General features: G+C 41.4%; 6 protein-coding genes across 11 annotated transcripts; 2 read left to right on the top strand and 4 right to left on the bottom strand.

The window, feature by feature from the left end:
- Window positions 1-25,599: 25,599 nt before the first annotated feature.
- On the bottom strand, window positions 25,600-53,235 carry LOC148842055 (5-hydroxytryptamine receptor 7-like). Its single transcript, XM_088919990.1, has 2 exons — window positions 52,712-53,235; window positions 25,600-26,380 (listed from the first exon to the last, which is right to left on the bottom strand). The coding sequence occupies exons 1-2, from the start codon at window positions 53,233-53,235 to the stop codon at window positions 25,600-25,602; spliced, it is 1,305 nt and encodes a 434-aa protein (XP_088776116.1).
- A 13,683-nt stretch (window positions 53,236-66,918) lies between these two features.
- On the bottom strand, window positions 66,919-120,432 carry slc4a11 (solute carrier family 4 member 11). The gene is made up of 20 exons (XM_088924402.1): window positions 120,323-120,432; window positions 104,949-104,999; window positions 102,003-102,125; window positions 96,958-97,001; window positions 95,903-96,131; window positions 89,290-89,371; window positions 87,803-87,926; window positions 86,749-86,955; window positions 84,680-84,764; window positions 83,181-83,306; window positions 82,094-82,207; window positions 80,877-81,009; window positions 79,518-79,591; window positions 77,820-78,024; window positions 77,487-77,593; window positions 76,821-76,986; window positions 75,582-75,755; window positions 73,581-73,776; window positions 71,839-72,008; window positions 66,919-70,754 (listed from the first exon to the last, which is right to left on the bottom strand). Exons 1-20 carry the CDS (start codon window positions 120,357-120,359, stop codon window positions 70,688-70,690), a joined length of 2,514 nt encoding a protein of 837 aa, XP_088780528.1. The 5' UTR covers window positions 120,360-120,432; the 3' UTR covers window positions 66,919-70,687.
- A 32,624-nt stretch (window positions 120,433-153,056) lies between these two features.
- ky (kyphoscoliosis peptidase) lies at window positions 153,057-173,026 on the top strand. The gene is made up of 11 exons (XM_088921390.1): window positions 153,057-153,295; window positions 156,340-156,654; window positions 157,486-157,562; window positions 158,211-158,349; window positions 159,146-159,182; window positions 166,741-167,433; window positions 168,388-168,502; window positions 168,940-169,057; window positions 170,505-170,696; window positions 170,935-171,125; window positions 171,597-173,026. The coding sequence occupies exons 1-11, from the start codon at window positions 153,057-153,059 to the stop codon at window positions 172,904-172,906; spliced, it is 3,426 nt and encodes a 1,141-aa protein (XP_088777516.1). The 3' UTR covers window positions 172,907-173,026.
- An 11,153-nt stretch (window positions 173,027-184,179) lies between these two features.
- Window positions 184,180-240,705, bottom strand: dnaaf9 (dynein axonemal assembly factor 9). 3 transcript variants are annotated; one of them, XM_088919977.1, is made up of 37 exons: window positions 240,531-240,705; window positions 236,517-236,596; window positions 234,026-234,145; window positions 233,178-233,302; window positions 231,469-231,565; window positions 230,661-230,767; window positions 228,201-228,278; window positions 225,425-225,526; window positions 225,037-225,092; window positions 223,203-223,338; window positions 222,709-222,790; window positions 222,223-222,259; window positions 221,906-221,990; window positions 220,568-220,644; window positions 220,192-220,236; window positions 219,531-219,576; window positions 218,635-218,746; window positions 217,007-217,077; window positions 216,334-216,384; window positions 215,569-215,659; window positions 212,650-212,753; window positions 210,227-210,373; window positions 209,644-209,735; window positions 208,477-208,578; window positions 207,254-207,371; window positions 205,596-205,684; window positions 205,065-205,223; window positions 201,838-201,963; window positions 200,197-200,234; window positions 199,371-199,506; window positions 199,059-199,145; window positions 198,418-198,524; window positions 197,754-197,828; window positions 194,345-194,541; window positions 193,902-193,967; window positions 190,758-190,851; window positions 184,180-190,443 (listed from the first exon to the last, which is right to left on the bottom strand). In XM_088919977.1, the coding sequence occupies exons 1-37, from the start codon at window positions 240,584-240,586 to the stop codon at window positions 190,337-190,339; spliced, it is 3,498 nt and encodes a 1,165-aa protein (XP_088776103.1). In that variant the 5' UTR covers window positions 240,587-240,705; the 3' UTR covers window positions 184,180-190,336. The 3 variants fall into 3 exon arrangements, with proteins under 3 accessions (XP_088776103.1, XP_088776096.1, XP_088776108.1); XM_088919970.1 differs by having other exon boundaries at window positions 187,821-190,443; window positions 193,902-194,000; XM_088919982.1 differs by lacking the exons at window positions 184,180-190,443; window positions 190,758-190,851; window positions 193,902-193,967; window positions 194,345-194,541; window positions 197,754-197,828 and adding an exon at window positions 198,003-198,081.
- Window positions 240,706-253,217: 12,512 nt separating this feature from the next.
- Window positions 253,218-414,407, top strand: atrn (attractin). 4 transcript variants are annotated; one of them, XM_088919947.1, is made up of 29 exons: window positions 253,218-253,651; window positions 288,964-289,047; window positions 290,831-290,944; window positions 302,501-302,629; window positions 304,468-304,673; window positions 305,672-305,840; window positions 306,409-306,499; window positions 309,139-309,382; window positions 313,990-314,173; window positions 323,675-323,829; window positions 327,590-327,674; window positions 327,868-328,088; window positions 329,647-329,768; window positions 331,308-331,446; window positions 331,701-331,882; window positions 334,636-334,855; window positions 335,229-335,414; window positions 336,306-336,527; window positions 337,464-337,601; window positions 338,496-338,589; window positions 339,139-339,191; window positions 341,251-341,345; window positions 342,386-342,464; window positions 342,697-342,854; window positions 363,549-363,610; window positions 381,036-381,114; window positions 396,306-396,413; window positions 410,154-410,268; window positions 411,343-414,407. In XM_088919947.1, exons 1-29 carry the CDS (start codon window positions 253,374-253,376, stop codon window positions 411,465-411,467), a joined length of 4,137 nt encoding a protein of 1,378 aa, XP_088776073.1. In that variant the 5' UTR covers window positions 253,218-253,373; the 3' UTR covers window positions 411,468-414,407. The 4 variants fall into 4 exon arrangements, with proteins under 4 accessions (XP_088776073.1, XP_088776080.1, XP_088776091.1 ...); XM_088919954.1 differs by lacking the exons at window positions 396,306-396,413; window positions 410,154-410,268; window positions 411,343-414,407 and adding an exon at window positions 387,034-387,169; XM_088919965.1 differs by lacking the exons at window positions 363,549-363,610; window positions 381,036-381,114; window positions 396,306-396,413; window positions 410,154-410,268; window positions 411,343-414,407 and adding an exon at window positions 346,247-346,298.
- A 21,682-nt stretch (window positions 414,408-436,089) lies between these two features.
- Window positions 436,090-559,384, bottom strand: gfra4a (GDNF family receptor alpha 4a). Its single transcript, XM_088909205.1, has 8 exons — window positions 558,748-559,384; window positions 454,054-454,332; window positions 452,312-452,392; window positions 450,957-451,302; window positions 445,059-445,168; window positions 444,000-444,134; window positions 439,551-439,711; window positions 436,090-437,352 (listed from the first exon to the last, which is right to left on the bottom strand). Exons 1-8 carry the CDS (start codon window positions 558,788-558,790, stop codon window positions 437,218-437,220), a joined length of 1,290 nt encoding a protein of 429 aa, XP_088765331.1. The 5' UTR covers window positions 558,791-559,384; the 3' UTR covers window positions 436,090-437,217.
- Between the last annotated feature and the right edge of the window lie 17,332 nt (window positions 559,385-576,716).

Below are 576,716 nucleotides of genomic sequence, written 5' to 3'. Positions count from 1 at the left end.
GCGAGAAGTTTCGAGAAGTTTTCTGTTCAAAACAGAATTTATTTTTACCAGTATTTCAGCTCTTAATGTAATATCATTCATGCCATTACAGCAGCATGCCTTTTGTAAATTTAGACAGATGGATTTTGATTTTTAAGAGAAGGGCAATAGAATCAGGCAGAGAATTAAATGTAACACAAGACCACACTGGAAACCTTAGGCAGATGTTATGATTTGAAATTGTACAAAAATAAAATATCAGTGCAAACTAGTCATTATCAAAATTTTATCTTGGCAAAAAATACACCTTTTCAATAAGTTGCAACTAATTTTCTAACTGTTGATAGAAAACACTATACCATCTTCATTATCTCATTAAAGTTTGTGTCCAAAGCTAGAAAAATATTTCCTCAGTGCAATGAAGCACAAACCAGAGCACACAAAAAGAAGCTAAGGAAAAATACATTTAAAACCGAGGACAGGGGGTACTTTGTTACACAAAGGTAAAGGGCTAGATGGCCTCCTCTCATTTGCAAATGTAATGTTCTTATGAAAAACTATAATGTCAACATAGACATGTGACCATTACAAGTTGTGAGACAGGGTGTATTCAAACTTCTGTTAAAGAGATTGATCTTGTCACCTTTGATCTGTCATTGAAAAATCTATTTCAAGAAAAAATATTCACACTCAGCCTGTGTCTCATCAGAAGGAGAAGCATCCTTCACCTCAATAGCAGAGCCTATTGATCACTGTACTTGGAAATAACACACACCAATATAAACAGGTAGAGCATAAAACGTTTTCATAGTGATGCACAACACATTGGGCAGGACATCTTTATGAAACTAACATATAACAAGTGGCATCTTCCAGGTCTTTTTGAACTATTTGTATAAGAATATTCCTATTAGAAAATATATACCTTTCCAGTATGAAACAAGAATCTGCAAGAATATTCAAAGACTAGAAATAAATATAAGATTTAGCTAAGGTTTGTCAAAAATAATTTATTATTTTTTTGTATCCATACATCTTTTTCTGAAAACTAAAATACTAAAATAGAATGATGTTTCTTTAAGTGCTTAGTATATAGCTTCCATTCTTATTGACACAAAACAGATTTACACCCAGTTTTAATTAATCTTGTTGGAGAATAAGCAATGAACTCAAGATACATGGTCTCAATTAAGAAACTCCATTTGCGAAATTTCAGAACTGGCCCTGGGCACAATCATACATTCCTGCTTTGCAGAGAAATCCACATGCCAGCAGGACCAGATGAAGTAATCTCTTCCCCATTTTTGTCATTCAGTGGAAACCCATCTTATTATGTTCCTGCTGTGGTCTGTGAGTCTTAATTTCAGCGGACATGACTTTACCACTGAATGAAACCTGCTGCTGTTGGTCGTAAACATACATGATCTTCCATTCATCCATTTTGAACCACTTCATCCAATTCAGGGTGTAAAGCAGAATATACACCCTGGACAGGACTTCAGTCCATTGCAAGGCACACACAAACACAGATACACACAGATTCACCCTAATCTAAGGCCAGTTTTTCCAGAAACCAATTTACATACCAATATGTCTTTGGACTGTGGGAGGACACCACTTTGACACACATGATCTTCAGTTTATTTCTGGCTTCAGTTTGTAGATGGCAGGCTCTCATTCAGTCAGTGATCCCACATCCAGAATCTAAATACAGTAGATGTAAATTTTAGCCTAAACTTGAAAAGAAGATTTTTTTGCTTTAACAGTTCTAGTTGTTCTGTTGTTTTACAGGACAGCTAAGTGAAGAAGAATGATGTACTGTAACTGCTCGTCAGGCATCTATTTGCTCACTGTCTGTAAAGCTTTATCAGCATTTACCTTCATAATACAGTAGGTAAAGGGTCCAGAAACATTAGAGAACATTCAGTTCTAAAAATAAATCAAGTTTAGAATCCTTGCTTGTTTGGGTGTGTTTAAACCAGTGGACACAGACTAATTTCTATCACTTGATAGTTTCAATAGTATTTATTGCAAAGTTATTTTGTCTCTTCCTTTGTCTGGACTGTAAGGAATCACACTACAATGGAAAGTTATTAGAGAAGTACTTTGCTTAGGCGTACAACAGGGTGTTAAATCACAGCCCTCCTTTCCAGAGTCTATGACCCTCACTTAGTATTTTTCAACTTAATTATCTGTGAAACCAACAGTTAAAACTGTCCTAAAAAGGTCCAGCAATGGAATAAACAGTATGGACAGTATTTGACTGTCTGTCACACAGTAAATAAACTGACTCCCCAATAGCTCAGCTGCAAGTTCAACAATTTAATTGAGACCAGATGATCACTATCTGTTGCAAAACATGAACAGAGCCTTCTTTTCTACAGAGCTTGCTTTCCTGCACAATTGAATTCAACAGTCTTGGAGATATTTTTGAGCAATGAAGAAATGTCAAGAGCAAAGCTTGGTAAATGGCATTTGTCCACAATTCCCAGCAGCCCCTATGCTGTAGGGACGAGGATAATCAGGCTTGGAGTGGAGAACAAGACAGCAGAATGGTTTAGTCATGAGAGAGACGCATATCTCGGTCTCACCATCAGTTCATCTTGGAGTTTTGACCTGGCAGTGCACGCACTGAGGGAGAAGACACTCAGGGCTTTCTATGCAATAAGAAGGAGGCTCTTTGTTACGACCCCAAGTGTCTAGGGGTAAAGGGGTGTAACTTTTAGGATAATTTTTGGATGCCGGTGGGTTCTGGTGAGGGACGTAGGAAGCATGACAACAAGGGTTGGTGCAAAAGTGATGATTTTAAGGTGAATAAGTGACTGGTACGAAATAGGACACAATAACGTACAGGGTAAGGGAACTAGAGTGGTGCCAAAGGAAAGAAAATAACAATCAAAATGGAGCTGGCTTAGAAAGTGAGGGAAAGCTAACCTAACTACAAAAGAAAACCCAGAACACACGGTCTTCGGCGTCTTCAAACACCCAAGCTAACCTCCACTGACTACCCAAAACCATACAAGACAAATGGCACTCACCCATACTAACTAGTGTGACTAATACAAAAATCAACTATGTGTGTGAAATGTACCCAACAAACTAACTAACCCAATACACAAAATTTCACACAAATACACAAGTGAACTACGAATAAAAATGAGAGTAGACACAAGTAACAGGGTACAAAAGAACACAGAGGTTGATACAATACGTTTAGGCAAGGTAATGGATAAACACAAACAAACAAAAGTACAAAGAGACAAACAGAAACCAACAAAAGCCGAAGCTATACGAAAATACACACACACAAAGCAAAACAACAAACCAACAAAGCCGAAACAAAAACCAAAAGTGAAATGAAGCAAAGCAAAACCAAGCAGGACCGAAGTCAAATGAAAGGCCCCTTCCTTCTGAAAACCTCCAAGTTATATACTAAATAAGGTGCACTCTGATTGGCTGAGAAGCTGATTGAAGATGATGTCATAGAAACAATGATATAATGATGGGACAATGGGGGAGGGAGAACAATCAAGGTCAGGAATATGGTTCAAATAATGAGACTTGTTACCGAAAGTAGATTGACTTGGGAACAGCCTGCTGTCTGGACAATGACCTCCTACTCAACGCTTCTAAAACCAGGGAAATCATCATTGACTTCTGATGCATCCAGAGCACAAAACTTCCAATCTTCATTAATGATCTTCCTATAGAGACTCCATTAAATTTCTGGGTACATACATAAACAGTGGTCTTATATGGAGCACCAACACTGTTAAGAAAGCACAGCAGAGGATGTTTTTTCTTAAGCAACTCCAAAAACACAGAGTGAACCGGCAACTTGTCTTTCAATTTTACACAGTCATAATCCAAAGTGTTCTGACAACCTCTGTTATAGTCCGGTATGAGAGCCTGGATAATTACTCAAAAAGGCAAGCTGGAAAGGATTGAGTCCAAAGCTGCAAAAATTGTTGGCTGTGAACTCCCTTCCATTTCATCTCTCTGTTCAAGTCGCACCTCCAATCATGCCAAGAAAATCATCTCAGACCCCGCTCACCCAGCTCATACTCTCTTTCAGCTTCTCCCTTCTGGAACACGTTTCAGATCCTTCCTCTCAAGGACTGCCCACTTCAACCTCAGCCTCTTTCCCACTGCCACACGAGCTCTGCATTCACGTTGAACTCTGAATTCCGCTGTATAATTATGCTGCGACATGGATAGTTGTTTACATACTGTATGTACTGTATGTGACGGTGTTTGTTTGTCTTCTGTCCTATTTAAATTTGTACTGTATATGTTGTATGTATGTCTCATCTGTTTTTTTGCTGTACAGAAAGCAAATTCCACCAACTATTGTTGTGTTGTTGTGCAATAAAGAATAATCTAATCTAATTTTAATTATGTGACTAAAAATTAGGAAACATGTCCTGTTGCTAATGATCACTTTCATGTTTATTATTTGATTCAGCTGGAAAGAGGACTTGCAGTGGACAAGAATGAAGGCTTAGGTTTATTCGCCTTGGATTGGACAGCATGCTGGGTCTTAGCCTCTCTGGAGCCCATTCTCCCATCAGACTTCCTGGGTAAAGTACTGCCCACAACCATCCACTCTTAAGTTGCTTTGCCTTAAATCTTGGATTAACATTCAATTCTTGTCTATGTTTGACACTTCTGGAGCTCCATATCATGTTCACAGCAATTCCTAAATTCAAGCAGCGGATATGAAAATGATGTATCAGTCAATTTGCGAAAGAATAGATTTGCACTTAATTTGTATTCAATTATCTGTACCATTTCACATAATTTACAACTGACAGCCAGAATTATGATGCATTACATATTCAACTACATACAAAACTAGTGTAAGGAAATGAATTGCATTTAAAATATAATTGCCAAGTATATTTACCACAGGATGACAGAGCCTTCTGTCATCCTCACATTCATTTCAAAGAGAGTGTACCAAGCATTGTATCAAACAGCTATCCTTCTTGATGTGACTGCTAGCCTTGTCACTCACTCCTCAAATAAACTGTGAAGGTTTACTAAGGCCTCTCAAAGAATAACCTTCACGTGCCCAGTCTGTGATGCCACGTTTTATGCATTGACAATAGATCACTTCTTCTGTCTAATGTACATCTAAATCACTACTAGTTGCTTTTGGATGCCTGTCACGTTTCTGGCAGCTGCAGTACGTAGAATTGATCTGCATCTCTATGTTACATCTCGAACCACTTCATCATCAAATGCTGCACAGATGGATCCTGACATTTCCCTCCTCTGGGACTTAATTCAATATTGAACCACTTAATGGCTTGTGATGTCCAAACATGACTGCCTTTTTCCTTAGTTTCTTTAGCCATGTTTTTTCAGAGCAGTCAGGTTGAGAAAGGTTTTTTTTCAGAGGACCAGCCTTGACAATAACTGATAACAGAGATCCCAATGGCAATACCAGCTATAGAAATGAAAAGCCTCAGCAGTTACAGAACTCCCCAAACAGCTGAAGGGAACCCACTATTAATAAAAATATCAATAATGACCTCATTGCATGCAAGGTTTTGTATTCTACTCATTATCTAAAAGACCCAAAAACACAGCCTGAGAAAGACTGTGTGAGTGAGTCAGTAGCCTGTCTGCTTGTCTTGAAATCTGCCCACACAGATGACACAACAGTTTGGGGCTGAAAAAATGACAGAAAAGGGTGAATTAATTCTTTGTTATTCTTTTGTGTGGCAAAACATAGGTTTTATATATTAACATCATTGTAGATTGTAATTGTCTATACATTTATTAACTTTGTAAAAGTAATCTATTTTCAAATTTCAAATGTGAACATTCAACTCATAAATTGTGTATAGTGCAAGTTTTTTAAGTCTCCACCATCTTGGCACACCAATTTGGTGCAATCCTTGCCCTTTCTTGGTAGATTTTCTCAAGTATTCTAGAGTTGCTTGAGGATCACTTATGGACACCAGGTTTCAAGTCTTTCTACAGATTCTCAAAAGAAGTCAGGACTTTCTTATTCTTAAGACACTCCAGTATAGATTTGGCCTAGTGCTTTAGATGATTTTCTTACTGGAAGTTTTTAGCACAATGAAATAGTTTTTCCTCTATTATTTGCCTGTACTTTGCTACTGTACTTCTTGCAACAAAATGAGAATTGTGTAAATGTTCTGAATGCTTTATTCAGTGCTTTCCATATACTGTATGTAAACACATTACATATTTTGATATTGTTGTATAATTCTGTATATTTTTATCAACAATATCTGAGCATAGAACATAGGTTAATCATGATACCTGTAGTTCGAGCAAATCAGTAATTGTACTGCATGTGAGGAGACCTGGTCGTAATTTTGTCATGAAGTCATCATGAAAAAGCTTGCATTGTGTTCAAGAAATAAATTGCAGTATTTACTGGGGAATTATTGTACCCAAACAGGCTAGGATTTTGTGTTTTGATGTTAAATAAACTCTAATGACTATTGAACATGTAAATACTGTATATGTGCTATTGTCAAACATGACCAGTTTTCATCATTCTGAGCAGAGATCAAATAGGTTATTTTGCAGCCACTACAGTATATAGCCTAGCACTTCATTTATTCTTCCACTGAATACAATAACTACAACCAGCATAATGGGTCAAGCTGAATAAAAAAATATTATTTTTTACAAAATGGATATATTTCTGTATGTACATGCATGTTTGTAGTTTATTCTAGAAACATGTACTGTAAGTGAGATGTCATTAAATGCTTTAGTTTTGCCCAGATCTTTAGATCACTCTGACAGTTGATGTTACACTTTCTGTTATGGTAGCTTTGACAAATAGGGCATTTTCTAAAATTGAAACTATTGAAAATATTCTGACATAATTTATGGCTCAGGACTTGCTATTTAGATTGGCAGCTGCTCACTACAGTCATGACTAGGAAGTGCCATGTAGTGAAGTTCTTACCAAAGATCAGGAAGAAACAACAGCAACCAGCATCTCTGCTCCTACAGTATATCTCATAATCCTCTATGACATCACTTCCTGAAGAGCTGGAAACATCACAGCCCCTCTCTCTTCTTTGGGCTCCCTCCTATAGCCCCTGTCCCCCTGTGCAGCTGCTCCTCTATCTGCAGGGGAATCTGACTTCCTCCTCCTGCAACCAGGGGTTTGTCCCTCAGCCAAGTGTGCAGAACAAAAGTTCCCTTGCCTAACATCTGAATAAATGCATTTTCTTCTGGGGTATTGTTGTTCTTCATAAATATATATATATTAATTTTATTTCACTCCATGTACTGCTCCTTTGATTTGAATGGATTGTCTAACAAGTGTGTTAGCATGTGCTTTGTGTGTGAGGTGCCCCAGTAAACTACCTCTGCACAAAGTGTTTTCATTTAGAAAAAAAATACAGAAAAAAGTAATGGACCCAGACTACAGAGAAAAGAAATAGGTGAGCTTGACAGAATGAATGGCCTCCTCCTCCTCCTGATGTTTCCTTCTTCCTTTTGAGTTCAACTTTATCATAGCAAGGTGATGCTTCTTCTCTGTCCCTGTTTTTTCTTTATCCCACCATTCCATGCTTATCTGTCCTTTACTCCACCCCTCTATCCCTGTCTATTCCTTCTACACCCCTCTGTCCTTGTCTATTCTTTACACCACCCCTCTATCCCTGTCTATTCTTTATTTTCAAATTGAACATAAAAGCATGACTGATGAATTACAGTGTTGCCAAAGCAGATGGAATAAACTGTATTTACAGACATTTACAGTACAAATACATTATTACGAATATGGGTTACAATTATATACCAGAGAATACCAGAAATATGCTGAGTGGATTATTATTATTATTAATCAATGGTTATTATTAATCAGTAGTTAAAATAATCATAACCCCCAGAATGTAATATACTCTATAGGTTGGTATATTTAGAAGCTCATGCTTTCTTTTTTTGGTGAAAAGACTAATCACTTAGGCATACTAGGTGGAACAAATATTATGACAACACACAATATAAACATACAGCACACAAATTACATCATTTACATGTACAAGCAAGACATCTCAAAGCCTATGTCCTGATCTACCAGAAAAACTGCTACCAAGTATATGAATGCTATATAACACGTAATATGACCAAATATAGAGATAAACCTGCCTTCTATACCAAACAGAATATAACCTACAGTTGCTGTTATAGAGCTTCAGGACCAGCTAGCTGAGGGGGTCATCTCTGGGCTCAGTTCTTGGCTCAGAAGGCCTTTTGATGGTTGGAATTCTGGCCACTATTTTCCAGGTGTAACCAATATTTTATTTTCTCCTGTATAATGATTAGTAATGGGTATTGGCCTAATTTAGCCCTGTATGCATTGTTACTGTATGTGTTTTTTCTCTGCACAAGGACAATGTTTTTACAGAACTCTGTGTAGGACATCGATTGGTTGCTTGTTCTATTTTGATGTTGGCTTCTATGGGTTGTTTGTCTTGTTTAGTGTAATCCTGGTCTGTGATTAAACCCCACACTTCACCGCTATATATTCCAATGAGTTGAAACACTTTCTGATATTTGTAGCCAGATTCATATGAGAGGGTTGATGTTGTATAACTAATGGCTTATAAAACTCTGGGTGCATTCACTGCCAGGTGAAAAACTCACAATAAGCTGATTTGTCAATCCGAGGTACAGTACGTATGTGTGATTGGTTCTGTGTTCCATTGTGTTGTTATTCAGTGTGAAGTGGCAGCTGTCTACTGCATAACCATGACTGGTCTTGTCCAAATTTACCGTCAGTCCCAGGGTCTAACAGTTCTCCTGCAGTCCCTGTTCTGTGGGCAAAAGCAGGACTGTGTCATCAGTGTAGAGAAGGAACTCTGTGTTGTGCAGTGTGAGGCCATGCACTGCAGATTGCTCCTACACCTCTGCTAGTTCATTTATATTGATATTGAACACTGTTGGGCTCAGGGTGCAGCCTTGTCTCACCCCCTGACCCTGAGTAAAGAATTTTGTTCTTTTGTTTTCACTGCACACCTGTTCTCTGGGTATATTGACTTAAATATGACTTAGACTTTACCTCCTACAGTACATCAATTTAAAGACGTTTTTAAAACAGTCCTTCATGCCAAATTGAATCAAATATTTTTTTTTAAGGCAATAAAGTGGACAAATGCTTTTTCCATTATGTACATGTTGTTTTTTCAACTGTGGAGATGTCTATTTATAAGTGTGTTTAGGATGTAAATGTGATTAGATTGCAGCAGTTTGGTAGGAAGCCAATTTGACTCTTACTCAGGACTGTGCTTGGTAAGGAAGGCCAGTTTTCAAGGATTTTCTAATACAGCAGAATACCTTCCCCAGAGTACTGTTGGGAAGCAAAAGATGGAGCTGAACAATGGAAGAATGAGGTGAGGTGAAAGGTGCTGCAGCTGATCCCTTCAATCAGCCCTTTATAGTTATATAACCCAGACTGCCTTTCTGCAGGCTTTCTCCCTTGGAGGTCTGTCTCTTCACAGCTGGCTGGACAGAGGGTCTGGCTCTGGGTCATGTCCAGCCCTGTCTCACTTGTGGGTAAATTCAGATATTTCTTTCTCATCGCGAAACCTCATGTGTGCCTTGACATGGCAGCCACCACACTGGAATACACAGTTATTATAAATACAAGAAATAAACAAATGTATTTTCATGTACATTGTAAATGTTCAACATGTATTGTAATAGGCCAATGAGTGTCCCTTAACTTAAGAGAAATGTCTGTCCAGGAACTTAAAAGAGTTCATGAAATGCAAAAAACTGGACTGTGTTTGACAAGTAAAACTGATAAATACTTAATCATTAATAGGCCACGGTTTAAATGTTACTTTTTTAGAAAGGCTAAAGGGATTTTGAGGAGGTTTAAAACTCATTTAGAGGAGGGCATTGTGGACAGCACTATAGACTCACAGCTCCATGGTCCTGGGTTGAATTCCAGGCTGGGCTGTCTGGCTATGTAGTTTGCATGCTTTCCTTTGATTATGTGAGTTTTCTGTGGGTGCGCTGATGTACTTCCAAAGGTAGGCTAATTGTCATTCCATATCTATACTCTCTGTTTCTTAATCATTAAACAGTCCTTAATCTGTTTTCATATATCTTTATATACTTATGTATTCCTAAATTTTGAATTTGAATTATGACCTGTATCACATTGGGATCCATTCCTCCACAGGAGCATAAGCTGATATGAATTTCAACTTATGGCTCCTATTTACAGTATGTAGATCTGTTAAACTAAAAAAATCCAAAATGTCAGCATCCTTAACGTTAGACCTCTGTGTATGTGAAGAAGGAATCTGATTCTGCTACAGCAAGTGAGGCCTCAGATTAGTGTCCTTCATTGATCCAATACCAGCAGGCAGGAGCTGGTGAATTTTATGTGGGCTTGCTGTAGTAACGCTACTGAATCACAAGCAAAACCAAAGGTCAGAGAGAGAGGACAGAGCACAGGCATTGCTTAAGCACAAGGGTGTCAAAGACCTAAGGCTCTTAGCTGCTCTTATTTTAATTCCACATTAGCGCTTGATTACTTAAGTAAACTCATTCCACACTTGATTGCATATTTCAGATTTTGTCAAAGGCTGAAGGTAGTGTCAGCTGCAGAAAGAGATTTCAATGGTTTGGATTTGAAGTCATCAACTGCAAGAGGGCTTGTCACTGGTTCCAAAGAGTTTCAGGCTTTTCATTACAGATGACCTTTCAATAACATTATTTGACTAATTACTTCTGAGCAGGCAGCAGCTTGCAGTCCAGGGATGTCCTGGGACACAGTAATATTCTTAGGAGTGATCACATCTGAACACGCTCAGGCCATTGGTCAATGTGCCCCACACCCTATCAATCATCCAATCCATCTACTTAATCATCCAATTTATTTCTCCCTATTTAGTACCGTTTAAGCCACTTGATCTGTACTCTATCATTGAGCTCTCAGAGAAAGCTGCACTCCGGTATGTTCTGAGAGATGCATCAGCCTGATAATCTAAAAAACTCAAAAGGTTCTAAAAACTAGACTGAACTTGGAATTTGAAACCTGAAATCTACAGTACCTGAATTCCTGACTACAAGCCCCAGTCTAGTGGAGCCTTCCTTCAACTGTGGGCCAGTCTACAGATTTCACTATTCCTTACATCAGTCTGCCATTACTCCACTACAATCCCGTTTTACTTCCGCTGTCTCCAGCAAGTCCCATGGACCTTCAGCCCCTGCTTTTTCAACCAGCTGCCAAGGATTTTCAATTTCCTGCAGTTGCATTCCTGCTTCTCAGTAATCACGCCTGTCTGCCTCAACCATCCGTGGTGTAACAATGATTTGATTATTTAACTCATTTATTTGTGTCTGGCTTAATAAGATTTCATTTCATTGATTGGTTCAGTGGTCCTTGTTCAATTGCCATTGTTTCACTTATCATTAATTCATCTTTTATCGCCTATTATGCTGCAACAAGAGTCCAGATCACTTCAGGTTGTAGATTTTGGAGCGTGGCAGAGTGTTTTGTTGTTTAGTGTGGTAAGTTTTTTGTTATGCTTTTTCCTGCAACACTGGCCCTTTTAGAGTGCACAAACAGAAAAACACACATGTGGGTTAGCGCTCAAGCACTTAACTTGATGGAAAGTGAAGGTGCTGGAGCTATTCCACTCTCCTGTAAGTCATCTCCACAAATGGCAGTACAAACAAACTTATACTGTCACTCTAAATTCCACTGGGTTTCTGAGTTTGTGAAGGACATATTAAAATTGTGACTAAAATGCAATGCACACCTAGTTTGGTAGATTTAACTTTTAGCTCTCATCTGTTACTCTGCTCCATTTATTCATTCAAATAATACAAAGTGAGATTGTGTGTGGGGATGGAAAATATTTCTTTGAGTAAAATTACCAGTGTGATACACAATACTGGACTTGCTTGTGCCCCAGTAATTTGCCCCTAGTGATGGATGCTCTTGTTGTTGGGTGACTGAGGGTGTTGCCCCAACACTATCCAGACTGTTCATCATAAGGCACACACACAGACACCAGGACGAATTTTTCCCTGAAGCCAAATACCATACAAGGATGTCGTCGGACTGTGGGAGGAAATCTGAGCACCTAGGGGAAACCCACATGAACAGGGGAGAACATAAGATAAGATTTTATTGTCCCCTGAGGGACACCCATCACTCCTGTACATTTAAATAGAATGCAAACAAAAAAAAAGGAAGAAAAGAAAAATATTGCACATTATTCTATTATAAAAAATGAGAAGAACATTGCACATCACTCTATTGCACATGTACAGTAGAACACATAACAACATGTAACATTTATAACACATCAAAAAACATATTGTACTCAAGTGAGTGATAAGAGTCAAAATTATGTTTATCCTTCACATTTTTGTTGACAGCTTTAATGGACAGTGGAACACAGGAATATTTGTATCTGTTTGACTTACATTTGGGAACCCTAAAACATTTGCCAGAAGGAAGAAGTTGATATTCAGAGTTGAGGATGTGAGAGGGATCTGATATAATTTTTCCTGCCTGTTTGATTATGGATTTTTTAAAGATTGTCTGCAGGGAGGGGTGCTGTTTCACTCCCATGATCTTCAAATCTGTCTGGATGAGGTGGGTAATTTGCTATTTTGAATGAACTTATAGATTACCAAAACCACACTGTAATACCATATCTGATAATGCTCTCGATTACAGCATGGTAAAAGAGTAGCATTACTTCCTGTCGAACCCCAAACACTCTTAGTCTTCGCAGGAAATATAAGCGCTGCTGGTCTTTGGAGCAAACACTCTCAACTTGAGTAGTCCAGCACAGGTTGCTGTCTATGTGTACACCTAAGTATTTAAATGAATCGACCTAAGTGATAAATTCCTTGTGGATTACTACATGTGAGTGATCACCAACTGCTCTGGGATCAAAAACTATTTATTTTGTTTTTTTAACATTCAGAATTAGACTATTATTTTGTCACAACATTGCACAAACCTTTGGATTTCTGACATGTACACAGATGAGCTGCTACCTCTATGCATTAGGCCAAGAACAGCTGTATCATCTGAGAATTTGAAAATGAAGTTGCTTTGACTACTGCTTGTACAATCATTTGTATAAAGTGTGAACAGAACTGGAGAGCTCACACAGCCCTGAAGGGCACCTGTGCTGATAGATTGTGACTCAGAAAGAGTTTTGTTGACCCTGACATACTGTGTGCGGTCTGTTAAAAATGAATGGTACCATCTTATAATGTTGTGGTTAACGGACATTTGCTTCAACTTCCTTATCAATAGATGGGGGTGCAGCGTATGAAATGCAGCTGAAGTCCACAAACATACATACTCCGCACAGGTAGCATCTACTGTAGGTTCAAAATAAATCCAGGATTCCAGTGCTGTGAGGCAGCAATGCCTCATGTGAAATGTGAAACCAGGCAGCCCATATTTGCTTTAAATTACTTAACACTTATTATTTTTTTCAAACAGTTCACTCAAAGCTGGCACATGCTCCAGTCCAGCTGTGTCAAGGCCAGCCTTGACAGCTGATAAGATAAATACTGAATGCCCTGCCAGCAGGTCAGACAGCAGCATCTCTCATGGTTCAGAAGCTTGGGAACATCCAAGGATGACATTTAAAATACATTTTTTTAAACTGTTCATCTCAAACTTTCTCTTCAGAGCCCTCAAAGCATTTTACAAATACGATTTCACAATCTAAAAATAAAACAAGGTAGTATATTACAGAGTATATTGTAATAATTAGCTTTAAAGTGAAATAAGCAAATTACTTAAAATATAAACTAGAATGGAGTTTGAGGAACCTGTAGTGGTTACACCAAGAAAAATGTCCATATGGCTCATTTACAGCGCCTTTCAAAAGTATTTACTCTTTGCATTTTCTTTCTTTATGCTTATAGTTATGACATTTTGAAGCAGCAATTAATATTGATAAAAGTCACAACCTACTCCACAAATTTAAAGCAAAACACAAAAAAAGAAGTAAAGAGATAATTAGTCTGAATAGAAACATGGGAAATTCCTGACTGCATAAGTATTCAAACCCTTTGCTGTGACAATTGATTTCACTAGTTTAGAGAAAATCTAATTAACAAGAGGAAACGATGAATATGAAGGGACTTCAGCACTTACATTAGCATTAACCATACACCCAAAGAAGGCTCCACAGCTAAAACGTTGTTTTCTTTCTTCTCTTTTCAGCTGGAATAAACCTATGACTTGTTCCTTTGCAGCCTACACATGCTGATGCAACTACCCCCCACCTGAACTATGTACTTAGCATTAACTCTCCTAGTTGAAGAAATGACAGCCCAGGTCATAAGGTCCCTTCACCTGTGAGGAATGAGCCAGTGAGGAGTGTAGAAAAGGTGTGCACAAACGGCATTCAGCAGACAAGGATGTCCATATACAGAGCGATGTGTGAGATCAACTAGAACTAGACTTCAACTAGTTATGATAGTGTGATTCCAGTTTTACCCTGTAGTTATATTTGGCTTTTTTGATAGCCTTTCTGAGATTGGATCTGGATTTTCTGTACTTGTCCTTGTCTCCATAGCTGAAAGCACATGTTATACTGTAGCTCTGAGATTAATTCGTACTTCGCCATTTACCCACTGTTTATCCTGGGGAAAACATCTTCTATGTACTGTATTTGCTGATATACAGTAGCTAGTAGCATAGTCCGTGTACAGATTAATGTCATTCCCGGCAGTTTCGCGAAAAATCTGCCAGTCAGTGGTGGCACAGCAGTGACTTAGAATAGAGTCTGATTCCCCTGACCGGCGCTGGTTGATCCTTGTCTCATGCCTCTCCTGCTGCAGTTTCTGCCTATAGGCAGGGAGTAGCAGGATGGAGGTGTGATCGGATTTGCCGAAAGGAGGTCGGGGGAGGGCTTTGTAGCCATTCCAGAAGGGAGTGTAGCACTGTCCAACGTGTTTGTTCCGCGCGTCGGGCAATTGATATGCTGATGCAGGTTTGGCTTGATTTTCTTATGTTCGTGCCATTGAGGTCCCCACTATGAGGAATGCGCCCTCGGGGTGAGTTCTCATGTCTGCTTAGGTGTTCGTGTAGTTCCTCCAGAGCTCTCGTGTTGTTATACACCGCTTCTATCTTGTAGTCTTCTAGTCTTGTCGTCAAGATGTGGAGAGCATGGCGATGAAACAGTCTCCACAGCTGTACACCAGTATTTATTAACCATGAAGCACACCCCTCCGCCCCGATCTTCCCCGAGTCCATTGTCCTGTCCTGACGGCGGAGAAAAAAACCTCTCGGGAGGATAGCTTCTATCTTGTAGTCTTAACGTTTGGCACTGAGAAGACTGTACCCTAGGGAAAGTTTTCTTTGAGGAGACTTAAACTTTGAGGAGTGTTGCTCTTCCTTCATGTCTCTAAAATGGGGTTGAGAAACAATGTGATCTATTTTTTAAAAAGCACTTCAGCATTCATAGGCACAGCACTGTGGAAATCCCTGCCTGCACAGTTTGAAATTCCTCAATTTTCAATACAGGAACACACAGACTTCAATCTACAGCTGCAAGTGGCATTTGGCTGGTTGTTGATATAATGTCTTTCCTCATAGAATGCAATGATATTGGTGCTACTGTACCATTACTGCTACTGATTATAATAATTACAATTCTTTGGTGACAACAAAAATAAGATGGATTGTTTACTCAGTATTACTGTATCCGAGTCTATTTTTTCTCTGCAGAGATTCCATTCTTATCTGCTAATGTCACTCAAAGATAGATAAAGGAAATCATGGGTTTTTAGACACACAAATATATACAGTATGCGCCACAAAGAAAAAAAACAAGAAAGCTTTGTAACCTTTTGCAAAGTAGTATAAAGCACTAAAAGAAAAATGAATACACAACCCAGAGGAGTCTATCTGTGAGGTTAACTAACTGAATTATTATAATGTGGCCCTTGGCAAGGGTTTTATAGGAAACTGTACTTCTAAGGAAGTCAAAGTTTTCAGTTATTAACTGTAAAATATATTAATCAGATGAATTGTTTAATTACTAAAATTGGACTAAAACCTAGAAGAAACTAGGCCCTCCAGGAAACTGTATTTGACGCCCCTGCTTCAGATATTTCCAAATGAATTTGAATTCGTTGCTCTGTCAGTCACTTAAATCATCTTTTAACTTTGATCTGTGCACTCTGTTCTGCTTTATTGAGGCACAGTAAACACAGGAAGCTTAGAATGCAGGGGAATTTACAGGAGGTAGGCCTCCATTGTTTGTTTTCTTCTTCTCCTACAATGATGTGAGCAGCTTCTGCTCTGCTCTGCTCCCTCCAGGCTGTGCCCCTGTTCAGACAGCCACTGAGGCGGAGGGTGATTTCAGAAGCCTGAGGAAGCAATCTAAATGGCAACTCTGTGTGTCTGAAGTAGGTCAAGGCTGGTGTGTCTATGCAGGGATTAATGTGCAAGAATATGCAGGATACTTGTCTGCTGCTGAACTGTGCCCCCAATGCTGTAAAACCACTCAGCTTATCTCCTGCTCAAACTGTTACACTATGGGTATTATTGTTCATATTATTGCCTGATTAGCACATATATCCAGTCTAAGGAACAAGTAAAAGTTTATTCCATGCAGAAAAGAAAATAGGCAAAGTTTTGGATGTGGAGCCTTCTTCAGGTGTGAGACAGCAGTTGATGCAGCTGCCGGTTTGAACTTCTTATACCCGGTCTATGTTACAATTAAAATGTTTTTTTTTCTTTTGATGTGAAGTGGAGGTTTGTAGGTTTTTAACAGCAATCAGTTCAAGGGGCGGGTGCTTTCCTGCACTACATTTTTTTTCTTTATGGTTAAATGTTTTTTTCTTTTTAATGTTAATGCTACAGATTGTGATCCCTAGATGTAGAAACCACTTTTGGTTTGTAGTCTGCTAGACTACTTAGTAATTTTAAGGGTGTTAGGTTTTTGTATCGTCTGCAAAACCCAGTGTCCCAGAGGAGCGGTCCAGTAGCGCTGTTCACTAAAAACAGCTCCAGTCAGTGACCTAGTGTGCCTCCTCCCCTGGCAGAGAAGAAGTTCAGTGCGGTCTTCAGTCCAGGCCGACCCAGACAACGTGATCCCTCCTGCCACCCCGCCCTGTTTTTCTCTACCTCCAGCTTCGAGGTGGGGGGGGGGGGTCAGAAGATACTGGGACTTTCCTCTACTGCTCTCTGTAGATTCCCTGCTGTCCGAGTCCTGTCGTGGGTGCTGTAGTACAAACTGTATTTCTTTAAGTGACACCTGAAGAAGGCTCCACGGCCGAAACGTTGTGTTCTCTTTCTTCTTTTTTTCAGCATGGAATAAACCTATTACTTGTATTTCTTTAAGTTTCCTCTGTTTCTATGTGCTCATGTCTAGAGGAGTAGAAGTGTTCCTTTGATGTCTTGGGCGTGATCAGAGCTACAGTAGCTGCTCAGAGCTCATTGATCAACTAGCTGTATGCAGATGGCCAGGTGAAATTATGCTTTGTGTATTCAAACCCTTTTCTAGTGCCCCCCCTCAGTCTGAGGCCCAGGTAGACATGTGTCACAACCCCGCATCACCTCTGACCTGTGTGGTACTGTAATTAAGTGTCTATGCGAGGAGAACATTTTGTTTAAAGGGAGGGAGCTCAAACAACAAGGTGAGAAACACAACAGCCCTTAGGGAGAAACTAGCCATTCAATACAAACTTAAAGTCGGCATAGTCTCTCACATCTTTTATCCCACACCCATTTTTATACTCTGCGACACTGAGTATAAGCCATGAACAACAGACAATACAGAAAACATAATGGAACTCTGCCAATAAGCACAGCACCTTACAGTCTCAAGCCTGGAAAAGACCAGTACCCTCCAACAGAGAGGTTTGTCACAGAGTGTCAAAGTTTAACCTTTATAATCTTGGCCCGCTGTGTATATGTGTACGGTCCCAAATGTCACAGCTGCATTCGGTGATCCCATATCTGCTGTTTTCAATGCAAAATAAATGGCAATATGTAATAACCTTTGCTCAGGGATTCTATTTTTGGGAAAAAAACAGGGTTTATCCAAAAATATTAAATTATGCAGGAATTTCATGCATTTTACTGTGAATTTAATTCAGACTCCTAAATTGCCCACCCCCAAGGATGAATAAAGTATTTTGAACTGAATTGAATATGCTTGTGAAAGTAAAACACATTGCTAGGATTTTTTTAACATTATCCATGGTTTGTCATGCATTACAGTTAGAACTGCTACCTCAAAGCTACTGGGTGTGATTCCTGGCAAAGGCTTTTTCTGTGTGGAGTTTGTATCCTTTTGCCCTTGTTCACATGGACTTAACAGCAGCCTGTTCTGTGTGTGTTCTGGTGGGTCTGGCCACAGCTTAACATGTCGTTGTAATGGATTTTGAAAATGGATGTATTTTGTATTTATTTTTTTATTTTGTTCACTTAATCACCAGAAGACATGTTTGGACTTGCTTCATCACTTATTGATTAAAGAATTTTGTGACTGGATAAAGCTGCACACTCCAATATCATTCATTTTATAAGAAGAACCAGGGACATCTATGTAAAACGAAAGGAAGCATTTAAGAGTGTCTAGTGATATACAGTGCCCTCCAAATGCACTCATATCCCTGATGAAATAGAAACAAGATACAACATGTATCAGAATGATTTACATATTGGATAATGAATCTTACTTAAAACGTCTAAAAATGTAATACTGCAACATTAATAGTGCTGTACAAATATTGTCAGAAATAATGAAAGTCCAGAAACCACAAGAGTCACATGTGTTTGCAGCTGAGCACCTGGATAACCCCGATGAGACACTTGCTGTACTGTTCTGTGAGTGGATTTTGGACCATTCCTCCGGGGATACATCTACTGTAGGTTATTCACAACCGTTTGAAAAAGGGTTTGTTGCAGTTTGTGATCAGCATTTTGAGGATGAAGCACAAATGTTTGATTGGTCAGTGAAAGTCAGAGAGTGAAATGGTCAGTGAAGAACATTTAATTTGTGAGCAATTAAACAGTTCCATTACATTTTGAATGTGTACTTTGGATCATTGCCATTCATTTAGACCAAAGAGCATCTTGTCAGATGAACAGGGTGTTCTGACAAATGTCCTGGTACATGCAGGAGTTCATGATCCAGGATCCAAAGAAGCATAATAATCTCAAACCATGATGCACACCCAGTGGGCATGAGTGTTTTCTAAAGATCAACGTCCCCTTTTCAACATTAAATCACACTGATAGTCCAGATTTGCATGTCCAGATCATTCCATTTTGTTTTCTGACCAGAACACATGCTTCCCATAGATCAGAATTAGTTTTCAAACAAGTCAAATTCACAAAGGCAATGTTGATAGGTTTTGACATTTTAAATTCTGAAAATGCCAGTGTGTATTGATCCCCAAATGGAGTTACAGCTGCCTGCTGAACCACTTGTTTCACAGCCCATAGTGACAAGATATATTTGCATCCTCATTCTGGCAGGGTGGCCAACATACTAATAGCCATATATTTTTTTTAAATTATACTACATTGGAAATTGGTTGATTTCGTTTTCTGTAGATCCAGTTTTTATGGCCATCTCCCAGCTTGGTCATTGACCATTTGCCGGCAGTCTTCAGAGAGCTCTCTGCTCTGTCCCTAATTGTAATGATACATGTACAGTATCTGCGTAATGTCCTCTGTGTGTTACCTCCTTTTATACGCCAGTGAAATATATCAGGGAAGATTTGGAGACTTCTGTTGCACTTAAAGGAACAGAATTTAATTGTAAATTAATTTTTGCTGAATTAATAGTACCCTTGTGTTTTCTGAAAATCAATAATTTATTACAATTATAATTTTGTTCTGTGCAATGCTAGTTAGATTACAGTATAATATTTTAAGATTTTTTTAGAAACGAAAACAAAGTCTTTTATATAATGTGTTTCTTCCTATTTTATCAGGAGTATGAAAGAATCTGGAGAGCACCGTAAGCTTATAAATAAATGAGTCAATTTATTATTCAATAAATTAGAGTCAGAGTACAAGCTCAGAAATTTGCATGTATTGCTGCATCCATTTGGCTGCAGGTAGTGGCAATAAGTGGTAACATATTCCAAACAAGCAGATCTCAAGTTTTTTTTTAACTGGCTATATACTTTCAAGGAAAATAAATTGCTAGCAATAGATCAATCCCAAAAATCGAATACTAAGACATTCTTTACCAGCTGAGCTCTGACACAGATAAAGTAGATAACCCATGCATGTAAAGCAAAAGAATAAGGTTAATTCCAGACTGAATAAAACCCTATTTTTTTCTTCTCTCTTTTCAAATTTCTGCATGGAATCAGCCTCCCCTTTCCCACTTGTTCCACAAGCTCCCCTTTCTCGCCTCAATGTAAAGCAATGCTTCACTAAGGCTTTGCATCTTGGTTTACAGTTACTTTTCCACCCCAGGTGCTGCCCAGAGGCACAGCTACAGAGCCTTATCACTCTCCTTGACATCTGGAAGGCTCTCATCATTTGCCCACAAGCTTCACTGCTGGCCTGGTGCCTAGGCGGTCCCACTGTGTGTGGTTTTCTGAAAAATGGAACAGTGTAAGATGGAATGCAAAGAGATGAGACACTCAGGCATCTCAGATGTTAACCCTCCACCCGCTGAAGACAAGGAACTTCCTCTCTCTCATGGTGCTGCAGTGAATGTACAAGGAGTGAACTGGCAGCTACATTTGTGTTGTGAAGCATGAAGATAAGAAGTCAGCTAATGGGCTCTGAGCTTATATGCTTGGATATAAGACAGTAAATAAGCAGCTCTAGTTAAGAAGTAATGTTGGAATTAAACAGTGACTGGAGATGTAAGATGGAGTATGCCCTGGATGAGAGAGACTGGATGAGATTAGATGGTAGCTGAATGCAAGGGAAATCTGCCACATTAACCTGAATTAAATGGTGTCTAGACCTACAGTATTATCATCAAATTCAATGATTATAACCCTTACATGGTCCATTGAGTGATCATCTATGCTAACCTTGTTGTACCTTAGAATGAGTAGCAGTGAAATATCCTTGATTCTGTTTAGGTTGGTCCACTCTATAACTTTATTTTTTACTATTATTATTTGATATTTTTACTGTTGCATTTCACTACTGCCGGCCACAGAGAGGTTTCTTATACTGTTTATGGTTAAAAAGTGTGCTTGTATTTTCTTGTGCATATTTAGGAGAAACAAGCTTAAAATAAATAGAAAAGGCTACTACACATCCACGCTATAGAGAGTAGAGTAAGAATTGTGAGAATTCACTGAATGACATCTGTTTCTATTAGATGAGCTTTTCCATAGCCAGTTTGTTTGAAAATATATAAGATTTGTTGTGAGTCATTTTCCTTCCCCTGTTCATGTCCATCCATGTGTTTTTCTTAATGTATTTTTATGTTTTGCATAACTTTTTCATTAATGCAAGGTAAGGGTATCGGGCTTCATGTATTTTTGCGAGTATTTGCTTTTGCGATTGTATTTTGCTGGAGAATTTATAAATTATCTAAATATTGTGAACATTTGTTTGTTTTTCTTGCCATATTGAGCTTGTTTTATACAAAATTGTAAATGAGATCCAGAATGTTGCAAAAAAAAAACTAAACCATCCATTTGCTATGATCTGGGAATGAAAGAACCTCCTGAGAAAGAGGGATTTTCACAATGTTCATTCTATTAAGAAAATAAATCAATCAATATCAATAAATCAAATCTGTAAAGCTTGAGCAGCAGACGGGCCTCACACAGAAGCCACATAGCCATGTTGTACCCCCCACACAGAACCCCAAATAGAGCTACAGTCTCCATACAGCTGGAGTCACAAAGAAAATACAGTGTCTTGATGAAGATGTTTTACTTTAAAAAGCTAACTCTTCAAACATACAGGCAAGTGATCTACAGTGTACTTGACACAGCTAGTACCACACAATCTGCCAATACAGGGAAACTGTGTGACATCTATTATTCATCTCTTCCTTGAGTGCCTCTGTTGTTTATTGCCTTTTCTCTGAATACTATTTTTCTAAGATTTCATAAAACTTTCATGGTGGACATTGAATTATTAACCAGTCCCAGAATGACTACTTAAGCAATTTGATACATAACAAAATATATTTCGCAGATGTAAAACACAGTGGAATAAAAAAAACAAATATACTGTGTATATATAAGGTTAAAGACTTAGCGGGAAAGAAATCAAACCCCTTAGTAAAGGTAGCTACATGAAAGTTTTCATGAGGGAAGTGTGGCATTAAGCTGCAGTGTGTTCAGTGTGGTGGCAGAGCCCAGGATTAAGTGCGACACATTGCCTTAGCAACCACAGCTGTCCTGGCAAATTAAGGATGAACCGCAGCTGTGGGGCCCTTTAAGACACACTGAGCTCCTCCCTGGAGGGATGAGCAGACCCCCGCAAGGGGAGAACCTTCCCATGACAGTCCCAGAGGGCAAGTCTCTTTTTTTCGATTATGGTAGTCTCTAAAAACTATTTATAAATCTATATAATATCTATAAAACCTGCTAGTGTGGGAGCAGGGGAGAAGCCCTGTTCTAGGGTCTTAAAATTCACTCCCTGTGAAGCCAACCTCTGTCTACAAAATGAGAAAATTGTATTCAAAACTGAGGCATTTTGTAACTCTTTTCCCATTATGTTTTGTGTTTCACAATTTATTTCTAATGAGATTTTCTTTGTTTTAATGTCCTATCATCAGAGCCTGTGGGATTTCCTTAGATTTCTGCTGGGTGTTCCTTTGCCTGTAATATTGTGATATTTAAATATTGGTCTGTTCCCAGTTTCCCGAGGGCTGTCTGATCTCCACCTAACATTAAAAAGCATCCCTGCTGCTTGTTTTGTTTTCAGAGCGAGGAACAGCATCTTAACTCTGAAGCTCTCTGTGGCTCCTTGCAGCCCTCTAAGTCTAAGCCACTGTATCAAGCAGCATGACGGATGAGACACACTGGACTACTGTATAGTGCGTACACCAGGGGTGTCCAATCATGCCCCTGGAGAGGTTTTCTACATCAATTTAAAGCACTACTGTAGTACCTGAAGCTGTTAGCTAGGTTAAAGCAAACCAATATCAAGCTGATTTAGGTTAATAACAGATGAGCTGGATTGAAAACCCGTAGACAGACTTGCTACCCAGGACCAGAACTGGACACTCCTGGTGCACACTATGAAAGATGAAGACAGTAAGGGCTTCACACAGATGCTTCCATCTCTAGATTATTTAACACTATAGGATTAAATGATACTCCTTGAATCACTCTCACAGCCTGACAATGCTAGTTTTGGGTAGTCCACCTTCAAGGGTTCATATTAGTACTACAGCATTAAGTTATAACGGGTCTAAAACTTGTTTTATTTTGATTTTGTTTCAACCTGAGTAGTACTGACAGCATGTTTGGAACAAAATCCACAAGACACTGAGTTAGACCACTGGGTTAGAACGACTAAAGGCAGCATAAATGCCTCACAAATGACTGCTAATACTCACCCCCACTGCACACTACTAATGGGCACAAGATCAATATGGTGCCACGCTTCCACCTGCAATTTCAAAAGAAGCCAATCCTTATTGCACAGACATCAAAGAGTGGGGTCTCCTCTTGTTTGTAACCTTTGTTTCTCATCCCAGTCTTCTTGATGCCTGATTTCCTTTGACTGGGAAGCTGGAAAGAAAGCTAGCATCCATAGCAGTTTTGTTATTTTGTTTTGGTCTTGAAAGCCTAAACTAAAAAATGTTTAAAAAATTCAATTTAATATTCTCTTGATCATGTCAAGAGCAGCTCTACATTTCTATGTAGGTGCCCCATATAACATACCCAGTTATTTTGACTGAAATTATATTATATAGCCGACACTCAATCAATGAAATCTGATTACTTTTTTTGTGAACTTCCTCATTGCCTTTGAAAACTTGGAAGCCTGCGTAGCTGGTTGTTTTTTAACCACTATTTATTTATTTAGTATAAGCAGTTCTAATTTGTTCATTCTACACATTATAGTTTACATACACAGTGATTCTGTGATTTGGACTGCAAGATTTGAATTGTCTTGCATATAAAATCACTACACAGTGACTGAAAATTCAAAAGCAAGTATTTTATATACTGTATTTATATTTATATTTTAAAAACTGTCTAATATTAATGAGGTATTTAATTTAACCATTCTAAATGTATTCTAACAAAATGAAATATCATGTTGAAGTGTTTTGGGTTTTAAAATAGATTAATTTCTAAACAACTTATTTTCAAAGCAAAATAATGATTATGACTGTATCACTTTGTCCTGCTGTCTTCATAGGTAATTGCAAATATTTGACATATTACATATGTAAAATATACTGTAACACAATCCTTCCAGATTGCTCTAGTCCTGGCACTCATCCTGAAAGTATTTTAAACATTTTGTGTTCTCTCAAAGTATGTTTTCATCAATAAAATATATTCTGATAGACATTAAACAGTTTGTGCACTTTATTAAATAATTCAATAACACGTTTTAAAATTTAATGGATTTTGACCATAAATATAATTCTTAAAAATCAGACTTTGTGAAACAGAGTAAAAAATAACGTTCTAAACCATATTACATTGTGCATTAGAGAAGAAAAATGCTTTGCCACACATACATTAAAACACAATAACCACAACTTCTAAAATGTTATTTCTAATCATCCATTGTGCCCCTCCCATTAATGTACATTTGTACTTCTAACTAGCCATTTCCTGAAAATAGAAAAGCTAATTATTCAATTACTCTGAAGAGAACAGAACATTAGTAACCAAGAGAAACTAGATTACATGTTGTGTAGAGAAAGGGAGATCTGTCCTGGGAGGTGAAATTGAAATGTTTTCTGTTCTCTGGCTTGTTTCCTTGGTTTCTTGATTATTTAAAGAACCTCTTTGCAGAACTTTCGAAATATATGCATTTGTAGGTTGTGTGAGTAAAATGTACATTAAATAAATTATTTTTCAAAGTAAAAAACAGAACAATGACAGGTTTGCTGTTGTAAGTCCAACTGGGCCAGCTAAGCCTTCAAATGAAATGAAAAAATTTCTCATCTCTTTCAGGTCAGACAAGGCATTTAGGATTTAATACTGTTTGAATTGAGAACTACCTACAGTATGCCGGTGCCTCTTTTGACCTACTCGGAATTTACCATTTAAGGTCCAGGACCTTCTGCTTTCATACACATAGCATTTCCACTTCCTTTCAAATGTTAGAAACATGACTACCCAGCTGCCATTCGATACAGTAAGCCTTGCCAAAACATGTGTGATGTACATTACATGTATCTAGTTATCGATTTTATTCTAACAAATGGCTACAAATCAGTGGATTCTCCAGTGGACATCTCAATCTACCTCTCTCCATGGTCAGGGATCAAACTCCAAGACAACACTTCTTCCTCTTCCACCCACTGAAACATGGGGCCCATGGGCCACTGGGTCCTTGATATACTGGGTCTGGAGTTTGAGGCTGAGATGATGATGATTTGAAGCTTCCCTGCAAAAATGCTCTCTAAGCCAGCCAAGGCAGTGCTCAGCTGCGGGGTGCGGGGCCTGGTCCCTGGCTCTAGCCCATGGCTACAGGATGCCATCTGGCCTCTCCTTCGCCTTCAGGGCCTCATGCATGCTGGCAGCAGACAGCCGGCGGTTGATGTTGCGGTACCGGCAGCGCAGGAGGTTCCAGAAGGTAGTCCTCAGGTCCCGGTTGAAGAAGGCATAGATGAGCGGGTTGATAAGGGAGTTGGCATAGCCCAGCCACAGCAGGGTGCGCTCCAGTCGCAGGGGAATGCAGCTGCAGGTGATGCCACAAATGAAGGGCCGGGCAGTGGAGAGGAGGAAGAAGGGCAGCCAGCAGAAGGTGAAGGCCCCCACAATGATGCCCAAGGTGCGGGCGGCCTTCTGCTCCCGCTTGAAGATGGAGATGTTGTGCCGGTCATGGCGCAACAGCTTTGAGAGTGTGGCGCACTCCTCCAGCACGCGATCTCTGCGGGAGAGCCGGCGGTGGGGCCGCGCCCGGGGCTCCTGCTCGGTGCTGTACACCCCCTGGTGGGCATACTGCCGCGGGACACACATGAACTTGTGCTTCTCGGCGCTGACCTTGGCAGCCTTGTAGATGCGGTAGTACATGATGAGCATGACGGTCATGGGGATGTAGAAGGCCACAGCGGTGGAGTAGACCGTGTACCCGAAGTCCTGGCTGATGAGGCACACACGCTCCTCTGTCACATTAGTAGCCCAGCCAAAGAGGGGAGGCAGCGTGATGGAGGCTGACAGGAGCCACACGATGAATACCATCTTGGCCATCAGCTTGCCGTTCTGCCTCACTGGGTAGGTCAGGGGCCGCGTGATCCCCAGGTACCTGCAGGAACCCATAAGAAGGTCAGCAGTTGGCCTAGGTAGAATACTTCTACTTACCTCAAAAAAAAACTTTCAATTCCTGTTTCTGCCATGAAATAAACACGAGAAAAACATTGTAAACAGTGCTTTAGTCAAAAATAGTACTGAGATATAGCGTGGCTTTTAACTCCTTAAAATAAAGATGAAATGCTACCAAATATTGTATATCACCTTGTGCTCTTGTGGCTTAATCTTCTCTGTCTGACACTCAGGCCTGTAAACACAGCTTTAGCTAAATTCAAAGAGCAGGGTGTGCTGTTGAATAAGTGTTCCTGAGCAGACAGGCTTATTTTACAGTCTGATTTATCTAAATGGGCCACAAGTTCAGGTGTCAAAGAACACCAACAGTTTTTAAAATTTTTGTAAAAAAAACTACAGACTCTGCAGAACAATGAGGTATTTTTTTTAAACCAAGCAGGTTTTGTGTCTGGTGTAAACAGGTCCATGTCATCTGTTACCTGTGCAGCTAGTTTCCATTCCATCGAGCCCTGAATGACCTTCAATAGCCCTTCACTAGCTATACAGAGAATAAAACTGTGAAAGCAAGGGTCCTCCCCTTGTCCTTGGCCAATGTCATGGTCACATTGCTGGGTGACGTCATCACTCAGGTTGACTCCGTAATCCCTATGTAGAACTGGGATTATTTCAGTACAAACAGTCATACAACATGGAGAATTCGGTTAGGACATCAAGTCTGATGAGGTGAATTCCAGCTTTGACTGGAAGATCCTATTCCTCTGGCAAACACAGCCCATTAATTTCCTATCCAGTCTACCAGTTTACCACTCTACACACACATAAAGATCAGGTTTACAGGGCACTGTGAGGCCACATTTAATTTTCAAAGATGGAACATTATGCGATGGTAACATTAGAAATTATTAGTACTGTTTCAAAATTCAGTTGTAATATAACTAATGACTTTTTTTAACTGATGAATACATTTTTATTAATTTTATTAATTTTTAAACAAACAGTAAAGAATGCCTGTGCATGCCTGTGTTTGTATCTGTCTGCCCTGCAATGTACTGTCCCTTCAAAGGTGTATCCTGCCCTGCACCCATTGCTTGCCAGGATAGTCTCCGGCTCCCACATGACCCTGTAATGGATAAAGTGGTTAGAACATGGATGGATAGATGAACAGATGAAGATGATGAAGATAGATACAGTAGATAGATGTATGAAGTTTGTGCTCCTACTACCGACGTGGAAAACTTTGCACTTATCAAAGTTGCAGTTATTCAGCACAAACCCTTATCTAAGGGAAACGGATGTGTGATTCAGCTTGGTACTTGTATTGTCTTCACTTTGCTTGTTGAGGAAACAGAAACCCAACCACAAGTCTAATGGAACCCCTCTTCGCTAGGAAAGAGCTAGGACAGCTGGGACTACAAAGGCGAGGCGTCGCCCTTCTACCAGGGCTCCACCTCCACACCAGACAGGCCCTCACATAATGCCACGAAAGGCGATGATAGGGTCGGGGGGACAAGAGGGCCTGCATTTATTTAAGAGATGCAGTCTTATAATACAGAAGGTCCTTTCTAAAAGAATATGTAACATAATTACTTTCATCAGCACTGTATCTCTAATGATCACCTACCAGGTTCTTATATAAAAAACTTGCTTATTTCTGCAAATGGAGGAGAATCTATGGATATCTTAGTTTTAAACTCAGCATGAGGGTTTATACATAAAAGTGTTACGTGTAACTTTAGATCTGTAAGAATCTACCAAACAATATTTGACACTCTATGTTTTCTTCTCTGTGCCATTTAAACTTGATTTCCAGCATCGTATCTGGTCACTGCTCTCATACAACTTCCTCAGTGCTGCTTCTTCTGCGTTTGAAACTGAAACTGCATATGCTTTTTTAAAAATGGTTTAATTGATTATGCATGCATACATTTTCCTCTAAAAGAGGTTCTGTCACAGAGGTGAAGCCAGGGTGTGTGCGTATTAGACAAACAATTAATCAGAAATTGTGTCAAACTAAACCAATTACCAGGAGGAAATAAATCTACTCCTTTATGTCAGACCATTTCACAGTGTAATCAAAAAGGACAGAAAAAAACATCAGCATAATACAAGGAGACTCTTTCAATAGGCTGAAAAGTTTTACAGTGACTAAGATTTATATCTGATGCTATGTGTTTCATACAGTTTAATTTTCCTTTTGTGGACAAGCAAGGATTCATTCCTCTTCAAACTGCATGAGATATTACATTCCAGCCAAAGAGGTTATTGTGTTGATTGGTTCACATCAGTACAGCCCTTTCTTGGCACTGTGTTAGCAATCACAACACACAAGAATTCACATAGGCTGTTTACCCATACAGTAATGTTCAAAGAATGTTGTTCTGTTTTTGGATAAGAGAAAACAGTTGACAGCACCACAAAACAAAACACACTTAAGAAATACTCAGCAAGCCTTATAATAAATATTCAAGCTGTTCTTCGAATTTGCTTTCTTTTATGGAGAGGATTGTGTTTTTTTAGATAAATGTTAAAATTAACAAACGAGAAAACCCTGATGCTGACATCACTTGGAATGCAAAGTCTTTGTGAAATTGATGTAAACTTCTACCAAGGCTAAGTGCAATCATCACAGAAGGTAGGGCTTAGGGGTGCCAAAGGGGGAATTGGGGTTCTTTCTGCGGCTGCAGATTGAAAGGGAGTGGGAGGGGCAGAGGACTCCACATGCACATCAGACACCCTTCTCTCTTTTAGCTTCTCTTCTAGTAGAGCAGCTAGGTGCTGTATAATGCAGTTTGTCAGGTATTGTAATACTAAGAGAATTTTCACTTTCTTATTAAGAGAATTTTAGTTGTTTTGTTTTCCTGGAGAGCATAGAACAATATAAAATAACTCAAAAGTTTAGTGCAATGTTTTTTTAGTTTTCAGATTGCAAGATGGCCATTCTTGTTATGTAAATTTCATATCTACATTCTTACTAGTAGTTTATATTGAAAAGAAATATGACATACACAATTCTAGGAATAAGTGCTCTTTTTAATGAGGATAGGATATTTCAAATGTATAATATAGCATGTCTAAATCTTATCATAAGCACAGAGGTTAGAACTTTGCACCTTGCAAGAAACATGGCACTGTAGTAACAGTTTGAATGACAATTTGCTGCATTTTAAAACTTTTCCTTTGCTCAGTCTGTCCATTAGTGAATAAATTAGTTTTAAATACGTGCTCCAAGGGAGTGATTTCACCTTCTGTAACAAGACTAGTGCCAAATATGTTCTGTTGCTTCTACACACCTGTCTATTCAAGCACCTCTATCCATCCAAGGTTTTTTGCAGGAAAGGAGGCTTCTTGTGGGTTGGGGAGAAGAAAAGGAATTATTTTCAAATCGAAAATGTTACTAAAGGTTCAGAGCTATTTTGGAATCAAAAATGGTATTTCGTAAAGTAATACATGTTGCGTTTGATATATTTAATTTTGCTGGTTTAGTATGTTAAACATTTGTTTATTTAAAATACTGAATATATTTGTGCTACTGATATGATATTGTAATGAAACTAATGGTTTCGGTGAGTTCACGGTGCATTAACAGCAAACTTGGCAAGTAACGGTGTTACTGTATATCAGAGAGAGAAAAACATCACAATAGGTGTTTTGAGCATACAAAGGTATGAAAAAACATTCTCACCACTAGCCCATGCAGGGGAGTCCCCTTATCTAGACCTCTTAGGAAGTGGTGATGAAAAATGATGTGAGGGGTACCTTCTAAACAGAAACAGTATCCAAACACGTACCACTTGAGACAAAGCCTTTGTTTGGCAAAAAAACACACCTTGTGCCACACTGAACTCATAAAACCATGTCAACCTCAGTAAGTCTGTGCCTCAAATTCCCATTTGCTTGCCATACTGTTGCAGTGGAAAGGCTAATGGGCGACAATTACAGTTCCAGGAATAGAATGTGCCGTTTTAATAACTGACAAACTGAGTCAGTGTTGCCTAGAACAAAAAAGACTTGATCTAACAGCAATGACAAACCAAACACCTTATGCAGAAGGACAAGATAGCAAAACAGGACAAGATAGCGCCAGCACACCTCCACCACTTCCTCATCCTCACATCACAGAGCTCTTCTGCATCTGTGGGTCTTATCAAGTGTGTTTGTAGTTTCTTCATAGAAACTATGAAGTTTCATAGGTGGACCCTCAAAAATGCTAAAAAGGAAAAATGATTAAAAACGAATCATTGCAGAGCTACACTACCTGTTCTTGGGCTCAGGTTCAGTATTACAGCACCCCGTCCCCCCTAACAAATGTTATTTATCATTTGGGTAGGAGCTGAGCTCATCACTTTCCTTCCATTGGACTTTCACTTTCCTTGTTTTGCCTACAGGTCTTGTTGCTTTGGCAACTATTCTTTTTATTAAAAAAGTGACCTTTTCCTTTCTGTTCTCCTGAGGACCTTGTGCTGTGCATGCTGTGGCTATCCACATGACCAAGCTTATTCAGCTATTTGTAGGTCAACAGAAGGTTTCGCTGCATCTCACAGCAGCAGATGCAGGTGTTCCCTGTCAGCACTCTGGATCTGCAAGCTCTTGTTTTTTCTCCTAATAAGGATTATTGTAATTATCGTAATGGCCCAGATGTGCTCTCCTTGATAACATTTATGTAGTGAAGGTTTCCATTGTGATTTCAACAGGCCCAATGTCCCCTCAGGCTCCTTTGACATGGTGTCAGTGATCTCCGAGCCCAGGTCTCCTCTTGACCCCTGAGAATATGTGAACAGGGCCACAGCAGAGATGGCTGTTGGACTAGATGCTATGCTTTGTTTCTTTGCTTCATTGCACTCCTCTCATTGTAACTGGGCAACAGATACAGACATCACCCCAGTTCCCACATTTCTTGGAAGACCTTTGCTTGTTTTTGTCACAACCTTACTCCGGGTTTTACCTAAATTACCTACATTTCTACAATTTTCCTCACGGGATCAATAAAGTATCTATCTATCATTCGGGCAGGTCTGAAAACGTGCCACCACTCAGAATCCTTCTATCGGCAGAACACTATTAACTATTAACTGACAATACAACTTATAATGTGAGCTCTTGACTGTGGTTTGAAAAGACCTTCAGCTACATAGATTTGTCACACTGGAAAGGAAAATGATTAGATGAATAACACTTCTGCTATGAAACACCTTCATCCTTCAGTCTCCTGCATGAATCAAACAGCTGTCAGCCTGGCCCAGTGACATCACCTGGTTTGTGCTGCCAACTATTTTAGCATTATCTCCTTCAGAGACCTGTTTTCTGTAGCTACAGTATTTGTGTTGAAAGCTTTAGTCTTAAAAATGTGAAACAGTACAAAATGTCTCGAAATATAAAATCTATTGAGTTTTATAATGATGTTTGAATTCCCTTGAAAATATTACTATGACTCCTTCAAGTATCTACACATGGAAGCATAAATTCACAAAATGATAAAGGATACAGTGTGATGTCTTTCTTTCCTCTCTAGCTGTCTGCTTTTGTGTTCTTTTGAACTCTTTCCCTTGTAACCAGATGTTTTTTTAGATCCACTCATTAAATGCTTGGATTTCTGAAGCACACCAGCAGTGGATTCTTTGTTTTCAGCATTTTTAAAATTAAGGAATGTAAAGTAAATCTACTAACTTTGGTTTTATACACTTTTACATTATGTCTTTATAATAAAGCTCCAGAAATCTTAATACAAGCTGTCAATATAGTGATTTCTCCCAGTCGGATTTTAACCTTTTCAAAAATATTTTTTTTCTTTAGGAGCTCTATTCTGTGAAATGTTAAGAGAACAGTCTCCATTTAAACTCTGGTATTTTGAATGATATGGTATATTTGTTAGTGCTATTCAGACCTTTATACATTAGGATGACTATATGTTATATAAAACAAAATAATGATTTAATTTAATAAAGTGGAACAGCTTAAACATTCATCTTGTATAAACAAGCCATTCCTATTCTGCATCACATATAAATTTCCTTCTATATTCTAAATGTGCCACAGAATCCTTCTTTCACACAAAGTGTTTTGAGTGGAAACAGATACTGGTATCTAATCTCCTTTCATTCTCCTTTGTTCCATAATATAGAGATGTACAGTACTTAGTTGAACCTGTCTGTATATGACAATCCCTTAAAACCAAAACTCATTCTTGTTGCTGGTGTTGCTGTTGAACTCCTTCTAAGGTTACACTATCATTTCTTGATTTGATGACCAAGACTGAATGATGTATTCTAAGTGAGGTCTTACTAAATCTTGAGCATATCATTCCTAGATTTAAATTATACACTGTAGTAGACAGTGTCTAAAGATAAATTCTAGTTTGGAGCTCAAAGAAGAGCTAGACTTTTGTGTTGGTTTAACTGTAGTGGGTTTTGTTTAATAATAATTAATAATTGCTTACACTTTTATAGAGCTTTTCTGGACACTACATTCAAAGCGCTTTACAGGTAATGGGGACTCCCCTCCACCACCACCAGTGTGCAGAATCCGCTTGGATTATGTGATGGCAGCCATAGTGCACCAATAAGCTCACCACACATGAGCTCTCAGTGGGGAGGAGAACAGAGTAATGAAGCCAATTAGATTGGGATTATAGATGGGGATTATTAGGAGGCCATGACTGATTAAGGCGGAGGGAAATTTGGCCAGGAACCCAGGTAACATCCCATTTCATTTCGTGGAACACCCTGGGATTTTTAATGACCACAGAGAGATAGGACCTCAATTTTATGTCTCATCCAAAGGACAGCGCCTTTTTACAGTAGATAGATACTTTATTGATCCCGTGAGGGAAATTGCAGTGCAACAGCATCTTAACACAGACAACACAGCCACAGTGTAACGAATGATACAATAATAATAATACAATACAACCAGTACAGTGAGAAGTGCACTAAGAAGAGCTACTCACAGTCCAGAACACACAAAGAACAAACCAGAACAGAACAGTACACAAAAAAGTCATATTGCACAATATGAATATAAATATAAATGTATTGCACAGGTCCCAGGCATATATTGCACAAAAACGGTTGTAAACAGGAAAAGAAAAAAGAACAGATGTATCAGTTTACTGTTCAGTCCAGAAACAGGTCACTGTCAATGTTGCCTCTACCCAGATGCAAGGTGGATATGTTGTACAGTCTTATGGCAGAAGGCAAGAATGACCTCCTGTAGCGCTCCCTGTCGCACCATGGATGAATCAGTCTATTGCTGAACGTGCTCTTCATTTCTACAAGCATGAGGGGATGGGAGACGTTGTATAATGTCCCCATCACTATACTGGGGCATTAGGACCTACACAGTCTGCAGGATGAATGTCCCCTACTGGCCCCACTAACACCACTTCCAGCAGCAACCTTAGTTTTTCCTAGGAGGTCTCTCACTGCTGCTGAGCTTCAGTGGGTTGCTAGTTGATTGAGTTGAGTGAGCTGCAGGGTGATATGACTGCTGCTAATTCCCAGCAAAAAATTGAGAAATTGTTTTGTACCTCATGGCTGCAATTGTCTGTCTTCTTGGGAATGACATACCTGTACTCGTAAAAAGGCTTATCACTACAACACCACACCCCCAGGTGTGTTTATTGACGCTGAATTTCATCTGCCATGTGTCTACCATGTGCACAATTTTGTCTTTTTTTAAATTTTAATGTACTGATATAGATCTGGAAGAACCTAATATTTCTCCTTGCAGCTCACTGCTGCTGATATTTGGAAGTTATGCCACATAAAAAGACACACTGTTTGCTAACTAGTTCTCGGCTTATGTTATTATCCTGAATGCACATGACTCAAATGCATTTATCCTTTCCATAATTCTAAATGTGTTGCATGATCTAGTTTTATCTTTTTTCCTTGTTGCTTGATTACATTCACATTCACAGCTACAAAGCTCATCTTTAATCCATCACTAGTCTGATTAAAATTGTTAAATCTAATTTTAGATTCAAAATGTAGAAACTCAAACACATCAAAGTTATCCTTTTTCTGGTCTCACCATCCCAATGGTTCTGTCACATCCTTTAATTCCCTCTTCCCCTAATTTTATTATTAGAATAGAATTGGAGGTTGTTTGAAAAGATAATGTCAATAAAAACATGTTTTCTTAGTTGATGCTTTTAGAAATTGGGCTAAGAAGCAACCATTCACCATTTTATCCATCTCAATTCCAGTTTCTGTATTCCTCATCACAGAGTGGGAAGTTGAAATCTCCCAGTATTTTAATGCTTTGCTACTGTTACTGTTCATACCTTTCTCATCTCATTATAAAGTGCACTACTTGTGCTCATACAGTACACCTGATGTGGGGTCCTAGCGGTCTTGCTTTCCAGTCTAACCTGTATAGAATCTTAGCTTCCTATTTGTACAGAGGTATTGTTTCAGCTTCTAAAACCCAGTCAAAGTGGTCTTTAATAAGACATTAAGATAGTGTAAGCTAGGTTGTCTCATTTTTTTATGTAAGTGAGGAACTTTAAAACTTTTCAACTCTTTCTAAATTAATCTTTACTGAACATCTTACTGGTGACAATGTCACATGGAGGGCAGGAGGGGTGCCCAAGTAAGTTCTTTTAAAACAGAGCGATGGCTCAGCCGCAATAGCACTTAGGTGCAAAAGTGATGGTTTATTAGGGCAGTGCCCCCCCACAAACTAACAATTTTATATATATTTAAAAAATGGAAGAAATATACTCAAAACAAATAAACTCTTCCTCTAAGAATTAGAGACCAGGAGTCCTACCACACTTGGGTCCTATCAGCTCTCCACTGCAGCTACAGCAAGACTAAGCTCCTGTTAGATCTCCCCCCCCCCTAAATAGATACCGTATAGCCCTGCCTCCTAGCATATACAATATGTACAAAAAAATACCAACCCTGAATAACATTTTACTTATTTTTAACTATCTGTAAAAATGGTACTTCCTTTACCGGAAGATGTGCGCATGCGTCACTCAGCGTTGACACTACAAAGCCAAGCTGAAAAGGGGTATCGGGTTTGGACCAATGAGGCCACCATACCCAGAAGTCAGACTGCAGCATGGAAAAAAGAAGACAGACAAAAAGACAGAGCGCTAAGTACAAATAAACAGAAAACATAACGTTAGACTTTCAGAGTTTGTGTTTGTGTCTGAGTTTCTACAGATAACAGGAACTGAATTCGAAATAAAATGTGGTAATGTTTTGCGTGTATGAAATGGGAAACTGTTAGCCAAGCCCCGAGTGTGCACCCTCATGAGCTAGCTAGCCGACAGGAAAGTGGATGCATGAACGTGTGTAACTTAAGTTGGATAATGGGTGTCGTGTACTGTACCGTCTGCGGACGGTGACAGAGATCCCTCTGTCACACATATACAGCATATAAATAAAATAGAAGAATTGACACATAACCACAGCACAAATACAACTGTGGTACAAGACAACTACATAAAACAAGCAAGGACTGTTGTGAAACATGTTGACTGTTGTGAAACATCCTAAAGAAAGATAGAGGAGGGAGAGAGAGATATTTGTCATATCTGCGTGTACATTGGGATTCTTATTTGTGCTGTTCTCTTGGGATGTGTACAGTACAATAGGCAACACCACACAATGTCCACAATACATAACAAAATTGTAAATAAGAAAAATCGATAGCTGCACAATACTGCAGAACAATAATCACACAGGAAAAAAACACATATACCCAGTAAGAAGTGTAGAGCGTAGACATGCATTGAATTCTAAAGGAAAATGACATGCATCTGCTTGGAGAAGGAGCATGGTACAAACAAGGTAACTTTCACAAAATGTTAGGCACCCCCATAACAAAAATAATATATGGCTAGAATCCCAAAATGAAAGGTTGGAAATCTGTTGTGAAAAATACACATTTTTTTCCCTCATTTTTAAACAAGTGCCTGTCACTCTCATTGGACTCCTGCTTCCTTATTCAAGACAGGCTGGTAGGCGCACCACCTCCATTAACTAGTTTTCTTCTATTTTCTTGTATTCTAGACATAAGACAGAAGCCATTTTGCAATGTTAAGGATTGTGTGTTATGGGAGCTGGTGCTGACTCCTGTGTTGTGCATAGTTTAGGACCCTGGGCAGACAGTATAATCCAGAAGTGACTAGAAAAGGCCTACGGGGAAAACACGGTCAGGAATGGAAGGGATGGTTAACGGGACGGTGCCAACAGTGATCTGGTGCAAGGGAGGAGCGCAGGCATAAAGTCCAGGGAAGTCCGAATTGGGAAATCCAGGTGCAGTCCAAAATCCAAAGCCAGGTGATCCATCCAAGACAAGACGAACAAGGTTAAAATCCGGAACAGGACAGGAGGTTAAAACAGACTGACGAGGCCAGGTGCTCCGAGCCCTAGACTCAGCTGGGTCAGGACGCCAATCAGAAGTCGAAGCCCTCAAGCCGTGGATATAGGGCGACATGATGCTAGGCGGGTCACCGAGCCGCCAGTGTACGTGATAATGAAAGTAATAATAAAAGATCGGAGCGCCCTCTAAAGGAGGGATGACGACCATGGCATTGTGTGTATATGAGTTTTAGTGTTAAATAGTTATATTATTAATGTAGATAGTAACCACAATTTCACAGTTGGCGCCTACTTGCTTAGAGAGAGAATTGATGCTGATGCATCTGCCCCCCCCACTTTCCACTGGAATCTTCCCCAAATACTGAAGATTGTATGCATCATCCAATAATGTACAGTAGATAGGGAAATAGATTATAAAGAATTAGTAAGTCTAGAAATTTCTCTTTTTTTTCACATTCATATAGTACTGCATGTCCAGGCCTCATGCAATTATTAACCAGTTCATTAAAGGGTTTAGCACTCAGTTTAATTTAGTTCAGTTTCAGACCAAAATCCTGTTCTGTCTCAATGTGTCTGGAGACTATTGGGACAGTTGGTAGCCCAAGTGCAGAAAATGAAGCAGTAGTATCCAATTTGGTCTTCAAGCAAATCTAATCAGCAACAGAAGCCTCTGATGTTGAATAACCTGACTATGAGAAAACATGTAAATACAAATATTAAGTTTCCCAGAACAAAAGCCCATGGAACACCCTGAGTACGTAAAGCATCAGATTTAAACAGCCAAGTGTTATGACCACGCATGGCACCTGTCACTGATTGAACCTCATCACCTTGTTAATCTATCACACCTGCCTCTTTCACTATTTAAACCCTCACGTCCCACATTCCCATGCTTGGTATTGGAGTCTCTTACCATAGTGAGCTTGTTGCCTGTTGGCAAACACCTTCTGTGATTTTTTTTTTTCCCCTCCTGATCAACTCTCCTGGCTTTCCAACCCAGATCCTGACCTTTGGATTTCCTCTCAGACTGTACTGTCTGCTTTCAAGAATGCCAACATGCACCGCATAGGGTCCTGCTTGTTCATCAGCATTCAGCCCTAACACCAAGATTAATGAATAAGAACTTGGAAGCAAAATGGGAGCAGGCCACTGATGGGGAAGTACAGTTTCTATGTGTTTCAGTAGAGGCTCAGCATTGATTGACATTATAGGGTGTTGCACCTCAGTCCAGAAGGGGAAAAATACTAAGTGCCCTGGAGTCAGACAGCAGCAGCAAATCATCAACTACTTTAACTAGGATTATTTCAGGTAAGTTTTTTTTTTTTTCTGTTTAAACATAAAATGTAAATATTTCCTTATTCATGCCACAACAAACTGCTTGAAAATTAAGGTATTGGATGTTCCCAAGACCCATTTTGAGGTGTAGAATCCTCAGCATGAACCTTGGAACCACAATCCAGTTGCAAAAAATTTAATTTTCTTGTTTTCCCTTTCTTTCTTGTAAGCTGCAACAATTGACCATTGAGACAAAGCTGTTGACCAGGTCTTTAAACCAGTCCCTCCATCCATTTTGTAACCACCTTATTCATTTCAGGGCTGCGGGGGAGCCAGAGCCTGTCCTGGCAAGCCACAGTTGCCGGAGGACACCCTGGACAAAATGCCACTCCATCACAGGCCATACATAGACATAAACGCAGCAAAACATACTTGCACTAGGGCCAGTTTTCTGAAAAGCCAATTAACCTACCAGTATGTCTTCGGACTGAGAGAGGAAACTTGAGCACCCAGAGGAAATGCACACAAACTTGGGTAGAACATACTGTACAAACTCCATGCCCATTGCATCCCTGTTCCAGAATTGAACTTGGCATCTCTGCACTATGAGGTAGCAGGGCTAATCACTGTGCAACCATGTTGCCCTGAACTACAAGTCTTAATTTATAATGCTAGTTTTGGTCTCTATGGGCCAAATTACATCCTCTTGTTTAAAAATGGAAACAATATTGCGTGATTAAGAACTTTGTGCTTTTTCCTTTTATCTTTTGAGAAATCCCCAAATAAGTGCTTTCAATGTAAAACCCTGTGTTGTTGTTCCTAATTCCAATCTGTGATGCTCTTGTTTTCATGATCCCATCAAGCCCATATTTAAGTCCCTGAAATACTTCTGCTTCTTCTAAGCTTGTACTGTTTAAGAACTTCCTTCTGCTGCCTGTAACACATTTTCTGCTTCTTCTATAGTGAATACTTGAGGAAGATGCTAGTTTAGCATATCAGCCATTCTCCTTTTATCAACTAGAATTGTGTGCATCCACTAATATTGAGTTCATCAGTGTCTTCATTTAGCTTTGTGTAACGGGAACCGGTCCAGGCTTCCGTGAAGCATAGTTCTGGTCCCTATGCAGACGATATAATCAGGGAGTAAGAGGAGAAGGATGATGAGGATCAGGAGGGGTTGACCGACAGGGGGATGTGACAATAGTGAGCTGGTGCTCAGGGGGCGTAGCCAGGGTGAACAAGTCCAAGGAGTCCAGGGGGGAAATCCGGGGTGAAGTCCAAATCTGGGTGATCCAATCGAGACAAGACGGAGTTAAAAGCTGGAATAGGATCCAGTACAGAGATGGAGAATAAAAATGGGATGATGAGGCCAGGGGCTCTGAGCCCTTACTCAGCTGGGTCAGGACACCAATAGGAGGCCTATGCCCTCAAACCACGGGCATAGGGTGACTTGATGGTAGGGGGGTCTCTGGGCATCCATCTTCCAATGCAGAGCCCAGAGTAGCAAGAGTGCCCAGTTTAAATAAGAGGGGGTAGGGAGGAATGGGGGCAGGTGCAAGTAGTTAGCAAAATAAGAGAGCTGGAGCACCCTTAAGGGAAGGGGATTACAATCGTGATGCTTTGTTTCTGTTATTCCAGTAACACCATAATTATCTGACAATGTTGTAGCATCTATGTCATTTCTTTAGATTGAATGTTTGTTTGTTTTTTATGGATCCTGGTGCCCACCTCACTTAGATGTAATCCATACAAATTGCACAGCTGTTCTTTCCAGTGTCCAGTCGCCCTGAAAGCTGAAGTCTTCTTCTGTACACCATGTCCTCAGCCATGTGCTGTGTAGACATTAACTTCAGACATTGCTTTCCTTTGCCTGGTGCTGGTAGGATTCCGGTGAAGACCACTGTTTTGGTCCTGTTCTTCTGTTGGTTTTCAGTGTTTGAATTTGTTACAGCTGTTACATGGACAACAACAATTGAGTCTTCACCCCTTTTTTTTTTGTTTTTTTTTAGGGAGTTTGATGACTCTATGGACAATATTACCCACTCCAGCCCCAGGGAGACAGCAGTCTGTTGTCTTATGATCTCCAATGGAAGCCACTGTAGCATCCTCTCACGAGGCACCAGTAAATGTAGGGGATGTGCTTAACTGGGACAATTATTAATTGTAGCAGCAAGTCACAAAAATGATTCTTCTGATGGCTATTAGAATCAACCTTGCAGGATAACTCAAACAACTCACACACGGGTACTAATACACAAGAATACGTTTATTAATACATAAAATGTGCATATGAACATAACGGATCTTATCGTGAGGGTAGCAGAATACAAACGGTATATATTAGATAGATAGATAGATAGATACTTTATTGATCCCGTGAGGGAAATTGCAGATATTCAATCATGAAGAGTTACAAATACCAAGAGGGACATACGTTCAGTATATCATTCATTTATCCGTTTCGTAAATGAACTTGGTTACAACTTCTACACTAGATATGTAAAAGCAAGTACATCACTCATAGAAATTACATTGATATCAACTCAGGTTGAGGTAACAATTGAATTCTCGAGCGGTAATGCAGAAAGTTGAATACTCATCCAATCTGTGGGGATTCAGATCTCTTGCAGACACAAAGAAGCAGTGGCAAGCTTGTTGCTGTCCAATCGGCACTCTCTGGCTCGGTGCCAGGCAGTGCTCACTGGGGCTTGTGACGTGGTGGGAGAGATTCCTTCTCTGATGCGCTGCTGATGCTCACTGAAGACTGGCTAGTTAGTGTTGGCTGAAACTAGCAGAGTTTGTGCACAGAAGAAAAGTGACTGCGGGTCCCAGCAGGTCAGGAAGAAGACCGTTTTTTTCCTGATGAAGCGCTAGTCCTGAATACTGATTCAGCTTTCCACAGTTCCAACCTGTTCACAAGGCTTGCTGCTGATGCTAACCTCGGGTGGATCCTCTGGTTACACGCTGGCTACCTCCGTTCTCGACTCTTAGAACAAAGGAAAGTCCTGCACTCGGACACACTGGCCGTTACGTGGTGTTCCGGGCTGAGTCTGAGGATGTTCAGGAGGAGCCCTGAGGCTGAATGTCCAGCAGGGGTGCTGTGAGAATGTCCTGCTCCTGGGAACTGTTCTGCCCTTGGGAACTGTCCTACAGGCGCTCTGTGTTGCCTGTTTTTACCTGGAGGAACTGCAGGTCGTTCATTGGTTGAAAGTTTCATGGGCATCAGGGACCCACGTGGGGTTAACCTGCCCTACCAGTTCCTGATTGGCTGATGATGAGTCACCATGCCCTCTGACCTTAGAGTTGTAAACCAACTTTGAATAACACTTTCCCTTGGGATCTCAGACTTCTAGGCGCCAGAATTTAGATTTGTTAGCGTGGTTGATGTGCCTCAGCTTTTGGGAACTGCTCCTTATCAGGACACTCTATCAGCTAGAAAAACACCTTAATTGTGAACCAAATGGAATGGCCTCTCTGCATCAGGCACCACTGAGATGAAGGAGAGAGGGACTGGCAAGGGAGCAGAAACCTTAATTCCTGTACTTTAATAAGCCTTGCCGCTACACCACAGTTACAGGGTTCTGGAAAATGGAGTCTCCAAGAACGATTTTTTTTTTTTGCACTTTGCACCATCCTACTGCCTTTGTCCTAGCTATCTGATTCCATGTCCTGGAGAGGAGTTTGTAACCTTTCTTACGTAGCTGATGTTGGCAATGTACAGTACATAGAGCACAATTAGGCTGATGCACTTTGTTATGCAGAGTATGTCTGCAAATGGGTGTTCTTTCCTCAAAGAAGTCATTATGCATTTTGGAACAAGTAATAGGTTTATTCCATGCTGAAAAAAAGAAGAGAGAAAACGCAACGTTTCGGCCGTGGAGCCTTCTTCAGGTGTGAGCATTTGCATTATGCATTATGCATTTGTAATGACCTTTACACATTGCCTAGCAATAATGCATTTTCTACCACTAAACAAAGGGAGCAAGTAAGGATTGTTCTAAAGTTTATACATTGTAAATTAAAATAATAGCTGATCTTTAGAATTTCCAGAGCTCCTCATGAGAAAAGTAGCCAGTTTAGAACAGTGGCAAGAAAACGTGCAATGAATTATGTTAATCAAATCATAAACCCGCCGCTCACAAACAAGGATTCAGCTCCCAGACATTAATGCAAGCTGAAGGAGTGCTGTAATTGAATATCTGATCATTCGCAAAATGTGACTCTAAAATTTGGCTAATAGTGATGAGCACCATAGTAGCTTCAAGCACATTTGTCAGCTATGATCATGAGTTAGCAAAACGAAGGCATTCATTCTGAATCTGAGGACAGCAATTAAATAACACCCCTGGCAGTGTAGGTAATTTAAACATTTGTCGATATTGTCTGGAGTGTAGCGCTAGCAGCTTTTTCCAATTATGAAACGGGATCTAACAATGCTAATGATTTTGTGCTCATGCTAAATGATAACTGAGTTGAGCTAGCCTTACAGAGTTTTTTTTAAGCTTTATGCTTTCATAACATTTTAGACAGGGTTTTGAAGGTTTGCTTTAAATCTGAGCTTGAACATATTTCAGTCTGTGAGTCTTAGAGCTTATCTGGCCAAAAGCCACCACCACAGGCGCAGATCCTTAGCCACAGTGCCACTGCTCCGGACAGTGTTATCAAATTCAGAAGTCAGACAAGATTGTATTATACAACTGAAAATACCCTCAGATACCAAGATGGTCAGTTTCACCTCACTCTGCAATTTTTTTCTTGTCATTGGTTAATTGAACTAACTTTCACAGTACTTTTTACTACAGTAAAGTCGGTACTCTTGGAAGTTTGAAATGATAAAAGTACTACATCTTAAACTGTGGGACAGAACCTAAAATTTCTCAAGCTAAGACGGTGATTTTCCAGTTAAATACCTGTAAATGAAACTAAGGAGGACCAGTCAATCACAGAGTAAGGATCACAATAAAAATGTGCCAGGGGTGCCAGTGACACCTCTTATGGCATAATGGTGTAAGATACGAAGTTTCCCAGAGGAGCTGTAAACGCCATCCTATAAATCACAGCACCACAGTCTGGGAGGACTATAAAAACAAGAAGCAGGGTGCCTAGAGGAACTAAGTCTAGGCTTGACTCTATTCTGTAATTTGTTACATTCTGTCCTGAAACCTAAAACTATCTTGGATATTTATGAACCATAACTTTTTGATCATATCCTTTGTGCATGTATTTGACATAGAGTCACAACTATCTCCCAGGACACAAAGCACCAACCTCATGACTGTTAGAGAAACAGCAAAGCAGCAAACTGACAAACCATGATGCAATTTTCCCCACTGTTTTTTATGATAAGATCACTTCATTGGCCATATACAATTTCTTGTATTAGGAATTTGTCTTTTTGCATACCCCAACTTGCTCTCCATGAGACACACAGACAGGAGAGAAGCTTGGGGTCAGAGCGCAGGGTCAGCCATTTATACGGTGCCCCTGGAGCAGATGGGGTTAAGGGCCTTGCTCAGGGGCCCAATGGAGTAGGATTCCTCTGCCTACCGCGGAAATGCAAAACAGCACTGTGGAGATTCTGAGACCATGCGGAACAAAGTTTTGTGGGCTGATGAAAGAATATAGAACTTTCTGGTCTAAACACAAAACATTTGGCAAAATCCAATACTGTACAACTCCATTCCCACTGTAAATCATGGTGGAAACAACATTCTGTTATAGGGGAGTTTCTCTGCAGCAGGGACTGGGGCACCAGTCAGGATTCAAGTGAAACTGTATTGAGCAAAATACAGATGGATTCATGAAGAAATCCTGCAGCCCTCTACATGGAAGCTGAAATTTGAAAATAAGTTTACCTTTCAGCCACAGTGATTTTTATTGCTTCCTTGCAAAGCTGGGGCCCCAGGATCAATTCCAGACTTGGGGTGCTCTCTGTGTGGAGTTTGTATGTTCTCCCCATGTTTGTGTGTGTTTCCTCAGGGTGTTCCAGTTTTCTCCAACAGTCCAAAAACATACTAGTAGGTTAATTGGCTTCTGGGAAAATTGGCCCTAGATGTGAGTGTGCATACTGTGTTTGTATCTATGTGTCTGTCCCTACAATATTCTTCTTCTTTGGACACTCCATTCAAAGTGCTTCATGGTTAATGGGGAGCGCAGCATGCTTACCGCACATCAGCTATCAGTGGTGAGGGGAGCAGAGTGATGAAGCCAGTTCATAGATGGTGATTATTAGGAGGCAATAATTGAGAAAGGCTGGGGTAAATTTGGCCAGGAACCCAGGTAACACCACTACTCATTTCAAGAAATGCCCTGGGATTTTTAATGACTACAGCGAGTTAGGACATTGGTTTTATGTCTCATCTAAAGGACAGTGCCCTTTTTAAAGTATAGTGTCACTGTCACTATAATGGGGGTATTAGGACCCACACAGACTGCAGGGTGAGCACCCCCTACTGGCCCCACTAACACCTGTTCCAGCAGGAAACTTAGCTTTAGCAGGAGTCTCCCATCCAGGTGCTGGCCAGGCTCACAATAGATTAGTTTCAGTGGGCTGCTATCTGTGAGTTGCAGGGTGATCTAGCTGCTAGTGAAATAATGGGCTGCACAGCTAGAGGTCTCCTAAACATGACAAGACTGAGCACTTGATGCTCATCAATAGTTCAAAACGGATATTAACTGGACATGTCAGGCAGTCTTTCATCCGAAATATATTCAGGGGCAAAGATGGCTTTTGGCTGTGTACTGCTACAGTATTAGTGCCTGCAAGCTGTTATGTGAGTTGTTCTGCTCGTTTCACCTCTCTGAATCACTGTGAAAAGTGCTGCTTTGCATTGATCCTGGAGTTAAGAACCAGAGAGGTTCAGCTGTTTTAGTCACAAAAAACCAACAATTGTTTAATATTTCTGTAGCTGCTAGGTTTGAAATGTATTAATTCAATTATACAATGAATAAAGGATCAATAAAGTTCAATACCTATGCTATATGTATATCAACCTCAGCTTGGCTTCTGAGGAATTTTAATTCACGTACTGTAAATACCTGACTCAATTCTTGTCTTACAATTACTCATTGTCGGATAGCTAATCAATAAACTGCTTGTTTATTTCAAGTTTCATCACAAAGTACTTCTCAGTATTTCTTTTCTGTAAATCAAAATAACCAAACCCAAAAGAAATGTACTCCTATCAGAGTCCTAAATATACTCTTAGACTTTCATAGAAATTTTTCCATAACTATAAAAGAGGCTGGACTATTTCCAACCTCTAAAGAATAATACTGTAATTTTAATTTCCCTCACTTTCTAAGAGCCTCTCTCCACTATTCTTTTTCTTCCAAAAGAGAGCTCTTTCCTCTGTTCTGCCCAGTTAAACCAGCAGTCTCTCTTCAGCTGTTAACAAGTGTACTCAGCTAAGGGTTAGAAATTTTCCTGAGTGACTACAGCTGATTTTATTCAAGCACTGGAATGGCTTCTCCCTAAGGAAGCCTCCAAGGGACATCCCACATGAACCCTCATTTCAGTGTGCAAAAAGAACTGTCAAAGGAATACACGTTTATATCCTTAAAGTTGAACTGAGTGATAAACTGCATTTAAGACCATAGAAAAGCTAATCAATTAAAAGAAGCAATTCAGCCTGTCTAGTTCCAAGACCCTCATGCAGATGTTTCTTGACAGAAGACAGGATTTTAATTTCAACAGAATGACTACTGTAGACTGCATGCCTCAAACCACACTGCGTAAAAATGTTTCTTGTTTTCAGTTTTGAATGGATTCACACATTTCCCTGTTTATTCTGAAGAAGTACATTGATTTTGTCAGGGCTTCTGAGGAGTTTGAATACATGAAACTGGACCCTTATTTTCAAGACTAAAAGAGTTCAGTTCTTTTAGGCTGTTGGTTTAAAACATTCCTTTAAGTCTAGATTGTATATGGTCACTCTGGGCTATTAAACTTCATTTTCTGCTTTTACAGAATTTGCTAATCCTCCTGTTTTGGTATCTTTGGTATCTGGTAACCGTGAACTTGGCTAGCTTGCTAACTATAACAGAATCTAGATTAATATAAATTAGGAAGGACAGTGGTCCTAATACAGATGCCAGTGGTACTCCACTTATTATAAAGTTCAAAGTTTATTTATCAAAAGCACATCAATACAACGTACAGCAGTAACTGCTGGCAATTAAATGTTTGTTCCACAAGCTCACTGGAGGAAATAGAATAAAAATTGCATGAGTTAAAAGTAACAATATAAAATTGCATAATAGAAACAACACAATGAGGAGTGAATAAAATAAATAAAATAAAAATAAACTCAATATGAATAGATCTACTATGTGTCCAAGTTGTATACAATGTATTATGTCCAAAGAGTGCAATATACAATATGCCAAATACAATGAAAAATACTACATGTCCATGTGACCCTGACAATTTATCAGTGACCGTTAGGGTGATTTGCTGATGGTGACTGCAGCTTGGCTGTTTAGCAGTCTTATTGTCTGGAAGTAGAAGCTATTCCATAATCTGTTGGTCTTTGAATGTTTCAATACCGTTTGGCAGACAGTAGGAGAGAACACAGTGTATGATCAGGATGACTGGGATCCCTGAGAATAGACCTGGCCTTCTTAAGACATCTAACTGAGAAGATATCCTGGGTGTTTAGTAGCTCACAGCCGGTAATGAGCTGCGCTGACTTCACCACCCTCTGCAGTACTTTGCACTCCAGGACAGAGCAGCTCCCATACCAGGCAGTGATGCAGCCAGTCAGGATACTCTCAACAGTGCACCTGTAGAAGTTTGCCAGGATATATGACGGCATGCCGAAATTCTTTAGCCTGGGGAGAAAGAATAGGCGCTGCCGTGCTGTTTTAACAATGTTGGTGTGGTGAGACCAAGCCAAGTCCTCTGTGATGTTAACTCCCAAAAACTTAAAACTGCTGACCCTCTCCACTGCAGTCCCGTTGATGTAAATAGGTGTGTGGTCTCCTCCCTGTTGTTTCCTATAATCCACAATCATCTCCTTAGTCTTATTGATGTTCAGAGAGAGGTTGTTATCCTGGCACCATGCTGCCAGGGTTTCAACCTCCTCCCTGTACGTAGACTCTTCACCATCTGTGATCAAGCCTATGAACGTTGTATCATCCACAAACTTAATGATGGAGTTTGAGTGATGCCTGGCAACACAATCATGGGTAAATAAGGAGTAGAGGACAGGGCTAAGCCTCGGGGGGCTCCAGTGTTTAGAGCCAGTTGTGTGATATACTGTAGCTGGGTTGCTCTTTATAGTCTGTAATGGTGTGTATTCCACTCCACATATTCTGGGTGTTGCAACCGTGATAATACGACTCTATTTTAACTCTGTAGTTGTATTTAGCTATTTTAATGGCTTTTCTGAGGTCATATCTGGATTTTTTATACCTTTCCATGTCACCAGAGTTAAAAGCAGCTGTCCTAGCTTTCAGCTTGGTGTATATTTCACCATTTACCCAACAGTTTTTGATTTGTGTGTGTGCAAAGAGTAATCCTGGGGACCTACTGTAGCCCGTAACATAATGTAGATGGTAACATAATCCGCATACAGATTAATATTATTATCGGCAGTTTCACAGAAGATCTACCAGTCAGTGGCGGCAAAACAGTGACGTAATATAGAATCCGATTCATACGACCAACACCAAATAGTTCTTATCGCGGGCCTCTCCTGTTTAAGCTTCTGCTTGTGGGCGGGAAGTAACAGAATAGAAATGTGATCAGATTTGCCAAAAGGTCGGGGGGGGGCTTTGTAACCATCCCAGAAGGGAGTAAAAACATTACCCAGCGTGTTTGTTCTGCACGTCGGGCAGTTTATAGCTGATGTAAATAAGGCATTGTTTTCTTCAAGTTCGCGCTGTTAAAATCACCCGCTATAATAAATGCCCCCTCGGGGTGTGAGTTCTCATGTCTGTTTAGAAGTCAGTGTAATTCATCCAATGCCTTTGTGATATTTGTCTCTGGCGGAATATACACCGCTGTGAGAACTAACAATGTACAGTATACTCCCACGGTAAACAGAAATTATTGTCAGATGTCCAAGATGTGGAGAGCACGATGCTGAAATAATCTCCTCCTGGAGTTGTTTTCCATGGAGCACACCCCTCCGCCCTTGCTTTTACCCGAATCCATTGTTCTGTCCTGACTTCTGACTGTCAGAACTTCAATCTGAGCATGCATCCATTTTATGTATCCTCTTTTACATCCAACACCTAATCTAAAAAAATATTGTTTTCCTCAAGTAGTGAAACAATTTCTCACTAGGTAGCGGGTAGTGTGGTTGCTGGTGCAGAACAACTGCCCAGTGTCACCTAGGTGCCCACTGTCAACTGAATCAAATTACATAACTAAAGATATACTGTATATGAAAGGAAATATAATTATTACATTGTTACAAAATATAGTTGCAATGGCTTCTATCATATGCATTTTTCAAAATATACAGTTACCTACCTGCTCCTTTGTCTTCTTGGGTCCTTTTTGACTCTACTCTTTCTGATCTCTCTTGCAGATTTTCAGGACCTCTCCCGAGGACAGATTTCTCCTGTATGAAACTTCTAATTCATTGATTCCCATTTCTCTAGGGCTACTGTTGTGTGTCAGGGCTACTTTGACACATAATTCTGGAGTGATAAACCTATGTGAAGAATCAAGGCACTGTGAATAAAATCAGAAGAGCCAGTCTATGCCACTTTGTTGACGCCTTTTTCGCCAATTTAGTCATTCACTGACATTTTCCACAGACCATTTGTTTTATTACAGGACTAATAGTTATATTCCATTTATTAAATGAATAGGTCTGCTTATTAAACTACTGGGCTGGCACCTTATCTAAAGCAACTTACATTTGTACAATTTTACATCTTTTTAAGTTGTTAACTTACTCTGATCTTTCCTCAACTCCCATATCTCCCAACCAGCAGCCATATCACCCTGCAACTCACAATTGGCAACCCACTGGAGCTCAGCAGGTGTGAGCCTGGTCAGTACCTGGATGGGAGACCTCCTGGGAAAAACTAAGGTTGCTGCTGGAAGAGGTGTTAGTGGGGCCAGCAGGGAGTGCTCACCCTGCGGTCTGTGTGGGTCCTAATGCCCCAGTATAGTGACGGGGACACTATACTGTAAACAGGCGCCGTTCTTTGGATGAGTTGTAAAACCGAGGTCCTGACTCTCTGTGGTCGTTAAAAATCCCAGGGCGTTTCTCGAAAAGATTAGTGTACTGGCCAAATTTCCCATTGGCCCTTACCAATCATGGCCTCCTAATAATCCCCCTCTATGAATTGGCTTCATTACAGGAGCTCTCCTCCCCACTGATAGCTGGTGTGTGAGCCTTCTGGTGCACTATGGCTGCCGTTGCATCATCCATGTGGATGCTGCACAGTGGTGGTGGTGGAGGGGAGTCCCCATTACCTGTAAAGCGCTTTACACCCCATTACCTGAGTGGAGTGTCCAGAAAAGCGCTATATAAGTGTAAGCAATTATTATTATATCTCTATTAATTAATGTTCCTAATACAGTTAGGCACGTCCCCCATTTACTGCATGTTAAACTACAAATTACAAATTACCTTTGTAATTTAAAAGATAAAACACAACATAAGTCTTATTTATTTCAAAAGGTATATTTCAATGCTGTATATAAAAGTGTGTGATGTATACATTACCTTCCTCAAACAAATACTAATGATTCTGTTTTGTTTGTTGTGCCAGTGTAACAACTTTTTCTAATGCATTCCTCATTGTTTTTTGATGCCTGTAATGCACCTTTTTAGTATTTACTGTAATAGCATCTCACAGTAATCTGAATTACTTTACAAATACAATTGATCCCCATTTAACTTTTAATTGATGTTAAATACTGTAAGTGATCATTATTATGGGACTGAGGTGTCACCAAAAACCAAAACAAGTCTGTGCAGTAGTCACAGAGACATTAAAAGTGGATAGTCATTCAAAATGTGTCAGTTCTGATACAGAAAGAGGAAGCTTTTTCTTCTGGAAGAGCAGAGTACAATTTATTTTATGCTCATAATGCCATTATTTGTTTCTTAAGAAATCAATGTTACCGTCTTATTCCTCAAAAAAGCTATATTTAGCACACCACTGCAAAGACAGATAAGACCTAAAAAGAAGCTCAAAATAACCTACTTCTAGTTTGAACTCAAAAATAGCTTCCTTTCTTTATTTCTTGCAAAGCATGGTATTCCTAAACAAACAGCAATCAAAAGTTACATGGGGAATTCAATCTAACACATTACTTCACATAACATTGATATTCTCCATAATGCAATATTATTATTATTATTAGTTATCCTGCACAGATGCTCAAATGTGCTGAAAGCATCTTTAGTCTCAAAAGGAACCAGAAACCTAGCAAAATTAAGTCTATTTTTTCAATAGGTGAACATTTTTCATTGATAAAAATATTTTAGGATATCATAGATGATTTTGAAAAAAATAAAATAAGTCTCCCTTGATTAAATCAATTAAGTCTGCAATACAAAATATGGATAACTAAAGCATTTAGGCTTGAAATAGAACAGTATAGACCATTGCACTGTTATCTAACTCTGATTTAAACCAACAAATCTGTCTGTGTAATTATTGTCTCAATGTGTTAATGGGCAAATGACTACTGGGAGAAAATATGTAGGAAAGTGACAGCCATTCTTTGGTATTCTTCTTCAGAGGGACTCGAGCCTGTTCTCCTGTCAGTCTGCTCTGCTCACAAATACCCAAGGTGCTCATTTTAATCTGCACGGAGTAACACTTATTTCCCATTATTCTTCCGATTCAGGAATCAGCTTCCTATCATAGTTTATTAAAAACAGTTATTAAAAATGTATTAATCTCCTCCCCATCTGTCAATCAGTTCTCTCATAATAATGCTATACTGCAGCTGTGAAATGTTACAGATCCTGCTCTCTAGCTGTGCACACACCAGCAGACCCATCTTCCCTATTACCTCTGCAAATGGTACATCATGTTGTAAAAGTTCAACTAACTGAGAACAGATTCTCACTTCCTCTTTACAAAACGTTAGACTTCCCCCTCAGTCTCCTGGTTGTTAATTCATTTGTAGATGAAGTTATCTTGAGCTACAGTATAACCATGATCTTTGGCCAACCTGCAAACTTGCTTTTTGTAGGGTTCCACTTGAGACTGAACACATCTCTACCAAGAAGAGACCAACATGGATCAGAGACCTGATTTCGGTTCCCTTGCAGATTGGGAACCATGACTTTTGTGTCATGAGCCCCCAGTGTCAGAAGTCCAGGGGATCTATATCAGTTCAGCAAGAGACTGTTGGAATGAAGAATAGTAACACATACACAACTGTAAGATCTTTGCTCTTTCTGACACTCCTTTCACATGCATTCAGTCAGTGTTCGCCAGACTGAAGGGAATCATAGATCCCGCTTGCTGGAACAGAAACACAAAACAGTGGACAGTGGATCAAGAGGCAATTCGTTATGCAAAGGGCTGTGGGAACATCAAACAAGCCACATTATTGAAGCCTATACTCTCGCTTCCTTTAAGAAACAGCTGGACGAGATTCTTGGATCAATTAACTAAATCTCCAATGGCCCGCTCTTTGTAACATGTCTTATGTTCTTACATCACTGAAGAAAGGAACATAGTGAAATGCTGACACTGAACTGACATCATCATCTCAAAAGTATCAGAAATCTTGTTGGTTATTGACAGATTACATGTACTTTTGGACAGCAGGTGAGCACTAAGCTGAATCTTTGCTTCCTTCTGACCATCAGTTCAGTGAAGGTGTCTGTGTTGCACTGAGAAATGGTGAGTGAAAGGTCGGGCTTGCATGCAAATCTACTAAATTCAAATTAACAAATATTAAATCCATCCATCCATTTTCTAACACTTTAACAGGCCAAATACAGACACAGATATGCACATACTCACAGAAAGGCCAGCTTTCCTTGAAGCTAGTTAGCCACCCAGTATGATTTTGCACTCTGGGAGGAAACTGAAACATCCAGAGGAAACCCTTGAGAATAAAGAAGCACACAAACTCCACACAGATAGCACCCCTGGACCTGACCCAGGGCCCCAGCCCTGGAAGGCAGCAATGCTGACCACTGCATTACTGTGCCACCATTAATCTGAATAAAAATATCTAATTGACTCAGAGTGAAGGGTAACTGGAGGAACTATGGTCAGTGGAATACACTGGGATACACTGTAAGTCACACATCCTCTTCTCCACCACAGTGGAGGTACCCTGCTGGACACAGCCTGAGGCGCCAGAACTGCTGACAACCATTCATTTTTTTTTGCTCTGGAGCAAAATACAGACATATTTTCCATGTCAGTGTGCACGGAAGAGAAGGACCGGCGGAACAGAAGGACAGAACAGGGGTGCCCTGCTGCCCTGCTGCCCTTTTCCCCACTTTTCCAACACTGCCCCCTCCTGGCAGGCATTCTCTGAAATATTCATAATACCGGTTATGTACTGTATGTCTATATTTCTCTGTTACTTGTCACATAATACATTATTATTATCACTGATAACGTATTATTATTATTATCATCATCATCTTTTGTTTTTGTTATAAATTCAGTACCTTGTTGCCAGTGTACTCAGGAATATTTCCCCTTCACACACTGAGAGTGGCTCGGAGACACTGCTGTGCTGTACATCACACTCTCACCTGTCCACGCTGATGACGCAGAGAGTCATGATGGAAGCTGTGCAGCACATAACGTCCATGGCGATGAACACGTTGCAGAAGAAGGTCCCGAAGAGCCACTTCCCGCCTACCAGGTCTGTGATGATGACGAAGGGCATGACCGCCAGGGCAACCGACAGGTCTGCAGCGGCCAGAGACACCACCAGGTAGTTGGAGGGCTGCCGGAGCTTCTTCACAATGCAGACTGATATGATGACCAGAGAGTTTCCGCCGATGGTGGTGAGGGTGATGATGGACAACACAATCCCGATAATCACCTTCTCCACATCCCCATACAGCAGGACATCGCCCCCGAGCTCAGTGGAATTAGTCCCGTTTCCCAAGCCTGTCAGCCGCTCCTGGGCAGTGGGCTCAAAGGCGACAGCGGAAGGGCCGTCGGTCATGTGCGCGGTGGGCTTCAGACCCTGCCAGGGGGCCAGGTCCTGCTCTTCTCCCAGTGCCAGCTGGCTGTTGAGGATAAGAGTGGGGCTGTCGTGCATCACCATCCTGCCCTGTGTGCTGCGAGCTGCGTTAGTCCAGCTGGGCAACAGTCCACATGGTCAGCAAGCCCCGCTGAGCACAAATCGGCAGTCTGCGTGCATTCCGCAGGCCCCTGGTCATTTATAACTCTGGTGAATGATGAGAATTTAAAGAGCAGGAAGTGCGGCCATATTTAGGATAAAACATTAATTCCCATTTTCGTTACAATACACTGGGGAATAAGGCTCCGGGGAGTGAGCATGAGGCTCTGGAGACAGTGTCTGTACCAGCATTATCCAAGTCAAAGTCCTGGTAGTGTTAGTGAAGTGAGCCCATTAAATTGTTTACCTCTGGTTAAAAGTCGCAGAATCTTGCACACGTAGTTTTTTTTCCGACTTAACTAACGGCTTATTCCTCTCACTTATTCGTCCACCTTGAGAGTTACAGATGTCGCCAGACCTTCCCGAAGTCGGAGCGATTGTGGTCACGCGTTTCACAGTGCAAGTCCACCTCTCTGCCTGGACCCGCTCGCTCGCAGTTCCGCTCTCCAGTCTTAATGCACATCCGAAATATTGTTCATCAGCCGTCTAAATAAATAAAATACCAAAACCTTTAACACTTTAAGATGTTACTGAACAACAAATAAAGTATATGGTTTGTATTTCATTCTCAACTCAAGAAAATTTCAATATTTTCATATAATTTCAATATTTTTATGCGTTTTATTATTTTAAGTCGTTTTTGAATTTATGTATACAGATTAGTAAGGCTTGAATGTACAGTACAATATTTAAACCATTTTCTGTGTGTGATTTATTTTGTCACGTGTGTAATTGATATGATTCATGTTAATCCCGTTACCTTCTGAGTAAACGCCTTTCGAAGTGTTTAATTTGCAATTATTAACAAGCACACAAAAAAATAACGAAAACACTCGACTCTAAGAAAAAACAGGTTCAAATAATTAAGAGCTCAAATAATCTGAGTGGTAGTAAGAGAAAACAAATACAACGATAATTAGCTTGCAGCTTTGAGTGCGCGGTCTGTCCTCCACGCTGTTCGCTTACTCTTAGTTTTTATCCCAACTCTGCGTTAAGATTTACAAGTTGTGTTGGTTCTAGCACTTACCAGATATAAGACGACTGTAGGTAAGTCTCTGAAATCCCTGCACGTCTTCTTCATTTTACCACTTTGTCCATGAAGTTATGTACGTAGCGAAGACCCCTTTGAAATACACGTGTTAATGTTGTTATCATTTTAAAATCCAATGTAGTTTTTAAGACCCGGTTCTTGCTTTGTTTCCGTCGTCCTTTTGCTTACCAGGTGTGCTCAGCATTACTGAAACTGCTCAGTGCTGTCGCGTCTCGACCTCAAGCGATTCCCGGTTAGAAGCGCATGTTTACTCAGACGCGCGCTCTGAGTCTGTTCCATTTTCCTGAGGGGTATCGCGGACAGGACAGGCGACTCTCATGCTCTGCTCCCAGTCCTCGGACCATTCACCACTTCATCATTATTTTTTTAGATGATTATGCACGTTTTAAGATTTAACCTAAAGAGTTTTAAGATATTTGTTTACAAACTGAAACGATGGAATCTATATTTTTGAACCATAAAACGACCAACACAATGAGCGGTTTTCTAATGCCATGATATTTCCCGCTGGTGTTTTTAAAGCACGCACACACAGATACATTGCCCCTCTTGGAACACAAAGTGCGTGGTTTTCAACACACCCTCACATTTTATCGCGGCTGTATCATGCCAGAATTCCCGTGGCTTCAGAAAGAGTCATTTTCGAGAACAATCTCGGTTTATAATCAGCCGCGTCAGCCATTGCATATACTGTAGCTCGCACAGGATTTTACTTTTGAATCCAAACCTTCATTCATCCAAACAATGTTAGTGACATTGAGCGCAATGACGTTGTGTGAGATATGCTATAATTCACTCGCTTTTTCCCCTACTGGCAATAACAGAATTTAGGGGAAGTGCATTGTTGCCGTCAAAAAAGTATTTTATGTGCATCTCTTAATTACGTAATAATTATCACATGTTCAGAAGATAATTATCTCACATGTTCATGAACATTATATCATAATAACGACATATTTTAAGATATACACATATAGAGATACACATATACAGTTTTTTGTTCTTGATGGCAGCAATGCGCTTCCGTAATACACAACTACAACACGCCAATTTCTTAATTTCAACAACTAAAATAGCAATAAACCCAATTAGCACAGTGTGACCGCATAGCAGCACACTCGGTATTTCTAAACACATAACTCCATATTCCAGGGATGCTGTTTTTTCACCTTCGTAAACGTGGAATATAGTTTATATGATAGATCAATCTAGAGACGTCCTGGTTAGTCGGAACAACAACACGTGAAAGTGGACAACTGTGCTCAGTAATCTGCTGTCGTCGTGATGTATGTAAGAACTCTGGGTTCATTTCAGCAACGTTTCCGTTTGTTGTGATTATCAACACAAATGTGTATCTTAAAAAGTTGATATTGGGATAGTGGAATAACTTTATTTAATCACGAATCTGTGAGATTTAGAATATAGGGTGACCATATTTTGTTTTTTAAAAAAAGAGGACAGGGGGGAGGGGGGATTATCGACATTTGACACATGCCTCCAAAGTAATGAATCTTTATTACTTTTTCTAATAAAAAAATCAATTTAAACTCTCTAGTTTTTATTAAACTTCTTAGTAAACTTTTAAACAGTTACAGGGTTGCTATTTCTCTTCTATAATGGCAAACAAGGAAAAAACAAAAATATACAGTAGCCCTATTTTAAACAACGTTTTTTTTTTCATTTTAACACAACAAAAGTCTTAACATCTGAGGAAATAATGAACACATAATAACTTAGGAGAAGTCATCAGTGGTTGCAAAAATTATATATTTAAACGAAACATTTTGAAATATAATGAAACAAGTTAAACATTATTATTTGTCATGACCATAAAAACAGCCACACGCACACAAAAACCCTTTTCAAGCTACGCAGCGTGTAAATTCAAAACATCTACCGGTAACGCGTGGAACGAACGAAAATCCGTAGGTCTATGTTTGTTTACACAGTCTGAGTAACGAGCAAAACAAAATCCCGGACAATTTTTGGAATTTTATAAATCCCGGTCGGACCGATATTTTAGGTCTCAAAAAGAGGACATGCCCAGGAAAAAAGAGGACGTCAGGTCACCCTAATTTAGAATCGATTGTTCTAGAATAGAAAAGATTATTCGACCGTTTTTTTTTCACTATTAATTGATATCCCTTAGTTTTAAAGTTACTGTACTGTATATAATTCAGGATACAATTTTTATGGATAAAGTCTGAAAAGTTACGTTTAATGAGTTATACGCTGTCACTTAAGTGTTAACTCGATGCCCCCAGCATTGTTCTCGGACGTTCGCCAGCCCTTTGAAGATCCCTGTGTCTGTAGAGCGTGCGGCCAGACTCGGGATCTGAAACTCGGTCAGGGCATGAGCAAGTGTTGCACAGAGTACATCGATAAAAGGACGATACCAGTAAAAATGACAACAAGAAGCAATGACATTATTAAGCTATAGATACTGTATGTGGCTGATTAAATTTTCCTCCTGTTCGCATGTCGGAACTTCCGTTAGAAGCCTTAAGCACCTTTTGCAGGTTTGTGAGAACTGTCCGCGGTGTTGAATCATTTCATTCTGGGTAACTCGACTGCCAAAGCAGAAAACCACGGAGACACGAAAAGAATGACCGTCTTCAACCTGGTAATAGCACCTGAGCTCCTAGGTAGCTGAACTAATTATTTTCTTAACTATAGAAAACAGAGGCGGAAACTACACGGGATTCTATTTAAATCTGAAAAAAGGAGGCACTTATTTTTCCAGAGAGTTGTGGGGGTATATGGAACACGTCAGATGAGCCCCCCACCCCAAGACCTGGGCAGTGAACTACTGTATGAAAAGTCAAAGTGTGAGGCATTGTGATGTATTGTTATGCTCTGGGATGGGATGTGCTTTTAATCAAACAAAACGTGAACAGATACCTGGTTGCTTAGTGATTGTTGTATTATTGTATGGGTGAGTTTTACAACTACATGCTAGCTGTAACACTGAGCAAGTCCTTAACTCCCAGCTGCAGCACCTGTACAAATGGAAACCATGCGGTTACTGAAGAGATCATTCAGAAAGTAGATTTAAAAATGTACAGGCAGAAAGCAAGTTAGAAATGCTACACAGAAATACTGTGCCCACTAGACACAGGGAATATAGTGTTTTAATGCTAAAGAAGTAGTACATAAACTGAGCCTGACAGGGATTTTTACAGTCCCTCTATCGTGTGTTATACAACTGATAAAGATTTTATTCAATGTTAAAAAAAACCCTTGGGCCACCTTTGAGACAGGGATGCATGCGCAGTAGAGTAGCTAATCTGTACATTAATCTGTCCACTGATCACAATGCTGCAGATGATCGATTATAGGTGTGTGGCAAAGGGTTGATCATACATCAGCAGCAGCAGCATCACATTATTATAACCTCAAAGTCATGTAGGAAATGCATTCTTTCTGACATTTCATGTTCTGCCTGATTTACTGTTACTCTTAATGTTGGAAAGAGTTAGTTAGGAATGGAGATCACTGTGGAATCTAATAGCCGACCATTGGTGCCATGCATTAGTGTTTATTTTCCACTGTAGCCTACCTGTAGCAGAAAAGATTGAATGGATTTGTACAACAGCCGAGAATAAAGTAAGCAGAAATATAAAAATTGATCCCATTAATAAAAGATTCAATGTCACAATAGGAATCTGCATTTAGTGACCCACAATTTGCATTAAAGAGTAAAACTTCTACTAAAAACTAGGTGCAATTTATTAACCAGATCTTAAATTAGGAAACATCTAAGGATTTTACCATCTGTTTCCTGAAAGAGGTCAGGCCATAAGCTTTAATATCTTGTTCCCTACTGCCACAACCCTTTGAATTCTGCTACCTGCTCCTAATATACTATCCTGCACTTACAAGTGTATAGAGACACAAAGAACACTCAACAGCCGAAATGTTGTCTTTCTTTCTGTGTTTCCAAATATCTCAGTGTGGAATTATCCTCTACTTGTTCCTATACAGCACAAATGCTGATGCAGGTCCTCACTCAAACCTCTACGTTAAAAGTTATTTTCCAGTCTTACATTTTTAATAAATTGGAACTTTCTTAGCACTGTTCTTAATTCTCCTATTTTGGAATCATTTGTGAACCTGAATAGGTTGTTAACTAAAGCAAAGTCTAGATCATTAATATTACTTAAGAAGTGCAGTGGTCCTAGCACAGACCTATGGTACTCCATTAATTAATCCATCCAATATGATTATTTACAGCTTTTCTGTACTATTTCTATTCATTAAGCATTTTTTTATCCAAAAACACACATTTTCTTGAATGCCTCTAGCCTACAACTTGAGAATTAATCTTCTATGAGGAACGTTTTCAAAAGGCTTAATAAAGATAAGTCACTTTATCAATTAATTCCAATAAATTAGATGAGAAAGAACTATTTTTTTCTAAATCTATGCTGACTATCCCTATTTGTCATACTGTGTGACAACAGAGAAAATAATGATAAAGAAGCAAACCAAGTTATTTAACCCTGCAAGATAATTATTTTTTCCTTATTTTGTTGACTAAAATATGAATCTTGTAGGATATTTCTAGTTATTACTAATGTTTTGTGGGAATCAACTGTTATTTTCAGGAAAACCTTCTGCTTAGATATCAACTAATCATCTAGGAGCCAAAGAATCAAAGCATCCCCTTTAATCAGTAAAATATATTTCTTGTGAAAACCTCTGTAATGTTTTAAAAGTGGTGTCACCCCCACAGGTTGGACCCTGAAGTGCGAAAAGAGAAGAATCCAAAGGTAGGGTGTGCTCTGTTTTCACCTGCTACACTTATAGATTTGCGGTGGAGCTCTGCTGTTTCCTGTATCTCTTGTGTAGACCGAATAACTGAATGATAACAATTACATGCATTTACTGTATGTAGCACTTTAAAGAAGAAGAAAAAAAGTGAATTCCCTACATTCATATAGTGTTTGTCACTTCAAAGGGTCTTAATGTGCTTCACATATAGAAAGGTATGCATTCTTCTGCCATAGAAGCACAGGTCCCACCTGGCTGAAACACAGGAGACATTCTGCACCAACAGCCCCACTGAGCAGCAGTGAAACTACCATGTGTCCCAGGCTGACCACATAGTCATGACTACAGTTTAATGTCTAAGCCACAGTGTCTGCTAACACCATACTGGCTCAGTGGTCTGACAATTCTGGTCCAGAGAGAAGAGTACTACCTGCTTGACCACCAGCACCGCTTACAGCAGCCACCTGGTATGAATTATAGAGTTGCAAATAGGGGTTTAACTGATCTGCATTTTAACTTATTTGAGAGTGATTCCTGAAAAACGAGACCTGAACCACAGCTTCTGGTTTTCAGTTTTTTTTGGATTTGTACTCAAAGGTTATTAGTTCATCTAATTAAACAATCTATCAGAACCCTAACATCTGCGTGACTGCAGATCCATGGGAATGGAGAGCCACTGGTTCACTTCTGTCCTGAGAGAACTGCCTTTTAGTGCCCCAGCAGGACTAACTGACATTTTAAATACTTGGACATAATTCATCATGAGAACAATAAAATGCATGTAATAATGTGGCCATCAAAGACAAAATCTGTTAATCCCTTCTATAGATGACCGAAATAACATTTGACTGACTAAATAAATTGATTTGGAATCTCTTCATCCCAAAAGACTTAGGTTTATATACAGTGGTGTGAAAAAGTGTTTGCCCCCTTCCTGATTTCTTATTTTTTTGCATGTTTGTCACACTGAAATGTTTCAGATCATTAAACAAATTGAAATATTAGACAAAAATAACACAAGTAAACACAAAATGCAGTTTTTAAATGAAGGTTTTTATTATTAAGGGAAAAAAAAATCCAAACCTACATGGCCCTGTGTGAAAAAGTGATTGCCCCCCCTGTTAAAACATAAATCAACTGTGGTTTATCACATCTTTGGAAAGCTGAGTTCAATTTCTCTAGCCACACCCAGGCCTGATTACTGCCACACCTGTTCTCAATCAAGAAATCACTTAAATAGGACCTGCCTGACAAAGTGAAGTAGACCAAAAGTCCTCAAAAGCTAGACATCATGCTGCGATCCAAAGAAATTCAGGAACAAATGAGAAACAGAGTAATTGAGATTTATCAGTCTGGAAAAGGTTATAAAGCCATTTCTAAAGCTTTGGAACTCCAGCGAACCACAGTGAGAGCCATTATCCACAAATGGCGAAAACATGGAACAGTGGTGAACCTTCCCAGGAGTGGCCGGCCGACCAAAATTATCCAAAGAGCGCAGCGACGACTCATCCAAGAGGTCAGAAAAAACCCCACAACAACATCCAAAGAACTGCAGGCTTCACTTGCCTCAGTTAAGGTCAGTGTTCATGACTCCACCATAAGAAAGAGACTGGGCAAAAATGGCCTGCATGGCAGAGTTCCAAGACGAAAACCACTGCTGAGCAAAAAGAACATAAAGGCTCGTCTCAGTTTTGCCAGAAAACATCTTGATGATCCCCAAGACTTTTGGGAAAATACTCTGTGGACTGACGAGACAAAAGTTGAACTTTTTGGAAGGTGTGTGTCCCATTACATCTGGCGTAAAAGTAACACAGCATTTCAGAAAAGGAACATCATACCAACCGTAAAATATGGTGGTGGTAGTGTGATGGTCTGGGGCTGTTTTGCTGCTTCAGGACCTGGAAGATTTGCTGTGGTAAATGGAACCATGAATTCTGCTGTCTACCAAAAAATCCTGAAGGAGAATGTCCGGCCATCTGTTTGTGACCTCAAGCTGAAGCGCACTTGGGTTCTGCAGCAGGACAATGATCCAAAACACACCAGTAAGTCCACCTCTGAATGGCTTAAGAAAAACAAAATGAAGACTTTGGAGTGGCCTAGTCAAAGTCCTGACCTGAATCCGATTGAGATGTTGTTACATGACCTTAAAAAAGCGGTTAAGGCTCGAAAACCCTCCAATGTGGCTGAATTACAACAATTCTGCAAAGATGAGTGGGCCAAAATTCCTCCATAGCACTGTAAAAGACTTATTGCCAGTTATCACAAACACTTGATTGCAGTTGTTGCTGCTAAGGGTGGCCCAACCAGTTATTAGGTTTAGGGGGCAATCACTTTTTCACACAGGGCCATGTAGGTTTGGATTTTTTTTTCCCCTTAATTATAAAAACCTTCATTTAAAAACTACATTTTGTGTTTACTTGTGTTATCTTTGTCTAATATTTCAATTTGTTTGATGATCTGAAACATTTCAGTGTGACAAACATGCAAAAAAATAAGAAATCAGGAAGGGGGCAAACACTTTTTCACACCACTGTATATAAGATTACCACCTTGTGTTTAGTTTTCCACTCCTCTTTCCAAAGGGAGAAATAAACTGATTTTGTGACAAAGACATTAATATTTTAATTTAATAGATTAAATAGCCTCTCGTGAGATTTATTGTGATACTTTTCAATTTCTTAGGGATGCTTTCACACTACAACTGGAAACATGGTGTTTCAAAGCCTGAGAGTGGTGATTAGTTGTTAAGTGAAAACATACTGTAGAAGCTCTTGGGAATCTTGATGTAGGAGAGAGAGGAGGCAGAAAATAAGTCTGTCTACATTTTTCACATTTTAATGAATATTATTGGCAGAAATACCTATTCCATTGCATTGACTACTTAAATTCATATTAAGCAAACTAGTGGGACTCTGCCATCTAGTGGAAAAATATATTCCCTGCCTCTTGCTCAGAGCTTCATTTTTTATTGAATTTCAAAAAATACTGTGGGAATCAAACAATGAATATTTTATTTTATAAGACAAAATGGTTCTTTGGGAAGCTTGTTAAATTCTAAACAATCCAATCCACTTTCATTGCTAGATTCAACATCTTATATATTTGTTTCTTACAAATATCATTCACAGTATATCTGATTCTGCTTTCCTGTGTTGATCTCCTTCCTTTCTTTCCTGCCCTTGTGTGCTGATTCAAGAGAGTAGGTCAAGGAGCTCTATGTTTCACAGATTGAAATGGGATGATCAATGCAGACACATTTCTGCTGAGATGGATGCAAGGACAAGGGCCACTCACAAAGCCAGTGCTTTAGCACTCCTACAAAGACAGTGATATTGAACAAGCACAGACACAATGAAGCAGCGTGGGGTTGTGCTACACCAGCCCATGCAAAGTGGAAGGTAAAAAGATCTGGCCAATCGTGAGGTGCCAATTGCGGAATGCCTACCCACAGAAGTGCCTTTTTCCTAAGTAACGAAATTCTGTCAAGTCTGTAAATATATGTAAAATTAGTGGTAGTGATGAGAGCACTGGACAGGTTAAGGGGCCTATGAAAGGCATCATTCTTCTACCCCTGAGCTCCAGTAGAATAACCAACATTGTAAATTGCCAAAAATATCAGTCAATTTAGGCAAAAGTGTCAAACAATAATAATAATAATAATAATAATAATAATAATAATAAAAAACAATATACTTAACTGTGTATACTGAGAACTTCAGCACCAGACATACTGTTTATAAATATCAGCCTTCTGTGTCATGAGCTGCTTAGTGCATGAAGTCCAGCCCTGTAGTAAGGGGTGTCTGTTCTGTCAAGGGTATCTTGTCCCAGAGCTTCTCACGTTGAACTGATTGATAACCTGGGTGCATTCGTGCTGTACTGAGTCCTGCTTCACAGTTCTGCCCTGTCCTGATGGCTCTGCACCTGTCTGTATAATACTTGCCACTGTGCTGGTAATATACCACCTGTCTGTCTGCAAACTGCTGGCTCAGGCCATTGTATTCATCCCTGTATGGGATCTGCTGTTCAACAAAGAGTATAATCCATTACCAGGAGTGTGCTTCTTGTTTTAGCACTCTGTTGTCTTATCGATTGACCTGAGCTGCTGGAATGAGCCACACTTACCCTTTGTGTTTCCACGGCTGAGGTTACGGGACATGTTCAAAAGGTATGTCAAAACCGCAAAAAAGATATCAATGTCAGAGCTTTTTAATATTTAATATTAAATAACCATTCTTTGCATTTTTGCTGAAATTATCTAGTCACTGTAAATATTGTTACAATTGGGGGTTTACAAAAATGGTGAAAATCACGAATTGAACTTGAACTTGAACTTGAACTTTATTGCCATATGTAACTGGTACTGGTACAATGGAATTCTTACTTACAGAAAGTCTCTCGATTGTAAAACAAGTGTAAAAAACAAGACAAAGTGCAAACAGTGCATCAAGACAATGTACAAACAAACAATAGACAATGTGCAAGTAAACATGTAGACAGTTTGAATGTAAACAATACAGACGTGTAAACAATGACTGGAGATGTGCAATAGATAAGAAATCATAAATAGGTAGATGGTGATGGTGTAGGTGAGGTCCGAGGGGGATGGCTAAATGTGTTCGCCAGTCTCACTGCTTGTGGATAGAAGCTATTAAAGAATCTAGTGGTAATTATCCGTATGCTCTTTTATCTCTTGCCTGAGGGCAGTGGGGTGAAGAGCTCATGCTCGGGGTGGTGACTGTCCTCTGTGATGGCCAGAATTCTACCACGGCAGCGGTCCTCATAGAGCTGTTTAATCTCGGTGAGACCGCAGCCGATGATCTTCTGGGCCATATTGACCATTCTCTGCAGTGCCTTTCTTTCTCGCGAAGAGGTGTTGCCATACCACACGGTGATCCCGTTGGTGAGGACGCTCTCGATGGTGCAGCGGTAGAAGTTCACCAACACATGTATTGGCATCCCCCAACGCTTGAGGCATCTCAAGAAATAAAGGCGCTGCTGAGCCTTCTTCATGATAGAGTCAGTGTTCACAGTCCAGGTTAGATCTTTAGAGATGTGAATTCCCAAAAACCTAAAGCTGGTGACTGTTTCCACTTCCATTCCATCAATACTGAGTGGCCTGTGAGTGTATGGCCTGTGTCTCCGAAAGTCCACTATTAGCTCTTTCGTTTTCTTTACGTTCAAGTCCAGGTTATTGCTATGACACCACCCAAGCAGCTGTACGACTTCATCCCTGTAAGTGGACTCGTCATCATCACTGATCAGTCCTATTATAGTGGTGTCATCTGCAAACTTAATGATGCGGTTGTTGCTGTGTCTTGCTGTGCAGTCGTGAGTAAATAGGGAGTACAACCTTGGACTCAGACAGCAGCCTTGTGGGGTTCCAGTGCTCAGGGTGAGTGGTGTTGATGTATTATTGCCTATCCGCACCACCTGTGGTCTCTCGATAAGAAAGTCCAGCAGCCAGTTGCAGACAGAGTTGCACAGACCTAATCCCCTGAGCTTTGTCACCAGTTGACTGGGTATGATGGAATTGAATGCTGAACTGTAGTCCACAAACAGCATTCTCACATACGAGTTCTTAGTGTCCAGGTGTTCCAAGGCTGTATGCAGAGCCAGGGAGACAGCATCATCCACTGATCTGTTGTTCTGGTAGGCGAACTGCAAGGGGTCCAGGGACTCTGTGATGGAGGAGTTGATGTGTGACAACACCAGCTTCTCCAGGCATTTCATCATCACAGATGTTAATGCTACTGGGCGGTAATCATTCAGGCATGTCACTTTTGCCTTTTTGGGGGTTGGAACAATAGTGTTTTTTTTGAAGCAGGTGGGGGCCATGGACTGTGACAGGGAGGAGTTAAAGATGTCCGTAAGCACTGTGGTCAGCTGGGCTGCACATGTCCTTAGGACTCGAGGTGGTATCCCATCAGGCCCTGCAGCCTTACGGATTTTCACCCTGCTCAGAGTCTTCTGCACGTCCTGCTCTGAGAGTTTCAGAACAAACTCGCCCTGCACACTTGGGGTCTTCTCAGCATTGCCCGTGTTCAGAGCATCAAAGCGGGCATAGAAATGGCCAAGCAGATTAGTCAATAAGTAATTAAATATAACCCCCAACTTCTAGGTAATTTCTCCAGAATATACCAGAGTGGATGGTATAATTAGAGACACATGAATTCTTTCTTCTCTGGTACAACATTGGTTAAAAGAGTAATAATCCAGGCACACTTAGTTAAACAAATGTTTATTAACAAGGACAAATCAAAATTCTGCTACAGACTACAACAACATACTCTATGCTACATACTCTAACATAAACAAGTTACTCAATGCAGTATTTACAAAAAAGGCATTTCAGAGACTTAACATCCTAATCACTCAGAAAACCCCCAGACTTATACTAAGTATTAAACTCTTAATATTGGCTGTGGAAATGCTATTTCTTTTCTTCTCTTTTCAGCATGGAATAAACCTTTACTTGTTCCTTAAACTCTTAAGGCCAAAGAAGAGATAAGCTGCCTTTCTAAATAAATGTGATACAACCTGCAGTTAAATCTCTCTCTCTGCCACAATGCCCAGATGCCACCAAATAAAGGCTCCATATTCTAAAAATGCACCCTTAGCAGGAAAGATATCTCTAACCGAGGTATCTTTTACTCGGAAAAGCCAAGTTCCCTAACAGTCCCCTAGCAAGGTTCAGATAACTCCAGTCAGGCTTTGTTTGGATGATCATGAAGTAGGGGCTTTTACCTGCAGTAACCTTCCAAAGTTCCAATTCCTCCTGACTCCTCTTGTCTCTCACTCACTTTTTCTTGTCTTCTGCTTCTCCTCTTTTCCTCTCTATGCTCTTAATGTAATCTCATATGGTGTGTTTGTGTACTGCTCATTGAAAATCGTTAACCCACAATAGGTATACCAAGGTAAACAATTGTTTTTGATCAGGGGACTGCACATCTCGGCACACATCCACTCTGCTTTGATGCTAGAAATGTTTAATCTGCCAGGTGTAACAATCTTTATCTAAACTCTAAGAGACACTCCCTAGTCACCTAGAGCTGTAACAATATGGATGTCTAATATCTGAGTAACAGGTGCAGAAACCCTAATGAAGGTGGGATTCAAACACTGAGCTTTACTGAAGAATCTCACCTGGTTGAGGAGCGGACAACCTGCCTTCTCTTAAAACTTTTTGTTTAATAAACTCCCTTTCTCTTTCCTAGCGTTAATCCCGCATCAGCAGGGTCCGCTTGTCAGCAAACCAGTGGTTTGAACCAAATCTTTGAGCTGACGTTGCCATTAAATGCGACCGAGAATACTCCAACCGGTGCGTCGCTCCACCTGCCATCGGGGGAGGGGGTACAAAGTAACGTAGCTAATTCATAGAGGGAGATTATTAGGAGGCATGGGAAATTTGGCCAGGACGCCAGGGTTACACCCCTACTCTTTTCGAGAAATGCCCTGGGATTTTTAATGACCAGAGAGTCAGGACCTCGGTTTTACATCTCATCCAAAGGACGGCGCTTATTTACAGTATAGTGTCCCCATCACTATACTGGGGCATTAGGACCCACATAGACCACAGGGTGAGCACCCCCTGCTGGCCCGACTAACACCTCTTCCAGCAGCAACCTTAGTTTTTCCCAGGAGGTCTCCTACCCAGGTACTGACCAGGCTCACACACGCTGAGCTTCAGTGGGTTGCCAGTTGTGAGTTGCAGGATGATATGGCTGCTGGCTCTTTGTTTAATAAACTCCATTAAGTTAAAAAAAAACATTCCAACAAATATCTCTCAGCAATGTATTTTTATTCAGTAAACAATATAAAATGATAACTTTTTTTTTCAGTGAACATTAATTTGCTGGGTTAATCCTATTTTTCTTGTGATTTTTTTCTGATTTTCTAGATTTGTGCATTGCATCTTATAAATATAGCTTATTACTGAAAAAGATTCAGACATTATGATACTGTTTTCTTTTCTCTGTAAGTATAATACAATATTTATACTTTACATTCATAACAGAAAAAAGTTGCCTTAAACAACAGGACAACACAGTACACAATATCAGCCAACACAAATGGCTGGGTGGTTTCAATTCAATACAGCTTAGCACTATAGGAGAACAAAAAAGCGCAAAATATTCTCATACGTTTTATCAGAAGCTCAGCTGAGTGTTGGGATTGTTTTAAACATGATTAGAAAGACTAATAAACATGACACACTGGTGACCTTCAAAAAAGCATCACAACCTTTAAAAAAAAACATCATTTGCCTACTTAATAAAACATCCTTACACTTATATAGTGCTTTTCTTTCTGGACACTCCACTCAAAGCACTTTACAGATAATGGGGATCCCATCCACCACCACCAGTGTGCAGCCCCACCTGGATGATGCGACAGAAGCCATAGTGCACCAGAACGCTCCCCACACACCAGCTATTAGTGAGGAGGAGAGCAGAGTGATGAAGCCAGTTCATAGACGGGAATTATTAGGAGGCCATGATTGGTAAAGGCCAATGGGAAATTTGGTCAACATGCTGGAGTAACACCGCTACTCTTTTTGGAAAATGCCTTAGTCTTATTCTTATTTGTTTTTTCGTACTGTATGAGTGACCTGAAGAAATAATAAGTGCCTGAAGAAACATACATTACATTAAACCATTTACTGTTTTTTTAAAGCAAAGTATTTGCTGTAAAAATGAATCACTCCCCCCTTCAGAAATGTTCCATATTAGGAAGGACACACTTCTGAGAACAGGAGCTAGTTTGTCTTCACGCCATCTTGTACCACTGCTGTACTGTGTACAGCATCAGTTTCTTCCTGATCCCCTATCAGTGGTTGGAGTAAAGACTATTAGACTTCACTAATGCAAAGAAGCAGAAACTCAGACTCAGCCAAAAATATTTCTCTCATGATATATGCTATGCACTTGATAAAAAGTGTCTGGGCTTTCTTAGGTAGCAGAGAAGACCCTCCATATACTGTAGGAACAATCCCAGCAGAAGCTCAGTCCTGCACCGAACACTGGCCACTACAGTCTAATGATCATCTAGTGCACCGGCAACTACATACAGTAAACAGAGCCGTGGAGAGTCAACAGAAAACCAGAAGACATTACAAGTGCTTTAGATATGTCCATATATATGTTACAAAACATTACAGGAGGCTCTTTCTGAAGGCCATGTGCTTGTAAATTGTGTTTTAATAAATGCCATCCCCTCATGGACAACTGAGTGCATTTCAAAAGGAAATGTGTCTTGATTCAGTTTTAATGCTACATACAAGCCAAAAGGCAAAACAAATGTTCAGCATCTTCTCAACACAAAAGTCCTTACTATCAAATTGGAATGATACAGAATGAAACAATAAATGTGAAAAAAAATCTTGTTATAGTGCAATGGTTATCATGGAATAATGGAATATCTTGTAAAAAGTCAATAATATTTTTTTTTCTGTGGCGCTAATACACCACAGGGAATGGTGCATGTCAAGTACATACAGTACATATATTAGCTTTCAAATACACTAAAACCACAAGACATGAAATATCTGACTTTAAAGTTAAGAAGAATGAGATATAAACAATTCTTTATTCCAATAAATTGGTTTTCTCCCTGTCATTTTGAATTAAAACACTAGAACTCCAAAAAGAGAGATGGAAAAGAACAATATTGTATCAATTTATAAATTAATAAACTGCTGCTGTATTTTGTATCAAATTGTTATAATTTTCAGATTCATATACTTTGTGATATTCTCAGCCCAAATAAATAACATAAGTGCCAAAACTAATTTTCATATAAAGTAAACGCAGTACTTAAGAAGCACTAATACCTGAAATTGGGAAAATAAGATGGAATGAAAACTAATTTTAGGTAATATGCCCTTTGGTTTTAGAGTTGAGTATCAGAAAACCAATTTTCTCTTTTTTTTCATTCTTTTACCACCTCTGAAGCCAGGCAAAGTTGTAAAACGTTCTATATTTCATATGTGAGCTTTTCAACAGGATTTTGCTTGAATAATTACTTGAAATAAACTATATAATGAAAAAGGAAATGTATTTTTAAATTACTTTCACTGCATTTTTTTAATTTTTCTACATACGGTAGCAAATCCAATTTTTACATGTTCAGCATTTGCCAGCCATCCTACAAGCACGTGGATTCCATCGCCTGACGGTTTTCTCATTTCTCTAGTTCCTTTCACTCTTTTGATAGAGAAGCATTTTTCTAATCTTTAACAGGGCCTTTGAGCCTCTATTCACAAGAATGACACCTTTACACCAAACACTGGCTTTAACAATCTGAAGCATACTGGGATTATAGCAATAGTACTAAGAACTAAGTACCAAGAAGACCCCAGCAAATCTGTTCTTTAAAGAACATCAGATTGCTTACTGAAAATATCCCTCTCATGTCGAGAAAATAAGTATGACTGCACTATACAGAATTTAACTTCATACTTAATGTTTCTGTTGTAATCAATATATGTCTTCTACATTTGCTTTCCAAAAGATAGAGTAGGGACACATTTCAGAAAGAGAATGAATATGAATATGTTTTGCCTGAAACTGCTTATTAACACAATTAAGGATTTAAATGCTCTAATGCACTTTATCATTGATAGTGATCACTAGTTACTTTCTGTCTGAGACATTGTAATCGATCCATGATCCAGCGCTCTCTGACTGACATAACTGCTTTAATGCTGGCTGTGTAGTTTCCAAACGCACTTATCTCCTGAAGGATAAAACAATAACATTTTAATGCAATGTTTCCAGTTTTCAACTATCAAATATAACTCCAGAAGAATCTTTTGACACAAAAAACTGTTTAAAAATTGTCCCTTAGGTCTGGAGAATTTTGGAAAACCCAGTCTAGGCAATGAAGACGGCTGGTCTGGAGAAGGGTGTTTTTTTTGTGAGATACTCTCCTAATGAACACATCAAATTGTAGCATTGTTTTTGCTTTTAATGCTGTAAAATTAAAACAAGTTAAATATTTTTGTGCATTATTTGGATTATCATACATGTGTGGGTTGAAGTGCTCTTCTCCTCTGTCTGAGGTTTGGCATTGTTCTGTATTACATTAAGACATCAAGACAGGAACTGAGCTACCTGGGTCACTAGACCTTAGAACTTCTGGACGTCCGGTCCAGTCTTGGGCCCGGAGAACCATGGCCTGTGTCTGGGTATGAGGACAGGCCAGGAAGGAGAGACAGCTCAGCAAAGCAGTACTGTGGGGACCCATCTCTTCTTCCCACTTCTGTGGCTTTAACTGGGTCCTAATAATGTGGCCAGCCACTGTGTATTCCCATGTAAATCACACTTTCTCACACAGCCGGACACCTGGGCACCCAGTAGGTCCCGGGATGCTCTATAGCAACAGGTGAGAATGTAAGGAAAACATGTTTCAATCTCATGTTTGCTTCCCTGCAGGCTTCAGTGTCCCAGGGCTTCAGTCACACAAATAGCAAAAATATTCTATTTTTTTATTTAGAAATATATTTTTTTGCCCTTTTGGAGTCCGAGCCATGCTTTAGTCAGTTCTTTATCCTCACATGTGCTGTGCATCTATTACATCCAGGTATTTGGCTTCAATGACTTTGGGAAGCAGGTAGTTCCTGCAAAGAAGAACCGGAGAAGGAACTTAGTCAGGCTTCACTGGGACAGCTGTTTTCTAGAACATTTGTCTGTTTTCAATTACCATTTAGTTTAGTGCAGGCAATGGGTACAAGGCAGATTACTACTAAGGGCTGCCCATTAACCTACAGAATACAGCACATCTTTAGGAGAAAGCCAATAACAATATGGAGAGAAAGTGCAAAGTCAACAGAATACCACATTATTTTAAACTATGTACAGCTGCACATGGAGCCGTGGTAGCTCAGATGGCAAGGGTGTTTAGCTCCTGACCAGAAGGTCCTGGGTTCAATCCCAGGTAGGAGCAGGTGATGTAGCTTGCTCTAATTCTTTCTAGAGGGCTCCAAGGTCCATTCAGCCTGCTTTCTGAATGAGTAGTGGGGGGTTAATCCTTCTGGGGGTAATAGGCTGGCTGGAGTGTGATGCTGCCCTCATCACCTGCACTTCCTGTGTCGGAGGGTTGAGACAAATGGTGGCCCTACCTACAGCTGCATATAAAGAGCCTTTACATTTTTGTTAATAAGAATTAATAATAATGCCTTACATTTATAGATCATAAAGGATCTCAAAGAATTCCACAAACGGGAGGCTTTGTATCCACCACAGAAGTGCAGCCCCACCTGAGAGACATACAGCAGCCTCACTTCACAGCAGATCAGAGGGAGAAATTTAGAACCCAACAGACTTAAGGGAGAGTTTCATGGAGACCAGAATGAACAATCCCAGAGTGGAATTCAGCCAGAATACTGAAGTTAAAACCCCAACTCTTACAGGCAGCCATGGGATCTGTAATGCTATGACCAAGTAGTCACTACTGCCCAGACCCAGTCTTAGTTTCTTTACTCAGTCTACAAAGTGGTCACACTGCTGCTGTTTCAGTAACATTACAGAGTAAATGAATAAAGCAGATCCCCAGCTGTATAGTCTTTGTACTGTCTGAAAAATAGGACATTGGACAGAAGCAGAAAAGGGCAGATCATGTCAACAAATACAGGATACTCAATCAATTAATCAAACTGACATACTGTAGGCCTTTTGGGGCTCCTACTAAGGTGGGCATGGTACCTGATGGGGATGAGAAGGATCATTAAGAGAGGGAAGATCATCTTCATGTAGGGAAGGGGGTACATCCCAAAGGCACACAGCACCAGCAGCTGCAGCATCTGCAGCCCCGTGAAGTAGTGGATCTTCCTCTGGGGCACCTTGCGGATATAGTGGGTGGGCGGGTAGGAGGTCTGGGGTACAGAGAGAGAAACGTCACATCAATCAGAAGTGAACATTTCCCACTCGCAGCCACTGAGTCTTCCTGCTTTTGTGTCACGCATGATCATCATTACCTGAATTGTTACCAAATGGCTGATCAGCTTAACACTTGTTAAAGGCATGTGACAGTATTGACTGCAACAGATATATACATGGCACTAGACTGTGATCAGTGCTGTTCAGTCACTAGCCCAGAGCTCCACCTCACACTGCTGCAAATCACACAGTGGTTCCTCACTGACCTGGCTGGTAGAAATCAGGCACAACTGTAAATGAGCATAGAGTGTTACATTACTGTGGAAGGCCAAGTGAAAAGGTCAAGACAGTGACTGTGCGCAGGAAAGGTTTTCTGTTTGCACCTAAGACCACTGTCTTAGGTGCAAACTAAAGCCTGTGATTCTTCACACTCATTCAACCAGAGAGAAGTGAAACAAATTGCAGGATGCCAAATGGTATCTTCCTGTCCTGTTTGTTTGACTTCTGACACTGCCCCTTTTCCTGTATGATCTTTTGATATGTTAGTTTTGCCTACTTTTAATGTATAAAAAGGAAAGTGTAACTTCAGTCCAGTAAGCATGTCCTAATGAGTGTTATGGGAAACCGTATCTCTGTGATATTCTCCCCTTCAGCTGATTGAATTAAATATCTCTGTTTGACAATCTCCCAACCTGAGTGAATTGAGTGAATACCATTATCATTACTTTATAAACTAATGTAGATAAGGGAAGTGAATTGCATGCAGTCAGTAAAAACAAATAATAAATATAAAATAGGAAAAATGGAGCTAAAAAATGCTACTTATAAAAGTGTCTTTTTATGTTTTATATGTTTTATTTACGTGGGTTTTTTATGTTGACACAATTATCTAAATTATGTTAGATTTTGTAGAGTTTGAATAAAGGAATGTTATAAATTTTGCTGTTAACTAGCAATGTCTTATTCTGAATATTGTGTACGATTGTGGTCACCACATTATAGAAAATTCTGCAATTTTCCTCACGGGATCAATAAAGTATCTAAAAGATTTTTCTACTCTGGAATCAGTCCAGAGAGCAGCAACCAGATTCATTCTCAGTCTTTGAATTCCAGGGCTCAAGGGAATCTCAAAGTGCCAAGTGGAAGGAACTAAACATTTTCAAGTATTCAACCTCAAAGGCATGGGTAAAGTCTACACACTTCTCCAGCATACACAGTGAAACACGAACCAGGGGACACAAGTGTAAACTACATACTGTACGAGAACAGAAGATGCCTTTTCTCTTATCTAGAGAGTAAAGCTAAATGGGCCAAATGGCCTCCTCATTTGCAACTCAACAATTGCCTATTACAACCAGGAACCTTTCTTCTTATGTCAGTTTTGCAATAAAAATTATGAAAGGAGTTCATACCCTGTACCATGGACTACTACACAAGTCCAAGATGTCCTCTTGCTCTGTTTTATTGTGCTTGTTTGAAGAGTGTAAGAGTTGAGTAAGGCTCAGGGGAAATGTATGCATTAAGCATTCAGGAAGTCACCATATTTATAATTAATAAATGTTAATCACCTGCTCCTTGAGGAGGAGGGCCATGCGGTCACACAGCTGGTTGCCATCAATGGAGGTGAGGGCAATGTACAGGAAGAGGCCATACAGGACAGGCTTGGGGATCCACTGCAGTGGGACTGGCAGCAGGAACACTGACACACCAATCAGAATGTTGGCAGCGAGAGAGGTCAGGCGAGTCTCCATCACACTGACGATCCTGAAAGGAACACACACAAGGCACTGCTTGCAAGAGTAGTAGCAGCAGAAATAAGGAAAGCTGTTTAGGGAAAGTGGTTCAGAACGAGTTTGGTGAACCCTGCTTCCTACTAGATCATGCTTTTCATTTCTAACATTCTCAGTGTACAGCATGTTTGATTAAGTGATGGTATGGAAAAATCACAAATGTACCCCCAGTTTTTATTGTGTAATAATTGAATTTCCTGATGTTTAACATAATTCTTTTTCTTTCCTGTGTGACTCATCATGTGCTACATAACCTATGTATTGTTCTTTCTTTCTAGACATATTTTGACATGAAAGATGTTATAAACATAAACTGACTATCCCACACTGTGCGTCAGTTTTTGTCCTTTCTCTTCGAATTGCTCTGACTCCATGTTAATGTGCTATCATGTCAAATGGAGGACTGTGTGACCTCGATCAGACAGACTTTATTAAAGGGTGTGTCTGATAACATTTGCCAATCCTCAAATTTAACACCTGGCTACAGACAGAGCCTCTCTCAGAGCTGTTTACTGGACACTGATCCAGGCTTTAGTCAGATCAAGATTATACAGGTTAAGACCATGTTTCATTAATTAGAATTAAAGATTTATATTCCAATTCTCCAAAAGTGGTGGTGTTTCCATTTTGTTGTTTTTAGGGGTTCGCTTCAGAGATGCCCACTATCACTTCTGTTGTTTTCTTTGTCTTTGGAACCTCCAGAGCAAACTATGAATCTATTATTTCTACCTTTACTTCTCAACACATGTTGCTCTGTGCTACATTACTTCCTGAAACTCTGCAGTGGAGAAGGTTGGCCTGACTCTGACTGTGATGGTCAAACACTTCACAGACCCCGGGGTCTGAGATTCACTCTCTTTAAATCCCATCACAGTGAACAACTTGTGATGTTTCTTTAGGCTCTCATTTCCATAACAAAAACAAATGTGTATTCCATTTTGAATTATATTTTTCCATCTCTTCCTGTTACACTTTGGGATAGAGTATAGATTAGAATGTCCAAATTCAAGAGAAAAGGTAAGAGAGCTTGTATTAATTCTCCACATTTCAATGTTGGAGATATGAAGGGGACTTAGTAGTTCAGGTGGGGAGCTGCGTCTGCATGCGTAGGCTGCAAAGGAACAAGTAATAGGTTTATTCCATGCTGAAAAAAAGAAGAAAGTAAACATTGTGTTTTCTTTCTTCTTTTTTTCAGAATGGAATAAACCTATTACTTGTTCCTTTGAAAGGGACTTAGCTTTGCCAAACTTAAAATTCGATTTATGTTCTTTGTTGCTTTTTACTGTCATGATTTAATCCTGATACTGCTGCATCCACTTGAAGGAAGTCCAATTATTAATTTACCCATGTGGTTCGCAAAAAAAACTAAAAATGAGGCTGTCATTATGTAGTAGGAGAAAATCTTCTAAAAACTCCTACGGTCCTTATAGATTAAGAGATCTTAAGATACGGATCAAAAGTGGAATAAAAACACCCACAATTAACTAAAACTCTTCCATTTATTCACCCTAAAAGTAATAGTGTTTCACAATTGACTTGACTGTATGTTCAAACAGCTTATTTTGTATATTAGGTCTGTTGCTACAATGTATGAAGGAATTAAACAGAAGAGGCATCATGCTTGACTCTCTTTTGCGTATGGCCCAGACAGTTATGTAGCGTGAGATCCATGCTTCTTCCTAGCATTAGCCCAGCCCTGCTCTAACCTCTTGATTCTCTTTGACCAGTTCAGGGACGTTTAGGCTGAAATGCTTGCCAGCTCCTGGAGGTCCCACTTACGTCTCATACAGGTGGCCCCCCTCCACGCGCTGCTCCACATAGGCCAGCTGACGCACATGCAGTGTGGAGTGGGGAAATGCTGCGTGCATCCAGGGCAGCCCCAGTACTGACATCAGGATGTTGATGAAGCCGGACAGCATCAAGTCCCAGTGGTAGGCTGTGCCTTTCAGGAGCCTGAAGCACACAGAGCGCAGGTTCAGTCCTCCAGGTATGCTGCATTCGTACTTGTGCAAGAAATGCTGGCACATCATTGCAGACACTGCTGTCACAATTTAAACTTGGTTAAAAACTAATCATTGATATTTGATTATATTGCTGTTTAGAATGACAGATTGGCTCCATTATTCTAGATCAGTTGCTGTAGCTGATATTACTTAACATTCAAATAGCATATTTGCCAGTAGTTTGGCTCTACTCAATATCAGCTGCCAGGAAATTCATCATATTGGAAGAAGACCAGTTATAATTAATTTAGTTCCTGCACAAACTATGACAGAGTGGTCATGCTTTATGTTGTTTATGTTATGACTTTGTTTAATTAGTTTCTGTTTTCTGTTTTTTCATGTGATTGCCCATTCTTCTGACTTGTGGTATGTTTTCTATATTTTCCTACATCATTCTTAGAAATGAACATAACTTTCGTTAAAAAGTATCAACTTTCACAAAATAATAATCTTCACTGCAGATTAACAAGTAAAGGTTTATTCCAAGTTGAAAAGAAAAGAGAAACAATGTCTCAGCTGTGGAGCCTCCTTCAGGTGTGGGGGAGAGAGGAAAACCAGCAGTAGAAAAAGTATGAGAGAATAGAAGCCAGGAGTGGAGAGAAGGTGGGAGCAGGAGAGGAGGTGGGAGCAGAGTCTACACTCAGGTGGTGTGAAGTCGAGAGAGGTGATGAGAGGTGTGAAGTCAAAACCTGCAAATGAATAGAGAGGATTTAGAAGGAAACGAGTCTGTCATTGAGAGAACTTGACACACCTGAAGAAGGCTCCACGGCCGAAACGTTGTGTTCTCTTTCTTCTTTTTTTCAGCATGGAATAAACCTATTACTTGTTCCTTTGTCTGAATTAGTTGACTGTGAATTGACTAAACTGTGAATAAGATCTTATCTGCTATTTTTTATTTTTAGGAATATTTTATGGGAAGAGAATTATTATTTAGCAAAGTGATAACGTTTTATAAATGTTGCCTGTGCATGACAAGGTGAAGACAGAAGGGTCTGCAGCAGCTCCGAGCAGGTACCTGTTCTCGGGGGCATTGGTGAGTGACACCACGATGTTCTGGTCAATGAAGATGAGCAGCGCCAGGAGGAAGCCCACCCCCATGGCACTTAGCACAGACATGGGAGAGAGGAGGCTGAAAGGAGCCACGTTGAATAGGTTCCCCTCATGAAAATTAAAGACTGGAACTGTAAGACACAAGAAAGGAGTGAGGCCTTTTTACAGGCTGTACTGTATGTTTTGGTGTAGTAGGTTTATCTAATTCACACATAACAGGAGAAATATACTGTACAGTACTCTTTTTTAAATTATTAGGGCATAAATACATTGGTACAGTGGTTAACATTGCTGCCTCACAGTGCATCGGTTTCCTCCCACAGTCCAAATACTAGAAGGTTAATTAGCTACTGGGAACATTAGCTATGGTGTATAAACATACATTTACCACTGCTGCACACCCCATTTATACCAATCCAAAACTTAATTGCACTCTTATACAAATTAACCAGTTCTAATATGATCCCGATTTGGCTACCAGCAGTTTAGAAGATGTGAAGTGACCTCTAGTGGCAGATCTGTGCAATTACAGCCCTTCCTACAGACGGCCTGCCACATGTACTGCAGTAAAATGATATTGGCACAATTAAGCAATATAGTGCTCAGAAAGAAGGAGTGTGGAAATACTGACGGTCAATATCGATGAACACATATGAACCCACGAAGGAGAAGATGAGCACAGAGATGGGCAGAGCACAGTCCGACAGCACCTCTCTCACTTTGGCATGCAGGAAGGGGCTACAAAACCAGAAAAAACACATTGAGTGTCAGGCATTGGGAGGGACGCATCTCCTCACATTATAATCTGAAATAAACAGGTCATTCATTTAACTGAAATAGATAAGCATTATAATAATATGAAGTAGTTCAGGTGGGTAGCTGTGTCCGCATGTGTAGGCGGCAAAGGAACAAGTAATAGGTTTATTCCAGCTGAAATGAGGACCTTGCAATTGCACTGCCTCACCTCCTCTTGAACTGGTACAGGGTGTAGCCGAGCCATAGGGTCCCCAGCATGAGCAGCAGGCACAGCACTGGCCTCTCGCGGGAGCACAGGATAACGAGGTCCTCCAGTGCCATGCTCTCACTCCGGTTCCAGAGTGACAGTCCAGGCACCCTCACAGTGCTTCCGTTCAGCAGCAGCCAGGGGGCGTGGTAATACTTGTGGAAGACTGACAGAGGGGGGCAGACATTGCAGAGAATGAAGCTTGGAGAAGACATACTGGGTTAGCATTTCAGCAGCACTTAACAGCAAAGGCAACAGCACTTCGGCTAAGCAAACCATTGTTTCTTTAGCTCACATACTATAAGAAAATAAAGCAGAATTGTCTGTACCTGATGAGAAATTAGACCAACATTTGAGCAAAGACTAACATTAAAGTGAAACTATTGCTAGCTGAAGGAAAAACTGGACCTTGCTTTGTGATGCCACATATAGGCATTCTGGTAAAAAAAAAAGTCAAATGTATGATTCAGAATAAAACTATATATTGTACTTGTCTGACCCGCTCAGAATAAAGCCAGTGTCCAGGACAGCCTGGTGTCTCCTGAGTGTCTGTCTACCTGAGCTCTCAGTTACATAGTGGGTCATATTATTTGTTTAGCTGCATAAGTGCGATATTTCTAATCTGTCTCTGATGTTTTTCTAGATATGAAAATTTAATGAAGTGAATGTTTTTAATAACTAAATGTAAAAAACCTTAAGAAAGTCTTGCATACAGTGTGTCATAAAAAATATAGAAATAGCAGTAGGTGAATCATTTCATTCACTACTCACATTGGAACAAAAAAAAAGAAGACATGAGGAGAGCCAGGAATTGAACTGAGTTTGAGACCCCTGGCATATAACACAATGTGTGCAAAACAATGCACAGAATAGTTTCACGAGGAATAACAACACCCAATCAGATCATATGTCATCTTTACTGAAAAGTTAAGAACAGGCAGCTATGGCATAACTCGCTGGACATACAGTAGGAGAAGGGAATCAGTTAACCAAGGGGTCCACTCAGAGAGGGAGAGGGGCTGGAGGTGCAAAAGGAAAATGAAAGTCAGGAAGAAAGAGGGTTTTCCTGTGGTTTCCGGACAGCATTTCAGGAAGTGACTTCATGGAGGATGTACTAAGTACAGCATCAGTGTTGAAGGACGACTGTGTTACTGCCATTTCTCCCAAACCTTAATTAAAAGTTCAATTTACAAATTGTGAACAGTTTGCTGCAATTCTACAAAATAAGACCACAGAAGAATGATCAAGTGATATATTGTATTGAATTTTATATTTTTATGTTATTTTTGTACTCAATTAAGTGCCAATAACACTTGTACCTTAGTCAATCAGTGCCAGAGTCGATCATTACATGAGTAAATCATGCAAATGTTGTTTTAACCTAATGTAAATATGGATATTTCTGAACCTCTCTGATTTCAAAATCTCCAGAAAATGTTATAAAGCAGGATTAATCCCCATTCATATCCATTAAGACTGCCCCTCTGTCAGAGGAATGTCGCAGCCCCTCTCCCCTCTTCTCTTTATCTGAAACATTAAGCATTAGTGTTCCTTTCTACTCTTTTTCTTCTGTGATGTCTATTTTGTGCCTGGTCTTGTAGAAGACTTAACAAAAGAGTAATAGGTTAAAAAGACAGATGTGTTCTGAAGTGTTCTTACTTTTGAAGGTGCCTTTCACAGCATCCCCCACAAAGGCAACAGAAATGAAAAGTGCTATGACCTCTTCTGTAGATCTGAAAGACAAAATAATCCTCAGAAAAATAAATAAGTCATCACTGAACAGACATACATTATTCAGGATTTTCTTCAGTAGCATGGAACTGAATAACATTAGAATAGTTAGTCATCACCTTGAAGTTTCTTAATCTCCTTCTGTCTGATGAAAAGCCCCAGACAAAGCTATAACTTAGTCAAGCCAAAGCAAACCCCAGAGACAATCTGGTGCTCTGCATAGCTCTGTACAGTACATGTAAAACATAGGCTTCAGCTCAGCATTAACATCAGTGATTTGTTCTATACATGTCAATTTGAATTGAAAATTTTTGGATGGTATATAAATATTGTAAAAACTTGTTTTTGTAAGAATAATTAATCTGAAAATCTAAAAACATTTGGGCTCTAGTGCTTTCTTGCTACTCAGGCTCTACAATCATGAAAAAATAAAAACATATTGGTTTCTTTGTTTACTTTCACAAAGTACTTTCAGATTATGTTGAGTTTGACTTTTTCAAACCTGTTGCTTGTATTTTGGTTACTAATATACCATGTTAAGTTACATATAATTTAATTGAGGAGACACTTCCTATCTTTATAATTTATTGCATTATTGCATTGCATTTTGTTGCCATCCTACACTTTAAGAAGCAGTTATTTTAGGAAACTGAACATCACAGGAACAACTATAGACTCTGAGTCAAGTTATTTTGGATTTCCACTGCTAATGACTGGAACAAGGAGGAGGAACAGGGAGCTGGAACTGTCCACCTGCATATCCGAGAAATTTTTCAGTTGTGGTGATAAAACATTTCTTCCTGACCTTTGTGCTTATTAACACAGCCCTGTTCTGCTCATGTCTGTCAATATTGTTTTCATTTTTGTTTTCTTTCTCTCACTGCTTCTCTACTCTGCTACAGTGGTATGAAGCCTCATGGCCAGGTCATCACTGTACAGGAAAATCTGTTCTCAACTTAATTATCTGGTTAAATAAATGATTATTACAACATAAGAGGGTCAGCTGTATTGTCTTATACAGCTGTTAAAGGTATCTAAATGCATTACTTCCCAAAAACACACATACAGTAGTATAAGCATTCTCAGCAAGCCAGTCATAACTTTCCAAAGCTACGAACTGAACTCCAGAATACAAGACCTTCAGAACAAGATAGAAACTTATACAGTGTTGGGGCAGTGTGAGTTAATTGACTGAGATATACAAACTCACTGACAGGGCCTTGGAGGCTAACAGACTGACTAAAACCAACTGAGAGGCTGACTGATGGAGAGGCTGGACGGACTGACCGTTTGAAGAGCTTCATCAGCAGGCTGGCATTGAAGATGCCTCCCAGAATGAGGAAGAAGCTGTTCCACAGGCCAATGCAGGCGTAGAAGGCAGGGAAGTTCAAGTTATACTCATCACAGATTTCCCTGATAACTGCAAGACAACTGTGAGTGAGCATTGCCTCCTGTTAACACAAGAACAGACAGCACTGCCAATCTGCTTACTGTCAGCACTGCCCTTTCCTGACATGTCCTGGGCAGGCTGGTTCTGAGAACAGGAGGCAGCTCTTTACAAAAATGGTTTTGGGAGTTTAACTCAACCCCCTAACTCTATCAATGTGCTGCATGCAGTCAGGTTCAAATCAATCAGTACAAGTGGAGTTCTCCTGCCCAGACCGTTACCCTTGGACCTCCCCACTGGTTGGTCTGTAATGCAACAGACAGGGGAGAATTCTGCATGTCTGCGCAACAAGCTCACTCATGTCCATCAGAGTGGTCAGCACAAGCCCTTGATTCACTGATCACAGGGGACTCGGCTCCACTGCTGCAGAGTCCCCCTGAGGTGTTATTCTAACAAAGAAACAAGTAATAGGTTTATTCCATGCTGAAAAAAAGAAGAAAGAGAACACAACGTTTCGGCCGTGGAGCCTTCTTCAGGTGTCTCCACGGCCGAAAGGTGGCTCCACGGCCGAAACGTTGTGTTCTCTTTCTTCTTTTTTTCAGCATGGAATAAACCTATTACTTGTTCCTTTGCAGCCTACGCATGCTGACGCAGCTACCCACCTGAACTGTTATTCTAACATACCCATTGCAGGAAGGCAAAGGTATCTTGAGGCATATGGGTTCCTTTCTGTGTCTTTCATGATTTTCACCAGTCTGGATATTCAGCAGGTTGAATCACCTTATCATCTATGCCAAATCAGCTTACTAATAAAATATTTATAAGCTTTACTTTTCTAAAAACACATACTGTACATAGATTGATGCATTTGTTTTGATGCTTAATATGTTTATGTACCGCATAGTATATGTTTGGGTGCACTCTTCAGTGCTTCTTATACCGAGCCATTACAGATCCTGGCATTGGAAGGGACCTTGATGAAGGAATAAAACGCAAAACTCCAATTACTAGACAGAGAAATGGGGAGACAGACTCCAGTTTCTGCGGTGTCATCACTGACCAGCTATCTTCCATTCATTCGCAGCTCACACAGGCAGAGAGCAGAGCAAAACATTACCGCTGATGAAGATGGCAAGGGGGGCTGTGGTCAGTGGGATGACCAGTGGGGACCCAGCAAACAGAGAATAGATGATGCCTCCAATGCTCTGTCCGATAATGGTCTTCCGTACGTCTGTGAAGAGGGAAAACAGGGCTGAGAAACACTGACAGGTACAATGACCACCTCCACATCACCTGGTGACTTCTTCCCTAAGCACTGAGCCATACTACAGCTTCTCTTTATTTGCACATTTAAATGATCATGTTTAAATAATTGCTCTATATAGACTAATGTTTATATTACATTTTCTAAAAAATCCATTCCTAATTAAAAGATACCCAATTTCTGTATCTTAGTTAGGTCGTATATCTTATTTATGAAATTTTGATAGATCCTACATTTATTTTCTGATGGCTTACCAGAATAAAAATTGAATTTACATTTCAGATAATTATTTAAATTATTTTTTCCAATGGCAACGTTTACAATTTCAGTCATATTTCTCATTCTGACAAATGCTACGTACCTTTTTTGCTAACGTTTGCTCCATCTAAACTAAAGCTGCCTGACACACTGTGTCAACTCATTCAAGCAAAATCTTTGTCTATAAACTAAATAACCTCCAGCTCCTCTCATGCCTCTGCAGCCTCTTTCACCGACTCAGCGCTTCCTGTTCCTCTTGTCTGACTTCACCTCTGAGATTCTGATCTTTGGCATTAAAACCTCTCTAGTAACACCAGAGCCTAAAACCTAATCTGGTTTTGGATCATTTCTGGCCAATATTGAATTTGCCTTTTCTGTGCTGCAGCAACGTAACTAAATAAAGTTTAGAAAGACCGTTTGTCTTGCTTCACAACATCATTGTGAGGGTTTGCATTTTCTGACAACAGCAACTGCAAAACTAATAGTGTGCCAAATGTTCTATGAATGTATCGCAAGCAAATGTCATTGTAATAAAGAAATTATATTGAAATGAATATCACAATTTTTTACTTCACAAGCAGCAGGTTTTAGCTTAGCGGTTTCAACTTAGAAATGACTTATGTATTGTTATGAGTGTCAAATGCCAGACACTGGCACCTAGATCCAAAGGGGAGTCACTCACCAATCTCCCCCCGTGTGCTCTCATCATTCAGAGACCCGAAGGCGATGGCTGGGAGCAGGATGGCGATATACAGAAAGATGGCAGTGGTGGTATATTTCAGAAGTGTCTTGTTGCTCCCAACAATTCCTGGAGAAAAGAGCAAGAGTGAGGTATTCTAAAGGGGTTGATTCAGAACTGCAAGAGGAGTAGGCTCACCTTCAGCTTGGATAAGAGGCCCCACAGACACAAGTAAGTGAATTTAGTGCAGGTGTGTTTAGGTTTGAAAGTACAGTAGGTAACATGTTTTTGCAGTCATGGAAGATGTGGTGTCTGGAACAAGATGTAGGCAAACCTCAGTCTCTGCTGTCCATAAAAAAGGACTGTAGAAGATTCAGGGATCACTGAGCTAATGAGCTAATAGCATTACAGGGCTCAATGGCATTAAGCCAGATAACTCAAGTGAGAACAAACTCATATCTGCAATGAGAGAGAGTGGACCTATTTACATAGAGCACTTAGTCAAGCACCTTGCTCAAAGGGAAGACAGCAGCACCTTGCTGGGATTTGACCTGTGAATCTGGAGCCCAGAGGCCTGGAAACTGCTCCACACTGCTGCCTGTTGCAGAACACTGACATTGTTCCCTCTGAACCTGGATAGCATGTACTTTTTTTATTTGACTCTCAAGAGTTTCTTCTGAAAAGTAAACTTTTAACTTTCTTTATTTTCTGTACTGAAACTAAATGAATTTATGAATTTAAATTAAATGAATTTGAGCTCTTTATAAATTTTCTTTGTGAAATATTTATAAAAAGTCAATTAAATGTAGAAAAGAGAATACGTTCATTGCAGGATGGGGTATTTGGTTTATATAACAAAAATATATTAAATCTAAAGAAAATCAGGTGGATATTCATCTCGGATGAGTGACTGAAGCCATGTTCGACAACACAAGGGAGGTGAAAGCAGGACCTACAAATAAGCTATGAGGGTCCAGATTATGCAACTACTAACTACTTTAGTCAAAGATAAGTTAACATGGAGAAGTTCTTAGGTGTTGTTGTGAAGAGCTCTGAATCTCAATGCGCTCTCAGTAGATTCCCAGATTTCGCAGGGCCTCCCTGTACATATCAAGAGTGACACCGAGAGAAGGCGCTGTCCATGGTGCTGAAGAAGCGCTGATAAAGAAGGGTCCATGCCAAGGTGCTGCCTGCAGTCTTTCCCCAGAGAACCACAGGGACCGTGCTACTAATGTCCTCAGTGAGCCAGACACCAGCAGTGGATGTGAGACAGTAGGCAGAAAGTTGAACAAATCCCATTATCATGGGTGCGCTTCCTGCTTTTCATTCTTTTTTAATTTCTCTAGGTTAGCTTGATGTTGTATAATAATCGTTATGCCATGTAGAAACTGTTTCTAATCTCTCAGTTTTAACATCTTCAAATAGAGAAGAAAGGATTATTTTCCAAAAGATTTCTTTGTTTTTTATGCGGCTTCTTGGCACAAAAGCACAAATCCAAATACCGTCTGTGAAGTCAGAGGTATAAAGAGGCAGCCGTCGACAGAAGTCTTCATAAATACCCCTGCCAGCCCTCAGGAAGTCCCTGTACTAAAGAGAGAGACAGAACCTGTTCAGATCATGAATATGGGGTGTTAAATTAGCAATCACGATTTAATACGGCAACAGCAACAATAACACCACTGAATTTATTTGAGTTTATTTGCACCATGTACTATAACAAACACAAATTTAGAAAGAATATGTTTCTTTTTGTCATTGCTGTGCCTTCTTACAACAGTTTTTTTTCTAAACAGGTTGGAATTCCAGAACAATATTCCAGGCCATATGTCAAAATAAAGAAATAAACTTAAGTCCTCAGGCTCACTTTCACAGGAATTGTCTGCTATTAAAATGCTACATATCCTGAAATTATTAGTGACTTTAAGGCTTTATGCAGACACAGAATTAAACTCCATTGAAGATTAGAATGGAAGCATATTTTTCCATTTTACCTACTTTTATCAAGAGAAATGTCCTATACAGTATATTGTGGTATTTAAAGAATTTAAGACACTTCTACATTGACTATGCCTTGAAGGGTTGATGCGGTTTCTCTAACATGCTCACTGCACAGAGCCCTGTACATATACAGTATATCACTCTCTATCTGGGGATCACTATGCTCATTATACACTGTCGTTCTCTACTGCACCTGTTACTGCTGTCCGCAGTTAACTGTGGTTTTAGGTGAGGTTGTATTTTGCATTTCATCCTTTTTTATGAAAATCGCCAGATTGTATCTAATTTAGCACATCAAGGTCTTAATTCCCTTGTACCATACGGATCATTGCAAAGACCCAATGACTGATGCCCTTTGGAAATGTACTGCCCATTAGAAAAGTCTCCTCTCAGAACCTGGTGAGTTCTAATGTGCAGTTGGTTAAACACTGTAAATCTCATAAAGCAGTTCAAGTCCCTTTAAACATGATCTCTGTAGCATTTTTATACCCCAGGGAAATTGGAAATTTTCAGAGACCTCCTTAGTTCTGGAAGCTCCCATTATACATCCAAAGAAGAGGCAGTAATTGTACATTTGTCTCTCACATACTGTAACTGCTTATCTAATTCAGGGTCACGGTGGGCCAGAGCCTATTCTGGAAAGCACTGCCACCCCGCAGCGCTCAGCCCCTGGGTACAATTCCTGAGGCGCTCTATTTGCATAGAGTTTGTATGTTCTCCCCATGTTCACACAAGTTTCCTTTGGATGCTCCACTTTTCTCCCACAGTTCAAAGTCATGCTATTAGTGTAATTGATGTCTGTTCAAAATTGGCCCTCTTGTGTGTGTGTCTAAGCGGCCCTGCGATGAGCTGGCGTCCCACCCAGGGTGTACCCTGCCGCTCATTGCTGCCAGATTAGGCTCTGGCTCCCCACAACCCTGTATTGAATAGAAAACAGGCAGATGGAAGAGCTCATGAGACGATGGTACACTTGAATAACTAATACAAATGCCCAACTCTTAATTTAAACTATATAACAAGTAATAAAGAAATCTCATACTTGACTTTTATTGATTCAAAGATCATTAACATCTGGAAAGTGTAATCTGCAAGCTGAACAAGATTTTTACAGATTTGGTTAGCTTAAACTATAAATCTAGGCTTAGCTTAAAATAAATTTGCTTACTAAACTATGAATGAATCAGTAACGTGTTTTGAAAGAGCTGACTTCTTTGTTCTGCACATCACAATGAAATTGAACTGGATTGAACAAAGGAGACTACAAGGTGACCTGCTCGAAATCCTCAAAGGTCTTGACAAAGTCCACCTAGAGAATGAACACTGAAACACAAACCACAGGACACAAGCCCTAGGCAGCAGTGCCCAAACTACAGAAACTGTGTACTGTCTGTGCACTTCAGACTGAGAATTGAAGGTACTTCCTTACAGAAAGGGTTGTGGGAGCATGGAAGAAGTTACCCAACCATGTTGTTGGAGCCAGTATCTTGGCCTCTTTCAAGACATGACTGGATGACCCTGGATCAATGAACTACTAGCTATCAGCCAGGCTTCTCATGTCCTCTCTTGACTGTACCGTGAGGGGCTTGTGCCTGTGAGGGTCGGTCTCCTCCTGCGTGGTGGCGGGCTGCTGGTTGGCGCAAGTGAGCCGGTGACGCTGCTGCACCAGAGCTTCCTTAAACTCCTCCTGTGTCTTAGTCTCCAGCAGCTTCTGCCTGAAGGAGATGTCGGAGAACATGGTGGCAAAGGTGCGCCCCAGCTCCATGGCCGTCTTGGTGCTTTTCTGGAAGGCAAAACAGAAGCAATCAATTCACAGAGGAGTGAAAATAAAAATAGTCAATGCCATCTGGATGGGCCTGAATTATATTCCAACCTTCCTTTTCAAGTTTTCTTCCTTTGGTAGTGACACAGGAGATTTACATGCATTGCATATGTGATCAAATTCTTTCTTTACAGAGATCTATAACTAAATGTCTTTACTGGTGTTTACTGGAATATTCCTGGGAGAAATCACATTGATTGTAAATAAAATTATTTTTGATATCTCCACAATATGTACTGTATTGCACTACATTTGTATTGTGTATACTGTATACACATGAAAATTCAAACTTTGTGGGAGTCTGGAACAAGTTACCCAACTATATTGTTGAAGCCAATACCCTGCTTTCTTTCAAGAAACAGCGGGATGAGATCCTCACATCAATTAGGGACTAAACTTTTAATAAGCTAAATGGGCCCAAAGGCTTCCTCTCATTCTTAATGTGGCTGAAACATGTTTCTACAGAATGTGTTTTGTACCATTGATATTTTTAATGACAGGACCCTGGAAATTTCATTGGCCAGCCAGGCTCTTTCCTTCCACAAAACAGTGGATACTGATCTATTTCAGATTCTAATGAAAATATCATAAAAGTGTCAATTCATTGCATGTTGCTGTGTGATTTGATATGTAATTCTGACTTGCTATTCTTTAAAAGCAAGCATTCAAACAACTAGAGAATAAACAATCGATAAAATCATCCAATGAAAGTGATTAGGAACTCACTAAAGCAGAGACATTCAGACACCCCTGTGATTTTCTGCATTCTCACTTATGTGTTGAGGATCAGTGTGTAGCAAACAGTTACCATTTTGTAAGGAGCCAGGATGAGAATGATATATCGGACTTCACAGCAGTTCTCTCCCCAGTTCTGAGGTCTTTCCAGCCTAGAGATGCAGACATGTCGTCTTTGAAGGCTCTTTACACTGCAGCTGCACAGAGGAAACACAACATCAGTAGCGAGTTGTCCCTGCCAGCCCATCAAGGTTGTAATTGTCCTAGATCTGTTACCTCGGGTGCGGGTTGAATGTGTACTTTAAAATAAAATTAACATTTCGTCTGGTTTCTATTGGCTCTGTCTTGGTCAGATGTACAGATTTACACTCCAACGACACCACACATGTATATATACTGTATAACAAATATCCTGCTGGCATTGTGGGCAGAATCCACTAATCCTGGAACTGCTCAGGGATACATACAGGAGTTCCAGACCCCGGACTTGGCGGGATATTTGCAGGTGCCTTGGAGAGCTTACAAGGGAATCACACAAGATTGGTTTGTGTTCAAGAGGTGTTTCAATGCTGGTTATCTTAATCTTTATAATCTGAGCTGAAATTCTTTTGTTGTTTTTAGAGAAGTAAAGGTTCCTCTCATAATTAATGCCATTTCTATTTACAAGTTATAGAATAATACTCTTTTCAGCAGAGCATGATGTTGTTGTATTACACCAAGGAGAGCACTGTTCCAATTACTCAACAGCATCCAAGCTGCAAACCTGCAAGCCACATGTTAACAAGCTGATGAGTGTACAAGTGCTCTTGAATTATGGAGGCACTTCTTTATCAAAGAGTCTGAGAGCTGAATCTTGTATAAAGGGTAGGGAATGTTCTTTGAGCAATGGATGAAAACATTCAATTCAAAATACTTTATTCAACTCCAGCAGCAATTTAAGCAGCCAGCGGTAGAACACATAACACTAAAAAACAACATTGCTAAGAAAAGAAGAATATACATAAATAAAAACAGCAAATGGACCATGAGAGTGATTGAAAGTAACAGTGTGAAGTACAGTATTTAAGAAGTTATTAAAGTACTATACATGCAAATCTGTAGAGGGGGCTCTGTCCAATAGACATCAGATTGACTTTTTTTAGTCACTGTTTGCAAGCCTGAAGGCCTTTTGGAACAAAGCTAAATTTTCTTATGCAAAGGAACAAGTAATAGGTTTATTCCATGCTGAAAAGAGAAGAGAAAACACAACGTTTCGGCTGTGAAGCCTTCTTCAGGTGTGAAAGAAGGCTGAATCTGTCCATAGACCTGCAGACCTGCTTCTTTTTCAGAAGGGTAGAAACAATTTCAGAGACAATGATAGTTTTGTTCCTTTTCCTAATATGAAATATTTGTCAGAACTTCCTCAAGTTCTAACAAATTCTCAATATTTATATCTGCAGGGCCTGCAAATGACAGTGCCTTAATTTATACAATTTACATTAAGAATAAATTATAATAAATTAATGAATCTGATGAATGAGTTATAGGAGCCATGCATGTTTCTCCCAGTGCCCTACTCACAGAATGCAAAGCCAGGACTGCTGGTACTGGACTCCTGTGGCTGTAGCGGTCACGCCCTGGATGGTCTCGGACAGCAGATGGACTGTGGGGAGACATAAGGCAACAGCCCATTGTTCTCACGATGCCACACTCACCCATGAATAGGGATGATAAATCCAAACCAATGAGCTATAAGTCGTACTGCATTATTGAATTGGATATGTATCCAATTTAAAACTCCAAAAAGTGAGACTTTTATGACATGTACAGTTATTTAGCAATTAAAAGTTCTTTGAGCAAGCAACGACTCTAATGGATGCTATAATGGATGGTATTTTTAGATTTTCAGATGGCTATGGTTAAATATCCTCATGAATCACATAACTGGTTAGACATTAAACCAAGGTCATGACTGTTTTGTCAAGAAATGTCCCATGGCTAGTTTGCAAGACGAAGGGATGAAGTCGACTTCAGGGACTTCATAAGGGACTGTAAGGGACTTACAGGGATGAAGTCATACAGCTGCTTAGGTGGTGTCATAGCAATAACCTGGACTTGAACATAAACAAAATGAAAGAGCTTATAGTGGACTTTCGGAGACACAGGCCACACACTCACAGCCCACTCAGTATTGATGGAACAGAAGTGGAAACAGTCACCAGCTTTAGGTTTTTGGGAATTCACATTTCTAATGATTTAACCTGGACTGTGAACACTGACTCTATCTTGAAGAAGGTTCAGCAGTGCCTTTATTTCTTGAGGTGCTTCAAGACCTTTGTTGGTGAACTTCTACCGCTGCACCATCAAGAGCGTCATCACCAATGGGATCACCGTGTGGTACGGCAACACCTCTTCTCGAGAGAGAAAGGCACTGCAGAGAATGGTGAATGTGGCCCAGAAGATCATCGGCTGTGGTCTCACAGAGATTAAACAGCTCTATGAGGACCGCTGCCATGGTAGAATTCTGACCATCACAGAGGACATTAACCACCCCGGGCATGAGCTCCTCACCCCACTGCCCTCAGGAGATACAAGAGTATATGGACACTTACAGTACCACCAGATTCCTCAATAGCTTCTATCCACAAGCAGTGTGATTGTCGAACACATTTAGCCATGCCCCTCAGACCACATCTACACCATCTACCTCATTATGATTTCTTATTTATTGCACATCTCCAGTCATTGTTTACACGTCTGCATTGTTTACATTCAAGCTGTTTAATTGATCATTGTTGATGCATTATCATAACTTTGTGCTTTTACACTTGTTTTAACAATCGAGAGACTTTCTGTAAGTAAGAATTCCATTGTACCAGTACATGTACTGTACCGGTTACATACGGCAATAAAGTTCAAGTTCAAGAGTAAGGGTTTTAACCTGGAGTCCTGGCTAAATTCCACTCTGAGATTGTACAGTCTGACCTAAAGCTCCCTTAATCCAGCAGTGATGCTCACTTTGCAAAACTGCAGGCCTAAAACTGCAACCTGCATGTTGTATGCTGTGCAAGTTCAAAAGGCGAATAGTTGAGTTTGTATTTGTCAAGAAGCACAGCATAAATATTTTAAATGTATTTATTTCCTGTATAGAAGAATACGTCTGAGCTACTCTGTTTCTGTGTCTGCAATTTTCAGATTCCTCTGTGTGTTCTGGATGATGTGTGTTGCCATGGCAGTGGTGTTTTGGAAGTGAGGGAGACTACTTTGAACTGTGATCACTTGAGCAATTTCATAATACCCAGCAGGCACACAAAATAAGAATGCTTGCTATTTTGAGTACTGTCAAACTAATAACACAGTTTGAAAACAGATGTCTCTCTGCCTAATTGGTTTATTCAATGTCAGATGGACACAGTAGACAACACGTTGCCAGGAGCATTATCACAACAATAATTGAGAGCGAAATAAAATACAGGTAGATGGTATTTGTGTTTTTGTATGGAGCCCCACTAGCTCAATGTATTACATGATTTGTTTTCTGAAAATGCTTGCCAGTGATCAAAATAACTTTTTGGTTTTTAGAACTGAACTAAAGAATTATCAAATTTTGCCAAAAAGTCACACAACAGTATAAATACAGTACAAGCTGTTAAACTCTCCAGATTGCAAATAAGGCATTCTAAGATAAAATGCTCACTAAAGTGGAGACAGTGCCTGTTAATCTACTGAAAACAAACAGCCAATGCACTGTATTGTGCACTTTTATCGCATCATTCCTCAACACAAATTAATCTTACTTTGCTTAGTTTCAAAATTAGTTTGAAATTTACGTTACAAGCGAACACTAGGGGCAATTTTTACCATACATAGCATATAAAAACATGCTAAAAGCAACAATAAACATGTAAGAAGCAGGAGTATTAGTGCACAATGAGTTGGAAAACAGGGAAAATTATTTTGCACACAGCAAACATTATGTGCCACAGCAAACATTCTTAAAAGTGGAATTCTGAGTTAACTGAAGAATTTGTTATAGTATGTTTGTTATATATGCGGCTGAGGTCCCTGCTATTCACAGGGAAGGGCGGTGACGTCACCACGCTGGTAAACTGGCTCGCACAACCTGTAAAGTCAGCCGTATGCGTTACAATACTTTTTCTCAGCACTTAATACTGTTTCTGAGCAAGAACTGTATAAGTAGCAAAGGGAACTCAAAATGATTTAGAAACCACATGAACATACTCTGAGAAGAGGAAGCACTCCTGGTTTCTATCAAAAAAGATCTGAATGAGATCTTTGGGTCAGATGTCTCTTGCCTTCCAGAGGGGCTAGTTGCCAAATGGCCTCCTCTCCTCTGTAACCTTTCTTTTGTGCCTATTTCTTGCACCGTAAATAAACCAGAGGAAAGACACAGCCTCTTTGAATGTGCGGCCTTCGGAGTATGGGCATTCTGGAGAAGGTGCTGCACTGTCTTTTACAGAAGCAGTGATAATAATCATCTAATAAACAGTAAAAATGTTTATCACAGGAAACATGTGAAGCCATTGCTGTGGGGAAACAAGCTTTTAACAGACTGATGCCACACTCCAGAGCAATTTCACAGCAATTCAAGTGCATGTGACTATCTGCTTTGGGTCACAGACCTTGCCACTCAAGGTCAGGTGATTGAAACAGCCAAGGAGAAGGATCATCGTCTTGCAAATCAGAGCAGAGATAGATGAGGATGAGACTTATCAAGACCTTAGCAAGGACAGCATTTCACAACAAGAGGGAAAAAACCCTTCAGAAGTGCATATGGAACTATATCATTGTGCTTTTAAAAACCACTTCAGTTTAGTTAATCATTTTAACTAGCACAAATATTACAACATATTTTTGAATATTTTGGTCTTCTTAAGGGGTCGCACAGTGGACCGGATTGCTGCTTCACAGTGCTGGGGCCCTGGGTTCTATTCCAGACCTGGGGTGCTACTGTATCTGCGTGGAGTCTGTATGTTCACCCCACAATCATCCGGGTTTCCTCTCACAGTCCAAAGACATACTGGTACATCAACTGGCTTGTGGAAAAATGAGCCCTGGTGTGAGTGAGTGTGTCTCTGTATCTGTGTGTCTGCCCTGCAGTGGACTGCAATGGTCCCGTCCAGGGTGTATCTTGCCTTGTTCCCAATGATTGCCAAGATAAGCTCTGGAATTGGGTGGTTCCTATCTCAAAGCTGAATTGCATAAAGTGGTTAAAAAACTGACAGAGGAACAAAACTTCATTTTAGACCTAATACAGTAATGAATTAATTAATCCATTATTGACTAGATTAATAATGCAAATTAACTCAATTGTTTGAAAAATGAAAAATGGTGTTTGATTTTGAGTCACTTTGTCAGTGAACGATGCTAGAATTACAATGATTCTGGAAATCATGAATGAATTGAGACCTGCTCATCAGGTTTTCTGATCAACATGTATATATTTGTGTTGCAGCATGCACTCACACTATCTACAGTTGGATGCAAAAGTTTGGGCACCCCTGGCCAAATTACATGTTCTGTTGAGTTTCTAAGTGAAAAGAAGTTAACACATCTGCAGCGAACAAAATTAAACTTGACATATTTCTGAAAATTTTAAATCACAGTTACTATTTATTTGCTGAATTTAACAGATTGAAACAAAATGACTCTTCCATGCAGATTATGTTTGTGCAAGCAACGCTGCACAGTGGACTGGTGCACCACTTTTCCTGTGCCAGCTAAACTTTCCTGCAGGTCCTTTGCAGTGATATGGGGCTTTTCTTTGCATTCCTGACCAGTCTACAAGCAGTTCTATCAGAGATTTTTCTTGGTTTTCCAGATCTTGTCTTGGCACTCTTCCAGTTGATCCACTAGTGTTATTTTTGTGTAAGGTCTCAGAACTTAATTGACTCGTTAGGCCTTAATCTAAGTCAGGTGATGACAATTCCAGAACCTCTCAGGGTGTTGTGCGCACACTCAACAACCATTGGTTCCTCTAAACTGCTGACTGAGGTTAAAAAAATAAAGATAATTGACTTTTACAAAGCAGGGGAAGGCTATAAAAAGCTATTTAAACGCTTTCTGCTTGCAATTTCCAAATGCAATGTCAATGAAATGTCATTAGGAAATGGAAGTTAAGGGGAACTGTTGAAGTCAAGACAAGAATTGGAAAACCAAGAAAAATCTCTGATAGAACTGCTTGTAGACTGGTCAATAATGCAAAGCAAAATCCCCATATCACTGCAAAGGACCTGCAGGAAGGTTTAGCTGGCACAGGAGTAGTGATGCACCGGTCCACTGTGCAGCGTTGTTTGCACAAACATGATCTGCATGGAAGAGTCATCAGAAGGAAACCTTACCTGCAATCGTATCACAAAAATCAAAATCTTAAGTATGCAACACAAAACTTAGATAAGCCAGAGGCTTTTTGGAATGAGGTGCTGTGGTCTGATTAAATAAAAATTGAACTCTTTGGCTACAATCACCAAATGTAAGTTTGGAGAAAAAACGGAGAAGCATTTGAAGAAAAGAACACCTTGCCAACTGTTACGCATGGGGGTGGATCTATTATGCTTTGGGGTTGTGTGGTTGCCAGTGGCACAAGAGATATTGTACGGGTAGAGGGATTCTACTAATTATCAACAGTTCCCGGAAGCTAATGTCCCACAGTCAGTGAAGAAACTGAAGCTGAAAAGAGGTTAGATATTACAACAAAACAATGATCCAAAACATGCCTCAAAATCAACCATGAACTACTTCAAGAAACAAAAGATTAAGGTTTTGGAACGGCCTTCGCAGTTCCCAGTCTTGAATATTATTGGAAGTCTGTGGGTAGAACTCAAACATACAGTGCATGAAAGATGACCTAAGAATACTTCTGAACGAGAAGCGTTCTGCAAGGAAAAGTGCAAAAAAATTCCTAAAGCAAGAATAGAAAGAGTGTTAGCTGGCTTCAAGAAACATTTTGAAGGCTGTGATTTCTGCCAAAGGGGGTGTTACTAAGTACTGGCTGATAGGGTGCCCAAATGTTTGCACATGCCACCTTTACTATTTTATTTTTTTCAATCTGTTAAATTCAGCAAATAAATAGTAACTGCATTAAAATTTGCAGAAATATGTCAAGTTTAAGTTTGTTCACTGCAGAGGTTGTGTTAACTTCTTTTTACTTAGAAAATCAACAAAACATGTAATTTGGCCAGGGGTGCCCAAATCTTTCCATAAAACTGTACAAACACAACCAATCCAAATTTAGCAAAACAAAAATTAACGTGAAAACAATTCACTTACTTTGTTTCTGTTTTCAACATTGTCTCCTCTGAAATGTGAGATCATGAGGCACATTTTAACATAATTTGAAACAAGATAGCCAGTCACATTGTCAAGAGATTTCTGGATAAGTCCTTCAGATCAAATAGCTATTAGCAGCCAAAAAAGCTGGAAGGGCCGAATGACCTTCTCTCATTTCTAACCTTTTATACCTTTTATGAACAGTAAGTTTTTACTTGGCTCTGAAGCAAAGAGCTCTGAAACTCCCCCTCTGAGTGTTTCTAGGTATGGGTTAGGAGTCAAAAAGTGGGACACACCAGCTGTCTGAGAGCAGTAGGTTGTGAGAAGATAAAAATTCTTGTCAGAACTACATTCTCCAGGAGGCAATAAGAAATGATCTGCCATTGTTAGTCAACTAATTGGTTGGCATAAGACAACTGGTCAGGCAACCAATTAAAAAACAGGAAGCTGAGGCTCTTGGGGTTAGACTTTGCCTACTGTCAGGAAATGGGGGGCAGATCCTCTGTTACCCAAAGAGCACCAAAGGGGGAAAGTGACTTACTGTACTAACTGAGCAAATGATTTTGTAAAGGTTTGTGAAGTGTTGCAAAGAAAGAGACTTTGTTTTAGAGCCTGTAAATATCTTCGCTGCTTGGGTACTAAAATACACCAATGAAGCATACAGTAGCTAGAAGTTAAAAGAGGAGCTTAGGATTTTATTTCAGTCTGGTTTTAAGTTTTTCCTCTTACTTTCTTTAAAAGAGCACTTTTGTCTTCACCCTACAGCTTTTTTGTGTCTGTTTCACACTGACCAGCCTATCAATGCTTTTGATTACCACAGACAGCCCAGGAAGTGTCACACCAGTCTCCTGTGAGCAAGAGGGCTCTCCCTGTGGCAGTGCAGTGTTCACACAACAGTCCTCACCATTGACCTCCTGGGCGCCAGCGTCCGTGAACAGATGGCTCATAACTTCCTCAAAATTGCACCCAGGCTCAGAGGTGTGGCTCTCCTGACCCACGTAATGAAGCATCTTCTTCAGCACATCGTCCAGCGAGGCAGCAGTCTCATCCAGCAGGATACTGGCACGAGCCAAGAACCCATCCAGGTCACGATGAGCCCGGATCTCCTCCTCAAAATTCATGAGCTTCACGTACTGTAGTAGGAAAAGAGTGATGCTGGGCACAGATAAACAGGACCTCTACGCACACGCACACGCACACGCACCCCAATGGAGGCGACTAGGGAAAAAAGCATTTTAACAAACACTGGCAGTGTAATACAGAGGCACAGAGTAATAATAAAGCCAATGTAAACGTATTGTTTTACTCTTAAAAGGATGTTTTGTGACAGTAGTCTTGAGAAGGAGAAAAAGAGTTTCCACAAGGAGAAGCACAGGATGAGGCACACAGAAGTAAGCACAGACAGAATCACCTGGACAGCTTCAGGGAGGCGTTTTTTGCCCAATTTCAACGCATATTGTTGAAATTTAGAATCACCAAACAAATTTGGTCTTACCCACCTAATTTGCTCTAGTCATGTGCGTTTTTTAATGTCTCAGCTCTCAGCTGCAAACTGAGACTTCCATCTTAAAAACTCTATCATCTTTACAGGCTATACAGCCCACTACCAGAGGATCAGTGCTGACCAGAGAAGAGGTGTGACCCTCACCCACAGCTCCGCCAGCCTACACGCACCTGGCAGGTCACAGGGGCCACAGTGTAGCTGAGAGCCAGGAGAGCCATCTCATCCCATCCCACCCAGCAGTACTCAGTTAATCTGAATCCAAGGAATCCAAGTGACAGCAATCTAGTGACCTCAGCCTCGCATACCTGCATTCATACAAGAACCTTTACCAGTTCAGGCTGTTGATTATTGCAGCTAAGCCAACTGAGAAGCTGCCCTGCACTGCCTTACTAAGCCATAGAACTCCTCTCTGTTAAGAATATCTTCACAGGTCTGAAGCAAGATAAAAAACATACCTTTCTTGATGTGTTCAGCAGTACACATCCCGAAACATCTGGATCTGCCAAAAGGAATAAAATACAAACAAGCGGGTGTTTATCCTGGGTGTGGCTAAACAGGCAAGAGCAGTGGAGCTGCACACAGAGGAGGTCATCAAAATGTCACATGTGAGGTCAAAGAGTGAGGAGCAAGAACAAAGCACAATCATTAAAGATCTTATAGTAACTGCTAATTATACACAGTAAATATCAACAATAAGGCTTATTTTAATCTTGTGACACTGATTTATCATGTTCCTGATTATACACCTCCACACATTATACACCTCCCTCAGAAGATGGGCAGTGCAGCAAATCTCTGCTAACACACACACTGAGGGTAGACTGTAAGAATTTGAGGTCTCCCCGGATCACACAGCATGTTCATCACACCAGAAGCAAACCCTGATGTTGTCCTCAATATCTTTAAATGGAGAGTGTGGTTGAAGTCCCAAGAAAAAAACAATGGTATTTCAAATTATATCTAATGATTTGTGGGGCAAACAATGCTAGTTATCATGCAAATTTAAGATTCAACTAATTAACTGCCCAATTGGGAATTCATTTTTTATTTCAGTAATTTACAAGGAGGACAACGTCTTTGCCTTCTTGAACTGACAGAAGAGTGGAACAATACAGAGTACTGGCATGAACATGTGTTTATTGCATGTCCTTCAGTATTAAATATAGCACATCCTACTGCATGTTTGACAACTAGAAGGACAAATGTTTTTTTTTCCTCAAGAGAGTAATGATTTAGTTTATGCTTGTGACACTATAGCCAAAACCCAGGTCAGTTCTATAGCCCACTGCAGTGCAAAACTGGGTTAGCAGTCCTTCAATCAGATATATGAGGTGGGATTTAAACAGGGAAACAATTACAATTGTTCTTGTAAGAAAATTGGCAAAAATATCTAGTACGCTGGCTGTAGAGGACAGTTTCTAATTAAAACTCAGGAGCTCAGCCTTAAAGCCAGGGGGAATGGGATGTTTGTTCGTTTAACGAGATTCTTAGAATACAGCAAACAATGCAATCAGCCATAACCACGGGAAATCCCTCTCCAGGGTAACAGAGGACCTCCCGCTCAGTACCTCACTGGGCCACAGCCAGCACACTCTGCTGTACAGTATGTCATGTTGCAGGAACTGCAGTGATCAGCACAGTATCAACAGATACCAGGGAAAATGTTGGTTTTACTGTGCATAGAAAGTGCTCAGTCAGTGGGATCTGATCTTTGTTCCAGCCCAGGGGAATGTACTGTATGAGACCATCTGATTTAGACAGCCTCATGCAAAAGTGAAGGAACAGGGAGAAAAAAGTCTCATGACTTCATCTTGCTACACTGCCAAAATACTATCAAGCCTGAAAGCCACTATATCAATTAGTCAAGAGTTCATGAAAACACTATCCTAAATCATAGACCAATTATACTGTCAGTATAACTACTGTTAGAAAATTTTCTAACCTTATTCAGTTCTGACTCAAGAACTCAAAGACTCATGAATGAGGTTAAAGATCAGTTTTGCAATATGAAGAGTTTTATTCTCGGTTAAAAGACAATCCTAGAGATGAAGACTGCAGTTGTAGGCAGTTAGGAACTGGAGTTTGTGCTTCAATGCTACAAGTACTACCAGATGATGTTCTGTTGTTTAACTTCATCTTAACTCATTTGGAATTTCTAAATTATATTCTTACTTTTCTAGTGTATTACTTTGATTTTTCATCTGCATGCGTGTGTGTCCAACTCTAAAGCCTGTCTAAATCCCTTTTGGTGTTTTGTTCTGTGGGTACTATGACTGTTTGCTTTACATGGGTATTATGACTGTTGCCTTCCCCAATCTTGTGTCATCTGTAAAAAAAAAACACCTTCCTTATCTCACCACAGATGGAGTCATTGATCTAAATGCAAAAGTGCAGCCCTGATTTCCAGCAATGCTCCTTGCGATACTCCAAACACGTGCCTCAGACAATTTTGACCTGATTTCTTCTGCTGCATGTTTGCTCCTCTGCATTTCAATAACCTTTCATTCAATTGTGTCATTTTATGCATTTGTTTATATTCCATTTGTTTTTTATGTTTTATATTTATAATGCTGACAATGTCTTCTGAGAAATAGACCACAAAAATTATTTTGCACTCACGATAAACTGGAAAGAACTGTGAAAATGCATGGAATGAAGATATTTTAAAAGTCAGATTGCTGCTAAATGACATCAGGAATGGGGATATTTCTCTTTTCTCCTTTTAAATGTCAATTAACTTAATTGGTTAATAATTAAACCTAATTAACAATGGAAGTGAGGCCATGGGAAGCCAGGTTTGGAACAAGGAATCTGAATTGCATAACGGCAGGGATGGATGTATCACTGGAGGAAATTTAATTTTAAAAATTCATTCAACATGCCAAGAAGCATGCCAGATGTTACTAATTCACTGCCTATTAGTAAGGTACATTGGATAGGCTCAAAGCTCCTGATTACAATAACAGTAGCCTGCTGAGAGTGGATGATGAAGGTACAGTATATTACCATATATTATGATGAATACAGTATGTTTTAATTAAATAAAACTGTGCCTATATTTCTATTAAACTGGGAAAACAATCATCATCATCATTGTCATTAGCATTTATTTATTTTCTTCCCAAACAATCCCAAAGCACAATTCATACAATACAATTCATCCCCCATTGAAATGCAGCCCCATCTGGAATGATGTGGAAGAGCCATTCTGCACCAGCAGCCCCACAGCACAGCAGGTCAGGCAGAAAGTGAGAAAGTTTTATTCTCTTTTCAGCATGGAATAAACCTTTACTTGTTCCTTACTGATGCATCGCTGTCGAGAGTACAGTGGAGGCACTTCTGCTGCACCAGTGTCACTGTGCCCATCCAGAGTTCCCTGCCTCTTAGCAGGACACTGCAGGCTGGAGCCCAAGTAGTGTGAAATGTTCTGCTGGAATCGCTGAACAATGATGTGCTTGAGTGCAGTGCTTCAGAAAGACTGATTTTCATAATTTTAATACCCCAAATAACCATGTGGTGTCTCCTAGTGTCCCCGTTTCTCCAGGAAGTACTGTAGGTTGTCAACTGGCAGGTGCCTCAGAAGGGGGCCGTGATCCCCATGGCTGGTCTCAGTGCAGTTGCTGAGCTCTGCATTGCTCTTCTAAGCCTTTTTAAGCTTTGGCAGCATTTATAGTGTGGAAGGTGGTGGGTGTCTCTGATGAAAATATGCATGAACCTCATTCCCATCTTCTGGTGCGTGGACTACAGTAGTAAAGCCATTAAAATGCAATTGACAATTGATAATGAACTGCAATTTTAAATCCAAACTCCAAGGATATAAAAGAAAAAAATACAGTCACATTTACCAAAAAAATGGTCACTCTTAATTTAGCAAAATGAAAAACATGACAAAATATAAATCTACATGACAAAACTGACATACTGCATAAGCTTCAGAATTGAAAACAGGAGCTCATTCGGAAAGGTATCCCACAACTGATTTAAAAAAAAAAAAGAGCATCACCACCTGTGTGACTTTTGTTTTACTGGTGGAGAAGCAGACTACAGTTTCTTGCGCAATCCCTCCTCCTATGAGGGTGAGAGAAAATTCTTCAACACACAGTGGAGTACGGATGGCTTCTGTTTCTCATCTCCTGATCAACAGAAGAAATACCATAGACTGCCACTGTATGTGTTTGGAAGGGCATGACAGTATCTTGGATCTCTCTGCGTTTCCTTTCACATCAATGTGACAGCGTTCTACTATTATTCACTTCTCAGCCACATTTCAGTTTTTATAAAGGCAAAGACTGAATATAAACTGTTACCTAGGGCCTATAAAGTGTTTTAGGAGCAAACTGGGCAGTCTTATACATTCGAGATTCACAGGCACATTTTGTTGACTTTTCATTGGCTTTGTTTTTTGTCTCATATTAATGTAAAGTGAATGTTATTTCCTCTGAACTAGATGTTATTTGTAAGTGTAAGTTGGGCATACTGAGCTTGCTCAGATATCTGCACTGGGGCTCTGGTTCAGCTGAAACCACTGAACATCAAAGAACAATGGCAGGAATGCACGACTCTTATTGTATATTTACTATGATATACTGCAGTAATGGCTGTAGCAAAGAATGATTAACAGGGATTTTTTCTTTGTGCTTTTCTAGTAACTCAAATTCAAGCAGCTGTCTTGAGTTAAAATGACAAATGAAAGCTCTGGAGAGTAGATGCCATTCATTCTTTTGACTTTCATCTCATCTGCACAGCAAATTATTGTTTGTACATAAAAACTATATATATTTATTAAAAAGCTTCATTAAAAGACCACGTTACAACAGACGATTGTTAATCAACCAGAAAACAGTGAAATTTAACACTGAATACCTCTCTTCTTGCTGTGAAGTAGATGTTAGCTGAAGAAAACATGAACACTTTTATAGCCACCAATGAGAACAGATCATTGAGAACAGATGCCACTCCAGCCCAGCCAGTTCCTGCCTACCATACTGCTGCCAATAGGGGCCACAGACTCCTGGCTGAGTTGTTGGTCCATGAACCACAATTAAACCCAGTGCTGTTAGGTATACATGTACAGTTAAATTTAAGGAGAAGTTACCTTAAAACACTTAAGGATCATCACCTTAAGGACCACACTTAACGATTACACCTGCACAGGTGCTGACAATGACCACATGAGCCCAGCTGAGAACTAACACCTGGTACTCCCACCCTCAGTGTGAAAGTTGCACAGCCTGGATTCCAAAATGCAGTGCTCATCTGTTACTACGATGAGAGAATTCTAATATAGACAGTAAAGTACCTAAATTTCTTTTTGTAGTAGCTTTGCGTTTATTTGTTCTATCAAAACAATTTTAAAAAATTAAACTTTTAAGATGCAGTGTGATATACAGTACAGCTAGAATCAGTGCCTTCTGGTGCTCTACCTCACACATACACTTACAAACTGCTTGAGACTTGATCACACTCCCACTCAACACAGCCCCCAGCAGTAGAAACTCACCAGCGCCCCCTGGCTGCACTTGGGTGTTGGCATAGAGGTGGATGTTGTCCTCACAGGCAATGGGTGAGTCCTGTCCCTCTTCTCTGCCCTCACAGCTGTCCTCAGGAGTGCTCTTTTGCAGCTCTGCGAGAGACAGCACAGCCAGGATCACATTCCCACCCTAGCACCGCACACTGATCTGGCACAATTGCAAACACAGCTCACTGCCCTGTTAGTGAAAATAGTGAGACCTAATTCACTGGTCACATCTGATCTCTCAGTCTTCTACTTTTTCAAAAGCTGGTAGCAATGGCTACTGGAGAAAGAGACAAAATGGACATGAGAAATGGAATTTGGATGAAACAGTCTCTGAAAATTATGTCAGTAATTATGTTGATATGTTGAGGTCTATTTGGACTTTCAGTTTGCACTGAATGCATGTGTGCTTTGAAATACTGTGTGTCAGAGCCCCTCCAGGCTGTTAGTAAAAGCAGTAAGGTGGTGCCAGTGATTATCTCAGATACCTTCTTTCTCCTCCTTGCATTGATAAAAGTCAGACAATATGAGGCTGGGTTTGAAGAAATAAAAATTACGCAAATATTTGCTCTTAATGAGCCATACAGAGCTCAGCTGGAATGGAAGCTGAAGCCCTGCAGCTCCCTGGTCTCTCAGTGGCAGACCTGTCAAAACTACAGACCCCTGAGCTGGACACCTCGAGTTACTGCTTGTCATTTCCTGTAAAGCACTGATGGAAATTAGCTTGTTCATTTGGGTTTAGATGACAAATCTGATTTGAATGTCTTTCCCTACAGTAATGACTGAAAATAATGGTAGAACAAAAGCAAAAATTGTTAAAGAATTAAGAAGAGATTTTAGTGTAAGAAATTATCTCCTGATTGTAGTCTCCAAGTTACAGGACAGATTGTTTTACAAGTAACAGTCAGATCTAACAGCATCTTTACTTTGCATTTCACTTAGCAGAAGGTTTTTATTTCTTAAATGGAAAATAGAGCATTTTGTGAACTAGAAAAAAAAAGATGACCAATGTCCATCTAAGGGAGATGGTAATAACAGGAGAGGCCAGGACAAACATCTGACTTCCTGTAAGCGGGTTTTCCTCTTAACCTATCTACCTATTCCGCTTCAAAATAACAAACCTGTTTGGGCTGTCAGTGTAGATTAACTACCAAGTATTCAACTATTTGATCCACTAATTCAAACTAATCCAAGCGTTCAAAATTCTGCAAGGCATCAACAGTGAAACACGAACTAGAGGACACAAGTAGAACCTTCTACGAACTGGAGCTACAGTATATTGACACATGGCTTGTGTCAAGAGATTCTCAGATCAGTTAACTACTTGATACCAAATGGGCTACAGTAGATGGGTCTAATGGCATCTCATTTATAACTTGCTTTATATTCTTACTATAGCACCCTGGCACAACACTGCTCTCTCGTCCTTCAAGTTGTGAACTATTAAAGCTCCTGCTGGCAATCAAAGTCATAGTCTTTAACTATTTTAGATACTCCTGCAATTCAACTTGTATCAGCCATGAGCTGAAGGAATGTTAATCTTGTCTTACGGTCATAGTTGCAATGCTGTCTTCTTTTTACATCAACACCAAAGTCAAACTAATGCATTGGCAGTAAAGCAGATGACAGGGAAAGCAGGGAAACCTTCAAACTAGACTAATGATCCATTATCTGGGTAAACTTTATCCTCTATGATTATTTCTTTAAAAACTCATGTTAGATTTCAGAAAACTATATTTATTTTAAACTGAGGCAATCTGTAGCAATGAACATACAGTATGCCAAATAAAACCAGACTTCTTCTTTGCTCGGATAAGTCCTGACCATAAGTTAAAAATCCTTTTCCCAGTCATTACACTTCTGTGTGAGGGAAATTTAAATGAAAAGAAGCATGGCAAAAATATTATAAATAAAGTAATGTCAGTCAACATAAAAATGTAGCTGTTATGTATGGCAGGTGCCACAGACCCAAAACCCAGCTACTGCATATGTTGAAACGCTGCAGGCAGACTCACCCACCTTGCATCCCAAATACTTTCATTTTCCACACTTTATTGATCCTTCTAAGTTTGCGTATTTGTCTTCCATTTCATGTGCTTGTTCACACCCATCATTTGTCTACATTTAGTTATCACTGTGCGCAGCCCACTTAATATTATTTTCTGTTTTTTGTCAATTAAATTCAATAGTTCTTGGAGTTTTGTCAAAGTTTACTTTTAATATTCTTTAAAATTGAGTGGAATAATCCTAATTAATTAATAATTAAGTGCTCACTTTGTGAACATAAATATATTTAAATATGTTTTTTTATTAATTTAATTTGTCAGTCTCTTAGTAACTTTCATTCTCACCTGCTGCTGTGACAGAAACAAGTGGAAAATGTGTTACAACAAAAGCTACAACAAAAAAATTCCCTTTAAACCAACGGTGGCTGTATGTCACCCTTAAATCATCAATTTAAAAAGAATTGGAACATATTAATTTTGAGCAATCAAGTATATTAACTTGTACACTTATACGAAGTCAAGAATTAACCATTATTGTCCTTAAGAGCTACAAGGTATAGAGAATTGCAATTCAAATAATCTTTAAACTACTTCATTGATGATTTTACATGCCTCATGGGTCAAACATTGAAGGCTGACCAGTGAAACCTGGTAGGACCAGCACACGGGCAACTCCTGCTTTAAAAGAAAGACTCTAAAGGTCATTCAGTCTTGCACAGTCCTAGGTTATAATCATGACAGCACTGGAAACAAATTCCCAGGGTTGTTACAAGTGTCTTGTATTGTTACAAACTCAAAATAAAACTAGCATCAAAAAGGTCTGACAACATGTTTCAAAGCTCACTGAATTCTCAATGTGCAGATCTGTCCTGACTCAGGAGTAAAGACATGTTAAAAGGAGGGTCAGCAACTTGGCCTCACTCACCCATCTCCTGGAAGAAGTATCCATTTGTGGACATTCCGGCAGGTGGAGCCTCTGTGCAGAGAGAGTGGAAAGGTCAGGTAAGGAAGGAGGAAAGGGTGAGAAGAGCTCTGCTCCTCTGCATGCACCCGCAGGATCTGAGTGGCTCTGTGAGAATAGGGACATTCGTATTCAGCTGCAGAACAATGGAGAGACAGAACCGAACAATTGCCGGCGCAGACGGACAAAAGATGTTTACTGAGAGGTTTCACTTATAAATCCCACCCTGTCACTCTTACGCACACCTTTCCTGTCATAACAAAATAAAGTCTCATGTTCAGTGCTTTAGACATCATTGTTTTGATTCCATTTTGTGAGCTCTGTTTACAGCTTTGCTCAGGAGACAGTATAATAAGACTACCCTTCAAACGCCTCATTTCATGACAATCCATATGTCAAAACTCACTTTTCTAAGCCAGCGTCTGTAAACTTTAATATATTGTTACCTACATATATTGTCATGAAAGGCGCTATATAAACTTAATATATTATTATATTAACAGTACTAAATCAATTAATCAATTGTATTTCCCACCAGCACTGTAAAAAGCTTTCAACTGTCAAACATCTGCACAAACTATTGTTTAAGTAGTGTCTACAGTATTTACACTAGATCTACAAAGAGGTAAAGGTAAGACATTATATTGGGCTGAATTGGAAAGCAAATCCTTTTGCAGAATCAGGAGAAGCTGATCAGTATAAAACAAACGGACAGATAAGAAGTTCTATGAATAAAGATTCATAGTAACATGTCTTCAAGATGAAAGACATGCTGATGTGCACAGCTCTGAATGCCAGTGGACTGCTGTCCCGGACGTGTACTTAAAGCCATGGATATGCCATCACATTCATTTTTCTGAACCTGTAAAAAAACAGGCATCCTAAGCAATCAACATGCATTGCAACACAGACCTATAATTAAACTAATTCACTTGGTAGCATAGTCAAATAATTACTAAGGCACCTGAGAAGAACTTAGACCTAACATTCGTAAAACCAAATTCCTCCATCAGAAGGCTCCAAATGCAAACATCCCAGCACCAACAATTCGGATTCACAATGAGTGTGTGAACAACTATAGCACTTCCCACACCTTGGGAGTTATCTTTCATAGACAAAGAACTCTCGCATCTTCCAGCTGTAAGGCAGGCAAGCATGTGATGACCGTGTCCGAGTCAGAATGGCTCCAATTGCCCTGCACTGACGTCCAGGACTGCTACAGCACAGTAAGCTGTGCTGTTGGTACTCAACTCCTGGAGCCCACATTGCTGTTTCCATTATCTCTCTTCTGTTTGTCCTGTTGGACATCCTGTGAGCTGCCTAGCTGACTTCCTCTTGCTGACTCGGCATTGCCTTCCAATTGTCCACTGCTGACAGCGTTATAGTTGCACTACAGCCCTGGCCCTTCTCCGGAACCTTTTCAAGCCACACAAGAGCCAGGATCCCTCTCAGGGCAGCCCCTACCTCCTGTCCTTCCCTCCTACTCCCCCTCACCCTCTGTGCAACCTGGATGTCCGAAAGATACAAATTCCAGTACAGTATGGAATTCTTCAGTGTTCTGATTCTGCAACAACATTGCTCTGATTACCAGCTGTGAAAAAAAGAACTGATTAAACATGGGAACTGTCAGCATGTGACACAAAGTGTAAAGTTTATAACTATAGAATTTTATTAGTTTTGCTATTGCATTGTACCTCCTTGCATTTTACCCCAGTGAGATATATGCTGAAGGACAGGAAAGCTACAGATTGTGGGAACATACCCAGTAATATATTTTACAATCAACAGAGCACATTCCCATTACAATAATGACAAGATATTGCCCAAGCCGAACAGGCTGTTAAAAACACAGTGCAGAGTTCCAGGGTGGTTAGTGAGTTAGAGATATATTGTACTTGGTAGCTCAGAATTAAATATTTCCTTATCTAATTAAAAAGACTTGAAGGTCTTTGTCAGAAGTTGTTCAATATGCACTTATTAGCTTCATTTTCCATCCTTGTCAGAATCAATATAAGTTACATTCCTTATTTAAGCAAGATTTTGCAAACCTCTATTTGTGTATTTAAATCAGAATATTCTTCGAGAACCTGACAGTCACTCATGTTCTCCTTTTAGAGTGAGGAATGATTGATTCTTCTAATGGGGGGGATCCCACTGTGCTCTGAAAAGGTTAGAATACATTTCCTTGGTTCAAAATCAGCCAAAACTTCTTACCATCAGGTTTCAGAGTCAAACAGAGCCTCGAGGGGGCAGGACTGAGCACAGTCATGGCCATTCCCTTAGTGTCTAGGAACAGCAGCTGCTGATGTAGTATGTAGAGATCCATTAACACCCCTTATTATCTGTAATTACTGAGCAATAATCTGCTACAAACAAGCATTATGAGTCATTGGATACCACACAGTAATTGACATGCTGAAAGTATTCATGTTAAAAACTACCTGCAAAAAAGCAATCATATCATAACTTAATTTCTATAGAAACCTTTAGGTCCTCTATAAGACCTGCATTTCTATATACAGTAGCTCCTAGTATATTTTCATACAGCTGTACTGACTGCTTCATTTTGTATATCATTTTTGAAATTCCCTCACATTTCTCAATATGGTGTCTGTGGTGAGAGTTTGACCTCAGTACTGATTCAGCTGCCCCACCCCCCACAGAGCAGCTGGGCTCCTGCCTGACTGGTGTGCTTCTGGTCCAAACAACCTCTGTTGTGTCTCAGATCATCCTTGACACCTCCACGGCGCTCCTCACAGACCGCAGCAGCTTGTTGTGATTCTTCAGTTTCAGGGAAGGAAAAGATAATCCCATGTATTTGTGTTCACTCTGTCTGTTTATCAACGCTTCTTTCCACATATCTCTCAGGACACACAAGTAACCACCTTTGTGGTGATGGATGTATTACTGTTGGCAACAGAATTTGAAGGGGGCAAACATGAACCAATCGTACAGTTCAGGAAGATAATTTTCCTGCATCGATTTCATGACTTTTTCATTATGTAACCTCAAACAATTCAGATAACTGTTTAATGTACTACCCAATTAAAAAGAAAATTGCTGATTCTTTTTTTTGTTTCATTGGATCGTTGTGCTTTGTTTGTAATCAATAACCAATATAATGGGTTTTAGTCTCTTAAAATTGCATGACATTTCTGCTGCAGTATTAGAATGTTAAATCACTGTGTCTGACACACAACTGTATTGATAAGTATGAACCATTTACACTGTACTTAAAAAAAAGAGAACATCCTTCCTCTTTATCTGCAAAAGGGGCATAATAGACCACTATTGAAATGATTGATGCTGTATAGCTGAAAAGGCTGCTACAGGAACTGAACAGGAATTACCTGACCTACAGAGATATATTGTTCAATACACAATCAGCTCCCTATTTAATTTTCTGTTTCTTCATAAACTGAATAATAAAAATCATATTTAAGAGCCATTTCTGTTCTTCATTTTTACAGTAAGAAAGCTCACATCGTTTATTAGCTCCATAAACATCTAGGCACCAGGTCACTCATGTCACAGTGCCACCCGCAGATGTGAATACAGCTGTGAATACAGTCAAACCAGCTGGACAAGATGAGTCTCTTATCATACCCGGCCCTGTGATTACACCCACCCACTATATCATTAATGACACATCCAGCACACAAATCTGCATCTCTGTCACTGTTACTGTTGTAAAAAACTTATCTCTACATCTAAAATAGTTATCACAGCTATGGAATCAAAGTGTCCTTTCTATTGCAACACAAGTAGCATTAGTTAATAAAGTCTAATACAGTAAAGTAATGTCACAGACATAATTATTTGTCTCCACAGAGATATCTGTGCATGGCGGTACTCACCCAGACGAAGATGACAGTGAGAAGATTATTGGGAGGGTGTAACACCCCTCAGAAGCTGTTACCTCACAGTCCACAGAGCTACAGGTACCGTGTTGCTTATTGAACCCGGGTCATAACAAGGAAGAAAATGCACACACATTTTCATCCTGACCATAATGACTAGAATCAGGTGGACATATTTGCTTAAGTAATTTCAAAATCACTAAGTAGGGACAAGATGTTCCAGGTATTTTAATTTATTGTTGTCTTGTTCCCACCCAATTTCTTTAATGGCTCATTCATAACTTGATTTGTGTTGGCTCTTGTTTCTTGCAGCATCAGATTTCAAATCAAGAAGGTGAGGGAGGAGAGAGAAGGCTGTTGAAAAGGGCAGTACTAAAACTTTACTTTTTAATATTTTCTTTTTCAGTCAGCTTTAAAAAAGATGAGTAAAGCATATCTTATTCATTCACATTAGGGCTGTTGTACAGGCACAGAATTGACTCTTTCTTGTATAAGGAATGATTTTTATTTGCTTCTTGAGACATGTATTCCCAGCATTGCCATGAATCCCTTTTTGCACATGTACTAGTTCTCTTTAGGCCTCTTTTCTAAACTATGGAAATAAAGAAGAAACCATCCCTCAAGTGGACTGGTGTTCAGAGGGGCTCTGACTGGATTGGACCCTCCTGTGGTGTTGATCTGAGAGTTTATGAAAAGAACCATGAGTTCTTTTCAGAAACGGAAATGTTTCTTCTTTGAAACACATACTCTTAATGGCTGCAAAAGACACAGCTGGTTTCTGCTCCTCCAGGGGTCAAACGCCTATTTAGCTGAAAATTGTAGAGGGGGATTTTCAAAGGCCCCCAATGCGCAACCTACCCTGTTGGAAGTAATTGTAAATGGCAAAGGCATCCAATGAAACACGGGGTATGGAAAACAGAAATTAAGTAACAGATATGATTACCCATTATTGTAAGAAAAAACTTGAAGGACATTCTCTGATCTGTCATTTGTAAGAGGTTCCCAGCTGTTAAAACAGCAGAAATCCTTTAATACATCTGGCTTTGAGAGCCAGGCAGACACTAAAGACCTGCAGATCAAACTTCAGTGATAGGTCTACATAGCCTCTGAACTCTGGGTTCAGGTGGGTTTCCCTGTTTCAGCTGAAGCCAGATTACTTGTGTGTATTTTACTGCAGGCAACCTGCCTCTCCCTTCATGGCTCAGCAGCTATTGTGCTCTGCAAGCTGAGAACACTACCTCTTTTAGGAACATGCCCACAATGATGTTATCTTTAATTTTCATGTACTGTAAGATCTTTAAATTGTTATCTTTGTGTGATGTGCTACTGTATAACTATGTATACATAATGATAATTGATTCTTGCAATTGTTAATGCCAATACATGACAAGCCACAGGCAATTAAAGCAATTCTTTATATAACCAATGCAGCGATGGCAGACTGCTGAATATCACACTGTCTTGACTACAATGAACTATTTTAAGAGCAGTGCAGAGTGGTCAAACCAGTCTTAAAATCTAATTCAAACAGGAAGCAAAAAACAACATGCACCTTTTTTAAAGCCATTAATTAAACCCTATAAAAGTATAAAACATAACTGCCACCGAATGGAAATCCTCAGGTAGGTTTTAAGTGAAAGACTATATATTGTCTAATACTGTATGTAAAAAGTTGCAGGGGTTGGCACGACAGCATTCTTGAGACAGCACAAGGGCTGTTTCATCACTGCTCGCACTCTTGCAACTTAACCACAAGCTGATCTGACAGGAAACCCGAAGGGACCAAAACAAGATTTTCAGACGAACCCCGTGGAGATGCAGTATCAGACAAGATTCTGCATGTGCGTTTGCAAAACAGGGACAGTGAAAACATGTGTCCTCTTTAAAAAGCACTTTTTTTTTCTAACCTATGCATTGGTATGATGTCTGTGAGCAGCAGTCATATTATCAGCAAAATGTCAGGTTTCTTTCGCCATGGAAAACAATCTGGTTTTGTTTGCAAATGCACTAGAGTGGGAAATGGGAGTTGTACTTAATACATTAATCTTATGGGACAGAGATGATCTTTTATTTATAATGGATTTTTGGTTCCACAATTCTACAGTATAATGGTTCACTTCTATTTGACTTTATGTTAATACAGTAATTGCATATACCTCAATACCAGAAGTATACATAAATAAAATTGCAGAAAATTGAGTCTACTACATTGACAAGCAACTATGACATTACAGTAAGATGTGGAACATAGTTGGGGGGATGAATAACAGGGATATGTATAAAAATACTGAGTACATTTTTTTCAGAAACAAAGGCAGGGCAGAAGAGTTGGTGGGATGGAACTATATATACTGTACAATACAACCTGCAAGACGGATACCTGAAACAAGGTGATGATGACAGTTTACAATCTATATTTGTTAAACTTGAAAAGAGAAATTCTTATGACTTAATAACAGGTGTAGCTATAGACTAAATTATGCACACATGGATGCTTTTAGTAGTTTGATGAGTTAAAAACTGGTTAATAAAAGATTTTCAAAAAAACTTAGATAAAAATTATGGAGAAAATCTGATAAGTGAAAAGTGATCTATACTGGTAGTAGAAACAAAAACACAGGTGTCATGGGTGATTCCATGTTGCAGAAAGTTACACACAAAAAGGATTTTGGTGTTTATACAGTCTGTTCTATATTCTCATTTAGATAATGTGGGGAAGCAAAAAAGCAAAACAGAATGCTGAGGTATAAAGAAAAAAGTGTACAGTTTTAATCAAGGGAAGTCATGCTCAAGCTCGGAATAATGTGTTTAGGTTTTGTTTTCATAGAACAAAAAGCACAGCATAATCTTGCAAAAAGAGCAGCAACAAGAAGGATTCCTAGTTTCACAATCCAAAAGGGTTAAGGAGGCTAAATCTCTTCAATTCAGAACAAACCAGATCTAAATTCAGAACACAGTTGAAATCTAAAAGGGAATTCATTTAGAATACAGGAAATGTTTCTTTGCACAATGAGTTGTGGGTGTATGGACCAGGCTCTCTAGCTATTCTCCTCTAATTTGCAGCCTTTCTTATGTTTTCAAAACACTGACCGTGGAATCAAACAGAAATTAAAAGAGAAACGGATTCAAGGAAGTCATAAACACCCCTTTTTGCATCCCTCTGAAGAGATCTAGAGGTTTTGTGCTGGTTACCACCCCCTTCCTTCCTGTTTTCCTGTGCTATAGCACTTGAAACATGAGTGTAACAATGTGAAATCAGGACCTGCTGATCACTTGCACTAATTCACATTAGCAACCAAAGGCTGCACCCTTAGACACAAGATGAAACATGTTGTTTTGTTCAGTTAAAGGAAACTGCACATTGTTATATTTCTCCATTTTCTGACAGCTCTTCCCTTTTAGATAGCATGAGAAGAGAAAAGAAGGTACTGAAGTTTTTTATGTTATGATGTCTGTAGTTTCCTGATGAGGTCTGAAAATGAACTCTGTCAATCATACCCACATAGATGACAACAGATGTTTAAATCTGTACAGCCAATGATTTACACATACATAAAATCTTTTTTTGCTTTTATCAGAAACGTACAATAAAACTAGCATAGAATAATGAGTATTACACAGCAGATTCTACCATCAAGTAAATATCTGTATGACACTGTTAAAAATATGGTTGTTTTCCTATACTAAGCACTAAGTGGTATATACTATATAACGTAAAATCCACCTGGAAATTTCACATACATACAGTATGAACAAGAACATAATAAAAATGCCTGAGTAAATTCCAGGGAATTTGTTATAAAAGTGAGGCTGAGACTTCACAGGGGCATGGCTGACGTATGGAACAGATTAAAGTTCTCACCAGCCTGTTTAATGCATCTGAAACTTGAGTAATGATGAACGAGGAATATTTACTTTACTAATTGTGACTGCGGGCCATTCACGTTTGGCAGGTTTCCCTTGGCAAAGAAAACCTCGGAATTACCTGGGATCAATGCAAATATTGGAAAGTGGGTGTGTCCCCAACTTGAGAGTCAACAGGTAAACACTGTGCTCAAAACCCCAAACCAGCCTCCACCCAGTCAGCTCTCTAAAGAAAGTTTTTTGATTCTCAAATTGTTCTTGCAGGCATCCAATGTCTTTTCCAACATGTGCAGAAGAACAGGAGACAGAAGACTGGCTACAGCTCTCTTTGAGAGCCTGGCAGTAAAATCAACACTTTAAATGATGAGACCTAACAACATTAAATCACATTGTTGGAAGACTTGGTTTTGGGTCGTATTTGTCACACATCTCTTGTCCCGCCAATAGTCAATACTAAAGAGAGGTTTTGTTCTATTAGAACAAGATACATTTCAGTTCTAAAGCTTTTTTATTACAGTAAATCTACCAATTAATGTTTTTTTACATTTGAAATAGCAGAAAACAATGAGTAAACTTGCACTCAAACTTCCTCTAGACGATCTTATACTGTATCAACATCCTCACTCACTGTCACATTTCTCAAGTGTTTTATGAATACAGTCTGAAGTGCAGCAATGCCCAAAGGTGGGGGAATTAAGAACTAAAAACTATTTCAGAAAACTGCCAGTCAGTACAGGAATTGTGAAAAAACTCAAATAAGGAGACAGATGTCCTGCTGGAAGAGATGAGAAGCAGTGAAGTGATGCCAAGAGGGTTGGTGTGCTACAGTGCCTTGCACATTTCAAATGGGGACATTAGATCTTAGGTGTCCATTTGTGGTGTCAGTAAGAATCCTTTCCTAGACAGCGGTATGTGGAAAACTTCCAAGATATTTTCCCGTGTTACAGTACATGAGAAAGTGGTCTGGTCAAATGAAACGCAATGACAGACCAGAGGGTTAGGGTTAGGGTTAGTAGTGTTTAGTATAGTGATAAGAACAGCATATACAGTACTTAGATCTGTCCCCTGTACTTCAATTAGTGACACTGTCCCCTATACCTCAATTAAAGATGCCCATGGTATAATACTACTGCTGCCGTGGTCTTGCATTCACATTTCCTCAGCCTTCCACTCAGACTCCAACATGCTGAGGCTCAGAAATCACTGTGGAATGTTCCACAAGTAACAGTCAATATATCAGAAAAAAAATCTTCGTCCCACAGAGGACAACAGACATTTGGGAATAGAGAGAACCTACTCGGTCTGATGGCTTTTGTGCTAAACTCTGTCTTTCCTTTTCTGCTTCTTTCTCTGCAGGTTTGAGCCCAGTGTTTTTAAATCACTTCAACTACAAGGAAGCATTCTCCCTGGGGCTGCCCCAGAGTTTGTGCATATTCTTCTAGCTCTGTGGCTATGACTCGTCCTCATGCGGCTTCTGAGGGAATCCTGCTAATTGTTTACATGTTCCCTTTCTCCTCTTGGCTCCATTCAGCCAGGTCGCGCTGCCCTTTGTACAGTAGCTCTGAGGATTGCAACTGTGAAGATGTTAATCAAGTTTTAATAGCTTGCTTAATAGCAAAACACTTAAACTATGTAAACTTTCAGACTGAGGCTGTCTGCTGTAAGACTCGTTTTTTCCTGCTCTTTATCGGCTGTCAGAGCACAGGGTCCATTGACACAAAAAACAGATTTTAACAGATCCACTTCTCTTTTTCTATACAGCCCTTGAATACACATGCGTACCAAAGCAGTCCTGGATCGAAGCTTGGAATTCATCGGCTAATGCCGATGTCCTTGAACATCTTGAAACAATCTGACCCTCGTGGGGGCCCTGACAAAGTATCTGAAAAACCCAGAAAGCATTACACAACTTTTTTTACTCTTCGTCAGGGGAGGAGAGAGACATGCACATTCCTGATTCATAGATTGATTGCAGAGTTCATTGTGGGGCTCCTTCTATACATTTACTCGCTATCCCTGATATACTTGTACCCTTCATCTCCAACAAAATACATCTGAAGAGTAGCAGGTATTGAACTACACTTATTTGACAATGATAATAGCTCTCCTAATGTTACTGCTTCTTTATATGCCTAATGCCTATCACACCAACACAAAACCACAATCAACTCATTTTCCAAGTTTATGAAAAGTATAATTCCATTTTTCTAGCAGAATTATATCTTAGCAGTTGCAAAGGATAAAAAATGCTCTTTGTTTTTAGCACTTCAATTAATCTCACAATTCTAAACGTCACAAACAGAATGAAAAAAGTCTTAAGGCTCTTCACCTCAGAAACGTCAATCCCTGATTGATTGTAAATTTGAAACTAATAAAGAAACAAAACTACGAAAAACCCATGAGAAAGAAATGCTCCAGCACCAATATTGTACAGATGTCATGAAACCATGATTGGATGTTTCAAGTTGTGGATATAATTAAAACATCAAGTTAAAAATGGGTCAGACATCCTAAGGCATAGAGATGCCATGATAAGGAAGCCAGACAGAGGGGAGGAGAGTCCAGGGTTTAATTCCGCTCCACTGTACAGGAGCTGGTGGGGAATCTTGTTGAATAAGAAAGAAAAAGTCTGAGTGAAGGTGAGAGCACTGACACCTGCGCAATATTTTGAATTGCTCTCCAGCCCAGATCAGCACACTCCACACAGGCTGTGCTAAATCAGGAAGCCCACATCTTCCCAGGCATCTGTGACATTCTGCTCATCCGATCCCCAGGAGGATTCCACAATCCAATCTGTTCTGTTTTTCATTAGCATGTGTCTGCATGAGAATTGCATTAACTAAATTGCTATTTGTTGTTTGGGAGGAAAGAATACTGTGCCAATGTGCATTGTAGCACTGTGAAACCTTCACAGATATTAGTTCACACACATGAGTCTCCAATGTTAAGTCCTCTCTTAGAAGATCTGGCATCAAAGCTGGGAGGATAGCCACGATGTTTCAAGAAACCACATATCCATACATACTATATCACTACAGTATGTCTTGCAGCCAAAAGTGCAGGATCTCTGCACTACAACCTGAAAACACTCGCTGTCCTTCTGCATTTGTCTAATCCATTATCCACAGGACATTCCTAGTTACAGGATATGGATATAAGGCTGGAAATTCACAAGATCTAAATTAATTGGAGTGTATTTGGAGCTTAATACTGTTACGGTTATTGGAAGTGACTATTCAAGTGTCATAAACATCTAGAGACAGTAAGAATTGTTAAGACCCCACTGATGTTAACATTTAGGGTTCTCAGTAGTCCAGGAGCACAGTATAAAAAAGACACGTAGACAGAGAGAGGGGAGAGAAGGGAAAAAGAGAGACTGAAGGCAAGAGGCAAGAGAAGACCAGAGTGGAGATCAGTATTTGAATCTTTTTAAGTGACCTGGCCTTTTCTGTTGTTTTTAGGAAACTCCGATTACCTGTGCAGAGAATCCCGAGATTAAAAATGGACTCATCTGGTTAGTGGATGCATTTTTTAGAATAGGGAGATACAGTAGGTTTCCATTCACTTTGTAGCAACCCGACTTTAGATAGGGGTGTAACTATGGGTCATATTCTGTTTAGTTTAGGAGACAGCTTTATCTCCTCACTTGGCCTATGTAGGTGTTATACAGGATTGGAATACATGGTAGCATTCTGGGATTTTCAGGTTGGTCAGGACATAGGCCTTGTTTGTAAGTTTGTAAATCATGTAACTTGTATGTTGAACAGTCATGTTGTGTGTTGTTTATTGTGTAAATTGTCATTATTAATAAATAATTGTTTAATCCAGTGTGCCTGACTTTTTACTTTTTTCATCAGATCTGTGCCAGAGAACAAAAAACCCAAGTGCCTTTTATTATACCAACAACTGGGGTTCTTGGCAATATCCTTACAATTTAGGGTTTTTCGATTATTTATAAGAATAAACTTTATATAGTGCCTTTAAAAGTGGCTTCACTAAGCACTTTACAGAAAAAAAGAAAGTGTACAATAAGAGGAGAGCAGAATTAAAATGAGGGTTTTAAATACAGTAGGAAAGCAAAGAGGCAGACACAGAAGCACTTAAAAGCTTTTATAAAGTATATGAGTCTAGATTTGAAAGAGCTCAGAAAAGGTGACTCTGATATGTTGAGGGATAGAATTCCAGAGCTTTAGGGTACAGCACCCAAGGGCTCTGTCATCCATAGGATATCAAGGGAGACAAGCAAGAGTCAGGTGAATGATGGTTGCGAGGTGGGGAGTAGGATGATAGTAGATCAGACAGGTACTGAGGTGCCAAGCCATGCAGAGCCTTATAGGTTAGCATGAGGATTTTGAAGTCGACACGAAACTTGATAGGAAGCCAGTGCAAGGATTCCAGGATAGGAGTAATCGTACTAGATATACAGTAGTCAGAATTCTGGCTGATGAATTCTGGACATGTTGTAGCTGATTCAATGTGGATTTACATATCACAGCAAGTAGGGCATTAAAATAATTAATTTGAAAGAAAACAAAAGTGTTGTCCAGCTTTTCAGCAACATAGGACAACATCTGGATATATTTCTGAGGTGGAAGATTGATGTTTTTATAATATGTTGCACATGTGGGTGAAATGTAAAGCCTGGATCAAGTATTGCCCCCAAGTTCTTCAATTTAGTTTGAAATGGAAGATCAGTACCATCCACAAATAGGGTTATTGTATTGGCTTTATGTAGTTGATGGGGCATGCCAAGAAGCATGACTTCAGTCTTGTCACCTTTTAAATGAAGGAAAATTTCAGTCTGCCATGTTATTTATGTCAGAGATGCAATTAAAGATTGCAGTGACAACCACTTCAGTTTCAGGATTAGTGTGGATGTAAATTGGAATATCATTACCACAGAAATTATAATTTAGGCCATGTGATCTTAATACCTGAAGAGTATGAAGCTCAGTATCAAGCCCTGCGGAACACTAGACTTAACAAGTCCAATTTCTGAATTGAAACAGTCAAGAGAGACAAAGTAACGGCAATCAGTAAGGTAAGACTTGAGCCAATTTAAAGTGTTGTTAGATACTCCAAACACTGTCCAGACGGTCTAGTAAAATCCTTAGAACACTCAGCTACTGCCAACCAGACAGTAAAAATGGACAATTTTGTGGAGAATGTTCTTATGGCTCAAGTGCAGAATCTGCAGGGAGAAATCGAAAGGAGGGCTCAATATGCCCTTTCTATCAGGGCATTGATCAATCAAAATATTTTCTGTTTGTTAGAAAACAGAAACCAATAGGACAATATTCGAGTTAAAAAAGCATACTTTGTACAAAATAATATCTTGATAGGTAATCATCATATCTAATGCCTGAGCAAGTTTAGTCAAAGCAAGTTCACTGATAAAAGGCCTGACAGCTGTAATACACAAGTGTCAATAATCTTGGAAAAAAAAAACTTGTCCATTAGTTTTAGGCTTTGGTCACACAAACAGTCCACTCAGCTCAATGAGAGACAATATCTCAGCCCACTGACTAAGGTGATAATTTTGTGACCAACCATAGACTAAACAGCACAGGGAGCAAGAATTTCCCTTGGGAACATTTGACTTGGGTGGCACAGTGGTGAGGTGGTCAGCATTGCCGCATTGCAGAATTGGGGTACTATCTGCACGAAGTTTGTACAGTATGTTCCCACATGTTCACGTATGTTTTCACTGTGTGCTCCCACAGGCCAAAGACATACTAGAAGGTTAATTGGCTTTTGGAAAAATTGGGACCAGTGTGAGCGTGTACAAGTCTGTGTGTGCCCTACGATGGTCTGGCATCCCATCCAGGTTGTATCCTGTCTTGTGCCCATAGCTTGCCAGGCTAGGCCCCAGCTGCCCCATGACTCTGTGTTAGATAAAGTGGTTGGAAAAAGGAAGAAAGGAAATTTGACATCGAAAAGGTTTCCAAAGTACAGTATTCTTATTCAAGAAAACATTCACCTCTCCCAAGTCCTTGATGAGCTGAATCACATTGCAGTTCCCCTGTGTTAACAGTTCAACGCAAGGGAAAGAAGTTTTAGATCAGTCACGACTTGACCATAATTCAAAACATTAGTAAAAAAAATTATATACAAACACAGTTGCACACATCAGCAGGGTTATATTTATTTTTGCCTGCTGAGGCTTTTTTCTGCTACTAGTGAATGCCTGTTTCTCACCTTTGATAAACATAGTCCTTTTAAATAACTACAGGGTAAAAAACGTGTCCTTTGGCCCCAAGAAGGAAGTAGTACAATCACATGATGTACACAGATCCTCTCTCTGCCACTGTTTGGTAAGGGTGAACTCCTGCTTTTACAAAGCAAAAAAAAAAACTTAATCTAATTTCCTATTTCAAAGCCAGTTCTACTGACATATTGCAGGAGAGGGAGAGGGAGAACAGCGCCATGGACAGACAGGAAGGAGAGATGTCTCAGAGTCCAGTCCAGAAGTCCAGAAGACAGAAGAGAAGCTGTAGGATCATGTTCTAGGTTCAGAAACGATTACTCTGCATTACTGTGGAACTGACCGTGAGCAAGTGATGTGCACAATCACCTACTTGAGGGTCTCACGTTTCTGTAGATAAATTACACTTAAAGAAAAGCTTGGAACATGTGCTGTAAATCAAAACACGCTGCTTTCATCATGACATTAAAGTAAATTGCTAGGCATTGAAATTGTTGATGTTGAAAGAAAAGATTTCTGCAGCTGGATACAACTACTTCCAAGGATATATCTGACAGTAGAGTGATACAGTACTTGTGAATCAATCAGAAATGTTCACAAGTAATGACAACTTCAGTAACTTGGCAAGATAGTAAAGCAAAGAGTCACTAACATTCTATCAGCACAAATTCTTCAGAATTCACGTTAAACTGTTTTCAAATAGAAACTAAAACCTGTAGTCTGCTCTAGGGCAGAATGTACTGTATGCCTTTTTGTGAGGAAGTGAGAAGAATGTAGCATTACCCCTTCAATTAATCAATGAATCAATCAAATATTAAATCTAAAGTGTCATTTCACTCTTTGCACCAAGGCACTGTACAATAATACATAAAATGATCAAATAAATCAACACGTTAAAAGAAAAACGTTTGAAAGGTTTAATAAGAAAAGACAAGTTTGTTAAAAGATTGTACATAAACTAGAAACTTTTTACTAACTTTTACAGTTTTTACTTGCAAAATCTGAAAATATCCACTTGTGCAGCTGGGTCCTATGCATGTCCTTCTAACTGTATCACACATAAATCCATGATGTAAACATTTAGCATGGCTGTACTGTCAAACTCGGCACATTACAGGACAGCGTACACCAGCACATGGTCTAAAGGCTCCAGCAGGAATGCTCCTCACTAAAAGAACGTGCTTTTCTGGTTCAGCCAGCTAAAGAACATCTCTCTGCAGAATTAATGCCAGCAACCAAAACTGAACCTTGTTTACTCAGACAAACAGTACATCTGTTCCATTTCCTCCCTTTCTGCTCAGAAGACTTAAGTCAAAGCTTGCACATTTCACACAGGGTATCTCAGGTTTCAAAAAGGGGGAAACATAGTATCTCTCACTCTGTAACTCCAGTGTCTACAATAGACTTACCAGGAGGCACGAAATGAAGAGCTTTCTTGGATTCCATGGTTTAGGTATTTGAGATTCCCAGTCACCCCATCATCATCTTCTTATTCTGCTAAGGACACCACTACTTCTTCATTCGGTCTCTCTGTACCACTAACTGAGCCACTTTGCAATGAGTCAGCCTATGAAGATGTGAGGAGGGCAGCATGTGTCTGGGTCCTAGTGCCTGTTCTACTGCACCCAAGGTCTATATTGGCAAGCTAGGCTTATCCCTGCAGGCTTATGGCTGTGGTTTGTCACATTTTTAAAGTAATGATTATTTGGTTATTGCTGTGACTCATCATACTGCTCTATTTTAACTCTTCTTAAGGGATTTTCCTTGCTCTCACTGGTCATCCCTGCTCTCGTTCTTTCAATACTCATATTTCTTTAAAGTCCTTTCCGTTGCATTTGTCTTATAAAATAAGTCAGTTAATTTTATAAATTCAGGGGATCATTACATTGGTAAATGAGTTATAGACTCCGCACTCAGTTCAATTTTCATAAAAAGTAATCAAATGAATTTCACAAAAAAAGAAAAAGAAGAAACATTCACAAATCCCTGGGGAAAAAAGTATTTGAGAGGAATTGAGAGGAATGGCCTTATAAGTATACAGAAAAGAGTCACTGGAACTTTGCATGCTGGCACTTTTATGCAAGTTTATTTTCCAAGCAGTTTGGCTAAAATGACAGTTTGTCATTTAGCTGAAGAATGTAAGAAGAGTCACAGACGCCATTCGGACCATCCTTAGTTTGGGTCTCAAGCACGTTTGGAAACCCCACAGACATCCAGCACTCTTTGAGTTTGTGCAAAGAAGTGTTTCTCAGTCTGAAATGAATTCCAATTGTATCCCCAGTCTTTGTTTCACCTTTGATTGTGAATCAGTCTCCAGGGTTTTAATCCCACGGCTATTAGCCTGCTCAGTCTGGACAAGTACCGATAGTTCTATATGTTTTTTTCATCAGGTATCTTATGTATCTATTTCACTCACTGACTTTCATTCACTTCTACCAATGTGGAGCACTTTGCACTTATCAACGTTAAAAATCGATTATCATGTTTGTACTCACTCCACATTTCCATTACCTCTGTTTCTGTCTGATCAGAATTAAAATAATTGATATAGAATAGGAAGAGCAACAAGTCCCTACTTTACACCACTGCATAGTTAGAAGTTGTGTCCCTTAAGATGATGCCCTGTTTTCTCTTTGTTTACCAGTTCTCAGTCCATGTACTACTGTACATTCACTCGGATTCCTATAGCTTTTAATTTTGAGAACCAACTTTATCTGAAGGATGTTATCAAGAGATGTCTGGAAATCTATAAATACGTCTTTAGATTCTTAACGTGACTAAGAAAATAAAAGGATCTTTTGTTTTAAATGGGCTGGTGACTGTGCTCTAATTAAGCATTCCTCGGGGGTAGAACACAACTGTGCCATGACGAAGACTGGGGGACAGTCGTGGAGCAGTGCTACAGTTGCAAAGGGCTGTGGCAGGAATGATGGCCACTGAAATAAGGACTTATCATATATCAAACAGTAAAGGTGCTGGAGGGTTAATCAGAATCCATCAGGAACGTTAGAAAAGCCCAGGACTCGCTCAGCTCCTCAGAATAAGATTTTACAGTTATAATTGGTAACGCTATGGCTTCCAGGCCACAACACATCTTTTCCAATACACTTGGACCGTCCAGGTTTTGAGGGAGTGCTGGTTTCCTGCTTTGTGCTCCCTAAGGAATGTCCAGCCCCTGCACCAACTGTATAGAGCACACATCGGAGGGGCTTAACAGCCCTGTGGCCCAAAGCGGCCCCCTATCCTGGTGGTGCAGCTCCATAGAACTTTGTTTTAAACTATCATTATGGATATAAAGCAAGTATTTTTCAAAGCCTTGACAGTGGAAGAAAGTGCTTAATGTGACTGAATGCAAGATGCCAAAGTGATGGCTTAACATTAGTGTTGTTGGTGTATCCCTATACAGTACGTAGGGAACACTGCATACGTTATTTTCACACTCTGTGATTAAGACATTACATTTCAGGGAAGATGCATTATCAGTTAAACAAGACCCCCAAACAAAAGCCCAAACAGCATGATTCTCTTTGCTTCATCACTTGGTCTGCACAGCAGGACAGAGTGTGTGCGAAAGAGGAATACAGGGAGCAGATCACAGGAACCATGCCACCCAGATACTTGGGTTGTGCTTACGGCCCCACTATCTTGCTGATCCGTACAGGACGTTCTCTCCCTCCACCACAGCCTTGAGCAATTGGACAAAATAAAGAAACGAGAAAAGCACTATAACTACTACTGTTGGTACTAATACCATTGCTACTGCTATATATAGCTACTACGGTAATACAACTGCCCCTGCTGCACATACACAACATGCAGTAGCTCTTTCTCAGTAAGGATTAGAAAGAACCGTAAAACACAAGTGCATTTAAAATTGAGAACAGGAGGCACTCCTTTACCCAAAGAGTTGTGGGAGTGTGGAACAAATTACCAAGCCATGTTGTTGAAACCAATACCCAGGTTTCTTTAAAAAAATGCCTGAATGAGATCCTGGGATCAATTATGCACAAATTAAATGGGCCAGATGTCCTTCGCTCATTGATAACTTTTTCTACTTTCTTATGTTCTTTACAAATTATCCAAGAACATCGCTGAAAGTAAATAATTTTTTTTCCACTGGTAAAATTTATTGTCACTGTCAGGTCTGCCAGGTGTGGTGATCATCCTCAGCACATCGTGCACTTCTCCTGCAGAATGAACTGTCCAGTCGAAACTCTGCAGTACAGAGAGTGCGTTTTTACGCCAAAGACAACAGACATGCTGTGAGAAGTAGAAGATATATAAGATTCAGGATTTCTTTATTTGCCATATACAACAAGTGTATTGGAATGCTTACACATTCAGCTTTACCCAGTAACATTAAAGAAAAACAAATAGGCAAGAAAAGACAAACAGACATGGACAATAGATAATAGACGTTAGAATACAGCCAACAGGACATGTGCAAACAGTGCAGTACCTTAAAGCGCAGGTGCTAACATGTGCAGGTGCTAATTTGAGCTGTTTATGATGTGGACTGATTGGGGGAAGAAACTGTTTTTGAATCTATCGGTCAGTGTTCCGATACCGCGATACCTCCTGCCAGAACCCAGGGGTGAAAACAGATTGTGGCCAGATTAATTGGGTCCTGAAGTATAGCTCGAGCCCGGTTGTGGCAGCGGTCAAGATATATCCGGTCGATGGAGGGTAGCTTGGTCCCAGTGAGGTTCTGCACGGACCTCACAACCCTGGATTTTCCGTCTTCACTCTCAATGGTATTACAGTTAAAATTGGTGAGTGTTGTCTTGCTCATCCCCCACTTCCTTAACTGTCTCAGGAAGTGAAGGTGCTGGTGGGCTTTAGTGAGGATGGCAGCAGTGGTCTCTGACCGGCTCAACCTCTCAGATCTGGAGGCCGAGGAACCTGAAGGTGCCGACAGTTTCGACTGGAGCCCCGTGAATAATTATGGGTGTTTGACGTCATCCCGTGCCTCTTCAAGTTCACTATAATCTCTTTTGTTTTGCTGGTGTTAAGTGTGAGGTTGTTGTTGTGGAACCACTCCACCAGCTACCTCACTCCTGTAGGTGGTTTCAACATTGTTGCTCCTGGAAGAGGAGGTGTTAGTGGGGCCATTAGGGGGAACTCACCCTACGGTCCGTGTGGGATCCAATACCCCAGTAGAGTGACGGGGACACTAGACTGTTAAAAAGGTGCCGTCCTTTTGATGAGACGTAAAACCAAAGTTCTGACTCTCTGTGGTCATTATTGGTGGTGGTGGAGGGGAGTCCCCATTACCTGTAAAGTGCTGGAGTGTCCAGATAAGCACTATACAAGTGCATATTTCATAATATAATAATACAATTACAATAATAATTACATACCATGGAGCACCTTCTCTGGGGGTCCAACAGTTTGGTGGTACTAATGCTTTGATTGTCTGAATTATTTAAAACAGAAAATAAACATGTGAATAAACAGAATACAGATCTTGAGAAAACGCAGTTCTTAAATGCTGTCAACATAAACAGTTCCTGAATGCTCAGGAGGCTGCCATCTGGCCTGGCCCCTTGGCTAATTAACACAGAAAGGCTGCTCCTCTGTAAATAGGAACAGACTTACAAAAACACAGGCAGTGAGGATACCAACTGGTTTTCTCTAGGGCGTCTCCCTGCGTGGCACACAGGTGTTCTGCAGAAACATGGTGAAAAGAGCTTGCTTTGGCTTTAACTCACAGGCTAGTTTTTCCCTTGTTTCACAATTTGCTTTTTTAGCAATGAGATAAACAAAGCCCAAAAGTTGTGTACTTGTGTACTTTATAATGCTAATTTTCATAAAATTAAAACATCAGTCCCTTGCAGGATAGAGGATGTTGTGATACTGCAGTTTGAGTAATAATCCCATTGCCAACCATCGACACACAGAGAAAAATATTTCTGCTGAGATTCAAATCCTGGCCTCCCTCAGGTGTATTTCCTCTACATATGGCATTATTACAGCCAGTCAGACTTCCTTTATTCCTCCTGTCAGTCAGGATAAAGCATTATTCCAAAGACAAATAAACCATTCATTTCAAATACAAACAAACCAGTATTTGAAAGCATGAAAAGCAACGTGACGAAATGAACCAAACATTTTAACACCTGTTTTCAATACAGGGCTTGACATAATCTCAGTAAAGTTAGGCTGATATAACAGACAATTTGTTTAAAATTTGATTATATTTGTATTTTACAAGTTGCTGCCTGGTAAGGAAAGATTAGTGTAACCATAGGAATACTCATCTGTTTCTTCAAAGTAATCCAACTTCCTTTTGTGAATTAGTTTTTAGTAGTTCTGTATTTTTAAATACAGAACAAAATATCATCCCCACCCCCTTCACATTTCCACCCAAAGGACACCTAATCAAGAGTGAGACAGCACTAAAAGAGGCTCAGTACAATCAGAATCACTCAACAACACGCCTCAGTTCCTTGATCTACACTCCTACTACTCTACGCCCTGAGCAATAAGGGTCCAACTCCCAGACTCCACTTCCACCTCCCTCCTGGCGCACTGGACCCCAGTGACGGAGATCCAGAGATAATATTGTCAAGACAGGACAGAGCCCAGGAAGGCCCAGGGAGGGAGTGTCAACACAGCACCTTTTTAGATGCCTTTTAACATCTTTTCTGATGCCACACGAGTCCACGTTCAGAGTTCGCATTTAGCAAGAGTATGTACAGTATAGTAGGGGATGCACGAAGTCACAGAGCAGTTATTCCCTCAGAGAAGAGAGAAAGACATACCAGCATAGCTTCTCCCACTCTTAAACACAAGCACGTCTGAGAGCAGTTTATACAGTAGATCAGGTTACATTCTGTCACCCAGCTGTGCAAAAATGTCACACACACTTTTAATCAGTTAAATAAGGGTCCCACAAGACAGGTGGTCTGTCCTCTTTCTATAACTTGAAGAAAGCTAGGTTTAGACCAAACTCTATGTTGGATATTTTACGAGTTAGGGGACATCAAGTAAATATCCTTGATTAGAAAGGTAGGTACAGTTTCCAAAATGTGTGAACAGGTGCCCACAATGCCCCTTGGACAGCGCAAAAATCAAAGGCAAAGGCAATCAAGCATGCTCTGCAATGAAATTTAAGTGAATCACTCCATGATAGGTATTTTTGGAATCTGCATTTACATTCTCTCAAATGTTAATTGCTTACACATATATAGATAGTGCTTTTCTGGACACTAAACTCAAAGCACTTTACAGGTAATGGGGACACCCCTCCACCACCACCAGTGTGCAGCCCCACCTGGATGGTGCAATGGCAGCCATAGTGTGCCAGAACGCTCACACACCAGCTATTAGTGGGGAGAAGAACAGAGTAATGAAGCCAGTTCATAGATAGGAGGCCATGATTGGTAAGGGCCAATGGGAAATTTAGCCAGGACACCCTGGGATTTTTATTGACCACAGAGAGACAAGACCTCAGTTTTACGTCTCATCCAAAGGATGGCACAAAGGATGGGGCATTAGGACCCACAAAGACCACAGGGTGAGCACCCCCTGCTGGCCCCACTAACACCTCTTCCAGCAGCAACCTTAGCTGCCCAGGATGTCTCCCATCCAGGTACTGACCAGGCTCACACCTGCTGGACTTCAGTGGGCTGCCAGCTGCAAGTCGCAGGGTGATATCTGGTGTCAAAGGCACCAAATGTTGTCAAAGGAAATCTGTTCATTCAAAATATATGTACATACAGTATAAGAATGTAATATAAAAAGAACTAAGTATAATAAGAATTCCAATGTACATATGGAATATGTAAATTCCTCTGCTCTACTCATATTGAAGTTCTCAATCCAAATTTAAACTGCTGCTCAGGGTTTGAATGAAGACAGAAAGAAACAAACATGGATGGGCCATAGAATGAGTGAAGCTCATCATCATTACAAAAACCTGCTGGACTCTGAATTCTTTATCAAGCCAAAGTGAAGCAGGGAAAAGGAAACTACTTGCAAATGGTTTATGACTGTGGAAAACTAGAGAGTGAGAAGGCCATGTTCTCAAGGACTGTGTGAGTCTTTCCACCTCAAGTTGTACTTAATTGTGTTATTATGGTGCCAAAACACAATCTGCAAGAATGTTAAAATACATTAGATTGTGTCAGCAGACGTCTTTTTGAGCAGACAGCGAGATACAGGAAAAAACAAGTAGTGACTTCAAAATAAAGGTGTCAAAACAAGCTGAGGAAGGCAAGGCAGATCTTTCACTCTGCAAAAAAGGAGAACCTTATATAAATTTGGTTCTTTTCTTCATGAATTTAGCAATATTGTCTGCCGATACCCTGAAGGGGTAGAAAAAGGAATCGCAGAACTGAAATAATTCAAGTAGGGGTGCTAAATTTAGGTGCTGGGAGAAAATGCTTTTTAGTGGTATTATATAGTACTCTAAATTATCTGTACAGATACCCCATCGATCACTGTAACCAATAACTTTCTGACTCCCAAATTGTGATATTTAAAAAAAAAGTAGTTTTCCTCCAGTAGCCTGTAACAGATAATGTATGCCTAATGAATGTGCTCCACGAGTTCTATATGTACAGTAGTTCCAGCAGCAATGTAGCAGATTATAAGCAGGTCATAACAGTGCTGTGACAAAGGCTGCGATATTCAAACTGCTTCTGTTGTCTATAACACTGGATTATGGCCACTGGTTAATGGATAAATACTCTTACAGTTGGGCCTTACAGACAAAAGTCTCACAACAATGTTGGAGGAAGCCTATAGCATTAATACATCCCAGTTTACCTTTTTTTTTCAGGACACATTCGGTGTTGGTTGCACTGAGCTTTAGGATAGAAGATCCCTGCCGTTTAAACAGAAATACTGTCAGAAGGACAGTAGGGTCAGTAAAACAGCGAAATCACCGTCAGATGACTTGCACTCCAAACTATACCAGATTATATCATCATCTCAGAAATGTGTTTTGGAAATTTAAGATACAAAGCATTTAAGGTCTAAAGGAAAATCCACAGGCCTGTAAACTGCTGTTTCCTTGTTCTTCATCATGGTGTTTAGATAGACCCACTAAAACTCTTAGCTGTTGGCATATCACCATTCCAAATCTTTTCACATACATTAGCAAATTACATGGTCTTTCTTCATTTGCTTTAGACCATAGTATCATACTGTATGCACATACTGGACTAGAGACTCTCTTATCACTCAACTCGTTTCACAAAGCTTAATTATAAAGGCAATTATTTCAAATCATAGACAGACATCACTCCTGTATTTATTTGCCAAGCACTGTCTGAACCGTGTCTCCACTTTGCCACAAGTGCTGATACCTCTGCACACACACAAGTTAAAACACGTAAAATGTGGTTGAGGCTGCACTGCTCTGAGGAGTCCTTGGGGAAGTCACAAATAAGCTGCAATAGTCTGTCCAACAATTTGTCATGGTAGTTTGGCGAATTATAAATTTATATTGTGTTAAAGCAGCCACTTTAAATTTCAGAGAAGCCTGCAAACAATGCAAGATGCTTAAGGAAAGGGATTAATATTAAGGAACCTGGAGAAAAGAGCAACATCTTAAGACTGACCAACTGCAGTGCTGTGTTTGAAGCTCTGTAAGTGATTTTGTAACAGTGTGTTTCATGATAACATACCACACCAAGATATTTTACAATATTTTCAATCTTTCCACCTATTTTACAGTCCTAATTTTAAGTGGTGGTTTATTTAGTAATTCTGTTCCTAAAGTCTATATACAGTTGTATGCAAAGGTTTGGGCACCCCTGGTCAAATTGCATGTTTCACTGAATTTCTGAAGTGAAAAAATAACAGCCTCTGCAGGGTATAAACATAAACAAACTTAAACATGATATATGTCTGCACAGTTGGATTCACAATTACTCTAAGTTGGTTGAATTTAACAGATTAAAAAGCATAAAACAGTGAAACTGTAAGAACCTGTAGTTATATGATGATAGAATGATATACAGTAGATGGTTTGAATTTACAACAACACTGAGAACGTGGAATCAACTGGACAAAATATACAGCAATATACTGTATGCACATGGAATAAAAGTAAACAATATTGTTACGATGGGGGTTATGAAAAGGCAAAATCTTTTTCTGCTGGAAGGATTTGCACTGTCAGCATCAGGAAAGAAGGGAGACTTTTACTCCACCATCTTTCTTGACTATAACAATTTGTGCAAAACGTCTGACTCATCCAGGCTGAAAAAAGTGGGGTAAAAAGTCCAAAATAATTCATTTTGTTAATCAGGCAAAATTAAAATTACAAGATTTCTGTTGTTGCAGAAAAAGTCATGGGACAGAATTGTTTATGTACAGACTGACAATCAGAAGATGTCTTGATCTAAGCTACACTAGGCTGTGCCAGAGTAATTGGCCATTCAAGATGACAGAAAGATTATTAGAAGTCTTTTTAAGGACTTTTTTCAATAATAATCCTCAACACTACAGCCCCAGTTCTGTCATTCTGCTCCTACTCCGTCTATACACACACACCTATACAATGTGAAGTGTAGTTTCCAACAGTGACATCATGGTAAAACCACAGATAAGAATGAAAAAACGTGGAAAGGCATTGCATGAATGATGGTAAGTAAATTCATGGTATAAGCATGAACTGTCATATCAAAAAGTAAATTGACTACGGAAAACCTTCAGCATGAATACTCAATGCCTGTGAATACTCAAGTCACAAATCTCAATTCTGTTTTTTTAACTGGATAAATTAAACTCTGTGCTTTGTCCAATCTGGACTCCCTAAAGGTCCCACTTAATTCAACTTGTGGAACAGTTAAAAGTTACACACTTCAGAAAAATTTAGGATTTCGTTTTTATTTTTTCCAAAAAATGGTCAATTTGGACTGTCAAAAAGTACTTGAGAAACACCAACCGTCCCCCTGAGCTGTTAAAGAACAGGTGTTATGACAAGAACCTCCTGGTATTTTTTGCGAAGTGCTGTATATATTACAGCATATATTTTTAAGAGAAAGCTGAAAACTGACAATACCCCTCTGCAGCACGTAACATTATGAAGAGCAAAGAGATAAATTCCTTATTAGGCCACTGTGCACCAGTTACATGTTTTCATGTCACTAAATGGCTGAGATTGTTTTCATTCTTCATCATTAATAATAATAATAGCTTACACTTATATAGCGATTTTCTGGACACTCCACTCAAAGCGCTTTACAGTTATTGGGGATCCCTTCCATCACCACCAATGTGCAGCCCCAGCTCGATGCGACGGTAGCCATAGTGCACCAGAACGCTCACCCCACATCAGCTATTAGTAGGGAGGAGTGCAGAGCAATGAAGCCAATTCATAGATAGGGATTATTAGGAGGTCATGATTGGTAAGGGCCAATGGGAAATTTGGCCAGGACACAGGTGTTACACCCCTACTTTCTTTCAAGAAACACCATGGGATTTTTAATGACCACAAGAGTCAGGCCCTCTGTTTTACGACTCATCCAAAGGACGGCACCTGTTTACAGTATAGTGTCCCCATCACTATACTGGGGCATTAGGACCCACATGGACCACAGGGTGAGCACAGGGTGAGCACCCCCTGCTGGCCTCACTAACACCTCTTCTAGCAGCAGCCTTAGTTTTTCCCCAGGAGGTCTCCCATCCAGGTACTGACCAGGCTCACACCTACTGAGTTTCAGTGGGCTGCCAGTTGTGAGTTGCAGGGTGATATGGCTGCTGGCTGATTACCATCTTTATTTCTACTCACATGGGTGTCTCTTACATTAGAGTTCAAACATAGATGAAATTGAGATGATTTAATTCCTAGAATTGTTCAATGATAAAGGTGACATTATCTTGAGCAGAAAATATTTTTTGCTAATATTTGTGCAACATGTGGCTCAGATTTCTAACATTTTAAAAAAGTGCATGGTCTTCTAACGTGAGTTGACAGTAGAATATATTTAAGTCTTTCATTATTATTAAGGATTACATTCATTGTTATCTCCTTGAGGATACAGAAACATATTTACAGGGTATACAGAATTATATAAAGAAACATTTTTAAGGACAATTCAAACAACTGTTAAAATACATTCACAGAAAAACTTCATAGATACTTCAGTTGAATCATTGCTGGAGTGGACCCCACCATCAAACCTTTTCTTTTTGTAAAATGTTCTTGTAGAATTTCTTAGCTATTTGTATGAAACTGTACAATCATTTCATACAAGTACTTTATTACTTTTGAATCTCTCTAAAAGAACCTCAGTGCCACATCACAACTCACAGCTGTGGCTCTGTGGCTCAGGATCTGTGCCTGTGGCTGGAAGGTTGCCGGTTCAAATACTGCCGCTGTTGGGCCCCTGAGCAAGGCACTTCACCTCAACTGCTCCAGGGGCGCCATATAAATGGCTGACCCTGCGCTCTGACCCCAAGCTTCTCTCCCTGTCTGTGTGTCTCATGGAGAGCAAGCTGGGGTATGCAAAAAGACACATTTTTAATACAAGAAATTGTATATGGCCAATAAAGTGATCTTATCTTTATCTTATTGTCCTAAATATATTTGGAGGATTGGTTATGGAGGCAAAGTCACAGCTGAGTTCAGACAATCCCCATAATACAAAACAGAAAAACAAAGTAACATTTCAATACAATGTTCCCTTTTAAATATGGAAAGGAATGGAATGCATTTCCCTTACTCATCTCTCTTTTCTCAAAGGCACTTAGAGCTGAGAAAACAGATAATATATTTATAGCAAACCTAATCTGTCATTTAAGCTAAACAGAGGGCAGCCTTTACAGTAGAATACATTAGACCTGTTTTACCAAATGGAAAAATTAATACTAATTCCAATTAACTGAAGTCAAAAGATAAGAGAGTTCCCCTCAGGCTAAACAGAGAATGATTCTGCCACCCTCCGCTTCACAATTCAGAATTCATTTCCATGGTTACAGCGCCAGGCATCCAACTTTACTGGCATTTTCAACATTAAATACAGCCATAAGAGGCACTTAACCCTCAAAGCAGGGGAGAATATCTCTGCACAATGATTCCCAGAAAGGGTGCCCAAGGCTTGTTGATAACCGCTCTCAAATAGTTTTGGTTCTCGGTAACTAATGTTTTTTTATGGGCAGCACTCAGAACTCAGGCTCACCCTGCTTTCACCAACCTTGCAAAATCCTGCTCAAACAGGATTGTCTAGTGCAGGTAAGAAGAAAATTATTTATTATTAACTGCACATAACGCTGTCTTTTTCTTTTGCTAATCATCTCTTCCTGATCATAATCCTTCTACCACAGAGAACATATGCCTGTCAGCCAATGTTAAATACAATCACAAGCTACAAGAGCAAAACAAGCCCTGTAAGCGCTACTGACCCCTCTCTTCCAAACAAGCTTAACACCTTCTACGCACGCTTTGAAGCTCAAAACCCTGAACCAACCTACTGGACCACCGACTCCCCTGCCACCCCACCCCCCACACTATCCAAGCTAGATGTGTGGAAATCACTAAGTAGAGTGAACACACATAAAGCTGCTGGACCTGATGGTATCCCTGGCATGGTACTCAGAACATGTGCCTGGCAGATAGCTGATGTCTGTACTGACATCTTCAACCTGTCCTTGGCCCAGGCCACTGTACCTAGCTGCTTCAAGACGACCACCACTGTTTGCCAGTACCAAACAAATCAGCCCCCACATGCCTGAACGACTACCGCCCTATTACACTCACCCCCATCATAATGAAGTGCTTTGAAAAACTACTTATTCCACACATTAAAGCCAGCATTCCAAAAACACTGGATCCTCTCCAGTTTGCCTATTACACAAACCGCTCCACAGAGGATGCTATCTCTATAGCTTTACACACCACACTAACCCACCTGGATAAAAGGAACACCTATACAAGAATGCTGTTCATTGACTTTAGCTCAGCATTTAACACCATCATACCCATAAAACTTTCTACCAAACTCAGGGCTCTAGGTTTAGATACAACCCTCTGCAGCTGGATCCTAGACTTCCTCACCAGCAGACCCCAGACTGTCAGGATTGGCAACCTCACCTCCAACACACTCACCCTTAACACCGGTGCCCCTCAAGGCTGTGTGCTCAGCCCACTGCTTTACTCCCTGTTCACCCACGACTGTACTTCCAAGTTCAGCACAAACACCATCATCAAGTATGCTGATGATACCACAGTCGTGGGCCTGATCACTGACAATGATGAGACTGCCTACAGGGAAGAGATAAAACAACATGCAGACTGGTGCCGAACCAACAACCTATGTCTCAACATCAGCAAAACCAAAGAGCTGATTGTTGACTTCAGGAGACAAGGAAAAGTCCACTCCCCCATCTACATTGAAGGGTCTGCAGTGGAGATGGTGAATAACTTCAAATTCCTAGGCGTTCACATCTCTAAGGACCTTACATGGACACTGAACACCTCCAGTCTCATCAAGAAGGCACAACAGAGGCTGTACTTCCTGAGAAGGCTGAAGAAAATACACCTTCATCCACAGATCCTCACCAACTTCTACAGATGTACGGTGGAGAGCATACTGACCAGCTGCATCACAGTCTGGTACGGCAACTGCACCGCATCTGACTGTAAGGCACTACAGCGGGTGGTCAAAACTGCCCAACACATCATCGGCAGTGCCTTACCATCCATCCAGGAAATATACAACACCAGGAGTCTGAAAAAAGCCACCAAAATTATGTCTGACCCCACTCACCCCAGTCATAACTTGTTTGTTCCCCTACCATCTGGCAGAAGGTTCCGGTCACTCCAGTCGCACACAACTAGACTCCAAAATAGCTTCTTCCCCAGAGCTGTCAAGTTGGTGACGCCCCCACTCCCTCCCATCATATTATGATCTCTCCTAACGTCTTCCTATACCCACATGGACTGTACTCCTACACCACTACACACACACACGTAAGCTGAAATTGTACTGTCTCCTCGATAGCCCAGTAAAACTGTACCGGTCGTAATATTTATTAATTAACCATACTATTTTTAACCATACTATTTTTGCACTGTTCCAAGAATTACCTTGCACTGTTTTTGTCCTGTTACATTTTCTGTTTGTGGAATTTTGCACAGTTTTGATTACATGTTATTTATGTTATATTATTACACTGTTATTGCTATTGTGTTACTGTCTATTGTCTTATCTTCTGTCCTATTTATATACTGCACCTGAGTGACTAATGAGAAACACTTTTCATTATACTATGCACCTGTGTAAGTATAATGACAATAAAGTTGAATTGAATTGAAGAATTAAAGCACAATCTTCAGCCTTACATAAGTTCCCCCTTTTCATTCACTGAAACATCACCTTTGAATGAAATCCAGATCAAACTCGGACCAGTACAGGACTGACAGATCACAAGGGTCCACACAGCCCAGTCTCACAGCAAATGTAGCGATGCCAGATGTGGTGGTACAGGCCTGTAATACAAGCTCTTGGGGAGACCTCAAAGGGAACCACCAGCAGGGTCCACAAGACACAATAACGAGTCATTCCAACACATGTTTAAGCTGACATGCTGACTATTAGCTGTGTTCCGACATTTGAGCATCACCACATTTAGAATCTCCTTACCACTGGATGCCAGTTAAATTATTATTTTATAATTTCAAACATTTTATTATCCATCTTCCACAACTAGTGTTTAAAAATCCACATTTCATGTTTTGCTTTTCCATTTTTTATTTTAATTCTTTAAATCCATAAATTTTGCACAGTATTACCAGAGATGAGTTTGTAATGTGTTCACAACACAAATATATACTATTTAGGAGGGACCAACAGTTATCCTTAACCATGCACTGCAGAGGTTCTGGAAAGTCTGCGGGGGGTAGGTTTTCCTGCACCTCTACAAACTGTATTTGTAAAACATGTAGCGATTCTTTAAGCATCAGGCAACACCGATTGCTCTATCACTGATTGCTCTATCAATCAGTGCAACTCCTGAGTAGTCAATTCTACTTTTCCACTGGTAATGTCCAGCACCTTTGTTGTCACCAAATCTGCACAGTTTTCAATATGTAATTTCAATTTTTAATTGTGCATGAGCTGAGAGATTACAATTAAAATGCAGATCCACCAATCTTTAATGAATGAGGCCCTATCTATTCAGTATAAATTATCCAAAATAACAGAAAAAAACATTATTAATGCAAACAGAAGTATAACAACAACACATTTAAACAAACCTTCATTTTTCTTATTTTTACATATGTAAGAATTCCATAACAGCTCAGAAAATCCATAACCAGCTATTCTGGCAGAACTCCCCTGGCTCTCGAATTAAATAAAAATAATACCAGAATTGCCATGAAAGGTCTCTTTCAGAATAATTCTGACATCATAATCAGGACTTATCATACATTAAGAACAGAAGACAATACAATAGCAGTAACTTGCTGTAGGGCTCCAGGTGTAAGGACTCGGCCAAGGCACACTACTGTGTTTAGGTTTCATCTCTGCACTACAACAAACTGTAGCAGCAAGACAGAATCTTTACACTGCAAAATGAAGAAATGCCATTGAGATCTGTACAACAAGAGTAGTTTTTCCAGTTCTAACCTACTTACTGAAGTACTGTCCAAAGAAAATGTGAACATCACTGATCTGCCTGCTAAATATGCCATTTGAAACCAAAGACAGACAGACTGAGTCCATCTTGTTTCCTATAGGTTGTATGAAAGCATAGCTGCTCACAGAGGGCGTATAACATTGGTCTAAGACTGGCACAAGTCAGCAGCCACAGACACGTCATGGGAGAATCATACAAGAGCAGGATCACATGGAACTAGTGCACAGGAAGCATGGGAACAATTTCTCAATGGCATTATCCATGAAATTAAATTATAAAAATGCACTAACATGGTCTTAATCAAAGGCCTATGGCCAAGGTTTGACAGAGCTATAAGCAATCTTTTAATTGCTGTACATTGTCACTGATCACAAGGGTCTTGTTTGTGAAAAATAAGATGACTAACACTTCACTCATATGAAGAACATACCACTGGATCAAATGGCTCAGGACAGGTTTCAGAGAAGAGTTAAATAAAAAAGCCACAAAGATGTTGTTTAACAACAGGCCTTATAAATTATAAATGTATGGTTAATTGCACATGAATCAATACATCTGGAGAACTGACAGGGCTGTAAGGGAATTATGTGTATTGCTTTAAATAACCATCTTCCTCTATTTACAATTGATCATTATTCATAAGTTATCTCTGTTTATACATTATTTATGAAGCACTCTTTTATGTGGTACTCTAAGGCAGAGTCAAATCAAAATTCATTGATTTTAAGGTTGTTCTCACCCCAGTATCATACATTCTGGAAGTTCACAGTCCTATTCAGGTAATACTACAGGCCAGGTGGACGCTGTATATTTTTCCTTCCACTAGTAATAGGACAGGCTCAGGCATCACCTGAAGACCTAAAGAAGGCTCCACAGCCGAAACATTGTTTCTTTACATGGAAGGCTCCACGGCCAAAACGTTGCGTTTTCTTTCTTCTTTTTTTTCCAGCATGGACTAAACCTATTGCTTGTTCCTTTGCAGCCTACGCATGCTGACGCAGCTACCCACCTGAACTACTATTGTTTCTTTACTTCTCTTCTCAGCAAGAAGTAAACCTTTACTTGTTTCTTAGCAGACTATATAGTTACTTAAGTTAAATCAAGCAATGCTATGCTAAAACTACACAATTTTCATCTCCATCAAAAAAAGATAAGACCACAAGCTTTCCTGGGCTTCCATGAAAGTCCTACTGTACATCCTACACTGAGGCGCTAAAGGAACTGAACCTTTTTAGTCATTAACAGGGAAAACTACAATGGAGAATGAGAAGCACCTCTTTACTCAAAGGGCTGTGGGACTGTGGAACATCAACATCAACCTGGATGTACTAGATCTACTAATGACCTGGCTAGTTCCGCTGAGTGGTCTCCTCTCATTGGTAACATTTCTTATTATCTTTTGGTATTACAGTATTTACCCTCCAATGATGGTTAAGGATTTTTCTCACAGAATGTCTTCTATAGCATAGTGCTTGGAGATGATGTGCTGTGAGAGCTACAGGTAAAGACATAAAGACTACCTGTATGTTGATTCATTAGGATTAGGTGTTTGGTGCTCTAATGATAGCTGATCACATGAATGAATGTGACATTAGAATTAAGACATCATCATACCTTAGCATTGTGTTTGTGCAGATTCTGGCAGCTTTGGGCTTCACTTGTATTGTGCATTATTTCAGTTCCTCTATAATAAAGTCCACACCACCCACAGTTTCTTTTTTCAGTTCTGAATCATTTAACCATTTCTCTGTAAAATGGTGTCAAACTAAATGCCCCCCAAATATCCAGGCAGCTGTGAAAGTGAAACAAGACGTTAATCGAAGCAGTACATGCAGAACAAATCTGTCATCAGTGAAACAAACATGCACATGAGTGGTCTTTTATTGCAGGAGCACTGCACTCGAGTTGATCGATCTGCTGGTGATCCTGTGAGTGCCAAGAGGAGTCCAGTCGTCCATACCAGGCATTGCAGAGCCTGGGGCCAGCTGAGCTCCAGCCAAGGCTGAAGAGGAGGGAAGAGAGGGGTGAGGTTCTCCTCCACAGCCCTGCTTTTCCTGTAGCGATTAGTACTACTCTTAATTAACAACACCTTGAGTGCACACGTACACCACCGAGGGAAGTGAGACAGCAGCCAAACCAGCCATGTTAATCAAAGATGTGTGCCCGGGTCTGGAACAAGCGCAGGAGCCCCAGGGGCTGCTCAGAACTCCTTCCACCACAGAGCAGGAACACCAGGCAACATTTTTTGAACTGCAGTTTTACTTTATTTTTATTATAAAATTTACAGAAAGGGAGTAGCAAATTACTGGCAACAGCTCCAAACAGTACATTAGTAGATTTTTAAAAATGTGCCCTAGTGTGCAGAACTCAGTCAGAAACAACCAAGAAGAGAAATCCCAGTCATAATAAAACTAAGACTGAGTTTCTGCAGCTGCTGTGGTATTTGCATTACAAATACAGAGAACAGTGAAATTCCAGGACATTCACGACACAGCATTCAAAACAAACTATAATGTCTGTCTTGTCTGTGACTGAGAAATGAAACAGGGCACCAAATGGACTTTAAATTCACCTTAAAGTCCCCTATTTTAAAAAAAATCTAAAATTAGACAGTTTGCTCCAGTTATCATATTTTTCACAATACAGCATAAATTCATACATTTGAAGAAGGATCAACTGCTGTAAGATTGTTTCTTATTTCTATTTCTCAGCCTGGAATTAACCTTTATTTGTTCCTCTAATTTCACCTCCTTTCAGTTCCTGGATAAAATCTATAGACTAGCAGTGACTGTGAAAAACTATCCATCTATCAATGTAATTCCAAGGCCATGGGGGAGACAGCTCCTACCCTAACAAGCAACAGGCGTAAAGCAGGGTACACTCTGGGCAGGACGCCAGTCCACCGGATGGCAGACAGACACAAACACAGACATACTGTATACAGCACATGCTCACTCATACTTGGGCCAGTCTGTGGGAGGAAACCGGAGCACACAGAGGAAACACGCGTGAATGCGGGGAGAACATACAAACTCCATGCAGATAGTCTGGAATTCAAACCAGGCCCTGGCGCTGCGAAGCAGCAATGCTAACCACTGTGCCAACATGCTATCCTATAATTATACAGTATATTGCCTTTATCATTAAAAGATACATACTGTTGAAGGCTTCAGTAAAAAAGCAATACTGTAAGAGTCAAGAATAAGGTCAACAAGGAGACCTGCATAAACTACACTATTTACAACCTCAGTATATACTGTAGCCTTCTCAAGTAAAACAAAAATGTTTATTTAACATGTAGGGTTTGAATCAGGATATGAATTTGTTCCTAGGCAAGAAAACTTCTATTAAAAGTGATCATGGGGCTGAGGGGATAAGGAGACAGTCCTCCAGTCCCTGTCTCTCAGGGTTATAAAGGGTTTGTGTGTGAGAGGATTAAGGTAAAGCACATCCCCTCCTATACAGTATGTGAAGTGCTCTGGGATCCTTCAAGATGAAATGCAGAATTAAAAGCACAGACAACAAGGGATTATTAGTCTAGCTTTGAAGGAAGGACTAGGGGATCTGGTAGCAGAGAATGAGGGAATACTTAACAGGAGGTTCCTGGTTCAAATTCCAGCTCTGCCATCATCTCACCACATGTTTCATCCTTCAGAACCAATGCAAATGCTGTGAGTGACTGCAGCAAAAATCTGGCCACTGGACTCTGAAAACTGCTTTCAGTTAAGACATCAGCTAAATAGTTAAAGACAGTTCCCACCCTGGTCTGATCCCAAGGGGAAAGCAAGGCTAGGCCTGGGCAGTACTGGGATGGGAAACCTCCAAGGAAAACCACAATGCTTCTGTTGGTGGACCAGTAGGTGACGCTTCTGTTTAGACCAGAATTTCCAAACCAGTATCCCAATATGGGTCTGGATGTGCTATCTTTAGGATGAGAAAATAATTTGGTGATTGTTTTCTTTTTTAGTATTCTAAAAATGTGTTGCTACTTTGTTGCTTTCCTGATTTCTGTGGACAAAAATGGCAGAGAGGGCTTAATTTAATTATTTATTATAAAGATCACCCATTTAGTCAATGTAAAGTATCCAGACATTTTGTAAGCAACCCCTACATGCTAACAGTACCAGCACTGATTTATCCCCATATTAATTTTTCCCACATGAATCTCGGGAGTTTTAGTAGCGCATGAGCCGACGCATGCCTTCTTTAATTCATTGTGGGCTCTGGCAGGGAGCTGCAGTGAAGGGGTTAACACAGGGAGGATGCAGGAGGAAACGGTGCAGTGGCCGGGACGGACAATGCATTGTCAGGGTCTTATTGTTTACTGCGAGGGAGTGAGGCGTGACCCTTGACCTCCCATTGTCCGGCAGAGGTAACCTTGTCCCTGCGCGGGCACCAGGAGGGCCCGCCTCCGCCCACCCTGCCGAGAACGCACGAGTGTCTTACGAGAGAAAAAAAACATCCCAAATTCCAGCCCTTTCAGCACATCTCGGATAAATATTTGGATGTAGAGGAGACAGTGTGCTCTAAATAAGCCTTGACATCAGGGCCGATTTGAAAACAACCAGTGAGGGAAGGGAGCCGTGTTCCACTTGCCACTACCTTATGGAGCAAATTCTATGCTGCCCTTACAATGCACCTCACGTTTCCCATAACTCACTCAATCTGCTCAACTTGCCCAAACACTGTTAACCTGTTGTTACATCAGTAATCTGTGTAGCGTCTCCTCACCTGAGAGACTCGTCTGTCCAGCCTGTACCCAAGTGTGTCTTCGGCCCTGAGACTGCAGGACAGCTTTCCTTCTGCTCCTGTTCACCAAAGCAGTGGAGCGATGGAGAGATTGTCACCAGGCTTGATGTCCACTCTGTCTCTTCACTATTCTGTATTGTTATATATTGGTGCTTGTTTTATTCTTCCAGCTTGTAACGATCTTATTGGTTATTGCCAGTATGAAGTTAAGTGTGAGTATTGTAAGTAAACCCGGATAAGATTCTACATTTAGAAACAGTTAAGCATTAGGGTTTACAATTTTAGAAAAACAGGTATGAGGTGAAATTTGAGTTGTGAACTGGCAACAGATGGATAGAGAGTCAAAAGGAGAAGAATGGTAATACTTCAAAAACAATGTTAAAAGCCTCAAAATGAATTAATTCCTGAAACAGTGAAGACTTAAGTCCAAGAACACCCAGGCTTAAGTGTTTAATGTAAAGTCATAAGAAAAATCGATTTGAAAGAAGAACAAGAATGGTTCCTGGTCCCAAGGGACTCTCATAAATGGTAGTATAAGGAGGACAGGGGGTCACAATAGGTAACTGAAGGGGCATTCATGTAGGACAGAGAACAGGAAACACTTCTTTACTCAGAGTCACAGCTGTCTGGAACAGACTTCCCAGATGGTTCTGGAAACTTTAAGAAATGGCTAGACGATAATTTGGATACACTCAGCTACTAAACCTTCTCTTGTTTGTGCCCTTGTGTTTCTTGTGTTCTGATGTTCTAGTAGATGTCGATGAGAGCTTCTTGCACAGTGTTCTTAGAATGTCACATGCGACTGTTCGGACATTTTAAATCTTACTCCAGGGTGATAAGGCAGATAAAGTGTGGTGCAACAGAAGCATCTAGAAAAAATAAAAAGGCTATTTCATTTAGGACATCTAAGATCTCTTTATTGGCCATATACAATTTCTTGTATTAGGAATTTGCCTTTTTGCATACCCCAGCTTGCTCTCCATGAGACACACAGACAGGGAGAGAAGCTTGGGGTCAGAGCATAGGGTCAGCTATTTATACGGCACCCTTGGAGCAGTTGGGGTTAAGGGCCTTGCTTAGGGGCCCAACGGAGTAGGATTCCTCTGCTGGCCCAGGATACAAACCGTCAACCTTCCAGCCACAGGCGTAGATCCTTAGCCACAGAGCCACCGCCCCACCCTGAAATATTTCATTTCACCTGTAATGCAGGTGTGATTGAAAGTGTATCTGGATTTCCTAACTCATGCTACGCTGATGGCCCAGTAGCAGGGGAATGTTTTTATAATAAAGAAGACAGAATACTGAAGCAATTTTTATTACAAGAGTGTTTGTGGGTACTGAATGTACTTCTAGTGCAAAATTATAGAGTTATCACAGAGGAGCATTAGGAAGTAGTCGCACCCTTTCTGGTGCTTGACTATCCACTGCACTCTTGTCATTACTGCAAGGAAATACCTATACACAAAGGCAGAAGAAAGACTATAAGCACTTTAAAATAGCAGATTCTAAACAATTAGACTGTCTTTAGGTAATTTCATATCAATTTTTGGGTTTTTTTTTTGTATTGTTTTGTGAATCAACACTGCTGTGTTTTTTCTTTTCTTTTTTTCACATCATCCAGGTGGGGCTGCACACTGGTAGTGGTGGAGGGGATCCCCATTACCTGTAAAGCGCTCTGAGTGGAATGTCCAGAAAAGCGCTATATAAGTGTAAGTAATTATTAATTATTCTTTTCATTTTCACCAAAAGACATGAAAACATTTCTCTGTGAACATGCAGTCTGACAGTAGTCAATCACACATTAACATTAACAATTTCCCCAAAGTCTTTTACTCATGAGCAGATTCTCCTCTACAGCCACCTGTTTGATTTTAAAGGTTTAAACCTCAAGAGAGGCAAGCATGAGTATGGAAAGTGAATAAAAGAGGATAAAATGTTTTTTATCTTTAATGCAGTTTGGAATTTCAAGGTGGGCTGTGATGGTAGATGGGAAAAGGTGTGAATTGTACACAAGATCAAAAATGAGCTGAAAATCTGCTTGAGTTGGACTTGAAGAGAACGAGGCTTCAGAGGACGGGGATGAGCTCAGCCCAGTCTCCCATGTGGGCAGAACAGAGCGCTGCACTGGGATTTATCTCCAGGGTGCATCTGGCTTGGACATAGTCCCTCCGGCACTTCGCTGCTCTTTCACCAGCACACTCGTGGAAAGAAAAACAAAATCACGAGGAAGCCACTGGTTTCAAGTAGAGTTCATGGTGATACCACTATGGGACACAGCCTCAGCAATCACGCACAGCGCTGGGCCTGAAGACCAAAGGCCAGTGGCATTATAGGTCTTTATAAAATACACACAGCTTACCATTCTGAATAACATTTAAACTGGCCCAATTAAGATAATACTTAGGCTAATCAGGAAATTCAAAATGAGCAACTTAAAAATCTATGACACCCTGGAGGACTGGAGCTGTGCATCCCTAAACTGGTAAATTTCACATGTTCAATAAATAACAGTGTTTCAGGTGCTAAAGTCAGACACTACAGATAAAATGTACTTGTGTGTAAAATCAGTGCTACAAGCTACAGGGGAGTCAAGGAGTACAAGACCTAAGTACAACTTACAGTGCCAGCAAACATGCAAATGGGCAAACCACACACAGCAGAGAGGATCATTTTAAACCTCATCTTTCTTCTTCTCCCGACAGCCCTCATCACTTCAGCGGACACCTGCTTTCTCTACACACTTCCCTCAGGGAGAACCTTACTCAGATCACAACTGTCTGAACTCTCTCTAGGGCTCAAAGCATTTAACAAACAATCACCATCATTCACAGTCCCAGAGATAAAGGGACTACTTGCCATTATCCATTAATTTATAAGAAACATGAAAAATGTGATTGGGCCTTTTCCACTACAGTACCTAGGCAGAGCAACACAAAAAAATCAAACAGCCAGTCTGTTGTGTAAGGTGTAGATATTCCTGCTGCCTCTACATCTTGTGCAGATTGAGAGAATGATGAAATTCCTTTTAGTTTATAGTATCTTTGAATCAACATGCCATCTGAAAAACTGTTCTTTAGTCTGAAATCTAAACATTTTGACTATGCAAATGTTTAGTTTCTCATCTAACTGTACATACAGTATATTCTTCAGTGTTACCCTGAACCAACAGCAACACCCATGTTATTTAACAGTCAGGTTGGAGTGGCAACACTGGCCTCTAGTGCTGAACTTCAGCATTTTGGATCCTTGAAGGCTAGTTACATAACCCTGGTTACCTCCAGGTGTCTACTGGTTTATTCTCAATTAATAAAACAGTCAACTTAATCAAATGTGTTATTATATGCTAAAATGTGTAGATCTGAGTTAAGTTTGGGTTTAACAGTAAACATGAAATCCCCATGCTTCATATCTAAATATGATTGAAGGGTTAAAATTACTGTAAACCAGTTTACTTAGGAATTGAGTGAAGCCATTGAAAGCTCAGTCAAAATCACCATGGGAACAGCTGGACTGAACAGCATGGAATCACAGGTGACTTCAAAGCTGTGCTCCTGTCCTGCATCACGAGACCACCAGGTGAGGTTCGGGCTCACAGTCCAAAGACATTCTGTCCAGGTTGAATGGCATCTGTAAGTGTCCTCCCACATGTGTACAACTTCTGAAATCAGAATTACTAGAAGGAAATTGTTACATTTTCTGAAGACCTACATAAGTTCTATGTTTTTATTATAGTTTAAAAGGCATGATTTGTCATTGTTTGTTTAATGCATTTTATCTAGTTGCTGTTTGCACTCGTTTTATGTTAACCTCTGTGACCACATGAGCTGCACTATTTGAATAAGTCAACAGCCCTACTCTTATGAACACTGTCAGGGTATCTTTAACGATCATGTAATCGGGACATTGGTTTAGCAGCTCATCCAATAAACAGTACAACCAACAGCATAGTGTCTCCACGCATCATATTGACACATTGGTATGGACATTCTGCTCCAGTGAGAAGAGAGACAATTACAGCACCACCCTGGATTTCCCTAGATGTCTGCCATCCCAGTACTGACCAGCTCCAGACTGGCGTAGCATCTGATTTCCAACAAGATCAGGCTTCAAGGAGATGGCTCTTGAGTTTCAGGTCCATCTCTCTCTCCTTTATAGAGAATTTTACCATTTTTAAAGACAGGGGGTGTGGTTGGGTCATGTCAAGATGACAATTTTTATCTCTTCCTAAAGTATTATCTAAGACGTGATATGAAAGATATTTAAGACTCTAATTGAGCAAAGTTTACACCCAAGCCTGTTAAAAAAAAATTTCTGTAGTAAGTGAAACATGGGGCACACCTTCTCTGAAGAGCAGCCAGTGCCATCTCACTGTGCAAACTGTTCAGGAAAGATGTTCATGAATTGTTCAGGATAAGAAGTCTTTAATAATAATAATAATAATAGCAGCTTACACTTATATAGTGCTTTTCTGGACACTCCACTCAAAGCACTTTACAGGTAATGGGGACTCCCCTCCACCACCACCAGTGTGCAGCATCCACCCCGATGATGCGACAGCAGCCATAGTGCGCCAGAATGCTCACCACACATCAGCGGGGAGGAAAGCAGAGCAATGAAGCCAATTCATAGATGGGGATTATCAGGAGGCCATGATTGGTAAGGGCCAATGGGAAATTTGGCCAGGACACCGGGGTAACACCCCTACTCTTTGAGAAATGCCCTGGGATTTTTAATGACCATAGAGAGTCAGGACCTCAGTTTTACGGCGCCTGTTTACAGTATAGTGTCCCCGTCACTATACTGGGGCATTAGGACCCACATGGACCACAGGGTGAGCGCCCCCTGCTGGCCCCACTAACACCTCTTCCAGCAGCAACCTTAGTTTTTCCCAGGAGGTCTCCCATCCAGGTACTGACCAGGCTCACACCTGCTTAACTCCAGTGGGTTGCCAGTTGTGAGTTGCAGAGTGATATGGCTTGATTGTTAGCTTACACTTATATAGCGCTTTTCTGGACACTCCACTCAAAGCACTTTACAGGTAATGGGGACTCCCCTCCACCACCACCAGTGTGCAGCCCCACCTGGAGCAGTGTCTCTCTCATCCTAGCGTTAATCCCGCATCAGCAGGGTCCGAGCTCCATTTTGTGGTTTGAACCAAATCTTTGAGCCGACGTTGCCATTAAATGTGACCGAGAATACTCCAACCGGCGCGTCGCTCCGCCTGCCGTCGGAGGGGGGGGGAGGGGAGGAGAACAAAGTAATGTAGCCAATTCATAGAGGGGGATTATTAGGAGGCATGGGAAATTTGGCCAGGACGCCGGGGTTACACTTCTACTCTTTTCGAGAAACACCCTGGGATTTTTAATGACCACAGAGAGTCAAGAGCTATACTAATTAGGCCTTGCTTATTTTTGTATTTTTGTTTTGCTTGATCCAAGGATATCAGACAGACTTTTTTTGAATGAAGCCAACTACATGGCTGAGTAATTTGTTTCATACTCCCATAACCCTTTGTGAGAAATAGGGCCTCATTTTTAATTGCACATGCAAATAGTTTCCACTTGTGTTCTCTTGTTAAGGACCCTTAAACAGACACTACAAGGTTCCTCATGCAGTGACTCTGTGGATTCCTCAAGAAAAGCATCGAGACACCACAGCAAGCACACAAACAATTGTCACCTTAAAATAAGATAAGATCACTTTATTAGCCATATACAATTTCTTGCATTAGGAATGTGTATTTTCACATACCCCAGCTTGCTCTCCACGAGACACACAGAGAGGGAGAGAAGCTTAGGGTCAGCCATTGTACAGCACCCCTGGAGCAACTGGGGTTAAGGGTCTTGCTCAGGGGCCCAACAGAGTAGAATTCCTGTATCGCGCAGGATTTGAACCAGCAACCTTCCAGCCACAGGCACAGATCCTCAGCCACAGAGCCACCTCTCCTCTTATATTCTTCCACAGCAACAAGATCACACATGAGCAGATGTTTTTAACCTGGGCTACAGTCTATCATTAAAATAAAATAGAACAATTTGTGCATACTGTATATATTTCTCTTACACATAGCCTATTAGATAACAAAACAATAAACTGCAGCCACTGCGAGTGGTTTTATGGCCACCAGGGTTGGAAAACCCACAATCTCAGCTGATATTACAAATTAAATTAAGTCAAAAAACATACTGGTTTAAGATCCTGACTGTACTTACTTTAGATGCAGTTTATTTCAGCTGCGGAGTTCTTAGTTATTAGTATTGGAATCACAGGTTATTTACAGTGCTGCATCTTCATAAGAAAACAAAGATGAATGCAGGTGACAGATTTACAGCAGTGAGATTATTGGTTTTGTTTCTCATGTATTGAAAAATACTGATGGCATAACCCATCCTACTGTAACCAGGATACAACAGCATTTGCAGCCTTGAATTTTTATTACAGGCTATGACAGCACACCTCCACATTCAAGATGGCTTCTTCTGTTTATTTAGCGTTACTGTTTAATACTGTAAGTTTACAACAAAATCATAGGTACGTTAGGAATTTACTGATTTGTGGACTTTAAAGTTCTTTTTATCCTAACTGATGGAAAAACCTCAAACTGGTAGAACATGAATTTCATCCTTCACAAAGTAATTTTCATTTCATTTAATTATTCTAAAAACAGAGTCCCATCACTGACAAAATCTGCATGCCTTAGTGTCCCAACATGGCAAATCAAACTATAACATGGACCAAAAGTTTATTTTTCTTAATGCCCACAACACCTACAGTACTTCACTCTCAGTTGAGAAATCACAGCAACAGCAGATCCTGCTCAACATTTCTGGACACACCAGGTGGACTTTTACTGCCTGTTTATTTTAAGATGTTGGCATTTGTACACACCAGGCACTGGGATAACCCTGAATAAGCAATTCAAATGCAGTTTGCATTTCACACATATGGGTTGAAGAAAATGTTAGACTTTTAAATAATTTAACCTGGTTTCTCCATAATGAAACCAAAGAAATGTGTACCGTACTAGTGTGATTCTGGTTAACCTTTCAAGGAGGCATAAACAGAAAATAACATGTATAACCTGCAAAAGTCAAGACATGTACCCTTATGAGAAAAGGAAACATCACTCTAAACAGATAAGAGCATAAGAAAGGTTGCAGGAACAGGAGGGCATCTAGCCCATCTAATTTGCTTGGTAGCTAGTAGTTAACTATTTCAAGGATCTCCTCCAGTCATCTATAACAAGAAACCAGGGTATCAAATTCAGCAACATGGCTGGGCAGCTTGTTCCGTGCTTCTACAACCCACAAGGCATACCTTCTGTTCTAAGATTTAAGTGCCGCTGAACACAGTTTCCACTTACTGTATGTCTTCTGTTTTGCATTACTCTGTTTATATACTGCTCATTCTGAAAAAATATACCGATTTATTTTGTCAGTGCCTTTGAAGCTTATGAAAACTTGTATCAGGCTGCCAGATTTTTTATGATGTTGTCTTTGATGTGTTAAGTGGTCAAATCACACAGGTCTGCTCTGCTCAAGAAGCTTTAAAAGAAGAAAATACTGAGCAAATCTTTTCAGAGATGCAAAAGCACAGACTATAAGCATTCCTATGGTGGACAAGGACATGTTTTTCCAGCTGATTTTTATCTGTTCTTTTGCCCACTGTAGTCAGAAGTACTGTAAATGGGCCGATAGGACTTACTTTAACTAGCCCTGGGGTCACAGGTCAATTGGAAAGCTGACTGAGTGCTCAGAGACTGTGGACTCAATAGTTCACACCTGTGCTGACTTTTCACTGAAAACAATCATATAGGATTATTACTTTCCATCCAGGTATACTGTAAATTACTTTAAAATAAAAGGTGTCAGACTAAACGTATAGTAAATGAGATTAATCGGTTATAAGTAGTTCAGATCAACATTTACATGTCCAAGCTCTACCGTGACCACATGAAAATGCCATCAATAATTTACATTTATTATCAAGGAGAAACTCAGGCGCTCCCATCACTCCGCAATAGAGATGATATCGTCATCAAACCAGCTGACAAAGGAGGTGCTGTTGTGGTGTGGCGTAAGGACCTATATATTTTTGAAGCTTCTAGACAACTAACCAACACTTCCGCCTACCTTCCTCTCCAACAGGATCTTACTACTGACTACCAAAAGGAAGTGGTATCCAACATCTCCCTTCTTATCAGCAGCAAGGAGCTCCCCAAGGAAGTGAACCGTCTCATCGTTGAACATCCCCAAGTATCCCAATTTTACTTTCTCCCCAAAACCCACTAACCCGACTAACCCCTGGATGCCCCATCGTCTCAGCATGCAACTGTCCAACTACTCACATCTCTGTCTTTCTCGACAGCCTTATGAGATCGCTGGTTGAAGGTCTTCCTTCATATATCAAGGACTCCAACCATGCCCTCCAACTCCAAATGATTTCCATTTTCAGGGCCCCGAATGCTACATTTTTACAATGGACATCAAATCTCTCTACACCATCATTCCCCACAATGACGGCCTTACAGCCCTCAAGCACACGCTGGACAAACGCACTGTGCTTGATCCACCCACCCACACCCTGGTACGCCTTGCAGATTTGGTACTCGCACTTAATTCATTCTCTTTCAATAACCTTTTTTACCAGAAAGTTAGTGGAGTCGCCATGGGCACTAAAATGGGACCCAGCTATGGCAATATTTTTGTCGGCTGGGTAGAAGAACGCCTCTTCGCTTCCTACACTGGCTTTGCCCCGGACCTCCACAAGGGATACATCGATGACTGTTGGTGCTGCCATATGCTCTAATGACCAGCTAGAGCACTTTCTGCATCACTTCACCAACTTCCACCCATCCCTCAAATAAACAGTTAACATGTCTTCCACTACTCTAACATAACTAACATAACCATCCCCGACTCTCTACTTCGGTCTATTACAAACCGTCATATTCACACAGCTATCTTCTGTACAACTTATTTCACCCCAAACACACTAAAATCTCTCCCCTTTTCACAGTTCCTTCGGCTACGACAACTGTAGTGATGACATCGATATCCAGAACCAAGTACTCAAAATGCACTCTCCCCCCCATCAACAGAGGATACCCCACCTGTGTTATTGACAGGGCCCTCACCTTAGCCAAAAACAGCCCTCAGACTATCAGCTCGATCAGGAAATCCTGGCCTAACAACCGCTTTCATTTGGTGCTTCCCTACCACCCTAACACACTAGCCCCAGGACCGTTAACGACAACTTTCCTATCCTACAAGATGATCCCTCCATTGGGGCCCTCTTTCCTGACCACCTCATCACTTCATATATCATATCGCTGACCACCTAATCTGCGTAACCATCTTGTTCACAGCTCCCTTGACCGCCCTCAGCAACCATCTGCACCAGGCACTTTCCCCTGCAACAGAACTCGCTGCATCACCTGCAAGTACAGATCTAACACCACACTCATTCAAGGCCCCTCGGACAATTCCGGATCACTCAGATGACATCTTGTACCTCCAGCAACCTTATTTACTGTATCTCTTGCAGTAAATGCCCAGCCATCTACATTGGAGAAACAGGAAGGAGACTCGGAGACCGCTTCAGAGAACACGTCAGGGCTGTGAAGATTAAAGATTTCTCCAAGCCCATAGTTTCTCATTTCACCTCTAACGGCCAAGATCATACTGATCTCTCCGTCTGCGTTCTCAAAGTAGGGTTTCCTAACTCCTATAGTGGAAAGACATCAGAAACTAAAATTATCCTGAAACTTGGTTCACACCTTCCTCCTTCTCTCAACGACAGACTTGTTTTCTTCTAATTCTCTCTATCCATTTGTAGGTTTCATTTCACACCACTCCTCAACCTCGCACCACTTGATTGGCCACTCTGCCTCTCCCCTGCTCCAGCCTCCTCCTCTCTCCTGGCAGTTGTTTTCCCAGGCTATATTATCTTTGCTGTCTGCCCTATCTTTCTTACACCCAAAGAAGTGTAAGAACAGCCAAAACGTTGGGTTTTCCTTCTTCTCTTTTCAGCATTGAATAAACCTATTACTTGTTCCTAATTTATATATAGTGTATAAAATTCAAACAAAACACCCAAATCATCACATAATGAGATTCCAGTTGTGTACCACTATATAATGTGATTACTGCAGAAAACCAAGGCAACATTAAAAAGCCAGCAAAAACAGGTGCTTTGTGGTGTACTATACTTTTTGCATTAAAGATACTAGCAAAACTATGCATTTCTATAAACAATTTCTACAGTAGTCAATTTTTTAGAGTAGTCTAGCGTAAATACTGTTCTCTTCATGGCAATGCTCTGAAAAAGCTCAAAACCGGGACATCAGCAGAGAGAGAAGCTCCAGGTATAATGACAGTTTATATCTCACAAACTGAATCACACTTTGGTTCCTACTCTGCTTTATTAGTGATGGATAATCTGAGTAGTGAATTTTTATTGTTGAATTAATAAATATTGACAAGGCCATTTTATACTCTGCCAACATGAGTCACAGGCAACTAGCTAATTACCATTGAATATCAAAGCAGTTTATGTCTGTAAGGTATATCTACACTGCATTTTAACAAAATCTGTTTGCGTCGGTTTAAATTAAAAGTCTGCCTTCAGCAATACCATTAGAAATGTTAAGTCACTACTGTCCTGAAAACAGCTTCACAAAATGTAAGTGATGACAATGTTCAACAAGAAGCACTATACAATGATTTGTTAAATGTGGTTCACATTTTACAACTCCACTTGGCTACAGATAACCTCTAAACCCATTATTGCTAATGGTCAAGCATATGCTAAAGTCAAGCGTATTCAAAATCTCAGTATCTACTCAAGATTTACAGAAATGAAAAACTCCAGACTGAAGTAGAATGAAAAAAAATATTTTTTTGCAATATTACATTTGCAAAGATATTCATTCATAAAGCAAAGGAACAAGTAATAGGTTTATTCCATGCTGAAAAAAAGAAGAAAGAGAACACAACGTTTCGGCCGTGGAGCCTTCTTCAGGTGTGAGAGAGACAGGGCAGTAGGCAAAGGTAAAGTAGCGGGAGAACAAAGGTTGGGAGGGAGGAGGAGTGAGAGGCGGGAGCAGGGGACAGAAAGAGAGGCCAATCAAGAGGTGTGAAGTCAGAATGGGTGCAGAGAGGTGTGAAATGAAACTTCCAATGAAGGGAGAAAATTTAAAAGAACAGTAGTCTGTCGTTAAGGGAAGGGAGAAGGTGTGATCCTAGCTGCAGAATAATTTTAGTTTCGGTGGTCTTTCTGATGTATGAGTTTGGAAAACCGTCTTTGAGAACACAGACGGAGAGATTAGAGTGGTCGTGGCCGTCAGAGGTGAAATGAGAAACAATGGGCTTGGAGAGATCTTTAATCTTTACAGCCCTGACGTGTTCTCTGAAACGGTCTCCGAGTCTCCTTCCTGTTTCTCCAATGTAGATGGCTGGGCATTTACTGCAAGAGATACAGTAAACAAGGTTGCTGGAGGTACAAGATGCTGTCTGGGTGATCCGGAATTGTCCTGAGGGGCCTTGAATGAGTGTGGTGGTGGCTGTGTATTTGCAGGTGATACAGCGAGCTCTGTTGCAAGGGAAAGTGCCTGGTGTGGATGGTTGTTGAGGGCGGTCAAGGGAGCTGTGAACAAGGAGGTTACGCAGATTAGGTGGTCGGCGATATGAGATGATAGGGCGATCAGAAAAGAGGGCCCCAATGGAGGGATCATCCTGTAGGATGGAAAAGTTGTGGTTAATGGTCCTGGGGATAGGAAGTGTGTTAGGGTGGTAAGGAAGCACCAGAGGAATGCGGTTGTTACGGCGGGAGTTCCTGATCGGGTTGATGGTCCGGGGGGTGTTTTTGGCTCGGGCTTTTGCCCAGCCATCTACATTGGAGAAACAGGAAGGAGACTCGGAGACCGTTTCAGAGAACACGTCAGGGCTGTAAAGATTAAAGATCTCTCCAAGCCCATTGTTTCTCATTTCACCTCTGACGGCCACGACCACTCTAATCTCTCCGTCTGTGTTCTCAAAGACGGTTTTCCAAACTCATACATCAGAAAGACCACCGAAACTAAAATTATTCTGCAGCTAGGATCACACCTTCTCCCTTCCCTTAACGACAGACTACTGTTCTTTTAAATTTTCTCCATTCATTGGAAGTTTCATTTCACACCTCTCTGCACCCATTCTGACTTCACACCTCTTGATTGGCCTCTCTTTCTGTCCCCTGCTCCCGCCTCTCACTCCTCCTCCCTCCCAACCTTTGTTCTCCCGCTACTTTACCTTTGCCTACTGCCCTGTCTCTCTCACACCTGAAGAAGGCTCCACGGCCGAAACGTTGTGTTCTCTTTCTTCTTTTTTTCAGCATGGAATAAACCTATTACTTGTTCCTTTGCAGCCTACGCATGCTGACGCAGCTACCCACCTGAACTACATTCATAAAGCAATGCTGGATCGTTGTATCCCCGACTAGAAAAAGCTCTGTATTTCTCCTGTACACATCTGTCCACTAAAAAACACAGAATATAAATAAACCCATCTCAAAATGAGAAAATCTTAAAAAAAAAACATTTAGTTTCATTATCTAGTTTCTACAAGGTAACCTGGGTCAGAACCCATTCCTTTAGATTGTTATTGTTTCTCCGTCAGAACAGATTTACAAACGCAACAATACAAGGAAGGTGGAGATTTCCTATTGTCTTTATTGCCTATAGGTTTATCATGTTTTTACACATACCTGAGAAATGATTTATGTTCCTTAGAATGAGGTTTAACTATCAGAAATGGGACCATGAGGCCACAACTCACCAAAGAAATGAGCCCACTTGTGGCAGCTATTCATCCCGACAGCAAAGCAGTGAGATGGAGCAGGAGGCTGATAAAAGCATACGGAGGAGCAGGAGAGACCCGGCCTATCAGAGCTCTGCAAGCAACAGCCCAGGGAGAAGGAGCGCAGGTTGAACACAAAGGCTACTCTGAACAGACTGGAGACAGGACAAGGACTAGCAAGAAGGCTGTGAAGGACTTCAGGTACAGACCACTGAAGAGTCCAACACAGGTGGGAACTGACACCACACTCTGGGGGCACAGCTTCCAAAGAAGCAGCATAAATAACCACAGCCATGAGACAAAGATGGATCAACAAATTCCTGGAGCAATATTTTTCAAAGAATCAGACTTAAAGAACTTAAAAAATGAACTTTTCTGAAGTTCTTATTTCACAGGAAATTAACTGTTATGTCTGAGTGGAACAAGTACCTGTGGGTACAATAGTAATGATGAATTTGCATGATGACAATACCGATTGATTTTATTTTTGGAAAGGGGTTTGTTTTCTTTTCTTTTTCAGTTTAGATCCCAAAAAGACTCATGAACAGCCATTAGCCTGTAGCACTGGAGAGCTCCTGCATGTCATTTCTCTCTCCAGCTTCAAGTGTCACTGCAGAAGCTCAAGCTTCTACAGGGACTGAATCAATAGCACTAAATAAGCTGTAGGAAGTTTAAAATTCTCCTTGAGAGTGCCTGCACCAAAACCCTACTGTACATATCTATTTGCTCCGCAGATACAGCAACCAGCACCGCAGAAGGGAGCCTGGACAGTGCAGTGGGTGCCAAGAGCCCGTAAATAAAGCCTGGACAGTGAGAGATCACTCAGTTGTTGGTTTATGTGCTCTTGGTCCCCTTGCTCGTTTCCTTTAGCTACTTTTCATTTTGTCTTTTGAGTGTTCGTACAGAGAAACTCACACCAGGACAATCCTATGTTATAGGCTGTCTATTGTAACAGCAGTTCATTCATTAAGGGCTATCTGTGCTCACAAAGCATCTTGCAGCAGAAAGTCAAGTTTATACATAAAGAACAACTTCCCTCTCAGAAGACCTGCCCAAACCATGGATTGTTCCCAAGAATAATCCACACTTACTAGTACTGTTACAATAATCCTTTGCCTTTGACATTTGTCCATGCAGTTTACTTTGCCAAAGTGAATTTTCACAAGGAAAGGATCATAATTAATAAGAATGTGTAACTAAAGACATGGCCAGCTATGAATGGCCAGTGTACTAATGAATGGTTGCCCTGTGGCCACCCCTTGTAACTTACCTTTTTATAAGTAATAAGCTATTCCAGTCCTGTCTGTCTCAGTGCTAGAACTGCTATCAAGTGTTTGCACCATCATTTTGGAATCACTCTCCAGACAATATACTGTGGGGAAGACTGCATCAAAGAGGTTTTTCCAGCTTTGCATGTATGTCTTAGTACTTGGCCTCCATAGCAAAACCCTTTTCTGTCTTTATCAGGATATATCTGACAGTCCCCTTTTACAGTGCAACACTCTGTTCAAAATCGTGACTTGGTGAGACTGGACCACAAGTCTGAACCCTGATTTTGCATGAAAGAGTTTCTCTTGCTTATAAAGAGAGGCTGAAACAGGGAGACTGTCCTTTATGCTATCAAATACTGTATCTACCCCTTAATGTATTTGTGCATTGTGAAAGAGGACCGTGGAGGATACTGCTCAGGGAGAGAGAGGAGGCAGTGAGTTCACACAGCTTGAGTTTCTGACCCAGACTTCTTGTCACACCCCACACTCTCCCTCGCAAACGCCGTTACATTGCCAAACCCACTGTTTCACGATCTCATTCCTAATTGAACCCATCACATTCCCACATGCACCAATTCCACCAATTCTCACTCCCGGACCAATTATCCAACCACGTCCCTTTCCCTTCAGTATTTAAATTTCCCTCACGCACCAACCCATGCTCACTATTGAGAAGCCTCCTGTAGTATTCTCTTGTCTTGGTACCACTTGGCTCTCTCAGCACAGGTTAAAAATATTCGACTGTCCCTGAAGCCCCTTGCGGAATCCCGTGATAAAAGCACAACTGAATCACTGGAAAGAATGGGGATGCATGGAACAAACTGAGCAAAACCTTGGCAAAGTGCAATCAAAAGACAGGAAAGCCAGTGGTAACATCAGGAAACCCATAGGGAAAGTCAGAAAAATAATGTAAAACTATCAGCTTGTGTGGAGTCTGTTCATGAAACAAGTAAAGGTTAATTCCACAACAAAAAGTAGAAAGAAGAAACAAGTTTAATTTCCTTGAGACTTGAAGTCTCAACAGCCCAAACTTTGCATTTCTTCTTTAGAGATGGGGTTTGCATGGAGCCGAAGTTAAAGTTCTAGTCCTTTTCAAAGTACAGAGAAAAAAGGGTGGCAATCGTAATGTTGTAGTGTTTTAAAGCACATTAAGAATATCTTCTGACAGTAGCCTCATTTTACACACATGCTGCATGTCTGCTAACCATGCTTGTATGCTTTAGTCTCACTGTACGGGAACACGAGATGCAGCAGCAGCTTTCATCTGGAGAGTGGGGTCCACCGCGCGGCAGCCGTGGGCTTTACCGCGCGCGGAGACCGAAGCGCGCGGCTGGGTCGTGGGGTGGAGGGGTTCATGGCTTCGGGGGGCTAGTAACTAGAAACCGGGGTCGCGGCATTTTATTTACTAGAAGAGTGAAATGATGACGCCAAGTGAGATTAGAAATAGAAAACAATAACACAGGACGTTTAGTACAGCACATCATTTGCTTTGTGCAACAAACAAAACCCTTCGCAGTTTCTTTGAGAGCAGTTTTGGAAAAATGGCTGTACAAAAACGTACATTGTAAGTATCAGCAGCCTTAAGCTTGTCTCACATTTTAGGGAAAAATTAAATTACAGAAAATGCAAAATGTTAATAGAAGGACGTTTACTTAATACAGTGAATATGGTACAGCAATATTACCCAACGATCTGTAAAAAGCTTTTTTTGTCTAAGAATTTACTTTTTTTATGTGTTTACCTCCTGAAAAAATATTTTTGCATTGCTAAACTACTTACAAGCTAGTTTTTGTCGCCGGAATAGTTTCAAATAGGAATGTGCCACTAACGTAGATTTTAGTCTTAAAAATCTGCCTAAAAAGCCATAAAAATGTTTTGAGGAGATTATTTTGTGAAGCTACCTTCTGCAAAGCGGTTCACTGTCACTCCAGTCATGTCACCGGCCTCCTTTTCCGTCTTCATGTCGGCTGTCAGAAGTGGACCTTCTGCGGTGAAGTGCAGGTGGTGGGAACCTGGTTCGCAGCTCCAGACACGTCTGAACGGAGAAAGGCCCGCAGGTGCCGCTGACAGCGAGGGCGGCCACCTGGTACCTTTTGAGACAACGGCACCTTCCCCCCGGCCAATCACAGCGCGGCCTGGCCTCTTCCCACCGGTTCCGAGTGAGCGCAACCCGGACTGGACCCGCCTGGCCGGCAACACACGTGTGCCGTGGGACCTGAACGAGCGACCCACGTTACATGCGTTACAAGAGATGGGGCCAGTGAATGCGACAAGTAAGACCAGAAACAAGTATGAGGACAAATTAAAACACTGTAATTGCCATTTGACCATTATCAACAGAAGAAAAAGTTCCAGTGGCGTTTTATGTAAATGGTTACTGCTTGTTAGGCATCCTGTTGCACATTGTTAAACCTATGTTATTTGGTGGGATTCTGAAGGGTATGCTTTTAACCACAGTCTCCCAACTAAAAGAAGAGAGCAATTAAAAACGAGAGGAGGTGGGTACTGAAAATTCCAAGAGAACTGAATATTTTTAGTCTCAAACAGAGAATATTTCAGTGGTACCTTATACAAATATAAGTATATACAAATATAAATAAAAGGGCCCTGACAAAGATAAAATCACATGGAAGTGGACTTTTTTAGAGAAATTAACAGTGAGATACAAACCAGAGAACAAGCAGAAACAATGAGGAAGTGTATTTATAACAGAGAATCTGAGGTACTTATTTACACAAAGGATTGTGGGAGTGTGGAACAAGTGACTCAGCCATGTTTTTGAAGACTATTGTGGTTTCCTTCTAGAAACACTTGGATAAGACTGTGGGATCAATTAGCTACTTACTGTATTGCCATGTGAGCTAGATTTGGCTGATTGATCTCCTCTCATTTTCGTTTGTCTCCTTATGATCTTAATTTCAGTTGTCATTCTAAATTGAAGCTTTAAAGTTGCAATGACCAACATTGCTATAAATCTTACAGATATGCCCCTAAAAGGTGAGGAGACTGCATTTTCCAGAGCTCAGAACCCTAAGCTTGAGAATGACTGTGGCAACCGTGCTGTGGGCTTTTCCACAGTGCAATGTTACAGCACTCCTGTGGCCTGCATGTTCTGTGCAGAGGGGTCAGGATTAGCGCCTCGGAGGACTGGGCTCCATGGTTTAGTTCAAGTGAGGCAGAGATGGCCAAGGCCCTGAGTAAGTGCAGGATGGGGCTTCAACTGTTGTCAGACTTCCAGCATGCATTATAGCTGAGCAGGCTAACCCCCAGCTGGCAGCAGGACAGCCTCAGCTCCCATCCCTGGCACAGAGCAGGGGGAGAAGCCTGCCGGACAAAGACAGCAGCTGACCTTGCTGCTTCGGGCACAGACGGCACTCCTGCTAGGTCAGGTGTCACAGCCTCAAGACAGCTTTATTTGTTTCAGTTACAGTTTTCAAATGCCAAGGGTTTTTGCTGCAAATCAGGACAAGCAATCTTTGGCAAGATGTTACACAGTTGTTGCCACAGTATTTGTGAAAAATAGAGCTATAAATCAGAATATTAGCAGTGAGCATAATACGCTGTGGTACAATATTAATACAGCACAACACACCACAGAGCAATATAGTGGAATTACAGCACAGCATCTCCTTGTGGAAATAAAGTGTCCATCCCACTGGATTAGAACTGGTGTTTGGTGTCATCCACCCTCTTCTTTTACTTGAACATGGTGTGATCCTGGCTGTCCAGAACATGTCCGCTGCTGTCCTTCAGGCTGGGAGTCTGGTTGTCTAGAGTGTGTCCACCTGCTGTCCTTCAGGCTGTGAGTCTGACTGTCCAGAGTGTGTCCACCTGCTGTCCTTCAGGCTGTGAGTCTCTGTCCAGAGTGTGTCCACCTGCTTTCCTTCAGGCTGTGAGTCTGACTGGTCAGAGTGTGTCCACCTGCTGTCCTTCAGGCTGTGAGTCTGACTGTCCAGAGTGTGTCCACCTGCTGTCCTTCACGCTGTGAGTCTCTGTCCAGAGTGTGTCCACCTGCTGTCCTTCACGCTGTGAGTCTGGTTGTCTAGTGTGTCAGGTTTATTAGGTCCATGTGGTCTTAGAGTGCATGAGACTTGTTGATGGTGTATTCCTTAAATTTATTAAACAATCTTTTAGAACGGAGGTCTTTCAATTGTAAGACTCCGAAATTGAAGAATTTTTTGCGATCTGTGTAACATTGACAATACTGAAATCCATGTTATTTTGCACCTTAGTGTAATCAAGTCAAAGATTAAAACAGTTGGGGCCAAGCAACAGTTATTACAAGCAGAGATTATTAGAAATTATTTTTCCAATTATTTTTTAAAAGTTTTCTTTGGCTTGAGGGCTGATTCATTAGGTAAGTAGGGTGAGCAAGATTCCTAGAAGTGTGAGAAATGATGACATTTCCTAAAAGTCTCACTTTAACCCACCTCAGACCATGTTTCCATAATTCCTTTAAAAGCCTTGAACTCCTCCTCCTTGTTCCATGCAAGTACCCAGCATGCCCCAGGTCTGCAACACTGATTGAAAGACAAACAACACCACCTCACACACATTCTGCAGGCTAACTCAGACCACCTGCAACACTTACCAGTTACAAAAATCAATTTCAGAGACCATTAGGACTAGTAACCACTCCTTCAGCGTGGCTTGCCTCCAATTAGGTAAAAAGCCACTGGAGTTTATATTTCAATAACGGCTCACACATCTGTGGGCACACACAGCAAAAGAAAATGGAGCAGGCGGAAACCCCTGTATCTGACAGTGCGGCCTCCTGCAGACGCATGCACAAGGACTATACTCGCACCACAGTTGGGGTCTGTTGTGAGAACATTAGGGCTTCCACTATACTCTCTTTAATACAGTGGACTCTCCACTTCATCATGGAGGCCTTATATCCATCTTGTTGGTGTGGGTCATGCTTGATGGGAGGCCTTTCAGGAGAATTCAGCTGGGACTGTCAGCTGTCTTGTCATTGTTCGTCTGGCGCTCTTTGAGATTTGTTTGCAGTGTGGCAAATGTAGAAGTATGGTCAGCTTTTGAGCACATAATAGATAAATCAACCAGAATTAATTCTGATGTGTCCGTATTCCTGCATGAAAACATCATCGCATCACAGGAATATTCCAAAATCACCAGGAATACAAGACACGCTGGGCTGATCCTTGCTCTTTTCTCATCATCAGTCATACAGCAATCCAATATTAACTATCTTGGTGCATAATGCTAGACTTGGGATTTTCCATCCCCAGCTTCACCAGTGACCTTTGCATTGCTTGTATTCATTCCACTGGATATCTTTATTTCCACATGAGTGTTGTACTGCTCTGTGACGTGCTGTGCTGTATTCTATTGTACTGCAGTATATTATGCCCATTCCTAATTGTGGTTGAATTTTACAAGGTAATAGAAAAGAGAGGAGGAGGCTGATGACAAAAACAGGTTCAATAGGAGGAGAATAAATAGCAGGGGGAAACATGAAGAAATCTCTTTCCTTGATTTGGTTTTGATAACCTTTTCCAGGAAACAGCTCCTGTTGGGCAAAGGGTTGTGCTCTCGCAGAATGGCACTGACTGATGTCAAGCCAGAAACACCATCATCCGGGAGGCAGCTGCCTGGTGCAGATGGAGCAGCAGTGACTGAGTGCTCCCCAGGGCTCAGGACTCAAGCCCGCTGCTAACTTGTCAATGAACAGTTTCAACAAGGGACGGCTAAGACTTCCAAAAGAGGGCAAGTGCCAAACGATATGTGTTGTTGATCTGAAGTTGCAGTGGCATTCGAAGAACAGCCTCATGAACAGTGCTTGATGAAACGCCTCAGTGTATGAAGGACTGTAAATGTGTTTGTACAGCTGTGCTAATTTAGTTAGGCAGCAGAAGAGCAGAAACACAGGACATATTTAGATACACAATGTAATGCCCTCCCTAGCAGCTGAATAATAACATTTCTGTCAACTGGAGGAAGGAGCTCAGGTTCTTCGCTTTGGAGCATGACTATCCAGGGCAATCCCCGTTGACTGCCCATACTGTTAAGAACTCTATCCTCAGCTCCTTATATGGTGAAGTTCCAAGCCACAACCTCATAAACATGCTTCCTTTCACTCTTCTTTTTGAAAACCATCTTTCAGCAGTGGCCTACAAAATATTGTCTATGACAAACTTCTTTCCTTCTACAACTTCTGAAAAGTTGCTAATTCATATTGCACTATTTTTTTATACATATGAAGAATCATCTCTTCTTGTAAAACATTGTGCACCTCTGTGCATTGTGAACTCTCTACACACTGAAATGTAGCAGTCACATTTCCACCTACTTTTATAAATGAGAAACAAGTACAAAGCAGTGTCAGCATGCAAAAGACACATCTGTAGAAGCCTCCACAGCCAGAACATTGTGTTATTGTTCCACTTTTCGGCATGGAATTAACCTCTACTTGTACCATCATAAACATTTACTGTGGAAAAACAAGATATTGTCTTAGCAGAACTAAATCACAGTGCAAATATGGTGAGGCCTAAATCTCTGCTATACCCACTGTGCATCTCTTCTACATCCATCGATTGTGTGTCTGTGTGTAACTCTGCACACATGAGTATGGGGACGGCGTGAACCTGCAGCACCTCTGACCTGCTTACAATCTCACACCTTCTCCCCAGTGAGGCACAGTTGGCTGGGCCCTCAGCCCCCTCCTTCCCCCAGCTCAGCCATTCTCTAACTCCCTCTCCTTTCCAGAGCTTTGGAAACTTTCACCATTGGCTCTTATCAGCTGCTTTGTAGTATTTTTAGGGCTGTCATCCCATCAGTGTGAGAGCTGGGTAAACCCCAGGCTCCCAGATCAGGGTATAAAAGAGTTCCAGGGTCGAGGAGACAAACAAACTGTCGTGTTATGGAGAGTGAACGCAAGACATTGACATAGACAGACAGACTGACCGCACAGGGTAAGGACCTGTCTCTTTGTTCATTCCACATTATTTATAATCCCGCATATCAGGGTTATAAACAGTACATTCAAACAAACAAACAAACACATAGATTTTCTGCGTATTATAATATACTGTGTAATGAGCCATAATTAGTCATCATTTTGAAGAGATGCATTTTCTGTAAAGAACGGCCAGATACAACTTCTTATTCCTTTAGTATCATTGGCTTTGGTGCTGAAAGTGTTGCATAACCACACAGTAGAGTAAACGGTTAGTTAGAGAGATGCTGTTGCTATTCCTTGTGTTTGGAAGAGCCCATGGCAGGGTTGGCAGGTCTGAGCATGGGGACCTACTATGGTTTTTCCAATGCCAACCTCAGTCAAGATGTGGCACTTGCTATCATCTGGACTCCAGCCTTGTTTACTTCCATAGGAATTTCGTGAAAATATTGCAAGATAATTATAAATATAGATACTGTATATGTCTGTGTAAAGTTGTGTCTGCTGCAATAACAGTGATTAATTAATAAATCATAATTAAAGGTTCATCAGAAATGAAAGGAAAAGAGAAAAATTACACCTGTGTACTGTCTTTTATAATATTTAAAAATGTAATTCTGCATAAATGATTTTTTCCAAGGATTTCAGTATAGATATAATTAATTTGCCTTTAATTATTTTACATACTGTTTGCATAGTGTACTCTGAAATCAGTCAGTTTCTGCATTCAAGACTCCCCAACTTCAAGTATATTATTTCCAATGACTTCAACCCTTAAAGACTTCGGACTTTAAGGAGTCTCTCTTCAACTTGCTTTCTGACTAAACAGCTCCCTACAGGTGATGAACTGATGATGAACAAACACAGGTGGGAGTGACACTGTCTCACACATGCCCAAACAATTTCCATATAGCAATGCTTTTTATTTAGTGGGTTTGTGTAAATGCATGTTTTTGCCATCTACTGTAAAATTTATTTTTTAAAGAGTAGAACACTGCAGAAAGCTGAGAGCATCAGAGGAAACATCACTAACAGGGCTGGAGGGCTGTTCAGATTGACTTTTTTTTCCACTGCAAGGCATTTATAGCTTTATTCCCTTCCATTTATAGCCCCACAGAAACATTAAGAAAACTAGAGCATTTATAAGCCAGACAGCTCTACAGATCAGTTGCAAATGGTCAGATCACAATGTGTATGTTCCTGCAATTTGCCAGCCTACTCAAGCTGTATTTCCTCTGGAAGATGTAATGTAGCATGAAACTTAACATACTGTACATGCCTTTGTGTCAGCAAAAGATCAGATCAATTGTGATTCAATCTGCTTTCCAAAGCAGCTTGTGCTTTGCCTTCCTCTCTCCCAAAGAGAGGTGCAAGAGAGAAGTCCAGTGGGCTCTCACCGGTGTCCATTACTCGCTTTCTCCTGCATTTCTTCCTGAGTGCAGTATACTTTGGCATTCAAGGACTGTTTCTCCTGTGGTAATCAGAGGTAAGGTACAGCCTCCAGCTGTGCCTTAGAGACAGAGAGAGCTCCTTGTTCCTCCAGAGTTCTTGTTATTTCAAATCTCAGGATGGCACTAAGAAAACCTCAAGATGGTCTCAGAGTTTTTTATATTGATTGCACTGAGATGAGGAGGGTTGTGAGGGGTACTGCACTCACAGAGCCCAGGCTTACTATGTTAAGGCCTTAGAGAAACATCTATAATGTCAGTGAGCAATTTAATCTGCAGCAACCTTCTTATTTAACCTGCTAGTGCCCTTCTGTCTGTCTGAGGTCTAGTGCAGGGCAGGACAGAGAGGGCCTTTTCTAACTTCAGTGCAATTGTGTAAGGAACAAAGGACCAAGCACCCTGCTTGACTTCTGAGACCCATTGTTTTTCATTCTTAGTGTGGGTGACTTCAGACAAAAAGCCTGTTGCTCTGAGGTGTAAGAGGTACTCAAATATGTTACCGGAGTAAAATTACTGTTACTTCCAAAAATAAGTAATTCAGTAAAAGTTTCCATTCGAAAACATTACTCAAGGAAAAGTACAAAAGTATCATCTATTAACAATACTCAAGTATTAGAAAGTAAAAACTAGCCATCCATTCTTCTGTTACCATGACTTAATTATTTACATACTAATGTTCACTAATTTCCAAGCCTAGTACAATTAACAATACTGATGTTTCCAAACCAACAAGTGAGCCTGTATGACATAGTCTGTTAACACTTTCAACTCATCACACAATTTATTCAAATCCTTTAGAATGAGCCCAAAATGATTTTCTTGGTATTGTAATAAGCTTACCAGGGCTGTGTCATCAACAAACCTATTGAGATGTCTATGTGTTTGTTCTTACAGTCATAAGTGTGCAAAATGTACAGCAGAGGGGACAAACCATAGTCTGTGGCGATCCAGTGGTGAAAGTGCAAGGCAGAGCTGCTGAGACCTGCATGTTAAGAAGACTAGGACCCATCAAATCAAGTTACAAGTTATAAATTGAGAGTTTCTGTGTAAATTGAGAGTTTCTGTGAGATGATGATTGTTAGCCTGGCAGGGTCTGGAATGGGAAGTTAGAAATCTTCCACAAAAAGGGGATGGTTTGTAAAATATGGACATCTGAAAATGCAAGTTAAAAATATCACATAACTGATCTGCACAGGATTGCTGTAATTCTTCCACACTTATTGTCTGGACCTGCACTTTGCCTTACATCAATTTCCCTAAACTGTCCAAGCACCTCTGCTGTTCAGCTGACATATTTGTAGGTCTTAATTCAAAACCGGTATAAAACACATTTAAATTAATTGCATCTATGAAATGATATCTAAAAAGCTTAATTTAAACCAGTTGGCTAAATACAAAATTGCACATGCCTCCGGGTTTCTCGTTGGCGAGTTGATGTGCAAGTGTAGTATAGTAAAATTATAAAACAATTCATAATGTATGTAAAAGTTCATTTTACAAGTACTTTATTGTGCTTTCACCTTCACGTGCACTACACGTACTGTATGTGATACAACGCGTTAAAATCATTGACATTTTAAGTTTAATGGTTAAATGAATGCAATGTTGCTCTTTGCTCAAAACACTCACAATTAACAATTTTTCAAATTCTGAGTGTTGCTAAAACATTTTAAACATGGTTAAATTACATTTAAGTGTTCAGCTAAACCGGTCATTATAGGTGTTCTGTAAATACTCGAAAATGTACGCTTTTGTAAAATTGAGTTGCCATGTCCTGGTCCCGATTACTCTTGAAATACTGTGATTCTTATGGAGAAATGTGTCGCACATGAGCCTCAGAGGAAACTTACGTTCTCCCCGTCCCCATTGATCTCCATTATTTATTATGGGAAATGCTTCCCCCATGGATTTTAAAACCGTGTCCACATTAAGCACACTACCCCAATCCCAACCCTTGTAAACATCATTATCCTGGAGGGAACGACAAACGAAGACGCTTCTGGGAAATGTCAGGGGGTCGAACTGCTGTTTTTTCTAAGACAACGTTCTTGAGTAAAAGTCGAAGTACTGTATGCCAAAAATAAAATAAATTAGTACAGATTTTGAAAAATGTACTTAAGTTCTCTAGTGAAGTAGTTCTACTTTATTACTTTCAAAATTGCAAAACATCCTTCTGATGTTGATGGTGTATTAAAACAGAAATAATATACCTGCCCAATTAACAACAGCCTTATTCCCATCCGGCACATGAGCGGTGCAGTGGGCTATGTGACATTGAAGACGGTGGGATTAAGCACTCGGTTTGGATTATCAATGTCAAAGTCCTTGAAGTCACCCAGTATTTTGGAATTAAAAGAAGTTAAGGTTACAGACAAAAGGAGGTCAACCAGGCTATTGAGCTCACTTGATAGTTAATTGATCCCAGGATCTCATCCAGCTGTTTTTCAAAAGAAATCAGGGTATCGCCTTCACCAACACCTCTGTGTAGTACTGTATGTTCCATTATTCACCCCTAGATAGCATTTTTGACCTACGAGTGCTTTTTTCTGTTTTAAACAAAGACCAAATGTTATGAATCTAGATTTTTCAGCACTGAGACTTCTCAGCAAACATTTTAGTCCTCAGGTCTTGATGCAGAGAGTCACAAGATCTTCATAGCTACGAATCTCCAGACTCTTCTGTCTGCAGGCCATGCTAGAGTGTCTGTTGGGATGAAATGCTTTTTGCTTGGCATGTTATGGTGACTTTCAGCTGTGTCTGTGGTGACTTTCAATAAGCACGCTTTAATGAACGTCAACACTCTTTGGTCAAACAACCTTTGACTTTTAGGTTAGGATAACCTACAACAACTGTAACTGTTCTATTCCTGTATGGGACATTCCAGCAGAGTGGACCGAGCCATCATGCCCAGATAGAACCATCTCCAAAGAGAAGGCTTGGGAGGAATATTTTCACTATGCTTATGGTTGTATGTCATTAGTATTCTTTAAATCTTTTATTCCTTTTCACAGTATGTCTCTTAAAAGGTATGCACGCAGACCCAGGAGCCATTTTTTATAAGAGTCCCTCCCCTTTTCCCTGAGTTATTCTAATGAAGGATTACTTTCCCATTGTGTTAATACACCACTCTTTGATATAATATATAACCATATTATAGTATATTAAAACATATTTTTAGCCATTTTATCTTAATAAATATATTAAGCTGTTAGTTCTGGCAACATATCCGAGAATATAAAAATGCTTTTATGGAGAAAAAAACTATGAGACATACAAAGAATTATTAAGGAGAAGAATCTCCAGAAAGGCACTTTCCTCATCATGTGCTAAAATATGTGTAATATTAATGCTTTATATTTATGAATTAAGATTGTCCATCCAAAAGGAAATGTATCTTTGGCATCACCATACAAAACAAAAAAAACCAACACTCAACACAAAATATAAAATATATAAATTAAAACAAACAATAATTCTATACATGCAAACAATGCATATACATACATCTCACTCTGCCTATATTACACTATTACACATAATCTGATTGCTTCAGACAGGAAACAGTCACTTAGCTGTGTTAAATATACAGATTGCACAGGGAACATAAGAGTCTTGTAGACATTTTTCTTGGCCACAGGCTTTCTAAACCGTCTCCCTGAAGGTGGGAATTAATGAGAGGCATTTTGCTTTTGCAAAGCTTCCAAGTAGACAGGTGGATATCCAAATAGATCAAGAGCACAGCTCAGAAAAATGGTCTCCACTATTATTTCTGAGTCCCTCTGCAAAAAAACAGCCATGTCACCTCATCATCAAGTTGGAGAACTGGAAAGTCATGTTTACTGATTTAGGGGGCTGGTCCACCAACATTTTCCTTTCCAAGAAAGTACACATTTCCTTGGAGATGGACATGTGACAAGAACACCATAAAAAAAGTTCTGGGTTATTTCTAGCAGATTATAACATTCTAGTTATTGTTAAAATGAAGTCTGCTCTCCCTGTTCACAGTGTTGCAGAGTGATTCAACAGGAAAAAATGGGCAATGGCCTACGAGTGATGGCAGACATCCCTGATCCAAAGAGATCCCTTCCACTGAAGAGCTTCCACCAGCTCAATCCGCACAACAGCAACAACAACAACAACACAGAGATTACAGAGGAAGCCTACCCCAGGACTCACCAGGACAGCAAGAATCCGCAGAGCACTTCAAAGCCTGGCGACTTGAAGAAGCCTGTCAGCAGTGATGGAGCCCATGCCCTTGAGGATGCTCATATCCCATCTGGCACAGGCACCGCCAAAGAGGGCAAGACAGTCCTCCAGCAAGAATGGCAGCTCGAGGTGCTTTCAACCGGTGAAGAGAGACGAACACCCTCCTCCACCTCCCGCAGCATCCAGTGCAGGAGGAATGTGTTTGAGAGGTGGGCAGCCCTGGGGCATGAGTCCCAAGCCAGCAGCAGTCTAGGGAGGCCCACAGCAAAGCGCCAGCTGTCTGCAGAGAGTGCACAGACCTTCAGGGTGGTGAAGAAGAGCACAGTGATGCAGGGGCCTCGAAGGGAGGTGGTCTCCCAGGCCCAGGGGAGAGACAGAGCAGCGCTAATCCCACGCACTGTAGCCCTGAAGAAGAAGTCAAGGAAGGAGCTGTTCTCTAGTCCAGAGGTCTTCCGCAGAGTGGACGCCCATGCTCTCAGTACTGGGAAAGAGGTAGGAGAGCTGGAGCTCAGAATGGACAAGTACGTTACAGCATTGCAGAATCTGTCAGTTACTGGTGCACGTGTACTTCACACATTGCATCTAATCCCACTGTCTCACAGAAAAAATAACACTGAGCACAAAATATTTGAAAATGCCATAAAACTTCAAAGCGTGAGGTATTATTCTAATGTACACTCTAATGTCCACTATTCATCCTTCCAATATCCATAACTGCAGCTGGAGGCAGACACATGTCAGAAGAGTATCCTGTCCATCACAGGGTGCACAAACACATAGACACACACGGGGAGTCATTTAGCAATGCCAGTTAACCTGGGTAGCATGAGGACCCACAGAAATCACACACAGGCACAGGAGAACATACAAACTCAAAGCAGACTGATTCAGAGCATAGCAGTTACTGGGCTGTCCACTGTGCCATAGTCGCTCACAGAACTTTCATTGCTGCTTCTATTGGCTTTTATTGACCTCTGACTGCAATGACACATATCACTTTCTATAGGTTTCCTTTTCACCTCATGCTCAGTAATGACAAACAGTTGTCAGTTACCTCTGAAAGTGCTACTATCTGTTATGTTTTGGTTGTAATAACATCTTCTTAAATTTCTATTTTTGCATTCATGAACACATAAGGTATAGATCAAGTCCTTTTTCTCATGGAAATGTGAGGATATGTAAATGTTAAATGTTAAAAATTCCTGGATTGAAGGTGAGCCAGTGGTTTTTTTCAGTACATACTGTACAGAAGTTCCTTATCAGCCAATCTAGGACCATAATCCAGATTGTTTCTGGAATGGGCCAAGATGGATAAAACGGTAAAAGTGAGTAAAAACAAGTTGTTTTGTGAAGAATTCTTTATACCCAATTACCAAGCATTTTTAAAATCAATTAACCATTAGCATCAAGCTGTATTTTTATGTCAAGCTGTGTCTGTTTTCAAAGCTGCGAGCACAAGGGATTTACAGTGTGCAGAAGATCGGCCAGACAATCACACAGGGGGCAGTGAGTGACCTGGAGAGGGTGCGAGCCGTATGGACCTGGTTGTGCCATAACATAGGTCAGCCTAACCTGCTTCTAGTTTGATTGATCAGCTTAAATCCCAAACAGTGGTACAGTAGATAAACTGTAATGTACTGATTTTATAGATGGAAACACTACATAATGTGCATCAGACAGTACTTCATGTACTTCAGACTGTAGTAAAACCATTTGCAGTATTAATATTTATATTTCACATTGCCCCACTACCAATGATTTAACCTGATTACCAGCTACCAACATTTAGGTCATTTAAAACCAAGAGCAGAAGGCACTTCTTTGCACAAAGGTTGTGGGAGTATGGAAGCTGAAGCTTGAACCATAGACTATTAATGACTTAACGGCCAGAGGGGTTGATTGACCTCCTATTATTTGTAATTGTTCTTGTGTCCATATGAGAAAATGCTAAAGCATGCCCGCTCACCGTGTTCAATGCTCATTCTCCCTGACCTGCAGAGTACGATGTGAGTGGGTACCTGGGCCTGTCAGAGAAGCTGTGCTCGCCGGAACATGTGATCAAGGCAGGGAAGGGCGTGTGCTGTGGCTACTCCAGCATCTGTCTCCAGATGTGCAGGTACTGTACGGCTGTGCCACAGATACACCTAGTCCGCTACTGCCTGTCTGTGGCACATACAGAACCACCTCAGTGTGTGACACATCTGCCTGAATCCCTTTTTATTTCCTAACTCTTGTATGAACAAACCCATCCAAGAAACATGTTCTTCTCAAAACAAAAGGGATTTTGTTTTCTTTTTAATAGGCTAGAAACACTTTCCAATGATAAAACATATTTTGTCACAAAGAATCTCTAAATGTCTTCCATGTTTGGGGAATTGTGTTTCAAAATTTTAATGAATTCTGACAACTTTGAAAATGATCCTTTTTTACAGTGTAATATCATAGGATTCTTTCATGCTTGTAGTTACACTGTTTTTGTATCAGTGCCCCTCTATTTACATATACATAGAGAGCCATTCTGCATTCAGTGGCCCATGTGCTAACTAAAACTACTCTCAGTATATAACGTCTGACTTGTGTTATACTGAGAGCTTATATCCTCAGTATAGCCCAACTGTTATCCTGAGATCTGCTTATCAGACTTGAGATCTGGCTAAGCCAAATGGGTGATAGAGCCTTAGCTCTTTTAACAGCACATTTGTAAAACTTCTGCCCAAATCAATTAGGGACTCCGTGACTGTCTTCAAAACTCACTCAAAGAGCTATCATTTCACTAATGCTTTTAATGTGTAATTTAGTTTTACTAGGTCAATTTGCTTTAGTTTTCTACTTTCTCTTTACTTCTGTAATAGGCATTATGTGTGCTATTATACAATGCTTTGTGTTTTATGAAAAGTGCTCATAATTGCATAATTGGATTATTATATTATTATCTTCAATGGCCAAGTAGTCTGGGCCTCAGTTTACTTCCTCATTGAAAGGGCAGCACTCTTACAACATAGTGTCTTCAGTCACCATACTGGGGAATTGGTTTGGAAATGCTGGTCCAGAGGAAAAAGCGCCACTTACTGGTCCTCCAGAGCCACTTGCAGCAGCAGCTTGGTTTTCCTTTCATCACAGTACTGACTATGTCCAGCCTGGCTGAGCTTCAGAGGTCTGTCAAGAGTGATTAATGAGATTTCAGTAGCAATAATATTTATACTATCAGAAGTCATACAAGCAGCAGCACAAACAGTAGTTATGGTACTAGAAATTATAGTAGCAGTTATGATAAAGATATAAAAGCACAAGCATGATTACAAATGAGAGGAGGTCAACCCATCTAACCCATTTGGTAGTTAGTAAGTAATTGATCCTGGGATCTCATCCTGATGTTTCTTGAAACAAATCAGTGGACTAGCCTTAACAATATGGCTGGATAGCTTGTTCCAGACTCAAAGAGCTCACTGGGTAAAGAAGTGCTTCCTAGAAGACTCCACACTCTCTCTCACCTGGCTCAGGGACAGTAATGTAAGACGAGCAGTCCAGTGCAGTACATGATCAGAGTGCTCATGTGTTGGCAGTGAGGTGGGTATCGAGTGCCAGGAGATATCTGGTCATGGCAAGGGCATCGGTTACCGTGTGGGACAGAGCTACCAGAACACCAAGTCCAACCACATGTGGAATGCCGTGCGTCTGGGGGGCCAGTGGTTCCTGTTGGACGCCTGCTGGGGAGCGGGCACAGTAGACATCGAGAGCAAGACCTTCATGCCCAGGTGAGTGCAGGACAGTGTGGATAGGCAGCGGAGCTAAGACTAACTTTGCCAGCTACTTAATGTTTGCAAACTGGAAACAACTGAGCTATTCCCCATCTAGCAACTCTCCATCTTTCTTTGTCTCTCGTCACAGTGGTTCTCTGGAAGTGTGACAATGTTTGTGGGAGAAAACAAAACATTATCGTTTTTAGCAGTGAATTCTCATCCATCATCCATCTCCATCATGTGTGCTGCTCAGGTACGATGAATTCTACTTCCTGCCTGACCCAGAGGATTTCATTGACACACACTGCCCAGACGAGCCCCAGTGGCAGCTCCTGGACCACCCTGTCCCCCTGGAGGAGTTTGAGAGGAGGGTCTTCAAGACTTCTGAGTTCTACAGGATGGGCTTGACCATCCTGAATCCCAAGCACTCCCACATGGTCACAGGTACCCAGCATCAGGACTGTGTGTGCTCGCAGAAACTGCAAATGAAAAAGCAGGGTCATCTGTATAATTAGATTTACTATAATTAAATTTAATACTTCAAATCAGTTCAGAAAATTACTTCATGAAAGCTAGAAAATTATCTACAGCTGAAAAGCATAGCAGGGAATGAAGTACTACAAGCAGCATTTTTCCAAAGAAGAAAACCATATTTTTAAATGCTATGGTTCAGGCTAAACCAGTATTACTTCTAAATTGATCAATTAGAGATATTAGCTTACGTTTTTGAAAGAAACACATTGAAAAAAAGGATTGGAGCTGCTTGTAAAGGCCTTTAGAAATGGATCTGGTTCTTACAGAATAAAAGACAATAGGGTGAAACCAATTTCAAACTGCGCTCTTCAGGGTAAACAGGCTGAAGACTTGGGATGAAATGGGGGCACTTAGAGTGCTGATGATGTTTCTGGTCCCCAGTGAACGGAGAGGCCACAGTGTCCCTTGGCTACCGGAGACCACTGGACTTCACCTACCAGATCTCCCAGCAGAGCGGCATCATCACCCAGGATGTCAGCAGTTCCTTCGGACTGCTAACCATCTCCCGAATGGGCATGAAGCTGAAGCTCTTCCCTCCGGCATGTGGCATTTACGACGTGAAGATATTTGCTCGTCCCGCTAACACGGCTGGGACCTTCCATTGGGTGTGCTCCTTCCAGCTGGAGTGTCCAGAGCCCCAGCCTTCCGAAGAGCTTCCAGAGAACCCCTTTCTCTCCTGGGGGCTCCAGCAAAATGCGCAGGCCTTGGGCTTGAAAGAATGCTCCCATGGGGCTGAGCCTATCATGTTGGAGAGCGGATCTTTTGAGTTGGTAGTCTGGACATCAAAACCCCTAATGTTGCTGTGTGAGCTTGTCCACAAAGACCTGGACACCTGCCTGGCCAAGAGGTGCCTCGCTACCCAAATTGAGCCGGACCGGCTGACTTGCCATGTCCTGTGCCCATACCGAGGATACTACCGCCTCTCTGTCTTCGTCAGGGATTTTAACAGGCGAGGGGATGCATTTCAAAATGTGGGCAACTTCCTGCTAAAGTGCACAGGGTCTGGGATCAACCTCAATGAGCTGTTTCCACCTGCCCTCAGTACATCCTGTGGCCCTGGCATTAAGACAGCACAGGCTGGGATCTCGAAGTTCAGCCACACTGGAGCCATCATCAACACCCAGCAGGGCAAGTGTAACATCACCTTCCATAACTCCAGGGACCTGGAGCTCCATGCTGTCCTGGTGAAGGAACCCCTCAAGACCTCTGGTCACCCCCTAAGCAGACATGTCCTATTCACCCAAACTGACTGCAAGGTCACTGTGAGTGTCTCTTTGCCTGAGGCTGGAACCTACAAACTGGGACTCTATGCTAAGACAGACTCCGGCCAGGACTTCAGCCACCTGTGCGATTATGTCTTGAGGTGTACCTCAGAAAATAGGTGGCCCCCGTTCCCTAGTACCTACTCAGCTTGGAGGAAAGGCTGTGTGTTGTTCGAACCCAGGGCTGGCATGCTTGAGCCTCTGAGCCGGGTCCGGTTCCGGGTTCGATGCCCCGGGGCACATAGCATATGCGTGGTGGGCGAGTCGCAGACGGACCTGCAGCTCAATAAGAGTCGGGTGTGGGAGGGAGAGGTGTTCACAGGAAGCGCAGTTCCAGAGCTGAAACTGGCCGGCAAGTTCAAAAGCGAATCCTCAGACATGGAAGTTATCTTGTCCTTCAGCCTTCTGAATGACCAGAACGAGCTGTGAACCCAGGAGCTGCTGTGAGAAATGACTTAAGTGGAAAAAATCTGAATTATGTCGTACTTTTAAAGGACAAATTTAAAACAACATTAACATTAACAAAAATTAAAGTTGAAGTGTTTTTTTTTATTTTGTCCTGCTGTCATTGAACTTGAAAAAGCAAAATACAGATGCCTATTAGTGCCATGGAGAAAAAAAGATATTTGCATTTAAACAAGATAATATTGCGTTTAAACAAGATAACATTGCATTAAAAAGTGATAATTACTTCATAAACGATATTGCCTAGTGTATTAATATCTTGCAATATACTGTACATGAAGTAATACTGTCCCATGCAATGTAGCACTGTTATTAACAACAGAAGAATATTGTCACACTACTCTTTGAACGAATTAATTAGTCTTAAGGAGCATGTGTTCTGTCTTTTGTTTACACAGAGTAGAACACCCTGTGATTTAGCTTTCCTGGGTTAAACATGTCTTTTTCACCATTTCTGTGAAAAGCAGAAATCACATGGCTTTACAAACGTGTGCTATTATTCATGTGAAAATCAAGAAGCATGAGCTGTGCATAAATCTTTAAACATTGGACAGGAGACATTTACAGGACGCTGACTTGACAGTTAGACTTATACTTACTGTTGGTTTACTCTTACAACTAATGATTTGGTAGATCATTAAATCTTTAAGGAGAAAAACCTCAAAAGGTTTTAACCTATGCTGACATCAAATGCTGAATTTGAAATTACACAGCAAAATGCAGGAAACATCATTTGAAGGGAGAAGAAACAGCATTGCTGTGTTGGTTTGCACAGATGTGATTATAAAGAGATAGAGGGAAGCCAAACAAAATGAAAAACAATGAAAGGATGGCACACAAGCCGTAGCCAACAGAGTAATAAATTTATGAAGAGAGCCCATTTGCTGGCGATGTGTTTGGAGCACTATCTTATTTATTGTATCTTGTTTAAACGCAAAATTATCTTGTTTAATCACATGATCTAGTTTAAATGCAAATTTATCTCTTTAAACATAAAACGTAGCTTGTTTAAATGGAATATTATCTAGTATAAACAAAAAAAAAGTTTTTGTGGTGCTCATAAGCTTCCATAGCAAAGCCTGTCGTTAAAAATGAATTTTTACTAATCCTGTGAATTCTTCTTACTTCTGGTTTTATTTCGCTGTTCACTAATCTTATTTAACAGTTTTGAGCAACTGCGAAGACTGCCAGTGTGAATCAGCAGTGTGATGACGTGTGGCCTGGAGTAAGGTGTGTCATGTTAGCCTTTAGAGAATGCTGGCATAGAACAGGTTGAGTGAAAGTCCCCTTGTGCTCAGTTTCCACACGTGTTTACTGTAAGCAAGCACACTTTCAGTGTTTTTTTTGCCATATGCTTACCAAGCTGTCGCTGTGAAACTATTGCTTATTCACAAGAGAATCTCTGTTGTTTCACTTACCATTGCACTGCAAGGTTGAACATGGATGCACAAAATGCTCAAGGAGCCCGACTGCCATGACTGGGTGGTACCCAATCTTGATGTCAACAGGCACAGGAAACACTGGCATTCAGGCTGCAGGGAGTGAAAGTGAATTCCGACCAGGATACGTAACCACGGTGACCCAGTGCCAGGCCCAGGGACAGGGAAGAGACTCCTGCTCAAAGTGCAGAGTCGTATGGACTTTGCTGCGTTGGAAGTCATACCTCCGGGGTAATCTGAGGATTCACCCCAAACATGAAGATCCAGAAACTCAGATTGATACAATTCTTGTATCCCGAAAGAAAATGGATTTAAGTTTGAAAATTTCACAGCCTGATAAAATTTTTCTTTTTGGACTTTAGATCCCAAATAACATAATTAAAAAGACAAGATATCTTTTGATACTTTGAAATTCAATTTTGATAACTAAGGATGCATGTGTTATTGTAGTCAGAGATCAGCTTAAAGACTTGTGACAGAATTTGATTTGAATGACGTTGTTATAACAGCTAATTTGAATGTTATACAGCTATGAACTATTTTAAAATAATCAGGTCAGGAAAAATATAATGGTTCACTGTATAGTATCATGCCTGAAGAGGCATATTACGCAGGAAATGAGATATTTTATGAGAGTGAAATGTGGTTTAAAATACAATTTTAAATGTATTTCATGAGAAATGTCATAATAAAGTTGGAATTTTTAGGTTTAAGCTGTTGTGAATATTAACGTTTAATGATAATCAAACTTTGCATGGAAGCAAGAAAAGGGTCCAAGAGCAGCTTTCATCAGCAGGGCAGGAATAATCCATAAGAAAGGTGACAAAGGAGAGGAGGCCATTGAACACTTTTGGCAGTAGTTAATTGATCCAAGGATCTCCTCCAGCTGTTTCTTAAGAGAAGCCTGGGTATCAGCTTCCTCAACATGGGAATAATTAGAAGTATCAAGGACTATGGAGTGAGGGAGGGTCACTCTCCCCCACAGCAGTCTGTCTCCCAGCAGCCTGAGAGCATGTTTACAGCACACAGCGCCAGGCTTCTGTCTTGCTCTGATCAACGAGGACACAATGCTCGCTTGTCTGCTCCTTTAGGACTCATTATGTTGCGCACATGCTTGATTACCGTTAACCATAATGCATTTTAAAATATCAACTATGATGTACATTGCCCTCCAGATTTATTCACATGCCCAATGAAACTGAGCACTGAACGAAAATGAATGAACACTGTATTAGTGTCTTGCTTAAAAGAGAGTCTGGTAGTAACAACTTGTAATCCATTCACTTTCTAACCACTTTATCAAATTCAGGGTCGCAGGGGCACCAGAGCCTATCCTAGCGAGCAACATGTGCTGGGCAAGTACACCACAGGGCAGGAAGCCAGTCCATCCCAGGGCAGACACACACTCACACACCAGGGACAGTTCTCCCAGAAGCCAATTAACCCTCCAGTTTGTTTTGGGGCTGTGGGAGGAAACCCATGTGAACACAGTAAAAACATACAAACTCCTCACAGACAGCACCCCAGTAACTGGGCCCAGGTCCCCGGCACTGCAAGGTAATTTTGTCGCATTACCTCATTATTTGAACTGTATTTAATATAAATCAAATCATTCAAACACATATTTTCCTTCTACCAAAGAAGTATATGTATATGAAAGTACGTGTCTTTCGGCCTGGCGCAAATGAGCTGGGAGCACTGCGGCGCCACGCGCACGCTGGCGCTCCGCTCCACGCAGGAGCAGGGAGCTGCAGAGCTCAACACTGTCGTGTGGAGAATCCCTGTGTTCTGGAGAAACTGAGTGATGGGTTGGCTGAAGATCTCTCCCCATGAACACAGCAATGCAGAACTGTAAACTGCAGAGTGCAGTAAGAGTACTTCTTTTAAACTAAAATTAAAACAATGGAGACATAGTTACATCGAGAGAGAAAAAAACAAAGTGGACAATAAAACAGCCCTCACAGAACTGGATAGTGTCGAAAAGTGGATTAATTTGGTTATTTAAAGCAGTGTTATTTTAGGTATGTGTTAGTCCGTCTGGATTACTGGAATATCCAGTTGTGTTTTCATGTCTCTGCAGTTAACTGTGATTCGTACATGGGGAATGAAGAGGTGTAGACCCACCTCACAGGCCCCAGGACCCACAGCCCAGTACCGGGGGTTTGGCAGGTCCTCCCAGACAGCACCGCGCCAGCAGTATCTTCGTACGGCTTTCTGCTGACGTGCCCCGGCAGGTCAACCGCAACCTACGGGTTCGCGATCATGGCCTTGAACCGGCACTCGGGGAAAGCCTGCACGGGCCGAGTTGCTACACAAGCGCGTTTATCAGGCACGAATCGTAACTGATTTTTCGATTTGCCCTCATTCCTGATAAAAAGGGCAGCAGTGGTTATATTTCATGCGCAAGTCAATACTCTTCATTGACCACAGAAATGTGGAAACACTGCGGTGTAAAACATTCGGGCTGAGTGTAACTGCAACCTGTTTGTGACCGAGTGCTGGGTTGTCTGTTGTAGGTAGAAGATCAACAAAATTAGTAGTATTGCAGATAAAATAAGTGGAGTCGTAGAACATCTGTCCGCTAGATAAGTGGTTAAAACATGTATCCTGGACGATAAGACACGTCCCTTAACTATTCATTACGATTTATTACTGCTGATTTGCAAAGACGTGTTTTGAGTTCTTTCATACCAGCTGGTGTTTATCTTTCTAATAGCTTTCGTAGGCAATGATGTAGCAATGTTATGATTAATTTCCTTTGCGATACCATATTTTAGCCAATACATGTGAGAGATCTGATAACTAATGATGAAGTTTGGTATCTTATTATTTTTAAAAGGTGTATGAGGATACTGCTGGCACTTTGGTTTATGTAGATGAATGAGAAAGGTCATCAGATGTTAATGGCATAAAAACAAATGCCCTTATCGGATAATAAAGATCCATCCATCCATTTTCTAACTGCTGGGTTACAGGGTTGCAGGGGACTCGGAGCCTATCCTGGCACTGGGCACGGGACGGGATACAGCCTAGATGGGACAGTCCATCGCAAGGCCCACACAGGCACGCACTCACACCAGGGCCAGTTTTACAGAAGCCGATTCACCCACCAGTATGTGGGAGAAAACCGGAGTACCTGCAGGTAACCCACACAAACAAGTGGAGACCATGCAAACTCCTCGCAGACAGCACCCCGGGTCTGGAATTGGACCCAGGGCCCCAGCGCTGCAAGGCAGCACTGCTGACCACTGCGCCATCATGCTGGATAATAAAGATCAATTTGCAACTTCCATTTTGAAACTTAGCAGTTTTCAAGGATTCTTAGGTTCCCATTTGCTTCTAAATGTTTTCATTGGCAACTTGAATCACTGAGCCGTTAGTTCCATTAAAGGATTAATTGAGTTGCTGAAAAGTCATTCAAACTAAAAAAAAACAGAAAACACGGGAAGTCCTGGAATAGAGTAAGATACAGTATTGTGTGATAAGGACTGTTGGTCATTGTGGCACAATATGAGGAAGGAGCTGAAGTACCAGGAAAAGGATGTATATCAACTGCTTTTAATAGCACTTTAGAAACAGGGACCTCCAGGCAAACCCTTCAGTGTTTGTACAGTACTTTCATCTGGTGCCCAGTGTGCTTCAGGTCCAACATGTAGTGGGACTGAGGAGCACCGCACGCCAAGAGCATAGGGATTGAATTGAAACTACAGCAATCCCAAAGGCAGACTGAACATTCCAGGCATCACTGGGAATACTAGGACACTTCAGACCTTCCGGAGATGTCTTGACAAACACCCAGTAAAGACATCAAACACAATTCCTCAGCAGGTGCTGAGCAATGCTCAGGATATCAACACCATCTCTGCACTAAACTGTAGCACAGGGGTAGTGCCTGGCTGTATGGTTTCTACTTTCTTCAACGCAGAGGTGAAGCTCAGACATCACAATAAAATGTTAAAATACTGCTGCTCACCTTTAATGGATTGAAAGGTTTGCTTCTTGACAACATAATAATACAATGTATTTGACTACAGTACTTTTAAAAGCAATAATGTCCAAGTGCTTTAGAACACATAAAAAGTAAATTCTATAATAAAATTACAAAGCCAAAAACTACGCAATGAAAAAAATGCTTTTCTAAAGAACAAAGAACAAAAGATCATAAGAACGGTTATAAACAAGAAGAGGCTGTTTGGAACACCTAGCCTGTTAGTAAGTAGTTTATTGATGTGAGGATCGCCAATGTATCATCTTCACAACATGGCTGGGCAGCTTGTTCCACACTCCCACAACCTTTTATGTAAAGAAATGCTTCCTCAGTTTTTTAGATCTAAGTGTTTCTTTTAACACAATTAATCATGACATCTTACTGTTCTGTTTGGCTTGGAGTTTCTGACATCACTCTTTAATGGTTCAATTCTAATCTTACTGATTACCAACACTGTCTATCTTGGGTTTTTCAGTTCAGAAGCTGGGTTTGTTAAATCTGGTGTTCCTCGGGGCTCCATACTGGGCCCCCTGCTATTCAACATTCACGTTCCCACTTGGCCAGCTATAAAGATCACATGATCTGAATGATCATTTCTATTCTGGTGATGTTCAAATTCCCGTCCATACTAAATCTGACACTGAAGTAGCTGTTTCTGCACTCTCTAATTGCATCTCTCATATACAAACTTGGAAGACTCAAACTGTCCTTCACTTCAACTGGGACATGACTGAGGTCATGCTACTCAGCATCTTCCATTACCTACGTGAAGCCAATGCAATAGCCCTATCTGCGGATAGCACTGTACTTGAATTTTAATCAAACGAAGAATTTAAGGGTGATATTTGATTATGTATTGTATTATGTCCTATGTATTTATTACTACAACACTCTAGACTAGGGTATCTAAATGCACATTGAACAAACTCAAATATGCTCATAATTTGGTAGCCTGAATCCTGGCCAGATCTTGCACAGTACTCCTGTCTTAGAGTCCTTGCACTGGCTTCCTATCAGGTGTTGGGTTGGGTTCAAAATCCTCTTGCTCACCTACAAGGCTCTACAAGGCTCTGCTGGGGTACGCGAAAAGACGAATTCCTAATGCAAGAAATTGTATAGGGCTAATAAAGTTATGTTATGTTTGTGTGTTACAAGGCGTGGCACCTTAGCACCTATCTGACTTATTATCTGTCTAGCAGCCACCTCCTAGAGTATACTGTATGTCCCCCAGTCTTGTTTACATTCAATGGCTGTCAGAGCTACTCCTGCTACTCCCCAAAGCTCTGGAATTCTATGCCCTAGGATATCAGAAAGTCACCTTCCATGAGTGCATTGAAAACTAGACTCAAAACCTTTCTTTTCCAAAAGGTTTTTACTTAATTACTGTCTGTGTCAGCTCCATCTTCTAATGACCATGGATCTTGTGCTGAATACCTCTTTTCACTTGTAAAGTGCTTTGAAACACTGCTTTTAAAGGTGCTATGTAAACAAAATCTTATTATTATTAAAAATGCACTAGATATTTACCACTTGTGCCTTCTGGTTTGTGTTTCACTGAACCAGTTTTGGTTGGTTAAACGGTTCTCAGCTTTCAGTCCCTGATTTATTTAGGGGAGTTGTTCTGGAGCTCTGGAGCTACAGAGTGAGAATGAGCATGGGGACGTGTATTAAAGCAGAATCAGCTGAGCGAAGGTTGTATAGAGGGGAGCTAGATACTGAGGAGCCAAGCCATGAAAATCCTGGAATAAAAGCAGAAGGACTTTAAAATCGAGTCAAAATGCAACAGGATGCTGGAATAGGGACTCCATGAAAGCAGTAATTGCTAGTGTGTAACCTAGTCAGGATTCTAACTGTCCAGACAGCTATACAAATACATACAGTACTGAATTCAGTACAACCTAGCAATATTTCTCATTTGGGACACAAACACTTTTTACTATATTCTGCACAAGGTCCATAATTAAGGAATCTTCTTTCTGGATCAGAACGCCAGCACAAAGCTGTAAGCTGGCAAGGAGAAAGCAATGGTTTTAAAGAGCTCATGGGAGGAGCCCAGTAACAACACCTCAATCACAATTATCATAGTTAAGATGCAAAACATTGTGCGAAATCCAATTATTCTAATGGAATATTCTTATTCTAATTTGAACAAGAGGAAATGACTAAAAATGGAATAACAAAGGGCCCATGACTGAGCCTTGAGGAACACCAGATGCAACCAGCCCCAGACAAAGAAGCAAAACAGGGTCCAACAAACAGGAAGCAATGAGCCAGAGAAAGAGGAGAAGCGGCCAGTCAGGAGGACGAGGAGGCAGGGCTGCAGAGGCATGAGAGGAGCTGGAGGTTAGCAAGCTCAGTTCTAAATAGTTAAAATCAAAGCTTGTGCATAACAGAGACAGAGCAGACAGTATCTCAGGGTGGCTAGGCTTTAGCAACAATTTAGTGGTTGAAAGCAGGTACCTACTGTAGGTACCTTTGACTGATTGTTCTCAATAGCTTGAGAAAATAGGTGATTGTAGCCACATATTCCAATATTTAACAAGTACTCCTCTCATGACTGAAGACACACACGCAGAAACTAGTCAGTGGCACTCTGAGGAACTGCATTAATAGAGCCCCGCTGGACAGTAAATAGTGGAGCCCAGAGAGTAGAGGGACAGACTGTATTTTACCAATGGCTGAGGTATCATGTGTTTGTATTAGGGACCTTATCTTAGAGCATCAGAGACAGAAAAGCAAGGAGGTGAAGAAAGATGAGGTGCCATAAAGGCATTAAAATGAGAGACAGGAATCTCCAGATCAAAAATAACAGGTACATTCATAAAAGTCCAACATCAAGTTTTGTCAGACTACAGGTAAAGGAGTTGAAAGAACTGTTAGCAATGATTAAATCTGAGATGTGACCTTTGCTGTGAGTTGGATTGTGGACAAACTGCATAATATCAGAACGAACCAAACGAATGAGAAATTCCACTGTCATCCTGGAAGGCTGTCCAGGATTAAAATGCAGCAGAAATAAGAAATTGGCAAAATCATAAGAAAACATATTATGCTCAGGAGGTAAAGGCAATATTCAAGGCAATAATAACCATAAACATGGGAGAAGAGATGTTTCATCCTCAGGTGTAGCAATGGGACTCCTATTGAAAAGGAGGCCGGAACACTTCCAGTGCCAGAGGAATGCTGTCAGTGAGCTGGCACATCCTGCACATCTGCGAGCCATGTGTCCTCCCCGGACTCTGGCCCGTGACCACAGGCACCGAGCCCTGGGACCCCAGCCCCGGCTCTGCTCAGCCCGGCTCCAGCACGTCAGCCAGCACTTCCAGACCAGGCCTCGAAACATATTTCACAGTGAAGTTCTTAGTTCTGCATTATTCATTGCTTTACATTTCAAGCATACCGTTTCAAATTCTTTTGCCGTGTTTTATTGGTAAGCTGGATTTCAAACCCTGAAATCATATGTTTTAAAGAATTTTCTCTTGGCAGGCTGTGGAGATTAAATTCTGATACCTTTCAGTTCACTGGATATTCTGGATACTTTTTCTTTGACCTTTCTCTGGATCAGAAATGCACTTTAATTCATCTGAATGTTTTATGTAATCACTGTTTTTTTAACCTGTCTTGATTTGCACCGATTTCTCTGCTTGTCCTTCTTCCTTTGCTTTCCGTCTTCCTTTACAATATTCAATTCACTTTATTTTTATATAGCACCTTTCACAGCAAGGTTGCCCCAAGGTGCTTAACACTGCAAGTAACCATACATTTTGTGAATACAGAACAGAAGGCCAGAAGACAATGGAGAGGAACCAAAAACTCCTTAGTAAGGAGAAAAAAACTTCTAGGGGTCCAAGGTCAACTGGCTGCCCAACCCCTCTGAGCATGCTAACATTAGACAATTAAAAAAATAAATGAATGAGGGTATTAATCCATCCATCATGTCTTCTGTTTGCCAGTACTCCATGCAGTTCTCTGTAGACCAGCAAATCCTCTGAACGATAGCTGTATCGGAGGTGTCCCTCTTGGATCCATGGCAGTGATGCAGTACCCAACTCAGATGGTGCCCAGTCCCGGCATCATCCGGACATGTGAGGAGGAGAATAGGATAGATTGGTCAGAACAGATATATCTACCTGGAAGGCCAGCACTGAGACACACTCAGTGTACAGCAGGCATGTACAGCAGCACCAGCAGCCATAGCTGCAATGGGCTATGATGTAAGGTGTGAGTAGGCCATGCTGAAGTAATAGGTTTTCAGTCTGCAATTAAATCCTGAAATTTAGGCTGGCAGACTATTCCATAAACTAGGGGCCCTGTAGCTAAAGGCTTTAACGCCAGCTGATTTTTGTATTAATGTGTGGAATAAGAAGACCTGCATTCTGTCTTCATAAACTCAAGTCCTGTGCCTGACTTATGAACATAAAATGACTTTTATTTGTAAAATAGCCCTAGCCAATTCAAAACTGGCAACTATTTCTTCCTATTTTGCCTCATAGCCATGATGCCCTTTACCCATCTGAAGACAAAGAGAAAAGATCTGGACTCTTCTAACACAGGGACAGTTGCTCATCTTAGACTGCAAGCACTCTAAAGTGTGAAGAGTGCCATTTCAACAAGAATCAAAGAGAAAAACAGCCAACAAACCCTAACAACACACACAGCTGGGTGACATGGGACCTGTTGTGATAAAAGTAACTTGTAACCTAGACTTCATTGCATCTTAGGTCTTCTGTTGCTAATGAGAACAGTTGGTTTAGTATACCATCACAGAAATGTACACCAAAGCTATTTTTATCCAGTCTTTTTAGTTAGCCTGAGGTTAAAAGTAGTAACCCATGTGCTTAAAGTTAATGTATGGACAATTAAACCACATCAGCAAATATTTTCAGTCTCTTTGAGCACCTCTTGTAATGGTGACAGAGCTTCACGCTTGACTAAAGTTACAGGGCTCTTGTAGAAGCAGGACAAGCTGCACCCCCTACTCAGCCCTGGCAAAGCCTACAGCCACAGAGAAATGCAGAAAGCTGGAAATGCAACTTCTGTCTGTTCAAACAAGGATTTCAACTACTTGTCAATGACTAGGATTTACTCTACTGCAAATGTATTTTGATTTTGCAAAGTTTAAGGCAGTATGATAACAGAATTCACAATAACTGAACTATATACTATACTTGCTATGTAATGGCTTTTCAGTATAGAAAATAGTTTAATGGATTACATGTTTAACACAGTTTGAGGAGCTCTGGCTCATGGACCAGCATTAGGTATCAAGGCACACAAGTTATCTTGAACATAAGCCATGGGTCTATATTTAGCAAAGGCATTACAGGATGCTGATCTGGCCAACAATGATATCTTGGATACCTTGATTAGCACCATGCCACTGTGGCCCTGTAACTAATACTGGACAATCAACTCAGGCATGTCTTATTCCCTTCTAACAATCTAGAAACCTGAATGCAAATAATTTTAGACACAGAAAACTGTAACACTATGTTATTAATAAATTACAGCTGTTTTTTTTACAAAGTTAATTTGTCAAATATTAAATAAGTTACATTAGCTGTAGTAATAATGCAATATTTTTTTGGTTTTCAAATTGTTAAACACAGGTTCGAGCACTGATCACCAGCTACACTGATTCCGAAAGATTTCATTAATGTTGTGGGTTTCATTATCTTCGCTATATAACCATATAACACTTGCACTTGAAAAAAGCAAAAAGTCCTAACGAATCAATATCCTTGTGCTTAATGAAAGGTTTAGTAGTATTTCTTAGCCTGTTACTGAAATCACGCAATTGAATCTGAATCGGTGAAACACTAGTGTATTTATTGGTTTTAAATTGCATTACAACAGTGGAAAACAGAAGGAAAACCTTCAAGAACAGCTGAACTATCAATAATACAAAAATAAACAGAAAATAGAACAATAACAATAGCTTTAAAAATTGATTACTTAGTATAATAAATACAAATCTAAGATTAAAAAAGCATCAGTCACAGGAAAACCAGTTCAACTGAAGTTACAGTAGTTTTGTGCAAATGCAGTTCAATTTAATTTTTTTTTCCAAATTTATTAACACCACCAAATAAAACAAAACAGAAAAAACACCATTAAAATATTTTGGCACTTTTCAAGTCACAAGTATAATTTCCTGAATTCCTTGTAAAGATTTTCAATTTGAAAGTTTGTTTTCAAATTGGCTGAATTTTTTAATACAGCATTGAGGTAAGTATTTTTAAATTTATGCTTACAAAGTCACCACTGAAAACTGGAGCTTTTGGAACTTATTGAATCAGAACATCTTAGCACTTCTGACTTTGAAAAGACCCATCCCGTCTGGGCAACAAAACCAGTTGGCATTCAGGATGGAACCACTTGTGCAAATTGTTCTCGATTGTTCTTCCTGGTCAGGTAGGCTTGTTCCCAGAAAAGTTAGCATTGAGAGAACAGAGGCAAACTAACACTAGCCTCATTTCTACAACCAGCTCTTGAAGGCTAAAATATGTTGACAGGGGTTCTTCTAATGAAGATCAAAGGTTCTATTGATTTAGCAGCCAACAAAGTTTTAAACACATTTTCTCTTATGTTTGGAGGCAACTATCTATAGCTTGGACATGGGAAAGAGATATACAAGCCAGAAGGATTTGTGCCAACATCTGCCTGGACAAACTTAAAAAGCATCTCATCTCAATCTGTTTTAGTTTCCTTCAGGTGAGAAAACTAATAAGTGGAGATCTTGATCAGTCAAGACAACAGGACAGAAGAAAGCAATCTCCCTACAATGGTTTGACTAGAGTAGTGCTAGGATGGCACATCAAGGTTTCAAATGTGTTACTAAAGTTGTAGACATAGTAAATATGCCACAATATGGTATTGAGCTAAGATCAGATCTGTTTTTTCATGGCAGCCACATGGAAAGGAAGTGTAACATTATGGAATACAAACCTGAGTTAATACATCACTTACTTCCAGGGGGTATGGTAAATATTAGCTAGGGGGATTGCTCATTAATCTTTGGCTCATCTGGCCATGTGGAAATAAATGCATCACACAGATTGTGAAGTTTTTAAAAGCTTCAACAATTCAAAACACCTTTTCAGATGAAAAGAAAAGTGAAGAAATGTACTCCACATTCCACTATTGTGGCTTTTTCAATATAAATCTATGCACTAACCCCTATGGCAACAATCTTGCCCATGTAAGAAGCACGGGTTCAATGGAGTTTCTATACTTTAAACAGGCCTTTTGTGTTGGGAACAAGCCACCTGTTTGCAAATTAAATTAGAAAAAAATTGATTGAAAAACATTAGAAATATATATATATGAATTCCAATTTTCTTTAAAAAGTGCATATATTCCTAATTCTGGCCCTTCTATAAACCGATTCAACCCTTAAAAGAAAAAGTAAACTCTCAAACTGAAACATCTCAGTTTATTAACCAAGCATTTTTCCTCAAAAAATGCCTTTCCCTTTCACATTAAATGTTTCTTAGTCCTATAACTTCAGCATCTAGACCGATAGCCTCCAGATAACAAGAACACAATGCATTTAGTCAAAAACAATCAAAGACAAAGCTGGCAGAGCAGGACAACTACTTGAGGTCTGTGCTGGGGCTCCTGTGCAAACAGGGGCTACACAGCTCCAATCACAGGCAGGCCACAGCCCTTTCCGTTTTAGGGTCCAAACCAAAGCTCTTTTAACATTTTTTTTACTTTGTTTTCAAATCATATATATATCCCTTTCCAACAGGCTACAGGAGCACCTCAGGAAGCTTTCCAGCAGACTTATCAGAGGCTCAGAAATAGCTTCCACTCTTCCTGCAGCTATTTCTGAAATAAATTTGTCCCTCGAGTGGCCTCCATTCTGCACAGCTTTACTTCTAGCTGATTATAGCACTTGTTTAAGAATGACTTCAATACTCCTTTCACCAACACTGTTTGGAGATAGCCCCTGCTCCTATTCCTGCAGGGAGACAGGAGACGCGCATCTCCAGCTTCCTCGCTTTGCCATTACCAAGGCACTGCTGGGCAGAAAACATCAAAGAAATGTCTCGCGTGCTTGTTTATTTCAGAATTTTCCTTTAGTTTCATATTTGTATTAGAAAAAGGAATTTCTATACCCAGTTTTTAATTCACAGCATTACAAAAATATTATATAATGTAGAGGTAATTCAATCTTTACCAGATATGTAAAATGTTTTTTGTTTTCAAAGTACCAGTTTGGTGAAAGGCCATGTAAAGAGAATAAATAGACCTTATAAACCATTAATAGACATGCAGTTTGAATGTGCTATTATGTATTGTTAATTTAATATATATAGTATAATATAAATCCTTCAGACCCTTTGAGGACTGCATAAACTGCATCAGTAATATGTTCCACTCAGGTGGTCTTCATCTCGCACTGATATGATCGAAATGCACACTACCACTTCCCCTTAAATTCATAGTTCCTACACATGTCCCATTTTCTGCTCAGTTTTTAAGGAAGTGACGTGTACATATTCAGCCTGCTAGGAATGACTGCTTTGGGTTTTCTGTGCTTTCTGAATCCTAGCTGTAGACAATGATATCCTGTTTATAGAGCACCAGGACCACTTCCCTGACTAAATATTCCAGATATCACTCAACAAAGGGATGTTTTTCCTTTAAAATGGGCACACGGAAACAATAAAATAGTTTTAAAAGGTCCTTGTAACAATACACAAATAATAAAGGGGAAATGTTTTCAGTAAACTACTCCTGAGGTATTTAAGCTGAGCACAAATCAAACATGTGCCTGGCACGCTGAAGGACCCACAGTCAAGCCAAACTGTTGGACAACCCTCTCTTTTCACAGAACTTCATCCAGAGCAACATGTTTCCAAAATAAAGTGCTAAAGATCAAACCGGAATCACGAATACAGGGTTAGACAGCTGGGAGGGACAAGAAGAAGAAAAGGCCAAATGGACACAACAGGAGATTTGTCCGAGATCTCAGTGGACCTTGTATACTTCTCATGCTGGCTGTGCTGACATTCAGTGTGCTTAAAGATGAAAAAAAATCTACCTGTGTTTTAGCTTACAGTGGCAGTCCTTAAAGAGTATTCTGAAGGTACACAAGCAAAGCTTATAATGCTTAATAAGTAAAATATCCTTGGCTGCTAACAGCCCAATAGGAGTGTGGTGTCACCCCAGTGATTTTGCCCCACACCCAGAAGCCACCAGGGAGGGTCTCCCAGTAGGCTGTTTGTCCTGGGGGTCTTAATGGACTGTGAAAGACAGCTGTCCCTCCAGGAAGCAGACACAATCGGTTTGTAGGATTTTCATTTGCGTTTTCTCACTAGAGTTAGAGACAACCGTGGCACAACTACTGCTTTAAAGCATATGGCTTGATCAGATAACATCTGGAGTTCACAGGCAATAAGGGGCCAGCAGTGTTTTCTGGTGCTGAAGCATCTTTGGTCACAAACAACATCTATTCTTAATTTGTGCCCTCCTCTTTCTAGGAATGGAAGGCTGCTACAGTTAGCCATGGACAAATGCAGCTTCAAGGTCAAATCTTTATCATACCTACATAAGCTGCCAGTAAAATAATATGCTCCCCTCTCAAAGCAAGGGACATCAAATCCTTCAGACTTCTATACAATTTGAATCTCAAGTACTTTAAAAGGCTTTGCAGACAATACAGACACCTGGTAAACTGAAAGGTCAGATATTAATTGTGGGAGTTTTCCACAATGTCATTATATATATGCACATCCGCAGATTCCAAATACACAATTGTATTTGCAAGTTATTATTTGCAAGTTCTGCTTTCTAAGAAAGAGCATTACAATGTTCTCAAACTTCAAATCTTCAGGACCAGTATTATTGTCAGTGGGCTCTTTATTTGGCAGAGTTAACTTGGCACTTACTGAAATTCTGCTTCAGCAGCCTGTGAAGCCGCTATTTAAAAAGTTTTATTACAAGAGTGCTCAGAAGATTTGCAATCATGGAATGCTGACTTTTCTGAACTAGATAAATGCCTTCAGCTTGCAGTGCAAAAGACATTTTCTGTCTTAATTATGATCAACTTCCAAAAGAAACTTTAGCTCTCTCTTAAATGTAATAATTTCAATAGTAATAGACTAAATTAGAGATACTTAGGCTAGGACAAAACAGCGCAGAACTGAGACGTGACGATTATTGCAGCAACTGGGGGAGAAGGATGAAACAAAGTAAATCAAAACCATTTGTGCAACCAGTTATCTCCTGTAATACTGATTCTATCACACATGACAGCCTCGCCTATGTATTATTCTGCCAGTGAGCTGACAATATATTGTCCTGTACTTTGCTTCAATATCTTTACTCCACGGACAGCATGTCTTCATTCAGAATTCAGACTATCCACAGTACAAAGTTAGTTTTCATGTCTCTTTGTAGCAGTCAAGTATCAGCATATCATTTTGTAGATTGTATTACTGATGCAAACTTAAATTATCCATGAAAAATTCATAACCTCTAAAGAACAGTTGCATTTTCTCTAGGAATAACAAAGATTTGACCATAAAACAGATCCTATATGGTTACTGTATTTTACTGTCTCTTCATAAATTCAGCTGTTATTTTAACACTGATAACCCCCTTTTGTTACAATTACTAGCTACATTAGCCACAAAGGTGCTCATTTCAGTAGATAAACACATCTCATGCATAGCACAGGTAATGTATCAGCTTTAGTACGTGCTATTACGGTTTCTACTACTGCTGTGCTTCACTGCACAAAAATATTCTTTAGGTATTTTTAAAGAATACCAAAGTCACCACCTCCAGTCTCAACATACAAACCCCACCCAAACCCAGCCCACCCTAATACCCAATGTCATGGACTCTCAGTTCTCATATGTGTGGTGTGGAATAAAAATGGGATGGGGCAACATTTACTTTAGTTTTGCATCCCTGCAAAGACATCATCCCTGTGTATCTTTCAAGAATGCAATAAAAATTGTTTTTAAATAGTACAGAAACAAAAAAACAATCGGTCTTTTACTATGACTAAAACAGACATTTGTGCAAAAAAGGTGTCTCACATTTTGCAATGGAACACAGCTTCAACAAATCTTCTACCAAATAGTAGTGAATGTGGAAGGTAAAGAAGGCTCTAGTTGGTCCAAACAAACATTCTACTTGGGGAATGTCAATCTAGCAGTAGGTCTGAAAGGAAACACACAACAATAGCTAAAGGACAATAGCCTCAATTTGCCCACCACAGTTTCAAGATAAGAAGTCCAGACCTGAACAGATTACCTTTAAGTCCACTGTTGTGTTACTGTCAACTTTTGAGTACTAGAAGCAGACAGAATTGCTCCATTAAGCTAGATATGCAAAATCACTCGTCATTATCTCCAAAATGTAACGTCACTCCTTGGTTTTAACTGTTTATTCTACAGTAGTTACAAACTAGTCTAGACAGAAGGCATTATGCCTCCAGGTTTGAGTATCACAGTGCCACAGTCTAAGAAACACCAATATCTGTTTCCCTCACAAGTGTCAATTGGATAAACATAACAGGAGGAAACAGTATCAAGTAACTGCTGAGAGTTGTTTTTTCAGAAAACCCATCAGAGGTTTTGGAATATGCTTTCAATGTAAGGTTCTACAAGCCTAATACAAACCTCTAATAACTATACACATCAAAGACACTAAGCTATGTAACCACTGAAGCAGTATTACTCATCTTCAAAAACATATTTACAAAATTGCATCAATTCCAGACAGTGTAACACAACATCCTCTTTTCACTCTGTGGACCTTTACTATTGCACAGATCAGGTCAGGACTTCTATGGTTTGAAGTGACAGATATCCGTTCCTATGGCTATGAGGGATAAAATGGTAAAAAAAGCAATTAAGCTCCCCACCCACGCCCCCTTTAGAGTGGTGGTGGCTCTGCGTGGATGACCATTGACCTTTGGGACGTGGCTGACCCGGACGGAGTCCCCTAGGGGTCAAACAGGTCCATATAGCCCTGCTGCTCCAGCTCTCGATTGTAGCGCTCGATGTCTTTGTTGACTTCTTCCACATACTCATCAATGAACTGCTCCATTACTGGGAAGGACAAAATGTAAGGGAAACAAGTTGCTACTGCCTGGCATCTCACAAACCACACACAACTTGCGAGTACACACTGCTCTTTTTTTCAGAACAGAGTTATCCTTGCAAGCAAAACTGCATATTTAAGACGGCATTCCAAGGAGCCATATAAAAAGTAATAGGATCCTTAAAATAATTTGGGACCACCGCAGAGGTTTATCAAATGTTGTGAGTGACCTACCCATTTCTAACCAGAACAAAATGACATGATATTATAGGAGGACCTACTAATAGACTGGGCTCAAAGACACAAGACCCTAAAAGGATACATGGATGGAAATCCATTTTCTCCCCGAAGTAGTTTACAAACTGTGTCCCATTATAGTAGTACCCAGGTGGAAGGGGGTCCAAGTGTCGTGCCACCTGGATACAAACAAGTCAGAACACAAAAAACAAAACAAAAACAGATCTTTAAAAAATGCACAATTGAAATGAAAGCTACTAAAAACAAATCTAACAATGTTCTGTTACAAGAAAATATTCAAGCTTTTATGATCTGTAATATTTTTTCATGAACGTACTGTACTATACTACACAGAATGCATGTCATAAAAGAGGCACAACAGTATGCTGTTGACGAAGATGCTGATTAAAATGTCTGTGAACTTCTAAGCCTCAGTACATGTGTTACAACTGAATGTTATACACAGGGCAATAAAGGCCATGCTCAGAATTGTTTAGACGTGTACATACAGATGCAGCCATATCTAAAATGCATGTCACAACTCACTTCAGTGGAAAGCGCACTGCTGTATACTACTGGAAATGGTAACTTCATTTCATCTGTTTTTTTCTTAATCTAATGATCATATTTCTTGAAAAACATTACTAGATTTTTAAAAAATATATAACTAAATTTTACATGTTATGTAATGTGACTGTATGGTAATTTTCTTCTGAAAATGGGATTACATGCCATGAATGGAGCCTGGATCTGAAGTCTTTTTTTTAACTGTGCCTGGCCTTACGGCAATTCTCAGAAATCAAAGAATTTCATGAAGTGACTATAAACTAATCAAAACAACTTTTTTTATATTGCAATTTGCCATTATATTGTTGAGATACTCTATGCACTGCTCAAAACATTTTAATATCACTTAAATGATTGCTTGCAAAAAGTATGACATCTATCTAATGGCATCTAGATGAAGGCAGTGCACATGAACGGCAGTAATGCTGTAGCTGATGTACAGTATGGATAACTGCGGATATTCAATGAATTCTTTGATGTAGGTGGGAAAAGTACTTGGGGAGGGAGACGCTTCCTGTTCCATTTTAAATAGACCCTTCACTTAGATCTTTCTTTAAAAACATTCAGCTGTTTTGTAATGTTCATTTTAGTGGTTAGACAGGTGTCATATCTAATTCATTATCCCCTGAAAATCAGAACTCCCCTTTCAGAACATGCAAGTGTGGTGGAAATCTTTGTCTTCCACTCACGGGACGTGGGCACATGATACATCTGCCCATGCACAGGGGCACTGTACTGTCTGTTGTGAACGTGATCGCGATGTCTCTTTTCAGGTTTACATATGCATTAAAATAGTGGACAGTTCTTGAAGGAATTGGTTAAAAGCATTTTCCTTAAGGGAGGAGCTGAAAAAGATTATGAGCTGGATGAAAGGGGTCAGAAATAAACTTGCAGGCAGGATGGAGCTACGGCTTGTGTATGGGGATGAAATGGAAGGGAGTTCACAGCCTATTATTTCTGAGGCTTTGGACACGATCCTGTCCAGTGTTCCTTCAGTATAGCTGTCCAAATTTGGGTTTCCAAGTCTTGTCTAAAGGAAACGTAACGTTCATATTGTAGACTTTCAGCGCTAACCCTCAGTACCTCCAACAGCGAGGAGACAACGCAACCATCAAGGCAGAAGACACTCCTGTGTTACATGAGAAAAGTCAGGCTGAAAGGCGTATGTGAAAGACCACAAGACCAACCATCTCCAGGAAGCTTGGAAAACAGAAGAAAATGTAAGGATGCTCTCAAGCAGAAACCAATTAACCTGTGCTAAGTGTTTAAAGCCAATAACTTAATTTTGACATATCTCATTTGGAGTTGTGGTAGAAATGTGGTAACAACATCCTATCTCAACAATGTAATCATGGTATTTAAAGATATTGTCGCTAGTATGCATATAGTATGATCAAGAAATCACTAATAGGCTATAAATATTTTATACTGTACTGCTTTGTCTCACAAACATACACAGCTGTAGTACTTTAGGGATTCACTGTACCATCTGGCAGTTTTACAAAGAAGTGCAGTCCTGCATCAGATTATTAAGAAAAACTAAAAAAAACGATGTGCTGCAGTTTGTAACACCTCGGTGCCTACCAGGGTATACCTACTGACACCTCGCACATTCTAGAAGGCTGCATCTGTGATGTTTTCTGTGCACACTCTGAACAACAACTAATATTAACATCCATTTACTGCATCAAAATATTTACATTTATTCTCTTATTTCTCTTATAAGGTTACCTCCTAAGGACAAAGTTTAACTAAATGCGCAACTAAACTAAATGTGCAAATAATTAAACACAAAATAAAGAAATGTGAGAGATGGCGCACTGTTAGAACAGAAATAAAAATCTTAAACTGTAACTGTACCCATGTCTAAAAGAAACTTTTGAAAGCCACAAAACAAAAATCTTAAGGTCACAAGCCACTGACTTCATTTACTGTAAGTGAGCATTTCTAGCGCACTCAGAAATGTATATATAGACTGGCATCCAATACTGGAATCAGCACCTTTTTAAAGTTTTTAGAAAGTCATAAGCAAATTAACAATAGTGATATCCGACACCCTGCATTCCAGAACATCTTGTGACCACTTATTAACATTTGAGAGAATCTAGCTAGGATACAGTTCTGTAACACATGACAGAAGTGGACACTGGAGCTGATATTACTCCAATAATTTCCAGAGGAGTGCTGCTTCCATTGCCCATTTCAAACACAGCATGTTCCCATGTTTCAGAATAGAAAACGAGGAGGACACCAAAGCCCTCAGTTGCTGCAATAGTGAGAATCCATTCTAGAAAAAAGTAGAGCTGTTGTCTTAACAGCTACTTAAGTAAAAAATGTAAACATGAATCTGAATTAACATTTTTAACAGTACTAATTTACATACAGTTATACACTTTATTCTAAAAGCTTGCAGTATTCAGACTACATGACCTGTCCAAAACATTGAACTGTGGTAAAACTGGACGGGCTGATGTCACAGTGCTGTTACGTGGAAAGCAGAACCTGGTTTGGAACGGTGTCACCAGTGAGACCCAACATATTGCTGGTAAACTGATAAGGGTGGTCACATGGCAGAGTATCTGTCACTGATCAAGGTTAGAAAGATCAGGGGTATTGTGTGACTTGTCTGATGGGCCCGAGCACAGTGCCCAGGTGTACTCACATGGATGTTCTTGATCTCCTGCATGGTCAAGGTCTCATGCTTCTTCAAGGCCTTCTTCAAAGGTCTCTGTGTACAAACATCTGTATCAGTGCTGTTCCTCTGCAGCAGATTAAAGTGCAGAACAAAATTCTTCACAAGTATTCCAAAATAGGCTGGTATGTACCTTTACACTGAAAAAACTACCTAAACCAAACTTGAACAAGAAGCAGCAATTTAGAGCCTTTTGAAAATTAAATGTCAGTAATATTACATAAAAATGTAAAGTAACTTAAAAGAGATACACCTTGAGCAAAAATGGATTATCCAAGACATATATTAAACATTTTTATTACTTGATTCTTCCAGGGGCTAAAGGCAATACCTATTTTGACATAGCGGGATATCTGGAAGCAGCACTGGACATGAAAGAGGAGAGAAGCCTGGCCAGAGGCAAGGTGCAGTACCTGCTTGGCACACTGCCGTAGCCAGTCCTTCAGGGTGCCCTCACTCAGGCCGGCGCCCTCGAAGAGCAGGAAGCAGTCGGGGCCATCCCGGCACAGCTTGCTGCCCTGCGGTGGGGGGCTGGGCCCGTCCTGCACGGGGAGGAGGCTCAGGCTGTTCGTCAGAGTGCTGTGGCTCACGTCTACCAGCTTCTCGGAATCTGGAAAGAAAACACAAGTCTGCAGCTTCTGAGGATGCCCAAATGAAGAAACAGTACGACATTAGAACAGACTGAAGAAAATTAATTTTGTACAGTTTTAACAGCTACAGAAAAGTCTTAATTTACTGTAACTATATTATGTGCAGTCCTGCATGTAACAGAGTCCGTATTAATACCAATATTCTTTTAATGACTTTTTTTCCCCCCGATTTACGTGACCAATTCATTCATTAGACCACGTCTGGAACACTGCATACTAGTTTTGCTGTCACGTTGTAGAGTACACATACAGAAGCTTTGGTTGAAGTTTAATGAACACAAACAAAACACATTCCACAGCCTAAGAAATGAGTTATGAGGACCAGCTGAGAGAAAATAATGGAAATGCATGGGATGGAGATTTTATTAAGGTTAAGGATCAGTGTGCAGAACATAATACCAAATAAAATTTGTTAAAAAATCAGTCTCCAGATATTTGTACAACACGCAAAACAACTTTTACAAGCACAATAGGCAGAATATAAACAGCTAAAACTATATGTCCACTCAAGCATTCTGCTGCTCCTATGGTCTTTTCTCTTTTTCATGTTTTTCATGCTTCCCCAGGCCCTGTACTTGCCGCATGTATCTGATTTAATATTCCTTGCCCTTGCTTGCTCTGCTCCTGCCTATGTACAGACTGTCACCTGTCCCTACACCCCACACACTCTCTTAGGGCCTGCATTTCTGACATTCTCTGTGCCCTCTTTGTTCACAGCTCCCCACTTGCCTGTGTGATGTCACTAGTGTTCACACAAGAGATTAGTGACTATTTTATACAGCAAACATATCTGATTGCTTTAATGCTAAAAAGCAAATGAAAATAATAAAGCACACAAACCCAAAAGGAATAAAAATCACTTCTTAGGAAAACCTATGAAGTCCATTGAATGTTCTTACAGCAATACTATAGTCCTTGTAACACAAATGCATTTCATGTCTAAACAAATCAAAAACAGTCTGTGTATCAAAAGATGTTAGACGTTTACTAAGGCTAGAGCATGTAAGTATAGCTCATCTTTAAATGGAAACCTGAGGCATATTCAAGCTACTACACCTGTTCTCCTAGTTAAAAGAGTTGTAAAGAAGAAAGCAATTTCTCACAATGTAACTTCAAAAACATCTACAAGCTGCTCAAGAAAATTGCAATTTTCCCTAAAATAAACGTAACTCTGCAAAAAGTGTTTGCCCCCTTCCTGATTTCTTATTTTTTTTGCATGTTTGTCACACTGAAATGTTTCAGATCATCAAACAAATTGAAATATTAGACAAACATAACACAAGTAAACACAAAATGTAGTTTTTAAATGAAGGTTTTTATTATTAAGGGAAAAAAAAAATCCAAACCTACATGGCCCTGTGTGAAAAAGTGATTGCCCCTGCAATCAAGCGTTTGCGATAACTGGCAATGAGTCTTTTACAGCGCTGTGGAGGAATTTTGGCCCACTCATCTTTGCAGAATTGTTGTAATTCAGCCACATTGGAGGGTTTTCGAGCCTTAACCGCTTTTTTAAGGTCATGCCACAACATCTCAATCGGATTCAGGTCAGGACTTTGACTAGGTCACTCCAAAGTCTTCATTTTGTTTTTCTTAAGCCATTCAGAGGTGGACTTGCTGGTGTGTTTTGGATCATTGTCCTGCTGCAGAACCCAAGTGTGCTTCAGCTTGAGGTCACGAACAGATGGCCGGACATTCTCCTTCAGGATTTTTTGGTAGACAGCAGAATTCATGGTTCCATTTACCACAGCAAGTCTTCCAGGTCCTGAAGCAGCAAAACAGTCCCAGACCATCACACTACCACCACCATATTTTACGGTTGGTATGATGTTCCTTTCCTGAAATGCTGTGTTACTTTTACGCCAGATGTAATGGGACACACACCTTCCAAAAAGTTCAACTTTTGTCTCGTCAGTCCACAGAGTATTTTCCCAAAAGTCTTGGGGATCATCAAGATGTTTTCTGGCAAAACTGAGGCGAGCCTTTATGTTCTTTTTGCTCAGCAGTGGTTTTCGTCTTGGAACTCTGCCATGCAGGCCATTTTTGCCCAGTCTCTTTCTTATGGTGGAGTCATGAACACTGACCTTAACTGAGGCAAGTGAAGCCTGCAGTTCTTTGGATGTTGTTGTGGGGTTTTTTCTGACCTCTTGGATGAGTCGTCGCTGCGCTCTTAGGGTAATTTTGGTTGGCCGGCCACTCCTGGGAAGGTTCACCACTGTTCCATGTTTTTGCCATTTGTGGATAATGGCTCTCACTGTGGTTTGCTGGAGTCCCAAAGCTTTAGATATGGCTTTATAACCTTTTCCAGACTGATAAATCTCAATTACTGTTTCTCATTTGTTCCTGAATTTCTTTGGATCGCAGCATGATGTCTAGCTTTTGAGGATCTTTTGGTCTACTTCACTTTGTCAGGCAGGTCCTATTTAAGTGATTTCTTGATTGAGAACAGGTGTGGCAGTAATCAGGCCTGGGTGTGGCTAGAGAAATTGAACTCAGCTTTCCAAAGATGTGATAAACCACAGTTGATTTATGTTTTAACAGGGGGGGCAATCACTTTTTCACACAGGGCCATGTAGGTTTGGATTTTTTTTTTCCCTTAATAATAAAAACCTTCATTTAAAAACTGCATTTTGTGTTTACTTGTGTTCTTTGCTTAATATTTCAATTTGATGATCTGAAACATTTCAGTGTGACAAACATGCAAAAAAATAAGAAATCAGGAAGGGGGCAAACACTTTTTCACACCACTGTATATATGAAGATCAGTCTATCTTCATTTCCTGATGAAGCTTTTAGGTATAAGCCACAAAATAAAAGGTAATATAGAGAAGAGGTGCATGTGACCTTACATTTAGTTCTTTGGACATCCTCACTTGTCTTTCCTATGCAAACAGCCTATTGAAAACAGCCAGTTTTCAATTTCAGAACTTCTCATGAAAATTTGAAATGAATACACAAAAGAGTACGCTTCTTCTTTTTATAAATAGAATGAAGATGATGTATACACTCTATTCATAACACAAAGTGTCTATTTTACCTTGGTGTCAAAACACAGCACATGTGACCAAACTTACACTAGGTAGAAGAAAAGCATAAACACTTGTGTTTTATGTATAGTCATAAGAAAAATATTCTCATCAATCAAATGATCAAAAGAAAATGGTACAATTTTTACCAGAAAATTGGACTCTCCCCCGAATGCTGTACACATTTCCAGAAAATGGATTAGGTCTCAAGGATGATTTTAAAGCTAGGAAACACAAAACAGAATAATTAGCATTAGTTACCTAAGTAATTCACTCAATTCCACATAATTCATGTACATAATAAAAATCAAAGATTTAAGTCAAACTATCTTCTGTACAGCCATGAAGAAAAAGCTTGCAATAACTTGTGTGTGATTTACAAAATTTTACGCATTTACCTTTAATGCAAAATGTAATTTACTACCAGACAGGGTCAGAAAAATGTTTACCAAATGTCTTCGACAACTGATGTTACAGCTGAAAAAAAAACACATACAAGAAAATCAAGAAGTCGTTAAGTGGAAACTCTGTGGAAACGCATTTCAGATCAGGAACAGGAGGCACGTCTTTACCCAGATGGTTGTGGGAGTGGGAAACAAGCTTCCTAATAACGTTACTAAAGCAGATACCCTGGCTTCCTTCGAGATACAGCTGGATGAGCTCCTCGGATTAACTATCAACTACCAAAGGGGTTAGATCAGTCAGATGGCCTCCTCTAATTCTTAACCTTTCTTACCACAGCTGCCATCCAACTTCCAGTTAAACTTTACCATTAAATTATTTCCATCATGTCTTTTAGAAAGCTACTTTCACCTTTGCATCTAGTCATGAAGCGTGGCTTTTCAAGAGGACGGTGAAAGCGGATGCCCATCTGGATAATCGTTGGAAACGTGGGTCCAGATCGAAACTTGGCTTTGCTCCTAAAAGAATGTGTAACAGACACAAAAGTTGGTTTTACTGAGGAATCAGCAGCAGAGGGCTGACTCGCTGGCAAACAGGTTGACGGGAAATGAAGAAGCACGATGGGAGCTCACCACATTTGTAACCTTTCTTATGTTGTTCTGTACATAGCAACCTCAATACAGATATCCAGCTCCAGAGTTTTTAAAGTGGCAGCCTGTGTTATACAAAGCACTCAGCTGAGATCTCAGGGCTATCAAACCCTTCATTAAAATCTCAACACTGCCAATATTAGAGTCAGCGAAATCTAAGACACAAAGCATTCGGGCCAGGGAATTAATGAGACTCAATTAGGCTGACACTGGCAGTACATCTTTCATGAGCAAATCTCCATTAATGTGTAGTTTTAAAAATTGAGGACCCCCCTTCTTCACTCTATTTCAGTTTGAAAACCTAAGCAGTCCTTGCCAGCTCTCTCATGTCTCTGAGTAAGTGGGGTACCTCAGGCTAATAGAGAGCAGAAGTCAAGACAGGCAGGAGTGAGTCTTACTTACCAGCCAGGATACAAGAGGTATCGGGCTCTCAGCATCTGGGGTTCTGAAAAACTGGTCTCGGACAAAATCAGCTCCACATCTTCATTCCTGAATAAAGTATTATACCAAAAATAAAAAATGAAATGTTTACCCTCTAATTTTTAACAGATGCAGTTAACTGCTGCTTCAGGGTACTCTCTTCTAAAGTGTGTACAGTAGTTAGACCAGATGAGTACTGCTCTCTCTGGACAGCCCGGATAGACAGCTGGACAGGGCTGAGCCTGCCTCACCTCCTGTCTCTGTGCCTACAGGAGTGCCCCGGCCGCTCCTCACCTGGTGACCGCGCCTTTCTCGGCCAGCATGAAGGCAGCACTGGGGTTGGCAGCCCGCACCAGGTGCTGCACTTGCTGCAACAGCGGGTGTCTCTTTTCCTCAGTCAGCCCTGTGAACACCACACTGCTCACCACACCTAAGGGGAACAACAACCGCAGGAACAATTTACTTTTAAAACACTACGAAGAGATTTATTTAAGTCCTCACTATTATAAAATGACATTTTAAATTACAAAGTCCTCACTAAACATTTAAAAGATGTTTTATGGCTACAAATAGTTTAAATTCCATTTATAAATTTGATGCAGTATGAACTGACCCCGTAACAACTGTGTATTTTTTAACAGACATCAGATTGTTCTCACTGGAATGCTTTGTTAATGGATGCTTCAATTTAATTATGTATACATAAAATGTCATCTTCAGCCCTACACTTAAGTGATATCTAATATAGTTTCATGGACCGGTTGTGATGTGGATATTTTAAAATGAATGTTAATTTAATTTTTGTCGTTTCTCTTCATTGGAATTACAGTGAAGAGAACTGCAATTTGGTACCTGACAATTCATAAGCACAGAGCACCCTGCAAACTGCTAAACTGCTGAACCTTGCTGGCTTGTCAGTTATTAAAATAGATCTTAATGCACTATATGAACATGCAGCTGACATAGCAGTTATTCTCCTGTTACTAAGATTTTACAGCTTAGCTGATCCAGGGAGTAAGAGAGGACCACAGACCTGATCTGCTGATACTGGATATGTACACAGTGACTGTGCTTTAACAACCTGTTTAACAGCTAATGACAAGCACACAAGCACACATACCTTCAGAACACTGCTCCAGCAGTTTTGGGAAAAGAAACCTAGTGGAAAAAAGATAGTGATGTTTAGCTCTTTTAAGCCATTTAATTTCAGAATGTGGGTGTTATGTTTTTAATGTTCAGTGCAGATATGGACTGTAGCATTGCACATACAGAAACAAGAAGTACAGACCTGCTGAAAGGTCAGGCAAGTAAAAATAGACTCACTATTTCATCACCAACACAAAGACAAAACAAGCCTGCACAAATATGAAAGGTAATGACTGCACTTAGGTATTAGTACCCCAGGCTTTTCGTGCGAGCAAATCTGTTACTACAGAGTGCAACTTCTAATGCCTTCTCCAGGTCACAGATAAACTTATCACGCCTACTAATCCTCCAATATGTTATGAACGTGTGAAACCGCCAGGCATGCCAGTATTTTTAATATTAGCACAAGCTAGTTTTTATCCTTTCAGTCTAGGGGCAGAAGATATCTTTCTATTCTAAATATCTGCAATTGTAATTTTTACATAATAATGCAAAACTATCTAACACAAAATAATGGACTTCCCAGAATTATTTAAAATGTTATAATTTAAATCTTATTATTTACACCTTCCCAGGCTTTGCTGGGGATGAAATTACTGTATCACTAAGAAAATCTGCACAGTGCTGCTCACCGTCGAACAGTCCTAAAGAAACTCACTCAGTCCTAAAGAAACTTAACGGTGGACAGTGCAATGCACAGCTCATCAGCAATGGCACTACAATCAAGAAAGGAATTCTAAGCCTGTTATATGTCATGTACAAGTCAGAACAGGAGTGTAAAGCAACAGGGAAAATGGAGGATGAATTACAACAGAAGGCAGCAATACTTTAAGATAACAAAAGGTTTACAGTAAAATTAAACAGCCTCCTCTTATTTGCACCCTTTTTTATGTTGTTAATTCAGTCTCCTGTCATTCCTGAAGCATAGCTAGAACTTATGAGAACATCTGAAAATCTGAGAGTTACTGATGTGATCAGTCATAATGAAAAGCATGGCATCTCTATGGCATCTCAGGTTAAAAAGGTTAAAAAGGTATGAACCTCATTCTGTTCTCAAAAGTCTGCAAATGCTTTAGAGAAGCAGGCAGAAGGGTGGCTATCTGGTGCCAAAGCAGGACCATGAGACTCTGCAGTGCAGGACACACATGGGAGAGAGGTGCAGCACACTATACAACTACTCTCTCCTGGCTGGTGAAAGCAGTCTTTAAATTCACTTTCAATGTGAATTTATATTTCAAAACTTGTATGCAAACCATGGGTTATGAATTGTTGTACTGCTAACAGACTATGCTAGCTCTCATCAACAGCAAATATACCTTAAACTGTCAGACTTTCAACATCTAATATCATAGGCTTCACAATCGCGCTAATCTACACCTCAAATTCTCTACTGCCTAAAGTGTTTATGTGAAGCTTGGCTCGAAATGTTGTAGCACAAAGGGAAAGGAGTACAAGCAGATTGTGTATTTTCCTCAACTTCGCTGGGGGAAGGAATGTCAGGCCACCCAAGGCATCGAATGCTTGAGAAGCTTATGTCTTTAAGAGCCTACAGGCCTACAGCTGTAGGTAGTCAGCTAAAGGGTTCTGCTCCCTATGGTTGCTGAGTTGTGCCCACCTGTGTTCCATGTACGAGCTGAGGGGATCCACACAAGCTGTGACTGCGCCTATCGTGAAGGCAGACTGGACACCTGGGTCGGGGTGGGACTGCAAGGCCTGCACAACGTCAATGGCATCTGTGTATCTGCAGCAGAAAGGAGTGACAACATGAAAGCAGGCAGTTTGTTACAGGCAGCCAGCCAACAGGTTCAGCAGGCATGGTGACAGCACTGAGGGTTCTCCGAAAAACACAGCTACAATATTTCCCAGCAGGGACCCAGCCTGACCCCCGGGTTATCGAACATATTAAGGCCATGTGAATGCTCATAAGTACAGTACTATTTTTTTCAGGTGTTTGTTCATCAAGAAGATGGAGACAAAATAGGGTTTACGTAGAAACTGGTATTCTTGCTCAGCAATTTTAAACTTTCTTAGAAACTATAGTATCAAGTAGTTTACTCTTAAACTCTCAAGTCAATAAAGAGAATAAATGGTACAGGACAGTAATACGAACATGGAACTAGACTGGTTATAAAACATGAGACTTTCTTATACTGAGGATTGTGGGAGACTGGAACAAAACATCAAGGACATGTTGCTAAAACTGAAAATGCCCAAGTGATATTCTTAGGACATTAAGCTAAAAGAGCCTCCTGTCATTTACAAACACTGAGCTTTTAACTTTTAAACTTGATAGTTTAACTCTGCCACGGAACTCCTGAGACTAGAAAAAGTTCAACCAGTAAAATGGCTGCCGATTAAAACAATGTGATCTGGAGTCTTATGACTGGGCGAGAACAGAAGTCAGCACTCGCCAGCAAAAAAACAGCATAGGAAAGACTCTTCTCAGCAGTGTGGGAATAATCAGATAAGCAGCAGTACGGTCACAGAGTGTCTTTAGCAGGCGTTAATGTGTGAGGCAAACAGCACTCCCCAGCTGTCCAGGACATACCCCCGTGAGAGAAAAGTCCTTTGTAGTCACTAAAGAAGAAACAGACCTCACTTGAAAGGATACAGCTGGATTTGATCAGAACTAATCCACCTACCAAAAGCTGGGAACTCAATGATTCTATTCTAGGGTTCTGGGAACACAGAAATAACTCTTCAGAGGGACAGTTGCGCAGTCTGAAAACAATTACACATAAGTTGATAATTCATTTGGTGAAAATCTTTGAAAGAATAATAAAAACATTTTATCAGCACTTTATTTTTCATTCTTTCATGTTTTGACTACACATACCAATTTTGAATGCATAATCACCTTGCAGGGAAGGAAATGGAAAGGTTTTACATGTCACTCAATGATTTCACGAGTGACATGAGATCTCCCTCTTTGTCAGAGTGCTGAAAGCACAATGTCCAGCCTGATGGCCTGGCAGTCATGTCTGTCTGATATACACTCCCAGTGTCAGGGAGCTCACTCAGGTCACAGATTGTCAGCCATGTCACAGAGATGGCATCCTCAGGGACTTATAGCCAGGCTGTCACAGTGCAACAATACATCTGTCTGCTTATCCTCATCAACTGGATGAAAAGTGTCTGCAAAGACCTTACCAATGAGTATATTGCAGCAGACAAAACAACATGCTCACTTTGCTCAGTATAAACACAATATTTACACTAAAGCAAAACCGTTTATTCTAGCCACTGCTTATAAAAAAAACTTTCAGAGAAACCTGGTGATACTGTATTTCAACTATTTTTTTTCTGCCTGGTGTATACAACAGTAAAACACCCTGTACAGTTAAGGCAAGTAGTTTCTTCTTTCTGTATTCATTGCACTGTTTTTTTTCCACAGTTAAAAACATGCCACAAAAAATGTTTATTTAAGCACTTTGGATTGATTGAAAAGGACATTTAAACAGATGAAAAGAAACAACATTATTAGGCTGAGTGTGTGGTCTGTGGAATGATTGGCATTCTGAGTGGAGAAATCCAGGGAGGCATCATGTGTGAACACTGCAGCCTGGCTAAGTCCAGCATCCGTGGGCATGGAACCCAGCTCGAGCACAAATTTACAAGGCATAGAGAACTAGTGAGCATGTCTTTCAGGATATTTGTCAAACCCGCAAAGGCACTGACAAAGTCAACTCCACAGACAAGTCGACATTACGGGAAAGGGCATTTTAAAATGTGGATCCCTTCTGCACACAAATGGTTGTGGGATATGGAACTACTTCCAAGCCCTCTTGTTGCAGAGAATATTGTTTCAAAGAAGAAGAGGGCTTTAGGTTTATGGTATAAATTTGGTCCTTCAGGACTTGATCCTACAAATCAGGTAACTGAACCTTGGCTCATAAGAAGGGAAGAAAACTGAAACTGAAAATAATAGACAAAGACGTCTTACTTCAGCTATAGGTAAAGATAATGAAACGATATTTAGTACTAAACTAGATGAATGGTTATAAAACACAGTATTTTAAAACACTCAACAGGGATTTGGAAAGAGAGCATTTAACTAGAATTCATCAAACAAGCAACAAGTAGAGTTAATAACCTAGAACATATGGCATGATATATGTAGACTTCATAGACTTCAAGTCCTTCGTTAAAAAGATGTGGAGATTGAAGGTAATGTGTACACATGGATACAGAACTCTTTGTTAGCTAACAGAAAACAACATGCCTTAATCTTAACGTGCACTGCCTTGGAATGGGTAGATGTACTGTATTCTCTTTTAGGAGAATGAGCCACTCCACTCAATCACCTGACCAGTTGCAGGAGACCAAGGTAACAGTTTAAAAACGAGTTGGTTGGGTTGGTTTTGAATATACATTTTGGAGGTAGATTGCTGATAACCCGTGAGCAAAATCACCAGAAAGGAATAACCAACAGAGGAACCATGGAACTGAAATTGTGTGTCATCTTGGAAGAGTTTAGAAGATAATCACAGAGACTTGTTTTTGAAAGTTTTGTTTAGAGTCTCAGAGAGACTATATTGGAAACTGGTAAGCAGCCTAGATGCTCTGTTATGATAGTAAGGGACTGAAGAAGTCAGTCAGGAGCTCAAAGAAGTTAGCAAAAAACACTATTTTTGAACATTATGGTTGTGTTTGTGCTTGTCTGTTTCCTGGGACTGCCTATTTTTGAACATCCCATTACGACACATCCCCTAGGGTGTGACAGCATGTAGTTTTTAGTCACGATGCCCCCAGAGTTTAGCACAGTAAAAAAAGCAAAAATAAAACATCTGTGCCTTGCAGCTATGCCCACATGTGCATTTCGATGCTCCATCTTGACCTTACCCTGGTGCGAGCACCAGCAGCCTGGCTCTCTTGAGTGTGTAGGTGGAGTGGCGAGCACTGCGCCCATGCTGGCTCTCCAGGAGGCTTGACAGGTACCGCTGGAAGTGCGCAGGGCTGAAGGAGGCACAGCCATCTGGAGCCTGGCAATACATCAACCACCTGCAACCACAGGAACCACTGCCACATGTCAGAACCACTCAGCGAATACGCAACGCACAGCATGATGCACCACAACATGCAGATCTTACAAATAATAAAAGAAAATGCAGGATGTGGGATGAGATTTACAGTTCACTTGATGTATAATTTTGGAGATGATGCCTTAAAACATTTTTTTAATTGAAATTGTTTCCAATTCTTTTAAACAAAGATTATCTACAAATATAGGAATTATTATTTGAAATATCAGGAAGGTATCCTGCTTGTTAATAATTCCTCTGAATCATTTAAAAGTGTAAAACAAAAAACACCTTTAGGTGGAAAGTTTTGATGCCAGAAGAAAAGATGTGAGGTATTGCAAACATCACTAACCTTCCGAATTCCTTGTTTAGGTTGACTAGGAAGTTGCAAAGATTATCCTTGTGGCTGCTGGGCAAGCCCATGATCACCGTTATAACAATCTAGGGAAAAATAAATGTGCCTAGATTTTAACAAAATTAAAAATATTCTACTGATAAAGAAGTAAAAGAAAAGAGTGAACTTCATGCTCATGTATAAAAATGTGGACTTCACATAAATTTAAGGAACATATGGGTAAGTACACTGGCAAATGTGCTTATTTGCGATTTGGTCTGAGTGGGATCAAACCGAGCTGAATGTCGTCACTGCAACTTTCCAACTGGTTGTGCAACAGACTAGGACGAGACAAGACAAATGCAGTAACCTGTTGCAAGTACTGACTACCCAGCATCCGCATCTCAACATGGGGTTGTTTTAATATTGTAACAAACATTACTTTATCAGCAAATATTTAAATTAATGCCAATGAATTAGTAATTTAATTATAATATAAGGGAGGATTATGTATATATTTTAATCATATACTATATACAGTACTTTAGTACAGTATGCAACTGTATGGGGCATAATTAGTTATATGCAAATCTGGCTACTTGTGACAGTTCTCTGCACCGACCCCTTGCAAATGTAGAGACCCTCCTGTACCGTTTTGTTTTTTTTTAAGAGTGTTTGCAATGGAAATACAGATGGATCTTCCTAGAAATAGTCACTTTTGTATGTGTAAATTTTGAAATAAAACTAATAATCACACTGGATAATAAAGAGTGAATAAAGAGGTACTGCCTATTCTGTTTTGCCAACTGCTCTACTCTTGCTTAAAGCAGAAGACGTCCGATATAAATATTTCATTAATACATGTATAATACTTGTCAAATCTGCCTGCCATTCCTGCCCCTGTGATGCTATCTTGTTCAAATTCTCTCCTACAAAAAATGAGATTCCTCTGCATATTTTCCTTCTTCCTTGAATGCTTTGTCACTTTTCCTGCATAAACCCCAAAAACGTATTCAGTGGTGTACCAACTGAGAAAAAAAGTGAAGTGTTCTCCTTTTAAATGTATAGTGTTCCTGTCTTCTTAATTGGTTTTACACAAGCAACAGGACTCAGAAAGAAATACACAGAAGGGCACTGGTCTGTAAACAGTGCGCGCTGGTGGCAGGCTGGATCATTATGCCCAAGAGTGGGATAGGTGTTAAAATAACATTCTGATACAAAGTTTAGAATCACAATGAGTGCTAGACTTCAATCATGCCTTCATGTACAATCAGGCACCTTCAGATCTGTAAAAATCAACAACTTTCAAGTACTTCCCAAACCTTGAATTTGCTACTTAAAAATTCAAGGATTTTCAAGAACAAGAGGAAGCCGTGGTTTTTAAAACAGTACAACACAAAGCATGGGCAAAGAAATTAACTGAATGAGATTGGCTATCCCTACATGGTAACTTGGACACAATTTAGAACAGGAACTCACTACAGAGATAAATCAAAGAAAGTCTACGAGTCAAATGTCTTTTCATGCAGCTGCCTAAACACACAGACTGCCTTTCACTGTAGAAGGAACTGGATCTTCCGAGGTACAAAACTCACATCGGAGATATCCGACTTGGGACACAGTCTGATCCCATGCAATGATCCACTGAAATTCCCTATCTCAGAGTTGGGAAATACCTTCTCCATGGTGTCCTGAAAGTTGGCAGGCGATTGGGACTGGTGAAAAAGGGCTTGCAGGTGGGATCTATCCACCGGCTCCTCACCCACCGTGCTGATAGCGAAATGCTGCAGAAATCTGGAAAACAGTTTTTTTATAACATGAATCTGATCATTTTAGGTGTCCGTTTGACAGTTTGTTTCTAATATGGTGTTATTTTTTAGTCTGTTTTGGCAGAAAAAAAATGAAGAAAGAAATACCAATAACGATAAAAAACTTTTTTTATTTTACTATTTAAGGATCACAGGATTTAAAAAAAAAACTCCATAAAAGGATTTAAAACATTTACTATAGAAAACTAAACAATGTTCCATGAACAGTCAACATACACAATCAGAATAAGGATCTGGGGTGAGTGGTTATGGACTCAAATAACTAAAATAACTCATTCCAGGCCTGGTACCTAACAATAGCTAGCAGTCTAAGATAGGGGGTTCTCAACCCTGGTTCTGGGGATCCTCACGCATGCTGGTTTTCATCCAGCCCCAGATTATTTACTTAATTGGACCAACAAGTTGCTTGATAACACATTTGCAAAAAAAAAAACTACTCAAAAGGTAGCGATCATACATTACAAAATGCAACAGTTGCAATAGGCAACCACCAGCAGGTTCAGGAACTGAAAACAATGAGTTCAAATGAATCCTTTTATTAAGTTACTTAAGGGTTTATCTTGAAATACTAGAATAAAGGAGCAGTAGGTGAACAGGCCCTTCTATCCCAAGGTGAGTGGGTATATCTGGAACTTTAATAGAAACAAATAGCTTATTAATTGCACATTAAACTGAAAACAAAACTCCTTAACTCCAATTCCAAAAAACTGAATCACCATGACATCACAATGGTCCAAACTGCAATCCATAAGGGTAACCCAGATCCTTTTGCAAGTTTTATTTCTTCACACAAAAACAAAAACAAGTCTGACAAAGACAGCAACTTCGTACACTTGCTGAAAGTTCTGCCATCCATGGTAGGACAAAAACAACTTTCCTTTCCGGTTTTATAACCCTGTTTCACCTTTCACACTAGGTCAATCAGTGATGCTGTCACTGAGATTGCTGGGAAATGGAGTACTCTGGGCTTTTTTTTACTATTCCAAGACTCCACTAAAGATGTAACTTCTGTTTGCGAGTTGGTCCTTCAGGGCACTAAAAGGTATGCAGACGAAGCAAAAAGCACTCACAGCTCCAGCTCAGGCAGCTCTGCGCAGACTGCTTTCAGGTGGCTCTGCTGCTCTCCAGCTGGAGAGGAACAGCCATCATAAAGTGCACTGAGTCTCATGTGCCTGGGAAGTTAAACAGGGATGAATTAATTTCTTGAACCAATTATCAGTTCACATATCAATTATCAGCAGAAGCCATCAGCATTTGTGAATTAGTGAAAGTACCAGTTGCTAGAAGTCATTAGAAATAAAATGTTATCACAAGCATCAAATTTTGCCCTTTCCCTGAAAAATGTAAACATGATTTTAAAAACATTTTTGCCCCTGTTCACAATTTTGACATGCAATTCTAAATGAAAATTGAAAATCTGCAAAGATTAGCTTCAACCAAGAGTTCATTAACAGAATAGTTTCTCAAGAAAAATGCCTGAAGCATCCAAATGAAATGAAACCATTGACCTGAGGCTGCTAGAAAGGTGTTGGTAAGAAAGTGAATTGTTCTGCACTGCAGTGGGAGCAATGAAATGCCTCGACAATAAGAAAGTGTAAAAACTTCATACAGGCATTTAAGAAACTAAAACATTCAAAAGGTTACATTTCAGCTTAATGAAGTAGTCATAGCTGACAGTTTCTGCAATTGAAAAAATAAAACCTGTCTCGTACATCCATCCATTTTTCTAACCACTTCTAGTTCAGGGTCACGGGAGAGCCGGAGCCTATCCCAGCAAGCAACAGCCATAAGGCAGGGTACAACCTGGATGGGACACCCGTCAAACGCAGGGCAGACAGACGCACACAGTCGAACCAAGGCCGAATTTACCAGAAAACAATTAAGCTACCCATTTTGTTTTTGGACGGAGGGGAAATCGGAGCATCCAGAGAAAATCAACAAGAACACAGGAAGAGAACATGAAAACTTCACTCAGATAGCACCCCAGGTCTGGAGTCAAACCCAGGACCCCAGCTCCGCGAGGCAGCACTGCACCATGCCTCCTTAGCTTGCGTATGTGAGACGTTATTGAAAATGATTTTGAAGCTTTATCTTAAAAGCTACATGAAACATTTACTTAGTGCTTAGAAACAAGAGACATTCAGATCTCAATGGAGATAGCAGACTTCTGAAAAACTTGAAACACACGGAAGGGACTACTGTGTATCTAACGTAACAACGGGGATTGAGTAACACACGTGGCTCTCTGCTCCTGCGAGAGCTGCTCACGCCGCACATTCTGGAGCACAGGGCCGGAGTCCGACGATTGCTGCTGCCATGGAGACAGCACCTGGGGGAAACCAGCAGGAGAGAGAAGGGACTGAGTCCTCACTGCAGCACAGGCCAGACAACTTATGGTATGTAGAAGTAACATAGGACAACCCAAGACAGATGATAAATCAATAACCATGGAAGAACTGTCTGGTCTGACTTTGTGGGAAGCACTTCAGTACTCAGATCAGTTAGGACAGTCTACTACTAAATTAATGGCACCGGTTTAACTGGCGGGAATGCATCCACATTAAAACATCAATTTACTAAGACATATGCAAAAGTAAATCAATAAAACTTCAACAGTCATGAAACAGAAACAAGCAACACTGGAAGGACAACACCTTTATTTCAAAGATCTGTGCCTAACAGCAAAAATTATGTGCCTGAGATGATTAAATCACATGAGCTGTTGAGAGTGTTTTTCTAATGGTGGAGACAGATTAATAGACAATACAGGCACACCTGTGTTCCAATACGCACACAACCTGCTTCTTTAAGAATCCTTACCAGTGAATAGAAATTTCTGTAGCTCTTAGACTTGGGCTGCAATGCAAAAGCCAAACAATGGGAGGCGCAATGAAGCTGGAACGGCAGGTGAGTGAGCAGGGAGCTCTTGTACTCCACAAACACAATCGCCACTACGCCAGGAGAATCCTGAAACAGCACAGACAGAACAGTCCGTCACAGCAGGGGATGGGCTTTGTTGTGTGAAATCCTTTTCATAGAAGCCAACCACTGGAATTCAGGAAATGACTGCCTCACTGTTTGCAATGTTATGTATCTTCTAATAGGGCCTCTGTAGTTTAGATATCGGTTCAGTACATTTCTTAAAGAGATCTGTAAAAGGTCAGTTTGTCTATTTTGGACATATTTATTGTCCGCTAACATTTCTGCATAATGAGTACAAACACAAATCCAGTTCTTAAACAGAATCGGAGTACTACCAAATTTTTCATTGTTTTGTCATTAAATCAAATGAAAGACTTATCTACTCTATTTCTAGGTAATATTTCCTTATAAGTATTTTAAACAATGCTTACAGGCTAACAGAACATGCTGCCAACCAACACATTTATCCACATAGAAAGGTCGGAAACATTCTAAAGAAATAATAGACTACAATGAAAATAAGTCCTTGAAAACATTTAATTTAATACAATTCAAGGAAACGAGACTCTATCTAGGAGTCTCTGATGGATGCCCTATAAAAGCTGTGGCCTCAATTACTGGCCTCACTAAAGCCGATAGATGTCCTTTAACAGCTGTGGCCTCAGTAAATGCTCTTAGCAATGAATAACTACATTTCCATAGTACTTTTAACCCCAAAAGATACCAACACACTTCTCTGTCAGCCACTGATGTACGACTGGTACACCCACCTGGGTGACACAGCAGACATTCTGCACTAGCATTCCCACTACATAGCGGGTCGGGGAAGGAGTGAGAAATTATTTTAAGAAGGAATTAAACAGTAAATGGCCTAGTTTACACGAAGAATACAGTTTAGCCAGGTCATAGAGGTTAATTATCTTACTAACAGTACCTTGGAATCCTTAATGACCAATAGATCAAAACCACAATTTAAGTGATCACTGAAAGGACACCAAACTCCTATAGGAAAGTTTGTCAGTCCAAAACTTAGTCCAAAGAGCAGAATGCAAACTGGAACAGTAACCTCTTGAACTACACTAGAAAGAAAAAAACAGCTTCTCATATGGCAGAGAAAGTGCCCTTACATTCTTGGCACCGCTAGTGTGTTTTCATCACTCCTTTCAGTCACATACTCTTTATAGTGAGTATTGTTATTAAACTGCAGACAGACAATAGCCTTTATGGAAATCGGCAGCTACTTCATATTTCTGGAAGAACTCACACAATGCTCCTTTCTCAGCTAATGAAAGGGCTTTACAGTATGTTGTAAACAGCCTGGAGACTTTAACTTGACAAACTTTCAACATGTCATCCTTTAAAACAAAGAAAATGGCTAAAGGCCAAGGAATGGACTCTATGAAAGGAAGCTATATTTGTGCAGAAGCATCAAAGAGAATCAACCCAGAGAGATTCAAGCCAGAGTGTGCTTAGCACAAGGGATCTTACAAACTGTTTTTAAATGACAGAAACAACACACTGGATTTGAGAATGGAATTTAATTTGATCCAATACTCCATTATCAAAGAGATATTGATCCAAATTATACATTGATATACAATACATACCATACTATCTTACAATAAAAAAACAAAACAGTGATGGCAGTTTAACTAGTTGTGGGAATATAAGAATATTTATAAAAGAAAAGCCCATGTACCGCATCTAGCCGATTTATCAGCAGCTTATTGATCTGAGGATCCAAGCCTTTCCTTGACAGAATCCAGGTATGCGGCTTCAACAACATGGTCAGTTGACTCGCTGGGTAACTGTAGTACCAATTGTTCTTAGATTTAAATGCGTTTCCATATAGTTTCTACTTGTGTCCACTGATATGAATCTCTCTGTTGGAACTGCACAGGCCCGCTGGGTTTAATCCTAATATAATAATAATTATCTTTTTGAGGCTTCTAATGAGCCAATGTTTAAAAATGGCAGAATCAACAAAAGGGATTTCCCAGATCACCTATATGTGGAACCTTCTTCAGACTCCTGAAGAAGGTTCCACAGCCAAAATGTTGTCCATTTTCTTTTCAGCATGGAATAACACTTCACTTGTTCCTTTGCAGCCTACGCATGCTGATGCAGCTACCAAGTTAAAAATATGGACATTTTCATTTTCTTAAAAGTTGCAACTGTTCTAGATCTGAATATTTGAGATTTGGAAACAAAGAATACATATTTTCAATTAATCAAGTTATTACATCCTACAATTATTATATTTTTAGTTGAAGTACAAAGAACCTACCTTATCTTAAATGACAAAACAAAACTTAGCTTACTCCATCATAAAACTTCAGAGCACTGATGAGGTTCTTGGAGAGGGTGACGCTGCCATAGTGAGGATGAACAAAGAGAATCCCTTTCGAGAAGAAACTGACTTTTCCTAAAAAACAACAAAAACGCATTTTAAATGTAAAAAATGAGAAATTGTATATTCAAAACCAAATAATCAGAAACAAAGGGAAGGATATCTAAAAATCAGAAGCACTACGATTTGTGCTGGAACTGTACTCAAACTCACAGCATGAAGTGAGCATGCAACTCCACTAAAACAATTTCAGACACTGGGCACAACAGCAAGGCTCTTCCCAGTGCTCAAGCTGGTCTTGTGAGTGATAAGCATGCAATAATCCATTTTGAAAGGAGAAGGAAATTTGCCAACCTGGGGCAGGTTTTGGCCTATAAGCATATATATAGCACATGCTGGATTGACATCATTAAGCTACAGCCATAAGACAAAATCTGATCTCTGACGAAGACAATTAAGAGATAAAAAGGATTTGAGAGGATTAAACAGTAAAGCCTAGCCTTAATAACATCATTAATAAAGCTGACACAAAAACACTTTGAACTTTGAGTAAAAAATTACTGGCTAGACAAAATAGGAGTGTGCAGGCAAGAAAGGCTATTCATAAACTTCAAGGAGGAGGAGGTCACTTGCTGACAAACTCTAAGGAACTTAATGAAATCACATGGCTACCTTTACTCTTCTAAATTGTACAACCACTGAAATAACAGATTTTCTTGGCTCTCTTGAAATGCCAAAGCTGAATGACGTGGCTAGTGAGGATCTTCCAATTTTTCAGTGGAAGAAATAGTTGATGTAACAAAAACACCCCTGAATGGCAAAGCAAACGGCCTGGATTGATTTGGGATGTAATTTCTATTAAAGTTCTATTGTGTAAAACCACAGCTTCACTGTTACTACGTATGACGGAGATTCGACAAAGGACATAATCCCCGATTCATTGCATGAAATATCTGTCTCCTACTCCAAAAGGGCAGGGATGAGTCGGATACCTTGTCTTATCGCCTGTTAAGTTTTAAATTCTGATTTGAAAATAGAATAATAAAATAAAATAAAATATTATCCACTACATTCTCTAAAAATGCATCATCCCATATCCACATCTTTCAGACATGAGTTAACCTGCCCTGGACTTCCTTCACTAATGTGCGACAATAGCTGAATATTTCATATGCTAATCATGATAAAGAAAAACAGGACTGCTGTCATATTGTTATGAAAAGGCATTGCATCAAATTGAATGGAAATACGTGTTCATGGCACTTAAAAGTATCCCTCTTGGAGACTCATTTGTAAAGTGGGGTGAAACATTATATGCCTGACCAGAATCCACAATTTTAACTAATTATGACAAGTCTGATCGTCTCTTGTGGCACAGGGTCATAAAGCAGTCACCCTTGCTATTTGACATTGACCCAGAACCCCTGGCAATTAGCATTAAAAAAAGCAGCCTGGTATTATTGGTATTAAGAGTTACTAACACAGAAACCTGTGTGTCACTGTATGGTGATGACATGCACCTGTACATTTCCGATTATGTATCTTTCCTACCCCATTTGTTGGAATTGATCTAAGTGCCTGGGATGTTCTCAGTGTACCTATTATTTTGGAAAAAGTACAATCATGCCAAATATAGATTACACTATTTCAAAGAACCTGCAAATCACAGCTGTACAAGACCACTTTACGTATTTAGGTTTAACAATTCCTAAGAACCTTAAGTTAATACTTAAACCTAATTACTCTTTTAAGATCTCAAAGTAAAAAAAAATTTTAGTTGGAGAGCTCTGCCACTCCACACTACATAATGCTATAAAGATGATTTTCTTATATCTGTATCAAAATTTAACTGCGTGCCTTACATCCTTACACTGCACATAGTAATAAAGAAGAAAAAGAGGAAACAAAATACAATAAAAAGTAAATAAAATTAATTCAGAGATGTATGATGGAGCCAGATTACTGACAGCCTTAAAAGTCACTAACAAGATTTTATATTAAACGTAACTTCACAGGCAACCAATTTAAGATTTAAATGCAGGAATAATATGCTACTGTCTGGTGTGTATTACATGTCTAGCTGCTGAGTTTTGGACATACTGCTGCTTACTAAGAAGAGTGTTAGGGAGCCCATAGAGGAAAGAGTTACAGAAATCAAGCCTTGATGTTATAATCCATGAATCAAGAACTCAGCATTGAACATTGATAGATAGGTGAAAAAAAGGGATCTTAATTGGGCGGAGCGGTGGCACTGTGACTAAGGATCTGGCTGGAAGGTTGCCGGTTCAAATCCCACAGCCGGCAGAGGAATCCTACTCCGTTGGGCCCCTGAGCAAGGCCCTTAACCCCAACTGCTCCAGGGTTGTGTACAATGGCTGACCCTGTGCTTTGACCCCAAGCTTCTCTCTCCCTGTGTGTCTGTCTCCTGGAGAGAAAGCTGGGGTATGCAAAAAGACAGATTCCTAATGCAAGAAATTGTATATGGCCAATAAAGTGATGTTATGTTATAATCTCATTTTTCCACAGAAAGCTCAAAAGGCAGTAGAAGATCAAGAGTGACTCCCAGGTTCCTGACTACAGCTGATGCGTGAATGGGGAAGCCACCTACCATTACTGTGAAGCTGTCCAAGCTTTTCCAATTGACAACTGCTGCCCATCAGTAAAAGTTTGGTTTTGTCACTAGTAAGCTTCAATGGATGTTTCTTAGTTTTTGTCTTGTTAAAATTTTCAAAACATTTTGAATAAAATGCTTAAAAATAACTCCATTAATAATCTCAGAAACTGCAAGGTTTCACTACATTGTTTTCCTTAATGATTAAAAATGAATCCTGCTCTAACTGTGCTTCTGTCCACTTTTTAAGATAAAATTTAAGATAAAGAAGTACCCCACCTTCCTGAGGCGTAGCAAGCAGGCTGCTGGAGCAGATCAGCGCCGTCTCCCCAGTGGAGAGGGGACTGCCCAGGCACGTCTCCCCGTCCACCTGCATTCAGACACAAAGACTCTGCTCAGCCTGCGGCACCATATTGCATGTACAGCACCCACTGCACAGCTGTACATGCAATATTACTGCAAGCACTTCACATTCGGGACAAACAGGCTGCAATCTTTGAACATAATCAAAACGGCAAATCTAATGGCAAGTCACCCAAAAAACATGTAAAAAGACATACAAAAAAGAAAGCTCAAAATTAAAACAGTTGCACAATTCCAGACACCCTGGTTCATTTCATGTAGCAGAACCAGCTACAAACAGAAAGCTAGATATGCAACAACAGTCAACAGTTAGCTAGGTGGGAATGGTATTCCATCCATCTACCCCCATACTAGGGAGGGTCGTGGTAGGAATGACAATAACAACATTAATGCAGCTTCCAGAAATAAAAAATGACACAAGGTGAGAAAAGGTGTTCACATGTAAGGCAGTCACAGAAGGCAGCTGCAAAGCAAATGAAAAAGACAAGTATAATCTGGTGGGTAACTCTGTTTCACTTGGGGACCCAGATCTCTCTCTTCACTCCTTCATACACCACCCAGCAACACAGCAGACTCAAAGGGCAGAACACTGACTTGCTAATCTAGACAAATAGACCACGAGGAGCAGCAGACTTCACTGGTGAACTGGCTCCAGGGCTGTCTCGCCTTTCGACATCTTACCTTCAGCAGCAGCTGTGCCTGTTCTGACAGTTTAACATCAGTGTCCTCTACCTAAAGCAGAAAAAGGACAAAGGCACACAGCTACATCAAAGAACTGCTACAATCTCAGACACCGAATACTCTCACACATAGAATAAATAACTGATAACACAAAAATAATAAGAATAAGAATAAGAAATCAGCCTTTCAATAAAAAGTAACTAAAAGACAGATTTGGACTAAGGTAGATGTTGCACAATGGTGGTGGTGGAGGGGAGTCCCAATTACCTGTAAAGTGCTTTGAGTGGAGTGTCCAGAAAAGTGCTATATAAGTATTAGCAATTATTATTATTATTATTATTATTATTATTTTTAGCACCTCTGTCTAAACATACCTCAAAATATTAATTCATTAGGTGAACTTCAAAATTAAAACTGTTACAGGTCAAATTAGAGAGAACTCAGCATTTGTGTTCATTGACATACCATCTTTCTGGATTAAAGCATCATCTCCACCCAAACACCTACTTCAATTATACTGCATACTAAACACGTACTATATACTGTATACAGGCAGACATCATTTATTTTTTTGACGTTTAAAGTTTAAGAAGTCTGTTTATACACATTTGATTAGTTAGTTTGCAACACACCCAAAAACAGCATATTTTAAACTCATATGGACAACACTTACTAGCCAAGAGATGTATCGGGGAATTGCTGCTGTCAACACCACAAAACAGCTGTCTGAGGACACACTGCCATCTATAGGACAGAATCAATACAGACAGATTTTTGCATTTATTCATTCAATTTTGCCTTTGCAGTCACCAACATCTAATGGCATACTTTCTAACTGTAAAAACTGTACAAAACCACACAGAGTAGAAACAAAATGATTCCTTTACTAACACCTCTAGACTCAAAGTAAACGTAGCAGAAGGTGCAAGTAAGAAAGACAGAGCACACAGAAGTCATCACACCTTGAGGTGCTTGTGCAAGTAGCAGCATAGTCAGTACTAAAAACTAAAACTATCAGTTGTAATAGATATCAAAGGAACAAGTGATAGGTTTATTCCATGCTGAAAAGAGAAGAGAGAGAAAACACAACATTTCAGCTGTGAAGCCTTCTTCAGGTCTGAGAAAGACAGGGCAGACAGCAAAGATTAAATAGCACAGAACAAAAAGCTGGGAGAGGGGAGGAAGCAGAGAGGCCATTCAGGAAGTGCAAAGTGGAGAGGGGTGAAGAAAGGTGTAAAGTCAAAACCAACATGAGAATAGAGAAGATTACATGAAAATAAATCGGTCATTGAGAGAAGGGGAAGGTGTGAACCCAGTTTCAGGATGAGTTTTGTTTCTGTAGTGTTTCTGCTGTGGGAGTTGAGAAACCCTTGTTTGAGAACAGAGACAGAGGGATCAGTGTGATCATGGCTGTCCGAGGTGAAATGATAAACTATGGGCTTGGAGAAATCTTTAATCTTCACAGCCCTAACATGTTCTCTGAAGCGGTGTCCTAGTCTCCTTTCAGTTTCCCCAATGGGAATTTTTTGCAGGATATACAGTAAATTAGGTTTCTGGAGGTCCAGTTGTTAATAATGGTCCTGGGGGTAGAAACTGTGGGTTAGAGTGGTAGGGAAGCACCAAAGGAATGTGGTTGTGAGACCAGGAGTTCCTGATCGAGTTGATGATCCTGTTTTTGGCCCGGGTGGGGGCCCTATCGATAACATTGGTGGGGTATCCTCTGTTGAAGAAAAAATAATGCATTTTGAGTGCTTGGTTCTGGAAATCCATGTCATCACTGCAGAGTCGACAGTCTGAGGAACTATGAAAAAGGGACAGAGTTTGGGGTGAAAAGAACTGTACGGGAGATAGCTGTGTGAATCTGTGGGTTTGTAATAGACCGAGGTAGAGAGTTGTTGATGGTTAATATAAATATATATAAATATATTTATATTAATAATAAATTTATATATATATTTATTTATAATAAATATATATATAAAATCTGGAAAGGGTAGAGTGGTGGAAGATGTTAATTGTATATTTGAGGGACAGGTGAGAGTTAGTAAATTGATGCAGGAAGTACTCTAGCTGGTCATTAGAGCATGTAGCAGCGCCGACGCAGTCATCGATGTACTGCTTGTAGAGGTCAGGGTCAGGGACAAAACCAGTGTAGCAAGCAAAGAAGCATTCTTCTACCCAGCTGATACAAATATTGGCATAGCTGGGTCCCATCCTGGTGCCCATATTGACTCCACTAACCCACTGATAAAAAATACATATGTAATAGATATCTATGGGAATGGGGGAAGCAGGACTTACCTTGCTCTTGAATGCATATATTGGACTCCAAAAAAGATTCAGAGAAAACCACAGAGCCCAGGGTCCCTCTCCCACCCAGCAGATCTGGAATGTCGTACACTGTCATAGATGCCTGAGAAGCAAGAATAAAACACTAAATAAAAGTGTGCTTCATGCTACAGCACCAAACAGCTTAAGTAAACCGTCTGCAGTTTGACCATTTTTGCTGAGCAACAGTCATGACTTATTACAAAAAACAACCAACACAATCAGAGTGCGAACTGGGCCCTGCACAGTATCTGAACAACCAGACATTTCTCCAAGTCTGATAAAATTAGCTTGAAGGATATGATTCATTTAAATATAAGAGATGCCATCACTTTTAAAATCTGGATTACAAGTGATCAGACTCATCACAAATTAAACCACAGAATAAATTTAACTGCCAGAGAAAACAATGAGGAACAGCTTGACACTCCTATTTTCCTATATGCAAGAACTGCAGTCACACAGAAACTTGCTAAGCACTACACAAATTATAATCACTATTTTTTTCTGGAGCTGTTTGTATTTTAAGAGTAAATATACTGTTAATTAGAATACTTACGCTTATCAAACAAAGCAACAAAATACAAACTTTCACAGCTAACAGCTTGAAAATATATATTCTATGCCATTACGATCACTGCAAGATCAATTACATTTTGAATATGGACACATACATGGGTGTAGTGAACCCTATGTACAAAGTCTAAACAAAGACTTTAGAAGAAATGATTCAGCAAATCTGCAGGTGTCTCAGTTGATAATCAATAGAGATTTAATGCATTTGTAGCCTGAAAAGCCTTTCAACAGCCTATTCTAATTTGTTCTATTCCTTAACTAAAAACTCTGTAAAGGAACAGCTCTTTACTTACAGTTTTCACTAAGAAATGACTGTCTTCATTTTCTAAAGGAATGCACCTGGAATAAAAATAGGATAAGAAAACACCTCCTTCTAAACAGATATTCATTTCATAATCATCTTTAGTAAAGTCACTAAGATTACTTATTTTCTCACAAAAAAACACTTGCCTCCTTAAGAAATTATCTTAAGAAATCTTTTTTTTCTGTACCACAAAAGTAAAAATTACATTTCATTACTAAAACCTTATGATGACATGAACATGCATCCTGTACCATAACAATTCAAATAACAGTGCATGACAGTTGGAGCACAGGGCTTAGCTGATCTATTCATGTTGGCAGATTAATGGTTTCCAATTGTTCTTTAAATAATGTGCTGCTAACACATGAGCCATGGTTTCCTGAGGTTCATGGTGCTCAACAGAGGTCCAAGAAAGTAAGCCCTCAGCTCAGTATGATGCCCGTTCCATCGATTCTGCCCACTGCCACTAAATATTAAAAGACTGGACATGAAGTGGTTGATCCAATCACAAATATTTCTTCAGAAATTGTTTAACCACATAGTTGCAAACACCATTATCTTGAATTATATTGGTTCAATATGGTTAAATGCATAAGATATTTGAGAGACCTTAAAACCATCAAATTCAATAAAATAATGTAAACACCAACCTTCCAACATTATTCACAGCTTGAATGTCAAACAAAATATTAGATCTGAAATAAGAAAAGAGTTGTTAATTTCTCACCCTGCTCCTTAATTAGAAGCCTAAGGCACCAACTACAATATAAATAACAGACTTGACATTACTTTTTTTTCTAAATAATTTCTATTGGTAAAATGCTGTGGAACAGAAGAATATAAAGTTTACAAACAAGTAGAAGCCATTTAGCCTATATAGCCTGTTGTTTCTTGAAAGAAGTAAATGCTGCTTAAGCTTTAAACTTTGTGTTCATACAGAACTTTCCAAATCAAATTCCTGCCTCTTTTAAACTGTGTAATTTAAAATGTAAAAGAATCTGAAGGCTGACACAAATATACAGATACCTGAGAGCTTTTTTATACTGGGATAGGGAATGCAAGTCCAAGGACAACTGGAATGTCTGCTCTGCAAGATCCTTTGCCTGTTGAGCACAAAGACACTTGTTTGTAAATCCACAAAAATTATAGTCATATTTTTCCATTAGAATGTGATATACTGTATAATTCAATAGCATCATTAAGCAAAAAGAAGACTAGTTATAGACTACAGCATTTCCCTTTTGTAAAACAATGATATTGCTAAACTGAAAAAAAAAACAGAATTAATGACAAATTAGGCTTTGACTTAATGTGAGTGTGTAAATTTCTCTGAGCCTGGGACCTCGCTGCAGCCCAATGTTTTCAGTTACATTACTGTAAAAACAGGGGTGAGTGCATTTTTACTTTCTGCTTGTTTGAGAGATTACCATAGCATTGTGCTTCTACAATATCCTAGAATCCATAGACAGCTTACCCAACTATGATTGATTTGATAGGTATGGTTCAGTTATTTTATTTCCTAACAAGTTATTAGTAAGCACCTGCTGTCAAATGAGCAAAAGTGCACAGCATGACCACTGTCAGTGAGCGGAGGTTGAGGAGCTATTAAGTTCGGAAATTGATACATTAATAATGCAGAAATCAGCCCTATGAAAAAAACACAACCCCAGCAACTGCATTAATCTGCTTTTGGTTACTGTAACAAGTCAATCATCCAATGGTTTTAACAATGAGCAGAAAGCTGGCACCAGCAATGGAGCAAGGTAAATATTTAAAATTTGACACTTAAATATTAATATTTAAAGTAAATATTTTAGTAAAGGAGGACATCAACATTCACATGGCTCTTTTTCCATGGCAGGAAGAACAAAGTTTTTCAAAAATGAAGATGCAAAAGATGGGGGCTTACTAAAGTTTTCTACAAAAGCTGAATCAGCTTTAACTGAGAAAGGACTTGACGGATGACATCATGGAATAGTGAGGCTTCAAAACCATAATCAATCAGTCACTACAAAGCTTCTCACTAAATAATAAACATGCAAAACTTGAGGGCAAGAGGTTCTACGTATTTTGAGAGAGGTGAAACGTATTTTGGTTCACCATATTCATGGATATTTTGTTTTAGGGGATGTGAAGAAATGCTTTATAAATGTAAAAATATTTTAAGACAAGCACCCCAAATAATTTTCATGAAAATTATGATTGTTTGGAAATTATTTGAAAAAAGATTTTAACCTAACAGCTATCTTTATTAGCATAACAAACAAAAACACTGTGGACAATATGCGGTGAGTTCAGGTGCTGCACTCAGGCTTGAAGCGCTGTCTGCACCAGGCTGCAGTCTGTGTCAGCTGTCGCACTCACCTTGGCCAGACTGAAGGTGCAAGAAAAGCACTTGATGCCAGCCAGCACCGCCTGCACTGCAGCTTCGTAAATCTGAGACACAACCCTGCAATCCAGAGAACACTCTTATACTCACAATGTCACTGTTCACAGCAGGCTCTGACAGGCACGTGTTTCAGAAAACAGGAAAAATACTAGATTTATATACGAGTGTATCAGATTTACATCATTCACAACGAATATGCTTTAAAATTTATAAAATGGATGCAAACATGAATGATTCCGATGACTATGTTGGTGATAACAAACATATCTTCCATGATGGCAGACATCCTTACATGAGCTCAGTTTTCTTGTTTTGCTCATTGTCATTCCCTGTGAAAAGAAAAGAGAGCCACCTCAGTCAAGTCCCACCATGACCACAACTGGTTACACAGATATTTATTGGGCAAGAGGTTCCAGCCACAAAGCGTCGACAAGTTCAGGACTGTCTGCAGGTCAGTTCACCCAACAACTTTGTCTTTTTCCAGCTATGCTTCTGTCCAATTAATTGCCCGTTTTTGACAGGAGTTAACTAGTAACGTTTAAATAACTGTGCAATGTGTAAACAGCAGATCACGACTATACTGCAGGAGAAGGTTATGACTGGTTACAATGTCAAAGTCTTGCTAAACAATGTTGAACGCAGTCATAAAGCAAGTGATCAGGGAAATAAACCATCTTTCTGCTTTACTAATAGCATTGCTAGAGTTCTTTTTAACACTGCATTCTGAAGTTACAGAACTAAGGTCAAAATACAGGTGCTGAGAAATCAGCTAACATACCAAGGTACGGTACGTGAGTGGTTCCGAAGAAGCAGGTCCGTGCACACGCCAGGGGTCCTTTGGGTGCCACACACTGAACTACCTGCAATTCCAGAGGAACAGCACATCACTATAATCACTGAGAACAGTTTTTACTGCTTCCTTACACATGCAACAACTTCACACACATTTGAACACATGTGCTGTCAAATTACACTGCCTTTCTCCCATTTTAACTGGTCAGAGAGCTACTAGCAATCAAAGAGCGGGACAAACTGGTGGTTTCTGACCCTACCAACCTGTTCTATGCTTGCATAGCTGCAGGCAAGACACAAGCTCTTGGATTCATCATATCTTTAAGAATCGCTTTTCACTGCATTTTTCAAATGTCACAGTCTAAAACCAGCCTTGCACTGAATTCAACAAAGCGATGTGTTCAGAAAGCCAGTGCCTTTAAGATGCACTGAGTAACCCTTCGCTCAAACACCAATCATGACAGACAAGACTCCACTCACCATGTGTTTGGCAGCAGTTCCTTGAGGCCCAGTGTTTCTGACCTGGTGAACCTCAGAAGGAAAGGTGAAACAGTAGTTGTTCAGGTCATCTCGGGTAGAGTGGCTCCCAAAAAGCAAAAAGGGCTGCCTGCTTTTACTGACAAAAATACAGAACAGGGAGAGAATTTTTATTATGTGTGGGGTGAAAAAAGCTGTACAGGAAATAGCTGTGTGAATCTTTCCCCTGCAACAGTACTCGCTGCATTGCCTGTAAATATATACCCAATATCCAATATGCACATTCAAGGCCACTCTGGACAATTCTGGACCACTCAGATGACATCTAGTACCTCTAGCAACCTTATTTACTACATCTCTTGCAGAAAATGCCCAGCTATTTACACTGGGGAAACAGGAAGGAGACTGGGAGATCATTTCAGGGAACATGTCAGGGCTGTGAAGATCAAAGATCTCTCCAAGCTCAGTTTCTCATTTCACCTCTAACAGCCAAGATCATACTGATGTCTTCATTTGCGTTCTCAAAGAACTACAGAAAGACATCCAAAACCAAAATTATCCTGAAACTAGGATCACACCTTCCCCCTTCTCTCAATGACAGACTCGTTTCCTTCTAAATCCTCTCTATTCATTTGCAGGTTTTTACTTCACACCTCTCATCACCTCTCTCGACTTCACACCACCTGAGTGCCCACTCTGCTTCTCTCCTGCTCCCACCTACTCTACACTCCCGACTTTTGTTCTTCCATACTTAATCAACTTCTGGTTTTCCTCTCTTGCTCACACCTGAAGGGTCTACAGTTTCTTTTCTTCTCTTTTCAGCTGGAATAAACCTTGACTTGTTCCTTTGCAGCCTACATATGCATACTAGCAGGAGCCTTGATTGGGCACAAGTGATGAGTTGATTTAACCTGTTAAATGTGAAACTTAATGAAAATCAAGAAAAACACTTGCAGCCTTCCTGCTATTAGTTTGTTGGAGGCTGGGCTAAGTCAACACACTGTTGTTCACCTGGCAGGACATTCCAAATACATCCTGTACATCCTGCCAAAGAGATACCACTCGAACAATGGGCTGGGCCAAGTGTGATGATCTGGGCGGGTGTCTAGTCCCTACAGAACTCCACTTGTAGTGATTGATGGCTGCCTGACTGCAAGACGCAACACTGATTAAGTCCTGGGACCTCACTTGCTGCCTTTCCTTGTTAGCTGATCTTGACATGGTAGCAAATTTCAGCAGGACAGCACATGTTCTCATGTTGCTTGTATAATAATTACTTTTTTACAAGCTGATGGCCTATTCTCCAGAGATAAGCCCACTAAAAATATATGGGATAAGCTTTGACAGTACAATCTGTTTCATTTAGGGATCAGAAAACAATGAACAGCCACATGCTTGCACAGGCTCTCCGAGAAGAATAGAAGAGAACCCCAGAATACATCTGCTCCTGGTGGAAAGAATGTGTCACAGATGTACTGCTCCCAGTGGTGGTCACATATAATGAACCTATAACTAACAGTAGATAATGAAAGTCATGAGTTGTTCTATCTCATACCTGTGCAATAAAATAAAGGGCACTACCTGTAAAAATATTTTGCCATTTTCTTGATAATTTTCAATTCCTTGTTTCCTTTGATGCTCTATATAGTAACGCCATTACTACTAGTTTCAGTTTTTACTAGTACTGAAATCAAGAATCCCAAACCCTTTTCTTATTTGGTCCAAACAGTGAGATGGGGCTTATAACTCCAATAAGAACCACAAGTAAATAAAACAAATAAAACCATATAAAGACAGTAAGTATGATGTCAACCATGGCATTCAGAACAGTGCTTACCTTTTATCAGTGATGTGGCTAGAAATCAGGCCATGTGAGAAATAACTGCGGAAGGGCTAGAAGAATGAAAACAGCTAATTACAGAGATCATATGTACAGAAATAAACTAATAGCTTAAAATGGAGTGTTTTTTAAAAAGTACTTAATATTTGACAAAAATTGCTATACCACCAATGGATTGGTCTGATAACTAGTCTTGTTAGGTTCATTAACAATAGCTAAGTGAAATAACAGCATGAACAAGGCATCCAATGTACAAACATTACTTGAACACAAAGGCTGTGTAACTTTCAGCGAAGTTGCCTGCTGGTATACATGAAAAGCTGTCTTCTTGCAGCCCATGGAAGCAAGAATAAGAATGCGGGGACAATACATCTGCTCGGGTTACCTCCCCAGCCTGTGCTTCAGACAGCTCCAGGATGGATGAATGGCTTTCAATGTCAAAGCTGGAGTAGAAGCTGAACCACTGCTTTTCAAAGGTCACCAGACCCTGGAACAATGATGAGAAAACCATGTGATTCACACTGGCCATCATACTCTTTTAGCAATATGATTTCTTGGCTTCTGACTGAATTAAAGCATGAAAGATGACATTATCAAGATCTCTAAGACATTGTAGCTTCAGATTCTGTTAAAAGAGATAAGATTCAATTTTATTCACAATACCCAAACGCAAACTTTTAACTGAAAAATCTGTTCTTCGCTTGCATGTTGTCTAAACTGAAAAGTACCAGTTTTATATACAGTGTTGTGAAAAAGTAAGTACACCCCATGAAAAGGTGTGTGTTTTTCAACATTTTTGCATGTTTGGATATTTGATCTTAATTTCAACAATATTGATAGATAAAGGTGATCTAATTTAACAAATAACAATGAAAATTATTCTTTCCAATCATTTATTCAACAAAAAAAGTCAGAAATGCAATTGTCTACTGTAGAAAAAATAAGTACACACCCTAGCTTCAATAGCTGGTGTTGCCCCCTTTTGTAATTGTCTATCAGTCTCCTACATCGACTTGGAGAAATGTTTGCCCACTTCTCCTTACAGAACTCCTTCAACTGTGTGATGTTTGAGGGCTTTCTTGCATGTACTGCCTGCTTCAAGTCCTCCCACAGCATTTCTTTGGGGTTAAGATCTGGGCTTTGACTTGGCCAATACATAACCCTCCATGAGTATTTTGGGTCACTGTCTTGTTGCAAGATGTTGAACCCTCCAGATTTCGGTTCAGCTTCAGCATATTGACAGATGGCCTCACATTCTCCTCAGGTACAATGTGGAATTCATGGTTGACTCTATGATGGCAAGCTGACCAGGCCCTGAGGCAGAAAAGCAGGCCCAAACCATAGTACTTCCACCACAATGCTTTACAGTTGGTATCAGGTTCTTTTGGTCAAAGGGAGTTTTTGGTTCTCACCAAACATGACATGTGGCACTGGAGCCAAACAGCTCTAGTTTTGTCCCATCCGTCCAGAGCACATTGTTCCAATAGTCCTGATCTTCACCTAGGTGTTGTCTGGCAAACTTCAGTTGTGCATCTATATTCTTTTTGGAGAGCAGTAGCTTATTCCTTCCTGACCTTGCATGTAGGGCAAAGTTGTGCAGTCTCTTTTGGATGGTTGACTCATGCACTTTGACATTGACTAAGCCAAGACTTGCCTGTGGTTTCTTGGAGACTTCCTGCAGCACCTTTTAGTCAGCTCTCAGGTTGAATTTGGTGGGATGACCTGGGCTGAATAGATTGCCAGGTTTCTGATGTTTACATAAGGCGGTGCCCTCCAAGTTACTCTCTAATGATGTTCTAATCATTTGCACCTGTTTTGGTGCACCTGATTCTAACTGTTGGCATTTGATGCAATGATAAAGGTAGGGGTGTACTAACTTGCATTTCTGTTGATTAAAATAGTACAAATTAGTGCAAAATTTGATTTTTCAATGTTATTTTTCAAAATTAGATCACCTTTATCTATCAGTATTGCTCAAATGACAATCAAATATCCTTTTGTCCAAAATGTAAAAAAAGAAACCTTTTTCAGGGGGTGTACTTTTTCACTATATCATTGTTTTACTTTTTCAGGAGCTTAACTTTTCTCATATACTTCTTCCCATAAAAATAAATTAAAATGTGAGAAACTAAAAACTAGTTAAATCATAGCTGGAAAAATACCAAGGAAAAGTAATGGTTTGGTGCAGGACAGCCTACAAGCAGTCACTATCAGCGACTCACACAAACCCAAGAAACCCCCCATTTCACTGTCACTGGCTCCAAGAGGCAAGGCACGCTTTTTACCACATGCACACCCCCTCTGAAACCACAGACTGGATCTACCCTTGGCTTCAGGCAACATCTGAATGAGCACATGATAGAATGAGACCTGCAGACGTTTACAGCTCTTAAAAGCTTCATATTGTATTTTTGCATCCAAAAGCTTGGCCACCCCTGGTCTAAAAGGATTATTTTAAATTGATTACTGAAGCCTATTAACTACCAAAGCTATCTGAGAGCTTAATCTTATACAGCATTATCATTATGCAGCATTATCTATTTTTCATCTGCGCAACATAAATAGAAGTTATTTATCTTGTGTAACTGTGCATCATGCCCAGATTAAATTAGATGAAGGTAATTGGATAAAACCATTACAAATAGGAAACACATTCAAGTTATCATTTCAAATGGATACAAACCACCCCTCCAAGCCACACCAGCATATAATTTAAAGATGTCAATGTCAGCTGAAACAAAACAACTAAAAACCTGGCTTCCTGTTGCAGTAATTAGTGAATTTGTATAAAAATAAAATGTATAAAAAATATTTAAATGTAATACTAAAATATTACAAAAATATAGAAATAAAAAGCAGTATAAAGCATCTAAAGCATACAAAACGAAACTGCAACACACCTTAAAATGACTGATTTCATGAAGAAATTGTTTCACAGCATTAGAGAACAGCACAAAAGGGCACAGATCTAAGTTGTGGGAGAGCAGAGAATCACAGGTGGTCTCTGCTTACCGCTCGCTCTTCGCAGTTTGCTGCTTCACCATCTTCAGCTGCAGCCCAGCCTGGCTCTTGCAGGCCACACTGCACTGCAGACGGCTGCGCTGCCCTAGCTACACTCGGCCAAAATTAGAACATAATGCCCCTTGCCAAGCCGCCTTTACCTCTGTAAGCAGGATCTCCAGGGCAACGGGGTCCACTTTACTGTAAATCTGCCAGAGTGTCTCGCTCACATCAATCAGCTGGAAAACAAAGCACAGAAAGGTCCTCAGCACAAACCAGCAGTCAAAAATAGTTAGCTCCAATAGGCAACAACTGGTGACCTCGCTAGTTATAGAACATCCTTCCTAGAAAGAAGGAGTGACAAGCACCAGTGTTCTGATCACCTTGTCAGTGGGCTAGATTAATATTCCTAACCACTCCAGCTCCCTGCTTGTGCAGTTCACATGTCTCCAGTCTACTCGTATAAGCTTTCTTCTTCAGAACACTGCAATGGGCTCGGCTCGCTATTCAACTTTCAAATTCTACCTACGCAACAGACACTGGCATGCACTACAATAGAGGAAAGGAGTTAAATAAAGTGTCACCCTGCCCCTCCCTTATTGAAACAGTGATCCTCATTTTCCAACACAGGGACGAACAAGTTGCTTACTGCTCCTGTAGCTATACTGTTATGTAAAGGAGAGAAAATAAGACAAAGTGCTATTGAGACTAAAATAAAAGGTACTGATCTCAAATAAATATTAAACATAGCATTTAAAACACATGGAAAATCCAATCACAAATATCTTGCAGACAATAACAGAACTGATAAGACTGAAGTTTTCTCTTGTTTTTCCTTAAGTTCCAGTAAGTGACAGCACTGGCTGAAAGATGGACATGACAAAAAGAGTAGACACTCCTTCATAGGTAAGCCCATATATACAGTGTGTATAGAAAGTCACCACCCCCTTTCAAAATGTTCACTTTTTGTTGCCCTAAAGCCCAAAAAGAAGACAAAACCAGACTTTTTCCAGTTTTATTTACTTATTGTACCTTGCAGCATCCAAGTGAAAAAATAAAGCTAAATTTCTGAAAAAAATAAAAATTAAAAAGTAGAATAACTGGGCTGGATAAGAGAACACACCCCTTAGTTAATACTTGGTGGAAGCACTTTTCACTTGAATTACAGCCTTGATATCCTGTTTGGATACATCTCTACCAACTTTGCACATCTATAGGGAGAAATATTTGCCCATTCCTCCTTACAGAATTGTTCGAGCTTAGTCAAATTGCGTGGTGACTGTTGATGGACTGCCCTCTTCAAGTAATTCCAAAGATTCTCGATGGGACTGAGGTCGGTGCTCTGACAAGGCCACTCAAGGACATTTACCTTCCTGTCCTTCAGCCACTGTACGATTGCTTTGGCGGTGTGCTTTGGGTCATCGTCATGTTGACAGGTGAACCATCTTCCCATTTGCAACTTCCTGGCTGAAGGCTGCAGGTTTTCTTCAAGAATTTGCCTGTATTTTGCACCACCCATCTTCTCTTTTATCCTGACAAGTGCCCCAGTCCCAGCCGAAGAGAAACACCCTCACAACAGGATGGTGCCACCACCGTGCTTTACTGGATGCACTTTAATGGTGCTCTTTGGATGGTAAGATGAATTGGGTTTTCACCAGACGTACCGTTTTGCATTCCTGCCAAGAAGTTCGCTTTTGGTCTCATCTGACCACAGCATCTTTAAGGTGCTTTTTAGCAAAACACAAATGAGGCTAGATGTGGCTTTTTTAGGGGGTGGCTTTTTTCTTGCCACCCTCCCATACAGGCCAGATTTGTGGAGCGCTTGTGATATTGTCACATGCACACAATGACCAGTCTTTGCCAAAAAGGCCTGCAGCTCGTCCAAAGTTGCCATCGACCTCTTGGTAGCGTCTTTGATCAGTCTCCTTCTTGCTCGGTCATCCAGTTTGGGGGGACGGCCTGATCTAGGCAAAGTCTGGGTAGTGCCATACGCCTTCCACTTCTTAATGATGGTCTTGACCATGCTCCAACAGATACTTAAAGCCTTTGAAATCTTTTTATACCCATCTCCTGACTTGTGCCTTTCCACAACTTTCTCTCGAAGTTCTTTTGAAAGCACCTTTCCACCCATAGTAAATTCTTTGCTTTGAAATGCACTTCCAAAAGTGGAATCCTCTAAGAACAGCTGCTTTCACTCTGAACTAATCAAAATCATCACAATTGATCACAGGTGGGATAAGTTTGTTGTGTGATCTGTAAAGTGACTGGTTATACCTGAGCAAGTTTACAAATGCAATTGTAAGGGTGGTGTTCACTTATCCAAATAAGGTATTTTACTGTTGTAATATTAATTAATTTTCAGAATATTTTAGAAATTTATTTTCAGTTGGCTAATGTGGGTTAATGTGTGTAAATAAAAATGGAACAAGCCTAATTTAATTTGTTTTCATTTTCAGAGTGTTATACAACAAAAGGTACACATTTTGAAAGGGGGTGGTGACTTCCTACACCCACTGTAAACCTTCACTATACAAGACAGGATTTTAAAATATAACTTTTCACACAGGCTATAATGAGTAAAGGACACACAAGTACCAGAAGTATGAAGTGTGGTACAGTACCTTATGTTTCATGGTAAAGAAACCACCTCCACCGATTCCTTCAAGGGCAAAGGCCTGGATGATCGGCCACTTCTCTACGACAAACATGTCGAACTTCTGAATGTGTCCTGGGAGAAGACAGCACATTATCCATGAAGTAACAGCAGTAGAAACCAAACCTAAGATCTACAGCAGAGAGTATTTATCATTAAGATATAAAGGGTTTAGAGGGCTAAAGTAAAAAAACACATATCTTACAGCAACACTAGAGAAGCGAGAATATGAACACAACTTGTCATGCTGTTTTTTAAACAAAATATAAACTAATGCGTAACAGCTGTACATTATTTTACATTTAGTGTATTAATAACTCAAAAAGACAGGAAAAAAAGACTTGAGCCTTACAGTATACAGAAATAAACGTGTTAAAAAATAGAAAAACTGCACACTGCCCCTGACCGTCCAGCAGAATTTCAGGAGCTCAGTCATTTTGTACTGTAACCTAGTTCCAATTGTAGCAGAAAGTTCTGCTCCTGAACTAAAGAATACCTATTTACTCCTGTATTAGAGACTATCCCTCTCAATAAGTCTTACTGTTAATCAGTACAATAATCACTAATTAATAGTATGACAACACAGTGGCAGGATTAGAAATATTAACATTTCTATGCCTTAATAGTCTCAGCTTCCTATACACTCCATTTTGATGCAATCATTTAATTAATTGGTATATTAATCCTAATAATTATCAATTGAATAATTAAGGAACTGGCTGCCATTCCTTAAATGTTGTAAGGGAGCAGATACCCACAGCTGAGCTGAGTCTTACCCTGAGAGCTGTAAGGCACTCCGATGCGGCTGCAGTCTTGAACCATGTTCACAAAGCTGGAGATTTTAAACTCCTCCGCCGCCTCCTCATCTTCGTACTGCCCACGGACACAGGGAGGACAGACAGTAACTCACAGGCCTGGACCTCAGTTCTTTCTCTTAGCACCACCACAGTGAGGAACCTCTTGCAACACATGCCACACAGGAATACTGACCATGCAGCAAATAAGTAATTGAGCTAATTAATATATTGGTGCCTCCAACACGCATCTTTCACATTTCAGTAGAAACATATTAGAAACACTCTGGAATGTAGTCATAAAAGCCACCAAATTTAACATCACGATACCATTTACAACTTATTTGCTTCTTATTATGAAAATGTAAAGTGGTACTATATCTATCCAGATCCAGTTCCAGTCTTCACAAGAAGCATGCTCCTTTTCAGTTCTGTAACATTACAGTATTCTTTTCTAAGATGTACAGTGACATATGCCTTCATGAGTATGGCCATTGCAGAGGTTGGTTAAAACCGAGAATAGGAGGCACTTTCACTAACTCTTTTACCCAAAGGGTGGTGGGAGTCTGGAACAAGCTCCCCAACCATGTTGTTGAAGACGATACCCTGATTTCTTTCAAAAAGCAGCTGGATGAAACCCTGAGATCAATTTGTGACCTGCTAATGGTCTCCTCTTATTTGGACCCACTCTTATGTCCTTAGGAGCTACTTATTTTTAAGTTGTCTCAAATTTCCATATGACACTGCAAATATGGACAACTTAAAAAAAAACAAACAAGAACTGGACCTAAACTACAATACAGTTACAATTCTATACTAAAGTCCATGAACACAGAGGGTTTCTTTAAATTATTTCTAAGGGACATTTCTTATAATTAGGTACAGCACTGTGACGGAAGGATAAACAAATACTGTCTAAACCTAGGTAGTCCAGCTAAAGTACATTACGCAGCTCTCACATTCTCTCTCACTCCATTGTTATTCAGCAGCATCAACTCATCAGCTATATTATTTGCCCAAGCGGTGTGAAAGTGTGTGTAGGGAGAGCAGCTGTCATCAGCCAGCTTGCAGAAAGAAGTCTGAGATCAAGCACAGAAAAAGAATAACTTTAACATTGAAGACACAAATGTGATTGGGCAACAATTCTCCATGCAGAGGAAATTACAAGGACAGAATCCAGAAACAGGACTACAGCAGACAGAAAGAACAAATCAAGAGGGATTAATCAAGATTAAGCTGATATCAAGATGTTACCAACAGAAACATCCCACTTTACAAAGTAAGCAAACCAGCATACTCAAGACACTTACAGCAGAACATATAAAAGTTCAGCTAAAAAAAGCTAAAAACTCATATCAGACTAATACTGATACATAAATAAGGTAAAAATAAACAAAAAATGATTATGCATGTTAATAAATTACCTTAGGACTCCACAAGACTGCAGTCTCACATTCCTGTCCCACAGTAGGGATCATACTTAATTGATGAAAAATATACCTTAATTCTGCCAGGAATATTTAACTATTATCGTTAACCATACACGATAATAGTTATACATAAACCATACATAAAAATAGACTCTGAAACCACACCTATCAAAGATCAACAACAGAAGGATTTCTAGCTGTGAGAAACCTGCAAGATGAAGAAGGCATCTGTGCGATTGTTCAGTGCTGGCAGTAGCTCACCTCAGTCTCTGTCATGCAGTGGAAGTGCAGGTTTCTCCAGTGGCCCACATACGGCAGCAGGGAGCTGTAATTCACAGGATTGCAGTACAGGTGGACACTCTCTGCCTTAATTAGCAGAATGACGTCTATAATGAATACAATTAGACATTTTGATTAGAATACGATTATGATGTGATTAGAAATTTATAGTTTTAGAATCTGTCATAAATCTGACAGCCATGGTATAATTAAAATTTATTGAAATATTTAGATGAAGCTAATATTCATCTCAACAACTATACATAGCCATCAAAAATACAATGCTTAAGAACTATCTAAGCACTATTCATTGAAATTATTGAGATTTATTTTGTATTATGAAGGCCTGCCATCTAGTGGAAAAATATAGATTTAATCAGCATTTAGTAAGTGATTCCGATACAGTAAAGTGTTTTTCCCTGCTGCTTTACTGAGATTTGAGATTCGAGATCAATGACTTCCACTAAATTGATGAGTAAATTAAGAACATCAGGGATGGAGTCTGGTCCTCTGACCCCAGAGCTCCTAACTCTGGTCCTGGAGAGAGACACACTTGTGGGTTTTTGTTCGATCTGAGCACTTAATTAAATAATTGAACCTTAATAATAGGTTTAATTTTAACCCTTTCATTATGTTCTGTTTCTAAACATGCAGGAGTTTTCCTTTTAACTATAGCACTTCTTAAGTAACTTAAAATCTCTAACCTTTCAGCCAAAAACAATTGTAAAGGTTCTAGCCCACCTAGAAGGATACAGTACATGCAAAAGCTCAGGTGCAATAACAGCCAGCACATCCCCAGGACTGGCAGCCCCTGCCATCACTGTACACACCATCGAGAACCTCCTCTGGGAACTCTGAATGCTCCAGGTCCAGGTTTGTCTGGTTGTACAAGCCAAAGAACAGGTAGTTGGCCAGTTCGCTGCATCCCTCATTGTATCTGCTGTCAATGCCTGCCGGCACAGAAAGACAATCACACATACAATCTACCCACTGACATGCAGAACAGAAAACAAGGTCCCATGGAGACAGCCAAAGGCAGACAGAGCCCACTGCCAAATATTCTGGGCTCTATGGCTGACCACAGAAGCATGTTCCTGTTTGTTTACTCTTCTGCATTCACCAGAGTTTGTCAAGAATCAAGACAAAGTTCAAAACCAGTGCTGCACACAGTAATGAGGGATGATCAATGGATTCAGACTGCAGTCAGTACCCTACATTTTCAGATTAAAACACAAACACTGCAGCCTCAATGTCTATTAATGATTTAAGCCACAATTATTATCAACAGTATTAGAGTACATTCTTACTCTGATTGTATCCATGTTTTACAGCAAAAAAACAGAAAAGCAATTTCATAATTTCACAATTCCACAAACCCACTCCACTCTCAATTCATAATGTTCCAATCAGGAAGAAGGTATAGGATACGAAATTCACATAAAAGCATTTCTAAGGAGTCTTTGCTCCCCTCTGCAATAAAGCTTCTCAATGAACATGTGTAGATGTAGGCCCCCACACTATCTATTTATCCATTTATTTATGCATCACATACTGTTGTTGTGAAGTCATGTACTTCATGTGATTTTATCTGACTTTTACGTTTTGCTTGCGTGTTCTGTACTTTTATGGAAGAAGCTAAAGACATATTTCCACAGTAGTGGAAAATAAAGTGTCTATCTAATGAATATCTACAGTCTGAGCACTTTCCTGCAAATAATGAACTTCTCAGCGTCCACAGGGTGGCATCGGTGCACAACAGCACAGTCCTGCAGGTCACAGACAACTGGCAGGGTCTATTGTGAGGATTATCTGAATGCTCAAATACTCTTGCAGAGACCTAATTACTACTAGAACTGTATATACAGGGTGATATCTGGCCATCATGTTGTTTTTCCTCAACAAACAGGAACACGTATTCCTGCACACTCGCATTTTGACACCAGCATATCCAAATGCTGCCTAGGCCAAATCATGCGTACTTTAATAAAAGTGTTATATGGCACACCAAACCTCAACTCTACCTATGAATGTCTAATCAAAATACTTCACATGCTGTGTGTATTATGTGGAGATGTCTGCAGTTAAACACAATGAACTTCACTTCACATGTTCCAATAAGCAGCACTGCCAAGTCAGCAGGGGTATTAAAACATAAAAATGAAAACCTGAATGTTGAAGCCCTATTTGACAGTTAAAGAATAGTGAAAACTGAAGCTGTTGAAACAGCTATAATAATTTTAGAGGTTCAAGAGGAAAGATTTGTCAGCATGCATTATCTGCAAATGAACAGGAAAAAATCTGAACTAATCCACAAGGCATTTTCTAAAATATTTTGGGTCTGTCATTAGAGATATTTAAAAAGCTTTGTGTGAAATGTGTCACTATAAATTCATTTCACTGTATTTAGGCCAAATTAAAGATATTAAAAGCATTTTGCAACCTATTTCAAATTTTTCCCTTTTGAATAGTGTCAGAAGTGATGTGACAAACCACGTGTAAAGCAAAACCCCACTCCTTCAACTTTAATGAAGTCACTTACATGTATTTTAACGAAACATTTTTGTTTGGTTTTTCCCCAAATGTCTTTTTGGTAAAATGATGAAAGAGTAACTCAGGCGGTCAGTAACTGTTGAAATTTCTATTCTTGCAGTAACTTCTGGAGTTCTCTTTGCCTGGGCTGTATATTTCACTGAATTACTGCTAAAGCTGCAACAGCCAGAGCCCTGCTGTTGGTGTTCTGTTGCCAAGCAACAGGCAAGATCTCTCTGCCAGCAAATACTGGTTTACGACTGAAACGATTACAAACAAAGAGCTGCGGTGAGGAGGTCAGGCAGGTGGCACAACTGGAGGCTGCATATTCCAATTTATCATGAACAAAAAACGGGTATGCTCATGGCCATATCCCTCTCCTAACCATGAAAAATGATATGCTTCATTTATTCATTCTTCTCAGGTATGCCTTTTCCAGATCTGCACAGCATGTATGAGCATGTCCTGGGCACCAGGTGTGTGCAGTTCAGTTTAGGCACACAGACTCACCAACTGGAACACTCTGCTCTACACTAATGTGGACTCGGCAAGCCTTGTGGTCCTGTGGGTTCAGTGTAAATATTTGTACAAAAGACTGTTTTAGTCTGATAACACATCAGAATGCCAAAACAGCAAATAACTAAATCTTAAGATCTCTAAGTAATCTCCATTAGTGGTTACTAAGTAGTACAGATTACTTCACTTCTGTCTGTCATCTAGCCAGATTAAAGTTTTATTAAACCTACAATTACATATAACTGTTTTTGATTTTCATCTGCTTAGTGAACTCACCCAGTATACACAAGATCCCATCTGGTCTGCATTTGCTGGCATCACTCAATAAAGACTGTACCTGACGCAGACGGGAACAGCTACAGGAGAGAAAAAGAAAAGCGTCACCTTCATGAACTTCTCACATGTAGCCATGTGAGCTGCCGTTATTCTCTACAGCACGTGGAACCATCTTTTTAAACAGATGCGATTTTCAACAGCTTGGATGTGAAATGACTAGGGATAGCCCAATTCACTGAAATGGCCACATTGCAAATCAGTGTCCTACAGCACCCTTGCATATGAAACAATAAATAGTACTTTTCCCAGCAACTGCATGGCATCATCATAACTAATCAAAAACAAAACCACAGACTTTTCATTTTCACATTCATTTTTATGTTCAATAAACAGCTGGAAGCCTACCTAGTAACAGGTGTTTCGATAGCTAGCACTTGTAAAAGTAACTGCAAGCTCTATATTAATGAATTAATACTAAACCCTAAATTACCAGGTTGGTAACACACTCTTCACCAAGGAAAACCTCAAGCCTCCCCAGAAAGAGACAAGCAGCCAGATGTATTGAAGATGTATTCACACTCTTGTCATCTTTTACATTTCTCACAGAAATACATTTGGAAATATGTACATATAATTAAGATACTTTGACTCTTGATATAATAAACCCTCATGTTTATCATATGACACAATCCAGTACTTGCTTACCTACCATAAAACTAAAAGTGCTGAGCAATGTGGCCTGTTTTGTGATTGCCACCACTGACAACCCATCCTAGATTCTGTCTGACTATTAAAAACTGAAAATCGTTCCTGCACTCATGACACAGATGCACTTAGCAGCTCTTTAAATTATATTAAGTTGCTCCTGAAGCTCTGTGTCCTGCTCACTATTTCATGGTCCAGGATGTGATTGAAAGAGGGAGTTTGCGTGGTTTTTAAATACTTCCTAAAGACTATGGCATGCCAAGAGTTTATCTCAGCTTCCAGGGATCCAGGAAAAACAATCTTCCTTAAGGAAGTTTGATTTCAGATAATTTAGCAGCTGCTGCCACACTCTTGGCTGGCTGACAAAAGAATTACTCTACACCTCTCTTGAGCTCCCTGCACAGCAACATGGTGAAGCCACCAGCTAGCAGATTCTTCAAATCTAGCAGAAAAGAATTAAAGAGAAACTGACTGCCACGGTGCAACCACATTTGTTCAGGAAACACAGATTACCAGAATCACAGAATTCAAACAATTCAATAATGCTGTGCTGTCCCTGTTTCAATGTATCAAACCGGAGTGCTTGAGTGAGATACACTGGCTAGAATATTCCTAGGGAAATGCCTCTGACATACAATCATACTGAATTACTTGACTTTAAGATATTGAAATTGCGCTTAAAGCTCATTTCTTAAGTTTTTTGTGTACAATTGCTTTAGAATAAGAGCACAAATCACAACTTTCAGCCTACCACAGATCACCAAGCCAAGATACAATCAACATTTGATAGGCCATTAATTTGCTTACTTGTGTATTTGATATTATAATTCAATTCAATTTTTATATAGCACCTTTCGCAACAAGGTTGCCCCAAGGCACATATATAATATACATATATATAATATGCCCCAGGGCATATTATAAGACATCAAGGTTGTAACGGATCCACAATCAGTTTTCTTTTCCATCTAGTTTGGCTTTATTTGAGTTGTCCAACAGATGTCGTCTTGGAAAAAAAAAGTTCTATGAATGTATTCCTTCCTGTATATTAGCAGATAGTATATAACCATCCATCAGCTACTGTGGTACAGATTATTAATTCTTCAGTCAAGTTTTATTACAGTAACTTGACTGACAGGTTGATATTAAGGACAAAAATGAAAGTTAATCTGGTTTTATAGATCACGTGAGGATTTTGTGAAACGCCACCTGTAAGTAACAGAACACAGCACCAAAACATTATCCATTTTGGTGAAGGATATCAGTTTGTTCAAATACATTTTTTACTATCCGACATTAACCCTTTCCCTGATGGAAACAGCAAGAATACAGCTAAGGGAAGAATGGAAGTTGAGATCCTACCCCTGAGCAAGGTCCTTGACTCAAACTGCTTCAGTAAAATCCCAACAGTATAATGAGCCCTCACTAGATTGTCATTAGACATGAGAATTTGTTTGATTTATCTTTTTCAATCAAGAACTAAGATACATTCCTAAGTGTTGTTATATAACTTCTGCATCTAGGCCTAGTTTCAGCTCAAGTCACCCTTTTTATTAATACTTAAGATACAGAAAAGTTGCAAATGACAGGAACCTGCAACTGTAATCTATAATCTGAAACTAATAACTAATGCCCCTCTGCGCACTATCATCTTCCCGCCCGTCTCGAGAGTCAGATCCTTCTCATCCCACACGGTGATCTGGACCAGATACAGAATGCCCTCTGGGGATCAGACAGACACCAAGCTCTACATCTCTCACGATTTGCTTTCTGCTCTCATAGACATAACTTAAAACACGGCAGGTCTTCGTCAATGCATCTTGCTGGCGACTTTTATCTGACAATGAAAAACACATTTCGAGGTGTGAGTCTTTACTCCAACAAGGGGAATTCCTGATCTTCATGCAACAATTCAGATCTTACATGTCACAGTTTATAAACTGTTCATGTATTTTCATCCGCTGTTTATCTTCTTTCTAGATTTCATTTAATCTCTTATTGCCCTTGAACATGTTAGCAAACAAAAAGAGAATTAAAATAGAACATCCAGATATGGCTTAGAAACCACAGCATACCAGCTCAAAACAGCTTGTCTAGTTTGGAGCTCAAACTCCATAAATTCACAAACATGAAATAGTAACCATTCTGTCAAAGAGTACCCAATCCATCAGCCCAATTTCTTCCTTTTCACAAAAATGTTTTAAAAATGCAGAAATTCCTAGTATAGACAGTACAATGGTAAACGAACCACGTCCACATGACTGGAATTTGATGAGATTCAACAGCTGAATATCATCCCTCCTGGAATTCTGCAAAGCTGTGAAACGAATCCCTTGACCGTAGACTGCAGACAAGTAGTTAGTGAGACATGTAGTTAGTGCTTGAGCCAGCTCCAAACCAAGGCAATAATATAGTTATACATATTTATCTCTTTTGCATTTATTGCTCCCAACCAGATTGAGCTCAATAATTACCTTGGGGGTATACCAACCTACATCTAAGATATACAAGTATATGTTCATTAAATAAATTAAATTATCTAATTCTTTATGCTTGTTTGCCTCATATTTTATTTGGTATTTTTATCACGAGTCCGTGGGTAGGTTCAGAAATTCACGACGTTTTTCTGAAGAGCTCCCTCTTGAACTGGCCTATACAAGACCGGTGTGTTTAACTGCAAAGCAGAGTAATGTAGAGTAAAGGATTTCAAATCCTTAGTGATGATGACGACGGTCATGTTCAAATAAAAGATTATATGTCCAATATAATCCAGTCTCGGGGAAGATGTGCAGACAGTGAGCAGCTCAGTGTAGTGAAATGATTCAGTCAGAAGAGTCTCCAGACAGCCCACACAGGAGCCCACTGGTCTTTCAGTGAAAAAATGTGGATTATTAGAACAAAAAAACAATCAGTGAACAAAGAAATATAGTAAAAAATACTGTTGGGTATATATAACTTTTTATATACTCTGTTTTTGCCTGTTTTCCCTCTACATAACTGGACTCAAACGAGTTATCACACCGCGAACGTGGTTCCTGAGCCCGAACCGCCGAACCGCCCGCCCGGCCCGTCTGCAGAAGCATGCCCAGAGAAACACAGGCTGCTGTCGGGGAAAGATGCGCAAACACCTCCAAACAAGCGCCGCTGCCCGCACAGGCCCGGGACTCGGGAGGTGAAGCAGCCGGCGGTCTGGCCGGGACGTGTGACTGGACCCGCCCACCGCCCAGAACAACAACACCGTCCCCGGCGCCGAGGGCAGCGCTCGGCCTCCATCCCCCCGCGGCCGGGCAGGGAAATGTCAGCTCTCACCTGACGGCGGGGCTCAGGCACTGGTATTTCCCGTTCTTCCTCCGTATGCCTGCCATATCTGCAGCTCACGTCGTGAAAGAAAACTGCAGCGTTAAAACCTGGTCGTCAGCGCCAGCAGAGACAGCTCCCCATCCCCAACAGCCCTGGCGCAGCTGGAGGACGAGCTGGCGAGAATGGCAACCGGCGGAACCACTCGCCCCGCCACGGGGACCGAAGGCACCGCTGTACCTGTCGTATCGAAATTAAGGCGTACTAATGCAACAATAGTGAGTTATAGCTACATAGACTATATTTTCAAATCCATGCTAGCCCTTTCTTGCGGTTCTTCGAGAGCGGGAAAGTGGCTGCGTCTCCCCCTGGAGCAGGGAGTGGTATAGCCCGCGAGTGTCCCTTGACAGCGGACGCGACTCTGCGCGCTCACGAGAACATCGGGGCTCGCTCCCGCGCACGCGGAGGACGTGGGGAGCAGGCACATTGGGGATTGTTTATTTCGATAACCCCCAGTTTAGTCAGTTATCTATTTCCTGGAATTCCATGAGGATTAATAAGAAATAATTTTAATTTTCAGATTTACTGTAATTTTCTACCCAATACCTGCTCCCTGGGAGCCACAGCACACTCGCTGCCCTGTGCATGAGACAGCTCATTTAAACTGGTGTGTTTCAAACATTGAACCTCTGACCGGAGACACTCGTGAAACCGGGGTTAGCGCTCTCTCGGAGGGGACGAGGCTGGTGTCTCGTCACTGCTGGGATCTGTCGTGTTTACTAACGTTGCTCCGTCCAGAGACGATGTTGGTAAAGTGCATCACAGGCGCAGACACGTACAGCTGCCAGAACCAAGTTTGTTGTTTACCCGTGGCTACAACCCAAGGGACACGGAACAAGCTTGGTATATTTCGCTCCCCCATTAACCAAAAAAATTAACCCACCAAAAAACGCCACGTTATACACAAATTAACGCGGCGGTAAAAAGAGACCATTGTTTTCTTTGTAATAGGATGAGGTCATTCTCGGCTATTTTTGTTCACCATTTCCGCTGAAGGTGAACTGGGTATTTGCTGCCGTAACCCTGGCCATGCAGGAGGAGAGGGGCTGTGTATGATGTCCAGGCTGCTGGCAGCCCTATGGAAACACTGACCGGCCGATGGACACTTTGACACTGTCCTGATGGACATGTCCACTATCGCTTTGGATCGCAACAGCTGTACAATAACCCAAAAGTCTCCAATTGTTTTTTAAGCCTCATTTTGTATGTATTTGTTTGAAAAATAAACTGTGGCCTAGGGGAGTATTATGTACTTGGTGGGTCAGTTGTGAAACTGTGCAACCAGGGGATCATTTCCAGTTAATACACTGCTTTCAGTTTGTTTCCTGTTACCTTTTATGACCAATAAACACACGATGTTCAGATCTTCTGTACCTATTCTCCAGCATAAGTAACAGCTACATAATATAATCTACAGACCTTCCACTAGTGATACTGCACAACCATGTATAATGTGGTTTATATATTTAAGACAAATACAGAACAAAGAGTAAGTAAATCAGGCCCCACACTGAAGCCACAGTGTATCTCTGTATGTAGCGGAGCTAGTTCAGACACGGTGACGTCATCGCCCTCCCTGCGCGTAGCAGGGCCCTCAGCTGCCTGGGCTGGGGGAGGTCTCCTTTAGCTCACTCGGCTGGCTCCCTTTTGCGTTCCGCTGCAGACCCGGGTTCGCGCCCCAGGTGTTGCGGGACGAACCGGCGGAGGGCACGAGCCCGTGCGGAACCGCGACGGTCACATGTATAGTCCAGTACTGTAAGAAGGCGTCTCGCATCACTGATGGGAATGAGCAGATTGCTGTGCTGGACTCCATATCCTGGATGACATCATCTCTCTGCAGCGCATCAACCGTTTGAGCCTCAGTACACACCGGACAGGGAAGAGCACTCTTTAGCTTCTTTATCCAGTACAGTGTCGGGGGGGCAGAGCCTATACCTACAAGCAATGGGCACAAGGCACGGTACACCCAGGATGGGACACCAGACCAAAGGCACACACACAATCACACATGGACCAATTTTCCCAGAAGCCAATTAACCTCCCAGTTAGTCTGTGGGGTGTGGGAGGAAACTGGAGCACCTGGACGAAACCCACATGAAGATGTGGAATACACACAAACTCCACACAGACAGCACTCCAGGTCTGGAATTGAACCCAGGGCCCCAGCGCTATGAGGCAGCAAAGCTGACCACGGCGCCACCATGCTGCTCTAGAGGAAGACCTGTGAGGGTGAATTTGCTTCTGCCAGTGTGAGTCTGCGGCCTAACAGCACTCTTTCCATCAGCGGTGCTGAAGAACATGACTCCGGTGCCCCATGAGCTACAGGATTCTTGGGAACTGAGTGACAGCCTCTAGGATGCAAATGCCCTACTTCCTGGGGTATCTAAATCTACTCTGAACAAACTGCAGTATGTCCAAAATTCAGCAGCCAGAATCCTGACCAGGTCTAGTGCAAGTGTTCACATTACTCCTGTCCTGGAGTCCTTGCACTTGCTTCCGGTCAAATTCCGTGTAGACTTTAAAATCCTCATGCTCACCTATAAGGCTCTACATGGCTTGACACCTTAGTACCTGTCTGAACTATTATCGCCCTACTCCCCACCTCGCAACCTCTGCTCTTCAAATTCTGCTCTCCTTACTGTCCCCCTAGCCTGTCTACATTGTATGGGTGACAGGGCCTTCTCCTGTTATGCCCCCAAGCTCTGGAACTCTTTGCCCAAGGATATCAGAGAGTCACCTTCGCTAAACTCCTTCAAATCCAGACTCAAAACCCTCTTCTTCAGAAAAGCCTTTACTGAACTGGTTCCATTCTTCACCCCTCTGCTCTTCTTAGTACCACCATCCACGGTCTCCCCTATATATTGTAATTGTGTCTTATCTTGTGTATTCTCCTTATTTATTGTTGTACTCTTCTTATTTATTGTTATTGTCATCCTGTAAAGCACTTTGAGAAGCCACCTTTAAAGGCGCTATATAAAATAAAGTTTATTATTATTATCATCGTTGTTTTTTTCTTGGAAATCTCATGTGTGACATGTTTTTTTAAATGTCATGCTACATGGTGTTTGTGAAACAGAAAAAAAATGAAAGGTTTCTAACAGTTTGCCTGCTGACAGAGGCATTGTGCTCTGCAGTGCTGCAGAAGAAACAAAGGGTGTAGTATTCATATTCAATTTAGGAGCTAGCACCAGCATTCTCTGTGGAAAGTCAAGGAGAGCTTGTTGGCTCAAATGTTTGAAAGCAGACATTCACAAAATACCGAAACTGAGAAAACATCTGAAATGGAAAGGGACCTGTAAGCCAGTTAATTTAGATGCCTGAAATCTGTTTCCAGAGACCCTCAGAATCACACTAGGGCAGATTCTGAGCTCTGCTCTCAGCAGAGACAGGCTTGCCGCCAGGAGGAATGACCACTGATTCCTGAACTTCCTGCCAGAGGCCCCCCTCCCGCTGACCTCGTGTCCTCTTTTGTTTATCTTTTCCGTGCTGAGGAACCAGGACCCCCTCCTCCCCTCTGAGTAACCCTGCGCCTTTCCTGCGCTACCTCCCACTGTACAGAGAGTCGTTACCTCTGTCGGATATCACCCTCCATCCTCCTCGACTGCAGTCCCACATCATCAGATCTCAGGAGTTAAACATCACTGGGCCAGGGCGGTGCTGGGCTGGGTGACTTCAAGGGAAAATCTGGACAGATATTCCAGGTGTGGTGACTGGCGACACTGTGCTGCAGGAGGGGCTGTCCTTCATACGAGACTTTAGAGTGCAATCTAGACCATGCAGTAATTAAAGATCCCATAGCTCTCTGCATAAGAACACCTGTGTTAACACCAGGTCTGCTGGCCTCTCTAAAATTTCCTCTTAATTCAGCTGGTGCAGAATAAGTTAAGTCTGCTGATGACTCTGTCAGTGTCAGTCTCCTCCAACATGTAGACACTGATCATGGGCCTGGAGTGGATTTTTGGGTTGAATGGTGGAACAACTCCTGCCTTCAAAATAATGTCAAAAACCAAAGACATGCCCATTGATTACAATAAGCTACCCTTTTGACTATTCTTTAAAGCTTTTGTTCAGTCTGTCCTAACATTCACTGTGATAGTCTGGTTTGGCAACCTTAATACAAGCAATAAAAACAGACCGTGCAGGAGAGTGAAGGTAGCCAGCAAAAGTATTGATGCACAGCAGCTACAGTGGTCAGACATGTACATGAAACAAATAGGCCAGTATAATCATTGACTGTCATGACTACCCCTTGCACAGCGTATCTGAGCTCCTTCCATCTGGGTGTTGATTTAGACAAGTTGATGCAATAGAACTTTATATTTTATTATTTTATTCCTACAGCTATTAACCTGCTTAATCTGGAGAAATGATTATATATTTGACTTCATTTATTTATATATTTTTTTCTTTCTCATCATACATTTATGTCTCTTATTTGTTAAGGGGTTCATGCTGTGTTTAATGTATTATGTATTGTGCTATGTCTTTTACCTGCCTGCAAAGCAAGTATCCCATCTGGGATTCTTTTCTAATCAACACCCCAACCCGAAGGCATAAAGCTGCACAGATTTTAGCCTGGTTTGCAGATGATCCAGAGAAGACTTGTGTGATTGAATTGCTGACACCTGGGCACGGCAGAGAATTGAAATATAATCACTGAAGCCACACTCTTCTTGTTTTGTGGGTGTGATGACACTATCCTTTCCAAGTGTCTAAGAATCTGAGGAGCCTGATTTAGTCCAGTGTTGAGACAGAAGAAAGCTGACCAACCATAGGTGCCTCTGAAAGCTGTTGTGGGACCCAGGGCTCAGATAAGTCACGAGCTCAACCATTTAACTCTGTTCCCCACTATGGGAAACACTTGGAACAAAACTAGAAAATTCAGAAGTGAAAATCCCACTGTGACAGCATTACCCAGGAATCTGTGCGCTTAGAGCACATTATTTAGACATAAAAAGGTTTTCTTCCAAACACCAAATATATATTTTGTGGAAGTCTTTCATCAAACTTGCTACACTTACACGTATTCAATCATCGAGAAGACACCTGGTTAGCCCACTATACAGACCTGAAGGACCTCACACTGCCCACGGTGATCCTCCTTTGCTCGCCTCATCCAGAGCAAGAAAGCAAATGAGACAACCGTAAAATAATAATAATAATAATAATAATAATAATAATAATTACTTACACTTATATAGCACTTTTCTGGACACTCCACTCAAAGCTTTTTACACGTAATGGGGATCCCCTCCAACACTCCCAGTGTGCAGCCCCACCTGCATGATAATAATAAAACCTTAAAATACTCAAAGTAGTTTAGATTTTTGACACCCGCAGTTCTGGGAAAGATGCCCGTTGATAAAATGTGCCTGGTTTGTCATACAGTAGGTACAGGACCCCCGTCATGTATCGCCCGATACACGTTTCCCAGTGTTAACGTCGTCAACGAGTGATAAATTAGAATAAAGAGGTTAATCCATTTATTATGTGTACATAGACAGTAATGAATTGTATTTGGGTAGCTGCAAGTAAGACACACACTCAGTCTAGCTTATGGTCCTCAGTTCCATTAACTCGTATAGGAAAGGACTCCTGGGTTTAAATCTCATCGGCTACATTTGTCCCCCATATTTGCCTTGTTCTCATGCAGATGAATTCCCCATTGGATTTCTGTAGCATTAACTGATGTGGCAGTAATAATGTAATTTTACATATTAAGTTTGATACATCCAGCCCTGTTCAATGAGTCCAGGGTTGCGGTGATGAGCCTCACCTGACAGACAGTAAGTACTAGGCAGAATATAGCTGGCCAGCCCATCATATGGTACACACACACGGTACTATTTAGAGATGTCAATTAATAATAATTAATAATAAGAATAATTCCTTACACTTATATAGCGCTTTTCTGGACACTCCACTCAAAGCGCTTTACAGGTAATGGGGACTCCCCTCCACCGCCACCAGTGTGCAGCCCCACCTGGATGATGCACCAGTTCTCAGTGGGGAGGAGAGCAGAGTGATGAAGTCAGTTCAGAGATGGGGATTATTAGGAGGCCATGATTGGTAAGGGCCAATGGGAAATTTGGCCAGGATGCTGGGGTTACACCCCTACTCTTTTCGAGAAATGCCCTAGGATTGCTAATGACCACAGAGAGTCAGGACCCCAGTATTATGTCTCATCCGAAGGATGGTGCCTTTTTTTTTTTACAGTAGTGTCCCTGTCACTATACTGGGGCATTAGGACCCACATGGACTGCAGGGTGAGCGCCCCCTGCTGGCCCCACTAACACCTCTTCCAGCAGCAACCATTGCTTCCCAGGAGGTCTCCCATCCAGGTACTGGCCAGGCTCACACTGCTGGGCTTCAGTGAGCTGCCAGCTGTGGGTCGCAGGGGTGATATGGCTGCTGGTGCATATCATGTCCAAAGTTTCACATGACCCCGGGATCTAAGAGCAGAGAAGCAGTAACAATTGTGCCATTAAAAAGCTAATAAGTCATTTAAAAAAAGGAAACGAGAGAGGGGTTAGGAGTTGAAAACACATTTGTTTTCTAGTAGCCAACTGACAGTAGGATCTTACCCTACCATTTCCTGAAGGAAACCAGGGTAACAGCTCCAACTACATGGCCGAGCGTCTCCCAGGAGGAATGAGGCTTGTTGAGGAGGCCAGGGTGGGGAGGGGGGCTGACACAGACAGAGGCAGAGGGGTAGCTCACACTTGGATAAGGGGTTTAAGAGTAAAGGGCAAGCAAAACAGGCAGAAAGGGGAAGCTGGGAGAGACACTGCAGTTTTTCCGGGCAGACAGAAGGAGGAGCAGAAAGGGCTGAAACATACGGCTGCTGTTGGCAATGACGGCCAGCAGAGGGCAGGCTTTGACTTCTACAGATCAGGATAGTAGCAGAAGACGCATCTCTTTGTTCCTCATCACACTTGTAATGGGTTGAAGGAGTACCAGTAGGGAGCTGTGTCAGCATGCATAGGCTGCAAAGGAACAGGTAAAGGTTTATTCCATGCTGACAGGAAAAGAACAGAGACACAACGTTTTGGCTGTCGAGCCTTCTTCAGGTGTCACAGAGGTGTGGAGGTGTGGATTGGTCACATTCAGACAATTCAGGCGTGGAGAAGGCTCCACAGCTGAAAAGTTGTGTCTCTTTTCTTTTCCTTTCAGCATGGAATAAGCTTTTACCTGTGCTTGTTATCATTTGTACTGTACCATCAGAATGTATAGGGGAGAGGGATGGTGTACAAGACGTACCTGCTGTCCACACTGCACAAGGCAAGAGAGAGAACATAAAAATGATAGAAATGGGATGAAGCCATTCAGCCTATCTAGCACACTTAATTGTTAGCTGCTAATTGATCCAATGATCTCACCCAGCTGTATCTTGAAAGAAGCCAGGGTATCAACTTCAACATGGCGGAAGAGCTTGTTGCACACTCCCACCACTCTCTGTGTAAACAAATGCACTCGTTCTCTGTTTTAAATCCAATTCCAGTTTCCACTTCTGCTCTCTGGTTTGTGCTTAATGGTTGATTGTGAAGAGATCCACAGGGTTGACATAATGGATTTTGAATGCTTGGATCAGGAATCATTTTCTTTTGCATTCAAGTTTTAAAAGGTTCTGTTCTTTCAGCCTGTTTGCATAGAACATTCCTTTAAACCATGGAATGTATGTGGTTACTCTATTCTGGACAAATTATAAATCAACCATCTTTATGTGACAAGGTATCTAAAATTATACACAATGTTGTTAATGTGGTCTTTCATGTCCTAAGATTTCTTGTTTTTTACTTTAACTGTTTCACCACATTGTCTAACTGATGCAAACAATGTGTGAACAGAATCATCCAAGAATTTTCATATCTAGCCCTCTGTCTCCTATCTTAGCTCTATACTTTTACTTCATATGTCTTCTCACATAAATTTGCACAGTCTTGAACTTTTGTCTTTCCTGCATCTAAAATGTTTGAAAATCCTATTTTGTCATCATATTGCTAGTTTGCAATATACCACAATCTAGATCTGGAATAGGCAGTCTTATTTTTGGAGACCCAGAGTGTCTGTAGGTTTTCATTCCACCACAGTTCTTAATGACCTAAGTCAGCTCATCATTGGCCTAATGGAATCAATTTAACAGCTTCTCCCAGCTCTTCCAGAAAACCTGCAGACACACCAGCCCCCCAGGACCAGGACTGCCCATCTCTGATCTAGCTCATTGATATGAGTTAGAAAGAGCAGTGGTTCCAATACTGACCTCTGTTGTACTTCATTAATCAGACCACCCGAATTTGAGCATCCTCCCCTTTTCTGTACCCTCTGTTTTTAATCTATTAACTACTTCCCACTGGAAATACTTGCACCACCACGAATGCCCTGTGAAGAACTGCAGAGTAATATAGCATTGCTATGGCAACCGGTGACACCTGTACTCACCTGTCCATTAGTTGGCAGCTCAGCCAGGAAGTCTGTTCCACCTGTGCTCAATCTACAACCATGCCTGTCTCAGGCGGAACAGACTATTTAAAATCGGAGATTGGAGAGTGCTCTGGGCTCTGTTTTAGAATTTTGCTTTGCCTATTGAGTCCCAGTGTCTAGCTTTGTGTAATTGTATGGATTCCTGACCTTGCTATTTTCTGACCTCACCTCCTAACTTCCCCTTTGTGCTCTGAACTGTGATTTTCTCTGTACAAGCTTTGTTTCTGACTACATGTTTGGGCTGTGTTTTCACCATGCCAAACTATTGCCCTAGGATAACTCCCCTGCTCTGCTCTTAGGTTCCCTTCATGACCTGCGATCGCTGCTCACATTCAGATTCAGGCAGCAGCATTAAACCTATGGCTTCCAGTTGCAACACTAAACCCCGGCTCATTTCAAACTGGGTCAGCCGTGTGATACTCTGCCAGAGCAGCACTGTAAGAGCAAGTCCACAGGGCAGCAGTCCAGAACCTGGGACCAGGCCAGCAGTCTCTTTGGCATCGCTCTGATTCTCCTGGAGCTGATGGCTACTGGCTCTTCAAACATATAGGCTGAGCTGCTAGAGGTGAATACAGGCAGCTCTTCAAGTGAAATAGATACAGCCAATTTCTCAAAATTGATCAAAAAGACTGAGTCTTTGAGTTAATGGAAAAGTAGCCCAGACTCAGAGGCCAGGGAACTGGCTCTAAGGCTCTGAGCCAGAGCCCATACTGCCAAGCAACAGGAACAAGACTATCACAGGGCACACACAGACACAGACACGCACACACTCACACCAGGGGCAATTCTCAAAGAAGTCAATTTACCTACCCGTATGTGCAAAAACATTCATACATCTCCATTGGCTTCCACAGAGTTGCAGGAATAAGCCTTTCACCTACAATATGTATTCACACAGACTTCTAGTAGAGATAAAATACAGCTGAAATGACTCTCAGTTTGCCTTAAATTAATCTTTGCTGCAAAATTATTGGGGAGTTACTTCATGCAAAGCATTAGCAATGCACATATGAAATCACAGCTTTTGTTAAATTACCCACAGGGGTAATTCGGTTTTTATTGGGTTTACCTAAATGTGGACTGTAGACTTGTAGTGAAAGGTGTTACTTTTAACATTTCACATTTCTTACAAAACATTGACAAACACACAGAAAAAAAAACTCTGCTTATGTTAGACATTTATCTAATTTTACAAACACATATCTCACATTTTTAATTATTTAAATTCTATATGGGTGGCTCTGACTCCTTCGTCTTGCTCCAGAAATATAAAGCAAACAACATTGTCACAGTTCAGGTGGGTAGCTGCGTCAGCATGCGTAGGCTGCAAAAGAACAAGTAATAGATTCCATGCTGAAAAAAAGAAGAAAGAAAACACAACGTTTCACAAGACGTTTCACAACACAAGGCCTTGTCTTTCTCACACCTGAAGAAGGCTCCACGGCCGAAACGTTGTGTTTTCTTTCTTCTTTTTTTCAGCATGGAATAAACCTTTACTTATTCCTTTGCAACATTGTCACAGTCAGTATAACACAAATCTCTGGCCAGCCCAGAATGCAACAGAACAGCAAATCCTGGCTGCTCATTCTGTGAACAAGCAGAGGGAACCCAACATTTTAAAATTCAGATCCCTTGCTTTTTTACAGTGCTGAGTAAAACCCTATAAAATTGGGAATTGGGAATTACAATTAACATCAATGTTAATTCCAATGACTGAATGGGAATGATTTTCATGGCAGGATAGAAGACAGAAACAACTGCTTTTTCTAAAAAGAACAATGTTGACCCATAAGTCTACTGGAAGAATATGTCCTTAACAAATGAGTCACAGATTTAACCTTTTGGCTCCAATGGAAAACGTTTTGTATGAGAAAAACTGAATACTGCCTTCCAACAGAAGAACCGCATCCTGACCATCAAGCAAGGTTGTGGGAGAGTGATGGTTTGGAGCTGCTCTGCTGCTCAGGACCTGGATAATTCGCCATCATTGACAGAACCATGAATTCAGAGTTGGATCAGCAAATTCTGGATGAGAATGTCAGGCCATAAGTTCATCAGCAGCAGCTGAGTCAAAGTGCCATGCAGCAAGACAATAATTTAAAACATACAAGTAGATCTTCAACAAAGTGGCTGAAGAATAAGAAATTTCATTTTTATGATTGGTCAAGCCTAGTCTACGTCTAAGTCTAGACATAAAGCAACTGAAATGTTATGGCAGGACCTGAAGAGAGCTGGTCATGTATGGAATCCCTCAAGAGTCGCCAACATGAAGCGGTTCTGTAAGGAAGACTGGGACAACATTCCTAGAGACCAATGCAAGGGACTGGTTAACAGTTACAGGAAACGTTTAGATGAAGTCATTGTTGCTTAAGGAGGTGCAACCAGTTGCTGAATCTAAGAGCTCATGAAGATCTAACCACAATTTAGGTCTAAAATACATAAGAACATGGACCAACCTAGGGGTTGAAAAAAGTTTCTCAGAGCTGTATGTATTGGTGAAAGGTAGACATTGCCCAGTAGTAAGATAAGATGGCAAATCAGGCCCTGTTTTTTCTCTACTTCTTTGTGATATTAATACAAAGATAACTTCTTATTTATAACAGAAAAAATAATACAAAGAGAAGAAGCTATAATGACAGGTTTACTCATTCCATTCTTAGTAGCTTAAACATGAAATAAAATAATCAGGACTTCACCAATTTTATTAGTGACACGGCACCCACATCAAGACTGGAGGCTGTTCCACTCACCCAACACCTTCAGTGTAAAGCAGGTGTGCCTGCTGTTTTCTGTCTAGAATCAGCTGAGCTGAAGATCCTCTCATCCAGATTTCAGTTTTAATTTTGAAGTAAAACTCTGGGTTGGCAGTCTGGATCCCATTTTGAATTTCAAAGACTTGAATCCAACAATCCAAGTTCTTCTTTGCTTCAGGCTATAAAGACTCCTTTAGTCTTTGTGCAGCTAAACCTGTCATTGCTGTAATCATAGTTTGCCCTCCTCTGGACAATTTACAGAGCTGAAATATTTTATAACTTTTGACTAGAGTTAACCACACTGCTGCAGACAAAAGTCTGACAAAATGCATGATTGATGTTGTAGCATCTGCTCCTAAACTTGTTCTTGGTCACCCTTCAGTGAATAATCTGGTTTCGGTTACACAATTGTTCAGTGTGTACACATCTGAAAAACTCCACACATATGAAGTAATATGAGATTGTTATTTTTACTAGGGAATGTTTGTACTTTCTTGCGCAAAAAAACCCGATACATAACTGTTTTTTTGGTTTACAAGTAAATTAGTGGGTGGCATGGTGGCACAGGGGTTAGCAGCACTGACCTGGGATGCTGTCTGTGTGGAGTTTGTATGTTCTCCCTTAGTTTATATTGGTTTCCTCCCCTAGTCCAAAGGCATACTGGTAGATTAATTGGCTTCTGGGAAACTGGGCCCTGGTGTGAGTGTATCGGCACTGCACTGCACTGGCGTGTTCGCCTCGTCAAGCAGGTTTGAAACGCTTTGTGGGAGCAGAGAAATATAATTTTGAACGTTGACCAGGACCATCAGGTCTGTACTGAACAAAGAATTTATTCATATTTCACACCTGAAGAAGGCTCCATAGCCGAAACGTTGTGTTTATTTTCTTCTCGTTTCAGCTGGAATAAACCTTTACTTGTTCTTTTACAGCCTACGTATGCTGACGCAGCTCCCTACTTGAGTTTATTCATATTTACTTTAACGTCACTCCGTGTAGATATAATAGGGTTTTCTAAATTGTGTACCTTGCTGTGTGCCCACCAGTCTCCGCCTCATCACCGCACTCCTGCGCTGGACGAAGCGCTTATTGAACTTGGATAAATAATCAGTACGTCATGAGTGCTCTGCCTTTCAGTAGGGCTTTGTAATATCGCGCTCGCAGCTGGGAGCAAAGCGAGTCTGGTTTTCTTCCGTAAATCGGCAGCGAGAGAAGACGTGTCTCACTCGTCGGCCCCTGTGCTGGTGAGGAGACCCGGTGTTGGTCCGGCACACGCGTCCTCCGTGCGCCCCGGGCTTGAATCCCCCGCCTCGCCGGCCGGGACGTCATTTCCAGGTGCCTGTGCGTGTGTGGGCAAGGAGAGGGGGGAGAGAGGGAATATAACGGGAGACGGGGAGAGCGGCAGGCTGGAAGGGCTTGCTTGTGAATTAATTCGCTCGAGGAAGAAGATAATACTGGCACAACTCTGACGCCGTCGCCGGAATCCATCGCGATTAGTCCCACCTGAGGCCGAGGGGCAGAGCGGAGGCGAGCCGAAAACACAGGCGAGCAACTCCGTGCCAGGATGCAGAGGGAGAGGCGGCGGGCCTGCTGGCGCTCCGGCGGCGGCTGCAGCCGCGGTGTGTACCAGGCGAGGGCCCCGGGCTCGCTGGGGCCCAGGCGGGCACCGCTGCTCCTCCTGTCGGCGCTGTTCGTCTTCGTGGCCGGGCTGCCTGCTCAGTGCGAGGGGAAGGAGTGCGACAAGCCCTGCCTGAATGGGCAGTGCAACACGGCCGTGGGCTACTGCCAGTGCGACCCCGGCTGGGTGGGGGACCAGTGCCAGCACTGCGGGGGCAGATTCAGGTAAGCCCGGGGAGTGGGGGCTGGGGGTCGGCTTGCGGGAGCTGCTGTCGTGCGGCAGGACGGCGTTTGTTTTTCTCGTGGGGCGATGAAGTGGAGCTGGTAGTCGCAGAGGGACTTGAGTGCAGAAGTCTGGCTCCCAGACGTGCAGCACTGCACTCGCTGTGCTCTGGAGGGCCAGAGTGTGTGATTACATTGCAGCTCCCATGAACACATGAGCAGGCACCGGCAGCGGGGCCGGTACCGGCCCGGTCGCCATCCGTTCGCTTGGCTTTGTGGCGGACTCCCTGGAAAGGCTGGGCTGGGGGAGCTGTCAGGGTCCCGGCTCCGGGAGAGACATGGGCACCAAGTTGGGGAACAGCGTCCCGGTGTCCTGTCACCCGGCGACCTGTGATGCACTCGGGCGGCACTGCGGCGGCTCCCGCCTTGCTCGTCCTCACTGCCGAGACGAGTACAGCGGGCCTGTCGCTTTGTGTCTTCATAACTTCGCACTGTGCACCCCGCAGCCCGGCCCAGGGACTCAGGGCAGTTCTCCTCGTAACGCCCTTCCCCGCTCCGGACATTTGCCTGCAGGGTTTCAGTGGGGGAATTATATCACAGCTAAATACATTTCAGTTTCCAGCTGCTGATAGTGCGTTGAGCGCAGACAGATGCTCTGGAGCTGCATGGGGTCCCGGGACACAGTAGTGTCGGAGCTGCAGGATTTAATTACAGAGTGTTCCGTCTGCATCGGCATTGATCAAACCCTCGCCTGTGTACTTGAGGGTGCTTTCCAAGGAAATCTACCTCTGGCGTTTGAAATGTGGATTTTTGCTTAATTCCTGGCTCTTTGTTCTGTAGACAAACATTTCGTTGTTCCTGCCTTCAGAGAGCGAGATCTCAAATGGGGCTGAAAGTCTGTCTGGTGTGGGGGCTTCTCTCCTGGGTTTCCATGGGCGACCATCCGGGCAGAGGAGGCGAAACTGTTGTAGTTGTGCCTGGTGAGATGTGGTCACCTCAGAAAGGGAGCTCTCCAAGTGGACTGATCACTAAAGACAGCACACCTCTCAGGACTGCCTGCCCTTCTGTTTGGTGTGGTGTTTAACAAAGAAGAATCTAGGCAAAAATGACATAGTGAAGAAATAAACCTCTGGGATGGTCTTTACAATGTTCGCCTCATGTTCAGTTTTAATTGCACTTCCTTGTAGTTTCCCCTTGTCCTCTGGGCTGTTTTGCTGCTCGTTCTGAAGTCGCTTGGGTTGGCTGTGTCAAGGCCTGTGAGGTTTTTGAATACTTGTATCAAGTCCCCTCATTTTCTTCTCTGTTCAGGACTGAAGGGGTTCAGTTCCTTCAGTCTGTCAGCATTGGGCTTTGCCTTAAACCCCAGAAAGTATCTGGTTGCTCTCTGGACAGGTTTTCTCTGTAACAGGGTGACTAAAATTGTAGACCATGTTCATAAGGAGGTATTATTAGTGTGTTACACAACTTTAACACATTATCCCTCAATTTAAATTCTATGGTTTATACTATGTAGCTGAATATATTGCTTGCCCAAAGTCTTGTAGATATAACCTAGATAATAGTAGTTCAGTAGCCTAGATAATGTCAACATAAAGTCCCGTTTTTTGATAAGTAACCTCTCCAAGATCAGCATTTCCTGTTTTGTATCTAGCCTGTAGATTTGTTTACCTCCACGTGATGCTCTGCACTTGTCTACTTCCATGTTTCCCAGTTTGCTTGAGTTTTGCATTTTTTTTATTTTTATTTTTGATTTGGTGTTTTTGCCCTGTCGTCCTCACTCTCCTGATTGTATGAAAGGACAAGATCAAAACCTGCATTTCTTTTTGCAGCTGCTCTGACAAACTGGGTGACAGAGCACATGCTAACCTTATGTATCATTTCCGTTTCTGTTGCTGACATTCCTTTAAGTTTTTCGAGTCTGTTTAAAAACGTCTTTGAATATTAATTTCAGGAGACGGTCATGAATTCTCATCAATGGTGATCTACACCTGTAACGGTGCTCCTTTCGCCAGTTCCTCTAGCCTGTAGGTGTAGTCACGTGTGGTGCCGTCCTGTGTGTTGACCCCACTGTGTGTACGGTGTGCTGGGTGTGCAAGACCCCGCAGAACCCTCTGCAGTCTGAGAGAAGAACAGAGTCGGTTTTTCTGCCTTTAAAACTGTAGTTCAGCAGAGTAATTTTCACGACGGTGTCTCCACTAGCCCTCTGCGGTGATGGATTCTTTTGTCACACACAGGTTTTTGCTTTTTTTCTACCTCTTTTTTTTCAGAAATGGGTCTTTTACCCTCCCTGTCTAGGGTCAAATGTACAAGCCCAGTCTAGTCCTAAATGACTAAATGTAAAAGGGTGGCGCAGAGCCATGTAGCTCTTACAAGGTCAGAGGAGCAAGAGAACATTTTCAATTCCAATTCCAATTGAATTTCAGTTCCTGGAAGAGCGGCGCTGTGGCTCTGGGTTCGATTCCTGGGGTGCTGCCTGTATGGAGTTTGCATGTTCTCCTTGTGTTCACGTGGTTTTCCCACTGGGTTCTCCGTTTCCTCCCACAGTCCAGAGACATGCTGGGAAGTTAATTAGCCTCTGGGCAAATTGACCCTTTTGTGAGTTTGTGTCTGTGTGTCCGTCCGCCCAGCAGTGGGCTGGCATTCTGTCCAGGGCGTAGCCTGCCTTGCACTCTGTGCATGCTGGAATAGGCTCCTGCTCCTGTGACCATGTGCTGGACCACTGGCTGGTGGCTGTTGTAACAGTGAAATACCAGCTGTGCTGTAAGGTGCTAGGGTGAATGAATGGGGTTTAATTAACAAATAATTTAATTGCTCTGCTGGAGGAAGAGGATCAGGCACCTGTGGGGGGGGGGTGTCTCTGAAGTGGGGTAATGGGGGTGGTAGCAGGGACAGGTCGAGGGTGGGCACGCAGTCTGAAGTGAGGACTGAGGAGGGGGTGGATGAGCCAAGCATCTGCATCCCAAGAAAGGGCTTGGAGTGAACAGCCTGTTCTCCAGGATGGCCAGGATTGTGTACAGAGTCGGCCTGTAGCCAGTGGAGGGCAGAGCCTGTCGGTTTGATCTCAACAACTGTTATCTGTTCGATCTTCTCACATTCTTGTGTGATTGTTGCAGTGAGGAAGTGGAGGAAGTTGCGACGTGAGTGTGTTTCTGGTTGTGCTGTTTCCTTTTATAATAAAGGAAAACCTCAATTTCCTTTTATAATAAAGGAAAAGCTCAGTCTCCCCAGTGTTTTTTGAACTGGAGATTTAATTTATAGCAGTATCAGATCGTATATAAGATTAAACTTGACCTCTTTCTATTTTTTAAATTAGTTTTATTTTTTCTACTGAAGAGGGTTCAGTGTAGCTTAGTGGGTAAGTCCTTGGACTCCCTACAGACAAGTTGTGGGTTCGAGTCCTTTCTGCAGATATGGCTGTTGTACCTTGGGTGAGGTGCTCTACACCAGTTGCTCCAGTCCAGCCAGTTGTATAAGAGGTGTCCAGCAGTGCTGGGGGTCTGGTATCCCATGTTGAGCCGCAGTGCTTCTGGGGTGGACTTTCTGTTTCACTCTAGTCTCACTCCAGGGACTTCACTCAGATTGCTGCGCTAAATGCCCTGTTGTTGATTAAGTTTATAGGTCAGCATTAAATTTTAAAAATGTTCTAAACTGAATGAACTGGTTAAATGAAAAACATTGTATGAAACTTTTTACACATGTATAATGCATCTATTGACCAGGATTTGTTGGTGCATTACGACCTGTGTTACCGTTTTCTCATCAACACATTTTTAATTTTGTTTTGTTTGCCACATTTTTCAGTGTCCAGTAAATATAATGGCTTGTTTCTTTCCCCAGTATGTTGTACTGGAGGGGTAAGTGGGCATTTGCCTTGACCGTGGCCGTGTGAGAGTGTTTTTTTTTTATCTTTGGGACACGCTTTCCATTTGGATATTGTGTGAGTCACCGGCAGTCGAAACTGTTGCTATGGTAACAGATGCAGAAATTGTTGTGGAACTGGAAAGACCAAGGTTGGACAACTTCCTCCTCCACTCCCAAGCGTTATTGCGACTGTTGCTGTGAGGAGCGAGGTGGCAGGGAGCAGAGAGCACCGCCTCCGGCACTGGGTAGCAGGGCTGTGTGGGAGCGACGTGGTGGTTTGAGGCCTGGGGAGCCACACCTGCTGGATTTCGCTCCGGCCCAGCTCTTACTCACTCCATTGAGTCCTGAAGTGCAGTAACGCGCTTATTCGTTTGATTGGAACCCATTCAGGTTTTTTATTTTCCTCCCAGAATTTAGAGATATTAAGTTACTAATGAAACACCATAGTTCCTGGGTGTTTGGGACTGGAAACGGTTTGTTTTTTGGGTTCTGTAGCTGAGGGCACAGCTGTGATGAAGAGCTGCAGGTGTGTGGAGGCTCCCAGGACCAGTGCTGAGAGCCCCTGGAATCCTGTCCGTCGCAGTGCTGTGACGCAACTGGCCCAGCAGACAGTTTTGAACAGGGGCTTTCGTCGCAGTTCTGGGGTTTTCTGGTGTTCAGTCCAGCTGAGCTCTCTGTTGCTTTATTGATGTGCCAGTGTCAGTCAGAACATGCTCCCCCAGACTGCTGTAATTTGAAAAGTAGAAATAATGAAAGGGCTGGGTAGAAGAAACACTTTTTGTCAGAGATACCAGGACACCCACGGTTCTCAGGAAACTGGCTTTAAGACCTCTCGTCAGGAGGGTCTGTACAGTGTAGGCGGTGGTGGAGGCTCTGGGCTGTAGTCACCCAGCTCTCTGGCCACCACCTGGATTGGTTCGGAAAGATGGGTTGCACCCCTGTGACAGAACCCCATACTTCTGGGAAATGGGGCTCTCCTGTGTCGGGGACTCACTGTCTCTGTCCCCATCAGTGGAGCACGAAGGCGCAGTGCACCTCAGTAGCTGCTCCAGTATGATGGTGCTTGTGGCCGAAAGGAATATCCAGCTTTTGCTGTTAAAATCTTCTTTAGAGACTCTGAAAGTAGTGGTTTTGTTTTAAAAATGGGTCTTGTGGGCTTGGGCTGGGGTCTGATTGCCTTGAGAGGCATGAAAAGCAAAGCCTGATTGTTTTTGTTTCATTTTGATTGGGCAGTGTCTGAGGAGGCAGTGCCCTTAAAGTCAGTTTGACTTGTTCTGCTTCAGTACTCGTCTCAGCATATTGTTTGCGTTCTTAATCAAGTGATGAAGTCTGGGTGTCTCTCCGGGACAAGACCCAGCGTTAACTTTGTGTCTAGTGTGACACCCGAGTCTGCTGCTTTTTCAGCGGGTAGTTGTAGACGGATTTGTGGGCTGGATTTGCACTGTTCTGACCCTGAGACCGGGCCTGGGCAGGGGAGCTCAGTTCCAGCTGGCTGCAGCGGGAGGCTGTGTCTGGTAAACCCAGTCTCCCTGAGGTCCCACTGCAAATCCCATCCTGTGATTTTCTTCATGTTCAGAAATGAACCCTGTTCAGTTCTTATTTAGGGAATTGAAACGATGAGCTTCTTATTCCGTTATTGAAAGCGACTCATGTGTTTTTTTCCCCACAATATTCATAAATGGCAACCCTGCTTTTGCGAGTCTGGGTTTATACCTGTCAGAACGTCGTCAGCCCTCTAAAAATAGTTTTTACACTGCTGCTGAACCCTGCCTGAACTTGCAGCTCCTCTGAGGAAATGTTTCTGTGTAATTACTCACCAGACTGAGGTCTCAGTTGTAATGCCAGAGTGGGCTGACTGGCGGGTTTCAGTCCTGTTCCCTTAACTTGAATAACAAGCTTCAGTTGTTGTTTTCCAGTCGCAGGAGCTGACACGGGCTGTCGGCTTCCTTTTGTGATCATTTAGACTTGCTCCCTGCCCTACAAGTCCCTCCTTCCACTTGCTGAAACGGCCTGCATCGACATCGCTGTCTCCCGCCTGCGTGTGACGGGGGAGTTTGCATGGGTGCCGGCAATGGCACGATGGGAAGGTGACGCTCCGATCTGTCTAAGCTGTGAGCCTGGAGAGCGCCCGTATCCCGGGGGTGTTCTGATTACCTGTCGTGTCTGTTTGTGTTCTCCTAGATCTGCTGAGTACACTGACCTCCGCATAAGGTTCCAATTCTGCCGTTACCTCAGGGCACCTTTCTGTGAAGCGCAGGGGCAGACCTCTGTGCTTGTAGCCACTTCTTGACTTTTATTCCTGTGCAAAATGTCTGTGAAAAATGTGGAATTGTACCGTTTTCTGAATGTGCATTTCTTAAGTGGTCATTTTATCTACATGTTGATATTTTGCAATAAATGAAATTATAACATGGTGCAGTTAATGGATTTTCTGATTGTTTTCGAAGAGTATGAAAATCTGTCTGTGATTAAATGTGATTCATAATGCTTTTATAGGGAGTGTTTTAGCTGGAGCCCTTGCCAATGTGCAGATAGAGATCAAGTACTAGGTAGTATTCAAATAGTGGCATCTCGGTATATAGTACTTAAGTAATGTATCCTTTGCATGTGCCCGTCACCTTGCCTGGTTTTATGTTTCTTGACTTGCTTTCTGTGGTATAATTGCACAAGGTAACTGGGCATATGCCTCTTAATTTATTGACTCAGGAGCTAAAAATGGATTTTTTAATAAATGAGAGTCGTGCTTTGTTCTCATCGAGGTGAAGAGTCCAGACAGCTGTAGTGTTTCCAGTGTGTCAGCAGCTGGGCTCCTTCTTGAGAGTTCCTCTTTCTGTGAGTGAGCAGCGCAGTTTAGCGGGCCTGGCTCTGGACCAGGGCTGTGTGTTTTCTAACCTCAGGTGGGGCACTGCCTCTGTACCTTGCTCAAGGGTGCTGTTCTTTGATTGCTGAAGGAAAAAACCCTGCTGTATCAATGGGTCTCCAAGCTGTCACTCCAAGCTGATGTCAAACGCTCAGATAACTGCCTCGTAAAATAGCGGCATGAGTGGAGACTGACTAGAGTTTTTGTGGCAGCTCCAGTCAGTTATTACAGCACAGCCTTCTACGATCCTTTAGACCACTTCACAGGTTGGAAGAAGCAGCTGTACAGGTAGGAGAGTATAAACTAACAAAGGAATTGCAGTTTTGTTTGCCGAAATGGCCACTTCTTCACAGCTGTCTTTAGTCAGGCTGCTGCTGCTCTCTGGGATGCATGCCCTGCGCACAAGGCCCGTCTGACTGTGCTGGTCTTCAAGCCAACATTGATTGACACACGCTCTCATGCCTCTTCTGTCTGAACAGAGCATCCCCTTCCTACTGCTGCCCTTGATTATCTCACACATGAACATGGTCTTCCTTGCCTTTTTATTTTTAACTACCTTTGTTCAGCCCAGTCCCCTTTAACAGCACAGCCAGCTGTGCCATATATTTAACACTATTCCTGCTTTTACTAAAAAAAAGAGCACCCTGTTGTATTGCAGTATGTTGGCTGCTTATTTTGTTTGGCTACTGGTTGCTTATGCGATGATTAAGAGATGGTTTATCTAATGTAAAGCTTGTTGAAAAAGGGTTAGTGGTTAATGAGCCAGTGCAGGCAATGCAAGATGCTTGGCTCGGCACTGAACATCACAAGCACTGAAGCGCAGCTATGAAATCGACTGTCCCCATGAGCATCCTTATCGAAAGACCTCATGAACTCCTATGTACTGGATCATATGCTCTGTGCCCATCAATGCTGTGCTTGTTCAAAGAACTGTCAGGTTCATCAAATCTTAGTTACTGCCATACAGTTCTCTCTTCCTGTTTATTTTTAATAGTCCTCATAATGTTACATGTAACCTTTAGTCTTACTACGTGGCTTGGTTATGACATGCTTTCTTCTAGATTGATGCTATATTAGCAGTGTTATAGTCCATGGGTACCGGTAACTGGTGGACGTTTTAATTAAAGGTCTCAAGATAACATCCTCTCTAAATGTTAATTTTAATTTAAATGTTTTTAATGCAAGATTACCATCGGGCTCTGGAGATGTATTGTGTATAGTGCCTGTGATATTTGTTTTTTCTGTACTGATATTGTTTACTATAACTTGTAGTTGAGCAGCCTCAGGCTTGGTTTTCTCCTTGATATGAATCGCCTGAATAAAATATTTAATGCTTCAGCCGTGCCCTATTCATCTTCTACATGTTTTCATTTCAAAGAATCTATCTTCATCTTTTACTGTTGCAGTAGTGAAGAACCCTGTTCCTGATGTTGAGCGTTGACAGTAGTGCTGTGTCTGATCATGTTTAACGTGCATCAGATAGCATATTCCAGCAGGGGTTACTTCTACTCTGGAAGGTAGAAGGAAAGAGTAATATCGGGCAGATTCAGACAGATTTACTTTGTGCTGGGAGAAGTTTTGCCTCTTTCCCAGAAGGGAAATGAAATGTCTTTCATTTTTTAGGTTTGTCAGCGTGATCTTGAGCTGTTTTTTGAATTTTTCGTGTTTGAGATCTGTTGACTAGGTGATTGGTGGGTGCAGGCATCAGAAATTCTGTGCTTTTTACCATCTGTTCTGTGCATTTTTAATGCCAAGGTTTACCCAGTTGTGTTGTGAAGCTTTGTGTCCCTGAATCAGGTGTGTTGTATGTTTTTGTCATGCGCAGATTCTTTAAAGCAGGTGCTGGTGTTGCAGTATTTGTGCCGCAGTCCTCCCTGTGCGTTCTGCGTGGTTTTCAACTGTCCTCTGAGAGACCTTTTCCTCCTCTTCCATTTCTTTTCACAAGTAAGATTTTTGAGGTTTTGAGCTGTAATCAAATTTTCTATAGTGTTTCTTTAATTATTTTGGTGGCTCACAATATGAAATTACTTTATTAATCCTAACCAGGTAATATTATCACTTTTCATGGTTGGAAATAAGCATTCTTTATCTGCAGCGGTTTTTTGCTTTATCAGCTCTCTTTACTTAAAATGTAGCTATTGGGTTGTTGCAGCAGCTTGTCTTTGCTGCTGCCAATCTAAATCTGTTCTGAAACGAAGACCGGTTTACAGTGTGGTGCACGGGCTGAGCTCAGTGAGGGTTTCCTGAAGCTGTCGTCCAAACGCTTGCAGGGGCTCTCAGCACTGTCAAGTCATTTTGCAGTCGTACTTAATGAGGGTGTTGGGAAAACAGCGTGAGTCAGTGTGATTTCTGCTCTTGGAGAGGCTGTGCAGATGGAGCCCTTGGGTCTTTTCTAAGGCAGGATTCCACAGCTATACCATAGCGACAAGATGTGCCAATCCAGCCCTGGTGATTGCGGTGCTGTGCTCATTGTTTTCATTCAGAGGATAGCAGAAGAGTCAGGTCCTGCTCCTGAAGTGTTGTCTTGTGTCCCAGGGCAACAGACCTCCACACAGCACCAACAAGGGATGCTACAGCAAAGCCTCCTGAGATCTGTCTGCAGCAAAATTGCTGAGTGTTCGTGTTCTGTGATTCGGTCTGTGTGACTGTGTGACAGAATCAATTGGAGCAGATGCTCCTGAGCATCTGGAGGGGTGTCGGAAACAGTCCGGTGGTCCTTCGATGGGAATCGGTTCCCCCTGTATTATATGTGGGGGTTCATTCCACAAATCCCACTACAGATCTGTTCCCGTCTCCAGCTTCCCTTCGCCTTCCTTTCCTTGCACTTTTAATCATTTCTTCAGATCCATTCAGTTCAGCTCATCTGTATTTTTAGTTCTCTGGTTTTTCATTCCAGGTGTAAACTTTTCATTCTGAAATTTGCATGAATTGAAGTAAAATGCTATGTTCTTGCCATTTTTAACAGCAGCGATTTGCAATAGTTACAGCACTATGTGGACACCTATACGTAGTCTTCGTTAGGCTGTAGTCTGTATTGCTTCAAAAAGGAATTGTGCAGACAGGCATCAAAATCATTATTACTTAATAATTGTTTCTCCCATTACTTATTAATCAGGCCAGCAAAGGACCTCTCTACACTGTCTATTGACCACACACCTGTGGTGAGGTAGCTGCCAGTGGGCTTTCGGCGTTTGGGTTCTCAGGTGATTGTGGACACTGGAAGTGTGCTGAGGAAGTAGCTTGTCTGAGGGGATTCATGGTAAAACAGCACAGCCTTCCACAACAGCAGACTGGGGCCTGCGACCGACATGGTGGAGTTCTGTTGCTTCTCATGTTTTTGAGTCTGATCAGACCACTTAAGAAAATCCCTAAAGATGTCGGTGTGCTTTCTTTGCATGTTGATAGAAAAAAGCATCGAATAGCAAAATAACCTCTGTTGCATTGAAGAGTAGCACTTAATCATCACTTTGGAATAAAAGAACCCTATAGTCAGGATGCAGTATCTCATGGGGCAAAATACAAATGCTAATACTAAATCATAGATACCTAGGGTGTTATGCTTGCAACGTTTGCAAACAATGGAATCCAATAAGGGCTTCCCATGTTTCATCAGGAGTGGATGCCCAACCATCCACTTCATTCATTTCCTGGGCTGCAGAGGAGCCAGAGCCTATCGCTCTGGGTGGTGCCAGTGTGCCAGCAGGGCAAACACTCGCACTGCTAACCACTGCGTCGCCTGATGGGCAACCAACCAATGATGTGTTATAAAACTAAGGAGTTTTAGTGAATTCAATTACTAAATCTTTGGCACAATTTGAAGTTTTTTTATCTGCTTTGTTAAACTTTCTGATTAAGCATAAACACTGGAATGATCAATGTTGACATGCAGTGTATCGATTCTCATGGTATAAGCTCTGAGCTGCCTGGTGAGGTTGGAACTCGTCCTTGTTGAATTCAGGGTTGTTTACGTGCAGTGCAGAGATCAGAGGCTGAGCTCTTCTTGGGCCCTGTGGCACAGGATGTGAAGACGATGCTCATGGGCAGCTCAAGCAGGAAAGGCTCTACTGGCTGCTGGGTATTTGCTGTGACCGATGTGTTGCGGGTTCTAGCCGGCTGTGACTGGGATTAGTTATCATAAAGATTAACTCTTGTAAAGATGATGGCAAGGAATCAGTCAAGTGATGCAGCTACTTGTGTCTCGGATTCCTCCTCCAGCTGAAACATAAGTTATGATCAGTGCGTCCATTTTAATGCCTCCTTTTGATATGTGTGTAGGTTTTTTGTCGCCAATGGTTATTATAGTCTTGTACCTAAATGTGTTGCACAGTGCAACCGAAAAATAATTGCCGATTCTGTTCGCTGTGAAGACAAGCTCGCTGAAACAGTCAAGTGCGGGTTTTGCATGCAATGCAAACTATAAATATAAAATGGGAAATGCTGAGCTTGAAGAGGCTGCTTATGGAAAAACTGCCGTTTGTTGACACGTCATCTTAGGGCATGTGGGGAAGCAACAAAAAGGTACATGCTCGTATATATAGCTAAAATTTAAATCGAGGGATGTTATGTTAAAATTGTGTAATGCACTAATAAGGCCTCATCTAGAATATGGTATGGATTTTTGGTCACCATGTTATTGAAAAGATATTGCTGCTCTGAATCAGCTCAGAGCAGAGCAGCCAGATGCATTCTGGGCCTTGCGGAAGTGCATTGCAGCCATGGTGCAGTGGGATCTGAAGGGCACCACTCCCCTCCCACCCGATCCGTGCTGGAGCGCGAAGGTAATGTACATAGCACAAAAGGGATTCAGTGGTGCTAGAAAGTTTGTGAACCCTTTAGAATTTTCTGAATTTCAGCATAAGTGTGACCTAAAATGTGACCAGATCTTCATCTAAGTCATAAAGATAAAGTGAACCCAATAAAACAAATAACGCACAAAAGGATATACTTTTTCATTTATTTATTGGTCAGAATTATCCAACATTAAGTGTTTTTGTCTGAAAAAGTATGTGAACCTGTGCTTTCAGTAACTGGTGTGACCCCCTTGAGCAGCAATGACTTCAACCAAATGTAACTGTTGATCAGTCCTGCACATTGGCTTGGAGGAATTTTGACTTAGATGAAGATCTGATCACATTTTAAGTCAAATATATGCAGAAATTCAGAAAATTCTAAGCGGTTCACAAACTTTCTAGCACCACCGTATGTCTGAAACCTGCAGTCCAGGGTGGGTCACAAAAAAATAAGCAGTAACAAGTGGTGTACCTCTCCGATCTTCTGAAAAGAAATGGTGCGGTTAGGGTCAGTTTTAAAATCAACACCTAGCAGAAACTCGGGTTTAAATGGTTAACCCGCATGTCAAATTACTGAGAGTAAGTGGAGTAATTAATCCTGATGAAGGGAAGGTCCCCGTTTTGCATAGATCTTGCTTTTAAAGGAATAGCCTGTAGCAGCTGTGTTTTCCTGTTGTTGTGAGCTGTTGATTGTATCGTATCCTGTCGTAGCCATTGTTGAGTTTTGTTCGTTTAGACTGGCAGTTGCGTGATAGCTGCCTGCTTTAGAAAAAATAGCTCTCAGAGGCCTGTAGTTACAACCACATGGACAGGAAGCAGATTAGCATGTACAGTACTAGTCTGTTTATAAGTGTAAAATCCAAACAAATTCTTACCACGGTAGTTTCCTGGAACCCTTTCTTTAGCATGTCGAAAGCTGAGAGAGCCATTTGTAAAGGGGGACTGTGGTAGTTAGTGAAAAGCAGGGGACAGGAACTGCTGTGCAACAATACCGCAGCCTCCTTTATAAGCCAGCCATTACCCTGCCAAAAAAAAGCCTATAAATTATGTAAATTGAGTGTTTTATTTTTGTTGTTAAATGTCTGTGAATTGTTCTTTGTTGCTAAAATACCAATATGGTATGTGGAACTGAAAGCACTGAGGGCACAGTAATGGTCAGCACAATTCGCAGTGTTGCAGTGTCTCGCATTGGAATAAGTGCAGCTCATTCTTTGCCAGACGGATTTTTCTTCATCAAGTCATCTGCCCAGTTTTGACATGTATCTCCAGTGTGCTTGGATTTCCATGCAGGAATGTTTCCGCTTGGATTTATACACAGACTGCACCGTTATGGTGAGTTTCTGTGAGGTGCAGTAGTGACGTGGCCGACTGTGTGCTCCCTGTGAGGCGCAGTAGAGACGTGTCAGTGTGCACGAGTGTGCGCACCCTGTGAGGCGCAGTAGAGATGTGCCAGTGTGCACGAGTGTGCGCACCCTGTGAGGCGCAGTATAGATGTGCCAGTGTGCACGAGTGTGCGCACCCTGTGAGGCGCAGTAGAGACGTGCCAGTGTGCACGAGTGTGTGCACCCTGTGAGGCGCAGTAGAGACGTGTCAGTGTGGACGAGTGTGTGCACCCTGTGAGGCGCAGTAGAGACGTGCCAGTGTGCACGAGTGTGCGCACCCTGTGAGGCGCAGTAGAGATGTGCACGAGTGTGCGCACCCTGTGAGGCGCAGTAGAGATGTGCCAGTGTGCACGAGTGTGCGCACCCTGTGAGGCGCAGTATAGATGTGCCAGTGTGCACGAGTGTGCGCACCCTGTGAGGCGCAGTAGAGATGTGTCAGTGTGCACGAGTGTGCGCACCCTGTGAGGCGCAGTAGAGACGTGCCAGTGTGCACGAGTGTGCGCACCCTGTGAGGCGCAGTAGAGACGTGCCAGTGTGCACGAGTGTGCGCACCCTGTGAGGAACAGTAGCGACTTGCCATTGATTCATCATGGAAATGCCGTCGTTGACAAATGTATCTGACATGGGCACAAAGTGATACAACCATATGTTGTATTCAAAGCAAAAAAAAATGATGATGCTTGTTGGCATGCAGAGACTCCTTTCTGAAGTCAATCTGGAATGTTTTGAGATTCTGTCTGTGCTGAAAACTATTCCAGCTGCTCCTGGCTCTGCAATGCTTGAGAAGATAAGGAGATGCATTCCAGAAAGAATATCATTGCCTTTGTGCTACAAAAATGTGCTGGAATACACTGTGTCCATTAGTCCACATAGTCTGGATATTTTTTTATTCTCTGGCAGTGCTCTTCACCAGGAGACTGAGAAGTACATGAGAAATTTCGCAGGTCAGACAAGTCCAGGACCAGTGGGTCTGATCTGGGTCGTGTTGGGCCGTTGGCTCAGCTGAGGAGCTCAGGAAGGGTCTGTTACAGTAGAACCACTCAACTACATTGCTTGATATTCAGCTACTTAAGCCTTTAATATTTTCAAAACGCTGGTAATGGACACTAGGGAATGGGGACTCTTAAGATACTGTGCTGAAATGCATATACATGTGCAATATGCGTATAAAGTACATATTCTCATCCTGTGGCCTGGGCCCAGCAGAGGAAGCTCTCTAGCAGGCGTTTGTTGTGCATATCGTGTGCATGTGATTCATCATTACTCTCTCATTACTAACTAAACTCTATAGAGAACAGCTTGCAACGGATTGTAATCTAATTGATCCCACATCTAATTAGGGCTGGGCGATATGGCCAAAAACATTTTCACGATAAAAATGTTCATATCAGTCAATATCGATAATTATCACGATAAATGTCAAATCATTATTTCTTTCAAGTTTAAATCAGATTTTTTCTCCTGAGTGAAAGTTGAAGAAACCAGACAGTTAATTGGTAAATTAAACAACTTTTTATTTTAAGAACACAACAAACACTTGCCAAACAGCAGAAACATTAAACAAATCTGAGGTAGAGTATTCTTCTTTTTTATGTCAAAATATGCATGAGTAAAATTTACAAAATAAATATCTTAATAGAAAAATTAAATATTGCAGTGTGATAAAACACACATAGAAGATGGCTCAGACAGACTGCAAAGTTTAAAGTGCTCTGTTTTATGTCTGGTCGTAAAAAGCCAAAATATCTCCAAATTACCGAAGTTGAATGACCTTTTCTGTCGAAGATGTCATCGTCCTTCGAGCTGGTCGTTGGCAGCACTACATTTGCTTCACTGTCGCTCATTTCTCCACTCTAACTACAATCCTGTCAGCCACCACCGTGTGGGTAAACACCACCACGTTAGCTGCCCGGTCTGCAACACGCACTCGCGCAGTATTTTGCGCGCATGCGCATATCATGCGCAAAGCATAAACATTTATATCGAACATTTATCGAAATTGTTAAAATTATATCGAGGAAAATTATATCGCGATAATTACCGTTATCGAGTTATCGCCCAGCACTACATCTAATTCATAGCACTTGTGAAATTTAAAAAAATAATAAATTCAGAATAGTTGGTCCTCTTTTGTTTCAACTGTTATGGTCTTTGAATAGATTATAAATAAGAAACTTTGTCGAGCTGGGATTGGCTGTTATGCGTTGCTTGTGGTTGAACGAGATGAGGGACTGCTGCAGTTCTGGGAGGCGCCAAGCTGTGTGCGATTGGGCCTGGTCAGGGGCTGGTCTTTGGCAGCAGAAGGCAAGGCAAACCGGTGCGATGTGCAGTCGATGCACAACGTGCCTGAGAGCTGCCTCTCTACCGCAGAGTGGTAGTGCAGTGGTGTTGAGGAGCTGCTTGCGGTGCAGAAGCAGTGCTGTTTGTTGTTCCTCTACATGCTCTGATGTCTTGGCGGGTTTCTCCCAAGGCTGGAGGGCTGGAATGAAGTGGCTTGTGCAGACCTCGCTCGTGACGGGGACGAGTTGGTTTTGTGGGGGCACCACAGATTACCCCCATTGACGAGCGCAACAGCAAGCTCTCACATCTTCAGTAGAGGGGTCGAGGGGTTGAGAGATCAGAAGGGCTCGTTTTGTCTCCCTGCAGCTGAAAGACAGGTTGAAATGTGGAGACAAAGCATCAGACAGAAGTGAGAAGAATGTGTCTGTGACTTGGGTGATTTTTGAGAGTTTTCTCAAGAGTTAAAGAGTTAAACTTTTTTTCCCCATTTAATGAGCTCCTATAGCTGATTCATGATTCTTTGTGGACTGCCGTTGCTATTAAAATCATTCTGTGTGCTTGACAGGATATGGCAAAGGAGGAAATATGCAGCTGTGAAATAAGCAGTAGTCACAGCTGTCCTGGGAAATGATGAGCTTCCCAGAAGGTGTTTGTTCACTTTAGAAAGAAATATCTGCTGATCGCGATGACACCCTCCCACTGAAACGGGGGTATTAATAGTGGGAAGTGGGAGGGTTTGCTTCAGGTTGGACAGTCTGATCTCCCACCAGACAGGAGGACGGGGGAATACGGAGTAAGTAGGCCCAGCTGTGTGAGTGTTAGTGACGGGAGCGACAGACTGCTCCCAGAGTCTGTTGCACCATGCACACATGAACTTGCCCTGCCCTGCAGGACTAGGTTCAGTCTGGCTCTTTGCAAGAGTGAGCAGCAGGACTCCTTGTTATTTGCGAGTGATTTAAACTGGTCTTGGATGAATAGAGAAGAAAATGGAGATTGACCAGCAAGAAGTTTTCTTTCCTCTGTTAAGACTGTTCTTCCCCTCTGCTCCTTTAAATGGGTCTTTCTTTATCACTTTTGCACTGTGGTTCTGCCAGAAATGTCTAACACTATTTTCCCTAGTTGCACGGCTAATTCCTGGCTTTATAAAAATGCCCTACACAAACCAGGGTGAAGGAACTCAAAGGGTTTTGGCTGGAACAAGATGCTCAGCCAGACTCCTGAAGCTCATTCCCTGGGAACCTTCACTGGGAACATACAATATCTGTAGATATGCTTATTTTGCATGTATCTTCTTAGTACAAGTCTCTAGTAAAGACTAAAGGACACTCAGAGCTAGCAGTGAAGCAGACTTTAAGGACACAAGTTACTATAAAGGATGAGTGCCTGTACTGTAATTGGAATCGGTGTTTTACCGATGTCTGTAACAAGCTACACAGCCATGTTGTTCAACCAGACGTCTGGGATCTTTCAGAAACAGCTAGGGGAGATGCTTGGTTTGAGCAGCTACCAGCAGACAAATGCCCAAGGGCTGATGGCCTCTTTTCCTCTTCCTTGTGTTGAAAGCTTTCATGCCATGAAGAGAGGCTTCAGAGGCATGATTGCTGTCCCCATCCCGAACGATAAAAAGTTTGTCATAAAAGTTGAATTGGCTCACTTTTGTCTTCTGCCAAGTTCTTTGTGTAGCAAAATTGACTTCATTTCTGACCAGTTATTTCAGTGGATGAGTCTTCATATGACTGAGAGTGGTTTAAGTTATGATGTTGTAATAGAGTTTTTTCAGCCATCTGTCATAGTCTGGAGTGATGTACTGTACTCTGAGAGCACTAAATGATAGATTACTTGTTTCCTGTAGTGTGGTCTGCTGCACTTCAAGTGAGCCAGATGATGGATATTCTGTCTGTGTGCGTTCTTCAGGTCTCCATGCCAGTGCTGCTCTGTGGCATGGCCCTGGTCTTCATCACAGTTCGTGAACTCTTTCACTTTCCTGTCTTGTGCAGTGTGTACTCGTGTCTTCATCAAAACCAAAGAACATCTCTTTGAGGTTCTGTTTTCTTCAAATAGAGAAGTTCTGATAAGTCAGTCGCTATGAGGCTAAAAATATGGTCTTGTTCAGTTTCTGTGTATTTAGCATGATTCAAAGTTGTGGGGCCACCAGAAAAGCTCAGCTGGGGAAGGTGCTTGCCCGAGTGCCGTCTGAGCGTGGGTTCGAGCCTGGAGCTTGTCACTGTCTGGCTGTGTCTGGGATTCAAGGGGCTCGGAGGACTCCGCCCGCCTGACGGGCTCGGAGCTGTGAGCGAGATGTGAATGACACGCAACTGGCTGTTCCAAACATTGTTCTGAATTGGTGAAGAAGTCTATCCACGTTGTTGTTGTTGTTGTTGTTGTTTTAAAGTCATGGCACACGTCTGAATAGAATTTAATGTGTGTAGTGCCTTATTTTTATCATTTGGGGAGATAATTGCAGCATTGAAGTCCCTGCAAGTAAAGATCTTATTCCTGTGCTTTTTCGTATGTGTCCCTCTAGTAGAATTTGCGTTTAGAACTTTTCATCCCAAAGGATTACAAAGTCACTTTCAAAGAATTTATTTCATCACAAAAAAATTCAGAATAAACTCGGAAACATGAAATTATTATATGCCTAATAATTACAGTATATATGCGCACAATGAGAGAGAAGAATAAAAAAACAATTTTTTTGCTCTGGTCCATTAAATCATTGATCATTTTAAAAACATGTTGTTCTAGATATGACATTTCTGGTGATTTTTTTTCCCTATCAAGAAAATTCCCTGATAACTGCTGATAGTGAAGCAGAGTTTTGACCTGCAGTCCTTCAGCCCCTGTTTCCTACAGATCTGCCCAGCTCAGATCTCTCAGGTAGCGGTTTCTTCAATGCCGGACAGTCAGGCTCCCCGCCCTCGACAGGCACTTCATTGCCTCTGAACACCCGCGTGTGTCCTGTCTGCTGTTCTCTGTGGCCCAGCGCTGTCAAAGTGTGTTGTATATGGGGGTCTCCACTGCACAGCAAGGCTGGGGTACAAGTATGAAGCAGCTTCACGTGGTGAGTTAGGAGAGGAACTTCAGGGAGGCCAGAGTGCAAGTTACCTGAAACACGGGGTTCACTCTCCTCCAGTAACGATCTGTGCCGTGGGATTTGTAATGAATGAATGGTCAGGGCTTCTGTTTGTCTCATCTGAACGGTGGCACCTCCTACAGCACAGTGCTCCATGTTTGCCTACTGGGGAGGTGGTTTGGAAATTTTGGTACAGAGAGAAGAACGCCACCTACTGGTTCACCAGCACTATTTACAGCAGCAGTTTGGTTTTCCTTGGAGGTTTCCCATCCCAGTACTGACTGTGTGGGTCATTTTAAACGTTATTTTCAGTATTTTCTCCAAGCATCCTTTAAATATCTGCCAGCTACCAAGTTTTATGATCTCTAATTTTTAATAGTGTAGAACACTCCAAGGCAAACTATTGTGGTAGCTGCTATAGCAAATAGATTTATGGATTGATCTCTGTTTGGAAGGAACAATTTAACACTGCAAGATCTCTTGCTAATATATCTCGGATAGTCCCCAGGAAAACCACTCCAGCTGGGCAGAAGGTCATATTACATTGTTTTGTAAGGAGCTTGGAGTCCACTCTGAGAACTGTCACAAGCTTAGCAAGGCAACTAGGACCGAAGGGACCAAAGCATAATAAGAACTAAAAACACGAGGCTTTATTGGATCAAAAAAATCAAACGAGCCAATATGTCCTTAAATGCGCTAGTTGCTTAGATTTTTCTTGTACTGTCCTACAGAACTCTTACATGGTTTGCAACAGGCAAATACTGACCTTGAAGACAGTGTGGTCCCTTTTAGAGCCAGGCTTCCTGAACGTGGAGAGTTCACCCCTGGAAGGAGCCCATGGCTGAGGACGGATGTTGGCCGTAGGCCTCCCTGGCGATGGTGTCTGTAATTGAGGCGGCAGCTCCAGAGGCAGGCGATCAATAGTCACAGACCAGTAACCCCTGCACGCCGGCCATGCTTTGTCGTCTTTGGTGTTAGAATTGAAGACCTCGATCTGGTCGTGTTTGTCTGGGATCTTCCGCAGTGCTCCTTAAATGAAGGGGTACTGAGAGGGCTGCCTGCATGCAGTCATGAGGCTGGAGCTGCTGCACCTGCTGCAATTCTGCTCCATCCTGGAACTAGGCATCGCATCCAGACCAGAGCTAAAACTGAGCTTTGCAGCCGATGACGAGAAGCACCTGCTTCTCGTCAGCTTGGAACCAGGCAGTGCGTTTTCTCACACGCACTGTCATTTTCTTCATGCGAGTGATGCACTCTTCTCCGTTCATAGTGCATACAGGATGTTAGATAAACAGCTGACAGAACGGCTACAATAAAGAGGTGCTGCCTCATTAAAAGGGACAGCTCAAACAAACTTTGAGATGAATTGACAAATCATGGGTGTTCAATAAGTGCCCTGCTAGTAAAGTGTTGTGGGAACAGCGGTAATTTGGATGTAAGCTCAAGCAACTGAAGAAAGAGATGATTTTTTTTTGTTATTGCTGCCTGTTCCTGGCAGCTCCAAACACCAGTTATTTGCCTAGAGTCAAGAGTAAAACACGTGCAGGAGCAAGAAGCAGCTCTCATTCTGCTTCTCCTATTTCTGATTTTACAGTATTTTTTGTTTGTGTGTATGTATATAAATACTGTCTGTGTTGTCTAGCTGTATGTGACCAGAGGGTGCAAGTGGAATCCCAGGCAGCAGCTAAATGTTACAGCATTTAAGCCAACAACAGACACTTCTTTACCAGAGGGTTGTGGGAGGCTGATACTAGCTACCCAGACATGTTGTTGAAGCCCTGGCTTCTTTTAAGATGCAGCAGAAAGAGGCCTTTGGGTCAATTAACAACTAACTGCCAGACGGACAGGATGGACAGGCTGAATCGCCTCCTCTCATGTACTCTCAGACATTCCCTCCTCTCCTTGCAGCACAATCACTGTAGGCAGGGCTTCCCTGGTAAGATCCTGAACTCTGTCAAGCCCTTCCCATGTTCCAAAAAGAGACCCAGCCATACAAGATAACTGAAACTTATTTAGCACGCAAGTGTCAAAAGTGCAAATACAAATGACACAATTCTGTTCTGGTAAGAGGCCTGCGACACCCTTGTTGTGCAAACGAGAGTCCGTTTTCCAAATTCTCTTGAGCGCAGATTCATGTCTAAGCTGCTTCTCCTGTGTTAAAGTTGCGTTAAAATTTCAGCTGCTGGCATAGAAGAACCCATAGAAAGGGGTCACATCTTTCTGAGTCATGTCAAGCACATAGACTGCTCGTTTTTATGGTGGCAGATCAACTGATGGTGTAGTTGGAAAAGGATCACAGTGCTGACAGATTGTTTAGAAAACATGTAATGGGCTGCAAGGAGAGTAAGGGAACAATCTGTGGGCTGTCTTCACAGGAAACTCTTCCTCTCTATACAGGAAAGACGGGCTCCTGCTACAAGCGTCTAGGTGTTGAGAGGCCGTTCTGATTGACCGACCACAGAGAAAGCTTAGTTGGGGATTTTGTGGAACGGCGTGGAGTAGTGCTTAAGACTGTGGCCTGGAAAGTTGTGGGATCAAATCCCAGCTGTTGTGTTGGTGTTTTAACCTCCCTCAGATATTCTCCAGGAAACACCCTGCTGTATAGATGTTAGTGCTGGGCGGTAATTCGATAACGATAGTTATCGCGATATAATTTTCCACGATATAATTTTAACAAAAGTTCGATAAATGTTCGATATATATGTTTATGCTGCATGCGCACAAAATACTGCGCCAGTGCGCGTGCGTGTTGCAGACCGGGCAGCTAACGTGGTGGTGTTGACCCACACGGTGGCGGCTGACAGGATTGTAGTAAGAGTGGAGAAAAGAGCGACACTGAAGCAAATGTAGTGCTGCCAACGACCAGCTCGAAGGACGATGACATCGTCGACAGAAAAGGTCATTCAACTTCGGTAATTTGGAGATATTTTGGCTTTTTACGATCAGACATAAAACAGAGCACTTTAAACTTTGCAGTCTGAGCCATCTTCTATGTGTGTTTTATCACACTGCAATATTTAATTTTTCTATTAAGATATTTATTTTGTAAATTTTACTCATGCATATTTTGACATAAAAAAGAAGAATACTCTACCTCAGATTTGTTTAATGTTTCTGCTGTTTGGCAAGTGTTTGTTGTGTTCTTAAAATAAAAAGTTGTTTAATTTACCAATTAACTGTCTGGTTTCTTCAACTTTCACTCAGGAGAAAAAATCTGCCTTTAAACTTGAAAGAAATAATGATTTGACATTTATTGTGATAATTATCGATATCGACTGATATGAACATTTTTATCGTGAAAATGTTTTTGGCCATATCGCCCAGCCCTAATAGATGGGTCTCCAGGTTGTCGTGATGAATGAGAACTAGTTCTCCACCTAAAGACTTAAAAAGAAAAGTTCAAGTGTGTGTGTAGTTCATGTGTTTCAGTCAGGTTAAATTCCAGTACCTACTGATTGTCCTTATTTGTACAATATTTGAGCGGGGTTTCTGTCAACCAAAATACCACAGTGGAAAAGGCAGAGTTGAACTTTGACCTTGTTTAGTTTCTTTTTGCCAGTAGGAGTTTATGGTAACTGGAGCTTACAGCGGTCTGGAAGGATACAGGTCTACAGTATGTAGTTGGTCTTTCTGTTTTAATAACAGAATGGATAAACAGATGCCGTTTTGTTGTAACATTAACTTCCAGGTCTGTCTGCGACAGCTCATGTTTTCTAAGTACGAAGTAGCTGCGACAGACGGAAAATTAAAACGAAACAGATAATGGTGCTCATTAAAACAAAGTGCAGGGCTAATGAAATATTCTTGCAAACCTCCTTCAGGTATATCCTCTTTGTTGAATCCCAGGCAATCGGTCTGTATTATTCCTGTCATGTGCACCTTGATATGCTGTATGGATCTAGAATGATGAAAACAATTTGAAGCCAGCACTTGGTAAAAGAAGACTCTCCTGAGCACCGTAATTAATTTCTGAAAGCTGAATAGCAGATGGAATAGATCCGTGTTTCTCTGGGCTAGTGGGAAACACTCCCCTCCAAATGCCTTTCTTTTCAGGACAATTAATTTTTATCAGGGTCTGCTTGATCACGCCTTTTGCGTTACCCATCGTTTTTAGCTTACTGAATGCTGGGCAGGATCAGATGTTGGGAAGTACTGGGTTTTTATAACATCTCCTCATTAAGTGTTGTGTTTTGGCGACCTGTACCTGGATTCAATCAGAACATTTACAGACCCGGTGCTGTAGTTTAATTGGGTTTTTCTGCAGGTTAGGAGAAAGATGGTTTTGGGTGCCAGGTGCTGGATTTTGGGTTTGATTGGCAGAAGCCGTTTTTATGCAAGTACCTGTTTGGTAGTTAGTAGTTCATTGATGCGAGTGGAGCCCTGTGTGAATATACAGTGGTGTGAAAAAGTGTTTGCCCCCTTCCTGATTTCTTATTTTTTTTGCATGTTTGTCACACTGAAATGTTTCAGAACATTAAACAAATTGAAATATTAGACAAAAATAACACAAGTAAACACAAAATGCAGTTTTTAAATGAAGGTTTTTATTATTAAGGGAAAAAAAAAATCCAAACCTACATGGCCCTGTGTGAAAAAGTGATTGCCCCCCCTGTTAAAACATAAATCAACTGTGGTTTATCACATCTTTGGAAAGCTGACTTCAATTTCTCTAGCCACACCCAGGCCTGATTACTGCCACACCTGTTCTCAATCAAGAAATCACTTAAATAGGACCTGCCTGACAAAGTGAAGTAGACCAAAAGATCCTCAAAAGCTAGACATCATGCTGCGATCCAAAGAAATTCAGGAACAAATGAGAAACAGTAATTGAGATTTATCAGTCTGGAAAAGGTTATAAAGCCATTTCTAAAGCTTTGGAACTCCAGCGAACCACAGTGAGAGCCATTATCCACAAATGGCGAAAACATGTAACAGTGGTGAACCTTCCCAGGAGTGGCCGGCCGACCAAAATTACCCAAAGAGCGCAGCGACGACTCATCCAAGAGGTCAGAAAAACCCCCACAACAACATCCAAAGAACTGCAGGCTTCACTTGCCTCAGTTAAGGTCAGTGTTCATGACTCCACCATGAGAAAGAGACTGGGCAAAAATGGCCTGCATGGCAGAGTTCCAAGACGAAAACCACTGCTGAGCAAAAAGAACATAAAGGCTCGCCTCAGTTTTGCCAGAAAACATCTTGATGATCCCCAAGACTTTTGGGAAAATACTCTGTGGACTGACGAGACAAAAGTTGAACTTTTTGGAAGGTGTGTGTCCCATTACATCTGGCGTAAAAGTAACACAGCATTTCAGAAAAGGAACATCATACCAACCGTAAAATATGGTGGTGGTAGTGTGATGGTCTGGGGCTGTTTTGCTGCTTCAGGACCTGGAAGATTTGCTGTGGTAAATGGAACCATGAATTCTGCTGTCTACCAAAAAATCCTGAAGGAGAATGTCCGGCCATCTGTTCGTGACCTCAAGCTGAAGCGCACTTGGGTTCTGCAGCAGGACAATGATCCAAAACACACCAGCAAGTCCACCTCTGAATGGCTTAAGAAAAACAAAATGAAGACTTTGGAGTGGCCTAGTCAAAGTCCTGACCTGAATCCGATTGAGATGTTGTGGCATGACCTTAAAAAAGCGGTTAAGGCTCGAAAACCCTCCAATGTGGCTGAATTACAACAATTCTGCAAAGATGAGTGGGCCAAAATTCCTCCACAGCACTGTAAAAGACTTATTGCCAGTTATCACAAACACTTGATTGCAGTTGTTGCTGCTAAGGGTGGCCCAACCAGTTATTAGGTTTAGGGGGCAATCACTTTTTCACACAGGGCCATGTAGGTTTGGATTTTTTTTTCCCCTTAATTATAAAAACCTTCATTTAAAAACTGCATTTTGTGTTTACTTGTGTTATCTTTGTCTAATATTTCAATTTGTTTGATGATCTGAAACATTTCAGTGTGACAAACATGCAAAAAAATAAGAAATCAGGAAGGGGCAAACACTTTTTCACACCACTGTATATATACTTTAAATCCATTTCAATACAGTTTGTGAATATAATGATAATGTGAATATATTCAAGTGATGTTATGTTTACTTAACCCAGTTGAACTACAATGATGAACTGTGCTCGGTGAACTGGAGAGGGTCTGAGATTACAAGTCCCGAGAGTGATGTAAAAAAAGGACAGAAAAGTTGGAGAGAGAGGAAACTGATTTAATATTTGCCATATTAACAAAACCCAGCTTTTCTTTGAGGAAGATCAGTTTAAGGCATGCAGAAAGTTTGGAAATTATAATTTCTCCCCTCAACAAGCATGCAGCAAGCATCATTTCTCAGTCTTCCGGTTTAAAAGACTCAGGGCACTTGTTTAATAGTAATGTTTTGTTTTATTTGGGAAATTTTACAGAGTAACAAGGTTTATATGCATTTTGAATTTTAAAAGTTTAAAATACTAAAAAGTAAATAGGTTTTTGTACCCAGTTTTACCCTTTGTAGTATGTTACAATGGATGATAATCCTGACATTTTGTGGCCACTGGCAAGAATTACTGTTGTAATTCTTGAAAATAGTCACAGATTGATTTCAGAGTTGTTTCAGGTGGAGGTGTTTTAACTAAGAGTTTCAGTTTTATACCACAAAATTAAAACTTTCATTTTTTGTCCAGTTGACTCAAGTGGACCATAAACATTAAGATCCTTGGCCATGCCATGTATTAGATGCGAATTTAATGTTATATCACTGGTTATGGTTACACAACAAAAAACAGTTTCAACAGCATGGCTGGGTCGCTTGTCCCAGACTCCCTCAAGCCACTGTGTATAAGGAAAGTTCCTCCTGTTCTTGGTTTTAAGTACATCCATCTGCTTTTTTAACCACTTTATCCAGTTCAGGGTCACGGGAGGGACTGGAGCCTATCCCAGAAAATATCTGGCATAGTACACACTGGATGGGACGCCAGTTCATCTCAGCAACACGGGCAAGTACACACTCACACCTAGGGCTAGTTAACCTACCAGTTTGTCTTTGCACTGTGGAAGGAAAAGCATCTGAACATGGAGAGAACATGCAAACTCCACATAGACAGCACCGCAGCCCCAGCACTGCGAGGCAGCAATCCTGACCACTGCACTACCGTGCTGCACGGTCTTATGTACACTCCCAGCTAATTCCCTGTGGCATATGTTGCAGTTGAAGGTTTTCTGTGTTGTCCTTGAAGGATTGAGCTTCAGGCATCAATAAAATCTTCAAACACATGAAGAACTGACATTTTGTAGTGATGACTCTGGCACAAAGATGGTTTGATCAATAACAAAGAAGTGATAGCTGACGTCGGAGTCTGTAAATGCACTATGTGTAAGTGTAAAGTCCTCTCGGGACTTGGGAGCTACTTCCTCTTCTTAAACTGGTTTCCTTGTAAGCATCACTGCTGCCTGTGTGTACGGGGAACAGGTAGATAAAGAGGTCAGCTGCACAGTGACGACTCCGTGTGATTACAGTGCTGTCTGTGGGACTTGGCGGGTGTGATTGGTCTGGGTTGGCATGACTCATGCCTCCATTTGTTGTGAATGTCCTCACTCAGTGCTGCCCAGTCTGAAGTGCTTAATGTATTATTGAACTGCCACCCCGGCTTTCCTGAAGGCAGTACGAAGAATTAAAGAAGATATGATGATTTCAGATTCGGATCACTCTGTGCTTTCAAGAGTGTACTACTGCTCTTACAGTCACAAGGAGAGCAGTCAGCACCCCCCTGTAGGTAGTACATTTTGGTTATTACTGTTGTCACAGCAACTTTTCACATTAATTGATTAATTAATCAGCAGAGATGTTAAAGTACTCTGCTGGCAGCTGCAAAGCAGCCCAAATGACATAGGGTGCTGTGCTTGTCCATGAGGTAGGGAAGGCACATCAAATCAGTATGGCAAGCACACCTTCTAGATGACGAGAGCCCTCAGAGAAGGTACACTGCAGTCCGCTGCATGCCTGTCTACAGACAAAATGTGTACAACAGAGCTGGCCGGAGCAGTGTCCCTCCAGAAAGAATGAGCTCTCTGCCTTGTCCAGTAGAGCTGTTTTCATGGCTCATTCATGCCACAGTGCCTTTGCAGCAGAGACCAGTGTCCACTAATGGCAGGTGCTGTGGTGTCTGAAACAGTACTTTGAAATCAGATCTCCGAAGATGAAAGGACAGAGTGGTGATGAAAGCATGCACTTCATGACAGGTTTTTGTTTTGTTAAGACACAATTTTATCTCCATTTCATAGCTTGTCTACTTTATTTCAGGGAACAAAACTACTTTCTCAAGTAGTGGGAACACTGAAGAGAACATAGACGCTGTTCAACTCGTTTCTGAAACTGATTTCAAGCTTTGACCTCAGAAGATGAAAGGCCAGACTGAAAATGGGTTGTTTTCTGCCCCCTAGGCTGTACATAAGAAGCTCTTTCAATGTCCAGCACTGGAATTTCACAAGGTTTTCTTGCACTACTTGAGTCTGAATCTTCTCCTTGTCTTTAGAAGTGCTGTTCAAGCCCGGAATGAGTTTGACATGGCTGGGCTCAGTCGATTTGGCGGAGAAACAGAAGCAAGGCGCCACTGAGAGATCACTCGCTCGATGGAGCTGTCTGGACTTAAGGAATTATTTTGTCTTGAGACTCGCAGCAGCTTTACAAGCTTAGGGCATCTGTCAGGCTCCTTTGCAAGCCAGCCCCTCCAGCTACCTCTCTTGTTTCTGCTGTAGTGCTCAAGTGCAGACTGAAGAGGTCTCGAAGCTGCAGAGAATAATGACAAACCCCAGTATACTCCTTGTATAAACTGATTTAAACTGTGTTTCAGTGCAAGGAGTTGAAAGGGGTTGTCAGTTATGCCTAAATCGCACGGGTGGTTTCTTTTTACCTCGGTGAAGCTGCATTGGAAACAATTACAGCTGTTCTAGTTGTAGAAAAGACTACTGGAGGCTTTGACTAAGCTGTTTCAGCCTGGCTAGTTAAGGAAGAGCACTAGCAGTGAGCACAGAAAGACAAGACTTTTACATTTATGTAGTTTTGAATTGCTTGTTTTTTTTATATGATCTCTCCCTCAAATGCAGAGTCTATTTCAAAAGTTCATTTGAACAGAAACCATTCTGCTTAGCAAGGATCTTAAGATGAAAAGCTTTATTTTGAATGGAGACAAATGCTTAAAACTAGTTGAACTTTTCATTAAAAAAGAAAGTTTGCTTGGTCTCGGTTCTTAAAAAGTTACTTCAGCTTGGTGGTTGTTTGGCGCAACGGCAAGAGAATAACCATGTTTACAAACGAGGAAGCCGTGGAGCCCAACTGGTCTGTTTGATAGTCACTAGGTTATTGATCAAAGGATCTCAGGATCCAGACATTTCTTGAAAGAAACCACATGGCTGGGCAGCTAGATTCTGGAGCAAGCGAGACACTGCTGTGTAGCCCCTTGAGCACGGTACATCACCTGAGCTGTTCTAGTAAAAAAAAACCCGGCTTTACAAATGAAAGTTGCTTTGGATGGTAGTATGAAGGAAATAAGTACTGTACACCGTTTATAGGGTCATTTTTGCATACAAAGGCTCATGTTTGCTCATCTTTGCAAAACAGCAATTTTTTGCTGCGTTTTCTGTAATTGCCACAGCTGTTCGTGACATACTTTGTATGCTTTCATGATTCATTTGATTCTCTATAGTGTTTGGTTTCTCGCAGATTTTTGCTATAGATCCAGGATTACAGTTGCCTCTGTACAGCTGACACCAAGCACGTTGTTAGTGACTTTTTCTCATTTGCTTCGATATGGTGCTTCGTCAGTGTCAACTTCATAGACAAATGATCTGAGGTTTTGCAGTTATTAATGTTCCAGTCATGCTTTTTCTCAGCTTGTACTTGCAACTGATATCTGCGTGAGAGCTTTTTTCAAACCATGTCAAACATACTGTTCCAGGGACTCAGTCCTGCCTTGGGGGACACAAGAACACAAATAACACTCCCATTGCATTGCGCCTTGCATCAGTTGACAGGTATGTCTTTTTCTTCTTGCCAAAGTCAATACTACAGACTACAAAGTCAGTCATCGACCTTCGGCCCATGGTGGCCTGGTCCCAAGTAAACTTATGAACGACCCTGTGTTCAAACATGATGTTATGGACAGTTCATAACAAGCACACTCCAGTAACAGCTCATTGCTTGGGTTCAGATCAGTGAGGTTGCACGTCCCAATCGCACAGAACCATTCCCCACGTGAACGTTAAAATCTTTCAGGACTACAGAGTCAGTAGGTGGCTCCCTATTGAGCACTGTTCTCAAAGTCTCTAACTGGGCTGAATACTCCCAACAATTAGCTGCATAAGCACAAACAACTTGTCGCAATCAGGTGGCTCTCCTCCACTGGGACAAATTCTAACTGAACGGCACCCAGCTGGGGACTCACGAGTATCCTTGCCCCCCACCCTGGGCCTCTCGCCAGGGGGAGCTCCAGAGAGGGTAAGAGACCTTCTGGAAGGTCTAAGACCTCTCAGTCTTAGAGCTAATGCTGTATACAGAATTAAGACTGTCTATATCTAGTCGGTACTTTTAATCACCCACATCAGCTTAGGCTCTTTCTCACCCAGGAAGTGATGTTCCACTGCCAGAGTCTAACCTGTCTAGATCCGTCCTGCTCATGCCCGTTGTCGGTCTGGCATCACACCCCGCCTTGAGGCTGATGAGCCTGGCTGGGTTAGTGGTGGTCCAGCCACCAGGCGATCGTTCATATCTCTGGTCCAGGCATTTAGTTGAACTATCATGGGAGTCTAGTTTGGATTGTTCCAAGTCTGACCCCTTACCTTAGACCACCATGCCAAGAATAATCCTCCCAGGAGCTCAAAACTCCAGACAGCTTAGCTCTGAGCCTGGGGCACTCAAGCTCTTTCACCACAACAAGGTAATGAGAACTTGTCTTGTCCCACTATCATTTCAGAGTGGCAGTGCTGCAAAGTGCACAGTGTTTTTCATTAACTACCAATGGGAAAGGCAGTTTGTCCTCATGATAGTAGCGATTGACTGCTTGTAGCTCATTTCCTGCTTGAAAGTGTAGTACACATTACCAGAAGTATAGTTTTGGAATTGACCTGGGTTTGCCATGTAAACGTGGACTCTTAGTTATTGTACTGCTTTATTGGATGTTTTAGTTTAACAAATCTATAATAATAATAATAACAACTTTATTTTATATAGCGCCTTTAAAGGTGGCTTCTCAAAGTGCTTTACAGGATGACAATAACAATAAATAAGAAGAATACACAAGATAAAACACAATTACAATATATAGAGGAGACTGTGGAAGGTGGTACTAAGAAGAGCAGAGGGGTGAAGAATGGAACCAGTTCAGTAAACCCTTTTCTGAAGAAGAGGGTTTTGAGTCTGGATTTGAAGGAGTTTAGCGAAGGTGACTCTCTGATATCCTTGGGCAAAGAGTTCCAGAGCTTGGGGGCATAACAGGAGAAGGCCCTGTCACCCATACAATGTAGACGGGCTTGGGGGACAGTAAGGAGAGCAGAATTAGAAGAGCGAAGGTTGCGAGGTGGGGAGTAGGGCGATAATAGTTCAGACAGGTACTGAGGTGTCAAGCCATGCAGAGCCTTATAGGTGAGCATGAGGATTTTAAAGTCTACACGGAATTTGACTGGAAGCCAGTGCAAGGACTCCAGGACAGGAGTAATGTGAACACTTGCACTAGACCTGGTCAGGATTCTGCTGCTGAATTTTGGACATACTGCAGTTTGTTCAGAGTAGATTTAGATACCCCGGCGAGTAGAGCATTACAGTAGTCAATTCGAGAGAACACAAATGTGTTGATCAGCTTTTCAGCCACAGTTAATGATAGCATAGGGCGTAGTCTAGCGATATTTCTAAGGTGGAAAAAAAGATGTTTTCACAGTATGCTGCACATGTGGGTCGATACAATCTGTGATACACATCATATTTACAGCACAACTTAAAATCTTTCAGTTAAGATAGCAAACTACTTTAAATAATCCTTCTTTAATTCAGTTACTTAAAGTTTTGTTTCTCAATTTTCTCAAGGTTGAATTGCTGGCACTGCAAATGCTTTAAGTGTTTCTTCCTCCACATTCAAGCGTCTTCTACAATGCTGTTGGCTGAATCTTTCTGGGCAAATCCTAGCTGTGTTAAGTGCATGAGCAGAGCTCTGGGCCCGCAGAGTCTGGGGACGCGTGGGGCTGTGATTTAATGGCAAGGTTTAAAGATCACATGCTGAAATAAAAACAAGGCCTGCATTTACATGGACCTGCTGCGAGTATTTATAGAGGGCCTCATAGAAATGGGTGAAAAACGCAAATGCTTTTTCCACTTAAAGCTCCGTCTTGTCTACTGTGAGGAGCTGCCGTGAAATCCGTTAACTGTGTTTGTGAATGAAAGTTGTGTTTGAGCTCCACTTCGGCTGTGCTGGGGGGGTCATTGCCTTGTGTTACACTGTGCTTAACTGCTCAGACCTCTGACTGCCATCACAATGCTCACATTCTTCACAAATTACTGAAAAGCCAAAGAGAAACTTGTAGCCTCTCTGAATCCTCTTTAAACTGAAGTGTAGATCTTTATCTCCTCACGCAGGACAACCTTCTTAAGACTCTGTTAATATGTGCTTTAATTTCTCAGACTTATTTATGGTACAAAAGCAAATGAAGATAAGATTGCTTATGCCCCCGGATACCCCCAGAGTATCGGCATGCAGCAGATGACTGGCTCCTCTGCGTTTCTGCGCAGTCGGAGGACAGGGTGACGGGTCTGCTGCACTTCTTAAGTGTTTTTATCTCTAGGCTTCATTCCTCCACCATTGGCACACTCTTGAAGTGGACGCGTCCTTTACCCAGAACCCAATTGCAACCCAGTGCAGAAAACCGGTGGTAAAGTGGGCTTGGTTACTCCCAGAACAGCAGCTGTATGGAAATGTTAACTGTGGAAATGTTTCCTTACCCTATTAGACCATCTATCACCATACCTTGTGTTCTTTTTTCTATTTTGTGAGCAGATTCAAAAAGTATTGAATCCGATATCTCGATAGTACTGTGATGGATTGTAAATGCCTTACAAGCCGAAACAGTGGGGAGATGCAGTACGGTGTAGTCACTGCACAGCACACCTGCAGTGTTGACCTGGCCTGTCAGGTCTGAGACTGGCTGTTCCCCACAGGCAAGAGCCCTTGGTGAAGTTACTGTATTAGTCTTGCACGCACACATACACAGTTCCCCGTTCTTTATCTTCCTCAGAAACTGTAGGAAATTGCCCGAGTTAAAATCAGAACACTATTGTGTGTTTATGGTAGTAAGCCCATTTGATACTATAGTACTCAAGACAAAATCTGTTGAGCGTTTACAGCACAGCTAAGAGCAAGGCGATCTTTAGTCTTACAACTAAAACTGTATATGGTTGTGCCTAGCAGTATGCTGATTTGTGGTATGTGTGGCCTGCTTGAGGTACTTTTAAATCAAATCTAGTTCCCCTTGCAGATGCATTGACTCCCCTGGTGTGGCGCATCGGAACGTTGTACAAGTCTTCATGGTGGGAGGGGCTGTACTTGTTCTGAAAACAAAACTAACACAAGCATGTTCACAAGAAAAGAGGAGCTTGTTAGACCCGTCTTTACCCACTCACTTTTAAGCTAATCAATTCTAAGAAAAATCACAGCTGGATTAGACTTTGTGTGTCGTGTTCAGCAGTGTGGCTTGGCTTCATGTTTGCAGTATAAATCCAGTTAAAATACATAGTGCTTACTCGTGCTCAAGTCATACAAACCACTGGATGTGTTTAATTTTTTTTCATTTCATGGTTTGGCTTGGCAGCCTTCATTTTTGATTTTATTGAGTAATTAAATCTCTAGACCCCCTGAAACGTCTTAAACATTTTGATTGTGATGGTGCGTGTGATGATGGCTTAATTAACCTCCAACCTGCTTTAAGCTTTTCTCGTGCAGAGCAGAGCATGAAGGGCTTGATCAGGACTGTTGTGGTAACAGGCTGCTTGAGACTCTGACAAAAGCTTTTCTTTTTGAGATTCTTTACACGAGGGAGAATCACTGAAGCGGTTCTTAACGTGCTGAATGAAAAGCTTTGGCAGGGATTGAAACAGCTTTGCTAATAATTGAACAGCAGCTGTGACAGTCTGAGCACTGGTAAACAAATCTCGGTAATAAAATACAGCGAGAGCTATGAGGAAAGGCCTTTCTTCTGGAACAGGATGAAGTGTAAATATCTCTATTTTTGTGATTTCCCTGTGATGAATGTACTTCTTCCCAGAGTGACACTGGTTTTGGTAGTTGGGCAGTAAGTCCCATAACTTGCTTTGAGTGCAGTATGCAGTAATAAATCATCATCTCAGGAGAGATCTTCTGAGGTTCCAGATCCAGTCAGCTCAAGTCCTTGCTTCTTCACTCATTTTATATTATAGCTCTTCTCTACTGGCAGGGAGGAGCAGCTTTCTGATAGTAGAAGAACAGAGGTCTGCTCACAGCTGCACAGTGTGTGTTCAGGGGAAGGAATGGCGCTGGCATATTGTAGTCAGATCACATAGTCTGGGGTTGTTGCTTGTTGTGGCTGCTAGTGTGGGTGTTTATCTGCACCCTCCTGCAGGATGAGCCTGCACTGACTCGAGGCCAGGCTGTGGTGTAGGCTGCCCGGTGGCTCTGGACACCATGTGGCTCTCGGCAGCTCCCTGTGGTGAGGTGGAGGAGCTGTGGGCCGGAGACGTTGCTGTGCGTCAATCTTGGGGAAAGCCTTCACTCTGTTCTGGTGTTACAGTAAACTGCTTCCGAAGATCCACTCTGAAACCTAAATTTCTCAGGCAGTGCGTCTCCCACACAGCTATGCGGCTAACAAAAGATTGCTAGATTGCTTTTTACTTCGTAGAAAAATAGACTGCTTTCCTTTTGAAGGTTGTGGTTTTCTTCACAAGAACACTTAGTAGTAGTGGTCACTTAATGTCATTTTTGTATTTTGATGAGGGAATGGTTTTCCTGGGAGCGTCCCCTCCTCTTTTCCTTGTAGCGTGTTTCACTTTTTTTTAGTGTGTCTTTTCTGTTTGTGTCAAGGGCCTCTGTGGGCAGGTACAGTAATAACTGCCTGTTTGCTCTACCTCCCTGGGCTGCATTCCAGAGCCCCTGGGACTCTGTCTGCCTCTGCCCTGCTTAGTGGTGTGTGTTTAACCCCTGGCCGTCTGGCTGCCGCGGTGCCTGCTGTACTTTGGAGGTTAGGGAGCAGTCCGGCTTTGAGAGACCAGCGCTTGGTGAGCTGTTGAAAGTGCGGCAGTGGTCCCGCAGTGTGGAGGAGGGGGGTGCGTGCGAGAGGTTGTCTGGGGCCAGCAGCACTCGACTCCACTCTCCAGAGAGGGACGGAGAGACTGTTTCCGCTCAGCTGTACTGACTGTGGGCCCGAGAGGTGCGACCGGTGCTCAGGGCTGGGTGTCTTGGCCTAGAGTCAGAACTTCAGCCTCATGTTCACTTTCCATCTGCTTCTTGACTCTAGTGTTCAGGCAGATCTTTTTTATTTATAAAAGGCACCTCATACTGTGCATCACATTGTTTGGGGTTTGGGAATGTGGTTTATTTTTTCTTAAATATTTGTGGCCTAGTGCTGCTCAAACTAATTTAAATACCATGTTATTCTTAGGCTATTTTGTAAGCAGGTCTTGACATTTTCTTTACCACAGAGAAGCCTTCGTTTGCGCCCTGTAAAAGCAGCCACAGAGCACTGTTGACTTGGAAACAGTGCAGTATGTTTGCCAAAACCCCACAGCATCACTGTGCTGTGCATTCAGTCTGCTGCTCCTCAGACCTCACTGACTTCATATGCCTGTGTTACTTTCATGACCCACACTGATGATTTTCCTGCACATAATTTACCTTGTGACCTTCCGATAGTGGGGGAAAAAACGAGAATTCCTCTTCCCAGGACAGGGCTCTGATCAATGGGAGGCTGTGCTTTCTGTTCTAGTACTCAGGACTGGAATGATTTCAGCCTGTATCAGGATCTGAAAGCGCTGATTTGAAACTCACTTTTATACTTTATTTAATTTACTGTATTGAAGCATGAATTTATGATAATCCAATGTTTTGCTTTGTTATCGTAAAGTACCTTGGTCACATGACATGCTATATAAAGTTTTATCCTTTTTATATACTTTTTAAAAAAATCTAAAAATTCTTAATGAAGTTCTACCTGTTCTCAGGGTCGATTTGACTGGAATGTTGCTAGGCAGTCAGTATAGCTCTTTGTACAAATTCGTATATACTCTTATAAAGTTAACGCTCTGTGGTAGGGTATTGCAAATTTCCTCTGCTGATGCCAGATTCAGAGTAATTGATAAAAAGTAACATAGTGCTTTACTGTACTATTTGGGCTTAGCAAACATAGACAAAGATGGGCCAAACCAGTTATATGGGCCAGAAGGGCAGATGGAATACTACCGACTTGGCTTGTACTCCCCAGAGTAGTTTGTTTTGTTCTTGAGGTATTTCCCTCATGCATTAACTTGTTTGGTCTGTTCAATTTCTCCTCAAGGCTTCCTCCCCATGGCTCTGACTTTGTTTTCCACAAGTGCAGTCAGACACAAGTTCCATCTTCTCAGTGTTTCCCAAGAGTTTCGCCCTTGTATCTGAAAAAGATCATCTATGAACAGAATCTAGGAAGATCCCACCTCACTGTAGTTGCACTGTGAGCACATTGAGCTTTCTGCTCTAACTGGTGCATTTTCAGAAAACACCTGTTTGCAGAGTGACTGAACTAGTGTACCTGCAAGGGACGTTATTCAGGGGCTTCAACCTACAGTAATTGTGCAGGTCAGGACTTGAATATGGTGGTTTCTATGCCACCAGCAGCCTGGGATGAAAGGTCGATTAATCTGCTTCATTATTTTTTCACTCTTTCAAATAAAAATCACTTGGTTTTGCGGGGCCCTGTCCTGGGGCCAGTGGGTGTTGGGTCTTGGGGCAGTCTGAAGTCTAGGGCCAGTGACGGGCGCGGGGGCCGGGGGGCGGCATTGGACGCGGGACCTGTGACTCACTGCTGTGCTCTCCTGCAGGCTGACGGGCTCCTCGGGGTTTCTGACGGACGGCCCAGGGAACTACAAGTACAAGACCAAGTGCACCTGGCTGATCGAGGGACAGTGAGTATAGCCGTCCGGTGCCGCCAGTCCACACCTGCAGGAGTATTGGGGCCTCACGGTTCTGGACTGACCCAAATCCTGACCTGAAACAAAGCAAGCTGTGCTCTACTACTCCTCCAGCTAGGAGATTCTCTAGTTAGGAGAATTTAAACTTCCTATAACATACATAACGTAATAGTTTGAAAGATCAAACATTTTGAGAGCTTGGAAGGATGCAATAGTCCTTATTAATGAAACAGAGGTTGGTAAAGGGGCTGAGTATCCAGAGCTCACCAGTAATGAAGTCCTGCAGACGTAAGGTCAGCAGTTCCTGCAGTGGGGCAGCCCAGGCCTGAAATCTGGGGTCTCAAACTCAGATCCTGTAAAGCCTTGTTGTCTGGCTTTTGTTCAAACAGTTACCCAGATTATTTTCTAAATTAGATGTATATACAGTAGGTTTTTTACAGCTCTTTTAACAACATGAATCTCTTGTATAATGTACAGTTATCTACAAATCACCCTGGAGCCTGGTTAGAGGACGTTATGCAGCTGATTAAATAATTGGATCACGTATGTAATTGAGAACATGGTTGGAACAGAAGATCTTCCAGGAAATGAGATTGAGACTGCTGTTTATCATTGGATCTTCTATGCAGCACCTTTTAATGCTGCTACCTCTCTAAATGCGCCTCAGTGTTTTGCATGCAGGACCTTGTTGAGCCCTTTGTGGTCACTGTTTCATGGTTTCCTGCCTGTCGCTGGCTCTCTAGCTCTGCCCTTCTGAAGTCTCACTGGCCTTTGCACAGATCTTGACCGAGTATCAGAACCACACCGCGCACGATGACCAGAGAGCAGGAAGAGCAGGAAATGAAATGACAGATGAGTGAAGATAAAAATGACTTTTTAGCTGATTTGAAGCGATCACTCTGGTAATTGGCTTCCTGAGTTAGGCAGATTCAAACGAGGAAAGATTAGCCGAAGAGACGGGAATGAGCCAAGAGCTAGGATGCTCTGAGTGAGCGAGCCCTGAGAGTTCCAGGGAGCCCACCATGCTCTGTCAGCAGCAAGGCGCAGAGTTTCAAAGTGCTGCTGTTCGTTTAATGAAACACTTCCTACTTCTGGAGCTCTTGTGGGGAAGAGCCGCGCAGTTGCAGTCACCCGGCCCCGGCGGCCCCAGTGGGCCCCACAGCTCCCAGTTACATGGCCGGGCGGCGCCGCTGGGCCTGGCAGGGCGGAGAGGGGCCGGTTGTGGGGGGGTGGGGGTCTCTGCCAGTGTGGAGATCTGACCTGGCTTCCCTGAGAGGAAAAGGAACATGAAGTAACGCGTTTCTTTCCACACTGGCCATCTTCCTGCCACTCATCACTCGTGAGGAAACGGAAGATTCCTGCACTGTGTGGCTGGGAGCTCCGTCTGTTGTCTAATGTGCTTTTCAGCGTGACAGAGCCATTAATACTCTGGCTCTGGTAAGGACTTGTGTGCCAGGGGTATTAATTAAAATGATCGGAGCCGCTGTCTGTTCCCCTTATTCACCTCGTTCAGTGCTCACTGTAGGAGTGTCCGCAGCATGCCAAGTTTCAGATCTTTATCCTTTATCTGAATTTGGACAATTGAGGCCATCGTTCCTGAGGCTTTGTTTAAACTGTACAACTGTACAACTCTGAAACAGTCCCTAGTTTTTTGGGTAGTTTTCCCTAGTTATCACTAAAGAGCATATGTGCAGTTTTTTTAATAAAAAGTTCTTTGAAAGTATTTGCAGAAGCCGTGGAAAGAGGCGAAAGATGACTTCTCGCACTTTCTCTCCAGACCCAACACCATCCTCAGGCTGCGGTTCAACCACTTCGCCACGGAGTGCAGCTGGGACCACCTGTACGTGTACGACGGAGACTCCATCTACAGCCCCCTGCTGGCAGCCTTCAGGTACAGTGCCCTGCGAAAGGAGCAGCTTGTCCTACCACTAATATGGGACCCTGTTTAAGTCAATAAAATTGCACTGATTGTTTACAGCTATGCATTGCTTACACTCTTCTGAATTTTACTTTATAGGTACAGTTGTACTCTGGTACTTGTTGGGATTACAATCAGGAAAAGCACACTGTATAATGAGTCAGCGGATACCAAATTAATTTTCCCCTCTGGATTAATATTTCTTATTGTGACTTCATTGTATGATGTATGGAATTAGGGGCCTGTTTTCAGTGATTGTACAGGAACTGCTCAGAATCGCAATGCATGGCAGTTCAATCCATTCTGCATCCTTCAAGTAGCAGGCTTTTGTGCCAGGAATGCTGCCTTATTCTAAGGGCGTTGACTAGCCAGCGGTAAAGATAGTCTATATTTGCCTCAATGGTAGCATTTTTACTAGAACGTTCAACCTGTAACACTTAGGAACAGTAGACGCTGTGCGGTGGGAATCATATCCGTCATTCTTTTCTCTCTTACACTGCGTAGTATCACAACAACCCTGCTTATTGGACTTTCGAGAGAGACTACAGAGCCAGAACCTTTATGCCAGTTCTGTTGTTTTGACTCCTCTGACCTCTGCAGAATTGGTTCCACATGGTTGTTTCCACATTTCATGTATAACCACAAACACTGGCCCAGGCGCACTAATCAGACCCCAACCTTGTTTACAGGCCTGAGGCAGTTCACACAAGCCTCTCATTTGTGCTGGAAAAGCCACGTGCCTACAGATTCATGAAAGTAACTTCATTTAGTTACCGATTTATTTTTACTGGTGATGGCTTGTTCGAGGTGGGAGTTCTTCACTGTTAATATTTTAGCCCTGGTTAAGCGTGTAGCAGGACCTTGCTCACGCGCTTCGTGAGAGTAGCGGCCGTCCGGAGAGCTGCTGGTTGCTGCAGCTGCCAAGTGCTCTTCTCTCCTGTGTCTTTCCTCCTTGGTAACATCCACTTCAGGTGTTCTTGACTTAGTTTAGAAATGAACAATAAAGCTAGTTATCTGATGTCAAAAAATTGGTATTAATTATATTGGTAAATAAATTGGTTTTATTCTTAACAATTTATGTAAATTATCAAATAAAAAAAATCTCTCTCTAGAGAGTTTCTGCTCTTACCTGGAGTGACCTGTCCACTTGCAGTGATATTGGGAGCAGAATTCTGCCATTATAACCAAGAAACATTAATTTACAGCTCCAGAATTTGCCAGGTCATTAATTGTGGATATATTAACTATGTGGGGAAAAAGGGTTTAAGGTAGAGGGCCACCTCTGAGGTGATGAAAATACTCAGCTTAGTGTATTCGACGCGGCCGTAGACAGCTCCAAATTGATAGTTGGAAAGAATCACCGTAAAAGAACGCTTGAATTTTCCACTTTGCCCAGGAATGTGCTCTGGGACAAAGCAGTTGAAATGTTCTGTTGTGACTCTTATTTAACAGAAGCAGGGAATCCTGCAAGGCTCCTTTGGTCGATGAGGTGGTACAGATGGGCAGTGCGCAGGCTCTGAAGCTTTTCCTTTGCGTTTTATTTGCAAGGCACACGGGATAGCAAAGCAGCTCTGGGGCAGGTGTGGACGTTGTGGGGTCTTCAGCTTCGACTGCACGTGCTCAGGGCGTTAGTCATGGCCAAGCACACTGATCAGTGGATGCCGTCCGGTGTTACATAAGAGAGGCTACAAGGAGAAGAAAGTCACTTAGCCCTTCTAAATTGTTCTGATGGGTTGTGAGCAGCCTCTCGATCCTGTGATCTCCTTGAGATGGTGCTGAAGGTGGGCTGGGCTAACTTGGAGAGGTGCACTGGTCGGCCCCTGAGCAGCAGTCTGGGGCAGCTCTTTGTGCAGGGAGGGTTAGACTCTCTTACTTGCTCAGGCCTTTGTTTTAGTCCATTTGACCATTTGTTTTGTAAAAATAAATATATAAAATGTGTAATTGTTATAATACAGGAGCTGTGCACACCAGAGAAACACTGTACTTTTACGGTCAGCTTTCAAATAAGCGTCTTTTGAATTCTATTTTTCTTTTTCCACGTTGTGCTGATGTGCTGTGAATATTTGCATGAGCACCTGTAATCCTGTAATCTTGCGCCGATGGCTACAGGCTGTGCTGCAGGCAGCACTGTTGTAAAACCTCTCCCATGCTGCTCATGTAACTGTGCCATGCGGGTGAGGCTTAAGGGTGGAACAGCAGCTAATTTTGACTTTATACTTGTATGGTTAAATCTCATATATATGATGACGATCTTGTTGACGCTGCTGTGTCCTGTATTGGTGTTCTTTTCTTTCACTGTGTCTTCTGTTCTACAATGGAACAAGACCTTAGCCAGGTTGACCTTGTCAGAGCCTCTGTTGTCAGCTGACTTATCTTCACTGTCTTTGGTCAAAGGATTTGCCTCTCTTAGGATTGAGCTTGTTCAACAGGGAATTCCAGTTCTGGGAGGGAGGGTGCAGTTTTGATTCAGGCAGATGTCTCGTCCTCCTTGGAGAAAATGACCGGAATTAATTTAAAAATCTGTTACAGAGTGAGATTTACTGGTCTGTTTTAACTGCACTAGGAAGTGACAAAAAAGAATTAGAAAAAAACCCTTATAGCAAGCTACAACATTGTGCACTTCCATCCTGAGGACGGTCATTTCACCAAATACAGGCAGAATGAGAAAAGAGTCATTGAGTTGTTTTTAAAATAGGAAGACTTGACTTGCCAGTAGTTGTGAAGAGAAGATATTTCTGCTGTTTCTGGTCCTTCTCCAGTATCCTGGTTTAATCAGGATGAGCTTTGCACACAAAACCAAATTTCACTTGATTGTGTCATGCTCATGTCTTGACACTGCGTGACCTAACAAGGAAGTGGAAACGAGCAGTGGGAACAAAGGAACCACTCTAACTCACTTGGCTTTTGTTAAAGTGGGATATGCAACTTTTAACCTGACTAATGTAAAAAAAACAGTACGGGTACTGAGCTTGTTTGCTTGCCTGATGCCCTGTGTTGCTGCTCATCCTCACCAGAGCAGTGCCATCACTGGGCTGCTGTGTGTGTTTGTCTCAGTGTCCTGATCTGTCCTGCTCTGTGAAAGGAGCACACATATGCTACCACTGCCCTTCCTGGTCAGGATCTAATGCAACAGATGCTCAGGAAAAAAACAAATGTTTTTGAATGAAAGAAAATGCTCTAAAATGGTTATACGAGGGTCAGAATCAAATTAAAGAGAACTAATAGATTGAATTTCAAGCACAGGTAGAAAAAATGTTATCGAAAGTCCAAGAGGGAGGTTTTAGTGAATAATAACAGGGATTGTCAGTCTGTTTGCAACAGAATAGGAAGTGTCCCAATGCAAAACAAGATCCGTCCATCCTTGTTCTATGTGCTTAACTCAGTTCAGGGTGGTGGGGAGCCAGGGCCCATCCCAGCAAGCAGTGGGTGCAAGGCACACCGGTCCATCACAGGCAGACACGCTCGTACTCACACTAGGTTCAGTTCGCATTTTCTTTACAAGGTTGTTGCATCTTGGCTCCCCTACACATTCACCACCGCCCGCTAGCCGTCTTGTCAACACCAGTTTTAGTGTTTGCTTTGAACAATCCCGTGGGCATGTGATGTCTCCAGCCGCTGACAGGAGCGAGCAGTCCCTGTTAATCCCAGGAGTTGGGCTGCAGCGCGATTCAACACGAAGGGCTAGGCAGAGCTTTTCTGCTTCTTTGGTTCCTGATAACTTTTCCTTCCTTTCTAAGTAATGACCTTGCAGTTTTCTTCAGTCATTTTGCTGACAGTGCTAATTGGACAAATTGATTTTGTTTGTCTTTGTGAGCAGAGGAGCTCACAGGGTCCCATCTTCAACACTGCCAGCCTCTCCAGCCTGTCTGCTGTCATGGTGGAGGTCACTCACTCGGTCTTCACTTGCTATAGAGCCACGGAGCACTTTACAGGATTATATAGCATTTCCCAGTACTGTACAGCAATGTGCCCAATGGTTACTCCCCATGCGTAGTCATGCGTTTATAGTGCATTTAAATAAGATAAATCATGGACAGTCTTCCATCAATTCGTACTATCAATTTGTACACTGACTGCGGTATATAGTTGGGAAAAAATATAATCCATGCAGTATAATTTTTAATATTCAGAAAATAATACCTGAAAGAATGCAGGTGAAAATAAAATTGCAGGCATATTTTTAACCCTATATGCATCCACTTGATCATTCATTATTAAGTGCTTATTCCTCGTCAGGGCTGAGGTGGCACAGAGCTGATTCTGGTAGCACAGTTAGTTAGCCCTGGATGGGGCAGATGAGAGACACTGATTAACCTAGTGAACGCCCTTCAAAGAATCCATGCAGATGAGAACATGCAGACTCCACACAGAAGGTCCAGATTGGAACTCGGGACCCAAGAACAGTATATACCCATCCGTATATTTCTAATGAAGCCAAGAAAATATGGTGCAAAAGAGTGACGCCGTTCCAAAATGGAACCAGTCATTAGCTGGATAATGTGGAAAAGTGGAAGGGTGAGGTCTGTAAAATACCTTATGCTAACATACTGTTTGTTTCAAGATCTCAGTTTTTGCAGTGTCCTGACTCCTGAACTAGAATAAGGTTTCAGGGAGAAGCAGTTTCAGTCTGTGCATTGCAATCCAGTTGATTTCCTGGCCTTTCCTGATATCTTAGGCATCTCAGATTCCCTAAACTTCCTCTAGACATAAGTGTGAGTGAGCGTCTAATGGGATTTTCCCCATAAGCCCCGTCTGTTTTAAGGCAGTGGACAAACAGCAGCTGCACTTCGCAGCTCTGCTTTACTATTACTCTACCTGTTGTAGTGTGCTCTCACGAGGCACCAGTTCTGTAGGGGTTTGGGCATTTACTGGGACAATTATTAATTGTGGCAGTAAATCACAAAATGATTCTTTTAATGGCCTTAGAATCCAACCATGCGATATAACTCAAACAACGCACACACACAGGTACTAATACACAAGAATACATTTATTAATACATAGAATATGCATATAAACCTAACAGATCCTATCGTGAGGGTTATCAGAATACAAAGGTATATATTCATTCAGTTACGAAGTTACATATATCAAGAGGACATACATTCAGTATATCATTCATTTAGACCGTTTCTTGAATGAACTTGGTTACAACTTCTACATTAGATACTGAAAACAAGTACATAACTCTTAGGAATTAAATTGATATCATCTGGTTGGGATAACAATTGAATTCTCGAGCAGTAATGCAGTGAAGTTGAATACTCATCCAATCTCTGGGGATTCAGATCTCCTGCAGACACAAGCAAAGAAACAGTTGCAGGCTTGTTGCTGTCCAATCTGCGCTCTCTGGCTCCGTGCCAGGCTGTGCTGTGCGGCTTGCGACGGTGCGCTGCTGATGCTCTCTGAAGACCGACTAGTTAGTTTTGGCTGAAACTAGCACAGTTGTGCACAGGAGAAAAGATGACTGTGGGTCCCAGCAGGTTAGGAAGAAGACCGGTTCGATAGTGATTCAGCTGTCCACAGTTCTGACCTGTTCACAAGGCTTGCTGCTGGTGCTAACCTCGGGTGGATCTTTTGGTTACTCTCTGGCAACCTCCGCTCTCAACTCTTAGAACAAAGCAAAGTTCTGGCACTCGGACACACTGGCCGTTACGTGGTTGTCCGGGCTGAGTCTCAGGATGGTCTGGAGGTGCGCTGCGAGAATGTCCTGCCCTTGGGAGCCTTCTGCTCCTGGGCCTTCCTGCCCTGGAATTGTCTCGCACCCCTGGAATTCTCCTTTTGGAATTCTCTGTGTTGCCTGTTTTTACCTGGAGGAACTTCAGCTCGTTCATTGGCTGAAAGTTCCATGGGCATCAGAGTCCCACGTGGGTTACTCGGCCCTACCAGTTCCTGATTGGCTAATGATGAGTAACCATGCCCTCTGACCTTGGGGTTGTAAACCACTTGGATGAGGCTCTCCCTTGGAATCTTGCAGACTTTTAGGCGCCAATGGATGACCACTGATCCTGATAGCCAGGCTTAGCTAAGTGCATCCCCATTTGGGAGCTGTCCCTTATCAAAAGAAAACATCTTTAAATCAGCCTGCATGAATAGCTTCTCTGTGGCTGCACCACAGAGATGAAGAGAGAGATGGGGCCTCATTTGGGAAAGCACAGCAACACTTAATTCTGTCTTATTAACAAGCATTGCCACTACACTGTAATGGCCAGGGGTATCTGAAGGAGGAGCAGGAGTGACTGCTGCCAGTAAGGCAGTGAAGGTGTTGTGCATGTCGGGGGAGTCCTGCTGCTGCACTCGTTTCCTTCAGCACTGTGCAGGATGTACTGCAGGGCTTACCGGTGCTGAAAGCTACCATGTGCCTTTGGTCTTGAGCTCGTAATCCCGGTATTAGCCCTGTCTGAGCTGCTCAGTGTCAGTCCTCACTGGAGTCTGCGCTGTGCTGCACACGGTCTGTTCCTCTGCAGGATCCAGGCCTCCTGGGAGGAAGAAAGGTTAACCCAGAGGGCAGGTAGGCCCGGAGGATTAGACCACTGCAAACTGCTCCGAGCCCGGCTGGGGACAGGCGTTGAGGGCGTGGTACAGAGTGATGTGTGTTGTTTGACTGGGAGGAAGAGCGTAGGTGCGCCTTAGTCTGAAGACTAAAGTGTTTGATTCTGTACTGAGCCTGATATTGACCGGTTTATCAAATTAATAACTGAGTAGTTATTATTATGTAGTACAACTGAACAAAAAAATACAACACTTGTCTGTTAAAATTGCACTAGACAGAAATAAGGATTTTCAGGGAGCACTGTGTGATGCAGCACACCGCCATGTAGGATCAGATGTGATTTGCTTAATGCAGATTTAGTTGTGACAGGATTTAATTAAGGGAATGTATAGAATAAAGACTTATTCATAAAACCTCTTTTCTGTTGTGGTACTGGCAGGGTTTTCTGCCTTGCAGCCTGATCACATCAGCTCTCTGAGCAAGGCTGAGCCAGGTCCAAACTGGGACCCTTCTGTCTACTGGGTAGCTGCTGCAAGTGGACCAGTAGGTGGCGCTCTGCCCTCTGGACTATGGTGACTGGAGACACTGCTTTCTGATGGGACAGCAAACGATTCTGACTACGGGTCATTAAAGATCTCATGGCGCTGCTTGTTAGAGACAGGATTTTAACTCTGGGGCCCTGGCTAAACCCTTGAATTCCTGCACATTTCTGACATCTCCACCGTATTTTCTGTGGCAGGTGGTTGTTGCCCTTGAGCTGCAGTGGGTCCCCTTCTTTGTCTGAAGCACTTTGAGTTCCTTTGCACAAACACGGCCTCTTCATTTGGCTGTATAAGTGCAAAGAATTATTATTATGGTATCTGTGTTACTGTGCCAGATTGAAATACCTTCAGAATTCCTTTTTTGCATGTGCTAAAAGTGACATTTCATCAATGTAAGTAAATTTGTGATTCAAAAATACATCAGTTCTGTTTTTTCAGCGTGAAGACAGCCGTGTGCTTGAAAAGCCTCCGCGCTTCTGTATTCTGACATCATCATGATCAGGATGGACTGCTGCGTTTATAAAATGTGCTGTTTAGTTGCGTGTGATGTTTCACACTTTTTTATTGATTGAAAAAAAAAAATAAAGATGTCAGTAATTTCCTTTACAGTACATGAAGCTAATCACGGAGTCTTGATTATTAAAACCTTTCACTTTTTTTACATCCTATGGAGATGCCTGGCTTCTGTCTCAGAATTGGTTATGCCAGATAAAGTGGGAATTGATTGTTTCCACAAGCTTTTCTGAAATCGGTAGGATTTGAATGGAGAATGCCGCGATTCTGTTCAAGTAGTGAAGGGGTGCAAGGGGTCTAGGAGTAAGTTGATGTGATTTTCAGAATTTATTACATAGATCACCAGAGAGCGGAGCAGATGGACATCTGCACACCTCTTCACTGGCTATGCTCTGAAACACAGGCACTTTATAAACAAGGCACAGCCCTGAACACCAAACCCTATAAACATGGAAGGTCTTCTTCCCACTTCGCCAGTGTCAACAGGATTCCTCCGCTCCTGGGCAGCAGTGGCAGAAGGGTGGCGCCATGCGCTCAGCATGGTAACAGACCTTCATGCCGTGTGAACTCGGTTATTTCTGCCTGGCGCCAGGCCTGCCACCAGGATTTTAAGCGACTCTTTGAAGCCAAAGTACCTGTACCTGTGTTGCATAGCTGGTATGGAGCTGTAGCGTAGAGACTTCCAGGACACTCCTTGACTTCTTTTGACACTGTCACCCAGTGTACACAATCACTGCGAAGAGCTCCTGTCCCGTCTCCCCTGCGAGGGCCTGTGCATTCTTCTCAACTTCACGTCTCCTTTAGTGATGTATTGCCCATTTTGTTAAAGACGGTACTGCTGGGAAGCAGTGAGTGAACCAGAGTGTTTTGAACTGGGTTTCTCTTCAGCACTGTCAAGAAGGATGTTAGGTGCTCATGGAAATAAGTGTAAAAGCTGTTTAAAGGAAAGGCCTTCTTTCTCAGAGCACCTTTTGATATGTAGGTATGAATTTCAGACCTACCTGTTTTGCTTTGATTCAGCTGCTTTCACATCATTCCACATCAAATTACTATTTTTACATTGAATACAAATCTCTGGTGTTAAAAGCACTTTTTAAAGAGAAAGTTACTTTTACAAGTTGTTTGAAATAATCCATGCCAAAGCATGCTCTGTTCCAGAAATAGTTATTGTCTGAACGAGATCCCTGGGGCTGTGGTATTAAAATGTTACAGTTGGAAAACTCCCATTAGCGAAATACAAATGCCTGTCCACCATTTCAAATGAGAATGGAACATTCCCATCCTTCCTCTCGCAGATCTTACCTGGCTTTTTAGAGATTAGTGTGCTTAATTGCTTGCAGTTAAAAGGGCAAAGCTTATTTCAGGCTGCCTGTTTATTTTGAAGTAGCCATCTAAAGCTCCCCCAGGGTAAGGGCTGGTGCTGATTGGGAGGGGGCAGGGAGTTCGTGTATGTGCTCTTTACCATGCTTATTATTTTGTTCTGAAAGTCATGCCGCACAGCACTCACAAGGTGGATTTCAAGAGTGTGCAGTGCAGAAGTCAATAATGCATTGAACTTGCCAGCTGAACCCTAAGGACTTGGAAATTTCTTTAACGATCAGGAGTTGTGATGGAACGGGACAATTAACAGCTGCTGTTTGTGGGATGCATGTTAGCAAATGGAGAACGGAGAGGAGGGCACCTGCATGGGAATGAGTGTGCTGTGAAACAGGTGAATCACTGACTAGGAGGTTTGTTTGTTTCCCAGCCTTTCTGAACTTGAACTTGAACCCCAGAGATTTGTGTTTACTGTGAAGCATTGATCACAAGAGAGTTAGCTTTTTCAGCTTCCACCTCCTCAGCAGAAGACATTAGTCTGTGCTGTTAAACTTGTGCTAGTTAGGCACTTTATTTCTGTCCAGAGCAAAATGTTGAGGGACAGACGGATGCAGTGGCTGGAGTGCCAAGGGAATGTAATTCCTCTGCACACGGCTTTGGTCCATCTCAGGTGGTAGGAACCACAGATTCCTGTACGGAGCAAGAAAAGCAGTCGGCATTATTTTGGTTTCAGTCGTCTGTCTAGAAAGGCTTTCTGAAAATAATCACTGATGTTAAATAAAGATTATTAGATCTAAAAAGCCATTAAATGGATCAGGGTGCAATGCAGTGGGAGTTTTATTTGTGTTCTTGTCCTTCAAGTAATGCTGGGCGATAATTATCGCGATATAATTTTTCTCGATATAATTTTAACAAAAGTTCGATAAATGTTCGATATATATGTTTATGCTTTGCGCATGGTATGCGCATGCGCACAAAATACTGCGCGAGTGCGGGTGCGTGCTGCAGACCGGGCAGCTAACGTGGTGGTGTTGACCCACACGGTGGCGGCTGACAGGATTGTAGTTAGAGTGGAGAAATGATCGACTCTAAAGAAAATGTAGTGCTGCCGTCGACAGAAAAGGTCATTCAACTTCGGTAATTTGGAGATATTTTGGCTTTTTACGATCAGACATAAAACAGAGCAGCCTGCGCTGCAAACTGTGCCGCAGATCCGTGCCAGCAAATACAGGTAACACCACGAACCTATTTCACCATTTAAAACAACATCACCCGCAGAAAGTAAAAAATTACAGCCACAAACTAGTGTTGTTAGTGGAAGGGGACCATCTGTAAGCACCAGGCCAGTATTCAGTGCGACTACACAGCAGCAATCCATAGTAGCATCATTTTCGAGCACCGTGCCTTACGACAAAAAAACGAAAAGACATGAAGACATCACAAATGCGGTTGCATATTGCATTGCAAAAGACATGCTTCCCATTAGCACTGTCGAAAATGAGGGATTCAAGAAGCTTACTCAGTGCTCAGACACGAGCTACCTGGTCGTAAACATTTTGCACTTCCTCGGCTGTATGCAGAGTGTAGGGAGATGGTAGAGCGGCAGCTGCAAACGGTGCCATTCTTCGCCACTACTTCTGATGTGATCCGTTAAAGCACTTTGAACTTTGCAGTCTGTCTGAGCCATCTTCTATGTGTGTTTTATCACACTGCAGTATTTAATTTTTATATTAAGATTTTTATTTTGTAAATTTTACTCATGCATATTTTGACATAAAAAAAGACTTTAATTCTCTCTACCTCGGATTTGTTTAATGTTTCTGCTGTTTGGCAAGTGTTTGTTGCGTTCTTAAAATAAAGAGTTGTTTAATTTACAAATTAACTGTCTGGTTTCTTCAACTTTCACTCAGGAGAAAAAATCTGCCTTTAAACTTGAAATAAATAATGATTTGACATTTATCGTGATAATTATCGATATCGACTGATATGAACATTTTTATCGTGATAATGTTTTTGGCCATATCGCCCAGCCCTACCTTCAAGGCTGTACTGAGTAACTGGAACAGTATGTTGGGAAGCTATCAGAAATCACTTCCTGACTTTCTTGTTCTGTGGGCATCACAAATTGTGGAATGTCACTTCACTCATCATTTAAGAAAAGTTAGACACCAATATATTAATATTTTGTAAAGTGTTATATAATTTTTGACTATGGATGTCACTGAGGTATCTCCAATTCACATTATGTGACAGTTGTTGCACTGTTCCCCTTGAAAATTGAGATTTGATAGGACTTACCTTGTGCATGAGCTTGAGTCATTCCTTCTAAAAAATCTGCTATGAACAAAAGTATCTTTTGACAGATACATCCGTTGAACTGAAGAACAATACAGAAAAATTCAACTAGAAAATAATGATGCGTCAGTGTAGGATTTAGGATGTAGTAATTTCAGCATCAATGACTAATAATACTTTATAGTGAATACTGAGTGGACTGGGGTCTGTGCCCCAGTGATGGTGCCTCCCCTCTTGTCAACAAGGGAAGAGGTCAGCATCCCTGGGTGTTGGTGAAGAAGACAGGGTCTCGCTGTGTCTGGGGAAAAGTTCGGTGTCCTTTTGGAAGAAGACAGAATGTGTAACCTTGACAGTCCTCTTGCCTTGCAGTGGCTTGATCGTCCCTGAGCGTTACACCAATGAGACTGTGCCGGAGGTGGTGTCCAAGTCTGGATTTGCTCTGTTGCATTTCTTCAGTGATGCGGCCTACAACCTCACTGGCTTCAACATCTCCTACAGGTAGGGCTGCCCATCTCTGCATGCCCACACGCTACACACACAAGTACCACTCACCTCAGTAACTGGGGGGTCCTTGTCAGCACACTGCCTTTCCTTACTTTTGTGGACATGTTACACTATCAGCATTTTCTTATAAAGGTACAAAGTTCCTTTGTGCTCATATTTGTTGTAAAATCCATCGCTTATTTGCGATTTCTTTTAAAGTCTCAGGAAAGTGGTATCAGTCTTGTTGATAGAGTGTAGGAGTGCATTTAAATCTAGAAACAGGAGTGACGTCTTTACCTAAAGCAGGTAGTCTGGAAAAAGCTACCCAACCATGTTGTTGTAGCCAATATCCTAGTTTCTTTAAAAAAATGTCAGGGAGAGATCCTCAGATCAGTTTTCTTTTGTAACTATTCTTGGGAGCTCGTGAGAGACTACAGTGTGGCCCTGTGCTGAGGCTCCTGCAGTAGAGTCTGTTGTGAGTGAGAAGCACTGAAAGGGGGTCTTGGTTTATGTTCAGTTTCAACAGAGACACTGGTATTCAGATCTTTACTTTGGTTCGATAACAATCTTTTTAACAGTAGCTTGAAATAGCAAAGACATGACTGATTTTTTTTTGCCATCTAAGTAACAGGGTTTCATGGTTGGTTATTGAACAGTTGGTTTCATAAGTAAGCTGCCTCTCTCTTGGTTGTGTGCTGTCTCTGTTCAGGGTACTGTCTGTGTGGGAACTTTAGGAATCCTTATGGGCGGTAGTCGCCAAGAAGACATTTAGTTTCATTGTAAGAATAATCATTGTTGTTCATTTGGTTTCTTAGTCTCTCATTGTGGGTGAACTAGATTTTTTTTCGTATGTCTTGAGGCACCTTGGTTTTAATCCAGGGTAATTCCAGGTCTTTCTACAGAGTCAAAAGGAGATAGAATGATTTTTCTCTTTCTTTTGGTATGAACCAACTAACAGGAATGCAATCTTCTTGTTTATAGCCACTTTTATGTACAAAATCTTGATTTTTTTCCCACCAGACAGGCATAAACTTTGTTTGCATCTGTGCTTTTGGAGCGTTTCAGACAAGCAGTCCAAGAACTGGTGTACTGTAGACATGAGTGTCTCTTGTAATTGAAACTATGGCCTCCAGTAAAGAAAAAAGCGTCTAGTCTGATCACAGTAACCATCAGCTATGTCTGCACTGCATCCTTAACATTTGAATAAACAGATAGTTGGGGTGGTGACATCCGCTTTGATAATTGGTCGGCTTTGCTGGTGCACTGTGTCAGGAACGGGACAGGCCCGAGCGCTGGTGTCTAACTGCCTCTCCAGCATAGCAGTGTCCCCATGTCTGTCTGGCAATAATCTTAGCAGCAGCTATATCGCCCTGCAGGTCACCACCAGCAGCCCGCTGAAGCTCAGCAGGCACGAGCCTGGACAGTACCTGCAGGGGAGACCTCCTGGGGAAAAACTAAGGCTGCTGCTGGAAGAGGTGTTAGTGGGGCCAGCAGGGGGCGCTCACCCTGCAGTCTGTGTGGCTCCTAATGCCCCAGTATAGTGACGAGGACACTAGAGTAAAAAGGCACCGTCCTTCAGATGAGACGTGAAAAAGAGGTTCTGAATCTCCGTGGTCATTAAAATCGCCAGTGGTAGGAGTGTTACCCTTCATCACTCTGTTCTCCTCCCCACTGATAACTGAGCGTACGGACACACTGGTGGCGAGGATCCCAGTTACCTGTAAAGCTCTTTGAGAAGAATAATCTTTATTATTAACCTTTGCTTTCATCTGTTCTTGTATGAGACAGCTGCACTCTGAGCCTGATTCCTGCTGTTCCTGCTGACCAATGTGCCCCCTTTCCTCTGCCTCCAGAATCAACGCCTGCCCCAATAACTGCTCGGGGAACGGGGTCTGCCGTGCGGACTCGGGGGGCGTGGGGGTGTCCTGCCAGTGTGCGGAGCACTGGAAGGGCGAGGCCTGCGACGTGCCCTACTGCCAGCAGGACTGCGGCTTCCCCAAGCGTGGCGCCTGCCAGCCCAACAGTACCAGGGGCTGCCTGTGCCGCGCCGGCTGGCAAGGTGGGCACCGAGTGTGGCGTCTACCCAGCACTGCTGCTAGAGGAGCAGGCTTCCAGCTGGTACCTGCTGCTCAGGTCAAAGATACTGTTCATGAATGAAACAATCGAGTGTTTTGTTGATGGTCTTTCACAAAGTTGTTTTAGTGAAGATGACTTTGGTTACAATACTGATTTGTAGCCACATAATTTAGGATGCAGCGTTGTTCAGGGTGAGCTGAACATTGCAGTTCATACCGTGTTCAGTTTCTTCATAAGCGAGGTTCCCCCTGTGCCCCCAGTCTCACAGCCTTGCCTCTCCCACACTGCCATGTCACAGGAAGGGTATGGGGGAGGTGCATTGTTTTTTCCTGTTGCTCTTCACTCGGCTTTTAGTAAATAAATGCATCCCTGAACTGATGAGTCGTCTTTTTCAAGTATGGAAAGGGCTTTTTAATGCAGGTTTGGTGCTTCGAGTTGAAACAGTGTTAGTTTTGAGTACGCCGCTCCACATGACTGTGCTGAGAACGGGGTGCGGACGGCACCTTCTTGGGTCCCCCCACGCGGCTCTGCTGGACCCTGGTTCAGGGTCACCTCCCGTGTGGACTGACGTTGTTTTGATCACGGGGCAGACCTGACTGAAAACTCAGGGAGGGACAACAGGGACGTGCCAGTGAAAGAAATGTGGAATTAGAAAATGCTAAAGTGCTGATTTTGTTTTTGAGGTTTGAGGGTTTTAATATAACATTCAGCTGGGGCTTTCTTATTACAGTGGGTCTCTCATCACTACAGCCTTGTGCTCTGGTGCTCATGAGGAGTTGCTGCAGACATATTGCAGGCATGATGCTTATATTAAGGCCGAGTAGCCATGTGACCCATTTCACCTTTCAGAACCGATGTGCCGGATGCAGAAAATCAATCGGGCCTCATTAGTATGTGAGCTGAGGTTTGCTTTAAACGCAAAAATCAGAGCTGCCTGTGCTGGTGTTGGCGGCGGTGATCTGAGTGTCTTGATCTCTGCAGGTCCAGACTGCTCCATCCCCGAGCCGGCCAACCAGTCCTTCTGGCGGCGCGAGGAGCACGCCGTGCGCAGCCTGGCCCGCGCCTCGCACAAGGCTGCGGTGGATGGCGGTGTCATGTGGGTGATTGGGGGATACATGTTCAACTACTCGGACTACGAGATGGTGAAAGCGTGAGTACCGCTCCGGCCTGCGCCTCGCACGGACGCGGCAGGCCGCTGGCTCGGTGTCCCTCTGCGGCGCCTCGGCGATTTAACAGCCCGCACAAGCAGTGTGGTGTGAGAGGAAACACACAGGCAAGCACACCAAGACAAGATTTGTCGTGGGCATCGCTGTACAAAACTACAAAAAAAACCCAACACTGAACATGCAATACAGAGAGCAGTCACTTAGTTGCGTTTAAAGTGATGTGTGGATCTGAGTTTATGCGGGTAGACCTGCTGATGACCTTCTGTTTCACCACAAAAAGCGAAGAATCAGCTGACAAAAAGAATCTGCATCTGTGCTTGCCCCTGTCCTGCTTACATCGAGGCAGCCGGACTGCTGGAGTCACTGGTTCATCTCCGGCGGCCGGGACAGGCCTTGGGGCTCTCGGTACTGTCTTGTGCACGGGCTTGCTTGCAGGAGAATCCAACCAGCGCGCGAGCAGGTTAACAGGCCCATGCAGTTGAATAGCACTGAGGGTCCCACTGTGCTGCGCTGGGGCTGGGCCCACTAACAGCTGCTCCTCTTTCCCGACAGGTACAACCTGAGCTCTCAAGAGTGGCTGCCCCTGAACCAGACGGTGAACTCCGTCACGGGGAGATACGGCCATTCCCTGGCCCTGTACAAGGTACTGACCGCCCTGGCTTCCTCTGGGGTACCGGGCAGCTTCCTGGACACGACAACAAGGGTGTTACTGCTATGCTTTTGTGCCATTTTTATAGGAGTCATAACTGCTGCTTCTGCTGCTGCTGCTTATGATGATAATTCCTTTATCCTGAATTATGTCTCCTGGCTGAGAGGCTTTATACCAGTCTAGCACAGAAGACAAACATAGATAGAACAATCGATAAAATGTAAATAAGTACCAGGGGTGCGCAGTGTTGGCAAGGAAAAGTGTCTGGCAGAAAAGATTTAATCACACAGCTGAATACAGAGCGTTTTGGGTCCCTCTGGAGATGGGAAAGTGAAATGATTTGATATTTTTACAGATAATTAAATGTATGGTAGTGGAGATGTGTTGGTATGTGTAGGGAAAACTGCCTCTGGGTTACAAAACCAGGATAGTAGAACTCCCTTGGATCCTACAGATTTGGAGTCATGAAAGACTGGTTATTTTTTGAAAATATGAGCCTGAACTGATATTTCAACAGTATTGTATGTGAACAAAACATGAAGTTTTAAACTTTTTTTTGTAGGTTGTACTTTGCTTCAGTTAGTTGAATAAGCATATATGACAGTGCCTTGAGATGATGTCATCATTGGCGGTCACTCGGGTTTGAGTACGATGGACCTCCAACGGGAGACGGGTCCTGCTTGTGGGTCAGGTTGGGGAGAAGGCCGTGATCTGTAGGCCTTGCTGCAGCGTGCACCTGGTCCGTGTGATGATCCTCCTTGGCGTTTAATCGCTCATCATCCTCTACTTGGCAAAGGTCTCTTTCATGCTGTGTCGCCGCCACCCCTCTTTTGGATGGTCTTCTGCCACATGGTCCCATATGCAGTGTCCTCCCAGTTGGTATTGATGTGGTGCTTCTTAATGTTGACTTTGTTGTCTTCAGACTGCTGTTTCTGTCCTCCAGGGGCCTGCTGTGCTTTCTCACTGGGAGGCTGCGGGGGCCGTTCCGCCCATCCTGCTCGTTTGGGAGTTAGAAGTGAACTGGTCAGGGTCAAGTCAGGGTATCTGCTTCAACAACATGGCTGGTAGCTTTTTCCAGACTCCCACATCCCTTTGCGTAAAGTTTCCACCTGTGTCCTCTGGCTGGTGTTCCTGGGAAGTGCAGGACTGCCGCTCGGGAGGATGCCATGGCCAGTGCATTCAAGTTTGTGCGAGACAGTGGTGGCGACGCTGCTAATGTTGGCCTCCTCCAGCCCACTGGAGGCTGTGCACCTGTTTGCCTAGCGGGTCCTCAAGGTTTTACAGCGGTGTGATTCTGAGCATTTAAGGCTGCTCTTGGTCCTGCTCCTCGTGTTGGACAGCAGGGTGGGGAACAGAAGGCTTTGTGTTTTGATCTGATATCACAATCCACACAAACTCTCTTCCTCAGACTGGCAAATTGCAATGATGGTGTATCCTGAAAGGTGCTACGTTAAACATATAATTCAAAGCAATATAGTTCAGTGTAATTGTGCATGTTAGAGTTGGAAGCATGCAAGATCTTTTTGTTGATCTTTGGTCCCAGCAGAAACATATTTCCAAAAAGAGAAGAGCATGTGGATCTTGAAGTTCCTCCCAGTTAAAGAATTTCTTTCTGTGCCTTCAGTTAGAGGGAACTTTGGGATGTGCTGACACGATCAAGGGATGTCTGGAGTACTGCGTGTCCACCTGCTTGTCTGTATTCTAGCTAACGGCACAGGTGAGGAGAACAGGACTCAATTCTATAGACAGCATTGGAAGTGTTTTTTCCTCACTGGTTAAGGATTTTGATTTGGCTGATTATTTTAAAGATCCACTTCTCTTGTTGTGTGTAGCTGTTTTTGTTCACTGTGTTTCAATGAGGTGTGTCACTCGGTCTCCCCAGGCACTGAAACACTGAGTGACCGAGGTCAGGGAGGATAGTTAGTGTTAGTTTTCCAGTGTCTGCCAGTGCTAGTGCTGTTTACTGTAGCTTTAGCTGGCAAGGAATCAATAAGAAACCAAAGAGTGAAACCCTCACAGACGCATTTCTGCGGAGCAGGGAGGAGCCTGGATCATGGCGAAAGGTCAATTTCTTTTACTGCAGTCGAGAGATTTCTCAGGGTTTGGTCTGAGATAATGAGATAATGCTGCCAGAGGTGTGCAGAGACGCCCGTGTTTGTCAAGGCTCTGACTCGGGACTAGAGGGCTGTGGTTTCAGATCCAGGGCGTAACGCTTCTGTTGTGGTTCTTTGCCCCTATCGCTCTTGTTACACACCCTGCTGTAGAAGTGGGCCTCCAGGTCATCGTTGGTAAAGGAGAATTTGTTCTAATTTCTTGCATGGTTAAGTAAAAGATTTATAACATTAACTACTTTTCGCTTTACTGTTTAACTCTGTCATTTCCTGCATGTGCTGTTTAATTTTACCCATGTAAGATGATGGATCCCATTACTTATTTTAATTGCTTTGGAGACCCTGCTTGTTAAGTAATCGACTGCAGTTCCCTTGGCAACTCAGAGCCGCTGACCCTCTTGGGGTCTCTTTACTTCAACAGCAGTGACCTCAGCACCCCAGGAGAGAGGCGTGGCTCGTGTGTGCTTGGCTCAGGCGTGCCCTGGTGTTGATGGCCTCTCTGTGGTTCTGTCCCCTGTGCAGAATAAGATCTACATGTATGGCGGGAAGATCGACTCCACAGGGAACATCACCAACCAGCTGTGGGTGTTCCACGTGCGGAACCAGTCCTGGGTGCTGCTGAGCCCCCGAGCCAAGGAGCAGTACGCTGTGGTGGGGCACTCTGCCCATGTGGTGCAGCTGGCGCAGGACCAGGCTGTGATGCTGGTCATCTTCGGACACTGCCCGCTGTACGGCTACATCAGCAAGGTGCAGGAGTACAGCATCGGTAAGGGAGGTCAGCTTGCATGCGTGATGTGCTTCTGTCCCGTGGGCAAAGCCTGGTGGGAGCATTACAGGTGACAAACGAGAGAAGCCCATTCCTCCACATTGCTCCACAGGTAGTCAGTAGCCTGGCTTGAATCCCGTAGCTGGGCAGATTGTTCCATACAGCCATTGAGTGACGAAGCGCGTCCTCTGTTTTAAACACACTTCCTTGTACACTTCTGCTTGTGCCCTCTAATTTCATCAATTTCCCTACGGGATTAATAAAGTATTATCTATTTATCTAATGTGTGTGTCTTTGAGTCTGGAGAGGCTCACGGTTAAGGACATTGGCTTAAGTCTTGGTTGCTCTTCTCTAGACTGATTCTAGAGCAGCAATATCTTTTTTTATGTGACCATAATTGTGCAGAGCACTCCACTCTAATAATAATAACAATAATAATAATAAATAATAATCGCTTACACTTACATAGCGCTCTTCTGGACACTCCACTCAAAGCGCTTTACAGGTAATGGGGCTCTAAAAACCTGTCTTACCAGTGTATAGGGCAGTTTAAATAATCTTCTTTTATGAAGTCTGCGCTTTTAGCTAACTTTTTATTGGACTTTTTGGACTTCCCACATTGCCTAGAGGACATAAATGATGTATGAACATAAACACCTAGATTATGTAACTTCTTCCATCAGTGTTTCCCATTTTGTGTAAAGTTCTTTTTTCCGTTTTTGCGTAATTCTCTACACTTGTCTACATTGTGCATAACCAGACAGATATTTTCCTACTGTAGAATTCTAAAATCTAAATATTTTGAATATTTTTCTGCTTCTCGCCATGTATCACGAAAGTTATTTTACTAGCTATATCAAAGTCTAGATTATCTAAAACTGAGACTACAGATCTACAAGAGTCACAGAGCTGACAGCCTTGTGAGATGCTTCAGCAAAATAACTAATCATCATAACACAAGCCCTTTTCTTAATAACCATTTATACTGTATATAATGGGTTTATGGGTTTATTTCTTTTGGTTTTGTGCATATATGATGTTGAGGTTGAATGAACGTCCAGTTTAATAAACCAGTACATTTCCAGGCAGAGATGAGTTTTACGGTGATTGTTTGGGACCAGTCTTCCTGCTTGTGTGATGGTGCTCTGGTACCCGTCTTCAAGCATTCCTTTCCTTAATGTATTACACAGGACTTTATTGGATTTTCAGAACTAATAGAAGGGTCGTAATATTTTATTGCAGCTTAGTAGAGGAGAGGAGTTTATTGCTTTTTGTACATGCACATTAAAATTCTTATTTGCGCTGATCTCTCGGGACATACAGTACAGCAGACAACATCACACGATGTACACAGTGCATTACAAACAAATAATAACAACGGGAACATGAAATGTGTTGTGGGACAATAAACTTATCCTACAAGCAACATCCAGGTGGGGCTACACACTGGTGGAGGGGAGTCTCCATTACCTGTAAAGTGCTTTTGAGTGGAGTGTACAGAAATGCACTATATAAGTGTAAGGAATTTTTTAAATTATTATTATAGCCTCCTGGTGTTCTTCACCTTTCTCCTTGAGCTCTGTTGTGTACCTGGTTAAAATGTTTAGATGAGTGCTACAGGAATCACAGTGTATTGATGAAAGCTATAATCGTTCCCTTTGGATGCATTTTGCTTAATGCCTATGGGCTTTAGGAGAAGGACCAAAAACATTTCATTTCTATGTATTGTATGTATATAGCAAAAAAGATGTGCATATACATGAATTTTAGCATTACAAATAAGGGTTTAAAAGGTGTTCGCTGGTACATTGGTTGGTTATAAGCCTGCCTGGCCTGATCTGAACCAGCAATACATAGTGGTGTTCCCTGTACATTGGTCTGTGTGCTCATTCTTTTAGCTGCTGAGTGTGGAAATAAACACCAGCTAATCAGGCCTCTTGAACTGATTTAATCCATAACGTCTAGCTGCCACAGCACCTGCTTTACGAGAACAGAAGCCTTCAGATGGAAACTCTGGGAATATTCACCAGGAGTTTCCCTGGTTTATACGGTACATACCACTGCCATGTCAAAATGTTGTGAAATTTTCCAAATGCAAGCTCATTTTCTGCTCTAAATGTGTAATCAGCCTTCTGCATGGCTGTTAAGAGTGCTTATATGGCATGTCTGTTTGCGTCATTCACTTCAGTCCTGATGTTTAGAACTACCAGACATTTCTCCTTCTCACATAGACCATGAATTTGTATTGCAGCTCTGCACTTACTCAGGAAGCTGTAGTTCCCATCAGTTATGGTATCGAGTTGCTTGTGATCCCTCAACTGCTGCAGTGTCAGTCACAGGACAGATAGTCTTCTTCCATCTCTTATTCCTGCTGGTGCTCTGTGTCACACAGGGGATCCCTCCCCTCCAGCGCAGACCAGTCTGTCTTGCAACTGGCAATCCTTTTCACTTTAGGACTCTAGGACACTGGCGAGCCTTCTAGACCAGCGGACTCAGTTTTAAAATGAAGGGATAGATGCTAGCTCGATCTCATACCTGTTGTACTCCAGACCTGCCCTGGCTGCTGCACTAGCTGACTCACTGACATCCTGTAGCCTGCGAGATGCCAACACCGCATGAGGCTGATCGCTGCAGGGCCACGGTGCGCATGATGCCCTGGCTCTAGAGGAACATGGGGTCTGCTAGCTGATGGAGGATGGTATTCCTGCTGGGGTGTATGGCGGCGCACTGGTTAATATTGCTGCCATGCAGCGTTAGGGCCCAGGGTTTAATTCCTGTGGTGCTCTCTTCATGTTTTTTGTGTGTTCTCACATGGGTTTTCTCCGGGTGCTCTGGTTTCCTCCCAGAGTCCAAAACCATACTGATGGGCTAATTGGCTCCTGGGAAAACTGGCCCAGGTGTGTCTGTGTGTCTGTGTCCTGCCTCGCGCCCATGGCTTGCCGGGATAGGCTTTGGCTCCCCCACGGCTCTGAATAGGATGAATCGGTTAGAAAATAGATTTTCTTGGTAAAGGCAAATTTATAGATAATTTGAAAATTTTATTTAATAAGCCGTTAGTTAAGAACGCTGGAGCGGGACCAGAGTTAGAGACCACTACACTAAAGGGTAGAAAAGGGAGCCTTCAGAACAGGGCTGAGCAGTAAACAAATGAGAGGCTAAGGTATAACACTTCCCATGTATGTTCTAGGTTAATGCTGACAACTTTTTTGTAGCATTGGGAGAGAATGATTAAGGGAGAGAAAAGATTAAACCCTCAACTGTTCAGAACCTGTGAGGATTGTAACTCTGGAAAATAAACAGATGCCACGATATCGCTTAAGAAGCTGTAGTAACAGAAAAAACAGTATTTTCTGTAGCCCTGTCACTGTCTAATGCAACATCAGCGAAGTCATCTGTTCTTAGTCAGGTACTGTATGTTTCACTGAGGAACCTGGTTCCTCAGTGCTCTTCTGTACAAGCTCTGTTCTCGCGGTAACGATGCTGTACTTGACAACATTTGTCTCTTGTGCAGCGCAATGAGAACCCAGCCGAGTTCTGCGACACTGCGATGCGTTTCTTGTGATCGGTCAGCAGCCGCCTCTTGGGTCCGTGACTGTTCTGACTGTGCTGTACTGCTGTTGTTCTCTCACCCTTTCAGAGAACAGAGCAGGATGTACAGCTCAGGTCCCGAGAGTCTGTGAATGAGGGCCTTGAAGTTTGCAGACTTCTCAGTTTAACCAAAGGAGTAGAGAGCCTCTTTTTGTACCCCAAATCTGTGCTTGGGAAGCTCTCACAAGCTCTTTCAAGTAGTAGTGAAGTATCTGAAACACTCTCAGCAGAATATGAAACTCACAGTTAAAATTATTTTGCTGATCTTAATTGTTTGTTTTAATGGAAAGTATGGTTAGTATATGACTGCCACCTAGTGGTTTTCCAAAGTAAAGGCAAAGCAGCCACAATACTGACTTGTAGGTGAGTGTTTCCTAGACCTCACAGACTATCACTGGCAGTGCTGAAGGGGAATTTTACTAAAAAGAACAGCACTAGTCACTGTACTCCAATTTTTTAAAGTTGTTTTAAATCACAATCTGGAATGGCTGCTCGTTATTAAATGTTAACGAGCAAAGTACAATAGCTTAACTGTAACTGATCCCCCTGTAATCACATTCAACTCACCCTTGCAGCTAATTGTGGAAATTTGCAGTGTGACATCAGCCAGATCTGAAGAATGAAAGAGAGGAGCTCATTCCAGCCCGTTTGGTAGTTACAGTAATAGATAACTGATCCCAGGATCTCATCCAGCCATTTCTTGACAAAGAAGGGTATCGGTTTCCACATGGCTCACTGGTTCCGAATCCAGCAACCTGCTTGGACATTGTGGGCCGAGTTTCTTGCAGCTTTGTGGAACAGCACTGACAGATCCAGTAATCATGGTAGAAAATGCCCTGTGACCAGAGCTTTTTGCGAAGGCTGCTACTTGATCTGTAGGACACCAGTGTGTATATTATGTATAACTCAGATCTTCCTGAAGTCACATTGCACAACAGTCTGCCATTGTTCGCTGTTCTGTCTCCGTGGCGAAAGCCCAAGTTTTAGATGAAAAACGTTTTGCCTTCTGTCTTCTTCAGCTACCAACACCTGGAGGATTGTGAAAACCAGTGGGGCTCTTGTGCAGGGGGGGTACGGCCACAGCAGCGTCTATGACCCCAAGACCAGAGCCATCTACATCCACGGCGGCTATAAGGCCTTCAGCGCCAACAAGTATGGGCTCGCGGACGACTTGTACAAGTACGAGGTGGACACCAGCATGTGGTGAGTAGGCCCGGCTCTGGGCGCTGTCGCGTCTCTTCTCTGCTCCTTAGTGAAGCACAGCTGCCCAGCTGGGCCGCGGCATGGCGCCAACTGTGTTAAAGGCAGGCTACAAGGAGTAGCATCACATCTCTGGTGTCCTTCATGAACACCTCCTTTTTATAACAGACTGTTATAAAACACCTCCTTTTTATAACAGACTGTTATAAAACACCTCCTTTTTATAACAGGTTGAGATCTCTGCGTGCTGTGAGTGTAGTGCCTGCTGTGCCCACTGTGCCCCTGATCTGCAGGGTCACCTCTTTCCTATTGGGAGTCTTTGACGAGAGAGAAGCCTGCAGAGAGGGCCAGGACTTCACGTTTACAGCACTGGCTCTTTTGTTTAAACAGTTTTTATTGAGGAAATATGAATCTAATAACCTTTGTGATATTATCTTTAGTGAGCTGTTTCTTGTAGTTTGAGCACTGCTCCCAGCTTGGCGATTGATTAATATACCAGGAATCGATTTATAATGCCAATAAGCCAAGAGCCCTGAAGTCAGACAGGACTCTGATTGCTCTTCAATCAGAGTCTTGTCTGTCTGCCTTTGGGGTAAAAGTTTACATTTCAATAAAGGATCTGGACCAGTCGGATGCATAACATTCCCCCCACCTGCTGTTTGTAATTAGTGGTTGCTTTGGCTTGCATCCATCCCCCTGTATAGAGCACTGCTTGTTCATGGAGCTTGACTGCTACCAGCTACAGCAACCAGTAAAGTAAAGTCAGGGATTGTCATTATTATGTGGATTATTATGTAATAATAATAATTGCTTACACTTACATAGCGCTTTTCTGGACACTCCACTCAAAGTGCTTTACAGGTAATGGGGATCCCCTCCACCACCACCAGTGTGCAGCCCCACCTGGATGATGCGATGGCAGACATACAGATGCAGCCATTCAAAATGCGCGGGCGATACCGCATTATTTTGCGGTACGCTGTACGCAGTCTACCGCAAGCTACCGGTAAATACCGCGAGTTACCGTAAATTCTCCTATAATACGACAAGCAAAATAATAGTATCCGGAATTTCCGCAAGGTGGAGCTAATAAAGCTCAACCTCTCATGTTTGAGCTGTGGCCATCAAAGTCTTTAACGAAGATATTACTAATAGTATTAATAATGAATGACCTTGGACAAGCTGTAAGTGTAAAGTCAAAGTATTGCCCTGGTCAACATTCTTTTTTTCATCGACCATCTTTGTAAAAGTAACACCACAGCATTTCGCAATCACGCATTTGTTTCCAATCATGCAAAGTACAGTGATTCACCATGCCTTTCACATGCTCATAAAAGAGATTGATTTAGGAACATAAACATATTACCGTATGCAAACTGTACTGTATACAGTATGTATATGTATATTTAATGTCTTAACTGTGCCCGTTTAAGTATTGACTATTCATATCTAATTTTACCACTGAAGGGAAATCTTAGTAGCTGAGCATAAAAAGAATAGGAGCATACTGCAACGCGTGTGAAGGCCATAAACGATATTAATTTTGGAACATAAACATACAGTATATGGCTGGTCTCGGTACTTTAAAGAAAACATACACGAAACATGGTTTCATTATGACCAGAATCTGTCTTGAGATATTTTTAACTTGATTTACAGTATTTGAGAGGTATGTCTTAACACCGATACTACAGTGCTTAAGTACTGCTCACGTATATGTTTCTAGGTTTATATTATGCATTTCATAAGGTCAAATTACTTTTGAGCAACTAATAAGAAGCGCGAAACGGTATGCGTTTTAGTTTCGTTTCGTGCTGGGACCCGTGGATTGATTAGAGATATCAAGTACATACAAGTCATTTTTTAAATGTTGTAGTTCGTCTTGAAAAAATGTTACGAGTACATCATCTATCAACAATTACACAGGTTCTGTTTCCATATTGCGGATTTTGGTTACGTAATATTATTTTCTAGATTTCACGTTGTGAATATATGATTTGGGCAAACAGAGCCGCAAAGAAGTACATTATGGGTTGTTGTTTTTTTTATGCAGTTTTATCTAGAACAAGCGATGCTTAAACCTTTGTCTGATTCTTGTGAAACTATCCACACGACAGTTACAGTACCTAGGAGTTGACTTCAGTGATGTCACTGATGGGATGTTTCTAAAAATCCATCCTCTGTAAAACGTCTTCTCTAGTTGTCCTGCATATGTATTCGCTAATGAAGCTGTGTGTTCTGAGCCTGGATCTCTACATTTCTGTATGAACCAGCTTAGAGGGCTAAAGACAGCTTGTGTTTAAATTGAGTGTAAGGCAATTTATGCTTCTAAAGTCATGGTCAGCATTTATTATTGAACTGTGCTGTAAACTTGTTCTGTGCCAAGTCACATTATTTTATAGCGTTTTTATAGCCTTATCAAATCCGGTGGAGTTTCCTGACTCCCATGTCACATGGTCTGTGATTGAAACTTGTAAAACCGGTTTAATTCGTCACAGCCAGCACTCCGGTTGTAAAGTAGAAGCAGGCGAGATTTCCAGCGAAAAACACCTCCCCCTTCTTCAGGTGTGAGGGTCTTCTGCTCAGAATGAAACGCTAAAATGTAATGTAGGCTCTGAATGGGTTCAATTGTGATTTGGGCTTGATTAAGGTCGCTGCCTTTCATCTAAAACCCTACTTGAATCCTTCTAAACTAAAAATCAGTGTTTGTGAGTTCTAAATAAAGAGGTATCCAGGTAACAGTGAAACGGGCGGACAGTCTGGGGAGATCGCCCGTTTTCCATGTAAATAGTTCCCTGGTTCCGCACCCCTTGGTGTTTCTCTCGCTCTCTCTCGGGTCACCTGATCATTAGCTCGAAAGATTTGAGTGCTTTGTGTATATTCTAATGGTAGTGGGGGCAGGGTGTGTGGGAACAGGTTTGGTTGAAATTGCATTGGAGATCTATGTTCTTCACACCTGAAACATTTTCTCTGAAAGCATTTTCTTCGCAGTTTAACCGATCTTGTTACAGCATGTTACAGTTTACTATTATTAACCATATTAATTTTAAGTGCTTAATGTAAAATCTTGTAAAAATATATTTTCATTGTTCAAATATACATTAAGTCTGACTATCATATAATAAGTTAAATACAAAACTAAAGAAAAAATAGGGTTAAATATAATTCAAAATATTTTGCTAACAATGTTAACTGTTTATGAATAATAAAATGTATTAGCTAAGGAGTAGGATGGCACAGTTGTTAGTATGTTTTTTGTTTTGTTTCTTTTTCATAAATACAACAGTAGTACCTGATGTCTCAGTGGCTTTCAAAATTAAATTATGCATGCAAACCTGTGAACTAGAAAGATAACTAAGATATCCATCCATTTATAATGGTGGCAAAGTGGTTAGCATTGCTATCTTGCAGCACTGGGGTCCTAGGTTCAATTCCTGCCATCCTGTGTGTGTGGGGTTTACATGTTCTCTCTGGGTTACATGGTTTTTCTCCATATGTGTGATATGACTCCCTCTCGCACTCCAAAACATACTGGTAAGTTAATTGGTTTATGGGAAAACTGGCCCTGGTGTGTGTGTGTTTGTGTCTGTCTGTCCTGTGATGGACTGGCGCTATGTCCAGGGTGTATTCTGCCTTGTGTCCGTTGCTTCCTTAAAATCTAAAATATGAGCTCTACTTGCCACTTACAGTACCAACAGTACCAGCTAACTTTAGTAGTGACATTTTCATGGATCTTTTTAACAATAACATTTACAACATCAGACTTCAGACACAATTAAACAGGCCTCAAAAAAGTCTGGTACAAACATTTTCAGCATGGAATAAACCGTTACTTTAATGGTATAAACCTTAAATGGATTCATATTCTCAATACGATTTGGTGCTCAGTAACATGACTTAGAAAATGACAGAAGACATACGTATCATGCTTATCCTTCTATTTTTCATAATCGTAAACTCCTTAAGGCAGTTACATTTCTCTGTTCTGACCTGGAGTTATAGAGAAATTTAAATTCTAATAAGAGATTTGTAATGAGGAAAGTCATACCAATCACTCATACAGTACCAGGATTTGCAATTACAATACAAATACTTTCTTTCTGTATGTGTTTATTTTGCAGTTTGAGTCTATGGCATTCCTTTGGGGGTCTATACTCCAAGGCATGACTTTTTTATGTACAAACATCAGTATTTACTGCTATTAATTACTGTACGATTTATAGTTGAAATCTGAGCCTAGATATAAAGTTAGATATAAAGTTAAAATCTCGACAAAGCAATGTAGGAAATACAGAGAAAATAAATCCTTTCTGACATCTAAAATCAGTTTCGATCAAGGTCTCTAAAACGAACAAGAAAAAGAAGATTTTCGGAGGGCAATTACGCTGTGTTTATATAGAATAAGTGATTTATGAGCAATCTAATTTCTTGTTCGTTTAAAACAGTGAAATGTCAGCTGTAAAAGATCGCACCAGAAACAGCACTCTCTCTGCCTGTCATAGACGTTCAGGAAAGGCTGAATGAAGTCATGTCAAGTACAGTAATTCGGAGATCAATAATAACAGTTGTAGGACAGTATATAAGGAGGATAAGGATTTTGAAGTTGACTCGAAATCTGATAGGTAACCAGTGCAAGGACTTGAAAACAGGTGTAATGCATCCCTGATAGGATTCTTGCTGTCATATTCTGAACATATTGAAGATTGCTCAGTGTGGATTTAATTTCCTCAGTGAACAGGATGTGCATTTATTAATTCTAGAAAAAAACTAGATTTCTCTAGTTCTTAGTTTCTCTAGTTCCCTTTAAAATAAACTATTATTCCACAATGCAGAGTATTACATGGCCAGTATTTACACATGATATTTGTGATTTAAAGAAATTAACACAAGCAGCTTTTGGAGATTTAAGTGTTGGCTGAGTTATTGCAGGATAAAAGACTAGAGATGTTGGCAAGAAGAAGATAGTTTGGGGAAAGCTGAGGAATACACTTATAACAAGAACACTTCCTAATGGGGTTAGGCATACTTTTGATGAAGATGATGAAGTTAACAGACTATATGTTTACATAGATACTGAAATAAGGATTGTATTTTAGATTATGTGTAGTTGCTGGCATTGAACTGTGTTGGATGCACATGAATTGAAGGAATGGGCAAACATAGCTGATGCGGATCCACAGAGCCAGCATATTAAGATGTTTATAATTAGAGGCAATTTGTTTAAATAACTAGGTATGGATACTGATGTGCAAGAGAGGTGGAAAGGCTGTTTCCTTAAGATATAAAATATTTTAATAAAATACTAAAATATTTTATTCTCAGTGAGATGCTGCCATTTCATAGTGGGTTTCTAACACTGTGTATAGTTCCATCCACACAGTGCCTTTACTTCCATTTCTAATCTCTTTATCCAGTACAGAGGATTTGGAGCCTATCCCAGTAAGCGACGGACACAAGGCAGAATACACCCTGGACATAGCGCCAGTCCATCACAGGACAGACAGACACAAACACACACACACCAGGGCCAGTTTAAATCTAACCTCAGAACCTTTCTTTTCAGAAGACTGAGTGTCTGTATCTGCTTCATTTTCTAATTTTGGTAGCACTTCTAACTGCTTGTCTTTCTTATATGCATTTACTTTGTAATCTGTGGTCCTTTTATCTGTTTTTACATCTACTGTATTGCTTTGAGATGCCACCTTTAATGGTGATATATCAAATAAAGTTTTTTATTATTGTTATAGGGAAACATGATCAGATTGTCCCTGGTTCAGAAAAAAAGATCTAAAGTATACTAGTTTGTCACTCTTCTAATTCCCTTTGCTAAATGACTTTTCATACTAATCTGATCAATCTAACTGCCAGTTTTCTGTGCTTTCTCTATCCTGCTAGATTTGCAATTATTCTGAAAATTTTCATCTTGAAATAACTCATTTCTAAATACCTTTTTCACTGTTAACATCTTGCAGCAACTCTGCGACAAAATATACACTCTGACAGTTCATCCTGCTACCAACATTAAATAGAACAAATCTTAAGATTTCTATATTTATGTCTTTATTTAGTGGTTTCATTAGTGACAAAGGCTAAACTTTCTTGGAAAAATGTCTTTTATGTGTTGTGGAAAAAACTGACTTGCTTTAACAAAATATGTTTACAAATCCTTTCACCTGGCATTTTCGTAGTTAGAAATTATGGAACGCTCTGTTAAAAGCAAGGGAGTTTTTATGTCCGTTGCAGTTCTTTTGCAACATGAATATAATTATATCGTTATTAATTTCTTGAGATACGCGATTCCATATTATATTCCCTTTTAATCAAATTCTAAAAGTATGCTTGTTGACTCCGGTATCGTGTTAGTTAAAGACTTCGATGCTTAAAATGTTTAGGGAGAAATGGAATACTGGTGTGTATTTTTTTCTTTAAAGTACCAAGACCAGCCATATACTGTATGTTTATGTTCCAAAATTAATATCGTTTATGGCCTTCACACGCGTTGCAGTATGCTCCTATTCTTTTTATGCTCAGGCACTAAGTAAAAGGAGATGCTTCATATTGCTTGACTAATTTTAAAAACTAAGTTAGAAATGCAGACGCTCCCTCGGTGCGCTGCTCTGGTGCGCCGGCTCTTACACAGTGCCTGTCTGCCGTAAGCGTTACAGTATACATACCCAACACTGCTTGTACCCATCTGTCATGCAAATAAAACACCTTGAATTGAATTGAATTGAGGGGAGAAGGGGGGGATACTAAAGCCAATACTGGCTCAATGGGCTTTGACGTGCTAATGCGTTGGTTTAACAGTCCGGGTGTGGCAGGCTTCCAATGTCAACTCGACTCGATTGGAAGACAATGAACGTATTTTAGCCCTAAATGAATTAATAGCAAACATGGTTTACATAAAATACATTTTTCCAAGAAAGTTTATAATAATACGATCTATAGTTGAAATCTGAGCCTACTTTAAAAATAAAGGAAAAGCATTTTCAGAGAGCAATCACGCTGTGTTTATGTAGAAAAAGCGATTAGGTTTATGAGCAATCTAATTACCTAATCGCTTAAAACGCTATATAAAATAAAGTTTATTTAGAGATGAATGATCAATGTGGTAGTTTAAATAATGTGAGTCAGGAAACTAACACAGCGCCACCGGATTTAATAACGCAATAAAAACGCTATAAAATAATGTGACACAGTACAGCACAGTACAATAATACTGACCATGACTTTAGAAGCATAAATTACCTTACACTCGATTTAAACACAAGCTGTCTTTCTGTATGAACCTCTAAGCTGGTTCATACAGAAACTGTAGAAATGCATTAGCCTGATTATGATTAAAAACACATAATTAAACACGCGTTTGCGATTTAAATCAGAACACGATTTAAATCAATATAAATGTTTATATTGTAACGCATACTGTCCAGCCTCCATTTCTCTATAAAAATTTACTGTTGCACACACACAATAGAAGCGGGAACCGCTGTCAGAAGGGAAGATATGTTCAAAATATCGCAAATATCGATCATGTTGCGATATTTTGAAATATAAAAGTCAACTGATTGTCCATAATATCGCTTACCTATTTTTTCGAAGAAATGTTTGTTAAAATAAAAGTTCAGCACCAGCTGGATTCGATCACACAACCTACCAGTTGGTAGTCACGCACCTAGACCAGTAGGCTACAAGAGAGCTCGCATGATCAGGCAGGCGAAACAGCCCTACACAGCCCTGCCGCAGTACACGGATATAATCATACCGTTATTAAATTCTTTAGATACGCGATTCCATATTATATTCCCTTTTAATCAAATTCTAAAAGTATGCTTGTTGACTCCGGTATCACGTTAGTTAAAGACTTCGAAGCTTACAATGTTTAGGGAGAAATGGAATAACGGTGTGTATTTTTTTCTTTAAAGTACCAAGACCAGCTATATACTGTATGTTTACATTCCAAAATTAATATCGTTTATGGCCTTCACACGCGTTACAGTATGCTCCTATTCTTTTTATGCTCAGCTACTAAGATTTCCCTTCAGTGGTAAAATTCAATATCTACAACGGGCACAGTAAAGACGTTTACAGTAAGTCTTTCTACGACAGACCAACGGACCACGAGTGCCCCTGTCGGTCAACCAATCACGCACCGCGGTATGCCGTGTCATCATACCTGCGGTATCTGTACCGCGGTGTCTGTGCCGCGCACTTTGAATGGCTGCATCTGTAGTGCACCAGTACACTCCCCGCACACCAGCTCTCAGTGGGGAGGAGAGCAGAGTGATGAAGCCAGTCATATAGTTTGACACCCTCTAGGACAGAAAAGGCAGCGAGATTCAGCAACTGCAGTCGTTAAATTTGACATGCTCTCCAACTAGAAGTTGTCGAGTCCTGTAGTGTGACAAAGGCTTAATTGCTTCCTTTAATACTGAATGGAGTAGATACTTTGTTTTTTCACAACTGAATGCGAGAAGGGAGTAAACACTGTTTTTTGGTAATTTTTGTATCTCTGAAGCAAAGCTGAAGTTAGGTTTTAGTTTTAACTTGGTAATATTTGATAGTAGCTGCATGTGGTTTTTGAATTTCAGGCACAAGTCAAGTCTTAACATCATAAACTAAAATGATCACGTCTCAGCATTTACATGCAGTAATACCAGGTTGCATTTTCTGTATCATACTGTTGATTGAGTTACCTGTGGAGTTGTCCAGCATCAGACAACGGCACTGTCTATCCCTGTCCACTTTCACTGCTGGTGCATTTTGGTGACTTTGATCTGTCATGTGTGTCTATGCTGCTGTATGATTAGCTGGATGCTAGAGTACTTCTGTCTTAATATTACATTGGTGCCTTTCTCCATTTCCAGGCACACAGGCTGTACTCTCCTGACAGAGCTGCTATCATACAAGCTCATTCTGCTCAGCATTTTACCCCAGTTGCTAATACAGAAATGTGTTCATCTCGTGCATGTCTCAGTGTCGTTATATTAGAGTTCAAGCAAGCCTGCATTGTGATTCGTTCACTGAATCTTGTGAGTTTCAGATTTCCCAGCATTCTCTCTCCGGCCTTGAGCGGATAGTGTGTGGAAGAGTGCGGAGTCCTCTGGCAGTCCTCAGAGCCAGAATGACACTGTCCCATTGTGTGGTCGTCAGGTGCAGGTGTGGGATGTTTCCTCTTCCCGGTGGGGCACTATTACAATGACAGTGTTGTTCCCGGGACCTGCAGCTCTCACTCGTTTCAGCAGGAGAAGGGTGATCTCCAGACTGGCTCTCGAGAGCATTTGAGAATTTAACAGCAGGTTATTGGGAGACGACGGGTAGACCTGCCTGTTGAAAGCCATGTCACTGGAATGTCTTGAGCTCAGCTGTGGCTTCACAGGAGGAGCTCCTTTAGGCCGAAGAAGCACCCTGGAGTTTCTTGTGTCTTGACATGGCATTCCCCAGCCGCCTCCTGCCCCTTGTACCCGCAGCAGTGGTGAAGATATGGCGGTGTTGTCGTTCCAGGACCATCCTGAAGGACAGTGGCTTTTTCCGCTACCTGCACACGGCGGTCATCGTGAGCGGCACCATGCTAGTGTTCGGCGGAAACACTCACAACGACACTTCCATGAGCCACGGCGCCAAGTGCTTCTCCTCCGACTTCATGGCCTACGACCTCGGTGAGTCTGCCCTCAGACCGCGGGTTTGCCCAGAGACAGCGCGGGTGGTATCTTCACACAACCTGCTTTTTAGACTATGCTGATACTGGGCTCTTCTTGATATCTCTTCAAAGTTTATTGAAATGGGACTTGTCCTTCCAAGTGGTAGTAAAGATCTTAAGATAAGTTTTTATTGCCCCCTAAGGGAAATTTTTATGGACACATAGCACTCCTGTACATTTAAATAGAATGCAAACAAAAAAAGAAGAAAAAAACATTGCACATTATTCTATTACAAAAAATAAGAAAAACATTGCACATGTTCTAATGAATTAAATGAAGAAATGGGGGGTAATGGTGCTTAAGTCTGGGATTTTGCTGGAATTTCCTTTCCTCTGAGTTTTGGGTAAGTGAAAATAAGAAACTTGTCCATGGGACAGGCCCTCTTACCATCAGCGCTCATGTAGTCTTTGTAGCTGTGTGCGTGGTAGTACGACTTCCAGAGTGGGCAGGCTGTGATTTACACAGATAGATCTGAGCACAGCTGTGTTTGTGGTTGTTGTGGGTGCTGTGCCCCACAGTGGGCAGACTGTGTGGGGTGTGGACTGGCCAGTGGAGGGGTCGCCTTCCATTCTTGCTGTTCGTCACCCCAGTTGATTAACTAATTGAATATTATGAATACCAGCAGTTACTGGCTGTCAATCGGATTTGATGTGCAGACAGTGATTTTTCCAAATTTCCTTAGAAAACAAAATACCCAGTGCTTTCCATTTGAAAGAAAACAATGAAGTTACAATTTCCAGTGTTTGTGTTTGATCTGGTTAAGATTTTATAAAATAGCCTTTTCTCATTGTTTTCATTAAATCTTTGACTCTTAGTCTTGCTGCCCGTCAGTACACCAGACTGCGTTTCTTTTAGTAGACCACAGAGCACAGGCAGTAGTAGCCAGATGCTCCCTATGCATCTAAAGCTTTTGAGAGACTTGGGCACTTGCCTGATTGCGGGTTTGAGCCTGAATCATGTCATCTTGATTCCCCCAATTGCTGCACGCGAGTGTGGGTGGGGTTAGTGCTCTCTCAGCGACACTGTGCTCTCTGTGGTATTTGCAGGCTTGTGGTGCTGTTGGTGAGAGATGTGCCTCTGCTCCAATCAGCACTGAGCCTCCAGCACGGGCTGTTTCCTGTGACGCATGGGTGGAAGGTGGGCGGGTCAGAGGGGTCTGCCTGCACCTCGTCAGTCTCCGCTCTGTGCATTCCTGGGGCTCGTGGCCATGAGCCAAGACATGCAGAAAACACCCCCTTTCCGCATCGAGTAGAAATATAGTCAAACCTGTATTTCTTACTTAATAAATTCTCAAAATATAACCCCAAAGATTTCACAACCAGCAATGAAACATGAGCCAGAGGGCACAAGTGGAAACTGTAGAAGCGCATTTAATCCTGAGAACCAGGAGTCACTGTTTTACACAAAGGGTAGTGGCAGTATTTAAAATATTTTGTTAAAAAAAAAACTTTTAGTGTTCATTTTTTCAACCATCAATGGACGTTTTCTGGTTGGCGTCACGTTCTGCTGCGAGACAAACTGCCCGAGCCATTTCAACAGACGATTGTAATTAGCTGGAGAGTGTTTCCTTATTGCACTCCGTCTGTTTAGGGTGTGAAAAGCACAGGTTTAAAAGTGGCTCTGCAGTTCACTCCTGTTCTGTGGGCTCTGCAATAAAACTGATTAAATTGTTCTCTAATTACTCTAAAAATCTGAGCTGGCTGGGGGGCTAATTGGTAGCCTATAATAGTTTCAGCTCTATTAAGCAGGAGAATTACAGGGTAATTAATTCTATGACATTGCAATGACCTGACAGGAGCCAGACCTGAATGCCCTTCCCAGTTGCTGCCAGCAGAGGGCAGAGTTGGCACACAGATCACAGGGAAGCCTGCTGTTTGAAGCCGGGCTCTTGCACGTTACCAGCAGAGTAACACCTGTTTCCGTTTATAGACAAAGAGGAGCTTTATGTTGAAAAAACATCTTGGTCATTCTTTCACAACTTAAATGAAAAGTTTAATTTTTCTAAAACCTTTACCTGAATGTGAAGGTCATGTCCAGCCCTCGTCCTGTGAAGGGTGGAAGGTGTTGAAGCAGCTGTTTGCCGTGTTTAATACGGTGACTGGGCGATGCCTCGGCTCATCTGCTTTCCCAGTATTCGTAACTGGGGTGGATGATGAGAATAATAACTCTAAACACTGCTTATTTCAAGCAATTCTAAACGTCTGTTAGAGAAATTCGGAGAAACGAGCAGCTTGGACTTCAAAGCCTGAGACCCCGGAGTCCTTTTCAAGAGAAACCTGATTGCAAAATCGGAGCCCCAGTCCAGGCTGGAGCTGCTGCCCTCTAATGATCCCCAGAGCCCAGAATGTCCCCCAGAGCCTGTGACAGCGACTGGGGAGGACTCGTGGGCTGTTCAGCCTCCTCCTCCGGCAGTGACTGGGGAGGACTCTTGTTCAGCCTCCTCCTGTGGAGGTGTGCTTCTCACCAAGGTGTGACCGGAGTCCTGTCAGTATGCAAGATAAAATCACATTATTGGCCATATACAATTTCTTGCATTAGGAACTTGTATTTCTGCATACTCAGCTTGCTTTCCATGAGACACAGGCACACAGAGAGGAAAAGATGCTGTGGGTCAGAGCGCAGGGTCAGCCATTTATACGGTTGGGGTTTAGGGCCTTGCTCAGGGGCCCAAAGGAAGATTCCTCTGCCGGCCGTGGGATTTGAACTGGCAACCTTCCAACCACAGGCACAGATCCTCAGCCACAGAGCCACTGCTCCGCCCATAAAAGCTACCTATCTCCCCTTCGGGGAATCAAACCCTGGTCTCACACTATACTAACGAGGAGCGCTGTGTCGTGTGGCCTCGGCTTGGCTGATTCACCTCTTGTTTACCAAGGTGTGAAGATGTTATCCCACCAAGTTCAGGTCTGCCTGAAGTCTGTCTGGGATCAGAGACTTTATCACATAACTCCTTCTGGCTCTTGCCTTCCTCCCCTGCTTCTGCTGCTGGATTCACAGGCTGCCTCCTCTCCTGACTCTCCTGTGGTAGTCCTCTCGGACTGATCTCTCAAGACCCTTGCATGAAACTGATGGATGTTTTTGTCTTTCCCGTGCTGAGTTAGTTTTCATCAGTGTTTGGAAAGAGTGCAGGCTCTGTCATTTGCATGCAGTGAATGTTGTTGACGCTGCTTGCTGAGGTCTGAGGGCTGTACAGCACACTGCTGAGTGAAGCACAGGTGGAAAATGGCATGTGTCAGGTGAGACAGGGCTCTAGCTTGCACACAGGGAAGTTTCTAATGCAGAAGAAGTGTCTCGGATTTTGTAGTTGTGAATTGTGCCGAGTAGACACAGAGGGTGTAGTAAAATACTGTACCATACATCAGCTGGTATATCTGCATATCCATCAGGGTGTTGGGTTTTGCCTATCATGTCGATAGATATTATTTTCTTAGGGGGGAAAACCTTTAATCAGCCATCCTTACCATTTCGTGCTGTGAAATGTTTGAAACAAGACATGTAAAATTTAATTTCCCTTCGGGATCAATAAAGTCTTATCTATCTATCTAAAAGTATGGATCTTTCTCCTGCTGGCGATGATCACACGCTGGTGCCTGCTGGCATCCCTGCTGCCGGCCTTGTATGAGAAACACCTGTTGCCACAGTCCTCTCGCTCAGCTCAGAGAATGACCCCTCCCTGTGGGCTGCCCGGCTTACGCCTGCCCTGTTTTTCTCCTCCCAGCCTGCGACGAGTGGTCTGTGCTGCCCCGACCGGACCTGCACCATGACGTTAACCGTTTCGGACACTCAGCCGTCTATAGCAGCAGGTAGGGCTGCAGCCCAGCGTAATGCAGTGGGGCCCTCCAACAACAGACTTGGGGGACATCAACCCAGTGTAGCACAAGGGCCCAGAGACGTGCTGTGTTTTTGCTCTCAGCAGTGAGGTGAGAATGAAGGAGCTGGCCTGCCCTGCATACCGAATGTGTGATATAAGGCGACTCCCTTTCTCCCTCCCTGCAGCACCATGTACGTGTTCGGAGGCTTCAACAGCCTGCTGCTGAGCGACGTGCTGATGTTCACGCCCGCCAGCTGCTCGGCCTTCTCTAGCGACCGGGCCTGCCGCTCAGCCGGGCCGGGGATCCGGTGTCTGTGGAACAGCAGCGCGCAGGCCTGCCTGCCCTGGGAGGCCGCCAGCGAGCCGGAGGAGCGCCGAATACAGGCCAGCTGTCCTGCCAAAGCCTGTGAGTCCCAGCAGGGCTCCGTCTGACACCCGGCTGGCTCTCCAGCGTGCTGTCGGGCGTAGGGTGAATTCTGAGCCCCGCTCCAGCGAAACTCTGTGGTTTGTTTCTGCCAGGAAACTTCAGAACAAGCTGCAAAAACAGGTTTAAATGTGTATCGGAAAGCCAGAGAGAGAGGCAGAGAAGAAAGCGGAGGCTGAAATAATAGAGGGTTTTTTCAGTATTTCAACACAGAGTACAAACAATGATCAAGTGTTTCAGAGATAAAATAGTAGATATGTTATACATTTACACTTTTATACATTTTTCTTTATAAGAAAAATGGGTGATGTATCAAATGTATACTTCACTTAGGTTTTCACCAAAAAAGAAGGATGCAGCATGTCTCGGGCTTGGGCAAGACAAACTTCTGTATTAGTGTTTTAGTGCAAAAGAGGCAGAAGTGTGTTGCTGGTACTGGAAACTCTTAAGATACATCTCCAGGCCTGGTGGTATCCTACTAGTTGTACGGGCAAGTGAAGGGATCTAAAGACCACTAGTAAAACTCTTCCTGAAGTCTGTCAATGTGGAGTAGTTCTTACTGACTGGCAGGAAGCTTGTGTAGTGCTCATCCATGAATAGGCTATCAATATGAAGCCAAGTCACTATAAATAAACTTGACTTCTATCACCTGTAACATTATGGAAACAGTCATTAGAAAGAAACTTGAAGATCATCTATATGGAAAACCTGTCTAAGTGGGTAAAGTTTAGAAAACATACATGTAGTTTAACTAATTTGTTAGAGGGCTTTAAACAAGCAAATGGTTATTTAGAATTTTGGAAGTCTTTTGATAATGCTCCCTATAACAGACTCTCAGATTGCAGGTGGTAGGAATCGTACATAATGCTTGCATTTTGGTTTAAGAACTCTTTTGTGAATGGCAAACAGATGAGGAGTGACCAGTCATATTGGGATGGTGTAATCTGTGGAGTATCACATTGATCTGCACTAGGGTCGTGCTCTTTCGAATGTGTATTGGTGGTCTCGATTTAGCTATAGTTAGCATTTGGGAACAGTAAAGTTTACTAATCTTCTATTTTGTGGTATCAAACATTGTAGAAACTGCAGTGAAAATGACAAAAATATTTAGGCAGAATACATAGAAGAATTTACACATACCAGAGCTCCCATATGAACTGGGAAGGATGCACCTTAGGAGAGACTCCATGAGACTGCACCCCAGGAATTGAACCCAGGGCCTAGCGCTGTGAGGCAGCAACACTAACCATTGCACAACTGTGCTGCCCATCTATCACAGATCAAACAGCTAAATTGGTCCAATGGCCTCCTCTTGTTGTACAAGTGGCTGAAACATGTTTTTATATAGAGCCTGCTGTTGATATTTTTAATGACAGAATCCTGGAAATTTCATTGACCAGCCCTTTTCTCTCCTCAAAACAGCGGATACTAATCTACTTTGGAATGGAATGAAGAGATCATAAAACTATAAAACGGTTTTGACTTGTAATTCTGCTTTGCTACTGAGTGAATGTTTCTCCTTCTGTCCTGTGTTGCCCAGATGCTGACAAAGAGAAGTGTGACCAGTACACAGACTGCTATAGCTGCACAGCCAACACCAACGGCTGCCAGTGGTGCGTAGACCAGTGCATCTCCATGAGCAACAACTGCACTGCGGTCTCGGTGAGTCGTGCGCTTTCACAAGCAGGGATTCTTCGGGAGGGCGGACTTGACAAAGAGTGAAATGACAATCTCAGTCCGTAGGAACTTTTGGGAAGGGAATATGAGCCTGGTTTTGCATTATTGTGAGTCTTGAGCACTAGCAAAGACTGCAGTCCCAGCTGAGGAAGCTGTTTCCAAGTCTTGTGACCTCTAGCATCCTTTGCTGTCATATATAAGCCCCTTTGTAACAGTGTCGCACATAATTAATGCATAATAAAGGGATTGGCTTTTGACACGGTGCTTGCTGTAAATAACTGTAGGCATTTTAGAGAAATATAATTTTGACCAGTACTTGGTTGACAGTGTGTGCTGTAAAGCATTTCTTTTTAAGAAATTCACAGTTTATTGTAAGGTCACAATACTCTGCTTGTGCGTATGCTCTTTATTGTAAAGTAACACAAGTGATTAGAAATACACACCCAAAGACATGTCTCTCTGTAAATTCCCTCCTAGAATACAAAGTGCTGTGCCAGTCTTTGGCATTGTCCCAGAGGGTGCTGGAAACGCTGTAGCTCAGTTCACTCCTTTCCTCCACATTAACAACCACATAACACAAAGGAGCCCATTTGATATCACTTTATTGGCCATATACAATTTGTTGTATTAGGAATTTGTCTTTTTGCATACCCCAGCTTGCTTTCCATGAGACGCACAGACCGGGAGAGAAGCTTGGGGTCAGAGCGCAGGGTCTGCCATTTATGTGGCGCCCCTGGAGCAGTTGGGGTTAAGGGCCTTGCTCAGGGGCCCAACGGAGTAGGATTCCTCTGCCCACCATGGGATTTGAACCAGCAAACTTCCAGCCACAGGCGCAGATCCTTAGCCACAGAGCCACCGCACCGCCCTGATAGTTAGTATCTAATTGATCCAAGGATCTCATCTAGCTTTTTTAAAAAATTAATCCAAGGAATTTACTATGATAGCTTTGAATGCTTTGTTTTTGTTTTTTTTAAATGCTCAGATCCTCTTGTAATCTTCTGTGTAAAGATTAAATTGCTGGGAGAATGTGAATCCTTCTATTTTCAGCAGCCAGTGTAGAGAGCTAGAATAATGGTTGCTCCTAGGTTTGTGCCAGGGGCTCATGATGCATTTTTCATAATGAACATTCAGGAAGGGACGTCTATAGTCAAGGTCTCCATTACCTGTGCTGCTGAAACTCTTACTCCTTTGACATCACTTCCTGAAGAGCTGTAATCACCAGAGAGCCCCTCTCTCTTCCTTCTGCTCCTCTCTCTGCAGGCCCTCCTGCAGCCCCTCTCCCCCTGTGCAGCTGCCCTTGCTCCACTCCTCCTACCCACAGGGCCTCCTCCAGCCTCTTGGCTGCCCCTAAGCCAGGGGCTTTAACCCAAAGCTTTTCTTGGCTAACATCTCAAAGGACATTGCCAAATGCATTTTTGTCTCGCAAAGCCTTATAACTAGGAGTTTAATTTCTTTCCCTTTGTGTGTGTGGGTTTGTTTCGGCCTGTCTGCTGGCTGAACTCTTTCTGTTGCATTCCTCTCCAGGGCGCCATCACAGAGTACGAGACGTGCCCGAAGGACAACCCTGAGTACGTCTGCAACAAGAAGACCAGCTGCAAGAGCTGCGCCATGGACCACAACTGCCAATGGGAGCCGCGCAACCAGGAGTGCATCGCCCTGCCCGGTGAGCTCCGCCTCTGCTCTCGCTTCATTAACTATTAGAGTGAAGACCTGTGCACAATCCTGCAGCTACAAGACCAGATCCCTCAGCACTACGCCTCAGTCCCGACTCTAACACCCTCCTGCTGTGTCAAGATTTTTCAGTTTTTTTTCTGCTCTTATTCCCCGAATCTGTGCTCTTAGTGTACTCCGTAAACTCCTGTAGATTTTTAGATTTAGATTGGGGTTTCTTATTATTTTTTCTCTTTCATGTTTTAGAAAATATCTGCGGGGAGAACTGGCACTTGGTTGGCAACTCGTGCCTGAAGTTCACCACAACCAAGGACAGCTACGACAACGCTAAGCTGCAGTGCCGGAGTTACAACGCCGTGCTGGCGTCCCTCACGACGCAGAAGAAGGTGGAGTTTGTGCTGAAGGAGCTGCAGATCATGCACGTGTTGGTACGTGTTAGGGCTGGGGTTGTTGGAGAAAGGGCTTAAGGTCAGGGTTGTCGTGGGTTAATTAATAATAATTGCTTACACTTATATAGCGCTTTTCTGGACACTCCACTCAAAGCGCTTTACAGGTAATGGGGACTCCCCTCCACCACCACTAATGTGCAGCCCCACCTGGATGATGCGACGGCAGCCATAGTGGGCCAGAACGCTCACCACACATCGGCTATTAGTGGGGAGGAGAGCAGAGTAATGAAGCCAATTCATAGATGGGGATTATAAGGAGGCCATGATTAAGGTTAAGGGTTAAGGTCTGAACCACATTGCGAAGCCCTTCAGTTTCCTCAGATATTCACTTTTCTGCTTTTAACAGAATCCAGCTCTTCTTGTGGACTGAGTGAAGAAGTGTATTCATGCCAGGGATAGACTGTGTTGGTAGTGCATCTGTTTTTATTTCACCTTCACTTCAGCCTTCAGATTTACAGCTTTTTAGTTTATTACAGTTTCTTGCTGTCGTGTTACCCTAGACCAGAGAAAGAAAATGATTGTTCCCCTGAAATTCCTTGTTTTGTTGGTTAGGTATCAGGTGGCTTTAAAAGAGAACCTTTGTATTGTTTATTGTGGATATTAAAAAATAATGGGATGAATTATGTATTCCTTAAAAGATGGAAAATAAATAGATAAATAGCAGTAAGTATAGTATTTGGTGCCAGCCTACTAAGAGCAGGGCTTTGCGATTATCGGTGGTGCCTTCCCTTTATATCAGGATGCTTTGAAAACCTCTTCTCCGTGTTATCACTAAATTTCTCCTTTAAAGTGGTTGATGTCTATTAATCCAGATTTTATAACTAGAAGAGACTGAAGGCTTTTTCTTCAATTTGAAGCTCAGAACTGAGACCACAAAATGCTGTGATAGTCTGCATCAAATTGTATCTGTTGGATAATTTCAAAAAAAGGAAAGATAAATACTGAGAGAATTGCTTTAGAAGAAAAATATTGCCAGATAGTGAGCCCTGATTTTCACCTGTATTGCCCACAGAGAAGATTTATTTTTTATATTATCTTTTTAATAGAGTTACTTAATATTGGGGAGCACATGTTTAAATTAATTTTAAGGATAAAATTATTTTAAACATTTCAATTTAAACACATTTTTGTGTGAGGAGCAGGTGTATAATGCAATTACTGCACTTTTTTTGTAGTAACTCCATCTAGCATTAACCAGAGCTTAGGGGTGCACAGTCTTGCATTCTCAATTCATTTCCTCAGAAATTAAGAGAGAATTTGTTGTTGAATCCATCCCCTATCAGTCCCACTCAGGTCCTGATTGTCTACACTACAATAAGCACCAGGGTCTGCATTCTGCTCCGGGATTTGCGCACAGTGAGCAAGTGAGGGTTTTTTCATGGAAATGTGATCTGGGAATAGAGGAGATAAAATAATGACCGGCTTTAAAATTCTTATTAAATTGCTACATCTCTTGAGGACATACTGGAGTACAGTCTTCTGTTGAGCAGTGGGGAGCTGTTCACCTGTAATACCGCACAGAGTCCTGGCTGGTAAGTGTATGTAGTGCTGTTGGGTCCTGACTGGCTGATATGGTGACTGGACTTCTTTTACACAGTTCTTCTTGGAATCAGAGTTGGACTGTGGGTTTCTTTTATGATCTTTGGGATATTTCATGTTTCATGAATTAAAATGTTGCTTTGATCAGGAACAGGCAGTGCCAGTTAATGTGGTTGCCAGATTTTTCTTTTAATCAGCATTAATTGCGGTTGTACGTTTCACTCTACAGTGCAAAAAAGTTGCACAATAAAATAGTTGCATGAATTCCCGACTTTCACTTGGGAGGTTCAGAATAAAATATAAAGACTAGATGAAGTTGTTACATTTTTGATTTGTGGAAGAGTATGTTGCAGCAGAACTGTTGACATGAAAACAATAGTTTGGCCAAGCTTTGGCTGAAACAACCGAGAGGGATTTGGAGATTGACACTTCTGAATAGCTCATTGAAACATGGTTTACAGCAATGAAACAATGTGGGATGAGGTTATCAAAACAGGTCCAGCTAACAGGTTGGCGGCGCCTATGATTGCTCAGGCAGTTCCTTCAAGCCAGCAGCTGGCTTTCAAGTGGATTGAAAACCTGTCAGCATGTCTCTCCAGGGCAGCGAGCTGGCGCCCAGTCAGAGCAGAGGCAGCTGAGATTGTTTTGCTTTTGAGGTGATTTGACACCCCAAGAAAAGGAAAGTTTTGTCAACAAGACATTTCAAGCAATGGAGTGGCAGGCAGAGATGTATGGGAGTCGACACTGTGACATCCACTAATGAGACACTAGTTACTTTGATCTGCACAGCTTTGAGGCACGTCTCCAGAGCCCTTCCTCCTATCCAGTTTTGATGTTGAGCTAAGAAACTATGTGAAGGAAAAGGTAATGGCGAAGGCAGAGGTTATTGGAGATTGCAACTTTGTGGTACCATTCCAGTACAGAGATGTCAGGAGTCCTGAAAGTATTGGAGAGCAGATAAAGTTAAGAATTAATACAGAGGGGTTTATTCTGTCCATGGCCTGGCCATGAACGCCTTTCACACTGGCAGTAGTGGTCTAGGAGTTAGGAAAGCAGTATTGTCTGGGGACCTGCACAAGATTTGTGTGTGATGAATTGCCCCTTGTTATCGTGGCTGTCCTTGTTTGAAGGAGCTGGGGGCTGTGCGTGTGCTGATGACTAAGGGGTTGTCCCCTGTGCCTGTGTCTCTGCAGTACAAGGCGACTGTGACACCCTGGGTGGGTCTGCGCAAGATCAACATCTCGTACTGGTGTTGGGAGGACATGTCCCCCTTCACCAACACGTCCCTGCAGTGGCTGCCAGGGGAGCCCAGCGACGCCGGGTTCTGTGGGTACCTGGCCGAACCCTTGCCCAGCGGGCTGAAGGCAGCCACTTGCGTTAACTCTGTCAACGGCAGCCTGTGTGAGCGCCCAGGTGAGGCAGGCCCTGCGTCCTCGTCTTGTCCGGCCTCGGTCATGCTTCTGGGAGCAAGTGGAAAATTGCAAACTGTTTCACTTAGATGGAGGCTTGTTGTTTCCAATCCAAGCCTACTTTTCTTTTTTGTTTTCAAGTCCTCAAAAAGCATTTCATCTTTTTTGTTTGGTGGTTCATGTTGGCAAATTCCTGCGTTCGGCGAGCAGTCAGTTCCAGAACATGCCAGCGCTTCAGATGCACCGCAGATGAGCGAGGAAGTTAAAATGAAACAGTTCTGTGCCCCAGCCAGCCATCATGAAGATGAACGTCTGTGCCGCTTTCTTGCACCGTGTGTCTAATGAGCCAGATCTGTGTTTTTTGTCTCCCCTGCCAGCGAACCACAGCGCCAAGCAGTGCCGCACGCCCTGCGCCCTGCGCTCTGCCTGCACGGAGTGCACCAGCAGCAGCTCGGAGTGCATGTGGTGCAGCAACATGAAGCAGTGCGTGGACTCCAATGCCTATGTGGCCTCCTTCCCCTTCGGCCAGTGCATGGAGTGGTACACCATGAACAGCTGTCCCCGTAAGACAGCCAGCCGCACACAGGCTTCCTTTTACTTTCACACAGAACAGGACACCGCCGTTACATCCTACCTCTAATTCATCCCTGCCTCTCCTTTGCAGTATCCTGAGTATTCAACAAACAAAAAAAACAACAAGTTCGGATGTCAGGTGCTTTTTATAAATCTACCATAGTATTTGCGTTGAGCTATAAACCGTTTTTATCTGTCCACACTGAAAAGGGACAGTTTTTGCATCCCCCTGTCCTTCTCTGGCAGAATGATGTGGTTTTGTACAGTGTGAAGACAGACTTGAACTGGGATGCCAGAGCATATCGGGAGGAGCTTCATGCACGAGTGTGGCATTCCGTCAGTGATACGGCCTGTAGATGTGCATCCACTCCGGAATTCCTCTTTGGCACTGCGCAATTGACAGAGTTTCTTTCCTGCTTAATCCAGAATGATCAAAATCAAAACAGAAATCTAGTCTGAAACAAAAAAGAACTGGGAGTTATACGGTATGGTGGTTCAGAACACGCTGTCACTGTGCGGTAACAGAGTGGTTCCAACTCCCTCCGGCCATGTGCCAGTCTCTGAACTCTGTGCCTTCACACAGCCTCCTGAGCTACAGTCTCCCCTCCGTGTGTAATACAGTGCCATATGTTATGAGCTGCAGCTTGTTTGATATTGTTTCACACCACATTCAACCTTTAGCCCTGCCTCTTTAGCGGGTCTTGGAGCAGGAGTATTAAAGGGACCTGTGTACCCTTTTGTGCAGGGGTCCTTGAGGGACCCCTTGAGGGTCTGAAGATTTCATTTCCTGCTTCTGAGCTGGTAGTGTCTTGGTAAGAGTGTGGCCTGTTGGGAGTGGGTGTTGTGCCCTGTGTGCTGATGCTGTAACTCTCCTGTTGCAGCTGAGAACTGTTCTGGTTACCGGACCTGTGGGCAGTGCCTGGACCAGCCGGGCTGTGGTTGGTGCACAGATCCCAGTAACACGGGCAAGGGCCAGTGCATCGAGGGCTCCTACAGGGGGCCGTTCCAGCCCCCCAGCTCTGCCTCCTACCAGGAGCCTGCCCTCAACGTCACCATGTGCCCCTCAGAGAACAAGTACAACTGGTCCTTTATTCACTGCCCAGGTAAGGACATCCCCTGCAGGGCCTGATGCATGGCTGTCACTGCACTGACTAGAGTTCCAAGACTGGTCCTTGGCTTGGAGGTCCAGAGGACCAGAACAGTGCATTGCCTGCAAACGCCACTTACAGTGATTGTGCTCTGAATGTTGTAGATTGGTCAGTGCAGGAGGCCCGTTTACTGCCCATTGCTTTGAGGTGGTACATCTGCCCCTCTTTTACGACTTGGTCTGGTTATCGTGATGTAGCTGTGCAGAATGCCAGCATTCACTGATATAAGGCAAATTCAAATGAAGTTATGTCTTTTTTCCTTATGTACTAAAGAGTTAAAGATACAACAAACAGGCCAGCCTCAGGTGTAGCCCTTGTACAGGAGAGGTTCCTCCCTGAGGCGGGTGTACGTGTGATCTGTGAGCAGGCGTTGGCACGACAGAATGGTTTCCAGCGCTCTCTGTTTTCACACACCTGCGCCATTTGGGAGAGCTGTAGACTCTCTCGACCAGCTCACTGCAGATTTGGGCCTGTATGTTGAGGGGCTGGACTCAGAGCTGGAGGGCCAAGGTGCTGCTGCTGTTGTACCCTGGAGCAAGTGCTAGGAGAAATGAGGAGAACTGGGATGGACGCTTGGAGAAAAGCGTCAGCCGGATGTGGTGTAGTAACATACTGTAGTAGTAACTGGGGCAGCTGGTGTCTCCGTCTCTGAGAAGCCTTGGCATGAGCTCTCGGTCCGGTGCCACTCGGCCTGTGCTTTATTAGCATGGTTTGCTTCGGCTGCTGGGCATTGATGTAGAATACCCGCTTGTTGGCTCCTTGGTAAAAGTGAGGGTCAAAGCCAGCATCAAAGGGTTTTGGGAAATTGTTTATGAAACCCAGCGGAGAACGAAATGGCTTTTGAGGATCGCTCTAATGCGCTGTCTCCGTTTTTGTCATGGGTGTGGGCAGCCTGCCAGTGCAACGGGCACAGCAAGTGCGTCAACGAGAGCGTGTGCGAGAAGTGTGAGGACCTCACCACGGGCCGACACTGCGAGACGTGCATCTCTGGGTACTACGGAGACCCCACCAACGGGGGCACCTGCCAGCGTGAGTCATTCTACCTCGATCGGCGTCAGTGCTTGTGCAGCTTGACCCCCAGGTCTCGGGGGAAGGCTGGGATGGGACACCTGTCAGGGAGACCAGGTGGAGCTTTTCCCTCTGCGCCAGAATTTCCATTCCAGTGCCCTAGCATGGTGACGGGTGACACTGCTGTAGGAGGCATCTTTCTTATGAGATGAACAAGCACTCGGGGCCTCGCTTTAACATTAAAGACCCAATGGTGTTGTTGGTAAGAGGTTGAATCGTTCAGTCGGTGAAGCAGTTTCTTGCTTCTCCACTGGACCTGTGCGCTCGGGGGCTGCTGGTGCCTCCGTCACCTGGCTGAGGGCTCCCATTCAGAGGTGGATGAACTGGGTCCCTCCTGTATGTACAGTACAGTGCCTTTTGACTCCTTTGGGATAAAAAGCATTGCTTAAATGCAATTATTCTTAGTATTATTACAATGTTCAGCTCAAAGATGGGCATCAACGTATTGATGAATTTTAGCACAACACATTTAGCAGGACAAACAGCAGTTGGAGACTTACAGTACCGTCCAAGCTAATTTGTTTGAGCTGTATAAACAGCATGGTTTAATTTCCTCTTTTCTGTATCTTGTATATGCACCTCATGTCAGCACTGCCTGAAGGAAGAGGATAGCTGGAGCTCCAGTCTGCGGAGTCACACTGTCATGTCCACCAGCAGCACAGCCTTGGCTGCAGTGGTGCTGTATTTTCACCAGGCATTAACATTTGACTACTTAAACTTGCCTTTTTGATTGCTAGATTATGGAACTTGAAAAGTTGAAAACTTGCAATAAAAATGTCCTTATTCTTAACCGAGCTTGGTATGCCACTGACTGTTGAATCTGTGTGTTAATCAGTCCCCTGTGTGTGATTTCAGCTTGCAAGTGTAACGGTCATGCCAGCATGTGTAACCCCCACAACGGGAAGTGCTTCTGCACCACCAAAGGGATCAAGGGAGATCGCTGTCACCTGTGAGTTCGCTGGCCTCCTGGGCTGTTTTTCTCTGCTGTCTTCTCCTTCTTGTCATTCATCTTCTTCTCCTGCCTGCCTGCCTGCCTGCCTGCCTGCGTGTATGTGTTCAGAGCTGCACCTCTGCCCTCAGAGGTGACCTGTGTGTCCCAGGGTTGCATAGCTGATAGGCGACCCGGCCTGTTTAAAAAAGGCCCTCCCCCGTGCTTTCTAGAAAACAAAAGCAAAAAAAAAAATGTTTCAGGTTCCTTTAGCAAAGATATTTTTATTTCTGTGATGCTGGAGTTAATTTAAGCCTTGCTTTGACAGCTTCAGGGAGCTTGTTCTTTGTTATTCACAATAATTACGGTGTCCTGTGTGTGTGTTCGTGGATCTGACAGGGTACAATCTCGTTCTGCCAGATCCTTCCTCTCCTTTCTTCTCCGCGGTGTTGTGGTGTGCGCTGTCTTCCTGGGCCTTGTTTAATGTGCGCTGCCTGCCTGGCACTCGGAGAGTTTGTGAAGGCGCCTTGTCACACTGATTAACTATCTGCCCGCTTCTGTCTGCTTCAGGTGTGAGGTAGAGAGCCGTTACCAAGGCAACCCCCTCAAAGGCACCTGCTATTGTGAGTATATGCAGCATTGAAAATGACCGTTTGTGTACAAGTCCTGTTCAAGCCAGAAGTGCTGAGCTTTCAGAAAGCTGGTGAGAGGGGAGCTGCAGGTAGTCAGTGTTTCTAATCCACAGGTAGGGGAGCAGCTGGACAGGAGGCTCAGGGCTCTTCATGATGGCAGGTCCTCCAGGTGCGAAGCAGGGTGTGCCGGAGTGTCAAGGAGCTTGTAGACTGATCGGTACACTGGCATTAACCTGGACCCCAGTGTTTCTGCCTGTATTGGCTCAATTGTGAATCACAGAATTCTCAAACATGCTTAGGGCAGTGCAGGAAATTTATTGTTTCTTAAGGTAGTTACATGGTTGCTTTGGTTCTGCCTGTTAAATAGAATTACTGTTTACATTTAAAACAGAACTTTAGGAGTATATCTGCAGTGCTGTTGTAATGCTGTTTCCACTCATTATTATTTTTGATTTGATATTGCATTTTTTACTGTTAATGTCTTACATTGCAAACATTGCATTGCAAGTTTCTCATTAATCAGGAAATTGGAGTGTTGCGTGTTCTGGCGACTTTTCTCCCATTCTAGAGGCTTTGACGTCGGTGATCCTGTGAGTTAGAGGTTCAGACAGCAATACCAGGAAAGATGCCAATGCCTCTGAATGCCAGGGGGACCAGGGCCTTCCTGGAAAGTTGCGGTGCAGTCTCCTGCAAGAGAGAGCACGTTCCTCTTCATAGTCCCTTACTCCTCTCTTCCTCGGGCTGGTGCTCTTATCCATGGTGCTTTGAAAGGTGGAGCTGTCTTCAAATCAATTTCCAATTCCTCCTTCCCCACCATGAAGCACCAGTACTGCCGGCTGCTTTCAGAGCTTCCCAGCGCCATGTGCACCAGCCGATGCACAAGCTCTGTGGTTTTGAAATCGCTGCCAAAGCGAAACAAAGTTAAAAATATAGAGACGCAGCATTGTGAAGTTCCCGGAATCTGGGTGATGCCTTTTCACATTATTTTGTTCCAGTAATTCCTTACAAGAATCCTCACTTGGATCTCCTCAGTGCATGTTGTTTTCTATACATAAGAATAGGACACATTCTTCTGTTCTTCCTGCAAAATCTGGTACTTCTCAGCACGGCCGGTATTTAGGTATCGCATTATGCTAATTAATAATAGATTGGCCTGGGAATAGCAGTTAAGTGTTTTTGTGTCTGCCTCTGTATACCGTGTATATAATCATGACTACCATCACTATTTTTAGTTTTTGTTTGGAGCAATTTTGAATCCTGTAGCCGTGACAGAGCGTCAGTCTCTGGGGAAGCTCCTTTCATGGCTCACAAGGAGCACTTTATCTTCTAGTGCTGTCTCATGAGGCATTAGATTCACCCTTTAAGGGTTTAGACTCACAAAGCCACACGCCGTTCTGTGTAGTCCAATTGTCTGTGAGTGTGTACTCATAGTAACCCTGTCTCAGAGGAAAAATACCAGCCTACCAGCCTACCAGCCAGGGCAGGGCCTTGACTGTTTTAAACTAATCAAAACGGTAATAGGGATTATTAATTAGAAAATTGAATGGGAATTGAATTGTTCAGACCATCATCCTCTGCTCTGTATAGCTGACAGTGCAGCCTCCTTTGCAGATATCCTGGCTAGTGCCCTGTGAACTGGTCACTCTGCCAGTGTCAGTGTGGCAGGTGTGCTGTCAGAGCAATTATCTGCCTTCTTTCCAGAATGGGTGACAGCAATATCACCTGCTTGTAGCCTGATCTCATCTCAGCTTAATGGCTTAGGAAAGTGGGACTAATCGGTACTGGTAAGCATTTGCCAGTGGCATTGTTGGACCAGCAGGGGGCACTCTTCCCTTGTACTAGAATCTCCACACCAATGTCCCAATATGGTATCTGGGGACATTGTGTTATGGGGGTACTGTTCTGTGGATTGAATGTAAACTAAGAACCTGATCACTTGGTCATTAAAAGTCTCATGGCATAACTGACTGGGCTGCCTGGATCCTGGTCTTTGACTTGAAGGTATGCAGGGCCTCTGTGCTGACGTCCTGTCTGTTCTGTGTGCATGCAGATACCCTGCTCATCGATTACCAGTTCACCTTCAGCCTGTCCCAAGAGGACGATCGCTACTACACGGCCATTAACTTTGTTGCCACACCGGAGGAGGTAAGCCTGTCTGCTGAACTGCTTTCTTTCTCACTTGTCCCTCTGTGCTGGGCTCTAGAGACATACTGTAACAGAGTTTTACAGAGCTTTTTCCTAAGCTTATGTTACTCAGAATTTTTTAATTTGCTGCTGCAGCATTTCAAATTGGGATCTTCCTGCTGTGAATTTCTGTGTTCAGCACATTCCTTTCTGCAGTAAAGGGTTTTGGTGTTTATCCTCTGCTCTTCCAGGAGTCGTTATGAGAGCTGTCTCCCCGAGTGTGCAAAAAAAATTGAAACAGGTCACAGCCACCAATGGCTTCTGTGTATTCTAGCCCCCTGGTCAATGATGCAGACTGTCTTGGTAGCTTGCTCAGTTCTTCTGAGCCTGCGACTTCTCTGCAGTACAGCAGGGCTGGTCGCTGTGTATTTTTGCTGGCAGCCACGTTGGAGATGCACTTCTGCGTCCTCTCTTGGGGCTCCTCCTGCCCAGGGGACCTGCAGTGTTGCTGAGGGACCCTGACCGGCCTGGCAGGACGTACCCCTCCATGAACGTATGGTGGCCCGTTATAAAGAGGCAGAGTTAGGGGCTAAATCATTCATGTGATTCCTGGTTTGGATGTGGATCTGTGCTCGCAGTTTTTCCAGAGCTTCCTGCGCTCTGGACTAGTTATGTATCTTCCTGACAGGAGCTGTAACTGCTTGCACGAAATACTCATGATTTTCAAGGCTAATGTATGTTTTTTTTCTGTAAAAAAAACATTAAATTGAGAAAGGATACAAAAACAAATAGCTGTATGAACTGTCCATTATGTCATACCAATGTAATCACTGATTAAAACGCAGAAGAGTGCATCTGGAAGTTTAGCGATTTTGTCCTTGTTAGGTTAACTTTGATTCATGAAATAGCCTCCTTTGTTTGAAAGACATATGTACCATAAAGCACTTTGTGAAAGCCTTTCCCGATAGCTACATGTACTGCATTCAGTGTGTACCACTCTATATTTGTCTACATTTTAATGTCATTGCCAGGTTTTTAAAATATCTTCTCTTTTGATCTAGCAAAATCGGGACCTGGACATGTTCATCAATGCATCAAAGAACTTCAATCTCAACATTACTTGGGCGACCAGTTTTGCAGGTAAAGATGGCTGTGAGCCATTGGCCATAGGAGCTCTTTCCATGAGCTGTTAAATCATCTAATTGACAGATTAATTACTTAGTTCTTAATTACGAAATTGTCCCTGGTTGCTTCGTTAATTCCAAATTTGCATAAATGGTGACTTTGTGCAGGATTCATCACAGGCCCACAGTGCTCACGGGGCAGGAGAAGCCCCCTGTCTTACCTCGCCTTCTTTCTGTTCCTCCCGCAGCTGGCACACAGGCAGGTGAGGAGATCCCCATAGTCTCCAGGAGCAACATCAAGGAATACAAGGACAGTTTCTCCAATGAGAAGTTCGACTTCCGCAACAATCCCAACATTACCTTTTTTGTGTATGTCAGCAACTTCACCTGGCCAATTAAAATCCAGGTGAGCATGTCTCAATTTCACAAATGAATCTCCTGTTGCTATTGTCGCACCTGTGGTATCAGCACAGAGCCAGTTTGTGCATGAATGGCGTTCATGATTAAGTATGCTAGTGAAACGTGCCAGCTTGCTGCAGTAATATCAGCCTGTCTCCGGGTGACATATATCTAACCATGCTTGAGCAAGCTTGCAATCTTTTATTGGTAACTGTACTTCTAGTAAAATAAAAACTAGTGACCCGTGTCTACTATTCTACCAAGAGTTCAACCAAGAAGCAAGCCCAAAAAACACATCCTGAAATGAGATGGGTTAAAAACCCTTTTAGACTGAGTTAAAAGCACATCCTTATAATGAATTTTAAATATTGTTTCAACTGCAGGGGAATAGAAAGAAGGTAGATGACATTGTTTTGAGGGAATGAGTTAAAATAGAAATATAATCCATCACTTTGAACAGGACAAAACTGACACTGTATTTGAAAAAAAATACAGCTTTTTGAAACCACTGTTTACAACCAAAGCTAATTGTTATTAGTTCAGGGTGCACATTTTACCAATATAAAGAAACATAATTCATTAGGAGTAATAATAATTAGTTTCTGCATACTTTAAATCTTTAAATACTTTAAATCAACTTCTGGAGCTTAATTAAAATCAGACCGAAATGTACTCCAAAAACCAATCTGAGATGCTCAATGTTGGCACTGTCCCAGTGTATCTCCTGCTGTGGTTGGTACCAGTGGGCAGGGCTTGTCATAGCTGAATGTTAGTAATCTTGAAGGGAGTTCAGAAAAGTGAAAAATGAAAAATGACTTTTGTGTGGAAGCTTTGAGCTCTTTCTGGAGTTTTGAGTGACGAGTTCTCCTCATCCCACTTACCTGCGATCTGTTGGGTTAATCACAAGGTGTTGGGAAGCTGAGGGCCATTCTCTCTCCAGAAGAGTAGATTGCAGAGAGGCCTCCCGTGTTCTGAAGTGTGTGCAGCTGTGACATTTTAAAATTGCTTTTAACAGCATCCAGTCAAGAGGAGTTACAGAGTATTCTCTAGAAATCAACCTTTCTTAATATCCATGTCTCCCTTCCCATCGTCTCCCAGTACACAAGCTGGACAATCCAGAGCACCTGAGGTTTCCATGTCTCAGGCAGCAAATCTCTAAATGTAAGAATCAATATGTTCCGAGGGTTTTAATGGAGCGTTATGGTCTATATTTAGACTGTAACACTGGGCGCAAGAAAGTCTTTGAACTGGAAGATTTTAAAGAGAACTGGTGCACCCCTTTTAGTGTGAAATACCACCCTGCAGTTTTAAACTGTACTGTTAGCTATGATATTAATGAGAGTAAAATCTGATAACTAACATCTTGCATCTGGTGTCTTTATAAGCAGATGTTGAGATTCCTCTCAGCAGGCATAGTTTGTTTAAGGCTTTTGCAAATGTGTTAGCGATGTGATTACTTGGGGTTTACACTGCATCGCCCAGGGCAAAGTGTTGTAGTTAGGAGGACTACACATGCAGTGTTGCATCCAAGCTGTTGGCCCAGCCTTGCAGTGCATCGTGTGAGAGCTGGCAGATCTCAGCCTGCCTGGTGCTCTGCTGGCTATCCTTCTGCTGAGAGAAAACAACTGGCACTTATGTACAGTAGAAATGTGCCTGATGTCTCTCAATGCCTCACCAGAATGGCTCTGCCACCATTTAATCTTCCCAGTAAAACTCCGATATCACATAGCATGGATTCGGCAGCGTGCATGACAGAGCTGTGTTTTGTGCATAATTTTCTTTGCAGATGTCCTTGAGTCCTAGAACAATGATCATCCTCTTCCTTAGAAAATGCCATATGTCATGGCCTTAGTGCTCTGTTGTCACCGCCAGAGGAGGAATGGTTTCCACATGCAGTGATGACAGAGCAATAAGTACGAAGTTGGATTTATAATCTCAATGTTTTCAGTTTAAAATGTTGCATTCTAAATGAAGTGAAACTCATTAGTAATGGTTTCTAGTCCTAACAACAAAGGAACAAATGTTTGCATTGTTCTAGGTGACAGAACTAGGGTGCTGTTTGCTGGGACCAGGGCTTCATGACAGTCCACTGTTACAATCAGAGACCCCTACATTGTCTCCATAAATTGTCTTAAGCTGAGCTTTATTGGAAAAAACTGAAATAAGACTAGGTTTTGAAATGGGAAACACAAAAGCCATGGTTTGTTTGTTTTTTTTTTTATTTTGGTAACTCAATTGAGAACAACTTCTCATTTACACTGTTAACCCGGAGTCCCTGTTCTGCAACAGGGTGTGTAACTGGAGCAGTCTGGGTCAAATACCTAGGAGAAGGGTAAAACAACTAACCTTACAGTGATTCAGGACTTCAAAATGTTCTGTAAGAAACTTGCTTTGCTTAAACTGAGAGCTTGCATTCTGTAAGCTGTGTTTGCAAATTCAGAAATGAAGGAGAGTGACACATGCGTTAAATAAATTTTTGCATTAAAGTGCCTGACACCTGTCAAGAAAAGCTACACACAACACCTTTTCTGTAAGGAGGGCAGATTGATCTTGTAAAGAGAATCAAGCCTGGTATTAGTGGAAATGAATGTTGGAAGCTGTGAAAACAAGTTGCTAGCATGTTGCAGCCCAACAATTACAGTTCCCTCTGTTGAATCTGGCAGCCCGGTGATTGCACTGTTGAACTGCTGACTATGTCCAACAGAGGCGTTTCTGCTGAGCTGTTAGGATTGAGTTCCTTGGCTGTGAGATGTAAAGAATCTGATTTACCATTAGTGTTCCTGAGTTTCCTGACCTGAACTGAACCCAGTACCAGTATGAGGGACTAGAGCACGAAAGGTGTTCACTGATACAACCTCTTGCTCCGGTATCCAACAGAACTGCAACTGCATGGGCTGGGCCTGTGTTCTGTAGCTCTAATGGTAAATGTATGTTCTGGGTGCCTCTCTGCTGGACGTGTCCTCACAATATTGAATGTAACGGGGTACCAAAGATAGGAATTTGACCTGTTGGTTTTTGTGCTCTTCCTAGATGTTTTCTGAAATGTACCATTCAAATGCATTCAAACACATTGTGAACAAGGAGGGGGGGTGTATTGTTGTTCAACTACAAATACACCCCCCAGAAACAAGAGACTATGTTTAACACTGAGTATTTCTTAGCATTATTACAGATGCAATAATTTGTGATTTCTACAGGCGTTATGTAAAACAGGAGTGTAGAAAGCTGACCGTTTGACAAGCAGGCTGACTGTCTAGCCTTGGGAATACCTTTCAATAAAAACAATTTTATAAATTTATAGAAATGAACTATTCTTGCCAGCAAATGATGTGGATGCTTGCTTTGTAGTCCATACACATCCTCTTGTGTATAACTTTCTTTTGTTCTTGGGCTTTTTAGACACTGACTGTCTTCAATTTAAAGGTAACAGTAACACCTTCCTAACTTTTACCAAGGAAACACAGACTTCTTGCTGGTTACCAACCTTGAGCACATCTGATCCGTGGCTACTGGTCCTTTCTGGCCTTGAGGTCTGGGATCTGAGACAAGGAGAAGTTTTGTATTCTTTTTAATACAGTACCTATACTATGGTAGTGTCCCAATGTATGGGAGGCATCAAATTCAAGTGTGCTGGAAAACATTGTACCTCTGAGCAAGTGAACAAAAGGTGAGTCCTAACAGTGTTGCACATTTTATAATGCGTGATCTTGATTGCAGGTGCCCTTTTCATTTGTGTTCTATATACATGATTCTGGTCCTTGGAACTTCAGCTTTTGTGAAATTGGTATGAATTTATTTATAGGTAGATGTTTCACCTCTGTGAGTCCCTGTTTGAGCATCTGGAGACTCACCTCCTGCAGGCAGATGTTTCACACACATCAACCTTCTTACCTTTCCCAGTAGTCCTCTGACTACTTCCTGGTTCAATCCCTACATCCCAAAACCTATATACAGTGGTGTGAAAAAGTGTTTGCCCCCTTCCTGATTTCTTATTTTTTTGCATGTTTGTCACACTGAAATGTTTCAGATCATCAAACAAATTGAAATATTAGACAAAGATAACACAAGTAAACACAAAATGTAGACTGGGACACCCCCCCCCCCCCCGCGTGATGCCACGCTTGACAAGGACCGTACCCAGCGGAGCAGGACAGCCCACAGAGGGACCGTGCACAGGATTATATGGCAGAGTAGCTGTTCAGCCTCAATCTCCAGACAAAAAAAAATCCTTTTGAGGTGAATATAAACACGTGTACAGTATATAAAATGATCTGTTTTTTCAAGTCTTCAGATGTTCACTCTAAAACGTGACTGCATTTCCTGGCTTTGTTGAAGTGTGTAAAACATTTCTGTGTTTTTTGTTTCTTTCTGGTTGTCTGAATGTCTAGAATACTTCAGTGTTGGCCTCACTTCGTGTTGGTGCTATTCATTCCAACTTCTAGGCAGCTCTCCCCTCTCCAGCGCTGTGGCTTTGTCTGACTGTCTGCACCACCCTTTGTGTGCGTTGCGGTAGCGCTTTGCTGCGTGTGTCCAGACGCTTCTGTAGTCCTGTAACAGTTCTGTACCTGTACGCTCATGTTGTATTAGTCTTTGTGGTGTTTTGTGGAGCGTTTTTCCAGTGTTCAGATCAGAAGATGGAGAGCTGACAGTAACACTGCAGAACTCGCTTGTGAGCCGCTGTTTTTGCTTAAGAACATAAAAGACATCGTAGTTTTCAACTTAAGCCACGGGTTCAGCAACTTCCTGGTCCAGCAGTTTTGTACATTGGGAGGCGTCTGGTGTAAATTCGCCGAGTACTGGTGGAGGGCGGGACTGGTTGTGCAATGAAGAGGAATCACTGGGAGGAGCTGGGACAGTGGACAGTGACTCACTGAAGAGCAGTGGACAGAAACACACAGCCTGTTTTCAGATCAGCACTTGGTAAGGAGGTCCTGCGGTTGGTCAGATGGGCCCTGAAGAAATGCAGGAAAAGGGAGTGAGCAATGTCTCTGGTTTTCAGGACTTATAGAGAAAGAGTCTTTATTATCCCCAAGGGGGCTATTAGTTTTACAACAGCAGTGTTGGCATACAGTAATTGTCATAATAGTAGTTATAGTAACACTTTAAAGGCAGAAACATATATCAGGATGCTGTTTTTAAGCTATCTGGATCCTTGTGTAAATGTTAGGAGTTTGAATAAAACTAAAGAGTTTCAATAAAACTGTAGTTTGTGAGTGTAAGGTGCCCCGGCAGCCCATACGCAGCCAGGAGGGTGTCAGAAAGGTACTGTAGGGATGTTGACTGGGGTAGCCTGGGGTCAGGGAATGTGTGGAGATGGAGAAAAGGGGCTTTACTGAAGCTGCTCTTCCAGCTAGGAAAGCGTTTGGCCCATTCGGTTATTAAAAAAACATTGGAATAGCTAATTAGCCCACCTCTTGCTCCATCCTGTCTGCAAGCCGGCCTCCTTCCTAGTCCGCTGTGCTGCATGTGAAGCATTGCGACATTCCCAGCCTTGGAACAGCAGCTCTCTGTAATGGGTGCCAGACCCAGGTAATAAAATGTTCTTTGCTGAAAAGTGAGATCCAGCCACTGGCCCCAGATCAGAGGGCGTGAGGGTGTGCGTGTGTGCGCGCGTGCGAACGTGTGTGTTTTCGCTGGGAGTCTCTGGGCGCAGCGCAGACTGGCGAGGCAGAGCCCTGCCTCTGCTCCTCTGGAAGAGGTCTGGCCCTCGCCGAGCTCCCTCCCTTTCCCCAGCCTGCCTTCAGCCCAGCCGCAGGGCTCGCTCAGCGTCTTCATGGCGCTCGAGTGACATCCGCGCTCTACACGGGACTCCTCTGGAGAGGGCTGCTGTTGTCTTCTTTTCACACCTTGCCTGCTTTTATTAATAACTGGATTGTGTTCAGCAACTTACAGTCGATAAGGTAATTCTTCGAATGTTTTATTTTTGGGTGTCTTTGGTGTGAAGGGTAGCACTGTTTCTCGACTGTTGCCTTGTCAGAAGTTAAGCACGCCTCAAAACAGTGCAGCAGTGAGTGTCAGGAGTGTTGCATTGAAGACATTAAAAGTAAATATGAGACTCGGAGTAAGCCATAGTAGGGCTTAGCATGCTCCTGTGATATGAGCAGGCTAGCTTGTAGCTGTGTATCAGGAGAAAACCTTACAGCAGCTGTTTCAGCATCTGCCTGATTAGATTGGGTGTAAAGACTTTTTAGTTCAACTTTAGGTCATGGCAGATTGACCACCGACAGGCTGCCTTGTCCATGGTGTCCTGTGTGTCCCAGAGAGCTTTGCTCTGTGGCCTTTGCCCTTGCTGGGACCAGTACCTGCAGCATCCAGTGGCCAGGTGTGCTGGGGAGGTCGGCGGGCGCCCTGGCTCCCGATGAGACGCAGAGCGGGGCCGTAGCGAGCTGCTTGTCAGTGAGGTTTTCGCGAGGAGTCCCAGCGGCCTGGGCTCTGTCCTTCCCTGGGAAGCAGCGGTGTGAATGAAAAGTCGTGTTGAAGCGCAGGGGAGTGTAGTTACTGAACGAACGGGACAGCACACACCGGGAGCTTCAGCGGTCTGTGCTGGTGGAGAGTTACATTAAAGGGTCCATTTAATATCATGTGTCCCTTGCTGTTATTTCCTTGAATTTTTCTCGGTTGTCTGAGGCTATTGTGGAGTCTGGTTGTGTGTGAATGGACCCCAAAAGGCTCATCCAGTTATAGAAAGCAAACCTGTTAACTGCACCTCCATGTGGTCTCTGGTATCACTGTGGCATGTTTTATTTTTTCATTGTTAACAGCATAGATTACCAGTTATTAGTCATTAGACATTCAAAACAAAAGTAATAAAAACAATAAGAGTTACTGTAAAAGCATCATTCAGGTTCCCATGACAGAGCCGTGCGGAGTGAAGTAATTAATATTGTCTGTTATGACAAGTGGTTGAGTGCAGCAACAGTCACTTCCTTTCACTGATTACATTACGCTAGAACAGCTCTGGAAGATTCTCCATCTTTTTATTGTTTGAAATTGAAATCAGGATCAATTAGATTTGGGGTGACGCCTGTTTTCTTAAGGGAACCATGGTAAGACTGAAGTTGTGCTGATATCATTTAATGTTAGCTCTAAGCGCTGAGTGGACTGCTTCATTAAAAAATAGCTTCATATAGCTTAAGTCTTAATTAGAAAATGTTCTTCAAATATGGCATTGATTCCTAAACACTGTTTACACCTCCGAGTTAAAATAATTACTGTGTAGGCATAGTGATGAGAAACATGTTCCGGATGCCGATCATGGACTGACAAGCCAGCATGGGGAGCAAGGGAAGGGAACGGGTTCAATGTGCCTTTTTTCAGGCCTCCCAGGCAGCTCGGGGCAGGATGGGCACCGTGTCTTGGCATTCCCAGGTTCAAATCCAGGCTATTCCACTGCCGGACCAGGGCTGGAAGTACTGCCTTAGGGGCCAAAAGATCGCCATCTTCCGGGACCCCAGCTCGCTGGGAGGTCGTCTGGCAGGTAGTGAGAAGCCTTGCTAGAGGCTGGTAGTCTTCAGGTCTGCTTGCCCCCAGAAAAGATCCAGACATCAGGACTCCTGGCATGTTGCCTGGCACCTCAGGAGTCGTGTTTAAAAAACAGGTTATCGAGCCCAGTTGTTAATGTAACCAGGGATATAAATCGGGGTGATGAAAAGGGATCCAAAGTGATTCTCCGAGCAGCTAGACTAGTTGGAGAGTGTAAGGTATAGGAGGTACAGCACCACTGCAGGAAAGTGCCAGATGGTTAACAATGTGGGGAGGCCCTTCAGGGAGCTCTTTTTAAGAGATCGCTTTATTGGCCATATACAATTTCTTGCATTAGGAATTTCTTTTTCACATACCCCAACTTGCTCTCCATGAGACACACAGACAGAGAGAAGCTTGGGGTCAGAGCGCAGGGTCAGCCATTGTACAGCGCCCCTGGAGCAGTTGGGGTTTAGGGCCTTGCTTAGGGGCCAAACGGAGTAGGATTCCTCTGCCAGTTGTGGGATTTGAACTGGCAGCCTTCCAGCCACAGGTGTAGATCCTTAGCCACAGAGCCACCGCTCCACCTGTGGAGTAAAAGTACTTTTGGTACTTATTAGTTAATTGGTCTGAGAATCCAGCATGACGTGTTAGCTTGTTCCATTCCCCCCTACCCTTTGTGTAAAAAGGGTACACCTCTACTCCTCTTCTCACTCCATTGGAGGTTTGACACCTTCATGATGCATATTAAAGCATTCATGTGTTCCAGTTCAAGCTTTTTAAGCAAGGACGTGGGAGTGTTTTGTGCTGTATATGTGGTTTTAAAATTCTTTGACTGCCGGACTGGAGAGGCGGGCTCTGGCTGTGTCCAGCACTGTGGGTTCGTGGGCGGAAAGCTGAGGAAAGGGTTACTGCTGTCGAGTGACTGACTGCTCTCCTGGCAGGTCGAGCCCTGTGTGGACGAAAAGAAGGAGTAACAGTCTGCTTAATTCAAACCAGATTTATTCACTTGGCCCCAGGCTATGAAAATGTGTTGAATCTGTTATTACAGGCCTCCTCTTCAGGGCTTCGTGTTCTCAAAGGCACCTTGTTCATTTGCTGTCCTTGGAATGTAAATAAAACTGCGCTATCTTCAAAAAGGGGAACAATGCACTTGTTTTCGTTTTGCATGCTTTGGAGACTGGAACTGACTGCTTGGTCTTAGAGGGGAGTGCCGACGGGGAGGGGAAGGTGAAGAGCACAAGAGGTGCGGAATGGCTCTCATCCAGCTGTTTGATAGCCAGTCAACTTCCACAACATGGCTGGGTAGCTTGTTCCATACTCCCACAACCCCTTTGTGTAAAGAAGTGACTCCTGTCCTGGCCTTTCACCACAGTCAAGAGATGGGAAGCATGCTGGAAGGGTCTGTGCACAGCTTGAACCCCTGTGACCGGTTACTGGCATGAGGCTTGTCTAACTGTACCTGCAGATACTACACCGAAAACAAGGGCATAAAGTATAAATATGGACACCCCTGGAGCTTTCAGGACAGCAAGAATATAGTACAGTACTACAGTTGTAAAGTAGAATTAATTGAAATCATCACTACATATTTAAATTTTTATGTTACACGAAAGCAATATGCTTTTTGAAATGCGCGTGTTTGAAGAAGGGAAAGTGTCCTTTTTCCTCAGCTTGTAGGGACAGACAGCAGCTAGGCGAGCTGTGTGTGCAGACTGTGTGCCAGATGTCCTCGCTGCGTTCCATTATTTGATTAAAAACAGGCCTTTTGTCATTAGTTGTCTTTATTACACATTTTGTCTTTTAATGCGTGTCCAACAGGAGACAGACCTCGGGGTGCGTCATACAGACTGCTGCATGCATGACTCCAGGCACTTAGTCATGCAACCTGCAGAGCCGAGCTCAGCCCGGGGCATGAGCCACGTTTCCTCCTCACAATAACACCCTTTTCCGCACTTGGAAGCTGTGATCTGAATAGCATTCAAGAAGTGTTTAACAAAACAATTTTGTACTCGTTAACATTAATATTTCGAGGTTGTCTGTTGCCCTCTCAGTATGTTTAACCAAGATGTTAAACAGTGATGTTTCCTTCACTGTAATTACCAGGCGTTGGTCCACTGAGAAGTGTCCAGGTTGGGAGCTTCTTTAGTTCGGCTGCATGTTATTATGAGAGCGTTTTCAACACCTCTGAGCACACAGGGCTCTGACAAAGTGCACAACAGAACAGGGGCTGAAAGTGATGAACACTCTCAGGATCTCAAGTCTGTGGCTAAGGATCTGTGTCTGTGGCTGGAAGGTTGCCCGTTCAAATCCCGCAGCCGGCAGAGGAATCTTACTCCGTTGGGCCCCTGAGTAAGGCCCTTAACCCCAACTGCTCCAGGGGCGCTGTACAATGGCTGATCCTGTGCTCTGACCCCCAGCTTCTCTTTCTGTCTGTGTTTCATGGAGAGCAAGTTGGGGTATACAAAAAGACGAATTCCTAATGCAAGAATTGTATAGGGCAAATAAAGTGATGTTATGTTTGGGACAGGTTTTTTAGCTGTGCTGCACCAGAAAAGCATGGAGTTATCCTGCAGTTGGGGAATTCTTCCTCAGGTTGTATGAGGTGTGGTGGTTTATTTTAACATGTTTAGTACTTAAATTTCCTCTTCCAGAAAACTGCCTGCTTTGTTAACAGGGATGGGGAAAAGTGATTTGAAAAAGTAACCCATTGCAGTTAGAAGTTAGTTGTGTAAGGGATTACCTTTTAATTAAGAAGTTTAATGAAATAGCTTTTAAGAGGTATGCTACTTTATATACACACTCCATATATTTTAAAATTATTGTCCCCATTGTATTTTTTAAAAATTAAACAAGTAACTTCTCACTAAAGTATTACTTATTGAAAGTAACATTCCCCAACACTGGGTGGTGGTGTAGTGATTCAAGCCTTTCAGTTTTGGATCTGGATGATGAAGCATTCCCAAGTGATTTTGGCCTCAGTAATGATCAATACCGCAAGGGTTTGTGCACGCACACTAACCGGAACGGCAGCTGATGGATGGAAAGGGTTAAAATATATTTCCAGTATGACCTGTTCCACACTGTCATCTCGTGGTTATTGGATTTTCTCGCAGAGCTGGGACTGCCAGGGCCTCTCGGTAAGCAGAGAGCTGTGCCTTTAATAGCACAGCTAGTTTTGGGAACGGGAGAGGAAATGGGCGGATTTGTGGAAGAAACAGACGCTGTTTTCAAATACTTCAGTTCCAGAAAAAGAGAGAGAGAAAAGTGGTTTGGCTTTCCTTTCCCTCTCTCACTTTATTGTACTCGAGGCTCTCCCCCTCCTCGTTTCCTGCCCCAGTGCCCTGCTCCCATCTCCCGCTCTCCCCTGCAGTCGTCGGCGGCCCCGGCTGTGCTGTGCACAGCTCCGCGCCGCAGTCGTGAACTTTCTCTCCCCCGTTTGAGTTCGGTGCGAGTACGTGGGCCTTTTTTCTGCAAGCCATGAACGCTGAAGCTGTTTTCACTGTTGCTATATTGTTCTGCCTTTCCTGCCTCTTTGCTGCTGTCGGTGTAAGTTTTCAAGACTTTTTGTGATTTTGCTTCCCACGTGAAAATGTGTTGTTGTTTCCACTGCTTCAGTGCGGGGCAGTCCGGAGTGACCCGGCGTGGAAGACGCTGGCCGCGGTCAAGAACAGAGGTGTCAACAGAGGAATGGCCAGCCTATGGGTGATGGGCACAGATACGCAGTGGGCAAATCGGACCGGGCGCTGTAGCAGTGTACAGGATTTGTCTCCGGCTTTTCGGACGCAAGGGGCACCAGAGAAGCAGTTAGGATTCTGCTGGCGTTGGAAACCTTTATTGGTGTCAGAAAGGGGGGTGCTGGCCCCGACCAGAGTGCCATCATTCTGAGCCGGGGGACACCCCGGCACTGAGCCTTCCTGGGGAGTGCGTGTCTGGTCAGCTGCGCCTCTGGGGTAAGGACCGGGGGACGGGGGGGACCAGGGAACAGGGACGGGGTGTGAATAAGCAGGACGTAGCATGGCTAATAGTGGTCACTCCCAGGCTCAGATGTAAAAGCCGGAAAAAAACAGGAAAACAGGTTAGAGCAAGGAAGAGACATAGTGGGGGTCGAGTTAGTAATTTTTAAACATTTAAATTATTTAAATTATTTATCGGGCCCCAGCTCTAAACAGAGTTGTTGGCTGTAGCAGTGAAGCGTGTGGATTTAAGAAGAGCCCAGCAATGTGGTCTGGGCAGGGGGTTGTGGGTTCGAATCCTGGATGCGACACTACTGTTGTACCACTGAGCAGAGCGCTGCGCTTGGCCGGCTCCAGACACAAGCACTGCTGTATTAGTGAGTCCCTGGGTTGTCTGTGTAAGTGAGAAGTTGTTCTCCATTGATGTACCTGGTTAAATAAAAAAAAAAGACACGATTGGAGATGATGACAGGATTGAAATTAACACACTAAGGCTTAATGGCACCTTCCCTAGTCATCAACCACGTTCATACGACAATTAAATGGGTTCAGCACATGTGATGAATTGTGGCAGGGTGTTTGATTATATGGTTGTGTAGATTAACATGCAAATATTAAAAACTGATTTTATTCCAACGTTAATTTTTGCTTTCGTTATGTAACATCCGTAGGTGTAAAGATAAATGCTAGGTTTTAATAATTTAAGATGTTTTATCAAGAACAAACAGGGTTGTTTCACTTGATGAAACAAACACCTCTTTTACTGTTCTGAATGCATCTTAGACTTGAGTGTTTAACCTCCACAGCAGTTTGGTACACACAGTGCTTTATGGGTTGCAGCAGCACAGTTTACTGTGTAATTCTCATTTGCCTCTTGCAGTGTGACTGACGAATCACTCGAACGGGAGTTCAGTGCTGGCCGAGTTTTTGAATGGATTCGGACAGAGCTGTGCTCAGATTACCGGTCTTTGCACAGGATTACGGTCCCGATTTCTACTCGGAGTTGCCACCGAGGAGGTTAGCAAAATGCAAATAAGGACTCCAAGTATCTTCCCTGTGTGGAGCCCAGGCTGAGGACAGTAGGCCAGGATCTGGGCTGTGTATTTGTGTTCCCTCACACTGCGGGGTCTACGGCCTGGGGGTTGAGTGCACTGGGGGTGCGTGTGGCTCAGGGCGTAGAGCCACGGGACATCCCGGCACTTCGTGACCCAAGGCTGGGAAACAGCTTCTCTCACACAGAGCTGAGGGAGCGGGCCAGTGTTAAGCAAGATGTGTGCATTGAGATAGTCTTCTGTGGCTAAATTGACAAGTGTAGCTGGCATTTGGCACCACCTCTGTGCTTAGAGAGAAAATCTTAGCCCCTCAGAGTTTTCATTGTATCCAAGTAGGAGGCATGACCAGTCCCTGCTGTCTGCCAGAGCATCTACAGAGAGAGCTGTGCTATGTGGAGCAGTCTGATGCTGTTTGACAAGTCTGCCCTGGGCCTGGAGGCTTTGTCTGTTGTTCTTGGACAGAGGAACACAAAGGAACATGGAGAATGCAGACAAGCTGTGTACTACAACAGGATGTAAGTGTAGAATACATTAAATGCAAAGGAAAATGGTTACTGTGGTGAAATACCTGCATATTGGAGAAACTTGGTTTACCTTTACACCATGAGAAGCTGACCAATATTGGTACAGATAACACTGATAACAGTGTAACACGGGTATCACTAAAAAGGTTAATATAGTAGTTAATAAGTGAATCGACAGTTTTGTCAGTCTTCTTCTTGGAGGAACCCAGAGTGTACGCCTTAGCCACCTTGCTGGGGGGCCCTTGGTGTGAAGAAGCTTTTTATTTAGCACCAAGAACAAAAAAAATCCTTTCAGTTCCATTTGTGTCCACCTGTCCCTGTTTTACTACTGATTTTGAAATAGTCCCTTGACCTGCACTGTCAGTACCACTTAGGGTATTACATATTTGAATCGAGTCTCATCTCTATCTTTTTTGTTCTTAACAGAATAGTTAGCTCCCTTAACCTGCCTGTATAATTCCCTGTGACCAGTAATCAGTCTTGTTGCTCTGAGGCTATTGCTGGTGCCGTGTCTGAACATAGTATTCTAAACGAGGCCTTTCCAGTGCATTAGAACCCTTGAGCATATACATTTCTGGTCTTAAATTGTATGTCACCCTGGGTAAGGGTCTGTTAAACTACAGCTGCTATTAATAACTCTTTGTAATTCTCTTTCCAAATTTTCTGTTTGCCACCCCCTATGATCCCTGTGGGACACCTGCTTACGTGCTGAAAGCTCATGCCCTCTTGAGATGATGCACTGTTTCCTGTTTGTTGACCAGTCTCAATCTGTGTGCTGCATTACCTTGTATTCCCATGACTTTTAATTTGACAGTGAAGCTTTTATGAGGGGTATTAGTCATACTTTCTGGAAATGAAAATGTATCATTGCTTTAGTGTTATTAATTGTTCTATTTGCTTGTTCAAAGAAATCTAGTAAAGCAAACAAAACCACCTCTCAACAAATCCATGTTGGCTGTCTGTTACAATGTCAAGTGTTCTGCAGTTCAGCTGTGTCATTTCCACAACTTTTCCAGTTTTGGAAGACTGATGGGTCTGTAATTTCCTAGTTCAGTTCTATTGCTCTTCTAGTGGATTGGTGTTATTTGCAATTTTCCAGTCTCTGGGTATAGTCCCCACCCTAAGTGAGAATGAGAAATATCCAAAGTAATAATAATGAATAATATCCCTCAGTTTGGACCATCGGGCTCCAGAGTTTTATAAGTTTGAAGATGCCCTTATCCATACAGAACCTAAAAAATTACACAATACTCCTGGATCCCTTTTATTTGACTTTTTTAAAATTAAACCCTATTATCTTAGAAGTGATTTACTTCTTCTTTCACAGCTTTTTTGCTGTTGTACTGAAAAAAGGTTTGCATTTTTTTCTTTCTTGTTTGAATATTGGGCACATTCTGTAAAAGCGGCTTCTTCCTTTTGATTTTTTTTTCCAGTTTCTGATTTTCTGTTTTTTTTTCTAGGAAAACATATAGCCATGTTTTCCTAGACTTGGATGTCATTGTTTTAGGGATGAATGTCTTGTGGAGCATTTAACTTGTTTTGAAGCATAACTGTGCTTCTTCTGTTGACTCTGAATCTCTCTGCTCTGCCTCTTTTCTTTCTACTCTACTTTGGTAAATTAAAAATAGAAATGAGAAAATTCAGGCTTTAGTGGTATGAGGTACATATTAAAAGTTACTAGATTATAGTCACTATTGTCAAAAAACCTCTATCCAGCCTGTTCCTTTAATTAGATCAGATGAACAAGTCTGTAAGAGCATACTGCTAGGTACCTTTACAAGCTGGGTTAGCTGGCAGTCTACAAAACAAATCAAAAACAAGGTAGAGGACGGCAAATATGAATCCTTCAACACGACACAGGACTGAGGACAGGGTGTGGTGAAGACAGAACTGATCAATTACTGTTCATCTGAATGAGCCAGCTGGGACAAGACCAAAGAAATCCAAAAACATTAACAAATCAACGAGAAATACACAGGGAGTAGATTTAAGAACTTACAGAGGAAACAAAGCTTTGAAGGAGTAGGTACTTTAGGTTAAAGCTTTTTTTCGGGAGTATTAGAAACATAAATGGAAACAGGAAATGGAGCCAGCTGTGTGAGGAGTTGGTTCTGATGTTAATTGGAATCACTGAAACGTGGCTAGTGGAGAGTGATGGAGATGAGTGCAACATCAGCGGGCAGTCTTTCCTAGAGAGAAGAATGATAATCCAACATACATCCATAACCGTATTCAAGTGCAGGAAGTTAGTCTGGAGGAATCATGGGTTTCACAATCTGTGTGGGTTAGACTTGTAGAAAACAGTCACAGTGCATTGTATTAGAGTATGGCTACAAATCAGTTCAGACGTTGGTCATATTGGGGACTTATGTAATGAAATCAGGGATGTGTGTGCAAAAGCATTTGAAACTGATGTGGTAGACATAGTTGATGACAGCTTGCTTACTTGGTTTGTCTAAGCACCTTAGGGAGAACAGTTGTGTCGATCTGGTCTTTTCAGATAATCACAATAGAGTGAAAAAAACAGGTGAGAAAACCAATTGGGAACTACAATCATGACTAAAGGTAGAGTTCAAGTCACGGGTTTGCAGTTTGAAGGCGTGAGAGGATAGATAAAGGGAGGTGAAATGGGAGAGGATAGATATGGCGTTGGTAGAGAACTGATGGCAACAGTTTAATGATATTCTGCTTGAAGTGCAGATCTGTCCCATGAGTGAGTGAGAGTTAGGAAAGCAGGGGCCCAGGTGATTAAATAAGAAGGGTTTAGGGAGCAAGAAAGTTCTTCAAATTGTCACGGGAGAGACCATATTGCAAGGGAGTAAATGTAAAACATCTCAAATTTTAAAAATGGGAAACGTTGGTGAGGGCCAGGAATCACAGGGCTAATGTATTATATTAATAGTTTGCTCAGTTGTTACCAAGAAAGAAAGAAACAGTGTCTCAAGCTGAGTAAAAATAAAATTCTGTATTGAATGTTATAAGTATAGAAAAGGTAGAAGTGCTATAAGTGCTCAAAACACTATAGGGGCCCGATTGTGTTCTGCCAATTTCAGACGTCACTTATCGAGCAGTAACAAACTTCCAACATGTCTCTCAAGACAGGAGTAATGCCCACTGATTGGAAAATTGGTAACTGTACGCCTTTTGGCAAAACTGAACCAAGTAATTACAGACCAGTTTGCTCTGTTACATGGAAGGTTATAGAAACAACAATTAGAACTAACCTAGATGATCATCTGAATGGCACTGGGATTAGTGGCAGAATGGTAGAAGTGGCACAAATTCTGAAAAGGTACGTCGTGTTTAATAAATTGACAGACAGAAATATATATATTTAGATTTTCAGAAGGCTTTTGAAGTTCCTCAATGATGTTTCCTTCTCAAATTGCCAGCATTTAGCATTCCAGGTTGTGTTTGTATTTGAAATAAGAATTTGTTATTTGCCATATGACAGGGTACAGATTAGAGTTTACTAATGACTCAAATTAGGATGATGTAATAAGTGGAGTACCACAGGAATCTGTACTGGGACCAGTGCTCTTCCTAATTTGTCAGTGATCTAGATTCTGAAACGGCAAACTAGTTCGGTTTGCAAATGATACCAGATCAGGAGAATTAGTGATCATTATTGCATAGGAGCTACAAAAATATTTAAGCCAAGACTTGGCAAACATCCGACAACAATGTTTAATGTAAATAAGTGCAGTTTATGTGCAGCTAAAAAATATATTTATAAAACACATACCCAAACTATAGAAACTAAAGGAGAAATGCTCATCTTGAAGAATTTATAAAAAAGTTGAAATAAACACCTTAACCACTTCATTTATACCTTTTTAGACCAGTAGTCTTGAACCCTGTTCCTGCAGAGCCCTAGTCCAACAGTTTTTATAGTTTAAATCGTCATTTTCTACACACCTGGAACACTTTCACAATGGTTAAGTAATTTAGAGATTGTTTTGGCAAAAATCATAATATCCTTCAGCAGTCAAGGACAGTGTTCCCTTCATTGAGACATTACTGGCTTCATTCTTCAGCTGCTTGAACAGGTGTACTTCATCTTTATATAACAGGTGATACAGGGTGACCTATAGGAATTACGGGGTTAGAGACCTTCGGATTGATAGTGACCTGAAAGAACTACAGGACTGGGGCTCTCCGGGACCAGGACTGGAGACCCCTCATCTACAAAGGTGGAGCCATGAACAGGGCACATAACACGCTTGACTTATGTTAAAATGGTAAAATGGACTGTGTAAAATTTTGGTGATCACCATGCATAAATATTTTGGTTTTATTGCTCATGTATCTGTCCAGAGGAGAGCAAAACGGGTACAATCTTGGGATCATAGGAATAATCTTCCTCCTGCATTGACAGGTTACAGGACCTGGACTTTTTTGATCTTGATCAAAAGGACTACACTTCTGAAATATTAACTTGATATATCCACCTTAACTAGTGAGAGCTGGGTTCATTTGTTACAGCAGTGAGTTCTTTTTTTACAGACCTGTCAGACTAATTAAAGGAACAGGCTGGATATTACCGGTTGATAAGTGTCTTGAACGAAAACACTGCAGTTCATGTCCCTCACCAAGCTTTGTAAATGTTGTCTCCATGCAGGATAGTTTCACTTTCCTCTAATGTTTTATTCTTGCACTAATCTGCGGTGTTTTGTTATAGTTGTGTAGGATTGTATCTAGCTGTCTTTGTGGTTTAGAAAGGGTAAAGATCAGTTTGAAGTCTTTGCTGTGGTTCCCTCGTCTCCTTGTGAGTCTGAGATGAGGGTGGCAGAGGGAGTCGGGCTGCTCTGAGCTCTTGGTGTTTGTGGCAGCAGGGGGCAGTGTGACACTGTGAGAATATGCCAGTTTGTATTTCCCAGAGCCTAGCTCTCCGTTCACCGAAAGCCACTGGAATAGAGGTAATTAGATACGCTGCTGTCAATATAACACTCTATCGGTACTAACCACAGCTGGATGTATTAACATTCTTTAACATTCAAGTCCTTGGTTGATTTTTAAAAGCTGCTAACATGTGCTCAAGCTTTCAAACCGAGCTCAAGCACATCAGAGATGCTTAAAAATCACAGCACCGTAGCTGCTGCCACGTTACTGACTGTTGGCAATTGCAGCAGCAGTAATCGGACCATGGGAAGTGCAGAAAGAGATGAGACTCAATAGGCTTACTCCACTTGTGCAAACAGAAAGTGTGAGATCTAATTAAGGTTTTCTATTAACTCACGGAGTTCAGCCCACATAGAGAGGGGGGATGTTTCCAGCGTTTAGCTCCTATTAGTAATTTGAGGCCGATGCTTGATTGATTTTGAAATGCATTTAAATTTTCCTGGATCAAAGACGTTTGCCGTAGAGAGACACGGAGGTGAACTTTTAATCTAACAGTGAGGCTGAACTTCTTTCTGAATGTTTTCAATGGGCAACATGGCTGGTTATATCTGTAGTAGTTCAAGCAGGTGGCGGTGTCAGGTTGATTCCATGCTGAAAAGAAACTCGACATTTTGGCTGTGGAGCCGCCTTTGGGTGCAAGTGGAAGGAGGTCTGCAGCTGAAACGTTGTTTTTTTCCTCTTTTCAGCTGGAATAATCCTTTACTTGTTCCTGGTCACATCTGCATTCAGGATGCAGCTTCAGATGAGTGCAAAGAGGTAGAGCACATGAAGGCAGACCATCACAGACTGCTGAGCCTCTTGTGGAAGCTGATCCTTGCCTTCAGGTGGCAGTGTTGTGACCTAGTAGCCTGATCTTGTCGGGTCATGGGCTGTACTGGTCAGTACTGGGAAGGGAGACCTCTAGGGAAACCCAGGTGTCTGCTGTGTGTGGCGCTGTTGTGCCAGTAGGTGGTGCTGTTCCTCCCAGACCAGAATGGAGTATAAAGACTAAGGACACTCTGCAGTAGGGGCTGTCCTCCTTCAGGTTGTCCATCTGATGAACTGCTTAATCGAGGTCATCACAATTTGATCATTAAGGATCCCCCAACTCTAAAAGCATGAGTGCTAACACTGGTGTCCTGGCTAAATACCTACTGGCCTTGTTAAGTATGGCTTCCCTACAGTTCATTTTTCATTCTTAATTTTTAATAATTTAATTCTTGCTTCTCCCCCTGGGCTGCTGTTGCAGAATAGCTATCGTGTGTCGCCCAGCCAGTAGCTGCCTCTCAGTGAGGGATGAGGGGTCCCCTCCTACACCTGAAGCACTTTGAAGTGCTCTGAGATGCGAAGTGCTACATAAATCCAGCTTTATACAACCTTTTATAATTATCCTCAATGTGTGGCTAGAGATGTGTTCAGCGCTCCTCAGCAGTGTTCTTGGCTGCCCTGTGTGCTGTTTCAGTGGCTGGGCTGAAGCGAGCTATTGTCAGAGAAGAGGCCCTTTCTGTGCTCCCGCCCGGGTCTTTGTGAGTCCATCTGCGAATGGGCTACAGATCCGGAGGGCTACCTCCCTCTCGTGGAGAATCACCAGCACCTGAGTGCAAGCAAAGAGCTGGCTTGCTCCGCTCTGGTGAGAGACTCAGTGTAGCGCCCCCTGGCTGCTGTGAAGTGTCCAGCTCTCTCAGGCTAATAGTCTGTGAAGGCAGTTCTGCTGCCATGAGTCTCTACCACATGGCACAGCTCTTAATGGAGCGTTCTGGACATGAGCTCACACTTTCATACTGATGCTGTGCTCTTTCTGTCACAACTCTCTGCCTTTTCCAGCGCTTTAAAAGCATTTGCTGAGACAACCTGTTTCAGTTTTAATGATGGTGATTTCCTCCTTCCCCTCACAGCGTGTTTGTTTTCACTGACCCTGTCCTTAAATCGGCCTCTGCAGAAATCTTTGAGCTTATCAAATTGGTGCTGGAATCTGTGTGCTGTCTCCTTGAGACCCCTTTAGTGCTGTAGAGCTCTAAAAATGGTTGGCATTTACTCCTGAAATAATAATTTGACACTTGGATAACTAGAGATGTACTGACGTCCTACCTGGTGCAGTTTTCTCTTTCATTTGCAGCTTGTCAGTGAAATGTCAGCCCATATTCCCTTACCTCATGACCTACCTATAACACGGACAGTGTTTCCAAGTGAATTTCTTGCAAAGAGATTCTCGTATAGTTGGGAAACTAGTGACGTTCACAGATGTTACCAGAATACGCAGATTAGGAAACACTCCTGAAGCAGGAAAGGAAATTAAAAATATATATCTTTAGTTAGAATTCAAAACAGGGCAGACACCTGGCAGATAATGTAGGCGGCTTCAGAATATTGCAAACGTAGTAAAAACACGCAGGATGAATACAAAAAGGTTAACTCTGAGCTTGAAGGAAGCTATTAATGAAAAATGCTTAGCTGTTCTCGATTTTATGTTCAGAACAATGCATGGAAGCAATAATAAAAAAATGTAAATATTGTTGAAAGTGTAACATTTAAAGCATTTAAATCAAGTGATGTCTTTTTAAAAGTACAATGCGCTATTAAGACGTTTAGAATATTGTGCACAGTACATTAGGGTCTAGATAGTTATTTTCTGAAGGAGCTGCTGCCCCCTTGTGGTAAAGCAAGATCATTTTGCCATCTTCTAAATTTGCACATTTCTTTCCAAATTTGCATCTTTGTTCAGCCTTCAGTAGCTAAGGATCTGAGATCAGATCTGATCAGATGCAGTATCTAGGTGTTCTTGAAGGTTTTTAATGATTTATTTATTTTCATTTGTTCTTTCTGACAGATTGCCTTCTCCCAGCACAGTAACTTCATGGACCTGGTGCAGTTCTTTGTAACGTTCTTCAGGTAAGTTTTGTACCAACAACCCCCTCACACACACAAACTTATAGCGAGTGGCTTATAAAAAATACTCTTGAGATGAAAGAATTCCAGCTCAAACCAAACCTCTCAGCATTAACAAACATTTCCTGAAAGTTCCCCATGCAGTGCTATAGTTTTCACTGCAGGGTTTAAAAATACAATTTACAGCAGCCTTTTCTGATCATTTCATTTTGGTTGTGTCCTACTGTGCATTTTCTGCTCTTCTTTTAAGTCCGTGCTTAACATTGTGAGCTGCTGTACCATTGGGATTGTGAGCAGATTCCTTGAAGCTCATCGTGATTCACAGCTGGGTAACGCAGATAAGAGTGGTGTGCAGCTGGTGAGCCCGGCGCTGCCCTGGTCTCTGCGCAGTGCTGACGCGCTGTGCTGTAGCTGCAGTGCAGGCTGCCCTGGTCTCTGCGCAGTGCCGACGCGCTGTGCTGTAGCTGCAGTGCACGCTGCCCTGGTCTCTGCGCAGTGCCGATGCGCTGTGCTGTAGCTGCAGTGCAGGCTGCCCTGGTCTCTGCGCAGTGCCACACCAACCTCAAGCAGAGGGAGAAAATAAGAAATTGAGAGAATCATAGATAAGACACTAATACCAATAATAATAATTTGAGTGGTACGAATAGTCAAGATCAAAAGATAACTGTAAAGTGCTAAAATGCACTTACTGAAAATACTGACAGCTTCTTTAAATTAAAGACATAAAGCTGCATGTGTGGAGGCCTCTGTTCATTGGGTGGTAGTTCTCTCAAGAGGTTATTACTGATGACCTTGGCTCTGAGGGCTGACTTGTCCAGTTTGTACCAAAGAGTGGAGAGACAATAGGAGAGAGTTGGATTACAAGGAGGTTAACCTTGTTACCTCTTCTTGTCTGTCCTGTGACCCCCAGAAGTCTAGTTCTTGATGGGGTCCCCGAGGTGCTGAGCTCCTCCTGCCCTTCGGGAGCACAGTACTCTTCTCCCAGGGAGCCCATGTGTCCGGACCTGGAGCATCACAGTCCTTGCTAGAGTTAAGAATCAGAAGTGTTGCGGTGCTTCTGAAATTTATTCCACTTCTGATTCTTAACTCTTTACCACACAAACTTTACCCAGTGCTGTGTGGGTGATGGAATGTAAAGGGACAAGCAGGTTCATCCTTCCAGGATCCTATTTTTTCCCCAAATATCAGTTAATCATAAGCAATAATAAACATGATGTGTGAAAAAAAGTGACTCATTGGTACCAGGCCTGTGAGTTTAAAAAAAGCCTGCGTGTTCTCTTTGAAGTACTGTTTTGACAACGACCGACAGCAGGGGTGCATCATGAGTTCTATGGGAGCAGCTGTTGGCCTTGCTGGGGCAGAGCAAGTGCTTGTTTGTGATGCTAAACACTGTAGTTAAACATGCGCTGTGCTGAGACATCCCAGTCCAAGCATAATCTGGACAGAGAAACTCCTTCCTCTCCACTCATCTTTTCCATTTTTCACAGGACTTTGTGGATGCTGTAATGGTCTTGAATTCAGTAGGGATAAATACTGCATCTGCCTCTGACTGGGGCACTGGCATGGACACTTTTATTAGCTGCCAATTATTTCAGCCAGATCAGGTGCTTATCAGCCTGAGAGCTGCAGTGTGATCACCGAGGGAGCTGGAATCTCTGCTGCTCAGGGAAGGGGGCGAGGTGCCTCTTTCTCAATGGGAGCTGCAGGTAACATGAGCGATCTTCTTTTCTCTTGATCCAGTGGGTTTATTTAAAAGAATGGGTAGTTTTCCTGAAACACCACTGAAAAGCTGATCCTGTGGCTTTTTGAAGAGCGATGAATTGATCTCCCTGTTTTGCCACTGGCTTAACTGCGAAATGTGAGAGGTAGCGTGGGCTTCATCCTGGGTGATTTGAGGCTTTTGAATTTATATGGGAGGGGAGAAGAAAGCCGAGGTTGTAAATGTAGGTTTTTCTCGGCTGCTCAGTGAGCGCTCTTGGGTAGATTCCACTTGTCCTTCAGCTTAGCATCAGTGTGACTTTGACAGGAATACTTTTAGCTATAAAAGCTTATGGTGGGAAGCATCATTTTCTATAAATGTTTGTTTTAAAAAGGAGATTATAACATATTGCACTCAGTTTGACCTTGTCCTTTTCTAAGTCTCTTGTGATTTTTTTATTTTGTCTGTTGCTGAAAGATTGAGAATTATTTGCTAATAAATAGCTTTACAAGTTGTACTTCGTGGCTTTAAAGGAGAGGTGTCTGTTTGAAGCTCTGAAGTAAAAAAAATGAACTACAAATACAGCTTATCCTCTGGGTATTTCATGCTCATCTTGGTTAAAGCCTGGTTCTTTTTTCTGTGATGTTTGAGAAAAGAAGCAAAGTTAAAGTAGAGTCCAACTACTTCCTTGCAGCACATTGAATAGAGAAGCTTGGGGAGAGATCCCTGAGTAGTACCAGGGTAGTCTCTTCAGACCTGGGCCTGGTCTCCATGTCGAAATGAAGTACTATGTGGCCCGTATGAGGATTTGGACTCCCTCATTTAAGACTTTCATGTCTCCATTTCAGTTAAACAGAGCTGCAACACAGAAGCTGAAGTGTGACTGACAAAAGGTTGGAGGAACTGAACCTTTTTAATCTTAATAAGAGTGTGAGGGGACCTGGTACAATATTCAGTATCCTCAAAGATAAAGACAAAGTCAACCTAACGAGCTTCTGAAAGAGCACACAAAGTGAAATTTTTTAGAACAGGAGGCACTTCTGTACACAAATGGTTGTTAGAGTGTGTAACAAGCTACCCTGCCATGTTGAAGCCGATGCCTTGATTTCCCCCAGGAAACATGTAGATGAGATCTGTGGATCAGTTCACTGCTGTCTTCCAAACAGGGCCAGCTGGGAGTGGCCTCCTCGTGTTTGGACTTTTCTTAAGCTCTTCAGTAATGGTCAGAGTCACATCTGTTTATGTCAGATGTTGAGCAGCAATATTGGGTTTTATGTAACACGAACGACCACAGCTGATAATGTGGGAGAGACACCAAACGAAGGAGAATGTAATCGCGTAGCAGTGTGACTTGTGCACTAATTATTCCTAACAGTTGTGAACTTGTCTGTCTGGGGTTGGGAATGCAATTTCCCCCCCATGCTTCTCTCATACTGTTTTCTATCAGAAGGCACCAGAGCCCCAGGGATGAGTGAGCTGCAATGATAGACTCTGTTTCATCATCCTACACAGGCTCTTTAGATACAGCTCTGGGGCACCTTCAATAATTGAACCGCCCGGAGGAGCCTTTTCTTATACAATCAAAGGCTGCTGCCTGCTCTGCACGCCTGCCTGTGAGCCACAGTTACATAATAGGTTCTGGCATCAGGACAGCCATCAAAGCACAGGCGCCCGTGTCAAGACGGTGGCGAAACGGCATGATGTCAGCCAGTGGCCCAATCTGAGAGCTGCTGTGATCCAGACTGCGTCTTCACCAGGAACAGTGCTTAACCATTCCTGTAGGCATCCGGATGGGACAAGTTTCTCTTCGGAAAAAGACATAAAGATGCATCTGTTCAGATAGTCTGTTGCATCCTGCCTGGTGTTTCTCTGCATAAAATAATTACAATGGTCTCATTCTTTGCAAAAATATATTTAAAACAATTTATAATACTAAAAAAATAATAGGAATTTAGTAAAAAAGTTGGATAAAAACGTATAACACTTGTAGCCTACAGATGTGATGTTTAGTGGTTCCTTTATTGGGACTTCACTTTCCGCAGAATCTCCTTGCTTAGTTCCACTGTGATCGTTCTGTGGGTGGAGAGACCTCACTTCTGCTCTGAGAGCCCTAAGTGGTGAAATGGTTAGAATGGTGGGGACTTTTCAGGGTTCGAGCCAATCAGTGCAGGCTGAGAAAGTTGTTTATTGCCTAGAAAACATTCCGAATCAACATCCTTAACATGGCTTATTAATGTGTTTTGCCAATGTGTTAACCTTAAGGTTGCAACATAGTTTACAAATTCGAGTGGTAATTTTTGATCAAATTTTGAGCTGATTGCAAATGCAGACTATTTTGTTTAACTGAGCAATTAAGCACAGGTACTTCAGTGCTATTTAAGCTTGATCAATAGGACTTTTCGGCTGTGATTGATTTTGATTTCTTTGAGTACTTCTGTTATAATGTGGTCATTCACATCCATTGATTGGTAGTGTCCACGTAAAGTTCCTGTTATGCTGAGAGAATAATTATGGTTGACAGAGTCCTTGAGCCCAGAGAACTTACAACAAAGCTGATTTTATAGAGTTTGTTTTCTGGAGGACTTTTTAAAGACTTCTTCTGTTTCTAAAGTTACAACTAAAGGGAATTCTAAACTTTAGTCCCAACCTGCCAAATGCCTGGCTTCTCCTAAATGCACTGAGTACCATTCATGAAGCATGAATCTCTGGGCTGTTACCTCTTTTTTCCCCAGAATAATACATATACAGTATATCATGAACTCTTTTGCATGCCTCATAGGAATATTTCTCCTCATTCCCCATTTTCTTCATTGTTGTTTATTCAGAATTAGCTAGTTATGTTATAATTAAAACAGATGCAAAGTCAGACAATTTTTCAAATATATATAGAATCAGCGATTATTTTTGTTGCCAGCTTTGTGGTTTTTGTGTCTTGGCTCACAGCGGTGATCCCAGTGACTGCACACAGGGGAGAACAAGGAAGTTTATTCCTCTGTTCAGCCTCACCTTCCAGCCAATCTCCTTTTAACACAGCACAGGAAGCACAGCCCACTACTAGAAACTCTGCACTGATTGGAGGACTGGCGCGAGCCCTGGCAAACTAATCCCACCCTCAACGGCACTCACCCGGTTGTGCGCCACCAGACCATCAGGACTGGGGTGTCCTGATCACAGTCAACTAGTCACATGACCCAGACTCGTATCCATGACCATAGAGCTCAAGTTATTTCAGGACTCAAGATTTTTCTGCATGAGTCACTTTGGAGACCCAGTGCTTTTTAAAGGAGAAGGACAACTACATTAATTTCCTATGAAAAGAAAAACAAATCAACAAACCTCTGGAGTTCCATGAGTACTCATGTATGTGAAGGGCTGTTAACTGCATAGCAAAGTGCTGGTGTGATTTACCAGCAGTGTACCTGATGTAAGAGCACAAAAAAGGTTCCAAGTGAAAGGAGCTTGATCAGACTTCATGTTCCTTTGGCTGCTAATAGTTTATTAATCCCAGCATCTCATTAAGATACTTTTTAAAGGATACCAGTGAATTGGTTCCATTGAATGACAGTTTCTCAGTATGGATACCTACCTCCTATTTCCTGTCCTGGGCCTGCTTGCCTTTCAGTTCAGTGGCGCGCAGATCCAGGTACAGGTGTTCTTGTTGAGCTTTGAGCAATTGAGCCCTGTCAGTCGCTTTCAGCTCCAGAGGAGTCCCGCCTGTCCAGGTCATGGCCCTTCCTCCACCAGGCAGCAAACAGCAATGACGCGATCTGGAACAGGGGTGGTTTCATCAGGAAAGTGATGGAAAGGTTAAAAAAGTGTATGGAAAGGAACTGCAGGTGCTCCAAAGAGCACCACCTCACCTGAAGCCAGGTGGAGGCAATTGCATCTATGGCTGCTTATGGAAATTTTGTTTGCCTATGTAGAAGAAAATTATTCTGTACGTACTGGGTGATGCTCCATCATGCAGCATGACACTGACCCAAAGCATACAGACGGGGCAACCAGAATGTTCGTTGGGATAAAAGACCTGCCAGGACAGGCCCTGGAACTAAATCCAACTACATATGTATTTCAGGAAGTAACAGATTGAGGTAGGAGCACCTCAGGAACTCAAGGATCTGCAGCAAATGGTTGGCAAATCATCAGCAAATCGTTTCTGTTGATCTCATGATCACAAATACAGATTGATTGTAAAGCTTTTTTTTTTGTCAAAACGAAACCTGTTTGACTTGCTGTCCCAGTGAGTGGCAAGGAGGGAAGGGCAGAGTCCTGAATAGCTCTGTCTGTCCAGCAGGGCTTTGTGGCCGGAGATGTCAGCAGCAGGATGTCCTCTTCATCTGCTGCCTGCCTCCTCGGCAACACAAGGTGGACAGTTGGAAATTATGGGAACAGGGCTGCGTTGTTAACACAGATATGTGATATGGATTGGTCTGTCAAGTGGTTGCAAGTGTTAAAGTATATGCTTCCACGTGGTTATTGGCACCCTTCTTAAGAAAGCCCTGAAACAAATGGCTTCTCTTTATAATGGAACAAGTAATAAGTTTATTCCATGCTGAAAAAAAGAAGAAAGAGAACACAACGTTTCGGCTGTGGAGCCTTCTTCAGGTGTGAGAGAGACAGGGCAGTAGGCAAAGGTAATTTAGCGGGAGAACAAAGGCTGGGAGGGAGGAGGAGTGAGAGGCAGGAGCAGGGGACAGAAAGAGAGGCCAATCAAGAGGTGTAAAGTCAAAATAGGTGTAGAGAGGTGTGAAATGAAACTTCCAATGAAGGGAGAAAATTTAAAAGAACAGTTGTAACGCTGTATCACCTGCAAGTACACATCCAACACCACACTCATTCAAGGCCTCTCAGGACAATTCCGGATCACCCAGATGGCATCTTGTACCTCCAGCAACCTTATTTACTGTATCTCTTGCAGTAAATGCCCAGCCATCTACATTGGAGAAACAGGAAGGAGACTCAGAGACCGCTTCAGAGAACACGTCAGGGCTGTGAAGATTAAAGATCTCTCCAAGCCCATTGTTTCTCATTTCACCTCTGACGGCCACGACCACTCTAATCTCTCCGTCTGCGTTCTCAAAGACGGTTTTCCAAACTCATACATCAGAAAGACTACCAAAACCAAAATTATTCTGCAGCTAGGATCACACATTCTCCCTTCTCTTAACGACAGACTACTGTTTTTTAAATTTTCTCCCTTCATTGGAAGTTTCATTTCACACCTCTCTACACCTATTCTGACTTCACACCTCTTGATTGGCCTCTCTTTCTGTCCCCTGCTCCCACCTCTCATTCCTCCTCCCTCCCAGCCTTTGTTCTCCCGCTACATTACCTTTGCCTACTGCCCTGTCTCTCTCACACCTGAAGAAGGCTCCACAGCCGAAACGTTGTGTTCTCTTTCTTCTTTTTTTCAGCATGGAATAAACCTATTACTTGTTCCTTTGCAGCCTACGCATGCTGACGCAGCTACCCACCTGATTCTCTTTATAATGTCACACTAAAGCCTGCCCTATTTAAAAAAAAATTCAGTGTATATTACAAAAATTAAGTTTTGAATAACAGTTTTTCCAGAATAAAAAGCAGTTCTAATCTACCTCCCTCTCAGGGAAGAAATGTTGGTCTGATGTTTATATTTTCCTGTTTGGAAAATGCTGATGGCAGCTTGGCTTGTCAGTGCTTTTTAAACAAGATGCTTCTAGATTGTTTTGCAGATGTAATGAGTGTTTGAAGTTCTTGATGCATATAAATGTGCATCTCTTAAGAGGGTGCTAAATATTTTAGTATCTTGGCTAGAACCCTTACTTGAGCTCTTTGCTGAATTAAAAAATGCAGCCTACGTCTGAGCTCACTCCACACTTCATGCTGTTTTGATTTAACATTTACAATACGGTAGTTTGAAGAGCTTTTTCCTAAGCTCTGGGACTAAACATGTTTTTTTCCCAATAAAAAATGTTATTGCCAAGTGCTTTCCTTTTCATACCACAGGGGAAAATGTGATTTTTAGACTACTGCTTTTGATAGCTTAATGTGTAATGCTTTTCAGAAATTCATTAAATTTGCAGGTTTTATTGAATAATAATGTATGATGATTAATATCACAGAAACAGTAAAGGATTAGTGTTACCTTATTATAAAGAAACTTAGTCAGCTCTTGAATGTAATATATTTTTGGTGCACAGTTAACAGGTTTTGGTAGAACAATTTGTTAAATACATTAGACATAGAGGCTGTTCTGCAGTTGTCATTGGTGTACTTGTCGTAGGTTTAATCTTTATATGCCGATTTTACTGATTTCTGCAGGTCAAACTATTGAGGCATTGAAGTTCGAATACAATTTTTGTCACGCACTAGTTGTTTGGTCATGTCTGTTGATAGACATGACGTACTGTATTAACAACATATTAACAGGTGTTTTCTGGGGTATGAACACAGATGGCCATAAATCAATGAATTGCTAAAAAGGAGCAACACTTTACCTGCTTGAGAAAAGTTAAGGAGGGGAATTCAGGACTCCTGAGAGACAGGCACTCATCCGAGCTCAGGGTGGGCTCTGTGATCTTCCGAGCGGTGGTACGCAATCTTCTGAGTGCTCCCAGAGTCATGTGGCTTTAACAAGCTACGAGAATCGGGTACTGTGAGCCAGCCGAATGATGTCTGTATCTTGGCATGCAACTGGGCTGCACGTTAGATCTCCCATTGTGTTGCTTTAAAGCTTGCAGTTATGAAACTTTGAAGTAGCAGGTAATATTTGTAATATTCATATTATCCACCATTTAAAAAAAAAAAGAAATTAATATATAATCAATGTGAATGAAAAATGGAAATGTCCCAATAGCATAAATATTTAGGATTTAGGTGCTTTATCACCTCAGTGTATATTAATGAGGTACATTAAACCTGAAACAGTCAAAAGCATTTAAGTTGTAATCTAAACTGCTTTATTCTTTGCATTAAATTTTCACTGTGCATAAACTGTTTTCTGTCATCAGTTTAAGATCTCATAAGAACATAAAGTTCACAATTGAAGGGAGTTCATTAAGCCCATTTAGCCCATTTTGTAGTTAATTGATCCCAGAATCTTATCCATCTGTTTCTTGAAAGAAGCCAGGGTTTTAACTTCAGAACAGGAGGCCTCCTATTCTTGGTTCAAAATTTCCATTCCTGTCTTCTGGTTCTTTTTTTGCTGTTCATTTTGAGGAATGGGTGGATTTTGTCTGAGACCAAACAGGGTCAGTTCCTTCTGCCTGGCAGTGAAAAACACGCATGGAAATCTGTACATGCACTGTAGGTGATATCAGCTGCTTGGTCAGCTGTGGTTATTTAAAAGCCAGTCATGTCTGAATTTGAAAAGGACTGGGGGAAAAAATCATTCATACAAAGGGTTCAATTTAGAAATCTATAGAACTGCAAATTGCTCAAATTTGAAAATAGTAAGAGTTTTAATAATAGCAGTAGTGCAAGGTGGTTTTGCCCCAGCTATTGCTGAATGCTTTGTTGAGCCCAGTAATTCTGACCGGAGCCCAGCAATGTTAAAGCATATCAGCAATGCAGTCACACTGCGCCTCTGTGATAAGGGATGAACAGGGCCTACCTGTCAATCACATGAGCCCACGTCAACCTTGGGGACCGTGCTCTGATGGCAGGGTAATGAAGCACCTTATTAGCGTTCCTTTCCCACACCTCCGCAGCCATGATACAATACCAAGCAGATCACAGGCTATCAACAGTCCAGTATATGTACAGCATGCGGTTCTTTTTCTTCTTGCGCTCTGTTTGGTTTAGATGGTTAGCACTTTACAGCAATAGAACATGCTGTAACAGCATTTGGGAAACCAGTACGAAATATTGATAGAGATGCGAGTTCAACTTCCCTACCTGGTATCACTGGTGTGGCTATAGAATATCTTAGAATGCAATAGCTGCTCCTTTTGCTGTGCTCAGTGCTCAGATCAGCCGATTCCCTGAACCACATTCTGACTGTAATATTGTGCTCATGTTTTATTGAACTTGAAAAATTCTCAATCCTGGGACTACAGGAGTGCTCTTATTTGTTTAAAAACCTGCAACAAAGTAACTCCTTTTTAGCATAAATGATATTCTTCTGGTTTAAAGTGCTGAGGAGCTCCAGTAGAGAACCTACTAGTGGACCTTCTCTAACTCAGGGCTGGCATGGAAGTTGGTTCAGCCAATATGTCATCTACTTAATTGACCCTAAATTAGTGAATTATTGCTGATTGAATTAAAATCCTTAAAGATGAGTTGGAAAAACAGACTTTTAAAAGAGTAGACATGCAGTGGCTGGTGGCCCTTGGCGTGCAGTTTCTTCAGCAGGAATCGAAGGAAGCTGCGTTTCTCCAAGTCTCTGCTGAGAACTGTTTAATATGAAAGAGTATTGAAGGTTTTATTATAGGATTTCAGCCAGAACAAAGACCTGAATTTCAAGAACCCTTTCAAATGGGACAGATTGTAAGACAGCTGTGGTGCTCTTCTGCTTAAGATGACCAGGTGGACAGGTGGACAGAATAAAGCACTGCACTGCTCTTTTACTGAACAGGTACTGTGCTGTGTGAAGTCTGCTGTTAGATCAGTATTCGCTGCAGCTGCGTTCTCTTTTCCTAGTCCAGCTCATGATTCTTTCATTTTTAATCAAAAGGCCGTTCTGAAATGAGCTGTGTGGAGAGTGTCTGAATCAGTATGCATCTGAGAGCAATCCAGTGGTGAATTTCCACTGATAAAGGAAGCAAAACCTAGAGAAATTGGAATGGTAAGATGATCAAGTGGACATATCGATTTTATCTAGGATGAATGTTGCTGTGCTGTACATTTTCCAGCTCCCTATGTTAAAGACCAAAAATCTTATTTCATCAGTTGAAAGTTTTTTCCCCAGTTTCCTCCATCTCAAGAATATGGTAATTTGTCATTTCACTCACTAGTCTGTCAGTTTTTTTTTTATTTGACATCTTCATCATCAAGAGTTATGGCTCAGAACAGGTTGTGGGTGAAGAACCTGCGTATCCTCCTCAGAGGACTGCTTCAACTCATAACATTTGACATTTTATGGGCATGACCAGCACCATTCTGTTCCTGCTATTACATATTACTGGGTTTAGGTCAGAACTTTGACTTGTCCTTTCCAAAATGCAAAGCATCTTCTTCAACCACTCCTTTGTAGATCTACTTGTATGTTTTGAATTATTGTTTTGCTGCCTGACACACTTTGGCACAGCTGCAGCTGATGTATTTATGGCCTGAAATTCTCATCCAGAATTTGCTGATCCAACTCTGAATTCATGGTTCTGTCAATGATGGTGAATTATTCAGGTCCTGAGCAGCAAAGCAGCCCCAAACCATCACAAACCATCACTCTCCCACAACCTTGCTTGATGGCCAGGATGAGGTTCTTCTGTTGAAAGTGTTTGGCTTTCTCTTCACAAAACATTTCTTATCATATCCTAGAAGTTTAATTTTGATTTAGCTATCCAGGGAGCATTCTTCCAGTAGTCCTGTGGACTCCAGGTGCTCTTTGATGACCCTGCGATGGGAAACCGTTTTTATTTTTGAGAACAAGGTTTTGGTTGTTTTTTCCTGCCTGTTCTTCACATTTAGTCTTCGTTCAGATTAATGGTTGAGTCATTAACGTTGACATTAGCTGCAGTGTGAGAGACCTACGGATCCTTAAATGCTGCTCTGAGATTCTCTGAGAGTTCCTGGGTGATTATTCAGGTTGCTCTTGGGGATATCTGGCAGGACAACCAGTTCTGGATAAAGTGACCCATAATTTTTCATATTTTAAGATAAGATCACTTTATTATCCATTTACAACTTCTTGCATTAAGAATTTCTTTTCGCATACCCAGCTTGCTCTCCATGAGACACAGGCACACAGAAAGGGAAAGAGAAGCTTGGGGTCAGAGTGCAGGGTCAGCCATTTATACGGCACCCCTGTAGCAGTAGGACTCCTCTGCTGGCTGTGGGATTTGAACCGTCAGCCTTCCAGCCACAGAGCCACAGTGCCACCATTTTCCATTTACAGACTGTCAGATCAGAATCAGTGGATGATTTGAGCCTCAAATGTTTCGAAATGCTTTCGTAACCCTCTCCACACTGAGTTATTAAATACTTTTTCCAAGATTGTCTGAAATCCATTTTAATCGTGTCAGGAATTGTTTTCACTAACCTATATGATGAAGACCAAGCTCACAACATTCCTGCCCTATTGTATGGCCTTTCACTGTGTTTTGGTTGATACCAAAGTGCAAAGTGCACCTGCAGATCCATTCCAGCAGATGTCATGCATGTCTTGAAGGCAATTTTCTCATCAGGTTTCGAGTATCATATACTTCTTTTGCCTTCTGTGTGGTTTTTAGGAATAATTCGGAAGTTGACCCCCTCTGGCACAGTCATTGAGTATGCTCTCCAGTCCTAGTCACTGTGCTGTGTGACGTCTGCACTTCAGCTGCTTCTTCTGCTGTGGGTCTTCCCTCTTACCTATCGGTCCCACATTGTTAACTGGTCTCTTCTGCATCGTTTTAGTAACCTTGATATACAAAAAAAGAGCATTAGCATTAGCTCTTTTTCTAAGGAATAGAGAAAGACAAGAAAAGGTCAGGAAGGAGAAAATGGAACGTTGTCTGTGCCAGGTGATTCAGCTCTGGCCTCCACGAGTGAGCTGTGTGACACTCCGAGTCCGGTACAGTTTCAAAGATCAACATTCATAAACAAGCAAGATCTGCGCTCTGAGCTGTTTTTATTACCCTTTTAATAATGAATGATCTGATCTGCCCATTGTTATAAATTCTTTTTTAATGAAAGTGGGGGAAGGGGATGGGGTGCTTCGTGTGCGGCTGGCGGATGACGTGAGCAGCTTCAAAAGCTGGCGGCTGGGGTCCCGCAGGCGGGGGGCAGCGGAGAGCAGCAGCGCGGGGCAGGACAGGGGCACCGCTGCTCTAGGAGGAACCCAGCTCTTGGGAACATCGGCAGTTTGCTGACAAAATTTGAAAAATCAAAGCACTGGCAACCATGGCGCACCGAAGAGTCCTTATTTACGTAAATCACTGGAGGGCTAAATCTCTAGTAGTAAATGTGGCAGAACATTTGACACAGATTGTTGGAGCAATCTGAGTACTTTGCTCATCCAACAGCAGTGTTTCACCTGGGATTTGAACCCACACCTTCCAGTCTAGACTCCTGACTCCCCTGTGTCTAGTCTGCTTGGGAACACAGGTCAGTGGAACCTGGAACAGACTGGTTGTGTAAAGACTGGCTCACAATTTAAATAATATTAATATTCATCACTTTCGGAGAGATTGCACAAAGATAGGCAGACAGCTGGAGAAATCAGCACAGTAGCCTGAAGGAGGACTAGCTGACATGAAAGATTGAAAAACAGACACTTTTTTTGTCTGCATTTCATTACGTTTGATGTAAATGAGAAGATCAGTACATGCTTAGCTGTTCAGGATTCACTGATCTGCTGTTATCCAAACTGTCTGTGTGCCATCATAAGTTTCTGTCCTTCAGGCCTGTTTCCTGCAGACTGACAGTGGGCTCTGTGTGAGACCAGCCCCAGGCCTGGAGCCTCTCCTGTCAGAAGCAGGGGGTGGAACAGAGCCCTGTGTGGTTTTCGGAAGGACATCTGTAGGTGAAGATCTGGGCTCCGGTTGCTAGTTGTTGGAATATCTGTGCCCTCTTCTTGGCTGGACAGAAGGGTGTTGCAGAGATTTCAGCTCAGTTGTGCTGTTCACACGTTGTCTGCGTTACTTTGTGCCTCTGCCCTTGAAGGTGCTACAAATTCAGTAGAGTACGAGTGTATAAAAAGTGTGAGTATACAGTATAAAAAATAACAAAAATGACTGAAAAGTGTGGTTCCTAGTGCTTTTTGATGAATCCATGTGCAAAATTAGATTCTTAACAGCTGAAACTGCTGTCTCAGGCGCTATAGACTGTGACTTGTGAAGGAAATGGACAAGCAGGGATTCTGTGAGATCGACTGCCATGGTTTAAGATATCAGGCCCTATGTATAGAAGTCATTCATCAGTGCCATAATCATGGACGGCATAATCAGTGTTGCTGTTGAATAGTTGTTGTCAAGATTTTGCATCATATCAATAAATAATTGCATGTTAAGGAGTTGAAACCTCAATTTTTAGTGCCGTTATGAACAAGTTGTATAATTGTGCCAGGTCATATTACCCTACAACTCACAGCTGGCAGCCCACTGAAGCTAAGCAGGTGTGAGCCTGGTCAGTAGACAGATGTAAGACCTCCTGAAAAAGCTAAGGTCGCTGCTGGAAGTGGTGTTAGTGGGCCAGTAGTGCTGTCCTTCTGATGAGACATAAAACCGAGGCCCTGACTCTGACATCATTAAAAGTCCCAGGGTGTAGTGTAGGAGTGTTACCCCGGCATCCTGGTCAAATTCCAGTTGGCCTCCTGATAATCCCCATCTATGAACTGGCTTTATCACTCCTCCCCACCGATAGCTGATGTGTGGTGACTATACTGATGCGCTATGGTAATTGTCCCCATTATCTGTAAAGTGCTTTGAGTGGAGTGTCCAGTCAAGCATTAATTAATTGTAAGGAATGATTAAAATAAAGAGATCCTTCTTCAGTAGTCTTGCCTGTTTGCCAAGAATCACCAAGGATAACTTTATCGTGTGTGTCTGAAAGTGTGAGCAGCAGGGTTCCATATCAGTCTCTTTTTCTGTCCTCAGTTTGGATGATCGGTGGCTTTGTCTTTGCTCTGTGGTCTGTGTAAAAGTTGGGATCCTGTGTGTTGATGGGAGTACAAGAGGATGGATAAAATGTTAAAAATGGGCAAAATTGATTCATCACATTCATATGCAGTACTCTACTTGTTTTTGTAAAAGCTTTTTTAAATGTGAATTTTGGCCTTAAAAAATCACAATCGTCCACATTCCTCTACATGCTCTCTAGTGTAATACAGTCCAAGGAGCGGGGAGGCTCTTGGCTTGGTCAGCCGCAGTCCACACTGCTGTCAACATGATATTTAATCACAAGCACATTAGTGTTCCGATTGACTTCTGCCCTCCTTAATACTTTTATTTTTTTCTCAAACCATTGCAGCTTACATTTCAATTAACATTTCCCAACCTGAGGAAGGATAACATCTGTTCCCTTTTCTGCAGTGAAACACACTTCACAGCTTTCTTAATCATCTCCACAGGGGGTGGTTATAATAGACATGAAACAAACACTTAACATCTGAACTGGAACTGGGCAAAGTTCTTTTTCTTCAGTCACTTCTTTATTCAAAATGGCAGATTTGTGACAGGGAATAGCCCTCACACTGTGTTGACACTTGATCCTAAATCAGCCCTCGAGACATCAGTCCCACCAGTTATTCCCATATCTCTGAGCCCAATTCTACTGCTCCTTCCCTCCCACCCCAGCACCCTCTCTGTTCCCGAGGTCGAGCACAGCTTCTCTGTTTTACTAGTGGACCCTCTAGCTGTGACCTTTTCCCCAGACCCCCCCTGTACCTCCTCACAACGCACCGCCCAGTCTCCACAGCTCCCTTGTCTGTCCACAGCCGCCAGCCCCTCCAGCAGCGCCTGCTGCTCCACACGCCGCTGTCTCTCGTGGGAGTGGACACAGCAGCACTCGTGTGCACAGGTGCTCTGTCCTCGGCTAGACCTCCAGGGGACGTGTGTCCAGTTCCCTTCTGTCTCCCTTCCGTCAAGACAGGGACGTGACTGGCCGACACCCTCAGGGAGCAGAGGCCTCTCCAAGCCCATAGTTCCCTGTTTCTCCTCTCCAGGCCACGGTCGCACTGGCCTTGCAGTCCTCTCACAGGGATTCAAGCACTCATGCACTAGGAATATATCAGGAGCCACATTTATCCTTAAACTAGATTAACACTTCTCCCAGCTCTGGTGCACAGATGCAGCTCCCCAGTCCAACCCCTTGCTTATTTTGTACACTACCTTTCGTATTCAATAGCTTGCATTTGACCCATGGCGTCTGATAGTGTCATTTCATTAAGACTGCAGTGTAAAGGTCAGGACTGAGAACTGTTCCTCCAATGTAGATGCCAGATTTTCTTCTGTCTGCGGTCAGTTGAGTTACATGACTTCTTTGAGTGTGTGGCCTTAGTTACCGATCCTTCATATCTGGGTTAATAAGAAATTGATTGGTGAGCATCTGCTCTAAAGGTCAAAGTATCACTTGTGATATATAGATTTTTTTTTTTTAATTCTTGCTGTTTATCCATATGATTCTGATTGGCTTATCTAACGTATAACACTGACAGGTATCAGACTGGCTCCAGTTAGCAGAGTTCATTCTTACTGTTCTGCCAGAGAGAGAGGATCTGGACTCGTTCCTCACAGGACTACTTTTCTGTCCCAGATCACAGTGTCAGCTGTAATCGGGAAGGTTACGTCTGTCGGGCTGGCACAACTAAACGCATTCATAGTGGAGTAGCATGTGGCAACTGTGAAATTCCTGAAGGAAACTGTGTTTTACTGGACTGCCAGTGTGTGTGCAGGAGCCAGGTATGATTACGTTTAATTATTGTCACTGAGAAACGCTGAGAGCAGGACTCCTGGAGAGGGAGGCATAGGATTGGTAAACGATCCTGTTATGTGAGCTAACAGGTCACTGAGGCTGCTTCTATAAATACCACATCATTAGAGTAGCTCGGGACCCCACTGGGCTTGCTTGGGGGTTTGGTCATTTTCAGTCAGAAGATGTGTATCGTGAGGCAGAGGACAGCTTCTGTATGGAATCAGGTTGCTTAACTCCTCTTTGTTCATACATGCAGTTATTCATTTTGTTCATACATGCAATTATTCAAAACTGTAAACCCCATGAACTGAGCACATAGTGTATGGTTTTAGTCTGTTATTTAGCAACAGCAAATTGCAAGTTTTTTTTATAATTGGGATTTATAAGATGGGACTGTTGCTTATTCGAAAAACAAGAGACCGCCTGCTTGATGTCTTAATTAGAAAAACCTGAAAGCTTTGCCTTTGAGGCTTCCCAATTAACAAGAACACTACACCTCCTGAAAAGGTACCGACACCTTGCTTTCTTCCACATCTTTTTCTCAATCTCATAATCCATTTACAGTATGTAGCACACTGTGGTAGTCGAGTGTCACGTTTTTGCAGTTGTTAAAAATAGGGTCTTGAGGTGTCCTGGCTCAGTAAGGTGTGACAAATTCATTTTCCAAAATCCTTCTTAAAGCACAGAAACATCAGAGTGCCATATTGCAGCTAAGATTGATTGTGTTCTGTACATCACTTGAGTCCCCGTTTCTAGAACTGTTGTCAGCTGCTCTGGAGGCTCTGATGGCAGATATAATCCCCCCACATCTCCTAAACCGGGCCTCGGAGACCCATCGTCCAGGTAGACAAAGCAGTGCTGTCCTGGGCGTCAGTGTTTAGTTGTGCAAACACGTGCTGAAGTAGAGACAGCAGCTGGCTGAGGTGCAGGTGTTCCTACACAGGTCTCAGAGCCCGAGGTGGGAAAACAAAGATGCAGCCACTACAGATCAAACCCGGGTGTGCTTTTGCTTTTTAATGATGTTTGAGCAGTATTGAGCCAGAATAGGACATTTGTACCTTTGAACAGCTGGGTAAAGTTGTTTTGTTGCTTGAAAGCTGTTGGGTCCCCAGTATTTAGATTTCTGGTTCTAAATCTGTACTGTCCCATGGCTACAGCTTCTCCCTGCACATGGTTTCTGATGGTCCCCTCTCTCCGCAGCTGTTTCCTGTCTCTGCTCCTGGTGGCGGCAGTCGTGTGGAAGATCAAGCAGAGCTGCTGGGCGTCACGGCGTAGAGAGGTGAGTCTCCCCATCCAGGGGCCCCTACATGCATATGTGCACACCAATGCACAGAGCTGTGCAATAGTATTACAGGCACCCCTAACAACCTCACGGTTCTGGCTCTGGAGCAAAGGTTGCTCGTTTTAATATGGCAGGGCTCTGCACTGATATGTCCACTGAGCTGCATCAACATTGTCAAATAGCTGCAGCACCAAAAGAAATGCTTGTTGTATGCTCGGCTTAACTCAATAGCTAATTGTTATCGATAGTCCCCTTGCAGGTGTTGCTGGTAATTAATCACATTAATCATGACTTTAAACATTCTGCTTCTCAGCGTGCATGATAATTCATTGTAGCATAAAGTAACAACAAATGCCTTTGGAATGGTTTCTGTTTCCTCTCAATGGCACACGAGAGAGATGGGGAATGCATAATACAGTTCTTAAGATGACACACTAGGATTTCCAAGCATCGTGAAATCATCCTTATAAAGCTCAGGGGGAGTAATAATCAGTCTGCTGATATAGCAGGTAATGTAAGTAGAGCAGAGACCCAGTTGACAAGAGTTTCGGAGGGACTCAGAAGACATTAAAGATTATTTCCTGGTGGGAAAGTGGTTGGGTCTTGGTCTTAGCTTATAGAAAGAAATACTTCCTCTAGCCTCGTTCTTTGTGCTTTCCTGACAGGTTTGTAGAGTTCTCCTATTCTCGCCCCCTCTCCACATCAAAGGCAGAAAGAACACAAGGGACATTTTGGGTGATTGCTCTTGTCACAATAGGAGAATGCAGGAGTTAGAGCCTTAGAGCCAGCAGCCCCATCACAGCTCTACACAGCTCTAATTCAAGGGATTTGGCAACAAGATCATAAAACCCTCTTTCAGAAGTGCTTCCATCCAGAGATACAGAGATACATGTTGTTCCTTGTTTGTAATCTTTTCGCACAGCAAGGTGTGTTGGTTGATCTTCTGGAAATGGGGGGACAGTAGCAAGATGGAGCGGGTGTTCTTGGAGTTCAGAGGATCAGCTTCTCTAAAAGCAAGGGGATTAATTATTTAAATGATATCATTTCACCCTTGCTGTGGCACGATGGTACAGATACTTCTTACACAGAGCTATAGGTGTCCTTCCCCTCCTTGCCGCTGGCAGAGTTTTCTGGATGCCATTCATCGCTGGCATGGCTCAAAGTTCATTTCTAGTTTGGAATCATTGACTTGAAAGACAAGGTTAAGCAGGCATGTCTGCAGGCTGTCAAATGCCACAAGCTGCCAGGGGCAAAGTGAAGGCATTTCAGAGCAGTGTGTGCTGGGGCAGAGTGCCTTCGTGAGCTCAGACAGGAGAGGGGCTTTCACGACTTCTTTCTGCTGCATATGTATATCAGCGTTCACAGAGAAACGGTTACTCACAGCAGGATCCATTCTAGGATTAACTAGCTGTCTGCACTTACATGAGCAAACGCCAGGTGCTCAGTCTTTCTCTCTGTTTCTGTGGAGTTGAAATCACTCTAGATACATTGCAGTTCGCTGTTCCAAACCCTGGAACAGGTTAGATTTCTTGGCTGTCTTACTTCTCTGATTTGTTCAGTTTGTTTTTATTCTGGAAGGTGCTGTAGAAGTTTGCTTCTGTTTTCTAATATATATATAAATATATATGTGTATTATATATATAAAAATTTCAATCCGCCAAGCTAGTAAGATGATCTGGCTCCAGGTGTCTTCGTCGTCAGATGGGCCCTGATGAAGACCTGGACATGCAGGCATGTTGAAACACGTGTATGGTGCCTATTTACCCCCTTGGACCTTTTCACATTTTATAGTGTTACAATATGGAATTGTAATGTATTTCATTGAGATTTTTTTTGTCATTGATCAACACAAAACACTCTATAATGTCAAAATGAAAATAAAATTCTACAGATCCTCTTAAATTAATTATACATATAAAACAGAAAATACCGATTGCATAATATTCACCCCCTTCCACTTCCAAGACATCTAAATTGGCTCTGGTGCATCCGAATGCCTTTAGAAGTCGTATACTTAGTTTAATGGAATCCATCTGTGTGAAGTGAAGGTCTTTCACATGCGTTCAGGTTAAATGCTCTTATCTTCAACACAAACGTACATCATGATGACAAAGGAACATTCAGAACAAATCTGGGAAAATTTCCAAGGCATAAAGAAATGGAGAGAATACGGTGCCCCTGTGAGTTTTTGTGGAACAGAGTGCCCTCGAACTGAGTATCTGGGTGAGAAGGGCACTAGTCAGGGAGGCCACCAAGAGCCCAATGACAACTCTAAAGGAATTAGTCTTCGCAGCCGAGGTGGGAGAAACTACGCAGATGACATACGGGTGCTTCAGGAATCTGGGCCTCATGGGAGAGTGGAAAAACAAAAGACATTGTTGAAAAAAATCTCACATCAAATCTCAACTACAGATTGCCAGAAAAATAATTAATGTAGGAGGATCTGTAAAATTTTGTTTTCATGTTGATCATATAGGGAGTTTTATGTCAATCAATAGATAAACATCTCAAATAGATACATGATGATCTGGTATTGAAACAATAAAAAGTGAAAAAGGCCAAGGGGGCTGAATACTTTTGATGCCACTAGATCAACCATCTCAGTCCCACAGTGGGCCAGACTGCCAGGAGGGGCCAGCAGTGCCATGCATCGCCTTGATTTTCACTCCTTCCCTTACACCCATAGGCAGTTGTGACTGTGAGCGCCACGTTCTCTTTGATTCCTGGAAAAACAATAAGCATCTCAGTTGATTCCTGTTAATTGTTTTGCTTTTAAAGAAGCTGCTGTGCCCCTCACTAAAGCTGTAACAAAACTTTTTTATTCTACGTTTTTCCACACTAATCACTAAAAAGAGTAAAACCAATAACTGCGGTACCTTATTTGTGTGTTTATTCTTTATACTCTTCAAAAATGATTTCTTTCTAAAAAACAAGATCTGGTTTGTGAGCATGCATGCCTGAGAGAGTCTTCATTCCCTCATGGTTAAGAGAGCAGGCAGGATACCTGTTGTCTGACTCTGCCTGCGACAGGTCTTTATTTAGGCTGACCCCGGGCTCTTTACAGATGTTTTTCGCATTAACTTCTTGTGATGTTTTGTTGCTTTCTGATGATAACTTAAAGCCTGTGGATTGCGCCTGATTGTGGAGAATCTCATTCTCTTCAGACTGAAGACTAACAAGCAATTCACTGCCAAGCTAAAGAGCTGTAGAGGAACAATCTCCACACCTAAAAGTGACGAAAGGATGAGATGTAAAACTGAGGTTCTGACTCTGGTCATTAAAAATCCCAGGGCGTTTCTTGGAATGAATAGGGGTGTTACCCTGTCGTCCTGGCCAAAATTCCCATTGGCCTTTACAAATCATGACCTATTAATCCCTGTCTATGAATTGGCTTCCTCACTCTGTTCTCCACCCCACTGAGAGCTGGTGTGTGGGGAGCGGACTGGCGCACTATGACTGCTGTCACATCATCCAGGTGAGGCTGCACACTGGTGGTGGTGGAGGGGAATCCAATATTATAATTAGGGCTGGGCGATATGGCCAAAAACATTATCACGATAAAAATTTTCATATCAGTCAATATCGATAATTATCACGATAAATCTCAAATCATTATTTCTTTCAAGTTTAAAGGCAGATTTTTTCTCCTGAGTGAAAGTTGAAGAAACAGTTAATTGGAAAATTAAACAACTCTTTATTTTAAGAACACAACAAACACTTGCCAAACAGCAGAAACATTAAACAAATGAATAGAGAGTATTCAAGTCTTTTTTATGTCAAAATATGCATGAGTAAAATTTACAAAATAAATATCTTAATAGAAAAATTAAATACTGCAGTGTGATAAAACACACATAGAAGATGGCTCAGACAGACTGCAAAGTTTAAAGTGCTCTGTTTTATGTCTGAAAATATCTCCAAATTACCGAAGTTGAATGACCTTTTCTGTCGACGATGTCATCGTCCTTCGAGCTGGTCATTGGCAGCACTACATTTGCTTCACTGTCGCTCATTTCTCCACTCTAACTACAATCCTGTCAGCCGCCACCGTGTGGGTAAACACCACCACGTTAGCTGCCCGGTCTGCAACACGCACTCGCGCAGTATTTTGTGCGCATGCGCATACCATGCGCAAAGCATAAACATATATATCGAACATTTATCGAACTTTTGTTAAATTTATATCAAGGAAAATGTTATCGCGGTAATTATCGTTATCGAATTATTGCCCAGCCCTAATTATAATTGAGTTGTCTTCCTTGCAATTCAAATTAAGTCATATTTTCACACTCTTATTTGGTATGCAGTTATAGCATAGTGGCTGCAAAGCATTTTGTCTAGTGTTTGAAACCAAGTTTGTGACATGGGTTTATTTATAACAGCATTTATATCTTGACACATAATCAAAATACTCTCTCTTGCATGTAAAAACAGTGCACTTTTTTATCAGTGACATGAGGACGGCTTATATTGCAGTTGGAAAAGCTGACCCTTAGTCCAAATAGAACATTATTCCTGCGTTTAGCACTTTTTGTTAGTCCAGAGGAATACAAATACGCCTCTGATGTTCCTCAGATGTCCAGGTTCATGTTTACTGGGAAAGTTAGCCTTTCTGGTGGGCTTGTAGTCAACTCCACCTGTGGCAGCTGTTGCGACAGAATCTTCCTCTTGCTGGTGTTTTGTGGACCCATTGTGCAGGGTCTGAGTTTCAGGTGTGATTTTTCTTCCACACTTCAAGCGGATTGCTAGCGTGCATCTTCTGTGTCATTTTCATTTCATGCTTTTCTGTTTCCAGCCTAGCTGAGTCCCAGTTTGCTGAGCATTTCACTGCGCTCTACTGTAGCGACTGTATCCAGATGGAGTCTTTTTATTTCAGTGCTAGGAGAATTCTGCTATGCATGTTCACATCTATTTTTAAAAAAATAATCTGCACTTCAATCACTAAAAATGCAAAATAGCCCAAGTGTTTCCTTTTTGAAACTGAGAGTGTGGTTACTGTTTTCAGGCATTATTTCTGCTGTTATTTATTACAGGATGTTTGAAATGAAAATGAATCATCAACTGTCCTGTACGTTACTGTAAGAAATGAGCTTATAACACAATCAATACCTTAGTATACCTTACTACATTACCTTTCTATAGTGTATTGCAGTCTGCCATCTTGGTAGCAGCTTGGGAATGTAATTTAATGGAAAGATCACGTACGCTGCCCCAGAATGATCCATTATCGTGATTTTACCCTTTTAGATCTAAATGCCAATCTGTTTTATTTCTGTGGGTTTTCACTGTTCTTCCCTGTTTTTCACTTTTGAGGTTTTTTGTTTACTGCAGGCTAAAGTGCACATTGGTGTTTGGACAGATGTGGGTTGTGTGTGTACTGGATACCAGGTTTACTCAGTATCCTGAAATACTGGATATGTGTGCAGATTGTTAATCATTAATGTTGGTGCTTACTGCACACATGAGAAGGCCCCTTATTGAACCTAAAGAAGACAAAAAAGAGAAAAGCACCAGAACCCTCAAACTGGCAATCTTGCCCTCCTTCCCTGCTGGGACAGAGAGTTTGCACATCTTCCTGGTAGATGAAACCACTCAAATGTAGCATATTTTAGCTTGTCTAGTTCATTGTGATCTTTCCTGTACACGTCATCTTTGGTTTCAGATCCACTATGAAAATGTTCTCAACTTAAAAATAAAAAAGTGTATTCATTCCATGTTCACTGGCTGCAAGACGCATGCTCACAGAAACCTGTTGAGACTGAACTTTATAATAATCTTTATTTTTTCATGATGCATCATGATAAACCATCTCAAGGTGTTTTACAATAAAAACAACAAACACCAAGTTAAATTTGCACTAGTTGCCTGAAAGAAGTAAGACTGCAAGGTGAGATAAGCTCTTCTTCCTTCTTCCAGTGAAGTGCAGGAAGGCATCTTCGTGAAGATTGGTTCAGAAAGAACAAAGTGAGAATTCTCTGTGGAGTCGCCTCCTGCGTGCCGTGGACAAGACCGCATGCCTCAGGACAGTCACCTCTGTCTCTCTGAGCCCCCCCGAGACAGCCAGCCCAGTGGCCAGTCCAGCAGGACTCCACTCTGTGTTGCCTCTTCCTGTGGAGCTCCACCCACAGCATGCTTTTGCACCTGTAATGTCTGTCCTAGAAGAACGAGCCGGCCCTCCTCACAGAAGCCTTTCCTGCTTCCAGACAGACCGTGTGCTTAAAGAGGGCATGGAATAAGCTACAGCTGCCTGCAGTCATAACCACTACAGCTCACATGTGCTTTGTACTGGAGGTTCATGCAAATCTAGGTATTCACATTCCCTGCCCTGTCACTCCATGGCGTGTGTTGGCACTTTGTCCACAACGGAGTTTGTTTAAGATGTTGGCCGATTGGGTGGCTGTGTAAACCCCAGCAGTGCGCAGCGTGCCAGAAGTGGGGCAACGGTAAATACCTGAGATTCTTCTCTCTCTTCTATCTTTAGGGTTGCAAGAAATCGCTACTCACTTCAGCTGGGTTTTGAAGTAATTTTATTTGGATGGACATGTAGAGAGCAGAATAGAACTCAGTATCTACTCTGTTCTAAAATAAATTTCATTATTCAAGTACTATCCCAGCCAGCCTCTTGAGCTCCTATAAATGTCACATTTAGGACAAATATTTCCTGTCACGTGTTTATAAAAGTTTATTGCAGCACCTGTTCTTGGTACTTTGAAGGTCCATTCAAAAGGGCTGTCGCTCCAGATGTGAACACCTTGCTTTCTGTATGCCGTTCCACCTGCCTTCATCTTTCCCCTTTGTTTTTTAATTTAATTTAAACAGATTAATTTTTAGATCTGACTTAAACAGTCATTTGAGCCTTTGTGGTGTGAGCAGGGGTGAGGGAGTTTAGGGGGTGTGGTGTAAGGAGGTATTTAGAGGTGAGGGGGCTGTGATGCGAGAAGGGATGTGGGGTTGTAGGGTGAGGGGGAGTGAGGAGGGGTTGTAGGGTGAGGGGGAGTGTGGCGTGAGGGTGTTGTTTTGAGGGGAGGGGTTGTGGGGTGAAAAGGGGTGAGGGGGAGTGAGGCATGAGGGGGTATGGGGTGAAGAGGGGGTCAGGAGGGGTTGTGGGGTGAGGAGGGGTGTGGGTTTGTTGGATGAGGCGTGGGGGGGGTGTGGGGTGTGGGCTGAGGTTGTGGGGTCAGGGAGTGGAAGTGAAGGGAGGGTATAAGAAGATAAAACTCAGTGAATGACGCAGTGATAAACTGTGATAAACTGAGGGGGAGGAAGAGATGAAAATGCAGTGTGTAAGCTGTCTGGAGATTACTTCGCTCTCTCTGAACAGGTCATTAAAGTAGTTAAACAGGGCCTTGCCAGTCTTTTCTTTTATCCCGTAATGATAAAATATGCTCCAGAGGCTTGCTCAGGTTATTTTCTCATAACCTTGATATTCAGAGGTTTGTAAAAGCAGCACTTTTTAACAAAGTGATTAATAAACTCTCATCACTCAAAGTGACCCCTGACTGTGTTGGCAGTACTGTCTGTGGCTCGATGTCATCTGTAACGCTTGTTGCGTGATTTCATCTGTGCAGTTTTTTCAGAACACTACACACAACTTCCCGGACAGTGCAGTCAGAAGCAGAGCGCTAGACCTCTTTCAGTACTTTTCCTCAGGAAATGCAGTTGTATGATTAGAGTTTGCCAGGCCAAGCTGAATCAGTTGCCCAGTGGCATCCTGCCATTTTCCCTGAACTGTTCATAATCATTCATAAACTGAACAGTTGTCTAATCCTGCTGCCCGTGCTAGGTTTCTATTACTCTTAATTCAAAACACAATTCAGATAAAGCTTCTAGGAATAAATTTATAATAAAGCTGCCTTTTCTACAGAAAACGGAATGTTACTGGTTAAACAGTAATTAACAATGAAGCAGCCCGGGTCCAGTATCTGGTGTTGTTGTGTTGGAATTTTCTTAGGTCTTTCTGGTATTTAAGTTGTTTCATGACATAAGAAAGGTTAAAAATGAAAGGAGGCCATTCAGCCCCTCTAACCCATTTCATAGTATCTTATTAATCCACGGATCTCATCCTGTCATTTCTTGGAAGAAGTCAGCATACTGGTTTCAACAACGTGGCTGGGATTCTTGTTCCCTTTTTTGTTTTCCAGCTGCATTTCCACATCATCTCCACTGGTGGCCTCTGGTTCATAGTTTACTGTTGATACTGCTAACTATACCAGAATCTAAAACGTTGATATAGACCAGGAAGAGCAACGTGCCTAAAACAGATCCTTGAGGCACACCCCTGCTTACTTTTGACCTAATCAGAGGTTAATGATCATAAGATGTGGTTTCCTGTTCTCTACCCTTTTCTGAATGCTGTGCATGTAATCCATGTACTAATTATGAGTGAACTAATTATGAATCAAATTCTTTCTGGAAATCAAAATCTCATGTTTTACTGGCATTAACCAGTTACTTGTTCAAAAAAATTACTTAAATTAGACCTGGCTTTTCTAAATCCATGTTGGCTACGTCTTTAAAAAGCAATTATTTTGGGAAATGTTATTATATTTTACTGCTAAATATTGTTTCCATCCCTTTATCAGTTGTTGGTCCTTAGTTTCCTGATTCACAATTGTCCCCCTTTTCCTTCCTGCTGGATTTTGGGTCCCAAGGGAACATTAGGACGAGTGATAATTTGAGACTTTTAGCTGCCTGTGTTGTGTATTTAGTAGTTGTGTTGTGTGTTTAGTAGTAGCAGCATTTAGTAGTTGTATTCCAAAACCGAGTCAGATCAAAAGTTGTAAGAAAATGTATTCTTAAAAATAATAATTTAAAAACTCAAAGCACTTTACAGGTAATGGGGATCTCGTCCGCCATAGAGACGGCAGCCATAGTGCGCCAGAACACTCCCCACACACCAGCTCTCAGTGGGGAGGAGAGCAGAGTGATGGAGCCAATTCATAGACAGGGATCATTAGGAGGCCATGATTAGTAAGGACCAATGGGAAATTTCGTCACAACGCCGGGGTTACACCCCTACTCTTTTCGAGAAATGCCCTGGGATTTTTAATGACCGCAGAGAGCCAGGACATCTGAAGGACTATACTTTTTTACGGTATAGTGTTCCTGCCACTATACTGGGGCATTAGGACCTGCACAGACCGCAGGTTGAGTGCCCCCTGCTGGCCTCACTAACACCTCTTCCAGCAGCAACCTTAGTTTTTCCCAGGAGGTCTCCCTACCAGGTACTGACCAGACTCACACCTGCTGAGCTTCAGTGGGTTGCCAGTGGTGAGTTGCAGGGTGATATGGCTGCTGTCTAGTAGGTAAACTAATTATTTCTTAATAAAACCTTCCATTTCCATAAGCACAGTTGGGTAAAGTGTCAGGTCCTGATGATGTATTTGTTTTAACCCACCTTTGTCCCTGCAGAATACCTCAGTGTCATTTATACAAAAATTATTCAGTACAATTGATGGTGCTTTTGTTCCTTAAAGATTCATGTTTCTTATCTCCGATGGGGAGTGTCAGAGGATTGCCTCTGTTCTTGTTGCCAAGAGCCAGCAGACAGACCTTTAATTCAGTGCTTTGCAATAGCATATGAGAGCCTGTGTATTAGAAGAAACAGAGCATTGCACACATAGTATAGAATGAAAGGGCAGTAATAACTTTTGTGTTGATACATTAATGTGAACTGATCAAAATTGTCCTTATCTCTGTGTTCCCCCTTCAATTCTCATTAGATCATTCTTACCCTGTGATGTTCTTACTCTGAAGCAAGACAAATTGTTTTGCTTGCCTGAAAATTTTTTAACTGGACTGCTTCATGTTTTATTCAGTTCTCCCAAAAAGACTGAGGAAGGCAGTGTGAGGGTGATGACTGAATAATGTGCATGCCCATCTGTGAGAGCAGAACAGCTTCCCAGATTTAAAATAACAAATAAGCTTTCCCAGTACATTAAGAAAGAACTAGTTAAAAAATGCCTTTTCCATGTAGCCCCACAGACACAATTGTTCCTTTTTAAAATAAAGCAGCTGAGCTTGAATGAATCTCAATTAATGTGATTTCCTAGATGTGCAATGCTACCCCATGCCCCAGGCTGCGGGCCTTTCCCCACACTGGTCAAACAGGAGAGTGTCCACTCGTCTTACAGGAGCACAGTAGACCTTCAGTAACCTCTACTGCAACTATACACCTCACTGTATCTCCTCCAGTGTAAATACAGCAGTCTCCAGGTTAATTATAACTACAATAACCTCTACAGTAACCATAGCTCCTCTACATCTAATCCTGTACGACTGTCACTACAGAATAATCCACAGCTCTTTCCCACTATACCTCTCAACAGCCATCTCTAATGGAGTTGCATATAAGACTTTTGTTTTGACTTTTGTGGACAAGGCAGACAGTATAACAATTTAATAATTATTGCAGTTACTGTTATCAAGGACCCTGTCTGTAAAATGTGTCTTGGGGGCAGGTTAGGTGAAAGTCAACACCTAGTGAGGCAGTCAGGTATTCCTTTGGGAAAAAAAAACCCTACAGTGTCATTTATCTTCTTCCATCTGTCTATTTCCTTGAGCCCAGGACGTCATTTAAGAGTTACCAAGAGTAATGATAAGAATGCTGTGTGCTTCTGCAGCTCATGACTTTCTTTCAGCATTAACGAGAAGAGGTTTAATTGAGTTGTTGCCAGAGGATGAGCCCTGTGCTGTTTCTCAGGACTGCTCTGTGAGGCTGCGTGCACTGAGCAGCAAACTGGCTTTTCTCCTGCCTCTCAGAACGAGCGTGCTATCGAGATGGGTTTATAGAGTCTGTCCCAGCTTACAGCACCATTGGGCTGGATTACTGAGCCTGTCAGAATGGCTTCCGCTCTTGAATCATGAGGATGCACTTCACTTACCAGTTTCTGCTGCCCTTGATGTGCAAAGCTGTGCTGTATTAAGTTGAGCAGCCTTGATTTAGGGATGAAAGGAGCAAAGCACCCAGCACATACCAGACCAGACAGAACCACAGTGACTTTGCAGAATACTGACATTTTTTCTCACTAGGCGGTGAAGTGGTACGAGAGGAGCTGACAAGTGCTACTGTGTTCTTGGGCAGCCTGTGTCCCTTGGAGAGGGCTATGAGTGTTTAAGATGGCGGTGGACTGGACCTGCATGCGTTTTACAGCAGCCGCCACTTGTATCGGTAGCGGCCTCTGATGGAGAAGTGCACAGCTGTCCTTCCTCTGGTGTTCAGTCTGAGGTTGAGCAGGGTCATTCCTTCACCCAGCCTTTACGGTCGGCACAGAGGGTTACAGAAGCTGTGGACATGCTGCTGAATCTCCATGTGCCTCAGGCAGTGTTGTGGTCGGAAGGCGAGAGCTGTATTATTTAGAGGAGTGCAGCTTGAAGTACTGCATTTCTGTATTATTCATAGAAGCGAGTCCATCACCGCGCCAGGGGGAATTCAGCTCTGTTGCTTTCTGCAGTTGAACAGTGCTGCAAGGGAGTGTTTTTTTCTTAAACATGTGTTGCCGATGAAACCTGGAGATGGAGAAAACCCTCTCTGGACTGTCAGCAGTGTGCGGGAGTGTTTCTCCACTCTCGTGAGCTGGTTTCCTGAGCGGCAGTCTGGTCTATGGGAGGGACAGTGGTCTTCACCTATCACTGGAACCACCTGGGAGTTAAACACTGATGTGAGCCCAGAGGAGCCCAGGGGAAGAGCTGGGAACATCTGAGACACCAAGATACTGCTGTACTTGTTCTTACTATTAATACCCCTGTTATTCATGGTGTGACCAGGCTCAAGTCTGAGGTCTGTTTCTTTCTGCTGTCCCTGTGTACGGAGCCCTCATGTCAGCGTTAATATAATACCACAAGGACTGAAAAATCATTGGCATCCTACATTTTGTGTAGGTATCTTGCCCTGTATCTGAATAAAGCTTCAAAATGCCTTTTCTCTGTTTTTGCATGATTTTCAGCTTCTGGAGGTCTATTGCTTGAACATCTTAGCACTACGTTTCTGTGACTATCCCCATAATGAGCCCGACTTGCTGAAATCTGTCTTCTCCAAGGGTGCTGAAGACATCCTACCTTCTCCAAGCGTGGCTTCAACTTCCAAAATATGTCAATCAAGAGTTAAAGATTAATGAATGAAACTAATTTTTCAATCAGACAGTCTCTGACATTGTGTAATGGTAATAAAATGTACTGAGCACCTCTGAGCAGTGAAATCTGGCCAGCCAGTATGCGAGTTGCACAGCACATTGGCAATCATGCGTGTTGGCAGCTAAGCAGGCAGTAATGATCATTTGCACATTTTTTTAATGCCAATCTGCTGACTGCTTGTCATCTGCAGGTTTATGTCACAAATGCGTCCAGTCAGAATGGCCTGGGCAAGAAATGCTCCCAAAGAAATAACAGAAGTACTTTTTTCAGTCTGACTTGCATGGTAGGAACAGGAGACGTGTGACTTCCTGAGTAGAGATGGGTACGCGAGGTCGTGGGCGCAGGAATTGGATACGTTCTTTGCCAGGTGGCATGGCAGCTGAATGTTAATTAAGACTTGCTGCTTAATGGACCTTTCCTATATCAAGTAATATAAGAAATTCTTGCTTTCTTCCAGTCCTCCTGTTACTCCCCTTTGCTGACGTCCTTTCTTTGTGTAAGGTGAGCCAGGTGTGTGGGGGAATGCAGCCTTGAAGCCTGGTGCAGGAGAATTAATGGTTGTCAGCATCACATTTATTTAGAGGATAGCAATCCATCTGTCCCAGGACATCAGCGTGCCACTTTCCCGTGTGGACACCAAGGCTTCCCAGGTTATTCAGGACCACGCCGCTGCTTGGTTTGGGTCATCCTTTTGTAGATAACTAGAAGTAGCCGAGATCATTTCTCAGTGGTAGTTTCAGTTGTTGGCATAATGTGAAGAAATCAGTAGTTTATAAAATCCATTTTTGTAGGACTGGGAGCTCTTTGTTAATGCATAGTGTGTTGCAGTAGTAATCCAGCTCGGTATGAGTGGAATTACAGGTTAGCTTTTGGCGTCTGTGCTTGCCTGAGAAGCCAGTTGTGTGAAGCTGCCATCTGTGGGATTATAACTGAATGCCTCCGAGTCAAAATATCCACTAGAAGGGTGTGTGGAAGTGCTTCTAATCCCATCTTCACCAGATGTAGATCTCCATCACTGGGGCTGATTAAACTTTAAAACGAACACGGCATGAATCTGAAGACATAAGAGATAGTGTCACTTCCACTAAAAAGACTCGTAAAGCAAAATAAACTGGTGTTATAGATGAAAACTGAATGCAGTAGCTCTTTTTTGTTAATAAAAGGCAGAAAGGAAGTTTTGTGACATTGTTTAAAAGGGAAATTATGAACTTAATGTGGATTTTCTTTATCCTCCTTTGTTGCTCTTTTTACAACGGGTCTCCGTTGGGAATAACTGTTTCAGCTAGCCCCAGTGCGCTGAGAAGAAACCTGCAACCTGAAGTTTGCAGATATAATCCACCTCTTGCTTTCTTCTATGTAACATTTCCATGTAAATGTTACACGAAAAGTCAGTATAACATTACATTTGTCATAACTAGCATGCAATGTTACAATGGCACATTGGTACCACGGTGCTATCAGGAGGCAGTACCTAGTACGGGCTGGCTTTCCTGAAGCCCGAGCTTGCCACCCCGCTCGACATGAAGGGGGATCAAGGCTGGGTCACTAGCGGGGGCTGTGAGCACCAAGGCTGTCCCTTGTGAAGCCTCAGTGCACCGGGCCTTTAGGTCATCGGGGGTGGGACTCGCTGAAGACAGCCGTGATCACCGAGGGCGAGGTGGCTGCTTAGCCCTTCCTGCAGCCATTCTGGGCCAGCCTGCTGCTGCAGCAGGGTCTTCTCCCTGCCCAAGCAGTGGTGCTCCAGGCCCTTGGCATCCTTTCTCACAATCCCAGCTCCCAGCACACAAGCCCTGACTTGTTCACTTTGCCATCTCCGCTGCGCTCCTCCGAGGCAGAAGGGCAGTCATGTGCTGCAGGAAATCTCCTCCAATTTTCTGTTTTTGAAATACCAGGTAATATTGGGAAACAATAAAAACAGGTTTGCATTATATTACCTGATATTATAAAATCAAGTAATTTCTGGCTTTGATAGATGTCAGTCTAAGAATTATGTAAGAGGATGTTCATGGCTGCCAGTTTGTATTATTCGTCTTTACTTGCATGTTCTCTAATTTTTGTGGAAGATCAGAATACATTATGAGATATGCTAGAAGTAGACTTCATTTATTTCTGTTTGTCTGTATATGTATCTGTCTCTGTCCAAGTTTAAGTTTCTAATCTCCATAGCTCACAAGCTGTGTTTGCATTTAAAGTGCTGTCTTCTTTATTCAGTGTCAATTCCCAGAATGGTATTCCAAGCTACTTCCAAGCTACTTGCTGAATGATTTCTGTCAATTAAAGCAGTTCAGCTACACAGACGATAAATGGAGAGCTCTCAGCACGGCCCACCAGCTGTGAAAGGCAGCACTCCGAGCAGCTTCCTTCCTTCGCTAAGCTGGCTGCTGGGTAGAAAAGCGCTGCCCCTGAGGCAGGATGGGCGAACAGACAGCATTGTCCCCAGAAGGACTGTGACGTGCTCAGCCTGGGACCCAGTGCTGTATCGGGAGCTTGTTCTGCACTATGGCTGAGTTGCTGGGGGGTCTGAGCTCTGAGGCGGAAGCTAAAACAGCAGCAAGCAAGAGATCCTGCTGTCTTTCAGTCTTCTTGTCCTGGGACAGTGGAGATCTGTCAGTGGAACGTGTCTCCCAGCTGTCTTAGCTGTGACTTTCATTCTTCACTCCTTTTGTTTTGTTTCATTTTGCTTATAAAAAAACAAAACAAAAGGTGGTTTCCCCACAGAATCTTTGCCTTTTACTTTACTCAGTATTGTTCCAAAGATGTTTTACTGACCCGTGAGGAAAATTTGGTCTGTTTTTTGGTTCAGACCCTTCATGTTTAAAGTTGGAGGAGAGAGATGAAAAAGAAGGTTCTTTCCTGACCTGTTCACCAGTACGCTCAGATGGTTACCTGAAGATTGATGAGTTGTTTGTATCTTGCAAACAAGTTGCTCTGTATATACAGTAGTGGATCCTTCCTCACCCACAGTCAAGGAGTCATGCTGTTGCAGAGTGCTCTCGCCAGCAGCAGGGGGTGCCCCCGTCACCACTCTACTAACCCCACCCCTTTTGTTTCCATAGCAACTGCTCCGTGAGATGCAGCAGATGGCCAGCCGCCCTTTTGCCACGATCAATGTCGCCTTGGAAGCGGACGAGGAGCCGCCCGACCTCATCGGCGGCAGCATCAAGGTAGGCAGTATGGGCCAGTGCGGCGATTTCGATCCCGATTCACGCGGGAGACATGGGTCCGAGGAGCACACGGGTGTTGCTGTCTGGCATCTCCAGCTGCTGTGATTCCTCACTGCACTGGCGGTGAGGAGCTCCAGTATCTGTTCAGCCACAGAAGATGAGCTGCTTCTCTTTCTCTTCCTCCAGCCAAGCAAGTCTAATCCAGCTTTAACTCATGCAGCCAGACCAGTTATCCCCAAGTCCTTTCAGACTGGGAAAGTAGTCAAATGTGATATTGTGAAAAGATTCATTTGGGTTTGGGTGTGCAGTATGCTTGCAGCTTCTAGCAGACCTGGAGTTCATGTTGCATCTTCAATTTACTGACTTCTACTCCCTCTTACTAGGGTGGAAGGTCTCTTTAGAAAAGAGTTTTCCGTCATGGAGAACGCGTGCTGTCCTCTTCCTTGACCTGTAGCTCATGTAGTGCTTACGTCAAATAATTGCACAAGTGGAATAAGTGCTGAAAGTGTATGCTGTACTTGCTGCCCAGCTGCCTTTACAGAGACGTGCCTTTTGTCTGTCAGCGCCATTCCTGGACGAGTATGATTAAGATTTACAATTTTGTAAATTCAACAAATTAATTAATGCATTGTAATTATTAATAATTGCTTGTAAATTGTGTCTTACAAGTTTTTTTATTATGCATAATACAGTGCATATTCCAGTAACAAACTGCACAGATATTATGAGGTATTATTTTTATACCTCTTTTGGCAGGAGCTGTGCTTCTTGTGCAAAGTCTGCTTACTCAGCTGCTTGACATCCACAGTTCGGTTTGCTCTCTGGTGCAGTTTGTTTTCATGTAACCTACAATGGGTCAGTGCATTTGATTTAACACTTAAAATGTGTGAAAAGGTTGATTCTGCGTTGCTGGGTACAGTATGACTGACTCAGTCTCACACACACTGAAGAGTGCAGACGTGTTTCTGGAAGGCCAGTGTAGCTGCAGGTTTCATTGCAGCTTGGCTCTTAATCTGAATCAGATCATTTTTGGCTTTTTGGACCAATTGAACAGCTTCTCCCAGCTCTTCAGGTGCTGCAGCTTTAGAGAGAGCTGGAAAGCCTGGAGATACACCAGCCCCACAGGACCTGGAATGCCCACCCTTTGGAGCAGAGCCAAAGCCATGTTGCCCAGTTCTGTTGCAGAAACCCTTCATTAATCATGGGTTTCTGGACCAGTGTTTGACAACAGACAGCAGTACATTGTGTAGAAAGCTGAAGGCCGATTGCTGTACTGTTGACATTTTCTTTTGTAAGTATTGATGCTTTTTGAGAATTTAATTTCAAGATCAAAATGTTTCAGGGAAACTGGTATTTCCAATCTTATTTCAGGGAGACTTTTATCCTTTTCTATTAGTCCGTTTTACTTGAATTTAGCTAAAATCATTATTCTGTTGCTTTGTTGTAGCTCTTTTTTATAAGAATTACTTAGTCACTTCTTGAAATGTTTTTTTTCAGCAAGGAACCATGTAAAGTGTTTCTTTCCAAAATGAAGTCAACATCTCTGAAAAAGACCAGGATTTCTCATTTCCAAAGCCATATGCTGCCTCTGTATGGTGTCAGTACTAATCCCAGTCATAGTACAAAAGCTAACTAGATGCCCGTCGCAAGATCAGGGTGGTATTTATTGTGATCTTCCATAACTGACAATGAATCATGCCTGTCCTTGATGTGATTCTCTCCCTGTCGTGTGATCAAGACAGTGTTTAATGTGGAAAATGCAAAATAAAAAAAGCACTTGTCTGGTGTACGGACCTTGAGTTGCGGCTTGTCAGACTCTGGACTTGAGCCCTGCAGAATGCTCAAGGGAGGAACTCGCTTCACCCGAGTCTGACACATCTGAACATTCCCATGGGTCTTTGCAAAACCCAGTCCTGAAATGTATTTTATCTACATCACATCCAGAATCCTTTACAGCACTGCTTGGTGGATCAGCCAAACACTCACATTTGTTTAGAACTTTATTTATAGAAATATTTTTACATTTTGCATTTCTCTCTATTATGATGATATATTTTTGTTGGCTCATTTAGGAAGGGTTGAGAATTAAATTCCATCAGAGGATGAGCTTTTGACTTTTTCTGATACGGTTTAGAGTTTTCCCGGAATAAGGTTTCCTTTGAGGCGCAGAAGAGATGAGGTCTGACTGTCTGTTTCCACACCCAGCTCACCTGAAGGGGTCCATCACACAGGACCCCTTCGCCACTCCTAAGACAATGGCATCTTGCACTGGAGGAAAAGGAGAGGAGTTCTGTTTGAAACCGACTGAGCTATTCTGTTTTCTATCTCTAACTGCACCGGTTCATTCTTGCTCTTACCCAGCTTACTGCTGGGCTTATCTGCGTGCCTGGTTATTGTATGCAAGATTGGAGCAGAAGAATTGCCCTGTCAATGCTGAATCTCAGATTAGTGCTGTTATTTTACTGTTATTTTCTTCTGAGTGCTTTTTGCCTGGGCCAGTTCTTCCCTCTGTCTGCAATGGCTAAAGAACTGAGATCCAATTTAGATTTTTATTCCTGTTCTTCTGCACCTCACAAGGCACCATACAGTATGAGCAATAGATTGTAATCAGGCTCTGTAAAGATTGAGTGTTTACTACCAGGTTTTTCCCCCTTGTTTCTGTGCTGTTTTATCGTAGGGTAACTCGGCCATCATTGCCTGTAGTGAGAATTGTGTCCCAGAGCTAAGAAGATCATTACTTGTTTTTATTGCCTTGGTGTTGTTAAAGACGAGCAGTGCTGAAACTTAAATAAGTTTAGTCCAGATGGCTGCAGAGCTGTAGATTTTCATTATGTGCAACATAATTTTACAGCCTAGTTAGAGAGTAATGCAATAGGTTTCCTTCCAAATAGATTTCAAAGTAGAAATGTTGCGTTTAGGAGAACTAATGGGTGTGCTGTCCTGCGTCCTGCACCTCTGTGGTAGAGATTCATGTCCAAATTTGGGGTGCAGGTTTGTCTGGTTGGCACAACTTCTACAACCTGGCAAATGCTAAGATTAATAGAAAACTGTCCGCAGAAATGCAGACCTGGTTTTGCCTTTACTTTTAGGCGAGATGGGTGCTTCTTTCAATCTGGGGACATAGTCATTTTCATCAGTGATGATAAATGATCCCTCAGGCCCAGTGAGTCCAGGACTGATGCCAGGATTGTTCCCAATTCCAGGGCACAGTGTTCCCTGCTGTCATTGCCAGCAGCTGTCATTCCAGTGCTGACACAGCTCACTGCTGTTGGGGCGCTTCTCATATAGTTAAAGCAGATGCATAAATAATTAGTCTAATGAGATTTAACATTGCACAAATCTGTATGAAATGGTTTTTGTCGGTATATTGACAGTTCTCGACACTTGTAACTTGATTCTGTTTGCTGTCATGAAAATGAAAACGTTTTAAATAGTAAAAAACCCAGTGTAATGTAAATTCTAACCCTTTCAAGAGGTTTTCGATGAAAAGTGCATACCTGCCTGCTCCTACGGATTAATTGCCCCCATGATTAGCACCAAACCATCAGGCTCTGGTCACATAAAAAAGCTGCAGAGAGCTCACACTTTTCCGCATGTGCAAATTCCCTGGGTTCTCGCGTCACGGACGACTGCGGATCCCTGAGTCTCGGGAGCTGCTGTGGCGAGGTGGCATGTTGGCGCGGCTCTGAAAGGCGGTGGGCAGGTGACAGCCAGTAGGATGACCAGTCGTAATACATTTCTTATAAACTAACTAAACCTTGGGAAACAATACAGCCAATGAGCACGGTTTTTGTAAGACGTCTTGGTCAGTTTGTTTGGTTGTTACTTTGACATTAATAAAGCTTGGCAGAGAAACTCCAGTCCAGATTTGCAGTGCAATTATCAGCATTAATTGAAGGAAAACTCTGTTGGTCAGTCCAGAATAATTCCCAATGGGGGTTGGAGTGTAAACACAGCGTTTTACTTTACTTAATGTCATTAGTACACTTCTAAGAGTGGAAGTAAAGGCATAAATGTATTTAATGTCAAAGAATGGGAAGTAAACATTCTAAAAATGTATAATTAATCTTTTGTAAATGGAGTTTCTCTGGTGTTTGAAGTTTATAATACTGGAGTGGGTATGTTCCTTTTTTAGAAAACTAAATGAATGACTTTTGCAATTTCTCATTTACTTTTGTGTATTGTGGTGACTCAGCATCACATGGCCTGTTCTTTTGGTGATTCAGCATTATGTGGGGCACTCCTGCTTGTAAGCTTGTCTAGCAGAAGTGAGTTTTTGCTAGTTTATGTCGTTCGAGTGGCTGCAGGCTGCATTCCTAACTCTGTGCTGTGCTTTTACTATTAGCTAAGTGTTTCGCAGGGTCGAAAATTAATGGCAGACTCTTTTTCATTTTACATTTAATTGTCCCCATGTATGATTGGCTTGCACTTGCCCTGCGATGGACTGGCGCCCCTTCCAGGGTGCACCCTGCCTTGCGCTCGCTGCTTGCCGGGTAGGCTCTGTCTTCCCGCGACACCGTTGGGTATAAAAGCGGTTTGGTAAATAACATGACATTTTAGGAACTATAAAATAGTTAATTTTTGTGTAATCTGTATAGAGTTTTATATTATTAGATTAGAGGGGAAAGTTTCAGTTCTTTCACAAAGAAGTGAAAGTGGGTTTGCTTTGACTAACATTTGTGATGATGGGGAAGAGACACTGACTTGAGCATCGTCTGTGCCCACTGGTATGCCAGCTTTCCTTTGAGAATATTTATATACCATATTATACCCAGTGACAAAAATGAATGAAAATGAAAATAGCCCTTCCACTCTTGATGCTATAACAATTTTCGCTCAGGGTTGTCTTTCCACACATGCAGTGAGAATTTCATTCCCTTTTCTGTCAGAGCCTGAACAAACGTGACGCTGGGTCAGAGCTGGAGTATTATTTGTGCCATGTTGGCTCTTGTTCAGCGTTCCACTGTTTGGCTTCTGGCCTTTATGTTTATTTGTGTTATAAGTTCAAGCTGTGACCTAAATCATTCTCAGGCTACAGGCTTTGAAAGAAGTCTGGGATTGCTTTTCTGTACTTTTAACTGTGAGCAAAAGCACAAAGCGTGTGCAATCAGTACAATCAGTGGCTATACCTCGTGGTAGAGTATAATTGTCTTCCATGAACCTGGAGGTGTCTGATGTTTGGTCATGTACTGCAGTCTGGTCACAGAGAGCTCTTCAATACTCTCTCTTTGCCTCCTAGTTCTGACATCTCCCTTTGGATCCCACAGCTGGAATCTCTCTCCCTCCCTCTATGTAGCTCAGTCAGTGCCCATAATCTCCCAGGAGCTGATATTGATCTTTGTTTGTGTTTGCCTTTACCGTCTTTTAAATGTTTCTTCTGGCCTCCCCTGAGGCTTGGCTACACCAGGTAAGGAGAACATCCTATGGGAGCCTGGAGTCTGACATTTGGTTGATATGACATTAGCGAGATCCTCCTGTAGGTTCAATAATGGGATTTTATTCTTGAAGATTGTCACAAACACAGCTTCCTTGAAAGCTTCCTTTCCCTCTTATTTCATGTCTTTGTGATGAAGGCTTCTTCGGTGATGTGTGCCAGCCTGGTAGATAGAATCGAACAGATATGATGGTAATGTGGGCACCTTTGTGCTTCCGGGCAGAGACAATACCATAGTCAGTCAGGTGCCAGTGTTTGGACCATGGATGTTGTCAGGGTATTTGGTATCTGTTTTTCCTGGGAAGGTGAGGATATGTCCATGCCTTGAGCATTTGGAAAGAAGAAGAATGCTGCTGGAGTTAACATGCCCAACTCCTTTCTTGGTAATGGTTCCAGTCCATCTCTTCCTCTTCTGGAAGTCATGTTGGCAAATTGGTTGTCTGCTAATGTGAGCTGGAGAGTCATGAGGTTCACAATGATTCCACCAGGTTGAAGGACTATTTTGTTCTTGATGGCCAAATCGAGACTGTGAACTGGATGGTCTTCGTCTGGTTGCCCCTCCATCCTCCATCTCCCTTAAAATGTCTTTCTGCAGCATCTCGAGTTTCATTCAGGGCTGCGATGCTGGTGTCATATCCTGCACCCAAACTGTAGCAATCTCTTTTGTGTTTTGGTACTGCAAAATAAGTAATGGTTCCTAATAACGGGCTGCTCAGTCACAGATGCGCCCAAGTGAGCTGGACTTACCAGTGTCCCACTCCCACTGCCACGAGCTGGGCTCCAAGGCTCAGAAGACACGCTGGGGGTGAGAGGGAGATGCCAGTGTGCGACAGAGCTGTTTGTGGGTAAACCCTGTGCGCACCTCTAGGGCTGGGCGATATGGCCAAAAACATAATCACGATAAAAATTTTCATATCAGTCGATATCGATAATTATCACGATAAATGTCAAATCATTATTTCTTTCAAGTTTAAAGGCAGATTTTTTCTCCTGAGTGAAAGTTGAAGAAACCAGACAGTTAATTGGTAAATTAAACAACTCTTTATTTTAAGAACACAACAAACACTTGCCAAACAACAGAAACATTAAACAAATCTGTTAGCTGCCCGGTCTGCAACACGCACGCGGACTCCAGCAGTATTTTGTGCACATGCGCAAAGCATAAACATATATATCGAACATTTATCGAACTTTTGTTAAAATTATATTGAGGAAAATTATATCGCGATAACTATCGTTATCGAATTATCGCCCAGCTCTACACACCACACACACACCTTGGGGAACTAAGACATAGAAGATGGAAGGCATTATTATAATCTTTACCTTTACCTTTATAATATTTATCACATGCCAGAATGTGAAGGTCCTAATCATATTCCTACAGAAATAACTCATGAGAGTGAGTGTAACTGGGATTGAGTAGGACTACCGCAACATAAAATCAGAATAAAATAAAGAATCTGTATCTCACTGAAAACACAGAGCCGGTACTCACACTTACTGTAGGCTGGGTTATATAGGCATATGTGATGTAACAGGCAATGTGGACTGCTTTTAGGCACAGTGTTCAATTAAAGATTAGGCTTTTGTTTATGTGAAAGCAGGACTTCAGCTGAAACAGCCAACCGATGCACTCTGCATGTGTGTTAATGAAATACCCATTTCAGTGAGGAAGTTTGCTTCAACATTCAAATTGCTGCTGGATATAATATGTATTTTAGGATTAAAAATGGCTACAGCTCAGTAACGCTTTATGTATTTTTTATGTTAAGAATACTGTGTGTGATACATTAATGATATCCTCTGCCAGAACCCATAACAAGCAAAATCCTGCGAATAATTTAGATGTTTCAAACATGCTGAAAAACTGAGGCAGACACCTTTCGATATGTTTGTCCGCTATGCAGAGAAGCTGTAATTTTCCTGCAGGTCGGTTTGCACAGGTTGCCTCTGTGGAGACAGGTGGGACAGGAGAGCAGGAAGCGAGGCTGACAGGGAGAGGTCAATCTAATGGAGTTGATCCGAGGATACAGGAGGCTGTGCAGACAAGAGACTGATGGATTGGTGGCAAGGGGTGGGTGGTTAGCTGTGTCAGGTGGAGATGCAGGGAGCAGCAGCAGAAACAACCAGGATGCAGATGATCAGTGCTGATCAGCATCTGTCCTGAAGCTGTATCCCTGTCAACTGCTTTCAGAGGAAAAGCAGGAAGTGTCATTTTCAGGTGAAGCTGTCAGGAGTGTGCAAGGATTTTCTCATTTGGAGTTGGTGCTCAGGTGGCTGCGCTTGACTTCATATTGGGCTTTTTGTTATGGGTGACACCTCATTTGGTCTAATTCTTGTAAACTAGATAATTTGAACTACTATTTAAGGGTCTCAATACTTACAGTATAGTAACCGCACGACATATTGTTAATAATAAAAAAGAAAAATATTGATGATTGTCTAAATGATTGCATGTGGCACAGTGGAGCAGTGGTTAGCATTGATGCCTCGCAGCGCTGAGGTCCTGAGTTCAGTTCTGGACCTGGAGTGCTGTCTATGTGGAGTTAGTATGTTCTTCCTGTGTTGAATTGGTTTCCTTGGATGCCCTGGTCTCCTCCCACAGTCCAAAGACATACTGGTAAGATAACTGGCTTCTGGGAGAATTGGCCCTGGTGTGAGTTTTTGCACGTTTGTGTCTGTGTGCCCTGCAATGGGCTGGTGTCCCATTCAGGATGTACCCTTCTTGCACCCATTGCCTCTGGGATTGGCTCCAGCTCCCCGAACTGGCCCATTGAATCCTGCATTGGAAGAAAGGGTTAGGAAATGGATGGATGCATAGAGAGGAGGTAATCTGGTCCTTCTAGCCCATTGGGTAGGTCATTGGATGAGAGTTTTAACTATATTTAACTATTTCTTGAAACAGGACATTGATTTTATCCACATGGTGGGGCAGTTTAATTACTCCTAGAAATGCCTGAAGCCTAGGTAGACCAACACTTTGATCAGTTATGTTAAATAAGAGATTAAATGGAAAAATACAAAAGTGTCATGGACACTGCCTGTCAATAGAACATGAGAATAATTACTGACGAGAGCTGTAGCTCATTTGATAATTGAGTTTGAGATTGTTGTAACTATTGTGGTTTGAGTAGTGATTTGTTTAAAGACTGCAATCAATATACTGTATGCAGTGACCTTACTAATAAAAATGTTTCACTTGTCAAAGAAATTCTTAAAGCTTAATGTTGTCAAGTGACAAACACATGAGGCTGATTTGAGCCATTAGGCTTGAGTGTCAAAGTTTTCTGAAGATGAACTGATTGCTGATCAATAATTTTCACTAGAACAGGTTATATTAGGTTACAATACCTACAAATTCCTCAGGCTCTTCCCTTTTCAATTCCAGTGAGGGTTTCTGAATGATACAGTTCTGTCCCAGAGTGCTAGATCAGCTCGCCAAGCCCCGTGAACCCTCACCGTGACTGATGGAAGGTGTCTCTGTAGACCATGGACCACTGCGACTTCCTGTTCCACAGCAGACTAAACACAGAAAGGCAAAGGGAGTTCAAGACTGAAAAACAGAATCCTCAGAACAGGACATATAGTCAGAAAGGCGCTGTCCTGTAGTGTTTTTTGAACCCCTGAGTATGTGTTCTCTTTAACCTCTGCGACAGCACAGCTTCTAACCTCAGTTGTAGCTGTATGCCTCTGGAGTGCTGACTTAGCAGCACTCTCTTAAATGACAAATACACTATAACACAAAGCTCTCCAGTTCTTAAGCACTTCTTTCCATTAAAAAAGAAAGCTATTTCTAGTCACCAGTCCCTTTTCTGTGCCACTTGAGTCTGATGTTTCCCCGTTCAGTGCCTGTGACCGGAGATGTGCTGTGACTGTGCTGAGAGTGAGGAAGTGTTTGACCTTCAGAAGGAGCCAGGTTCTCTCGTTCTCCGTGTCCCCATGCTGGGTTTCCTGCTGGAGGGGACGTGGTGGCTTTGTCGCTGGGCAGCCATTCTCTTCCCAGCGGACAGAATTCTTTCTTCTTTTACAGGATAAGGAGGGTCTCGCTGCCCTAGCTTTTCCCTCTCTGGTCACTCAGTTTGTAGGTTACATCTGCCCACAGGCCTGGTTCGATTACATTCTCGAGCCATCTGAGAGAGCAGGGATAAGGCTCAGCAGTGGACACGTGGCTCTGAGAGGGAGAGTGGGAAACGTGAGTGCTGGAGCCGTCTGCGCGGTGGTGTGTGGAACTGCAGGAGAACCAATGTGAAGACTGGAGTCCAGAACCTGTGTTCCTCTGTATAGAGGCCCTGGACCTTTATCTTGGCGTGAGTGGCTTTCTGGAGTGACAGCAGTCAAGTCTGCCTTACTCCCCCCCAAGTGTGCAGGTGTATTGCTGGATTGGGTTTGTTGACTGCAGCTGCAGCCAACGAGATTACTGCATTTATATCCATTCTCATTTGTCAGACCTCATCGCTTGGATTGCAGGAGAGGATTGCAGCAAATGCGATAAACTGAGCAAATTGCAAAAGTATACAATGCTTTTCTGGAAAGCCACCACTCAGACAGCTTTGCAGTCCGTAACCCCTAAATTAATCTCAGAACTCTCTGTAGAACTGTAGCAAAATAAATGTTGCCAAGTGTTTTACTCCAACAGATTTCAAGAGGCATTGTGTTGTGTTGGATAATTTGGTATACTGTGTGTGCTCTGCTGAGGAGCCAGTGGTGTGAAGGTGCGCTCTGGGATTATGACTGAACACCTCTAAGTCAGAATCCCGTCTAAACGCAACGATACTCTTGCGCTGCGGAGCTGCGGTTGGGCTCGGATAGCCAGCCGCCCGGCCGGCGAGGAGCTCCGTTCGCGTTGGGGCTGGGGTGCCGACAGACGAGCAGCTGCCCCTCTCCCATCGCCGCATCGCACGTTCGCGGGGAACTCGGTGCTAAATCATTCGCAGACGACCTAATTCTGGGTCAGGGTGTCATACGTATCAGAGCCGATTCCTCTCCAGTGTAAAAACAAAGGACTGGAAGGGCCGAATGGTCTCCTCTTGTTACCTTTTCTTACGTATCACCATCATTCCAGTCTGTCCTGAAGTCATCTTATTACGTTTCCTCCAGAAACCTTTTCTTATGTGAAGCTTTGACAGACCTTTGTGTGGTGAATATGGAGGTGAGTTCGGACACGTTTTGTAATGTTGCTGGATGGGCTCAAAAGCAGGAGGAGAGCCGAGTTAGTCTGTGTCATTCTTTAGGCTCGATATGTGACTTTTATTAGGCTTAGCCCTGTCATGGGCCTTCGTGTGCTCGCCTGCTGTCAGTTTCATTCCTGCTCAGAAGCTGTTTGACATCTCTTGTCACCGGTGTGGGCTCCCAGCTCTGGCAGGCAGCCTCCACTACAGGTTTTCTCACGGAAACCCTGTCTCTGACACACTAGGATTGCAAGACGTGTCCCGAGTTCATGCCTCCTCGTTTGCTACGCTCTGCATGCCTATGGCCCCCTGCTTTATGGAGGCAGCTGTTACAGAGCCTGATACAGGACTGAACATTCTTTACAAAAAGGTGGAGATTTTATTCAGTAACTTCCAAACAGCGCTCATACTGTATATCCTGTATCTCACTCACAATCTGCAAGAGTTGTATTCATTAATTCTTTTAATGACTGGTATACAAGTGAAATTACCTTTGTGCTGTGAATCTCTCTCTCTGAGGCAGCCGTGAAAGTTCTTGTATCATGGGTGCCAAGCAGATCCTTTTGGTCTGGGTTTTACTGACCAGGTCCAGCCTTGCTTAGCTTGTGAGATCTAATGAGATTGAGCTAACCCGGCTGTTAGAATTTCTATCGTACTCTGATAGGGGGGCAGCCCAAAACGCTGCCACCTCATCATGTGAGGGTGTCCCGGCTAAATTCGTAATGAACTTGTAGGCATGACAGTGTCCAAGCTAGATATTCATCAGGAGTAATAAATCAGCATTAGTTGATTCCGAGCACGATGCTCTGCTCAGAAATGGGTCTCACTGTGAAAAAGCACAGTGTAACACAATAGAAGCATCAAAAGGCTCAGTGGACCCTGTTCTGCTGAGATAGTTTCTAGTGCACAGGGTTCGCAGTAAGCTGAAAGTAGAGGAAGTGGTACATTCTGTATTAAAACAATCTTAAAGTGGAATTAATCTGTAAATTCTGTGACTCTATTGCAGCTCCCAAGAATGTTGTATTTTTTTTAAACTTTTTTGACAATTGTCACTGCAGTTCATAAGCAAATGCTTTAAACAAGGTACTGTGGGGGTGGTTTGCTAAAACTGTCATCTAATGCTCAGTAACATTGGAAGAATCCAAGTATAAGTAACTTCAATCTGAACAGAAACAGCCCTGTGTGTCTGAGGCACCTGACTTGCTTAGTTTGTCACCTCAACCCCTACAGTCATGTTCTTTGGCTGCTCCCTGCAGTTCTGCAGCTTCTTCACTAACTCAACTGTCAGAGCAATTAGGACTCTCCAGACTGTCAAACTGGGACAGCTGTCCTCACTTGAGCCTGTGCTCCAGCAGCATCAGTGCTCCAAAACTAACAGCAGAATAAGTGGAGCCATACCCCATCTCTGCCAGCAGGGGGCGAATGTCCCTGAGCTCTGTGAGAGGGGACCAGGATAGAGGTGTGCACTGCAACCAGGCAGGAGCTTGATGCTGTGTTTTACAGTACTCTGTTCTAGTTTGTTTTGGGTTTTTTTTGCTGGAAAGCTTAGAGAGGTTTAGCAGAACCATTGTGTCCATAGCAATCCAATATAAAACTTAATTGGATGTATTTTTATGAAAGTAGATTTGTTGCTGAAATGTTAGGTGAAGATAAAGTACAATATAGTTTGAGAAAACACACTTTTGTTTTATGGGGGAGTTCCTGTTTTTTTCGGTTTTCCTGGACTGTTGACTGACCAGAGGTCAGTTCGAGGCAGAGACCAGGGCGGGAGTCGGGGTGGCAGATACCTCTGTTGTACCCTTCGTGCTGTTCCCCAGCTCTGTACATGGGCCCAACACCCACTGCCCTTAGCTCTGCTGAAGCCAGGACCAGCTCCTACCTTGTGCCTTGTGAGCCACTGCAAACTCTTTTCCAAACTAGACTGAGAACTAACAACAAAGCACTTACAGCTGCTGCTCTTCTAGGACAAGCCCTCAGTGCACAGAAAGTTAATTATTGGTATTTGCAAATAGACAAGGTCTTTAGGAAACACATTTTTGAATGTGGCCTAATAGCAGTAATTGGATTTTTGAAATTGACAAATTCCTAATGCAAGGAATTGTATGTGGCCAATAAAGTGATCTTATCTTATTTAAATTTTAGTATTAATAGACTGGGCTTGTAGACTATTCTGTTTGATAAACCTGTAAGCCCACACAGGGCTATAGTACAGTAAATTACAAATACAGGAGCATTCACTCTTTGCCTCTTTTCAGTGCTTTGGCTAATTTTGTTTTTTACAGTGGTTTTAGCTTTCTAATCATTTAAGGGTTTTAATGTCACCAATGTATGTCACATAGCATTTATTTTAATTATAGAGCTTCCTAAAATATGGAAACTTACTTCTAAATGACTTTAGACACTTTAAAGGTGATGTGTGAACCTCATCCTAGCTGGATGCTAGGCATTTCGGTGTGTCAATATGCATGTGTGAGCTGCAGATGAGTAATTTAGCAAGACCTCTTCAGGTTCGGTTGCCTGTGTGACTCTTTGCAGGCTCAGAAATGTAATGAGAAAACATGTGCAAATCAGGAGAGGGAGTTTATCTGCAGGAGGAACAGAACAATGTGCCTTTGAAGGGGACTGATTGTCTAGGGTGCTGTCAGGAGCCGGACAGCGCTCACAATGAATGCTGGCAGGTGTGGGAATACCCTCAGGGTGAGCTATAATAGAGAGCCAAAGATGAGGTGAGCCGCTGTCTCTGCAGGCGTTGGCCAAAGTGCCAACGCTCAGTTAAGGCATATGGGTCAGCTGTAATAAAGCCTAAGGTGGGAAATGTCTTGCTATGGGTTCACCTTCTTCCTTTCCCTTGCATAATCTGCGCCCTTCTCTGGGTTTTGTCTAGTTCATCCGGCACTCGGAGATCAGTCCTGGGATTGTTCAAGGTGTCTTCAAGTACAATAGGTCAGACTAGTGCTGACAGGATCAGTTAATGAAACAGCAGAGACCAAAGCCAGAGGGAAGTGCCAGCATGTCAGTTGTAATAGAGTGTTGTGTGTTTCAGCACGCTTCATCTTGAAGGCTGTCTGAAGGAAGTGAAGGTGTGAGTTCCTCAGCCTGGTCACGTGTCAAACTCCCTGCCTCTTGTTTGTGCAGACTGTGCCCAAGCCCATCGCCCTGGAGCCCTGCTTTGGGAACAAGGCCGCTGTGCTATCCATCTTCGTCAGACTGCCACGAGGGTCAGGGGGCATCCCCCCTCCAGGGCAGTCAGGTGAGCTCCTCTGTGTCTCTGTGTCCATCTCTGTCTCGCCTACGTCTCTGCTTCCTCAGCCTGTCCTCTCTCTTTCTCTATCACTCCTGCGTTTGTCTTTCACCTTACAGCATTCAGCTTCTCCCTCCTCCCATCTCTGGGATTTAACGTCTAGGTTTGGTTCTCCTTCCCCTATTCCCTTGTCTGCTGATGTCTGTCATATCACACTCAATACACGTGGGTTGACCAGCTCAGCCCCTGCCTGCACTGATCCCTTTCTGTGCTGACACAAGACACGATCTGCCCAGCTCAGCAGAGCAGTGTGGCGATGCAGAACACCTCTGGATGCTTGTTACCAGACTAGTTTTACCTTAATCATCTCCAGTCGTCCTGACTTTTACAGGTCAGGAGCAGAGCTCTGCTTCTTTCCTGTGTCCCAATCTCAGATCGCTCCTTTTTTGGTTCCTGAGGAGAGACTGTGGCAGCAGGCTAAACTCAATTGCAGCATCTGCTCTGTTTCCTGCTGGCATAAAAAATTCCAATGTTGTCACTGTGTCCTAACACTTGATGCAGCTAATGGCATTCCTGAGAACTTGACAATGTGTTGTAGGCATAATGAAGTTCCTGTAAAGGCACTCTAACAGGGATGTTTCTCAATCATTAAGGTCTGGCAAGGAAATTAACTTGTTACACTTTGCTCTTTATTAAATTTGTGGGAGCATGTTCTGCCTGCCATCCATAGCTTAAACACAGCAATGAACTGTTTCATATGCAGAAGAAATATGCTCATAACTGCACTTTTGGCTTTTTTCATGTGAAAATTAAGTTTTGGATGAAAATATTTTTTCCATGTGATTCCAAAACTCCTTTTTATCTTTTTATATTTTAATAGGTTTGATCTTGGAAAAGGGGTATCAGTATTATCTTCATTTGCATCAGTTAAAAATTCAAGATTTAGAATAAAATTTTAAATCAGTGGTGTCATGCATTTCAAGCCTTTACATAGTAACACCTGCTGTCTGGGATCTGCAGACTTGGAACAGTCCAGATCGGTTTTCCCTTAGGGTAATACTCAGTCTGTTTCCCTTGATACAGGTCTTGCTGTTGCCAGCGCCTTGGTGGATGTGTCCCAGCAGATGTGCCTGGCGTACAAGGAGAAATCAGGAGCCGTAAGGAACCGCAAACACCAGCCCCCAGCACAGCCTGCCACCTGTATCTGACCTGCACCCTGTTCGGAGCCACACCCAGGGGAGGGGCCAGGCCCTGTGGGAGGGGTCGGATGTCTGCATGGGAGGGGTTTGGGAGGGGCCTGGCCTGGGGGGGGCTGTCGGCTCCTGTTCTCACTGGGGCTGCGAGTTCACTCACAAAGAAGACGGAGGAAACTGTGACTGCAGACCTGGCCCACAGACACTTGAAATCCTCTCCAAGAATGAAACACAAGGGGGACAAAAAGGAAAGTCCAATTGTGAAGCTGTGTTTAGGACATGACTCGCAGCAAGTTCACACTGCAGTTGATTGGGCTGGTTTCCATTGGATGGTCCTCCCCCCTGGTATTTTTTTCCCTTTTTTGTTTTATTATTTTATAAACATCATGAAAAAATGCAACTTTGTTGGAAAAGGTTTTGCATATCATCTGCTTACATGCCTTGCTCCCGTCTTCTGAAAAAAAACACAAACACAAACCCTGATGGATCATGTTTGTCGTGTGTATCACGTGACACCCGTGTGTCATGTGTGTGTCATGTGCTGAACTCTTCTGTCAGAGCATGTTTCTGTAGCTTACGTGAACAAGGAGGGCTGGGCAGTTTGCCACGTGGTCTGTAGGGAGCTGAGGGTGAGATGGGGCTCTGCTCAGGGCTGCTGTGTGCAGGGAGGAAAGCCCTGGTTGAGCCACGCTGAAGCTGCAGTTCTGGTCTCCTTTGTGTTTTTCCAGAATACTCTTTATCCCTGTCAGACTCGATCACGATCGAGTGTGCTGCAAGAGTCCTGCCTGTTTCAGTGCAGATATACTCCTCTTATTACTGACAGCAGTGGACAGAGTAAGGACTTGCGCTCCAGACTGCGCCACTCATCCTGGCATGAGCTCCTGCTTGTCTTGAGGCATGTGAGAGTGGCTGAGGAGTCTGGTGGAAACTGGTCCAAACGCACACGCGCTGAGTCTTATACTTCCTCCACAGACGGCCAACTTGGAGCACTGTGACTGCTAGGGCTCTGCAAGTCAAGAAGCTGAGATAACACAGCTGTTAACCCCATTATGAAATATAAGGCAGTTTTGTTTAGTGAACTGTGTTGTGTATTTAGGAGTTGAAAGACATGGTGGAGCATTTTTCAAAAAACATTCTTTCTCGTAGACCTGGTTTAAATACAAATTTCAGACCATCCACCAGAAGAGAATTAAAAAACCTCTTGGTTAGTGGTCAGTTTAGTGTAACAAGGGCTTCTTCCTTCTTCAGTCCTGCCACTGGCAGCTGGCAGGATGTTTTGATTTAATGTAGGCCCCAGACATGTTTCAGAAACATGCATGTCCGTGTTATTAAGGAGGGACACACTTTGTCCCAATACATACTCACAGATTTTTACATTGCTTCCGTGGTTGAAAGTTTTTTTTTTATTTATGTCTATGTTGGTTATTTGAGGTGTTATAGGTGATTTAATGCCATTTTGAGGGATATAGAATCCCAGATATTACAAGACAAGATATAGCTTTAGCCTTTGAAGTCTTGTATTTCCCTTGTTACTGATATACTCAGAACGTTTTTGTTCTAAGGCTGAAAATTCAGTGCATTTAGAGTTGTTTTTTACCCTTAAGCTGATTATTAGTCTTCTTATCTCACCACTGCGGAGCTCTGGTGCTGCACGATGAGTTCCTGGTGCGGACGGCTGGCCTGGAGGGTCCTCAGTCCCTGAGGTCCCAGGAAGCGACACGGACACAATCTGACCTCGCTGTCGCCCCACAGGGATCTAGCGTCCAGCCGCCCTCACAGGGATCTAACAGGCAGGTGGAAGGAGCTCCTTGGGTAGGAGCAGCAGGATCCCCTGTCACACGGACTGCGGCATCACACTCACAGACGCATTTCATTCTGGGAAAAGCACTTACTGTCTGGTTTGGGGGTTGTGTTCTGTCCAGCCTGCATGTATTGTATATTTTCTTATTGAAAATCCTCAGTACAGATGGTTCTGATAGCTGAGTCTCAGCCTGTGTTTCAGAGGCCAGGTCTGTCTTTGATGCAGCTCTTGCTCTGGGCTGGTTCAGAGCCTTGCAAGGTGCTGCTCTGTTGAAACGCTGATGGGTTTGTACTCTTAATTGCCAGATTTTTTCAGCAGGGGTCTTGGAAGCAGCTGGTGAGCTTGTGGAGTCTCAGCCTTTAAGACCGTACTTTTCAATCCTGTTTTAAAAGGCACGTTTTGACCGGGTTTTCGTCACCAGATTTCCTCCATGATAACAAAAGAAAACCATAAAATCAAGTCATTTCTTTTCTAAGCTCAGGTTTTACCCCAGCTTGTTCTTTTATGAGTCAATGAGTATAGGAGCTGTCCTTTGACAGGCTGCTAAAATGAAGTAATTTTTTATGTTTGTGTCGTTATTGATAGTTTCTCTAAAATAAAGATCACTCTTTAAATGAGAAGAAGCTTTTTAAGCTTTCAGTTAACTGGTTGAATACTTGAGGTCTTTCATCTCGAGCCATGAAATTCTTGTATTATAATCTGTAATGACGGACCAGATTTACGGTATCTGATCAAATGCTTCTGTAGCTTTATGGATTTGCCCGCTTCAGAGCTGCTGTAGGTCTGCGCTGTCCTCTGTTCCAGTGGGAACATTCAGCTTTCTCCCCCGTGAGTGCGACAGCACTTAAGCTAGTGTTGCCATGTGAGGCGGTGTCTCGGACCTCAGCCCAGCTGTGAAAGCTGTTCTGCCCCACCTGCAGTTCTGCCTCTTGCTCACACACCTGAGGAAAATTCGGCAAAGCTTTCACAAAGTGAATTATCCGAGTTCAGCACTTGATCCCTCGTGTATGTGTTCCCTTTAGTGTTATGCTCCCATACCATTTCTGTTTTTTGTTTTTACTAATTTAAGGATGTCTTAACTTATCACAATAGTAAATGTGAACATTTGTTTTGTTTTTTTCTTCCTTGTTTTCCTTTACAGGTACTAAAAGAAATAAGTCTCTTTCAGAAGGACTAGGGTAAATGGTGTTTGCAGTGTTCTGTGATCTTTAAGAGTGATATTTTGTATGCTTAGAAGCAAGAGGAGTGAAAGAGGAATGCAGGACACATTCAGGCTGTTACAGATTTCCTCAGTCACTTTGCACAGCTCATCTGATGTGCCTTGCTGTGCACTCTCTGAAATCAGAAACCGTTTTTCAAAGCATTTTACCTCTCTTTGTTTCTTCAGAGAAAAAGGGAAAAAAAAGCATTTTGAACTTAAGAAAGTCCCAGATTTTATTTGTAGAGATCTTCTGTTCTTTGCCCGTTTTTAACTGTATTTGATTGAGCAAATTATTTGTGTCGAATCAGAAAGATGTTTTTGAGAAAGGGGACCAGCATATTAAAGAAGGACTTTAATTTAGCTCATATCACTTATTCCTGTGAATACAGATCTGGTGAAAATGTGTTAAAGGGGAATGTATTTTGTAACTTACACTGAGCAATTTTTATGGCCTACTCCAACTTCAGTTATAAGGGTATAAACCATATCTGTTTCACACAGGTGTGGTTTCTGTGTGTTTTTTGTTTGAAAAAGGAGACGTTACGGATCTTAATGGGATGGAAAAATGCTTGGCAGTTGCGCAGATTAGCAGAAAGTGACATTTCTGCATGAGCACAGACCCCTATATGTTCCTTAAGAGCAGTGTGATCTTTAATATACTGTAACACACCTTCCCTGCAGGGTGAAGAATTAATCTACATCACAGTCCTGTGAGTTGCTTAGGTGTTTTCTATTCTTCGTGTTATCCGTCTGTAATGTACTGAAGTGCTTTTGTTGCTCATGGTTCTTGCTGGAATTCCTGTACTCTGGAATAGCCCATGCAGTCAGATGGGAAAACAAGGCCTAGCTTATACACATCTGTAAAAGAGATCACATTATGCTTAGTCTTTGGGGAAAAAAAGAGAGAAATCTTTTATTGCTGTCTGTGCTTGGATGAGGAGTCAAATCAGAATCCCAGCCTGCTGCCTAGAAGGCATGGCCACGTGTCAGTAAAGACGTGTCCAGTGTGTCCCTGTGGCCACGTGTCAGTAAAGACGTGTCCAGTGTGTCCCTGTGGCCACGTGTCAGTAAAGATGTTTCCAGTGTGTGGAATGGAAAAATGTTTGGCTGCATTTCCGAGTTCAGAGTGGCTACTGTGTCCAGTGTCATCAAGTGGCCAACAGGCTGTGTGTCCAGAGTGATTATATGTTATACTTTCTCCTTCGCTGCATCTCTGCCATCTTTGGCCCTGCAGAGAGCACTAGGTCATTCATTTCCTTGAAATGCTTCACACATTTAGTGGTTTTACAAATTTGTTCAATGTGTGCATTTTTTTAAATCATGGATTTCTTAAAGCAAGTATTAAGTGTTTCACAGCAATGTTAAGAACAATGCCTTTGAAACAGCAAACCTCTAGCACAAATACACTATTTTGCGGGCTATGTTGTCTTAACATTAAAATACCCATATACCATTTTGATTAAAACTGTAATCTGAACTGGGCATTACTGTGAATATACCAAAAATCTCGTTTCTTCCCCCAGATTGCAGGGATACTTACCACTTTTCTGTTCCATCCTGTAGTGTTGTATCTGAAGTTGAAATGTCTTGGTTTTATTTATCACTGTATGAAGAAACCAGTGCTTTATTGAAAGAAGTATGTTGTCCATTTTGTTTTCTTTAAATGTGACAAGCCAGTCACTTACCTCAGTCCTTCACCCACACAAGACTGCAGAGGCAAGTTAGGAGCAGCATTGAGAGCTTTTGCAGAAACCGACCTAATTAAACTATGAACAGAATCCCATTGAAACAGGACTAAACACAGGGTTTGAAGACCATTTTCAGTGTCTTAAAAGTGCTCCATACTTGCCAGTTTTGTCATACCAGGCGTGGCTGCAGCATTGTCCATGGTGATTTTAAAGGATAACTGAAGATAAGCTGGTGAAATGTAAAACTGCAGTTTGGTTTGGTGTAATTGTGAGCTGTTTCACTTTCGCCCTTCTCAGTAAACTGTTAGTAATGTTGAGAGGATGGGATCGTGCACAGTGTGGAAGGGCTCTGGAGTGTCCCACCTGTGCGCGTGTTGGGGGACAGAGGGGGGTGATGGGAACAGCTCCCTCATCTCTGTGATTTTGTCCAGCCCCGAGACAGCAAGGCACCTGTTGGAGGGGTGTCAGAAAGAGAGAGAGAGCACTTGGCAACGAGGGAATGCTTCTCCAAGCCTGGCGTTCATCTCGGAAACCTCCTCGTGGACAAAGTCAGACCCAGCAGAGACGCTGTGTCTTTCCTCTCTGGGGTTTCTGTCTCATCTGCGTTAGTGCCACGCAGAAACCGAACAAGTAGTCTGTTAATATGTACAATTTAGCATCTATTGCACTCTTTTGTAAATAACGAGAAAGTATTGTAAACTGTTTCATTGCCAGGAGAGTTCTCTTTGAAAAAGACAACAAAATAATATTTAAAAAAGGAGATTTAGCAATCTATAGGAATGCACTTTTTTGGTAAACAAAAGTGAGTAAAGAATTTTTTTGTATTTAAAAATTAACATAAAACAAGGAATGAAAAGAAATTAATGTTAGACCTGTGGATCTGAAAACAGACCCATCTACTACACATGTAAATAGCGAATGGTATAGAGTTTTGGTCTAAAATAAAATGTAAAAATCCTGTTTGGTCTCTTCATTTTCTTCAATGGTATAAGTAAAACTTTCTGGTAAGACCATACATTTAGAACTTCCAGTGAGTGAAAGATATATTTAATTTTTATTCTTTTATATTTCTAAAAAAAACTTTAATAAGCTGTGGGACAAATATTAATATTGAACATGTTTTCATCTCGAGATGATCAAGTATAGCAGACAAGCCATTTGGTGCTTTGCAGTTTGTTACAGCACAGTGATTTTAACACAGCAGGTTAGTTGAGGGTCATTTCAAGCAATGGAAAAATGGTCAGGAGATATAAAAAAGTCTGTCCTTTCTAAAATAAAGCATTTGAATCTACAGCTGGCATGAGATGCTTGAACGCTTTTAATCATTTTCATGTTTGTATTTGAAAATCCATTTTGTTCGCAAAACAATTATGAAACCCTCTCCTTTCCCAGTGCCCCTAACAGACCTACTTGTTGCAAGCAGATGAATCGATAGGATCACGCTTCCGGGTCCCCAGCAGTGTCCCAGTGATTCGGGAATGACCCTCCAAAAACAGCACTGTTATGCCGAATGGGAACTTCAGATGTAATAAAAGTCTTTTGAGAAATGAAGAGGTTACCTTATCTGGCATTTCATTTAGAAATCAAAAACATACAACGATGAACTTTTCTTGGTCTTGCTACATTCAGAATGCCAAATGTAAAAATAATTTTGTATTTGCATTCCTAAGCGGTTGAATTTATAGAAACCGAATTATGAACTGAAATCAAAACCACAGCTCAGTAGCAGAATAGTGTCAAAATACAAATGTTATTCCAAATGCATGTTGCTTCTGTCAGAAAAATGCAGTTAGTTTAGGTTATCCTGCAGTGGGAGCTCCGAGCTCTATTATTGACTAAGTGAAGGTGCCATCACCCTTTCCCACACATGGTGTTCATTGCATTCTACCAACTCTTCAGTAAGCGGAGAGGATTCGCTGTCCGAAAGAGTTTAGCTTAATGCCTCCAGAAACATCTGCTAGTAATGTCTTTACTTTATACTTATTATACACAGGAGTATAATCTGCTCTTGCAGGATTTTGAAATGTCTGACAACTTTAGAGAGCAGAATTAAAAGAATAAAACATTTTAGAGTGATTATGATTTCTATGGATCTGGCATTTATCTCTCTAATGATAATAACGACCATTAAAACTAAAAGAGATAAGCATCTTAGGACTTGGCTAATTTGAAATCTCCAAGGTTTGTTACATACTTTAATAAAATGATGCTGTATCTCCTGATCCACTCATATAACAGCATTATAGTTCTGCACATGGCTGTGTTTGTTGATGTCATGTTCAATCGGTTATAGTTGGATTCAGCGCAAATATAAAATCCAAAGCGTTTAGTGCAGTGACACTGAAGTGACTATTTATTTGCAATCTGGTACCCAGTGCTAAGAGTAAGTGGCAGAGGTGCTGTGCCTGGCAGTGAACAGCACGTCCATCTCCCAGGGCTGCTGCTTATCTGTCTTCAGGCAGATTATGCGTCGCTCACACTGTGTGTCACAGGGAGACAAGAAAAGACTTTCAAAATAAACCCTGATCGACAGATGTTGGAAATAACAAGAAACAAAAGACTCGACAGTCCGGCTGCAAGAGCATCATGTCCCAGATAAAACCTATAGGGAGACATGGCAAATACTGAACTGGGGCTTTAGCTGAATAATCTACTCATGCATCAGTATCAGAGCTCTGTAATTCTGCAAAGACACTAGCTGTGGCTCCTTGGTAGTATTGATCGACTCAGAGGAAGTTCCTGATAAAAGATGTATTATCAGTTGTAATTTAATCTTAGCCCTCAAGAGACATTGATTTTGTGGCTTATGCTACAGCGGTGTACATCACTTAAGTCCGTGTCCTCTGATTAGGTCTGTGGCACTATGGGTTTGCCCTGTATTCACCTGGAATTGAGATCAGTTTCTCCACATTTTTAATGAACGCCCAGCCAGTGAAAATGGAATGCTTCTGAAACTGGAAACTGGAGGAGTTAAGAGCATTTTGCTGCGTGATGTTCATGCTTGTCTGCAAGTATAGCTAGAAGATATGCAGTTGATTTGACTGACAAGCAAAAGAAACTGATAGTCGCATAACAGTTAACATTCAAATAAATACCCAATTAGGCCAATGGATCCATCTATTTCAATAGCCCTTGACATGTACTCTGTGTTTTTCATGTACAGTTTTACCCTGTGAGAGGAGAAAAGCTTTAGCTTTGTTGGCCTAGGTGGGAGCATGTTCAAATAAACAAGGGGTTTCTGCAACTAATCATCCAATATGTTGCTCTAGAAAACTCGATTTTAATGGACTGACTAAAATAGAATATTGGGTCATGTTAGCTCATCATGTGAGTATATTGATTAGTTAATTGATTAGAGTTGCATTTATATTGCACTTATCCTAAAGGATTCCAAAGCACTTATCATAGAAGACCTGATTCACCTTCTTGGGTGACACAGTTCCCATTCTGCACCTGCAGTCGAGTTGCACAGAGGATCATGCAGAGAAGTGGGAAATCACTTCAGTAATTGAATTAACTTCAGGAAGGGCAGATGGTACAAGATGAAGCCCACTGTGAATTTGTTCAGGACGCTGCGATTAATACCCCTGCTGTTACAGTGTCATGGGATTGTAGTAACCAACTGAACGGGTCATTAAAAATAAGCACATTCAAAAGTCAGGACTTGGGTCTTCTGGAGGACAGCCCCCTCATACATCACAGTCTCCCCAGTCACCACACGGGGGCGTTGGATCAGAGATTCTGATCCAGTATTTAGTTGGCCACACTCCCTTACAAAAGCCAGAACACCTGATGTGTTTTCTATTTCCTGTAATCGTATCATTGCAAGTGTTATGACCCCAAGTGTCTAGGGGTAAAAGGGTGTAACATTTAGGATAATTCTTTTGGAAGCAGGTGGGTTCTGGTGAGGGACTAGGAAGCGTGATGAAGGTGGGTGTAAAAGTGATGATTTTAAGTTGAATAAGTGACTGGTAAGACACAATAACACACAGGGGTAAGGAACTAGAGTGGTGCCAAAGAAAAGAAAATAAACAAAATGGAGCTGGCTAGGAAAGTGAGGGAAAGCTAACCTGACTACAAAAGAAAACCCGAAACACACGGTCTTCGGCATCTTCAACGCCCTAGCTAATCTCCACTGGCTACCCAAAATCATACAAGACAAAATGGCACTCACCCGTACGAAACTAGTGTGTCCAATACAAAATCAACTAAGTGTGTAGAATGTACCCAACCACCTAAACTAACCTTATACACAAAAGTTCACACAAAAACACGTGAACTAGGAATACAAATAAGGGAAAAATGAGAGTTATCAATAGGAACAGGGTACAAAAGAGCACAAAGGTTGAACATGTAACACATTAGGGCAAGGTAATGGCAAAACAAGGATAAACACAAACAAATGAAAGTACAAAGAAACAAACAGAAACCAACAAACCAACAAAGCTGAAGCAAAAGCGAAGCGATAACCAAAGCAAAATGAAGCAAAGCAAAACCAAGCAGGACCAAAGTCAAACAAAAGGCCTCTTCCGTCTGAAAACCTCCATGTTATATACTGAGAGCTGATTGAAAATGATGTCATACGGAACAGTGGTGTAATGGTGGGCCAATGGGGAAGGGAGAACAATCAAAGGTCAGCAGTGTGGAACATAACAAAAAAACACACACAGACCACACACTGGGACTTAACAGCAAGGAATTCCGAACGTCCAGTGCTGCCCAAAAGCATCAGGACAGTGATGGCTTAATGGGACTTTTACTATAACTCATGAAAAATGGCATAATAACATGCACAGCGCAGTCTTTTATTTTTAATGAAATCAACTAATTTCTATCTTCTTGGGTCAATTAAACACACTGATACTGTAGTGTTAAATATGTTGAAAATTGAAAAAAATTGGGGGGCACCTGGCTGACCGGGTTTAGGCTCATAAAAGGGCTGTGAACTATGAAGAGCCCATCAACCTGCTTTGACTTTACTGTTCGGAGTCTAAACTGCCTAAACTGAAATATATAATATTTAAAAGAAGGGTGCTGACAGTCGCTTGAAGCACTCGTAGACAAAGACGTAGTCAGTAAACAGCAAAACAGGCAAACATCCAAAAGACCAAGGGGGGTTAAGAATAGGAAGTCAACCAGAACAACAGGGGAGGTAGTAGCTCCAAGAGAGAAACCATTACCGAGCGCTGCCTGATACTGAATGAGGGTTTATAAGGAGTGGAGACTGGGGTGAGCTTAGTGAAGGACAGCTGAGTCTGATTGATTAACACGTGCGGCGGTGCTTTGTGGAATTAGCCGGCACTGGGGATGGGTTAGAGCGTTTTCTGGTAACAGGTTTCTGATTACTGGTCGTAGCAAATACATGTGCTCTGGCCAGCTGTGCTCCTTCTGAGATTACAGTCTGTGTTGTGTGTGTGCAGAACTTCAGGCAGGGGAGCTGAGCTACAATTGCACAGCTCATTTGAAAACGGGTGGAAGGTACAAAAAGTACATTTCTGTAATTTCAGAAACTCAGCTTCACAGCTCTTGAGATTGCAGGCATTCTACAGAAAATACAGATTTTCACCATCTTTTTTCTAAGTGCTTATCTCCAAGAATAGGTTGAGTGCTTCTTTCATTTCTCTTCTGAGAGTGTCAAATTGCTGACTTGTTGCATTTACAGTGCCATTACAGTGCACCATGTGTTCACCTGTCTTTATTTCCGTAATGCTTTGCGCCTCTAGGATCACAAGAATCTACATCAGCAGCCTATCTTCACCCAATATTACAATTACCCTCCTCTTGGAGAGCCTCAGTTTGCTACGGAGTCAACTAATGCCATGTTTAGATTTCAGCTGATTTCATTGTGATATTAACAGAGTCATGTTCATTTTGCTCTTCAAAATTTCCATTAAAGTGGCTTTTAATAGTCCACAGTTGCCCTGTTTGCTCTTTAAAAAGAGGCTGCAAGGAGAAATTCATTTCTTCAGTGCCTTCTGCAGTAAGGATTTCCATTTTTTCTCCTAAACACAAAGATTTAGATTTTGGAGAATTAAAAGCAGCTAATTTTAAGCAGAATTGTGAGACAAATATACAATATTTTGGAAGATTAATATTATTTTCAAAACTTGGAAAGGAGATTTGTCTGATTGTTAATAAAGTTTGATTCATGCCAGTTATCATTTTCTGTCAGTTATCATATCTCTGTCACATTTACCTGGGTGGTGTACTGGATTGTATGATCTAATTCTGATAGATAATGATAACAACAACAGAACTGCACATTGGGGACAGATCATTGGGTGTATACCACTCCACACTGGAAGTCTTGACCCTCCTATTTCATCCAATTTAAAGACAGTAACTTTCGTTGATTATTCTGTAATCTGCCAACTTTGGTTACAGTACTCTTAACTTGGTAAACCAGCTTGACTTTGGCAGTAGTGCTATTGTGATCTGCATGAGAAGATTTAATCTTCTTGTGAATTCTGACATTTTAAAGTTTCTGCTTTGCTGTGGTTTGTACCTTTATGCAAAATGTCTTTAGAAGTTCCATATTCAGTTCAATTGAAAAGAAATTAAATACAAGTTCATTCACTAATGGTTTATGAGTTCACTCATGTCACATTCCTCAGCAGCTCACCTACATTTCTGTATCCTGTACTGTTTAACATAAAGAACACTGGAAGAGCAATCAGCCTTAGCAGCTTTCGCTCTGTACTGCTCATTAATAATTCAGTAAACAATCCTTCCTGAAAAATAAATGGAAGCAATTATTGCATGAACTAAATTTGTGGTTATGGATTTGATATTACAGAGCTTTTTTAAGACCTTTGTGTATCTTCACACTGAAACTAATTCAAATTCATACACTACACTCAACTTCCAGATGTTGTGGTCATTGGAGACTCTATCCTCCAGACCACTGTAACTGAACTTTGCATCAGGTATCAGACAACAACACTTTCCTGTCTTCCTGTAGATGAAGAGGTTGATATTGTAACGCAACGGGGGCTCAGGCGGGCGCCCTTGCCGCATCAGGTCGGCCCCACACTGTCCGGGGCTCGAACCCGGGACTTCCGCGTCTCTCTGCAGCGACCTAGCCCCGTGAGCTAAAGAGAGATCTCTCCACAGCCCAGTAGCTGTAGTCCTGCTATCACAGGGAAGGGCGGTGACGTCACCTGCTCTGGTACGCCGGCTCTTACACAGTACCTGTCGGCCGTAAGCGTTACAATATTTTCCACAGAATATTCAGGCTATCAGCTAAGGCAAGTGAAAACACAGTTGTTGTCCATACAGGCACAAACAACATTGGTCTATACAGCACACTTTCCATCTATAACAAATTTAAACACGTTGTAAATGAACTAAAGAACTGCACCAAAGCAGTGGTCTTCTCAGCAATCCTTGCTACCGTCTTATCCACTTGCTACCGCCTTATTCTGGATTTCCATCCCGTCTTGATTCATCGATCATGTCTCTGAGGTACACTGCAACGCAACTTCTTCAACTAAAACAAAGCTACTTCCTGGTGAAAGACACATTCGATTATTGCCGTTTAACTGGGATTTTACGACCGAGTCGCTACATCCATTGCAGCACAGGACGCTGTTTTTTTCGTTCGTCTGCCAGTGGAGTCTCTATCCCTGCCTTTTGGCGCACGACTGTAAGTCCATCCCGTACTAGCGCCGACCTCAAAAATCTCCTCTCACTACCGCACCTGGAACGCACTCCGCTTCCCCCTGAATCCCCGAGACTGGCCAGATCAGCGCTACTCAATACCCGCTCCATAAACAACAAGGCTCTTCTTTTATGCATCATCATCATAGAAAAAAAACTGGACCTTCTGTGCTTAACCGAAACCTGGCACAAACAAAACGATGGACTCCTGTTCAACCAACTAGTCCCTCCTGGGTATGGTTTGTTTGACCTTCCACGTCTTTCAGGCAGAGGCGGGGGAACATTGTTATTTACAACCTTTTTTACAGTCTAAGTCCTATTACTATACCTCCTCCCTCTTCTTTTGAGTGTCTTGTTTTAAATGTTTCTATCCCCCAATCTACTATTATTGCCACAGTTTATAGACCACCCAAACCCAGTGGAGCCTTCTTAGGTGAGTTTGCTGATTTTCTCTCATTCTTATGCCTTAAGTTTAAAAGGACCCTTATTCTAGGGGACTTTAATATACACATCGATTCAACCTCTTCCAGTCTGGCTAAAGACTTCCTTTCTCTTTTGGGATGCTTTGATCTAGGCCTCTCTAACCACTTAGCCATTCTTTTCAATCTGCAATTACTTGTTTCTAACACCTCCCCCCCCAACTCTCTGTAAATTTCTGCAACTGGCAATCAATTGATCACCCAAGGTTTGCAAATTCTGTTCTGTCCTCCTTATCTTGTTTCTCTTCCTCTGACCCTCTAGGGACAAAATACAGTTAATTGACAGTGCTCTTTTATCTACCCTCGACACCTTTGCGCCTTTAAAAACTCGAACCATCTCCTTCTCTCGCCCTGCCCCCTGGTACAGTACAATGACCATCTGCGATCCATGAAGGCAGCCTCTAGCAAACTTGAGTGTAGGTGGCGTCTTTCCAGTCTAAATGTACATTAGATAGTTGAAGATCTTCAACTATCAACTATCTTGAAGATCAGATGGTTGAAGATCTTCCCTCATACATCAAAGACACCAACCACGCGCTCCAACTTTTTAATGATTTCCAATTTCAGGGTACCGAATGCTACATTTTTACCATGGACATCACATCTCTGTACACCGTCATTCCCCATAATGACGGCCTTACAGCACTCAAGCACATGCTGGACAAATGCACAGTGCTTGATCCACCCACCCACACCCTGGTACGCCTTGCAGAATTGGTCCTCACACTGAACGCATTCTCCTTCAATAATCTTTTTTACCAACAGGTCAGTGGAGTTGCCATGGGCACCAGAATGGGACCCAGCTATGCCAACATTTTTGTCGGCTGGGTAGAAGAACGCTTCTTCGCTTCCTACACTGGCTATGTCCCTGACCTCTACAAACGATATATTGATGACTGCGTCGGTGCCGCCACATGCTCCAACGATCAGCTTGAGTTCTTCCTGCACCATTTCACCAACTTCCACCCGTCCCTCAAATATACGATTAACATATCTTCCACTACTCTTCCGTTTCTAGACATCCACTTGTCTATCAACTACCCCCGACTGTCCACTTCAGTTTATTACAAACCCACGGATTCACACAGCTACCTCCTGTACAGCTCATTTCACCCCAACCACACTAAAAACTCTCTTCCTTTTTCACAGTTCCTTAGGTTACGACGGTTATGCAGCGACGACATCGACTTCGAGAACCAAGCCCTCGAAATGTACTCATTTTTCATCAACAGAGGATACCCCAGCAGTGTGATTGACAGGGCCCTTGCCCGAGCCAAAAACACCCCCCGGACCATCAACCCGATCAGGAACTCCCGCCGTAACAACCGCATTCCTCTGGTGCTTCCTTACCACCCTAAAACACTTCCTATCCCCAGGACCATTAACCACAACTTTTCCATCCTACAGGATGATCCCTCCATTGGGGCCCTCTTTTCTGATCGCCCTATCATCTCATATCGCCGACCACCTAATCTGCGTAACCTCCTTGTTCACAGCTCCCTTGACCGCCCTCAACAACCATCCACACCAGGCACTTTCCCTTGCAACAGAGCTCGCTGTATCACCTGCAAATACACAGCCACCACCACACTCATTCAAGGCCCCTCAGGACAATTCCGGATCACCCAGACAGCATCTTGTACCTCCAGCAACCTTATTTACTGTATCTCTTGCAGTAAATGCCCAGCCATCTACATTGGAGAAACAGGAAGGAGACTCGGAGACCGTTTCAGAGAACACGTCAGGGCTGTAAAGATTAAAGATCTCTCCAAGCCCATTGTTTCTCATTTCACCTCTGACGGCCACGACCACTCTAATCTCTCCGTCTGTGTTCTCAAAGACGGTTTTCCAAACTCATACATCAGAAAGACCACCGAAACTAAAATTATTCTGCAGCTAGGATCACACCTTCTCCCTTCCCTTAACGACAGACTACTGTTCTTTTAAATTTTCTCCCTTCATTGGAAGTTTCATTTCACACCTCTCTGCACCCATTCTGACTTAACACCTCTTGATTGGCCTCTCTTTCTGTCCCCTGCTCCCGCCTCTCACTCCTCCTCCCTCCCAACCTTTGTTCTCCCGCTACTTTACCTTTGCCTACTGCCCTGTCTCTCTCACACCTGAAGAAGGCTCCACGGCCGAAACGTTGTGTTCTCTTTCTTCTTTTTTTCAGCATGGAATAAACCTATTACTTGTTCCATTAGATAGATAGATACTTTATTGATCCCGTGAGGGAAATTGCAGAATTTATCAGGCTTGGAGAGATTACTTATCTGAATATAAGGTTACTATAGAGTCTGCTAGATCCACCTACTTCTCTCACATCATTGAAAATCACCAAAACAACCCCAGACATCTTTTCTCCTCTATCAACAGACTGCTCAAGCCAAACTGCCCCACCCATTACCTGCCTCATCACAACTTTTCAACACATTCTTAGATTTCTTTAATTCTAAGATTGACAACATCCGGCATCACATTCTCTCCACTACGCATACAGATGCAGCCATTCAAAGTGCGCGGCACAGACACGTACCGGAGGTAATTGGCTACAGCCTCGCGCGTCACGATGCAAAATACCGCGGTACGTGATTGGTTGACCGACAGGGGCACTCGTGGTGCATTGGTCGGTCGTAGAAAGATTTAAATGTCTTTACTGTGCCCGTTTTAGTATTGAATATTTATATGGAATTTTACCACTGAAGGGAAATCTTAGTAGCTGAGCATAAAAAGAATAGGAGCATAATGCGTGTGAAGGCCATAAACAATATTAATTTTGGAACATAAACATACAGTATATGGCTGGTCTCGGTACTTTAAAGAAAAAATACACACCAGTATTCCATTTCTCCCTAAACATTTTAAGCATCGAAGTCTTTAACTAACGTGATACCGGAGTCAACAAGCATACTTTTAGAATTTGATTGAAAGGGAATATAATATGGAATCGCGTATCTAAAGAAATTAATAACGATATAATTATATTCATGTACCGCAACTCAAGAATAGTACATGCTGTACGATGTCTGTTGATAATATTTGTAGGGCTTTTTCAACACTCCTCATGTGACCTTGCCGGTGGCGCTGTGGGTTAGGTTCCTAACTCCCACATCACACGTTGTGTGTTTGAATCCAGCTGGAACCATGACTTTTTTTTTTAACAAACTTTTCTTTGAAAAAATAAAACGTTTCCCTGGGTCAGAGATTAAATAAAACTTCACTCGCACCAAACAAATTTATATTTCTAAATATCACAACATGATCGAATTTAAGTCATTTTAATAACAATGAATAGTCACCTATGCGTTACAATATAAACATTTATATTGATTTAAATCGCCTTTATTTAAAACCCATAAATAAAGCTGATACTGTTTAGACTTTTAATTATTTAAAACTGTATTACAGCAGCACAATGCACAATGCAACGTAAATCGCCATCTTTGTCTTCTGTGTAATAATGTTAACCTCTCGTTCCAGCAAATTAACAATAGTAATAATAATGAACTTTATTGTATATGGCGCCTTTAAAGGTGGCTCCCCAAAGCGCTTTACAGGATAAAAACAATAACAACAATACTGATAGGCTGGGCAAATGATTTTTTTTTTTTTAAAGAAATACAAAATGAGATATAATGATGTGTTCCGGCTTAGACATTAACGAAGAGCATAACAGGTATTGATTTTGTGTAATGCTTTATGTTGAAAATTGAGGTGGATTTTGTTTATGATAAAGAGGATAAACTGGGATGGGAGGAGGGTTTGGTTTTGCATAAGGGGCGGGATTATGATAATTGGAGGAATTTGAGTTTGCGGGCTATTTTTGGTTTGTATTACAAATAATTCGTACAAGATATTGAGATTTGTTGATAATTGGAGGACGGTTTTACTTTAATGGTTTGATATATTTGATTTTGTATTGTGGTTGTTATCTATGTTTTTGGTTGGTATTATGTTTATATGGTTGTTTTTGTTGGTTGGTCGTTATTATGGTTATGTTTATTGTGTCATTTTTGATTATTGGATGTAATAATCAAAAGAGAGAGAGAGAGAGAGAGCGAACGCCTTCTTTTTACTTTTGTAGCCAAAGGGCCTTGCAGATCAGATTCCCTTCCCCCTACGGAAAGACAGACACGTTTTCACAGTTTAGAAGCCGCTATTCAGACGCAGGCGAGCAGCCCCTAGATAAAACATCAACTTTATTTAAACTCCAACGAAAGTATTAATGGTTTTTAATTACCGTACTCTTATGGAACATGCCACCAGCCATCTGCATTGAACGATTAAAAATAAAAACGATTACGATTGGCACTCCTGTAGCTTTTTCACAAAACCTCCTTTTTCACGAAACTTCCAACAGAGCTGTTCAATCGGTTTTTATCGGGCACCTCTTATGTCAGGCGTAAGCGATAAATATACAGTATTTAGCTGAAAAGCTGTACAACGCAAGACATTTCGTTACTCTAGGAGGTTTCATGAAAATAGTTTAAAAAAAAGTCTAAATAGTATCAGCTAATGTATGGGTTGTAATTTAAAAAAAGTCAAAAACCGCACTCAAAATGCAATTTAGCGCTTTTAGATACGCGATTCCATGTTTTTCTTTAATCCCTGGCGGGACCGGGCGTCCATAAGAATCAAGTTATAGGTTTCATTGCGCTTTGACAGAAACCAAATTATATCGTTTTTAATTTCTTTAGATATGCGATTCCACATTATATTCCCTATTATTTCACGTTAGTTAAAGACTGCGATGCTTAAAGTGTTTAGGGAGAAATGGAATACTGGTGTGTATTTTTCTTTAAAGTACCAAGACCAGCCATATACAGTTTACATACTGTATGTTTATGTTCCAAATCTAATATCGTTTATGGATTTCACACACGTTATCGTAAAATTCCATATAAATATTCAATACTTAAACTTATTAAATATACATATACATGCTGTATACAGTACAGTATACATGTTCCTAAATCAATATCTTCTATGGGCATGAGAAAGGCATGGTGAATGTGGACCAGGGCAATACTTTGAGTTTACAGCTTGTCCAAGGTCATTCATTATACTGTAAATACTATTAGTAATATCTTCGGTAAAGACTTTGATGGCGACAGCTCAAACATGCTCCCCCCCTCCCTCTCTCGATTCATTTCAATTTAAGGTGCTTTATTAGCATGACAGATGGGTACAATCAGTGTTGGCTATTTACTTTGTAATCTGTATTGCTTTGAGATGCCACTTTTAAAGGTGATATATAAAATCAAGGCTTTAACTTGCTTTAACTCCGCAAGTCTGAGTTCTTGTGTCCGTCCTATCCGAGCCCGAAAGTATTACAATATGTATCATTATAGCAGGTGGTGTACAGCTTTTTAGTATAGATTACACTTTTCTAAAATGTATTTAAAAAATAAAAACGATTACAATCTAATCTTTCCACGTTTGATCCCAAGATCCCAAGAAAAATAAATCTAAACGGGGAGAAAGCTATGCTGAAAGTTTATTAAGATACTTAGAAGACAAAGTATCAATTTATGTTGCATTTGTCTGATTGTGAATCAAAAAACATATATTTAAACACGTGTTTGCGATTTAAATCAAAACGCGATTTAAATCAATATAAATGTTTATATTGTAACGCATAGGTGATTATTCATTGTTATTAAAATGACTTAAATTCGATCATGTTGTGATATTTAGAAATATAAAAGTCAATTAATTGTCCATAATATTGCTATTCTATTTTTTCAAAGAAATATTTGTTAAAAGAAAAGTTGCAGCACCAGCTGGATTTGAACACACAACCTGTAGGTTTAGTAATCAGGCATGTAGACCAGTGGGCTACTAGGGAAGTTGCATGAAGAGAGAGGCGAAACAGCCCTACACAGCCCTGTCGCAGTACACGAATATAATCATATCGTTATTAATTTCTTTAGATACGCGATTCCATATTATATTAGCAGAAAAGCTTAAAACTACCACTTTTTTACACGCTATTTCACGTTAGTTAAAGACTTCGATGCTTAAAATGTTTAGGGAGAAATGGAATACAGGTGTGTATTTTTTCTTTAAAGTACCGATTCCTGGAATCTGACTGGCTGACACCCTTCTGAAGTGGTTCCATAATATCTGGTATATGGAAAAGAAAGCGTTAATAAAAAAGCCTGGATTCTCATGTATCTGACACAAGTATCTTTTAATACAGTCTTTGATGTGCTCTTGAGGATCCTTGTGATATTTTGAGCTCTGGTTGAATGATAAGTGTCGCAGTTAAATAATTTTCGTAGTTAGAAATTATGAAACGCTCTGTTAAAAGCAAGGGAGTTTTTATGTCCGTTGCAGTAAAAGAAAATGCCTGACAAAGTAGGGCTTGGACAGATTCCAAGTGCTTGTACAAATGTGCTAAAGAAATTAGCAAAAAAAGTCATTCCTTTATCTTTTGGCTAGCTAATGTCCTGTCCTCATTAGTTAGATCCACGAAATGCTGTGGTGTTTGTCAAAGAAAAAACTAAAAGTATTTTCGTTTAAAATGACAGTTAGAAAGAATGTGGACCAGCGTAATACTTTGAGTTTACAGCTTGTCCAAAGTCATTCATTATTAATACTATTAGTAATATCTTCGGTAAAGGCTTTGATGCATAAATATTTCTGATAAAGGTAGGTTGTGTACTTTTGTCCAACTGAGCAATCTTGCTTTCATAAAATATACCAACTTTTTAATGACTGATGATTAACATGCTGTAATACACAGTTTAAATTTAAAAGCTCAAATGCTGTACATGAGAGGTTAAGCTTTATTGGCTCCTCCTGGCGGTTTTACTAGGTGATTCCGGATACTTTCTGGCATGACGTCAAATGACGCGATATATCGCGTGATACTGCGTTTTGATGCGACACGCCCACCGGGGTATACCGCGAAATACCCCACCCATTTTGAATGGCTGCATCTGTATCATTTCCATACCTCCCTCCCATCCCTCCTCATCCAACTTATCTGGTTCCCTTCTCTCCAGCTTCTCTCTTCTTGACTCAGCATCCCTCAATAAACTAGTTACACACATGAAACCCACCACATCTATTTTAGATCCCATTCCCACCACTTTATTTCAGTCCTGTTTCTCTTCTCTCTGTCCCATTGTCCTCAATATTATACATGAATCCATGAGCACTGGCATTGTACCAACGGTCCTCAAAACTGATGCCATTACCCCCGTGCCAAAAAAGCCTAACATGGCTGGGTACAGGTCTGAAATTGGTCTTGTTAAGTCTGGTGTTCCTCAGGGCTCAATACTGGGCCCCTTGCTCTTCAGCAGTTACATGTTCCCACTTGGTCAGCTTTTAAGATCACATGGCCTCAGCTTTCATTTTTATGCTGACAATACTCAAATATACATCCATACCAAACCTGACACTGATGTGGCTGTCTCTATTCTATCTAATTGCATCTCTGACATAAAAATATAGATGACTCAAAACTTCCTTCATCTTAACTGCGACAAGACTGAAGTCATGCTTATTGGCACCCCCCCATCAACTTCGTAAAGCCAGTCCTGTAACCCTATCTGTAGATGGCTCTGTACTTGAGCTTCAATCAAAATTGAAAAACCTTGGGGTTATATTTGATTCTGGCTTAATATTCGACCCACATGTGCAGCATACTGTCAAAACATCTTTTTTTCACCTTAGAAATATTGCTAGACTACGCCCTATGCTATCATTAACTGTGGCTGAAAAGCTGATCAACACATTTGTATTCTCTCGAATTGACTACTGTAATGCTCTACTCGCCAAGGTATCTAAATCTACTCTGAACAAACTGCAGTATGTCCAAAATTCAGCAGCCAGAGTCCTGTCCAAGTCTAGTGCAAGTGTTCACATTACTCCTATCCTGGAGTCCTTGCACTGGCTTCCGGTCAAATTCCGTGTAGACTTTAAAATCCTCATGCTCACCTATAAGGCTCTGCATGGCTTGGCACCTCAGTACCTGTCTGAACTATTATCACCCTACTCCCCACCTCGCAACCTTCGCTCTTCTAATTCTGCTCTCCTTACTGTCCCCCAAGCCCGTCTACATTGTATGGGTGACAGGGCCTTCTCCTGTTATGCCCCCAAGCTCTGGAACTCTCTGCCCAAGGATATCTGAGAGTCACCTTCTCTAAACTCCTTCAAATCCAGATTCAAAACCCTCTTCTTCAGAAAAGCCTTTACTTAACTGGTTCCATTCTTAACCCCTCTGCTCTTCTTAGTACCACCATCCACGGTCTCCTCTATAAATTGTAATTGTGTTTTATCTTGTGTATTCTTCTTATTTATTGTTATTGTCATCCTGTAAAGCGCTTTGAGAAGCCACCTTTAAAGGCGCTATATAAAATAAAGTTTATTATTATTATTATTATTATTATTATCCTACCAGTACCAGGCAAAGGAAAACAATGTCTCAAGTTAAACAGTCAACACAGCACACAGCTGAAGACAAGGTGTGCAGAAGAAGACTTCAGATTTCTGGGCTGCTGGGCCTCATCATGGCAAAGGACAGCTGTCCGATCTGTACGGATTACATCCGAATGAGGTGGGCACCAGGGTCCATAAAAATATCCAGAAACATTCAAGTATAAAGGACAGGGAGGGAAAACTGAAGACATCCAAAGGGAGTATGCATGAGGAGCAAAGTCAAGAGAAGAAGCAAAGAGGAACCAGGTAAGAGGTCACAGCTGAATGCTAGAAGTGGCCTGCACTGAGGCAATTTTCTGACCCTGCTTTGTGATTCTGAAAGATTTATAATTTGTTTCAAGTTAACCTCTAACCTCATGTAGCTGGATATAACACTAGGGGAGCCAGTAAATGTGTCTTATTATAACCAATCAACAGCCATGTTCTGACATGTGGGTGGCCTGTCCTCAACCAAGGTATTATAGCAGTGTCTGCAGCAGGAACTCAAACCCACAGCTCACCAGTTAGGGAAATTCAAACGTACAGTAGACAGCTGGCCTAGTACTGGTACTGGAAGAAGGTACTGGCCATAGGTTGCCATGGCATTTATGGAGACTGGAATGCACACAGGCTGAGCCAGTTTAATTGAATGTTCCTTCTCACCTTGAAATAGCATAAAGATGGTACAAATATTTGTTGGAAAACATTTAATTTCAATACCTCAGAAGTATGTTCTTCTTCTTTTTTTATTTTTCTGTTTGTAACACCTTGCAGAGCAAGCTTCACCTACACTCTTATATGCAGTTTGTTTATAAAAATGGGAATGGGAAGCAAGGTGGTGTCACTCAGGCTGCACCTGGAAGTCTCAGCCTGCAGGCTGTCATAAACATTTTGTCCCTTTCCCCAGATCTAGAGAAATGCTCAAGCACTTTTACAAATAAGCATTCAGGAAATTAGTCTTAATCTGCGTAGGCAGCAGTCATTCATGCTGTCAGCTCTGAGAAAGCATTACTGTCAGAAAGCAGTATATGCATGAATAAGCCTTGTACACTTTGACGTCTTTAAGAGATGAGGTTTTGGAGCAGGATTATGCATTTGAGGTAAACTCCTTGGTCTTTTGTGCCTGCATTTAAGTGCAACACTCGAACACTGTGGAAATTCAGCTTCTTAGAGTGGCCCAGAAGTATGAAGAACAACACTCATATCTAAGAACATCTTTAGAGGGCATGTTTTTACCTCACTGATTCTTACTGGATTTCCATCTATTTCTCATTCTCCAGCGGTGCACTCCATTACCTTTCCTCAATCCTCAGAGCAGTCCAGAGCCCACACTTAAGGCCATTCCTCTCATCCTCTTTCAGGACTCCAGGAGAGTCCATACATCCTCATGAATGTGCTGAGGCTGTCAAACATGAATCGGGTACAGTAACTCATTTTCAAGTGTACAGTACAGCTCTACAGCTTACTGTGACTTTGGAGACACTTCCCTGGTTTTGAAGTTTCAGCCCTGCTGTGTGTCTCAGCTCCAGCTGTGCAGGACTCCTGGAGAGCACCATGGTCTTTAATAACAGCAGTCCCTCTCCAACTGTGAGGGTTATTTTCTATTTTTTAAAGATGCTTGTTAACAAAACCAAATTTTTAAGGAAAAAAGTAGGGCAGTTTAATAAGGCCATGGTTACACACCACAAGCAATAAAATGAGAAAAAAAAAACATTATTGTAAATCAGAATTTGATCTTATTTATGGTCACAAGTCATAAAAGAGGACATGCAAAAAGCAATGTCAATTTTAATGGATGCAAAAAAGTGTTTTAAATAAAGGAGGTGATTTGCTTTATTTGCCACTAAAGTGCAGCTCCACCTGGAAAGACAGCAGCAATGACAAATAGTAACCCCACCACACAGCAGATTTGTAAGAAATTGTTTCACCACTGGAGAGTGAGCTTTAGCAAGGCCAGAGTTTACACACCTAGAGTGAATATATCCAGGCTTAACACTCCTACTCTTATGAACACTGTCTTGGGATCTTAGAGGGCCAAGTAGTCAGGACCTTGGGTTAATGTCTCGTTGAAAGAACAGAAAGAAGGAAACAAAGTCTGAATTTACATGAAGTAGTGAATTTTCTTTTCTGTGCTTGTTTTTTTAATTCTCCTAATCTTACATACTTTTTTACCACATTTTTCATCATCTTTAGAAATATCACAAACAGGATTCCCACACAACAGATGCTGGTGGCAGAAGAAGACTGTGTAGTGAGGCTGTTTATATACACTGCTGTCACTTTATTTGTCCTTTTCTGTATGTCCTGATTAGCACTGAATGGCATTCTGCCTTGAACAGTGTGCAAACTGCTTTGAACATGCTGCGACCCATAAACATTATTGAGAAAAACACACTGCAGCACAGTTAAAGTCGGAGGGCAATCACGCATTTGACTGACTTTTTGTTGCTTTGGCAATTCTAGATGAGTTGCTCATGATTACAATACTTGACTACACACAACCGCACTACTAAATCATTAATGGCAACATTACAAACTCTTCAACATTAACATACCAGTTTAGAGTATACCATACCAAAGTGCAATTGTGCTGGCATTATCAAGTCCTGGTTAAGCATTAATATGAGTTATATGGTTATATATTTTGTATAGGGATTTTAACATATTATTATCTTATATAAAATATAAAATTTTCACATTAGCGTAGATGCCCATCAGGCTGGAGAGTGTCTCAGTTTCTGGAGTGATAATTAGCTGACTGAGAGTATGTGACTACCCCACCTCTTGGGAGACTAATCCTTTGCGAGCTTGTGATCACAATGAAAAGACAGTCTATTACAATGAAAATTTTGTATTTAAAAAAGCTGGGCGTTTTGTCTGAGATGAAAGAGCCCAGGGATGGCTGTGTGCACCCAGTAGTGATGTTAACTGGAACTGAACTGCAAATGCAGACCAAGGTGAATAATGACCCAAAGAATTAGGAAAATTAAGAAATAACAGTGTAAGAACCTACCTGGATGTGATAGGTTTTTCCATCTTTTTCACGTCAGTTAGTATCACACAATCTAAGCAGTGGTAGTCATACAGACAGCCCTGAATGTTTTATACATATTGTAAGACTTCTACAGTCAAAGATTTTGGGAAAACGGTCACAACATCACATGCTAAAACCAGAGGCACCTGGAGTTCTTAAGGACCAGAGCTCACCATCCTGGCTGGATGGGATCTTCATCTTCTTGGACCTTCTACTCTCATGCTCTGCACCAATATCAAGCACGTAAGAGGTGTGAAAGATGGATGGCCCTGAAGATTGTTTCCTTAATAATTCATCGGTTTCATTTGACATGCAAAGCAAAAATAAAGAACACCACAAATTGAATCATCTGGTAGCTTTTATTTGCAGCAATGACGTATCTCAATAAAACGAAACCCACAAGCATGTGTTTCTTGTGACTGAGCTCTCCCGTTGAAGCAAAGACAGTGCCCCTGCCAGGCTGCGGCTCCTCAAGGGGCAGCGTGGGCACTCACACGCTCCCCGCTCTCTGCCAAGGTGCTGGTCCAGACACTATGCTATCCTTTGTTTTGCTCAAAACGGAAGTGGGAAAAAGTCTTTCCTGGCTGCTCCTGGAGTAGGTGAGCCCAGCTGTCCCAGAACAGGGAAAAGTCTTGAGGGGGCCAGAAACTCATGACTGCTAAGACTGAGGAGGTGACAGAAAGGTAAAAAGGGTACGAGGCATCAGACTCAGAGCCCTGCCTTGCCATGCTAGTGACGGCTGTGTACTGTACATACTGTCCATAGCATCTGTGATGGTCAAGCATGGAGCCTCTGTAAGTCCCCTCTGATGCACGTGGCCATAAATTCTGCAGTAAACAGCTCACCCACTGCAAAGTCCTCTTTTCTTCATTGGCATCACACAACTTCATTTCCATTGAGACACAATAAATGTAATAAACATGTAAGGTATCTATTTTATTTTGTAATTTAAAAAAGTATCCAGGCAGTTAATTACTGTTGAGGTTTCATGACTCAATAAAATATCTTTCCCAGAATGACTAAAAATAGGATTATCATTGTAAATCCATGTTTGATACGTTTTTTTTTCAGTGTCTCTTTCAAAAGTAACTGCTTGCTTTACTGAAGGAGTGATCTTGGTACAAAGTCAGTCCTCCCAGGAGTAACAAACAAGATGTCAGAGCACCGCAGCTCCGGCTGCCTTCCTACAGCCCCCCTCCCCCCGTTTACACACTGTACAACAGCAAAGAAGACATCTGGAGACAGGCAGCTTGGTGTCCTCGGTGCACCAACCGCAGGCACCTTCGGGTACACATGGATCAGCTATAAACAGCCTACTCTTTCCCTGCCAAGGACTCCCAGGGACAATTTACCCTCTGAGACAAAAGATAACAAAAAGAGTTAACTGTAATCTGGGAGCAGGAAGAATAGTTGGCCCCCCACCCCAATCCCAGCCCCCCAGTTCCATAGTAGAGTCCCGCGCAGCCAGATTGTGCTCTAGTGGTGCCAATACACCAGGAGTGCAAGCAGTGGGCCCATCCAGGCACTGTGGCAAGCAGAAACCGGGGCCTGGCTGGAGATGCCTGGGGAGGGGCCTGTCGACTCGCTCCACAGCTTCCCCTTCTCTGTGGCCTGGGAGAAAGACACCATGGATTAACGACTGCCCGCCTGCAGCCTCACAACGTCCTCTCCTGCACTGTCCACACAACCTACCCCACCAGCACAAAGACAGAAGGGTGGACGTAGCCCAATTAAATAAATAACTGCAGCCAAAAAGCAAGAGGTGGCTGCAGTCTTCCAGGAATGCATTTTGATACTCCCTTTGTAGGGCCAGCAGCTCTCTGTCAATTTGTTCTCCTCGCTGTGGGCTGCAGGACTGAGGACTTGCTCTGCTCAGCAGGCAGACGTTTCTCCTGTCGTTCCCCAATTCAGTGATCCTAGCAAGCTTTATCCCAAACTTGTGTTTTAGCAGCACTTCACTGAGGAACGATATTTCATAAGTTGCCATATTTCCTGCAAGGCCTGCTATTTGCTGTCATAACCCTTTATTACAACATCAACAACCACCCGGATTATTTTGATGGAGCACTAAGTTTAACAATTCCTTACATACTATCAAGGCATTTTTACATCATCTGCTTGTCCCCTCAGGACAGAGAGAAGTTTTCTACAGGTTTTAAAGAATTATAATGTCATCTGGAGGAATACAAAACAGAAATGTGTGATAGACACATAGCATGAGCTGTACAAACAATGCTATGCCATAGTACTTGTCAGGAGCCTTGAAAAATTAATTTGTCTGGCACTTTCCTTCATTATTTCAGTCTGTGACATGCTGGGGGTAAACATGCCAACAATGAGTTAGAATTCCCTAATTGTATCATTATTTTTATAATATAATAAAGTAATTACTATACTGTAGCTGTTAAATGTTAGTTTAAACATTTGCACTGCAAATGTATTGTTTTCTATCAATAATGATCATTTTTCAATGGAAGCTTTGGGAAATGCATCTAGTTATTTTTGGCCCTAGATGCATGTTTACACTGAAGCCTGTTTAGATATGAACCTAAGACAGCACACAAGCTATACTGTATTTGTGAAGAGATGTGAGTTTCCATGCAGAACTCAACTTAAATCAACTAAGATCTTAAAGTCTGCAGACTTACAGTACAAATGAAACAACGCCAAAGCAAATCAATAATATTGGTGCAGATTCTTTAAAGTAACAGCATCCTTTGACTTAAATCATACAAAAAAGTTATTTGCCCAGGGTAGTAAATGATTTGTAAACACTACCTTCAGCTGCACAGGACCCTTTGGAAGGTTCTGTATTAGAAGTGTAGTTTCTTTCTGGTTGCTCATTAAGAATCGAGGCTCTCAGGACAACATCTTTTCTCCTGTCTTGCCCTAATACCATAATTTATATACACAGACCATGAGCTCCACTCACTGCTATAGCACCTGCCCCAGTGCAGGGGAAACAAGGAGAGCTCACAATTTCCTCTGAAATTTGAACATGAATGATTCATTCACTGCGAGCTCACAGACACCTGACAGAACCAGAGGCCGGAAACCTCAATCACATAAATTCCATTTATCCTTAATAGCCTGCAATGCACATCCATTTGACAAGAGCCCAGGTTCAAGATGCTGTGCTACTATGTTCCTTGCCGACTATGATGCTATTTTCTTCACAAGCTGTGATGCTATGGTCCTAGCCAACTGTGATGCTATGGTCCTTGTCGACTGTGATGGTATGGTCCTGGCCGACAGTGATGCTATGGTCCGAGCTGCCTATAACACTGCTTTCCTTGCTGGCAGTAACGCTATGTTTTTCACTGACTGTGTTGCTATGTTACTAGTCGACTGCGATACCATCGTCCTCCCCAACTGTGATGTTATGGTTCTAGCTAACTGTGATGCTACTGTATGTTCTTTGTGGACTGTGATGCTACTTTCCTCGCCAACTATGAACCTACGTTCCAAGGCAACTGTGCTAAATCTGTGCGACAATGTTCTGTGCAACATTAACTTCATTGTCTGAGACATTTAGATGTCTGTATTTCAGTAACAGAATGATTTATGATCATGCATACTACAGATCACTAAAATCAATATATTCCAGTAAACAGTGTCTTAGACAAAACATGCTCTAACCCGAATCTGCCGAAATATGCTTTTTTACAATTATATTATTTTATTTTTTATTATCCCATTTCTAAACTCTGACCTGCTGGATGGCTAAGGAAATGCCTGAGTGGTTCAATACAGTAAGTGGCAGGACTCTGTGCAGAGAGCTGTCCCCTCATTATATCACTACTACCTACCTGTGTGGGAATCAGCTGGTTCAGGAGGTTATCCTCTGTTTCTGTGGGAACGGAGAGCGTGATGGCAGCACCTCCCTTGTCTCCTGCAGGGCTGGGCTGTGCTGATTGATTAGGTGATGCATTCAGGTCCGTCCCATTGACGAAAGCTAAAATGGCATTTCCTGTTTCAATAAAGACACAAAAGTGTTTTTTTCACCGTTTGTCTTTGTATTTTGGACATTCATTTCTGAATGCTCATGCTCATAAGCAGAAATTTCAGGTTTCGGGGCTCATGTTTGACATCCTCATTGCTGCCTACAGAGATATAATTTTAATATTGTCACACTATTTCTGTTTCTTAAGCAAATCAACGGTACCTGCTAACTTGAAGTTTACACCTTCTTAATTAATAGCTCAAACAAAGCTTTACTGTCAGTTTAAAACAGGCTTTTCTATCTGAGATTTAACACTCTTGTTACATGTCATTTAAATAAAAAGATCAAGGCAATTAACAACGGAGAAACTGACAATTGTGCACTGCCATAAAAGGGCACAATTTAAAGACAAACAGGTGATACAAAGAAATAATGTCTTAGAAGTCTGTAAATCATGTATATGTAAAGACACCCAGTTAATTCCCTAAGAAAACAAACTGGCATTTAAGATATCGAATGGAATCCAAGTAATGAGTCAAAATCAGGAAAGTTCTGTATCAGCAAAGTCATAGAAAACAATTTTGTGGTACATCCAGCTCCTATTATCGTTTCTGCTTATATGGTAGCTCCCCAGTCTGCCCATGGACCCATGGCCCCTGACAGATGGGTTTTAGAGGGACCCTGCTGTCCGGAGGAGCCTTTGGCCTGTATACTTGTGTGCAGTGGCAGTGCCTGAAAGCCTGCACAACAAAGAATGTCCTCTTTAAAGCAGAAACCTGCAGAATAGCTGGTCAAGATTAGTGGAATACTTCCTCCCTGGGCTTGAACCTCTTGCATTTCCTAAAGTTCCCATTTAACTCATCTGATGAGTCAAGTTTTCACTTCTCTACCTGGTCTGCTGTGCAGAATGGCTGCTGTGTGACATCCTTGTGGGGCTGCACTTCAGTAGTGAGTGAGGTGGGTCCACTGCTACATGTGAAGTGATTGAAGATTATTTGGGATGAATTTCTCTTTTTAATAATGCAACACATTGGGCTGTGACATTGTGACTTTTAGTGGGCACCAGCTACTGGCATGGCGGATCTACTGTGATAGGTTAGGCTTCCCTGTATTAAACTAGCCTAACCAAGTGGAAATGTGGTTTACATATGGAAACCTCCAACAGAAGATTGAGAAGGTAACAAGAAGAATTTTAGAAAGAGTTGTTTTTTTGTTTTATAATCACACCTTCCAGCCATCAGAGTGACGTGCTTCAACCCCTATTTTAAAGGGTCGACAGGAGTTAGTCCACTAGGAACAATGAATCTTCAGTGTTCAGCTTATTTCAAGAAATTACATGCCGCATCTGAACATTAGAGCTGACTTCCACTGATGTTGTCTAATGATCTGTTAAAAGCCAGAAGTGTTTTTTTATGTTGGGTCAAGGCCAAGATGAATATGAAAAGATAGTGCAGAAGTTAATAATAACAGCTGCTATTTTAGATTTCCAAGCACTGTATACATTACTACAGTACACCCAGTAATTTATTTGATTGATGTTTCTATGTAAGGCACTTTATGTCGGGATCAATTTATACAGATTGGAATTTTACTGGAGCAATTTGGTTAAAGTACTTTATTAAATAGCACAATATCAGTACAATATAACCTGGGATTTGAACCCGCAATTTTCCAGTTACACATCCAGAACCCTAACCAATACTCCATTGTGCTGTTCCTCTCTAATGCATGGAACAGTAAGTATGATTAATTTCAGCAACATATACAAATTTACCCCTCTCTCTGTTCTGTTTTGCCTGCTTACTTGTCAAAGAAGCTTCACAGATGTTTATATAATGAGCATGCAAATTAGCAGAAAAAAGGTGCTTTTTGTCCATCAGACTGCAACCTTTGGGGAGTTATTCTGATCTGGAGTGAGACCCATTTTGATCAAATGGATGATGTCAGAGCAGAGATGAGCTACAGTGGTGTCTATTTAACTACACTAGAGACGCACATGTTTGTTATACTGTGAATGTCCTGACAAACACAGATCAGAAAGCCGTTCCTATTCCCTGGGAACCTGGGATAGCGACAAAAAGCCTGCAGCCTGAGGAGAGCACAGCAGTGCTTTGTTTCAGCCCTTACCAGCACTTTGAAGTACCTGCAACAGCCTCTCTGAGGAATGCTCACTGACAGGTATGAGTGAATGTCTGAGCAATTCACTTTGTCAAATATACTGTACAGTATATGTTATTCTCCTGCAGCTTCCCCCATTCGAAATGGGATGAAATGAATAAAACTGTTATTTCAGTCCAAGACAGTGCCAGACACATTCATTTTAAGCAGGAATCATAAGGGTGATTGGAAGGCATATTCCTGTGAAGTAGCGCAAAGATCAATCAGTCTGTGAAGCGTGACATGGAGGAAAATTGTACGTATGTAGAGATTTGTGTGGGGAGCTGCGTCAGCATGCAAGCTGCAGAGAAACAAGCAGAGGCTATTATCACGGTGAAAAGTGAAAAGAAAGAAGAATAAACAGTGTTTTGGCTGTGGAGCCTGTTCAGGCATTGGGGGAGATAAAGGAAAGAAGAAATACAATAAGAGAATGAAGTGATGAGAATTTGTCCCCTCCAGTTGAAATGCGTTTTTTATTCTTTTATTTTTTTAATTTAATTTATTTACAGGTAGGGGTAATTATTTTCAAGTAAAAAAAATAAAGCAGACCTTACTTCTGCTTTTTAAGCAGCCTCTTTGTCCTGATTAGAAGAAAAGGATGCAACCCCACCTGATTAATTTATTTTAACTAATTTTAGATACTTTTGCAAATCAATAAACACTTAAATGACTGCAATTTTATGTTTCAGGCAGCACGATCATACAGAGATATTTAGTGTATAACTAGAAAAACAGCCAAGACAACAGAGAGATAAACTATTCGTGCAATTTATTGGCTAGGAATTAGACCTTCAAGTGTATTAAAAAATGAGAAGCTGTATTATCTGTTTTTTTAGAGTATGCAATGGCCTTACACTGTGTCAAGTCAGAATATGTCTTATCTCTTTCTTATTTTGAATATTACAGTATATTGATTGATGTTTGTGTTGTCACTGTTTGAACCTCAGCTGCAATTTTTTGTCTGAATTTCATTCCCCTTACTCCACTAAGGTTTGTCTTTCCCACTACAATGTCTCAGCTCCGTTAACTGATATGGAAAATTAAATTATCCTCAATTATAAAGCCATTGAAGAACATTTGAATTCCTGTATCAGCAAATGGGGCAGAGATATATGCTATCACTGAGAAAGACTAAGCTCAGTGAAAAGAACAGGAGGCAGTTTAAATCTTAGCTGAATCCCAGCAATGCCAATGAATGCCAGGGTGATGAGGCATGAATGTATTTTTGTTTAATTTCTACATTCTTATCTTAATTCACAGAAAACATGGAGTTATCAGGAGTTTAGGGCCATATATTTCTCTTTATTTGCTTTCTCATTTGCTGAATGTGTGTTTATCGGAGTTTCCTGCAAAAGACCAGGAAGGCAAAATAATGTGAGATAGAAGCCCATTAGTACCATGAAAAGTCAAGACAATCTGATTGTGTTGCTTTTCTGAAGGGAATTTACACACCAGCCAGAACGTGTGGGGTATATCAGATTTTATGGTACATTACTCACTCACTCTGAGCTCGAAAAGAGAATTTTGTCAGAGAACACTCACAACCATTGTCACGTGTATAATCCTAATGCTGTTCTCTGTTTATTTACTGTAGCAAAACCATTTTCATTACCTTTGATTTTCCACAATGATGCCATCATTCATGCAACCAGTAAGTACTTCTTAAACTGTTTTTTACATTTTCAACACATTTCTGAACCCTTTATTTTCTATTTGCAGGTCTGTTAATTGGACTACTGTGCAGCCATTGGGATTTTTTTCTGGAAAAATATGTTTCTCCTTGGAGGAAAGCCAGGAGACTTTAAAGGCCATTCCTGACAGGCCTGGAAGAAGAAGGTTTACAGAGTATTGTACATTGCCTTGCCACCATTTTTCTCTTACACCTTGGTCTTTCACATTCCTGTCTACATCAGGTGATCTTGCTCCCTTCCTGTTGTGTTTTGAATGGCTTTGGCCTTACTTGCCCACTGTCCTAGCACTAGCTGGTGAAAAGATGTGTTGCTGTTCAGCTCGGTGTCCCACTCTGAAATCTTTTCAGACACTGGGCAGACACAGAGTGCCTAAACTGCTTGGCCAAGCAGAAATTATAACAGAAGCTTGAGCAGAGAGGAGGGGATGATGAGACAGCCCGGCCACAGTGAGGGCTGAGGTCACTCACGGAGGCAGCTGTTGTCGGTGAAGGAGCTGAGGAACTCGTTGCACTGCTCTCGCTGGTTGCCGCTGGTGGAGCAGGTGCAGAAGGGAGCCACATTGGAAGTGAAGTTGTCCACGTAGTTGGGAGTAATGGTGCTGCCTGGAAGACAGAAACATGTTACAATATCATGCACGCAGAACTGTAGTATTATTGCCAACTGGTGTACTGTCAAGTACACCAGTATTAATGATAAACCAGGGGTTAAGGATAGAATGAAGACATTCCTGGAAGCAGTATTAGGGAATGCTGTGACTTTACCCTAGTTGGCAAAGACTCCTTTCATTGCCGGCTCCCAATTTAAATATAATTGTAAACCCCCTAGAAACTCCTCAGGTACGAATTTGTTTTTCTATGGGTAGTGTGGGCTGGGATATCTGATCGAGATCACACCTTCTGTAGGTAAGATCAAGTAGATGTACAAGCTAAGATATTAGCTCACACCTGAAGAAGGCTCCACAGCTGGAACGTTGTGTTTTCTTTCTTCTCCTTTCAGCTGGAATAAACCCCTTACTTGTTCCTTTGCAAGCTAAGATATTACCATTAATACAATACCCATAACCTGATATTTTTAGTCATTGGAAAATCAGTATATCAGTCAGTTCAGTGTTCGCAGGTCTACATATAATAGGTATGGACTTATGCATGCAGAATCTGGTAATAATATTGTAATTAAAAATATTTTGGGGGGCTGTTAAAATGTTGTTTATTTTAAGTCTTCCTAGAAGTAAAGGAACTTTAATCTGCTGCACTGCTGTGTGAACACGGCTGAGGTCAAACCATTGTTTGTTAAAGGAAGTACATCAAATACATATTTCACACAAGCCTAGGCAATGGCATTTTGTGAAGAGAAATTGGGATCCCACACTCCACTGACTTTGTGATATTCGGTGTTGCGGTCACAATTGTGCCCTTTCCTCCCATTGATTTTCCAGAATCTAAAGTTTAAAACAATGCAATGCCAAAATAACAAAGGTTTTGAAAGTGCTCTTAAAGGTGAAGCTTGTGCTTTGGGCTGAGTCTTACCTATAAGGCCTGTGTAAGACAGAAGACAGGCCCCGTAGCTCTCCTGCTTGCAGCCCTTGGTAGATTGTGGGGACGGCTGGCAGTCGTACTGGAACTGTGCCCACCTGGACCTGTGGGAGCAGTAACACATCGTCTCTCATTAACAACACTTGGTCACAGGCCTCACCATCACAGTCGATGGTCATAAATGAACCTGCACAGCGTCTCCCATTCAGGCAGGTCTGCCATGTGCAGCCCACTCATGGCTGCAGCTCTGTGAGGAAGCTGTCACTTCCAAACCAATGCGTGATGAAGGAACACACAGGAAGCAGCCCTGGACTGTTGAAAATACTACCCCACCATAATAACAAGTCATAATAACTTGCAGCTTTTGAACATTGGTCTATTTATTTTATGTCAGTGTCTTCTCTGCTTTTTCATTGGATGCCCAAAACATTAAGAGTATAGTAAATGTACTTTTTATGTTGTTTTAATCTTTTCTAGAGGAGCAGTGTGGAAACTACTGCTGATGATTGTCTTTTAGATTAGATCACTTTATTGGCCATATACAATTTCTTGTATTAGGAATTTATCTTTTCACATACCCCAACTTGCTCTCCATGAGACACAGACAGGGAGAGAAGCTTGGGGTCAGAGCACAGGGTCAGCAATTTATACAGCACCCCTGGAGCAGCTGGGGTTAAGGGCCTTGCTCAGGGGCCCAACAGAGTAGGAATACCCAGCTGTGGGATTTGAACCGGCAACCTTCTAGCCACAGGTGCAGGGCCTTAGCCACAGAGCCACCACTCAGCCTCTTTTTTAAAAAAGCCATGGTGTACAGGTCCTTACTATTGTCAACACCAAAATGAAGACTTTTGGATCAATAGCTGTGACATACAGAGGTGGTCATCCTTCTAACATTTTTGAGAATCCGATTCAAGTGCTGGTGCTCGGGCCTGTGGAGTACAGAAGTACAGGAGCATAATGCTCAGACCAGGGCAGGAGACTTCAGGATGACCCTTGTTATTTCTTTAGTTTTAAAAATGTTTTAATTCATTTTGAAACACAAACAAGAGGGCGCAAGTGGAAACCATGTGGAAGTGCATTTAAAAACCGAGACGCAGAGACAATTCTTTACCCTAAGTGCTGTGGGAGTCTGGAACAAGCAACCCAGCCATGTTGTTAAAACCCATTTTCAAGAAGCAGCTGGATAAGGTCCCTGGATCAATTAGCTACCAAAAGGTATAGTTGGGCCAAAAGGCTTGCTCTCATTTGTGACCTCTCCAATGTTTCTATTGTGGAAATTTAATCGTTCTACAACATCACGTACAACTGGAGAATGTAGGGAAAACACAGGGGTGTGGAGTAGGAAGCAGAACATGGACCTTGAGGCAGCAGGGAGTTTTCTTGGTCTTGCACTTGTTTTCCTTATGGACATGGTCAATCCCAGGGCACAAGGTCAGAGATCCCTGCAGACCTTTAACAATGGCAGTGCTGGTCAAGTTGGCTCTTACTTAGAAGCCAGGAAAACAGGAATGACCCACTTACAGGTACGGGCATGTTCACTACAGGCCCAGTAATCCAAGGAGGGCCTGTAGCGTTCATTCTATCCTGCATTTCCACATGTCTAAGCATATATCCCTTTAGCCTCTGTACATTACCATCATCACTGCTATTATTATTAATTATTATTGAGAGGTCAGCAGCTTGTGAGAGTCATTAAATCATTGTGACCTAATGCTGATTCAGTCCTGTAGCAGAGCATGGGAGTGATGGTGAAGCAGCTTGTTTCTCTGGTGTACTGGAGTAAATTACAGTGCATAGAACTCTAGACAAACCACTGTGCTGCACTTGCGGCACCATGATTTTCATGGTGTTGTCATAACTTCATCATGACAGCTGCACAACACATCCAAACCTTCTCTCCTGCACCTGCTGTCCTGAGCCCTGATGTGTCTTTTAGTTTGTTCAGTAAAGGAATGAGAACGTAACTCAACATATTGTCTGCAAATTAATGCTCTATATAAGACTAAACGAAGAGTGTTGACAAGGTCTAGTTCCAAAAGCAATTGAATTTAACACATCCTAATTCTGTATGCCTGCTAAAACCAATCCTCTGTGTTATGGGTTATTGTACAGACATCACAAATTAATTTAATTTGTCTACTCTAACTAACTTGTAAAGAGATAGGGGAATGAAGGTAATCATATGCAGTCTAAAGTGCCTCTGTAGTTCAAAATTTGTTTTATAATTAAAGGACCTATATTCATTTAAAAAGACTAATCCTCACCCATCAGTCTTTCAAGAGATCATGCTGGAGTTTTGAGGAAAATATGAAACATTTTCAATCTCTGTTTCTGGTAGATTTGGAACCCTTTTAGAAAGGTGACTCCATTCATTTTTGGACATTGTTTTTCTCTTTTTGTTTTACATTTTTGAAGAAAATGTTTTAATTCGGAAGGCTGACCAGTCAGTAACTTAACAGGTATACAAAGTTTCATCAGCTGATAAGGTGATTGCGAATCTGCAAAAGCACATACTAGGTTCAGCCAGGATGCAGGGGGTTACCTAGCAACAAAGTCATCTGTTGCGGCCCCTCACAAAGACTTCACAGTAACATAATGTTCTCTGAACTCAAATGTAGAAACACAAAGACATAGAAGTTTAATGCTACAAAGAAAGTGAAAAAAGAAGTTAAAGAAAAACAGGTTCCACACGGAATTGGAAGTGTGTCACATTGTTTCTAAAATAACCCTCCTCACAGACTTCCTCGGGGCTGTCAGAGGAAAAACATGCATGAAAGTTCAGAAACATTTGTTGTGTTTTCAATAGAAATTGTTTTGCGTAGTGTGCCTCCCCTATTCACAATGACTGGCAACAGCACATTATTGCAGAGAATAATAGGTGTCTCCACAGGGAAAAAGCACTGCCTGCCAGCCTCTGTGATTAACCTTGCTTCCTACACCTGCACTGACACTCAGGTCAGAACACGGATCCACCTCTCCACTTGCGTTTCTTTCTCACAGCCTCCCCCACCACCAGTTTCCCCAGTGAGCTGAGCTAGACAGGTGCCTAGAGACTAAGATCATCACAAGCTCTGTCCCAGTGCTTGTCAGCAGAGTTTTGCAACAACAATTTTATAGTTGCTAACATTTCAAATAGCAGAGTTTTTAAAATCATGTTTAATTATATCAATTTTCTCGACTTCAGAAGTGTTTTATTCTTTTATTCTTCAATATGCCAGCTTCACCAGAAACATTTAGCTTTGCTCTACTTACATATCTTATCTGCCTTCAAAACGTTCCCTGCTTTGCATGCTATTTTGGAGGGCTGTGGGGTATTTCATGTCAGTGGACTAGGATTTGCTTTGCTTTGTCATTGCTTTTAATGAACATAATTTACATATGAATCCTATACTTATTGCATATTATGCAGGATTCCAAAACTCTGGAGATACTTCTTTCCCCATTGTGGGAGGTTCTGTTCTGCCGTACAGTATGTGTCAATGGGTTCGATCAACTGGACGTTTTACTCCCTCAGGAAGTGATGAAGCTCCAGGAAAGCACCAAAATTCATTTCAGAATACCGATGAGCAGCCTGACGGCCCAGTTCCTCAAATGTTTCTGCTTTTAAATTGCTTAGACTACAGAAACGAAACTCATCCTGAAACTGGGTTCACACCTCTCCCCTTCTCTCAATGACAGACTTATTTTCATGTAATCTTCTCTATTCTCATGCAGGTTTTGACTTCACACCTTTCTCCACCCCTCTCCACTTTGCACTTCCTGAGAGGCCTCTCTGCCTCTCCCCTCTCCATCCTCTTCCAATTTTCCTGCTTTTGTTCTTCTGTGCTATTTAATCTTTGCTGTCTGCCCTGTCTTTCTCACATCTGTAGAAGGCTGCACAGCCAAAACATTGTTTCCTTTCTTTTCTTTTCAGCATGGAATAAACCTGTTACCTGTTCCTGTGCTCAAGAATGAAGTGCATTAATACAATTTTAAAAAGTGCTTTCATTTTTCTTTTATTTTCGTAAGCTCTCACCTTCATCCGAACGCAGATCTCCATGCTTCAGACTGTTCAGTTGTATGTAACCTGGTTGTTCCAGAGCTTTCCAGAAGGCAACCAGCTACTGAATGGATGGATGTTTGTAAGTAGCTATAATGCCAGCCCTCAAACACGGTTTTACTAGCTGAACAAAACAGAAGCCTGTTTTTATCCATGTTATCATACGCTGATATCTAGCTGGAAATTAATTGGAACTCGTTGCTGCATTGAATAATGTGTGTTTGCATAAATTATTACCTTTCAAGTCAGTCTGCTTGCTCCTTTTCATTCTCCTGCTGGGTAAAGTGTACCTGAGCACGTGCCGGAATTAATCCAGGAACTTTGAGAACAAAGAGCACCACATTGCACCAAAGGTAACTCAAATGTGTCAAAGCCAGAGCTAGAAACATTGTCCTCTGTTTTCTACAATATGTCTGGGCAGATAACATCAGTGAACAGGAAAAGACTCTGGCCCTGGGAAACAACCAATACAGTCAGTAAAAATTTTCCAAATCTACAAGACAGCCTTCTTACCTCGTGACCTTCAGTTCAACACCCACATATTGGCATAGAAAAGGTCTAGCTGAACTAGAAACCTGTGGCAGGGGTCATGACTTTTTCTGGTTAATGGTTGTGTTTATGTTCTCCATGTATCTCTGACATCTGTCACCTGCATCACGGCACATTTCTTTTCTGCTGCACTCTAGGCATGAGGCTCCCTGGTCCTGTGTTTTTGTGTTCAAGGATAATCTTGGCTTCAGCCGAGTGACATATCCTCTGGTGGTGAGTTTTATATACCTGTCTGCTTGTTTGTCTGCCTGGCAAAGTGGAGCCACGGCCTTTTTAAGTGGTCCAGTGGGTGTATCTGTCATGAGATCTGACAATTCAAGCTTAACTTATCACCTCCTCTGCCTGCTTCTACTTTAATGTTTAGGTACGATTCCAGCAGCTTCTCTCTGTGTGTTTAAAACCTTGAACTACCGGAATATAATGTAGCTGATCTGTCACTGTTTGCATGAACAAACAGAAGTTGGGATAGTTTATGTGAGTAGCTGCGTCAGCATGCGTAGGCTGCAAAGGAACAAGTAATAGGTTAGGTTTCATTTCACACCTCTCTACACCTATTCTGACTTCACACCTCTTGATTGGCCTCTCTTTCTGTCCCCTGCTCCCGCCCCTCGCTCCTCCTCTCTCCCAGCTTTTGTTCTCCCGCTACATTACCTTTGCCTACTGCCCTGTCTTTCTCACACGTGAAGAAGGCTCCACGGTTGAAACGTTGTGTTTTTTTTCATCTTTTTTCAGCATGGAATAAACCTATTACTTGTTCCTTTGCAAGCAGAAGTTGGTGTTGGTATCTATCTAATGCCATAAAAATGCCAAGAACATTATGGAATGTGTGCCTCACCTCCTTCATTACTAATTTGCACTATTCCCATCTAGGAGACTCCTCTGTGCCCTCAGGTGTAAAGGTAACAGGCTCAGAAGATCTTTCATCCCCTCTGCAATTGCACTCTCAAAGAATGTAAAATACCCTCTTAATCCTCTTATCTCCTGCAACACTGTTATGCTGTAATCTCTGTTGGTGATGTTTGTCTGTTTTTGTTGTATTGTTGTGTTGGACCCCGCTGTAAAACAAATTTCCAGTAGGTGATAATAAAGCTTGAATTAAATGCATCATTTAGTGCTCGCAGGTGTGAGAGGGAAGCTGCCTACTGTCCTCCCTCTGTTGCTCTGTCAGTACATAGAGGGAGAAAGCTGTCTGCTCTGGTAGAGAAGCTCTAGTTTAGAGGGTGCAGGGGTGCCACTGAGGGGCCCCGTGGTGAAGGAGGGATTAGTGGGAATTCCTAACGGGGAAGGATGGCAGGAATACTGACCTGCACACATAATCTGCCTTGCAGCTGCGCAGCTGAGTGAGACAGTTGGGCTTCTCTTTCCCCTCGTAGGAGCAGTCTGGCACGATGGTCTGGCGTCGGCGCTGGGCGCAGGCGGTGTCCGTGCAGGGGCAGAAGAGCAGCTCGTGTGTGTACTCTGGTGGCACGCGGTCAAAGAACTTCCTCAGGGCCTTGTTGCACTTGGGTCTGTTGCACGGCCCGGACTTGGCAGACGGCTTGATGCAGGCCGACACATACTCAGTGCGCAGCTTCTGGCATGTCTCGTCCACGTTGCACGCCTTGGCTGCATCCAGGCAACGGTTCACAGTTGTCATGCCAACCTCAGAACCTACCAGGTGGGCGAGAGAAAGGGGCTTGTGGGTATTTTAACCCATAAGGTGAGGAAAAACTTACTGCAGAAGTCATTGTCCCACCTTCCTTTCCTTAAACATAATTAGTCATACAGTGCTTAAAAGAGGGAGGTACCTGTTCTTCAAGACTTCAGAATAAAATGGCATATTCTATCATCTCCTGCATTTTCAATCCATGTGCTGCTACTGGGACCAGTCTTTTATAATTGGAAAAGCAATTTCTGACTATTTGATTCATAAGCATATTAAATGTGACGAGTAACTGCACTCATTTGGTGCAAATGTATGACCTGAATGTCTGTTGTTGTGCTACGATATAGAAGAAAGTGTCATTACGCCATTACGCAGTCGCATGTGTGATAAATTGCCTCATGTAGACAATCTGCAAAGAAACTAACCTATAAAAATGTGCTATGATGCAGGTGACAGTTCACGTGCACTATTCGAAGACTTCTGATTAGCCCTGAAACAATGCTCAATTGCTAAAACAATGCTTCAATTGTTAAAATGAAGGTGATAAGAGAATTGCAGCTTGGGATGAACGTGTTTTTAATGGATTTCTTATTGTTTTAACTGTCTTCAAGTATTTGAAGGTGAAAATAATGTTCTTTTAAAAAAAAACTCTTGGAGGTAGAGCTTCAGAATAACAATGAGTGTATAGAGAGTTTTGGTATTGTAGCCCCATTGAGTATTTTGATGTTGTAATGAAAAAATGGTGACCCAGAAATCCCAGGTCCTCTGTACCTTAGTACAGGGTGGGATCTGGGAAGAGGATGTGGGATTACTCCACTGGAGCCTCACTGACATCTCTTGATACATGGGCTATGGTAAACGTATATTACAGCATGCGTTTCTCATGCTTTACCATGTCATTCTGTATTCTGCTAGGCTCTTCCCATGGTATGTTATAGCAAATCTTTAACAGGGAATTCAAGTACTGTACATGACGCCAACTTTACGAGAAATTCCAAGATACCTGGTACTCACCAGCAGCGATGGAGGCAAGGCGGACATAGTCAAAGGCCTTCTCCACTGTCTCATAGGGAAAGCTTTCCACCAGGTTGAGTCCTGAAATAAATCAGAGAGGGTAAAACAAATCAAGGCATCTCCTGTTACAGATCGTCCTTCAGTCAGTCCCTAAATCCTCCTCTGCATTCTAAGGTTTCACTAAAACTGCTGAGGTTTTTTTAGCACAAGCTTTAATTTGCAGCTTCTGCACATATGTTGAGCAGGACTGTCCATATTGCAGAACCCTAAAGTGAGAAAAAAAATATTCACAAATGTTTTTGAGCTAACGTGCATGTCTTAAGTTCCTAGGCAGAGTGTCATTCAGACCTTGGGAGTCCAATCATACATACAGGGTTTAAAACTAGGGGCTTTTTATAATACATAATTTATTCCTGGCAAGCTTTAAGGTGACTCTAGGGAGTAGTGAGATGTGATGTAACAGGCTCATCATTCTAGAACAGCCGCTGGAATGTGACCTCTCAGAAGACTTACTGCTGTAGGGTACTGTTTATAGGATACAGTTTGTAAGATATAAGGAAAACTGCAAATAAGTATGTAGTCATGGGTAATGATTTGCAAACAACAAGACTTTTAAATGTGCCCTTTTAAAAAACACCTGCCAAGTGCGATTTGACTGTTAGTCTGATATGATAGATAATTCTTTCATTCAGTAATATATACTGTATATATGTACAGTATATGTGCTTTATATGTTTGTTTGCATGGGATGTTCAACAAAAATCTGAAAATACATTTGAAAAACAAATTAATTTTTAAATATTCTTATCTTTAAATCTATCAAGAAAACTTCCTTGAATGATAGCTGTGCTTTCTGACAGCAGCTTCTCCTCTGATTTCCTTTGCGGAAGACACAGCATGTAAGAAGATGTGATTCTTCTTTGCATCAAAACTGTGTTGAAGACTTGCTGCATCTCTTTATTGTCTCATTTAGTGCTTACTGGTCTACAGAGAGAGACTGCTGTCACAGTATGTTCCATTATTAAGCTCACTGGGATCAATTTGTGAGGTCTAGTTACATAAAAGCTCATTGTATTACATTGTGTCAATCCTCTGCTCTCCACTGCTACAGGAAAGCAACCCCTACTCCTAAATGTGTGTTCTGGTAACTAATCAAGGCATTTCAGTTTTATCTACAGAGGTTCTAGTGAATGTAGCCTTAAAGTCTTAAGGTGGGCTTTCCTAAAAGTTTACATTGTATTATAATATTGTGGCTGGTTTGTAATGTCCACTTTATGTACAAAGCCTGATTTCAGCTTTCTACCCCTCTCCAGAATTTCCAGTATAAACCTACCAGTTTGAACAGGCTTGAAGGCAGGCAAATTTCATCGCATCTTTTTAGTGGAGGTTTCTGATCCATCGAAAGCAGCTTACAGACTGTTTTACGGTGAGGCACATCCTTTCTACTCTCTGCCTGCTGCTTGTGTTTCCCCAACCTCTCCTGTCCTCTCTCGCTAACTCCGGCTCGCAGAGGCTCTGGGCACACAGACCGAAGCAGCAGCTCACCTGGCTGTATGGGATTTGCCGAGACACAGATGAGCTATTAATTGTCCACGCCCAGAGGGCCTTTCCCCAGCACTCATGCGAAATGCAATCAATAGGCTCAGTCTGTATGTGAGAGGCGAGCACAGCCAGGCTCTCAGGGAGCATATGGCGAGAGCGTGATGTGGTGCATGTGGTGCAGTCTGTCCGGCGCGCCTCACCGTGCAGGAAGGACTGGTGCAGGCTCCAGTAGATGCTCAGGCAGTTCTTCTCCCTCTTCATGCCCCTCTTGCACTTGCAGCCGTGCAGGGGGCTGGAGAGCAGTGCCGTCACCGCGCTCTCACACTGGTTGCGGGCGCCGGGGCCCAGCTTCAGGCTGCCGTTGCCGGCGACGCACTGGCGCAGGGTGCGGAGACGGGGGCTGCAGGAGTCGTCGCTGGAGCAGGTGTCCCCCGCCCGCAGGCAGTCCTTCCCCGAGAGCAGGACCACGCGCACGCCCCCTGCGGAGGACAGTGGAAGAGCTTCAGTACGGCTGAAGGCACGCAGGTCTGTCTGGGGGGGACGCATGTTAGCTCTGCCTCAGGAGGCAGAGCTCAGTCTCATTCGCGCATCGCGCTGACTGGTGGGAGGGAAGGGAAGGGGAAGGGAAGAGCCTAGTAGCAGAAGTACAGTGGGTCCAGGTCATGGCTTTTCTTGTGCAACTGAATCAGTGACTTCTGTGTCACTATAAATAATAGTCAGACTTAGCTACTATAATGCTTCATCCTAAATCGTCCCAAAGCACCTAACACATAGGAGGGGACCCCTAGATTATTCCAGTGAGTTTTCAGAATGATGATCTTCCCAAACTGCCTACCAGCCCTCCACAGAGGGTCCACATCTGGGCCAACAGTGGGACTAGAGGTCACAGCTGGAATAATTAACCGCCAGGGGAGCCAGGGCTGAAATAGGAGGCAGGGGGTTCATTCACACAGATGTGCTGGCATGCAGCCTAAAGGAAATTGGATACTAGGCTTCCTTCAAGAAGGGGCACATTGGAACAATGTGTTCTGAACAAACAGAATGCTTTCTAATATTTCATTTTTTGCACAACTATGGCACAGCCACATAATGAGCGCGTCCTCTTCAGGAGCTTTCGCAAATCGAACTAAACTCTACAATTTTTGGGGGGTTGTGTCGCAATTGTTCAGAATCGGTTAGGGTTTAGGGTTTAGGGTTTTGAAACTACAGGTTAAGTTTACATTGAGACAGTATGCTTAATTTATGTTCCTCTGTGCCCGACTCAGATATCTACCTCTTCACGCCACACTGGCTCACACATATATCAGCTTAAAGTGCCACATTAAGGATACAGGTTCTGGATGAAAGGACAAACTTTTTATGACCTTTAAAAAAGGCAGGATAAAAATATCAGTAACGCAGAAAAGGCACAGATCATCAGTCAGAGAAAAATACTCTTGCTTGCCGTATTCATGATGAAAACCTTCTGTATATGCTGAAGAGCAAACAAAAAAGATAGTTCAGGTTAAGGCTGTTGTCATGATTAAGGATAAGTGAGCCTTTCTACCTTCCTTGAATAAATTCATCATATTTACAAAATCAATCAATCAAACAAGTACAGAACTAGCCCAGAACTTAACATATGTTAACATATGATCCTAGAGTTGTAAGTTTTTCAAGACAGAGGTCTTTTTCTAGAGGAAAAGAACTGTGAGAATTCAGAGCAATTTTCTGTTGCTGAGCTTGAAATCAGCTGGCGTGAGCAGGTGAAATGAGATACTGTTGCCATTATGGAAAGCATCAGTCCAGATAACACTGAGCTTTAATCTTTGAATTTGAATGAACAGATCCAACTAGACTTTATACTATCGGTCATTAATGTTTTTGGAAATCAAATTCAAAGCTGATTTAACCAGGTATTTCAATGTTAGGTGGTCAACATTGTTTCATACTTCAACATTTTAGCAACTTAACACCTGACAATTAGCACCTGAATGAGGGTCAACAGCCAAAACCCAATTTAAATAAAAAGAACCAAAATGTTGGCATGTCACAGTCCTTTAAGTTTTTAAAGAATCTATGTGAAAAAAATGAATTGAACATTTAAATTAATGGTCACCTCTAGTTAACTTAAGTTTGCCAGCTGTAGAGTCAAGGAGTTTGTTGCCATATGTACATCTACATTGACAACACAGTGCACCGGACAACACAGTGCAGCGGGCAACACCACACAATTTAGACAGCACATCACAAAACGGTGCATAATAAATACTGATAGTACGTAGAACAGTACGTGATAGTGAACAAAAACACATGGTAGTTCAAGTCAGAAGTGCTTAGTGCAGAGGTCCATTGAGTTCTGAGGCATTGCACATTTAGCTGTTTATAACTGTAATTTGTAACTGATCAATGCAGGAAGTGCTGTAACACGTCTCCTTCTCATTTTCATCTGCTTTGCTTTTACAGAAAGTATAATGTTAATACATTCAGTGATCCTCAGTTTGCCTGAGGCAAACCCATTTTCTGTAAATGAATGTGAAGCAAGCATTACTTAACAATAAAGGAGATAAAAATGGGAAAACTGTAATAATACTTTCATCATATTACCCAATTCATTTTTATTATACAGTATATGCCCGCTCAATGTGTGACCACCAATGAGAATGTAGCTCACAGTGACAATCCCAGCATCCGCAATGAAGAGGGAGCCTTGGACAGGAGCAACTAGTGACCCGACCCGATCCTGAAGCTGCGACGTCTAGATCATGCAGCCCTCCTGTTCTCAGAACCGGTGCCTGTCCTGGGTGGCCCAATCATGAGCCCACGAGTCTGGATTGAGTCAATAAGAACCACCAGCCATAGAAGCCTGTCTCAGGGTTTTCACTGAAGTCCCTTAAATCAAGAATTATAACTTTTTTAGAATTCATTTAACAGTTTAGTTATTATATACTTCCTGGGTAGACTCTGGGTTGCCACAAGCCTCACCAGGCTTTTCAGAAAACAAGAATCAGCCCCATCCCACTGTGAAGACTGGCGTAGGAGAGGGGTAGTTTCAGCTCATGTGCATTCACTCAGCTAAACCTGTGCTCTTCAGTGTCATCGTCTCCTCTCTCTAACATTTTCCCAGTGCAACTCCAGCTTTGAAGCACAAAGAGCTGAGCTCTACACACAATTGTCTTCACCATGAGTTTAATTCATTGGTGAAATTGGCCTAATTGGTGAGGCAAAATGGGACTGACAAAAACTATACTGTGGTCAAATATAAGAGGTGGACTTTAGGTGTGGGCTACAGGCTGAGAAATGCAGAAAGGTGGATCAGCTCTGGGGCGGGAAATGAGGTAAAAGAAAAACAAGCTAAATACCTCCCCATCTGTAACAGCAATCCTCTGCCTCCCGAGCCTCCGTGCCTCATTAGAGACTGCAAGCTGATGTCCTGTGCCAGTCGCTTGTGAGTACTGACTGCGCATTAAATTCTTCTGCACACTATCATAAAAGAACAGCTGAAGAAACAGCGGGGTGATAACAAGCACAGGAAAAACTTCAGAAGTGTAGGACTTCTTTAACAAGGCTCCATCCCTGGGAGGCTTACAGGAGTGAGGCAATAAATAGTGACAATCACCTGTGAGGCTCCTGTGACTATCATCTAGACAGCATTGTCAGAGCTTTTATCACAGTTCAAACACAGTGCGCTTTCCTTGGATGTCTCTACAAACCTCAGAGCTCAGATGGCCTCAGATCCTTAACAGCTACAGCACTACCTCTGACGGGCCCTGGAGTCGGCCCTGATGTGGGCACAGACACCACTCGAGGTGGCGAGCGATGTGTCTCACCGAGTCTCACACCATGTCTCACACCATGTCTCCCCATGTCTCCCCATGTCACCACCTCATGCAGAGGTCAGTCCCTTTTGCTGACATTTATCCGACTTACACAAACCATTAAGTAAGGAGACATGTAGGAATTGATTAGCAATGGCAGAAAGAACATAAGTGAACAAGCACTAGTGAAAGCTTTCTTTTCTCTTAAAAATAAAGAAAACAGGAGCAACAGGCCATGAAATTAAAAAATAAACCTGCAAGATACGTCACATGCACATACATTCCTCTAAGAATCGCTGGCAGCAAAAATGTTGGAAGACAGTTCTAATTATTTATTTAGGAAGCATTTATTCAAGAACATCTTTTTCACAAAGGAAGACTGTTTTGGCCTCAGGCATTAATATATAAACGAAAGCACATATTTCTTTTTAATTTAACTAATGTACAACCAAAGCCACCAGGATTGCATACCAAATTGAAAATTCAATGTACATAACTCTGAAGCTTCAGAGCCTACTTTCTTAACTCACATTCCATTTCAACATCCAATAGGAGCAATGCAGGGTTTGATCAAGCAAATGTGTCATGTTCTTTTTTGCTGTCTCCCTTGCTTCCTTGATGCTGTCATTTCATCCCAGTAATTGGGAATAATTAATCCCATTTACAAATTTGTTTGCTTCTCCTCATCATTTCACTTTATTACCGTGATTACATAAATCTTTATGCCCCAGTGTCTTCTGAATTGATGTTCACTTATGAACTAAAAACTGCCAGACATGAACCTATAAAACAAAATCTAGCAAGAGAGCTGCAATTCTATTCTGGGGCCTTGATCCCATTTCTTCACACAGCCAGAGCTTTTCTTTTCATTCGCTGTTTTGATGGGTTTGTTGACCATGTACTGTGTCTGCAGATGGACCTTTCTTTTTTAACCCGAGAAACATGTCTTTTATTATGCTGCTGCTGACAATGGATATATCTTTATCAGCTGCAGGTTTGTGGTAAGAAGGACCCGATGATAACTCCTGGGAAAAGGAGACAGTGCCAAATACTGTACCTTTATTATCAGAAGCATATGACATCTAGATAAATTCCTCTTAAAGTTGTTTGATGGGCATATGTCACTGTGATCAGACAATAGTCATTACGATAGAGGCTACTACAGTTAAGGCACCGATTGGCAGAAGTGGGGCATGTGCAGCTCTCCCTGCCTCTATCCCACTCGTCACGCATTCGCGGCTCCAGTCCCTGTACACTGAGAACTCTGCCACACCCTGGGGCCTCTGCTGGGGGATAACTTCCACACTCTATCATTTTAGAAATATGTACAGTTAATGAGTCTCCACTTGGTGTGTATAATGCTGTATCTCTGCCCTGTGACATCTGATCTGCCATGGAAATGTGTATAACACCTGGACAAATTTCCGGGTCTTGTGTGAGAATATACAGTACAGCAATACACATAGGAGCACCCTTGTGAAATAGTTAGTTCTCTACATCTGGCACTTCCTGGGATAGGTAACACTTAAGATCACATCAATCTTCCATAAATGAGTTAATACATTCTGATGTAAATTTTCACAGCTCCACAAACGCAAGTGCGATGATCAGCTGTGTAGTGAGGAGGAAGTTTTTTGGGGGCAAGATGTTGTCACCATCCCGCTCCCTGTCTGCTGTTTTTATTTAGGAGGTTCCTAGTGGAGTGCACCCCTGTATTTCTAGTTTTCCTTAGGCACCCAATGACATGACAATTCAAATACTGGTCTGATGTACAGTACGTGTGTTTGTCATTTTGTAGTGAATTTGCTACAGTAAAGGAGAATAGTGTGTCAGTGTAGATTGCAGGCCTGCTTAGTTGGGAAATTAAAATGTTCACAGCTTTTTCATTTGGCTAAGTGATGGAAGAATGGATTGATTAAAACAATTGTGAAAGGTTAGTAAATTAAACCCATGTCTGCACTCAGCTCTTCACCATGCTGATCCAAGTGTGCCATTGACCGAAAGCCTCAATCCCAAGGTGTGTTTTTTAAATGTAAATCTTCTAGTACTACAGGTATTAAGCACAAATCGCCTTTAATGCTCTGGAATTCAGGAATGAAAATTCACTTAAAATATTGACTTCCAATTACAATGTGGTGTGTTAATTCTGAAGGCTTTTAAACTTCTGATGTCCATAATTATAAATGCTGGCTGTGCCTTCTTCAATATCGCAATATGGCCAATTATTGATCTGGACAGTTCCTGACTTGCTGATTCATAGAGCAGGCACGTTGTGGGCTGACTCTGCTTCCACCTTTTTTTTTCAGGGTCCAGGAATAAATTTTGGATCAAGAGTACCTGTTGAGTGGAGTGCTCCAGCGAATGTTCAACTTGAGTTTGCGCTTGTAGAGAGTCCCTGTGCTCTGGAAAACATCATGCCTGGGCCTGGTACCAAAGAAAGGGTGCCCCACTGTCCTCAATGACTATAGACCGGTAACGTTGACTTCTCACGTCATGAAGACACTGGAGAGACTGGTCTTGGCCCACCTGAGACACCTGGTTAGTTCACTGGACACCCTGCAGTTCGCCTGCCGGCCCAATGTTGGTGTGGAAGATGCAATCATTTACATGCTGCAAAGGGCCTACTCCCACTGGACAAGGCTGGCAGCACTGTGAGGATTACATTTTTCGACTTCTCCAGTGCCTTCAACACTATCCAGCCTTTATTGTTAGGTAGGAAGCTGCAGGAGATGCAAGTGGGTGTTTCCATGATCTCATGGATGACCGACTATCAGAAGGGCAGACTACAGTTTGTGAGACTGCAGAACTGTGTGTCTGAACAGGTAGTGAGTAACACAGGGGCTCCTCAGGGGACAGTTCTTTCTCCGTTCCTCTTCATCCTCTATACTTCAGACTTTAAGTACAACTCGAAGTCATGCCACCCACAGAAGTTCTTAGATGACTCTGCAATTGTGGGATGTGAGCAAGCTGGGGTATGTGAAAAGATGAATTCCTAATGCAAGAAATTGTATAGGGCTAATAAAGAAGCATTATCATTATCACATTACTATCTGCCTGAGGTACATCGTCATCTCTCACCATTTTCTTTTCCAAAATGTCTGCTTTTGCTTCTAAGAAAACAAATTATACTACAGCAGAAAAGTCATGCTTGGAGAACCCGGATTAAGGAAAATCTGAAATTGTTCTTAACCAAACCATATTATAGTACTCTAATCCTACAAAAAAGGATGACGATCCTGCATTGTTCTATGTTTATCTAAATTGTTGCAAAGAAGCTTAAATGCCGTAGTCAAGTGTAATTGTTATTTTTTCAATACAAGTGCACAACCCTGACTGAACAATTTGTTGTCTCTCAATAGAGAGGTTTTATTTTCACCAGAGTTATTAATATGTATGGCAAATGCAAACAACTCTCCTGAATCAAAGCCCAATTTGCATGTACCAGTATATTTGGCAAATTAGCAGAACAATTTATCAATTCCAGAACCTCTTCTGCTCCTTAATTAACACCTCAATTAACCAACCATATAAATCACTCATGGATTTCCTGATCAGCTATCCAGGTTCACCGGCATAATTGCCCCATCTAGTTTAGGAGAAAGAGTTAAACCAAGGTTGTCTGCCAGCCTTCTGGGGACAGAAACATGAAGTGGGCTCTGGGGTGGAATGCCATGACAGGTCCTATCATGTCTTCCGCAGCTGTGAAACACAAAATCGGCCATCTGGAAAACGGCAGGAAGCATACTAATATCTAATTTGAATAATTTGCTTTTTGATGTCTCCCATTAGGGTTTGTGTGTTTACCAGACTAAATTAAAACTTTGACCAGCCAGAAATTGCTGATTTCCTCACCCAGTGGAAATGGTGGCTTTTTGTTGGCAGGTACAAGACTCCTCTGGAAAGCGGAGGACTTGGAGAGGGCAGGTGCACTGAAGACTTTAGGGTAGCACCATGGTTAGTAGTGCTGCCTCACAACCTGGGGCCCTTGGTTCAATTTCCAGGGTGCTACTGTATCTGTAAATTTGTATGAGATGTTTCTGTTCTCCATTTGTTCACGTGGGTTTTGTCTGGGTGCTCCAGTTTCCTTCCACATTCCAAAACATACTGGTAGGTTAATTGGCTTCTGAAAAAACTGGCCAAGGTGTGAGTGTGTGCTTGTGTCTGTGTGTGCCCTGCGATGGACTGGTGCCCTGTCCAGGGTGTTTCCTGCTTTGTGCTTGTTGATTGCCAGGATAGGCTCCAGCTCCTTCAAAATTGTCATTGACCTTTGCTGCTCTACTTATTAAAGATTATTTGCAGTTAACAGAGTATCTTGGTCTATTACATACAGAGTATAATCTATGTCTGAGAGTTGCTTGCTCTGTGGAAAAATCAAGGTCTGAAACAGAAGACTGGCCCCTAATGGGATATCAACAGTATACAACCACTTGATGCTTCTTTCTGAGCTATGACATATTAAAACTTGAGTTGTCTCAGGCCTGGATTAAGTAAAAACTTTGATTAACCTTTAGGCTGCCGTCCTTGATTAAGATCTATCTAGCCAGCTGCCCTGTAGAGTGTTGATTTGTGACTGGTGAGCAAAGAGAAGTTCTGATATAATCCAAGTCACAGCTTCTTATCTCACTGGTTAAGGTAAAGGGACTAAGCAAATTCCACAGATACATAAAAACATGTACAGTATTGTTGCCCATTGTCAGAAATTACAAATTACTTGCAAAGTTCACACATTTTCTTTATTCACTTGTTTTAGTAACTGATTGTGCATTTGTAGTCTTTCAAAGATAATTTTGCCAGCTGTCATAGAGACAAATGATCAAGGCCTTGACACCACAGACTCTTGATTCCAGACACAGAGCAGAATCAAAATGGGATCTTGTGAGCAGCTATTCCTTGGGTAAAAGCATGACAACATAACACAGCTTTCCTTTTAAATGTGAGAGGCCATTTAAACTAATTGTTCATTTGGGTCATAGGGTTATTGATCTTGTTTCAATAAATTCACTTTAACAATTTGTCTGAGTTGTTTTTTCCAGACAGCCATGACATTTCGGAGTACTCTGACACACAACTGGTAGGCTAGTATATTCTGGAAACTCTCTTCATATGCATTTTACAAGATTGATGTGCAATAGGATCACAGTTTTGAGTGGCCAATAGCACCACTGTTTTGACTGACCAAGCAGTGCAGTTAACTTTTTTTTAATCTATACTTTTATTCTTATTTCTCTCTTTCCAATGGGTCATTTTTAAACTGTTTTCTTCATTGCCCAAAAACGTATGTGTCAGATGACTACTAAACTGAGGAAATTGAAATCTTCCTAGCTTGAGATCTGCTTTTTCAGAGACATAATAAAAGCAACCATACACAATTACAATACATCAACAATTAATTTGAATTAAAAACTGATATGAAATAAAAGGTTCTGCAAAAATCATGCATTTCCATTTTCTGCTTTGTTAACACAATCAACGATTCCTCATTTATCTAAAGATTTAGCACACAGTTCCACAGTTCCACTGGCTCACAGATGCCAGGATCCTTATTTACAGACATACACATAATGGTGTTTTTTTAGTCAGGAAACGTGATTTCTCACTTCTCATACTCATAATTATCACTTTCAATAATGCTTCCTTTCCTAGCAGATTTAATTAACAGAATACGTGTTGTCTATCTTGCCATTCTAACTGCTCTGAATAATTCCAAATTCATATGCAGCTTTTAAAATATGGAATTAACAGAGATATTAACCTACTCCTCATACTCTCCAGCACGCTGATAAGACAGCTTGCTCAATGTGCTCTGCGGTCCTGAAATCACATTCAATCCAGCACTGTACTTTCAGCTTTTCTTTTCTCTGTTCCACAGTTTTCTCTTCATTTTACAGTGCTCAAATGATTATTTTTCCTCTCTCCTATGATTTTTCCATTATTATGTTTCTGGTGATGATTTTTAATAAGGGGTGAATTAATAAGTGGCGGTGATTGGTAGAGTACTACAGGGATCTGTATTGGGACCACTGCTCTTCCTAATTTATATCAATGATATAGCTTCTGGTTAATACAGCTGTCAAGTTCACAGATGATAGCAGAAATTTACAGATGGTAGCAAAATAGTTTGTAACAACATAATGGGAAACAATGAGATAGAAGTGGCTACTTATGAAAAAGACATAGGTCTTATATTGATACATTTACATCTTCTAGGCAATTTGGGAGACCAATAAAAATGCAAACAAAATGTTAGGATATATAGTTAAAAGCACTGAATTCATAAGGGATGTTATGATAAAATTGTATTAAGCACTATTTAGGAGTCATTCAGAATGTCGTGTACAGTGTTTGGCACCAAATTATGGAAAAGATATTGCTGCTCTGGAATCTGTCTAGACAAAAGCTACCAACTACATTCTGGCATTTAAGGGAAAGAACTGAACAGAGAGACGGAAGGAACTGAACCATTTTAGTCTTGAACAGAGAAGATTATGGGGCAACAAAGTCAATATGTGTTGCAAACAGGAAGTGTTGGGGGAGCATGAGACAAGCTGTCCAGCTATATCACTGAATCTGATACCTTGGCTTCTTCCAAGAAATGGCTGGATGAGATCCTGGGATTAATTAGCTACTAACTACCGCATGTGCCACATGGATTCGGAAGGGATAATGACAGACAAAGCCAATTTCACCCAGCTGTTTTAATCACAAGCTTTCCCCATTTCACTATGTATATCACTTGTACACACCTCTTCTTGCAATTTGCTGCATGCATTAATTCATCAACGCTTGGACCAGCTCCAAATAACTACAAAAACAAAAAAAAAAGCCAGAAGGAAAAGGAAATATACAGTAATCTAGTTGTCTTACTTTTCACCTCACGTGTTATTCGGCTATACAGTACATGGACAATGGTCCAAGCTACAAAAACAAAGAAATACACATATATTACACGTCTTCCATATTTTCTCATGTATAATTCAACACATGGAGCTTACAAATGAATAAAACAAAATGTTTAAAATAAACAACCAAAAGAAAGAAGTGGAAGGAAACTTTAAAACCTGTCTCTACATAACTTTTCCAAAAAAAAAAAACAATCAAAGACAAGGAAAGAAACTCAGCTGTGTCCTTTTTAAAAATATTCCTCTTCTATGGATCTCCACACCTGCTTGAAAAACTTTTGGACTCAAGCAAGTATCTCCGGCTTCTCATAATCAGTCTGCTGCTGTGTTTTCCTCTGTTCCTGTATTGTTCCCCCTGCATTTTTAACAGCCGCAATCCCTGACATCAAAGACTAGACTCTAGTTAGGTTGCAAAGGGCTCTCTACTATCACAACATTATCTTTAAAAAGGAATTCACCAAATGTTTTTACCTACATCCTTTACGCTACATCATTAACTACTCTATATCACTCTACTACTATAGGTCCATAACAAGCGAGCTCTGTCATCCAGCATACTTCCGCCTCCTTAGATGATACTGTACTGTCAGACCTGATTGTACTGTCAGACCTGGGCACTGACAGTCAATCTGGACAAGACCAGAGTTATGGTTTTCCAGAAGAAAGCCAGACCTCAGGGAAACAGGTACAAATTCACACTGAACAACAACACATTGGAGCACACATCCAGCTACACATATCTCGGTCTCACCATCAGCTCTTCCGGGAGTTTTGACCTGGCAGTGAAGGCACTGAGGGAGAAGGCACTCAGGGCTTTCTACGCAATAAGAAGGAGGCTCTTCAACATCAACCCACCAACAAGAATCTGGCTCCAAATATTTGAAAGTGTAATCCAACCCATTGCCCTATACGGCAGTGAAGTGTGGGGTCCCCTAACAGACCAGGATTACACCCATTGGGACAAACACCCCACAGAAACTCTGCACATGGAGATCTGTAGAAACATCCTCCGTGTGCAGAGAAAAACTCCTAACAACGGGTGCAGGGCCGAATTAGGCCAGTACCCACTATTGATAAACATACAGAAAAGAATATTAAAGTATTGGCTACACCTAAAAAACAGTGACCAAAATTCCTACCACCACAAAGCCCTGCTGAGCCAAGAGCTGAGCCCAAAACAGAGCCCCCTGAGCCAGCTGGTCCTGAGGCTCACCGACCTGAGCCACACCGACACTAACCAGCCTCAGGACAGCACTGCTAGAGCACCACAACCCAGACTCAACCACATCACAGCACAGATCAAACAGCAATATCTCACACACTGGGACACACACACACAAACACAACATAAACTGGAATGTTACAGAACCTTAAACAGACAATACACACTAGCTGAATATTTGACCAAAATAAAAAATAACAAACAGAAACAGACCCTGACGAAGTACAGGCTCAGTGACCACAACCTGGCCATAGAAACTGGGCGACACAGGCAGACCTGGCTGCCCAGAGAGGACAGGCTGTGCTCCCACTGCCAGCGGGGAGAAATAGAGACAGAGGTGCACTTCCTACTGCACTGTGACAGATACTCTGGGATTAGAGAAACATTCTTCCCGAAATCCAGAAATCTAATCCCAGAGTTCCCACACCTGCCAGAATCACAACGGGTCCCAATCCTACTGGGAGACGGAGGAGGGAACTCAGTTGAACTGGCAGCCCAGTATGTGATCTCCTGTCACAGCCTGAGGAACAGTGAGTCTGTCTCCCAATAATGCTCCAGCCGCCTACAGAATATGTCAATATTTTATAATATGTCTTTGTTGTAAATGTCTGTAATATGTCTGTAGATTTTATTTTACTTCTATTTTTGTTTTGTTTCATGTAAATATCATTACTTTCATTTGCTTTGGCAACACTGATTGTACCCATCGGTCATGCTAATAAAGCACCTTGAATTGAATTGAATTGAATTGATGCCACCCAGCATTCAGCTAGACACCAATGATCAAAAGGACCCCTGCTCCTCCTACTCCCACCCTCCGGACCATCCATTCAGCCTTGCCTTGTTTCTATTTACTTAACATTTCTTCTTCACTGTCTCTGTCTCGTTTTTCCTATCTGTCTACTATCCCTGCTTTTCCTGCTCCACTTTGTTTTCCTCACTTGACAGTGTGCTTGGCTTCTTTGCTGCAGCAAAGCTCTGATAATGGGCTGGGAGATGGAAGGGGCAGTTGGAAAGCCTGTGTGTGACCCAGGGGCAGTAGTGAGGCCGGAATGTCAAAATGGGGAGCAAACACAGCTGACAGTCTTCTACTCTGAGATTCTCTGCTGTTGAAGTGACGAAACAAGGCTCTCTAGTGCCCTTTAATAACTGCATTGTCAAAGAATTATTTCAAGAAGAATGACATCATCCACTGTTGTAGCATTTAGATGAATTGAATGGGTAGGAAAATCCAGTTTAACTAATCACCATGCTTTTACTTTTGTTGTTATAGACCACTTTACACTGTATAATCATTGTTTACGCTAGAGCTCAGCAAACTCGTCACACTTAACAGCCATGATTTTCACAAATCTGAGCATACCTTCAGTATGCTTCAGCATCAGAAACAAGAATAATTTGATGCAAATTCATTCCCATAATTAAACATTGAAACATACACCCTTCTGAAGGAGGACCTGCAATCAGAAACATTTAAGCATGAATGCATATGTTCAGTTTCTAGTTCAGCAAAGGTTTCAATATTACTTTTGAAGAAAGTTTAAATATTTTCAACTTCGTCAGCATTGCAAAACAATAATTCTGCACGGTTCTGTTCCAAAGTGTGTGTGGTGTACTTATATTTCTAGGACACCAAACAAATTCTGTTGAGGTTTTAGCCAAAGGGACAGAAGGGATTAGGCTTTGAGCCCTGAACTGAGCATTCATCTGAAATGATACAGCAAGACTTCATTCCTCAGAACCAATTCTTTCTCTCTCTTGTCTTCAACAAAGTCCAGCATTATTATATTGTATTTTGTATGAAAAGCCATTCTTCCTGTCAAGGCTGCAAGATATTTGTAGTCCAAGAAAACAAATGTGACAAATGGTATTAGAGCAAAATTGATTTTTGTTGGGAGAGAAACCATTGAGAATCTCTTACCACGAGGGCAAATTACCTGTAGCAGATAAAACAATTCCACGTTTCCCTACTGACAAGCAGTGTAATAACTCAGGTACGTGAGTAGTTATTTGACATCAAATCCATATTACACATGGAACTGAACACATGGTGCTGCATGTGTTAACTGATATGTACAGCTGACATGAACAGGCAGGCAGAAAGTGTAAAATGTCCTGAGATTCCTGTGAGGAGTGTCTGGACAGGGCACAGTGCTCTTTTCTGTTTGGGAACAATCCTCAGTTTCTGTACACATTTCTGGACTGGTATAACTGTTTGATAGACATCTGTAAAATTATACTTTACCTCATTTGGCTGTGATATTCTTATTAATTAATATTAATATCAGGCATGTCCAAACATTAAGGAATTGCAACATGCAAGTCAGATTCAAGTAGAACACATATGATAATTATTAGTTTACACTGATGAATGGTATCACAATGAAATGGATACGTTTATCAGCTGTTTAGCCACACAAGAGATATCACACCATTTTAACTGCAACTGAAGGGGTTTGCACTCCCTGGCCTTAGGCTTTAGATGAATTGAATGGGTAGGAAAATCCAGTTTAACTAATCACCAGAATCACCAGGGCTGTGTTTGATTGGATCACTATTAAGTTGATAAGTTGTATTGTTTAGCTTTCCTAAGGTTGCTCCTTAATCCTGCTGGTGTAGCAGTTTCTCCTTCTTCACCCTGATCAGCTGTGCTGGTGGCTGCAAGTGCAGAGCTGTGCAGTACCTGGGGGTGGACTTGCATGGTAGATGGTGGATGAACCAGCTCCTCATATGTGAAGCAGCCTGGGATACCATAGTGAGCAGCGCTACATAAACACAAGGAATTACATGACAGTAACAATTAATGGAAGTTCTTAACCAAAGCTCAGGAGGGATAATGACAGACAGACCACTCTCATTGCACATTGCCGTTATAACTACCTATACATAACTCTTTCACACAGCTCTTCTCACATTTTTTCTCATTAATTCTGTGGACTGTGGTTCCTGCGGCAGGTAGGATAGAGAAAACTGGACCAAATGACAGGAATAGGACAATGCACTTCATGTTTCGCATGTCCCTTTTTCACATTCACTACAGGAATCTTTACACAATTGGCTGACAGTTCGAGAGAGAAAAACAAGACATGTTCACCTCCCTTCTTTTCACATTCCTTCTATCATGGCCATCAAACAATATGCCACTTGTTCATCTTTGCCAAACTTTTTAAATTTTTTAATTTACTACATGGTAAATTCAGACAACAGACAGGAGGGTCAAAATGAAAGGGAAGCAACTACTCGCTTCTTGTTTCACATTCACTTAGTTTTTTATAGCCTTAATTCTATTTATGGACTGTGCTCCAGACACGCTAGACGGCTAAGGCAAAAAAAAAATCCCGTTTGCCTCGTTTTTTACACTCAGTATATGGCCTGCACATTGCTCCTTGCTTATGTTCCCCAGTCCCAGAACCCAGCTTAGCCCCTGCTTTCGCCATTTTTGGCCCCTGCTGGTCCTTATGACATCTCCTTGGCCCGAGGTCTGTCTGTCTTCCTACCTCCATCTCAAACAGTAGGGGTCCTTTGGTTTGCGCTGTCCCTGGAGTCCAGTAAGGCCTTGTGTCCCCTTCTCTTGACCCCGGCCACAGACACAAATGTGGTGTTTTTTGTTTGCATTCTCCTTTAACATTATGTCCATGTTTCCATGTTCCTCCTCTCTGTTTCCATGCTAGTGGTTTGTCATTCTCTTGTTTCCTTTAGGATTCAAGCATTCCTTCCTCTTCTCCTGCTGCTCCTGCTGTCAGCTCCTTGGCCCCATGTCTGTCCGGCGTCCTATCTGTGGCTCAATCAGTAGGTGTCTAACAGCTTTAATGTCTGCCTTCTCTTTACAGTAATGTCACATTTCCATACTGTGCTTATAAGTTCCTTTCGTTCTTTTGTCTGGATTTGGGGTTTACATGTTTCTTATGAGGATGAGCCTCCCCATCCTGAGGCCAGGAAGCTTCCACTTAACTAAATGGATTCAGCTAAAACACATTCTAGCAGCTATATCACCCTGCAAATCATACCTGGCAGCCCACTGAAGCTCAGCAGGTATGAGCCTGGCCAGTACCCAGATGGGAGACCTCCTGGGAAAGTTAGGTTGCTGCTGGAAGAGGTATTAGAGGGCCCAGTAGGGGGTGCTCACCCTGCTGTCTCTCCTAATGCCTGAATATAGTGACATGGACACTATACTGTAAAAAAAAGGCTTGTCCTTCAGATGAAACATGAAACTGAGGTTGTGAAGTATCTGATTATTGGATTGTGTTATTCTCATGAACTACTGATAAAGAAGGATCACTCTATGTGTGGAACCAACCCAATAATGTCTTTTAGATATGGAAAGAAATAAAGGAAAACCATTATAGAGTAAAATATTTCACAATTAACAGCGCAAGCCATATACTGCTTCCCAGAATCTTCCATTGCTGTCATGGCCTCCACTAATCAGACACAAGCCCCTGCTTCTTCCTACAGATGCACACTCTGACACATTCTAATTATCAAACCACATCCCTAGTCCTGCACCACACCTTCAGACCACCCACTACTTAAGGGCTCCTCACCTGCACCTCCTCGCTCAGTATTAAGTTCGTACTTATAGAGCTCCCCTTCATTATAAACTCCTCTGTTTCTAGACCTACGCCTTCTCCTGACCACAACTTTTGGCAACGCAACTCAGCTAAGTACACCTGGCATGATACCAGATACCAGAAACATCCCCAGAGAAGATTAGTATGGTATGATTAATCTTTGGATTAATCTGTTTTATTATGCTTTTCCATTATTGAATGCCAGGAACATAAAAGTGGTTTATTCTGTCAGGCCAATCAGAACTCCACTGCATTTATCTGAGATACTAATCTAAAATCAAACCCCTCTTCTTTTCAAATAATACGTTCGGTTACTATAGGATAGGTTTGAATTATTTTAGTTTCTTTTGTGACTATGTCGTGAATATCCCGTGTATTTTCTAAGGACAAAATTATAGGGAAACTTAAACTTTTATAAATGCTGGAAAATCACTAGAGGCTTGTTTTAGTCATACACTCTTTCTATAATAATATGCAATCGTATTTTATTCTACCTGAAAAACTTCACATCAGCTGAATAAAATGGCAATGAATGCATATATATTTTATATATGTGTGTGTGTTAAAACAGTATATAGGTCATTAAGCTTTGTTTCAAGTATATGCACATGTGGCAGCAGTGTGGAGTGACATTTAGGGCTCTGGACTCACATGTCATGGGTTCTGATGGCAAATTGGGCACTGTTATTATCCTTATTATTATTTAATCATATAATGAAATTTATATTATAACAGTTAGCGAGTTACATCAGTAAAATTGCTCCAATAAATGTCGAAAATATAGAAAATAAACTTTCTATATCATCGGTGCAAATGAGTATTTGCTCTTCGTCATCTCATCCATTTAAAAAAGCATTAATCTCATAGAAAACATGAATTAAGCAGAATAAGCATCTTATATTTTATCACCTAATAAATTTTATATTTTGATTTAACAACTTTTAACTGATATGCCCTGATTAATTTACATACTGACTGGTTCATCACCAAATTAAACTGCCTAAAAAGTGCAGCATCTACTGTAAATGCTGGGCTATTGCTACTAATAATAATACTCATAATTAAATGCATTCATGCATTATTTCATTTCAATCAATGTAAACTCCAGGAGGTTGAAAAAATCATCAAGTACAGCTATTGCAAAATACATTTTTGATTTATAAAAAGTAGCTGTGCATTTGAGTAACAATGGAGATTCTGCTTTGTTAAAAAACTAAGCAAGGTAACAATTATAACCGAGTAGAGAATATCAGATGTGCAATTGTATTCACCTCCTTCCCCAGCTCATTCTGAGAGCGGCACACACTGTGAGTCTGCAGGTGCTATATTCAGTGGAGGTTATGTCTATTAAGAAGCTGTGACCATCATTGTAGACCAAACTGACTGTGTTGTAAAGCATGGTCCTGCTGCATTAACTTCGTACAGTAAAAATCTGGAAGACAGTAAAGAAGATTCAGAGATACAGAGCCATATTTAACTCTAATTGAAATGTAAATAATTACAATAAAAAGTAAAATTTGACTTTAATTGGGACTCTAGAGGATGGGTGAAGCATTGGGAATAGAAAGAGGTACAAGATGAAACCAGACCTAGGGTGAGTTTCCTGAAAACGATGAATCTTAGAGATTAATGAGCAATTTTACAGTGTATGTACGTAACGTATGTGCTACTTCTTCATACATTTCCCCAAACCCCTCTTAATCGGTCATTTTTACGAGTGAGTATAAAGTACTTCTTTGTCAACCCCGCCCCTGAAGTCGCTTAGCAAAAAGCATCACAAGTCGATTGAAAAACATTTAATTACCAGCAACTACTGCTGCACGCTGTGTTGTTGTGCATTTGATAAATAAACTTTGATTTTGAAAAACAATCGATTGACAATACTTTCATTATATGGTGTCGGTTTTGGTCCTTCAGTGGGATGAAATCAAGTTTCAAAAGAATATGAAGTAAACATGACATCATAATTTAACAACCAATTAAGCAAAAGCATATAGATAGGCACAAAACCGGATACCTATTATTTCTAAGAGAAAATAAAATAAATGACTGACATGCCGTAAAACAAAACCAAGATTGACTGTGTGGACAGTGGTCCAATATTAAGATAAGATCACTTCATTGGCCATACACAATTTCTTGCATTAGCAATTTATCTTTTTGCATACCCCAGCTTGCTCTCCATGAGACACACAGGCACACAGAGAGGGAGAGAGAAGCTTGAGGTCAGAACACAGGGTCAGCCATTTATACAGCACCCCTGGAGTAGGTGGGGTTAAGGGCCTTGCTCAGGGGCCCAACGGAGGAGGATTCCTCTGCCCACCATGGGATTTGAACCAGCAACCTTCCAACCACAGGCGTGGATCCTTAGCCTTAGTCCTGCTTCCACATCGGATAGAACCCGGGCCTCTGGTGTCATGCAACAGGGAACTTGCCAGCTGAGTTAAAGGACATCTACATCGGCCCAGGCGGCCAAGCTCCCTGTTATGCACAGGGGCATATTCGTTACACTGTAACAAATTTACAAATAGAGGAGAAAATACAGATAGAAGAAGTTAAACATAAACAGAACAAAAAAAACTGCCAGCGGTAATGAGGTAAATATTGATGTAACCAAGTTATATTTTTACATATATCAAATGCTTTCCTTGCTTTAGCATTTTTCACATTCTTTATAGAATTTAAATAAAATTTCAACTCAAAAGTACTAAAAGAGGGAGTATTATTGGACCATTTGACTTAGGAATAGGAAATTTTCCCAGGATGACTAATAAATGCATTATTGTATAAATAAATGTTCTTTTTCCAAGTGTATCTTACATAGTACAACAAAATATCAAAATCCTTAATATAAAATTTTAGTATTCTAAATTTCCAGAAAATTGTCATGACGTGAATTTAATGTGCCCTGTCTGGCGATCTCTGTCGCTAAGGTTGGCACAAGAGGTACTGTAGCCAGTTTAAGAAGCACTTAGTAATTAACAAGTGGGCCAGGGAGCACATAGATTACAAAGGATTTAACGTGCTACTTTAGTTATGATGATTTCTGGGAAACACTCGTAAATTAATGGTAGGTCTTAAGATCGAGTTCACAATGTTCTTAGCGCTACGATGCTTTCGGGAAACTCGCCCCTGGTTAGTTTTAAACTGAAGTGTTCAAGCAGATGTTCAACAATAGGTTTAGACCCTACTCTTACCCACTTTCTTCACTTGCGTATTAACATCACACATCTCTGCCGCCCCCCCCTGCAGCAGATCCCTGGATCATCCTTGACTAAAGGTGGTGGTTGACAGCCCCCTCCTTACAGACGAGTGTTGCTCTCCTTGGCCAGGTGAGATACCCCAGTAAAGCTCACCTCTTCAGACTCTTCTCTGTCTTAATTACAGTTTGATCAAACTACTGAAATGTCATGTGTGAATATAGTACAGGAAAAATATAACTTGGAACAAAGAAGGCTTTAGGCAAAATTGGTCAAGGAAAGATGAACAAAATCATCTCGGACTCAGTCCAATCTTCAAACCGTTTTGCTGGTTTGGTACTTGTGTATATAGTATCTTTCATTTAACTTTATCCTTTCCTATTGTCTCCTTTCAATAACTGGAGCCCCTAGTCTTTAAACTCTGCCCAGTGCTGGATTATGGTCTTAAAATAAGACACACTGCTGTACTTTCTAAATGAACTAATATGTTTACAGTATATTCATATTGACACACTATTGCATCTGAATTTTTAGTAGATTTTGAAATGTTTGGCTTCTCCCAGCTATTCAGTGCTCCAGACACTCATACTGTATACTGTACTAGATTTAATTCTTAACACGTTGTCTACTTTTCTGTTTTATGCCCTGCAGTATAGTACTGTATATCTCTCTGATCACACAGATGTTCAGTTCAACCTACTTTCCCCCCCTTTTATGCCTACTCTCAAACTATTAACTTCCTTTCTTTATAGGTGAAATGACTATGCAGGGTTGATTGAATAACAGCATCTCTCTCTACTGCCCCTTATGGCTGCTGAAGGTGTCTCCTAATTCAGATCTATATAATGAGTTTTTTACTGGTAAATCCAATGAAATCAGATATCAATTTCAAGCCCTTGATACAGCTGCACCTCATGGTTGAGTTTACTTGTTCCCCTTTGGTCAATTTTTCTCACTTCGTAGTTTAATGAAAAGGTTTAAAAAACTGATCTCACTATTTTTTTAAGACACATTTTGACTTTCCTGCTTTGTTCCTGTTTTGCGACTCTCTGATCAGTGGTGACAAAATCATCAATGAGTCACTGAGTGCTAGAGTTATTCCCTCTGAATTTAAAACTGCTGCAGTCACACCAGTACAAGTAAAAAGAAATCAAGCTGCTGATAATTTAGGTAATTAATGGCCTATTTCAAGCCTAATGTGGTTGTGTTCTCTATGTGTTTGGAACACTGAAATAACCTCCTGTAAATAAGCTTGTATTTATGTACCGCAACGTACCACTTTGATCTGGCTATAGACTGTTAAACAGCCTGTGTTGAAGCCATTAACGATCTTCTAGAGCTCTTTCTGTCCCAATTCTACTGTACCTCAGTGTTGCTTTCAAGTCAGCGGACAGCAATAGTCTGCTGGAGCTGGAGTGTGTCCTCGGCTGTTCCAGTACTGTGGGTTTATTTCTTATCTCTCTGAGGGAAAACAGTTTGTCTCTAAAGGTGGATTCAGGTCCCCTACCGAGCTGGGATCTTTTGACATCCCGTGGATTTCCATACTGGGACCTTTTCTGACCAGTAGACACTGTTTGTGCTTCCACGTGGTCAGATACCACCAAGCAAATTTTCACCTACACTCCAACTGAGCCTGATATTGGAGTCGCTGTTTTTTTTTTCTAAGCTTACAAATCACAAAAGGCAGATGTTACAATTTTTTATGCAAGAATTGTTGTGCAGTTGTGCAGTGATAAGACTAAGATCATGTTGCTGAGATTCTGTGTATCAGCTGTGAAAAACAGATGCTGGTGTTCCACAGTTTGTTAGTGCTAAATTGAAGATAATGGGACCACTTTGGACCCCGTTAGATGATTAGGTCTAAGATGCCTTTCTTAGATGCCATCTTAGGAACATGGTTCAGCTTTGTTCTGTTTTGATGTTTCTTGGTGTGATATCAAATAACATCAGCACGTTCAGATCTGAGCTGTTAACAGGTCTTTTCTAGTGAACAGTGTTTTGAAATCCTAGCTCTTGCTTCCTGTTAGATGTCATGTTGTCTTTGCAATACTGGTTTGATTAAAGGAACTTTACTAAATAAAGTGTTTACTAAGTAAATGTTGTAAAGGACAAACCCAGCATGGCTTAGTAGTAGAGCCTGTAGAATTACCTTTCAAACTGCCACGGAACTCCCTGAGATAAAAAAACAAGAAAACATGCAAAAGGAAAACAGAGTTCCTCACCATCAGTCTGACCATGAGTCTCATGAGTTCTTTAACCTACCCTCATCAGACTGAGCCACCTCTCCACCAGCCTGCCACTCTTTTCAGTTTTGTAGGATTAAATCCTCAAACCCCACTATATAATGTAATAATAATAATGTTGCTTTATTAGCCCTATACAATTTCTTGCATTAGGAATTCATCTTTTCATGTACCCCAGCTTGCTCTCCATGAGACACAGACAGGGAGAGAAGCTGGTGGTCAGAGCGCAGGGTCAGCCATTGTACAGTGCCCCTGGAGCAGTTGGAGTGAAGGGCCTTGCTCAGGGGCCCAACAGAGTAGGATTCCTCTGCCGGCCACAGGATTCAAACCAGCAACCTTCCAGTCACAGGCACAGATCCTTAGCCACCGCTCTGCCCCATATAATCCTTCTACAAACAGATGAATGACCCTGTAACCTTACACAGCCTGCCCAGTGACATCTTCACACTCAAGCCTTCACAGCTCCTACAGCAGGTGACAGTGATGGTGGAAATACTAATAGACACTTCATTTCACATTGATATTGTACCCAATTTAAACCCCATTAGACTTCTTTAGAAAGACTGAAATGTGAAGGCCCTTCTTGTTCAGAATCACTTTGCAGCCATGGTATCAGAGCAAATGTGTGATATTGAGCCTGAATTTAAATGACCTCATCATGCTGGTAATTAACTTTAATATTCCAGGCAATTTTCTTTTTCATGTCCTAAATAGCTTGTTTTTTATGTTACCTCAATAAAGGACTGAAAATGGAACATAATGAGACATATTTGCTTTTTCCAGTTCCTTTAATCCATTATACCAGTGCCTAAATATTAACATCATTTCACAGCCCACCTGCACAGTCTTCTCAAACCTGCAATGCATTAAGACAGGTGCAAGTACACAGCTGCACATAAACTCATTTTGCCGATTTCTTCTTGTGCACAATAGCCCTCTGGCACCAAGAACCCCTGCTGTGGATTGATTGGCTTTTAGACAGTGAAGGGTGTCACATGTTTTAGGTGGGAAGAGTAAAACATTTATCATGCCATAGAAAAAGCACCACAGGCCTTTTCTTTCCTGGAAGATGTGCAAAGGCAAGATTTTCTTTAGAAATAAACCGATTGTAATGGTGTACAAAAACAGCTTAGAAGCAATTCACTTGATGCCTTAGGAGTTTATTACCAGTGAGGTGGATTTGTTCCACCAGAAAACTTGCAGTTTAATATATGTATATATATATGTGTGTGGAATTAATATATGTAAAGAAATAAAAAAAAACTTTTCACAAAAAGCAAGACTTGCAAATAGATTCTACACATTTGTCCATATTTTGAGTTCCAGAGTTTGAATCTTCATAAAGCCTGACAAGGAGAATGACACTGAAAACAATCTGTATTGTTTTCTAAGAAGACAGGTGTCATATGTTGCTCCTGACCTGACAGGGGCTGTTGCTTTCTGTAGTCAACGCAGAGCTGAAGCACTGTTACGTGTCTGTCAATACATCGCAGTGAAAGATGTAGGATGTTGTACCAAGGGAGCAGAGTGCAATATATATGTCCATTGTATGACAGCTGTCTCCTGCATCCCGCTCCTTGACCCCAGACCCCTGCTGTTCAGACCCCTCCTCCATCCAGATCACGTCACCTGTCTTTTCATTCTCTTGTCTTCACAATACTACCTGATCCTCCCTTGATTGCTCTACCATTAAAATACTAATAATGAATTTCATAGAAAATGCCCTGGTGTCAGCTCACATTTCTGTCTCAGAAAATGAAGTATTGCCTGTTGCTGATGGAGCCCAGAACTCTGCCTGCCTGAGTGCTGAAAGCACAAGCTGCTGTCGATTTGACAAAAAGGAAATAAAATCACCCCCAGGTTCACTTCCTGCCATCAGGTCACTCCTTCCTGACTCACCATCTATTTTTTGCTTTCAGACACATTTTCTACAGTTTTCATTCTGAAGTTTTGTCTTAGACTTGCTAAGAAAGTGGATTGTTGTGTTATTTTTTTTTAAAGAGAGGGACTTTGAATGTAAGGTAGAATTTCTTTTTCTTCGATTTCAGCATTTATTGATTATTATCAGAACAATAATTCATTACTGCATAATTCAAATGAACTATGAATTCTGGTTCTTGTAGTTGCAAAGGTTTGATGAATCTAGCAACATGTCTCTAGAATTAAAGCTTCAAAGTGTTTAATAAAATGAGAGCTGAAGTTTGTGAGATGACCACTGATTCTGTTCAGAAGTTCATTTTCCCATAGAAATCTGTTCAAGAATGGAGACTGCTGCAAGGGAGCAGATGGAGAGGAGGGAGGAGTGCTAAAAAGAAGCCCAGGGGGCTGCTTGCAGAAGATATATTTCTACAGTAGAAAGTGGAAGTGGTTGAAGTTATGAATTTGACCTCTTCCCGAAATTCTGTTGAAAACAGCAGGTCACATCTGGAACCCATCTGCATGCATAGGACTTTGAGGTTGAAGACCTGCTTGTTTCGAGGAGAGGGGAGAAAGTGAATCGCATCTTGGCTTGGAGGAGTGAAACATGATAAATAAAGTATTTTCACATATACTGTAGTAGGAGCACGGAAGTGAGGGATTATAATTGTACCTAACTTCTTCCAAGCAGTGCCATTTGTGGGGCTTACTGTAGCTTTAAAAATGCAAGCTGGTGTACATTGCCCTTGGTTTATCCCTCAGCTGTCAACTTCAATTATGCAATGAAATCTAGCATAGTGATCGGCAAAGAACTGATTGCTGAAGCACCAACATAATCTATTACAGCTATCACATGAATCTTTAAAAATGAGAAACGTCCCTCTGACTCATTTGGCTTTTAGTCAGCCAATTAATCCAAGGGTGTGAGCTTCAACAACATGGCTGGATTGCTTGTTCCTGATTCCAACAAAAACGTACCCACTCCTCTTGGGTTTAAATGTCTTTAAGTGTCTTTTGGTTTGTGGTTTATTGTTTATTCTGAAGAGGTCCACTAGATTGAACCAGATCCCATTTAAACCTATTCTGTTGAAGACAATAGAAAGAAATTCTGTTATATTATCTTGTCAGGGTAGTGCCTTCCTCTGATCCTGGGAGCATATCAGGCAGCTCTTCTCTGGACTGATTCCAGAGCAGCAATATGTTTTTTATATTCTGGTGACTACAATTGTACACAATATTCTAAATGATGTTTTATCAGTGTATTTCACTATATAACACAACCTCAATTGCTTTACATTACTGGCTCCTGCTGGCAAGGTGTTGGTAAATATTTTTTAATACAATTTGCTGCTCATGTGCTACAGTACCTACTATATGGATATTGATTTAATTTGGAAAACTCTTATTGTAAGATAAGGACTGGACCAGACTCATCTAACAGTTTAATCTATTGAAGCCTCACCAAATCTTATTTTAAACATTCCCTGTGGTATATACCTGTTTAGACTGTCCATCTTGGACTGTGGTGATGATGTTTACAAAATGGCCTCTACAGATATTATTCTACAACTTCATGTCCTGTGGCATTACAGTATGTCATAAGGTTAAAGATTGGTGCCTCCTAATGTGACCCTTAATCCTTGATTGGTTGTCCCTCTCTGGATACTAGATGAATACTTCACTGGTTTTTTCATTTACAGACATTTCATTGAGATTTGAACTTTCTGTCTTTATCATCTGAAGTTCTGTGTGACATTCTACAATTTAAGATGTAGTTTTTTTTTAGAATGTCACAAGAGCCACTACCAACTCTCATTTCAGATGTGACTGGAACTAGAGGTACCCGGAGCTGGAACTGTTCGTCTGTGTATCTGATTCTTGTGCTTATTAACACAGCCCTGTCCTGGTGTGTTCTGCTCAGCTCGGTTATTAAAATCGTATTCATTCTTCTTTTCTTTCTTTTGCTTCTTCTGCACTGAAATAGTGTAAAATGTCTCGGCCAGGTCATTTGTATTTGTAATATTGTTCTGAACAGTTCAAATACCCTGACAGAAAGCTGTTTTAAGCAGGTGAAGAGAAAATAATTTTTGATTCATTGTCATGGCAAATTGAGGACAATCCTGTTCACAGACTCCTGAGTAAAAGCTTCAGTTCTGAGTATAATGATCATAGTGCATTTTGTACATTTTTGTAATACAGTCTCCCGCCATTAAAATTGTGGAGCGGCTTTACACAATAAGACAATAAGAAAGTTTACAGATGAGAGGAGACCATTTGACCCATCTATCGTGTTCAGTAAGAAGTGAATTGATCAAAGGATCTCATCCAGCTGTTTCATGAAGGAAGCCAAGGTATCGGCTTTAACATCAGGGCTGGTTGGCTTGTTCCATATTCCCGCCCCCCTTTGTTATTGACATCTTTACTGGGTGTGCCGCCTGTTCTCAGCTTTAAATGCACTTCCATATGTCCTCTGGTTTATGTGTCAGTGCTCCACACATTTCTCTCAGAGGTGTTTCTCCAACGTTATTGAGAATTCGTGCTGATAATGCACTACAGTGAATACAAGCATCTTTCATTTAGATTGAGGGAAACAGCAATTCACTTCAATAATAAAACTCCTTTTAATAATAAAGCAAAAGTACCTCACACTTAAACAGCCTTAAACTCCTTACTTCTGAAACTATGCTTTGTGAAGATTGCAAAAGAAAATATAATGCTAAGTCATGAATAAGAAAATATATTTTATTGATTTTCCCCAGTACACGCACACTAGCAAGAAAATAAACCAAAAGTAAGCTTGTCTGACACAGGTTTTGAAAAAGCCTTGCAGCATATTTTGGATTTTGTATTGTATACAAAATATTGTCAGAATGAAACCTTTTCTATAGTGTGGTTGCTTTTTAAAATTAAGAAGCAAATGTCTTAGAAGTGCTACTTACAATATATTTCTTCATTATATCCCCAAATTAGAAGCAAGCAGCTGCTACTTCAATATGGCCTGAGAGTGCTGGAACAAAGACAGAAAGCCCTGTTGATGGCTCTCAGGAAGCCCTGTACCTATATCATCAAGGACATTTGAGGACAGAAATAAAACCACGAGGACCAAGATTTAACTGGACTCATTGCCTTTAACCAACTGAATGTCATCTTCAACAAAAGCATAAAAGGCAAAAAGGTCACACTGTTTTTTTCTTCAGAAGTGCAAAAACCCCAGGCATGATATATTTCACAACTATAAATAACAGGAAGGTAAAATGCGCAAAAACTAGCAAGGACAAAAACCACAACATCAGATCATGTTCTCAACAGCTTGAGCCCGTTTACCTTACCTGTCCCAGTCCTACTCTGCCCTGTACCACACAGGTCCATTCTCCCAACACAAAACACTCTCATACAGACAAATACCTACTTGAAAATGCACCACTCATTAAAATTATTAATTAAAAAAACACAAGCTCTTTGGCATGCCCTAGTAAGACACAGGAAATTACTCTCAAACCCCTGTCAGGGGCAGAGCATTTGGTACTGGTTGTCCCTCACAGTGACCATTGAATCCTCAAGATGTTCAAAATAATACAGAAATCCCAGAGTATTCCTTTGCTAACAGCTTGGATCCAGCAATGCACTATAATGGTCTTGCAGACTAAAGGGTGAATAAATGTGTGGGGCAGCGCCTGTCTCTGTGCCACAGACTCCCACTGATAAGGTGCATTCTTAGGTGTAGACTGTCCAATTGGAGCTCCTTACCTCTGGGATTCGATACTTGCCTATTGAGAAAATAAGATGTCTTTACAATCTCTTTTTTGGATTTGTTATATTAAGACAGAATTTGAAAGCCATGTAACATAAACACATACAAAATAAATAAACAAAGAAATAAATAATAAATGCCTGCTGCTTACAAATGTGGAGTTTAAAACACTGTGAATTCATAACACAACTGTGCTATGACACAACTTAATCTGTCATAACCAGCCAAACTGGAATACTGCCCTCATTCCAGGCCACTGTCCCTCTGCCAGCCCTGTCACAGTTTCACACATGAATGATTAAAGACTTCCAAAATACAGGTTTCTTTAATTTCACCCCAGATGTCCCACCAATCAATTGCTTCTGAGCTGGCTGATATTTTTAAACACTGTTTAGAACAAACTATTTAGAACTGTTCACTTGGAATCAAAGTCTACATGCAGTGCTGTCATCCCTTTGAAGGATAAAAACACTACAATAGAAAAGATAGGGATGCTTAGGGAAACCAAAGAACTGCCTTCTGATTTCAATCAAGTAATCACTTATAGTATACTGTATGTAAGAGAAAATAATGAGAAAAATCAAAAACTTTCTTTTTCTTGTTGTGGTATCCAAGTTCTGCTAAATATACAGTATGTGTAGTTCTTTAATCTGCATATCTCAATCTGATATACTTCTGTCCCTCTCAGAGGCATTGTCTGAAGGTGACAACCTCACTTTATTCATTGGTTTAAAAATGTGAAACATGTTGTGTGTTTTTTTTAACTAAGCTAATAAAATGCAATAACACCTCTAATTAGAAACAGCTGTGGCAACTGATACAGCAACATCTAATTATGACAACAAGCATCATTTGACAACTGTGTTATTTAATACAAAAGCCTTTTAATTGTGCAGTAAAGTTTGATTTTATTGGCTTAGAATGGAGCAGTAAAATTCAGCAGAGACCCTCTGTTTGAAGTGTGAATGTCTGCACATTGAACTAGATTGGACAACCCTGACTGGCAGTTTCAGCCGCCTGCTCCCAGAAATAGACACAACAAACAAAAGAAAGTCATGCACGGCAGGATAAGCTTTGCCATGGACCATAAACTTTCATCTTCGTGATCTGCAGTTTCCTGTTTCCTTCCAGGGTCCGGAGACCTGGGCTATAGAGACACAGAGAGATTTCTTCTCTGAGTGTCTGCCTGTCAATCACAGAGACTTCATCGTTGGTTTTTAAAGATGTAGTATTTCAGCATGCTTGCATGTTACCTCATGTCTTTTAGCCATTCAGACAGCATCCGTCGTGTGACCTTATGACCTAGGCTTGAGCCTAACTGACAGCGTCCCACATAAAGCACATGACACCAAACTACGTCCACTCAGCACCGCACTGCACTGCCCCACAGCAGTAAGCCTGACCCCTGCCAGTTAGAGGCTGTAATTAACTTCTCTCTCACTTTTCTCTCTGTGCCTCAAGAACGTGCTGAATATGCAGAATGCACTTTAAGGTTTGATTCCCACTCCCTGAGGTGAAAGAAGCTAAATATCATCCCTGTGGTTCCTTACACAACTATAACACAGTGTCTAAAACCGGGTGAAATAGGAAGATAGATATACAGTATTTTCCCAAAACTGTTAAAGAGTTGCATTGATCCTAGGAATAATTTTACAATTTTAGTTCCTTCCCTTTTTCAAAATGCAAATCAGTGGTGCACATTGGTAGAAAAAATTGTTTTAACAGTATCAGAGACTTTTATACATGCATTAGAAAAAAATCAGCTTGTGCTGCAATCAATACAGTGTCTTACATATCACTTAGTATTTAAGTTCAGCACAGAAGATCAATTGTAAGATTAAAGAAGGTTAGAAAAGACATTCCTTCTTTCCTCTCATTAATAGAGAACTAATTAATGAACTCCAAGAGCTCTCTGAAATGAAGTCTACAACCCCAACTTTCCAAAAGTGCTGAGTAAATTTTGAGTAATAAGAGTCTTGTCAGAAGGTCAAAAACTAACCACAAAGCAATTCTGAAATGACACCTGAAAAGGACAGTTGAGCCTTTGCTGCACTGAAGAATTTAAAAACATGTCACTCACACACACCATTGTAGCCCCTTGGGCCTGCAAAAATAGAGTAAAAAACTTCCTGTATGTTTTCTTCAGAGAGGCAGATTTCTCAGGGGTTTATCAGACCACCTGGACACAGCAAAATCAAACTCAAGTCTGTAATAGCTAATGCATAACAACTAATGGTTACTGAAATAGTTTATAAATAATCTGAACTTGTGTATGTTTTCTTATCTGAAATTGGACACCATTTTTCTTTTTGTTTCCTGTGATTTAAAATCCGATGTTTTCAGCCAGCTTGGTTTGCTGCCTCTACCCTTCATTCCAAAATAGTAAGGGACAAGGACTTTGTGAGCCTTCTTCCAAAATCTGTGAAATGACAAACTATCATGTTCTCCCACTGAGAGCCCCAGAGCAGCACAGTTAGTGTTGACTGGGGCATTAATGGAGCTCTCACTGACAACTCTGGCCAACACAGGCCCCAATGGACCCCAGCACCCAGCTAACTTTGAGTCATACAGCACTCTGGGCACATTTGTATCTAGTTACTACTAGTTATATAGAGTACTGTGCTGGTTTATTTTCCCAGCAACATTCTTAGTGTGGTGAACACATTAGCTTAGTATCTAATGGTTCACTATTCTCCTAAAGTCTTCTGCCTTTCACTGCAACTGAGCTCTTAAGCCCCCAGCATGCAAATCAATTAAAGAGAAGTTAAATTAATAAAGCCTTCTGGAGAGAGACGCTCCTGGACAGCTGCATGCAAATGGGGGGCTCTAATTTCAGTTCATCACAATTACCAATGTTGATCTGACAGCATGATTGTTAAAGGATGCTCTTCAGTGTCAAATTTACTCCCTACTTACTAAGGGCAACTTCATATATCCTACTGCAAATATAGAAATGCATAATACAGTAAAGAAAACAAAGAATATTAACTAGAAGTGGCAATAAATATTTAATTCAACATAATTAAAAAAACTGGCACATAGTGTGTACGAAAGAGAAAAAGAAAGTTGAGCATACTTGAATTTGACAAGCTTTGAGGTAACAGAATGATTAATGTATTTAACCCTTTTAGGTTTGTGCTGAAAGAATTATGATGTAGCATCTGCACATTCCTTCATTTCTCTGAAGTGTCAGCACCTGCAGTCTGTAGCTGTTTGCTTCCATATGTGTCTCCATCCATGAGTGACATTGGAAAGAATTAATCCACTAATAGATTATGAATAGAATTCACACATATTAACTGAATACAAAGGACCTTGATTATTTATCATTTGTAGCTAAAGTATCCTTTAGTGTTATTAGCATATTTTAATCAAGCACCTGCAATTCAATAGCAAAAGTGTTGCACAAAAAAGTCTCGGTTTTTGGCTTTCTAATACCACCATTAGAATATTTTTGTGTACGATTTTAGTTTATCCTCCTTCAAATCAAGGTAGTAGTAGTAGTAATACTAATACTACTACTACTACTACTACTACTAATAATAATAATAATAACCAGAAACAATAAATTAATTTGAAGAACAAAAATTGCAGTAAAACGCAGACACCTTGCTCTTGAACTTTCTTCCAATCGTCTGTTTTCTAACTGCCTTATCCAGGACAGAGTCATGGGGGAACTGAAGCCTATCCCAGTCAGCAGTGGGCGCAGGGCAGGGATACACCCTGGATGAAAGCCAGTCCTTCGCAGGGCAGACAGACACACTCACTTCAGGGCAAATTTTCCCAGAAACCAGTTAACCTCGTATTTCTGGACTGTGGGAGGAAACTGGTGCCCCTGGAGGAAACCCCTGTGTACAGGGAGAGCATACAAACTCCACACAGACAGCACTCCAGGAACTGAACCCACGGCCCCAGGTGTACAAGACAGCACTACACCACTGTGTCACACTGATAGAGCAAATACAGTATGTCAGTGTGACAAATACTGTATATATAAAATATATATTTTAAAAAGTTGAGTACTGATTTTACTCAAAACAGAACAACACAAGCTTTTTAGGTGGTGCCTTGACATCAATCTGGCCCTGAATGTCAACAAGACAGAAGAACTCATTGTGGACTTCAGGAGACCCAGAGGGAGTCACGCCCCAATCAGCATCGAGGGCACAGCAGTGGAAACTGCCAGCTGTTTCAGGTTCCTCGGCCTGCAGATCTCCACCGGCTGGGCTTGGTCTCACAGCAAGGAAGCAGTTTGAGGAAGCAGCTCCTAATGAACTTTTGCCACAGCAACATAGACAGTGTCCTCACTGGTGGCATCACTGTGTGGTACAGTAATACCACCGTACATGACAAAGACGCAGCACAACAGCACAGAGGATTATAGGATGTGATTTACCATCAGTCGGTGAGATTCACACCATCCGCTGTCTCATTAAAGCACAATCCATCATTCAGGATCCTAAACATCCCAGCCACAAACTGTTCTCCCCCCTGCGCTCTGGAAAGCGGTACCGCACTGTTTAAAGATGGAGCACTAGACTCAGGAACAGCTTCTATCCCACTGCAGCACACATCCTCAACAGCTAACTGCAGGGCCTCAAGACTCAATGCACATCTACACTGTGCACTTTCTGCAAGGTCTACCATATTTTTTTCACTACTACATATTTCTTTTTCTCTATAACATATTTATTGTTCTGTTGTTAATATTTATTATGTTTGTAATGTACTGTCTACATTGTGTGGTGTTGTCTGTTGTACTGTATACCTGTATGTCCCAAGAGATATAGTATGTATAGTATGCATGGCAATAAACTCGCTTCTTAGTCACAAATGGTTCTAAGGATTTCAGGATCCCAATTTCAAGAACATGCATAGGTTGTTTGTTTCAAAGTCCTACCATTCTTTGTGTAAAGCCATTTTTCCTTCTCTTGGTTTTAAATGTACTTCCCTGAGTTAAATGTACTTCTGTCCTCAGGATAGTATTTCAAAGTTAATTCTGCAGAAGTCAGCTGTGTTGACTTTGTTGATGTCTATTCTTCAGGTCTTTCAGCCTGTCAGTGTAAGACATTCTTCTAAGGCCAGTAATGTATTTAGAATATACTCAAAAAAGCAAGCCTTTGGTTTTGTTTTACAATACATATGCCTACAGTCATAACATTCAGATGGATGGAAAAAGGCCTAATTCTCCCCCATCGCAGACAGATTCCTGTGGATGAAATAGTCAGATTTTTATAACTCATTAAACTGACAGTAACAAATAGAGACAACTATTGCACAGTAAAAATCTCATTATATTTGTCACCCAATGCCATTTGGAAAGGATGGCTGTGAATATGTTTCAGGTAATTTATTTTTAGTAGCAAGCATTTCATTTTCTATCTTGGATGATTTTGAAGTTTCTTTTTTTTGAATTGGTATTTTTTACTTACTTGAACAATCTCTCTCTATTATTCTGTGATTGAGACTGACCATGGAAAAAACAGGTCCCTCTGTACCTGAAGATCAATTCAGATCCTGAGGTGAATCTCAGACATTAATCTTGTGTCACTGGTATACACACACAGCTGTGCACGCCCGTCACTGCTGGTCTGTCAGCTGTGTCCTCTGTTATGGCATCTCTGAGGACAATGAATCAAGAATTGCTTCAGAATTTGATAAGTAAATTGACTTTAGGATTTATTTTTCTCTTCTCTAAGGATAAAGAAAGCACAAACTTGCTTGAATTAATGCATCCTGTTTTACAAATCCCACAAGAATATAAATCCTTGGTCAATAACCTTGTCAGGCTTGTCTTGAATTGTATCATATTTCATGAATATGTATCATCTTCTGAACCTATTGGAATTCACACTTCTGGGCAAGCAGTGCTGCTAAACATTAACAGTGGTTCACAAAGAAAGCTACAGCAGTTACTGACCTGATTCAAAACCAGGGTTAGTGTTAATTTCAGAAACTTTAGATACCTGACCACAGTCAGTTATGCTGCTGTGTGTATTTTAACATGTACATGGAAAACTGTTCCGTAAAGGTCTCGGTAAGATGATTTTTAATTAAAGTCAGACTAGAAACATTGGCACTCCTTTTAAGCAATACGTAGTACACTTCCTCTGCTTTCAAATATCTGCTGCAGAACTAGCTCTCAGTCATGTTAATTAAACTAATACCTACTTTTGGGTTAGTAAACAGAAAGAAAAGGGAATTATGAGAGCCCTTGAAAAAGACCAAAAAAAAACATCCTGTCTCTCTCATTTTTGTTTAATTTGTTTTACCTGTTTTTGAAATTCAGTATATTTATTTTATCTAGATGAATCCTTTGCAATCAATTTTTAAAATTGCATTCTTTCACCTTGTATTTTTAATTGATTTTTTTTCAAATCCATTCTGTGCTAGAAGCAGAATCTCTTTAAACTGTTCCCATTCATTCTCCACAGTTTTCATATTTATCTACTATCCTATTTCCATTCTCTAAATCTTCCATATGCTTCCATATGCTTCTCCTCTTCCATCTTTCCTGTCTCTCCAGGACAGTGCCCACTGATCTTGTATTTGTTATCATCATTCTTTGTTTCAGAGATCTCAATTACATCATAATCATATACCTATGCAGAGATTCCTAGTTTTTAGATGCTGTTCATAATATTCCAGGTTTTGAGGAATAAATAGGTGATAAATAAGCACTTAATTATCTGTCCTTTTTGATTTTTTATTTTTCCCTGGCTTCCTCTTTTTATCTCTGCTTCCTTGCAGATTTCATTTGGAGTCTCCCTTCCTTCCATTACAGTTTGAATGAGTTTGAATTTCTCTCTGGATTATTGTCCCTAAAACAACTGCTGCCAGTCTGCTTCACATGTAATTCATGGTATAAAACAACCTTAGCCAATGAAAGGTTTCCAATGTACAGCAACCAATGAAACACAAAAGCAAATCACCACAAAACAACAATTAGGAGATTAAATGTAAAGAATGACTTTTTTCTTCTGAAGAATGTGGGTCATTTGCAATGAATACATATGCCATAAACCTCCCTTTTATTAATGGCAGGCCGCATCAAGGAGCAGCACTAAAGCCCTGGAAATATTCTGACAACTAAAGAAGAAGAAGAATGAGCAGCTTTATTTTTTAACTTTGACCTGAAGACAAAATGGAACAAGCTGTAAGACAAGGAAATTATTTTTGTCTATACTATCCTGCTTTTCCCTTACTAATGTTTTAATCTCAGTGCCTGAATAATTCAAGGACTCACACTTAATAAAAATAACACTATACTCCAGTCAGAAGCTTCACAACAGGTAAAGAAACACTTATTGAAGTGAAATGTGAAGAGGGCTATTGAGAGGAACTTGTCTCTCTACCACTCAGCCTGCTTTCCTGAGCCATATCCCAGAATACTTTCTGAAGGAATAGCAAAATACAATTTACATTTTATAAAAGTATTGTGGCAACAGCAAAAGCAACAATGTGCAAAAGGACATTAAATCTTTAACCATAGCATCTGCATAAGTAACCGTTTGGTAAATCATATATTTGCCCGAGAGCTGTTTTCTATTTATTTCTGTTGCAAGAAAATTGGAAAATGTACTTTGTCTGACGTTGCAAGAGATATAATCTCTTACTTGCCTTGCATCACTGTGTGCACTGCTTAGTTTTGTCATTGGTGAGATGTAGTGCTGTAGAAAGACCTACACTGTTTTCTGGATTTTAGTCATTAGCCCAAGAGTCTCACAGCTCATATGTTTCAAATTCAGGTAACAGGTACTTTATCTCATTGGGACACTTCATGAGGATTATCAGTTATTTGGTTTTCTGCAAACTTTTTTTGATCAGCTCTTAAATGAGGCCCTTTTATATTGCTACTCCTATTATTAAATTATTTGGCTCACACTAGGATTCGAGCCCTCAACCTTATACTGTAGATATGAGGCCAGAACCTTCACCATTACTTCACACTGCTGCACTGCAACCAAACTGACTGCTGAAATATTTATTGGAATATGTGCAAGATTAACATGAGCCTAATATTGACACCACTATCATCTACCTGTTATTGAAATTTGAGCAGAATGGATTTTAATGCTTTATGTTTCAGCAGGCACTATTTCATGCAAGGGGCTGTGGGAGTGTGGAACAAGCTCATACCCTGGTTTCTCTCAAGAAGCAGACAGAGGAGATCCTAATTACCAAATGGGCAAGATGGGCTGAATGGCCTCTTCCTGTTTGTAACCTTTCTTACAATACAGTATGTTCATCTCCATTTTCTGAAAGCAACTGTGAAATTCTGAAAGATTAAGTTGAGCAATAGACTATGAAATATGGGCACAAGAAAAAGATTTATTTGTAAAAAAGTCAAACCAGCTTTTGCACAAGACCATAAATCTTTGCAAGTTGTCCTGTTCAGTGCATTGATCAGATAATGCACACTGCATTCATATTATATACTGATGAACAAAAGAAACAAAACATAAGAATATAAGAATGATTACACATAAGGAAAAGACATTTGACTCATAGCTCATTTTTTCAGTAGATTATTGATCCATTTCAGTTTCCTGAAATCAGCCATGGTGCCAGCTTCAATAAATATGGGTAGCTTATTTCATACTCTCACAGCTCTTTATACAAAGCAATGCCTCATGTTCTCAGTTGTAAATGCATTTCCCCATTGTTTCCACTTCTGCCCCCTGGTTCATGTTCTGAAGAGGTCAGGTGGCTTGCTTTTGTCGGTAACTTTGAAGATTTGAATATGGAAATAATTTGGGAAGAGCAGTGGTTCTAATACACCTCCCCGATTTGAGCATTCAACTCTTTTCTGTACTGTGTCCTGCCCATTAACCAATATACTTATTCCAAATGCATACATGGCAATCATGATAAGCTTTCAGTCTGATATTTCGCTGCTGCATGTGAAAGGAATATTGCAATGAAGAGATATAAAACAAACTTCAGATAAAATTATTTTTCAGTATAAAACAGCTGAACCATGGGAAGGTATGAAGTAAATCGTATAAGATACAACAGTGGAGAACTCTTAGATGATGACAGTGAAATGTCCAATGTAATGATATTTTACCACAATCCTGGCCACCTGACTGTCCTCACTGGCCTCAGGTCAGACTGCTGTGTCCTGCCCAGGTGTGTTTTATTCATTGCCCATCAGGAAAATAACGGACCATGACAAGATCTCAACTTTTCAGCATTTTTCCGTTGTAATCTCAGTAGTGTGTGATCTGGCACTATCTTGCTGGAAAACTGACATTTCTGGGTAGATTTGTACTGAAGGAATGTATCTAAATTTCTCTCCACTAGTTGGCTGATTGTAGAAGCAACTCATTCTAACATCTCTCAAAGAATGAACATCTCTACCAGGTAAGCAGGTGACCTTTTTTACTCATGAGGGTGTGTGGATCTTTGGGTATTCTTGTGTTACTAAAAATCTACAGTAATTACAGGTTATGTACTAAAATATTATAGTTTCAGCTCCCTACATACAATGCATTATTGTAGATTGTATTGTACATCCTCTGTTGAAGTGGCCACTGTCATTAGTGCATGAAGACGGTGATGTTTCAACATTTTTATTATGGGAAAGTCTGCCTCCCTTGGTGCACAGGGGCATCATTGTAAGCAACAGTCCTTTGACATCACCTCTCTGCTACAGGATACAGGGTACAACTGAATTTTCTGAGATTCGATTGTATTAAGTCCGCTGGCTCTGTGCATCGATTATATCAGTTTTCCTTGTTTTTCCTCTCATTCAAATAACAGCTTTGTGCTGGCTTCCTGTCAAGATCCATATTGATTTAAAGATTTTTTGTGGTCTGTTAAATCTTTGAATGGTCTGTAAAAGGGACACTAATGTCAATCTTTTAGATGGGATCTCACAGTCTGCTCTGTTTACCTTAGTATCCAATCAATGTGTTGTAAGAGGTGAATTAGCAAGGACAGATCTGACGTCAGCTTACAGTACATAGTGCCTCAATATGTTTTGTTAATGCAAATGCATAAAACAGCAAGAGCACAGCTCACTTGAGAAATATGATACAAAAATTAAAAGGAATAAAAGAAACAAAGCAATCCTTTTGTCAACACAAATGTCTTGCTTTGTTCCATTTTCTTTGCTCTAGCCACATGGTGATATTCATGTCGGTGGACTTTCTCCAAGCACTATGGGAATACAAGTGTCTCTCATTGTCTGCTGCTCCAACTGCTGATGAGTAGGAATTGGAAAAGCAGCTAATGAAGTCACATGGTAACAGTGAGTTATTCAAAAAGAATAATTCCGTTGTAGTAATAATTAGAACAATTAAATTGCATATACTGATGCACAATGAAAATGCAATGGTCTGGGTTTTAGATGCGTAGGTCCTCAGTGGAATAAATAGTATTACTAATATTATAAATAGTGAGGAAACAGATTTGTTCATGATTTAAGAATTCATTCACTTTGTCACTTTGTGACTGTTTGGAATACTAGGTGAGATACCGTACGCTTGACTCAGGGCAGCCTCCAGGCTCGAACCCCATTCAGGCTGAGTGAACCCAGGGGCAGCCGCAAGGTGGAGACAGGGCAGAGGAGGGAGGCTGGAGACAAATACAAAGGGAAGTGTTTGAGTTTGGTATATAGAGCTGATTTCATAATGATGGGGATTAGGTACAGCTGTGAGATATGTCGTTGTTATGTTAATAACTTCTGTGTGTTGACTGAACAAAATGCTGATCTCAAGTCATGTGTTTGAATAAAGATGTTAGGTGTTCAGGACTTGGTATTGGAGTGGATTAAAAATTTTGAGCTTGAACTGAGTTACATTTTCCAGTGTGAACTGATTTAGAATTTGTATACACAGCCATTCACAATTACTTTTTAATTTTAATAAGATGACAGTAGATGTCTGTTTCTCTTCTGCAGAGAAAAAAACAAATGTGCACTCTAGTCAGGGGTTGAACAACCAGGGGAAAATATGAAACCAAATGCTAAAGGCAAAAAATCGTTTGTTTCATTTTATGCCCTATGATATTAGAATGAGATTTTGAACAGACCTAGTCTAGTGAATATTATCATGAATCATATACCGAAGAAATGGAGTTAATAAAAGTTTGGGAGGGATGACAACAACCAAGCTCAATCAGACTCTGCTGTCAGTAATTAGCAATCGCTCCTGACAATCCAGTCCTCTCCCAAACGCTATAAATATCTACGAGATCCCTATCCCTCTCTCTGTTGCGTGTCTCTTGCTGTCTCACGTGCGTCCTTGCACAGACAGTACTACGACCCTGCTTACACCATTCAATCAATATTCCCGTTTGCTGCTCTGATGCAGTTGATCTAAGCCAGGAACCACAGACTTCCTCGTTCTCCGCGTACCAGCTGGCCATTGACATGACTCTTCGTCGCTTTTCAACATCTGCAGGTCGTGCCTTTAGACCGAGACCCGTCGTCGTCCACCCGTCCTGTCCAAACCGCTGGTGCTCGACTATCCACTCACTTCTCCTATTTCTTTAATGAGCTGCTCTCGCCAAACGCACATTCGCCGCCACGTTCGTAAATCTCCCATTCGAAACCTTTCCTCCCGTTATCACCTGGACAGTAGCACAACGTCACTAAACAACGTTTAAACAGCTTTCGTTCAGGACGTACATCTAGGAATATTACTCATTTTCCTATCAAAGATATACTTAACGTATCCTGCGTTCCCAGTAAACTTCCGCATCTCCCGACGACGTCATCAGCAATGCTACACTCCAGTCCGGCGCAAACCCCGAGCTGCCCATGCAGACCTGTGCTCTGGTTTAAAAAAAATGCTGCTTATTTCCCATTCGCCACCGCACTGCTAACGTTAGTCGCATTCATTCTCTATGCGTGGACCACACTGCCAGCCACGAACAGGGAAGAGAAAAGTGCAACAAACATGCATTTCCCCCAGCTTCCCACAAACCTGTTTAACCGAAGAGCTTTGAACTTCGGAGATGGTAATAAATAACCATGCCTCTTCGGCACGCTCCTGCCCAGCTCATAGCAGGACGGAACCTCTGAGCCCCCCTCACTGCAATCCCACAACCAGCCCTTCCACAATCTCCCTGCGGTTCTTCATTCAGCGGTCTGTATTTGTTTTTCTAATCGCATCAAAACTCTCCCCTTTGAATCTCAAGCCCTCACTTTTCTCCTGCGCATTTAACTGGATCTGGTGTCCGTATCGCCGGCGTTGAGTGGTCAACAGCGCTTTCAGTTCTGTTTCAGAATCCAAGCCGTTAGTCCCTCATAGTTAACTCTGCCTCGGATACCAAGAGGTTACAGGTTACACGCCCGCTCTGTCTGCCCAGGAGACTCTTCTCAAATTCAATGGTTATTGAAGGCCAAGACGTTGCCGTTTACCTCTGTCCCTCATTCTATTCACAGTATGACAGTATGAATACAGTATGAATACAGCGAACGAGTCTCCAATTTCCATTGCTGCTTTTGGGGGAAATTCGGGCCCATATCCATTCAGATAACACCGCCATTTTTAGTCAATTTAATAATACCAGTGACTTCATTTCCTGCAAGTTCTTGCAAATCCCGAGCTATTGCGGACGTTTCTTCCAACTCAAGGCTGCCTCCTTGCTGCTCATGCGTATTTCTCCACTGGGGCGGTGCGGTGGCTATCTGCACCTGTGGCTGGAAGGTTGCCGGTTCGTATCCTGCGGCCGGCAGAGGAATCCTACTCCGTTGGGCCCCTGAGCAAGGCCCTTAACCCCAGCTTTCCAGGGGCACCGTATAAATGGCTGACCCTGCGCTCTGACCCCAGGCTTCTCTCCCTGTCTGTGTGTCTCATGGACAGCAAGCTGGGGTATGTGAAAAGACAAATTCCTAATGCAAGAAATTGTATATGGCTACTAAAGTGATCGTATCTTATCTTATTTTAATAAACAGCTCGCCCAGATCTTAGGAAGCCTTCCTTCCTTACATACAGTAATCCTAAACAAACACTCTTCCAGCTGCTATCCAACCTCTGTGATGACCCACAGTTCACACCGTGAATTCCTCTTCTCACCTCCTCCATGCTTCATAATTCCGCATTGGTGGTTTGGGGTTCTGCTTGGTTCTTTTAGGGGTCCTGGTCTCCTTATCCTATGGCCAGGAGGCCAGCCCTCAGCTGGTGGGTTAAGCCACAGTTTCGCTCCATGGCATTTTCATCTTGGGTGTTGTCATTCCTCGTGAAAGATCAAAGTTGAAATGTAACAGACCAATGAAAGTCATGTCTATTGCGTGGTATCTACAGCACTGACAAAGTGTACTCCGGATCTGGGTGTGATAGATGTATTGTGTACTTTATCAGCTAGGCATAAACAGTACTGCAGAATGGACTACATTTTTGCCTCCTAAGCTCTTTTTGTGTTACATAATGCTGAGTTACTGCCCATATTGCTATCTCTACAGCAAGCCAATATACTGTAAGCAGACTTTTATAAAAACTCATTGTCACACTGGAAGTTTTGTACCACGGTATTATAGAAAGAAGCACTTCAGAACTGTAGTTTCCAGCATTCTGGAACTTTGACCCCAAGAACCTTGTCATAGATAATTCTATTGTATTTGTCTTGGAACTGAATAAATCTTGAATCTTATATTAGCAAAATGATCATATTAAATTCTAAGATGTCTCTTCTAGAACGTGCTCATATAGATTTGTTAAAATCCTCCTTTTTATAAAATAACCAAATCTGCTTTTAGACATCATATTGAATTTCTTATACATATTACTTTCTAGCTCTACAGTAATGAACCCAACCTGCCATTAGATTGGCAGTATCAGATAAACTCAGATTCCACGTACACTGGACTTTAACTTGATCAGATATAGTGCACAGGGTTTCTCTAATCCCTTCACTGGCCTGGTCTGTCTCCTGCAGCTGCAAAGTCAAGGGGAGCAGTTAGATTTATGACAAAGCATAAATCACCTAGCATATCTCCCCAACTTTATCATGTTTTATCAGACTTTTTCACCACAATTAATTCTCTTTCTTCTTAAGAAAATAAGAAAGGTTACAAATGAAATCCCATCTAGCCTCTTTGAAAGTTAGAAATTAATTGATCCAAGGATCTCATTCAGCCTTTTCCTGACAGAAACTAGCTTATCAGCTTCAACCTCATGCATAAAGACCTTGTTCCATACTGTCACAACACTTTATGTAAATATGTACCTCCTGTTTTCATTTTAAATTCACTTCCACGTACTGTAGTTTCCACTTGTGTCCTTTGGTACAGTATATGTTTTACTGTTCATTCCGAAGAATTCCTCTCTGATTACTTTATCAATGCCTTTGAGGGTTTTGCATATTGACTGAACTGATATCAGTTTATTAAGCAATTCTCAATCCAAAAAACACATTTCTCTGAAAGGTGACAGCCTGTAATTTTAAAATGAATCTCTTATGGGGAACTTCATTCAGCATTCTCGAAAATCCTTCTAGAAATCTAATTACAGTGTATCACACACCCTGAAATGTGCAACAGCTGATTTCCTTCCCAGCATCCACTGCTTTGCCATCCTCCTCTTCCCTGGTCTTCATCGCCACAGTTCCCTTAGTGTGCTTTATCTGGGAAGAGGTTCTGACCCGTGCTCTTGGACAGACTGTTGCACCGCAAGTCAATAAAACTGAATCCAAAGATGCCAATGAACTTGTACACTTACCAATAAAGCTATAAAATGCTGTACATTATGAAGTATTGTTTGAATCCTACAAACTGCAATCATGGGGTGGCACAGTGAGCAGTGTGTGAGGTGTGAGTGTGTCTATGCGAGCACTGCGATGGACTGGCCATGGACTGGCACCCCATTCAGGATGGGTTCTGCCATGTGCCCGTTGCTGCCCAGGGTGGACTCCAAGACATCATGGGCCTGACCTGGATGAAGTGGTTATTGAAACTAATATAATGACCTACAACTATTTGCCCAATTGGATCCTTTGCAGTCAGATGTTTGATTTGTTGCTGGTTGATTATTACACATTGTTACCAGCAAAGTAATCAGTCCTGCAGTTGATAACATAAGATTATTGGGTTGATGCAATCTCACCACACAACAGAAGGTACTGTATACTGACAGCCTTAGCCATGTGGTTGTAGATGAAGAGTTCATGCTGCCACCACATTATGAACGGAAGTGGGCTGTGGTTTCAAGATTCATACAGCAAACAAATCCCTGAAGCTAAGCGAACAGTGAATGTTTATCCAAAGCTTCAAACTCCAGGCTAAAGCAAATATTGAACAAAATGGCCAGGTTAGCAGATGTTAATAATGCGTCATTCTCCCAGACTTGAGAAAAAAAGGTTAATCAACCTGTAGTGTGTGATAAACTGTATCAGATGATATGCAGGACTTAAAAGATCTTATCCCTGCATGAGAAGAGCAGGCAGGTTGCTGTTCATTGACTTAGATAAAGTGCAGTTTAGTTCCTGTCTGACCCCAGCTCAAACAAGGGAGTTTTGTTTACTGGATAATACAGCTCCTCAGAGAGAGAGAGAGGCCAGGGGTATATAAATAAATAGAGAGAGAAACTGAAATGAAATACTCTGTTCCTGATGCATGCATGCTTATACTGTATGTTTGTATGATTACATGCTACTATATTATATATATATTATATAATATAGTTATATATTATACTATATCTACTGTATATAAACATATTGAGAGTGAATATTCATAAAACACAGAGGCTACAGTGTGTTTTTACTGTGCTATATTGAAATCACGTTTTTAATAGATAAGAAGACACATGAAGAGCCTGTCTTTATAAAGCTGGGCATATACTGTAGTTACCTCACCAGTCCACATCTGTCTGTCTTTTAGCCCCTGAGCAGTCACTGGTGTTGACCTCTAACCTGGCTGAGTCTAAAGGGAATGAACATTTCACACACAGACATGAGCAATATTTTATATGCAGGTAGGTGCAGAATCACAATTTTCTATTTTTACTTTATTGATTTAGCCACTGCCTGTTATTATTCTCAGGAGACAGGGCTCCTGTAATCGATGCTGCTTCATTCCAAGGTTTATAGAGCACAAAGCAGAAAACTATTACACCAGCAGCTCTGTGGGTCTTCCCGTGCTGGCAGCAGGATGCAGGGCCAGAGGAGATTGTCTGCACAGGAACTGAAACATGGTTTGTCCACCCAGCAGAGACAAAACAATACAGGATTTCTGAACACCATGTAAATTACACTGATATCAGGAGAGAGATACATCAGCAGCACCAGCACCTCTGAAGACGCAGAACTATCCTCATAATTTCAATTAGGTTTGTTTAGTGTGAACAGTGTGTTTCCAAGGAAGAGTCAGGGATTGATGTAATTTCAAACTTTGCTATATGTTTTTCTGAATCCACTTCAGGAAATATCTTGTTTTAGATTGGAATTTTTCAGTTTTTTAGTGCATAATCGAATATGAGATATTGATTAAATAGATACACAGTAAATAATGGTGTCTAACTGGTTTTCTGCCTATTACTATCTTTGTGAAATGAAGATTAAGCATCAAGCTATAGCAGTACTATCTTGAAACACTCCATGGTCTGTAAAACCTCACTGCAAAGACAGTAACAGCTTTCCTCATAAAAGATAGACACATCATTAACTGTTAGCAATTGAAAAAAGTGTATTGGCAGAGCAGTGTTCTGACACTAAATCTGAGCTAGAGGCTGTGAGTGTGCTGCAAAAAGAGGAGCTTCTAATGAGTGTTACACATGAGCCTGCTTTGCATGAGCAGCCTTTCTCCTATGTCTGCACTCTAACTGGTTCGTTAGAGGGCACTGCTACTGGGAAATGGCTCCTCTCTGTGGGGAAGACCAGGTGCTGTTTCAGGAGTGCAGTTTTTTCTTCTTCCTACATATTTTGTGAAGCTTTTAAAATGTGTGAGTTGGAGTTCAGTGCTTCATTCCTCATGACTGCAGGTGTCCTTCTGCAATGGTATTGAGACAAGAGGTGTGAATGCTGCCCTGCCAGACTGTCAGTGCTCAGTGCATCTGTTCATAGTTGACTTGAGAGGAGATATCAGGATAAATTGCAAAAAAACTTTCTATTTCTACAGTATCTAGAGACCTGAGCCCATACAGTATTTAATCTGTAAAACATTTTTTTACATAAAAACTATGGCAGTCAACTTTTCAGAACATTGTCTATCAAGGTTTTCAGAATTGTGCTTCTCAGAAACCATAGTGTTTTGATTCTTGTTCCATCTGAGCTCTCACTTAATTGAGATGTTAAATGAATAACAATTAGCTTAAAGAGACCAAGTAATTGTTTGAAGACTTCTAAGAAATGTAGAGTTTCAGAGTCAAAAGCAATTATGAAAGTCCATAATTGATTATTTGTTTAATTAAGTGTGAATTTAAAGGAATCAAAGGTCCAGGTGGAATAAAAAACAAAAACTGGAGTCTCTGAGACCATGATCAGAAAGGCTGCTGTAAGTCAGTAGTTTGTTTTACAATATAATGTACAGTAAAATGTAAAAATGGTCTTTGTTTTGTATCAAGTCCAATTTAATAACTCAATATATTGCATTACTACACTATATTGAGACCCATATTATATTTATGACTTTCTGTGTATAGGTTGTTCATCCCTGAGTTTCAACTTAAATAAGTGAAAGGGGGAAAGAATCCCAGGACACTGTAAAATCATAATGGTTATTTTTACTCTCAGAAAGAATACATTTGCTGACATCCAAAACTTCATCTTGAGAAGTAAATGTTTTAAAACAAATTTTAAGTAACTTTCAAATTACTTTGTTGTAATATTTGAACTGTGCTTTCCATTCTATAATTCTAAAATGGCCTTTACTGTCTCATCTGGGTATAGATCCTACAAGACCTACAGGTCAACACTGCCAGGTCACTACAGATGAATTTCTGTTAACATGCATTATATTGCAATATGGTGTCAAATCCAACCTGGATAATTTGACAACTTTGACAAAACTACTGAATCAAACATTTTCCATAAAAGATGGGTTGTTTTGTTTCCTTGTGAAATTTGTGAAGGTTTTAAATAAAAAGAGCAAAGGTACCCATTTGACAGCAAAGAGAAACCTGTGTTGATTTGGTGCTATCTGTCTGTGAAAGGCTGGTGTGGCATTCTATAGACAAAATCCTTGATAATGTGGCAGAAGCTGGTGAAGACTTGAAGTTGAAATGATTGCCAGGTTATCCTTGAAAACACTACACTTATCCTACTGCGCACTTGAGCTACCTAGCCTTTTCAACTGGGTGGCTAAATTGTGCTTGGAGATTGACTGAAAAAACAGACTTTATCCTGCTCTCCACGGTCTGCACAGCTCTTCTGTACTGTGAGAAAGTGATCTGTGGATGAATTGTGGTGTCAGTGTGAAAGCTGTGATTATAATGCCACACAGAAACCTTTCTATTATACACTAGAGAGACATAGACCTGCCTGAGCTTTTCAGTTTGTCAGTCAGTCAGTGTCGGGTGTCAAATCCTATCTGCTGCTATGATTATTGCTGAGGAAAATGCAATTTGCGAGTGTGATGATCCCCCTGATGTGCAAAGCCTGCTTAAAACATTTAAACCAAACCGATTGGTACTGCAACTAATCTGAGGTACGGTGCATTTTGAGCAATTATTTTTGCATTAGAAAAAGAGTGAGAAAATAGGTTAACACCTGCACTATGTGTGACTATGTGTCACTATTAAACTAAACTATTAAAAGTCGAGCTCCAAAATGTTGTCACTGGGCTAAAAAGCTCTATCAGACTGAGGACAGATATTGTAAAAAATGACAAAGTAGAAGCTGAATTCTTACCGTCAATGTGGATTTTGTCAGTGACTCAGAAATATTAAATTTCCTTCTCTACCCTACACTGTTCCATGTTGCACCTAATGGTCTTTCTGCACAGAAAGGCAGCTCTACTTGTTAATGTTGGTGGGGGCTAACATGGGCAGAGAGTGCCAGACCCTGCAGGCCTGTAATTGTCACTTCATGCTCTATTCATGTTCTCTGTCAATTAATTGGTTTCCTTTTGGGTTTCAAAACACATGTTCCAAACTACAGAAAGTTGGCAAGAAAAGGCAGACCATACCAAGGTGCCCAATGATGAGATAAGGTAATAAAATGAAATGAAAACGGGGCATTCACCTCATTTTACATATACTGTATAGAGCAAATACAGTATACTTCATACATCTAGCATATACAGTAGCTAGATATGTAGCTAGTGTGCTTGATAGGGGTCTAGTTGATCTCGTCCAGCCAGAATGCCAGAAGCCAGGGAATCAGCCAGTACTGCGCAGCTTATACCAGACTCCCACAGTCTTTTTGTAAAGAAGTGCTTCCTGTTTTTTTATGTTGAAGTGTACTTACAGTTAGTATATAGAAGGTGAAATTGAAGTAAATGTCACCAAAAAACAAAATATAAAACAAGGAAAATCTTAACTTAAAAAAAAAAAACACTGAATCATATATCCATTAAAATAAATACTTCCCATTATATTTCTTGAGTTTGGGGTAGGAATCTGGGACCTCTTTTGAAAATCTTAATTTTTTCCAGTTATTGTATCCAAAAACAACAGCAAACAGTTCTAAAAAAAAAGAACTTCCAGGCAAGTGTTTAGAGGTCTATGAGACAAATAGCAACTTTGTTGATCCCAGAGGATTTTAATTTAGTTTGCATTGTTTTTGATTTCAGATTTAGATTTATTTTTACAGTTTTGAAGTGGGTGATAATTATTGTTCTGATGCACTGCAGCGATTTTTCGAATACATTTTTTGGCTGTCTTGAAATCACAAAATAATTATATCTTGTCAGGTATTGCCAACTTGAAGCAAGGGTTGCAGCAATCACAGATGTTTAGTCATTAGCACTCTCATTAATGAAACAATGGAAGTTTAAAATATTACAAGCTTACAAATATTCATTTCAGCTCCTTTCATTATTTTTTATGAATTACTGGCTGCAACTTAGTGTATTGATTCTGATTCCATTGGTCTCTAATGTAACGTCTTCTGTAGGTTTTTCTGTGAAGTAAGCACTGAAGATGCAGTATGTTTACTGTGGTGTACCATGACAGCAAAGCAGTAAAGTGTAGTAAAGCACAGTGAAACCATGGCAAAGGATGGAGACATAAACTACACCATACACCATGGGCAGGGTACTGTATAAATTTCGTTATAGTAATTTGGGCAAATGCTTATTAATACAGAACAAATAGTATTAAAATTGTATTTGGTGTGAGTCATCTGGCTGAATCGCTGGCTATGTAAGAATGAGGCTGACAGGATCCGCAAAAGAGATTAATTTAGCCCAATAACACTAAGCCCAATGCCAGCAGCCATGTCACCCTGCGACTTACAATTGACAACCCACTGAAGCTAAGCAGGTGTGAGTCTGGTCAGTACCTGGATGGGAGACCTCCTGGGAAAAACTAAGGTTGCTGCTGGAAGAGGTGTTAGTGAGGCCAGCAAGGGGTGCTCACCCTGCGGTCCATGTGGGTCCTAATGCCCCAGTATAGTGACGGGGACACTATACTGTAAACAGGCGCCGTCCTTAGGATGAGACGTAAAACTGAGGTCCTGACTCTCTGTGGTCATTAAAAATCCCAGGGTGTTTCTCGAAAGAGTAGGGGTGTAACCCCGGCGTCCTGGCCAAATTTCCCATGCCTCCTAATAATCCCCCTCTATGAATTGGCTACATTACTTTGTTCTCCTCCACCCCCACCCGCCCTGGCAGGCGGAGCGATGTGCCGGTTGGAGTATTCTTGGTCACATTTAATGGCAACATCAGCTCAAAGATTTGGTTCAAACCACCAAAAGGAGACAAGCGGACGACAAGCGGACCCTGCTGATGCGGGATTAACGCTAGGATGAGAGAGAACACTAAGACCAATAACATTTCTTCAATGATGGAACTTGAAGTTCAATGCATGCAAGGATTTGAAAGAACACTGATCTGGGGCTTTATCAAAGGGCTGCCCTGATCTGGAAAGAGTAAATTCATTGAGGGTGACTTGCTAACTTTATGCAGAAGTGGTGTAGAAAGAGAATGGAGTAGTAAGATTAAAAGAATAATACAGCAATTGGGCCTAAAATACTGAATTATGTACCTTAGCCTGTCTGGTTTATTAGTTACAACTGAATGAATGAGAATTGACTCCAGGCAGAACTCCAGAAAAATTGGAGCCAAAGAGATGGTTCATGAGGGCAAGAAGTGGTTCAGGAAGCTTGAGAGAGTCTCTACTGCAGTGTTGAGAAGAATGTCGGGGGCTGATACTGTACTGATGGGACACCAGCAGGACAGGGGGTAGGGTAAGTGACCACTCACCCATCATTTACCTCCTCCAAGTCAGGAAAGCATCCCTAACAGGCAGCTCTTTGACATCAACTGCTTCAGTGAAACAACTGACTCCCTATTTATAGCCATAATGCCTGCTGTTTCTTCCAGTTCTCCTAATGTCAGAACTCTGGAAGAACCACGGCTGCTTCCTCTTTCCCTCTTTTTCTCCTGCAGCCTCTGCTGTCTCTTATCCCAAAATTCTGTTTACATAGTCTCTGCTTGGTCCATACCCCTCTTCTGCCCTTTTTTGGTTGAGTGTCCAACCCACTGTTCCAACAGCCCCAACCTATGTATGTTGCTTTGTTTTTTATTTATCTCCTTAGGATCTTCCCCTAGTCACTGGCATTCATTCCACTCCCCTATCCCCATTCCCACAGCTGGCGTCCAACCTTCATGGTGTCAGCCCTCAACTAATTTGCTTCCAACACTCCCAGAAGATGAATCTGCCTGTACATCTAACTCCAAGTTAGCCAAAACAGTTTGAACTCCTCAACTCAGAAAAAAAAGCTCACTCATGTCTTCACCCCATCTGACACCTCTTCTAGAGTCACAACCCACTGAGAACATGTCTTATTCCCCTCTGTTTCTTCTTGCTTCAGGATTATCCCTCAATAGTCCATAGTCAATGTTCCTTCTCCCAATCAGTCATTGCTCTCTTTATACCTACTTCAAACAGAAAGGTGAAATGCTTAGTTCATGACAATAGTCATTGCTACATCACTACTGCTCTTAAATCTTATTGTCTCCAGACCTCAGGCCATCTTGATTTTCCATCAGGAGTTTCATCGGCCATCTTATTTTCAAGTGCTGAACCAGCCTAAAGCTTTTCAATACTAGCAGAACCGCTTTGCTTTATCTTACATCACTGAAAAACTGGTTCTGTATAGGGTATCTCAAGTTCTGCATTCCTAAATTCAAGACCTGAATTGGGCGTCTAGACCTCTCAGTTCTCTTTGGTGACCAAGTCGCTCTCCATCCAGAACAGGGGAACCATTTTGTCAATTGTGGGGCACTCAATTCTGAGCTCTACTGCGGCCCGTTTGTGGGCTTGTGCTCTATCTCAAACGTCACCCGGGGCTCTCCTGAATCTCTAGCCCTGAATTATACCAGTGGTTGAGGGTTTCAACTTTGTTGCTTCATTTGCTGCTTCCCTCACATCAGCAGCTTTTGCAGGGATGGTTGTGCTTGCTCTGTCTGCCTCCAGAGACCTTCTTTCACTTTAGCCCGTTCACATCACTCAAAGTCATTGCAACATTTCCTCTCCTAAAGCATTCCCACACTGGATTTAGAGCTTCCTTCACACCCTAATCCCCCCTTCATTGATTTTTTCTGGGAATCACCTCCTTCCCCTCTTCTTCAACCTACAATCAGCACCGTGATTGGAGAGACCCATGGCTGTGGAATCTCTTTTACTCTAAGAAGTTTCACAATCTGTCCATTCTCTGTTCTCCCTTTGCCCAAAACTGAATCAGCCCTTTCAGAATTGCTCTCCAAAAATATTTTAAAAGGCTAATTCTTCACTCCTAGCCTCAACAGTGTTTCAAATTTCTCCTTGTACTTCGCAAACATAGATCATGCTGTCCATTTGATCAAAGTAACGGAGAGAAACACTGTCCCACAAAAGCCAATATTTCTAATGCTGAAAGTTATGTTCATCGATCTGAATTTCTGGCACCTCTTTGTAATGTGTTGGAGATAGTGTATAAAAATTTAAGTAAATTAAACTTTAACTCTGTCCATCTCACTTTCAGGCTCTGCAGCAACTCAAAAACCATTTGGTATTCTGTCAGAGGCTCTTTGTTGGATTATTTTAAAAATCTATAAACTGTCCCCAGTTATTCATCTTTTGGATAATTTTCTTCTTATTGATTTTCCTTTTACTTTGCTGCTGGGCCTCTGCCACTTTATTTACTTATAATTGATAAAAAGTGTTAGCACCTTGTATGTCGGTGGAGTTTTAGGTACCATTCTCTATTCAAATTGTTTCTAAACCTTCTTCGGGTGTGAAGACATTCATTTCAACAACCAGAAAGTTGTATTTCTTCTTTCTACTTTTCAGCGTGGCATTAACCTAAACTGATTCCAAATCTATTGAACTCTTTCAGACAAACCACAGAAAAACTAGCTAGTGAATTTCTTAGACACTGCAGTTAGAATTTCTATGAAATAGAGGTGGCAGAGAAGTAAATTGGTTTTGAAATGATTGCTGTTCCTGCAGTCACTGAAACGTAGAGAGTACAGACTGTTTTTTCAAGACTATGCTGGTTAACATACTGTAAAAGGAGCTTTGTAGGAGGTATTATCTACAAGGTAGTTATTTATGTACTGTAGCAAAACACAATACATGTAGCCAATTTTTAAAATCTATCAGTTCAGTTCATGTGGTGTAGTATTTATCTAGTATACTTCACAATGAATTGTCACAGAATGCTTTCACAATTGTTAATCAGTATCTACTGTATATGCTTTTATATTTAATGAAGACCTGTTGTCTGACCACTGCACGTAGACTTTAACAAGTATATCTACAAAAAATATTTTTTTCTGTGCTCTGGAAAGCAACTTTGCTAGTTAACAGATAAGCATGAATTGCTCACTTTTAGAAAAGTTATTTTAATAATAACAACAAATGGTGTTATTTAACAGACATTCAGGAGGAGGTGTAATTCTTAATCTTGTATTTCTGCTCTCCAGTGTGTAAATACTCACTTGCTACCCACATCTCTGTGCCCAACTTTCCTACTCCCCAACTTTACCCTTGGAGCAGCTCCCTGGTTTATTCCTTGTAAGTGAGAGGGGTTTTGTCTCATTAATATTCTGCCAGAGTTGTTATTTCCTCTGCTACTGTAGGTGAGTTAACACCCATGTATTAAGATACTATCCCTTTAAATTCATTGGCTTGTTTTGACTTTGTTATAATTTGACTGAACTACTTAAAGGGTTATTGCTATACACTCATCAATAATTACCATAAACACTTAAAAACCAGGCTGTGTTCCAAGGGACCAAAAAGATAAGTTATACAGTATTTAAATTGAAGTTATATAATAAACATTAAGCTTTTCTGTAGTTGCAAAGATTGGCTTGACTGTTCTAACTCATGTAGTCTGAAACCTTTATGCAGTGCAAAATGTTCTTTTTTTCATGAAATCCAACACCAGGTAGTCATATAAGGTTAAATTCTTGCACTGCAAAAACGTTCAGTTTCTTTCATTGTAAAATACTGCCTTTTCACAAGGCACGACAACACCCAGGAATCAGATGTGTTTTTGAAGGTGTTTATTGAACATGTAGGTATAGTGACATTTGGCTTGACCCGCATGGTAGGTGCAGCCCTCTGGCTGTAGGACAAGGAGGCTGGGACCCCTGCAGAGTGAGGGGTGAGCAGGGGGCAGCTGCACAGGTGGGTACGAGGAGGAGGAGGGATGTGTGAAAAGTGGATGTGATTTAATCACAGTAGCTTTGAGAAATTGCCTCAAGTCTGGGGTGGTACGGGAGCACACAATTGTTAGCATGGCTACCTTACGGCTCTGTGGTGGGTGGTCCAGTGGTTCTGTGGCTAAGGATCTGCACCTGTGGCTGGAAGGCTGCAGGTTCCTCAAGGCCTTTAACCCCAGCTGTTCCAGGGGCACCATATAAATGACTGACCCAGCATTCTGACCCCAAACTTCTCTCCCTGTCTGTGTGTCTCATAGAGAACAAGTTGGGGTATGTGAAAAGACACATTCTTAATACAAGAAATTGTATATGGTCAATAAAGTGATCTTATCTTACATTGCTGGAGCTCTGGGTTCAATTCCTGGGGTGCATGGAGTTTGCATGTTCTCCCCACGTTTGTGTGGGTTTCTTCCAAGTGCTACGGTTTCCTCCCACAGCCCAGAGACCTACTGATAGGTAAATTGGCTTTGGTAAAAAATTGGCCCTGGCGTGAGTGTGTGTGCCCTGTGATGGACTGGCTTTCCCTAAAGGGTGTATTCTGCCTTCTTCCAGGTCCCCCGCAACCCTGTATTGAATAAAGTGGTCAGATAATGGATGATTCTGATTTTGATCATAATCTGAGATGAAAGTGGCTTGGTTGGTTCATTTAAGAACCTCTATTTAAAGGGAAGATGATACTGGGAAGTTTGCAATCTGTCCTTTTTGCTCTGAGCTATTTTTTAACAGCCCTGTGGATGAGGATTTTCTAAATATATCTTTTTATTTTGCCAGACAGGATTTTTTTTATGCAAACGTGTTATGCAAACATAGCTCCTTATGAATGTGATCCAGAGAGTGGGAACATACTGCCCTGAGCCATTCTGTGAAGGGCAAAGAAGACTAAGAGAAGTAATGTAAAAAAAGATTTGGAGTCCCTACAGTACAGTAATACAATAACAATAAATTTCACAAAGACATTTTGTGTCTGTGAGCATTACATCCTGCAGCAAATGTTTCAGGAAAATGGCATGAAGGACCAGTGCAGCAGATTTCTTGCTCCATCATCCCAGACTCACATCTTAACATTGACAGCCTTTAACCCTCTTTAACCCTCTATGCCAAAAGACTAGGCCCTCTGGAGAGAGATGAGTGAGATGTATACTTAAGTGTACAGCCAGATTTTCTGACAAAAGTAAACTAGGAAATACATACTGTATAATGATATTAAAAGCTAAACAAGCCTTTCCTCCAAAGGGAGGAGATGTATACATTAAAGAGATTTCAATCACAGTATTGCACTAGAAGTAGGCCCACCTTCTACACAATCCCCCAGTGAAGTGTTTCATTTTCTGTCACAGCTGAATCCTTGAGTAAGGAGAATTACCCCTCAGCTGGGAGAAATGGAACACCATTTCACACATAAGATGTCTTGTACTGTTAGTCTGCTGAATAAAACACAAGTTCTGACCCAAATTAGACATGAATTAGCCTTTTGTCAATAAATATAAATCAGTTGTCAATCCCAAATACATGCAATTTAAATTATTCATCATGAATTAATCATTAATTACTGTTAATGGATAGGTATTTACTGTGCAAAACCTTCGTACGGTTGCTAACATATATGTCATTAATAACTAGCAGACATATTTAAGCACCTTGGGGCACCCTTGTTGTGAAAGGTGCTATATAAAAATAAATTGAATTGAATTGAATATTTCAAGAGAAATAAATACTCCTTTGTGCTAATTTAAGATTAAAGTCAAAATGAGAATCACACTATTTTAGGTAAAAGGTAAAACAATTGTTCAAATAATTGAATAGCACGTGATAGAAAGGGTTAATTTGTGTCCATACTGACATCTAGTGAGTTAAGGTATGTAGTGCAGTTTAAAATTAATACTGTAGATACTCTTGTACTCATGTTTATAAAGTTAGTGAATCTTTAAACAGATATGTATTTTTCACACAGCTAGGAAGTGCAGCTCACTGGGGAACAAATGCAAAGCATTTTTTCTGAAACACAGAATAATTTTGCAGATACACACTAATCAGGTCTCACAAACAGGTCAAGCCGTTATTCTGGGTTGTCGAAGAGAACATCACCACTCATTACACTTAGAGCAAAAGTCAAATCCAGTGGTCACTGACAGTGCTGCACACCTAAATCCCACCTGATCCACAGATCCTCAGATTTCATGAGCATCTTTGAAGTGTTTAAAGATTTCAGACAAATTTACTTTTGAGCAACTATTGCAGAGTGAAATGAATGGGTGTGGAGGCACCACGTGTCAAGAGCTGTATGTGATGTTAAGTTGCATTGATGGGCCAATGTCGCCTTAGTGTTGTTATGCGTGTGTTATTCTCTGAGCTTCCCGTCCAGATCAAAGGCCCTCTTAGCCTCATTCAGAAGAGACATGTGGGGTTACAAAACAGATTGGGCTGTGCCCGTGATCAATGACGATGCAATAAACAATACATGAGCAATACATCGTTACACATGGCTTTCTGTGTACAGGCAGTTAGCCCTGCACACACCCAAAACATGAGCCATGAGCCCTTGTTAAGAAGGCTTCAAAAAGCCCCAGTAAGCGGAGAGCTCTGGTCTTTGGAGAAGGAAGGATTGGGAGAGAGATTGCAGCAGTTGGACTCGACTCGGAGACCAAGGAGTGGGAGAAGCGGAGGAAAATCCCAGCATGGCCCTCCTCCCACCTTTATCCAAAACTCGCCTCTGAGACAAACAGGGTAGAGGTGGGACTCATGGTTCAGTACACCAGAGACTGAGGAGGATGCCTGGATGTGGTTTAAGGAGAAATGCAGGGTTGCCGACCAGAGCCAGAGCTGGATCTGGAGAACGGCGATTCCGGACATTGTGTGCTGCTAGCTGGGGTCCTGGGACTGCTCTGGAGACTGGATGTGTTCTGTTCACTGGGCGAGTGCTCAAAGCAATACTGTATTACAGGGATACCTTTAGTGAATGGAAGAGTGATTACTGTAAATAGATTAGATATTATATAGTCTCTTGTCTGGTCTGTGAATGCACTGATGGCTCTAAGAGATTAAAAGAACCAGTGGTAGCAGAAAATAGGCCCTAGCCCCCTTCATAATTGCTAAGTGGCATAGCCATACACAAAGTAAAGTAAAGTAGTTCCTGTACTTAAGTGTCACCCCTAACGGTGGCACAATGTTTAAACAAGTGAGAGCTCAGGAGTAATTCTGAACATGAACTATCAACCAAAGTGGGTATAATTTCTGACCTCTGGCACATTATGATAGACACATTTAAAATAACTGAATTATCCAATGTTTCCCACATTAGCTCTCATTAACTCATTAACTCTGGAGGAAGTACTGGTCTCCATCATGAGTATTTGCTTCAGACCCTACTGCTGCAGAAAAAGAGTTGCATCAAAAGTGCAATCTCACTGATCTCTGAGCCTGCTCCTTTTATTTTGATAGGCCTGTGAACATTCTGGAATCTTCTTTCTTCTGGGTCAAATCGCCTGTGATGCATAAAGGGTTTTTTCTTATATACACTGAGTTGTGGATCGCATTTTAAAATCTCTGCTGATTCAGTATATATACATAGAAAATCAATATCACCTCCAATATCAGAAACCTAAAACTGACATAATATCTGCATTTAGAAAAACATAGTTTTATTCTTGAAGGCATTTTTTCCAGTTAAAATAATAGTGTTAAATTATAAAAGGTAATGACTTTCAATAAGTGGTAAATATTTGACATCTGACTACATTGTATCAGATCGGTGATTAGCAGGCTTGACTCGGTCATGTGTCCTTTGACACTATAGTCAGAAACCCCAACTTTACTGCTGTGATTTTTTCAGGTTTTTTTATTCTGAACTATAGTAAGGCAATGTGATTGTCTGATCCACTAGTGAAGAAATACTCGGCTTTAATTGTTGGAATTAGTTCAGTTATCCTCTCTGTACCTGCTCTATAAGCACATTGCTGGATTAAAACCGAACCTTAAATTTTAAACAAAGACACTGCATGTTTTCTTAAACTAGTTGTTTGACAATGAAGAACGGTTATGTAAGTCTGTAACTGAGTCTGAAGAACACTTAATGGTAGGTATAAAAAGTACAGCCCTTTTAGAAAAATAAATGTTTATGATCCATAGCTATTTTATTAAAAATAAAACAATGAGGAACCTTCCTATACAACAAAATGCATAGTGTGAAGAATAGCAGATGCAAAAAAACACTATGTACCATACATATACTGTACGTGCCTTCGACAACAAGACTTAAAAACACACACATGTAGTACAGCTTCTGTGGTATAAAACCCTTCTAGAGAAAAATGAGATCAACAAAAAGGCTCAGCTGCCAAGAAGTTGCCTATAACATGAAACTCAGTAGGGCAAAGGCTTAGACTACAATCTGCCCTAACATATTGTAGAAACCAAGAGATTCGAGCCTGAAGTTTCTGTCCGTCAAGCCAAGCTGTATTGTATGCACACAAGCAGCAACATTTCAGGCTTATTGTTGTATTGCTGCTTGTATCCATACAATAAAGGTGGGGAGCTGCATCAGCATGCGTAGGCTGCAAAGGAACAAGTAATAGGTTTATTCCATGCAGAAAAAAAGAAGAAAGAAAACACAACGTTTCGGCTGTGGAGCATACAATAAAGCCTGGCTTGACGAATGGACACTTCAGGCTCGAATCTCTTGGTTTCTACAATAGCACTACCTGATCTTCAACAAAACTCTTCTGGCTGACATGTACTAAGTTAAGCAATTATAAAATGATTTTGTACAATTTAATTCAACATACTTCAAGCAGAGACATACGCAGTATATAATAAACCTAAAATGAACAAGATTACAATACAATCTATTATGTACAGAAACACATAACTAAAAATTTCAATTTCCTATTTACAAACTCAAGCATAGTACAAGGCACCCCTGCAAAAAACTGATTTACAGCTAGAAGCCCCAAATCAAATTTGTTCATGCAAAATTAATCTTTTTTATTATGTACTATGTACATAATTGTATTATTTGCACCTCTCGATTTCATTACACCCATTCCTCCTTATTCAGAACACGCGGGTAAACGGTACACTCACACACAGTTTTTTTTCTTTTATTATTTTCCTGTATACAAGACATTAAACAACAGCAGTTTTGCGATATTAAGGATTTCATGTACGTGAGGTTCGGTGATTTTTAAATATGTAACCGTGGTGATGTGGAAAATAAAACCCAAATCGTCTCAGTCCAATTAACATAACTGTGAATTACAGCACACGGTAAATGAATAACTTTTGTGGCAAATAACAGAGGAACTGGATCATACAGAGAATATCAGTATGCACTGGACAGGGCTGTCCTACAGTCTTCGCCTTGCTACCTTTGCAGGTGTGAGATACAGTGCCAGACTGACAATTGTATTCAGCTGTGTTGTCTTAATTAAGAACAAGACATGGCCCCTGTTTCTCCCCATTAACAGTTATCTACTTATCAGGAGTGCTTGACCCTTCTGGATTGCGTTTAGAAAGTAATTTCTTTTACCGATTTCATGCTAATTGGCCCGGCTGTGTTTGAATGCCACAGGGACCTGGGAGCTGAATCAATCCTGTGTTTATGAAGGTGAAATTAGAAAAGGTATTGCCTTGCCGGCCTTAAGAGACTGCTTTATCCAAAGTGGATAATCCATTAAACTGACGCCTGTTAGGAACAACCTTTTTATTTTTGTAGTTTAGAAATATAAGTGTGAAGCTCGCCAATTGTTTAATTATAGAATTCCAGAGCATGGGGAACAGGCAGAGAAGTCCTGTCACCCATTGAGTGTAAACGAGCTTGGGTGACAAACAGGAGACCAGAGTCAGACAAATGAAGGTTGTGAAGTGAGGAGTAGAAATGTTGTAAGTTAGATAGGTACTTATGTGCGAAACCATGCAGAGCCTTGTAGGTTAGCATGAGGATTTTGAAGTCAACATGAAACCTGATAGGAAGCCAGTGCAAGGACTCCAGGATAGGAGTGATGTGGTCACTTCCACCTGTGACCTGTGCAAGATTTCAGCTACAGTTTGAGACAACATAGGACGTAATCTGGAAATATTTCTGAGATGGAAGAATGATGTTTTTACAATATTTTGCACTAGTGGGTCAAACCAAAAGCTTAGATCAAATATCACCCCTAAGGTCTTCAATTAAGATTGAAAATCAAGTACAGTACCGTTAAACGGAAAAGGGTTACAGCATTGGCTTTATAAAGTCATTGGGAGGTGGTGAGAAGATGACTTCAGTCTTGTCGCAGTTCAAATGAAGGACATTTTTATGTCAGAGATGCAATTAGAAAGTGCAGAGGCAGCCAATTCAGTGTCAGGTTTCGTATGTATGTAGCTTTGAGTATCATCAGCATAGAAATGATAATTCAGACAATGTAATCTTTATAGCTGGCCAAGTGGGAACACGTAAATGCTGAATAGCAGGGGGGGCAGTATGGAGCCCTGAGGAACACCAGACTTAACAAACTCAGCTTCAGAACTGAAAGTAGGAAGAAGTTGTTTGAGTTGTCCAGAGCCATGTTTTTGTTTTTCATGCATTTCTTTTTCAGCCCGTCTCATATGGAGACATGTGAGAATGTAAGAACGTAGAAGAGTTACAACAGAGAGGAGGCCATTAGGCCCATCTAGCCCATCTAGTAATTAGCAGCTAATTGATCCCAGAATCTCATCCAGCTGTTCCTTCAAAGAAGCCAGGGTATTGGCTTCAACATCTGGCTGAGTAGCTTGGTCTATACTCCACTATACCACAACTGTTTGCAATGTAATGCTGTTACACTCAACAAACGTTTCATGTTGTAGAATAAAAAGAGAATAAGGAAGTACCAAATTTAAAAACTAAGCATTTTCAAAAGGTTCCTAATCTAAAACACATTTAGAAACATAAATGACAACTTTGTATTGATATTCCACTTAAACTATTAGTTGTTTGGATGGTTTACTTATTTATAATGGTTTTCATCCCAAAGAATCCCAATTGGCGACACACAGTGACCATTCTGCACCAGCAGCCCCACCTGGACACATACAGAAGCCCCAAGGCACAGCACTAATTGTACAAGTCCAGTGTGGAACTTCACCAGGTCAGCAAACTAACAGCCATACTCTTGAACACTATTATAGGAACTTCTGAGACTGCCAACCACAGAACCATACTGAGTTGGATGGAAAATTATCTAGAGATCGCTGGTACTTCTTTTGTTGGTTTGTGTTCCTTGGCTACTAAGATCTTTTTAAAACAGATGCTGTCTCACATTCACAAAGTGTTCTACAGGCTTATGTGGGTGAAAATTATCTATTTAACATTTACATTTTGTATCTTGGTCATATTATTCACCATCATAAATATGGTGTTTTACTGCAATACTGATGGCACTCCGATTTAGCCTGTAGAATGAACCCAATATAAACTATGCATTCTGCCTTAGAAAATACAGAATTATTTGGTAACAAACTGCTGTATATTTAAGGGCTGTACAGATAGGTCACATCTTGTAAATGCATAACAAACACGGTTGTTAACAGTGAATTTGGCATTGCTAAAATAGCTATAATGGACAAAACATATACAAGAACAGGTAATGGGTTTATTCCATGCTGAAAAGAGAAGAAAGAAAACACTTTTGTCTGTTTCGGTTGTGGAGCCTTCTTCAGGTACCCACCTGAACTAAAACATATACAGTACTGTGTCATTATCCATACCTGACACCTGTACAGAGTAATGTGATCTCCAGGGACATCTGCTTACCACCTCGTGGCAGAAGAGTGCCTTTCACTTGTATAGGAGTTTACTGGAACTGTTGAAAAATGTAGGTTCAGATCTGGACTCAGCATCCCTTAAACATGGTTAGACTGCAAAATACTGTACCTATAGTCAAACACTAAGGACTCTGTTCTTGGGTTAACAAGCTTAGTGTTTACAATTAACAAAAACACTCCAGTCTTCTTCTCATGTGAATATGCTGCTAAGAATTCTTGTCAGTTTCCAAAACGATGATTAGGATGTATTTCTTCATGTCAAGTAAGTATGCTGATAGCTGAAGTCACCTTATAGAAAATGCTTAAACCTTGTATTTGATTTTCTGAACAGGTCATTATGAATATATTGTTTTAGAAAATTAGTTAATAATAATGTAGAACACTGTCTAAGTTAACACTGGCCACTATATTATAAAAAAGATATTGCTGGTTTGGAAGCAGTCCAGAGAAGAGCAACCAGATCCATTATTGGGCTTAAGGGAATGTCCTCCTCTGACAGGCAAAGAGAGTTGAAACATTTTAATCTTGAGCAAAGAGGATCACAACAGAAGCTGACACAAACATTCAAACTTCTGAAAAGCAGTTCACTGGACATCCTCAGTATCAACATGTACACGAGTTAAAGTACATTGTAAAATAAGAACAGGAGACATGTCTTTATCCACAACTAAAAAGGGTAGGAGCTGCACGTCACAGACTGTCACCCCAGCCTTGCAGGGTCAGGGCCTTCAGACAAGGATCTAGAGTGATGCTCAGTTGTTCTCAGACAAAGGGAAGGAGAGCTTGGTGCAGGCGGATTAACAGCCAAGAAATTTCCAAGTTGATGTTAAAATAGTAGATGGGCAGTGGTATTTCTTCCTTGTCAAATACAAAAATAAAAATCCATGTTTCTATCTTCATTCTTCCACTGACATACCGTATGCTGGTTGTTACCCAGAGGGATTTCTTTGTATTGTCTTAGAAGAGAAAGGATCCATATACGAAGAATAAAAAAAGTATCTTCACAGCTCTGTGTGGTTCTGCACTCCCCAATTTCAATTTCAAAGGCTCTGGAAGGCCAAGGCAATGCTCAGACTGAAATAAATATCAAAGCAAGTTCAGTCACATCAGATGCCAGAGTCTAGAAGTTTCCTTTTTTCGTGTTTGTTTTAGTTTGTGGTGAGTCCCTTGCCTTTGAGTTTTTTGAAATGGCTTTAATTCTTAAAAATAGAAAGTGTGCAGATGAATAACGAAAGGAGAAAATATGAATGATATTTAGAACAAATTTAATAATTTTAGACAAATATTCTGACATATTGAAAGCATCATTAAAGAAAATTAAAATCAAACAGAACATCACCAAATTAAACTCATAGACAATGCATGTACAGTATCTACTGTATCTTCATTGGCATTTTGAAATAATCAGACAGTATGTGTAAATATTTAATGCATTTCTCAATTTCTAACTGCTGACTCCTGGTGAGGGCTGTGGTGGTAACAGGCTGCACAAGGCCGACCAGACTCTTCCTTCCACAGCAACAGACTCCCAGGTGCTGCCAGGCCAGCGGAGATAGTCCGGACCTCAGTTTAACACCTCATCCATAGGATGGCACCACCTACAGCATAGTGACAGTGTCCTTGGTTTGGAAATGAAGGTCCAGAATCAAGAGACCCACCTACTGTTCCACCAGCATCACTTAACAAATATACAGTTACAAGATGCAAAACTTAACAGGCATAGGCTGGATGGATCTAGACAGATGGATCTAATTAATTTCTCATTGTCTGCAGATAGTGTCCAAGTCTGCTTAGAAGTGAGTTTTCATCATTCTGGATATACTGTAATCTAGATGTTTGCAGACATACATTTGCACCCATTTCTCACTCAAGTTTTCACTAATTTAATACATGAAATGAATAAAGTTTGATAAAGCAGGGACTTCTCTTTGCTTATTAAAGAGCCAGTCATCCTAACAATACCAAGTATTGTGCTGAACTTAGAAGTTTAAGGTATTTTTTATATACTTATACCTGTATCTGCATTTTCATACTGTATGTCTCTGTACATGTTGCTTACAGGACTATGATTTAATTAAAGTGCCACTTAAGCTAAGAACATTTAGTTATATTCATAAAATATGATAGAAACATGAAAATGTTTCTAATCGGAGAAGCAAATAATATTGACTGAGTATGATGTAGTTGTTAAATGGTGCTGCAAGGGCAGCTTGACCTCAGTCATGTAATTTTTTTTATATTAACCTTGTCTTCAGACATTTCCCCTTCACATAGTGTAGGTCCTGTCAGTTTGCTTTGATAGATTCTTAACCAGCTATTAATGAGCAACACACACATGAGAAAAACAACGATCATTTCTGAAGGCATTTTCTCCTGCTTTTACATTCCCTGGTCATAAAGTACACCTTTCCATTCATGATAATTCTAAAAACAAAGCTACCATTGTACTTTTTTTTCTGTCTCTATAAAACCTATAGATACACGAACAAGAGAACAGACATCTTTAAGAACGTGCACATTTAACTAGGAATTCTGGTCAAGCAAAAAGTCATCCCTAGAAAGAAGCTGTTCAAATACCAGGTGGTTCTGGTGTTAACAGACCAGTAGTGTTTTTCTGAAGTGTCTTTATGCAACAGGTGGTAAACTGGGTGGGAGGGGTATGAGCAATCTTCCCTTCCCTTTATTGCTCTGGAATTGTACAAATTGTCAAAGGAGGGCAGATGACAGCCAGCGACCCTTTCCTCAGGGCGAGCAGCACACTCTTTTGGACACATTGTGGAACCAAACGGTTATAGAGGCAGTCAGAATGCTCTCAGTAATGGTTCTTTTAAACTGTATCAGAAATGGTTGATAAACACAAAAGTTTTTCAGTTGGCACAAAAAGTATATTCTCTACTGTGCTGTCTTTGTCATACTGGTGATATTCATGTCTCATTTAAGGGTATTAGAGGTCATGATTCCCCAAAACCTAAAGGACTCTACCAGACTCACAGCCACATCACTGATTACCACTGATTACCAGGGAGAGAGGTTTTGGAGAATGTTTCAGGAAATCATCCACCATTTCAATTGTTTTCAGGGCATTAAGTTCCACGTGGTTATTAGCTCACATAATGAAGTACCTTGTGAACAGCTGAAAAAACTGTGGCCACCAAACCAACCAGAACTAAAACACAAAGAACACAGTCTTCCTTGAAAGTCTAAAGGAACAGACAGAAGCTAATTCTATGCTGAGAAGGAAAAGGGAAAACAGAAAGAACAAGCTTCTGCTATGGATCCTTCCTCAGACGGGTTGCCTCCCCTCACTTGTACCTTTGCAATGTTGCTTAATTCCAGAGCTGTTCAAATATGTCTCTTGTCAATCACACATTTAAAGACTTCGGGAATCCCCATTGAGAGGTTAACTGGGATGAATGTGCTGGGTTTCTCCTGTTTTCAGGTGGATTTTTCTACTTCAGTACCACACACTGCTTTCTCATGATTTCCTGCAGTTCCAGCATTATTGTACTGCAAGATTCTGTGTTTTACCAACCTGTTTTAAAATAATTTCACTGCAGTTTATCACACTGAGCTCTTACGGTACACATGAGTAAATTGTTGTAAGGATCCTACTAATGAAATGCTTGTTTTTAAAGAAAAAAATAATTAGTATTGCTGTTCTCCTGTTGGGATCAGTTTTAATTGCACATTAAAGTGGAACTATTACTGATTTTCTCACCCCCCCTTCCTCTCTGTATCCTCTCTCTCTCCTTATCCTCCCACAACAAGCAGAAACATGCGTAAGGACATAAAATGGGACTAATGAGGAGCGATTCGTCTCTGGAGGCAATGCAAACACAATCGGAGACCATTCTTAACGGCTCCTCACAGCGGCTTGTCAAATGCTTAGTGACATTCTCCCTATGCGCGGCTCCATCAGTTTAATATAGGGCTGACAAGCTGTCACAGGCAGTGCTGGGGAAAGGTGCTGAGGCAGACACAACACATTTAGTGGGCAAACAGTAGACAATTGCAGCAACAAGTTTAGAAAGTAAGGAACAGATTATGTTCAGTTTATATACCAAGACCATATTTTAAATCTTTATTCTGCTCCAAACTAATAAAATGGATTTTAATTTAATTTCACTGATTTCATTTATATAGTCCTTTTATCCCAAAGAATCCCTAAGTGCTTTACGTGATTAAGACAGGATCCAGTTCATCCACCACTGAAGAGCAGCTTATCTGCACCCAACTACCCAGTAGATCAGAGGGAGAAGTAAGAAATAATTTCACCAGTGGAATTAAGGTGTACTGTACTTCAGGGAGGTCAGAGTGAATTCTATCCAAGGTTGATAGCCCTGCTCTTGGGATCTTTAATGACCAAATAGTCTGGACCCCAGTTTAACACCTCAGCCAAGGATGGAGCACAGTGACAACGTCCTCTATCACCAGACTAGGATATTGGTTTGGAAATGAAGGTCCAGAAACAGGAGCCCCACCTACTGGTCCACCAACATCACTTAACAAACACACAGTTACACAAGGCAAAACATAAGGTAGCAGTGGTCCACAAAATCCTCTCTCACTGGAAAGCCATGGATCTAAAGACTACATGTTGACTATGAACATTTACTAAAAATAGCATTTCCATGTACAATTAAAGGACATGTACTGTATAAATACATCAATATTTTTTTTACAGCAGAAATCAGATGAACTGATTTGGTGGGACAATCTCAGCTCATGGGTGTTCAGTTTCCTATCCCAACTATAAATAATCAAATGACAGCTATAAATAACAGCATACAGTATGAGTGAGGAAGGATGTTTAAGTACAGTTTCACCTTTCCTTATCACAGTTGAGGAAAGCTTGTTAAGTATTGATGTCACTTGAACTCTTACAGGCGTGCGGTACATAACTATCTAGTGGTGTCTTCGATTGCAACCTATAGACTGTTTGAAGGTTGGTAAACTTTGCTATTTTACTATTGCTAAGCAGGCTGACTCTGCTCCTTTTGAGAGCTAGAGGCATGTTTTTGCACTAAGAGTTGTGAATGTGTGGAACAAACTACTCAGCCATGTTTTTTGACGTTTATATCATGGATTATTTCAGGAACTGGCTGCATGAGATCCTGTGCTGAAGTAACTATGGCCTGAATGGCCCCTGCTCATGTTAGCATGCTCCCATATAAGAAGTGTAAAGCACTCTAAATTCTTATCCCATCTCCACAGAAACTCTCTCCCCACCACACTGCTGGCCTGCTGGTCTGATGTCTTCTCCGTGTTCCTATATACAGTACAGATGCAGCCATTCAAAATGCGCGGGCGATACCGCATTATTTTCCGGTACGCTGTACGCAGTCTACCGCAAGCTACCGGTAAATACCGCGAGTTACCGGTAAATACCGCTAGCAAAATAATAGTATCCGGAATTTCCGCAAGGTGGAGCTAATAAAGCTCAACCTCTCATGTTTGAGCTGTAGCCATCAAAGTCTTTAACGAAGATATTAATAATAGTATTAATAATAAATGACCTTGGACAAGCTGTAAACTCAAAGTATTGCCCTGGTCCACATTCTTTTTTTCATTGACCGTCTTTGTAAAAGTAACGCCACAGCATTTCGCAATCACGCATTTTTTTCCAATCATGCAAAGTACAGTGATTCACCATGCCTTTCACATGCTCATAAAAGAGATTGATTTAGGGACATAAACATATTACCGTATGCAAACTGTACTGTATACAGTATGTATATGTATATTTAATGTCTTAACTGTGCCCGTTTAAGTATTGAATATTCATATCTAATTTTACCACTGAAGGGAAATCTTAGTAGCTGAGCATAAAAACAATAGGAGCATACTGCAACGCGTGTGAAGGCCATAAACGATATTAATTTTGGAACATAAACATACAGTATATGGCTGGTCTCGGTACTTTAAAGAAAACATACACGAAACATGGTTTCATTATGACCAGAATCTTGAGATATTTTTAACTTGATTTACAGTATTTGAGAGGTATGTCTTAACACCGATACTACAGTGCTTAAGTACTACTCACGTATATGTTTCTAGGTTTATATTATGCATTTCATACGGTCAAATTACTTTTGAGCAACTAATAAGAAGCGCGAAACGGTATGCGTTTTACTTTCGTTTCGTGCTGGGACCCGTGGATTGATTAGAGATATCAAGTACATACAAGTCATTTTTTAAATGTTGTAGTTCGTCTTGAAAAAATGTTACGAGTACATCATCTATCAACAATTACACAGGTTCTGTTTCCATATTGCGGATTTTGGTTACGTAATATTATTTTCTAGATTTCACGTTGTGAATATATGATTTGGGCAAACAGAGCCGCAAAGAAGTACATTATGGGTTGTTGTTTTTTTTTGCAGTTTTATCTAGAACAAGCGATGCTTAAACCTTTGTCTGATTCTTGTGAAACTATCCACACGACAGTTACAGTACCTAGGAGTTGACTTCAGTGATGTCACTGATGGGATGTTTCTAAAAATCCATCCTCTGTAAAACGTCTTCTCTAGTTGTCCTGCATATGTATTCGCTAATGAAGCTGTGTGTTCTGAGCCTGGATCTCTACATTTCTGTATGAACCAGCTTAGAGGGCTAAAGACAGCTTGTGTTTAAATTGAGTGTAAGGCAATTTATGCTTCTAAAGTCATGGTCAGCATTTTTGTACTGTGCTGTAAACTTGTTCTGTGCCTAGTCACATTATTTTATAGCGTTTTCATAGCGTTATCAAATCTGGTGGCGCTGTGTTAGTTTCCTGACTCCCATGTCACATGGTCTGTGATTGTAACCTGTAATACCGGTTTAATTCGTCACAGCCAGCACTCCGGTTGTAAAGTAGAAGCAGGCGAGATTTCCAGCGAAAAACACCTCCCCCTTCTTCAGGTGTGAGGGTCTTCTGCTCAGAATGAAACGCTAAAATGTAATGTAGGCTCTGAATGGGTTCTGACTTGCTTTAACAAAATATGTTTACAAATCCTTTCACCTGGCATTTTCGTAGTTAGAAATTATGGAACGCTCTGTTAAAAGCAAGGGAGTTTTTATGTCCGTTGCAGTTCTTTTGCAACATGAATATAATTATATCGTTATTAATTTCTTGAGATACGCGATTCCATATTATATTCCCTTTTAATCAAATTCTAAAAGTATGCTTGTTGACTCCGGTATCGCGTTAGTTAAAGACTTCGATGCTTAAAATGTTTAGGGAGAAATGGAATACTGGTGTGTATGTTTTCTTTAAAGTACCGAGACCAGCCATATACTGTATGTTTAAGTTCCAAAATTAATATCGTTTATGGACTTCACACGCGTTGCAGTATGCTCCTATTCTTTTTATGCTCAGGCACTAAGTAAAAGGAGATGCTTCATATTGCTTGACTAATTTTAAAAACTAAGTTAGAAATGCAGACGCTCCCTCGGTGCGCTGCTCTGGTGCGCCGGCTCTTACACAGTGCCTGTCTGCCGTAAGCGTTACAATATACATACCCAACACTGCTTGTACCCATCTGTCATGCAAATAAAACACCTTGAATTGAATTGAATTGAGGGGAGAGGGGGGAATACTAAAGCCAATACTGGCTCAATACCCTCGATGGGCTTTGACGTGCTAATGCGTTGGTTTAACAGTCCGGGTGTGGCAGGCTTCCAATGTCAACTCGACTCGATTGGAAGACAATGAACGTATTTTGTGATATTTAGAAATATAAATTTGTTTGGTGCGAGTGAGGTTTTATTTAATCTCTGACCAAGGGAAACGTTTCATTTTTTCAAAGAAATGTTTGTTAAAAAATAAAGTCATAGTTCTATGGGATTCAATCACAGACCATGTGACATGGGAGTCAGGAAACTACTGTAACACACAGCGCCACCGGATTTAATAACGCAATAAAAACGCTATAAAATAATGTGACTAGGCACAGAAAAAGTTTACAGCACAGTACAATAATAAATGCTGACCATGACTTTAGAAGCATAAATTACCTTACACTCAATTTAAACACAAGCTGTCTTTCTGTATGAACCTCTAAGCTGGTTCATACAGAAAATGTAGAAATGCATTAGCCTGATTATGATTAAAAAACACATAATTAAACACGCGTTTGCGATTTAAATCAGAACACGATTTAAATCAATATAAATGTTTATATTGTAACGCATACTGTCCAGCCTCCATTTCTCTATAAAAATTTACTCTGTTGCACACACACACACAATAGAAGGAGGAACCGCTGTCAGAAGGGAAGATATGTTCAAAATATCGCAAATATCGTTCATGTTGCGATATTTTGAAATATAAAAGTCAATTGATTGTCCATAATATCGCTATTCTATTTTTTCGAAGAAATGTTTGTTAAAAGAAAAGTCCGGCACCAGCTGGATTCGATCACTCAACCTCCCAGTTGCTAGTCACGCACCTAGACCAGTCGGCTAGAAGACAGCTCGCATGAACAGGCAGGCGAAAAAGCCCTACACAGCCCTGTCGCAGCACACGAATACCGTTATTAAATTCTTTAGATACGCGATTCCATATTATATTCCCTTTTAATCAAATTCTAAAAGTATGCTTGTTGACTCCGGTATCATGTTAGTTAAAGACTTCAAAGCTTAAAATGTTTAGGGAGAAATGGAATACTGGTGTGTATTTTTTTCTTTAAAGTACCAAGACCAGCTACAGTATATACTGTATGTTTATGTTCCAAAATTAATATCGTTTATGGCCTTCACACGCGTTACAGTATGCTCCTATTCTTTTTATGCTCAGCTACTAAGATTTCCCTTCAGTGGTAAAATTCAATATCTACAACGGGCACAGCAAAGACGTTTTTACTGTAAGTCTTTCTACGACAGACCAACGGACCACGAGTGCCCCTGTCGGTCAACCAATCACGTACTGCGGTGCCACGCGTCATCTTGCGTCATACTGAGCGACGTCACCTGCGGTACGTGTCTGTGACGCGCACTTTGAATGGCTGCATCTGTAGGTACTATTAACATTCTTAAAAACTGTAAAATCTCTGCATGCTTTTGTTTACACTGCTGCTGAGAATCATTTGTCCTACTACCTAAGCAGTGCAATGAAACCAGCTGCAGACAACGTCCAGAAAGACATAACATTTGTGAAGGCAATAAGAATCAATCAACACAGCCAACGACCCGGAAATTCCTTCTGTGAACTGTCACTCTGGAGATCATACAGTTTTTATATATAGAGCAAAGTGACAATCTTCTTAATGAAGAAGATGAATCATCTCCTTCTTTTTATCCTTCTTGTTATGATATTGCTATTAGTAATATTCACAATATTGCACTTTTTAAATTTCCTTCCCTTTCACTATGTCTAGTTACTAGTTGCTTCATTTTAAACTGAGTTCTTAATGAGTTTATGATGATAATCCTTTCAAGAAAAATATTATATCAGTAAAAATGTCTCTGTAGAATATTTGAGGACACTTTCTAGAAAAAAAACACTACTCAGGTCTACAGGGTAACTGGGGGCTTTGTAAGTCTGCTAAAAACATGTCCTTAAAGCAAGTGAATGAAACTGCAATTTAATGATGTCTTCTCATTTTCTTCCAGAATGACCATCCTCTATTACTGAGTGTTAAATAAAATGCTCTTGAGAAATTGCTTCAACAAACATGTCTATCTGCAGTGTGAGCTACAGAATTTACTGAGCCACAGCAAGGTCATGCCTCCAGGGTTACAGTACTCCAGGGACAGAAAGAATATTATTCTGTGTGCAAAAACCTCACTCACTGACCTCAGTGAAAGTCCGACAAGCTCACCTTTAACCCAATACAGTATTTTGTTTCTCAATATTTGAGGTTCATTTTTCAAAAGGTCAATGAAAACAACATTTGAGGAAGATTTTGTATTTAGAGAGAGTTGATTGTACCTAATTACAGTACAATTTCAGAACAATACAATTAAAACTACAGTATTTATGAGTTTGATAACAGCAATTCATGTCCAAAGAGGATGCAACAGCAGAGGTTTGAATTCAAAGGTATGTTTTTAATAGAAAGATGCAAGTTTTAGTCCATGTTCCATGTCTTTAGTATTAAAAGAAGATTTTACACCCTAATTGCATAAAGCCTGATCAGAGATGCTTCATATTTTGTATATTTAATATTTTTAATTTAATGTGTTTATTTCTTATAAAAAAGAGAGCACTATAATTGTTAACATATATCTGCCCAGATAAAAAGACAGCTTGGCCTGCTATTTTTGGTAGTAGGCATTGTGCAATAATTGCAGTTAAACTGTAACTCCTAATGGAGTTTTAAATAGAAATTCAGGAGAGGGTCAAGCTCTAATCTTGCCCTCTTCTGCCACCTATGAAGAGACATGTTTCTTTGCTGACTCACTTATTTTGTTTTTGCAGCTCTCCATCAATCCCCGTCATCCTTCATAGTTGTACCTGCTTCCTACCTTATATCTTATTAAAGATGGGGTTCTAATTACCTCAGACAGCTGAGTTACCCCTATAAAGCCCACTAATTTGAATTTCCCTCTCTTCTCTTCTTGAAAGAATTACTGATTTACTGTAAGTAAATACTTCATTCTTTGTTACATGTTATTTATAACAGCCTACTTTTGCTTTCTCAATGCAATAAATGATGCTGCTAAAATCTAATAAATATAATTTAATAAAATGAGATCAATGTAAATTATGACTTAGGTGAAAATATATTTATAGAACATTTTGTAGGGGCTCAACAGATGTTTTTTGTAGTTTGAAAATGAAGGAAATACAACATTAATTAAATTCAAGACACTGTAAAAAATTTTTAGAGCAATGTGTGGATTGGCCCTTTGGTAACCCTTTGCTTATTGCTACAAAAGGACAGGCTGTTGCTCTTGAGGTGTGAGCTCACTTATTACTCATTAGAGATATTAGAGGTGGACTTTCATCCACAGATGTGATGATTGCCTATATTCTGCACTCACCTCAGTGGCAGAAAATCAGTGTATCATGGCAATTTTAGGACTGCAGAGCCCCTGTTGAAACATAAATAATTTCAAAGGCATAGGTTAACTGAGAATTCAATGCCATACATAGCCAGGTCAGGTTTGACCCCACAATCTCAAGAAATCTGTAATCTGGGTGGAATGTTTAAATTGAGTTTACAACAAAAGTTCAGGAGGGATGACAGCAGGAAGGTCATTTCTCCTAGACTGCCCTAAATCATAACCCTGTGCAGCAGTCTCTTGGTCACTCCTGACTCTGCAGGTGGGTCCCAGCCTCCTTGTCCTGTGACCAGGGGGCTGCCTCAGCCAGGTGGGTTTGCTATGACTGAACACTCAATACATTATTCAACACTCTTCATTCATGAGTGTTGTTATTCCTTGTGAAATACATGACACCCTGTGATCATGCCACAGTCGCTCTCTTAAAGAGATCAGTATACTGCCATCCAGGGCTCTGAAGCATTCACCTGACGAAGCACATGCTGCTGGAGTGACAGATTCATTCAGGCTGAGCTGGAGCTGTCTCATCCCCCCTTGCCTCTGGGAAGTCAGGCCGTGCTGCATTGTCTTTGGTCCCCCAGCCAAGGTCATCGAAGTGTTTTAACTTTTAACGCATCCCCATGTCTGTCATGAGAGCCTCATTTGATTAATAATGACTTTTCAGCAGCAGAATAGACTGGAAGAAAGAGCATAGGAAGGGAAACATTTGAAGTTGCTTAGGAGCATGGGAAGGTTTTGAGATTGTGGCCGATGCACTCATTCCTGCAGACTCACTGCTTTGAAATCTTGATGTATAATGCAAAAATGGTACAAGGCAAGACTATACTCTGGACTCCGGTCCAGAAGACACACACTAACACAAGAACAATTTAGAGCATCAATTACACCGCTTGTACTGTGGGAGGAACATGGAACATCTAGAGGAAACCCACATAGGACACACAGGACACTGGGAGGACATGTAACCTCCATGCAGGAGATGCCCTAGTCCAGAAATGAGTCTAGGACCCAAGAGCTGTGAGGCACCAGTGCCAACTACCATCCAATTCTGCTTGATCACAAAGTTAATACAAAACAAAGGAGAGGAATTTTGTCCCAAGTGGAAATTAAATTTAGCATTTTTATCTTAGAGTGTGATGTAATTTAAAACTCCTGAACATGATCACTCATTCTGTCTGACTTGTGCAATTGATTATTTAAGAAATTGAATTAAATTAACAGTTATGAGCATGAACTGGGGGAAAAATCAGACCTGTATGGTGGAATGTACTGTATAAATCTTGTTCAGGGGAAATACCTCATCTGTCCTAACTGTCAGAAAGTAATGCTATAACCTCAATAAAACCAGACAGCTGCGTCCATCACTGCTTTGCTCAGGGCAGCCTCTTAGTTAATGATCTGGCATTTATTTCTCCATAATGTGGCTTTAGTTTTCAGGCAGTGTTTTAGATTGAACAATTGTCTCTCCTACTCTTGTAGGAGAACATCTCAGCCAATTTAATGTGGCATTAAGCATCCGACCTTAAAGGGCATAGGATTAAATTCTTTTCTAGGCCTTACTTAGGAGCAGAGACAAACCACAGCTCAGCAAGGGTCTGGGTCACTAGTGCGGGTCAGGAATGCAATCAAAGCTCAGCTGAATACATTTGGCACTCTGTGTTCTTTTGTTGGAGAATCACGATGTCAACGGTTTAAGTTATCAGCTCCAATAACATCTGTTAGTCTTATGGTGATGAAGACGTACTACACGCGAAGAGAAAAGAGGCCGTGCTCTCATAGCTCTTTGAAGAAACTCCACCACGGTCAGTGTTTTCTAGGCTACAGTTATTGGAATTGTCTTTGACCTTCACAGTTACGTACTGTAGACCTGAGATGAATGTATGATAATGCAACAGAGCTGGTGCAGGGCTTTTTATAATTAAAGGTAAAAAGTTTTTGAATTGGTACAAACAATCTGTAAGGTAGAGGAATTGAGAAAGAAAAGTGCCAACCTGTGGAGCTCTAGGACAAGCAGCCTCCAGATTTCTGTAGTCCAGCAGAATTTAATGGGCAATTTAATGGACAAAATGCAAGGAAGGCATTGTCTTGGAGAGCAATGGGGCTTGTAATTCCCCCAAGGTCCATCTGCAAAGTTTATGTCACCTGCCATAATGCTCAACAAGAACTTGTGTTTGTTTATGGTCTTCTCAAAAACACAGCGGGGAGTTATCAGAAATATTTAGGAGGCTGATCAGTGGAAACACAGGTCTGAACACTGTTGCCACAGTGACTTTACAAGGGTCCTTTAAGGTGGTCAGGAGAGGTCTTCTCTGTGCTGGATAGTGGGATAAAGTTGGCCAGGGAAGCACTGGGATTTTCTGAATATGCAGGGATATTTTTCAATTTTTTAAAAATGTTATTTTTATAACAAATATGGTTGTGTTATTTGATCTCATAAGGTTAATAGTTTTGTAGTTTTGTTCTAAGTGTGAAATTTTGATTCTATTTCCCCATATTGCAAAGAGACATGTGAGGTGCAACTCTTGCATGAGAAATTAAGGAATTAGCTGCAACTAATTATAAAAACTATATGGAAGAGCAGGGGGTTTGATTAGATCCTCAGGATTTGGTTGAAGAGTGAGTCACGTAGGTCTCTGGGTGAGACTTCGTAGATATCATAAAAGTAAGAAAACAGGTTAAAAATAATTAACAGTTTGAGTGTTTAGTAAAAGCCTTGGATGTAGCCATTCAACCGCTGGTAAAAGAAGGCGGTTCTTGACGGTCTGGCCAAACAGGTTTGACAGCCTGTGGATTCACTTGGGCGGGCCTAGGGACCAACGTTTAGGTGGGAAGGTTACTGTACATCGGTTCAGTACCACCTAAGCCCTCTGACAGGGACAGTTCATGTCCAGATTTCCCTACCGCTTTACCAATTAAGGGGGAGATTTGTTACACCTCGTAATGGTGTATGTCATCAACCCGTACAAAGTACTTCGTCAAATATTACTGCCATTGTCAATTATACTGTAAGCACAATATAACCAGCAGAGCTTGTACGTGGTCTTTTATATATAGATAGGTATAGACCACAAAGATTGTAGCTGTGCAACCCAGGGATATACTGAGAAATCACTGTGCATTTACAGACTAAAGCAAGGATGAGATCCTTCTAAAGCTCCTAGAGCTGCCTGCAATCTCCAGCATTCCTGGAGCTCTTTATCAGCCCCAGTGAAGCCCTTAACGTGTCCAAACATACACAATGGACAGGCAGCTTGCTGTTCGATGCATTTTTCAAAAGATATGGATCTCACTTTGGTTTACATAACTATCTAAGGTCTTATAACAGACCTTCTAAGGTCTAATTAATGATATATAAATATGTTACTCTGTTAAGTAGTAAAGCATATATATTAATGTTTCTAATATAACAATCTGCATATACACAATGCAACTCTGATTATGTCCTAATTCAGTAGTGTGGTTAAATCCTAATGAGTGCGACACATGAAATATGCAGAGAATATCTGCCGTGACTCTCCTGGCTGGGGGAATGGCAGTCCAGCTGTGAGGATGAGGCTGTCCAAACCCCCCTCAGCCCTGCAGGGATTGAGCCAGGGAGCCGCAGCAAGGGTGTAGAAGGGGAGGTGGGAGGGGACAGAGATGCATGAAGGGAAGTCCTGGGTATGAGTCTTCTATAGGTAAGTGAGAGCACATGTGCAAGATTAGGATCTAACCTTTCTCCCAGACATCTGTTACAAACTCCATTAACTTGCAAATATCCCAATCAGGTGCAGCACAGTTGGCTGTAAATGTAGCTGGGAACAAGCGCAAGGGAGAGTGATGTCTGAGAGTGCTGCTTTTGGCAGTGGGGCCATGCTGTGTCTCTCCGAATCCCCTCTGCCTGTCCCCTGCGTCACCACATGCATTTAAAACAGTGTTTATGTTTAATTAGAACTAGTTCAATCCTGGCCCTGTGTCTGCTCTTGCAATTTGTCACTCATCTCGTTAAGGTCAGTGAATCTGATGGCTCTAACCTGTCAGCCTCTTATTATTTGACAGTCCATGTAAGAAAAAGAAATAGTTGAAGTGCATTTTAATATCTAAAGCTGAGATTGAATTGAAATTGAACAGATTCTACTGTGATAGAAACATAATAAATGTTGAATGTATGTACTCATTATCAACATTCTTTACGCATTTGATTATTTTCTTGATGATCTTTCTGGCCTTGATGTTTGGTATACACTGTATATAATACTAATCACATTCATCTGACTGTCCATTTACAGTTTGTCTATCACAGTTAGGGTTGTAAATTTTAATATATGTAAAACATATGCAAATGCCTATTCATATGCTAATAATACATAAAGTGAGATATTAGACATTAGATATTACGGTTCCTCTTAAAGAGAACAGCTTGAAATAGTCATTAACATCTGCAAATGAATAAAGAAAAACATACTATATGTCTGATTTTAGAATTCTGAACCAAGAGGCAATGAAATGGCTAATTAAGTTATGATTTTCCAAATGATCTGTTCTAACATGTGTACTGGTTTATATGGTAAGTTAAGGTAAGAACTATGTTAGTGTCACTGACTGGACAACTAACAGGAGTTTGCTGTTATATACAGTACTATGTCAAGGATAATTTACTAGCTGCTATCTTTTCCTATAGTCACTCTTCTGTTTCCTATAGTCACTCTTCTGTTCCTTATAGTCACTCTTCTGTTTCAATAGTCACTCTTCTGTTTCAATTGTCACTCTTCTGTTTCTATAGTCACTCTTCTGTTTCCTATAGTCACTCTTCTGTTTCTATAGTCACACTTCTGTTTCCTATAGTCACTCTTCTTTTTCTATAGTCACTCTTCTGTTTCTATTGTCACTCTTCTGTTTCCTTTAGTCACTCTTCTGTTTTCAGCCCTGGAGCATAAGGGCCCAAATTAACTTCCATCTGTCCATTTTCAAACTGCTTTATCTAATATATCAGGGACTGCTTTATCAGGGTCATGGAAAAGCTTGAGCCTATCTTGGCAAGCAGTGGGTGCAAAGCAGGAAACATCCTGGATAGGACCATACTATTGCAGCCAGATTAATTTGTGTTATTTATTCAAAGCAATCTCTAAGAGCAGTACTGTCACCTAGTGCACTCATAGCAGGCTTTCTGTATACAGAATTAGGCATGTAAGACACTGATCCTCTATCCTGATCAGAAAACCACTGATCTCTACCACTTCCTGGAGAAAAGAAGAACAAAACGTTTTGATGTCTCTGTCCTTCATATGGTGACAGAGTGCATGAACCCATACCAAATGCATGAGAGGAATCATAGCTGGACTTTCCTGTACCTTGATCAGGAATCTCTGTGCTTCACTGTATTTCAAGAATGATCTGAGGTTTCACAAACAAGACCCGAGGGACGAGAGAACAACAAGGCGTATTTTTATGGTATTTTATGGTAGTATTTAGTAGTACAAATCAAAAGAAAACAGCAAAATTATTAAAGCAAGTAAAAGATTTTAGGGCTCTGGACTTCATCCTGTCTTCCCGAAGCTAAGCTCAATATAATGACACCCCAAAGGCACGGTCTTTAAAACAGTAGTCATAACTCAGTTCTGTTAGGAAAACGTCTAAGCTCTTAAATGTCTTGAAAATGAAACAGCTGTGGTGCAAACAGTGTGCCCTCCTCCAGACTGGCCTTCTCTGTGGGCCCTCCTGCTGAGCACACTGCGGTTGTAAACAGATAATATGTAGCCATTAGTTTCAGCAGTGATCTGACGTGACTGAATTTGCACAGTGTCAGCTGCAGATTCGCAGCATGGCAACTGAGAAACAGCAGTTGTGCCTTCATCTATGCTTGAAGCAGAAACATGTGAAGAAGCTGCCATTCTCAGAAGAGAGTGGACTGATTGTGATTGTTAGATACTTTTGGGCCTCAAGTTAATATTAGCTGTGGGAAATGTCGTTTGATTTGATAGAAGGTCAGAGATATTTTTTTTTTCCAGAGAGAAAAACAGCTCTTATTTTGCCCTGCCATCGGTGTTTTGTTCCTGTTAACAAAACCACATCTGAGAAACCTGGTTGTGTCTGAGGTACATTTTCATTATTTTAGGATTGCATATTTTCTTAATTTTGCATTTGTACTTATTTTTTATCAACCCCACATCACTTTTGGATGCCAAATGCCAATCATTCTCACCTACTGACTCTCATTCCCAGCACAAGAGGGAAAAGAACTGCACACATCTTACTCACATCTTACTCACCCGGCCTGTGAGAAGGAGAGCTGAACCAAGAATCCAAACACAGAGTGAAACATGAGCCAGAGGAAACTCGAGCCAAGTGTTTTTAAAACTCAGAAGTGGAAGCAGCTCTTTACTCAAAGAGTTGTGGGCATCTCAAACAAGCTACCCAGCCATGGTGCTGAGGCTTCTTTCTGGAAACAGCAGGATGAGATCCTAGGATCTTCACTAATTCCAGAGCCCGTTTATCTCACATTTAGCACACCTGATATATATGCATATGTGGGTATATGCCCTGTACCCAGAAGGCAATGAAGGATGCTAGTTTCCTTTTTGCTGAGATAAATACCCAAAAACTCACTGGTGACGTCACTGGAGTCTCTCAAGCACCTGGTAATGCACAGGTGGTGCTGTCACGCAGAAAACTGAGGACATCCTGCCTAACCAAAGCCCAGTCAAGGCAGAGGGAGCCTGGCCACTTGCACAAGTGCACAGCTGCTTGATGAGTGTCAGCACAGGCCCAAACCAGTGAGCTCTGGTCTCTAGATCTCAACCTGTGAGCTTCAGCTGAGCAGCCTTATGGCTGAACCATTTTGCACTACCTGGGCTATTTGCAGTGATGCGATATCTATCTGTGAAAAGGTGACATGGACAACACTAGGAAACTGAAAAGGATATTTTTTTTGTTCTGCTGGGTTCCATTTAAGACTGAACAAATATTTAGGAAATATTTTCAGTTTTATTTGGGTTTTTATATTTTGGTTTCAAGGTGCTTTCACAGGAAAAATAACAGTAAAATTAAAAGTGCAGTAAATTACTAAAAAAAACAAGACTAAATCTAAGTTATTATTAATTACTCAATAAAGTACAGTACTCAGTAAAAAGGTCTTTGAGCTAGTTTAAACTTGTCCGCAGTCAAGGAGTCTCTAATGGATTTGGACAGTGAGCTGTACAGAGGTAGTGCAGTGTACAAGAAAACTATGTCACTCCCTGTGTGCTGCCTGCTCTTTGGCAGAATAAGATGATCAGAATCAGCAGATCTCAGCAGAGCTGGGCTACTCATGCAATAAGCCCCTAGGATAACCTGTAGCCAGACCATTCATTGCCTCATACTGTACATGCGTAAACAAATTAAATTCCACTTTAAATTCATATTTGAAGGATGGGAAATAATAATAGGACACAGATTAACATAGTACACAAGCTGCAGAATTCGGCATGTACTGAAGCCTATTTAATACCTCAGAAGATCCCCTAGCAAGTGAGGTATAACAGTGGTCTAATTTTGATCAAACAAAGGCACATATCACATATTTCAGAATCAGATAGACAGAGTAAAGTCTTAAATAGGTTACACGGGTGGAAGAAAGATACCTTGGCAATATTCCTAAAATGAAATTCTAATGACAACACATGCTCAAGAGAATTACAGGGGGAATGTCTGTTGAACAAATAACCTTGTCAGAATGGAAAGATATCTCAACACAGCCAAACCCAGGGGGAGTCACCTTGTTGAGCTGCACAAAATCATCCGGCTCGTGCGAAGTGTCAGTTCAACAAAAAAAACTCACGTACTGTATAAAGCCGGTGAGAATCAGACACTTGTTATTTAATGACTGAGCACTAAAGAAAGTAAATCTTGTAGAGTTCCAGGCAAAGAGGGCTTAGGATGAGTGGAGAACATGCTGGTGTTTTGGAGAGCGCAGAAAGCCATAATCAATACCAGGTCTCTAGGTCAAGAGTGACGACAATATGATCAACTTACACCAATGTTGCTATTAGTTATTTATTATAGACCCACTCATGGACAGAAGCCTCTTCTACATGACAGCGATCATGTAACTTACATTGTTTAGAAACAAAGGAGCAAGGAGTGGAAAGCTCAATAACCTTGAGACAGAGCGGACATCATGATAATTTATCCAGAAACAAATTGAAGCTACTCAGCCTTACACTGGATCTGGCACAGCCACCCTGAATCAGCATTGACCACTGACCGCCGCCACGGTCAGACTGACAAGAGGTAGCCAGCACCTTCCACAACAGCAACTACAAAGCACTATAAATATATGAAAGTTAAAAGAAAAGTACAAAATTTAAAGAAAATACCAAAGTTACAACAAGATAATAAAAGCTTAGTTATGTGAAAAATGGCAGCATCCTCTTACTGGAACTGGAAATTGTCCAATTTCAGCCAATGTTCCCAATAAAATATGATCAATATCCTGATCAAGGGCTGCATATGTTATAAGTAGAATTGTATTTCCACTCTGTGAACTATGGACTTACCCTGCTTGTGTGACTGAGCCGGAGCCCAGAGTGGTGCCATGACCTGGGTAAAGCAGTAAAACAGAGCGAGGCCTGGCCCACTATTCACTGAGGCAGCTGTGGAGCCTAGAGGGGGAGGATGGAGTGGAGCTCATCATGTAGGATGAATGTTACCAACCCCGTCCATGCCAGGCCTATGATGCTTGTATAAGCTGTGGAGCACAGCCAGAGTTTACCTATGATAGCGCTTTATACCCAGTGTCCAACCATTTCTTTACTCTTTATCTGTGTCAGACCATAACCAGTTTATGGATGTTCTGTCATGCATTGAGCATAAGAAGAGTTTCAAAAGGGAGGAGACCATTTGGCCAATCCATTCGGCAGTTAGTAGCTAATTGAGCCCAGGATCCCATCCAGCTGTTCTTGAGAGATTCCAGGGTATCAGATTCAACAACATGGCTGGGCAGCCTGTTCATTCCTGTGCACAGCTACTGCCCTGCAAAGGAACATTAGCACTCCAACTGCCTGCCTTCGGAGACTTGACTGAGGAACAGATTTATGCAGAATTTAGCAGACTCTTTTTTACTTCTGCATTCTCAGTAGCTCAGTTAGATCCTATTGAATCTGATAGAGAGCCTATATTGTATGTAGAGAGCATGTGGTGTAATTTACTTTGGTGTGAGAGAATCCTCACGGCTAGATCACCCAAACCCATCCTCCAATGGGCAAGTGTGCCCAGCACCCAGTGTGGTAAATAAGAGTAGGGGTGGGTGAACAACAGTAAGCGGAAATGATGCAGCTGGAAAGGTGTGTTATACAGTATTGTGGTATCAGAGGTGATGTTACTCTCCCGTACTGCCCTGAAGTTGCCCTTGACATGTGAAGGACAATAAGCAAACAAGAGGAGGCCATTCAGCCCAGATGGTAATTAGTAGCTTATTGATTCATAGATCTCATTCAGCTACTCTACTTCCTGAAAGAAGCCAGGGCATCTCCTTTAACAGGGAAACATGGCTGGATAGCTTGTTCCATACTCACACAACATTCATCTATAAAATGTATTTCTTTAAATCACTTAAATGTAAAAGCTGGAAAAATAAAGCAAGAGTTACATCCTGCCAAGATGAGTTTGAAAAACAACATATGATACCGCTGGCAAAAAATCTTAGCTAAATTTAACTACATTTCTGATTTTTTCACTGAAGAACAGCACTACTACTGTAAAATAACCAATCAATTGCTTTTCTTACATTTCCACTTCTTTGTTAATACTGTAATTATTAAAATTATGAATAAAAATAAGTGTGTCTGTGTCAGTGGGTGCCCTGTGATGAACTGGGTCCTGTCCAGGGTGAACCCGCCTTGTGCCCTTTGCAGACCGGATTAGTCTCAAGCTCCCCTGCGCTGTACTGCACTGTACTGGATGAAGCAGACAGAACACATGGATGCATTAAATAAAGAGAGATTATGACAAACACCAAGCAAGAGTAATCAAGTATTGATGTGAGATGAATGTCTTCCTGATCAAGTTCAATTAAAAAAGAAAATAACAGGATGTTTCTCCGGCAGAAGTGGCAAATATATTACAAAGAAATGACTCATTAAAGTCAAAACAGCAGATAAGCGTGCCAGAATGTACTAAATTGTGCCAAATAAAGAATAAACCACATTTGTACTAAATTTACCAAATAAAAAAGAATAAAGAATATATCAATACAATATGCAAATTGTGTTTTTAATTATACGTTTCTTAAATTGATTACATTTTTCCAGATTCTTAGCATTGTTCTAGCCAAGACAAACTACTACAAAACTCTGAGTCACGATATAGATGATTTTAATGCACACCAATGAAAAAAGCTAATTTTAAACCTAAAGGTTAATACCTGCCTATTCAGCGATGTATTTCTGTCACTTCACAGGTATAATCGTTCATTTTCCAATTGATGAGGTCCACAGATTTAGTAGCACCAGGGATCACTTCACCCTTTAGAAAATGGCACATTAATATTCAATGCAATCACCTTGCATTTACTGTGTGATTCACTCCTTTACGTTTTAAATGAGTTGGCCAGGATAACACACTGGGCCCAGCCAAGGTCATGTTCCTGGTTCAGACCTGGGGGCAAAGGAATGAAAAATGTGTGATTTAGCTTCCTTCAGCTGTAAAGCCTGACCATGGGAAATCTTACATAACTCTGTCACAAAGATAAGATAAATCGTTAGCTTAAAATGTATTTTCTGGCTCAGTTGTTTTTTATGAGGAGATGAAAAGGCACACTAGTAATTCAAAATCAGTCTGTCTTGGCCAATGATTCAATATCTGGCTATTCTTCTCGCTAGCTACAGGAACCTGAGCCACTGATTGGAGATAACCATGCTCTTCAGCACTGACACTCAATCAAGCCATGTTTTATACAATACATGAAGCATTTTCAACACAGAGAAAGAGATTTCAAGACAGGATAAAAAGGATTCACTATATTGCATTCACTGTGATCTAACTCACAATCTATTTAAATGAACAAGTAATAGGTTTATTCCATGCTGAAAAAAAGAAGAAAGAAAACAACGTTTCGGCCGTGGAGCCTTCTTCAGGTGTCATGTAGAGTTAACACATTAACGCAAGCAAATCAGCTAGCACACAGTATGTCAAGATATTTCTATTTACAAACAGCTTAAATTAAATTAAAATTAAATTAAATCATCCTTATTAAAGGGCACACAATGAAAATACACATTCATGCTGACCCCATACTACATTGTAATTGAGATAACTTTGTTTTCTTTGATTCCCTATATAAAATCCCTGCTCTCACTCTGTGAAATATGTGTTAAATAAGACCAGATCTTTAATTTTTTAAGCCTTTTACCACTGGGGTTTCAGTCCGGCTAAAGTTTAATAGGTATTTGTATAGCAACAATAATGCTTGCTCATATATTTCCCAGTTCAGCTCCTGGTGCACAGGAGTGCTGGGGAATTTAGGCCCAGACAGATTTGCATTTGCATAGCTTGGAGATGAAACTCTGGCTCATGTCTCATGCATTAACATCCCAAGCCCAGTCCCAAACAAATAAGACTCATTAAAAAGTGACAGAGCTCCACAGTGCTGGGGTAGAGGGATACATTCCAATCCACACCTGTAGAGACTCATGCTAGGCACAGATGGGGGAATTGTTTTAACCAAATCAAGTGGAGCAATTGTTCTGACCCATTTTAATTACACACCTCTGAAATGCAGCATGTGTTTTCTCTGGTACTGCACTACCAGTATTGAGTTATCTTCATGTATATCTTCAAGTCATTCGTCCTGGTTTCAGATGCAAGCAAGCCACTACTTGGTAGAATTTTCTCTGCATACTGTATATAGAATAGTTTTGCTGGAAAATGAATATGTATGCATCCATAATTTAAATACTAGACACCATCTTTCATATCAGCCAGACTGACACAACAAGAGGAAATAAAGAAAAAAAGAAATAGCAACTGTGGTCCAAATGCCTAACTCAAATTAATTTTTAACACATTTAACATTTCTAACACAAATAGAAATGAATGTTAAAATGGAGTAATTGATAAGTGAGTTGTTCTTCATTAACTTACAGCTTATTTAGACATTTAAGTCTTTCAGTACAAATGATGGTAACAGAATTTGCAGAAAACGCTTTGAGAAAGAGGTTATGTTGCATGCCAGGCTGTCCTTGAGGGTAGATCTGGCACTGCGCAGCTATTAGATTGTTGGATCCCTTTAATTACAAGTGATTGCAAAGCTTCACCTCTGCCCTCAGCAATGGATTGTGTTATTAATTTTATTTATTTACTGTATGTTACTGACTCCTTTATACAAAGTGACTTGCATGTGTGTCCATTTATCGAGCTGGGCATTTTACTGGAGCTCAAGGGTACAACAAGGGTGCCCTATCTTGGATTTGAACCCACAGCCATCAAATTACGAGTTACTAGTTACAGCTATTCCACACATTATTAAATTATTAGTATATGGTTTGTATACTAAATTAATTGAATAAGAATGTAAGCTGAAGGAAAGACTAGCAGACAGAAGATGGTTGTTGTTTAATTTTACATTACACATTTTCACATCTTATTACCACAGGAAAGATTTCAAGATTTTGTTTCTCATCTCTCTCTTCAAGTTAGTGCACCAGGGCATTAACTCCTCTTCTGAACCTCAAATTTACTTTTCATCATTGTTTGGATATGCTTTTAGCAAATCTCCTGAAGAATTTGAAACAGCTCTATCAGTTTAACTTCAAGCCCTTCCCTTAAAGTCATGTGTTTATTGAACATGTAGGTATCAACATTTGGCTTGACCCACTTAGTAAGTGCAGCCCTCTGGCTGTAGGATGAGGAGGCTGGGACCCCTGCAGAGTGAGGAGTGAGCAGGGGGCAGCTGCACAGGTGGGTACGAGGAGGAGGAGGGATGTGTGAGACTAAATGAGAAAAGTGGATGTGATTTATCTACAGTAGCTTTGAGAAACTGCCTCGAGAATGATTATGATTTAGAGAACCTGGGACACGGTGGCTTGGTTGTTAACATCCCTCTCAAAGTTCAGATAAGAACTTCTATTTATCATGGCCTATCAGTGGTCCAGTGTAGCAAAGCAGTGATAGCTTTTTGAAACCATAGGAAACTACAGAACATCCATGGTTAAACCACAGTAAAACTATGCAAAAATACTGAAAATCTGTGATACATTTCTTAAGTACAATTTCATGAAGACAATGCTTATCAATTAGCAAAACATTACCAGATAACTCTGACATTGTCCTGTTAAAAATAAATATTTCCTGTTATTCAAGTTCAGTCTCTTGCCATTAAATCTCTCACTCTGGCAATGAAAGGGAAAGAATCAGTTCATCTTTGTACTAAGTTTTCAGCTAAGAAAGTTAACCTCAATTCTCTTGAGAAATCTAAAATGTGGGAGGTGGATTTAAAAAAAACAACTAATTTTGCTTGTGCTTGTGCAAAATACTCAATCTTTGTCTTTAAAATTGCAACCATAACTCATCTTCTAACATTTTCACTTTATTCCTTACTTTGGCACATCACAGAATTTTTAGTAAACAGAAGCTTGATGTTGCAGTACAGCTGGGATCTTTACCACCTGGTTCAGAAAAACGTGTTCTTGTGTCTGTGTTGTAGGGCTTCAAGGAGCCTTGCTGACACTGAGGGACACTACAGTGGTGCATTAGTGAATGTTAATGAGTTCAAGAAAACAAAGTGAGGACTGCACCTTAACAGAGAATTAATTTAACATTTGGATTGCTTGGCTAACATGGAAAAAATGAGTGTGAATAATTTACTTCATGCACTATACTGTCATCAGAATATTTTATTCTAATTTAGTTCTGAGTTCAAAAGATTTTAACAAGGCAAAAAGAGGAGTTGTTTTCTTTTCCTGAAGTGTCTAATGATAATTCCAGTTTTTCTTAAAGCAAAAGAGATCCATAAATCCAGAAAGCCTCAATGTCCTTCCACAGTGAGTCACACCATTACAAATCAAAAGCCTTTTATTAATTTAAATATTTCTCAGAACACAAAGTTGGACAACTGTATTAATAACAAAAAAGTAGCTTTGCTTGTACATTAGACCAGTATCGGTATTTTTTTATTTTGACTTTGAATTATTCAATAGTCCCTAAAAAGAAACTGCATGCTTTCCAGAAGGCCATGCTATATCAGCGGCTTTGTCAATATTCCGCTGTGTGAAACAGCACGGTCAGACAAAATGAGCATAAACAGCATCAGAGATAAAGAGAATCAATGAATGTATCCTTCCTCTCAATTGTGTGAACTGGTCTTGTTGAAAGGTTTTATTTGGTCTTAACAGATTGGGGTCTTTACCGTGAAAGAACCTATTATCCCACTGGTCTTGAGCGGCCGGTTTGCAGCAGTTCTGATACAGAAGAACGCAGACTGTTAAGATCTGTGCTTCCCTGTAAGGGTGCTCAGACTTTCAGCATTTTTTTACAATGTCATCAGTATGCTACACTGTCATGGAGAACACCCTTGGGACGAAATGCAAAAATAATGATTAAGGCTGGCTAAGACCTGTTCTGAATGCATGATTTTAGTTTATATGAAGTGATTTTTCTTGATCACAGCATTATCAACTCGAAGAGGGTCACACTGTTAAATGACTGGCACACACTCAGGCAACTGTTGGACATTGTGACTTTTTAAATTCAAAGTAAGTCAAATTATTTTAATCTGCTCACTGATGACCAGGTGAGGGTTCTACAGATCCCGTTGCCTAAAAAAAAGCTTTGAAAACCCAAATGAACACAAAAACATTTTAACTCCAGAAACTTACATATTAAAATCAGGTAATAGTAAATGAAAGAGTGAGTCAGATGTAAAAAAAAAATAAAACTAAGGAAAGGTCTCTGACAGATGAGACTCTCACAATTAATTTATTAAGGAAATATATACTGCAGATCGTATGAGACAGACATTCATGTACTGTACATTACATCTACATTACTGTACATCTACATTACTGAAGATATCTGAAAATCCATATTTGGTCATGACAATAATATGCTATTAACAATGTAACAGAAAGCAAAATTAGTCCAGTGCTGCCGGTATTTGTGAGGCAGATGTAAAGGATTATCAATTCTCAAGTCACTGTCACATCAACATCACTAATCTCTTCCCCCAGAGAATTACAGGGTCAGTGTTAACAAGTGTCATTGACTTCTTGACTAATGGGCGTCAATAGCCTTCAAAGCCTACCCATGTTAATTTCGCTCCTCAGGCTGCAAGAGCTCAGATCGATAATGACTTCGCCTGATCACTTAATAACTGTCAATTGTTCACCAAAACACAGCAATCGTGCCACACAGTTCTGATATCAGCAGAGCAGAAGTGCAGCTCTTCATCAGCATTCTTTGCTATTCATGTGTGTTTACCATGATTGACTCAGGCACTCCAACAGGTCAATACCATTTGAATGAGGATATTGATTAAAAACTGTATATTTACTTGCTTAAGCCTCTTCTTTGTCCTGCAGCAAAGGAGGCTTCATGGTGAATCAGTAGAAAAAACACTGAAGAATTTAAAATGTGTCTATAATTATGTTGTAGTGATGTATTATATTAAATCCAGATTACTCATTTATTTTAAGAAATTTAGTAGAAACACAGCCTTTGTGATAATATATCTTTTAGATTTTAGTTAAAAATTTCTGAAAAAAACATCTCACATTCACAAAAACTTTAAGCACTGTTTGAAGACTTAATAAAACTAGATCATAAAAGAAGATCATGCACTTTCCGTCCAATAATGTTTGAAACTGTTGAAATCTATGGCAGGATTGAGACAGATCCTTGCTGTCTCCAGTCTCTGTGTTGATGGAGAGAAGTTGAAACAAGCCAACTCTACAAAAAAGAAAAACTACTGTAGGTTCCTTTTTCAACTGAAGATTTGTTACATGAGTGAACCTGAAGCAGACCTGCTTCCATGCTCAAACTTTATTTGTACAGACCCCTGCCATCTTGTAATGAGATAAGCCTGTTCAATTCTGTCTCATTAGCAAGGCTTTGAGGTATTGATGTGCACTGGGACTGTTGTATGCTGCAGGGTACAAATGTCAAATGGATTGTTCTCTTGGGGGGTTTCAAAGAAATGAACCCCCTGTCTCACCCAGTCAGAGTCAACCTGCTCCGTTTAAAAACATCTCCAGCTGTAAGAGAATCTTGCATGGATTCTAATTCTAATGTGGATCTGAGCTGTAGAAATTGTAATATTATTTAAGTGAGCAAAAAGAGACTGAAAACATTATTGTATGAACTGTTAGATGTCTTAGCAAGTAAGAGACTATAAACCTAGAATATTTAAGCATTGTGACCCATCACTGTGGAAAACTTGAAATTTGAAATTGAAAATTGAAAATAATGAAATTTCTTCTGTTCTACACAGTAACCAGTCTGATGGGACTGTCCATTTCTTTCTTATCTCAGTGCTGTTGCTCCTCTGTGCACTACATAATAAGATGAGAAAAATCAGTTTGTGCCGTGAATGATTATCTTAATAGAACCTGTCTAACCCTCAGTGAAGGGATGATGTGTCTGCACTGCAGAAAAATGTGAAGACTGGTACAGCAAAGAGAAACAGCCCACTCTGAAGAATCTCGAATCATTAACCCAAAAACACTCACATGTATAATGTGTATAATCACATTCATTTGTACAACACATTCAGTGAAAAAGGTCTTTTAAAACAAATCCTATAATTTTACTCCCCTCCCAAAAAATAAAATAAAATCTGTACAAGGGATGAATTGAACAAATTTTTGTGAGCATGCACTAAAAGAAAAACAAATGCATTGTGACATCACGTGGGGGCATGTCCAGTGTGGAGGCGGAGCCCTGTGTGAAGGGCGACGCCTCACCTTTGTAGTCCAGCTGTTTGGGCTTCCAGCTGATGAGCCCCAGCTGGGCGGGTCCTATAAAGGCACACTGCACACGCCCCAAAGTGATGAGCAGGGCCACCCCAAGAAGGGATTGCACCTGTACAAGCTGGCAAGCTGTTCTGTTCTTCCTTGACCCGCTGTGCAGTACCACCAGGGCAGGCTGTTCTTTTTCACAAGTTTTATTTTTGTTTTTGCCTGACGCGCCCTGCTCTACCAGACTGGACCCCGTTAAATAGGGCAAGCCCAGCCTGGAGGTCACGAGACACAGTGGTATACTTTCGTTTTGCCTTTTTATTTTTTCACCTCTTTCTGTGTTATTTTTGGTCCCTGCAAACCTCACACCAGTGCCTCCGTCCCCTCGCCCGGAGCGTTGACTTTTTACTGGTGTCTCCCACTACAGCATATACAGTACATGTAAAGTGTCAGTGAAGACGGACTTTTACCTGTGTTAAAATAATCTTGTATTGGACTGGTAAGATGTGGCATTTTCTGATTTGAAAAATTTTAATCAGAACTGTTTGCTTTGGGTTTGCTCACATGTGTTCAACTAATCAAAACCGACACAATTGATTTCCCTTAAGCTTAAGCTTCCCTTAATTTTTTTTTATTTTAACTTCAAAGAACATTATAAATCAAAAACTCTATAGACTGCAATAAAACTGACCTTAAAGAGAAGGCCCGTTCAAAGGGCTGCCCTGATATCCCAGCGTTGAGCACCACAAATAAATTTTATAACAGCAGGGATATTTCCCTGGAAATATAAGATACGTAATAATACCTTATTAATTATTCCCATCAGAAGTGATCAGTTTAAAGTAAGCTTTTTTTCTTTTCTAATAACACTTTAGAAGCCTTACAGAAACCAGCCTCCCTCAATGGATCTCAAGGAAAAACTTCATTGATTAGTTCAGATGGGTGTTTGCGGTTCTGCTGCACTAATTATATTTTTCACACTCCAGTAACCCAAAACCTGGTTTTCCTTTGTCAATGGAGATTGCATTTCAAATTAAAGTTTGCCATTTTCCTTGCAATTACACTTTCATTTCAGCTTAAGGGGCCACAAATGCCAAGCTAAGACAAGTAGCATAAGTAGTGCTACACAATCTGGATTTTCGCTAGGTTCCACTAATACAAAAGTTGTAAGTTCTTGCATTCTGCACAACAGGTTTGTGTGTATTAGCTCCCCCAAAGAGCTATAGATATCAGAGAAAATTTACTGTTGTTAAAGGAAACTAATTTTTCAAAGTAACAGGATCCCTGTGGTGCACCAACAGTTTCAATATGGAAAAACGTCAGTGTTCTGAAAATGGACATTAAGTCCCCCAGACTGTCACGCCCTCTGCAGCCAGAGGGTGCTCCTTTTCTGTCCTGTCCCTAGTTTCCTGTCCGTTGTTGTCCTTCCAGTCTCTCTCTCTCTGGGGCTATATATTTCCGGGTCACTTATTCTGCTTCGCTCAGCACTGACGTTCGGATGTCCTGAGACCTGCCTAGCACCAGGTCGCCGCTCTGCCCGTGGCCTGAGGGCACAGGTTTCTATATGGCACTCCTGAACTCCCTGCACTGCTGAGCCCGGGCTAACCCCCCGTTCCGCCGCTTCGCATAGGGTCTTTTTCGCTCTCCTGCCTCTCCACGGTTTGTCCCTTCCGACATCCATGACACAGACGTGGTCTGAGGCCGTGATGGTGGTGAGATAGTGGCAGGAGCAAGAAGGCAGTCTGGTAATAATAGAGCTTGTGGTGCTGAAACGAGTGAATTCCTCCTGCTTGGAGATTTAGGGAGCTAGTTATAAAATGATATGGTGGAAAAGACAATGGAATACTGCAGTGTAAGCAAACAGAGTACATCAGGATTGGAATTTCAATCAGGTTCTTTGTAGTTCCTAATATTCTGTGCTCCTTCTTACACAAATACTCATGCTGGGCTCATCAGTTCCTTAGCTGGCAAACCTCATTTCCCTGAGCCTGGTCTTCTGCATTCCTGCTGTAAAATGAAAGTTGTGTCTTTGGAGGCTTATTCCCTTCAGACAAATTACTGGTTATTTGAACATCAGCTATATTCACATATTGAGCAAAATGTAATCCTTTTAGAGATGCACTGGTAATTGTCTCAGCTGTATAATCCCACATTAACAAAAGATGCAAAAATGATAATTGTTAACATAATAAGGAGTCTTGTCACTTCCTAAATTTGAAATCTGTTCACCACATTTGTGGGAGTTTTCTTCAAACATTTATCTGCAACATACGGTATAATCTTTTCAATCCATTTTAATTAACTCCATCTGCTCTTTCTTCTTGTGTGATTGATAGCACTTGATGATAACAGTTTGGTCAATTGTAGTTTTTCTCATTTTGGGAAAGTTGTCATTCTGACTATAAATGCACACTTGATCTGCTTCAAATTTTTCAGGTCTCACCCCCTAATAAAAAAAATTATTTTTCTCACCTGCTTGAAAAATCAGCAATCAGATTATTTCTGGATGATGTTCTAGTAGGTAAGAGCATTTGTATATATTTGGGTTTATGTGTGTTTTAAACTAAAGATGCCATTAATACATTAAGAAGGTAAGACAGAAAGCCTTTATTTCAGGATTCAACCTTCAATATGCAACAACACTTTTTTCAATACAATTCTAATTCATTACATGCATTTACTGTACCTTTGATTATGATTCACATGTGTTATATGCAACCAAAGTTCTCACAATACATTTGATTAGAAACTATTCAAGCAATAGTTCCCCTGTGGTTCAATCAATAAAGGCGCAGGTCTGAGCCCTATAGTCCCGACTCCAGAGACTGTGCGGTGCCATCAGATGACTGGTCAGGTGTGTGTGCTGTGGACTCCCACTGGGAAGTGGTGACTGGTTTAAGAACATACTGTAGGTAAGGTTAGACATACTGTATGGGTATTGGCTTCAACAACATAGATCGGTAGCTTGTTCCAGACTCCCACCACCCTCTGGGTAAGAAATGTCTCCTGAAAAAGCATTTCAGAATAGTTTCCACTTGTGACCATTTTTTTGGTATTTCACTGTTTGTTTGTTTTTTTTTCTTTCAGCCGTATGTTGATTGTAATTGGTGTGAACTTTCTGCTAATTAGTGAGTTTCAGGACAGCCCTCATTCAGGTGTGAGAGTTGATACCTAACCAACTGGAACTGAGCTATAGGCAAAACACTTAGTGACTCTCTGTGGGAGGTGTCTGATACCGTGTCATTCCCACCTGTGTCTGTTCATCATCAGTTGATCACCTGTGTACAGCTTTTAAGTCTGAATTAAGAAAGCAAATTCTTAATTACTAAGTTGCACAGAGACCACAGTCCTGTCCTCGAGAGGGGTCTTTCATCTGACCACCTGTCACTAGAGGCCATTTAGACATCCGTTATCTGTAAATAGGCTCACTAGGGGGTGATTAGTTAATTAACTAGGTACTTAGCTAAGGGTCAAAAAGTCGCATTCTCACATGGGGATTCCTAGGAAATGTTTAGTATTTAAGGCTATTACCTTGGAGGTGGGTTAGTTTAGTAGCAAGATGAATGCTTTTGTGTTGATATTTTAATGACTAATGACTATTTAGTTATTCATTGAGAATTTTTAATAGACTCAGATGCCTAGGTGAGGGGTGTTATCTCAGGAAATAATGAGTGAGGGTAGAAAAAATAAGCAAGCTGATCAATTTGCAGTACTTTATTGATCCCTGGGGGGTAATTAAAAAAAAAAGTGCAGGATGGTGGAGAAGAAGGGCCCAGCTGAAATGAAAACCAGCAGGCAGCATGACCCTCAGGGGTGGAGCTGAGAACCCAGGCCTATAGAATACTGCTGACATTTGAGCTTTGAAATGTTTAACAAGTCTGACACGTCTAGAGGCCGTCTCAAGAGACCCTTGCTCCTCTAGGTTTAACTCTTAGCCTGAATAGTCTTTTTGATAAATTGCTCTCCGCCTCTTTGGTCTTCCCTGTCTCTCTAGAACAGAATGTATCCTAATGTAGCAATCAGCTCAATTGATTAAATTGAAAAAATAGAGAATTTTTTGCTTTAGGTTAGAGCAAGTATCCTGACATATCTTCAGTTTGGTGTCAACAAACTGGGCTTTGTGGGTGAAACTATGGGTTCAGAGCTCCAAGGTAACTTGCTCAATTGTAATATTGAAAGTCTGGTATGATACGATCCCCTTTAGGAAGCTGCAGTATAGCCTGAGGAATCCTGGGATTCTTGCCTTTCCAGGTCTACAGCACAAGGTGTGCTCGGAAGTAACAAAGGCAAATGGGAATGTGTTGTATGGTGACCCATTTGGTTTGATCTCTAACCTCTTACCATGGACAGTGAGATGAAGTTGTTGCCATCTGTCCAGGTCTGATTCCAGTTTGGACACCATACAGTTGGAACCCTCTTTCCTAATCTTTGACAATGTTTTTTGAGTTTAAGTCCAGCTATCTAAAGATGGAAATTACAGAGCTGGGTCTAGGTAGAACTCTAACACACTAGAATGTGTGTTGGATACATCAGCCAAGTTCAGCAGAACTTTGCCAACATATACATTAAAAAACATTAAAAGTTTCCAGGCCAATCAGTACAATTGTGGTACTCTACTGAAATAGTTCTACTTAAGGTTCCAAAGAGATGGCAAAGGTCAGGGGGCTAAGAGAGCAGCCTTGTTTAGTACCCTGAATTAAACCTGTTAACACACAAGCAGTGTGTGTAATATACAACATACTGATCATATAGATATACAGAACAAAAAAATAATTTTTTCAGCATTTATGAACACCCTTAAAATTGAGGGTAATCAGTCAGCCAAATCTATAACATGAAAGTAGCCATCCATATTGTCTGAAGCAAGTATTTCCATAATAACGATGTCTGATCATTGTGAATTAAGAAATAAACACATATGACAAGCCATCGGACTAGACAGTGCAATGATTTTACATCCATATTTAGAAGAGACACAGGCAGGTAGAGTGGAAATAATGGGTGTAGCATTTTAATAAATCCTCTACTTTTTTCAAAAGAAGAGAATGATGTATGTTATTGGAGGAATGAACAGACAAACAGTGACAGTACTCTGAAGGCACAAACCCATTGTTATTTTGACAAGAGGGGAACATTGTTACTTTTCAGTTTTCCACTCTGGATTTATGCCATGCCTGATATCTCTCCTCAGATGATGCTTAGACACCAGTCAAAATCACTTGAGTATACTCGTTCTGTCATGAATAATCAGTTAATCAAAATGATGACAAAAACATTTACTATTCAAAATCCATGTATTTTATTATTGCAAAGACACACATGCCTGAAATAAGTGGTAAGTTTTTATGATGCTCAGTATAGTAATGGATACTCCGTAGAAAAACAAAGTTAGACTTCCTGACTAGATCTCATCCTGCCTTTAACAACATGGCTGGGTAGCTTGTTCCAGACTCCCAAATCTCCCTACATAAAAACATGTCTCCGGTGCTCAGGTTTATATGTGCTTCCCCAGCGCTTTCACTTGTATCTGTCACACCTTCTACAGCTAGAGGGCGCTCCCGCTCTGTCCTGTTCCTAGTTTTCCTGTGCTTTGCTTGTCCTTCCAGTTTGTCTTTGTTTGGGGCTATATATTTCCAGGTCATTCTTTCCTCCTTGCTCAGCATTGAGGGTTCGGATGTCTTGAGACCCACCTAGCACCAGGTCATCTCTTCCGCGGCCTGAGGGCATGGATTTCTACCTGGCATCATCTGACCTGCTGAGCCCCGGCTAATCCCCGTTTTGCAGCTACGCATAGGGTCTTTTTTGCTCTCTTGCCATTCCATGGCATGTCCCTTCCGACATCTGTGACAGTGTCCTCTGACTTGTTTCACTTGACCCAGGTCAACTGCTAGTCTTCTTGAAGGTACTGTACATCTAAGGAAAATATTCATGCCGCAATACGAAATGGCATTGGTGGACTAGTAGGCACCAAAACCTTTCCTACTGTATGTTTTCAGAATACAGAATATCCTCATCTAGGATGGCTAATTTAAAGATTAATAGATATGCATAGTAAAGGGGAAAGTAGAATAGCAGTCATAATGACTGCCTCATAGCTCTTGGCTCCCAGGACCAGTTACTTCCGTATGGAGTTTCCTGCGTACTCTACTTTCTGAACACATGGTGACTAGATCAACTGATGACCTGTAATTCCACCTTGTGGCCTTCCAGAGTGTTGTGACCATCACTGGGAATAAGTGGTTTTCTACTGATAGACTAATAGACATACATGTTTCTTCCCTGTGGATCTTCCCCAGAATCATCCAGTTTGTGAAGAGCACAACTGTCATGGTGTGGTGAAGCTACTCCTTTTGGAAGATGAGCTTTGTCCTCATTAAAGTTTGAGCAAAAGAGAAATACAGATTCAAACACATTTGATCATGTCAGTAGAGACTGGTAAACTACACTGTTAGTAGTTTTATCATGAGAACATTTGGGCAATGAAGGCAAACTGCAAAAGTAATACAGTTTAAATTAACTATGTATTTTTCCCAGACGTTCCTATTAAAATTATTTTTGTCCAGTTAGTCCTGTGATTTATATCAGAGCTGTCATTATTAGGAATATTTTCGGTAAAAATGCAAGCCCTCTAGAGACATACTGCACCTGATTCCCAGTATGAATGTCTGTCTGCTCTCACTGATAAAACCTAGCTTCTCAGAGGTGTGCAATAGCAATGCACTTCCTCTGCCTTCATCTAATTAATCTCTGAAAGACTCTTCAGAAGCTCTTGTTTGCTGCACTGAAATGACTTATACCACCTCACTCATTAGATAGGTTCACAGTAATCTTTCATCTCTTCCTCTATCCCCTTTCGACCTCTCTGTTTAATTAGTCAGACATTCCCCTCAGGTAATCCTCCTCCTCCTTTCTTGCTCCCCTGTGGGGGAACCAAAAAGAAACAGCCCAAATGACACACAAGCTACACCCATAAACACACAGGGGATCTTATCAGGTGGTCATATACAATTCCTCTTGATTATCTCAGTGGTACTGAAACAAACACATTTAAAGGACTGTAGTTATCTTTTTCATCCCTGGTTTACATTTTGGTGTTTTTCCTTCCAACCTTTATTTTTTTTATTCCATTAGCAGAAAACAATGACAAGAAAAGGAAGCCTCTCACATCAGAAACAGTTATTAATTAAACACTTCAGACAGTTGGGTGTTTTCACTGCCAATAAGATGTAATTGTTCATTTTAACTGAGGTCACTCAGCAACTCACTTCAATTGTCCAATCATTACTAAGACCAGCAAAGCAAACAAAAGATTAACATTTCAGAAGAGTCCAGTAAGTCTGCTTTCAAACAAACTTGGGGCTGTTAATGATCAACATCCACTGTTATAAGAAGAAAATCCAAAGAAGTGATCCCAGTTGTATTTAGTCACATTACAGTATATCTGAATCTGCTCCCAGTACAATTCACTAACAAATAGACAAACAGCAATTGAATAAAATATAATACACTAAAATGTATTACAAAATATTTTTAGTGAGAGCAGGTAAAATTAAGGTTTACAGTTCAAATTAAAATTTGTTTGCGTTCATGGAATATTTACTGGTGGAAAAGCCTTGCTGCTGCTTCTGAAAACTGAACTTGTGTGTAAAATCAATGCATCCGCTGAAAGAAAAAGAAGGCCTTGCAGGTCATTTTTCAATGGTTATATCTTACATTAGAAGAAAAATGAAAAGATTTGACCTCTGTCTCCTCTTAGCTTGTTCCATCTCGCGACTCAGGGAAGTGTTTTTGCTGTGGGCCCTTTCAAGAAGTCCTTAAACAATTGCTTTCCTCTGTGCGGTGACCTACAGCTCAGGCTCCTGCGCATTCCTCCTCTCCTCGTTGGTTACAGCTGCTATTATCTCAATAAGGCAGCTGGTAATGTGCAGATTGTGCGCTGCTGACCTTCCCTTGACATGAACATAAGACAAGACAAAGCACAGGGATGGCAATGGATCACTTTTAACACCTACTGGCCTCCGTCTGGAGGAAGAGAGCTGGGAGGCACAAGGCTATACTGCCAGCTCAAATACCAGTGGCCGCTGGCCCTGCTGGCAACATAAGCACATCAGAACAGTTACAAATGAGAGGAGATAATTTGGTCCATCTACTGTAGCTCCTTTGATAATATTTAATTGTTCCAGGGATCTCATCCAGATGTTTCTTGAAATAAGCCAGGGTCTTGGCTTTAAGAATAGGGCTGGTTACTTTGATGCAGACTCCTACTGCTCTTTGGGTAAAGAAGAGTGACAGTAGCTATAGTGCACCAGTATGCTCACAACACACCAGCTAACAGTGGGGAGGAGAGCAGAGTGATGGAGCCAGTTCACAGAATGAGATTATTAGGAGGCCATGATTGGTAAAGGCCAGGGGAAAATTAGGCCAAGACTCTGGGATAACCCCTTACTCTTTTCAAGAAAGGCTTTTTAATGACCACTTAGAATCAGGACCTTGGTTTTACGTCTCATCTGAAGGACAACACCTTTTAATAGTATAGTTAAAACTATACTGGAGCATTAGAAACCCACACAGACTGCAGGGTGAGCACCCCCTACTGGCCATACTAACTCCTCTTCCTGCACCAGCCTTAGTTTTCCCAGGAGGTCTCCCATCCAGGCACTGACCAGGCTCTTACCTACTTACTGTAGCTTCACTAGGTTAGCAGATGTCAATTGCAGAATGATATAGCATTATCAGTGCCTTTGAGGTTTTTCAATACTTCTCTGTTCATGACTGAGAAGGTTCAGCTCCTTTAATATTCTCTTAATTCTCAGAACGAACCGATTACATTGCAGAAAAATCTGTTCTATAGCATGGTGACCAAAATTCTACACAATATTAAATGAGGCCTTACAAGTGTGTAAAATCCATTGATTTAAAATATATGCTTTTAATTACACTTCCTAGCATTTTGGCAGTCTTTCTTATTGCCTCCCACTTTCGTGTAGAAGATGTTAAATGTATCGGCCTGAGCACGGCAGCTATGGATCTGCTGACCTCTCACGACTCACACTCAATCATCCATTGTAATGGGCAACACTTCCTCAGCATAAAGCCACTTCCACCTTCTCCATGAGTCTGAGTAATGCAACAACACAGCAAAATCACACCCCATGCGAGCTGCTTCATAACCACCGCGACACAACCGATCACAATGCGTTCTTGTTTGACCAAGCTGCATCACCGCTCGTGACTGGAGGTGGAAACTCTTTCATGCCTTTGAATTGAAACGTTGAAACATCTTTACCAGTCATCCTCCTCCTGCTGCCAGGAGACTGATATTCTGAGATTTTGATTGATATCCCTTATTATTCTGTCATGGCCAAACATACACTTCGTACCAGTTTGCTTCCCATACAGTACCTCTTGAAAATAGCTAAATCATCTCTCGGTAGGGTTAATTATACAGCTTTACAGCAGTAGCTGATGCTTATATTCTCATATGTGTTTCATCTCACATAACTCCCCACACCTACGCATCAAAGTTCAAATTCTTGCTCCTTAGAGCACTATTCCCTCAGGATTGCCCCTATGCAGTAAACATTATTCTACTACAATTATTGGGAGTGGTAATGCTGATAACGCCTTCTAATGAGTGTCAGTAATTCCGATGAAATTAAATAAATCATGATTTCCCAAAACTGTGACTCTCACCAAGGACAAGTGAACAGAAAATAGATGAATGGTTGGTTTCTCGCAACATTTTCTACATGCATTCAAATTAGTTTAACCTTATATAAATTGAGATTACTTTTAAGAACAACATACAAATAGGAACTTTATAATAATAAAGTTGGCAATGAATTACTGCCTTGCGGCACTGGAGCCCTTGACTCAGTTCTGGTCCTGAGGTGCTCTCTCTGTGTGGAGTTTGTATGTTCTCCCTGTGTTCGCCTGTGTCCCCTGTGGGTGTTTTGGGTCCTTCCGCTGTCCAAAGACATACTGGTAGGTTAATTGGCTTCTGGGACAAAATGGCCCTGATGTGAGTGTGTTTTTGGGTCTATGCGTTTGTTTGTGTGTGACCTGTGATGAACTGGCATCCCATCCAGGACATAAACCCCGCCTTGTGCCTGTTCCTGGTGATAGTAGGCTCCAGCTCCGCCATGGTAACCCTGAACTCCTCCGAAAGACACTCACATTTGCAAAGACTAAATTTTGTTTTTCAAAACATTTACTGTACAGAAGCTAAACAATGAAGTAGGTACAGTATTATGAAGGGAATTATTTTTAAAGAAGTACTGTACCTTGCAGAAGTCATTGGAGCATTAGAAACTGAGCTGTGTGAGTATCACAGAATCTGCTCCCTGCTGTCCACCATCCAAGATTGTTTTATGTTTAGTGAGAAACTGTGCTTTACAGAAGTTCACAGTGGTGTGGTGCGGGGCTGAGTTCACGTGCGCAGTCTACACAGTGACAGAGGAGCCCAGATTCCCCACCAGGAGAATTTCAAAACCTTATTTCACAAGAGTCATTCACATCTGCCACTGACACAAAAATTGCAAGAATGAAATTACAGGAGACATTAAATATTTTGATTTAAAAATTTGAGAAGCTACAGTAGAAGCAAAACCGTCTATTATCTGTTTCTGGTGGGAATTAAGGAAAAAGAAAAACAAAATGAAATGGAATACCATCCAACAGTCAGTTCGCTTATTACATATTATAATAATATAGAGTGGAAGCTTATCACTGGAATCCTTCAGCTCTGGTCTAGTCTGTTCATTTGTTATGTTACTGCAAACAGTGCATCTAAGCAACAACCAACAGCAAGTTTCTTTGATTCTTATTGTTGCTGCTGCTTCATTGACTTCTGAAGGAGCTGCAACTGGTTTTATTTCTGTTAATGTACAAGTTACAGTAAACATTCTTCTTTTAAGTATTGTTAAGCACAAAATTAAACTTTTGAGAAATACATGCTGTCTTATTTTTAACATTTTTGATGGAGCAGCAGGAAGCTCATGCCTAAAGACCAATGAATCAATTACACATTCCTGTACTTCTCTCTCTACACTGAACTGCATAAATATGTATTGCATATGTGAAATTAAATTTGTAATGTTTGTATGAATGAAACTTGTATTTCAGATCAAAATAATATGTGGCATTTTTATGTGGCAATATTTCTGGGTTTTATTTTGCAAAAGTGTTTAGCTGTTTGAACAATAAATTGCTGTTTTAACAATAAATTGCATTTTTCTGTCTCCCCATTTCAGATGAACACTAGTTTTGGGACAATTTACTAGCAATTTTTGATGTGCTTCTTGAGATAGAAGTTATAAACCAAGATGGAAATGAACACAGAGAGTCAGTCTATGATTGAATTCTGAAAATTTCTATTGGATCCATTGCAATGAGATTCAACAATATGGTATGTCATGAAAAAGAAAGAAACTACTAGAGAAGTAAAATATCAGCACAGACCAAAGCATCCAAGAAATATGAGAACAGTTAATAACTAAAGAGATTACAGGTGATTTCCAGGTGCAACTCAATTCACTTGGTGCAGAAAACTTCAACAGAAGTTCAAGGGATACTCTGCAAGATGCAAACTTCTTATTAGCCCTAAAGCCAGAAATGGCAGATGAGAAATTGCACAGAAATGCAAAGATGATCCACAATAGTTTTGTGGACAGATACAGTATAAAGGTATGGTGACAGAAGTGATGGAAAGTGGGGAACTGCACATGATACTAAGCAGACCCCTCATCTGTGGAGCACGGTGGAGGCACTCTCATGGGCACAAGGGCTTGCATGGCTGCTGCTGGAGCTGCCTCACTGCTCTTTACTGATGAGGCAAGTGATGATGGCAGCAGCGCAATGAATTCACGAGTATGCCCATGCCAAACATGCCACCAAACTCATTAGGGAGCAGTTCAGCAGCAAGAAGAAGTGGAAACTAGCCTAACACTGCCAGCAGTCAATGTAATAGTAATAATGATGGATTTTTTATTATTTTTTTATCTTTTTGGAAGGCAACAAAAACCATTCCACGTCCTGTCTTCATAGAAATTAATGCAAGTTTTTTTTTATATTTGTTGAATCATTCTCCATTTTTTTTTCCAAGGTACAGTACAGTATATATATTGGTAGAATCCTGAAAAGAGAAAGTTCCATCCAAGGTCTGCTACAGCCTGAAGAACAGCCTTTTGAAGCTTTGTTGTTTTTTTTCTATTTTTGGTTTGGGTATTTCTTTCTGCATGGTTTTGGTTTGTGTATACTGAAAAGGACATATAAAAATCTGAAGACTTGATGCCCAAGGGATACCCTTGAATTCAAGAGCCTAGCCAGGCCTGTACAGTGTATACTTTCCAAGATGATTCAAGATTATTAAGGATACATCCATTCTAGGCAGACACATTGACCTTGGTTGCCTTTGGGAGTCTGGTCTAATTAAAACTTGACAAAGTATATCAAAGGACCACAGGTCACAGATTAAGGGTTGTGCAACCAGATACTAACTTTACACTCATTTAATTTATGTTAATTTGTCCCAAAAGGTAGGCTGACCTGAAATTGTGAGGGGGAGGAAATTGAACACTAAAACAGAGAAATAAAAGATGGAATTCTTTACTTTTGGCTGAAAAAAAATACAACAGAAGACAGCAAAAAAGAAAGACATCACTTCACTGTCCCAATACTTAGGCTTTTTACAGTAACTTCAAAAACAACATTCACAGCCAGAAAGTGTTCCATCAACCCGGTCAGGTGAAGGAAGACACAGACAAGTGGAGCAAAACCATTGTGAAGCACGATTCCAAGACCAGGTTCATTGAGGCTGCTCTGCTGTGAACCAAGTACTAAAAACAACAGATGTTTTCACACCGTGGCAGAGACCAGAACATTGTATCTACTGTACTGCCACCCTCTCCAAACTGGTCATAGATGCAATGATAAATGGAGCAGAATGGACAATTCTAAACACTGGACCTTAATTAGTTGACTTACCATATACTGTAAAGGACATTGATGTTTCCATGTATTGGCCTAAGGGAAACACGGGAGACAGGGATCGTCTGTCACAGACAGAGAGCAGACTGACTAGCAGGTGAGGACTGAAAGGAAAATGAACCAGCCTTTTGCAGCGTCTCTGTGACCAAACGGATTCTTATTTACATACGATGAACAACAATGGGACAACTCATGAAGTGCTCGATCAGTTAGAGGAAGAAAGGGCTGCAAATGTTTCAACTAGTAAGAGACAGGATCAATCCATCCCAGAAACTAGGACAACAAGGCAAAAGACATTATCCAAAGGTTTGTGGGAGTCTGGAACCCGACTGTTGGTGAAGCCCAGAAGTGGCTGGATGAAGTCTTTGCCCACAGCTGCTGCTAACTACCAAATGAACTGGGTGGACCTGAGGGCTTCCTGTTGTTTGTAACTTTTCTTATGATGTTGTGCTTAAAGATAGAGAAGGAAGGCACCGGAGAATTGAACATGCCACGCAACAGTTCTGCTCACCAATGTAAATCCCCACAGGAAAAGGAAGGGAACATGAAACACATCCTTTTGCAAAGCTGGGAGTACAGCACATGAGTAGAAACCCTTCTTTCTCAATAGAATATTCTATTGATTCTTCAACACTCTCACTTGAATGTATCCATCTTCACAAAGCAGACCTGAGGGCTGAGATCAGCTCCGATGGCAGGGGGAGTGCTCGTGTCCGAAGCTGCTGTTCAACGCAGCCTGGCAGTGCCCATTTCTGTGACTGACAGCAGGTCAGCTGAGTGTTGCATGCGGGGACTGCAGCTGATGGGGCTGCCAGGGCTCTCACCCTGTAAAGATGCTTGTTGGAGAGCAGATTTAACCGTGTTGTCACTGGATTTCCCCGTTCCAGTCCAGGCTACATGTCCTGCTGCGAGCAGCACTCTCTAAGTGGCAGACAACCAACGTGACTGCAGCAGTGGGCACTGGGGACTTGAATGAGATGAGATATGGATGGCTTTCACATTAAAAGCAAACCAAGCGTGGCTCTCATGCCTCTATGCAATGGCCAAAGAGGCAAAGATGATTTAATCAGTGATCGATCATTACAAATTAAGTAGGTGTAAAATGAAAAATCACCCTAAGTGATTAATTAATTACATATTTCTGATGTAATTAACTATGTCTTAATGCAGAATGTCCTTTGAAACTCATGAAATGTACTTTAAGTCACAGTGTGCTCATGACCTATTCCCTGCCCGTTCCTCATGAAGTGCTCATGAACAGTCACCTACTGTATTGTAAACTGTTGTAACAGACGTCATTACAGGTTCCTCTGCACCAGCAGCTGGCAAGCAGTGGCCACCGTATTCACCAGTGCGGGTATTCAGAATTCTCACAGGCAAAGGCAACTCCGCAGAATGAACAGCGAAACATGAACTGGGGACCACAAGTGGAAACTGCAGGGAAGTACATTTAAAACTGAGAACAAGAGATATTTCTTTACCCAAAGAGTTGAAGGAGGGTGAAACAGGCTGTCCAGCCATGTTGTTAAAGCTGATATCCTGGTTTGATACCCTGAATAAGGTCACTGGATCGATAAACTACCGTCAAATGGGCTAGACGAGCTGAATGGCCTCCTCTCTGATGTTCTTATTTTCACAGTTTACAGCCCAGCAAATACTGTAGATGAGGGAGAACACAAGACGGTTCATAGATCCGACTCGGAAGAGGCGGAACAGAATCTCTCACAGGCAGAGCAAACCTTCACATCTTCTACCGCACTGGCCTATTTAAACAAATAATGTGACTACAGTTAAAAAAACGTGGTGGAAATACAAGCAACAACACAAATTGAGTATCAGCTCATTCTTAGTATGCAGATATTAAGAGCTGCAAAATTATCATTATTCTGGAGGCCCGGAGCTGACTGACTTTCCTCATCTCCAGCCCTAGGCTTCTAGGTAACAGAATGTTGAACAATCCCGCCTGACTTGGAACAGCATCTCCTGTGTCTCCTCTCCTCCACCATCTAGCACGCTTTACTGGAAGTGAAATCCGAGCCTGCGTGGCGAAAAGTCAGCTTTTCAAAGCGAAATCAGACATCAGCAGTTTAAAGCACGAATTACTTTGAAACGTATTTTCGGAGGGGATCTAATGTCGCTCTCGCGGTCCCACCGGCACCGTGCGCACCGGGACTCTGTGAGCCCTGTGAAAGAACTTTACATTTTAAATTTACAAGCACTCGGTGGCATTCCGTCACCGCATCGCTAACAAAATAAATTAATAAATGACTAATAACAAGTAAATTCATGATGTGCGACTTTTTGCTGTCGAAATCCCAGCATTTTGCCCCAGAAACAGCTGTATAAAAGCTTAATGGGACCGAGACGATTTTTGTCTCGGGCAGTGCAATTATCTATACTATAGTTATAATAATACAGATTGATTTTCACCGGCCGCTGAGCCTCGGAGACACCTGCACGTCTTGCGATGAGTGTACAGAAGGCTCTTCGATCTGCAGCCCCAGATCAGAAATTAAGGCACAGAAGCAGCGCATCTCAATCACACGTGCGCGGGACAGAACACGCGTGCCTTTATACACGCCGCTCACGCGCGTATGAATACCTTCTGGTCCACACAATCCACACTCGAGTACCCCCAAGACAAAAGCGAGTGGAATCACATTGCAAAACGTGTGCAATTATTATTATTATTATTATTATTATTATTATAGCGCCTCTTGATGGAATATCAATAGCGTTACCAAGCAAATTGATTTTAAAACGTAGCTGTTACAATTACAGTGTAACAAATCGATTACTGTAAAGACTTCCACTTCGTGGGAACCTGATACGTTCTCTGTCCTGGGAGATATGCAGTAGATTTGATAAATGATGAACATATCTTGCCTCCAGGCGATGCATACTGTACACGCACACCGAGAACTAGGAAAAGACAAATGTTTGTTTTACTGACTTATGATTTATATTTTATTTTGCGTTTTCCTAACGGTATTCAAATTTAGAACGTTAAACAGCTTTAGCCCATACAGTAGCTGTGATTTATTTGAAATCAAACTTAATTTATAGATTTATTATTTAAACTGTCATACAACCGTGATATTTTGTATTTGTTTTAGATTAATTTAGCTCGATATCAATACTTCATTAATCACCGAAAACCAGCTCCAGCCCTAGAGATCCACTGACGCGCAGGTTCTAACACGTACAGTATCTTCTAGTCACTAACAACAGGAAAGGAAAATAAACGTTTATTTTGACTGCCTGAGCCGATGATTACTACAGTTCACTAATTGAACTTGTAATAAAACCCAGGAATTCCCTGTCCTCAATGAATGAGTTGTACCAACACCTAAATTAAAATAAATAACCAATCTTGCGTCTATTTCAACGAGTTATTATTGTTTGAAAGCCGCTCAGATTGCCCCCTTCACAGCTCTGTTTTGCGCGCTTCAGACTACCGGCTGTCAGGAACTGCTCGGTTTGCGGAGCGGACAGGTGTGCGCAGTGTTCTGGTGGCAAGAAACGGAAAACCGAAGAGTATAAGCATCACCAAAATTTAATTTATCATTTGAACCCCACTTAAATGTATGCTTTATCGGCTTTATCACGGTACTTTAACCATGAGAAAAGTCCAGTATCTCGAATGCGCGGTACGACATCGGGAGGACAGCAATCCACTCAAGCTTCGTTTCACATTTTCACAACTCATCATACGGATTTGCTAAACAGAATCCAGAAGACAAAAAAATCAACTGACTCCGGGCTTCTTATTTCACCCAAAGTGCTGAAAGGACAAAGTAAGATTAACCCCGTATTTAATTCACGCCAACACGGCGACAGGACATACAAATCAAGTTTTCAACAGGACTACTCACCGATGAAAGCCAGCAGAAAAAGATAAATTCCCACAACGTCCATCCTGCCTTGCGAAAAATTCCTTTTAAAAATCCCAGGCGACTTTATGAATAGGTATATGTATTGATTTTTGGATTGTATTTTTAAGACTGCCAAATGCAAATCTTAATGTACTGCATGAGATCAGAATTGTGTTTCCTGAAATACGCCGACCCAACTCCCGAAGATCTGGATAGAGCAAGAATGTCTGAAGAACATAACCTCCCGTAACCAGTGAAGTCTTAGGAGACTTTTTTATAAAGATAATCCTCAGTAGAAAATCAGTTTTCCTCTGAACAGCAACAGAGAAATTGCAGATACGCAAATATCAGAAAAAAAGGGAAAAAGAAAAAGACGACAAAAACAATGTAGGAAAGCAAAATGCAATAACAGTTTTGATTAAAAAAACTTATTTTATATTATGGAATCCAAAGATGCCGTCCGCAGCTTTGGGATTGTCGCAGTTTAACATCCATCTAATGAATGAGAATAGATCCCCTGTTTGTCCTCAGTCTGCCGGAGTTCTTGGACTTCTATAGCTCTCCTATATCTGGTGATATCGGAAGCAAAGAAGAAGACGAGGCATCTTCACTTGTGTCCAGGCTGCTCTGAACGTACAGAGAGCCGACTCGGCTTTCTTAATCCCGACTACACTGATAGGAGACGCTGTTTAGAGCGCGCAAGAGAGAGAGGGAACTGGTGCCGGCAGGAGGAGAGAGAGAGAGGGGAGGGAGGACGGGACGGGGGTGATCGGGGAATGCTCAGGACTCAATTAAACATGAGTACGGTCACATCCTAACCTTAAAAAGACGGCCTTGTTCGCTGAAATCCTGAAAACAAAAACACTCCTTCTGTGTAAATGTTCTAGAAGACAGCGAGGAGATAGCACTGCAGAGTGAACCGGCTGGGAGATCTATGGGGACGAAATTAAAGTGACCAACTGACCCGAGAATACCCAGCACTTTTCAGAAAATATGTCTAATATTGGGATGGGTAGAAGTGTCAGGGCTGAGACCTCTGTCATTGCATGTTGGTGTTTCCTTTCTTCTTACTGCAGTGAATACTCTACCCTTAAAATACAACCAGAACCTCAGTTATGGTAATGCAGCCATTCTCCAAAAATGTACAGGTACAGTATTCTTGAACACTGGCAATTCTCACTTGACTGTTTTCAGAAATTCCTGGAGCACTATCACTCTGAAACACAGTAATCACCAGCTTTCATCTCAGCAAAGGTGTACTGCTGAATTTACAGATCAATGTCTATCAATTTAAAGGCTGTTTGCACAAAATCCTGTACAGTTTTAAAGTGTCTCAGTGAACCCAGTCACATGGTCACCCTTGTAACAATGGCAGCATGTAAAGTAGGGAGGAGAAGACTTATTTTCCCTCACTTGCTGTAACAGATTCCAGCTCCTTCTATCCAGTATAACATATGCTGTATACTGGATATGTCCTGGATAAAGGTTATGAATAAGACCATTCAGCCCATCCAGTCTGTTTGGAATATTGATGAATATTGTCTTGTGAAAAAATGTGCAAAGTTTCATTTGCAAAGCAACAAACAGCTTCTTGGGACAACTGTTCTCATCAACAGAACAGAATCTGTAAGCTCTGTGTTATTAATGAATTTTTTAGACACTTGATTCTAAAGCAACTTACAATTGCACCCACTTACACAGCTGGGTCTTTTACTGGTGCAATTCAGCTGAAGTCGTTCACTCAACAATGTAATGAATCTAACAGCAGTGTCTCATCTATGAAAAGCAACTTGCTACTTGTCCCTGTGATATTATAATTGAGGTCACTACTGGTAAAGATGGGACATACATTAGATCAACCTGTAACCTACGAGCTTCGTCCCAGAGCTCAGCACCCAGCTGACCACACTGCCAGCAGTGGACCAGTCTACCGGCTGACCACACTGCCAGCACTGGTCCAGTCCACTGGCTGACCACACTGCCAGCACTGCACCAGTCCACCGGCTGACCACACTGCCAACATTTCGCCAGTCCACCGGCTGACCACACTGCTCCATTTGCCATCACTCTCAAGACCCGGAGGTCCCTGATCTCAAACACATTGTCCATTTGGAAGGAAGTTTGTAACATTATATTTTGTTTTATAGCTTTTTTTCTGTTTTATTTAGCTTTTTATTCTTTGAACATACAGTACTGCTTTAACATCTGAATAAAAAAAACATCAACAAATCAGACTCTACTGTATTGAAATTCTATAATGTCCTCAAGGCATCAGGGCACATCAATAGAAGTACCATTGGACTGATTGATTTTTAATGAGATGCTCTGAACAATAACCACAAAAGATCAATTATTTAGGCATCTGTTATAAAAACTAATTTTGAGACTATCAGAAATCGTCAATTTGGACTGTCGACCAGGAAAAGGCATACTGGAAAACTTTAATATAGTCATCATATTACAGAGATGTGATGTTTTAGTCCACATCTTGTACTGTATATAAACTGGCAATTGTGCTATGCAGCTTGTTAGTGGACTGCTTGTTAGTGGAGAAATGCGTTCAGAGGTAAAGTTATGAATGAGAAACTAGCTTGTATTCTCTTGACAATAATATTCTACATAATAAAATTCTCTTCTGTGAAATTATTCATCTCATTCATTTCTTTTAGTCTCAAGCAAGGACAAACAATTCAATAAAATGGTGCCCCTGTCTAAGCAAACTCTGCAGTGGAATTGGAAGACAGTCCCTGTTTCCCAGACTGTTCCTGGAGCCAAGGCTACGTCAGATCTGGTCAGCACTGGCGGCAGAGGAACTCCATGTCAGCCCAGCAGCGGCACTGAAGAAGTGATGAAGGTCTCTGATAGACAGTGGGCTTCCATGACAAGGAAAGCTGGATGCAAGAAAGCCTTGTTCAGACCTTCTCATCTATATGTTTCCTCTTGTATAAACAGCATTTGTGCATCTGAGGGAAAGGTGAATAATAACATTCTTCACAGAAACACTGTGTACAATACAATGCCACTCTTACGAAGTGAAAACCAACAACAAAAATACCATGGCACTTGATAAGCAGTATTATTATTTGTAACAATGGCTGCAAATTTCTTTTTTTTTTAGAAGTTACAGAAACTGTCAAATTAACAAACTTTGACTGACTGCTTCCATATGGTGTTTCATTTTTATATCAAATGCAGGTTAAATGCTGTGAATGTTGTAGAAATCTGACTCTGGCTGGGGTTCATTACTCTTGACCTGACTTGAGTGCACTTCAAACTGAATCAAAGTGACACCTGCTGGATGTGAACATCTCAGAAATATCTAATAGTCAGAGATCACATCATCAGGAATAGCCACTGTGCCATAAGTGGAAGTATGTACTATGATTCTAATAGGATTGGTAATGGTCACTCATAAATACCCATTCATGGTAATAACATAGGGGACTCAGACTGTGAAATGCTCTTAACACTGTTGAAATTGAGGACACTCTGGGGGATGCACCATGTGTGTGTCTTCTCCCAGTGCTCTCTGGAAATTGTTTTGTGACAATTCTTTGTCACAGATTAAATCTCAAACCTTCACTGAACCGCGATGTGACTCCTTGCATCCCTGCCATATAGTCCATTGATAATAATGACTCCTTGTATTTATATGTTTTTTTATACCAAAATACTTTATCCATAGCAGGCAGTCCCACTTGGGTGACACTGCCATTCTAACCAACAGCTCCATGACCCAGCAGACCAGGTGGAGGAGTGCAAAACTGCTTTACCAGCTGAGTAATGTTGAAGTGGGATGTTTTCTGGACAGTGCAGAGTTATGTTAACCCAAAGTCTAAACCAGCAAGATGATAAATTAATCCCTTAACTCCAGAAATTTAGAGCTCAGTTAGAATGGAAACCTGCAGAAATAGTTTCCCCAGGCACACAGTCCAGAACCACTGATACTTGGCCAAAAAGACATATCTGGGATTTTTAAGAGTAACCAAAAAGAAAAATTCCGTGATGCAGATCTCTTAAACAACAACAAAAAACAGCTCCCAGTGATTAAAACAGAATGTAGTCCCAAAAATGTAGTGCCAAGTGCCAAAAATTGAGCTTTTTATCTTGATGACCACTTTTTTATCTGTCTGACTCAAAAAAAAATTTCTAGAGAAGAATTAAGATAGTGTTTTCATACATAAGTTCAAGAGGAAGTTGAATGTTAACCCCTCTCTTCCACATAAATTCTCACTTGCACACGCTCTTTGACCACATCTTTTTTACACACCTCCTCCACCCCTTCTTCACCCTTACAGCAGCCTCCCTGGCTCATTCCTCACAAGTGAGTGGGGTAGTCAGCTCCTCCTCCAGGCTATTCAATGCCAAATAGTAAACACATTATCTTTACATATAGGAACAAGTAAGAGGTTTATTCTATGCTGAAAAGAGAAGAAAGAAAACACAACATTTCGGCCATGGAGCCTTCTTCAGGTGTGAGGGATATACATATATATCATTTTTAATTATGAGTGTAGTGTTTCATAGCCGTTCAGGGACGCCAAATATGTAATCATAGTGGCTCTCTGAAGGCACCAGTTCTGTAGGGTTTGGGCATTTACTGAGACAATTATTAATTGTAGCAGTAAATCACAAAGTTGATTCTTTTGATGGCTTTAGAATCCAACCATGCGACATAACTCAAACAACGCGCATACACAGGTACTAATACACGAGGATACATTTATTAATACATAGAATATGCATATAAACCTAACAGATCTTATCGAGAGGGTTATCAGAATACAAAAGGTATATATTCAATCAGTTACGAAGTGTTACACATATCAAGAGGACATACGTTCAGTATATCATTCATTAAGACCGTTTCGTAAATGAACTTGGTTACAACTTCTACATTAGATACTCAAAACAAGTACATAACTCTTAGGAATTAAATTGATATCAACTGGATGGGATAACAATTGAATTCTCGAGCTGTAATGCATTGAAGTTGAATACTCATCCAATCTCTGGGGATTCAGATCTCCTGCGGGCACAAAGAAACAGTTGCAGGCTGTTGCTGTCCAATCCGCGCTCTCTGGCTCCGTGCCAGGCTGTGCTGTGCGGCTTGCGACGGTGCGCTGCTGATGCTCACTGACCGGCTAGTTAGTGTTGGCTTTAACTAGCAAAGTTTGTGCACAGGAGAAAAGATGACTGTGGATCCCAGCAAGTCAGGAAGAGGACCGGTTCGTTCCTGATGAAGAGCTAGTTCTGAATAGTGATTCAGCTGTCCACAGTTCTGACCTGTTCACGAGGCCTGCTGCTGGTTACTCTCTGGCAACCTCCACTCTAGACTCTTAGAACAAAGGAAAGTTCTGGCACTCGGACACACTGGCCGTTCCGTGGTTGTCCGGGCTGAGTCTCGGGATGGTCAGGAGGCGCGCTGCGAGAATGTCCTGCCCTTGGGAGCCTTCTGCTCCTGGGCCGTCCTGCCCTGGAATTCTCCTTTGAATTCCCTTTAGAACAGTCCACAGAATCCTCTCCAGAATCTTACTGAATCTCCCGAATCTGAATCTTGTTGAATCTGAATCTCCCAGGCTCTCTATGTTGCCTGTTTTTACCTGGAGGAACTTCAGCTCGTTGATTGGCTGAAAGTTCCATGGGCATCAGAGTCCCACGTGGGTTACTCAGCCCTACCAGTCCCTGATTGGTTGATCAAGGTGAGATATGAGTCACTTAGTCCTGACACTTAGTAATGCAGTCCAGATGTCCATCCGGCACTCCCTAGACAGATAGGCGCCAATGGATGACCATTGATCATGATAGCCAGACTTAGCTAAGCACATCCCCCTTTGGGAGCTGTCCTAGGAAACCTTAAATCACCCTGCACTAATGGTCTCTCTGTGGCTGCTCCACAGAGATGAACAGAGAAATGGGGCCTCATTTGGGAAGCTCAGAAACACTTAATTCTGCCTTATTATTAAGCCTCGCCGCTACATGAGAATACATGAACATGTATTGGAGTTCAGTTCTGTCTTGTTTCTTCATTGGATATTCACTGGGTCATAACTGAAATAGGGAAAAGAGGTGAAATATAATTACACAAAATTGAGAGTCCTTAGTCATAGCAGTAGCCCATGAGGATGCTTTGTGACTTTCAGAAATATAGTGATGCAAGAGGTGTTTTACGGCCTATTTTGCTCTATTTTCAAACTGAAGAATGAGGAATGCTCTGCCATTACAGTTTGTGCAGGTGGTCTTGTGATACTTTCCTGGACTTAAGATACAAAACTAAAAACTTGCTAATTGGATTGCACCTAGAAATATTGAAATATTTTAATTATCGTAACTACTGACCTCTTATTTGTTCAAACACATATTATATTAATTGTATTAAACAAGCTTATCTGAGCCCAGCCTCAGTGTGCCTTGTCATATCTGAAAATAATATTTTTGCTGTGCAGAGATCGTAGGGCTCCAGGGGCTAAAATGTACAGTATGTAGAGGAAGTAATTCAAATACTGGAGAGGTGACAGATGAAAAAAGGGAAGAAAGGTTGGAGAGCTGTGAATAAACAATAACAATAACAGTCAATCATATTAGTGCAAAATATAGTGCACATTTGTTCTAGAATAGCCCCTTCTTAATGGATTTCAAACATTTTTAAACTGCTGCAATGAGAGGGAGAAGCAATAGATTAATCCTTATTAAAACCCAAAGTATGACTGTGGCTGGGTTGTATATTGCAGGCAGAAACACCTTCATCATCTGTGATGCTTATTTGTGTCCTGCTGTGTAGTCACAGGACTCACAGGAGCAGAGCATCTGCCCAGCTCAAGGTGGGTACTTCAGGTGCAACGTACTTTCAGTAACTGTGCAGTCTCTCCACTCCTTATCCAGATCAGGCTGGGTGGCAGCATGGCTGCAATAACACTTGATACAGCCCTATGAAGATACAGCCCTAATGAGCGTGACTGCAATTCAAGTTTCCAATACCTTCAGCACACAGGTACTGCATTTACACTCACTTACCCTTATTTATGACTAAACAGCCCTTAATTCACGATGTACTAGTGAGCATGGTCGTGGGGTATCAGAAATTCCCACCATGTGTGGATTTTCCTCCTGCTGCAGAGGCCTGTTGACATACAGGTATTTCTGGTACCATGCCTGAACAAGGTTAGTTCTGAACCTCAGAAACCGGAACAGAACCAGTAGCAGTTCTAAGTTCCATTTTACTATGGAAAGACCAAGAGCAAAATCCCCAAACTGAAACTTGGAATCAATTATCCTGTGATTAAGATCTTGATTAGTCTTTCTTATATTTTTTTCTGCTATATTAAAGCATTGTGTTAATGTAAATTGTAACTTCCAATTAATCTGTAAACAGTATAGATACAGTATGGGGAATCCAGTGTGTGAACAGGGAGGCACAGTGTATCAGTAGAGGTGTGGAGGGAAATCATGAATAGTGTGGAATAAGGAATAATGGCTGTGATATCAATGTGCTAACTGCAGCTGAATATTGAACATATGTTGGTTCTTCATGGTTACTGTATATTGAACTCTTGCAGAAGAGACTTCTATGAAAATTGAGAAATTCCTTTACTGGGTGAGTCACCAAAACACAGAAGAACAACCCTCCTTTGAGACATCTCCTGCTTTAATGGGAGGTCTCAAAATAAGGACGTGGGGTTAACATTCAGTCAAATATTCTTCTGTGTAAAAAGAAAGCATCTGGATTTTTTCCATTTAATAACACTCTGCTGTACTATGGATACTGGAGCCATCAGCATGGCCAAGAGTTGGGAGAGCAGTTGACAACAGATATCAGCAGAGACAGGGCAAGACAGAAGATTAAGCTGCTTTCTTCTTCCCATTCATGGGTACAATGTCCTGACAGGCTCAGGGTAATGTTATGTTTTCTCAGTCCATCCTCAACGTGACTTAGCTAGAAGCATAATGATTAGCCCTGAATATTCTCACATTTCACTTTGAATGGGTCAGGTTTTTGTAATGATATGACCAACATCTGTGGTCTGTAGAGCAACAGGATGGAACAGACAAGTTAAAGATGATGTTTTGACTTTATTCTGCAGTGACAGTTTCACAATTTGAGACATTTCACTAGTTTTAAAAGTTGGTACAGTATATAGTTGTGGAGTTACTAAAGCTAGAGACAGACCTTTATTTTCCTTGAAAAAGGTATCTTTAAAAACCACTTTAGAGTGAAATCAGAATCACATTGCTTTTATTCTTGTCAACACTTCACAAATGAGGTGGAGCACTAGTCAGCATTGCACTGGAACCCTGGGTTCAAATTCTGGGATGCTGTCTGTGTGGACTTTGCATGTAGTTTCTGTGTTGAAGTTCCTCTGGGTAGTCCTGTTTCCCCACATAGTCCAAAGACATGCTGGCAGGTTAATTGGCTTCTGGGAAATATGTGCCCTGCAGTGGACTGGTGTCTCATGCAGTGTGTACCCTGCCCTGACCTGTTGTTTGTAGGGATAGGCTCCAGCTCCCCCGTAGCCCTGTACTGGATAAAGAAGTTAGAAAATGGGTGGACTTCATAACAGAATACACTGAGCATGCTTGCTGTCAATTAAAAGAACAAATCAAACTAACAGCATCAATGGGTTTGAAAGAAAAGCTTTCAGTTTTGCGACCTGGCTGTATTTTACTGCAATGTTTTAGGTACTAACGTTTCTAGAAGCAGTGTAATTATAAATTATTCATTGTCAATATATAGTAACATAAAACATGACGAGGAAGCAATATTTCAGAGTTTTTCTGAACACAAATATATTTCAATTTTTATTTTTTAAATTTTGATTTTTCAAACCTTTTCGTCTCAGGGTACACTATACACTTTTCTTATTTTTCAATAAGTAAGTACTGACTGTTTAATAATAAATACAAATAGAAATGCAAAACAGATTTTGAATAAAACATTTCCAAGACACACAGAAATGATTTTCCTCCCCATTCTCAGAGCACGCACTGTTGGTCAGTTTCAGTTGCCCCCACACACTTGAGGAACAAATTAAACAAAGACATGGTGCACAGTAATACACTTCTAGCAGCAGTAGGTCAAATTGCTCTTGAAAGGAGAAGAGTGTTGTGCATTTTAAAAATAGATTCTAGTCTCTTAGGCCTTGACATGAGCAAAACTTCAGCTCTAACAACCCAAACTTCTTTGTAGGAGCCCTTTCATCTCGGAAGAAGACTCCTGAAGGCACGCCCTCTGAGGAAGGTGCCACAACCGATACGATTTTGCCTTCTTTCTGTTTTGCAGTGTGGAATTAACCCCTGCGTGGCCCTTGGCAGCCGTTGCGTGCTGACCCAGCTCCTCACTTGAAACTATTAGAATGCGTGTCCTATAGCCATGACACATACATGGAAGTCTGAAATATCCTTGGGCTGCAGGAATTCAGGGACATAATTGTCACGGACGTCCAAAGGGACTAACCGTGGGGAGCAGGAGAGCGGAAAAAGACCCATATGCGTAGCGGCGAGACGGGAAAAAGGCCCGGGCTCATTAGTGCATGCCCTCAGGGAGCGGACGTGGGACGCCCTGGTGCTAGGCGGGTCTCAGGACATCCGAACGTCAATGCTGAGCGAGGACAGAGTGCAAGACCCGGAAATATATAGCCCAAAGGAAAGAGAGGGACCGGAAGGACTACAGACCGGAAACTAGGGACAGGACAGAGAAAGAGCGCCCTCTGGCTGCAGAGGGCGTGACAATAATGTGCCAGGATCCAAACGGCACTTGGAGAGCAAACTAACTAGATCTGGATATGCTGTATGTCCTTTCCCTGCTCATGTCCTTTTGTATGGGTATGAATGCATTTTACATAAGGTTCTTATGCAACATACATTGGTGCAATACATAAAAAATAAAATCCATTTCCTGATAACCAATTAAAACAGTATACTTTTTGCTCTGCTCTTAATTTGTCACCCGAGTGTCCTCTGCTGACAATGAGTTATTTTATTTCTTTTTAACAAAATTCACATTCTTAAATTCTGCATGTCATGCATAAAAAACCTCCTCTCCTGAACTGAATAGTTGTTTGTCTGCTTTGGTGTTACACATGTTCACATGTTTACTTGCAGATTAATGATCATTTTAACAATTTTCATTTAACAATGGTTGAGAATTGATTTCTGAGACAGATTGGCTTTCAGAAAACTCCTGCAGCTGTTTTTTTTTCCAGCTCAAGCTGCAGAGGTCAAGCCCTCTTCCCTGTGGATTTTAAGGGTTAGGAATTCCTTTTTGCATGTTCAAAGTGTAATTCCCATGGAATTCCCAGGGTAACAGGATCCTGAAAAGCATTTCACTTTCTTCTAAAAACAATAAAAAAACTGATGACTGAGATCTGAGATCCCTGACTACTACTTTGTCTGAAGGCCAAAAGTGACAAAACAGTTGTAGTGAAATCTAGAATTCAGCACCTTGTAAAAGCATTCTATCCCTTTCGAATTTTGATCCATTTTTAATTAAAAATTATGTATTCCTATTTTCAATTATTCATAAGTGAATATTTTTTATCAAACTTTGCGCAAATTGAACTCTTTCGTGGGTGAAAGAAGCAAAATGTCAGTAAAACCCGCAAAGTAAAATCATATACTATTTGTTCCTGAAAAGAGCTTCACAGAATAAAGACTGGAATCCTATTGAGCATTTCAAGAATTATATACAGGCATAATATTTATACTGTATATATCCACATGACATAAGAATTGGACTGGCATTGTTAGAAAAAAATGTGATCGAACTCCTGTGTTTGTAATTGTGTGAAATAAATCTTGAACTGTCACTAAACCACCTGGCAGTAAGTCCATAGAAATGAAGTCAAAAGAATAGAGCAAAAAGTGTCCGTTTACCGAAAGTGCTCTTGTGAAAGGAAAATATATTTCTAAAAGAAAAAAAAAACATTAAACAAAATAGCAAAAATAGAAAACTATTTTTTTCCAATGAATTTTCCTACTATCTGTTTTAACAATAGGTATAAAATTACTCAAGATGTATAACAAACCTCCCCCCAAACAATTGAACACCACAAAAATCAAGACAAGACTAACTTGCTACACTGTAAATATCAGATGGCATAGCATAAGCATGGCTCCTGGTTCCTCTTGATGGACAGGAGAGCCTCTATTTAAATCAGAGGTGCATCAGGGTCTGTAACCTCACACTAAGCTGAGCAAACCGACAGACAACATTGTGGATCAATTACCACAATATAAATACAAAGATAATATACTGTATAAACAGTGGAGTGAATGATAACAGATAATTAAGTAAACGAGACACCTCAATAACGGTCATATGACGGGGGAGGCAACAGCCCTTCCTCACATGAACAAGATGGTGTTTGTAAACAGAAATTTGGGAGGAGATGAAACCTTAATCTTTGATCTTTGATCTTTCCAATCTCTAATGGACAACCAACTGGCTCCAGCAGCAGGAGACAATTGTTAATTGTAGCAGTAAGTCACAAAATGATTCTTCTGATGGTATTAGAATCCAACCTTGCGGCATAACTCAAACAACTCACACACACGGGTACTAATACACGAAATACATTTATTAATACATAAAATGTGCACATAAACATAACAGATCTTATCGTGAGGGTTAGCAGAATACAAAAGGTACAGTATATATTCAGTCACGAAGAGTTACAAATACCAAGAGGGACATACGTTCAGTATATCATTCATTTAGACCGTTTAGTAAATGAACTTGGTTACAGCTTCTACACTAAATACTCAAAAGCAAGTACATCACTCTTAGGAATTAAATTGATGTCAACTCTGGTTGAGGTAACAATTGGAGCGGTAATGCAGAATGTTGAATACTCATCCAATCTGTGGGGATTCAGATCTCCTGCAGACACAAGGAAGCAGTGGCAAGCTTGTTGCTGTCCAATCGGCGCTCTCTGGCTTGGTGCCAGGCAGTGCTCGGTGCGGCTTGCGACGTGGTGGGAGAGATTCCGGCTGCGCTGCGCTGCTGATGCTCTCTGAAGACCGGCTAGTTAGTGTTGGCTGAAACTAGCAAAGTTTGTGCACAGGAGAAAAGTGAATGCGGGTCCCAGCAGGTCAGGAAGAAGACTGGTTCGTTCCTGATGAAGCGCTAGTCCTGAATACTGATTCAACTGTCCACAGTTCCGACCTGTTCACGAGGCTTGCTGCTGATGCTAACCTCGGGTGGATCCTTTGGTTATGCGCTGGCAACCTCCGTCCTCGACTCTTAGAACAAAGGAAAGTCCTGCACTCGGACACACTGGCCGGTCCGTGGTGATCCGGGCTGAGTCTGAGGATGTTCAGCAGGAGCCCTGAGGCTGAATGTCCAGGAGGCGCGCTGCGAGAATGTACTGCGCTTAGGAACTGTTCTACAGGCTCTCTGTGTTGTTTGTGTTACCTGGAGGAAATACAGGTCGTTCATTGATTGAAAATTTCATGGGCATCAGAGACCCATGTGGGGTTAACCTGCCCTACCAGTTCCTGATTGGCTGATGATGAGTAACCATGCACTCTGACCTTAGAGTTGTAAACCAACTTTGAATAAGACTCCCTTGGAATCTCCCAGACATTAAGGCGCCAGATAACCATTTGTTAGGGTTGCTGGAGAATTTCAACATTGGGGAGTTGTTCCTTATCAGGACACTCTATCAGCTAGAAAAACACCTTAATTGTGAACCAAATGGAATGGCCTCTCTGTATCAAGCACCACTTAGATGAAGGAGAGAGGGACTGGCAAGGGAGCAGAAAACTTAATTTCTGTACTTTAATAAGCCTCGCCGCTACACACCTCGCAGGAAAGAAACAGCCCCGGACTATATTCATTGTTTCATCTCTTCCCCTCTTCTCATGCCCTTTTCACTGTTCCTGTTAGAGCCACTCCCTTTGTCCCAGGAGTGTACCAGCCGGCTCTGGGGGTGTGCTCCTCATTCCAAAATCTCGGAACCCCCACTCCTGCATTTTGTCCCTGACTCCGACCTCAACAGGTCCCCAGTCTTTCTACACCATCTTCGGTCTTCATTCACTCACAACCACCCCAGGGCGTTCATCAAGATCGATGATGTTTTTACCATCACAAGCCACTTTTTCCTTCTTACTCTACACATCTTTCTCAGTCATTGTGCTCATTCACCAACGAACTCAATCCTGGTTCCTATTTCTTCAGTGCCATGACCCGGAGTCAATAACTGGAGTATCATGTGCACTGTCCCTTCCATTGTCTTGTTGTGTTTCTTATAATTTGACCAAAGTACTGAAATATCTAATAGAATACTTTTTGTATCATGGTAAGACAAGTGAGTACAGTAAAATAAAATAAAAACACCAGTAGATTTTGCAGAAGGTCCCTTCATAACTTATGGGTTACAGCCTGATGACTAAGGATGAATATTTCTTGTAGCAGGGTAAGGATGCAATAAACACATCTCTACAGTACTCATTTACAGTAATGAGTGCTGTAAGAACAGGAGAATGAAAGCGGCTTCTTAGACACTACTGGAGATGAGGCCACTCTGCCTATCTTGCTCACTTGATTTCTCAGTTTTTATTTTTTGAAATGCTGAGTTAAATTCTCAAAACTTCTTTTTAAAGTTTTCTGCTTTGTTAGAACCATATGGCACAGTACATCACCATTCTTAACATTGAAGTGAAGAGAACAAGTTTAACTATTTTCATTTTTTTTCTGTTCTTATGCTAATTGCGCAGTCAACGCAGCTGAAAGACCCAAGGCTGCCTACTGTATGTGACAGGCACAGTGATACACAGGGTGACAGACAAATTGTACAATATTGTCCTGGCAACATGAAGATTTGAGACTGTGGGGAGATTATTAGGCAAAAGAAGTCAGACAACAATGATCTATGATGCACCTGGGATACCAACAGCGCCTTAGGACTCTCTGCAGAGGTACAAACTGTATTGGAAATGTCAATGTATGTATTTAGTGCATGAATTGGGCTAATTGTGCTGTGCATGAAAAATGTGGGAAGAGTAGAAACCACATAGCTCCAAGGTCTTTACTAAGCTGAATTTAGTCAGCAGAATGTGCAGAAGATTAAATGTTTATCACGCATTCCAGTTTCAGTTGCATTTCTGCCCTTCAGCCACACCCTTTCAGGTACCCCTGCCCACAAAGTAGCTGGCCACTGCTTCACCTGGCAAGGGGCAGTGTTCTGTTGGGACAAGTCACAGGGGCAGGTAGAGGGGGTATTCCTACACCGAACATGCCTCAGACAACACAATCCTGGCTGCTGCTGCACGTTAGTTCCCAAAAGGATGCTAGAATCCCCACAGTGGGAGCGTCAGGCGGAAGGTCGTCATGCTGAGGGTTTGCTGGCAGTGCTCAAGCGCAGTGTGTGATCGGATTAGAAGAGGTCCTGGCTTGGACCTTCCCAGTGCTTGATCTGCAGCACAAGAGATGTGGCATTTCTACCTCGGCTTGGCTGATGTCACCATGATCGCAGTGACGAGGAAAACCAGCACATGCAGCAGGTACAAGTACAGCACCTGCATACAAAAGGAAATATTGCTTGTTAAATTCAATAGCAAACGTGGCAGATAGATACCTATTTCACAATTAGGATGTTTTTTTACTTGTGAAGTATTGTACATATACTATTAAATACATGTTTCAATGTGTGGTTCTGACAACACCATACCTACAGTATCAGATGTTTTATGTTTTGGTAGTACAGTATCTTACTGCAGATCCAGCGTGTGCTGCTTCACAGTAGCTAATTCAGGAGTCTGGTCACAATTTTACCGGGCTGATGTTAATATGGTGTTAAACATGATAAATACTGTATATGAGGTGTATAAAGCAGGAGCAAAAGAAAAAAAACATTTTGGAATTTATTGAGTATATAGTGTGCAATTGTATTTTCTATACATTCCTAATAAATACATCTGTAATGTTTATAATCAGTTTTTATATACTGGAAGAAGATGGGGAGTGGTGTCTCCATTTGACAGCTGTATCACATTTCAGTTGGACAGGGGTATGTTTAAATACCCGTTACACATGACTTTCCCTCTATTTCATTTAAACAATGCATTTGAAATGTACCTGCTTATATTGCACGACTCTCCCGGATACGATTTTCTCCTGTGAAGTTATAATGATGAAAACTGCAGTTGGGCACAGAAGGCTCCTGCCTTGACCCCCCAAAGAAATAACGCATCTCAATTGCTTTTTTCTGCTAGACAGACTCCCTAATCTTCCCTATTCAGAGGCTGAAATTAATATTATCATCTTACTGCTGTCAGAAAAAAAGACTTTATGATTTATGAGTAAAATCATTGCTGCATTCCCACAGGGTGCATTCAGTGAAGAGTGGCTCTTTTCATTTGTGTACATCTTTACATTTGCCAGTAATTCATTGCTTATTATTGTTTAGGTCTTTTTTGACTGGACCCTCAGAGAAGGAACCCTCATTTATCAGAGGTTCTCATATCTGGATTGAGGCAAAACACTCGAGAGGATTTGAGAACAAAGAAAGTAATCTACTGTACCTACAGGAGGAAGACTGGAATGCAAACCACTGTATGAGACACAGAATCATGCGTGTGTCTCTTCACAGTCCCTGTACAGACACTACATGATTTCCAGTGCTTTCCTGCTGCTGTGTAAAGCTTCCTGGAACCTGATCTCTGACCCCCAGGCTTTCAGGGGTAACAACAGGCTGTCCTATGTTCCAGATGTCTTACAGATGGACCTACTGTAGATGCATCCCTAAAAGGAAAGAGTGGGAGACCTCTAAGGGATACCAGTTTTAAACCTGTTGCAATTCATAATGGTGTTGGTGGTTGAATAGGAGACGATCTTTCCTCAATAAGAGAATTTACACTCCACTGCCCTAGTTTGGTGGCTGTAGACACTGTGGTGTGGAAGAGTTTTCCTTTGAATAAGTCAAAAGGAGGTCAGGAATACTCGGTCATTAAAGATCCCATGGTGAATAAATTATTTAATACCTTAATTGTTTTTAAAAATCTAAGCTTTGATTAAAATAATAAAGAATACATGTTTACAGCTAGAAGATTGCATATTTTAATTTTTAAATGTGCCGTAACTCACACATCTACATATATAAAACCTGAAAAGAGGACCTCTGTAGGTATTGAATAATCTAAACTTATTCCAAATTCATAAATGTGTATCTAAATATGTAGATATTAGCAGTTGCTGGTGTGTAACAAATCTCAATGTATATTTTATAAGGATAGGGAATTATCAGAATATTTAGTTCTTTATTAGGATAATCACTTTAATCTCTTAAAGTCTAATTGTAAACTTTTTCTGAAGCAGATATGATCTAGTTGAAGCAAAAATAAATCTTGAGTGAAAATAATACAAAAGCCTTTGGGAAGCTTTCATAAAGCATATATTTGTAATTTAAATGAGTGCTAATTGTTGTAGGGAACAAGAGAGCACAAAACTATGTAAAAAGACAAGATAATGAGGTTCTGATCGTTATTTATACATGCACTGAGCACTTTCCTTAAATCCCTGTGTCAGTGGCATAGAGACAGACAACAGATTTTTGATGTTGATGTGCACAGAGATCTTCAGTGACCTTGTGCATTGATGTAAGGATATCACCTTCAAACAAGGGCATCACACAGGTAACAGTTTTAGAAATAATAAGCTGATAATTGCTTTTTCTGGGCAGGAGACTATAAAGAATGGCATGCAATCTCTTGAGATCATTACGCTTTGAAATAAAATCATTAGAGTCAATCATCTATTCAAAACAGCCTTTATCCAAGATGGCGCCGTGTTAGTGGCAGCCTGCTACAGCAGCTCTGTGTCTTTTTGTTGTCTTTTTGTTTCTTTCAGTTAGTTAATGCTAGTGTGTTAGTGTTTTTTCTTCATACCTTTGCCGGCAACTAGATTTGCGATCACAACATGATGGATACTAGGAAGCTGAGAAACTTTTTCTTGTTTTTTCTGATACTTGGACCTCTGTGGCTATCGAGTTGCAATGCTGATAGCCACAGAAGCATTGTCTACACGCGGGACCAGCTGATCGCGCTAGCGCGTCCGGCTCTACTCACTGGAGAGAAGCCATCGGTGCCGGAGGAGCTGAGGAGGAGAAGCCGAGGCTGTAGGGCTGGTGCGACGCGAAAGGCGAAGAGAAGGAGATTTAAACCCTACCTTCCTTCGATCATCATGGGAAATGTGAGGTCCTTAGTGAACAAGATGGACGAACTGGGAGCATTGGTGAGAAGCCAGAGGGAGTATCGTGAATGCAGTATCATGTGTTTCACCGAGACGTGGCTGCAGGAACTTATTCCGGACTCGAACGTTACCATCGGCGGCTTTCAGACGGTGCGGGCGGACAGAAACACCGAGAGCGGTAAGAGGAAAGGAGGGGGGCTCGCGGTGCTTGTAAACAACAGATGGTGTAATCCTGGACATACTCATGTTAAGGAGCGCGTCTGCAACCCGGACATCGAACTGGTAGCCGTAGGACTGCGTCCGTACTATCTGCCGCGGGAGTTTACATGCGCCATCTTTGTTGTTGTTTACATTCCACCTACGGCAAATGCAGAGGTAGCGTGTGACGTCATAAACACAGTCACAGCCAGGCTACAAACAAAGCACCCAAGCGCTTTTATAGCTATTTCAGGGGACTTTAACCACGTATCTATTTCCACCACTCTGCCTACTTTCCACCAGTTTGTTAAGTGCCCGACCAGAGAAAACAAAACACTGGACTTATTATATGCCAATGCTAAGGATGCATATAGTTCCACAGCCCTTCCCCCCCTTGGCAGATCAGATCACAACCTTGTCTTGCTTACACCACTGTACACGCCTATTGTCCAGCGCCAGCCTGTGACCATGAGGACTGTGAGGAGATGGTCTCAGGAGGCTATGGAGGATCTACGTGGTGCTTTGGAGGCCACCGACTGGGATGTGCTGTGCGAACCACATGGGGACGACATAGACAGTATGGTGG

The sequence above is a fragment of the Atractosteus spatula genome, chromosome 1, assembly GCF_055471065.1.
Source record: "Atractosteus spatula isolate fAtrSpa1 chromosome 1, fAtrSpa1.hap1, whole genome shotgun sequence".
NCBI lineage: Eukaryota > Metazoa > Chordata > Actinopteri > Semionotiformes > Lepisosteidae > Atractosteus > Atractosteus spatula.
Note: the sequence above shows the minus strand (reverse complement) of the source record. Positions and strands in the feature narration are given on the sequence as shown.

Excerpts from the sequence above, each read along its gene's own strand:
- ky (XM_088921390.1), top strand. The coding sequence starts at position 153,057 with ATGAGGCCACAACTCACCAAAGAAATGAGCCCACTTGTGGCAGCTATT. Across the intron at positions 156,655-157,485 it reads ACAAGTAAGACCAGAAACAA|AGGGGTCAGGATTAGCGCCT; the intron begins GTATGAGGACAA and ends TGTTCTGTGCAG. Across the intron at positions 170,697-170,934 it reads AGCAAGACCTTCATGCCCAG|GTACGATGAATTCTACTTCC; the intron begins GTGAGTGCAGGA and ends TGTGCTGCTCAG.
- gfra4a (XM_088909205.1), bottom strand. The coding sequence starts at position 558,790 with ATGGACGTTGTGGGAATTTATCTTTTTCTGCTGGCTTTCATCG. Across the intron at positions 454,333-558,747 it reads TTTTCTGCTGGCTTTCATCG|GGGGCGTGCGCGTGGTCCTG; the intron begins GTGAGTAGTCCT and ends TGTCCTCCGCAG. Across the intron at positions 452,393-454,053 it reads GCACCAGTCCTTCCTGCACG|GACTCAACCTGGTGGAAAGC; the intron begins GTGAGGCGCGCC and ends GATTTATTTCAG.
- LOC148842055 (XM_088919990.1), bottom strand. The coding sequence starts at position 53,235 with ATGGTGATGCACGACAGCCCCACTCTTATCCTCAACAGCCAGCTGGCA. Across the intron at positions 26,381-52,711 it reads TGCGTCATCAGCGTGGACAG|GTACCTGGGGATCACGCGGC; the intron begins GTGAGAGTGTGA and ends GGGTTCCTGCAG.
- slc4a11 (XM_088924402.1), bottom strand. The coding sequence starts at position 120,359 with ATGGAATCCAAGAAAGCTCTTCATTTCGTGCCTCCTG. Across the intron at positions 97,002-102,002 it reads AGTGCAGCCAGGGGGCGCTG|ATCCAGATGTTTCGGGATGT; the intron begins GTGAGTTTCTAC and ends TCCTTTTGGCAG. Across the intron at positions 72,009-73,580 it reads CCCTCCTCCTCAAGGAGCAG|ACCTCCTACCCGCCCACCCA; the intron begins GTGATTAACATT and ends TCTGTACCCCAG.
- atrn (XM_088919947.1), top strand. The coding sequence starts at position 253,374 with ATGCAGAGGGAGAGGCGGCGGGCCTGCTGGCGCTCCGGCGGCGGCTGC. Across the intron at positions 335,415-336,305 it reads CACCATGAACAGCTGTCCCC|CTGAGAACTGTTCTGGTTAC; the intron begins GTAAGACAGCCA and ends CTCCTGTTGCAG. Across the intron at positions 339,192-341,250 it reads CCTCAAAGGCACCTGCTATT|ATACCCTGCTCATCGATTAC; the intron begins GTGAGTATATGC and ends GTGTGCATGCAG.
- dnaaf9 (XM_088919970.1), bottom strand. The coding sequence starts at position 240,586 with ATGGCAGGCATACGGAGGAAGAACGGGAAATACCAGTGCCTGAGCCCC. Across the intron at positions 219,577-220,191 it reads GCTGTGAATAATGTTGGAAG|GTGCATTCCTTTAGAAAATG; the intron begins GTTGGTGTTTAC and ends TTTTTATTCCAG. Across the intron at positions 205,224-205,595 it reads CTAAACAAGGAATTCGGAAG|GTGGTTGATGTATTGCCAGG; the intron begins GTTAGTGATGTT and ends CTGTGGTTGCAG.